Source organism: Leiobunum rupestre, chromosome 9, assembly GCF_980474605.1.
Source record: "Leiobunum rupestre chromosome 9, qqLeiRupe1.1.hap1, whole genome shotgun sequence".
Taxonomy (NCBI): domain Eukaryota; kingdom Metazoa; phylum Arthropoda; class Arachnida; order Opiliones; family Sclerosomatidae; genus Leiobunum; species Leiobunum rupestre.
The window spans coordinates 32,814,873-33,391,588 of record NC_143392.1 but is presented as its reverse complement, the minus strand read 5'-3'; the positions used below and the strand labels follow the sequence as shown (position 1 = coordinate 33,391,588).

General features: G+C 37.7%; 16 protein-coding genes across 31 annotated transcripts; 8 read left to right on the top strand and 8 right to left on the bottom strand.

The window, feature by feature from the left end:
* Positions 1-14,084: 14,084 nt before the first annotated feature.
* LOC149927193 (NACHT and WD repeat domain-containing protein 2) lies at positions 14,085-183,845 on the bottom strand. Of its 4 annotated transcripts, XM_090159550.1 has the most exons (15): positions 183,649-183,845; positions 167,357-167,477; positions 154,546-154,808; positions 146,019-146,310; positions 142,536-142,707; positions 138,900-139,099; positions 138,365-138,713; positions 136,951-137,367; positions 120,665-121,005; positions 92,180-92,386; positions 69,365-70,866; positions 25,656-25,854; positions 18,887-19,071; positions 18,057-18,181; positions 14,085-15,167 (listed from the first exon to the last, which is right to left on the bottom strand). In XM_090159550.1, exons 3-15 carry the CDS (start codon positions 154,596-154,598, stop codon positions 14,950-14,952), a joined length of 4,260 nt encoding a protein of 1,419 aa, XP_090015676.1. In that variant the 5' UTR covers positions 154,599-154,808; positions 167,357-167,477; positions 183,649-183,845; the 3' UTR covers positions 14,085-14,949. The 4 variants fall into 4 exon arrangements, with proteins under 4 accessions (XP_090015676.1, XP_090015675.1, XP_090015673.1 ...); XM_090159549.1 differs by lacking the exon at positions 167,357-167,477; XM_090159547.1 differs by lacking the exons at positions 167,357-167,477; positions 183,649-183,845 and adding an exon at positions 158,403-158,637.
* On the bottom strand, positions 180,297-181,004 carry LOC149927194 (uncharacterized). The gene is made up of 2 exons (XM_090159352.1): positions 180,795-181,004; positions 180,297-180,680 (listed from the first exon to the last, which is right to left on the bottom strand). The coding sequence occupies exons 1-2, from the start codon at positions 180,916-180,918 to the stop codon at positions 180,382-180,384; spliced, it is 423 nt and encodes a 140-aa protein (XP_090015478.1). The 5' UTR covers positions 180,919-181,004; the 3' UTR covers positions 180,297-180,381.
* An 8,052-nt stretch (positions 183,846-191,897) lies between the features above and the next one.
* On the top strand, positions 191,898-193,018 carry Blos4 (biogenesis of lysosome-related organelles complex 1 subunit 4). Its single transcript, XM_090159333.1, has 5 exons — positions 191,898-192,062; positions 192,187-192,258; positions 192,339-192,440; positions 192,524-192,649; positions 192,711-193,018. The coding sequence occupies exons 1-5, from the start codon at positions 191,910-191,912 to the stop codon at positions 192,840-192,842; spliced, it is 585 nt and encodes a 194-aa protein (XP_090015459.1). The 5' UTR covers positions 191,898-191,909; the 3' UTR covers positions 192,843-193,018.
* CIAPIN1 (cytokine induced apoptosis inhibitor 1) lies at positions 192,976-194,628 on the bottom strand. Its single transcript, XM_090159327.1, has 7 exons — positions 194,457-194,628; positions 194,210-194,383; positions 193,913-194,142; positions 193,693-193,846; positions 193,495-193,632; positions 193,311-193,432; positions 192,976-193,245 (listed from the first exon to the last, which is right to left on the bottom strand). The coding sequence occupies exons 1-7, from the start codon at positions 194,461-194,463 to the stop codon at positions 193,132-193,134; spliced, it is 939 nt and encodes a 312-aa protein (XP_090015453.1). The 5' UTR covers positions 194,464-194,628; the 3' UTR covers positions 192,976-193,131.
* A 54-nt stretch (positions 194,629-194,682) lies between these two features.
* Positions 194,683-201,408, top strand: AP-1gamma (adaptor protein complex 1, gamma subunit). 2 transcript variants are annotated; one of them, XM_090159326.1, is made up of 17 exons: positions 194,683-194,711; positions 195,481-195,694; positions 195,757-195,881; positions 195,954-196,192; positions 196,263-196,339; positions 197,509-197,604; positions 197,666-197,845; positions 197,914-198,083; positions 198,146-198,341; positions 198,408-198,623; positions 198,686-198,813; positions 198,876-198,980; positions 199,050-199,203; positions 199,265-199,660; positions 199,741-199,839; positions 199,915-200,041; positions 200,466-201,408. In XM_090159326.1, the coding sequence occupies exons 1-16, from the start codon at positions 194,683-194,685 to the stop codon at positions 200,014-200,016; spliced, it is 2,526 nt and encodes an 841-aa protein (XP_090015452.1). In that variant the 3' UTR covers positions 200,017-200,041; positions 200,466-201,408. The 2 variants fall into 2 exon arrangements, with proteins under 2 accessions (XP_090015452.1, XP_090015451.1); XM_090159325.1 differs by lacking the exon at positions 194,683-194,711 and adding an exon at positions 194,801-194,926.
* A 37-nt stretch (positions 201,409-201,445) lies between these two features.
* Positions 201,446-202,749, bottom strand: LOC149927189 (peptide deformylase, mitochondrial-like). Of its 5 annotated transcripts, XM_090159332.1 has the most exons (7): positions 202,682-202,749; positions 202,494-202,618; positions 202,358-202,428; positions 202,251-202,297; positions 202,127-202,194; positions 201,938-202,058; positions 201,446-201,883 (listed from the first exon to the last, which is right to left on the bottom strand). In XM_090159332.1, exons 4-7 carry the CDS (start codon positions 202,258-202,260, stop codon positions 201,678-201,680), a joined length of 405 nt encoding a protein of 134 aa, XP_090015458.1. In that variant the 5' UTR covers positions 202,261-202,297; positions 202,358-202,428; positions 202,494-202,618; positions 202,682-202,749; the 3' UTR covers positions 201,446-201,677. The 5 variants fall into 5 exon arrangements, with proteins under 5 accessions (XP_090015458.1, XP_090015454.1, XP_090015456.1 ...); XM_090159328.1 differs by having other exon boundaries at positions 202,127-202,297; XM_090159331.1 differs by having other exon boundaries at positions 201,725-201,883; positions 201,951-202,058; positions 202,127-202,297.
* Positions 202,750-202,783: 34 nt separating this feature from the next.
* On the top strand, positions 202,784-207,231 carry Cog7 (conserved oligomeric Golgi complex subunit 7). 2 transcript variants are annotated; one of them, XM_090159589.1, is made up of 19 exons: positions 202,784-202,839; positions 202,901-203,035; positions 203,105-203,335; positions 203,401-203,469; positions 203,527-203,562; positions 203,630-203,750; positions 203,819-203,901; positions 204,072-204,182; positions 204,243-204,407; positions 204,483-204,537; positions 204,616-204,815; positions 204,881-205,091; positions 205,169-205,283; positions 205,344-205,438; positions 205,502-205,632; positions 206,486-206,569; positions 206,626-206,740; positions 206,846-206,977; positions 207,046-207,231. In XM_090159589.1, the coding sequence occupies exons 1-19, from the start codon at positions 202,837-202,839 to the stop codon at positions 207,213-207,215; spliced, it is 2,262 nt and encodes a 753-aa protein (XP_090015715.1). In that variant the 5' UTR covers positions 202,784-202,836; the 3' UTR covers positions 207,216-207,231. The 2 variants fall into 2 exon arrangements, with proteins under 2 accessions (XP_090015715.1, XP_090015716.1); XM_090159590.1 differs by lacking the exons at positions 206,486-206,569; positions 206,626-206,740; positions 206,846-206,977; positions 207,046-207,231 and adding an exon at positions 206,202-206,397.
* Positions 207,232-207,501: 270 nt separating this feature from the next.
* On the bottom strand, positions 207,502-213,969 carry LOC149927187 (uncharacterized). 3 transcript variants are annotated; one of them, XM_090159587.1, is made up of 12 exons: positions 213,665-213,969; positions 213,136-213,269; positions 212,771-213,067; positions 211,459-212,710; positions 209,448-211,389; positions 209,251-209,387; positions 209,045-209,180; positions 208,890-208,979; positions 208,670-208,754; positions 208,555-208,607; positions 208,251-208,493; positions 207,502-208,189 (listed from the first exon to the last, which is right to left on the bottom strand). In XM_090159587.1, exons 2-12 carry the CDS (start codon positions 213,253-213,255, stop codon positions 207,667-207,669), a joined length of 4,878 nt encoding a protein of 1,625 aa, XP_090015713.1. In that variant the 5' UTR covers positions 213,256-213,269; positions 213,665-213,969; the 3' UTR covers positions 207,502-207,666. The 3 variants fall into 3 exon arrangements, with proteins under 3 accessions (XP_090015713.1, XP_090015714.1, XP_090015712.1); XM_090159588.1 differs by having other exon boundaries at positions 208,670-208,733; XM_090159586.1 differs by having other exon boundaries at positions 208,670-208,733; positions 208,803-208,979; positions 213,665-213,968.
* Positions 213,970-221,812: 7,843 nt separating this feature from the next.
* Positions 221,813-225,597, top strand: Ptp61F (Protein tyrosine phosphatase 61F). Of its 2 annotated transcripts, XM_090159386.1 has the most exons (10): positions 221,813-222,182; positions 222,330-222,426; positions 222,506-222,606; positions 222,675-222,773; positions 222,833-222,982; positions 223,062-223,271; positions 223,333-223,527; positions 223,592-223,908; positions 223,978-224,088; positions 225,431-225,597. In XM_090159386.1, exons 1-10 carry the CDS (start codon positions 222,126-222,128, stop codon positions 225,477-225,479), a joined length of 1,386 nt encoding a protein of 461 aa, XP_090015512.1. In that variant the 5' UTR covers positions 221,813-222,125; the 3' UTR covers positions 225,480-225,597. The 2 variants fall into 2 exon arrangements, with proteins under 2 accessions (XP_090015512.1, XP_090015511.1); XM_090159385.1 differs by lacking the exon at positions 225,431-225,597 and having other exon boundaries at positions 223,978-225,356.
* Positions 225,598-225,712: 115 nt separating this feature from the next.
* Positions 225,713-227,732, bottom strand: eIF2beta (eukaryotic translation initiation factor 2 subunit beta). 2 transcript variants are annotated; one of them, XM_090159388.1, is made up of 8 exons: positions 227,493-227,732; positions 227,272-227,428; positions 227,108-227,202; positions 226,868-227,045; positions 226,597-226,673; positions 226,318-226,523; positions 226,170-226,255; positions 225,713-226,009 (listed from the first exon to the last, which is right to left on the bottom strand). In XM_090159388.1, the coding sequence occupies exons 1-8, from the start codon at positions 227,508-227,510 to the stop codon at positions 225,834-225,836; spliced, it is 993 nt and encodes a 330-aa protein (XP_090015514.1). In that variant the 5' UTR covers positions 227,511-227,732; the 3' UTR covers positions 225,713-225,833. The 2 variants fall into 2 exon arrangements, with proteins under 2 accessions (XP_090015514.1, XP_090015513.1); XM_090159387.1 differs by having other exon boundaries at positions 226,853-227,045; positions 227,493-227,730.
* Positions 227,733-227,748: 16 nt separating this feature from the next.
* On the top strand, positions 227,749-231,879 carry LOC149927184 (deubiquitinase OTUD6B). Its single transcript, XM_090159389.1, has 9 exons — positions 227,749-227,933; positions 230,513-230,661; positions 230,724-230,960; positions 231,020-231,039; positions 231,106-231,151; positions 231,222-231,330; positions 231,392-231,453; positions 231,531-231,640; positions 231,696-231,879. Exons 1-9 carry the CDS (start codon positions 227,864-227,866, stop codon positions 231,784-231,786), a joined length of 894 nt encoding a protein of 297 aa, XP_090015515.1. The 5' UTR covers positions 227,749-227,863; the 3' UTR covers positions 231,787-231,879.
* A 33,073-nt stretch (positions 231,880-264,952) lies between these two features.
* LOC149927183 (uncharacterized) lies at positions 264,953-267,183 on the bottom strand. The gene is made up of 5 exons (XM_090157829.1): positions 267,165-267,183; positions 266,764-266,998; positions 265,621-265,870; positions 265,315-265,568; positions 264,953-265,259 (listed from the first exon to the last, which is right to left on the bottom strand). Exons 1-5 carry the CDS (start codon positions 267,181-267,183, stop codon positions 264,953-264,955), a joined length of 1,065 nt encoding a protein of 354 aa, XP_090013955.1.
* Positions 267,184-287,071: 19,888 nt separating this feature from the next.
* On the top strand, positions 287,072-289,290 carry LOC149927182 (uncharacterized). 2 transcript variants are annotated; one of them, XM_090158791.1, is made up of 8 exons: positions 287,072-287,798; positions 287,880-288,031; positions 288,094-288,213; positions 288,286-288,473; positions 288,563-288,727; positions 288,808-289,000; positions 289,061-289,138; positions 289,201-289,290. In XM_090158791.1, exons 4-8 carry the CDS (start codon positions 288,300-288,302, stop codon positions 289,221-289,223), a joined length of 633 nt encoding a protein of 210 aa, XP_090014917.1. In that variant the 5' UTR covers positions 287,072-287,798; positions 287,880-288,031; positions 288,094-288,213; positions 288,286-288,299; the 3' UTR covers positions 289,224-289,290. The 2 variants fall into 2 exon arrangements, with proteins under 2 accessions (XP_090014917.1, XP_090014916.1); XM_090158790.1 differs by having other exon boundaries at positions 287,880-288,213.
* On the top strand, positions 289,233-290,452 carry LOC149927181 (uncharacterized). The gene is made up of 5 exons (XM_090158792.1): positions 289,233-289,684; positions 289,739-289,858; positions 289,932-290,051; positions 290,126-290,245; positions 290,321-290,452. The coding sequence occupies exons 1-5, from the start codon at positions 289,576-289,578 to the stop codon at positions 290,434-290,436; spliced, it is 585 nt and encodes a 194-aa protein (XP_090014918.1). The 5' UTR covers positions 289,233-289,575; the 3' UTR covers positions 290,437-290,452.
* Positions 290,453-291,850: 1,398 nt separating this feature from the next.
* Positions 291,851-295,081, top strand: LOC149927180 (MTOR-associated protein MEAK7-like). Its single transcript, XM_090158320.1, has 8 exons — positions 291,851-292,031; positions 292,159-292,377; positions 292,438-292,573; positions 292,640-292,776; positions 292,835-293,120; positions 293,184-293,302; positions 294,670-294,846; positions 294,902-295,081. Exons 1-8 carry the CDS (start codon positions 291,876-291,878, stop codon positions 295,025-295,027), a joined length of 1,356 nt encoding a protein of 451 aa, XP_090014446.1. The 5' UTR covers positions 291,851-291,875; the 3' UTR covers positions 295,028-295,081.
* A 20,051-nt stretch (positions 295,082-315,132) lies between these two features.
* Positions 315,133-551,869, bottom strand: LOC149927179 (uncharacterized). 2 transcript variants are annotated; one of them, XM_090158820.1, is made up of 10 exons: positions 551,459-551,869; positions 549,856-550,421; positions 423,767-423,814; positions 355,220-355,390; positions 342,701-342,952; positions 340,257-340,280; positions 323,276-323,412; positions 320,314-320,551; positions 318,636-318,761; positions 315,133-316,981 (listed from the first exon to the last, which is right to left on the bottom strand). In XM_090158820.1, the coding sequence occupies exons 2-10, from the start codon at positions 549,884-549,886 to the stop codon at positions 316,128-316,130; spliced, it is 1,881 nt and encodes a 626-aa protein (XP_090014946.1). In that variant the 5' UTR covers positions 549,887-550,421; positions 551,459-551,869; the 3' UTR covers positions 315,133-316,127. The 2 variants fall into 2 exon arrangements, with proteins under 2 accessions (XP_090014946.1, XP_090014947.1); XM_090158821.1 differs by lacking the exons at positions 549,856-550,421; positions 551,459-551,869 and adding an exon at positions 546,445-546,462.
* Between the last annotated feature and the right edge of the window lie 24,847 nt (positions 551,870-576,716).

The following is a 576,716-nucleotide window of genomic DNA, read 5'->3' as shown; positions in this document are numbered from 1 at the left end:
TTATTTACATCTTCTATTTTTGGTTTATTTCTTATTAAACTTGATTTTAAAAGATTTGAGTATTTGTTTATTAGCGTTACATTATATTTTTTTAATTGTCTAAAAAAAAAACACCACCAGGGGAAATTTTACTTTTTTCAATTGTATGTATGTAAATGTTATTATTGTAAAAACTATTTGGCTGAAGAAGGACCGCGGTCTGAAAGCTCCCGAGTTTTAAATAAACAAGTATTCCAAATCCATGTAGTAGCAGATCTTTTAATATTTTAAATTATTTATATTTTAAACCATGGAACGAAAGTTTAATATTTATGAGTCAGAGCATTTATTTTAGTAGTCAAATGCCGTGACTAGTGCCCTATGTCCAACCCTGGTGGTGTGTTTGTTGCTCCTAGCTTCAATCATAGCTGCGTCAAATGTCTAAGAATTCTTCCCGTGATAGTAAGAATTCTCACTTCTCAAAATTTTGGTGGTCCTTCTCACAGGAAGTGACGTAATATCTTCTCACGAGTTCTTTTGAGAAGAGTTGGAATGCCTCCGAGTATTCTCATTTGGCACGGCCAACTTTGATCTCGCGCTATAGCGGCCAATCCATTCGTTGACGTTTCTATGTTAACCTATGAGCAAAAGATATCTGTATGATTTGAGCGCCCCTAGCGGAATAATATTTTTAGAATAGTTTTTGCATTGCAGCCAATATAAAAAACTGTACAGCCACGCTCGTTATAGCCTTGCTCGCGGAAAATACGCCGCCATGTTAGGGTATAAAAGCTGGTAAATAAGCCTGGCTATACCTCAAAATGTAACTGACACGCGCGAAAACGTAATTTTGAAATCGGTCAATATTAAATATAAATGGCAGCTAATATTATAGTCAGTTTAATGATGCGGAAGAAAATAAACAGTATGATATTTTTGGGGACGAAAATGAATTTCATAGAATACAGAATTTTAAATTATAAATAAAATGTTTTCTTCCTTCATATATTGTCGCGAAATCATTTTAAAATAATATTTATTGCCAAAGGCTTAGTTTACAACGTTCCTGGGATTCTCGTAAGTCGGGATCTTTAGAAGAACGTTTTTGCATATTTGACGCTTTTTAGAAAATAATTCCTTCTTAGAATTTTGACGCACCCTTGGAATGTCGAATTATTTATAATTTTAAGTTTATTTTTATTTAGGGCCACTTGCCTCGGGGGGAGGGGGGGGGGGCTAAAAATAGTACTTCCCGATTTGCTTTCAATATAGTTTTAAAATTTAATAGAAAGCGCTCAAAAACAGCAAACGTTTTACTAAAGCACTAATTTCATTGGCTTTTACGGCTGGCTGGTGTTTTGAAATGAAAATGTAATATTACCATCATACATATCTAGTCTTTGATGTTTTCATATAAAGTTTCTTTAAAGGCATTTGTTTTATCTTTATTAAAATTATTCATATAAATTCACCTGAGTGTTCCTATATTTTCCTAAAAATGACTATAATTTCCATTTAAATTTTTTCCATTTAAAAAATGACTATAATTTCCATTTAAAATTTTTTCCATTTAAAAAATGACTATAATTTCCATTTAAAAAATGACTATAATTTCCATTTAAATTTTTTTCCATTTAAAAAATGACTATAATTTCCATTTAAAAAATGACTATAATTTCCATTTAAAAAATGACTATAATTTCCATTTAAAAAATGACTATAATTTCCATTTAAAAAATGACTATAATTTCCATTTAATTTTTTTTTCCATTTAAAAAATGACTATAATTTCCATTTAAATTTTTTTTCCATTTAAAAAATGACTATAATTTCCATTTAAATTTTTTTTCCATTTAAAAAATGACTATAATTTCCATTTAAAAAATGACTATAATTTCCATTTAAAAAATGACTATAATTTCCATTTAAAAAATGACTATAATTTCCATTTAATTTTTTTTCCATTTAAAAAATGACTATAATTTCCATTTAAATTTTTTTTCCATTTAAAAAATGACTATAATTTCCATTTAAATTTTTTTTCCATTTAAAAAATGACTATAATTTCCATTTAAAAAATGACTATAATTTCCATTTAAAATTTTTTTTCCATTTAAAAAATGACTATAATTTCCATTTAAATTTTTTTTTTCATTTAAAAAATGACTATAATTTCCATTTAAGAAATGACTATAATTTCCATTTTAAAAAATGACTATGAATTTCCTATTTTTCCTATAAAAAATTGGAAGGTTTCCTGGGGTCACCCTGTCAACGTCATACGATATTCATGATTTAAATGAAGACATTAATAGGTGGTTTCTTTTCGCTTGTTCCAGGATTTCGGAGTAGGGTAAGAAGAGTAAGGCTATGACGTCATTTTACTCCGATTATGTCAGAGATAGTGACAATATATTGCCAGCTAGGAGCAACAAACACAAGGAGAACGCAGCCCTTTAAACACGCTAACGAAGGGTTGTGTACGAATTTCATTGGACGAGCGTACGAGCCTTTACGCTGAACGTTCTACGGGCGGGGGGGAAGACAATTTCCGAATTTTCCCCTTCCGACGGCAGCAGGCGCTAAAGCGTCTAGCCAATGAAAAACGTACGCAAGAAAATCCACGACTTTTGACGGATTGCGTTCTCCTTGTGTGGGGTGTTGTGTTTGTTGCTCCTAGTTGCCAGTATCTCTGATTCTGTGGTGGCGAATAGTTTGAGTCGGATTAAAAACGTGTTTCCAAAATGGCTGCCTGTGGCCTCTTTAGCAGATAAATTCTGGGCAGCCTTTTGAAAATTGAAATGCTTTCAAAAGTGTAAATAACGTTTACTTTTGGAAAATAATGATGAATTACTAATGCGGAAGATTTAAATAACTATTATAAACACTGAAGTTAGTTTTTTTCGAATTTCAAACCTAAACGCGTGTACCGTCGTATTTCTCGCCATCAAACTAACCAACTATTTTGCCAACGGAAAGAGTAGGAAGGGACGAGTTTCCTGTTCGCAAACTTCCCATTTCGCAATCACTCCACGACAGACTATCATTAACCGAATTCGTTCTGTGCCCACCTTGTTCTGTGCCATACTTATGTTTATTATCCACTAATGCTACTACCATTGAAACGTAACTGTCACTTGAATTATTATTAAAAACAAATGATATTTTTAATTTATTATACTTTTTTAATTACGTAATTAATACTAATTATCCTAATCATCGATAATTTCAAAATCGAAAAACTCCAACCAAAATCTATTAGAATTTGCGTTTAATGTAATCGTCTTCATTTTTGTTTTGGTTCAGTTACTAAAAATAACCGCTAGCAATGATTATCTAGCCGTATATAAGAGTTGTAGATAAGGCTATTTCGATAGATGGCGTAAACACCTAATGATAAAGTTTCCCGTCTGTCCGGGATGATTGCTTTGGTCCCGAGAGACGCATATTTGAATTAAATCTCTAGTTTATAATCTACCTCATCGAGACTGATCCACGGTAGCACGGGGCTGTTTCGGCGCATTGGGTGCGTTTGTAACTAGGGCTAGTGGACGTCGAAGAAAGCCTGATGGATGTACTTTCGGTAGCATTAACTTTCGTCCAGGCCAATACCAGATTGACAAATGTGGCTCATTTAACGAACGATTTGGCAGAAATTAAGGCGAAATAAACGAGTTTCAATCAATGAGGTAGAAAATGAATTAGAGATACAAACAAATCTAGGATTCACGGCACACTTTTTATTTGAGTAGGAGAATTAGGCTTAAGTTTCTACTTTATCCAATCGTGTTGGCGCCATCTGTTTCTATAAGCAGACACTTTTTCAAAATATATTATGGTTTAGTTTTCCAATAATACGATAGATGGCTCCAACACGATTTGATTAAGTTCATTTACTAGGCCTAAATCTCCAACTCAACAAATACTGTCCCGCGAAACGGTAGGTCCTGGAAGGCGGATTTGGATCTCTATTTATTCTACTTCATTGGTTTCAATAATATCTGACACATGCGCAGTTAGACGAAAAAGCGTGACCTATGACATCAGCTTAGTCTTTCCTAAGTAAAATCCTAATCGTTACTTTTAAAGCCGGTAGATGGCGGTGTGGTTATTGAAACTCGCCTTATTGGATCGCCTTTATGAGTTTCGAAAGGAAATTAATTAAGATTAAGCGATAAATATTTAATTTCAAAAATAGGAATGATTAAGCTTTTCTACTCACGTCGTCAGTGACGACGTTCTTCTGTTGCAGGCAAGAGTTATAATAGACGATTCAATAAATCATCCTTGTTGCAGCCTACTTCCAGGGGTTAGTAGGCCACATTTTGAAGTTCTCTGGCGCACTTTAAACTCATCGTAGGAAAATGGGACCAAAACAGGCATACTTCTCAACTCACCCCTACAACTCCTTCAAATTTTTGCATAACCTTTTGAAACACCCTGTATAAACAATACCCTGCGGGTCCTGGCTCTCGGAAATATTATTTCTTGGCTTTTCCTGGGAGGATTATTTATTTTAAGCGCCTATTAAAAATATCATTTGAATAAATTAGGTGCAAAAATAATTTTGGTTAATCTTTTAGATGAAAAAGCTTTAATCGAAATGAGCTTCTTTAATGCTAATTAAATAGTAGTAGCCTAGAAAATATAGTAGATTTAAAAATAACGATGTGCATTTTCCGCAAATTACGTTATTCTAGGTGGCGCTGCGGAGTCGCCCTTCTGAGGTAGCGCCTATGATATGGTGTTGGTCCATTTGATCGAAAAATATGTGATCGACAAGTCGATCATTATACGTTGCAATTGATCGAAATTCCATTTGATCGAATCCCATTTGTCATTTGTTTCATAAGATCGAACCTTCAAATGATCGAATACTATTTGATCGAATTCAAAAGTATTTATAGTACCAGTTGGTATGTTTTTATTTTATGAAGTGCAGAAGGAATAATGATGGAATAATTCATTGCTTAAGTGCAGAAGGAATAATGATGGAATAATTCATTGCTTAAGTGCAGAAGGAATAATGATGGAATAATTCATTGCTTAAGTGCAGAAGGAATAATGATGGAATAATTCATTGCTTAAGTGCAGAAGGAATAATGATGGAATAATTCATTGCTTAAGTGCAGAAGGAATAATGATGGAATAATTCATTGCTTTAACTGTATTAAGCCACAAAGATGAAGAGATTTTTACTTTATACACTATATGATGGAATTTTATATGACATCAACGATAACGACCCGTTGTTTTTGATATATATAAATAGGGTTAGGTTAGGTTAGGTTAGGTTGATGTACGCGCGCCGTAGGCGCGTATGCACCGTTGTATGTAATTATTATTCATAGAGTCTACTGTTTCTCCTTCTGACTAGATGTTGCCTTTACGATTTACTCCCAAAAACTAGTAGTTTTACCCTACAGTAGCTTTCGATCAAATTTCGTTCGATCAAATGCCATTCGACCAAATGCAATTCGATCAAATGGAAATTCGATCGAATGGGACTAGTAGCGGCGCAAAGGTTTTTTCACAGGTGGGCTCAGTATTTTGTGGCCCCCAAGAATTTTGTGGCCCTTAGCGAAAACCTTGGATTGACCATATTTCGCAAAAGTGGTGAAACCGAAAAAAAACGAAAATTTTCCAGGAAGTGAGAAGAGCAAGGTCGTTATATTGTTGCAGCTCTCGTCACCTTTACTGGACCCCCTACTGACCTTATATCCGATCTGGAGGGGACACGAGCATGCCTGGGGTATTTCCCTTAATTCCCCTTTTCTTTTCTTTCTATTGTCCATTCAACTTTCTTTCAATTTCTGCTCCCTTCCTCTATCTGTTTATGGTCTACTAACTTCTTGAGTAAACGAATTGATTATGAAAGATTTTTTTTCCAGAAAAACTTGTTTTGACAATAAAAAAAATTCTAGAGATAAAGAAAATACATAAATTCAAAAATATGGCCTCTTAATTATAAATATGTGGCCCTTTTAATATAAATAAGTGGCCCCTCTCAGAAATGCAGGGGGGCTAAAGCCCACTTCAGCCCACCCTTAGCGCCGCTACTGAATGGGACCCGTTCGATCATTTGGGATATAGCGTCAGCTTTTGTAAAATTAGAGAAAAACGCTCAGTGTTACCATGGAGGAAACTTTTCTACCGATTATTGAATTAATTATAATTAATTTTAAACCGGATCAATATTTACCATTTTTTGACATATCCTGCTCTATCAAAAAGAAATTTAATATGTTTTTTTTGGGGTTGAAATTCGTAGATTGCTTGTGGGGGTGGCTTGTGTTCGTTGCGACGGTAACGCGTATCAGTCGGCCATGACGTGAAATGAAATTTATAATTTAAATAAGCTGTTTCTTCAAATAAAAACGATACGCAAATAAATTTTTAAAAAGCTTTTGTAATTAAATTAAATATTTAATTATCACTTTTAAATTCAAACTAGCAGTACTAGAATTAAACCTGTCAAAATATATTCAAAAAAATATCGAATTTGAAAAAGGCGGTGTAAGTATAATTAAAATGTAAATTCATTGGAAGTAATTAGATATGGCGCTAATTGGGTACATAAAATAAAAGGATTAGCTAAAACAGATTGTAAATTGCTATGCTTGTTATATAAACAAGATTTGTATGATATCATTCATAATTTACTACCACAATTACAAAGAAAAGGTCGTTCCTAGAGTTTTATTTGATTTTTTTTTCATCTTTAGGTTTCTAGCATTTTAATGTTACGAAAATGTTTCGCTTGAAACGAATGGTAATTTTTATTTAGGTATATAAAATACGAGCGGATAGCGACCCGACAAAGTCCTGAATGACGTCAATACTTTTTGAATAACGTAGGACTGATGACGAAAAAGAAAAAGGTTGAAATGCAAAACGGTACTAACTTTTTAAAATGAAATAACGGTTTACAGACATGTAAACTAAGTTTTGGCGCCTGACGGCGCCGCGCACTCACTTCGCTGGAGTGCTGGGGGGTGTGCGGTGCCCCCCAGCCCCATACTAAAAAAACCTATGGGCATTCTATAACGCAACCTAGAGGACAGCACCAAGCCTTACGCATCAAGTATCGTCAACCCGATATTAATCCTGCACTCCAGCCTTCAATGTCGGTTCTCAAAGATCCTATTTTAAACTTTAACTCAACAAAATCTGTCGGGTTGACGATACTTGATGCGTAAGGCGTGGTGCTGTCCTCTAGGTTGCGTTATAGATGGCCCAGAGCTGTTTTTAGTATGGGGTTGGGGGGCGCCAAAACTTACGTTAGTTTACATGTCTGTAAACCGTTATTTCATTTTAAAAAGCTAGTACTGTTTTGCATTTCAACATTTTTCTTTTTCGTCATCAGTCCTACGTTATCCACAAAGTATTGACGTCATTATAAATATACAATTGTAATAAATATTTAAATATTTGGTACAGTTGGATACGCGACGTGGAATTTTGAAAGCAGTATTTAAGAAGTCGAAAGGATTATGTAAGCTAGTCTAAGAGTAGACGTTTAAATCCTGGTCGTCTAGTTGCTAAAGTTACTCGTAGGCCCAAAGAAAGTGTAAACAATATGTTTTGGTTTCTTTTCAAACAAAAATGAGTTTTTTTAACTTTTCATGTAGTTTATAGTTTTATCCCTCACGATCAAAGCTCAAGTGACTTCAATTTTAACTGTATGAACGCCAGTTCAGTGTCCTTAAAATGAAACTAATGATTAACTTTCAAACGCTGAAATTTGTTCTTGATCTAGGGTATCATAACATTTAAAACTAGATGTCGCCGATATTTAAGTACACACAATCCCCCGATATATTGAATATATTTGAAATATTAAATTTAAATTTGAACAAATTTTCAATTATCTTTTACATTAACTTAATAAACCCAAGAGGAATATTATCAAAAATTAATATTTCGAGTTACTGGGATTTAAAAAATAAGGTAGCGAAACGCGAACGGGTTAATTTAAATTAATTTTCTGAATGTTTTTTGGAGTTAGATGGCGCCTGTATCAATTGGTAAGAAATTCAAATATCACAATAGTGCGTTTTCTAAATTAAGTCGATTTCGACTGTTTAGTCAACATCACCAAATGATTGTTTTTTTTGCGATTACTGAATTGTAAACGTTAATCGCGTTTTCTCGAACGTGTATAATAATTTCGTCGTCACACCAACTGCACTTCCTTGATGTTGCCATAAGATACTTTTCCATTGTATAATTCGCATTTTATCATTACGTAAATCGTGAATTTTAAATGATGTTATTCCGTCGACTTCCTCTTCAAAATTACTTTTAACTACACTATCAGAAGAATAATCTACTTCGCTATTAGAAGAACACAAAACACAACTTACTATTTCCCAGAAACAAAAGTGTAGATAACGTAAAATGTGTTATACAATTTGGTGAAACAGGACACGCGATAAGGAAATTAGCGAAATTAAACAAAATTAGACTTAACAACAGTCCAAATAAAGAAATAACTACTAGGGGCAGATCACTTCTCTTTCAGGTGCATACTTAATCCGATTAAATCCGGATAATTGTATTAAATCGTGTTAATTGCAATCCAATTTAGTCACGATTTGATCTTTTAATCTTGATTTAATCATTATTATTGATTTAAGCACAAGTTAATCTGGTTAATCACGATCTAATCAGCTTAATCGTGATTTAATCAGCCTAATCGTGATTTAATCAGCCTAATCGTTATTTAATCAGCCTAATCGTTATTTAATCAGCCTTATCGTTATTTGTTCAGATTAATCGTGATTGAATTAGCTTAACCGCGATTTATTCAGTTTAATCGCGATTGAATCAGCTTAATCGAGATTTAATCAGTTTAATCGCGATTTAATCAGTTTAATCGTGATTTATTCAGCTTAATCATGATTTAATCGACTTAATCACTAACTCGATTTAATCCAGATTTAAACGTGACTTAATCCTGATTTATCATCTTAATCATGATTTCATCAGATTTAATTGATCAAGGGTGCAAACTTAATCTGCCCCTCGAATAACTATTAAAAATTTAAAACTTTAAAATCCTGAATCGTAAAGATTTAAAAATGTTTAAAACGAAAACGTAAAAGGACGTATTCCTGGAAATGGCAAAATTTTCTGTGAATGTAGATAAAATGATTATAGTTAAACATTTGGTTTAATTTCTTCTGGGATTATGATTATTTTTATATTAATTTATCAATTAATTACTTATGATTTTGTATGTTTAATTTAATTTAACTTAAAAATTCTGATTACCATCGATTTCTGATACTTCATGGACGTGATTCTGGATTTTCAATTTAGTTTGTAATACCAGCGCACGTACAATGGTGGCGATAGCGTCGCAACCGGAAATTCCATGCTGGCAGCTAGGAGCAACAAACACAGCACCCCACAAAAGGAGATCGCAACCCGTCAAAAGTCGTGTATTTTCTTGTGTACATTTTTCATTGGTTAGACGCTTTAGCGCCTGCTGCCGTCGGAAGGGGAAAATTCGGAAATTGTCTTCCCCCCGCCCGTAAAACGTTCAGCGCAAAGGCTCGTGACGCTCGTCCAATGAAATTAGTACACAACCCTTCGTGTTTAAAGGCTAGCTGCGTTCTCCTTGTGTTTGTTGCTCCTAGCTGGCAGTCTGACGAAATGTATATAGTTGTCTATCCTTGTGTCTGGATTTAGTATTGGCAAGATTTTATTTAGGTTAACAGATAATATGTGGGAGCTACTGTAGCCTCTGTATTCATTATTCCCGGAAGATCGGGCGAGTACCAGAATATCTCCACCAGTAAAGGGGCGTGGATTTTCTTCAGGGAATCATGCTTCCCACCATATTATCTGTTAATTGATTGGGTAGCCTGCTGTGGGGCGGCGGGCCTCCGTATGAGGGCACGGTGGTCCTGTTTCCCGGCTTTTTGAAGCTGTGCCGGGTTATGTGGACCGCAGCGTGTGCCCGTCGGTCCCCTTCAGGAGCTCTCTCCAAAAAGTATGACTCTTTACCTACGTAGGTAGGGTGTCGGCTGGAGTTGCTACAGCATTCACTCTTAATCCCACTGCTGCGTGCGAAGTGGGAAATGGTCCACCCATTGCTGCATCTTCTGCTGGTTTGAGTGGCTTGCGTCAAAGGTGCGACCATCAGTAGTAGGGTACAACAATCCATGCTGGATTTTTCACCTGCCCGGGCTTGTGGACGATAGCGTAGGGCACTATGATGATAGTATGTATGGTCTCTGTTACTAGGTACACCGGTCTATAAATTCTATATACATTATTGCTATCTGGTATTGGTTACTTTCCCAAATTTATCCTCTGATGATCTTGCATAGAACCCACCAAATGCAAGTTTTAACTGGCGAACCACCCTTGGAAAACCACTGCTCAACGGTATTGTAACGTCGTACCTCTGAAAATTGATGTAAATACGGCAAATTCAACATGAATCTATTTATTTTACTGAGAACGTATGCGCATGATCTATTACCGAAGCTCTTCTCTCAAAAGTAAACATCCATTTTCCCAATTGAATAGCGCCATCCATTATCGGTCGTAAGAATGAGTTTCACAAAAAGTTCGATTTAAAACTTAATAAAAAATTTATTTATTGGTTTAATTTTACTCTATCAGAAATATCAAAATAGTTGTTAAATTCTCAATTATTGCGCCAAGAAAAACATTTAAAAAAATTCCCGACAGATGGCATTAATGGTTTAATTTGAATTTCTATTTTAAGTTAGGGTTCCGTAAACGGGTCGACTCATACTTTCTCATTAACCTAAATAGTATCTTTGTCTTGAAAATATCGGATTGTATTAAAATGTTAGATATTTGTATTAAAATGTTAGATATTTGTATTAAAATGTTAGATATTTGTATTAAAATGTTAGATATTTGTATTAAAATGTTAGATATTTGTATTAAAATGTTAGATATTTGTATTAAAATGTTAGATATTTGTATTAAATTTCTATATCACATTATCAAAAGACTACAATAAAATTATCTTAAATATTTGAAGTGAAAATGTTAATGTTGCGTAAACGGTATTTTTAAAATGTAAAAATAACTTAACAATTTCTAGAATGACTACACTGTGAACTGTCCATCTTTTCTCTTACCATACCTTGGATACGTTCAGTGACGCTCATCAAAAATATCGATGAGTAATCGATGCCAATTGCCAACATTTTGTTACTGTACGATTTTTCACGTTTCCGATTGGACGTCACGATGGGCATCCGATGCTCATAAGGAGATAAGGATTTTTTGATGTCTTGACGTCAAACGCGTCGGTGTTTACAGTTTAGCTGGCGGAGGTGTTAAAATTATACAACTGTAGTTCTAATCTACACGTTTGGTCAAAGGCCTATCATTTAATTGGAATGCCTCAGCTACTGCAATGGCCGTTTTCGCTTTTTTAATAAGATAATGATCGTTGCAACAATAAAGAATATTGTCGTCAACAATTTCACCATTTACTATTTCATTAAATATTGAAAATAATATTTTTCGCTTCATCTGATTTATTTATAGCCGTCATCTTTAAAAATAGCGCTGACTAGAAATAACACCGGTAAAGTAAATTTCTACGTCACTATGCGCTCATCAAGCAAACATCAAGTAAATACATATTTTTCCCATATATTTGCGTTACTGTTATCAGGAATTATTTCAACTCAATGACACATACTTATGGAAAGATTATAGGCTTATGGTCTTCTTACTCCATATTTACACATGTATACTAGCAGTGTAGTAATATACCAACTACGGCCTGTTACTTTTAGAGGTTAACGGTGATAATAAGTGTAGGGAACTGTTAGCTCACTTGGTGACTGAGCGCCCCCAAATGAATACTTAAGAATCCCCAACCCGACCAACCCAAAAACAATTGATTGCTCAACTACCGAAAGATAGGATCTAAAATATTTATATATTAATCAAAAAAAGAAGCTAGCGAGCTACATCACAATTTAATTTCAGTTAATATTTAAAACCTTTTTACTATAGTTTTGGAAAAATTTGTTTTCGCGCGTTTTAATGCACGAAAAGTTGAAATATTGAAAACAAAACTATAAAAATTTCGGCAATTTAATTAAAAAAAATTACACGCTTTATATAACAATATTTAATTAAAATAAAATGAAATATGTCATAACATTATTTTAACTATATAAATTAATATTATAATATTATTATATTTTAGGGCTTCACCAGGATACACGAAAACGAGAAAAGTGATTGGACGATAAAACAATGGTCGTGTATCCTGCTATATTAAATAACTAATAATTTAAAGGCTATTTAAAATTACAACCGTTATAAATAGCTAGTTTTAAACGCGGTTTAATATTCTGGTTTCAATGAAAACGAAATTTTTAATTAAAAAAAAATAACAAAATAAAGCAAATTTACGAGTGGGAGTTAAAAATGACGATTTTTAGTATGACTACGGTTAGTAGGGAACGTCGACTTTCGACGAACGTCGACGTTCCGAAAAGGGGAGCGGTTACATGATCGTCGTTTCAAAAAATTCTACGGATTTTTCCTTCCAAAACAGGGTATTTTGGCGCGTTTTATTAGTATATTCAATTATAAAATAATACATTTTTAAATATAAATATATCGAGTATTTCATATAATAATAATAATATAAAATGACATCTTTCATACGTTGATTAATTTATTATATAAATTAATTATAAATAATGTTCATTATATTTTCAGTATAATTTAAAAAGTTTCATAAATTGTAAATTGCAATTTGTAGTTAGTAAATTGTTTCGAAATAATTGAAATTATTTATAAATTAATAGGAAATAAAATTAAGTATATAAAATAATATTTATATAATTATTATATAAATATAAAAATAAATATAAATAGAAAATAATATAAAAAACTCAAATTAAAACGAATTTATTTCGGAACAGTCGGATATGCGGTAGGAAAAATCCCTACTGGCCAAGGAAACGTCGTCGTAAAGAGGTTACATGCCGCGCCGAACGTCGACGTAAGGCGTTTAATCGACGGTTCGAGGAAGTTTTCGTTAAGTCGACGTATCTCTTCGAACGTCGACGTTCGTGCGGTTACATGAGAAAAATAAACGTCGACGTTTCCTTACGTCGACGCTCCGAGCTCCATGTAACCGTAGTCTATCAAGGCATTGGCACCCCGAACTTTGGCGGCTGGATACGGGCCAAGCTTGCCACCACCCTCCTACGCATTGTAACCCGGCCACCTGGGATAAAGGCTATAAAAGTCGCTAGGTGCCTTAGCTGATTATTATTATTATTAAGATGATAATTTTAACTCTATCTATTAATTAATAGATGTCATCGCATATTGTCGCTTTTCTTTGTCGTATCACAAGTAACGTAATACCAATTAGTATCACAATAAGCAAAGATTATTACCGAACTGATTTTCAGTGTTATTGCGCAGTCATCACGTGATATTAATAATCCAAGCAAATCCACGTATCTTTTTAAGATTTGTGTATAAAGTTACGTGTATTTTGCTTTCAGTCGAGATAATTGATAAGCGTATTCAGAGCTTCTACCTGTATAATAGATCGATTTACAATTTTTAACGGGCAAAGACGTCTTTAAAGGGGTAAAATTCATCCGAGGTAACGTGGTGATGGCGTTATTTGTTAGTAGATGGCGCTCTGACGTCATAATTTTGATTTTCAACGATTGGTGAAAGTTTTCAGATTTTAGTGGAGAACGGTTTTGTCGAGATTTAAAATACAAAATTATCTTCCCTCAGAAGTTCCCTGATTGAATAATTTAAAATAGTATTATAGTGCTATCTATGGCGGAGAGTGTTAACTACTGTTAAAACTAATTGTTAATTTAAATTACAAAAATTATATATTTTTAATAAGAATTTAAAGTACTATAATTTAGTAATTAATATTTTTTTTTTTTAATTTATTTTTCATAAAATGTATAGTGTCGCCATCTAACTCAAACATTATTAAATAGGAAGGTACCTCGGGTGGATTTCGCCCCTTTTTGCACATTTCTCTGTAGGCAATATGTGAATGCGTCTATTGTGTGTGAAATAGGAAAATGAATGAAACGTGACAATTTTCAATGTGTTAATAATTTAATGTTTTTGATAACTTAGGAAACGTCAACTGTTAATCGCGCAAAAAAATGAACACTTCTTCAAACTTTTAGTAATATACACGGAACGCGCCAATTATATTAGACACCATAAACCGTAGGGACTTTTAGAACAGGGACCTAACAGCGAAATGCGGTTATAACATTTTTTTTTACCTAAATAGACTAGGCGGTTAAACGGACACCCCTTAAGGGGGCAACTAATTGAATCACTCAGTAAACCACGCTACAGATCAAGAATTCTAAAACTCGATAAAGAGAGAAGCAGTTCGCCTATTTCGGCTGCCAAATGTTTTAGTAACTTTCTTTTGGTAGGACTTTAAACTTTGCTCTGTAGTCGTTAACCGCGTTACAAAATGTGCCGTTTTATTATTAGAATGATTCTGAAGTTTACGTGGTCTGGGTGGTACAGGGTGGTAGGCCAGATATTTCATATTTACACTCAAGTAGGGATTACGTAGCTTTGGATTTGAGGGGGTCTATTTTATTTTCTGTGAAAAATGGGGTTGGGTGGATTCAGTTTTACGCACACCAAGATTTCGGCCAACTTTACTTTTAGTCAAAGAAATATACCAAACTTTTTTTTAATTAAATTATCGTGAGACATTTAAAAATGAAGCTTAATTATGGACGATGATTTTTTTTACCGTACGAGATGACTATCATATTTAAACGAACGGGATTAATTTTCTTTTTTGTTTTAATTAGTGAAATTTGTTACGCGGAGCAAAGACCCAAATGTGTTCATACTTTTTTGTTTCAGTTGGAAAGTTCGATATCCGTTTTTGGAATCGGTTTCATCACCGCGAGCCTCTGAATTGTCCCTTTAACCTTGCTGGCTGACGTCGAAGACTTTGCCATCGTTTTCGGGGTCACCGTACGGATCGCGTTCCGGAAGACCTTCCGGTGGACTCGAGTTTTGACAAAGGAGATATGTAACGATGCCCGCTCTCTGTTTCAAACCCAACACGACCGCTCTTCCATCTAGCGTCAGTTGGGCGCAGGCGATGGCCAGATCCGGTGTCAGTACCGCCAAACACTCGCCTAAAACAATGGACCATTAGCTAAAACATGATGCTTTTTGCTAATATAGGCTTGGAAAATTATCATTTTGTTCAAATAGGAAACGAATATTGTTTACAACTACTGATGTTTTCCGTATGAAAGATACGTTATTAGTAACGTGTATTTACTATTTAATAAGCTCGCATTTAAAATGGGGGTTTAGGGGTTCAACAACCCCCCGAAATGGAGCAAAGGGGTACCTAACATTTCTTTGAAGTCTCAAGCGCAGTGGCGTATTAACCAGAAGGCTGTGTGGGTCGAACTTCACAAAAGGTAAATCGGCCCCAGTCGAGGCTAGAGCAAGGTCAGGGGCCCCTAATGAAGCTCAAGAATAGGGGCCCGGGAGCAGTGCCGGATTAAGGATTAGGATTTCTAGGCACTGGGCAGGGCCGGATTATCCAATAGGTCGACCAGGGGCACCAGGAGGTTCAGAAAAAAATAAAAGTACAAAACTTTTATCATTTACTTTTCACAATTTTTTTTCCGTAGTAATTTTAGTAAATGCGTTTACATTTTTCGAAGCAGTGTAAAGCAATCATTTATTAACGTCACTAAAATATCAGCAAAGTCTACACTAAAATTGTATTTTCCAATCATTTGTCAATTATAAATTGCAGGAGCGCCTAGCTCGCCACTGAAAAGGGGGCACCAAAATTAGCTTGGGTCTAGGGCCCCACAAGGTCTTAATCCGGCACTGGCACTGGCCTATGGGCCCCCACCACTGATGAAATCAATGGAGATTTTTCTTCGGGACACGCGAGTTTTGCTTTCCTTACATAGGCCCCCACCAAAATCTGTCCAGGGCACCACCTTTACTAACTCCGGTACTGCCCGGGTGTGAGAAAGAATGAATTAAGTTGCCTTAGAATATGGAAAGGCAAAAACTTTAAACCCAATTCCTTCGATTTATTCATAGGACTTTTTCTCACAGAAGGTTATAAAAAAGCTGACGAACTTACGCTACGACGATAGTACTTGAGGCTAATGCTCTACTAAAGTATTCTTAGGTACCTAAATGCATTCTTGCTGTTAGGCCTTGGCGTTAGATTTGTTTTGCGTCAGTGGGGGCACAGGGCTATAATTGCATTGCTTCTTTTATTAATTTTTAAAGTCAACTGAAAGTAATAATCAGTTACGGAACCAGCAACCGGCGGGGCAAGACTGGAAAGCTACTGCCTATTTGAGATGAAGGGGGCCAGCACCATTGAATTGGGAATAGTATCGCTAGAATGACTTAGGCGCGTTCGGGAGTCATGGTTTCGCGAAACAAATTCAGAAATTTCGAGTCGGAGCACTCAGCCGTCAACCAGCCTTGGAAATAAGCTATTTTTTTAACTGGTCCTTATGACCAGTGACCCCTTAGATTATTAATTATTAAACTGGTCCTTGTGACCAGTAACCCCCTAGCTTATGAATTATTAAACTGGTCTCATATAAAATGTTCTAATGTCATTTTATAAGCCTAAAAAACCTATACTGCATGTTTAGAAGTTAGATTATGCTGGTAACATTAATTTTACACGTATTCAAAATAGTTAACAGGGCAAAATAGGGCAGAGGGGGTTCGACAGTTTCGAGCGAGCGAGGGACTCTGCATAAAGCCTCGACGTGCGGCCGCGGCGGTACTACGGTTTATAGGGAAATCAAAATTAATAGAAACCTTGAATTAATAAACTGGTCATATCCTATTAATTTATATTATTTCGAATTATTAAACTGGTCACCTTCTATTTTTTTGTTATTATTTCGAATTAATAAACTGGATATGGTGACCAGTGACCCCAGAAATTTTGAATAAATAAACTGGTCTGGGCAATTAATAAACTGGTCTCTGACCACTTGACCACCGTTATTTCCAAGGCTGCCGTCAACTCTATCATTATACGGTGGCGCCATCTATCACTTTCAAAGTCTTAACTTATATCAGTTTCAAATTCCCGCTGACGCAAAAAAATTGTATAGGATATAGTTTCCGCCTCTAATAGCGGATGACGCCACTGACAAATGATAGAGTTCTCAATTTTGGAAAATTTGTTTCGTGGAAGGCAGATTGAAATCGTCATTCTAGCGGTACTATTTCCAATTTAATTGCCAGCACTTCAGTTGGATTAGTTCATTTTTGAGTACAGCCGACTACACGACGACGAAATACGCTGTTTGGACGAAACTACGTTTAAGGCTTACTATTTCGTCTTTGTAATTGCAACGAGAATACTATAACACAGACGAACCAGGGTTGGCAATTTTTGATTTAAAAAAAAATCAAATAAATCGATCTTTTTTATTTAAATCAGATTTTTATTGATTTTTTTTGATTTTTATGATTTTAATTAAAATTTCAAAGTTTTATATAATTTAGTACCATATTTTTACCTAAAACAAATATGTTTTAATTTTTAAAGACTTAGTCTATATATAATGAATTTATTAAATTTAAGCTAATAATCATATAGAAGTTTTTATTTTTTTAAACTTATTTTGGTACTTTACAAAATCTCCACCCACAGGTAGAATCCAACGCAACATTAGGGGGAAGTACAAGAAAGATTATATTTAAACCCAAATTATAGCAATGATCATAATGAGGTTTTTTCTTTTTCAAAAATACTATATAAAAATTGATTTAAATCGAGATTTTAATCGTGATTTAAATCAAGTTGATTTAAATCAGCCTGAGACGAACTATTATACTTTTGTCCATGGACTCATTTCGTCGACTTGTAAACTGGGGTCTACGACCTGCAAACCTACCGATACTCCCAACCCCAATTCAAAATCCGAGCTACGCCCCTGTTTATCGTCTAGTTAATTTCGATTTAATGTCAATGCTTAAATTTTACAATATAAAATCAACGGTGGTATTTTTACCTCTGGCAAGATCCCAAACTCGAATGCTTCTGTCTCTACCAGCCGAATCGTAGGTCAAACAACGACCACCTTCATCGTCCAATTTGATTTCGTCAACTGGCGCAGTATGACCTTGAAGGTTAAACCTGTAACAAATGCCAAACATTTTCCCCCGTTACGATACAAGCGAATAAGCATAGACCACAGATCCTTATAACAACAACAGCCACAATCGAGGGGTCGGACATTTCCAAATTTTGTGCAACGGGATTTTGAATATCAAGGTGATTTAAGAAATCTGAAACTAATTTTGAAATTGTCAAATAGCAGTGCCTCTAATGTCCGATCTTTACTAAATCTCGACATTTAAAATCTTGCAACAAACAATAAGTAAGATAAACAAGGACCTCGCGACCTTAAAAATAGCCATCTCGACCTTGAAAATGGCCATATCGACGTTAAACTGGCCATCTCGACCTTGAAAATGGTCATATGGACGTTAAACTGGCCATCTTGCTACGTTAAACTGGCCATCTGGACCTTGAAATGGCCATATCGACCTTAAAAAGGCCATATCGACCTTGAAATGACCATAGCAACCTTGAAATGACATCTCGACCTTGAAATGGGCATCTTGACCAGTAAATGGCCATATCGCCCTTGAAATGGTCACCTCGACCTTGAAAATTTTGACATATAAATGATAGCCAAAATGATAATTCCGGACTGATTTTCGTTCATGTTTCAGGAATTTTCAAGTTGATTTCAAGACAATTGTTTCATTTTTTGCGTAAAGTGTACGGGGTTTTGTCGAATGTCCGGCCACCTCGGCAACAATATTAAGTAATGACCTCCTAGCACCGGTGACGAGGTCCCAGACCAGGACCAGAGTATTTTCCAATCCGTTGATAACGCAGCCTCCGGGCGAGGAGATGGCGATGGAGCAACTGTTACTTTCGGGTTTCCATTTCTTGAAGAGAGTGCCGCTTTGCAAGTCGTACACGATAATAAAATTCGGAGATCCATCGTCGAGTTCCTGCAAGACAGAAATTTTGACATTATCCATTAAAGAACCGATAAATGTTTTTTCGCAAATTAAACTTTTTGCATCATTTTTACTTGTAAAAGCTTATTGTATGTGGTTGCTGTTAACTAAATGAGTTTTAGAATAATTCAAATATTTGTTTACACAACATTTAGCTCCTTGCTTAAATCTAATTAGGTGTTTTTTTTTCGCCTGTTCTTGGTTTTTTGAGCAGGTTAAAAAGTGTAGCCCTATGACGTCAATTTACTCCAATTCTATCTTGACGGAAAAAAACGAGTTTGGAGTAGTTAAAGGTTAAAGGTTATTTATTTGTTTTGTTTTTAAGATGGCAACCGGTGGTGAGGTCATCAATATAGGACTCATTTTTCTTATTTATTTAATAATAATAATAATCAGCTAGGCTAATACAAAAGACACCACCTTAGGCCTAAGTCATCAAGCAACTTTAAAGTCATTAAATAGCATTTAACAATTGGATTTTCGTTATTAAAAGCTTGCCATATGTGAAGATGTTCAAAATCCGTCATGTTTTCGTGAAACGAAATTTTAGCAGACGAATTTTCTATATAAGCTAGATCCTCTACACAACATTTGAGCTCTGGAACAGGCGAACAAAATTCGGGACAGGGTAAATCTTACCCCGAGAATAGGCGAATAAAACGTTTTAGGGTAAAAAGTTTACACTTTTTGTCCACCTATTATTATCAATAATTAAAAAATAGGACTATTATGAAAAACGGACTGGGCACAAAAGTAAATAACACTAACAGACGATGCGTAAGCAGAAATTTCAAAATTCGAGGTTTTGTTTCCTATAAAGGCCTGCAAGATGACAGCAAATACAAATCGAAGACGCCTTTATTTTGAGATCTATTTTTAAATACACGAAGATTTGCCAGATGGCGCCAACAGTCTGAAACCTGGACATTTTACTTCTAAAAATATACATATTTTTAATATCTTTCTATGCCGAATATTCCTGAGTTGATCTTTTGTTTGTAATTTTTACATACAACATCGTTTTGAATGAGCTTGTAATACATTTTTGATCAAACTGAAGTATATTAATAAAATATGGGAATCTGATTTACAGAGTAGATATTGAATTTTTAAAGCAAGTGGCGCTCGCACTAGATTTCGTTAGCGTAATAATGAAAACCTAAAAGGTGTGGCGAATTGGGAGCTTCTCGCGGTAATTGACTTTTCAGAATCACGTGATTATTAACTTATTAAACACGTGGTTTTGGTAAGCCAATAGATGGCAGAAAACTCACCTTAAGTCCGGGAAGGTGCTGCCACCTTGGAGCAACAAACACAGCACCCCACACAAGGAGAACGCAATCCGTCAAAATTCGTGGATTTTCTTGTGTACGTTTTTCATTGGCTAGACGCTTTAGCGCCTGCTGCCTTTGGAAGGGGAAAATTCGGAAATTGTCTTCCCCCCGCCCGTAAAACGTTCATCGTAAAGGCTCGTGACGCTCGTCCAATGAAATTCGTACACAACCCTTCGTTAGCGTGTTTAAAGGCTAGCTGCGTTCTCCTTGTGTTTGTTGCTCCTAGCTGCCACTTAGAAGCGCATTTTTGTAAACTTTTTTCCCTTTTTTTATATAGCCGCCACTTGCTTTAAAGAGTAAGTTGCATATAGATTTTCGGAATAGAAACTTAACAACTTTATATTTTTCGTGTTCATTTGATCATGGGCTTTCCGAAAATGTAACTCACTTGATGAAATACCGCCGTTGAGTTTATTTAATATTAAAATGAAATTTGCGTGTAGAGCCCCGCTGCAGCTTTTAATTTGAACGATAATTTTACCGCGCCTAGTTTGTGACGTCATTGACTACGGTTTTTTCGGAATTTTTCCCACTGCATCTGGTAGATTACATAGTCCCCACTATCCTACCAAGATGATTCTTGCTAGATAATATGGCGATGCCAATTTAGCGCGCGCTCTAAAGGATAAGCGTGAGCGCGTGTTTTTAAAACCATGTAAACACCCACGTATAAAATTCAGTAGTAGAATCCCATAATTCTATAGGAGATTTTTCGAATTAGACCACGGAATCAGTAGCATTTACATTTTATATCCAAGTCTAAACTCAATGTTGGGGATAGCGGCCCATGAGAAATAACGGGTAGTCAATGACGTCAATCACCCCGCTAAAATTCAAATTGTTTGGTCGTTCTACTAATTATTTCTAATTAACTATGAATCGGAAAGCAACTAAACTTTATATTTGGGCACTTTAAACGTACGCGCTTCGTTTAATAACAAAATGGATGCGGTAACGAATAATTTGCAACTCACTCTTTAATATACTGCCGTCGTGTAGGTTACTAGAAACCATACCACCCTGATCCCTCAACAACTGAAAATTGCCAAACGAATGTAGGATCGCGGTAGCATTATGTAGGTTTCCAAAAGTAGAACGTTATAACTTATAAGGGGGTTTCGTTACGCATATTCTGGCATTTTGGAGTAGGATAAGAAGAGTTGGTATCTAGCACATTGTCTGGTGAGGTTTGTTCCTCAACTGGCCCCACTAATTGTGGCCGTCCACGCTGCAACGTTTATTCCCATTCTACCGAAATCCCATTCGACCGAATCCCATTCGACCGAAAGAATTTTAAAATGTAGCCCAATTGGCGGGGTGATTTGGTATTTTATTTATAAGGTATGTACTATCGAAGATCCATGTTTAGGTTAGGTTAGGTTAGGTTAGGTTAGATTAGATATATACCCTCCTTTATTAGCTATCCGCTCCATTGCAAACGACTTCAGTAACTAAATTAAAAACATAGCAAAAGCCAATTTATATAGCAGCTTTCGGTCGAATGGGACACATAAAAGCGTTCGGTCGAATGGGACACATAAAAACCGCACGTTTCGGCGGAATTCGGTCGAATGGGACACCTCAAAAACCGCCTTCGGTCGAATGGGATTTCGGTCGAATGGGACTAAAGCAGCTGCAATACACGTGCCAGGACTCCCGGCAATTAATATTATAGGAATTATTGGAACACAGAAAATATATTAATTTAGAGGTAAAATTATCTGGAAATAATAGGATTACATAGGAACATCTTCCACCATAAAACCCCTTATAAAAAAGTCAAATACTTTAAAACTTAATTTTTTTCCTATCACATTTAATATTGCTTCAATATATACTTAAAACACGTTTAAAATGAAAATAGGAAAAATATATTAGTGATTTGGTTTTTAAAAAAGAACGATTCCATAAGAAGCCATAAGGTAATATACATATTTTACATAATTATTATCAAGTAAGAGCCCCTGATTTTTTAAGATTTTCTATAAGTTAAGATGTTTAGTACATCTAACATAGGCGTTTCAGCAGCTATTTAATGAAAATTTTGAATATTATAGGGATTTATATGTACAATTTTTTAAGAATAGGAACAATTTGAAAATATAGGAATCTATAGGATTTGTAGGTACTCTGGGAGCCCTGATATGCCCACGTACAGGGCCGTCTTAAGGCATGGGCTTAATGGGCTACAGCCCAGGGCCCCCAGTCAGTTTTGGGGCCCCGGAAAGGCCAGCCATACAACCTTTACTCTAGGGATTAGGGTTTAGTTAGTTATATATTATTTATGCTAATTTAATATTACGTATCTTTTAGTTACGTCTAAAGTAATTTGACTCATAGCGTATCATTAGGTACCAGCAATTTATAAAACCTAATAGCGAGTCTGTTAGTAAAAATCCTATTTTCAGTAGGCCTATGTTATACTTTTGAAATTAAAAGTTTTGGTTTGATTATTAAATAGTTGAATTTAGATAACGGACATACAAAGGCTGACCGTTGGGGATCGCAAAGGTCTTAAGAAATAATTTAGCCCAAGGCCCCAAAAGGTCTTAAGACGGGCCTGCCCACGTAAACTCTGACTGGATAGTTCAGTTAATAGTTGATTTTATAAAATAAAAAGTGGTCTTGCCCAACTTGTTAAAATGTTGCTCTTACGTCACAAGAGACAGCTTTATTAGTACATTCTTCGCACGAGCGATTTGCACGCGCTCTAGAAAAAGCTATATTCCTCGCGACTGTAGCGCGCGCTCGTAGGCTTGTCAAAGTAAGAGACTGTGACGTAAGAGCAACATTTCAACAAGAAGGCCACGTTAGTTTATAAAAAGAACTATTTAGGCTTTGTGCTGCACGAAGTGACCGCGATACGTTATGTCCAGGGACATAATTTCAAGATTTTTGAGGAGGAGACAGAACTTGAATTATTTATTTTTTATTTTTTATCAATATAGCAATTATTATCGTATAATTGCCATAATAATATTCAAGCCAAAACAATGAAATTTATTCGTGAACTTTTTTAGCTCGTAAAAATTAATTTGTGAACTGGTCTATATTAGTTTTGGAAGTCGGAAAATGACCGAGGCCTATTTTCCGGAAAATGTTCCGTATTTTTCCGAAAAAAAATAAAAAAAGTTTTTTATACATGGAATTAAAACTTTTTTTTATTTGTTCGTTAGCTATTAAAAACCAACAATCAAAATATGGTGCTATGGAGTAAACTTTGCCCTGAATTCCACAAATAATGAAACAATTATATTTAAGTGTTTATATAGCAGGAGTACACCTTGGGGGAACTAATAATAAGTTTTAAAAATACAAGGAAATTTGGTTGAAAAATCCCCCCAAAAAAATTAAAATTGGTTGAGGCGCGGGGGTAAGGTAAATTGATTGTAACTTCGTTAAAACTGGAAAACACAAGAAAATATTTTTACAGATGACGTAATGTGATCAAATAAAGCAATAAAAGCCAAAAAATATTTTTTTTTCTAAATATATCTATTTTGGGTATCCAAATTTCAAATTTCAATTTGTTTTCAAAATTTAAATTTTTTTGAAAATAATAATCTGTGGCATTAATTGATTAATTACCTTGAAAATAAGCCATTAGGCATATTTACATCACTTTTCAAACTGAAGTTATAGCGATTTTATAGCTAAGGCGCAACTGGCATATGGAAAACCGCCAAAACACATTCCGTCCTGTAACTCCCGTCAAAAAAACTTTTTCAGCACTTTTGCTTTACAGGGGTTGGTTTTATGCATAACTACACCGGTTCACCAAATTTCATCAAAATCGGTAAATTGAGTGGTATGGACCTGGTTGATTTGACCTGGAATGACTCTCTAATATTGTTTTCAAATTTAAATAAAGCGGCATTTTCGCCTACTTTTTTCGAATCTAAAAGTAAAACTAAACCTCTAGACTAGCTTTAAACTGATTAACAATGTAACAATATTAATGTTTTGTAGTATGTTTACTGATATTAGACATGTGATATCGATAAAAAGTTTAAAAAATTAAAAACCCTTAAAAAGTAATTTATGTTTCATATTTTTATTATAGACGCTTCAATAAATCATCTTCGAGGAAATCACCAAGAAGTAATATTTCAGAGAACCAGGACCAGAAATTTACTGTTTATATAGTGCTTGTTGAAATCATGGAGAATTTTTAACCTGTACGGTATGCAACAAGTGTTTCCGTTTAGCCAGTTAGCCTTTTTTGTCATATTGAGGCTTAGCAAAAACACGACATTCTCATTATAGGTGAAAAAATTGCCATTATTTCAAAAAGCAGCAACTTGCAGGTCCTGGCTCTCGGATATATTATTTCTTGGCGATTTCTTTGAAGATGTTTTATTTAAGCGCCTATTGGGAAATTTTTCCGCATTTTATTTTTCCGGAAAATTAACAAAACTAGTCTATATCAGGGTTGCCATAGTTTTTTCTCATTCAAATTCCCTGACTTTTCCAGGTTTTCCCTGACTATCTCCGGAGATTTTCCCTGACTTATTTTGTGGCTAAATTTTGTATTTGTTTACCCTAAATTTTAGTAAAGGCTTCCTAATTGCAACCGAAATTAAATTCCCTGACATTTCCCTGATTTTTAGACTAACTTTTAAAATTCCCTGACTTTTCCCTGATTTTTAGACTAACTTTTAAAAATCCCTGACTTTTCCCTGATTTTTAGACTAACTTTTAAAATTCCCTGACTTTTCCCTGATTTATTAGACTAACTTTTAAAATTCGCTGACTTTTCCCTGATTTTTAGACCCACATTGAAATTCCCTGACTTTTCCAGGAATTCCAGGTTTTCCAGGTACCGTGGCAACCCTGTATATATATAGGCTTCGTGATTAAATTTAAATTTTGGTTGGCATAAGCTTTAATTTAATTAATTAATTAATTTTGAATCTGTTCATTCAAAATTATCCCTGTGCAGCGGCTGAACGATTAAGTCTAGAAATATTTAAAATCAAAAGTCGTCCGCTACTCGCTCACACATTTAGTTGACAAGTATAAAAGCAGATGGCGCTATTTTTGTAAACTCAAAGGCTATGACGCAAAACCGCGCTTGCGAAGAATAAGGTCTTATTTCTCTAATTTCGCGTTCTTCTTTTGCAACCGCGGCGGTCGTAAAAATAGAAAAAACGAAAGCAAAATGGTTCGGTTTTTTAGTGGGAACCGCGCGATAAATATATCTATTTTGTTGAGCGAGAAGAGGGAGGGATGGATACTAACCCGGCAGACGCAGACAACGTAGTGTCCGTCGTGACTAATGGCGGACATTCGCGTCAGGAACTCGTGATGCGGAATCCGAAGATCGTAGAGCAATTTTCGGTTGGCCAGGTCCCATACCAGCAAAGGAAACGGCTTCTGTGTTTCGTCACCGCAGACGCAGATGCGCCCGTTCGCGCTGACCAACAGACTGTTCAAAAACCTGCGAAAGAGAGAGCGATAGAATTAGAGAAGACGCGAAAAATAAAATGACTCGGAAAAATAGTACTGGAAACAAATGACAGATGGCTCTATTAATAGAGTTAGGGCCCCGGAGTGTTTCTCTCGGCGCCATCTATCGCCCGAGAGGGAAAATAATAAATTCCCTGTCTAAGACGTTTCCCATAAACGTTTCCATATCGAGAACGTTTCGAAATAAGTAGTCCCAGTCTACTTTATCACGCTGGTGGATTGTTACGACTGCCGACTATCGTAAGTCTTCGGACGGACGACTTTGGCGGTAGCGCGCCACCCGCGGTTGAAGGGAGGACGTCAGGGCGGTTCCCTCCCCCCGAGTCGAAACTCGAGCAAAAAGCGCCATCTTTTTTGGCGGAGATAAGACTCGTGATAAAATATCCCGTTTCCCATCGGAGGCTAGGTCGTAATACCATCTGGTCCTTTGAGAGTCTCGAAACTCAACTCTTAACGTTTCCACCATAAATGGTCCTGAACCGGGCACAAGTCCCCCCCCCCCCACGTCTCCAATTTTGCAAAATGACCCCTGGCTTCCTTCGATAGAAACTAAAACGTTTATTAAAAATCATCCACAAATATCGTCGGAGATTGTACTTCGACTCTCGAAAAAATCATTTAGTTAACTTGACTTAATTCGAAAATTGTTTGCGGATAAATGAACATTTAGAGCGAATCCCTTAAGAGGTTCCAATTTCAATAATTTTATTTCAACTAGATGGCGCCAATTTAAAATAAATAACTACTGATTTATTTATTCAACAACTTCTAACACTATTTTAATCGATGATATATGTTAAAAACAAAAATTTTATTTAAGAAAATATTCGGCATAAAAAACATTTTAAAAATAATTTAAAATTTCTACGTTTCAGACTGTTGGCGCCATCTGCTAAGGCTTCGGGTATTTAAAAATCGACCTCTAATGGCGTTACCCCACCGCAAAAGGAACTTTGTTCTCCCTCGTCAAACGCCTCTCGGTCAATAACCACGAAGTGAAACAATAGGCCCGATTTTTATTTCCTTTTAGGCCTAACTATCACTCACCCCTCCCTCCCCTCTCAATCTCAACTACGTCCTCATTTGAGTAGAGGCAGCGAAATAACGGGTGTATAAATAGGCGAGTAGTAGTAGTAGCTGGTAGTCGTTCCCAAATGGACGGCGATCCGACGTCACGTCGCTGGGGCTGGGCCGGGTCGGGTTTGCGTCTTTCGCGTCCGCCAGACATTAGATGAGTCGCGCGACGTGGCAAGATTTGTCGTAACTCGCGGAGTCGCCGGTTGCTAAGTGCTCGCTGTCCCGACCTCGAACGAAAATCTTCGCGCCCCCAACACCCCCCTCGCTATAGTATGCTCGTATTATAAGTCTTCTCGGTCAAACCGGAGCAATTATTGTAGATGGGAAACTAACCGCGTTCGCATTGGCGTCTCTTCGATTTGCGTCCCGTCCCTAAACCGAGGCTTAGTCGTCATTTCGTAAACGCGGACTCTACCCTAGACCGGGCGCTACATACTCGCTATCAGTTAACCCAGGGTGTTAGGGGGCCTAGGTAAGGGACGAGGGGGTACGCGTAAAACTCGGAACGGGACCCCACCCCGTCCTTCCCCGAGTTTTGGGAAGTTAGCAGTTTACGAGCGAGTTTATGAGAGCGGTTCGCTCTGTGTGTGACTCCCCCCTTGAAACATTCAATGCAGATGGGAGTCATTTTCCAGCCGAAGTGGGGAGGGGCGGAGACCAGAGGGGAAGGCATTGAAAAAAATAATAAAACTAGAGAGAGGAAAAAAAAAGGGGAATTCCAAAAGACTGGAGGAAGTTTAATGGAAAAGGAGCGAAGTGAGAGAGAATGGAAAAAAATAAAAATAACGCGAGAAGTCTTAGCCTGTAGCCGAGCCTGTAGGGAAATTCGCGCCGGCATCGTTAAAACAACTTCCAGTCATTTAAAATCTCCTAAATCTAAGTAATAACCCAGTTCCGGCTGTACCCCCTCCCCTACCTATTTCTCACTGGAGTATTTCTTATAAAAAAAACTTCTTACTGATTGAATTCGAGGGATGAAACCAGTAAAACGCAAATTTATGTAAAGATTTTTTATCCCACCCTACATCATTCCAGAGAGTTTAGGGAATTAGATGAATCCGTGGAGTTCGTAAAAACCACAATCCCCTAAAATTCGGATTTCACTCTGCGGGGGGTTTTAATGTTCTCCCCCCCCAAATGCGACAAGGCTAACCCATTTTTGTCGCGCGAAATTTAAATTTTCCTAAACCTCGCTTTAAATTTAATTTAAATTATAAGGGCTGGTGAGGGGACATTCACTCAGAATCAATGTCTTACTATCCATCTAGGTCGTTAAAATGAAACTTGTATTTTTGCAGGCTCGAAGCGGATTACGTGTAAATGTAAAAATGACACTGCGTAATCATGTTTACCTACTGATAAACCTTATTTTCCTGATAAAATATAATAAATCAATATATGACGGCAGTGATATGCACCACTACTCTCATTGTGAGCGTTTTTGTTATTATGAGCGAAATTGAGCGGCGAAATGTTTTTTTTTTTTAAAGAGCGCGAAACGAAAATGAGAGGAGCGCTAATTTTAGCGCTCAAAAAAGAGCGGAAAGAGAGGAGCGCTTATTTCACCGCTTCCAAAAGAGCGGAAAGAGAAGAGCGCTTATTTTACCGCTCAAAAAAGAGCGCTTATTTTACCGCTCAAAAAAGAGCGGAAAGAGAAGTGCGCTTATTTTTACCGCTCAAAAAAGAGCGGCAAGAGAGGAGCGCTTATTTCACCGCTTCCAAAAGAGCGGAAAGAGAAGAGCGCTTATTTTACCGCTCAAAAAAGAGCGGAAAGAGAAGAGCGCTTATTTTACCGCTCAAAAAAGAGCGGAAAGAGAAGAGCGCTTATTTTACCGCTCAAAAAAGAGCGGAAAGAGAAGAGCGCTTATTTTACCGCTCAAAAAAGAGCGGAAAGAGAAGTGCGCTTATTTTACCGCTCAAAAAAGAGCGGAAAGAGAAGTGCGCTTATTTTTACCGCTCAAAAAAGAGCGGAAAGAGAAGAGCGCTTATTTTACCGCTCAAAAAAGAGCGGAAAGAGAAGAGCGCTTATTTTACCGCTCAAAAAAGAGCGGAAAGAGAAGAGCGCTTATTTTACCGCTCAAAAAAGAGCGGAAAGAGAAGTGCGCTTATTTTACCGCTCAAAAAAGAGCGGAAAGAGAAGTGCGCTTATTTTACCGCTCAAAAAAGAGCGCTTATTTTACCGCTCAAAAAAGAGCGGAAAGAGAAGTGCGCTTATTTTACCGCTCAAAAAAGAGCGCTTATTTTACCGCTCAAAAAAGAGCGGAAAGAGAAGTGCGCTTATTTTACCGCTCAAAAAAGAGCGCTTATTTTACCGCTCAAAAAAGAGCGGAAAGAGAAGAGCGCTTATTTTACCGCTCAAAAAAGAGCGGAAAGAGAAGAGCGCTTATTTTACCGCTCAAAAAAGAGCGGAAAGAGAAGTGCGCTTATTTTACCGCTCAAAAAAGAGCGGAAAGAGAAGTGCGCTTATTTTACCGCTCAAAAAAGAGCGGAAAGAGAAGTGCGCTTATTTTACCGCTCAAAAAAGAGCGGAAAGAGAAGTGCGCTTATTTTACCGCTCAAAAAAGAGCGCTTATTTTACCGCTCAAAAAAGAGCGGAAAGAGAAGTGCGCTTATTTTACCGCTCAAAAAAGAGCGCTTATTTTACCGCTCAAAAAAGAGCGGAAAGAGAAGTGCGCTTATTTTACCGCTCAAAAAAGAGCGCTTATTTTACCGCTCAAAAAAGAGCGGAAAGAGAAGAGCGCTTATTTTACCGCTCAAAAAAGAGCGGAAAGAGAAGAGCGCTTATTTTACCGCTCAAAAAAGAGCGGAAAGAGAAGTGCGCTTATTTTACCGCTCAAAAAAGAGCGGAAAGAGAAGTGCGCTTATTTTTACCGCTCAAAAAAGAGCGGAAAGAGAAGAGCGCTTATTTTACCGCTCAAAAAAGAGCGGAAAGAGAAGAGCGCTTATTTTACCGCTCAAAAAAGAGCGGAAAGAGAAGAGCGCTTATTTTACCGCTCAAAAAAGAGCGGAAAGAGAAGTGCGCTTATTTTACCGCTCAAAAAAGAGCGGAAAGAGAAGTGCGCTTATTTTACCGCTCAAAAAAGAGCGCTTATTTTACCGCTCAAAAAAGAGCGGAAAGAGAAGTGCGCTTATTTTACCGCTCAAAAAAGAGCGGAAAGAGAAGAGCGCTTATTTTACCGCTCAAAAAAGAGCGGAAAGAGAAGTGCGCTATTTTTACCGCTCAAAAAAGAGCGGAAAGAGAAGAGCGCTTATTTTACCGCTCAAAAAAGAGCGGAAAGAGAAGAGCGCTTATTTTACCGCTCAAAAAAGAGCGGAAAGAGAAGAGCGCTTATTTTACCGCTCAAAAAAGAGCGGAAAGAGAAGTGCGCTTATTTTACCGCTCAAAAAAGAGCGGAAAGAGAAGTGCGCTTATTTTACCGCTCAAAAAAGAGCGGAAAGAGAAGAGCGCTTATTTTACCGCTCAAAAAAGAGCGGAAAGAGAAGTGCGCTTATTTTACCGCTCAAAAAAGAGCGGAAAGAGAAGTGCGCTTATTTTACCGCTCAAAAAAGAGCGGAAAGAGAAGTGCGCTTATTTTACCGCTCAAAAAAGAGCGCTTATTTTACCGCTCAAAAAAGAGCGGAAAGAGAAGTGCGCTTATTTTTACCGCTCAAAAAAGAGCGGAAAGAGAAGAGCGCTTATTTTACCGCTCAAAAAAGAGCGGGAAGAGAAGAGCGCTTATTTTACCGCTCAAAAAAGAGCGGAAAGAGAAGAGCGCTTATTTTACCGCTCAAAAAAGAGCGGAAAGAGAAGTGCGCTTATTTTACCGCTCAAAAAAGACCGGAAAGAGAAGTGCGCTTATTTTACCGCTCAAAAAAGAGCGCTTATTTTACCGCTCAAAAAAGAGCGGAAAGAGAAGTGCGCTTATTTTACCGCTCAAAAAAGAGCGGAAAGAGAAGTGCGCTTATTTTTACCGCTCAAAAAAGAGCGGAAAGAGAAGAGCGCTTATTTTACCGCTCAAAAAAGAGCGGAAAGAGAAGAGCGCTTATTTTACCGCTCAAAAAAGAGCGGAAAGAGAAGAGCGCTTATTTTACCGCTCAAAAAAGAGCGGAAAGAGAAGTGCGCTTATTTTACCGCTCAAAAAAGAGCGGAAAGAGAAGTGCGCTTATTTTACCGCTCAAAAAAGAGCGCTTATTTTACCGCTCAAAAAAGAGCGGAAAGAGAAGTGCGCTTATTTTACCGCTCAAAAAAGAGCGGAAAGAGAAGAGCGCTTATTTTACCGCTCAAAAAAGAGCGCTTATTTTACCGCTCAAAAAAGAGCGGAAAGAGAAGTGCGCTTATTTTTACCGCTCAAAAAAGAGCGGCAAGAGAGGAGCGCTTATTTCACCGCTTCCAAAAGAGCGGAAAGAGAAGAGCGCTTATTTTACCGCTCAAAAAAGAGCGGAAAGAGAAGAGCGCTTATTTTACCGCTCAAAAAAGAGCGGAAAGAGAAGAGCGCTTATTTTACCGCTCAAAAAAGAGCGGAAAGAGAAGAGCGCTTATTTTACCGCTCAAAAAAGAGCGGAAAGAGAAGTGCGCTTATTTTACCGCTCAAAAAAGAGCGGAAAGAGAAGTGCGCTTATTTTTACCGCTCAAAAAAGAGCGGAAAGAGAAGAGCGGAAAGAGAAGAGCGCTTATTTTACCGCTCAAAAAAGAGCGGCAAGAGAAAAGCGCCGACTTTACCGCCCAAAAATGCGTGAGCGTGAGTGGATATTAGGCTAGCGAGTGCGAGCGGATTTGAGCTGAGCGGTTTTTTGACGAAAATGCCCAACACTGTATGACGGTCTTCGCCTGCGAATAACATTTAGCAGGATAGGTAGAGAAATACTTCTCTAGTAATCTAAATGTTATATACTTTTGGTTGTAGCCAACATAGAGTTAGAAGATTAAATCCCGTAACAAACTTAGCGGCTTTCGCAGTGTGCCGAATTTACTTAATTCTATATTCCCCGCGTACGGCAAATGTTTAATCACGTTATGTGGTAATTAATTTTAACCGTTTAAATGAGATTCATAATTTGGAACTTTGCATTAGGATTGGACTCTGTAAAACTTACACGTGTTAGTACAACGCATTAGGTTTTGACAAAATTAACGGCAAGTAACTATTCGCGGGAATGACATAACTTTTATTCATAATTAATTGAAAATTAATTACCATCATCAGAAATGTTATTTAACGGCAAAATCGTGTATACAATGAATTAAATTAAGTTTTAATTTCTTGATATCAATCTAAAGTGGAATAACTTTTTCCCCGTATTTGATACATTCAAATGAATATTCAGTTTATACTCCGTATAAACATTTGACGGTGAAAGCTTACAACACGTTAGAAATATTATTTTTTAACGAAATTTCTAGAGATCGGCGTTTGAATAAGAAATTATCCAATTATTAATTTTTATTTATAACCGCAAATTATCCAAAAAATATACGAAAAAACCCGATTATTTTTGCATGTTAAATCGTTGTTTATTCGTATAAAATGTTCATAAAAACCAGTAACCAAACTTTTTATGGTTAATCGAAATTTTGCCGGTTAATTTATTCGTTCCGCCGACCTCTAGCCTTAATTTTTTTCTAAGCAAAGCTGTTTAAAAAGAATAAAAATATAGAAAAACATTTGAAATTAAGCATTTAAAACTTATTTTTACAAAAGGTAAATCAGGATAAATCTCTTCATTGGGCAAATATATTAATTTTGAAGAGTTTTTTAAAGTTTACCCCTGAAATTATATTTAAAACAAACAATTTATGACTATATCGATGATAATGAAAATTGTAATACTAACGATTCGGCTTTTTAGATTTGGGTTGTTTCTTTAGACAATAAGCGTGATCCATTTTTAGCCCGAGGCCCGAACGAGGTCCAGATACCGAAGCAGACGAACCCGCTGAAACTTTTCAGACTAAACTTCCACCCCCACCTCTCTTACTAGGGAATCGCATGAGACAACGCATTTCGCGTACGTTTCTACCCCCTGGACAGAAATAAAGTTTTTCAAAAGCCTTCCAAACAAGAAAAAATTTAAGCAAGAATTTTTCAGTTTCAATAACATTACCGCTATCTAACGGTTTCAAACATTTAGCACTGAATAAGGCAGCGCGTTCTTAAAATAAAAGCGCTTGTCGAAACTGTTGAAGTTGAAAGTACTTGTGGTATTTGAAAATACCTTTACATAATTGAAACTGGCTAATTACTTAACAGTTAAAGAAAATGTCCATATCAAAATGGTTTAAGCACCATCTGATCGGATACCGTAATAGCATAAGTAACATAATACCTCTAATAAGTTGTAAATATGACATTATAATTTTTTTTTATTATATCCTTTCTTAACAGTGACGCCAATTTTTTTCTTTCTAAATAGCGCCCCTCGGTAGCGGCGCCATGAACTAATCTAACCCAACCTCCGTTAACGTGATATTCCGGGAATTTGGCGCGTGATTTTGAATTCCGCCATTTTTCGGCTTAATGCGTATTTAGCAGCACTATGGTTACGCAACAGACGAAGTTTTTTGGAGTACTTTATGATTGGCTGAATTTGAATTGTGGACCAACAGAAAAATTGAAATCACAAAGAGGGTTGAACTTCCGGGTTACAGAGTTGCTAGTCGTTTTACTGATTTATCTTTGGTGAAGAAAGTAAAAAAAAAAACACGAGTGTCATACTTAGAGATATTATGTTACTTATGGTAATAGCGTAAGTTATATAATTAAAGTATTTACGACACTTCCCATTGTTTAATGCTAATTTCTTTACACTCTTGCCTAAGTCCGCGTTGGACTCGTAACCCAACTGAGTATAGGATATATTATCTTCCTTGGCAGTAGCATATTTCGCTTTGGGAATATTTAGACTCTAGGGGGCTCTGTGCTGAAAATTAAACCTTAATTGCGTAATGATAATCTTTCATAACTGTCATACTTTTTGTATTTTGTTACTTATGGTAATAGGCTTCGTGCGTAATTTAAATTTGGGTCACAAGTATCACCGCCTACCAACCGCGTTTTAACGAAAAAGATTGAAATTCAAAAGTCGTCTGCTATTTCTTCACATATTTAGTTGACGGATATTAAGGCAGATGGCGCTATATTTCCTAAGCTATAGTATGGAAACATTTTTCCTAACGTCTAAAGCATTTGAAAGCGGTTTCCACGGACTTCGGATGATAAATCTGTGTAACCTAAAACAACTTACGTTAAATATAGCGTGCCAGTGGTTTTAAATCACCAAAGAATTATAGTTAGGTAATACACGTCCTGGAAGTTCGACAATTAAATATGCATTACCAATGTAGGGAATATTGAAAGTAGATCAATTTGTTTGAAGGGCTAACATATCTGGTTAATACGAATATTATGCGTTGAAGATAAATTATTATTAAATATTAACACAATGAAAATTTACAAATTGATCGCTAAGCCTTGTTTTTCGAAGCGTTTTAATGAAATTAGGTTATTTTAAGGTTAAGTTACGTAGTATATTGATGAAGTTGAGATTTATATTTAAAATAATATTTAGGACTTCTATCAGTAGCCCCGCCAGGGATTTTATGCACGTAGGCCCAGCCTGAATTAGAGGCCCCATCTATAATGTTTATTTAAAAAATTCCCGAGTTTCAAGGATTTTTTTATTTAAATGTTTTAAATTTTGACATGATTTCTATTTTCCCATTGAATTTTTTAAAGGCATTTTAATCAAGGAATGACACTCTTCGATTAGTTTTTTTTTCTCCAAATTCGTCGACTACTAACTTTGGGTTTTCTTTTAAACAATTCGACAAATCACGATTTATCGACAGTGTAGCCAGATTTGAAAGCCTAAATTCTCCCATAGTTGTCCGTAGACGTGTTTCAATTCTTTTCAGTGAACTGAAACTTCTTTCTGAGATTGTATTTGCCACAGGAATTCAAGAAACAATTTTGTAGTATTTAACTAGGTCGGGGAACCCATCTGCCATTTTAATTAAATAGTGGAAGCAGTCGATTACGCTGGTAAATTTCTGGCTATTTTAATTTGGCTTTTTAACGAATTCAGGTCGAATTGAAACCGATTATAAGTGTTACAATGGGTTACGATATCGTTTTCGTTAAGAAAGTTTTCCGAGTTAGGGTCAGACGCCATTATACCTTTGAATAAGCCAGAGTTTTCCAATAGTCGAATTTTCATTTCTGAAATAAATTTATCAACTAATTCGAAATAGGTGGACCTCAACTGGTCAATCAGGGTTTTTGCTTCCGTTTCCCTGCTACCCGTTGTACTCGTTACCACACTATGTTTTAATCTCTTGTTAGGGATTATTTTACGTTTCCGTAAAGCTATCGGTTCGCTGTTACGATCAGGTATTGCAATAAAAGCAGATTCTGCGATTTTAGTAGCTTCTACCCAAATTAAATCAAAACGTTCCGAGTTCCTACATTCTTCTAAGGTCTTAACGGTAGCTTGGCAAATGGCAATGGCTTCCGTTAAAATAACTTTCGAACTTTGCAAGTATTCCGACAGGGAATTCGTTACGCCTAATACTTCGTCTAGTGCGACAATTAATATTAAGTTGTTAAAGTTATGTAATTGGGATATATACCCACGACACTCAGCAGCTTCCTCTGGTTTTCCGTTTTCAATTAGATTCTCTAACGTTAAAACTACGGAATCGAGTCTATTTCTAAAATAACTAACACCTTTTTATTTACTCCACCACCGAGTGTCGCAGCTTTGTGGCATTTTAAGTATCTCATAGCCCAGATCTTTTTGGGAGTTTTCAAAATATTCGCTTCTAATAACCGAATTGCTTTGAAAATTGTATATGGCCTGAACCAAACCAAGTAGTTCCCTAACTGCCAATATTTTGGAGCAACAGTCAACTAAAACTAAATTTAAGCGGTGCGCGTAGCAATGCACGTACGGACAATGTCCGCCTACTGCCTCTTCTACTTTCACCCTCACTCCTTTTACGTGTCCGCTCATTACACTTGCCCCGTCATATGTCTGTCCAACGCAATTCTCCAGTTTTAAACCACCCTCTGTCAAAAGATTTATAATTGCCAAGCTGATATTCTCAGAATCGAACTTATGTAAATCAGTGAAACCTAGAAATCTTTCTACGACACCTATTTATATTCTAGTATATCGAATACAAACGCTTAGCTGCTCCACCCCTGCATTGTCTCGGGTTTCATCGGCAATTACAAAGCAAAACCCACCGGATTCGATGACCTCTTCGACAATCATTTTCCTTACTAAATTTGCACAAATGTCAATTATTTCATTTTGTACAGTACTGTGAATATATTTTGCATTATTGGGCATACTCTCGCATTTGGCTTTCAAATCAGGACATTTTCTTTTCAGAAGTTCTAAAATTTCAATAAAATTTCCTCTGTTTCCAATTTTATCGGCAGATGTATTCCCCTGAAGTGCTAAATCTTGTTGAGAACATAAAATTATGACTTCCACGTGTGCAGATAATACCTCTCTATTTCTAATTACGTCAAGTCTATGGTGGCCATTAACCTGACACGCTATTGATCCACGATATTTTAATTCAGTGTAGTCTAAATACATTCTATAGGCTAGTTGGTGGGAAGATTTATTCGAAGTGAAATGTTCTTCGAATTTTTTCGCCATATTTTTCCAAATCCGAAAATCCGTTCACAAATCCAGTATTTCTACTGCCTAGAAAATGACGGCAACAAAAGCAGTAAACTGCATTTTTTGCAACTGAATACTCAAGCATTCGATATTTGTCGTACCAAGAAGAAATGAAACCACGATTTTTACCACCCATTAAAGTTTTAGGAAAAGGATTGAGTTTAGGCTGAACTGGAAGCCAATCTTTATCTAAACTAATATCCAATTCGTGTAAGCGCACTTCTGTTAAATTAGTTAAATCTTACACATCGACAGATATAGTAGGGTTTCTAATAATTTCGGCTTCATTACTTAGTGCAATGTCTAAAGCAGAACTGACGTTTGGAAGAACCTCAGAAATATTACCACCTTCGAATTCTAAACCCTCTTTATTTCCCAAGCTTTCCCCGGGACTATCATTATGACTCTTGCCTGACGTTTTCAAAAAACGTTCCATTGCCCCAGATAAAAACTTTCGGGTGCTCATATTTTAAAACTTAATTTAAAACCTATTCTAAACGAAGCTTGTATAGCTTAGTAGTCTCGAAAAGACTAGAGGTCGGGGATGGTTAACTTTTATTCAATAGATAAAGCTCTCAAAATTATTCGTAAAACGTTTTGATCAAGTAATTTATATTTCTGTATTATCCGATTATTTTTTTGATAAATTTGAAAAAAAAAATCGGAAAAATGACGTTTTTTTCGATAAAAAGCTCAAATTTTACGAATAATACATGTTTTTTAATCATTTTCCGAAATATTAACCGTTAAATTTCTTTGTTTACATTTTTTTCCCGAAAAAATCAATTTAAACATGGATAATGATTAACCGTCCCCGACCTCTAGAAAAGACTGTTTGGATAAAGCAGAGCTATAGTATATGTAAATATAATAGCTAATTAGGTTTCAAAAAGGCAGTGGGAAAATCAGCTATAAATAGCAAATTAGCCTTGAAAAAGGCTGTTTGGAAAATTAAGCTACAATAGCTTATTAGCCTTGAAAAAGGCTGTTTGGAAAATTAAGCTACAATAGCTTATTAGCCTTGAAAAAGGCTGTTTGAAAAATTAAGCTACAATAGCTTATTAGCCTTGAAAAAGGCTGTTTGGAAAATTAAGCTACAATAGCTTATTAGCCTTGAAAAAGGCTGTTTGGAAAATTAAGCTACAAATAGCTTATTAGCCTTGAAAAAGGCTATTTGGAAAATTAAGCTACAATAGCTTATTAGCCTTGAAAAAGGCTGTTTGGAAAATTAAGCTACAATAGCTTATTAGCCTTGAAAAAGGCTGTTTGAAAAATTAAGCTACAATAGCTTATTAGCCTTGAAAAGGGCTGTTTGGAAAATTAAGCTACAAATAGCTTATTAGCCTTGAAAAAGGCTGTTTGGAAAATTAAGCTACAATAGCTTATTAGCCTAGCATGACGTATTTCCCCCTCCCGGCGTCACCATCTCTTATCAGTCAATTCAAAAGAAAAAGTTTTTTCAAGGGGAAAATCTATAATCACGGACAGCGTTGTAAACCGTACTCTAATTATAGTACATTTCGATAAAATTAACTTTCGATTTTCTTCGTTTCCAATCTGTTATATTACTCTCAGTATGCTAAAAAAGGAAATATCAAATCTTATTTTACAAACTAGTAACTAAAAATATTGAGGGTTATAATAGACACCGTTTCAAAAATTTAGAGGCCCCCAAAGTAGGCCTACACTTTTTCAACGTAGGCACGTGCCTACTTGTGCCTATTGCTGGCGGGGAGCCTGACTTACTATGTAGTTTGGTCTACACATCATCTGTTTAAAAACTTTAAATATTGTGTCTCATAATATTTAACCAGATAAGACTTCTACATTATCATTAAAACTACATGTTGTTAGTAATAATGAACGTGTATCTTATTTCAACATTATCACCAACATTACACGTTAAGTTAGGGTTCGGTTAAAATTAGATTAGATGATGTTATGTTAGTTTAATGTTAGACTAAGATTAGATGATGTTATGTTAGTTTAATGTTAGACTAAGATGAGGTTATGTTAGGTTAAAGTTGGATTAAGATGAGGTTATGTTAGGTTAAAGTTGGATTAAGATGAGGTTATGTTAGGTTAAAGTTGGATTAAGATGAGGTTATGTTATGTTAAAGTCAGATTAAGATAGGGTTATGTAAGGTTAAAGTCAGATTAAGATGAGGTTATGTTAGGTTAATGTTAGCTTAAAGTTAGATTAAGATGAGGTTATGTTAGGTTAAAGTCAGATTAAGATGGGGTTATGTAAGGTTAAAGTTAGATTAGATGATGTTATGTTAGTTTATTGTTAGACTAAGATGAGGTTATGTTAGGTTAAAGTTGGATTAAGATGAGGTTATGTTATGTTAAAGTCAGATTAAGATAGGGTTATGTAAGGTTAAAGTCAGATTAAGATGAGGTTATGTTAGGTTAATGTTAGCTTAAAGTTAGATTAAGATGAGGTTATGTTAGGTTAAAGTCAGATTAAGATGGGGTTATGTAAGGTTAAAGTCAGATTAAGATGAGGTTATGTTAGGTTAATGTTAGCTTAAAGTTAGATTAAGATGAGGTTATGTTAGGTTAAAGTCAGATTAAGATGGGGTTATGTAAGGTTAAAGTCAGATTAAGATGAGGTTATGTTAGGTTAATGTTAGCTTAAAGTTAGATTAAGATGAGGTTATGTTAGGTTAAAGTCAGATTAAGATGGGGTTATGTTAGGTTAAAGTTGGATTAAGATGAGGTTATGTTATGTTAAAGTCAGATTAAGATAGGGTTATGTAAGGTTAAAGTCAGATTAAGATGAGGTTATGTTAGGTTAATGTTAGCTTAAAGTTAGATTAAGATGAGGTTATGTTAGGTTAAAGTTGGATTAAGATGAGGTTATGTTATGTTAAAGTCAGATTAAGATAGGGTTATGTAAGGTTAAAGTCAGATTAAGATGAGGTTATGTTAGGTTAATGTTAGCTTAAAGTTAGATTAAGATGAGGTTATGTTAGGTTAAAGTCCGATTAAGATGGGGTTATGTTAGGTTAAAGTTGGATTAAGATGAGGTTATGTTATGTTAAAGTCAGATTAAGATAGGGTTATGTAAGGTTAAAGTCAGATTAAGATGAGGTTATGTTAGGTTAATGTTAGCTTAAAGTTAGATTAAGATGAGGTTATGTTAGGTTAAAGTCAGATTAAGATGGGGTTATGTAAGGTTAAAGTCAGATTAAGATGAGGTTATGTTAGGTTAATGTTAGCTTAAAGTTAGATTAAGATGAGGTTATGTTAGGTTAAAGTCAGATTAAGATGGGGTTATGTTAGGTTAAAGTTGGATTAAGATGAGGTTATGTTATGTTAAAGTCAGATTAAGATAGGGTTATGTAAGGTTAAAGTCAGATTAAGATGAGGTTATGTTAGGTTAATGTTAGCTTAAAGTTAGATTAAGATGAGGTTATGTTAGGTTAAAGTCAGATTAAGATGGGGTTATGTAAGGTTAAAGTTAGATTAGATGATGTTATGTTAGTTTATTGTTAGACTAAGATGAGGTTATGTTATGTTAAAGTTAGATTAAGATGAGGTTATGTTAGGTTAAAGTTGGATTAAGATGAGGTTATGTTATGTTAAAGTCAGATTAAGATAGGGTTATGTAAGGTTAAAGTCAGATTAAGATAGGGTTATGTAAGGTTAAAGTCAGATTAAGATAGGGTTATGTAAGGTTAAAGTCAGATTAAGATAGGGTTATGTAAGGTTAAAGTCAGATTAAGATGAGGTTATGTTAGGTTAATGTTAGCTTAAAGTTAGATTAGTGAGGTTATGTTAGGTTAAAGTAAGATTAAGATTGCGTTATGTTAGGTTAAAGTTAAAATACGATGAGGTTAAGTTAAAGTTAGATTAAAACAACCGAAACCAATTTTAGAATGTTTATATCGTAGTTATTTTAGGTAGTAGGGTAAAAATGGCGGTCCTAAAACGATTAACACCTCTTATTTTAACGAAGCTAACTTTTTCATTGAGGACAATTATGTAAAGGTTTTTACTCCCTTCTTTAATAACCCTCGCTGGTGATAGATGGCGTTAACGTCGAGTGACAGGCGAGTTAATTGAATCAGGCGAATGGCTGGCGGCGAGCGCGATTCGGCGGGTGGCGTATGAAAACGGGTCCGCTTTAATATTAAAGCGCTTGTTTGAAGGTATACATTGTTCATTAACATATTCCGGGAACCAAATTCCGATCGATTAGCGCTTTTCCGCGCCTGCAAAATACGGCATTTATTAGTTTACGAAATTCCACGCTCTCTTTGGTCTATAAAATCCCTAATTTACGCGTTTGGCGGCCGGTAGGGGCAGTCGAATCGTAAGTGAACGAGGAGGAGGTAGGATACGTAACGCGTCGCGATAGGCGGCGCTACCAAAGAGAGAGTAATCCTTTCGTTTCAAACGATAAGAAGAAATATTTACATTAACTGGTCGCCTTGGAAATGCGCAATTACATTCGCCGTCCGAGCAGCGCTCGTTTCAAATGGCGGACTGCAGGGATGGATGGATGGAAGCGCCTCACACTACAAACAGATTAGCAGTCTCAAGGGGACCCAGTCGAGACGCGAGATTGCGTTGGACGGCGCCCCCCCCCCCCTTTCGTTTTCTCTTCTACCATTATGTCTTTTCACCTTCCCGGACTCCTCCCATCCCCCTTCTCCGTGTTCCGATGCGTAATAATTCCACACGTGTCTGTTTACTTTGATGTACAATTTTCCATAACGCAATCTCTATTGATTCGCGCATGGTTGACGTAATTGGCGATGCTTTTTAGAATATATAGTATACACTATTAAAAAAAAGGTTTATTTTCAAACCTTTAATGGTTTTCTTGAATTTTAAAATTTTGTTCCTTGGTTCTATTTCAATTTGTTGTAATGATTTATAATAAAAAGTACTGCTACTTCATGGAATTTAAAAAATGATTTTATTAAAATAAAATGATCGGGAGCTTTCGGACCGTAGTCCTTCGTCAGCCGCTACAATATTCTGATTTAATGGTTTTTTCTTGTCTGTTATTTAACACCTGAACAGGTTTATAAAGGATGTTAATCTACACCTCAAATATCATTTTTCCTTTCAGTTTGTTTATTAACACTGTTTGGGGTGCTTTTGTCCTCGTTTTGGTTCATTGATTAAAACTACTCCCTTTTAGGGTACAAGACTAGTCCTTTTAGGGTACAAGACTACTCCTTTTAGGGTACAAGACTAGTCTTTTTAGGGTACTAGACTAGTCCTTTTAGGGTACAAGACTAGTCCTTTTAGGGTACACGACTAGTCCTTTTATGGTACACGACTAGTCCTTTTAGGGTACACAACTAGGCTTTTTAGGGTACACAACTAGTCCTTTCAGGGTACACAACTAGTCCTTTCAGGGTACTAATGGACTCCCTTAAGGGTTCTACAATACTCCCTTCAAAGTGTTAAAAAACTCCCTTTAGGGTACTAAACTCCTCCCTTTAGGGTACTAAACTCCTCCCTTTAGGGTACTAAACTCCTCCCTTTAGGGTACTAAACTCCTCCCTTTAGGGTACTAAACTCCTCCCTTTAGGGTACTAAACTCATCCCTTTAGGGTACTAAACTACGCCCTTTAGGGTACTAAACTTCTCCCTTTAGGGTACTAAACTACGTCCTTTAGGGTACTAAACTACGCCCTTTAGGGTACTAAACTACGCCCTTTAGGGTACTAAACTACGCCCTTTAGTATACTAAACTACGCCCTTTAGGGTACTAAACTACGCCCTGTAGGGTACTAAACTTCTCCCTTTAGGGTACTAAACTACGCCCTTTAGGATACTAAACTACGCCCTTTAGGATACTAAACTCCTCCCTTTAGGGTACTAAACTCCTCCCTTTAGGGTACTAAACTACGCCCTTTAGGGTACTAAATTCCTCCCTTTAGGGTACTAAACTCCTCCCTTTAGGGTACTAAACTACGCCCTTTAGGGTACTAAACTCCTCCCTTTAGGGTACTAAACTCCTCCCTTTAGGGTACTAAACTACGCCCTTTAGGATACTAAACTACGCCCTTTAGGGTACTAAACTACGCCCTTTAGGATACTAAACTACGCCCTTTAGGATACTAAACTACGCCCTTTAGGATACTAAACTACGCCCTTTAGGATACTAAACTACGCCCTTTAGGGTACTAAACTACGCCCTGTAGGGTACTAAACTTCTCCCTTTAGGGTACTAAACTACGCCCTTTAGGATACTAAACTACGCCCTTTAGGATACTAAACTACGCCCTTTAGGATACTAAACTACTCCCTTTAGAGTACTAAACTACTGCCTTATAGGGAGCTCCCCCGAACGGGTGTTAAATAACTCTATTTACGGTATAATATAACACCGTCTATACATCTTCTCAGTTTTTAAATTTGGAACAAGAAAAAAGCGTTAAGGCTCTATATATTAACCCTCAAAAGTGTAATTTTTTAATATGTTTTAGACCCTTAATAAACCATTAAATAACCATTTTTTAAGATTGTAGAACACCATGTTCGTTGTGGTGATATTTCGTCATATTCAGGGATGTCTCTTTACGGGGGGGGGGGGGGGAGATTTTTCAAAATGAAGTCCATTAGCCAAAATGAAGTTTCTGAAAACCTATTTTGTTTTGCATTCAAGAAAAATTCGAAAAAACATTTTGCAAAGTGATTCGGAAAAATTTGGCTACTCCTTTCCCCCCAATTCAACCCCTCTTGGTACGCCCCTGGTCTTATTATCATATAACGTAAACTGAAACTGAAACCTAACTAACCTTTTGTCTGGCGTTTTGAAAAATATTGATTTTAGTAATGACATCAAAGTTACAGGTAATTTAAGTGATGGTCATGTAAGACTAATTGGGAAGATATAATTCGACTTCGATAGAAAATTAGAATCCAAATTGATTCAATTACAATGTATTAAATTTAACTTTAAAGTTGAATCAAAAGTATTTTAGCAAATGCAAGAAAAACGAGAACCACCGTGGTATATGTAAATTACGCCGAAAAGGTAAAAAGACCAACAACGTTTGTGCCCTTGGGGAAACTAAAATATATTTATTTATTTAAAACCGATACGCGGTACTTCGGTGTATGTTATCAAAGTATTTGGTTCCAACAGAATTGGATTCCGACTGGGTGTCTCTCGATTCCAGGTTAGGTCCCAATTTGAATATTAAATCAAGTCATTTTCCTAAACCCAACTTTACCCTGTTCAGCTTTATCCCACCATGGCTTTCATAATCAAATTATATTTAAAAAGTAGTTATATAACGGAATTAATAAACAATAGTTGATTATTTTGACAGATTGGCTGATTTGAAGCCCAGATCGGTCCGGATCATATTACATTTTCATATTGATTAAAAGTATTGCCAGAAGTCTATAATATATGTTTTACGAGATAAGTATCCACTATACAGACTTTTAAAGCCTTTAATTCAGGTGGCCGGGTTACAATGCGTAGGAGGGTGGTGACAAGCCATTCATGCCACGCGAACCAACAGATCTCTACACTTACTCGGAACAACTCCTTCCGCGTTGAGTTTGCAAGTTCTCTCCCCACTGGTTTAAGGGGTTTCCCCCGAGCTCTTCGGTTTCCCCTTCCATAAAAACTTGTCGAGGTTAACGGTAATAGTTAGTGTAGGGAGCTGTTGGCTCGGTCGCGTGGCATGCAGGGTTTGCCACCACCCTCCTACGCATTGTAACCCGGCCACCTGAATTAAAGGCTTCAAAAGTCGCTTGATGACTTAGGCCTAAGGTGGTGCCATGGGTATTAGCCTAGCTGATTATTATTATTTATTATTATTTACCGTTAACCTCGACAAGTTTCCAAGGGAAGGGGAAACCGAAGAACTAGGGGGTAAAATTCCTCTATCCAGTGGGAAGAGAACTTGCAAACTCTACGAGGAAGTGGTTCCGAGTTTTCAACCAGTGCCACAAGCTGGAATCGAACCCGGCTCTTCTTGATGCGAGGCGATAGTGCTAGCCACTCCGCCACCCCACATTATTATACGAATAAAAACTTATTTGTTGCGTATTAAATCGAATAATAGTCGCGAATAATATCCATAAATAGACCGTTAATAATTTTTTTCCTGATTAATTGAAGTTGGAACGGTTAATTTATCAGTTTCCCTGAGCTCTACGTACTTATCTTTTCAGATAACTATAATATACTTCTGTTATTGCTTAATGGCGGAGGACAGAATAAAGAGTAAGATATTTTTTTGTGGAAATGAATTTGACACTTTAATAGGAGCCATTTAAAGAGAATTTCGACGTCCAGGGAAATGAAACTGCGAAAATTCAAAGAAAAATATAAAGAAAAAGAAAGTTATTTTTTTCCCCAGTTCCGTATCGATTTTTAGCCAAAAAAAGAGAACAAAAAATAATTTCGGGAATCGGAGCAAAATGAGAAACCCCAAAACGGGAAAGATATATTGTAAAGCGAGAAAGAACGGGGGTAACCATTTATTTCTCGATTTTTGTCGGCCAAAACCGCGGCCGATTTCTGGCGGTGAAACCGTAGACGTTCGGAAAACATAGATGGAGTTTTTTAAATGCTAATATCGGCTCGCGCGTCTGATTGTTAAGTTCCATCGCGTTTCTCCAACTACTCCCTGGCGAGACGAACTTTTGCCATTTTCGGAGTAACCTTTGCCCGGTTCTCCAGGGGTGACCCCGGAGGCGTCGCTGTTAGCTTAGGGGCACCCGACACCTACTCCCAAGGTCGTTCGACGCGGACTGTACCTTAAGCGTGACCTTCGAGTAGAGAGTCGGGTGAGATGGATTTCGTAACATCAGGGCCTACTCAGATTTATCAGGCACGGCGGAAACTTCTGGGATCAATACTTAGTTTGGGGGGAGGGCGCCGCGCTTCCCCTTTACGCCTAACTGTCATTCGGCGTGTTTGCCCCCAACTTTCATCCCATCTGTAAACTGAGCACGTAATGATGGGCCCGCGCCTTGGCCCTGGCGAGAAACAGAAGCCGGGCCCCGATCCGAGGGCCGCGCAATATCTCCGGTTAGTCTTCTCCTCAGACTCTTCTTCGGAACTTTGAATAAGGGAAGCTTCCGAGGCTTTGGTTCACCGCCTTTTTTCACTGTTCTTCGGTTTTTCTTCGGTTCCAATATTTCGTATAATAAGGAGATGGTTTTCCGTTATCTTTTCGCGGCCGCCAACGCTTAAAAACGACAGCTTGTAACTTATTGCAAACTCTTCAAAGTGGTCACGATTTTAATGCGGGATTTACTATGATATATTCCGAGTTTATCCTCGCCAACAAAGCCGTCCACTCTTCGCGAAGTTATTGGACCCGTAACGACATCTGTTGACGGGAAATTTAACAAAAATTAATTCGCTATAATTAAGCTTTCCTCTGAGAACACGAAATGTAAGGGACAGATTTTATAAAGGAAAAATTTCTTATTTAAATTACTTTATCATTGTAATGAAAAAATCAGACTATAAATATTTTCGATTTTAAATTGAACCTATCAATTTAAACTATTAGTTCATTTATTTTCGAGAAACGAACCCAATCAATGCTGCCTTTAATGCTGCTAATTTGATAGATTTCCCGTTCGATGCATTTGTATATTTTGGAAAATGATGTAGGGTGAAAGTCAGGGCTGAATTCCTTATCTTATTATCTTTACAGGTCTGAATCCTTTATTGTATTGTCCTTTACAGGTCTGAATCCTTTATGGTATTGTCCTTTACAGGTCTGAATCCTTTATGGTATCGTCCTTTACAGGTCTGAATCCTTTATGGTATCGTCCTTTACAGGTCCAAATCCTTTATTGTATTGTCCTTTCAGTGGCGGCTTAAGAAAGCTGGGTCCCCGTTGCGGCGGCAGTGTTTTGTGACACCCCCCAGGACCGTGCAGAGGTTTTCACGGGTCCGTCTTCTTCAAGTTTAATCGTTCTGATTTGTACCCCCCCCCCGGGATGGCACCCCCTGCTGCCCTGGTACCCGGGGCGGACCGCTCCCCCGCCCCCCTTAGGCCGCCACTGTGTCCTTTACAGGTCTGAATCCCTTATCTTATTACCTTTATAGATCTGAATCATTAAACGTATTACCTTTACGGGTCTGAATTCTTTACCGTTTTACCTTTATAGGTCTGAATCATTTACCGTATTACCTTTACAGGTCTGAATCCTTTACCGTATTACTTTTACAGGTCTGAATCCGTTATAGTATTACCTTTAAATTTCTGAAATCTTTACCGTATTACCTTTACAGGTCTCAAATCTTTACCGTATTACCTTTACAGGTCTGAATTCTTTACCGTATCACCTTTACAGGTATGAATCCTTTATCTTATTACCTTTACAGGTATGAATCCCTTATCTTATTACCTTTACAGGTATGAATCCCTTATCATATTACCTTTACAGGTATGAATCCCTTATCTTATTACCTTTACAGGTATGAATCCCTTATATTATTACCTTTACAGGTATGAATCCCTTATCTTATTACCTTTACAGGTATGAATCACTTATCTTATTACCTTTAAAGGTATGAATCCCTTATCTTATTACCTTACAGGTATGAATCCCTTATCTTATTACCTTTACAGGTATGAATCCCTTATCTTATTACCTTACAGGGATGAATCCCTTATCTTATTACCTTACAGGGATGAATCCCTTATCTTATTACCTTTACAGGTATGAATCCCTTATCTTATTACCTTTACAGGTATGAATCCCTTATCTTATTACCTTACAGGTATGAATCCCTTATCTTATTACCTTACAGGTATGAATCCCTTATCTTATTACCTTACAGGTATGAATTCCTTATCTTATTACCTTAAGGGTATGAATCCTTTATCTTATTACCTTACAGGTATGAATCCCTTATCTTATTACCTTACAGGTATGAATTCCTTATCTTATTACCTTAAGGGTATGAATCCTTTATCTTATTACCTTACAGGTATGAATCCCTTATCTTATTACCTTACAGGTTTGAATCCTCTATCGTATATTCTTTTCAGGTCTGAATATTATATCGTATATTATTTTCAGGTCTGAATCCTATATCGTATATTATTTTCCGGTCCTAATCACTTATCTTATTATCCTCTCAGGTCTGAATCCGTTATCGTATTATCTTTAGGGATTCGAATTCTTTGTCGTATTATTTTTAGGGCAGAAATTAAGAAACCCAATTTTAACAATAAAAACTGGTAATTGGGCTTACTTCACCTTGAACACCGGTGTACTGCGGTTCGAACACTTCTACAGGAGCTCGTAGGTCAAAAATAGGCTAGAATGTTTGAACGAAAATTATTGCTGTAAAATGAAATGTAATAATGGGAAAAAAATTACATTTTTATTGTTATAAAGTCTATAGTAAAACTATCTTTGTTTTTAAAGGAAAAAAGGGGAAGTATTAGACATATTTTTTTCGCAATTGTCCTACGTTTCCTTCTAAGCGCCGATAAAAGTATGATGGAAGAGTAAAGGGGTTGTTAGGGGGCTCTCGGAGGTCGTTATAAGCCATCGTTGGTCGCCCTTCCTGACGGGAAAAAATCCGTTGCGTCCCCCGACCAATTCAGATCTAAGACCGCACTTGAACCCGGGTTAGAAATCGGGGTAAAGTTTGCTCCACTTTCTTCTATCACGTTCTATCTAACGAGGTGGCTCGGATTAAGCCTTGGCTTAGATTTCTCGCGATGCCCCCGAAGGCCTGACCGGAAATAAAGAGCCATTTCATTGTTTCTTTCGCCCGCGTAGTTTCCATCGAATTACCGCCCCCACCCCTCACCTTAAACAAAAAGAGCCCCTCAGTTACAACAATACAGGCAGCCAAATTGGTCTTTCCGGAGAGGTATTTTTTACCCTTACTTTCTCCGCTGTTTTTCTACAACAAACGTGACAATTTACACTTAGAGGCTAGCGCCGCCGATCCACCGGTGCCGAGAAATTAAAGCCTGGTTTTCACTCAGTGGCGTAGACAAGGGGGGTTTCCGGGTCCAGACCCCCCCTTGGGCCTACCTTTGAGTCCACCCCCTTCTCCACCCGCTTCTCCACCCCCTCTTAACATACACATAGTTCGACCCCTCCCTTGACGAATTTCTGGCTACGCCACTGTATTTCACTAGGACAAAAACGCCACAACGCTGAGAGTCGACGCAAAAATATTGCATGCGGCTTAACGGGAATTTTTCTCGTCGACATTCACCGACGGGGCGTTTTTTGACTATAGTGTTAGTCGATAATTCAAAATAACGGTCAAAAACGCCGCCGATCAGTTTAGTAAAATATTTTCGGCGGCCTAATCGTCGGCCATTTTCGGTATGGAGATACAGGCCGGAATGGAGGCAAGGCTGACAGATGTTTTCGATTTCAAAACGAAAATTTTGCGGCGTAGCTATCGACTAAGACTATTGAAAACCAGCTTTTACTTTTCGGCGCGCCGTCAACGCCGCCGCCGATACATTTTGATCGCACCGACGAATTTTTTTCTTAAATTTAAAAAAATTAACGCCGCCGAGTGTTTTTGAAAAAATCAGCGCGTTTCACGAGTAATTTAGGCAAAATGGCGGCCATACTTCAAGGGCGCGCTGTGACGGGGGGGGGGGGGGGGAGAATAAGGGGATCATACCAGCTCTCCATTTCAGAGTTGGAAGCAAGCTACCATTTAAATATTTACAAAAACTCTTATTGGTTTCTTTATAAATGAAATCCAGGGGTACTATTCTGGAGCACATTCTACCTTTATAAAGTGCTAAGAAAATCGTGTTAGAGAATAGGGTATCAAGGTCAATCAAGGTCAATCTAGGTCAATAAATAAATTAAAATCGCTACCTGAGAGCAAAAGTCAAGTAAGTCGAGATACGTGACTATTGAAAGAAATTCAAAATAAGAATCTTTGAGTGTTTTTCAATTAAGGTGACTCACAAGGAGACTACCCGAGGTGGTTGTCACCGATTTTGTTGAAACTCGGGGGTTAAGTAGACCTTATGGTAGTATGAAAATTGCCAAAGGGAAAAGTTGCAATGGGCTTTAGTTTTTCCATGGCAACCGAAAATGTTTTTGACCTCTCCATTTAAAAAAAGCGTGGGATTTTCTCGGTTACCCAAAATTTTGTTAAAATGTAACCAAAATTGATCAATTTTAGCCAAAATCATTGATCAATTTTACCCAAAATAGGTCAAATTCATCTTTTTGGGTAAGTTTTGAAAATTTAATTTTTCAAATTTTTTAAGTAAGTACCCTGTGAAACCGAGAAAATATCATGCTTTTTTAAATGGAGATTTTTGTTTTGAGGGGTCAAAAACATTTTCGGTTGCCATGGGAAAACTAAAGCCCATTGCAACTTTTACCTTTGGCAATTTCCATACTACCATAAGGTCTACCTAACCCCCGAGTTTCAACAAAATCGGAGGTTAGGTAGACCTTATGGTAGTATGGAATTATCGGATTATCTATAAGTTGGAACATTTTGCTACCATGGTTTAAATACTAAATTAATAAAATGATTAAAACATAACTGTTTTTAATAAAAAATACCATGTCATGTTTTAATCATTTTATTAATTTATGACTTCATCTAAACTATAACTATGACGTCACAAAGTCGAAACGGATATGAGTAGAAATATTAGCTTAGGTTGTCTCCGGTAGTGCTTCCAAACGATTAAAAACGTAGGCTCCGGTCAAATAACAGTTTTATATGAACTTAAATGTAATATAGAATCGTCTTGAAAAATCGTTTATCGCTTTATAACATTCAAAAATAATATTTTTAACGCGCCATGTAGATAATCGAACAGCTGCTCGTCTAGGTAAAGTTTGCGTTGTCAACCCGCGTATTAAAAAGCTAAATGAGATTTTAGAAAGTAGGTTGTAATTCGGAACGATATTAATACTTTTCGCGAATTTTGTCATCAGTGAATTATAAATATGACTTGAAATATGTTTCAAGGTTTATTTAAAAGCTAGTTTCGTAACTTTTCATCCTTTGGCTCGTTCACAATGTGTCTTTAAACATAGATTAAATAAGGTTATTTAAAGTAGACGAAAAACCCGATTACTATCGTTAATTGATGGCGAACGCTAATTGTAATACGAAACAAATAACGAAATACGTGGGATTTTTGGCGTTAAATGGACTTGGAAAATATTTTAGAGAATCTACGTATAGAAAAGGTCAAGGTCGTTTGGTAGGCAATCGTATTTTTAACGTTAGAGAAACAGTTCACGAAGACAGCTCTGTAGTTCAAGGGCAATGCATACGAGAGATGTTGGTGACTATAAAGTCTACGATATAACCATTAATTAAGTAATTTAATTTTAATTGACATATAATTTCTATTAAACATCACTTCCTAGCTGTATATCTAGGCATACGCGTGAGCTTTGAGCCCGCCTATTTCGAAAATAAAATAAATAAAACGATAAAATATATTTTAATGACTTTTTTGAGTTTTTTTAAATTCATTTATTATGGAAAAATGTTAATCAAATATTTATTAAAATATTGAATTTTTACGAAAGAGTTTGAAATCATACCACTGGATAAATGACTACAAGAACTTTGTAATAATAGTTTTAGCAGACTATTGAATTCCCGAACGCGAAACGCGAAAACCTGAAATTTCTATAACTGACAGCTTTTAAAATTCATTGTGTCTTTGAAAATACCTCTACACGTAGTAGTGGTAGGGTCTTCCCTAAAAACGTCATTTCAAATTTGGTCAATTTCGCTTCTAAAATTCGTTTGGAAAGCAAGGTGTACACAGAAAATATGCAAAGCGGAGGTCGTCAGCCGTTTAAATTTCGTTGCCATGGTAACGAGTTTATGTTGGCCACGAATCTAAAACGTCCATGGTGGTCACGTGATTACTGGCTAAATAGGATCTTGTGGTATTTTGCCTCGTGATATGAACAACCACCGAATTGTGGTAACAATTCATAGCCGAAGCTAAATATAAAACTATCTAACAAATAAATTTATGTAAATGTAAACGAATATTTTTCACAAGATCAGTTTTATTTTCCTTACGTTTAGCATAAGTAACATAATTTATTAATAAGTATAAAACTTAATATTGTTTAATACAAATTTTCTGATCGAACTGATAGTAGCCTATTTCGCCTTTGGCATATTTACACTAGGGGTAGTGGCGAATTTCCGAAACTCTCGTAACACGTAGCCTTCTACAAGGCAGAACCCGCAACAAACACTTAGGAAATGCACGTGGAACGCTAGAGTGATATATCCAGGTAGGCACTACTATTGTTAATCCAAGGTTAAAGTTACGTTAAGATGAAGTCATGTTAGGTTACGTTATTATAAAACTAAGGTCATTCGTTTGTCTTTGGATTGTAAGATATTTTTGACCAATGGAAATTAGGAACCATTGGTACATTTAGCCTCACTTAGCTGCTTCATATATTAAGTTTTTGAAAATTATAAATAAAATAAGTAATTTTCATACCAACGAGCAAAACATAATTTATATTTCGCGATTTCAGGATAGAGTAATATTACTTCGTAGCTTTGATGATGGCTGCATTTTGTGCCGGTTTTTTCCTCTATGGGCAATAGCACGGGTGACGTAGTGTCACGTGAGACTGAAATCATTGGATAAAACGGTTTGTGACGTTTCGTTTTTTTTACCAAACTAATAAAAATAAGTTATTACCATGTTTTTGGAATATTTGGCTTATTTATAACTTTTATTTTATTTTTTTGGATTAAGATAACGCGCGGAGGTACACTGATAAAAACAACCGTAAATCGGTCAAATTCGAAATTCCGGAAATAAATGATATATCTTTACTCTAGAATTTGTACCCTTCCGAGGTGGCAACGTACTACTGTACAATTATTTAACGATGCGAATAAAGTAATCCATTAATTAAAGGGAAAAGTATTCCAAGTATGTTAAAATTTTCTTTTTGTTGTTTCTTCTAAACTAATTTGATTCCGAAGCGTAGATTGTATCTTCTTTTTGACAGTAACACCATTTATCTTTTTTTTCATTTCATTTTCTCTCGCTTCTACAAATTCTATACATTTTTCATTTACTTTGACTAATTATTCGTTCTAGTGTCAAACTAGTTTTAAATTCAGCATTAAATTTTCAAAACATTTCTGTTTTACATTTTCTCTAGTTACTACACGCGCCTTTACAATTTAATTTCGCATTTTCTAAATGGTCAGCCAGAAAGTAAATTTTCTGTCAATAGAGATTATTTTCAAAACATAGCAATTTTATAAATGCAATATTAATAGAACATTGAGAAATCGATATACGCTTTCAACGGCCCTCTGTTCACGTTATTCGAGTAGTAATTTTTAGATACCTGTCAAGTGAGTTAGAACAAGTTAATGTTTTATATTACCCTCATCCAGCAATCTGATTTTAGACTTTATCTATTACACTATCCCAAGTAACCGATATGAACTGATCTAACATAATTCAATTCACCGGATTCAGTTTGCTCAACATCTATCTGACTTATACGCCTATACGAGGAGACTATCCGAGGTGATAATCACCGATTTTGTTGAATCTAGGTGGGTACGTAGACCTTATGGTAACATGATATTTCACCAAGGGAAAAGTTGCAATGGGCATTAGTTTCACCATGGTAACCGAAAATGTTTTTGACAACACAGTATGTATATTTCCCCATTGAAAATAACATGGGAATCTGAGCGCTTCTAAGGGCCCCCCTGTGAAAATTTTCAAAACCAAAAAAGTAGATCAAAATTGACAAATGAAATTAATTTTATGATATTTTGGTCAATTTGATCAAAATATGTAAAAATTGATCAGAATCGGTAAAAAAATTAATAAAATAGAATTTAGTTGTTTGAATTTGATCAAAATTAATGATTTTAATTATAATTATTATTATTTTTTAGAAGTGCTCAGATTCCCATGTCATTTTCAATGGGAAAATATACATACTGTGTTGTCAAAAACATTTTCGGTTGCCATGGCGAAACTAATGCCCATTGCAACGTTTCCCTTGGTGAAATTTCTTGTTACCATAAGGTCTACGTACCCAGCTAGTTTCAACAAAATCGGTGATTATCACCTCGGGTAGTCTCCTCGTTAGTGTATATATATTCAAGTAAAAAGTAAATTAAAATAAACCGTAATTAAAAATTTTCCAGGAATTTAATCATGTGATGTATAAAAGAGAACTGTGGGGCATCTGAAATCCACTAACCTTTTGTCTGTCATTTAAAAAAACGTTCAGATTAGTTTTGGGTAGGGATGCACCGATATGGGTACAGACGATATATCGGCTATTCGTGGACGATAATATCCACCGATATATCGGCCGATATCAACAAAGTTATCTATCATAACAGTAGTGTATATCATAAAATCATTATAAAAAATGGTTCAGTGCATTGTCATACCATTTTATTATCATTTTTCATTAAAAAAAAGTTTGCAGCAAGAGCATATTCGAATATTTTTCTTTTCATTTTACGTGATACATATTTTCGAATATCGTTGTTTTTTTTTACACTCGTAACCACCTGTCTAAAAAAAGGTATGATCTTGCTTCTGAAGTCTGACGTACATGGCGCGGCGAATCAAATCAAATATTATCATTAGTTAATCGATAATTTTCTTATTTGTAAATGTTTTTTCTGAAAATATTTTTCTAGTATCGGTGTATCCCTAGTTTTGGGTTTAAATTATCTGGTTTGCATTTTGACCCATACCAACTGATATGATTAATTCCGAAGGTAAATACAGATTGTCTGCTATCCAAGCTAGCCTAATTATTTCGTCGGTTTATCTGACAAATGGTATACACTTTTCTATTTGAAACCAACTTTGTATCTCTAATGGTTCTCGAGGTAAATTTTAAATAACCTTGAAGATATGGTTCAATGTCATAGGAATTTCCGTTGTCAAGTGACCCCCTGCACGTTCTATGTGTCGTCAAAATTTCAAATTCCTAGCTAAAATACATTTAGAGATATTGGCTTTGTATCGTTTTTTAGTTAACACCCTGTATAGTAGAATCTGTTCCATTGCGCCGAATCCCATTCGACAGAACCCAATTCCATTCGACCGAAAAAGCCACACTTTTGCGGATTTAGGATTCGGTCTAATGGGATTGTCCCATTCGACCAAAAAACCCGCACTTCTCCTGGTTTAGGATTCGGTTTTATCCGTTTCAGCATCTGTCAGAACAGCATGCAGTGTTACCTAACCACACCTAACCTAACCTAACAGACTTAAAAATATATTAAAACGCTTCCATAAAAAATCAAAAGGAGTAGAAAGAAAAACTTTTTTTTTTGCGGTCGCTCAATTGTGAATATTGCGTCGGTCGATTAGATACAAAACCCGCCTTTGGGCTAATTTCATTAAAAACATTGGCGGAATTCGGTCTAATGGGATTCGGCGCAATGGAAAGATACCGTATAGTAAGCCCACGTTTTGCCGCGAATCAAAGTCTACAGAAAGAGTAATACTTCTCTCCTAAGTGATATACTTTTGGTAGTGCATTCCCACACGTTAAAAAACATGACGCGTCGATGCAATCGCAGCCTGCCTTTAAACGTCGATTTAATAAACCCTGAAAACAGAAGCTGTTCTCCCAATGGTCCAGCCGTCGCTCCGGACAAAGTTGGGTCGCCGATAAAGATTTAGGAGCTTAGTACGTCCGAAGGTTTTTATGGAATCGAGGAGACGCTCTAGAAAGGAGGTTGGAGGGAAAGCAAAGTTACGGAGCCATTCTCTATCCAATGGGTCATTTATTTTCCGCTTGTCCTGTTTAGTTCTAAAAGCGGCCGTTACACGCCATATTCAGTGTCCTTCTAACAATATTATGGGCTCCCGCGGACTGTGTCACTACGCGAACGTCTTCCCTCGGAAAAAACGAACCCCTCACCCTATAAATTTTCGCTATTGACCAAATCTTACGGGAGAGACCAGGCTATCAAATAGTGGCTAGGCGCTGGCTCGCTCCTGAAATTCGTGTGGGAAAAATAGTCAAAAGGCCCACTCGATAGCCAATAAATGGTGTAAAATAGGAAAGACCCGGCTGTTACTCGCGCCAGGGCGTACGCCCACCCTCTATGGACGCCCACCTGATTTATGGACACTAAAATGGTACTTGGGCCAAAATGGTGTACGGAATATACTTCTATAAAGGGGGCGCCACGAGCGGACGGCTAAAGAGTGTCAACTTGAAATATGGCCGATTTCCCAAAAAGCCCAACTGGCTCTCCACTAGATGGCGCCCTTTGGGTTTCTTATCGAGAAGTTAATCTTTGAAAAAAGCGGGTCCGGTGGTCGTGTAACGGTTTAACTAGAAACGGCGGGGTTTTGACTTCATATCCGTTACCGGTATGTCACGCGCTTTTCCGACGCCATTATAGTAGCCGTAGAAACTAACCTCGTGGTACCAGAAATAGACCGTTCTATAAAATCGGTGTGGTGTGCTTTCCCCCATTTCAGTTCGGAGGAGGTGAAGGTTTGACTGGTTTTTCGTGTGAGATAAAAATATTTATCTGGCAAACCCGTAAGAAATTGAGAGCAGTCGATTTTTAGGAGTAGAGTAGTTGCTAGCCTAGGCTTCACTCATTTCCGGCTTTCCGCGCCGTTTTTCTTATTTTAAATGATTTTTGTAATAAATGTATGATGGCAAATAAGCAAAATACTTGTCCCAAATCCACGGGTTTAAAAAGAAACTTAGATCATGAAAATATTCTTAACCCCAAACATACTTCAACAACTCCTAAAAGGTACGTCTCTAAAATATACATATTAAGACAAGACATAAGCCAAAGAATAACAAAAGTTGTTAGTCCTGCTGAACTGGCTCTATAATCTGTATGAAAAGTTTGGCCGGCTTGGGCCGATTTTATAGAACGTTCTATTGACCTATTCGCCGGACGCAACATTTTCGAAAAACACAAGACAAAAGCTTTTGACGAACGGGTGTTTTTATAACCGAGGCTTAGCTTAGAATATTTATATCCAAATATTTACTTACACATCCTTTGATTAAACAATCTTAACTGAAAATATTAATATTGGATACGTTTATTAATATAAATTGACATATTTTGTAGCAGTAGAAGTGTTTGTTTAAGAATCACGAGCAATTTACTTCGTCAGGTAAATCTCAGAAATCTTTCGTGCAACGTGCGAACGAAAGCGCACCGTTGTTTTGTTACAAAATGATCTAGCGTATAAATCACAACAAGTTGAGTAAGCATCAAAACTAGCCTAAAAGGTGTGGCAAATTAGGAATTTCTCGCGTTGATTGGCTTTTCGGAATCACGTGATTATAAACTTATTCAACACGTGGTTTCGGGAAGCCAATAGATCGCGGACAACTCACCTTCACTTTAAGTTACCGGAAGGTGCTGCCACCTAGAAGCGATTTTAGAATCATTTATGTAAACCCTTTTTTACTTATTTTGATAGAGCCGCCACTTGCTTTAATTTCAGGTCTATAGCGCCATCTCATGAACCAAATAAGAAAAATTTGAATGCCAGTTTTGGCCGCCGACGATAATTCTTGGTTCACATGTGTGAAACCCAGGGGCGTAGGAACCGGGAGGGGCAGGGGGGGCAATGCCCCTCCCTAGAATTTTGCTGGGAGGGGCAACTAATGTTATTGCCCCCTCCAACCTTTGGTCAGTTGAGATCTTCAAAAGACTCAAATTATCATTTTAAAAGCATATACAATTTATAGAACCTCAACTGTGTTTAAATTTCAGTCTTTTCCCGCCAATTTACATAGTAGTAACAAGTACACATGCATTCGGAGAAGCTACACTCCATTAAAAATTAAAAACCATTCTCCAGACCCCTTTTCGTTTATCTTTGCCCCCTCCAACTTCTAGAACGTTCCTACGCCCCTGGTGAAACCGCTTCACCCCGGTTCGCTAATAGCCAAAGCTTAAAGCCATTTCAAATCATGACCGGAATGTTGAAAATACTAAAATCAGGTTTACTATACATACAGTAATATAATTTGACATTATGCCCGGCCACATGAAATAATGGCATTAGAAGTCGCTAGAAGACTTGGTGGTGCTTTGGGTATTAGCCTAGCTGATTATTATTATTAAGTATTATTATATTAATTAATTATTTTAAATATTATTTTTATAAATACGATATATTTTATAATATTAGTATATAACATATTTATATAATGACATAATTATATGTAATGTAATTTTATTCATTAGTAAAATAATATTATGATAACATTATAGTTATAGGTTTAAGTATATTTAGAAGTAGTTAGAAATTTAGAAAGTTAAGTATTTGTTAAAGTGGCCATTATTAATACTTCCGAGTTCTGACATCAGATGGCGGCATCTGAGTCTTACAAAAATAAAATAAATTAAACCTTAGCTAAGTTCTCCTTTGAGTAAATCGGTTCTTGGGCTTTACTAAAAGTACCATATATCTGGATCAAAATTCACCTTATCCTAAGTAATAATAATAATCAGCTGGGCTAATACCCAAGGCACCACCTTAGGCCTAAGTCATCAAGCGACTTTTGAAGCCTTTAATTCAGGTGGCCGGGTTACAATGCGTAGGAGGGTGGTGGCAAGCCCTGCATGCCACCTAGGAGCAACAAACACAAGGAGAACGCAGCTAGCCATTAAACACGCTAACGAAGGGTTGTGTACGAATTTCATTGGACAAGCGTCACGAGCCTTTACGATGAACGTTTTACGGGCGGGGGGGAAGACAATTTCCGAATTTTCCCCTTCGGACGGCAGCAGGCGCTGAAGCGTCTAGCCAATGAAAAACGCACACAAGAAAATCCACGACTTTTGACGGATTGCGTTCTCCTTGTGTGGGGTGCTGTGTTTGTTGCTCCTAGTTGCCAGTATCTCTGATTCTGTGGTGGCGAATAATTTGAGTCGGATTAAAAACGTGTTTCCAAAATGGCTGCCTGTGGCCTTTTTAGCAGATAAATTCTGGGCAGCCTTTTAAGGCTTTTCGACGGACCAGCCAAGGCCCTTGTGTGGGGTGTTGTGTTTGTTGCTCCTAGGTTATACTCTCTTTAATAGTAAATAATTTGTATTCTAAATTGAAAACTCTGCTGTGTTTGTTGCTCCTAGATGCAACGCGATCGAGCCAACAGCTCCCTACACTAACTAACGTTTCGTCGCTAGAAACTAACATTTAAGGATTCAGCGTAAGCTGGCTCCATAAAATTCACGACAAATCCAATATAGACACTAATCCCGAAAAAGGTTCCGCTAGTTTGCTTATTTATATATGTATTATATTTTATTCTTTGATGAGGTTGGTCTATTGAAAATAAAGTAAGCGAATAAAATTGGAAAAATTCATTGAAATACACCGAAATTTGCATTCTGAATATATTAAGTTCCTTTTGAAAAGTCAACATAATAATTAAGCCCGTCAAATTAATATTAAAGTTGTCTTTTCTTTTAAGTCTACTATTTTTCCATTTTATTTATATATTTTTTCCCAAGTGGATTTAAAGACGTAAAATGAAATGAAATGCATTGGTAAAATTCTCTCTCGTAAAGAGCTTTCGAATAAACCTTTTCACGAAGGCTTAGCATTTCGCTACGGAATCCAACATTTCTAGCAACTCAAACAAAGCACTTTATACCCAGTTTTATAATACGATGAATAGGTTTTCATCCATTTAGAGATGAGAAATTTAATTTAATCTGATAAAAAAAGCCGGTAAACATAATTATACAACTGCGTTTATTTATTTAAAAGGTGAATTTTGAAAAACAAGAAAGTCGAGGTGAGGCAAAATTATGATTTATACTTTTCAAATTCTGTCAAAACCTATTATAAGCAATATTAAAATTTCAAAAACCTGTTATAAGTAATTTAAAAAAATTCAAACCCGAATATAAGCAATATTAAAATTTCAAAACCTATTATAAGTAATTTTAAAATTTCAAAACCTAACGTATATAATTTTTACATTTCAAAACCTATCGTATATAATTTTTAAATTTTCAAATTTTAAATTTCGAAACCTATCGTAAATAACGTTTAATTTTTGAAACATATCATATATATTTTTAAACTTTTAATTTTTAAAACATCATATATATTTTTAAATTTTTAATTTTTAAAACATCATGTATATTTTTAAACTTTTAATTTTCAAAACCTATCGTAAATAACGTTTAATTTTTTAAACATATCATATATTTTTAAACTTTTAATTTTCAAAACCTATTATAAACAATTTTAAAATTAAAAAAAAAACCAATAAATTTAAATGTAATTTAAAGTACTCAAAATCTACAAGGGGAAATTCAAAATGAACAGTTGTAACGGAGGCGAATGATTGTATGTTAAATTTTTTGTTTCATTTGCTTCAATTTGTACCCCACAAAAAACCTGGCTACGCATCTGAGTTGTAAATTTAAGCTTGCAAAAGTTGACGTTCGGTGCAACATTTTTTAGTTTAAAAATTGCAGTAAGAAAGCGCGTAAATGATAAAAAAGCAGGCGTTTAGGAAATGCGACAAGCTTCTCGAGGGTGCTCCAACTAAACTTTTCTTTATACGTGTTGATTTGCGATTCAGCGGGGCTCAAAACAAAAAATAAATAAAAAGTTGGGGTTAAAAAATAAGCGTGTGGGTAAGACTCGAAAAGCGGATAAATCTCCAAAATTTGTCACGTACCCATTTCTTTGGGCGGCCTGGTGGGCACGGTGGGCACGGCATTAGACGGGCTGGCAGTCGAGGCACGTCACCCGAGAAACACGGTCCGTAGCAATCCGCGACATATTCGCGAACGAGAAAATGAGGACGATAACAAGCCCTCGTATGGCGCCCCCTATCCTACGTTTTTAAAATTCAGAGTGCACCACACCTCCGGAATAAGGAACTTCAATTTGGATCTCACGGAGATAGGTTTCTTATTCGAGACACTGTATTTTTTACGGTATTCAAAACAATGTAAACGTTTTGTAGGACACCAAAGTTAGGAACTTTTTATCTTTCGTCTCCAAGCGTTTTTTATATTTTAGAGAATTCGATATATAAGAAAGTGACGTAGCAACCTTTAAGGGTCTCCGTGGTAACGGTAACTCAAAATTTGATTTTTTTTTATATTTCAATGAAATTTGATATTGATAGTCAGTGAAATTTCGAAAATAATTTCTTAGTGTTGTTAATTTTCCGGAAAAATAAAATGCGGAATCAGAAAAATAAAAAATTGAAACATTAATTACTTTTTAAGAGTTTTAAGATATAAAATGTCTAATAATTACTTTTTAAGAGTTTTTAACATTTTAAACATATAAAATGTCTAATATCAGTAAAAATACTACAAAACATTATAATAAGTTTAAACTAGTCTAGAGGTTTAGTTTTACTTTTAGATTCGAAAAAATTGGGCGAAAATGCCGCTTTATTTAAATTTGCAAACAATATATTAGACTAATCATGGAATGTAAACTTTTTTATTTTTTTCGGAAAAATACGGAAAATATTCCGGAAAAAAGGCCTCGGTCATTTTCCGGAAAATTTTCCGACTTGCAACACTTTCATTTCTATTCCGTTATTTTATACATCGCATAAACCAAAAAAAAGGTTAATGGCACTCACTCTAGTCTATTTTTAAACCTAGGCTAGAAAAAAGGAAACTGCAATCGATTTAAGAGACACTGTGTACAAACAGCAAAAACTGTTTGTTTAAGGGATTCGTAGCATCGCGTTTCTTTTACTCTTAACTTATCGATAACAAACATTAGTTGACGATTCTTTTAGAGATTTCGGATCTAGCAGACGCGAAAGCAGACTATAACTTCGTATTGGACACGTCGACCGTAACGATCCTAGCGGCGGTGGCTAACTAATACTTAAAAGGGTTTAAGGCTTAGAAACACACGTGGAATCGAAGGAAACCTTTTTTTTTATATATTTTTTTACGATATCTCTGGAGAGACGGATAAAGGAGATAATGAAAAAAAAAACCCCTGCGAAAGTGGCGCCCTCTCTACTAGAAAGAGGGCAATCGAAAGCACGGCCAAAAGTAATTTAAAATAAAAACGCGATCGGAACGAGCAAGAAGAGATGGATTCCTTCGGCCCCTTTTTTTTCTTTTCAAATAGACGGATTTAGAGAAAAATCTTGTTCGTGACGGAACCTGGTTAAGGAGGATTATTGCTGGAAACTTGAAATGACGCCGCCTGATACCGCCCCCCCCCCCCTCAGTCTTGCCGCTCTGAACACGAATTCTATCTTACAGCCTTCCATTTCCTATACTACTTCTGTATATAGCGATGGATCACTTACGAAAAAGGGCCCCCTTGCCATCTCCGCGTGCCCGGTTTAAAATTGCCCTTCCTTGATGGCGCATTAAGGCTTATTTATCATACGCCCGGATTTGTTTTATTATTTAGCCTTTAATCATTATTAAAAAGTTCAAACTTATCTTTCAAACAGGGCTTAACTGGGTAACAAAATAGGCAAAAATGTCTACCGCTGCAAAAAGTGGATGCTCATTTGTTATCGAAAACTACCAAGGATTGAATTTAGACATTTTCAGAGTTTAGTTGGTTTATCTTTATCTCCCCATTGGTTAAAGGGGTTTTCCCTTTCCATAAAAAGTTGTGGAGGTAAACGGTAATATTTACAAGGAGAGTACCCGAGGTGTTTATTGCCGATTTTGTTCAAAGTCGGGCGTAAGGTAGACCTATATGAGATATGAAATTTCCCAAAAGAAGACGTTGCACTACCCATTCGATTTGCCATGGCAACCGAAAATGTTTAGACCACTTAAAACAAAAAAAAACTCCTTTAAAAAGCATGGGATCGAACATTTTTTTAAAAATTTGAAAATCACGAAATGGGTAATTTGGACAACATTTAGGTAAATTTCATCAAGTTTGGGTAAATTGTATCAATTTTTGGGTGCCTTGTGTACGAGGGATTCGTAAAATCTTTGTACAACTGATTATTAATTTTAGAAAAACATTCGATGATTTCCAAATATTTCGTAGTACTTTCTCGTAATTACCTACGATTTACACACCAGGTTACTAAAGTGACTACCCAATCGCTGATTATGATTATTAATCTTAATAATAGAAATTATACATTTACATTTAAGTCCAGGAAATATTTTTTTCAAGCAGAAGACCATCAATACGACCTTTGTATTAAAGGGGAACGGTCAAGCTTTAACCAGTTAGATAGCCATATAGCCCATTAAAAACTAAAATTTATGGCGAAAACCGCATCAAAAAATATTGAGTGGTTAATTTTTAATAAAATAATGAAATTCCGGGAATTTGAAAAGTGCGCGTCCGCCGCGAAACCTGGCGAGAAGTCGGTGAGACGGAAAAACAACGTAAAAGCGCGCGCTGCTGAAGATGCGAAAGATTTGTTTTGCACGCGGATGTCCATGGTTCCAGATATACGAGACCTAAGCCTAAATTGCGCGATTTCAAAAGTTAGGATAGTTCGCAAATCGCTCATACGGGGTTAGGGGCGCTGGCGGAAGCCCCTAAGATGGCGGCGAAAGTTCAAACCCAAACACCCGGCGTTATTTTTCGTTTCAACTTTTTGGGCGAAAGGCTATTTTTTCAAGACAAAAAAAGCTACGTGTTAGTATATTGAACGTTTTGTTTAAATCTTTTGATACGGAAATAAGGCCATATTTGGAAAAGCTTGGCCGTTGACCCCGTTCCCCATTAAAGTAACTTAATTTATTCTATCCTTACTATCCTTAACCAAATTATTACGGTTAGTAATCAATTCGTGAAAAATATACGTTTTTCGATTGGAACGACACAAAGCAAAGATTTTCCTCTAATTGGCATAGACAAAACAGTGTGTCAGAATTTATAGCCCGGTTTACCTAGTAACAGAGACCATACCAACCAGCATGGGTAGTAGTACCCTACTACTCATGGTCGCACCTTTGACGCAAGCCACTCAACCCAGCAGAAGGTGCAGCAATGGGTGGACCAATCCCCACTTCGCACACAGCAGTGGGATTAAGAATGGATGCTCTAGCAACTCCAGCGGACACCCTAACAACACAGGTAAGGAGTCAAACCCTTTGGAGAGAGCTCCTAAAGGGGAACGACGAGCACACAGCAGTCCAAGTAACCCGGTGTTGTTCCAAAAGGCCGGGAAACAGGACCGCCGTGCCCTCATACGGAGACCCGCCGCCCCACAGCAGGCTACCCAATCCGCCGAGGCGGCCAGTTTGCACGGACCCTCTCCGTTAGCCTGAGCCGAAGCTCAGTATCCAGCCCAAGCCTGACCGAAGTCGGAGGTGGAGATAGGATCATTTGATCGAAGCTAACATCTCCCAGTGCGCCACCGCCCTTATGGGTTACAAGAGCCGGACCCCGACTCCCCGGTAAAGCCACCAGTTATTGCACACTCCGACCCATTTAGGGCCGGCATAGACAAAACAGACAGACCCGCCACATTGGTGGTAAAAACTAACCAGTTGGCCTTAAAAAAAGCTTTGTCACAAAAGAGTAAAACGCCAAAAACCGCCAACTGAGTTGATAAATAGAAGTATGCCGCTATAATGGAAGTTAAACTGCACCGCAAAAACAAAACACAAAAAGCGTCTCTGGAATAAACAAAGTGAAAAAGAAGTTTCTAGCAAAGAATGCGCAGAAAAAATATCATTCCAAAGTTGATCGTAAATCATAAACTTTCTTTTTTCCAGCTAGGTTTCATTTAGTATTTTTTAAGGGTTTGGGGTGAAGTAATAGGGTTGGAAATCGGACAAAACAGAGTCGCATTGCTCCGTAGTATAGAAGCGTTGCTCAAAGAAATTTGGTGGCGGTTACTTGTTCATTTTTTTAAGTCATCATACACGGTGACATCGAATCGAGAAATTCTCCATTTTTTCCATAGATTAATTACTTTCATTTAATTTGTTCCTTTTCCTATAATTAAATATTTTTCCTATAATCGAATATTTCCCTCTAAATAAATATTTCTCTCTAAATAAATATTTCCCATTAAATAAATATTTCCCTCTTATTAAATATTTTCCTATAATCATTTATATTTCATTTGATTAAATAGTGTCCTTAATTACTTTTTAATTAATTAAAAAATATTATTAAATTATTTTCCTTCATTAAAATAATTTTCCTTACTAAATTTCCTTCATTAAAATAATTTTCCTTCATTAAAATAATTTTCCTTCATTAAAATAATTTTCCTTCATTAAAATAATTTTCCTTCATTAAAATAATTTTCCTTCATTAAAATAATTTTGCTTCATTAAAATAATTTTGCTTCATTAAAATAATTTTGCTTCATTAAAATAATTTTCCTTCATTAAAATAATTTTCCTTAATAGTTTTCTTAATAAATAATTTTTCCTTAATTAATATTTTTTCCTTAATTAATATTTTTTCCTTAATAAATAATTTTTCCTTAATTAATATTTTTTCTTAATAAATAATTTTTACTTAATTATTTTTTCTTAATAAATAATTTTTCCTCAATTAATATTTTTTCTTAATAAATAATTTTTCCTTAATTAATATTTTTCTTAATAAATAATTTTTCCTTAATTTTAATTTCCCCTTAATTAATGTTTTTCCCTTAATTATTATTTTTCCCTTAATTAATGTTTTTCCGTTAATTTTTATTTTACCTTAATTATTAATTTACGGCCAGTGATATTTTTGTTTAATGAAGTCGCTACCGCTTGCTAAGACTACGATTTTAATAGTCTGTAAATCCTGAAATATCTATTTTTATGGCCTATTCGTTGATTTTTTTCGAAACACTTATAATTTCAGTCGCTAATCTTGAAACAACTAATGCTAAGCTAATGGCTTTAAAAAACGTTTAAAATCGCTGGACACCAAAAGGTGTATCCAGTAATTGCCAGTTCTGGTGGATGTCAGGACCATACTGCGCAGGTTCAATTATCATGACAAACCTGCAGATTATCTTCGAAGCACAGATCTCTCACGGTCCTATTACACTGAACTTCTCTCATTTATAATGTTAGTCATTTTTTACCAATTAAATAAATTTCCCCCAACCCCTAGCGCAATAAAGCTACTTGTGGAACCAACCAGATTAAAATAGTTTTTCTTGAAATTATATTGTGCTTCAAACGTCGCTTGATGATTTAGGTCTAAGGTGGTGCCTTGGGTATTAGCCTAACTGAATATTATTATTATCATTTTATTATTATTACTAATCAAATTATTAAATCATGATTAAATATGATTAAAATCAATATTGGAGCTTCGGTTGTATAAAGATGAAACTATGATTAAATGGGATTATAATTAAATCTGTAGCTTGAGCTGTATACAGATGAAACCATGATTAAATGGGATTTAATTTAAATCTGTAGCTTTGACTGCATAAAGATGAAACCATGATTAAATGGGATTATAATTAAATCTGTAATTTTGGCTGTATAAAGATTAAATCTGTAATTTTGGCTGTATAAAGATTAAATCTGTAATATTGGCTGTATAAAGATTAAATCTGTAATTTTGGCTGTATAAAGATTAAATCTGTAATTTTGGCTGTATAAAGATTAAATCTGTAATTTTGGATGTATAAAGATTAAATCTGTAATTTTGGCTGTATAAAGATTCAATCTGTAATTTTGGCTGTATAAAGATTAAATCTGTAATTTTGGCTGTATAAAGATTAAATCTGTAATTTTGGCTGTATAAAGATTAAATCTGTAATTTTGGCTGTATAAAGATGAAACCATGATTAAATGGGATCAAAATTAAATCTGTAGTTTTGACTATATGAAGATTAAATCGTGATTAAATGACATTATAATTAAATCTGTAGCTCTGGCTGTATAAAGATGAAACCCAAGTTTCGTAAAAAAGGGAACTATAAGGTTGCCTCGATCGCATGGTTTTTTTATAAAAATATTACGGCTTTTGCGTTGCTAGGTAAAATCGTGACGTCAGCCAGATGAGATCGTATTGAAAATCAACGGAGGCTCATCTGGGTGACGTCATCAATTTTTTCAAAACATCTTCTTGATCGAGACCCCTTGGATGAAACCATGATTAAATGGGATAAAAAATAAATCTGTAGTTTTGGCTTTGTAAAGATGAAACCATGATTAAATGGGATAAAAATTAAATCTGTAGATTTGGCTGTATAAAGATTAAATCTGTAGATTTGGCTGTATAAAGATTAAATCTGTAATTTTGGCTGTATAAAGATGAAACCATGATTAAATGGGATTATAATTAAATTTGTAGCTTTGGCTGTATTAAGATTAAATCTGTAGCTTCGGCTGTATAAAGATTAAATCTGTAATTTTGGCTGTATAAAGATGAAACCATGATTAAATGAGATTATAATTAAATCTGTAGGTTTGGCTGTATAAAGATTAAATTGTAATTTTGGCTGTATAAAGATTAAATATGTAGTTTTTACGGTACAAAGATTAAATCGTGATTAAATGGGATTTAATTTAAATCTGTAGCTTTGACTGCATAAAGATGAAACCATGATTAAATGGGATTATAATCAAATCTGTAATTTTGGCTGTATAAAGATTAAATCTGTAATTTAGGCTGTATAAAGATGAAACCATGATTAAATGGGATTATAATTAAATCTGTAGCTTTGGCTGTATAAAGATTAAATCTGTAATTTTGGCTGTATAAAGATTACATCTGTAGTTTCTACGGGTATAAAGATTAAATATGTAGTTTCTACGGGTATAAAGATTAAATATGTAGTTCCTATGGGTATAAAGATTAAATAGTGATTAAATGGGATTTAATTTAAATCTGTAGTTTTGGCTGCATTAAGATTAAATGGGATTTAATTTAAATCTGTAGTTTTGGCTGCATTAAGATTAAATGGGATTTAATTTAAATCTGTAGTTTTGACTGCATAAAGATTAAACCGTGATTAAATGGGATTTAATTTAAAACTATAGCTTTGACTGCATAAAGATGAAACCATGATTAAATGGGATTTAATTTAAATCTGTAGTTTTGACTGCATAAAGATTAAACCGTGATTAAATGGGATTTAATTTAAAACTATAGCTTTGACTGCATAAAGATGAAACCATGATTAAATGGGATTAAAATTAAATCTATAATTTGACTGTATATAATTATTAGAAATTATTAATTTTTTAAATTACAATTTGTTAGAATACTCAATCTGCCCCTCGCTTTATTTTACTTTGCATATCTCACTTTTTGAAATTTGCATTTCTAGTCTTATTAATTTACGTGCAACTAAAACTTCAAAAAGTTACTTCAATCGAAATCTTTATACATTCCAAATGAAGAATAACCAAATTAGGTTGTTACCTCGGCTACGATTATAATATTAACGAATAAATATACAAATTAAATTTGAATATTCGTTCCCAAAACAGCAAATACGTTTCGGGCGAGTAGAGAATTAATCGAAGAGACCCCCAATGAAGGGATTTCCTTAAGCTCGATTCTCTTTTCTAAGTTTCCATATATTTATCCGTTTTCCCTTCATATTTTTATTCTCGTAAACATTTCACTCGAAGCTACAGCGAGGCCTTGTCTTGGAAGAGAAGTTTGCCATCATCGTAACTAGTTAAACTTAATTAACTAGAAATTATGTCCAAGAATGTTTTTTACGCTTTCACTAGGCCTTTTCATTCTCTTTTCTTTTTGATAAAAATTTCCATACGGTTCTAAAAGAGCGCAATGGCTAAGGGCGGGTGGGGAGGAAATGATGAAGTCTATCCTAACACAAACGCTTTTGGAAACAAAAGATTTTCCTGAGCGCCAACCTCCCTCCCCCCCATCCAGGCAGCGTAGGGGGGGGGGGGGTAGTTTAACATAACCCTCGTCATACTGTTATTAATGAATCGGTCTGAGTACGAAGCTAGAAAAAAAGAGTTTCCCAAAAAGGAGGGATACATGTATGAAGGGTCGAGGGGGGGGGGGGTATTAACCGGGACTCTTTCTTTGCGCGTTTCTATGTACGCGGACGGGCCTACTTACGCGTCCTTTATAACGTCCTGGCGGTATCATTTATAAAGTTGATTACGTTTTAAGCTACGTTCCTACTGGGGGCGTACTGCCATCTTGGCGGGTTTAAATAAATAAATCCCCCTTTGATACGTACCTTAGCGGATAGTTCGACGCGAAGCGGGGCGTATAGGGTCGCTACCGTTTTAGCGGTGTCAGATAGGAAGAAGCTCGATCGTAATAATATCCCATTTAACTTGTCAGTTGGTTTCGAAGGCTGTTTGGCGGAAACCGCCTTGACTTAGTAGCGTGAGAAAAATCTGGCGATTCCGGGGCTAAGATGAAAACTAGCCGTCTTGTAATATGCAAATCGACAAGACGTTTTCCATCCATCCGCCCCCTCCCCCCTCGCTAGCTCCATCCCGAATTTCTGCTCCTCCGCCTCTCTTGTATTTTTATCCATCTTTCTCTCTCCCACAAAGTTCCGCTGTCCGATTAAATCCTTTCTCTTTTTGGAAAACCTCGAGCTGTGACGTTTGCCATGTTAAAAAGGAAGCCAACTTACAGGCTTACTGTATTAGCCCTAGCTAATAAAAGGGGAACTTTCTTCGGTTATTATCGAAAAAAGAATTTATTCTTTTTGGCCACATTTTCCATTTTTTTTCTCGGTGTGCTGAAAGTTACGTGTTCGTGGCTTTATTTAAATAGCGTAGAACAGTAGATAGTAGGTTGATATAACAATGTGAATTGTAAGAGAAATGTAGTAAGATAATATTAGGTGTTAGAACTTACCTATCTTCGCCAACTTTGAAGGTAGTCTCCAAATCTCCCGTTCTTAAGTTCATCATGTTGACGTACATTCGGTTTCGAGAAAGCGCCACCACGTAGTTCTCGTCGTGCAACCCGTAATAGGCCATTTTCTGGTTCATGACGCCCTTTAGCTTGGTGACCAGACAGCCCGCGTCCAAGTTGTAGACCTTGAGCTCGCGATTGCAGAGTACGAGAGCGCGTAAGTCGTCGATCATTTGAACGTCTTTCGGTTCGAAGACGCCCGTTAAAGTCCTGGTCGGTTTCTCCCGGTAGACGTCCCACACGGTCACCTGTCCACTCTTGGTGGCCAGCGATATGAGATAGTTGGGGTTTCCCTTCATGGTGTGCAACGCCGCGAAGGACGCCTCGTCGCTGGCCGAGACGGACAAGGACACGTCGCCGCCGCTACTTTCGGGGAAGCTAACGGGCAGCAGAGCCGGTTCCGTCGGCTTCGAGGACAGTTGGAAAAGTTTCAACAAGAGGGGCCAATCCTCCGCGCAGTTGGGTTTGTCCGCCACGGCCTTCAAGTGGGCGTACAGTTGACTAGTTAATTGCGAACCGTCGTAGCGCAGCGCGTACGAGGCCTTGGCGATTGCGCCCGTCAAGAGTTCTAGTTCTTTGATTTCCTCCTCTTCGTCGGCGTCCAGCTGCCTCCGACACATCTCGATGTCCTCGAGCAGACAGTAGGGATCTGCCGCGCTCACCTTTAACTTTAACCAGTTCAAGTCCAACGCGAAGCGGTCGCTCAGGGTGTCTCCTATTTGGAAATAGCAGAAAGGGAGCTCGTCGGCTTTCCGTCGGTTGGGCCACGAGCCGAAGCGCGTCGGCTGCTCCAATACCAGTCCTTTAGCCTCGCCCGTGTCCCCCTCGAAGTACGCCGCCAGTCCTCGAAGACACGCTTCCCAAGTGTCTTCGCCGACCCGTTTCTGACACAATGTCCGGTACGCGTCGCACCTCCAAGTGACCAGAGTCCGTTTTCCGACCGTCGTCGACCTCAGCAAGGGTTTCATGCGCCTTTTGGCCACTCCCCACACCATGTAGGGGCAACGCCGCAGTTTGCATTGAGGGTCGTGAGCCAGCGCTCGCTCCAGAACCGGCTCCTGGAGGGTTAGCAAGTCCAACATCTCGGCCTCGGTCAGCCCGTACCGCGACGCGGCTAGAAAGCCGACGATGTACGCGGCTACTTCGACCCCTAAATGACCTTCCAGGTAGGCCATCGTTTCGTGAACCATTTCCGGCGTGGTACTTGGAATGGTGGACAGGTCGGGTTCCTCGTCGCTCCACCAATCGAGGACCCGATGTCCGATCAGGTAGGCGTACCTGGGAGTCGGTGTCGCTATCTGAAGACATTTCAGAACTATTTCGCGATGAGCTTCCGTCAGACTTCTCTGGTTTCTTTGGACGATATTATCCACCAGATCTAAGTACTTTTGAGGACCCAACGACGGAATGGATACGAAACATTCTTCCGATTGCAGCAAATCCTGGAACGCGACAAAAAGATTAAATACAACGTTAAATATTCCTAAATGAACGTTTTGTAAAATTTACTCTACTAAAAACTCGACTACATGTTACTACAATTACTAATACTTGAATGCACACCAATTAGCAACTTAATGAGATTAACGGTAATAGTTAGGGTAGGGAGCTGTTGGCTCGCGTGGCATGAAGAGCTTTCCGCCACGCTCCTACGCATTGTAACCCGGCCACCTGAATTAATGGCTTTAAAAGTCGCTTGATGACTTAAGCCTTGGGTATTAGCCTAGCTGATTGTTGTTTTTTTGTTAGGTTATCAAATTAAGGGTCGTTCTCTTTCTACGTGTTAGACCTAAACCTCGAAAAATGTAACAAAAGACATTTTTGAAACTTAAATGGTAAATTGATTTTTGGGTTTCATGATTTATACATATAAAGTTAATTTAAAATATTTGGTTTGAATACGTTTTGTAAATTGAATTTATGTACAGAAACACTGATTATTGTTCTTAAATGGACTAACGTGCGTGGTTCTTTGACCTTCTTCAACAATAAAATGGATCAATATGTTGAAGTATTTTAACAAAAATAACGAAGTTTCAGGCCATTATAGTATTTATCTCAAGCCACTTGAGTTGCGTCTCAGATCACTTTGGTGGGACCGTGGGATAAAAGGTCAATTTGTCTGACTGTCTAAGCACTTTAGAACATTTCGTTTGGCTTTTAAGATATTTTTAAGGGACATCATTTTGTTTGCATTATGGCCAACTTAGCAGTGGCGGCTCCAGGATGTTTTGGTAAGGAAGGCCAAGTAAGTTCTCTTCTTCTCTTAGAAGAATTTTGGGTTCACAATTTTTTTTCTTTAACCAAAATATGTTGATCCACCATTAAAATGTAAATTTTACGCTCCCACTAAAAATCAATGAAATTTTAAAATTTAACATTCAAAGTTTTCTCTAATTCTACATTTTTGGGGTAGCTTTAGTAAGATATTGCCAGTCCTTTCAACTATACGGACTTTATGGACCCTTAAGGTTTCACCTTCACTTTAGCTATCTAAAAAAGGCAGTTTTATATCCATTTAACTGGCTATACAGGGTGTCAACTAAAAAAACGATACAAGGCCAATAACTCCAAATGTATGTTAGCTAGGAATTTCAAACTTTCAGCACACTTATAACGTGCAGGGGTCACTTGACAACGGAAATTTCCGTGACCTTGAACCAATGCGTTAAGGTCATTTAAAATTTATATCCAGAACCATTAGAGATACAAAGTTGGTTTCAATTAGAAAGGTGTTCCCCTTCACATCTTAGGTGTAAATAACTTTGATTCTTCCTTATTTGGCCAATATCAAGTCGAAAGAATTTAGATCGTGATGAAAATAATGTACCAGAGACCAGGTTGAAGGGCTAATCACTCGAACAATACTCATGCTGGAGTATCAAAATGTGCTAGACATACTCATCTGGTATGGCGTCTTTAGAATTTGTAAACTCAAGATTACCATTAACTCATGGTTCAAGGTCAATCAAAGTTTATCTCGATAGCCAATGGATTAAGAGAAATGGTTCCAATTTGAAAGGTTTTCATCGTGGTGTTTTCATCGGGTAAAAGACATTTAGCCTTAAAATTTCAATTTACACACTTTTTAAATTGGAACCATTTCTCTACATCCATTGGTTCTAGATATAAACTTTGAAGGACCTTGAACCATGAGTTGAATGTTATCCTAGTTTGCAATTAAATTATTTTCATCACGACCTTCCTGTTTTTGTTTAAATTCCCTAGACTGGTTATTGGTCAAATTAGGTGACGATAAACACTTTTCTAATTGAAACCAACTTTTTATCTCTAATGGTTCTCGAGATAAATTTTAAATGACCTTGAAGACATGGTTCAAGGTCATGGATATTTCCGTTGTCAAGTGACCCCCTGCACGTTCTATGTGTCATGAAAATTTGAAATTCCTAACTAAAGAAAATTATGAGTTATTGGCCCTGTATCGTTTTTTTAGTTAACACCCTGTATAACCGATATACGAGGAATCGGACATTCACCAAAAATGTGAACGGGATTTTGCAATTTCTCGATTTCTCGCCGTATTTCGAGATTTCATGTCGGATTTTTGGATTTTTGCCGGATTTAGAGATTTTGAAGAAATCCAGGCTGGATTTCGGATTTCTTGGAAGTTGGAAATTGTAATGGATTTCTTTGAATATCCGACCCCTCACCGATATAACGATCATAGAAAGAGTTAAAACAAGAATTTATTTATATTTAGGGAGAATATGAGACGACCCGCGGCCATTATGGTGGAATTTCCCCCTTGGCGCCACAGGGGTGTGCTTCAATCGCGTTGGAAGCTATGTAAGGTTTAGGGAACCAATGAGATAACAAGTTCATTTTGTTTTCTTAGGGGGAAGGGGCTTACTCTTCGCGAATCAATGGGATTGGTAGAAATAAATGCATTTTTTTTCGTTGTTCAGCTCAAAGGTTTATTAACTCTTTATACGGTTTATTTATATAGAAAACTGAAGAAGAGTACCATAGAGAACTTAATCTAAGTGGATGGAGAACAAATTCGTTATTTTGCTTAGAGATCCATTTAAACTGTAGATTACACGTTTAATTGAGCATAGAAAACTGAAGAAGAGTACCATAGAGAACTTAATCTAAGTGGATGGAGAACCAATTCGTTATTTTGCTTAGAGATCCATTTAACTGTAGATTACACGTTTAATTGAGCATAGAAAACTGAAGAAGACCACCATAGAGAACTTAATCTAAGTGGACGATGAATCAATTCGTTATTTTGCTTAGAGATCCATTTAAACTGTAGATTACACGTTTAATTGAGCAGAGAAAACTGAAGAAGAGTACCATAGAGAACTTAATCTAAGTGGATGGAGAACCAATTCGTTATTTTGCTTAGAGATCCATTTAACTGTAGATTACACGTTTAATTGAGCATAGAAAACTGAAGAAGAGTACCATAGAGAACTTAATCTAAGTGGATGGAGAACCAATTCGTTATTTTGCTTAGAGATCCATTTAACTGTAGATTACACGTTTAATTGAGCATAGAAAACTGAAGAAGACCACCATAGAGAACTTAATCTAAGTGGACGATGAATCAATTCGTTATTTTGCTTAGAGATACATTTAAACTGTAGATTACACGTTTAATTGAGCATAGAAAACTGAAGAAGAGTACCATAGAGAACTTAATCTGAGTGGATGGAGAACCAATTCGTTATTTTGCTTAGAGATCCATTTAAACTGTAGATTACACGTTTAATTGAGCATAGAAAACTGAAGAAGAGTACCATAGAGAACTTAATCTGAGTGGATGGAGAACAAATTCGTTATTTTGCTTAGAGATCCATTTAAACTGTAGATTACACGTTTAATTGAGCATAGAAAACTGAAGAAGAGTACCATAGAGAACTTAATCTGAGTGGATGGAGAACCAATTCGTTATTTTGCTTAGAGATCCATTTAAACTGTAGATTACACGTTTAATTGAGCATAGAAAACTGAAGAAGAGTACCATAGAGAACTTAATCTAAGTGGATGGAGAACTAATTCGTTATTTTGCTTAGAGATCCATTTAACTGTAGATTACACGTTTAATTGAGCATAGAAAACTGAAGAAGAGTACCATAGAGAACTTAATCTAAGTGGATGGAGAACCAATTCGTTATTTTGCTTAGAGATCCATTTAAACTGTAGATTACACGTTTAATTGAGCATAGAAAACTGAAGAAGAGTACCATAGAGAACTTAATCTAAGTGGATGGAGAACCAATTCGTTATTTTGCTTAGAGATCCATTTAACTGTAGATTACACGTTTAATTGAGCATAGAAAACTGAAGAAGACCACCATAGAGAACTTAATCTAAGTGGACGATGAATCAATTCGTTATTTTGCTTAGAGATACATTTAACTGTAGATTTCACGTTTAATTGAGCATAGAAAACTGAAGAAGACCACCATAGAGAACTTAATCTAAGTGGACAATGAACCAATTCGTTATTTTGCTTAGAGATCCATTTAACTGTAGATTACACGTTTAATTGAGCAGAGAAAACTGAAGAAGAGTACCATAGAGAACTTAATCTAAGTGGATGGAGAACAAATTCGTTATTTTGCTTAGAGATCCATTTAAACTGTAGATTACACGTTTAATTGAGCATAGAAAACTGAAGAAGAGTACCATAGAGAACTTAATCTAAGTGGATGGAGAACCAATTCGTTATTTTGCTTAGAGATCCATTTAACTGTAGATTACACGTTTAATTGAGCATAGAAAACTGAAGAAGAGTACCATAGAGAACTTAATCTAAGTGGATGGAGAACCAATTCGTTATTTTGCTTAGAGATCCATTTAACTGTAGATTACACGTTTAATTGAGCATAGAAAACTGAAGAAGAGTACCATAGAGAACTTAATCTAAGTGGATGGAGAACCAATTCGTTATTTTGCTTAGAGATCCATTTAACTGTAGATTACACGTTTAATTGAGCAGAGAAAACTGAAGAAGAGTACCATAGAGAACTTAATCTAACTGGATGGAGAACCAATTCGTTATTTTGCTTAGAGATCCATTTAACTGTAGATTACACGTTTAATTGAGCATAGAAAACTGAAGAAGACCACCATAGAGAACTTAATCTAAGTGGACGATGAATCAATTCGTTATTTTGCTTAGAGATACATTTAACTGTAGATTACACGTTTAATTGAGCATAGAAAACTGAAGAAGACCACCATAGAGAACTTAATCTAAGTGGACGATGAACCAATTCGTTATTTTGCTTAGAGATCCATTTAACTGTAGATTACACGTTTAATTGAGCAGAGAAAACTGAAGAAGAGTACCATAGAGAACTTAATCTAAGTGGATGGAGAACAAATTCGTTATTTTGCTTAGAGATCCATTTAAACTGTAGATTACACGTTTAATTGAGCATAGAAAACTGAAGAAGAGTACCATAGAGAACTTAATCTAAGTGGATGGAGAACCAATTCGTTATTTTGCTTAGAGATCCATTTAACTGTAGATTACACGTTTAATTGAGCAGAGAAAACTGAAGAAGAGTACCATAGAGAACTTAATCTAAGTGGATGGAGAACAAATTCGTTATTTTGCTTAGAGATCCATTTAAACTGTAGATTACACGTTTAATTGAGCATAGAAAACTGAAGAAGACCACCATAGAGAACTTAATCTGAGTGGATGGAGAACCAATTCGTTATTTTGCTTAAAGATCCATTTAAACTGTAGATTACACGTTTAATTGAGCATAGAAAACTGAAGAAGACCACCATAGAGAACTTAATCTTCAGAGGGTCATTCCATGACAAATCGTCCAAAGGTATCCACCCTACCTTTTTAGATTTGGATAAAAATTTGCCTTAAGGGTTATTTTGGTCGTAAAAGCCGATTTACAAATTATTTTTAATGTGCGATAAGCGGTTTTTGAGATATTCGCTATAGAACTTTAGCAAAAAAGGCCAAAAAGGCCTCAACACCAAAAACTTGGAAATTGATATCTCCGTCAATAAAAGTCTGATTTTAATGGGATAAAGCTTATTGTAAAGCATTTTTCTTATACAAACCAGCATAAAATTTTAAAAATTCTATATTGAATTTCTCAGTCTCAAAAAACAGTTTAAATTGTATGACCTTTGACCTTTACCTGTGTCCCCAATTTTAGTGAAATAGAAATATTGTTTTTCGAATTCCCCGTTTATGATTTAGTCGGAAAGATCAAAATCCCAAAGTAGTATTTTTAGTTCTTTAGAAATAAATTATTTTGTACAACCCCTCGTGCAGTTTTAGAGACATGGAACTTGGTAAAAATATCTTGTTAGTCCAGTCGATTTAAATTAAAAACGGGGTGTAACTAAAAAAAAATTGAATAGAATTTTTCTCTTTTGCAATGTGTTCCTAAAATCGGTCTGAACAGCCCCTGAAAAATTTCCATGAATCCCACCATGGGAAAGTGGTCAAAAGTGGTCACAGGTGGTCAAGGTAGATTTTATTTGGAAAATACGGTCGGGGAAAGTTTAAAAAAGTTATTCTGACTTCATGCTTTGAGATAAAAGGCTGAAATTTGGTGAATATACTTCACAGCTATAGGGGATAATTATAGGTCAAAGCTTTTTACCGCCGCCATCTTGGATTCAATATGGCGGACGCAAGTTCGGTGTAAATCTCGGAATATCTTATCAAAAAACCTTATAACGTATGCAAATACTCTTGATATTGTCTATTATCTATTTTTCCGGTTTATCACGGGCTTGCGCGGTAATAATATTTTCCCGCCATTCGCAAAATACAATATGGCAGCCGTTTCAACCTACAAGAGAGAGAATCACAATTGTTACTTGGACGATTTATGCCGAGTTTTGGCTTATTCTATAGGAAACTACATTCTCGGAGCGTTCCCGTCAAAATAAACACTATTTAAAAAAATAAACATGAAATTAACCTAAATAATTTATTTTAAAAATTTTAAAACTTAAATATTTTCGGTATCAGAGTTCAATATCCGGTTTCAATGAGTTTTCGCAAATAGCTAATTGGCAAGGTCCGCAGGCCGACGAACAATTAAGGCTTTGGCTTTTGCATCGACAACTCTTATCGGAGCACCTCTTGGTACATTTGCAGCGTACTAAATTTAGTAAGCAAATTATAGCTGGTGTTAAGTCCATCGTTATCAGACCACCCTCTAATATCCATCCCCGGTCACTATGGTTCAGATTTTTGACGTTTTATTTCCATACAAATACAAATAGTTAGGGGAATACTCTCGGGTTTCACAAGTGAACTCTTAGATGCAACTTTTGAAAAAAAAGGCTATGTAATGACCGTCAAAGTATCAGTTGATGTACCACCAAACATGGACTAATAGATTTGTATAGCCCCGTACCGTAAATAGATACAGAAACAGATAAACCCTGTTCCTTTAGAATAAGTCCAAACTAAATCGTCCCAGTAACAATTGTGATTCTCACTCTTGTAGGGTGAAACGGCCGCCATATTGTATTTTACGAATGGCGGGAAAATATTATTACCGTTCAAGCCCGTGATAAACCGGAAATATAGATAATATACAATATCAAGAGTATTTGCATATGTTATAAGGTTTTTTGATAAGATATTCCGAGATTTACACCGAACTTGCGTCCGCCATATTGAATCCAAGATGGCGGCGGTGAAAAGCTTTAACCTATAATTATCCCCTATAGCTGTGAAGTATATTCACCAAATTTCAGCCTTTTATCTCAAAGCATGAAGTCAGGATAACTTTTTTAATTTTCCCCGACCGTATTTTCCAAATAAAATCTACCTTGACCACCTGTGACCACTTTTGACCACTTTCCCAAGGTGGGATTCATGAAAATTTTTCAGGGGCTGTTCAGACCGATTTTAGGAACACATTGCAAAAGAGAAAAATTCTTTTGAAATTTTTTTTAGTTACACCCCTTTTTTAATTTAAATGGACTGGACTAACAAGATATGTATACCAAGTTCCATATCTCTAAAACTGCACGAGGGGTTGTACAAAATAATTTATTTCTAAAGAACTAAAAATACTACTTTGGGATTTTGATTTTTTCGACTAAATCATAAACGGGGAATTCGAAAAACAATATTTCTATTTCACTAAAATTGGGGACACAGGTAAAGGTCAAACTGTTTTTTGAGACTGAGAAATTCAATATAGAATTTTTAAAATTTTATGCTGGTTTGTATAAGAAAAATGCTTTACAATAAGCTTTATCCCATTACAATCGGACTTTTATTGACGGAGATATCAATTTCCAAGTTTTCGGTGTCCAGGCCTTTTTGGCCCTTTTTGGTAAAGTTCTATAGCGAATATCTCAAAAACCGCTTATCGCACATTAAAAAAAATTTGAAAATCGGATTTCTCGACCAGAATAACCCTTAAGGCAAATTGTTATCCAAATCTAAGAAGGTAGAGTGGAAAATTTCAAAAAATTTGGTCGATTTGTCGTGGAATGACCCCTGAGTGGATGGAGAACCAATTCGTTATTTTGCTTAGAGATCCATTTAAACTGTAAATTACACGTTTAATTGAGCATAGAAAACTGAAGAAGACCACCATAGAGAACTTAATCTAAGTGGACGATGAACCAATTCGTTATTTTGCTTAGAGATCCATTTAACTGTAGATTACACGTTTAATTGAGCAGAGAAAACTGAAGAAGACCACCATAGAGAACTTAATCTAAGTGGACGATGAATCAATTCGTTATTTTGCTTAGAGATCCATTTAAACTGTAGATTACACGTTTAATTGAGCATAGAAAACTGAAGAAGACCACCATAGAGAACTTAATTTGAATGGATGGAGAACAAATTCGTTATTTTGCTTAGAGATCCATTTAAACTGTAGATTACACGTTTAATTGAGCATAGAAAACTGAAGAAGAGTACCATAGAGAACTTAATCTAAGTGGATGGAGAACAAATTCGTTATTTTGCTTAGAGATCCATTTAAACTGTAGATTACACGTTTAATTGAGCATAGAAAACTGAAGAAGAGTACCATAGAGAACTTAATCTGAGTGGATGGAGAACCAATTCGTTATTTTGCTTAGAGATCCATTTAAACTGTAGATTACACGTTTAATTGAGCATAGAAAACTGAAGAAGAGTACCATAGAGAACTTAAACTGAGTGGATGGAGAACAAATTCGTTATTTTGCTTAGAGATCCATTTAAACTGTAGATTACACGTTTAATTGAGCATAGAAAACTGAAGAAGAGTACCATAGAGAACTTAATCTGAGTGGATGGAGAACCAATTCGTTATTTTGCTTAGAGATCCATTTAAACTGTAGATTACACGTTTAAATGAGCATAGAAAACTGAAGAAGAGTACCATAGAGAACTTAATCTGAGTGGATGGAGAACCAATTCGTTATTTTGCTTAGAGATCCATTTAAACTGTAGATTACACGTTTAATTGAGCATAGAAAACTGAAGAAGAGTACCATAGAGAACTTAATCTAAGTGGATGGAGAACAAATTCGTTATTTTGCTTAGAGATCCATTTAAACTCTAGATTACACGTTTAATTGAGCATAGAAAACTGAAGAAGACCACCATAGAGAATTTAATCTAAGTGGATGGAGAACCAATTCGTTATTTTGCTTAGAGATCCATTTAACTGTAGATTACACGTTTAATTGAGCAGAGAAAACTGAAGAAGAGTACCATAGAGAACTTAATCTAAGTGGATGGAGAACAAATTCGTTATTTTGCTTAGAGATCCATTTAAACTCTAGATTACACGTTTAATTGAGCATAGAAAACTGAAGAAGACCACCATAGAGAACTTAATTTGAATGGATGGAGAACAAATTCGTTATTTTGCTTAGAGATCCATTTAAACTGTAGATTACACGTTTAATTGAGCATAGAAAACTGAAGAAGAGTACCATAGAGAACTTAATCTAAGTGGATGGAGAACAAATTCGTTATTTTGCTTAGAGATCCATTTAAACTGTAGATTACACGTTTAATTGAGCATAGAAAACTGAAGAAGAGTACCATAGAGAACTTAATCTGAGTGGATGGAGAACCAATTCGTTATTTTGCTTAGAGATCCATTTAAACTGTAGATTACACGTTTAATTGAGCATAGAAAACTGAAGAAGAGTACCATAGAGAACTTAATCTGAGTGGATGGAGAACAAATTCGTTATTTTGCTTAGAGATCCATTTAAACTGTAGATTACACGTTTAATTGAGCATAGAAAACTGAAGAAGAGTACCATAGAGAACTTAATCTGAGTGGATGGAGAACCAATTCGTTATTTTGCTTAGAGATCCATTTAAACTGTAGATTACACGTTTAAATGAGCATAGAAAACTGAAGAAGAGTACCATAGAGAACTTAATCTGAGTGGATGGAGAACCAATTCGTTATTTTGCTTAGAGATCCATTTAAACTGTAGATTACACGTTTAATTGAGCATAGAAAACTGAAGAAGAGTACCATAGAGAACTTAATCTAAGTGGATGGAGAACAAATTCGTTATTTTGCTTAGAGATCCATTTAAACTCTAGATTACACGTTTAATTGAGCATAGAAAACTGAAGAAGACCACCATAGAGAATTTAATCTAAGTGGATGGAGAACCAATTCGTTATTTTGCTTAGAGATCCATTTAACTGTAGATTACACGTTTAATTGAGCAGAGAAAACTGAAGAAGAGTACCATAGAGAACTTAATCTAAGTGGATGGAGAACAAATTCGTTATTTTGCTTAGAGATCCATTTAAACTCTAGATTACACGTTTAATTGAGCATAGAAAACTGAAGAAGACCACCATAGAGAACTTAATTTGAATGGATGGAGAACAAATTCGTTATTTTGCTTAGAGATCCATTTAAACTGTAGATTACACGTTTAATTGAGCATAGAAAACTGAAGAAGAGTACCATAGAGAACTTAATCTAAGTGGATGGAGAACAAATTCGTTATTTTGCTTAGAGATCCATTTAAACTGTAGATTACACGTTTAATTGAGCATAGAAAACTGAAGAAGAGTACCATAGAGAACTTAATCTGAGTGGATGGAGAACCAATTCGTTATTTTGCTTAGAGATCCATTTAAACTGTAGATTACACGTTTAATTGAGCATAGAAAACTGAAGAAGAGTACCATAGAGAACTTAATCTGAGTGGATGGAGAACAAATTCGTTATTTTGCTTAGAGATCCATTTAAACTGTAGATTACACGTTTAATTGAGCATAGAAAACTGAAGAAGAGTACCATAGAGAACTTAATCTGAGTGGATGGAGAACCAATTCGTTATTTTGCTTAGAGATCCATTTAAACTGTAGATTACACGTTTAAATGAGCATAGAAAACTGAAGAAGAGTACCATAGAGAACTTAATCTGAGTGGATGGAGAACCAATTCGTTATTTTGCTTAGAGATCCATTTAAACTGTAGATTACACGTTTAATTGAGCATAGAAAACTGAAGAAGAGTACCATAGAGAACTTAATCTAAGTGGATGGAGAACAAATTCGTTATTTTGCTTAGAGATCCATTTAAACTCTAGATTACACGTTTAATTGAGCATAGAAAACTGAAGAAGACCACCATAGAGAATTTAATCTAAGTGGATGGAGAACCAATTCGTTATTTTGCTTAGAGATCCATTTAACTGTAGATTACACGTTTAATTGAGCAGAGAAAACTGAAGAAGAGTACCATAGAGAACTTAATCTAAGTGGATGGAGAACAAATTCGTTATTTTGCTTAGAGATCCATTTAAACTCTAGATTACACGTTTAATTGAGCATAGAAAACTGAAGAAGACCACCATAGAGAATTTAATCTAAGTGGATGGAGAACAAATTCGTTATTTTGCTTAGAGATCCATTTAACTGTAGATTACACGTTTAATTGAGCAGAGAAAACTGAAGAAGAGTACCATAGAGAACTTAATCTAAGTGGACGATGAACCAATTCGTTATTTTGCTTAGAGATCCATTTAACTGTAGATTACACGTTTAATTGAGCAGAGAAAACTGAAGAAGACCACCATAGAGAACTTAATCTAAGTGGACGATGAATCAATTCGTTATTTTGCTTAGAGATCCATTTAAACTGTAGATTACACGTTTAATTGAGCATAGAAAACTGAAGAAGACCACCATAGAGAACTTAATTTGAATGGATGGAGAACAAATTCGTTATTTTGCTTAGAGATCCATTTAAACTGTAGATTACACGTTTAATTGAGCATAGAAAACTGAAGAAGAGTACCATAGAGAACTTAATCTAAGTGGATGGAGAACAAATTCGTTATTTTGCTTAGAGATCCATTTAAACTGTAGATTACACGTTTAATTGAGCATAGAAAACTGAAGAAGAGTACCATAGAGAACTTAATCTGAGTGGATGGAGAACCAATTCGTTATTTTGCTTAGAGATCCATTTAAACTGTAGATTACACGTTTAATTGAGCATAGAAAACTGAAGAAGAGTACCATAGAGAACTTAATCTGAGTGGATGGAGAACAAATTCGTTATTTTGCTTAGAGATCCATTTAAACTGTAGATTACACGTTTAATTGAGCATAGAAAACTGAAGAAGAGTACCATAGAGAACTTAATCTGAGTGGATGGAGAACCAATTCGTTATTTTGCTTAGAGATCCATTTAAACTGTAGATTACACGTTTAAATGAGCATAGAAAACTGAAGAAGAGTACCATAGAGAACTTAATCTGAGTGGATGGAGAACCAATTCGTTATTTTGCTTAGAGATCCATTTAAACTGTAGATTACACGTTTAATTGAGCATAGAAAACTGAAGAAGAGTACCATAGAGAACTTAATCTAAGTGGATGGAGAACAAATTCGTTATTTTGCTTAGAGATCCATTTAAACTCTAGATTACACGTTTAATTGAGCATAGAAAACTGAAGAAGACCACCATAGAGAATTTAATCTAAGTGGATGGAGAACCAATTCGTTATTTTGCTTAGAGATCCATTTAACTGTAGATTACACGTTTAATTGAGCAGAGAAAACTGAAGAAGAGTACCATAGAGAACTTAATCTAAGTGGATGGAGAACAAATTCGTTATTTTGCTTAGAGATCCATTTAAACTCTAGATTACACGTTTAATTGAGCATAGAAAACTGAAGAAGACCACCATAGAGAATTTAATCTAAGTGGATGGAGAACAAATTCGTTATTTTGCTTAGAGATCCATTTAACTGTAGATTACACGTTTAATTGAGCAGAGAAAACTGAAGAAGAGTACCATAGAGAACTTAATCTAAGTGGACGATGAACCAATTCGTTATTTTGCTTAGAGATCCATTTAACTGTAGATTACACGTTTAATTGAGCAGAGAAAACTGAAGAAGAGTACCATAGAGAACTTAATCTAAGTGGACGATGAACCAATTCGTTATTTTGCTTAGAGATCCATTTAACTGTAGATTACACGTTTAATTGAGCAGAGAAAACTGAAGAAGAGTACCATAGAGAACTTAATCTAAGTGGATGGAGAACAAATTCGTTATTTGGCTTAGAGATCCATTTAACTGTAGATTACACGTTTAATTGAGCATAGAAAACTGAAGAAGACCACCATAGAGAACTTAATCTGAGTGGATGGAGAACAAATTCGTTGTTTTGCTTAGAGATCCATTTAAACTGTAGATTACACGTTTAATTGAGCATAGAAAACTGAAGAAGATCACCATAGAGAACTTAATCTAAGTGGATGGAGAGCCAATTCCTTATTTTGCTTAGAGATCCATTTAACTGTAGATTACACGTTTAATTGAGCAGAGAAAACTGAAGAAGACCACCATAGAGAACTTAATCTGAGTGGATGGAGAACCAATTCGTTATTTTGCTTAGAGATCCATTTAAACTGTAGATTACACGTTTAATTGAGCATAGAAAACTGAAGAAGACCACCATAGAGAACTTAATCTGAGTGGATGGAGAACAAATTCGTTGTTTTGCTTAGAGATCCATTTAAACTGTAGATTACACGTTTAATTGAGCAGAGAAAACTGAAGAAGAGTACCATAGAGAACTTAATCTAAGTGGATGGAGAACAAATTCGTTATTTTGCTTAGAGATCCATTTAAACTGTAGATTACACGTTTAATTGAGCATAGAAAACTGAAGAAGAGTACCATAGAGAACTTAATCTAAGTGGATGGAGAACCAATTCGTTATTTTGCTTAGAGATCCATTTAAACTCTAGATTACACGTTTAATTGAGCATAGAAAACTGAAGAAGACCACCATAGAGAACTTAATTTGAATGGATGGAGAACAAATTCGTTATTTTGCTTAGAGATCCATTTAAACTGTAGATTACACGTTTAATTGAGCATAGAAAACTGAAGAAGAGTACCATAGAGAACTTAATCTAAGTGGATGGAGAACAAATTCGTTATTTTGCTTAGAGATCCATTTAAACTGTAGATTACACGTTTAATTGAGCATAGAAAACTGAAGAAGAGTACCATAGAGAACTTAATCTGAGTGGATGGAGAACCAATTCGTTATTTTGCTTAGAGATCCATTTAAACTGTAGATTACACGTTTAATTGAGCATAGAAAACTGAAGAAGAGTACCATAGAGAACTTAATCTGAGTGGATGGAGAACAAATTCGTTATTTTGCTTAGAGATCCATTTAAACTGTAGATTACACGTTTAATTGAGCATAGAAAACTGAAGAAGAGTACCATAGAGAACTTAATCTGAGTGGATGGAGAACCAATTCGTTATTTTGCTTAGAGATCCATTTAAACTGTAGATTACACGTTTAAATGAGCATAGAAAACTGAAGAAGAGTACCATAGAGAACTTAATCTGAGTGGATGGAGAACCAATTCGTTATTTTGCTTAGAGATCCATTTAAACTGTAGATTACACGTTTAATTGAGCATAGAAAACTGAAGAAGAGTACCATAGAGAACTTAATCTAAGTGGATGGAGAACAAATTCGTTATTTTGCTTAGAGATCCATTTAAACTCTAGATTACACGTTTAATTGAGCATAGAAAACTGAAGAAGACCACCATAGAGAATTTAATCTAAGTGGATGGAGAACCAATTCGTTATTTTGCTTAGAGATCCATTTAACTGTAGATTACACGTTTAATTGAGCAGAGAAAACTGAAGAAGAGTACCATAGAGAACTTAATCTAAGTGGATGGAGAACAAATTCGTTATTTTGCTTAGAGATCCATTTAAACTCTAGATTACACGTTTAATTGAGCATAGAAAACTGAAGAAGACCACCATAGAGAATTTAATCTAAGTGGATGGAGAACAAATTCGTTATTTTGCTTAGAGATCCATTTAACTGTAGATTACACGTTTAATTGAGCAGAGAAAACTGAAGAAGAGTACCATAGAGAACTTAATCTAAGTGGACGATGAACCAATTCGTTATTTTGCTTAGAGATCCATTTAACTGTAGATTACACGTTTAATTGAGCAGAGAAAACTGAAGAAGACCACCATAGAGAACTTAATCTAAGTGGACGATGAATCAATTCGTTATTTTGCTTAGAGATCCATTTAAACTGTAGATTACACGTTTAATTGAGCATAGAAAACTGAAGAAGACCACCATAGAGAACTTAATTTGAATGGATGGAGAACAAATTCGTTATTTTGCTTAGAGATCCATTTAAACTGTAGATTACACGTTTAATTGAGCATAGAAAACTGAAGAAGAGTACCATAGAGAACTTAATCTAAGTGGATGGAGAACAAATTCGTTATTTTGCTTAGAGATCCATTTAAACTGTAGATTACACGTTTAATTGAGCATAGAAAACTGAAGAAGAGTACCATAGAGAACTTAATCTGAGTGGATGGAGAACCAATTCGTTATTTTGCTTAGAGATCCATTTAAACTGTAGATTACACGTTTAATTGAGCATAGAAAACTGAAGAAGAGTACCATAGAGAACTTAATCTGAGTGGATGGAGAACAAATTCGTTATTTTGCTTAGAGATCCATTTAAACTGTAGATTACACGTTTAATTGAGCATAGAAAACTGAAGAAGAGTACCATAGAGAACTTAATCTGAGTGGATGGAGAACCAATTCGTTATTTTGCTTAGAGATCCATTTAAACTGTAGATTACACGTTTAAATGAGCATAGAAAACTGAAGAAGAGTACCATAGAGAACTTAATCTGAGTGGATGGAGAACCAATTCGTTATTTTGCTTAGAGATCCATTTAAACTGTAGATTACACGTTTAATTGAGCATAGAAAACTGAAGAAGAGTACCATAGAGAACTTAATCTAAGTGGATGGAGAACAAATTCGTTATTTTGCTTAGAGATCCATTTAAACTCTAGATTACACGTTTAATTGAGCATAGAAAACTGAAGAAGACCACCATAGAGAATTTAATCTAAGTGGATGGAGAACCAATTCGTTATTTTGCTTAGAGATCCATTTAACTGTAGATTACACGTTTAATTGAGCAGAGAAAACTGAAGAAGAGTACCATAGAGAACTTAATCTAAGTGGATGGAGAACAAATTCGTTATTTTGCTTAGAGATCCATTTAAACTCTAGATTACACGTTTAATTGAGCATAGAAAACTGAAGAAGACCACCATAGAGAATTTAATCTAAGTGGATGGAGAACAAATTCGTTATTTTGCTTAGAGATCCATTTAACTGTAGATTACACGTTTAATTGAGCAGAGAAAACTGAAGAAGAGTACCATAGAGAACTTAATCTAAGTGGACGATGAACCAATTCGTTATTTTGCTTAGAGATCCATTTAACTGTAGATTACACGTTTAATTGAGCAGAGAAAACTGAAGAAGAGTACCATAGAGAACTTAATCTAAGTGGACGATGAACCAATTCGTTATTTTGCTTAGAGATCCATTTAACTGTAGATTACACGTTTAATTGAGCAGAGAAAACTGAAGAAGAGTACCATAGAGAACTTAATCTAAGTGGATGGAGAACAAATTCGTTATTTGGCTTAGAGATCCATTTAACTGTAGATTACACGTTTAATTGAGCATAGAAAACTGAAGAAGACCACCATAGAGAACTTAATCTGAGTGGATGGAGAACAAATTCGTTGTTTTGCTTAGAGATCCATTTAAACTGTAGATTACACGTTTAATTGAGCATAGAAAACTGAAGAAGATCACCATAGAGAACTTAATCTAAGTGGATGGAGAGCCAATTCCTTATTTTGCTTAGAGATCCATTTAACTGTAGATTACACGTTTAATTGAGCAGAGAAAACTGAAGAAGACCACCATAGAGAACTTAATCTGAGTGGATGGAGAACCAATTCGTTATTTTGCTTAGAGATCCATTTAAACTGTAGATTACACGTTTAATTGAGCATAGAAAACTGAAGAAGACCACCATAGAGAACTTAATCTGAGTGGATGGAGAACAAATTCGTTGTTTTGCTTAGAGATCCATTTAAACTGTAGATTACACGTTTAATTGAGCAGAGAAAACTGAAGAAGAGTACCATAGAGAACTTAATCTAAGTGGATGGAGAACAAATTCGTTATTTTGCTTAGAGATCCATTTAAACTGTAGATTACACGTTTAATTGAGCATAGAAAACTGAAGAAGAGTACCATAGAGAACTTAATCTAAGTGGATGGAGAACCAATTCGTTATTTTGCTTAGAGATCCATTTAAACTGTAGATTACACGTTTAATTGAGCATAGAAAACTGAAGAAGAGTACCATAGAGAACTTAATCTAAGTGGATGGAGAACAAATTCGTTATTTTGCTTAGAGATCCATTTAACTGTAGATTACACGTTTAATTGAGCATAGAAAACTGAAGAAGACCACCATAGAGAACTTAATCTAAGTGGATGGAGAGCCAATTCGTTATTTTGCTTAGAGATCCATTTAACTGTAGATTACACGTTTAATTGAGCAGAGAAAACTGAAGAAGAGTACCATAGAGAACTTAATCTAAGTGGATGGAGAACAAATTCGTTATTTTGCTTAGAGATCCATTTAACTGTAGATTACACGTTTAATTGAGCATAGAAAACTGAAGAAGACCACCATAGAGAACTTAATCTGAGTGGATGGAGAACAAATTCGTTGTTTTGCTTAGAGATCCATTTAAACTGTAGATTACACGTTTAATTGAGCAGAGAAAACTGAAGAAGAGTACCATAGAGAACTTAATCTAAGTGGATGGAGAACCAATTCGTTATTTTGCTTAGAGATCCATTTAAACTGTAGATTACACGTTTAATTGAGCAGAGAAAACTGAAGAAGAGTACCATAGAGAACTTAATCTAAGTGGATGGAGAACCAATTCGTTATTTTGCTTAGAGATCCATTTAAACTGTAGATTACACGTTTAATTGAGCATAGAAAACTGAAGAAGACCACCATAGAGAACTTAATCTAAGTGGATGGAGAGCCAATTCGTTATTTTGCTTAGAGATCCATTTAACTGTAGATTACACGTTTAATTGAGCAGAGAAAACTGAAGAAGACCACCATAGAGAACTTAATCTGAGTGGATGGAGAACCAATTCGTTATTTTGCTTAGAGATCCATTTAAACTGTAGATTACACGTTTAATTGAGCATAGAAAACTGAAGAAGACCACCATAGAGAACTTAATCTGAGTGGATGGAGAACAAATTCGTTGTTTTGCTTAGATATCCATTTAAACTGTAGATTACACGTTTAATTGAGCAGAGAAAACTGAAGAAGAGTACCATAGAGAACTTAATCTAAGTGGATGGAGAACAAATTCGTTATTTTGCTTAGAGATCCATTTAAACTGTAGATTACACGTTTAATTGAGCATAGAAAACTGAAGAAGAGTACCATAGAGAACTTAATCTAAGTGGATGGAGAACCAATTCGTTATTTTGCTTAGAGATCCATTTAAACTGTAGATTACACGTTTAATTGAGCATAGAAAACTGAAGAAGAGTACCATAGAGAACTTAACTTAAGTGGATGGAGAACCAATTCGTTATTTTGCTTAGAGATCCATATTTAAACTGATTTGTAAAAACACACGTTGATGAAATACCCAATAGAGCGTTCTATAAAATCGGTGTGGTGTGCTTTCCCCCTTTTGAGTTTGGCCGGTTTTTCGTGTGAGAGAAAAATATTTATCTGGCAAACCCGTAAGAAATTGAGAGCAGTCGATTTTTAGGAGTAGCATAGTTGCTAGCCTAGGCTTCACTAATTTACGGCTTTTCGCGCCGTTTTTATTATTTAAAATAATTTTTGTAAAAAATTTATGATGGCAAATAAGCAAAATACTTGTCCCAAATCCACGGGTTTAAAAAGAAACATAGATCATGAAAATACTTCAACACCTAGGGTGCCTCGTACAACTCCTAATAGGTACGTCTCTAAAATATTCCTATAAAGACAGGACATAAGCCGAATTCTCTTAAACCAAAGAATAACAAATGTTGTTAGTCCTTCTGAACTAGCTCTATAGTCTGTATGAAACGTTTGGCCGGTTTTGGGCCGATTTTATAGAACGCTCTATTAAGTAGAAATAACTATAAAAGTTACTATAAAAGACGGTATATATTCTAAAAGATCTTTTAGCTAAACATAAAGCCCTACAAAAATGATTTTCAACAGAAGTAAAATTCCCATAGATTCTGCTAAAGTGTTCAGAAATCTTAATAAAATTGACAAAAATACTTTAGCTACAGTTTGAGCTAAGACTGTGATAAATGCAGTTGTAAAAAGTAAAACAAATTCGAATTTCTTTTAAGGTCTTTACTGAAAAAGACCTTTGACCTTTCTATAATACGGTCGTCTAGAGATAGTTATAACACAGAAAAAGAACGACAACTCATTTGTTAAGTTACGCAGATTTCGAGTTACACGTGTTATAAACATGACGGGAATCTTGCAAAATGGTGGACAAAACTAAGAAACTATTGGTTCCATTTTCTTCAATGATAGCTGGAATGAACAATAATTCTATGGGGCAGAATAATATGACTTTATTGCGTAACTGGGTTTTTGAATAATAATATCATATCCTATTGACATCATAAACTATTGCCATACGGAAAAGCTGATACCGACCAACAGAACCAGAGATACGAGACATTTCATAAATTGCGTTACCAGCATCGTGAAAAGCTAATTATTTGAGATATCCATGGCAACAAGAATAATCCCTGAACGTTTCATGGACTAAAAGTGCTAGTAAAGTTTGGAGCAACGTTAAGAATTTGTGGATCGTTGGGTAATTTGAAATTTACCGCCGTAATTCTAATGACCACCTTGTATTTGAGTATTTCCCATGTCTCAGACCCGAGCATTTTTAAACTGTTTCATATAAGGCGAAAACTATTGGCTAGTTTTGAGGTAATTTTCAGGAAATAGCGAGGAACTTCAAAATACATTTTGGCTGGTAGTTTGGGGTAAAAAGTGTACTCTTTTCGTCACAAAGCGAGTGAATAGTTTTGGCCTATTAAGTAACGTTACCTATCTCGAATTCTGAATTTTCCTATCCATCTAATGGCTCATAGGATCGGCACAATCCCCGTCCTGGTTTCCCACTATCGACCCGAGATATAACCGTATCTTCCTACTTAATTTAATAAACCAATACAGGCTTAATTCCCCTTGTATAATCCAGCATCATTTCCATAACATAGTAACCGTTATCCCTTATACTCGCTAAATCGCTACTTCTTTTTTCGTCGCACTTTATAACGAAGGCGATGTGGACGAAGAAAACGCTAAGAAAATAAGTGGGAGCTCCTTCGCGCGGGAATAATTTAATCATTATATAGGCGGGAGAAATTTGGTTTTTCCCAATGCGTAACTAACTCAATTTGTCCAGATATTTTCATTAACCCGGAACCAGCGACGTCCTATTCGGAGTACAGCGCCATGACGGCCCTTTTTTAATCAAGAAAACCAGCCTCGAGAAAGTATCGGCGAGAAATCGAAGAGCCAATGTAAGGGAAAGAAGAAATCGACTAAAAGGGGAAAGAAAAACAGAGATGGTCGAAACTATCAGGGACTCCGGGAACTTCCTATGACAACACGAGAAAAGAGACCGAATAGATGGCATCGGAAATCAAATGAGTTGCTGGCCTAAGGATGAAGGGATGCCAGCAGCGGAAAAAAAAACAGGGATAAGAATGCAAAAAAAACCCCCCCATAGAACCCTAGAACTATTCTTATCTATTAGGTGAAGGTATACTTTCGTCGATATAAACTTCACCGTATCCCTACCTTTAACTCCGTACTTAGCTAAGACTACATTCGTACCTAAAAAGGAAATTGCTAACGCAAGCAAAACAAAAACGCCATTCCACTGGCGGAAGGGGAAAATAGACGTGTATTCGCTAATAGATGTAAGCCAAAAAGGCCCAACGAAAAACAACGAGTGGTGGTGGATCCCAAGATTTGGGATATAGCGATGCCATCAGAATCGATGATGTCTATTCGACGAATAGGCTCGCTGTGACGGGCAAAATATATATAAAACAAACGGACTTAAGTTGGATATAGAGAATGGGAAATCGGATTTAACCCTCACTGTCCATCCGTAACCCTACAGGCTTCGAAGTGAAACTTGGAAATGAAAATGATCTGATAAAGTCAAAGTGACAACGAAGGTCGTTTTGAGGGATATTTCTGCGAGGGATTTACGAACGAGAACAATAGTTAATCCAATCAGTGGCGCGGTATTTCTATAGAGGATGGTGGTAGGTACGTGTTGATATTTACCTTGAGTGCCTTCAGCTCCTCGGTGTCGTCCCGCACTGTTAGGATGAGTCGGACGTGAGGGGGTAGGTTTTTGGGTAGCCATCTGAGATCCCGGCTTGAGTAGGGTGCTATGCGGTCCAACCCGTCTATGAGTAGTACCAGAGGTCGACGAGAGCTCACCTTAGATAAGAGTAGTTGCAAAGGTTCTTCCTCGGAGTCGATAAGGTTCTGTACAATAGAAGCGAACTGTTAACGATTCAATCCCATTTATAGTTTGATACTATTCAAATTTAGCCTGATAAAATATTCAAAATTGACCTTGGACCAATAAACTACTGGATCCGAATTTAGATTTCGCTCTTGGTTATATCAGAGCAGCGGCGCTTGTAGCTCCACAGTGTGCGATATTGGTAATATTTCCACCCAAATAGTAATAAGCGAACGACGTTAGGCCTAATATTAATTTTACCTCGGCATTTAACGTTTAAATTAATTAATTAATAAAATTAAATAAAAATTTTGGTGGAAACGTTTCGCGAGAAATGGGGGTTTTGTATGTGATTCGGGTCTAGTAGTTTATTCGAAAGGTTAATCTATAATTATATTAAATAAGTGTGTCAGTTAGTCGATATAATTACTTATAGCTAAGTGTGAATTGACGTCATGTCATAAACAAAGAAGATAAACGCCTCCAGCGGTAAATGTAAACGACTCTAAAACAAATTATCAAGCCCTGGTCCTAGGCCTTGGCACGGCTCCTTGCACTATTGAGTTTTGAATATAGTACTTCTAGAGCCAAAATTGTTTTTGATGGCTGGGAGCACTTTCTTGAAATCACGTACGAACCGAAACAGTTATTATTAGTCGGTGGCGTCATCAACGGCAAACCAGCGTGCAGCGGTGAGAATAATTTAAGCCAGTGGTGCTATCTACCACTAGCGTGTACAGAGTATAAGCACATGACATTTAAAATATAGAAATTTTCTTTGAAAGATAGATGACACCACCGACTAATGATAGATGTGAGAGTCGATACCAGGATTAGACCTAAGGCACTAGTCACGGCATATGACTACTAAAATAAATGCTCTGACTTCTAAATTTAATCTAAATCTGGGGACTCACTAGTCACTTTGACTAGTGAAAAATTACCTAAATATTCATAAATAATGGCGATCATAGCGTATCATAAATTCATCATTCATCAATCGCAATTCATTTAAAAATTGTGATCGGCCAAAGTCACGAAACTCAAGTGATAATAAACTCCTATTTTAATTCTGACCCACATTGAAATTCCTTGACTTTTCCAGGAATTTCAGGTTTTCCAGGTACCGTGGCAACCCAGAATATTCCCAACTCAATGGCAAGCACGCGCCCACTATGAGTTAATGACCAGAAGTCAAGCTAAAAATGTATGATCCTTCGAGTCAAAAATTAAGACACGGAAAATAGGTAACTAACATTGTTCACTGAAACGTAATAATAAAAAAATTCAATAATCTTGATTAGGACTCAATTTAATTAAAATCGTTGTCTTTGTAACGGTTACGGTACTTCGTAATCCAAAGACGCGAAACGAAATATAGGCCTCGGCTACACAGTACCTTAATACTACTTCATTAGTCACTTTTAATTAATTAGTAGGAAAAACGACGCGTGGACTAAATATTAAGAGTGAAAGCTGGCAACGCGAAAAGGATTAAATCCATGACGTTATATTCTGTCTGCCGGGTTTGCATGTATATTTGTACGGCAAAACTCCGGCGTTGGCGGGAAAACATTTTGGGCGCGAAAAATGACGATCGATACCTTATAGTACTGCGACTGCGCAGACGACGCGACAGATTTGCGCGGCAAAAATCAGCCAATCAGGGGAACGATATATTTTTAGAACTCGGATGGGGAGACACAGGCAGCTTCAAGGCGGGTTTCGCGTTGCTTTTTGCGTCATGCAAACGTTCAAATTAAATATAAGATTCACAGGCAAAATCAATTATCAACTACAATAAGCGCTTCAATAAATCATCCTCCCAGGAAGTCTCAAAGAAGTAATATTTCCGAGAGCCAGGACCCGTGAGGTATTGTTTATATAGTGCTTGTGGGTATAATGGAAACTTTTCACCTGTAAACCGAACTTCGTGTTTTTGTCAAGCCTTAATATGTCAAAAAAAAGCTACCTGGTTAACAGGGAACGCCATGGGGAACGCTTGTTGCTGCCGTAAAGGTGAAAAATGTCCATTATTTTAACAAGCACTATATAAACAGTGACTTGCGGGTCCTGGCTCCCGGAAATATTACTTCTTGGCGATTTCCTGGTAAGATGATTTGTTGAAGCGTCTATTACCTCTTAAAAGTTGACATACCATAAGGTTATAATTACGTTTTACATAACTGTGTAAATTATTTATCTTTGAGTTTTACAAGAAGTAAATGAACCGAAGTTATCAAAATAGCACTCCTTATGAAAATGATGAGAAAATCGAGTCAAATAAAAGCTAATTTCCATCCCCGTCTTTTAGGCGCGATAAATTGCACTTGGGAATTGTGGGTAAAGCTATTTCTATGTATAAAAAATGGTTTCATAAAAGCAAAACCTTTTTTTTTCGGCCTAGGAGCGCGCAAAATTTCAAATTAGAGGTCAAAATGTAACTTCATAAGGAAAACGCCTCCAACATGGGGAGTATAGCAGTCTGATAACTTCATTTACTTTTGGTTTTAAAAAGAATATTTCTTTTTCTATTTTGGAAAAATGACGAATTTTTGTCAAATCAGCTCAGTGTCTCATTGGTTCCCTAAATCTGACGTTTCGCCACGTGATAAAAGCGTTTTTCATTCCCCCTACTCTCGTACCGGGGATAATAGACCTAGGTTACGGTCAGTACTCACGAGGAAACATCCCGAAGTGTAACCCACCGATTTTGTTTAAACTTGGGGGATTGATAGACCTTTATGTAACTTGAAAACTCTTAAAGGGAATTTATTCAATGGGCAACCGTTTTGCTATAGCAACGAAAAATGTTTTTGACAACAAAAAATTTAAATTTGAGAAAAATTTTAACAAATTTAAAAAATTTGAAATTCAAAAAAATAGAAAATAATAGATAAAAATTGACGAAAAAATCGGTCAGAATCCCATGTTATTTTCAATGGGAAAATGTTCAATTTGTTGTTGTCAAAAACATTTTTCGTTGCCATGGCAACAAGGTTTCCCATTGAATAAATTCCCTTTAGGATTTTTCAAGTTACACGAAGGTCTATCAATCCCCCGAGTGTGAACAAAATCGGTGGGTTACAGTTCGGGATGTCCCCTTTTCAGTAGAGCTCATCGACTAAAAACCGCAGTTTTCTAAAATTTGTAATCGCTGAGTCTGAACGTCATTGTGATGACGTAGATTTTGTTGAACCTTACGCTTTCAGTCATCGGTGTTGTTGAAAATGGCGGTAAACCATAAAAAAGCGAAAACTTTTATATTTAATTGACCGATTTAAAAATTACGTTTTTGCGCGTGATAGTACCTTTACATTGCTTTGAAGAAACTGGTGTTGAAATAGTTAGTAATGGTTCAAAGAGAATTATTGCCACAATGTTAATAAATAAAACTAAGCCTCGGTCCATAGTTTTTGATGAGCATCGGATGCTAATCTTGAAATCGGAAACGCAAAAAATCGTACAGTAACAAAATGTTGGCATCGATTTCTCATCGATATTTTTGATGAGCGTTACTAGGTTTGCTGAGATTCATTTGTATAAGAACCACACTTTTTTGGTGGACTTTAGACTGGTCATTAGGCCTAATACGTGCTCTTTACCTCGTCGTCATATTGGGTGTTTTTAAATTGCGTTTTTTTATCGCTAGAGGTGCTTATCCTTTTTTGGGATGACTTTCTATAAAGTAACATTGGCCTTCTGGTTTTGACGTTGCTGCTGCGTCACGGGTGACGTATCGATGACGTTTTACTACGAAAAGCCATGGACATAAGGGTGAATAGGCCTTATATACAGTAACATTGACCTTCTGGTTTTGACGTTGCTGCTGCGTCACGGGTGACGTATCGATGACGTTTTACTACGAAAAGCCATGGACATAAGGGTGAATAGGCCTTATATACAGTAACATTGACCTTCTGGTTTTGACGTTGCTGCTGCGTCACGGGTGACGTATCGATGACGTTTTAATACGAAAAGCCATGGACATAAGGGTAAATAGGCCTTTCTATAAAGTAACATTAGCCTTCTGGTTTTGATGCGTGCGAATCACGCGTGATAAAAAAAGATGAGCTCGTGGCGCCGAGAGAAACTTTTTAATTTTTATCATTTTAGCCCAATATTCCGCCTATCTATCGGAAACCAGATATTTCGGCTTAGCGGAAGTCTCGCGTATTTTAGACACTAGAGGGCTCTGTGCTGAGAAAACATCTTGTTTACGCAATAACTATGAAAATCAGTTTGGTTGTAAATCTCGTTAATTGTCATACTTATTGTTATATGTTACTTATGATATTACATATTAATATTAACGTATTTCGTGACGAAAGAACTACATAAAAACAAGTTCGGAAAGCCTAGCTTATTTTATGGAAAAGCCTGTTCTACGTGTAATTCAATAATTTTTTGATTAATTGACACGCAAATTATATGTTATTAATAATAGACTTACGCTGTTACGTATTCGAACGAAATTTCAACCCTTACAAAGTGATAACCATTGCAACGTTTAGTAATTTTTAATCTCAAATACTTATTTTCTACTATACTCAGTTGCGGGTTAAGTAAAGCAAAACATCTAGTAAATTTGGCGGAAAGATACAAAATTTTAAAATTTTGCCTATTTTCTGTTGAATTCCTAAAGGTTCCTACGATGGTTATATTAATCCATTTTAGATATGTTTATCGCGTAAATTTCAAAGTGATCAATAAATATTTAATGTTGATTATTATTTTTAAGCTTCATTATAGCATATTTTTAGTATTACACTCCTAAGCAATTATCACATTGTTTATGTACGCCAACTTGGTCATCTCAGCATTACCCGTTCTATACTTACCCTGGACTCGTGTTTTTAAATCTTATCTATGTTAATTAATTAATTATCACTTTGAAATATTACGCAATAAACGGTATTCTCCGAAATTATATAACACGCGCAGTTATACTTAGAAATTCAACCGTAAACAGGCCAAATTCGAAATTCCCGCCGCCGATTTACCGGAAATTTGTGTTAGTATCGTTCCTCCACAATCTGCAACCTAGGAGCAACAAACACAAGGAGAACGCAGCTAGCCTTATAACACGCTAACGAAGGGTTGTGTACGAATTTCATTGGACGAGAGTCACGAGCCTTTACGCTGAACGTTTTACGGGCGGGGGGGAAGACAATTTATGAATTTTACCCTTCCGACGGCAGGAGGCGCTAAAGCGTCTAGCCAATGAAAACTGTACGCAAGAAAATCCACGACTTTTGACGGGTTGCGTTCTCCTTGTGTGGGGTGCTGTGTTTGTTGCTCCTAGCTGCAACTGAGTACATTTAATATATACTTTTGATAATACACAATGTGAAATTTGAATTGAATTGAAGTAAGATTTTCCAATCACCTCTGGTTTTTAAAGTTAATTTTTAACAAAATCAAATTCTCAAACTTTTCTCGCGATTTTTCATTAAATTATAACGGCAATGAGAAAAAGATGAACACTGTTAGGAAAAAACATTCCAGACTAATGTAGACCCCTTTTGCTAGAATATTGTCTGTTCACTCTAAGAAGCACGCTCAAATTGATAAAAAAAACTACACAAAAAATGAAATACTGCTAACGAGAGAAGCGAAAATACGTCCAAACTAAAACAAATTTCACTCGGTTCAGCGTAGTTTTTCCCCTGGCTTCCTCATTCGCCATTCCCCTGAGTTATAATGGTAATTTTTCGCAGACAATCATAATTTAGTACGCCAAGGCTTAAGGTTTAGCCTAAAAATGAAAGGGGGAAATGGGTGAAGTAAGGAGATGAAAGCCTTGTTTGTATGAGAACTAAGCTCTTTTTCGCTATAGTCGCGGCCAATAGTACCAGCAAAAGGGCTGTGAAGGTGTGTGGAAGCGGATAAGGCAGACCGTACCCACTTTCTAAGCTTAATAGACTTTACTTTTTGATCTCTTCTACTATACGTATCTAAAATGAAGCCTGTGTTTTCAGCGTTAGGGGAGGGAACTTTTGGGCCTTAAACGAAGTAATAAAAACACAGTTGCTCATCTTAGTTAACTAACAATTTGTAAGAGAGGGGGAGGGGTTATGAGACGATGAGGGCGAAGGTAAGAGCGCTAGGGGGGGGGTCCCCTTCGAACAAATCTGGGTAATTTTTAGTAACGCTAAAAAGCGCGTCCGTAGGTAATTAGCGTGACTTTCGTTTCCCACCCCCCTCCTTCGCGTAAGTCTCTCTTAGCGCCCCCATTCGTCAGTTTCTTTAACTACTACCTAGCCCGCGAAAGAGTTTATCGTTCTCGGGTCTTAAAATCCAACGAAATCTGCCAAGGTACTGGTAAAAAATAAAGTTAAGGTTTGAACTAAGAATCCAAGTATTATTTGTGAAAAGTATAGGGAAAAAGAGTTTTATTTTTTATTTGTAAAAATGGGGATTTTCTGTCCCTTATTAGGAAAACTAGGGTTCGTTTAGATTAGCGTTATATCGAGACTGACTCGTACAAAATGCAATTAAACTCGGAAGTCTCATTCCATTGGGAAATTAAGACGTTTATCTATTCAGAATTCGTAGTCTGAACGCCGGACTTCCAGCTTTTAAATCTTGAATCTGATTAGAGGCGGCGTTAGTTGGAGATTAAAATTTTGGGCTACTTTAAGTTAAAGCCATCATCAGTACGTACATCGACTGTCTTATTGGCTTAATCCTTAGAACACGAAATTGACGATATTGTTAATTTATTTTGATATCGCGTAAATTAATAAGTTATTGCAATCGTCGTTGGGAGCTTTTAATGACAATAATTAGAGCGGATAATGCATTTATTTTTACTTACGGAGAATGACTCTGTGTAGGACCATTCCAATCCCGTTCACGCTCTAACCGCAAACGCCCCCCCCCCCTTAGGCTCAAGTAGTGTTGTAAGTCGGAAAATGACCGATGCAGTTTTTCCGGAACATTTTCCGTATTTTTCCGAAAAAAATAAAAAAAAGTTTTCATTCCATGATTAGTCTAATATATTGTTTGCAAATTGAAATAAAGCGGTATTTTCGCCTCATTTTTTCGGGTCTGAAAGTAAAACTAAACCTCTAGACTAGTTTAAACTGATTAACAATGTAACGCTATTAATGTTTTGTAGTATGTTTACTGATATTAGACATTTTATATTGATAAAAAGTTAAAAACGTTAAAAACCCTTAAAAGGTAATTTATGTTTCAAATTTTTAATTTTCCGATTTGCGGAAAATTTTCCGCAATTCGGAAACTTTTCTGGAAAATTTTCCGCATTTTATTTTTCCGGAAAATTAACAACACTAGGCTCAAGTCATCTAGCGACATTTAATGCCATTCATTCAGGTGTCAGAGTTATACTGCATAGGAGGGTCGTGGCAAGCCAACAAGGGAAAACCCTGTAACTATTGGGGATAACACTTGCAAACTCAGCGTGGAAAGAGATGTTTCTAGTTTTCACCCAGTGCCACAAGCTGTGATCGAACCAGGCTCCTCTTGCTGCGAGGCGAAAGTGATAACCACAATAATGTGTTAATTTATCCTTCGGTACAGCTACTATATTGAGACATGGACCAAGAATCTAAAGGGACTCACTGTTCCCGATATTTGGACACTGTAGGCGTGGCCTAAATCGGAAGGCTTACTGAGGTACGCAAGCCGCTTTGAAGCGCCTCAAGAATTCTGTCAACTATCACTACGAGGGGTTTATTGTGGCTAATGCGACAGTACGTGCGATAAAGTTAGGTTAGGCTTAGTGCGTGAAATTGTTTAAGTTTAGAAATGAAATGGATTTCAGTGAATTTGATTAAAAACCTCAGCCAATACAGCCATACGCGACTTACTGTTTTTTTACTCAACACAATGGTTGATTACCATTACTTAAACTTTTAAAGAACCAATTTCAAAAATAAAAGGTCTAAAAGTTACTAAGCCTCATCATTTAAGCGACATCAACGGCGCCATTTTGTCAAAATTAAACGTGAACCATTGATTTGGGAATAAATAGAGGTACAACCATTGAGTTGGGAATATTAATCTAGAGGTCCAATCAAAACATCGGATTTCAGTATTTCGCGAAACAAGTTTTTAAAAAATAGGAATACTGCCGTCTGCTCCCAAATGACGATAAAACTTTATCATTCTACCAGTGGCGCCGTCTATCTCTCAATGGTTCGTTAAAATAAGACGCGTTTTCCGGCAAAAAGATTATTTTTTCAAAAATAATGGATGGCGCCACGGGTCATATGATAACGTTTTCTCGTCATTTTAGAGGAGACGACACATTCGTAATTTTTTAAAAACTTGTTTCGCGGGGAGCAGATTTGATTGGATCTCTAGATTAATATTCCCAACTCAATGGGTACAACTAAATCTGGCTGACCAATTTCGTTCCATAAGGAGACTATATCAACTTTATCGTTCTACCGTGGCGGCATCTGTCTCTAGTGGTGGCAACTATATTGCAATTGAATTGTTTCGCGAATCTGACGCGAAATTGAAATGTATGATTTATCGTAACAAACAAACCTTTGAAGTTGTTTAAAAATAACTTTATTTTGTCAACACGATCCTTTTTAACTCAAGTTACGGTGAGTTACCTAATAATTATTTATTTATGTAACTTTACTAAATATAGATGGCGCTAACGCCTAATTATAAAGATGAATTTCGTACAGTCTTATCAGAACAGGTCCCGCGTAACCATGGCAACCGAAATCGTAATTGTAATTCTAGCAGTATTATTCCCAATTCAATGACGTGAACGCTCCAGCTTCTTTACGAAACAACGCCGGAAATCGACTTCAGCGACGCCAAGTGTGTCGATAATGAACTAACATTAACCGTGATTTTCCTATTCCCAATATTAATGCGTGCTTTTTAAAGCCTGAACAGTGAGTCTCAACATAATCACGCTTTCTAAATATAAATAAATAAATTCTGGAATATTTTTAATATAATAAGGGCACAACAATATTGTTTTTTTTTTTTTCAAAGTTTTTTCGTCTGACATTTTTTTGGCAAATATGTGGGGCGATTAATTTTAAAATTCTTCTAAGTGATTTTTTTAATATTTTTTGTTCATACGCGTCCATCACTTTCTGGAACCGTGTACGATCAATCATACACGCTACTGGGTTTTATAACCAACTTTGAATTCAACGGGTTTTTTATTTGGCGTCTTTTAGTCCTGAAATAAGGCTTAGGGGCCTGACTTCGCCCCTAAGCAAAAAGTTTGCCAGAAAAAAAAAACCATTAATAGATTTTTAAAGAGCGAGGCAAAATGAATTTACTATCCGTACCTATGAAAAAAAAATAGCAGAAATTTGATGATAAATTATGTTCGTAAACGTTAAAAACAACTGCGTAATTAACCAGGGTTCGACATTTTGGTGTTAAACTTGAGGAAGTGTTTCATTTTAATAACAGGGTTCGTACAAAAATGTCTGATCTAAAATCCCTGACTTTTCCAGGTTATCCCTGACCAATTTTTGCCAATATTCCTGACCTTTTTCGTTATATTTTAGGACATTTTTTTATAATTTTTTTGATCAAAAATTCTTTGTTAATGTGTGGTTTGGTTGACTAACTAAAATCCCTGACTTTTCCCTGACTTTCTACGAAATTATTTAAATCCCTGACTTGTCCCTGACATTTTTCCTCCATTTTACAGATCCCTGACTTATCCAGGTTTTCCAGGATACCCAGGTTCTGTACGAACCCTGTAATATTTTCCATTTCTAATAGAAATATTTTAAATTATGACCAATTCCTGTTCAGGTCCAGTGTACTAAATATTACGTCGTTCCTCATTTAGTTCAACCAGAAGTATATAATATTTTTTTTGAGATAAGTATCCACCTCCCTAATCTGCTAATGTTTTTCACTTAATAATAATAATGAGCTAGGCTAATACCCGAGGCACCACCCAAGGCCCAAGTCATCTGGCGTCTTTTAATTTCTTTAATTCATGTGGCCGGATTACAATGCGTAGGAGGGTTGTCGCAAGCCCTTCATGCCACGCGAGCCAACGGCTCCCTACAGTCACTGTTACCGTTGATATTTAAAAATACGTTTAGGAAACAACAATACATAAAATAACCGGTTTCTAAAGCTTTTCGTAGGTTACTAGTGGGCGTGGCATATTTCCGTTACCATGGTAACGAGTTTATGTCAGTCATGACAATAAGACGCCCATGACGGGATTATTTGTCGTTGAATAAGGTCATGGGCACCTGTTTTAAGGCTTAGCTACTAACATAACTCTGTAATAATGTTCCATTGGTGAATATTTTACTGAGCTAGTAACCGAGTTACTTCATCACAAGAAGAAAATCTACCCCTAGCGAGGCGCTGTCAAAGGCTACGTGTGACGCGTTAGTAAGCGGACGCAAAACTGTGACGAAGCCCGAAATGCAGTCTGTCTTGTGAATAACTCTCAGTAAAACGTTTGCCCGCGAAGAATAGGAATTGTCACACTTATGTAACAATATTATACACTTATGTTACTATGTATACCTACGAACTTCCGAGTCCGATCAAGTACCGATATCAAATCTATATAAATAAAATCTAATGTTTGTGTATATATATATATATATATATATATTGGTTTGTTACCTTCTATGCACGCCCAAGATAATTGTCCGATTCGCACGAAATTTGGCCTGTGGCATTGTGGCCCCTGCCGTCAGGTTTTAGGGGCGTCTTGAGATTGCTAACCTTCGTAGTTTTTGACCACGCGCTGTCAAGAGACGCTGGAATTAAGAGACACGGGAGTTTATCTCTCTGGCTCTAATTGCCTCACTTAGCTGCTGCATGGCACGACATTCGACCATGGATACAGTGTCCATGTTCGACCCTTTTCGCTGGCGTTCGTTCTCTTTTGACGCCCCCCCCCTCCCTCTCTATCTGTGTCACACAGGCACCTTAGCCCAGGCCGTATTCATTCCACGCATACTCATAATACCAACCGATATGCCATTTGATTTTAAACGCCTGCAATTTCCAATCAATCTTAGCTTCGCAATGACAATTAATAAAGCGCAAGGTGCAGTGGCGTAGCGAGGGGAGGGCGGAAAAATTGCCCCTTTTTACAAGGATGATTTTGGCGCGTTCATCCCTTCTACTTCGCCTCTCTTCCTATCCTCCTTGGAATTATGATTCCGCCCCGGGCGACAATGGCCCACGCTACGCCACTGGCAAGGTGTGGGAATTAATTTAGAAAACCCATGCTTTTCCCATGGTCAGCTTTATGTGGCGTGCTCAAGAGTTGGAGCTGAAAATAACCTGTACATACTTACTCCGTACGGAGAAACTACAAATATTGTGTACAAAAACACTTCATAATTACATCTTACACTAATCAAAGAAAACAAATATATGTTAATATTACAAGATATGATATTTTGCACTATTAAACTTTTGCAATTTAAAAAAATTACTATTTACTATTTAAAAATAATTGAATTTGCATATTTAAAGCAAAGTGCATGTTGTTTCCATTTTCTAAACCCCAATTTAGGCCGAGCTTCTCAGCTAGTTATTTAAAAATAACTACATATCCTGAAGCAGTAGTTATCTTTACCTTTTAAGTAGTTAGGTGTACGCGCGTTTTGGGGGGAAACTATCGTCCTTTGAAAACTATATAAAGCCTGCCATGTTTCATATTAATGACCTAGCTAGATATATAAACTTCTGGTGCACTGATAAAAATTAAATATCGGATGGATAGATTTAAATAATATGAATTTGCTCTGACCATTTTTGTACAATAAACCATTTTGAAATTCCCCAACATTTCTGACTTTTTGGAATCATTTTGAAATTCTCTAACTTTTCTGACTTTTTGGATCCATTCTGAAATTATCTGACTTTTCTGACTTTTTGGAACTATTTTGAAATTCTCGGACTTTTCTGACTTTTTGGAACTATTTTGAAATTCTCGGACTTTTCTGACTTTTTGGAACTATTTTGAAATTATCTGACTTTTTGGAACCATTTTGAAATTCTCTGACTTTTCTGACTTTTTGGAACCATTTTGAAATTCTCTGACTTTTCTGACTTTTTGGAACCATTTTGAAATTCTCTGACTTTTCTGACTTTTTGGAATCATTTTGAAATTCTCTGACGTTTCTGACTTTTTGGAACTATTTTGAAATTCTCTGAATTTTCTGACTTTTTGGAACTATTTTGAAATTCTCTGACTTTTTGGAACCATTTTGAAATTCTCTGACTTTTCTGACTTTTTGGAACCATTTTGAAATTCTCTGACTTTTTGGAACCATTTTGAAATTCTCTGACTTTTCTGACTTTTTGGAACCATGTTGAAATTCCCTGACTTATTGGAACTCTTTTTAAATCCCTGACTTTTCCCAGTTTTCCAGGTCACGTACGAATCCTGCTATAGTCAACGCAGTGTTTTATTTGATGACATTCTCGCTGCAACGTCAAATTCGAGACGACCACAACGTTACTCAATTCCATAAGCTTCGCCCAAAATGTAGCGTGGTCTTAAAAATAAAAATAAGGTACGTTAAGAGATTTTTTTCCCGAAAACGTGGTATTTGTCTAAAGGTAGAATTTGCTCAGCGGAGTTTTTGGAATTCTAGCTCTTCGTTACTTTCCAAAAAGCGTAGATCCCCAACGGAGCAACGTAAAAACCTGGCTCATCAAGAAAATGCTAGCGTTCCCTCCGTTGAGAGACCTTTTTTACCGGCCACAATTCCCATCGTTCTCTTACTTTACACAAGCGTCAGAAATAAGAACACGGGCCACCGAACTGGGGATGGTTTCATTCGAATTACAATATTTGATTGCCCCGGGTTTCAAAAGATTCCATTTTTCTTTTCAAAAATAAGAAAGACTTTATTGGTGTATATGGCAGCGGAGGCCTTCACACCATGTGCATCATACAGAATTAGACTACAAATTTAAAGTATATACAAACAGCGATAAGAAGATAAATACACAAACCAAAAACAAAACTATTGTACCCGGCAAAGATTCAATTTTTTTTCCCATTTATTTACAAGTAGATGTCGCTAAAAGCCGTACGAAATTCAACAGGGACTATGAAAAGTGACGAAAAACATACAGGGTGTTTCAATAGTTATTCAAAAATTTTAAGGAGTTGAGTTGAGAAGTATGCCTGTTTTTGGTCCCATTTTCCTACGATGAGTGAAAAGAGCACCAGAGAGCTTCAAAGTGTGGCCTACTAGTCCCTGGAAGTAGGCTGCAACAAGCGCAAAACCAAGCAGCGGGGAAACGCGAACAATAAGGTTTGGGTTCGTGTGATAGGTAAAAAAGGACTTTGTAAACAAATCGAGGTAACCAGCGTAAAAAGTAAACTTAAACAGTAATTAAAGTCCCTGCTGTATGAATGAATGAATGAATGAATATTTATTAGTTCAATGTAATGGACAAATACCATTTAAAACAGGGAGGAATCCATTTCTGGATCCGCGAGCAGTTTAAAACATGAAACGATATACATTTTTTAATCGGAAATAAAGATGCACTAACAATATTTAAAAAAATTTCCACTATTTACAAAACATTTTATAATAACAAGAATGTATTTATTTATACTCGGGGATAATGTCGAGATTATTTTTAGCGTTTCTCCAATTCCACCCGTTGGGCCCCCCGGTATGCTCCTCCGCTTTAATAAAATCAAATAATACTGCAATCTTATTGGTTCTTAAAAATTACCTTTTCCGACGCGATTAACGCTGCTGCGAGGACGCAAAAATTAGACCGCCTCCTTTTTCCCTCCCCCTCCCCCCTTAGCGTGTCCGTCGATAGTCTCGACATATTCATTCTCCCTGAGTATAAATAAATACATTCTTGATAATAACAATAAAAATAAAAATAAAAGGTGCTTGTTTTTGCGCTTGTTGCCGCCTACTTCCCGGGGCTAGTAGGCCACACTTTGAAGCTCTCTGGCGCTCGTTTAACTCATCGTAGGAAAATGGGACAAAAACAGGCATACTTCTCAACTCACCCCCTACAACTCCTTCAAATTTTTGCATAACCTTTCGAAACACCCTGTGTAGTAGCGTACAAAGGTCCTTAAGTTACGAAGGTAAAGAGAAACGTGCGAGTACATTTGCGGTAATTACGGGCTAATTATTTATTTTCCCTCTTAATTAAAACCGTGAAAACGGAAGAGACGGGTTAGTCGTGGTTTTAGTGCCGCCGGGGAAGAGTAACGCGCAGTGAGGTTTCCAAAATGAGATACTTTTTATCAGGAGAGTTGGTTGAAAGGCTATGGCGAAAGCGGACGGATGAAGACAAGGGGTCCCCGTAGAGCGGCGGCCCTTTCAAAAGTGTTGTTGGCTTTTGCCCGCGGAATAACAACTATCGTTACTCAGTTTCGTCTCATTATTCGCTCTTAGCGTACGGCGCAGGCTGTACCCATTCGCGCGGGCTAGTGGGCGGTACGGGTTTGCCAAATGGCGTGTAAGGTCTGCGGGGCCGTGGCTGGGTCGTGTTGTGACGCCTCGATCTTTGAGTTTGGCGATAACGGCTAAGGAGACCCGAGGGTATACTCTCCCTCCTCCCAACATCATCCCTTTGCTCTCGGGCTTCCTCTCATCGGTTCTCTCCGTTCGCTGTTTACTTTTTCGCCTGTTTCCCGAAGTGCATTGCTTCAATGAATAGACACGCTTTCTTTTTCCAAGTTGCGATTTTCGTCGCCTCCCTTTCGCGATCTACGAGCGCCCTCTATCGTGGCGATAGAAAACGAGTGTCTGGAACCGCCATTTGAATGACACTATCTTTAGAAAACGAAGATTTAGGTTCTTTCTTTCCATTCGAAGTAGTTTCTTTATTTGCGTGGGACGCTCATTTGCACGAGTTTTGTGGGTGCTTTGATCATTTGGGGGAATGATTTTAATTTGTAAGCGCTTAATGGGCGTCTACGCGCGTTGAGTTTCCTTTCGCCTTACCATCGCATCTTAGTTGATTATATCCGATATATTTATTTGTGTGTTTAGAGATCCAAAGGCAAAACCTAGTAAGAGCCGATTTGGAAAATTTCGAGTTTGTAGTAAATTCAAGTAGATATCGCTACCTTAGAGCAAAATTCAAGCAAGTGTAAAAACCCAAAATTTTAGAAAAACAAATAATAATGATAATAGGTGGTTTTTTTTTTCGCCTGTTCTGGGTTTTTTGAGCAGGTTCAAAAGTGTAGCCCTATGACGTCATTTTACTCCAATTCTATCTTGACGAAAAAACGAGTTGGAGTAAGAAGGGAGTAGTTAGAGCTTAAACGTTATATATTTGTTTTGTTTTTAAGATGGCGACCGGTGGTGAGGTCATCAATATAGGACTCATTTTTCTTATTTATTTAATAATAATAATAATCAGCTAGGCTAATACCCAAGACACCACCTTAGGTCTAAGTCATCAACCAACTTTTAAAGTCATTAAATAACATTTAACAATTGGATATTCGTTATTAAAAGCTTGCCACATGTGAAGATGTTCAAAACCCGTTATGTTTTCTTGAAACGAAATTTAAGTAGATGAATTTTCTATAGAAGCTAGACTATACTCCCTCTACACCTCCTTTCAGGGAGGAGTAAAAAGTGTAACGTTTGAGCTCTGGAACAGGCGAACAAAATTCGGGACAGGGTAAATCTTACCCCGAGAGCAGGCGAATAAAACTTTTTAGGGTAAAAAGTTTACACTTTTTGTCCTCGGACAGGCGAAAAAAAACCACCTATTAATAATAATAATAATCAGCTAGGCTAATACCCAAAGCACCACCTTAGGTCTAAGTCATCAAGCGACTTTATGTTTTAAGTCTGCAATTACAAGCATAATAGACTTAAAATTAAAGTGCACGAAAATATTTAGAAAAAATTAAGAATTGAGTCGGAATACCGTAGAAAAACTCGACGATTCTAAGGATTCTTATTTCGACTTGCTTGAGTCTATCTCTATGGCAACCATACGCGAATTGGTCACCTACTCGAAACATTGCCGACCCACCAAGGAGATTCGTGTATGACATATAAGTGGGGTGGAGGAGTGGTTAGCACGAGGGGTCAGACATTTGTACAAAATCCCGTACACTTCAGAAGAAATCTCCGACGAAATCGCAAAATCTCTGACCAAATTTCAAAATCTCTGACGAAATCGCGAAATCTTATGAAATCGCGAAATCTCTAATAAAATCGCGAAATCTCAGACGAAATCTGATGAAATCGCAAAATCTCTGATGAAATCGCAAAAACTTTGACGAAATCGCGAAATCTGATGAAATCGCGAAATCTCCATCGAAATCGCGAAATCTTTGACGAAATCGCGAAATCTGATGAAATCGCGAAATCTCCGACGAAATCGCGAAATCTCCGACGAAATCGCGAAATCTTTGACGAAATCGCGAAATCTTTGAGGAAATCGCGAAATCTCCGACGAAGTCGTGAAATATTTGACGAAATCGCGAAATCTTTGACGAAATCGCGAAATCTCCGACGAAATCGCGAAATCTTTGACGAAATCGCGAAATCTTTGACGAAGTCGTGAAATATTTGACGAATTCGCGAAATCTCCATCGAAATCGCGAAAACTTTGACGAAATCGCGAAATCTGATGAAATCGCGAAATCTCCGACGAAATCGCGAAATCTTTGACGAAATCGTGAAATATTTGACGAAATCGCGAAATCTTTGACGAAATCGCGAAATCTTTGACGAAATCGCGAAATCTTTGACGAAATCGTGAAATATTTGACGAAATCGCGAAATCTTTGACGAAATCGCGAAATCTTTGACGAAATCGCGAAATCTTTGAGGAAATCGCGAAATCTGACGAAATCGCGAAATCTCCGACGAAATCGCGAAATCACAGAGATTTCGAAATCCCGTACGCTTTTTTTAGAATATCCGACCCCTCGGGTTAGCACTTTCACCTCGCAATAAGAGGTTCCAGCTTATGGCACTGGATGAAAACCCTGAACAGCTCAAATTATTTCCCCACTGGTTAAAAGGGTTTTTTCTCGAGGTATTCGGTTTCCCCTTTCCATGAAAACTTATTGAGGTTAACGGTAATAGCATATGTAACATAATTACTCATAAGTATGCCACTGTACCTTTATTCCATTCAAAAATCTTCACTAACGGTTTGTTTCACCACGAACCAGTAAAAAGGTGGACTACGTTAGATTTTAACCTTTTTATTCATCCTAGTAATTTTGGGAGGCACACTATTGGCTAGTAACATATTTATTTAAGCCAATGGAAAACCTCGAAATTGAGAAGGAATTTTTTGCGTCGGAATTTTAGTCAGCCCGATGTGGCTTTATTGAAATTTATAAACTCGCTCGGTTTGTGCGGATGAAGTTAAATTATGAGTAATTTAGAAAAATAAAAGGTTGGGGAAAATGACCAATAAGTGATCGCTTTCCGAAAAGGGAACAAGTCGTCGAAGTGGGATATTCCACCCGCATTATTAAAACCCATATCAAGCCTAGAAGAGTTAGGCCTAGGCTCAAAAAAATCCGCAAAGACTCCAACGTTGTAGATGCGCCAGAAAAGCTCAACTTGAATTTCAACTATTTTTTCCAATAAACTTGCTTCTTTTATTTGGCAATGCAAATTTATTTTAGAACGTGAGTCTCCGAGAATTTCATTAATTTGCAAATTAATTACATTAACAGAACTTGACACTATATTGTAGTTCATTTTAGCTCCTAAGCCTTGGTTGTTCAAACCGGTTTATTTACTAAATTAATGGCCTTCGGTTTATCAAAAGTAGAGCTAATTGTGCGACGGCATAATCGGCATTTGCGATTCGATGACGTCAAATATTACGTGAAACAAACCGTTAGTGAAGAAATAGAGCTAGTGGCATACTTACGAGTAATTATGTAACATATGGTAATAGTAATTGTAAGCTCTTGGCATGAAGTGCTTATCACCACCCGCCTACGCATTGTAACCTAGCTAACTGAATTAATGGCTTTAAAAGTCACTAGATAACTTGGGTATTAGCCTAGCTGATTATTATTATTACCACTAAATACCACTTACGTTACCGGAAGAGGTAATGTTAATCAAAATACAGAAACTGAAATATCTATAATGTAATAAATGACGTCTAGTAGTTTTCGCCGTGGGACCGAATAGTTGCGTGGGATCAGATTGATATCTTATTTTCGGTTCGTGAAAGGTCTGGCCCTAAATGGGTTAGAGTGTGCAATAACTGGTGGCTTTACCGGGGAGTCGGGGTCCGGCTCTTGTAACCCATAAGGGCGGTGGCGCACTGGGAGATGTTAGCTTCGATCAAATGGTCCTATCTCCACCTCCGACTTCGGTCAGGTTTGGGCTGGAAACTGAGCTTCGGCTCAGGCTAACACAGAGGGTCCGTGCAAACTGGCCGCCTCGGCGGATTGGGTAGCCTGCTGTGGGGCGGCGGGCCTCCATATGAGGGAACGGCGGTCCTGTTTCCCGGCCTTCTGGAGTCACACCGGGACGTCCGGAGCCGGTTGTGCCGGGTTACTTGGGCTGCTGTGTGCCCGTCGTTCCCCTTTAGGAGCTCTCTCCAAAGGGTTTGACTCTTTACCTACGTAGGTAGTGTGTCGGCTGGAGTTGCTATAGCATTCACTCTTAATCCCACTGCTGTGTGCGAAGTAGGGATTGGTCCACCCATTGCTGCACTTTCTGCTGGGTTGAGTGGCTTGAGTCAAAGATGTGACCATCAGTAGTAGGGTACAACAACCCATGCTGGATTTTTCACCTGTCCGCGCTTGTAGACGCTGGCGTAGGGCACTATGATGATAGGCCTCCAGTGGTATGGTCTCTGTTACTAGGTACACCGGGCTATAAATTCTGACACACTGGTCCCAATGTCTGTCATCAGAAACGAGAATTTCGGGAATGGGCGATAATGGAAATTTCAAATGGAAAGTAAATGGTAGGAAGACAAATATTATATATGGTTATGACTTTCTTGGAGCGATAACTAAAGCTAGTTTCGTTCGAGTATTGATGTAGTGCGCTTTGCTGTATAGTTTTTTGTTGCTATTCCGAAATATAGTTTGAGTAATAAAATATTTCATGGAACCACCTTTCCCTCATTGCATTTTCTTTGAGATTACGCGAATTTTGATCATTTCAAAAGATGTTAGCAAAATTTCAAAGGCCTAGTTTAGAGTTTTACCGAAAGATTTCTAAACAGAGTTATCCCAAAAAGTTTTTAAAAATTTGTCCCCATCGCCTTTTGTACCATTTGCGGTCGCATTTGCGGGTCCCTTTAACACACCCTTTCCTATCCCCTAACGCTCCCATTGACGTATTTCCGCTTCCGTGTCCATAGAAATGCTGGATCTAGAAGAAGTACATTTCAACTTTTCCAGCTTTCTGTTCGTAACCATGGTGAGGGTTTTATTGGTTCCAGAAAACCATCTAGTTCCGCTAGGTGGCGTTAGTGCGTGAATGGCCATTAGTACAGGTGGCCGGGTAATGCGTAGGAGGGTGGTGGCAAGCCCTTCATGCTACGCGAGCCAACAACTCCTTGCACTATTACCTAGCTCTCACAAGGAGACATCCCGAAGTGTAACCCACCGATTTTGTTAAAACTTGGGGGATTGGGAGACCTTCACGCAACTTGAAAAATCCTAAAGGGAATTTATTCAATGGGCAACCGTTTTGCCATGGCAACGAAAATTTTTTTTGACAACACAACCGATTCCTAGGACCCCCCCCTGTGAAAAACTTTAACAAATTTCAAAATTTCGAAAATGCCAAAAATAGAAAAAATAGATAAAAATTGACAAAAAAACATCAAAATTGATCAATTGTTGATCAATTTGAGGTCAAAATCCCATGTTATTTTCAATGAAAAATTTAATATTTTGTGTTGTGATAAACATTTTTCGTTGGCATGGCAAAACGGTTGCCCATTGAATAAATTCCCTTTAGGATTTTTCATGATTCATGAAGGTCTACCAATCCCTCGAGTTTGAACATAATCGGTGGGTTACACTTCTGGATGTCTCCTTGTCAGTAAAATATTCACCAATGTGACAAACTTATAGAACCATAATATAAACTTACGCTTGTACTTCCTCCAATTCTGAGTTGGTATTAGAAAAATTCCGTGAACATTTTTAGCTCATAAAAATTCAAGAGGGGTCCCCTGCCCCACCCAAAGGACGTCCCTGCGTTTCTGTCTATATGAAAGACCGACAAACGTGTATTGACCGAAATAGTAACGAGTCTGTAACTCCCATCAAAGACAGCGAAAGGTCACACTAAGGTCGTTCGTTCCGCCTTTGAGCAGCGACTGACTGTTAACTAAAACCTTGGCGACATATAAGGACAGCGGCAAACAGGAAAAAAAAACAGCAAAGGAGAGAAATGAGAAGGAGGGGGAGTGTGAAAGTAACTCGGTGTGAACGTATAAATTAACTGGCTGATGCGAACTAAGCTCGTAAGAAGGACACGGAGGAAGCCCACTCTTCTCTCTCTCTTCTTGGCTGACAAACACAATTTTCACGAATGCAATTCCTGTTCGGTGATTAAAGGGAAGGGGCCAACTCGGGATGGCGTGGAGCCAAAGAGAAGCGAAAAAAGAAAAGAGCGGGACGAAGATGAGGATGGAGAACGGCGGAGGGAAAGAAGAAACTAAAGGATCATGAAGAGTCTTCAGCATACGTTATGTCCAGGCAAGAAAATAGGGAGCGGGGAGATGACAGGGGTACGGGTCCATCGATCCCCCGCGCCTCGTCCTCCAAATAGGCCTCACCCAGAAGAAGCTCTATTTTTCAACGTCCCCGAGGAATTTAGCGGAAAAGTGAATGGCTGAAAGAGGAGACGGAGGACGCGAAAGGGAAGGCTGCCGAGCGAAAAAGGGAGCGCGAAGGAGAGACTGGCGCCATCTACACTTAAAAGACCGCGCTGATGGAAAATCGTGTAAAATATCGCTTAAAAACCGGGAATCGTGATGCGAAACATTTCAATTGAAAAACGGCGAGGGACTTCCTTTTTATTAATGATTTTCACTAAGATTTACGACCACGGTTTATTCGACACGTTTTACCAAGAATTACTCCGGCAATCAACCGTCACAATGCCAATAGTCTCGAGTCGATATTTTAAAATAACGGTCGGGGACGCAAAACCTTAGAAATAGAAATGACACTAGAAGCACGATTAGATTGTGGCGATATGTACGAGTTAGACGCTTGGAGTAGAGAAGGTGACTGGAGGGGAAATTCCCATATCTGTAGCATTGAGTCTCTTCCCCCATCAATTCGGCCTAAGCCCTCCCAGCATGCACTGCGTTTTTGGTAGGGGCCTACGTTTTACCTTAGTCTAGCGACGAAAAAGAGAGTTATTTCCAAGGGTGTTGTGAATATTTGATCTTGATTTTATTGAACCAACTTTATATTAGATAATTGAACAAAATTTATCATTTTTTTTAAATAATTTTGGAAAATGTGATATATGTGTGATCATGTTGGTATCCAAAAAAATTTAAACAAAAACAATCCATTATAAAAAGAACTAAAACAATCGGAAATAAAAAATTCATTTTAAACAACTCCATCTTCAAAACTAAAGCATCGCGAATATTTACAATTTTATTTCAATAAAAACCCGAATGAGGGCGACACTAAGGCGCCCCTACCGCGGAGCAAAGGATTCTGGGTAACGTTGAGCTTACAGACTTCCAGTGGCGTCGCTAGGGTGTTTTAGGCGGCGCTTGAGCCACCTGTAAAATTTCTGAAGCGCCACCTAAAATTTCCGAAAAGCGCCTCCTAAATTTTTCCAATTCACTTGTCGAAAAGTTTCTTCGAACTTAAAAATGGGCATAAAAAATTTAATTTTACCTAGTCGGCCTCATTGTTTCAACTTTACAAACCTTTTTAGGAGCTCCCCCCCTCCCCCATATCTCTCACTAGGACGCCCTGACCAGTGCTTATGGCTTAAGCGCCCCCAGTTTTGAAATCCCGGTGACGCCACTGCAGACTTCCCACCCTCATTTCCCCTCCAGTCAACTTCTCTCCTCCAAGTAAAGACCTTTTCACACGAGCCAACTTTTTAAATCAAAATGCTGAGTCAGCAACTCAAGTTGACTCCTCTAGTTGGATCCAAAAGTTGGCTCGTGTGAAAAGGCCTTTAGAAGGCTGCCATGAGAGTGGAATCGCCAGCATTCTTTGTGGGAGCACGCCATCTATTTGAAAAAAAAATTAAAGTTTCAATTTGTTTAATAGATGGCGCACGTACAAAGGAGACTACCCGAGGTGTTTATCTCCGATTTGGTTCAAACTCGGGTGGTAAGTAGACCTTCCACGTAACTTGAAAATCTCTAAAAGGGTGGACAAGAATGGGCTTTCGTTTTGCCATGGCAACCAAAAATGTTTTTCACAACTTAAAAACAGATTACTCGTATTTACCCAATATATGTATATTTACTCATATTTACCAAAATTGACGTATATTGGTCCAAATGTACCAGATTTAGCCATGATCTGATTTATGTATCTAATTGATGAACCTTTTTTAATTTTTTGAAAAATATTGTTAGCTTCGATTTTCCCATGTTAATTTTCATAGAGAAAATCAGTTTTTAAGTTGCGAAAAACATTTTTGGTTGCCATGGCAAAACGAAAGCTCATTCTTGTCCACCCTTTTAGGGATTTTCAAGTTACATGAAGGTCTACTTACCACCCGAGTTTGAACCAAATCGGAGATAACCACCTCTGGTAGTCTCCTTGTGACCTTGTTAGTAGCGATTCCACTCTCATGGCAGCCTTCTAGCTTGCCCGTTTTCCTTGAGATTACCGGATAGCTCAGTGGTTCTACTCTCATTTCTATTTCTATGCGCCAAACCTCCACCAATTTCGGTGTTGCCAGAAAAGTCGGTAAAAAAACAGTGTAGCCAGATTCAGATTATTTTGTTTGAAATATACAGAAATTGCAGACTTTAATTTACTCGCAATCGATAATTTAAAATAATGGTCGCAAAAGCCGCCTACCAGCTTGGGATACATTTCGGAGACGCAAAAACCGAAACCAATTTCGGTGTTGCCAGAATGTTTAGTTTATGAAGTCGGTAAAAAAACCAGTGTTGCCAGTTTCATATTATATTGATTAAAATACACAGAAATTGCACAATCAAAGATCAGAAAACCAATTTGAGTCGATAATTTAGAATAACGACCGAAAAAACCGCCGGCCAGCTTAGGATACTTTTCGGCGACGCAAAACCTTCACCAAATACCATGCTGCCAGGCTGCGTACTTTATCAGCCACCCAAAATAAAATAGCATGAAATACATCTAAAATAACGAAATTCGCTTTTCCGCCAAATGAGAATGAATATTATGAGGAGTAGTATCGAGTAGTTCTATACACTCTTTTATATCTTTATTTGTGAGAGCTGCCATTTTATTACAGGTCTGATTTCAAAGAGTGCATGCAAGGCCGCTTCACGCGACGTCTCGAGCTGATGAGCACGTGCAGGCGCCCTTGCCTGTACTATTTTAAATTAGGCCTGTAATGAAATGGCCGACTTCGTAAAAGAGTGTATTTCTTGGCTATAAATGATAAAAAGATTTTGAGGAGGAGGACTGTTATCATCGTTGTCATAGCTGTTGATTTTTCAAATTAATTTTCTTAGTTCAAACTACTGCCATCTGTGGAGGGGGAAACGAAACATAAAGAGGACTTTCGCTGTACCGAACAAGGGAAACTTAGAAGACTCGGGGAAAGGCTAGCGAGAGTCGGATGAGACGTAAAAAGCAATTAATTGTCCACGCTCCGGAAGACGGGTAATTAAGCGTGCGTAACGAAGAGAGGGGGGGGGGGTACGGGGACAGCCCTCAAAAACCTACACTAGCACCCCCTGCCGGCGCGAGGCGGAAGACGTTGTATAAAAACGTACAATCAGGGCTCCGAGGCCCGTTCTCTCTGTAAGCAACGTTGAGAAAATAAGGTTTTGCCTATATAAGAGCAAAGTAAGCTGAAAAAGCTTACGGAAGAAATCCAAGAGCCGAGGCTTAGCGAAAATAGCAGACGAAATTTCGAAAGAGGAAAGCATCAAAAGCGGTATTTAGCGAGATGCGTATATATTTTTTTTTCCAAACCCCGTTCTTTCACTGGGGACAGACGAAAAGAATGCCAATTAATTTAGCTGATCCGTAGAATTAATACCAGCGCGATTAAAGCTAAGATGAGGGGGGCGCTTAGCTATAGTCGGTGCGATGTTACGAATTGATTGTACGATCAAAGTGTGGTTGGGCTTTCAAATCGCTTATCTCAGCGTTTTAATGAACTGTTACCTGACCGTATAGAGACCTGGTCTTGAGGGGGAAAAAGGGTTCTTCAATGAATTTCTAATTACTTGGGCACCCGCGAATATTTTGAAACCGCGGGAAAAACTCACGCTCTATTTTTATACGTCTCCTTTTGAATTTCTTGAGCCAATACAAAAAATGGTTTAAAGGCAGACTACATAGTTATTCGGTTTACTCTGCCTTTCACTGGTAGTTGGCTGCTTGCATAGCACGTAAGTCTTGCAGCGAGCCAGCTTCCAGTGAAAGACAGTGTGTCGGAATTTATAGCCCGGTGTACCTAGTAACAGAGACCATACCACCGGAGGCCTATCATCATAGTGCCCTACGGCAGCGTCCCCCTAGCCCGGACAGGTGACAAATCCAGCATGGGTAGCAGAACCCTACTACTGATGGTCACACCTTTGACGCAAGCCACTCAACCCAGCAGAAGGTGCAGCAATGGGTGGACCAATCCCCACTTCGCACACAGTAGTGGGATTTAGAATGGATGCTATAGCAACTCCAGCCGACACCCTACCTATGAAGGTAAGGAGCCAAACCCTTTGGAAAGAGCTCCTAAAGGGGAACGACGAGCACACAGCAGCCCAAGTAACCCGGCACAGCTGGCACCGGAGATACCGGTTTGCTCCAAAAGGCCGGGAAACAGGACCGCCGTGCCCGCATATGGAGGCTCGCCGCCCCACAGCAGGCTACCCAATCCGCCGAGGCGGCCAGTTTGCCTGGATCCTCTCCGTTAGCCTGAACCGAAGTTCAGTATCCAGCCCAAACCTGACCGAAGTCGGAGGTGGAGATAGGACCATTTGATCAGAGCTATAACATCTCCCAGTGCGCAACCGCCCTTATGGGTTACAAGAGCCGGACCCCGACTCCCCGGTAAAACCACCAGTTATTGCACACTCTAACCCATTTAGGGCCTCCAGTGAAAGACAGAGTAAATCAAATACCAAGTTATTGGGTTTACTCTGTCTTTCACTGGTAGTTGGCTGCTTACATAACACATGTTCTTCCAGCGAGCCAGCTTCCAGTGAAAGACAGAGTAAATCGAATAATTATAGGCCTTTAAGAAACCGATTATACCGAAGACAAGCGCGCGCAGTCAAGATTATAGAATTTATTAATTTTTACACGTATGCCGCATCTAGAAAATCATCTATGATCCAAATGATAATTTTACGGGAGTAACACCATTAAAGGTAGATTTTTAAATAGCTGAAGTCTCACCAGATGGCGCCAACAGTCTGAAATGTAGAAATTATAAACTCAAAGTATAATAAATAATGAAATAATACGATTACATACGACCTCTTCAGAATAGTAAGAAAATGTAGGAAATATGGGTTATATAATGAAATAATACAATTACATAGGGCCTTTTTAAAATAATAAGGAAATATAAAATAAAGAATGAAATTATACGATTATTTAGGAACCTTTTCAGAACTCTAATAAAATATAGGAAATATAGGATAAATAATAAAATTATATGATTATATAGGGTTTTTCAGAATAATAAGAAAATATAGGATAAAGAATGAAATTATACAATTACATAGGACCTTATAAGAACCATAAGAAAATATAGGAAATATAGGATAAATAATAAAATTATATGATTATATAGGGTTTTTTCAGAATAATAAGAAAATAAAGGATAATAATAATGAGTTAACGGCTGACGAAGGACCTCGGTCCGAAAGCTCCAAGAAAATAAATATTTTAAAACCATGAAGTATCAGTCCCTTTGATATTTTATTTTGTAAGTTTATATGATTATATTGGATTTTTTCGGAATAATAAGAAAATGAAGGATAAAGAATGAAATTATACAATTACATAGGACCTTATAAGAACCATAAGAAAATATAGGAAATATAGGATAAATAATAAACTTATATGATTATATAGGGTTTTTTCAGAATAATAAGAAAATATAGGATAAAGAATGAAATTATACAATTACATAGGACCTTATAAGAACCATAAGAAAATATAGGAAATATAGGAAAATTAATAGTATTATATGATTATATAGGGTTTTACAGAATAATAAGAAAATAAAGGATAAAGAATGAAATTATACAATTACATAGGACCTTATAAGAACCATAAGAAAATATAGGAAATATAGGATAAATAATAAAATTTTATGATTATATTGGATTTTTTCGGAATAATAAGAAAATAAAGGATAAAGAATGAAATTATACAATTACATAGGACCTTATAAGAACCATAAGAAAATATGGAATAAGCAATGAATATAGGACATTTCAGAATGATAAGAAAATATAGGAGCAGTGGGAACCATGGCAGAATACCCCCTCAAAAATTCGTCAGTTCTTACGCTGGATAAGCGTTTGAAGAAACCCATCGATGAAGACTGATCGATGGGAACCGTAAATGTTAAGAAATACGCGAAAAACTTGGTAAATTCGAGCACGTAAAGTGAGCGTCGACTTCAATATGGCATTCCAACGGCGGGTAGAGGGGGGGGGGGAGTTTTCAGAAGAAACTTGAATAAAAATTCTCGGTGGAAGGGAACTTAAAAGTGGAGGTATACGACGGCCATTTCGGATCGGTTGATTTATACGAAACTTCCTCTCTTCTTCTTCCGAGTTAAGTTGGTCGCGCAGGGATACACAATTGAAATACGAGAAAGCGCGGGCGCCACCTAGGAGGCGGGGGCGAAAGCTTAACCCACCGGAAAACGCCCGCCGATTTCAGCCCCGGGTTTTAGAAATGTCCGACGATCGAGCTTCAAACCGCGCCTGGAAAAACAAAGCTCCTGTTACGCTCGATCGTGAGATAACTTGATACGACCGCTCGATGTAATAGATATCGGATCAAGTTACGTCGGTAGTAGCTACGTTTAAAGCGGGCTCAAACCTCAGTTTGATCTTAACTCGTCGTTGGGAATCTTAGAAGGACGGAACTTCTTAAGTTCAGCCCGGGCCTACTTCAATATGAACTGGATCGTTCAGTTTTCTATAACTGGATGATAACGGAAGGAGAAGCGAGTTATACGGGGGTTATATTTCTCCAACTAAGCATTTTTGACTCTTTCGATAAAGGAATATTTGGATATGTTTTGCCAAATCCGGATTGCGAATGTCTTCGATGGGTTGTATTTACGTTGCTTTTGTACCTCCGTGAAGGGTGTTCTTTTGTTTTGAAAATGATTACTGAACTGGAAAAAATGATGATTTTCTAAATTTACAGTCGCGTTCAAAATCAATTGATCTTCAGAATGGAGCCGCGTCTTTTTGAGGACCCGAAGCCTTGGGTATTTATTTCCTTATTTCCCAGATAAAATACGGGATAAATCCCTTCTCCTTAAAGTTGGCTTACCCTTAATAAGACTATCGGTAATCTATATAATGGGAAGCGCCTGTGTTTTTATTGGATTTGCCCCCTAGAAAACATAGGACGAAATAACGATTTGAAGTTCGTCGGAACGCCGTCAGGGAGCGCTTCCTAACAACCCGGTCCCCCCCCCCCCCGAAAAGGGAAATAAAGAGTCTAGGGGGCTCTGGGGGGGGGGGGGGGGCGGGACTAGTGTCACTTTCTTAACATGTCAAAGTTAGTCGGTTAAAGGAGAAATAAGTTTTGCCTTCGCTACGAGAGTCAACTAAAACTAGCGGAAGTAGCGCCACCAAACGGGGAAAAAAGTAATGATTTCCTAGCTGCTATTAACTTGGCTAGTTTTGTTTGACTTTTGAGACGACTCGGCCGTTATCGAACCTACGCGGCGCTGGTAAAAGAACTTTGAAAAATGAAAATTTCAAAACCCGTAGTTTTAAACACCAAAGTCAAGTTGACCCACTTCTTCGGTAACTCCGCGTTTACCATTCTCGAACTGTTTCGACATCATTTATTTTTGGAAGAAGCTATTAGTGACATCTAGTTTCCGCGAGGGTTGTCGCGATAAGAACGCCATCTGTGTTTGAGGGAAAAAAAGAGAAAATGGAAAAAAAAATCGTGTTTGACTTACTTTAAAAGCTACGGATGGATGTTCCCCGTAGAGGGCGCAACACTGCTCGCAAACACTCCTGAGTAGCTGCTCTTGCGTCATGGAATCCGGCGTGGCACCCACCAATCGGAACACGACGGGAGTGTCCGCCACCCAATCGCAGCACCGCATCGCCACCGTGCATAGCAACGCTGTTTTCCCCCTGCCTTGAGGCGCGTGAATGACCAGCGGGTTGGGGTTATCGCCGGTGATGTAATTCTTCAAAGTTTCTAACAGCTCCTCCTGGTGGAAAAAGACGGCAGCACCAATTTTGCAAAATGTCGTCTGACGAAGTAGCTCGTCGTACAAGGACGCCTCGATTCCTGTCAACAAAATGTCACAAACAAACTTGATATTGCGAAATACTTATTGACATTATGGACTTATGGTCACACTTAAGAGCCCGTTATATTGTTTTGAGAGGCTTAGGGAAAATTTAGGCCGCTAATATTGAATTAATGGCTATATAGTCCATCCTAAGCCCGTTCCACACTTATCAATTGAGAAGAATAGGTGGTTAATGTTAATTTTCCATTTACAAGTATTTCATAAGTACAGTGGCTTTGCCAAGGGCTAGACGTATAACCTACCTTGAAATTTTAAAGGGACCACCAAATTCTAACAAATGGGGCCCAAAATATAAAAAAAACCAAAGCCATTCGGGGTTAACTTTTAAATTCCTTAAAATTTTACCAAAATTAATTACAGGGAGCATAGAAATTTTAAAGCCCCTCCCCCAAATATGGCCCAAATAATTTAAAATAAGCGAAACGTTTGGGATAAACTTTTATTAATTTAAATTCTACAGATAATAATAACAGGGAGCATAGAAATTGAGATTTATGGTATAAATCACCATGTTTTGCTAGTATTGCAAAATAAAAATTATATCAAGGGCCAGTCGCGTAGATAGGGGTGAAAAGTATCATTGTTTGTTTTTTTATTATTTGTTTTTCTTTATTTTTTTTTAAATTGTAACCCCGTCCCCGAATCAAACTCCGGGCTACTCTACTATTAATGTCCCAAATTGTAAAAATTACGGACCCCTTTCAATTTTGGCACTACTACAGCACAAGCCACTGTATGTATCACAAAAATCCACTTTCTTCAAATACATTCATTACAACAAGGCCATATCCCAATAACTCAGAAATATGTGTTTCTATAAAATACGGGAGGTCACGTGTAAATTATTTTACAACGTCACAGAGTGGGGCGGGCCCAACGCCATTAAAGTTGGCCAAAACTAAAAAAAAAAGGATTTCCATTTAAATCTAATTTTCTTTTTAAAAATATAATTAAAGATCTCGTGCATCGTATTCGGAAAAGAAAACACGGGACAAGTCTAAACATGTCGAAACTCGTAGATTAAATTAATTGCAAAGTTGTTGCTGTCGCGCATAGCACCAATTTTCATTTGTTACTAGCCGTGATTGCTATAACCATTGAATTGGGAATAATACTGCTAGAATTACAATTACGATTTCGGTTGCCATGGTTACGCGGGACCTGTTCTGAGAAGACTGTACGAAATTCATCTTTATAATTAGGCGGTAGCGCCATCTATATTTTGTAAAGTTATATGGCTAAAAATAAATAATTATTAGCTAACTCACCGTAGCTTGAGTTAAAAAGGATCGTGTTTACAGAATAAAATTATTTTTAAACAACTTCAAAGGTTTGTTTGTTACGATAAATCATACATTTTAATTTCGCGTCAGATTCGAGCAAAAATTCAATTGCCATATAGTGGCCACCACCAGAGACAGATGCCGCCACGGTAGAACGATAAAGTTGATAAAGTTTCCTTATCGAAAGAAATTGGTCCCGCGCCAGCCAGATTTAGTTGTACCTCTATTTATTCCCAACTCAATGGCTATAACCCATTGCGACTTTGGCTATATTTTCTGAAAATATATATAACTGCCTTCAATATGAAGAATTTACCAACAGACTACTCCACTTTTTTAGATTTTTTGTGAGTCATAGTGTTTTACAGTATTAATTTAAAATGAAAGTATTGATACGTTAAAATTTCAATTTAGATTATAGTTGATATTAGGGCAAACATGTTTGTGGTTCTCACTTTAAAATAATCTTAATTACTTGTATTCGTAGAATATAAAAGAAAAATTGCACATATTTGCCCCTTATTTAAAAAAAAACCCCCACTTAAATGCTTCCCACGTTTGAACGTTTCCCTATAAAATACTTTATGTAGGAAATTTGTTTAAAGGGAATATAACCAAAGGTATTTGGTGAGGAACACCAACGTTTGCAGCTCTGTCCGCTCTTGCCTTTGGCTTTAAAAATGTTTAGCGCCACTGTACAGGGAAATTTGAAAAATTAAAGATTGTTTTGCAGGTTATATTCCCTTTAAGGCTTAGTTATAAAGAGCATAAAAATATAAAAATAAAATATTTATTCTGTGTTGTTTTTTAATATGATAAAACCTGAAATAAATTAAAAAATCTTTTTCCAAAAATGCATTAATTTTTCCCCACTGTGCGAGCACGCGGTCGAGTCGATAAAGATTTTGGAATTTGAAGTCCACGTGCGAAACGCGCGTGCCAATAAAGTACTAATAATCTTACGCTCGTGACACAGAGAAAAACATTTAGTACTTTTAATTTGGTATTGTTTTATATGATGGAAACATGTATTGCGAATACACCCTGCTATGGGGTACGTTATTTTTATATAATTTACCAGTATTAAAGCAAGTGTCGGCTCAGCGTTAAGTAGCTCTTTTTTCAACAGATGTCGCTAGCGTCGACATCAAAACAAGATGCTTAAGCTACATTATGATTGGCTCGATTTTAAATTTGACAATGACTTAAATTTTAGTAATTTTTTACAATATATTTTATATGGGATATATAATTTAGGTTAAAGTCCACTAAGTAGAGTATAAGTTGTCTAATTATAATTATTATTATTATTATAATTATTATAATCAGTACAATGGTTCAGTGGCTAGTTATCGTTTCAATATTTCGAATTTTATCTTCCTCTGCCATGTATAGATGGCACCACGCTCTCCAGTAAAGTCGTTTTTTCGAAGAATCGGCTTTATTCATTGGCATCTCTAATAACAAGGGCCTTGTCATAATACAGGTGGCAATGATAGAGCCGACAGTTGCTTTAAGGGTGTAAAATCGAGTGTAGATCGATAAATAGATCAAAATGATTATTTATCCCGTCTTTTTGTCGTTCTATCGTTTTCAGAATGTCGCGCATTTATCCGCTAAACGAGTCGCTTTTTTTCCGGGGAGCTCACTGAGTGAGGCTTAATGTAAGCTTACTCCGCAGAAGGACACATTATGAGACGAGGATAAAAGCTATTTACGGGTGCCGGTCGTTTAGTATGGAAAATAGATATTCTTTGGCAATATGTTCTTAAGGAGATAAAGTTTTTAGCGCGTAGCTTCGCGGCGAGGGAGGATCGAGCGGTTGACAGTTTTTATAGGGAGTAACGGAAGAAAATGGGAAGAGCGCCAGTAAGCTGTTTACTTTATCGCCACGTTCAAACGGGTGGCGGAGTTTGGTGAAAAAAAAGATGAAGGCTTAAGCCTCGCCTCCATTGTATTGGAATCAATTCTAACAGTTAGACACCGTCATAAGCGTTTGCCATTTTATCCTATAAGCTTCGTGTGTAATAGGTCATAAGTATCGCCACCTACCGACCGAGTTTTAAATTGAATATGTGAAAGCTGTCTGCTCGTTCAAAATTATCTCTGCACAATAGCTGAAAGTTCAAACAAAAATCATTCAAAAGTCCTCTGCTATTTCTTCACATATTTAGTTATCGGATATTAAGGTAGATGGCGCTCGAAGACTATAGTGAAGGGATTTTCGGCAATGGTCACCGTTTTTCACTTATCGGGTTTTGTTTCGACGGGAAACGTCAAAGCGGTTCGTCAATGCAACTGTTTTAAATTAGATCAACCACAAATCGATTTTAAAGCGACCCGAAAGCTGAGACATTTACCCGAGAGGCAGGTCACTTCCTTGATTAACGACGCACCCCTACAAAGATTAAATCCAATTTAACCGTGATTATTTTGCTTAAATTTGATTTAATCACGATTATGTTGATTACATCACTTTAAATCATGTTTAGAATGTTTAAATCTGATTTAATCATGTTTAAATGATTAAATCGGATTTAAATGATTAAATTATGATTAAAAAGATTAGATCATGATTAGAATGCTTAAATCACGTTTAATCATGGTTCGAATGTTTACATCTGATTAAATATGATTGAAATGATAAAATCTGATTAAAGTGATTAAATCCTGAATAAAAAGATTAGATCATGATTAGAATAATTAAATCACGTTTAAATTGTGATTAGATTGATTAAATCGTGATTAGATTTTATAATCTCGATTAAATTTTTTAATCTCGATTAAATTTTTTAATCTTGATCACCCTGATTTAATCACGATTACCCTGAATAAATCATTTTACTATGATTAAGACGCACCCAAAATGGAATTGGCCTGCCCCTCGCATTTACCTTTTGTAAAATTTGGAAAAAAACTAAAACAGGGCGTTATTTTTGAATAAATATATAAGCCTACATTCAAATGCCACTCTATGATTTTATTAGCATATAATTGCCGCTGTGTTTATTTTCCTAGATATATACTTCTCTCGTAAGCCTTATTATTTACTTCTGATAATATTAATTTAATCTAAATGACGTTATGGCTAAAACAAGTATGTGGATGATTTTCAGAGGATTTTTGGTTGTTTATTTTTCCATTAAAACTGATAATTAATGTAATTGGGCACTTATTAGTTTTGGAAATGAGTGAGATTTAGGGGGGCGTGTTATGAAGTTGGCCCCCCAATTAAATTTGTGGGGGCCCAAAACAAGGCCATTTACCTTCTGTAAAATTGTTAAAAACTTAAATAGGACCCACTTTGAATAAATAGTGAATATACAGGGTGCTTCAAAATGTTATGCAAAACTTTTTAGGAGTTGTAGGGGGGAGTTGAGAAGTATGCCTGTTTTTCCCAATTATGAGTTAAAAGAGCGCCAGAGAGCTTCAAAGTGTGGCCTACTAGCCCCGGGAAGTAGGCTGCAACAAGCGCAAATTTTTCTATAAAATTTTGAACAAGATAGGGGATCCTAAAAAGGTAAGCGTTACATTATTAAATTTAGCTTTTGTACATTGAGTAAATGGCAGTGAACACTTTTGTCCCAAATTGAAAGCGCGTGGGAAACCTAGAGAAATTAATACTTCTCAGTAAATATATTATAAATAATTCCGCCATAAAATGTAGCATTTTAGCATACAACAACATAAATTTTCCATTTTAAAGCAGTCAGTATATATTTATTTAAAACCATCAAGAAGAATATGGTCCATTAATTACATTCGCCCCTTCCTTTATATATAGGGTTAATAAACAGTCGGGGCTAAAGATGACCTGTAGGGTCTTTCAAGCACTTGACTCGGTTCAACAGCAGCTGGTCCTTGACATCTAACACGGAACGAAGCTGTTTAAAAATTTTGGATATTTCCTCTAGAACCAGTTTAATGATATTCAACTTTTCGAAGCTATTCCCCTGCTTGACCCTTATTCTTCCATTAGGAATCGGGTTACCAAAAGGACGGTTCTCGTTTAAAGGTCAATTTGTCGCTGACGACTTAATTGTTAAGATCCTCGGGAAAACGCAAAAATTGAGATGGGGCCACGCAACTAGTATTCGGAGGCTCATTTTGATGATTGAGCCATTTGTTTAAGTGGAATGCTAATAAAAGTGACGTGTCACCGCTTGAAAGGATCACTCGCTGATTATAAATTAAAATTTAGGGACGAAATCGACTTTAATAATATCAGAAGTATATCACATTTTAACTTTGAGATAAGTTTCCTACTCCTTACATACCGCTAATGTTAGGCTGAATAGGTTTAACCCTAGAGATCCGGAAACGTCCTTAAGTGTAAGTTCCACGATACGAGCCTAGAGCCAGGTCGGAGTGGGTCTAATAAAGTTCAAGCCTATAAGGGACCGGATGGTAGTTAATCACCATTGGGGGCGTAGGAACGCAATACCTCCTCCCAAATATTTTTATCTAGTTTTAAATTTATCCCATCTAAAAATTACTAAATCTTAACCGTTTTAAACTTTCAAAATAAATGTTTACAGAGCGTAGCTAGTGCGGCTAGGCATAAATTCACCGCTGTGTTTATATCCTAAATATATATATTTATCTCGTAATTGTTATTATTTACTTCTGGTAACATTAATTTAGTTAATTATCTAAATTCAATTGTGGTTAAAGTAGTATGGAGATAATTTTAATAGCAAAAATTCACCGTTGTGTGTATGACACAAATATTTATTTATCTCATAACCCTTCTTATTTACTTCTGATAACAATAATTTAGTTAAATATCTCTATTCAATTGTGGTTAAAGTAGTATGTAGATAATCTTAAAAGAAAAAAATTGCCGCCGTGTTTATGTCCCAAATATATCCTTATTTCGTAACCTTTCTTATTTACTTCTGATAACATTAATCTTATTTACTTCTGATAACATTAATTTAGTTAAATATCTCTATTCAATTGTGGTTAAAGTAGTATGTAGATAATTTTAATAGCAAAAATTCACCGCTGCGTTTATGTCCCAAATATATACTTATTTCGTAACCTTTCTTATTTACTTCTGATAACATTAATTTAGTTAAATATCTCTATTCAATTGTGGTTAAAGTAGTATGTAGATAATTTTAATAGCAAAAATTCACCGCTGCGTTTATGTCCCAAATATATACTTATTTCGTAACCTTTCTTATTTACTTCTGATAACATTAATTTAGTTAAATATCTCTATTCAATTGTGGTTAAAGTAGTATGTAGATAATTTTAATAGCAAAAATTCACCGCTGCGTTTATGTCCCAAATATATACTTATTTCGTAACCTTTCTTATTTACTTCTGATAACAATAATTTAGTTAAATATCTCTATTCAATTGTGGTTAAAGTAGTATGTAGATAATCTTAAAAGAAAAAATTTGCCGCTGTGTTTATGTCCCAAATATACACTTCTCCCATTATTTACTTCTGATAAAATTAATTTAGTCTAAGCGCCATTGTGGCTAAAACAAGTATCTGGATGATTTTAATTAGATTATTTGTGTATTTTTTTCCCATTATATGTATGATGAATGAAGGTTTCCATAATTACAGTTCAGGCGCTTTGTCGGTTCTTTGTTAAATGAAGGCCTACTTTCGTGGATTTTTAAAAGATTTTTGCATTTTCCCGGATAATAGAAAAAGAAGGGGGGGGGGGGGCTAAAACCATCAGTTTTGTATAAAAGAAATCTGGTGAAAAAATTCTTATAGAAGAGACAATCAGGAATACGAGCTAAGGCTTCTAGCTACTCGTTAATCGATTTTTCTTAGTCGATTTTTTTCCCTTCTTCTCGTAAAGACTCAAAGAAAAATAATCGATCTCTCCATCTGGGTATAAAAGCGTAAAATGGACTCTCCTCCTCCCGAGAGAGAAATTCTTTTATTCAACCCTCCCTGCCTCCGAATCCATATCAAAATAACATTTTTACCCCGACCCCAAAAATATTCATATCTTTTTATGAATATCGTTAAACTGTACAGTTTCATTTCCATACCGCTTCTTCTCTTTTTTGACGATAAATATATTCTACTCTCTTTACGGGGCGCGGTTTTTTGGGGGTAAGATTTAGCCCCTCTTTACCCCCCTCTTGGTATACCGTAGAGAGGTAATAGGGATAACCCGAAACCCCACTCACTCCTCCCACTTCCAATAATGATAGGCTCGAAATGACCCCGAATGTTTTTAAACTCGGGTTTAAAAGAGCGCGCTTTTCCCGTAAGCTTTGGCGACATCTAGCGAGAAGAAATTGTTGGTTTTTTCGAATCAGGATTTTTCCTAGCGCCTTTGAAAATGGGAGTGGTCTTAAAATTGGCTAATGTGTGCGAGGTTACTTGTTTACACCCAAAAAGAGGCATTTTTTATTCAGCATTTTATATTTACATTTCTGCGCTCCCTTCCACTAACACTTTTGCTTAAACTCGGTGAATTAGTAGACCTTAACGTAACTTCAAAATTCCCAAAGGGAAAAGTTACGCCATGGCAACCGAAAAGGTTTTTGACAACACCAAATACAAATTTCTCTATGTGATTTAACATGGGAAAATCACATACAAATCACATACATATGAAAAAACAAAGAAATTTCAAAAAATTAAAATTTTAAAAAAAATGTAAATTTGGAAAAATTTTGTATTTTTGGGTAAGAGATACTATTTTTGGGTTAATTGGTACGTCGTTGGGTAAAAGCGAGCGAGGTAGGGTAAATTGAGGTAAGTTCAAATATTTGTGAATAATTGCTAATTAGACTAACAAAATAGAAATTTATTTAGATAAATTCGACTAAATTGGACCAATTTAAAAAAATTGGGTAAACCCGAAAAACACAAATTTTGGTATATTTATGTTAAATACGAGAAATATTCGGCAATATAAGTAATAACGTGTAAATTTTAATTAATTTGAGTTAATTCGTCTGTATTGGACCAAGTCAATTAAATTGGGTAAATACTGATAATTTAAGGTAATGTTAATATATTAGGGAAAATCCGAGTTAAATTCGGTAAGAGATAGTAAAGTTCGGTAAGTTACGACTAATTTAAATAAATTTGTCTAAATTGGACAAAGACGATTAAATTGGGTAAATACTATTAAATTAAAAAAATATTACTTCAGGTAAATGCGAGTTAAATACGATAAGATGAATAACTCAAAATATATAAATTGGTAACATTTTAGTATTTTTAAGTGAATTATTCGGTCGTTGGGTAAATGCGAGCGAGCTAGGGTAAATGCTCATAAATTGGGGTAAGTTGAAGTATTTGTGAATATATGAACAAATTATAAGTTAATTCAGATATATTTGACTAAATTCGATCAATTTCAATAAATTGGGTGAAACCGAAAAATTCAGTAAAATTTAGTAAATTTGAGTGAAATACGAGAAATATTCGAGAATATAAGTAATAAAGGGTAAATTTTAATTAATTTGGTTTAAATCGTCTAAATTGGACCAAGTCGATTAATTTGGGTAAATACTGATAATTTAAGGTAAATGTTAATATTTTACGGAAAATACGAGTGAAATTCGGTAAGATAAAGTTATGACTAATTTGAAATCACGATTAAGCTGATTAAATCACCATTAAGCTGAAATCACGATTACGCTGAAATCACGATTAAGCTGAAATCACGATTAAGCTGAAATCACGATTAAGCTGATTAAATCAAGATTAAAAAGGATAAATCACGATTAAGCTGAAATCACGATTAAGCTGAAATCACGATTAAGCTGAAATCACGATTACGCTGAAATCACGATTACGCTGAAATCACGATTAAGCTGATTAAATCAAGATTAAAAAGGATAAATCAAGATTAAAAAGGATAAATCAAGATTGAAAAGGATAAATCAAGATTAAATCAAGATTAAAAAGGATAAATCAAGATTAAAAAGGTTAAATCAAGATTAAAAAGGATAAATCAAGATTAAAAAGGTTAAATCAAGATTAAAAAGGATAAATCCAGATTAAAAAGGTTAAGTCAAGATTAAATCATGATTAAATCGGATTAAAAATTTAACCGCGATTAACACAACTATTCGGATTTAATCCAATTAAGTATGCACCCGAAAGAGGAGTGATCTGCCCCTCGACCTAAATAAACAGTAATTAACATTTTGAAAGAAATTACATTTCAAGGATATATAAAAAGATAATTGGGAGGTATCTGAAATCCACTCATCTTATCTCCGTCGGTTTACCATGAATTCAGAAAATTTTCGGATTTAAATTATCTGGTTTGCATATTGACCTATATCAAAAGTAAATATGGGGAGAAAGTCTGGCACTTGGGTACAACCGCACGACGTCTTATTTGAGGGGTACAATTTTTGGGCTTCGATAAATGACTTCCCCCTCGCCTCTTTACAGGGACTCAAAGGTATCGGTTGTACTCCGCCACGATGAAAAAGTTCTCAATAAAATACGTGAATATTAAACTTTTGCTTTCGATAATTTGGTTAATTTAGTTCCTAAATAAAGTAGATGTATGATAGAAACTAAAATGCGACATTTTAAAAATTATAACACGACTTTTGAAAAGAAATAAACCGTAACTAGAAAAACGCTCACTTAAATCGTGGAGAGCGTGGCGCCATCTAAGAGCAGAGATCGGGGCTAATTGGTATATCTACGATGTTAAGGCCTAACAATTTGCAAGTTTAACTGATATAGCTACGAGCTTTTTTGTTTATTTTACAATTGATATAGCAATTATTAATTAAAATCCACCGTTATCGAAGGAAATAATGGTCAGCATTTGACAGAGAGACTATTTGAAATCGCGAGGCGGTGACATGGTTGCCAGGGAATAAAATTCAAAATTTTCATCTTGAGCGCGGACCGGAATACCACAAATGCACTACTTAGCGCGTAATGTGCTATCCTTATTGGTTAGAAATATCACGTGATCACTAGCTCTTTAAAAAGGGTGTCAAGCATGGTGGAAGGTAAAATCTGAAGGTAGTGATAGACTTTCTGCCCCTATTTACTTTTGCCTATATCAACTGATCTGATAATATTTGAATGTAAATGCGGATAATCTATCTATCCGAATAATTTTTTTTGGTTCAGATAACGCTGCTATCATCTTACAATCGGTTGGAAACTTCCATTCTCGTCACGGGTCCCTTAAATTTTGGGCAAGCCACGGGCAATTAGCCTATTGGTTAATCCTTTACTGCTAAAATCTAACATTTTAATTTGAAACGCTTAAATATATTAAAATCTGATAATAAATATATTAACTAACAAAATCTAACATTAATAAGGCAATCTAGACCTTGAAATTGTTGTTGACGACCTTCAAAGGTTGATCTCGAAATTATATTAAAATCTTATACTAAAATTAATAATAAAATAATTATTATAAACAAGACCGTCTCCGACCTTTCAACGGTTGATCTCGAAAATATATTAAAACAATATTAAAATCTTTTAATAAAGAATAACTAACATCAACAAGGCCATCTCGACCTTGATAATAACGATCTCGACCTTAAAAATGGCGATCTCGACCTTCAAAGGCTGATCTCGAAATGATATTAAAATCTTGTAATAAAGAAAATAACTAGCATCAACAAGGCCATCTCGACCTTGATAATACCAATCTCGACCTGGAAAATGGCTTTCTCGACCGAGGGGTAAGACACTCTGCGAACTCGGTGTACACTGCCGTACCTTTGACAGTGCTAAATGGAACTCGCGAACTCTTGAAAATATGTACCCTTAACAGTGCTAAATGCACGAACTCGGTGTACACTGCCGTACCTTTGACAGTGCTAAATGGAACTCGCGAACTCTTGAAAATATGTACCCTTAACAGTGCTAAATGCACGAACTCGGTGTACACTGCCGTACCTTTGACAGTGCTAAATGGAACTCGCGAACTCTTGAAAATATGTACCCTTAACAGTGCTAAATGCACGAACTCGGTGTACACTGCCGTACCTTAGACAGTGCTAAATGGAACTCGCGAACTCTTGAAAATATGTACCCTTAACAGTGCTAAATGCACGAACTCGGTGTACACTGCCGTACCTTTGACAGTGCTAAATGGAACTCGCGAACTCTTGAAAATATGTACCCTTAACAGTGCTAAATGCACGAACTCGGTGTACACTGCCGTACCTTTGACAGTGCTAAATGGAACTCGCGAACTCTTGAAAATATGTACCCTTAACAGTGCTAAATGCACGAACTCGGTGTACACTGCCGTACCTTTGACAGTGCTAAATGGAACTCGCGAACTCTTGAAAATATGTACCCTTAACAGTGCTAAATGCACGAACTCGGTGTACACTGCCGTACCTTTGACAGTGCTAAATGGAACTCGCGAACTCTTGAAAATATGTACCCTTAACAGTGCTAAATGCACGAACTCGGTGTACACTGCCGTACCTTTGACAGTGCTAAATGGAACTCGCGAACTCTTGAAAATATGTACCCTTAACAGTGCTAAATGCACGAACTCGGTGTACACTGCCGTACCTTTGACAGTGCTAAATGGAACTCGCGAACTCTTGAAAATATGTACCCTTAACAGTGCTAAATGCACGAACTCGGTGTACACTGCCGTACCTTTGACAGTGCTAAATGGAACTCGCGAACTCTTGAAAATATGTACCCTTAACAGTGCTAAATGCACGAACTCGGTGTACACTGCCGTACCTTTGACAGTGCTAAATGGAACTCGCGAACTCTTGAAAATATGTACCCTTAACAGTGCTAAATGCACGAACTCGGTGTACACTGCCGTACCTTTGACAGTGCTAAATGGAACTCGCGAACTCTTGAAAATATGTACCCTTAACAGTGCTAAATGCACGAACTCGGTGTACACTGCCGTACCTTTGACAGTGCTAAATGGAACTCGCGAACTCTTGAAAATATGTACCCTTAACAGTGCTAAATGCACGAACTCGGTGTACACTGCCGTACCTTTGACAGTGCTAAATGGAACTCGCGAACTCTTGAAAATATGTACCCTTAACAGTGCTAAATGCACGAACTCGGTGTACACTGCCGTACCTTTGACAGTGCTAAATGGAACTCGCGAACTCTTGAAAATATGTACCCTTAACAGTGCTAAATGCACGAACTCGGTGTACACTGCCGTACCTTTGACAGTGCTAAATGGAACTCGCGAACTCTTGAAAATATGTACCCTTAACAGTGCTAAATGCACGAACTCGGTGTACACTGCCGTACCTTTGACAGTGCTAAATGGAACTCGCGAACTCTTGAAAATATGTACCCTTAACAGTGCTAAATGCACGAACTCGGTGTACACTGCCGTACCTTTGACAGTGCTAAATGGAACTCGCGAACTCTTGAAAATATGTACCCTTAACAGTGCTAAATGCACGAACTCGGTGTACAGATTATCTGAGACTGTCTTACCCCTCGTTCACGACCTTCAAAGGTTGATCTCGAAAATATATTAAAATCTTATAATAAAAATTAATTAACATAAAAATACCGATCTCGACCTTGAAAATGGCGATCTCGACCTCTCGACCTTGAAAATACCAATCTTTTAAATTCTGAATTTTGGGCACCCTCGATGTGATTGAATAACTGTCGCGTATCAAGTGGACGAAACAGTTCAATATCCAACCCACGACGTCCTTGTTTCCCTTTAAAGGCGGGAAAGAGAACTAGAGGGGGCGATAGAGCGAGGGTGGCGCCACGATAGGCCACGAGAGAAATAAGATAGCGTGGAAGAAAAGTAAAGTATAGACTGAGAGGAGGCAAAAAAGGGCCAAGATTAAGAGTTTGCGCGGGAGCGGAGGAAGGCGCAAAACTTCTTATTGGAAAGCGATTACCCGGAGATAAGCATCCGCCGAATTCGCTACACTTGGCCCGATATCTTGGCGGGAAATCGGAGCGGCGCGGACCATACGCCATCGCGCGGCTTATCCTATTAACGATTTCACTTCAATCTCTTTTTTCGCCATGGAGACTTCGTTCCGTTCAAAGCGACTCTTCCAAATAAAAGACGTCGATTCTTTGTGCGCGAAATTAATTGACATTTCGGAGCTCTCGACAATCGACTACCCTCCTTTCACTTTTATTTTAGCACGTCAAATTTGACGCTTCTATTTATAGCCTCCTGCGATTCGACCCCCCCCCCCCCGGCGTCAAGTAGACATTGTGAAAGGAGCTAATAAGACTGGAGGAGGAATTTTTCTGATTGGGTCCTTTGATAATTTATATCGGTTTTTCAAAAGCCCAATCATTCGATCCAAATACTTTAAAAAAAATTCTAATGATGAAGCCGATACTTTTGGTTATTTGTAGGAGATTTTGCTGAGTACGGAGAGGTTTATTAATAAAGGGTGGTTGTTAAAGGGAATGTCAAGTGCTTTAAATAGGGGGGGGGGGGGTAGTATTTTTGGGGGCGGTTATTTCAAATTCATGTTTCATTCAAATCTACCCTTTGGTCCTCACAGTTGATTACCGGAATTTTCTTTAAACAAATGATCTTCCACCCAGATCATTTTTAGGTTATCTAGGCCACGTATAGGAAGGGGGCCATTATTTTTTTGGGCCCTTAGAAGGATTTTGGTGTCCCTTTTTAGCCGTTTCTTCTAGTATAGAGGAAAGACGGTGGTGGTGATTGTGAAGGTGAATAATACAGTTAAAGCTGTCTATAGGTCTCCGGAATCGACCAATTATCTTAAACGGCACTCGATATAAATTGAATTCAGGCTTCATTCGATTGGTATTAGTTATTTCCATCTACCTATGCCAGTGCTAAGGCGCGGTTTTTAATCAAAGGGGTAAAATCAAGAGTGCTAGGATGAAAAGGCTACTATTGTGGCTGTGCCATCTTGTTATTTTTTAAAGCTAGAAAAATATGGTGATTCATACTTAAAATCTCAATATCTATGCTCCCTGTAATTATTATCTGTAGAATTTAAATTAATTTAAAGTTTATCTCAAACGTTTTCGCTTATTTTAATTTATATGGTATGATTTGGGGGAGCTTTAAAAATTCGAGGTAGGCCATAGTTAGGGATCATACATCTATTAGCCAGCCGAATTCCCCGATAAATCCAGGTTTTCCCATGGATATTTCCTTGATTTTTCCAGGTGCAAGATAAAATAAAACTAAGATTTACAGAGTAACTCATTTCATGATTGTCATTTAAGTTAAATTGGTTCAATATTATCGTATAAATGATAAAATAAAGTCAAATCTTTGATAAGAAAACTTATGGATGTAAATTTGTATTAATTAGCGCAAACTTTCGGAACCCTCATAAATTTCCCTGATTTCCCTGATTTTTACAAAAAAAATTGGAATTTTCGTGATATTTCCCTAATTTCCCTGATTTTTACAAAAAAATTGGAATTGGGCTTGACTTTTTATAATAAAAATTTTTCTTGTGCACTTTTAACTATCGTTGTTTTCATTTTATTACAAAAAAATTAGAATTTTCGTGATATTTCTATGATTTCTCTGTCGACAATCGAATTTCCTGATATTTCCAGGTTTTCCAGGTCTGTATGAACCGAGGGGCTAGTCACTTAGGTAATCAAGTGTACAGATCGTCGGTAATCACGGGAAATAGCTTAAGAAAGCCACTGGAAATCACAGATAAATTGTGAAAAATCACTGTCTAATGAGCAGTCGGTAAAATGAGTAGTCGGCCAAACGAGTAGTCGGCCAAACGAGCAGTCGGTCAAACGAGCAGTCGGTCAAACGAGCAGTCGGTCAAACGAGCAGTCGGCCAAACGAGCAGTCGGCCAAACGAGCAGTCGGTCAAATGAGCAGTCGGTCAAATGCACTGTCCATTTGGCCGACTGCCCATTAGACCGACTTCTCAGTCGGTCAAATGGACAGTCGGACAAATGTGCAGTCGGCCAAATGGACAATCGGCGTAACGTGTATTTTGTGGTCGGCCAAATGAGAAGTTGGCCAAACGAAACTCTCCGTGTTAAAAGTGTACGAGAATAAGGTGGTACAGGAATCCATACCTCGACTTGGAATGCTTATCCTGGCGTATCGCGTATGTTAAGATCACTTTTGCGCGTGCTCCCCTCCAAAGTAGTTGTTTGTTAAGTTAACATAGTGACGTTAAAAAATCCGTCAGCCACATCGAGACGAAAATCTGTTGCGATAAGCATTCCAAGTAGAGGTATGGATTCCTGCTAACAAATTATAATATTTTATTTGATTGATCGCGCCACGTACTCCAGAAGCTAGGTCATAGGCCTACCTTTTTTTTAGACCGGGGGTTACGAGTGTAAACAAATAAAAAACAACGATATTCAATTCGTGATTGAAAATATGTATCACGTAAAATGAAAAGAAACATATTCGGATATGCTCTTGCAAACTTCTTTTCATAAAAAATTGTACTTTTTTTTTAGGCTAATACCCAAGGCACCACCTTAGGCCAAAGTCATCAAGCGACTTTTAAAGCCTTTTAATTCAGGTGGCTCCCTACACTAACTATTACCGTTAACCTCAACAAGTTTTTATGGAAGGGGAAACCGAAGAACTCGGGGGAAAACTTTTCCCCTTAGAGTCAATCAACAGCGCTCCTAGCGGTAAAAACATCGAACGCTCTTTTGTATATTCCCTTTAACGCGTCACGTACCTCGATAAGTTTGTTTGGCTTCCTCGAGGAAGTCCTCTTCGACCATACCATCGATGAGCTTCTTCAGCTCTTGTCCGGCCCGGGCGCACAGGTCTCGCAAGTACTGCTGGTGGTCCTCGAATTCCTCCGGAAAGACGCGGTTTCCCCCGCGCCATTTCACTTTGAAGACGATCTTTTGGTTGTCGGGCAATTGCTCCTGCAAGCGGACTTTCATGAGAGACACGCGGTTGGCGTCCACTTGGTCCAAAACGGAAGTGGCGGCGGCGTCTCCGGAGAGCCCATCGGGCGGTTCTTCCTCCTCGACGGAAGGGGTCATACGCGCCACTCCCAGATGGGTGAAGGTTCTTTGGAACCACAAGCAGCGTTTCGACATTTTGGGGTCGTCCAACACGAATTTAGAGATCTCGTCTTCCAACACTATCAGAAATAAAAAAAGTAGAAATTTTAGGGATGCACCGAGATATCGGCCTGTTTTTCTAATATCGGTATCAGCCAATATCGGCTTCACTTAAGCCGATACTAGAAAAATATTTTCAGAAAAACATTTGAAAATAAGAAAATTCTCGAATAACTAACTACAGGAATCCATGCATCTATTAGGAATGCTTATCCTGCCGTATCGCGTATGGTAAGATCACTCTGACGGCCTTGGCCCCGCCTACGAGAAAAAAAATCCCCTCTGCGCGTGCTCCCCTCTCACGTAGTTGTTTGTTACGTTAACATAGTGACGTCAAAAAAAATCCAGCCACATCGAAACGAAAATCTGCCGCGATAAGCATTCCAAGTAGAGGTATGGATTCCAGAAGCTAGATCATACCTTATTTTAGAAAGGGGGTTACGAGTGTAAACAAATAAAAACAACGATATTCGATTTGTGATAGAAAATATGTACTTTTTTCCATGAAAAATTAGAATAAAATGGTATGACAGTGTACTGAACCGTCCTTTACAATGATTTTATCATATACACTACAGATATGATAGATAACTTTGTTAATATCAGCCACGAATAGTCGATATATCGGCTGTACCCATATAATAATACTAATAATAATAATTACAGCTTTGGCAGTATAAAGAAAAAACAGGTTGTAAATCCGGTCACTGTAACACAAATTCAATATTGGACTTTGATGGGGTTTTTAATAATAATAATCAGCTATAGGCTAATACCCAAGGCAGCACCTTAGGCCCAAGTCATCTTGCGACTTTTAATGCCTTTAAACAGGTGGCCGGGTTACAACGCGTAGGAGGGTGGCGGCAAGCCCTTCATGCCACGCGAGCCAACAGCTCCCTACACTCACTATTAACTTGCAAACTCAACGCGGAAGGAGTTGTTCCGAGTTTTCACCCAGTGGCGGTGCAGCACTAAACAAAATCCCCACGAAATTTAATTGGTTGTTGATAAACTTACCCGAAGAGAAATAAAGGGCTCTTTGCTCCTCACTGAAGACTTTTTTGAGAGTGGTGACTAGTAACCTGGATTCGATTGCCCACGATTCCCGCGCCTCTTGCCTCTCATCCTCGAAATTGGAGACGATATTGGGCAAGTGATTTCGAATGGGCCTCAGGACGTAGACGGGCTCCGAATCGCCGCTGGACGGCACCGCGTTGTCGTCTCGAGCGTACCACTTGAGCAACGACACCCGACCTTCGTTCTCTTCGTCGGCGGAGGCCAAGTTCAGCAGCGCCTGTTCCATGTCCGAGGCGTTGACTCGACGCGGAGGAAGGGTCAGTTGCTCCGATCCGTCGTTGAGAAGTAGCTGCGAACGTCAAAGAGAGAGATCAAGATTGGATTTTTTATCTTCAAACAGTGACCATCGCGCGGCGTCGTGTTCAAAGTCGGGATGCTAAATCGGGTTAACGAGGCGCGAGCGATTTGCGGGGCTATTTTGTCCGATGGAAAAGACGCGAAGAGAGAACGGAAGCGGAGAGGAGGGTTTGTTTACCAGAATGAGTAAGGCGCCTCGGTCTTTGAGCTCTTGGAGGGTATTGAGGCAGATGAATCGGTAGCCGTGCTCGTCCAGGTATGGCCCGATGTGACCCCAGTGAAGATCAACCAGGCGCAGCTCGTAGCCTCGATTCGCGCAATGAAGCCGCAGCTCCGGAAAGACCGCTTCAGTCAACGCTTCTCGGTCCACCTCCGTATCTGCCAACGACCAAAGACAAAAATCCCTTTTCACTTTCGTCAAAGATTATCTCCTTTTCCCAAAATTTAATAACATTTATAATTTCGTCGATCGAAATTCGACTACTTTCCTCCACTAAACAAACCTAATTAGACGAATTACTCGAACGAGAGAATACAGTTTCGAGTTAATTCGCCAGTATATAATCGTATAAATTCATACGATGATATTCTCTTTGGCCTATTATTGGCCTATAAACCCCTGTATAAGTGTTCAAGTAGCAGCGCACCGGTGTTCGAGGAGAAACAAACGTTATTCGATCCGAATATTTATCGTATTTTTTATCGCTCGTTAGGTCGCGATGTTTTAATAGCTTAACGATTTTGATTGACTTTATCGAGTTTTAGCTCCTTATTATAATGGATAAAAGACCATAAGTAAGCCTATTAACACGGCTGACAATAAATAGGTTATTCTACACCTCAGCTCGTTCTCCACCTTAGGCTATAACCCCGTCGCCCGCAACTCCGCAACGCCGGATTTTAGCCCGCTGCTTTTATCGATGTACGCTTATGAGGGAGCGAAACAAGCCTAATCTATCAAAAATGTGCAACCGTTAGCGAATAGCGTTAAGAGAGTGCGGGGAATCCTTCTAAAAATCAATGAATCTCCATAAATGTCCTCTTCACCTCCGTTTGCAACCATCGGATCCTGCCTCGCATAATCCTCGATATAATCATATTTTCATAGTTTTAAAATGAGTACCACATTTTTTTAAACGATTTTTACTCAAGGGAATTAGAGAAGCCTGTGTTAAATGAATTTTACCAAGAGTAAATTATATTGAGAGATATGACCACAGACAACCTACTACAAGAGGGACATGTATCGCTTATAGTAATTTCAATTTTTAATGTCTCGAATGTAATTCATCTTTTTTACAGCACGCCATCTCACGGCAAGTAGCGCAGTTTTGAAGGTACTAAGACGAGCACGCGCGGCAATAAAAATTTATTGTAGAAGTGCTCGACTTTTTTATGTTTATTTCGAAAAATTAATAATTTTCACGCCCTATTTTCTATTTGCTGTAAAAAAAAAGAGTTTGATGCAAGTCCTTCTTGGGGTAAGTGGTCTGTGGTCTCTCTATAATGCTATCTATCTCCAGCTGATTTTCCAAATTACATTTAGTGTGGAACAATTGTGCAGGGCGAAATACGTCCGATAGCGTGTTTCTAAAACAATAGTTGATTTTATAAAATGTCTTTACGCTTGCCCAACTTGTTGAAATGTTGCCCTGGAATAGTTCAGCCAACGCCTAAGAAGGAGTTCATAAACTCTTTAGTGGGAGAGAAAACGGATCCACAGCTGAAGCGGGGAGGCAACATTTCAACAAGATGGCCAAGGTTATTTTATAAAAAGAACTATTACCAACTAAAATATGGTTGGAAAATAAGTAAGTAAATGGTTATTTACTCAGTTATAAATAGTGTTGTAAGTCGGAAAATTTTCCGGAAAATGACCGAGGCCGTTTTTCCGGAAAAAAATAAAAAAGTTTTAATTCCATGATTAATCTAATATTGTTTGCAAATTTAAATTAAGCGGAATTTTCGCCTCATTTTGTCGAATCTAAAAGTAAAACTAAACCTCTAGACTAGCTTTAAACTGATTAACAATGTAACACTATTAATGTTTTGTAGTATGTTTACTGTTATTAGACATTTAATATCTATAAAAAGTTAAAAACATTAAAAACCCTTAAAAAAGTAATTTATGTTTAAATTTTTATTTTTCCGATTTGCGGAAATTTTTCCGCATTTTATTTTTCCGGAAAATTAATATCTCTATTTATAAACCATATTATAATTATACGATATGAGATACATTTTACATCGTTAGGATACTTCTATACACTCTAAAGATTTATTTACTCCCGTACCGTAATTAAATACATAGTCAGAAATAGACTATAAACTTCTGCTACACTTGTAATTTGTAACGCGCAAAGCTTGAAAATCTTAAATTACATTTCTTATAGTACTGTGTAAAAACGTTAAGGTTTAAGGATGATCTACCGTGTTAAATTAATTAATCAATAATGCGAAATTATGAAATTACAATTATTTCCTAATTTCATCTTAAAATAAAAATTAATAAAGTAAAACATACAATTTGCATTCTCAGATTATTAATTTTAAATTCTAGAATGAAAATTTCGGATTTCATTCGGTTAATCATTTAATTAATACAGTTATTCCATAATTTGATCGAAAACTTTTCATATTTGTAATATGTGTACAGGCGTATATAATGGGTAGGGGGGGGGGGTAGTTTGGGTCGGGGGATGAAGAAAGAGAGGGGCACTAGATGCGTTTTCTATTATTGCGATATTTGCCTAGGCAATAAGATAATTAGTCGGAGTGTAGTAAATATTGCGGTGGGGAAAGAGGAATGATTCCGACGTATTAGGAGCGAGAGAAGCGCAGGATGGGTCAACAGCCTGTTCTGTGCAAACTATAAGCTCAGGCGGTGAATTAATGTTTATAGCCCGCGATTTCGGAAGCGGGGGCTGAACCCGCGCGTATCCAATTTATTGATTCTTCTTCCTTTCTCTCTGTCTCTCTTGGGAGCACGACAGGAAACTTCGCGGAAATCAGGAGGACACGCCTTCCTCCAAAGCGGTTGCTCATTCTCTCGGGTTCTCCCTTTTTGATCCAACTGGTCGAACAACTCGCCGCCACTACGCCATCTTGGATCGTGGCGCCATCTAACGCCGGAGTTAAGAAACTTTGAAGAGGGTTAATTTTTCGATTTAAATCCAAATTCGTACATTTTAATTTTAACGATTCTTTTTCAATGTTTCTTATAGTATTTAAGTATTAAAGCGGTGTATTTTGAAAAAAAATTGTATTGAAATTTATAGATCCGTAATGTACGTTGTTTTGATTTTAGCCGAGAGATGGCGTTAGGTAGTAACGTTATTTATCGATTTTACCGGGAATATATTTATTCTGGGGACATTTGAGTTGGGATTACGAACTATATAGGTTGATTAAATATTAATCTTCGATCTCTGGAAGCTATAATTTGGAGATTATATTACGTTTGGACGAGATTAGATCTTATATAATGGTCGTTTTGACCCTGAACACACACTGCTACGTCGCTTTTGAAACACTACAGAGTCGAAAAGACCAAAATGAATCCAAATTTTGGAAACCAATTTTGAGAGTTGAAATTTCGCTTAATAAGGTAACAATAAGCCGCAAGCGTTGTAAAATCTTTTATAAACAAATTAATTTAATAATAAACAAATTAATTTAATAATAAACAAATTAATTTAAAAATTAATCAAACTTAAATAAATGTAAGGCGAATTTAAAATATTTAAAATTATATGAAATGGAGAGTAATACAAATTCTAATTAATTAATTATGGTAGAACAGAAAAAAATCAACCTTTGAAACCAGCGCAGATGTAGATGGAAATCTCCCGGACAGATGTCGCCACAGCGGCGTCTTTCACTTTTCCCATCAACAAATCGAGTACTGGCTCCGGAAACTGTTGCAAATTTGGAAGCCCTTGCGCTTCCGGCGACGCGGCTCCCCTGAATCGCGGAGTGCCACCATCCTACGATCATTGACAATCCAACGACAATTGTAATTATCATTTCCAACGGGATCCAGAAATGATTTTGAACAGAGCAGGAAATAGAAAGAACAAAAATTTCCAATTAATAACTTTTAATCCTATAATTGGCTTAAACAGGGTGGTTCAATTTGATCGCCCCAGGCATTTTGCTCAAAAACTATATTACCTAGAAATGTGGAACTTTTATGATGTACACTATCGAAGACGGTCGTTGTTGTTTGTAAATTTCAGCAAAATCGTGACATTTTTCACGGTTTTGGAATAATTTATTTAACGCTAAGTGGTAGACGAAAACTGTCAATGATCAAGTTGTAGAACATACTAGAAAACCTTAAATGTCATTGGTTTGATTGTAATAAATAGGTCAATTTGTCGATGAGATAATTAGGTCATGAACAAGTTGGTAGTAGGTGGCCTAAGCCTTTTCACAACTAATTTAAAAAGTAACCTATTTAAATTTTAATGTTTGTATGACTGCTAAAAGTTACGTTTTTTAAACTAATTTTTTTATTGGTTATTAATTTTGAGAGAAAAAAACAATTTCTAAAAGTGTTATACAATTTACAAATGTACCAGTCTTATACTAAATGAGGATCAATAATTCCAAAACCCGAAACGCTGTAATAATTATCTTCTTCGCTAGTGACTGGGGTCTTATAAACTTTCTCCTTCACAAATCCCCACATGAAAAAGTATGGCGGTATCAAATCTGAACCGTTCCTTCCAATCCAACGCCTAGGAAACTCGGTGTTAAGAAATTGTACCACACCACTTTGCTGCTGAGGCACTGTCATGCTGGAACCAAAGGTGTGGGATGTCGATCTAAGTTACATGTTCCAACGCTACTGCAATTTCATTCTGTAGGAAAGCCAAGTAGGACCAGTTTGCCAAAGTCCAATCTAAGTCGCGTTAGTCACCCCTCACCATCGTGAAGTGCTTGGTGGTGCGTGGAACGGTATGGATGAAAGATACGGTGGTCAAGAGCACTCCAGACATAATACGTCAACCAGTCCAAATCGGAGCATGCCATTTCTATATTTGCTCGAGGGTAGGCGACGAAGTCGGCGATGGCTGTGTCTTTCATATTAATGCGATGATGTCCTCGTCCACCATCATCTTTATAGTCAAGAATAGCACGGATAATAGTGTGGTGATCTGGTCGACTGCCATCATAGAACATTTGAATTAACTGACTTACTAGACGCGCGTTTTGATGACCATCATCGTAATATAACTCTACTGTCCTGGACCGTTGTTCACGGCTATAACGAGGAATACTGAAGTACGTTGAGATAATGATTTTAGTATCGGTGACGGCGCACTTTAAATACTTAAAAGGAAACCTAAATTTAAGTGCATATGCAAAAAAAAAAGCTCTGGGAAATCAGTTGGCATAAATTAGACATTTTTATAGACAACCTCCTTTTTAAAATTTTGTAACCCTTTCGAAAATTGTTTTTCTCTCAAAATTAATTACCAATAACAAATTATTCAAAAAAACGTTAATTTTTATCAGACATGCAAACTTTACAATTTAGATAGGTTTCTTTCAAAATTAGTTGTGAAAAGGCTCAGGCCACCTACTACCAACTTGTTATTTGTCATGACATTTACCTATTCCAACCAAACCAATTTCAATTAAGGTTTTCGAGTTAAAAAATAAATATTCCCAAACCGTGAAAAATGTCATGATTTTGATGAAATTTACAAATAACAACGACCGTCCCCAATAGTGTACATCCTGAAAATGTTTGGCTAAATCCATAGTAGGAGGTATGGACTCCTGGTAAAATATCTGATAAAGAGGATTATTAAAATGTTTAGCCTTTTCAGATTGAAGGTGCTGCTATAGTTATACCTAGGAGCAACAAACACAAGGAGTACGCAGCTAGCCTTTAAACACGCTAACGAAGGGTTGTGTACGAATTTCATTGGACGAGCGTCAGGAGCCTTTACACTGAACGTTTTACGGGCGGGGGGAAGACAATTTCCGAATTTTCCCCTTCCGACGGCAGCAGGTGCTAAAGCGTCTAGCCAATGAAAAATGTACACAAGAAATCCACGACTTTTGACGGGTTGTGTTCTCCTTGTGTGGGGTGTTGTGTTTGTTGCTCCTAGGTTATACTCTCTTTAATAGTAAATAATTTGTATTCTAAATTGAAAACTCTGCAACTTTTTTGTAACGTAACTAGCGCCATTAACCTCTTATAAATCTGGCCATAAATAAAGCAACCTAGCGACCAACGAGATAATTTAACTTTCAGACGCATGATGTTTATAAAGAAGAACGCGTCTCTGACTTTTAGCATTGTTCGCTAGATGGCTCTGTGGTAACTTAAAATGCGAATAAAACCGTGCTAAAAGCGAGAGGCAACAGTTACTCCTCTTTCGGGTGCATACTTAATCGTGTTAAACGCTATTAAATTTTTAATCCGTTTAATCACGATATAATCATTTAATCGCGATTTAATCGACTTGATCGTGATTAAATCGATTTCTTAACGATCTTAGTCGTGACAGAATCGGCGTAATCGTGACTTAATTATCTTAATCTCGATTTAAATCACAAGTTATTCCTTTAAATCTCGATTTAATCAACTTAATCGCGATTTAATAAACTTAGTCGTGATTAAATCAATTTTATCACGACCTAATTTTTGTAATATATTTATTTTTTAATCGTGATTTAATCGATTTTATCACGACCTAATTTTTGTAATATATTTATTTTTAATCGTGATTTAATCATCTTAATCGTGATTTAATTATCTTAATCGTGATTTAATCGGATTAATTGTGATTTAACTATCTTAATCGTGACTTGATCATCTTAATCGTGATTTAATTATTTTAATCGTGATTTAATATTGATTTGATCTACTTAATCGTGATTTAATTATCTTAATCGTCATTTAATCGGCTTAATTGTGATTTAATCGGCTTAATTGTGATTTAATTATCTTAATCGTCATTTAATCGGCTTAATTGTGATTTAATCGGCTTAATTGTGATTTAATTATCTTAATCGTGATTTAATCGGCTTAATCGTGATTTGATCATCTTAATCATGATTTAATTATCTTAATCGTGATTTAATAGTGATTTGATCTACTTAATCGTGATTTAATCGGCTTAATCGTGATTTAATTATCTTAATCGTCATTTAATCGGCTTAATCGTGATTTAATTATCTTAATCGTGATTTAATCGGCTTAATCATGCTTTAATCGATCAAGGGTGCAAATTTAATCATCGAAGTGATGATTATTTTTCAATGAATCGCTACTAACCCCGAGGTTGGCGCTGTTGGGGGTGACAGTAACTCCGGAAGGAGAGGAAGAGGCGTTGTAGTCCGAGGTTTCCGGTTTAGCCGCTCTGTGGATGCCTTGGTTGGCCGACGGCGGCTGCGGCGTCTCCTCGATGGTGGCGCCACCGGTGGCGTTGTTGAGAGCGCCTCCAGAGTTCCTTTTCCTGGCGGTAGCATCGGTCTTCTTTCGATCCGATGGCGGCGAGCCCTTCCCGTACGGAAGGCTGTCCGTCGACAGCACTGATTGACGCCTCTGCTCATCCGGAACGGTCAAACTGTACCGACGAAAGACACGGGTCGTCGCCCCCGTTAGTTACTTATTGCATCACTCACGACCAAGGAGTAAAAAACACCAAGAGGACACGTCAATGCGAGGAATGTCTTTAATTAAATAAAAAACCGATCCTTCGTTGCTTTTTTTCCATTAAAATGCACTTAATGAAGTTTTATTTTATTCTTATTAATTTGGCTATTGGTAACTTGCTCGTAGCTTCGTAGGCATACGTCATACAGGGTTGCCAAAAAAATTTCAGATTCAAATTCCCTGTTTCCCTGCCTATTTTAAGAGATTTTCCCCGACTCTTCCCTGTTTTCCCTGACTATTTTAATAGATTTTCCCTGACTATTTTAAGAGATTTTCCCTGACTATTTTAAGAGATTTTCCCCGACTCTTCCCGGTTTTCCCTGCCTATTTTAAGAGATCTTCCCCGACTCTTCCCTGTTTTCCCTGACTATTTTAAGAGATTTTCCCCGACTCTTCCCTGTTTTCCCTGACTATTTTAAGAGATCTTCCCTGACTATTTTAAGAGATCTTCCCTGACTATTTTAAAAGATTTTCCCTGACTATTTTAAGAGATTTTCCCCGACTCTTCCCGGTTTTCCCTGACTATTTTAAGAGATCTTCCCTGACTATTTTAAAAGATTTTCCCCGACTCTTCCCTGTTTTCCCTGACTATTTTAAGAGATCTTCCCTGCCTATTTTAAGAGATTTTCCCCGACTCTTCCCGGTTTTCCCTGCCTATTTTAAGAGATCTTCCCTGCCTATTTTAAGAGATTTTCCCCGACTCTTCCCTGTTTTCCCTGACTATTTTAAGAGATCTTCCCTGACTATTTTAAGAGATTTTCCCTGACTTTTTTAAGAGATTTTCCCCGACTCTTCCCTGTTTTCCCTGACTATTTTAAGAGATCTTCCCTGACTATTTTAAGAGATTTTCCCTGACTCTTCCCGGTTTTCCCTGACTATTTTAAGAGATCTTCCCTGACTATTTTAAGAGATCTTCCCTGACTATTTTAAGAGATTTTCCCTGACTATTTTAAGAGATTTTCCCCGACTCTTCCCGGTTTTCCCTGCCTATTTTAAGAGATCTTCCCCGACTCTTCCCTGTTTTCCCTGACTATTTTAAGAGATTTTCCCCGACTCTTCCCTGTTTTCCCTGACTATTTTAAGAGATCTTCCCTGACTATTTTAAGAGATCTTCCCTGACTATTTTAAAAGATTTTCCCTGACTATTTTAAGAGATTTTCCCCGACTCTTCCCGGTTTTCCCTGACTATTTTAAGAGATCTTCCCTGACTATTTTAAAAGATTTTCCCCGACTCTTCCCTGTTTTCCCTGACTATTTTAAGAGATCTTCCCTGCCTATTTTAAGAGATTTTCCCCGACTCTTCCCGGTTTTCCCTGCCTATTTTAAGAGATCTTCCCTGCCTATTTTAAGAGATTTTCCCCGACTCTTCCCTGTTTTCCCTGACTATTTTAAGAGATCTTCCCTGACTATTTTAAGAGATTTTCCCTGACTTTTTTAAGAGATTTTCCCCGACTCTTCCCTGTTTTCCCTGACTATTTTAAGAGATCTTCCCTGACTATTTTAAGAGATTTTCCCTGACTCTTCCCGGTTTTCCCTGACTATTTTAAGAGATCTTCCCTGACTATTTTAAGAGATCTTCCCTGACTATTTTAAGAGATCTTCCCTGACTATTTTAAGAGATCTTCCCTGACTATTTTAAGAGATTTTCCCTGACTCTTCCCTGTTTTCCCTGACTATTTTAAGAGATCTTCCCTGACTATTTTAAGATATTTTCCCCGACTCTTCCCGGTTTTCCCTGCCTATTTTAAGAGATCTTCCCTGCCTATTTTAAGAGATTTTCCCTGCCTATTTTAAGAGATTTTCCCCGACTCTTCCCTGTTTTCCCTGACTATTTTAAGAGATCTTCCCTGACTATTTTAAGAGATTTTCCCTGACTTTTTTAAGAGATTTTCCCCGACTCTTCCCTGTTTTCCCTGACTATTTTAAGAGATCTTCCCTGACTATTTTAAGAGATTTTCCCTGACTCTTCCCGGTTTTCCCTGACTATTTTAAGAGATCTTCCCTGACTATTTTAAGAGATCTTCCCTGACTATTTTAAGAGATTTTCCCTGACTATTTTAAGAGATTTTCCCCGACTCTTCCCGGTTTTCCCTGCCTATTTTAAGAGATCTTCCCCGACTCTTCCCTGTTTTCCCTGACTATTTTAAGAGATTTTCCCCGACTCTTCCCTGTTTTCCCTGACTATTTTAAGAGATCTTCCCTGACTATTTTAAGAGATCTTCCCTGACTATTTTAAAAGATTTTCCCTGACTATTTTAAGAGATTTTCCCCGACTCTTCCCGGTTTTCCCTGACTATTTTAAGAGATCTTCCCTGACTATTTTAAAAGATTTTCCCCGACTCTTCCCTGTTTTCCCTGACTATTTTAAGAGATCTTCCCTGCCTATTTTAAGAGATTTTCCCCGACTCTTCCCGGTTTTCCCTGCCTATTTTAAGAGATCTTCCCTGCCTATTTTAAGAGATTTTCCCCGACTCTTCCCTGTTTTCCCTGACTATTTTAAGAGATCTTCCCTGACTATTTTAAGAGATTTTCCCTGACTTTTTTAAGAGATTTTCCCCGACTCTTCCCTGTTTTCCCTGACTATTTTAAGAGATCTTCCCTGACTATTTTAAGAGATTTTCCCTGACTCTTCCCGGTTTTCCCTGACTATTTTAAGAGATCTTCCCTGACTATTTTAAGAGATCTTCCCTGACTATTTTAAGAGATCTTCCCTGACTATTTTAAGAGATCTTCCCTGACTATTTTAAGAGATTTTCCCTGACTCTTCCCTGTTTTCCCTGACTATTTTAAGAGATCTTCCCTGACTATTTTAAGATATTTTCCCCGACTCTTCCCGGTTTTCCCTGCCTATTTTAAGAGATCTTCCCTGCCTATTTTAAGAGATTTTCCCTGACTCTTCCCGGTTTTCCCTGACTATTTTAAGAGATCTTCCCTGACTATTTTAAGAGATCTTCCCTGACTATTTTAAGAGATTTTCCCTGACTATTTTAAGAGATTTTCCCCGACTCTTCCCGGTTTTCCCTGCCTATTTTAAGAGATCTTCCCCGACTCTTCCCTGTTTTCCCTGACTATTTTAAGAGATTTTCCCCGACTCTTCCCTGTTTTCCCTGACTATTTTAAGAGATCTTCCCTGACTATTTTAAGAGATCTTCCCTGACTATTTTAAAAGATTTTCCCTGACTATTTTAAGAGATTTTCCCCGACTCTTCCCGGTTTTCCCTGACTATTTTAAGAGATCTTCCCTGACTATTTTAAAAGATTTTCCCCGACTCTTCCCTGTTTTCCCTGACTATTTTAAGAGATCTTCCCTGCCTATTTTAAGAGATTTTCCCCGACTCTTCCCGGTTTTCCCTGCCTATTTTAAGAGATCTTCCCTGCCTATTTTAAGAGATTTTCCCCGACTCTTCCCTGTTTTCCCTGACTATTTTAAGAGATCTTCCCTGACTATTTTAAGAGATTTTCCCTGACTTTTTTAAGAGATTTTCCCCGACTCTTCCCTGTTTTCCCTGACTATTTTAAGAGATCTTCCCTGACTATTTTAAGAGATTTTCCCTGACTCTTCCCGGTTTTCCCTGACTATTTTAAGAGATCTTCCCTGACTATTTTAAGAGATCTTCCCTGACTATTTTAAGAGATCTTCCCTGACTATTTTAAGAGATCTTCCCTGACTATTTTAAGAGATTTTCCCTGACTCTTCCCGGTTTTCCCTGACTATTTTAAGAGATCTTCCCTGACTATTTTAAGAGATCTTCCCTGACTATTTTAAGAGATCTTCCCTGACTATTTTAAGAGATTTTCCCTGACTCTTCCCTGTTTTCCCTGACTATTTTAAGAGATCTTCCCTGACTATTTTAAGATATTTTCCCCGACTCTTCCCGGTTTTCCCTGCCTATTTTAAGAGATCTTCCCTGCCTATTTTAAGAGATTTTCCCCGCCTCTTCCCTGTTTTCCCTGACTATTTTAAGAGATCTTCCCTGACTATTTTAAGAGATTTTCCCTGACTATTTAAAGAGATTTTCCCTGACTCTTCCCGGTTTTCCCTGACTATTTTAAGAGATCTTCCCTGACTATTTTAAGAGATCTTCCCTGACTATTTTAAGAGATCTTCCCTGACTATTTTAAGATATTTTCCCCGACTCTTCCCGGTTTTCCCTGCCTATTTTAAGAGATCTTCCCTGCCTATTTTAAGAGATTTTCCCCGCCTCTTCCCTGTTTTCCCTGACTATTTTAAGAGATCTTCCCCGACTCTTCCCTGTTTTCCCTGACTATTTTAAGAGATCTTCCCCGACACTTCCCTGTTTTCCCTGACTATTTTAAGAGATTTTCCCTGACTAAATTCAATGACCATTTTCAGAGATTTTCCCTGACTATTCAATGACCATTTTAAGAGATTTTCCCTGACTAAATTCAATGACCATTTTAAGAGATTTTCCCTGACTTTTTTAGGGCCAAAATTTTTAGTTTATTTTATATTTTATTAGAAGTTAATAAATGTAAATGGACTTGTATTTCAGTAAAAGTTTTTGGAATGTTGAAAAAATTGGCCAAACTTTCAAGGAAATAAATGATAATCATAAAATTTGAAAATTACCTTCAAAAAGTGTCAAAAGAAAATTGAATTCCATGACTTTTCCCTGGCGTTTTACAAATTCTTAAAATCCCTGACTTTTTAGGCCCATTTTAAAATTCCCTGACGCCTGGCAACAATGTCATAACTAAGCCCCGCCTTGAAACGACCACCATAACATTAATTTCACGTCACAGATCACGAGGTAAAACGCCAAATAATCACGTGACCACCATGGACGTCTTAATGTCATGACTCACCTATACGCGTTACCATGCCAACGAACACAAGCCACACCTACGAGCAAGCTACGAATAGATAGCGGTTAAAATTCTATCTTTAATGAAAGCTTTGATAATTATTTATCAGGTTTGAAAACCAGTGTTTTCGGCCAAAATAGTTATTATTTAACTTATGAATTGTAAATTAAACTAAATTATATTATATTATACTAAGCTGAAATTTAAAGTATGTTTGCTTCCTTCGAGGAAATCGTCAAGAAGTAATATTTTCGAGAGCCTGGACCTGCAAGGACTGTTTATATAGTGCTTGTTGAAATAATGGAAACGTTTCACCTGTAAACAGAACGTCGTATTTTTGCTAAGCCTTATGTCAAAAAAGTTACCTGGTTAAAAGGGAACACTGGTTGCATACCGTATGGTCAGAAGTAAATGAACCGAAGTTATCAGACTGCTAAACTCCCCATGTTGGAGGCGTTTTCCTTATGAAGTTACATTTTTACCTAGAATTTGAAATTTTGCGCGCTCCTAGGCCGGAAAAAAATGTTGTTTTTATTAAACCATTTTTTACACATATAAATAGCTATACCCACAATTTCCAAGTGCAATTCATCACGTCAAAAGACGGGGATGGAAATTAGCTTTTATTTGACTCGATTTTCTCATCATTTTCATAAGGAAAACGCCTTCCGATTCTGAGCGCTATTTCAATAACTTCGGTTCATTTATTTTTATTATAGTTGAAAAGTTTCCATTATTTCAACAAATTTCTTGGCAATTTCCTTGAAGATGTTTTATTGATACGTCTATTTTCTCAAACTGACATTTAAGCAGTGGCGGATACAGAAAAAACTCAAGGGGGGGGGGCGGGCTTAAAGCGTCTTGAGTTGTGGGCGTAATAACAAATCATCAAGTCACCGCGCTTGGTGCTGGGCCACCCGCGTCAAGGGGGGAGGGGGGGGCATATGTATCCGCCACTGCATTAAGAGACACAGAATCGTTTAAATATTCAGGTAGCTTCCATCTTCTCAAAACACGTGATTATGTTGCTCCACCCTGTCGAGAGACTTAAATCGATCCCACTCAACGTTTGTAAGAATATACAATATATTCCATCTACTGTAAATTCTTATCATAGCAGACGAACTTTTGTGATTACACTATCGCCATCTTAAAGCAACTGTCGGCTCTATCATTGCCACCTGTATTATGATAAGGCCCTTGTTATTACAGATGGCAATGAATATTGCCGATTCTTCGAAAAAACGACTTTACTGGAGAGCGTGGTGCCATCTATAAATGGCAGAGGAAGCTAAAATTCAAAATATTGAAACGATAACTAGCCAGTGAACCATTGTGGAGTATTATAATTAGACAACTTATACTATACTTAGTGGACTTTAACCTAAATTATATATCCCACATAAAATTTAAGTTATTGTCAACATTAAACACGAGGCAATCAACGCGCGGGGTACCTTTAGGTCCCGCCTTTTGGGTCAAAATGTAGCTTAAGCATCTTGTTTTGATGTCGACGATAGCGACATCTGTTGAAAAAAATAGCTACTTAACGCTGAGCTGACACTTGCTTTAAGATTCATTTCTGAACTACTATTTAGAAGGCGACAGTTTCTATAGTTCCGAGAGCTTTCTTAAAGGCCTTATAAATCTCGAAAAATATTATCGACCTGATTACTTAGTTCACACATACGCTACAAACGAATTTGGTGCTGCACGGAACTTCCAGATAACAATGGCGAGGTAGACTCCTTCGGCAGCTAATTTTAGCTTCAAACAAATTCTTAGTTAGAATTAAAATGCTTTCGTAAAGAAAATGGACGCTTATTTGGGAAAATTAACGATAAATTATGGAATCTGGATTGATTTTTATTGATAATTTCTATTGGTTTCTTAAGGTAGTTATTTTGAAATACGAGATCAAAAACGGGTTAATAATAATCAGCACCACCTTAGGCCTAAGGCATCAAGCGACCCATTCACTCGTATTTAACACTATCATTCTACGAGATACACTACTAACTTGTTGTCAGTAGCTGACGTATAGTTTTTCGTCTATGTAGACGTGGTTTAATTAATAGTTCAGCAAAGAATCGAGGTATGGCGCCACATTCAGGATCGGCTCCTTATAAATAAAATCGACTACTTATTTAGTAAAATATTTTTTCAAGCTTTGTAAAAAGTGGACCCAAACGACTAAACTAAACTAACTAAATAAAAAATTCTTAATGATATCAGAAGTTCATCAAAGTACGATAATCAGCCATTTTCGGTTTGAATAGATGCAGGTTTAAAACTTCTGGATTAAGCTGATGCTTTTTGATTTATCGTCACTTCTCACATCACCCGCTAGGAGCAACAAACACTAGGAGAAAGCAGCTAGCATTTAAACACGCTAACGCAGTGTTGTGTACCAATTTCATTGGACGAACTTTTACGCTGTATGTTTTACGGAAAGGGGGAAGACAATTTCCGAATTTTCCCCTTCCGACGGCAGCAGGTGCTAATGTGTCTATCCAATGAAAAATGTACGCAAGAAAATGCACGACTTTTGACGGGTTGCGTTCTCCTTGTGTGGGGTGCTGTGATTGTTGCTAATAGGTGGAACCATGTAAAATGAATAGGCTAATTCAGCTTCCAACGGATACAAGTTAGTCCCACGCGAGATGTCATAAAAATCAAAATTATGTAAATAAGGCGGTGAAATAAATAGGCTTGTGACTGAAACCGACATATTTGGTTTCTGCCCATTAGTTTGTTGGTAAAATTTAAAGGTCCATGATACAATATTTAAATCATAATTATAGTAGCTCTGAATTTTTACATTTATCTTAATTTTAATTGGTTGCCTTTCATTTTCCAGCCCTGTAGTTTCTGCAATGCGCAATAGATGGCACCATGGTAAAACATAGATTTCTTAATTACTTTTGAAACTAATGACATTGGCCACAGATGGCGCCATGGTAAAACGTGGCTTTTTAAATTAACTTCAAATGCAACAGATGGCGCCAATAGTAAAAAGTGGCTTTTTAAATTAACTTCAAATGCAACAGATGGCGCCATGGTAAAACGTGGCTTTTTAAATTAACTTCAAATGCAACAGATGACGCAAATGGTAAAAAGTGGCCTTTTAAATTAACTTTAAATGCAACAGATGGCGCCATGGTAAAACGTGTACTTTTAACTTAACTTCAAACGCAACATAGCACGTACATACAGGTTCGTCTACTAAGAAATACACTTAGCTTGATGAACTGCTGATGATATCGATAACTAGAGAGGGAGTGGGAGTGAAGAGAGAGAGGTTGATGGTATCTCTTACCCTCCTTTGTTTTTCTCTTTCTTTTTCTGGGCAGAGGAGCAACTGCTTCCCATGACCTTGAGCGAGTCTTGGGAGACCTAGTCCCTCCCAGCAGTCTCCTGGTCCTCCTCCTGCAGCGGACGGGAGGCGATCCTAACGCGACTCCGACGATGTCCAGCACTTGGCCACCGGACATGGGCACGCGCCGCAGCTGCCCATTGTCGACACACTCATCTCGAATTTCTCAACACATCCTCGTTTTCCTTTTGGCCTCAGACAGAACCCTTACAAAAGAAACCAAACAAAGAAAGAACGGTAATTGTAACTTCCCAATTTAACACAACCTAGTCAAACACCAATTTGTTTCATTATCGCGAATAAAAGAAGAAAAACGTATCGATTGAACGCGTTAATTATCGTTTCTTTATTTTATAGGCTACGAGTCGGGACTGTTTACTTTTCAATTGATCGGTTACGCTTACAGACAATTTACAATAACGGCCCAAAAGAAATATATGCAAATGAACGTAGCGAATAAATATATTTTTTTATTGGTTTTTATTCCCAACAAATGGCATTCTCTACGCTTTTTCTCGTATAGATTTTTAAGGGGTAAATCGCTGTACCCATTGCATTAAGAAAGGCAAAATATCTAGTACATTTGGCGGAAAATACTATACCGACTTTTCAGTAAATCGTTGGTGGGAAATTCGAATTTCGCCAGGTTTATTTTAAGCATTAGAAGAATATTTGAACTATGGTTGAAATTTCTAACACCATACACTTTTCGTTTTTAAAATTACATTCTTATGCTGGCTGGATTAATGAAATTCACCAAGACAACCTTACCCCTCTAGCACATGAAGTCGTTTTAGGGTCGGGGTACGGTCGAAAAGTCGCTTTATAGTCGACGACCAAATGCCGACCTAAAAACGTCCGAACGTTTTTTGACACTAAAACCGTAAATCATTATTTGGGACTATTTATGGTCAGTATGCCTACCATTATCCAACTTAAAATAGACCTTACATTTAATTATTACCCCTGTGGCACAAAGGGTCGATTTAAAGTCGCGCTTTGACAATTAATCGTTCAAAACTGTGAAACTTTGGCGATTTAATAAAACAAATTGAAATATTTTTAAAATAACTTCCTTTCGGTATTATATTTTTTTCGAAAAAGATTATATATTCAATCTGAGATTGTTTCCTTATTAAAAATCTCTCAGCTCAAGTAGGTTACATTCGTATAGCTAAATATGTTAGGCTAAGATATTATTAATGAAGATTCAATCGTTACTTTTACTAAGCCCCAAAAAACTCTAGAACTCTGTACTCTAGATTCAAGAGCTTTCCGATTGACGGAAATAAACTCATTGTTTCACTCCCGTTCATGGGACTTGACCAACTACATACATGTATATAGCTATATTTACGGTTTTATTTGGTCATTTTCAGTCACTTAAAATCTCAAAAAGTAAGTCGATTCGACGTAATGATACAGTACATTCTAAGTCGGGATGACGTCGTTTCGGAGTCGGTTCTTAGGTCTATTAAAAGGCGGTAAAGAGTCGACGTTTTGTAGGCGGCCGACCCTTTTACCCCTAGGACATTTCGACCCTAAATCCAAAGGTCGGCCGACTTTAGTGTTTAGTACCTTTTGCCGACGTCGGCCCGACTCTAATTTGCTACAGGGGTAGATATCGAAGAATTTGAAAACAAATACCTCAAAGTCGTAATTAATAGATAGATTAAACCACCGATAAATTTCCCCTACATGTTTGATTATTATCTTTTTTCAAGATGTAAATCAAAAAATATATTTTTTGATGTAAATTAATAATATTAAAGTTTACGGTAATATTATGATTGAGTATTTAGGACGTAATTTAGGGGATGGGGTGAACCTGGGGACTAAAATACATAATTAATTGTTATTTATTCGTTGAGTACTTGAGCTTCGAAAAAAATTAATTTTATACCTCAAAATACTAAAATTAATTAAAATTAAAGTATAACCCAGTCATGCAAAATATTATCCTATTTTATAAAACGTATTTACCGTGCAACTTTTAATCCATTTTCCAAAAGTTTATAATCTCTTTTGTCGGAAATTCGATCGGCCGAATACGACCACGGTATCAGGCAAGAGAAGTCCGACTCTCAGGGGCGGCGACGGATCAAGTCGGAGAGAGAGAGGAGAGCACGTGCTTATCCCGGCTGGAGTAAAAAGAGCGCCTCTGATTCGTGATACTGACGTCAGAGGACTGTCGCTCTGACGTCATTCTCGTCAACTCGCGCGCTTTTTGCGCATTCTATTCTTCGAGGCGCTTCCTTGAATTTTTATAACGCGACTTGGCGCGTCTAAGCCTCGGCCACGACGCGCAACAGTGCTTTCCATTTGACGTCACGCGAACTCGTAAAAAAAACACGGGTTAAATGGACGGCTAAGCGAAATGGTTTATAGGCTATCCATTTCATTTTGTATTTATATTACTCGCTTATCACTGAAAATTAATCGATTTTTTATCTTTTTGGGGTATAGTACCCCTATTAATTTTGGCAATTAGCACAGATGGAGATGGAATAATTAAGGTCTTGGTTACTTTTGTTTAACGATATGTAAAACTTTGAAATTTTTGTGACAAAATAAAAGTATTTTCCCCCGGAATCCTACCACTTTATTTAATGGTTTGATATATAAAACATACCTACCTACCCTTGGACTAGCTCTTTACAAATTGCACTCTAGTCCAAAGCTATCGCTATCAAACAAATTATCAATGCAATATTAATTTAAAATAATTTTATATTTAAAAAACAGATATTTTTAGTTACTATCCCTGTTTAAATTACTTTAAATTATTTCAGATTAATTAACTAATAATTAAAAACAAAATATAATATCTGAAAATAATTCGAGGAAAAAAAGGGTAAAATATGATATCAAGATATTTTTAACCGATTCTAACTTTTCCCGGATTTTATTGAAATTAAGATAGTTTGAAGAAAGATACGGATTTTTAAGTATATCAGGTGTGTGGTAGAAGCTTGGTTAACAAAATTAAATATAAATGTTATATTAAACGCAGAAAGATATCTAAACATATATTTCAACCATTTAAAATTTGCATGCACTGAAATGGCAAAAAAAAATTAATTTGCTATATAATTTTAAACCAAATTTTTTATTGCTTTTAATATACCCCAAAATATTAGCTTAACCTTGAGTAACCAAATGAAACGGTTGTAGCCCTAATACAGGAGCTACGGTTAAAATTAACTCCTGTATATTTTTTTTTAAACGTGTCGTACAATAATTATAAAAGGCATTTTGTTTTACGTCAACCGTTTCAAAAATAATATTTGATTTGAAAACAATACCCGTTTTTGTGACGCAAATACGAGGGGAAATATTGAGCAATACATCGAAAAGTAAACATTAACGGTGTCGTATTAACGTACGTTATAGAGTTTTCATTTTAAAAACCCGAGGGGGGGGGAATAGTTGGCCTAGTTAATAGTTAATTTCTAATTCGTAACAATGTGTTGGAGAAAGCCATACGATATGATATACACGATACAAAGAGACCAGAAAAATATTTAAAAAATATCTTATAATTTAAAATAAATAATACGCTTGAAACTTGAATTTTCCGCTACTTCACGCGTGACCTTGTGCGAAAATTAATAAGCTACAGTAGAAACGCCGGGTTAACAACAAGCAAAACTACTATTGAATAGAATGATATAACATCAAAGGCGAGATTTAGTCGGGGATGGAAGGGGGATCGTATAACCCTCCACTAGGGGTCGGCGACGGGTGATAGCGGATCGGTGATAAGGCTATAAAAATAGTAAAGAAGAGGGCTTGCTTACCTGCAATGTTGATTCGAATCTGTTTTGCTAAAACTCTGTTTCAGGGTCGTTTAATTTCAATCCGTAGAGCGCCTTCACTGGTATCGCGGCAAAAAAAGGCCTTTCAACGGACCACTATCCAGCCACACCCCGCCATCTTGGTCTGGTATTAACGGGAGCCCCGGTATCCACTGCGCGCGGAATTTAAACTACCGAGTTAGTATAATTATACCATTTACTTTCCTCTTCTCATTCGCCGTGTCTAATGCCGCGCGCGGTTGCGAAATTATGGGAGATGGTAACCGCAAAACGCTGATTTAAATTTTTATAAAGGTTTACCGTAACTTTTTCATTGTTAAAAACGATTTAACTAATTTAAAATTTACGAATTTTTATTATATTTCGTCAGCTGTATGGTTAAAGTCACTATTTTGATGCAAATGATTGTACACTTTTTGAAGAAAGAGAATAATCGATACTGTTCTAGTATATTATATTCCGCCAAAATAGTATGAAATATACTATGATATGGTATTTTCTACTATTAAAACTTTGGGCCGTGTCGCGTATCGATCGCTAGCTACATTAGCGTCGTCATTTTAACTTGACAGTGTTGACAAAGCCAGTATTGTGGTAGTGGGCAATCTGAGCAAAATAAACCGGGTATAGTTCGTATATAACTGTTCTTTGGAAGTTGGCAGGTGATGCGGCGACGGTGGCGTTAGAGGGAAAGTTTGCCTCCCATTGATAGCGTTTTGTGAAGGTCGTGGATGTAAATAGGGGAATGGCACGAGCGTTTTCCCTCTAGTCAGAGCGCCGCCTAATGGATTTTACTCGAAACGCGTCCCAAAGAACAACGCGGGGATGAAGCGAGGAGTACGTAGGATACGCAAATGGGCAATTTCTCGCGACTATTTTAGAAGTAAACCCACTGAGTGGAAGAAAAGCGGCTCGAAATGAACCTATAATAGACCTCGACACTCGTATTGCCGCCAGCGCAATCTAATTTTAAGCTGAGGGGCAGGGGATGTTTTCGTAGCGGCTCAAAGGATGTATTTTTTCACCTGACCGATTAAATTGTGCACGATAATCTAGACATTCAACTCTTCAAGCCGCTATATGTTGATAACGTGTTATTTTTTCAGCAATCTCGCTATGCAGGACGCGAGTTCGATGGGGTTTATTAAATAAGTACTCGGAATAATTAACAGACCGACGATGGCTTTTGATAAGAAGCGGAAGAAAAATACCGGGTTTCCGACGATTGCCCTGCATTTAGAGTTTATTTACCGTATGTTTCGCGCGCTTTTAAGGACAAGCAAATGACTAGAAAAAGTCGGCCTTGGACTAATTAATACAGATTCACCAGTTACGTAAGCCATTCGCGCTAACGTACGTCTCCATGTAGTGAGAAATGGTTGGCGCGTGTTATATCTAGCTTAGAAATTAACAGCGTGATTAACACTAATGAACCAATTTGGGCCAAACTTCACGTAGCTCGTCCTCTTCCGTCACGTGACTCTCCGCTTCCCACGTGATTATGTAGCCCCTTCCTCAAAATTCAAACAATACTGGGACCCTTTAAGATATTTAAACTGACGTAGGCTGAAATTTTGGCGGGGAGTAGGGCTGTGCGAGTACTCGAACAACATCGATTACTCGGCATTTTTTAAGGTTGAGTACTCGAATAAGCTGCTCTAAGTTCAAAGAGGGGTTTTTGTAACTTTTTGGGGTGGAAATAATAAACGGTACCTTGGGGATGGATTACGGATTGGTTTTGTTTTGGAGTGTCACTTTGATGTCTCTTCACGAGTTCCGATATCGGCCGGCGTTAGGACTCAGAAGTCTTAACTTCCTAAGCAATATACGGACAGACGGTACATTAATAATTTAAAAAACATTTATATTGTATTGTTATTTTACTATTAATCACTATAATTCGGCTAGTAGCCTAGTATACTAAACTTTTATATCCCACTAGTCACTATAAGGTTACTAAAGTTGTGGAAACTGTGGTTCATTTAAATTAAAGGAATATTTTCAGCATTGAAAGTTGGTTTATACGCATTTTAAATTTAATTTACTAATTACTTAAATAAAACCAACTCCTAATCAAGTACTCGATAACCCAACTCGTTAAAAATATTACTCGAGGTTTTTTCTGAATTACTTGACTCGAATAAGAGAAAATTTCCCCTTAATTAAGTACTCGATTACTCGACTCGACTTCAATATTACTCGACTCGAATAAGAGAAAATTTCCCCTTAATTAAGTACTCGATTACTCGACTCGACTTCAATATTACTCGACTCGAATAATCAATGAAAAAAATTCGTACTCGATTGCATAGTGGTGAGACTTTATACGGGGATATTTCGGCTCCCCTAATATGTAAAAACCGAGGGGCAGCTCACTCCAATGATTATTAGGACACCCTCGTATGATTAAATCATGATTAGATTAGATTAAAATTAAATCTGTAGCTTTGGCTGTACAAAGATTAAAAATGATTAAATCATGCTTAAATTTTTAATTATGATTATAAGGACATCCTGTAACAAAGTGATCTGCCCCTCGGTAAAAACGCTTATTCCTATCCCTCTACCGGCAAAAAATGCGAAACTCAACCTGGGAATTGCGACGATATCACATATGGAACGATCCTGTTACTGTAACGCGAGGAATCCTTGGCTAGCGTCTCTTGTTGCCATTAATATGCACCACCCTACTTCCTTGCGTCTGTTTTTTTGAAATCGAGACAGTAAATCAGTAATATCAGGAAACTATATAGGTATACACTTGGAATGTCTAAGGAAGATTTTTACGGTCGTGATGAAGCTCGTAGAAACGGTCGTGTCTTAAAGCGGGAAAACTCACGATAAAAACTCTCGCCCCTCGCTACCCTAATTCGACGAAAACTCGTCATTAAGCCTAGTCATGGTTATTATATTATTAGCTTACCCGATTATCTATTATATAACCATACAAATACCCGAAATTAGGTATCACTACACTTATTTCGCGAAGAACATTATAATTACTTCAAAATATTAAGTACGATAACAAATTGAGGTTTTGAAATTCATCGTTTTATAAGCTTTTTTTGCGCGGGAAGATCGCCTATTTGTTACCATGACGACGCATTCTTTTCGCATCAAACCTCGAGCCAATGAATTTCAAATGTCGTGTTACGTTTTACACTTGACGTAGTTAAGGCCCGCCTTTTTCTCGACGCGCTTTCGTATCACCGTCCCAAAGGAACCTTACACATTCAAAGTGTATACCTCTAGCTTCCTGGTAATATCGTTAAGAGCTGTAAGATGGCGTAACCTTGGTCCAAAAACTACAGGGCCCGAATTATAAGTAAGAACCCTATAGAGATATTTTAGTGACCACGTGACTAACGTCATTAATGCTTTTTAGCATTGAGAAACCCCCACAACATGGCGACCGTTTCCACTGGTAAAGCTAGGGAGAGCAGACGACGTGATACATCTCTATTCTCGCTTCGCCAGCCAGCGATCCTACCGAGAGAGTAGAGAAACGTTTACACCCAAATACAAAGCAAATGGCAGCTAATACAGTGGCGTAGCGTGCATTTCTTCCACCCGGGGCCATCCCTAAATTTTCCGCCCCCCCAAAAGTAGGCAAAAATTCTGTGATACTCTGTTGATTGCAAAATGATTCAAGTCGTTAAAAAATTAAAATTTTATTCTGCGTGTTTTTTTCAACGCGAACTCTTTAATGCAATGGTCAATATTAATTTGTACCTCTTGTTCGATTGCCACGATACCCAGATTTGTTAATCTGAACGACATTGTAGATTTTAAATAGTAACTGCACCGCGCTTCTCAATAACAATAACTGACGTTTCGTTCGAGCCGGTTAGACTCGTCGACTGTTTTCTGTTGGCGTTGTTGCAGTGTTGCCACACCGCGCGCTGCCCGGCTAGACTGGTAGACTGTTCTGTTGACGGCATAGAAATCTCATAAACACAGCGCAACAATGGGTTGACCAATTCGCTACTTCGCACACAGCAGTGGGTTACATGAGCGGGGGCTCTAGCATCGGAAGCCAGCACCTTAACTACATAGGTGAGATGCCAAAGCCCTTAAGAAAAGGTGGACTAAAGGGGGACAACGGGCACACTGCGGTCCAGCGTAACCCGGCACGATCGGCACCGTAGATCCCAATGGGCTCCACAAAGCCGGGAAACAGGGCCACAGCGCCTCATAGGAGACCCGCCGCCCAACAGCAGGCAACCAAATCCGCCTAGGCGACAGGATGCCTGGCCCCTCTCCATTAGCCTGAGCCGAAGCTTAGTTTCCAGCCCTTACCTGACCGAAGTCGGAGGTCGGAGATCGGACCATTTGATCTCAGCTAACATCTCCCGGTGTGCCACCGCCCTTATGGGTTACAAGAGCCGGACCCCGACTCCTCGGTAAAGCCACAGTTATTGAACACTCAGACCCCTTAAGGGCCTGTGACAACACTGCAATAGTCGCCTGCCAGCGGCTGCCGCCAATGTCACTTTTCTGACCCAGAATATCGGCCGGCCACGTTGGTTTCAATTTGCCAGGCCGCCCCCTACATCTATGCCGCCCGGGGCCATGGCCCCCTTTGCCCCCCCCCCACGCTACGCCACTGAGCTAATATTCTAATCAGTTTACTTGAAGCCACCATCTTTAGAAGAATATTTTTAGATTTGACGCTTTTTAGCGAGTTCGCACGTGGAGAAAATTCTCATAAAGAACTCTTCTCAAGAGAAGAATTCCTTCTTAGAATTTTGGCGCGCCCAAGACGAGCTAAAGATATTAAGCCTAACGTCGTTCTCTTATATTGCGCGCGTATTCAATATTTGAATGCCTTGATACTAAAAATCGTAATTTTTAATTGTCACTCCTGAAATTAGTAAATATTAGAGTTGTTACTTTTCCGGAAAAATAAATTCCGGAAAAAGTTCCAGAAATTTTTTAATTTAAAAAATTGAAACATATATTACTTTTTAAGGGTTTTTAATGTTTTTAACTTTTATCGATATAAAATGTTTAATAACAGTAAACATACTACAAAACATTAATAATGTTACATTTTTTATCAGTTTAAACTAGTCTAGAGGTTTAGTTTTAATTTTATATTCGAAACAATGAGGCCAAAATGCAGTCTTATTTAAATTTGCAAACAATATATTAGACTAATCATAGAATGAAAACTTTTTTTATTTTTTTTTTCGGATTAAATGGTTTTAATATTAATTGTTGTTTTGTCTCAAATGTTGGAAAATCAATTATTCACGACCGAAAACTTTCGCTACGCCCCCTTCGGTTCGAAATTGAAACCTAGATAGCTAGCGGCTAAAGCAGACGCTATTAGCTTTTCCTCATGGTTATTCGTTAATTTTACTTTATTAATAATGATACTTGCATTTTAAATATAATTTTTGCATCGTTTGCTTACATTTTGATAAAGTTTTAAATTCTTATGACTTATTAATTTGCCGGTAGCAGACGCTAGATCATAGGCTCTACGCCACCTAGACTCGTTTCGGAGGCGAATAGCATAGAGTAAAGATAGCCATAATTTAAAATAAATATTTACTGAAAATATAAATGGGTCGGTAGCAGACGCTAGCCCAGCCAACATTTTGCTTTACCCGTCCGAATTAAAAAAAGGAATTTATTATCATTTGAGTTACGTGACTTTGTCCGATCACTTATTTGTTTTTAATAAAATGGGATTGATAAATTTATGATACGCCATATTCACCATTATTTATGAATATGCCTATTTCGGTAAATTTTGCACTAGTCAAATTGACTAGCGAGCCCCCCAGATTTCGATTAAAGTGTTGGTTGCACGAAAAATCTATAGTAATAAAAACGAAAGAATGCGGGCTTGTTTTGAAGCCCTGGACGTTTTCTTTCCAAAAATTTCATTGTCGAAACAAATTTCCAAGCCTAAGTGTACTAATTTTGAGTCCGAAACTGACCTTTTTTTTCTCTAGAGTTCGGGAAGGGCTAGGGCGAAAAGCCATACAGCCCACCTTTTTCGCTCCTCAAAATCCTGAAATTTTCCGCGAATTTTTCTCCTCCGTAGTACGAGCAATTTGGGGCAAATCAAAGCTGTAGTTTTATTCCTAAAATAGAAGGAACTGAAGTGGAGGGATTCTGTTTACTTGTAGAAGTTTTCAAACCAGAGGTTTTTAATCTTAGGCTTATTATCGAAAAAAAAATATTTTTTTTACGGGCGCGCTACGCGGCGCGCGCGACATGACGTTTTTATGCGCGAGGAACCTTCGGTTTCATATCATTTTTCTACTACGTAGGCTTGTGTATGCCTATTTCAATTACTACCGCGTAGGACTTTTTCCTGGGTGTTAAATCAACCCGCTTTTAATCCCAGATGTAAAGAAATGTATTACAGACAATTAGCCAATGATACGCTTCGCATTTTCTGACGTCTAAGAATTTTAGAAATTGTAATTTCGCCGAAAAACACGATTTCCACCATTTTGACTTCTTTTTATAGTAATTCAAAGACCGCTAAACCGATTTTGATTAAATTTTCTGTACTTGCTATAAAATGTTTGCTCTTTCTAATGAATCATTAATTAACCATAGCTAAGATTTCGTGCAACCAACACTTTAATTTTAATGGTCAGAGCATTTATTTTAGTAGTCAAATGCCGTGACTAGTGCCTTATGTTCAACACTGGTCATAGCACGGATGAAATCTAGCTGCGGACGCTGCGAAAGACGATATTTTACAAAATTTACAATAAGCATAAAAGCGTTCAACAAGATCCTACGTCACGCTTAGGAACGGCTTAAACGAAAATAATTTTTCAGATATTTCTTTGAGCTATCTTTCGTGAATCAGAAGCGAAGAAACAGGTGGTCGTGTCCTTAAAATGTACCCCACCTGTCGAGAGGCTTGTACGGGCCTTCATAATAACGTAGGCAACGGTATGAGCGTTTACGAGCTCCTCAGGGCATTTAAGTGTCATCAAAACGTCTCTGTATTAATTAATTCAAACATCGGCTGTCGCTCGCTGACATTTTGAACTTCATTTTCAATCAGAGGAGACAATAATATCGGAAAATGACAGTTCGCAGTCAAAAGGTTGAAACGCGACCATCAATGACAGATATGGCGACAATACAATTCAATATTATAACAATTTCTTACAGAGAAGAATTTATCTACGATATAAAAGTGAAAGATAATAATAAAACTCAGCTAAGCTAATACCCAAACTGTAAACAACCAGACAGACTTAGGTCCACTAAAGACTAGTGAAGGCAATTACCGGTGGCCGGATTTAATTGCGTAGGAGGGTGGTGGGCAGGTGGCAATCCTTTCATGCCACGTAAGCCAAGAGCTCCCTACACTTACAATAACCGTTAACCTCAGCAAGTTTTTATGCAAATAAGAAACCGCAGAGCTCGGAGGAAAACCCCTTTAACCAGCAGGGAGGGAACTTAAAAACTCAACGTGGAAGGATTGGCTGCGAATACTCATCCATTTCCACCAGATGGCATCGGTCCCGGCTCCTCTCGCTGTGAGGCGAGAGTGCTAACCACTTCGCCAATATGCACCTCAGCATTCAGCTTTTCTTGGGCCCCTTATTTTTTGGGTAAATTACTAAGACAATCACAGAACGAATTGTGCAGGAAAAATAATTAAGATCTGAAATTTTATGGTACAAGTTTGTGTGCGTGATGTTTGACGGTGAGAATAATGATGGTTCTATGCATACGCATTTTAAATTGTAATGTCATTTTTAACCGAGCTCCAGGTCATTTGGCGTCTATAAGTTCAGATTATAGAGGGTAATATTCCTATTTACTAATTTCATTGCCCTTTTTGGATATTTACTGAATTTAGTAAATATTTGACGTTTATTGGTCGAGCGAGGTGTTAGGCTTAAATAATATTCATAATTTATTTTCAAGGGCCACAAAAATCTGGTTAAAAATTCAGTAATTCCTCTTCAGTATTTTCGAGCTTTTTCAGAATTATTTACAAAGGGAAACCCGAGGAGCAGATCACTTCCATGATTATTAAGACACCCTAAATCATAATTAAATTAGCTAAAATCAAATCTATAGCTTGGGTTGTACAAAAAATAAAAATTATTAATACATTATTAAATGTCAAATAATGATTATTTGGACACCCTGCATCAGAGTGACCTGCATCTCCGGAAACCTCAAAATTCAAACGATAGCGTTCCGTTAATTTAGTTTGCTTAAAATTCATTGCAATTTTTAGCATAGGAAAAATCTAAGATGACCGTCAGCCGCGTAGAAATTGAATAATAATAATATAATTAGCCCAGGGCCGCCTGAAAGCTAAAGACGGCCCTGGTTCTAGGTGAAATTTCAATTATTTAACTATATCAAAGATAATTTTATTCTCGGAAATCGGGTCCTAGGATATAGTAGCGTACCTAAAGATTTTGGGCACAATCTCCTCACCCTTAATACACCTGAAATGATAAGGACCCCCTAACTTCAAGGGCCTGCTGTACCGTCGCTACACCATTGTCCTAAAAATCAATTGGATACCCGGGCACCAGTAGTTAACAAAAATAATAAAACATACGACGATCAAGAGAAGTTTAATTGAATCGAAGGAAATAATCAAGGGTTAAATTATGTCTAATGCAGAGCTGAATTGGTTGTGTTACCTGAACATAATCAGCTAGGCTAATACCCAAGGCCAAACCTTAGACCTAAGTCATCAAGCGACTTTTGAAGCCATTAATTCAGGTGTCCGGGTTACAATGCGTAGGAGGGTGGTGGCTAGCCCTTAATGCTAACTATTACCGTTAACCTCAACACTGAAGAGCTCTGGATCGCAACTGCCTAGTTACCGCAATGTCAGCAAAAGGAGCGGATTTCCCGCCAAAACCGCGGAATCGTGTACCTCATACCGGCTGAAAATTTACAGCGTGTTTTACTCTACTTACCAATGTATTTTGCCTAAATTACGCATCCCAGAATATTTTCTGATATATAAATCTATATTCCATTTTTACAGCCTTGGGAAATCGTTATATGATGGTTTTCTAATCGCACTTTTTATTTCTTCTGAAATGAATTTTGAAAAATCAGCCTACTATTGGGGATAAATAGGCTCAAAATAGTTATTTTCTAAATACAAGCACATTCCAGAAACTCAATTCGGTCATAAGGAAAAGCAATTCTTACGTTCAAATCGGCAGAGTGGAATTTACAGTTGCGACGCTAGCAGGGTGACCAGACTACATTTTTAATGGCTTCTAATAAATTCCATTATATTCACCTATTTGCTTATATTTTCCTATAATTTCGCGGTCTTTTGAAAATGAAAGAACTTTTTAGTACGTTTCATAAAACATGTAGTGCCAACTGTGCCACTTTTGAATCAAATCATAAAATTTACGGGCTTTGCAATTCGGCTAAGTGATCCAATAATGCAAGAAAGCAGTGTACAAAAAAATTATCCATATTCTAGGTGATTTGATTCAAAGTATACCGATATGTAATAATTACCTTATTATTTTTTCTATATTTTCCTATTTTGTTTCCTATATTTTCCTATAATTCGCCTCTAATATTCCTATTTTTCCTCTAAAGTTTTCAAAGCCTTTCCCTGGTCAACCTGCTTTAGCGTCACATGCTACCTCAAGTTTGTTAATACAAATTAAATTCAAATATCAACGATATCATTTCGTATAGAAATCAGAATGGCAAAGGTTCTGAAACATTTTGTATTACATTTAAATTAGTTAAATCTTAAAATTAAAACTATTCAGCCTAATGTTAAAAACGTGTAACATAACGACAGTGAATAAAGAAATCACTTCCCGATAATGGACTGAGCAATACGGGCCTAATAGTCTTTGTTGACCTTGCTAGTTTGTAATATAATCCGAGTAGGCCTTATACATAGTTTGCACCGAAGGGAGGGGCCTACGGCCTCCAAGGAAACTGGGAGGGCGATCAAAAATTCAAACCATTTCGCGCGTAGCTACTAAATAGGTAGCCATTTTGTTGGTAATCTCGTCAAAGCTACAAAACGTATTAGATTTATGCTTTAAAATTTTAAATGGGCCCTAAACAAAGCCAGATAAGATTCTAAGGCCGGGTTATTTAAATAAAGTATCAAATTACGACAGAAATATCTACGAAAAGAAGTTGACAAAGCTTATCAAAGTTAGGCCTTTGCGGTCATCCTTTTTACAATTACCTTCGCTATCGAATAAAATAAACAATTTTCGCTCTCCCTTGGTAATTGAACTACTCGAACAATTTTTAACCAGGCAGATAACCTCAGAGAAGCTAGCGCCGTTACGCCACCTAGACTCGTTTCGGTGGAGAATATTTAAAGAGCCAGTTGAAAGTAGATTTTCGGAATAGAAACTTAACTACTTTACATTTTTCTTGTTCATTTGATCATGGGCTTTCCGAAAATGTAACTCACTTAATGAAATACCGCCGTTAAGTTTATTTCATATTAAAATTAAATTTACGTGCATATCCCCGCTGCGGATTTTATTCTGAACGATAATTTTAGGGCGCCTAGTTTGTGATTTCATGGACTATGGTTCTGTTTGAATTTTTCCCACTGAATCTGGTAGATTACATAGTTCCCACTATCCTACCAAGATCATTATTGTAATATTCTTGCTAGATAATATGGCGATGCCAATTTAGCGCGCGCTCTAAAGGATAAGCGTGAGCGCGTGTTTTTAAAACCATGTAAACACCCACGTATAAAATTCAGTAGTAGAATCCCATAATTCTATAGGAGATCTTTCGGATTTGACCACAGAATCAGTAGCATCTACGTTTGGTATCCAAGCCTAAACTCTATGTTGGTGATAGCGGCCAATGAGAAATAGCGTGTAGTTAATGACGTCAATCACCACGCTAAAATTCAAATGGTTTTGGCGTTCTACTAATTATTTCTAATTAACTATGAAACGGAAAGCAACGAAACTTTATATTTGGGCACTTTAAACGTAAGCGCGTCGTTTAATAACAAAATGGGGAGGGTAACGAATAATTGGCTACTTACTAGCATTGCTCCCAATTCCGTTCACGCTCCTAGAAGCAACAAACACAGCACCCCACACAAGGAGAACGCAACCCGTCAAAAGTCGTGAATTTTCTTGCGTACAGTTTTCATTGATTAGACGCTTTAGCGCCTGCTGCATGGCGTCGGAAGGGGAAAATTCGGAAATTGTCTTTCCCCCCTGCCCGTAAAACGTTCAGCGTAAAGGCTCGTCCAATGAAATTTGTACACGACACTGCGTTAGCGTGTTAAAAGGATAGCTGCGTTCTCCTTCTGTTTGTTGCTCCTAGCAAGGACAGTAGATACAGGGACGAGAAAGAAGGGGGAAAAAATTCGATTTTAAACGTCTTCATATTCACGGGGAGTTAGATGTAAACAAACCGCGGCCATTGTTAAAACGTGGTTCACCATGGACAGTATTATTGTAGTTAGTTTTTACCATTTTGATGTTAAATTAAAAATAAAACTACGAGCGTAAATAAAAAATGCCCATTTGTTTTGAACACTTAAGCCTCGTCAAGAACCGCTAAAATTAGGTGACCGCCATTTTTTTTGTTTACAACTAACTCTCCTCGCGTTTAGGTCGTTTTAGGTGATATATTCCAACAGAGGCCGCCAATACACTTTCTCGTCCCTGTATCTACTGTCCTTGCTCCTAGTCACGCTCGATATATCTGCCTCGAGCGATCTCCCTTCTTTCTAATATTGGAATCGGCCAATATCGGCTTAAACGAAGCCAATATTAGTCGATACCAGTATTAGAAACATATTTTCAGGGAACACTTTTAATAATAAGAAAATTATCGATGAACTAATGATAATATTTGATTTGATTGGCCGCGCCACGTACGCCAGACTTCAGAAGCTAGATCGTCCCTTTTTTTAGACAGGGGTTTACGAGTGTAAACAAATACAAAACAACGATATTTGTTTTTGGATAGAAAATACGTTTCAAGTAAAATGAAAAGAAACGTATTCGGATATGCTCTTGCAAACGTTTTTCCATGAAAAATGAGAATAAAATGGTATGACAGTGCACTGAACCATCTTTTACAATGATTTTATCATATACACTACGGTTATGACAGATAACTTTGTTAATATCGGCCACAAATAGCCGATATATCGTCTGTGGGAAATTTCGACCAATGATGGTCGCGGATCCCCGAGTATAAATAAATATATTCTCTGACATGAGGTCGATAGAAAGTCTATCTCTTTTCAGCCGGATGTGAGCTAACTACGTGTTCTTGGAGCTAAGGTTTCAATTACTGAAAGGGTGTCGGTCATTTAACGTTTCTCTTTTATACGTTGAAACGACGCCAAGATCTCTAGCCACTATATCTTTCTTTACAAAATCGTGCTAAAAACTCTTTCATTCTTTAAAAGTATCATTTAACGAGTAAAAGACCTTCGACCACTACCAAAGGCGGGAATTTTTCGGCTTCCGCCGGAAATATAGTCCGCTAAATAAAGTGATTTGAGTTTAGTTGAAATTTATTGTCTGCCACTAATACGAAGTAAAGCCCCATTTTCATGCTCGCTGGTAGCGGATAAAAATCGTCAAAATTCGCTTCCGCCACTCGCAAGCGTGAAAATAAAGCTAAAATATCTGTTTGAAACAGATCGACGCGGAAAGTGAAAAAGTGTATAGCTGAAGCGGATTTAGTCGATTTTTACCTGCTACCAGCGAGCATGAAAATGGGGCTTTAGAACTTGAGAGGGCTTGTAAAAAAATAAAAAAATAGTATTTTCGTAAATATATTTTCCAACTTAAAAATTAAATTGAAAATTACACCGTGACGTAAGTAATTGTAATAATTAACGATTGTACAGAAAACGGCAAATTATCCTACGTAAATTAAAAAAAAAAATCTACCCAACATGGCTACATCCAAAGCTACGAAGTGTTAGTTCCCTATAGCAATTATATTAATAAAATAAAACTTTTGCTTCGGTTTGTCGAATCCAAAAGTATATCTAGACTAGTCTAGAATAAAAACCTTTAAATAATAATGTTTCAATTTTTTATTTTTCCGATTTGCGGTAAGTTTTCCGCATTTCATTTTTGCGGAAAATTAACCACTCTAGCTGAACTTAACCGAATAACCGTGTTAGCAAAATTACTCTGAAATCAGTGCTGTGATCATGTTTGTTAATTGTCATCAGGAGCGGATCCAGATAAACATTTTGGAAGAGACCATCACCTTGGTTTTTAATAATATTAATTTACTTTTATTTAGTAAATCAAACTGGTAAAATTATTTTTGTACAAAATCTAAGCGTCGTTGTTTTTTTTAAATGACAAACGCTTGTTAAAAACAGAAGCGTAGCTAGGGGGCGCCATAGGGGTGCCCAAAATATTACATATAAAATGGAGTGGTTTTAGTACCAAAAGTAAGAACCGTCAAAAAAATCAAATCCATATTTTATAATGGAGTAAAACTTTTTAATCAATGTATGATAAAAGACCTAAAAACCATGACTCAATTTAAAAAACTAGCGAGGGATTTTATAATATATAGGGCATCCATAAGACCCTAATCCCTTTACTTTTAGTGTTTACACAGTTTTCTTTATTTATTGTTTTTTTCATTGTTTACTACACTGTTCTCTTTTTTTTATTGTTTTTTGTTTTTTTTTCTTATTGTCACTTTAATTTTTTTTTTGTTTTCTAATTTAAACTATACTTATGTAACCTAGGAAACGCAAACAATTTTAACCGGCAAAAAGTCATATCTGACTTAGCCCTGTACAAAAAATGGTTTGATTCCTATTTTTTCTCAAGAATAAATAAATAATAATAATTATTATTATTATTATATTATATTAAACTAATTTTTCTTGAAATTTGCAAAGTACACTTTTCCAGAGGCAACGGGGGGGGGGGGGGGGATTTGGGTGTTTTACCCCGGGCCACTGGTAAATATTAACTTTTTGGTAGACATGGCCCCCGTTGCCCCGTCTCTGGAGCCGCGCCTGATTGACATACTTATATATCACTCGGCCATCTAGTTATGTCGTTTACATTATTATAATGAGCGAATACAACATAAGATATATAATATATACTACTAGAGGTATAGTTATTTTATAATGCGTTCGGTGGTGAGGTTAATAAATTAAATTAGTGAATATAGGTCCATATTTTAAAGCGAGATAATTTCGAAGTAGGCGAGGTTTGGGATTAAATAGACCGAAACTCCCGTAGAAGTTTTGAAAAAGGCCCCGACAGCCAACTAGCAAGCTCGGCTGGCTAGATTCAATCGACAGTGGCGCCACCAACTCGCCGACCAGAGAGATAATAGAAAATGCCGACAGTGTCGTTAGATATATAACCCAGAAGTATAATATACTGTCCCTATTATGCCGAATATTATTGGCATAATTCAACACTCGGAATCTCTTTACTTTAAAACATAAAAGTACTCTTTGATATTAGCGTTCAGGGGTCGTTCACATATTACGTAAGGCAGTAAAGGGGGATTTGGGGGGCTGATAAAAGATTTAATAAATGTTACCAGGAACTATATAGGTATACACTTGGAATGTCTAAGGAAGATTTTTACGGCCGTGATGAAGCTAGTAGAAATGGGCGGGTCTTAAAGCGGGAAAACTCTCGCGCCTCGCTCCCCTAATTCGACGAAAACTCTTCATTAAGCCTAGTCACGGTTATTATATTATTAGCTTACCCGATTATCTCTTTTATAACCCTAAAAATACCTGAAATTAGGTATCACTACACTTCTTTCGCGAAGAACATTATAATTACTTCAAAATATTAAGTACGATAACAAATTGAGGTTTTTAAATCCATCATTTTATAAGCCTATTTTGCGCGGGAAGATCGCCTATTTGTTACCATGACGACGCATTCTTTTCGCGTCAAACCTCGAGCCAATGAATTTTAAAAGTGTGACGTCATACACTTGACGTAGTTAAGCCCCGCCTTTTTCTCGACGCGCTTTCGTATCACCGTCCCAAAGGAACCTTGGACATTCCAAGTTTATACCTCTATAGTTTCCTGATGTTACAAGGGTCACTCAAATGTTACGTCACATAACATATTTTTATACCGCAACCAAAAATATTTATATTATTTTAACTTTTGTTAATTTTTATTATAATTTAAATAGAATAATTGAAGGAACTATAACCACAATGCAGTCTTTATGAAAGCACCCTAGCAATTTGAGCAAGAATTCACTAGACAGCGCCACAAATATCTAAAGCCATATAATGGAAGTGTTGGTGTTTCTTACCAAATACCTGAGGTTCTATTCCCTTTAATTTTCTGTAGGTAAATATTTAATTAAACTTAACAATTTGAAGATTAATGGTGGTATTATAATTGAGTTGAGTATTTGGTGAGTAATGTAGGGGATAGGGGTCATGTCCAATTGTCACTCCTCGTTGCGAGGGGGAGGGGGTCGTACAAGTAGATTTTTGCGTTGCGTAATTAGTGAACAACCAACCCCTCGTGGTCAGGGATTCGCGAGGGGTCGGTCATTTACCAAAATCCCGTACACTTTAACTAAAATCGCAAAATCTTTAAACTCTCTCTATGGTAAATTAACATTGAAATCCCAAAATCACTTCAAAAAGTAATGATAAAATCGCCAAAATCTCTTCGAAATCCCGAAATTCCGTACAAAATAATGGGAAGTGTCCGACCCCTCGGGGATTCGGCTTCGGGGAGTGATTTTAAAGTTAAAAAATATTTATTATTATTATTATTATTAGTATGAAATAAAATCATGGAGAGGCACGAATATTATTGCGTAAGTAAGGTGAATGTATTTAACAAATTAAAAAAAACACATTAAAAACATTATTATTATATTTCTATAAATTTTATTTTTTAAATAAACAGGTTAAGCGACTCAATTGGAAACATGTATGGGGAAACTTGACTTGTCACACCTACACTCACCCAAGTTTCTTCTACACGTTTTAAGGGCTTATCCTGTCAGGCAGAACACATCAGTGGCGTTGGGGAAGGGGTTACGTATCCATTCTCCCCTGGAAGTTGCTTTGACATTTTTCCCCTAACCTTGACTTCCCTGTGAATATTTACATATCCCCCCCCCCCCTTAACGGATTTCTGGCTACGCCACTGGTATCCATACATAAAAAACCAGACCTGAAACTGTTCAGAGCGAGGGGCTAACCACTTCGTTCAATTCTGTACACCGATATATACGATAATTATCGGATTTTTTTATAATTATCCGATCATTTGATAATAATCCGATTATTTGGATAATTATCGGATTATTTGGATAATTATCGGATTATTTGGATAAATATCGGATTTTTTTGATAATTATGAATATTTGGAATTTAAGTTGTAAAATTTAACGATGATTCCGATGAATTAACAACATTGCCTTTTCAAGTTTCAAAAAAATTTCAAATTTTAAAGTTTAAAATTTGATAAAATTCATTTTGGATAGTTGTAAACATCACATAAATGCGAGCATAAATGTCATAAATACTTAATACTGCTGGATATTGCTTTCAAAATTATTAAATTTAACTTTAAAAACTGTTTTCATATATTTTAATTTAATTCGATAATTATCATGATTTTTTCATCGGATAAATATCGATAATTATCATTGATAATTATCCATCGATAATTATCGACCAACCCTGCTTCTAATATTATAAGATTGAATCATGTTACTGATTTTTCATAACACATTTCGAAATAAAAAAATGTGCGGAGGAAAATAGATTATATGTGGCTTTTTAAAACAATTACGTAAGAAAAATATTTTCTTAAAGGTAATAGAACCGCAGATAATGGTGTGGAACACCAACACTTGGCCTCTCCATTATATGGTTTTAGATATTTTTGGCGCTAGTTAGTGAATTCTTGCTCAAATTGTGACGGGGTCTTCCATAAAGAATGCATTTATGTTATATTCCCTTTAAATAAGTAAATATAATTACATTTTGCATAGGTGATATATGTTCAGCTGTAATACGGTGTACAAATCCGCTTTGTGACCGTAAAATCGACGCCATTGGAATATATCATTTTTATACTTCTTTTGCAAAATTCATATTATGTACTTCTGCTTAAATGTAAAAAAATCCATATAATCGCCCAACGTAAGGCAAAGCGACATAAATTTTATACGTCGTAGCAAGTAATGTAATGTAATCGCGAATATGGGCATAATGGGTTAATGTTCACATAAGTAACATTATAACGATAAGTATGACTCTTCCTATTGTTAGTGCCAATTTTCTTACCAAACCCTTTTTTCAGGGTTGTTCAAAATGCAAAATACTTTCTCCATAACTCAAAATGCAAAATGTAAAATGTAAAATAGTTTTTACAGCTCAAAATTAAAATATAAAAAAACATTTAGCAAATGGTTTTTCAAAATGAAATATGTTTTTACAAATGTACAGTTAGTTAGTAATTTAATTAATTATTAGTAATTTAATTAATTATTGATAATTTATTTTAATTATTGATAATTTATTTTAATTATTGATAATTTATTTTAATTATTGATAATTTATTTTAATTATTGATAATTTATTTTAATTATTGATAATTTATTTTAATTATTGATAATTTATTTTAATTATTGATAATTTATTTTAATTATTGATAATTTATTTTAATTATTGATAATTTATTTTAATTATTGATAATTTACTTTAATTATTGATAATTTATTTTAATTATTGATAATTTATTTTAATTATTGATAATTTATTTTAATTATTGATAATTTATTTTAATTATTGATAATTTATTTTAATTATTGATAATTTATTTTAATTATTGATAATTTATTTTAATTATTGATAATTTATTTTAATTATTGATAATTTATTTTAATTATTGATAATTTACTTTAATTATTGATAATTTATTTTAATTATTGATAATTTATTTTAATTATTGATAATTTATTTTAATTATTGATAATTTATTTTAATTATTGATAATTTATTTTAATTATTGATAATTTATTTTAATTATTGATAATTTATTTTAATTATTGATAATTTATTTTAATTATTGATAATTTATTTTAATTATTGATAATTTATTTTAATTATTGATAATTTATTTTAATTATTGATAATTTATTTTAATTATTGATAATTTATTTTAATTATTGATAATTTATTTTAATTATTGATAATTTATTTTAATTATTGATAATTTATTTTAATTATTGATAATTTATTTTAATTATTGATAATTTATTTTAATTATTGATAATTTATTTTAATTATTGATAATTTATTTTAATTATTGATAATTTATTTTAATTATTGATAATTTATTTTAATTATTGATAATTTATTTTAATTATTGATAATTTATTTTTATTAATTATTAATTAATAATAATTACGTAGAGATTTTAATACCATCTTCACAGCCAGCGTGGGAATTAAAGCGGTCAGTGGCGGCGCTACACTCAGACTAAGTTGGCTATAGCCTATGTCAAATTTTGGGTAGCCTATGTAGCCTATAATAGGGGGCCCCTATTTGATGAAAAGGGGGCCCAAAAATGATTCTCAGGATACTTTAAATTATAAATATTATCTGTCCCCCTCAATCGCAGGCTTCAATTTAAGCTGTAAAATAAATAGCGCCTATATATTTTCTATACTTTTCTAGCCTAATTATAATTTATAACTTTTAGAATAAAAAGTTTTTTTGAATCTATGTTTGAATTAATTTCATCTGGGGTGTGATTCTACTCTTATCGTTGAAATTTTAACGAAAATAAAAGACAATATCAATTGGTGTAGAATCGCTCGCCCCTGACCTGTTTATGGGGGGCCCCAAAAACCTTCTATAGCCTACCCTGAATAAAGTCTTAGCGCCGCCGGTGAAAGCGGGGGCACTGTACGAATGTTCGTCTGCTTCTGAGTAAGTGAATAACTGAGTATCTCCATCTATGATTACTTGAGAGTAAATAGCAGACGAAATTTCTCTACAAGAGCTACGATGATGGTACTAGAGTAAAAACAGTTTGAAGAAGCATTTTGAAAATGTTTTTCCACTTATCAAACCCACAAAATGCAAAATAGTTTCCTAGAAATTCAAAATGCAAAATGTAAAATTACAAATACTTTTCTAACTCAAAATGCAACCCTGCCTTTTTTCGATACTGACAGTCTAGGTCAGCTTGGTCTTGAAAATGCAACCGAACCAGTGGCGCACCCAGGATTTTTTTCGGGGGGGAGGGGGCGATGAGTCCCAAAATATTTTTAGGTAGAGTTTGTAAGAAGTTTCATTCAAGCGTAATAACCAAAATATATTACCATTGTTGTAATGATTAGCAAAAAAAGGTTTATAATAGCTCTGAAAATCAGTCCGGTCATAATTTTTGCCAATTGACGTACTTATGTTTATTACGTTCCTTCTGACGTTAATAAAATATAAATATATATTTAAAATAATAAAAATTCCTTCCTCCCAAATGTCAAAGCTACGATCAAAGTGTCATTTAAAATGTAAAAAATATATATTCTGTACTATTATAAATATTCCATAGACTTTTGAGTAATATTTTCTTTAAAAATTCGTGTAAAGCTTTTAGATAATTCTTTTAATACAAACACGGTAAGTTGTAATAGCAAAAAAAAAAAAACACTGGTCTAAAAAGAATAGACGTTTACTTAGGTTGTCCCTTTAAAAATTATAGAGAGTTATGAAGAACCGAGTAGGAGGTCAGTTATGGATTGTGGGCATGGTGGTTGTTGCAGGGGGGAGGGTGGTTGGTACATCCGGCCCCTCCTAAATCGTTGTATATAATGTACTCTACGTTATACGGGTGCGAGGGGTTATAAGCATCAGTCCGTTTTAACCCTGGAACTCTTGGCAATGACGTCCGAGTGACGTCAGCGGGTATCGATCTCGATACGCCCAGCTATACCAAAAAGCCGGAGGTCGCGCCTCTTCAACTGACAGTAGGGACGAAGGCGACGAAGGGTTTACAAGCCCAGTTAGTACGGTACCGGGTAAGGTGAGTGTCCCTCGGTTGTACTAGCGCGGACTTTTCTTTTTGGTTGTGTAGTATGTACTCCGGGGCCACGACCATATTTCCCCCCCGAAAGAAATGAGAGAGGGGGGTACACCGAGAAAGATCGTAGGATCAAATAAATTTATTTGCCCGAGTTTTACAAAATAGAAATTGGAGCTTACACACCCTTTTTCTTGATGGATACCAAGAAAAAGGAAGCACATAGTTTCGGATGAATTTTAGGTTTTATATTAAATTTTTTCATTTATTTTGAATTTAGTATTAACATAAGTAACGTAATAACAATTAGTTGACAATTTACAATAATTATCACCGAACTAATTTGCAGAATTATTGCATAATCAAAATTTAATTCAGCATAAAGTCCCCTAGTGTTTAAATATGTCTAAAGCGAAACATAATACTGCCAAGGCGGATTAACTAATTGAATGAGTAGGCTTAATCCTATATGCCTGAAGCTGGACAAAAAGGAAGGGGTCCCACCCTATTCCTAGGTCGAGGGGCCCTAATAAAGCTAGTTAATACCCTTTCAGTTCAGTTGAAAGTCCAAGTAGGAGCTGAAATAGAGTGTTAGTGTGGAAAACTAAGGAAGTGTTATACTTATTGTTATTATGTAACTATGTTATTAGAAATATTAAATGGGGGGAGAAAGTCTTTGGACTGTGGTTGACAACTTGACATATTCTGGTGCCCTTTTCTTAAATAAATATTGTGCTTCTCCAGATGATTTTCTGGGAAGAATCAGAAGCCTTTTTCGATAATGACACATTATCGACTTATTGTACTGTGCTTTTAGTTTTAATTAAATATTAATATTTTAGCTATGACAGTTTATCACTGCGTTTAAAATTTATGTGATGTAATTTTTTTTAAACATTTTAAATTTTAGTTTTGCCCGATAAAAGATTCGCAAAGAAACGAACTATTTTTTAACGCGGTAGAGAACAAGTTTTGGTAAAAAACCCTGTAAGCAGGAGTGGGGGAAGAAGATAAATCTTTAACAATAATCTTTTACCATCTCAATAGGTGATAGTTGACTCAAGTTCGAGACTGTTCTCCTTATTTACTTTTGGTATTTAAATTTAATTTTCGTTATTATGTTATATTATTCAATCAACTTCTTAATTAGGCCTGTTAATTATTGACAATCATTATTTACAGCGGGTTTAGATTAAGGTAATACCAGCGGTGGAAGCTCAGTAATTATGTGACTATAGCTGGTAATTAACATTCGCCATTGTTTCATTAATAAGACGGAGACGGAGCAAATGAAATCTCGAGAATGACGTCTGTAGAACTCCCAATAAACACGTAGGCTCGTATTTCTCTATTGATGAAACGTATTCTTTAAATTAATTTGGACTGTAGTGAATATATGGTTAAAGAAGAGCTTTTGTGAAGAACATAAAGACGACATTAAACAGAGTACTGTAGTCAATGGCGGCTTTGCGCCAAATCAAATTCTGAGATACTATTGTCGAAGCAATAAAGACTGCCTTTAGCTTTGTCAAGTATAGCCCGTAACCCTCGTCTGTGTAGAAGAAACGCTAGACATTGGCTACTGAGAACAAACTAGTAGTTTTATCTCTCTTTTAGCAGATTGACTAGCAGCTTCGTCGAAAGTGGCGATAAAAACTCGTGTAAACACGTTTTTTTTTATCTAAGTAACGAATTTAACGTAACTTTACCTTACCTAAAATCAACCTAATCTATCCTGAATAAACCAAAGCGCGAGACGATTCTATGAAACTTCAAAGAAGAAACCAAATGACGTAATTAGCAGCCAATGAAATTGGGAACCAATGCTTTGTTTATTCTATTTAATTATCATTAAAAGAGCTGGTCTAGATATAAACAATTTTACTATAACATATTGACCAATTTTGCATATATCCAAAATTTCGTTACAACTGTTGACCGCAAAATTTGTCCAGCAGGAAAACGGCGTCACAGATTAGAAACGCTTTTTCGTCAGTGTTTTTCAGCATTATAATTTCCTGCTTGATCTTCCATTGCATATTCATTTCATTGTTAATTTCCTTTCGAAGTTCGCAAAGCTGCTCTAAATCAGCCATAATTTCTGCCAAATCTTCCTCGGGATCCTCCGATAAATGATCCACGTTTGTCAATCTGTTATTGACCTGCACATTGGCGAAGGCTTCCGAAAGTACTTCCATCAGGTTTTCCTCGACGTCAACTAGCACTAGTTAGAAACGCGTACAATGAGCCAAAACACGTCCCAATGCAATCATGGTTTAAAAAACCAAGCGGAAATCCATGGATTCCTGAACAAACCTAAGCCTCGGCCTATACATACTTCGAGCGATATTTTCTCCCATAACTCGGAATGGAACCATTTGATCAACGGTTTCGGCTTTTAGTCGAGGAGTTAGCAAGCTTTTCAGATGACTTTTAACGTCAGTGTTAGAATTGGCGGCCATTGTTAAGACGAAAATAATGATTGAATAATTTCAACGACTAGCTTCAGATTTGACTTTTGAAAATTTAACTTGTGGAGCGCGTGGTTTTAAATATTCGCGAGATTTAAACGCTAAGCTTGGGTTTCCATTAGCGCGCCTCATGATATATTTTTCTTTACGCGCGTTAAAACGATTGTATGTCCCAAAGTTGAGTGACGCGCTATAGGGAATTGCCAGTTAGTGACACCTAGGAGCCACAAACACAGCACCCCACACAAGGCAACCCGTCAAAAGTCGTGCATTTTCTTGTGTACGTTTTTCATTGGATAGATGGATTAGCGCCTGCTGCCGTCAGAAGGGGAAAATTCGGAAATTGTCTTCCCCCTTTCCGTAAAACGTGCAGCGTAAAGGCTCGTCCAATGAAATTTGTACACAACAAGGCGTTAGCGTTAGCGTGCTTAAAAGCTAGCTGCGTTCTCCTTGTGTTTGTTGCTCCTAGCTGACACCACGTCGTACCTTTAGCTATGACTTTTTTTTTCAATTTCAAAAAGAATGAGTGACGTATTATCTTACAGAGAATCGGGTACTTTAAGGGTAGTTAAATTCACAGTTTTAAAACGTTTTATAAATAAAATGTTTCGATATATTCCTTTATAATTCTCGGTTCCCTGGAAACTAGGGGAAATGTTAAATAATCAAACAGGTATGTCATTGGTTCCCTAAAACTGACGTCTTTTGACGCGTTTCAACTACACTCCCGGGGGAATATAGATCTTGCTATCCGCGAATTGTATCAACATAGTCCTTATCCCTACATGTATAAATAAACACATTCTTGGGAACGCGCAAATTTTATATTTTTAATTTGGATGATTTGTATATTTTTACCGACATTTTCTACGGTATTTTGTACAATATCCGACTCCTCAATTGTACCCCACCTAAGATCTACCCCCCCCCCCCATTCCAACGCCACTGAACATAATTACAAACTTATGACAGTAGTAAAACAATTTATAAATCATATTAGAACCTTGATCTCTTGGCGTAATAAGGGCGCGTCCTGGAGTGGGCGAGTTTGATCAGCTTTGTTCGATGCTGGAATTAATTTGGAGAAGAGGAAAAGACACGGGATTCTTTGCTTTAAGATTCTCTCATACTTGTCCGTGGACCCCCTTGAATTTCTTTTTTGTAGCCAGCGAACACGCAACCCGAGCGGGTCTTCGCTGATACGTTTACAGAAGGAGGGCGTAAGGTAACGTTTGAGCTTCGCGTCCACGCCTTGTATGATCCGGGCCTTGGCTTCTTAGAAGAGAGACGTTTCCCATCGAATTAATTAGCTTCAATTACATCGTATACTTATCGCGAGAGCCGGGAGATTAAAAGGATGTCGACTTTCCTTGGAATATACCCACGTCCGCTGGCTAAGGTAGAATTTCTTATGCAAAAACGCCTATTTGTATTCGAATAATTTATCAAAATTCAGATAGATAAAATTATCAAATATGTGTAGTGAGCCCCTGAGTTGAACTTTTGTGAAACTTCACTTGCCTCACTTTATTTAAGTGATTATTTATTTTCTATTTTCGTGGAAGAAAAGGCTAAAACTTGGGATTCATACATACTTTGGGCGGATCGCCAGCTGAAAATTCACGTTTTTTTTAAATACATGTACATTCCAGCTACTTTATTGAACTTTAGCCAAATGTATATTTCAATTATTTGACTTTAGGCTATGCATGTATTAAAGCACCTGTAGACTACGTTGTCACCTAAAACAATTATCGACCTGATTTTAAAGTTCACACAGACGCCGCAAGCAGTACTAGGCGCTGTGTGTAATTTCCAAGTGACGATGGCGAGGAATCTCCTTCGTCAGATAATTTTTGATTGAGCCAAGCCCTTTTGATAATTAAAACGCTTTCATAATGAAACCTGACGCTTACTTCGACGAATTAACGACAAATTATTGAATTGGAACGTAATAAATCGACTATTCGCTTATAGTTTCGAAATACTTGTTTTGAAATTTGAAATCAAAAACCCTGTTTTCACTGGCATTTATTGCCAACTTGTAGTAATGATATCAATAAGAGAGATTAACTAATAGCTGGTCCTCAATAGCTGAAGTACAGTTTTTCGTCTATGTAAACGAGGTTAAAAACCCATTTAGGTTTTACGGAGTTAATTTTTTGGTAGAAAATCCCCTATGATTATTAACTCTGAACCTTGTAAACGCGTGTAGAAATGACTAAAAAAATGTAATCCTACATACTGCTTAATGATGCTTAAACTTTAAAAACTTAAGTAATATTAAATTTAAATGCAAATTAACCATGGTAAAATTAGGTTAACATTGTTAAATACAAGGAAAAGTCGAGAAAAAAATGAATTCCAGAAGAAGTTTCCAGCATATTAGTCTATGTTTCCAGAAACGAGGCCGACAGTTTTGAAAAACTTGACATTCCGTCGTCGCCTTTCACAGTGACCCATTCGCGAACATCTCATCAACTTCGGAATTTCTTAAAAGCATTCTCTCCTAATTAAAATACCGAGCTAATATTTTAGCTCGTTCCCTCACGCATTTTTTTAAATCAAACATTTCGCGTATCTATATATCAACGAGTAATAGCTAAAATAAAGTTAAAAGGGGAAGCACATGGCTGATGGTTGCAGGTTTAATACGGAAATATTTACCTAGATCGTTATTAAGAAAATTCTATCCTACGGTATAAAAAAGGTTAAAATTACCTGGTTTGAACGATTTCTCAGTAATTATATAATAGTATCCGAGAAGGTTTGTTAGAGCGCGTGTACTACTGGAAAGCTTAGCTTCGAGGATGGATCCGACATCCAACTTCAGAGCGCGGTCTCTGGCTGTGATAGTGCAGAGAGGCAAAGATTTTCCGGCGCCCAGAAAGCATCCTCTTCCATCGCCCCCGCCCCCTCCTGACAGCGAGCGAACGGTTCGAAATGGGAGGGTTGGAAGGTGTAGGTATAAGAGGGAAAGGGAAAGGATTGAATACCTCATAGTGACGTCGGATGACGACATGTCTCGACGTCACTGAGCTACCCCGGGACACGAATAGGCGATTAAATTGAAAATAAGGGAGGGCGTGTAGGGGGGATTTAAATAGGAAATAAGTTATATCGCTTCGCGTCGTTCTCACGGTTTAATTTTAATTTCTTCAAAGGAGATAATTGTTGGAACTTTGTTGTTCATGTCCCGCGATTGTACAACCCTTACAATACCATATTTTACAAATAAAATGTCCGCAGTAAATATGATTACGTTCGTCATCCCATTTGAAGACCAATAAGCAGGTGACCATTATGACGGCGGTTATAAATATTGGAAAGAAAAGCAGTTCGAATAGATCTTTAATTTCGTGTATAGTGTTGGCCATTACCATTTTAGTTTGGGTCTGGAATTAAATTCAGAATTAAATGCAGAATTTACTCCTATAAACATGGTACTTTATTTATTTATTTTATTTATTAAATATTAATAACATTAAATAAATAAATATATAAATAAATAAATAAATAAAATAGTATTCTAGTGCAGAATTTATTCCTCTAAGAATGGTACTTACAACGATTCGTGTGCTTAACGAATCAATTACAACGTTTACTTCACGATTGGTTATATTAATAGGTCGTCTCACTTCGTTGTTGTTCTTTGAGTTAAATTTCCCAGACAACATTTTAGAATTTTGTTTCGTTTGAAGCTTTGCTTTTGTTGGTAGCTGTTTCTAAGAGCTTAGGCCTATCTCTGTCATATTCATCAGATTTCACGTATTTGATCTCGCGAATATTTAAAACTACGCGCTCCTCACTAGGTGGTTTTTTTCCGCCTGTTCTGGGTTTTTTGAGCAGGTTAAAAAGTGTAGCCATATGACGTCATTTTACTACAATTCTGTCTTGACGAAAAAAACGAGTTGGAGTAGAAAGAGAGTTTTTAAAGGTTAAAGGTTATTAATAAAAAGTTTCCCATCATATTTTCGTGAAACGAAATTTAAGCAGACGACAAAACTAGATTACTCCCTCTACACCTCCTTTCGAGGAGGAGTAAAAAGTGTAACCCTAATACTCCGGAACAAGCGAACAAAATTCGGGACAGGGTAAATCTTACCCCGAGAACAGGCGAATAAAACGTTTTAGGGTAAAAAGTTTACACTTTTTGTCCCCGGACAAGCGAAAAAAACCACCTATTGAAGATAGAGAGCGCGCGCTCGAGTCGATAAAGATTTTGAAATTTGAAGTCCACGTGCGAAACGCGTGTGCCAATAAAGTACTCAAAAGCTTAAGCTCGTGACGCGGAGAAAAATATTTTATACTTCTAACTTTTTTATTGATTTATTTTATAGAAACACCCATTTAAACTACTTAGTAGTAGTAGTTTCTTCCTCCATGATTTAAATTAGTTTTTTGGTTTGGTTAATGGGGAGTTGTCACTCGTGACCCTTCGCCAAGCTCGCCCATTTAAAAAAGGACAAAGAAAGAAGATAAGGTTGTCGTTCAAATTCTTCATTCATTATTTTCGTTTTAAAAATGGCCACCAATTGACGGCTTTTAAAATTCATTTTGCGCGTGAAAATACCTCTACATGACTCAGGCCCGTCTTAAGACCTTTTGGGGCCCTAGGATAAATTATTTCTCAAGACCTTTGCGATCCACAACGGTCTAAATTTAACTAAAACTTTTAATTTCGAAAGAATAACATAGGGCTACTGAAAATAAGATTTTTACTGACAGTGACCCGCTGTTACGTTTTGGAAATTGTTAGTACCGTATGTACGCGATGTGGCGATGAGTCAAATTACTTTAGACGTAACTAAAAGATGCGTAATAAATGAGCATAAATAATATTTAACCAACTAAATCATTATCCCTAGAGTAAAGGCTATATGGCTGGCGTTGCCGGGGGCCCCCAAACTGGCCGGGGGCCCTGGTCTGTAGCCCATTTAGCCCATGCCTTAAGATGGCCCTGCTATATTTTATGGTCAAAAAAGCACGCAAAGTAGGCTGTGTGCCCAAGACATGTCTCTGTAGTGTCGCGCGCTAAAACGTCGGTCAATTCGATTTCTGACGTTAAAAGTCAGCTAAAAAACTTGCCAACTTCTTGACTGAAAGCCGTAACCGTTGATCAAATGGTTCCGTTCCAAGTTATAGGATAAAATATAGCTAGAAGTAAAGCCCAGTTCACACTCTACAATTAATTGGGCCACTTAATTGAAACCAACTAATTGTAAGCAAGAAAATGGAATAGTGTGAACAGAAAAATTGTAACCATTGTTCCAACTTTTTCTGTCCACACTGTTCAATTTTCTTGCTTACAATTAGTTGGTTTCAATTAAATGGCCCAATTAATTGTATAGTGTGAACTGGGCTTTAGTTTAAGCCAATGGATCAAACAACCTTCATTGTTGTTGTATAATCTATGGTTATATTTGGACGTGTTTTTTTTTCTTTTTACGCTTTTCTAATTAGTGCTAGACTTCGAGGTAAACGATGGAAATACTCTCGGAAGCATTATCCAGTGTCCAGGCCCATACCAGATCATTTATCGAAGGATCCAACGGGAAATTTGGCGACAAAAAGTGTAAACCTTTTACCCTAAAACGTTTTATTCGCCGGTTCTCGGGGTAAGAATTTTGTTCGCTTGTTCCAGAGCTCTAAGTTACACTTTTTACTCCTCCTCGAAAAGAGGTGTAGAAGGCGTAATCTATCTTTGTCGTCTGCTTAAATTTCGTTTCACGAAAACATGACGGGTTTAGAACCTCTTCAAATGTGCCAAGCTTTTAATAACGAAAATCCAATTGGCAAATGCTATTTAATGGCTTTAAAAGTCGCTTGATGACTTAGGCCTAATGGATATTAGCCTAGCTGATTATTAATATTATTAAAATAATGAGAAAAGTGAGCTACATATTGATGACCTCACCACCGGCCACAATCTTAAAACAAAACTATGGCTGCTACGGCAAATAAATAACCTTTAACCTCTCCCTTCTTACTCCAACTCGTTTTTTTCGTCAAGACAGAATTGGAATAAAATGACGTCATAAGGCTACACTTTTTAACTTGTTCAAAAAACCCAGACCAGGCGAAAAAAAACACCTGGTGATGCGGTTTTCCTGCTGGACAAATTTGGCGGTCAATAGTGTTAACTATTAAATATTTAATGTGCAAAATTCATTTTAGACCCTTAAAATCCTTTAGATTCAAATGTTATTTTCAATGGAAAAATCCCAAATCATGTTGTTAAAAACGTTTTCGGTTGCCATGGCAAAACGAAAGCCCGTCGCAACTTTTCCCTTGCAGGTTTTTTAAGGTACATGGAGGTGTACACTATACCCGAGTTTGAACAAAATCGGTGATTATCACCTCGGGTCGTCTCCCTTGTAAGTAAAGTAATAAGTTTGATATTTTTCTATCATTCGTGGCGGAAGCTAGGGATGAGTGTGTCCCGTCGGTAAATAAACCTTCTCACAAGCGTTCGGGATTACGCAGGGAACCGTGGTTGTCCAGCAGAGGCGGATTAACCCTTTCGGCGCCTTTAGGCACATAAATTTTTTTCGCCCCTGGGCATTGTATAACGGGTTGGTCAGCTAAGTAGGGGCAAGTCAAATACTTCAACCGTGGGGCTTTATCGGAGTTTTGGCTCGCCTAGAAAAATGGCACCCTAGGCACATGCCTACTATGCCTAATGGTTAATACGCCCCTGTTGTCCAGTGAGACGGCTAGGCTTATTTGGGCCAAGAGAGACGCCTTTCGCGCTTTTAGAATCTCTCCGTCAAGTGATTCCCGACGTTCTTTCGCGATTCAGCGCAGCTTTCTCACCAAACACATTCGATCTTCTAAATTTAAATATGAGACCCGCTTAGTTGATGAAATTCCCAGTAACCCAAAGGCCCTTTACTCTCACGTTGCTCGTTCCCTCAACCCCAAACACCCACTCATAGTGGTTGAGGATTCACCGGGGGAAACACTGAGGGACCCTGCCTTAATTGTTGACACTTTAAATGTTTTTTTTTTAAATCTATTTTCACTGTGGAGCCTCATTTGGAGGCTGTGTATTTAGGAGATTTCTTTTCTCAATTTACTTCGCCTCCTAGCGTTTTAACTCCTCTTGACTTCGGTTTGACGTACTTCACTGTTAGACGCTACCTACAACGGCTATCTCCGGGTCCAGATAATGTTCACCCTCGGCTGTTAGGCGAGGGCACTTCGATTTTAGCCTCGCCTTTACTTTCGCTTTATACGCGCTCTATCTCACTGGGTAGACTTCCTGGGTTGTGGAAACAGGCGAACACCACTGCTATCCGTAAAACCCCTGACTCCTGTGCCTATGATAATTTTAGAGGTAAAAGTCTCACCTGTATCCCTTGTAAGCATTTGGAGACAAATGTTCGAGATACTTTGGTGTCTTTCCTCGAGAGTCGATCGTTCTTCTCTAAAGATCAACCTGGTTTCCTGTTATGGCGATCTTGTTTCACTAATATGTTGTCCACTCTTGAGGAGGTCACTCGATGTCTTGATGGTGGTGACTCTTTTGATTTAATTTATTTGGACCTGCGGAAAGCTTTCGACACGGTGCCACATTCTCTACTTATTCGTAAACTGGAGCTTTTAGCGGTCCCCTCTACGATTGTAAATTGGATTTCTGAATTCTTGACTGGTCGCGCGTTCTTCTTGGTGTGAGGTGACCAGCGGTGTCCCCCAGGGTTCGGTTTTGGGTTGAAGTCTCTTTGTCATCTTCATCAATGACATGCCCCAGGTTGTCAAGGAGTCTTTTCGGAAAATATTTGCAGACGGCATCAAAATAGGCCGCAAAATTTCGTCACTGGGTGACTCGACGTTCCTACAGAATGACATCCAAACTCTTCCGTTCTTCCAATAGCATGGGTTTCAATGCCTCTAAGTCAATGGTACTACATTGTGGGGATAAAAACCCCTGTTTTGGGTACCGTTTGGGTGGTAGGCTAATTGAGACTCGAACTGTAGTCCGTGATCTTGGGGTTATGCTCAGTGGCCGTATGTTTGGAGCTACTCATAGTCGTGCTGCCGCTGCTCGTGGTATGCGCGCTCTTTATTTACTACGCCGTTCCTTTTCGCATTTCAGTGTTAAGTCGTTTACAATATTGTACAATGTATATATTCGCCCTCATCTCGAATACTGCTCGAGTATTTGGTTGCCCCATCTAGTCAAAGATATTGAGCATATCGAGAGAGTTAATGGTACGCGTACTCTTTCTTACGAAGAGAGCCTTAAACGCTTAAATTTAATGTCCCTTAAGGACAGGCGTGCAAGAAATGACCTCATTGAGACGTTCAAAATTATTCATGGTCTCTACAATGTCCAATATAACGAGTTTTTTTAGGTCAAATGGTCTGGGCGCAAAGCCCCCACAATTGTCAAAAAGCGCTGTAATAGCGCGCAACGCCGTGTGTTTTTCACTCAACGGGTTGTAAATGATTGGAATCAGCTCCCGACAATTGTGAAGGTTAAATCCTCAGCCTCAGCGTTCAAGACCCGCCTTGATAAGTTTTGTGGCTGGTAAAAAACTAAATGAAAAAAAACTAAAATGTATATATACAGCTATATAATTTTCTATCTGCTGTATACCCATATTGTATATCACTTTCGTTCTTCTTCTTCTTCTGTATGAATACACCAAAGTCATCAGAGATGTCTTATAGGCGTTCAGAGAGTTTCCGCATGTGAGCCATAAAAAGTGGTTTCGATTTCGAGGAAATAACATCCTGAGGTAATTTGTTCCATTTTGAGATAGTGCGGTAGCGGAAGTGATGTTTGCGGATCGAAGTTTGTATGCGTGGTACGACGATCTTTTTGTCATGTCCTCTAGTTGAGGTAGGGGGGGGGGGGGGTTGTCAAAAAAGTCAGCTTGGAGAATGTTTGATCCAGATAGGATTGAGTAAATTTCACCAAGGTCAGTGTCAGTATGGCGTTCCTGAAGAAAGGGTATGGATAAAAAGTTTGTTTTCTTTTGTTTGTCTATTTCGGGTTTCAGGGCTCAATAAGTGTATTTAACTTTCTTTTCCTGACTAATAAAATTATTATTATTAAGTTTAAGAACCATTTATTTGTAAAACTAAAAAATAAACTACTGTCAAAGAAAAGTTACTCGTACCTTCGAAATAATATTATTATTAAATAATTTGGAGGCCCATATATTAAATTTTGGGGCCCCTTAAGACGACTTTTGGAGGCCCCTACCAAAATTTCAAGTAGGCCCAGGCCTACCACAGCCTGTTGCTGGCGCCGCTACAAACTATAAACATTTTATAGGTTAATACAATAGACGCTTCAATAAATCATCCTCCAAGGAAATCGCCAAGAAGTAATATTTCCGAGAACCAGGACCTGCAAATCAATGTTTATATAGTGCTTGTTAAACTAATTTAAATTTTTCACCTTCACGGCAGCAACAAGCGTTACCCATGGCGTTCCCTTTTAACCAAATAGCCTTTTTGACATAATAAGGCTTGACAAAAACACGAAGTTCGGTTTACAGGTGAACAGTTTTAATTATTTCAACAAGCACTATATAATAAATACCTTGCCGGTCCTGGCTCTCGGAAATATTACTCCCTGGCGATTTCCTTGGAAGATGATTTATTTAAGCGCCTATTTTCCGCCAAAATTTTTAAAATTTTTAAGCACTACGTGAATTTGTCATCTGAACCCGTAGATATAGGAAACGTATTTTTAAGGTCTAGATAAAATATTTCAAAGGGAGTGAATACGGAGGTGACAGCTAGCAGAAACGCGTAAATTTCTGGAGGCTATCCTTATAAGGCGCTATCTATCGGTAAGAAAGCTCGTGCTATCGTCGCGAGAGCCATTGTCTCCTGCTTAAAAATTATACTAAAAGTCACCAACAGATGGTGTCTAAAGACTACGGCCTGCGGAAAGGTCAAGCACTTAGTACTAAAATGTTAAGAGAGCTCGCGCTCTTGGTCACGTGCCTTCCTCGGTGTCTGCTAGGTGTCAATTCCGTATTTTATGTTACCTTCTCTACTCCAAGCTTAGACACCCCGAAATTTATCTAGACCTTTATATACATTTCTTATATCAATATCTCAACTTGGAGAAGAGAAGTTGACTGGAGGGAAAATGAGGGTGGGAAGTCTGTAAGCTCAACGTTACCCAGAATCCTTTGCTCCGCGGTAGGGGCGCCTTAGTGTCGCCCTCATTCGGGTTTTTATTGAAATAAAATTGTAAATATTCGCGATGCTTTAGTTTTGAAGATGGAGTTGTTTAGAATGAATTTTTTATTTCCGATTGTTTTAGTTCTTTTTATAATGGATTGTTTTTGTTTAATTTTTTTTGGATACCAACATGATCACACATATATCACATTTTCCAAAATTATTAAAAAAAAAAATGAAAAATTTTGTTCAATTATCTAATATAAAGTTGGTTCTATAAAATCAAGATCAAATATTCACAACACCCTTGGAAATAACTCTCTTTTTCGTCGCTAGACTAAGGTAAAACGTAGGCCCCTACCAAAAACGCAGTGCATGCTGGGAGGGCTTAGGCCGAATTGATGGGGGAAGATACTCAATGCTACAGATATGGGAATTTCCCCTCCAGTCACCTTCTCTATTCCAAGGTCTGAACCTATGGTCTCAACCATAGAGTTAGAAAAGAAATAGAGGGTAGATTACCGCGTAAAGGCACCCCTGTTTTTGACCGGGAAAATTCACCCCCCCCCCCCCCCCACGCATGTATGAAAGCGGAGATGGGCAGAATTTGCAACGCTATCTATCCTTCCTTTGTTTACATCAAATGACAGTTGATTTTCAAACAGGCATAATGTATTTCATTTCACCGCGCGGCGATGGCGCCACGTAATCTGCCCATCTCATGGCTTCCTACATTGGCGAAAAAGGGGTCGGCACTCGCGGTCAACTTCGCCAGATACAATAGTGCCTCTATTTGTTTTCTATCTCTATGGTCTGAACTTCGAAAATTAAAAATGGCGATCGTAAGATCGAGTAACTGTTCGGCGACGGATGCCTTAAGCGATTTAACAGATGTTGATAGTAATAATGATGAAACTCCTAGTCAAATATTAGTAGCATTAGCGAATGATTACGCTGCTTATTTAAAAGTTGATGTTTCTTCAGAGGTGGGTTTATTTATTATATTTTTTCCAATTTGTAACCAAGGCTTAACGTTTATAAGCATATTAGCAATTAAGCAAATAAAAGAACTGTAGTAAAACAGATGGTAATTTGCTAAGAATATTACAGAAACAAAGTTTGGAAGAGACTATTGATGATTTACTAACACGATTAGATGAATTTTCTGGGCTTGTAGATATGGTAATTATAGCTTCAAAATAGTAAATTTTATAACATTCTAAATAAATACCATTCTAGTTTAACACAAACACATTTTTAAGGTCCGTAGTGATGATTCTTTGTGCTTAAGTAATACTTTACCGGATATTGTTCATAAAAGCAAAGAATTGGAGCAAGTTTTTGAAAAAATTGATAAGTTGGAGGTGGTTTTAGTTCATCTTTATCTGTGCCTTGTACACAAATTTCAAAGAACTAAAGAACTAAAATTTTTATATACATGTTCAAGGCATTTGTTAATGTAGTCAAACAAAATGTTGATACAATGGAGACTAAAGTTAATGAAGCGGAAAATGCTCTTGGAGGACGAAGCGTGAAGAAATTATTTTCTTCCTTGCAAAACCCATTATTTTCAGTGAGAAAACTAACAAATTTTATAAATATGTTCAAAGATAAAATGTATTTCTTATTTTCAGAAAAAGTCGCCACAGTATAAGCGCCAGCTTAAATATGATCCCTTTGAATTGTACAAAACAGATGACTATATTAAGTCTCCTGATGAACCATCTCGGTCTATTTCACCTCCAGATGAGCTTCTTTCACCATGAAATTTTCGTTTTGAATGTTAAATGCAGAGGCCAAATGTACACTAAATGTCCAATGGTAACTTCAAATATTCCAGTTTAATTTATTGAGTTTTACACATATTGTATTTTTTGCTGGTCAACATTATTTTAATCCAGAATATTTTTAAAATAATTTTATTAATAAACTATTAATTGTACATGTTTGAAAAATGATATCCTGAACAAAACAAATGTCAATTATTTTGCAGTGCTTAAACTAAATTATTTTTAAGAATTTTGATGCTGATTGAAGTAGAAAATGATATTACATTTATACATCAGCTTTGAGTTGATTATCACTAAGGGTGACCTTTTCTCCAGGTTTAAACGCTGGCATACCCATATAAGGACAACTAGAACATCGGAAAGCATCCCCTAAATAGCACTTAAAAAAATATATAATTTTAACGTTTCTAATTATCCTAAAATTTAAAAAAAAAAATATCTTACATTTCCGCAGGCAGATTTAGAATTTTCCTGAATTTTAGCTGCTTCATTTTGTTCCAATTCTTCAGCTAAACCACAACTGCAATTTTTGCAGGCTTTCTTTTTTCCAGCATCTTTACAGTTTGCTAAATTGGTCAGTCAACGTAAGTTAAATAACCCTGGCAACCAAACTTTTTTACACAAGTACATTTTAAACTCTCTGGGTCAGGTTTTTTGAAATCATCATCGTCTAAGAGTTCATCTTGTTCAATCAACTCATCTTCATCTAGAGCATCCATTGCAGACAGGGACCAAATTTGGGCAACACTGTCAGTTGGCTTTTTCACTAGAAGATTTTTTGGTAAACATAGCCTTCCAAAATATTTTGCAATTCAAAAAACTTTACCAGTGTGGGTAAATGGTAATTTCATTGTAGATCCAATTTCATAATTTGGTTTGATAGCTGTAATCTCGATTAGGGCTACATTGGAGTTTTCAGACATATCAAATTCATTTTTAAGGTCAATTTTCTGGGTGTCTGTTAGAGGAATCGTTTTGTGCTGCAAAAATAAATTTTAGATTAAATTTTTCGAAATTTTGAAGATAATTTTTTTTTTCAGAATTACCGCACTAATGTTTGTGTAGCCTGATAATTTTAGGGTTGATACTAAATTACTTATTGATCTTAATTTAGTTGCGTGTGATTCTTGTAGGGAAACGGCTTCCCTAACAATAAGTTTGCCATCGGGTCTAAGAATACGTGCGACTTCAGTGAATAGCTCTAGGGTGTGAGATGTAAATAACGGTGATATAAGACCACATAAAATAACATCAAATGAAGATCCTGAATGATCAGCTGCAATGAATAAGCAAAATTTTGTTGTTTTTTTTTACGTACAATTTCAGTAATTTTTTAATATTACAGAGTAGTAATCTTTCAATGTTTTCAACAGCAACTTTTCCCCTATCTCCAACTTTATTTTTAATATCATTTACGGTAGCCACAAGAATATCCTCTGAAACTGAGGAACCCCATAGTAAAAGTACTTTTTGATCAGGGTTTACATAAACCTTGAGATCAGCAGAATTTGGCGGATCTATAACAATTATTTGTACTTCATTATTACTGATCAAATAATATAAAATACAAAATAAATCGTAATTAATTACCAGTCATTGTAAAAATGTTAACGTTGGAGTTTAGTCCAATAACTTGACCCAATATTAATTTTACGATTTTCAGGTTACGTTGGACCAATGATTTTTTAGGGAGGGCGAGAAGAGATGAGGGGGATTCCAAAGGCCCACTAAATACCCGTTTTCTGCTTTGTAACTTTGAAGCGGTGTAAACTTCCTAGTTGCTGAAAATTTTTACGTCACTTTAGTTGATGGCGGGATGGACTTCCAAGGGGCACTATTTTCCAGGTATAAATGTTCAAATTTTTTATTTGTTTGGTGTTCGGATTAAGCTAGTAATTACCAAGATAGTCGCGTGTTTCCAAAATAACACAAAAAAAACCGCATACGAATCACACCCCCTACATTTTTCTATGGGAAATCGGGGTATTTTCTCTTTGCTCCCCCTCGCTCTTTGGGGTTATTTCGTGGCTTTCCTGCATTGCTCCTTTTCTTGGAATAAAGTACGTTTTTATACAAATAAAGCACAAAATTTTCGTGATTTTAATTAAATCAAATATTTACCTCTAATTAATACTTCCTAAATTTAATTTAGTGAAGTTTTCAAAATATTTATTTAACTGGATTCTGGGCCTAGTTTGTTAGCATATTTTAGGCCTTGGCTTATGGGCTAGGTCGCCGGAGCGGCCGGATTTGGTTTACTAGCTAGCTCGTTCCTCCTCGTTACTTATGGAAGTTTTGAGGGGAAAAAACACAAGGTTATTTCAATCCAGATTTTTATTGATTCTAAATCACGAAATTGACATATTCTATACCTTAATCTAGTTCTGTGTACTTTTATCTATAAAACAGTGTAGCCTTATGTTTCAAAGAAGGTGAACTATCAGTACTACTTAACTCGAACTTACTGATAACTGTCCCGTTACTTAATCAGCATTTTTCATTAAAAGTGGTTTCTTCTCTAATATTTGTTTAATTGGAGACCTAAAAAAATATATTAACTTTAGACGAATTTTTGTGTAACAGGGATTTAAATTGATTCTTTTTCCCCCCTTAGACTCACTTCTGGCATGCCAACGCCTATGCGTTTGCGTGACCTGATCAGGCAAATCAGGGCTGCGCGAACAGCAGCTGATGAAAGAGCTGTTGTTCAAAAAGAATGTGCATATATTAGATCAACATTTCGTGAAGAAGATAATTCCTGGCGGTGCCGTAATGTTGCCAAACTCTTGTACATACACATGCTTGGTTATCCGGCTCATTTTGGCCAGGTAATTTCTTAAATTGATCTTCACTTAACTTTTGAGTATTTATTTTTTACATGAAATTCTAGCTGGAATGTCTTAAACTCATTGCCTCTCCGCGGTTCACGGATAAAAGAATAGGTTATTTAGGAGCAATGCTCCTGTTAGATGAACGGCAAGATGTACATTTGCTTATTACAAATTCTTTAAAAAAGTATGGTAGTTTTATACCTAGCATTCACGTTGTACGATTTGTTATCTAATGAATGGTATTATTTTGTCTTAGTGACTTAAATAGTCAAACCCAGTTCATTGTAGGACTAGCTCTATGTTCACTAGGTTCTATATGCTCTCCCGAAATGAGTAGAGATTTAGCGGGAGAAGTTGAAAGATTGGTGAAGTCTTCAAATGCCTATATTAGGAAGAAGGCTGCTTTAAGCGCATTTCGAATCATTAAGAAAGTTCCTGAGTTAATGGAAATTTTCATACCAGCAACAAGGTCTTTGTTAAGTGAAAAGAACCACGGTAGGTTTTTATTTCTTGTCAATTTCAATTGTATTGATAGACAATATTATATTAGTCGTTACATTTAAAGGCGTTCTTATAACGGGAGTAATTTTAATCACGGAAATGTGTGAGAGAAGCCCGGATACTTTGCAACACTTCAAAAAGGTAAGTTATAGGTTTAAGGTGGCATTTTTCTGTGCATGTTTGGCTTTTAATAGTGCGTATTTGATCTTGTAACTAACTTCTGTTTGTGTTTACGCGGTTTTTTACCTCATTAGTCGTAAAAGTTTGTTCACTTTTCAAAAATTCATTATGTGACTACTTACTTATTACTAACTTCTACACTTACTCTTACTACTACTACAAAAAAAAACAATTGAAATAAATGCACGTCAGATACAAAATTTTGTACAAAACTGCAAGTACCATGAGTTAACTCTCTGTAGTAACGTTTTTACTTATTATCTCTTCTATTCTATTGCGATTTATTGCTTTTTCCCTTGATGGTGGAAACAGTACTATGAGGTATTAGTCCCAACATTTCGTTCTCTCACTTTTGTGTTGTGTTGTTCGTGTTTGTCCAATGAGCTGTTTGATGTTTAAATCCATTTTCATTAGCACCTGAATAGTTATTTCTTGAAATCTATTTATTGCTTGCTTGCTGGCACGCCTTTGTCTCAACCTATTTAGCCCAGTTTTTTGTCTTCAGAAATAATTTTTTTATCTATTTCTATTTAATGTGGATTTTTTTCATTGGGGAGTCAGTTATTGATGGTTTTACAATGTGTTTAAGGAAAAGGGGCTGCTTGCACAGTTTGGTATTAATTTTCAAATATTCAATTCCAAGCTTTCAGTTTATAAATTTATATTTAGTGGTATTTTATAATGGTGATGATTATTCATAATTTTAGTCACATTAAAACAATATTACCAATAGATGTTTCTATTAAATGTTGGAGGTTTCAATAAAATAATAATTATAGAGTTATAAAGTTTCTGTCGCAGCCATATGGAATTTCTAAATTTGAATCACGCACTTAAAATGACTTATATCATCATTTGTATATTTTTAAAATTTCATTTTATGGAAACGCATATTGAAGGGAATATAATTTTGAAATTTCTTGTACATTTGGAACCAAGTTTACATCTTTGGGTTAATTTAATTATGTATTAAAGTTCGTTTTTGTAAAACCAAAGTTTTTCTTCTGGGATGGTTTTTACCTGGTACATTTTAGGCATGGAATTGCATAAAAATGTTTTTAGATGTGTATTTTTTTTATAATTGCTGTATATAAACTAATACAAATTTCGTCTTTTGTTGAATATTATAGTTGGTTCCCAACTTGGTTAGAATTCTAAAGAATTTGATCATGGCGGGGTATTCCCCAGAGCACGATGTTTGTGGAGTTAGTGATCCATTTCTTCAGGTAGAAATGTCTTAATTTAGAAAATTCTTAAGGAAGATATTTATAAATTTTCTGTTTATAGGTTAAAATTCTGAGGCTACTTCGGCTTCTTGGTAGAAATGATGCTGATGCTAGTGAGACGATGAATGATATCCTTGCTCAAGTAGCGACCAACACAGAAACGAGTAAAAATGTTGGTAATGCCATATTATACGAAACAGTTCTTTCAATTATGGATATTAAATCAGAAAGTGGCCTGAGAGTAAGTTGTTTGCGTAAGTTTACCTGAAAGATTAAAATTTTAATATTTTTATTGACTATTGCTTTTAGGTATTGGGTGTTAATATATTAGGCAGGTTTCTTCTCAACACTGATAAAAATATTAGATATGTGGCTTTAAACACATTATTAAAAACAGTACATGCGGATTATAACGCTGTGCAAAGACACAGAAGTACAATTGTGGATTGCTTAAAAGATCCTGATGTTTCTATTAGAAAGTAAGCTAAATTCGGTAAATTTTAAAGGGAATTTGTTTATGACCACTGTTTTTCAACTCAAGGCGGGCTATGGAACTTTGTTTCGCTCTGATGAACTCCAACAACATAAGAACTATGACGAAGGAGCTGCTTTCGTTTTTGGAGAAAACTGATCCAGAGTTCAAAGCCATGTGTTCATCCAACCTTTTTATTGCTGCGGAAATGTATTCACCCAGTAAAAGATGGCATATCGATACCATGATTAGAGTTTTAACTTTGGTAAATATCTCTGCAGCTGGAATTGTGATTGTACGCCTGAATTTTAATGTTTCTTTATTAATATAGTCTGGCAATTATGTCCGAGATGACGTTGTTGGTAATCTCATACAACTGATCTCTGATGCAAATACGATGCATGCATACACTGTACAGCAATTATGGAAACAATTAATGGGAGATTTGCAATTGCAACAACCATTGGTTCAAGTTGCTTCTTGGTGTTTAGGAGAATACGGAGATCTCTTAAACAGTTCTGAAGAGACTGATGCGGAACCTGCTAATGTAATTATATTTGAATTTTACCATTGTGTATTGAAATTTTCCAATTTTTTTCAACTGTACAGGTCACGGAAGATCAAATTGTTGATGTATATGAGAAGATTCTGACTGACCATCACATGACAATCGTGACGAGGGAATATGCCTTAACGTCGCTCATGAAATTGAGTGTGCGGTTTCCTAACAGTGCACCGTATGTTTCTAAAGGGCTTAGATTGTAGTAAATATGTGCCATTGAATTAATTTATTTTGTAGGAGAATCAAAAGAGTAATAGATGTCTTTGGTGGAAATATGAATGTAGAACTTCAGCAACGTTCTGTAGAATTCTCTTCCTTATTCTCGAAACACGATAACTTAAGGTATAAATTCTAGTTATGTCATAAACCAAGTGATTTTTTGAAGATAATGTTCCATTTCTCCGTTTATAGACCTAGCCTTTATGAAAGAATGCCGCCCATGGAGAGTAAACAACAAACGAGCACGCCCTTCCAAAATGGCCAAGCCACGGAAGACGAACTGACAAATGATGTTGACAGTAAAGAAATTCTAGACGGAAATGATTTGAAACCTAACCAAGAAACGGTAGTTTTTTCAAAAGAAATATCATAAATCAAATCAAATAATATCATTTGCTTTTGCACAGAATTCCTTGTTGGACCTGTTAGGTGGCCCGACTGAAATTCAGATAACTCCTTCTGAAATGAAGGCTCCTCCTGCAAGCAGTGCTGATCTTTTGGATCTTTTAGGAAGTTTGGATATGAATGCGCCTGAAAATCCAGTACCCATATCCCAACCAGTACCAGTAGTCCCATTGCCATCCTTAGGGAACCCACCTATCATCATGGATGGGTTGTTTAACAGTGGTCAAACGAAATCCGAATTGTCTTCTATCGTTGCTTTCAACAAGGACGGAGTAAAACTGGAATTTGCCTTTGAGAAACCATTAGACAATCCTTCAATGACAGTCATCACGATGAGTGCCAGCAATGAAACTATAAATCAAATAGACGAGTTTCTCTTTCAGGCGGCAGTACCAAAAGTAAATATTCTTTTTTTCTTTGCTTCATTATTATGATTTCCAACTTTTTATTAATTTGACCACTTTATTCGCCAAAATAGACTTTCCAACTCCAGTTGCTTCCACCAACTGGGACAATTTTACCGCCAAGTAATACCGGTGCCATCCAGCAACTGATTAAAGTCATCAATCCTAACAAAGTAAGTTCTTAAATTCTACATAGAGAAATCTTAATCAACATATCTTTTAATGCGCTTAATTTCTTTGTACCGAAGGCGCCTCTTCGAATGAGGATACGGGTGTCCTATTCCGTCAATGGTGTTCCTGTGTTGGAACAGTCTGAAGTAGGGAATTTCCCAGCTTCGTTATGGCAGTGAAAATTATTACGTGTATTAAGGCAAGGTGAGTACGTTAACATTTATTTTGATTTTTGTAATTTTTGTTTCATTGCTGAACGAATAATAGCTTAGAAGTTGCTGTTAATCTAGGAACAACAAACACACCACCCCACATAAGGAGAACGCAACGCGTCAAAAGTCAGGCATTTTCTTGTGTAAGTTTTCATTGCTGCCATCGTAAAGGGGAAAATTCGGAAATTGTCTTCTTCCTTTCCGTAAAATGTTCAGCGTAAAGGCTCATCCAATGAAATTTGTAAACAACACTGCGTTAGCGTGTTAAAAGGCTAACTGGGTTCTCCTTGTGTGGGGCTGATGTGTTTGTTGCTCCTAGCTGTTAATTGGCTGCCCTCATTTCAAATACTTTGTACAATACTGCCTTTGCTTCTTATCTTAAATCCATTACTTACAATTTATTGTTTTGATTTTAGAATTTGCAAATTTGGTATGTAGAGTATAAAAATATATGCAGGCCTCGGCAGGCATCTTGAAATGGAAAAATTACTAGGATGGAAAGAGTGACTCTTTACGGTTGGTTTCAATGTAATAGGGAAATGACACAAACATTGACTTTGATAAACAACCCATTTTGAAATGACAATTTTGGTCATTTCTTTTGGAAGAACTTATTTAAAGTAACCAAAAAAGCGTGCTTGTGCATTTCAAGACAGAGGGAACAGTGCCTGCCAGTTTTTTTTCGTGTATAGCAAGAACTGGGATTTATATAATTATGCTGTAAAATTATTATCTTAATTTTTATATTAGTTGGCTCTTTCTACCCTTTGAAAAAAATTCATTTTTACTCAAATTTCAACACTTATCCAGTTCACAAAAAACAGCCAAACTCAGTAGTGTATGAAGGACAATCTTTTGTTTGGGTTTTGATACTCTTTCTCAAAACTTCTCTTGAGTTTGCCTGAATTGGGTGGTAAATTTCAGTGAAATCTATAAGATTTTGAAAGGTAAATTTTAAACAGGTTGTTTTTCTTCAAATAATTTAATGAAAAAATGCTGTCATTCCATCCACATAATCAAGAAAATTAAAATAAAATTGCAAAATGTTTAGCCAGTAATTTATATTCGTCATACTACTTGTATAGTATTTTTTTTAATTTTCTTTAAATTCTTATTTGCCAATAAAAATTATTTAACTGGAAGTATTTATGAGTTTGAAAAATGTTTCAAATTCTAGTAAGTAATTATTTTTATTTATTGCTTATTGAAACATTTCTTTTCCCAAAAATTTTACAAATTCAATTGAACATTTTCTTGTGTGGAATGACATGGCAATACGTCGAAAGAAATTAGGAATTCCTATTTTTTTTTATATAAATTATATTTAAAAAACTTAATTTGGTTAAAAAAAAGAATAAAATAAACTTTGGTTGATTGTAAATACACTTTATCGTGAGCTTTTGAAAGTTAGTGGGAAGAATAAAAGATTGGAAATTGGCATTTTGTTTCCAAATTGCAATTTGGCGGTATAAAAGTTTTAATTTATAACAGTGACCAGAAAATGTACTAAGGGGGAAAAAAAGCTGTATCACGTTCCAAAAATAAATGAAATGTTAACATTTTCAAAATAATGGTGGTGAAACTTGATATTATTATTATATTTATTTTACTGAGTTTCATTAGAGGCACTATTGCTTGAATTTCGTGGGCCTTATACGTACAAAATATCTATTTTGTTTTACGTTGTCATAAAACCAATGTTCATAGATAAATGTTTTTGGATCCATAAAATCTACATATAATAGACCATTTAAATGATCTATTTCATGTTGTACTATCCTAGCAGACCAACCCCTGGTTTGCCAGGTTATATGTTTGCCCTTTTCATCATATCCTGATGAAAAAAAAGGTTATTTCAATGCGAAAAACATTTTCTTAAACATTTTACCAGATAATTTTACTTCTAAAAACCTCGAGACACTACCACTGTAGCTGCCAACACTAGCGCAGGATTCAGGAAATGCAACTTTAGAGTTATTTAGTACTGACATTTCTGGGTTTATGAAAACCTTTTAGTACAAAATATGCAGTTATTAACAAAGCATAGCAAAACTACACTAGTAAAATTGTAGTGTACCTTGAAAGGTATTACTTTCATTTCTCTCGCTTTGACTATGGCTGGGGGGTATTGAGACAGCATTTTCTCTGTGAATTGAAAAGTTATTATTCTCAATGGGCAACCAATCTGAGGTGCTGCTAACCCCACTGCATCTGCTTTCTTCATTACAGATTTCATTTTATTCACAATCTAAGCCACAAAATTTATATTTAGTTCCAGAACATAGTTTATCCTTATACGGAAACCTGCATCTCTTATTTCTTGACTGTTAATTTTATCAAGCTGAACTTTTTCACTTTTTGCTCTTAAAACTGGGTCCCCTTTATAAGGAATAAAAATTCAATGGTCTATGTTTAATTGTTACATATTTGAAAGTTTTCTTTACCTATCAAACTAATAAAATTATACGGTGGCTTTTTCATAGTTGGAATCCATAAATTTTTGTACCAGTTTATAAATTTTGAAATGAATGTTTTTGGCTGTCTGGATACCATTTCGATATTTTCGAAACTATATTAAAAAAAACTAATAATAAAAATATTGTGGATTTGGAAGGTAATATTTAATTCTTACCACGTTTAAAAGGTAATCGAGTTCAAGAGTTCAAAATACGTTCACATGATCCAAAATAACCAATAAATTTATTGCTTTCTATTTCGATTCGTCTGCTTCATATTCTTTAGAGCCTAGTGTTAAGAATTTCCCTGGAACTTAATGTCAAATTGGAAATGGTACGAATTGACTGATTTAGTTTTGTGTAATTTGGTTAAAACAAATTAATGATATTTTCAGGATTTATCTGCATTTTCTAATAACAACTTTGATGTATATGATTGGGTAAATTCCACATTTGAAGCTCAAGAAAATGAGAGTGATAAACAAGCGCTTGCTGCTTCTTTAACATTAAAACTGGAATTATTTATTCAGGTTCAACCACATTTTGCTAAATTTTCTTAGTAGTGATAGAGTGTAATTTTTAAAATGCCTTTATTATAGGAGGTAAACAATGCATTAGAAGAGACGGCTCAACATGTAATTTTAAATTTGCCAAGAGTTACTAGAGAAGTGGAAGCTATGAAACAAGAAGCATTGCTTTTACAGGAGCAAATGAAAACTATTAAGCAAGACGTAATAAAAGTTGAACGGGATTCTGCAAAATCAATGCATAATTTGCTTCAAATTGATAGCATTAAATCTAGAATGCAAGAAGCGACTAAAGCTCTAAAAGTAAGTACCATTTTTAATACATTTACTATTATCATAAGTATAAGGAATAACTTAATTTTATTCAGGAAGCTGATAATTGGTTTACATTATCTGATGATGTTGAAGAAGTTTTCAAAAAGGGAGATGTCAATGAGGTACCAATAATTTTGATGAATGAAATAAGGAACCATTTATATTTTTCCTTATTTCAGATTGCTTCTAAACTTATTGGAATGCAAAGTAGTTTGGTAATATTCTTTGGAATATTTGTAAATATTAAGAATGAAATGATATTCAATAATTATTCATCTTAAGGAAATTCTGGTTGATGTCCCTGATTACGAGGAAAGGTGTCAACGTTTAGAACTGTTGAAAAATAAATTAGAAGCTATACTTAGTCCAAACCTGGTAGCATCTTTCAATGCCCAGGCTATGGGTAAGTGTTATAACTAATATATAAAATTTAATAAATTTTTTTATTTGTGATATTTTGTATATCTCAAGATACAACATTAATGTACGCTAAAATATTCAGAGATATCAAAAGAATGCCGCAGATGATCAAATACTATCATAAATGCCAACGAGTAATTTCCATGATATTATTGTATTAATTATAGTATAAAAACTAGGGGGTCATGTGTACGTCCTAAATGTAGGATTGTATGAACAAATATTTTTTATATTTAATTTTTTTAACCAATTATGCGCTCCCCCGAACTAAAATCCTGGCTACAGCACTTTTTTTTTAAATTAGTTGCAGGTACTTCAAATGTGGTGCAAAATTGTTGAGGCTGACCCTGAAGAATCATTTTCAGATCATTTAAATAATCTTTATGATACGTTACTATCCACTTGGCATACTCAAGTAATTAGTTTCATTTCATTTTTCCTTCTATTGTTTTTAAAACCGATTATTTGTTTTTAGTTTGGCTTTACGAGTCAAATATTTCTGGACGTGAATCCGTCTCAGATTTTGGCAGATTTATTTGTGGATATCATATCTAGTCTTGATCCTAGTCTCGAATTTTGTCTGGATGCTGCATTAAAACAACAAACAAATCCATTGATTTTTCTTATTTCTTTAAGACAAGTAAGATTTTATTTCTATACATTTAAAAAAAAGATGTTCACTGTTTAATTATATAACTTATTTGGTTTCATATAGAAAACTGATAGATTCTGCAGAAGTTTAGAATTAGCCATTCAGTCAAATAATACAGGTTAGGAAGTGTAATAACAATAACGGATATAGGTCCCTAAATGCATTCTTGCTTGTTCTGAATTATTATTTTTTGCAGCCTTGGATTCAAGTTTTTTGACTTCTCTCGTAAAAACTATTTATTCCATGTACGGTGTACATTTGGAGAAGTACCAAAAATATCAAGAAAGAGAACTGATGAGTAGACTATCAAATATGGAATTGATATCTGGAGATGTCGCTGAGTCAGTTCAGCTACTCAATGATTCAGTTACCAAAGTATTTAGTCTGATATGTGAGGTAATTATTTGTATCTTTACTAATTACTTAAGAAAATAAAAAAATTATATAGCTTTTATTTCCAGGCTGAATCTCAATGCATGCAGCTTACAAATGGCTGTTGCTATCCTTCACTTTTCAGAGCTGTTGAGGTATTTTATAGAGAGTATGTATCCAGGTTTAGACTTGTTATTAGCAAAGTAAACAATGGTAGTAAACAAGGAAGTGAAAGTTTGACTGCTATGGACCACGATTGGACTGGATTTCAAAATGCCCTTCATTTACTTCAACTATTGGGTAATGTATTGTTATTTTTAATTCAACCTAATGTTGAAAGAACAATTAAGTTCATTTATGATTATACCTAATTATAGGTGGAGTTTTACTTCAAATTGAGAGCTTGGAGGAAATTTTATTATCAAATATTCAGACAATGATTCAGAATTTAGGTTATCCTCATTCAAAAGCTATCACTGAGGAAGAGACTCGGTTGGTGATAGGTATTTTAGTTTAATATTCTTTTAACTTATGTTATATTTTGCTTAACAGCTTGCCAATCAGCCCATTTCATAGTTACGACGATGTGTTGTTAACCTCTTCCACCAAAAGGGAACTTAAAGATTTAATTAGAAGATTTCAAAGTGGTATATAAGTGGCATTCTTAGTTTCTTACACATTTATTGTTTTAAATTGAAATTTGATTTTAGGTAAGGATAAACAATTTTTAAATGGCGCCAGAAATGTGATTGAGAATATGTGTGGTGAAGTTGGGAAATTAACTTATGACCTTGTTTTTGAGAACATTAAATCTCATCTTCAGATGGTTCCAACAATGAAAGTAAGTGTATAATAAAATAAGGTTCTTACAAAATTTTTCGATATGAGGAAGTGCTACAAACAGATTTGCAATTAGGTTCAGTCTGGGGGTCATTGACTCTCATAATAAATGTTGGGACCCTTGAAATAAATCATTCAAAGAGGGGTCAAGGGTCACCAGGACCCCAATTTAAATGAAAAAGTTTTAAAAAATTTCGCAACATATCATAAACTATTTGCTTTTCCTGTCATTTCTGTATATATATAAATATATATATATATATACATATTTATTTAATTTTCACTACCCCATTTCACTCTCTCACAAGTCAGTGACCCTCATGAAAAATATCACCATTTGCCAGTCTGGCTACACAACACTGGGTGACTAAATTATTTTGTATGCCACATGCGATAAAAATAAATTAGTGCGCATTGTTCCCGCATACAATAGGTAAGGGTAGTTTTGGTCTCTTATTGTTGTGTAGCGCCCCTTTTATTTAAAAACATTACAAGAAGCTCATAAAAGTGAGTAGAAATTAAATCCAAAAATCAACTGCTAACATGTGCTACTTATTTTAATGTAACTAGGGCCAATCACCCCTAGTGGCAGAAATGTGAAATATGGAAGGTTAAATCGTCTTTAAAGTTGCCGTATTTTTATCTCGGAACTTAGTAAAATTTCGTTTTGCCATGTGTTCTGATCAGATTTAAATTTACCGCGTTTTTTTGATTATTGGTTTGTTTAAGAGTGACGTCGTATAATTAGGCATGATGATTGGTCAATGTTTTTGATAAAATTAAAAATAGGGTCAGGACGGTGACACGAATCACGATATAAATAAAATGATTGATTAGATTCTGAAATTTAACAGGTTTGGATGGATGAGCAGTCGAATGCCACATTAACATCTGACTTACCCACATTCAGTATTTCTCCTCAGGAATATATTACTGAGGTACAATAAGTAACAGTTTAAATCTTTAAAAAGTATTTAATGGGCAAAAAATTTAGATTGGTCAATACCTTATGACATTGCCTCAACACATAGAACCCTTTGTTCTTCATGATAACCCAGCTTTATTGAAAGCAATGCAGTATGGAAATTTTCCATGCACGACTAAGTCAGGTCAGCATTCGTATTAAATCTATACGCATTTTCCTCATTCTTGTAGTTAAATTTTAAACTTAAGTCGTAACTCTTTTTGAAGTGAACTAATTGGGATGTGTTTAGATGAAGCGGATCAAGTTGCTGAGTTTTTGCTTGGATCAATTGCGCGTGGAACGTTGGAAGCTTACGTAGAGAAAATTCTACAAATCAAACATCTAACACAGTTTTCAACGAATCAACTTGTCACTGATTTAAGTAAGTTATCTTTATTTTTTTCGGGTTGTCTAAAAGAGTCAAGTTTTAAAAAGCGTGTGAATATATAGGCTACTTGTCTGATGTACTTGAAGACTTAGGTTTAGTCCCATCGCAAAACTTGCAGGATTTATTGGACTTGTTAAAAGCATCTCCGGATAAATTATTTTCGGTGTCGCGGAACAAACCTCGTAGTTTAGTTAATTCGATTCAAATGATGAGAAAGTTAAGGAAATATTAACCAAACTTTTAATGTTTTTATAAAACAAGGGTTTAATTCTAAATGTACAACATTCATGTTACGAGGGTCGTTTATTATTGTCTTTTTACAAAACTAACACTGAAAAGTTTCTATTACGGCTAATAAAAACAAAAAATCAAATTTCTGGCTAAGTAAAATTGGGGGAAGAAAACCAAGGAGGTTAAGGTGGGAATTGAAAATATTAACTTATGTACAATTAAATTTTTTTAAAGCGTAATATCACATTCCTTAGTGTTTTAAACTATAAACTGTGACCCTGTGCAAAATATAGGTGTAAAATTAATTATTGTACAGGGTAACAATTCGCGTTAAATATCTTATACAAATGGGGGTTTAAATTGGGAGATGATTATGGTCAACAAGTTTAAAAACCTATATACAAATATTTCAACAAGATTATATTTATCTTCGGGTACTAACTTAGCAGATTTTATCTGTCATTGTCAATAATTGTAAAGGCTGAATTATCTAACACTTCAAAACTTTCGGAACCCATTGAAACGTACAAAACTTTGGTTTCTGTCCCATCCACTACAGTGGTGTTGGAGCCGTGTAATAGCTGCAATGCCATATCCCCATCTAAGGCAAGGCCACCATCTTCCAAAACTAGAGTAGCGGTTGGGGGTTCGGCGATGCTAGAGTCAATAGCTACTTCCGCATCATTTTCTTCATCACACACCACAATACCACCATATTCATCCTGACTAACAACTAACGTTGCCGTAGGAATGCCATCGTCTTCCTCCTCAGTAACAATATTACTTTTGTCATCACTATCTTCCACACTATCTTTCTTATCTTCTAACCCATCCGTGTCTACTTCTTCATCTGACACCATTTCCAATTGCTTTCTTCTTTGCCACTGTCTTTTAGGACCTTTAATGACTTGTTTGAGCGAGACCCCCTCGTGATGCTTTTTCACATGTCGACTAACAACATTTTTATGCTTATTTCTTTAAAAAAAAGGGGGGGAATGAAAATATGTTAATTTGTAAGGTCAAGGCTAACACTTACTTATAATCGCATAACTTGCATGTAAATAACATGAGATCTTCATGGGACGGCATATGGGCGTTTAGTAAACTGTAATTTTTAAACTTAAGCGAACAAAATTCACATTTTACAGTTTTGATGTTCTTTGAAGGAGGGTGTTTGTTTTTCAAGTGTTCTTCCAATTTTTCTGCTGTCATTGCAACATGTTTGCATTTCTCGCAGTTAAACTTCGTCGGTAATACTTTCTCTTGCAAGGCAGAAAAACTAAAAAAACCATATAAATTAAAAACAAAGGAGAGGGTGAAATTAAATTGTTAGAACGTACTCTATTTCTACAGGTTCGGTTTTAATTTCTATGCCCCTCTTGGCAAGTTGGCACTACAAGAATCGCATTAATTTAATGAAATTAAAAACACTAAATCACTTAAATTTAATTTCACCTCGTGATCTCTATGCATAAGATAATTGTAATGGATTTTTGTACTGTAGCCGCAATCCTCGCAGCTATAACAATTTGCGTATTTACTAGAAGTTATTTTTGACAAATTAGAAAATAGGTAAAAAAAAACTGACACAAAGCTCTGATTCGCATGTTTTTCATAATGCCTTTTCAGGGCTTTAGAATCCCGAAATTGTTCATCGCATTTGTCACACTTATACCTTTCGCCAGTTTCATTAGCCTGGTGTTTTATTTGCATATGTTGGGTCAAGGCTTCTTTTGAAGAACAGATCTTACGACAAATTAGGCATCTGAAATACAGAAGTGTCTTTAGTAACTAAACCTTTTTGAATGAACAAGAGATAGGTATGCTTACATAGCATTATTAGGTACTTCAAGATTCAAATTTTTAAGCTCTTCTCGGCCCTCATCGTGATTAGAATAGTGGCGTAGAAGAGCTTGCCAGCTTGAGCCTGGCTTCTGACAAATAGGACAGATAATATTTCGAACCTCTGTAAAGGTTTTAATCAGGTTATGAAAGAGGTTCCTCAATTAATTATGTATTTGGAAAATAGTGAATACCACTGGCGCAGTGAAATTTCAAGTGTAAATTTAGCATATCTTCATTTGCTAAAGTTGTCTTTGGGCAGACAGGGCACTTGAATATTTTTTCTTCCATGATTGGAATCTTTTTCTTGGTCGTTTTTTTACTATCATTGCTAGTGATGAAAAAAATGGTTAAAATAATATTTTAAAATTGTTAGCCTACAAATATTTACCCCGAGGTCACGTCAGCATTTACAGGCAGTAAATCTTTGGCTGTTACAACTACAGTAGGTTTTACTACTACTTTGACTTCGCGCAACCTTGGTTCATACTTCATATCAAATATTTTATTACTTCCAAAGTAATAAGATTTTCGATTATTATAGACTATAGTTCTCAAATAGACACTTTGAGACATGGCTTGTCTGACCAGGTCTAAAGGTAGCGCGTGTATATTGATGTCACACTTCTTCAATCCAAATACCTTTGAATAATTGGTACAAGTTTTTTCCACATAAGGAGTTTCTAAAATGTCAATACTTGCGGGTATTGTTGGATCACTTAACTGAGAAAAATCTTGTATTTTCGGTATTTCAGTGGAGTCTGTATCATTTGGTTGAATAATTTCAAACTGTTCAAGACCTTCTCCAAAAACTATGGCTTTGCTAGCCCCATTTTGGTCAATATTTTTTTCTTCTGTAAAACTAGATGCTGTAAAGATAGCGGGACTCTCATTTTGCAACTCCAAAGGTGTAGGTTTTGAGTTACATCCAGTTTCCTCTACAATATGATCAGTATCTAGCTGGGTAGATTTAGGTTTCAGATCTACAGTCTTAACATCCAAAGATTTTAAAGTAATTTTCATTTGATTAATTTCCTTGTCTTTCTCAATTGGCTTTGGCTCGGTTATTGCAAGTTGGTTGGGCTCTATTGAAATAGAGATCCCTTCAACCTTGGAGCTTAAAGTTTCTATGGGTTCATTAGATGCCACGGGCTGGCTTTCGATGGTAGAATTTTCCGGAATCAATGGTTCAACGTAGCCTTGATAATCTGGTTTGTTTTCCAAAACAATTTGGTCCTCTTCTTCCTCAACCACTTCAGAGTCTCCGACTATGCACATTGCATCTTCAATATCTGGATGTTGCATTTCTATAGGGAAAGTTTCGTAGGTTTCGCAAACTTCTGAAACAAACACTTCTCCTATTTCTTCAGCGATTATATTGTCGCTAGTTTCAACAATCTGAATAGTTTCCTTTTGAGGTTCTTCAGCGAGCAATGGACTTTTTGATTTGGTCAGTGGAACCTCTTTATTAATATCATCTTCTATAGGAATTGGTTCTTCAGAGCTTTGCATTGGTATAGTGGTTGAAATTCCTTCAGATTCAGAGGATTCAACAACTATCTCATCGTGAGATGGTGTTAGAGCTTTCTGTGGCTCAACAGAGTGAGAAAAAGTTGGTGTTTCATTTGGTTTGTCATCCTGAAGAATGGATACATTCGCATCCATGTCAATATCCATTGAAACCTTTTCTATCAAGGAATCTTCGTCACTAAGTTGAAGGTCATCAGCCAAGATGTTGAACTTAATTTGTTCTACATTGTGGTCATCATTGGCCAAATCTATATTAAGGCAATTTTCAGTTTCAGAGTCTCTTTCTTTATCTAAAACTTCATTAGTTTCGCGATCAGAAAGCACATCTACAGGTTCTTCAGTAAAAACACTATTTTCTTTTGACTGGCTAGAATTTTCAGACATTGCTGTTGAGATGGTGGTACTAAATAGATCGCCTTTGAGAACATTGTTCAAAGCTGCTTGGTCAGTATTTGGTACAATTAAATCAGAGTTCAAAATTGAGCTAGTTTTATTGAGAGTTTTATCAAATAAACTGATAACACTGGGGTCCTGGGGTGTTTCTGAAGTATTCCATAGTCCTGATGGTATAGGATCTTCATTAAAGACAGGTAATGGAGTAATGCCTATTGGGGCTTGTTGTTTACCAGCCAAATCACTTAAAACATCCTTCAGAAGAGAGCTACTTGAGGTTGATGGGTAAACCGGTGGAGTTTTGTTTTTAACTTTTCTTTTAACTGGTGTGGGAGTTTCGGGGCTCTCAAGCTCCATGCGACTTGTACCTCTTTTGCTTGTTGAAATGGCGATAAAGCGGTGAACAAAGCCTAATTGAGGAAAAAAAATTGAGTAGTAAACAAATGTGAGAAAACGAAAAGAATAAATAAAAGTATTACTGGAGGGTCCTTTAGCCTTTAGGTTCTGCCTGAAGCTGTATCTGCCTGGCGGACCTTCTTTGGATGGTTCTGGAGTCGAAAAGGGACTAACGTATGGATCCCGTGATGGCGTATTTTGATTATTAGAAGGGCTTTGATAATAATGAGGAATATTATTGATGCTAGGTAAACTGGGCTGGATTTGATTTAAATTGTTAGCTTCAACCACAGGCTGCTCCTCAGTCAAGAAACTAACGGAACGTTTTCGGTTTTTGTGAGGTTCGTTAGGGGAGATTTGCTTTTTGGACATGGAGCTTTTCAGTGACCTAGATTCATTTTTGTTTTTCTTCCCAATAACTTTTTTAGGTACTCTTTCATCCTCCGGAAACATCTCCTCCAATATTTTATCTTCATCCTCTGTTAATTTTGGCCATTCATCATCAGTTTCTTCATCTTTGGGAGATGGTTTCCTTTTCTTTCCTTTTTGTTTTGGCCCACCACCTGGACTAGCAGTTGACTCAATGGTGAAGGGACTGTCTAAAGGAGCTTCATCACTAACATCATTAACAACTCTTGCTTTTGGCTTGGGTTTTTCTTTCACGCACTCAAGGTTAAAAAAACTATCAGACAAAAGTTCTGAGTCATAAAATTTTTCTGAATTTGATTCTGGATGGAACAAACCTCCAGATCTTCCAAAAACTAACGAATGAGGAGACACTTTCATTTCTGGTGGAATTGTATTTTGCACTGAGAACAACAAATAGTGCAATTTGTTTGTCCACGTGTATGGATATTCTTTGCAAAATTCTTCAAGCTTCTTGCAATAAAACGCGTTTATTTCTTCAACTGTGATGCTAAAAGAACTGAAAAACACATATAATGAAGCTTTATGTTTGTCCAAAACTTCTTGGTATTGATTTAGGTATTCTTCCGTGCTTGGTTTTGGTTGTCCATTCGTGTAACTTTCCTCCATGGTAACATGTACAGAGTAATCGATGCAACCGTCACTATTGGAGTGCACAATCGAAAAATTCACCAATTCACTTTGAAGCACTTTGAGTATAGAGCTAGGCGATTTTAAATTTACAAATCTGAATGACAATGGAAAGCCAATGGTGGAGAATTCTTTTAATATTCCTTTGACAACTGATTTTTCATTCAAATCCGTAAGTGGTACGTAACTTGTCAAATTAGAAAAAACATCCACCAGGCGAATAACATGGAAGACATTTTTTCTAGTAGAGTGGAAGTTCTCCAAGATGTCTATTTCAACCTGCATGGAGTAAAATGTTTTAAAATATGCCCAGATAATGAACATGGATATGTCATTTACCAATTTCCATGTATTTGCTTTTTCTTTCTCTTCCTCTTGTAGAAAATTCCATTGAATGTTATTAATTTCTTTGCATACAGGACACTTTTTGATAAATTTAATAACATCAGTGAACATCATCCGCCAGTAAAACTTTGCTGATAACATTGAAGCAGTTTTATTGATTCCATAATGTTCTTCATCTTTTGTGTGAGAAATACGAATGGCATTTAACTGATCAGCAACTGATATTGGAACGAATCTCAAGTCTTCAACACCTCTGCCTTTTCCCTTGTGATAGAGAATGCCATTTATGACCTAAAATATGTAAACATTAAGTACTACATCCATTTTATCCAGATGAATATTTAAATTCAGGTAATTACCTTATATTTTGATGACCTTTTTTCAATGATGGCCTTTTCAGAGTCAGTAGCACCTGTCCAATAGGTTCCATTTTCCAGATAATTGATAATTTCATCGTAATATCTTCGATACATGGTCATAGTAAAGAGAATATCTATATTCCCATAGAAAATCAATAATCATTCTACTAAATTTAACTTTATAATACTAGTAGATGGAATGATAAGGTCTTTATTTTAATAATCAAGCTCTCACATTGCCATGACAAGTTTAATATCAAGCAAAATTTATATGAAATATTCTCATTCAATCCACCAAACTCATAGATACTAAATAGAGGTTCCAATACATAAAACCATACTCGTAATCTAACAAAATATGCATTACAAACAAGACGATTTTTAAAAAAGTAAGAGTGGGAAACAGGCCTTGGTCACGCTTCCCACCGATTCACCAAAGGCTTACAAAATGGCGCGATCGCGCTAAGCCTAAATTCTAAAGACGCAATCATTTCATATACGAAGATTAATTTTGTAGAGAAATACGCACAACTTTAAGTTCTTCATCAGATATAAGGCCAGCTTCTAGTAGAAGTTGATAAATACTTTTTATACCCTAAAACAACGCAAAACTTATTTAAAAAACGCTGTTTTGTCTAGACTACCAGCTTAGAAAGCGTTCCAGTCGTTTTTTTCCTGCTTCGACCATTCTTCACTTTCTCGAGTCACTCAATTTTTGACATTGAGAATAAAGTCAACTTAACTTCAAATAAAAGATAGTGGGAGAGTTGTTACGATCACATTTGTGGGCACTATCAAGATAAGCTGTTACAATTGGGCTCTAGCCACTAGCAAGACGAGGGTGTAAAGAAATGACGTCACCTTACAAAGCTTCAACCGTGGTTTTGCTGATACAACTTCCGTTGGACGTTTCGATTTCCGCATTAGGCCGCACCTTATTTTTTTTACAGGTGTTTAATCAAAGAAGACATACCCAAGGAATTATAACTACAATTTTAAAAATCTTTAATGTATAATGGCATATGTAACATAATTACTCATAAGTATGCCACTGTACCTTTATTCCATTCAAAAATCTTCACTAACGGTATGTTTCACCACGAACCAGTAAAAAGGTGGACTACGTTAGATTTTAACCTTTTTATTTATCCTAGTAATTTTGGGAGTCACACTATTGGCTAGTAACATATTTATTTAAGCCAATAGAAAACCTCTAAATTGAGAAGGAACTTTTTGCATCGGAATAGTTGATTTTATAAAATAAAAAGTGGTCTTGCCCAACTTGTTAAAATGTTGCTCTTACGTCACAAGACCCAGCTTTATTAGTGTATTCCTCGCACGAGCGATTTGCACGCGCTCTAGAAAAAGCTATATTCCTCGCGACTGTAGCGCGCGCTCGTAGGCTTGTCAAAGTAAGAGACTGTGACGTAAGAGCAACATTTCAACAAGAAGGCCACTTTACTTTATAAAAAGAACTATTTTAGGACCTGTTTCAAAAAAGTGCTAGCCCATTGAATTTAACATGTGCGATTCTAGCAAAGAAGACTTTTGCAACAGGCCCTTAGTCAGCCCAATGTAGCTTTATTGAAATTCATAAACTCGCTCGGTTTGTGCGGATGAAGTTAAATTATGTTAGATTTAGAAAGATAAAAGGTTGGGGAAATGGAACCAGCGTTATTAAAACCCATATCAAGCCTAGAAGAGTTAGGCCTAGGCTTAAAAGAATCTGCAAAGACTCCAACCTTGAAGATGCGCCAGAAAAGCTCAACGTGAATTTCAACTATTTTTTCCAATAAACCTGCTTCTTTTATTTGACAATGCAAATTTGTTTTAGAACGTGAGTCTCCGAGAACTTCATTAATTTTCAAATTATTACATTAACAGAACTTGACACTATATTGTAGTTCATTTTAGCTCCTAAGCATTGGTTGTTCAAACCGGTTTGTTAATTTTGTTTACTAAAATCAAAGATAATTTAAACTCGTACCCTAGATTCGAATACTGAGAGCTTTCCCATTGACGGTTTTGTTACGAAGCGTTTACCCTTTTCCGGCACGTGACCTCAGAAAAATCGGGCTCCATCGGTTGCGGCACGGCCAACTTCGATCACGCGCTGCCGCGCTATATAGCGCGTGATCGAAGTTGGCCGTGGTTGCGGTAAGGCGCAAACCATGGAGCGACTTTTTTCTGAATTCCGGCGGGAAGTGGGTAAACGCTATCGGCAACGCGCGAGAGAGTGATTTCGAATCTAGGGTACGAGTTTAAATTATCTTTGCTAAAATAATGGCCGTTGGTTTATCAGACGTAGAGCTAATTATACGACGGCATAATCGGCATTTGAGATTCGATGACGTCAAATATGACATAAAATATTACGCAATATCTGTGAAACAAACCGTTAGTGAAGAAATATAGCTAGTGGCATACTTATGAGTAATTAAGTTACATATGATAATGGTTTTTAACTTCAGTCATATTAGTTTGTTAATTTTTAAATTTGTGGGTGGTACAATTATATATCGTTTTTCATTGACTGCACCGATCAACATTTCATATTCCATTTGCGTGCTCGAATTGGCTCCGATCAATTGTCAATTTTCTGCTCAGAGATCGCTCGAAACCTATCTGCAAATTTCGACTGATCGTTGGATCGAGATCGCTCTCAGAGCAAGTTTTTTTTGCGTGTTCCTTTTTAGCGCTCGAATAAACGCTTCAATAAATCATCATAAAAAAAATCGTCAAGAAGTAATATTTCCGTGAGCCAGGACCTGCAAGTTACTATTCATAAAGTGCTTGTTGAAGTAATGGAAAGTTATCACCTGTACGGTATGCAACAGATAGGTAGCCCTCCCGCCAGCCCGGGTTTTCAAAACGCCGGCAGCGCCGTCGATATTAAGAGAGCCTCTATACGTGGGACGTCTTGTTTCTATTCCCTCCAGGACAAATTTTGGCGGTGCTTCCTCCATGTTTTGTCCTTGACGGAATCTAAAGACGGATTCTCTATCGCTCATGACCCACCGAGGGCGCTGACATTTTTCGTCCCTCGCCGCATATCCTTCTAACATATAGGATCCTTGTTTTTATAAAGCAAAGATAATATAACTACGTACCTTAGATTCGAAATAACGGCGTTTCTCGATAGCGCGTTTTCTCGTGAGGCTTTTACGGAGTTCGCACCGGAAATCGGAAAAATCGGGCCCCATAGGCTGCCGCGGAGTATGCGCCATCTATTGATCAAATAACGAATTTTTGATTAAAGGGGCTCCATAGTTCGGTGGCAAAATGTGTGTAAAGTCAGTAAAGTGCGAAATTTACGGTTGACTCTGCCCGCCTTTGCCGAGTGAGGGGTTGGGGGGGGGGAAGGAAAAGCATGCTCAATTTTCTTTTTTTTGCCACCGAACTTTGGAGCCCTTTTAAATAAACATTTGACATTTCCAAGATGGGGAAATCATGTCAATATGAGTTTTGCAAAAACTACGGTATATCATTAACTAACATTTCTGTTTGTTTAAAGTTATATCTAACTTTATCGAATACATTAGATCCTATAACTTGAAATATTGATAAATAACTTAAAGCTCAACCGTAAGACCAGTTATATCAAAAATCTCCTTCAATCTCCTCTTTTTGTAACGACATCAGTTTAAATGTTCGTTGATAGAATTGTCGTCAAATATTACTCCTATAAATATTTAAAATGAAATAGTGCTTTAGAATTGTTTGATAAAAGCATAAACGTGTTTATGATACATTCATGATGAAATCGTAAAATTTCAATAGATAACCCAAGATTATATTACTCACCTTAAGTTTTATTTCGTTTAGAAACCTTTTTAAAGTTATAGGTATGATCCATTATTGTTTTAAAACAATATAACGCAAAAAAATCTGGTATCTTGAAAACCGCAAGTCAAAAACCACGGCACAATTTTTTTTTTCAAAAAATAATAAACTTTATTTTGGTGCACATGACAACTAGGCCTTCGCACCATACACACCCTGATACAAATACTCAAAAACAAAAGAAGAAGAAAAATATATATACAGAAAGATAAAAATTGGCAGTCCTTTCTACTGTTTTCTCTTCTGTGTTTTTAACAAAAACAAAAATGACTATTTATGTCTGCTTTGTATTCTACTTGCGCTTTAAAAAATACTGGCCGCGCGAAAAATAGCACAGATATCAGAAATGATTGCCATGTCTCCGTTTTGGACCGCGGTTTTCACCCCTTGTAGATTTGTATCATATCTGCCTGTGTTTAGGGCATGAAAAAGTCTTGGCCTAACTGGTTGACCACGAACACAGGAGAACAGAATATGCTCCACTGTCTGGACCTCCTGAGTGTTACAACTAGTACAAGCATTCGACTGTTTTAAGTTGATAAGGAATAGTCTTTCATTGGTAGGTAAGCGATCACAGTTCAGTCTGGCACAATTTTCATTAAAACTTCACGTTTTAACTAGATGTCGGTAGCGCTGCAGATTTTTCGGACTTCCGCCGGGAGCTCAGTAAGAGCCTGCGTTTACGCGCAAGGAGCTTGATTTCGAATCTAGGGTACGTAGTTATATTATCTTTGTATAAAGTAACCGGGCCTTCTTGTTTAAATGCTGCTCTTACGCCACAGCCCCTTACTTTTACCATAGACAGTATCCTTAGGATATCTACTGTCTATGCTTTTACAAGCATATGAGCGCGCGGTACAGTCGCAAAGAATATAAGGCTGCGTTCAACAACTCTCAACGAAGTATCTAAAAAATTATTTTCGTTGAGACCGTTGCTAATGTGACGTAGGATCTTGTTGAACGCTTTTTACTCTTGTAAATTTGGTTGCTGCAACGTAAAAACCTGCTTAAAAAAACGATGACTTCGTTGCTCAATGGGACGTCAAAACCGAAAGTCAAAAAGCCGTTCAGCTTTTCTAGAGTTACTGAATGCAGCCCTGGTTTTTCTAGAGTGCGTGCAAATCTTTGTGCTAAGAATATACTAATAAAGCTGGGTATTGTGACGTAAGGGCAACATTTTAACAAGTTGGGCAAGACCATTTTTTATTTTATAAAATCAACTATTTTAACCAGGTAACTTTTTTTTGACATATTAAGGCTTATTTCTATTTACAGGTGAAAACAACTATATAAACATTAACTTGCAAGTCCTGGCTCTCGGAAATATAATTAATTCTTGGCCACCAAACTGTTACATTCGATAAAAAAGGCAATTTAGACTCCTTAGTACAGCGGTTCCCAATTTTGTTTTGCTATGGAACCCTAAATTATTTTCCTAATTCTGGCGGAACCATAGAAATCTCATAGGTAACTAGAATGCTCCCGTGTAACTGGCAAATGGGCCAAACGCCGTGGCAGACGATAGCCAGATCTCAGCCAATCAGAGCTCAAAGAGTGGTTCTGCCAAGAATTTAATGTCACCAGAGAGAATAACGTCACCTATCTCCCGCTATAGTAGCGGATCCAAGGAGGATTAGGCGGAACCACTCTACGGCCTCTCATTGGCTGAAGGTTCAAGGCGAACTGGCGTCAAGCTCGGCCGTAGGCGGCAGCATTCTAGTTACCTATGAGATTTCTATGGGCGGAACCCCAACTAATTTTTTTTAATTATCTTTAAAGACTCTTGACACAAACAAAGATGGCCGGGCTGCGAATTCTCGGAACCCCTGTAACCCTTCCAGGGAACCCCCGGGTTCCGCGGAACACCTTTTGGGAACCGCTGCCTTAGTAAACCACGGTTTACTTTTCATACTGAAATATATATAAAAATACACTTTTTTCTTTCTAAACCAATGTTTATAGGCCTCGGTAAAGAGCGGTATCAAAGTTTACTTTTCTAAGCAGTAGCGGCCCTAGAAAGTTTTTCAGGTGGTGCGAGATCTCATTGTTGCCTCTCTGAACACTGGCGTGACGGCGTCTTTTGACAGCGCGAGCTCAGACATTTCGGTCTTGCGGTCACAGATTATTGGTCCCGGTATATCGTTGCATTTTCGGCGCCCCATCCCCTATGATGGCACAGGCCCGTACACAGTCGCCAAAACTCGGGGGCGCTCACATTCTTTTTGGGGGTGCCAATACCTTGAGTAATTTTTATCTCCCCACCTATGAAATTAGTAAATATACTAATCCGGTTGTAGCCCTAAAATATCCGTCGAAACATCTTTGATCAGCTGGTTCAATATTTCTACAATTGAAAAATTTTCTGGTGCAGTGAGACGCGCGAAAGCAATTTTCATGAACTTTAGTAAAATTGTTTCAAATATTTACTGATACTAGCTCTCTAGTAAAAGTAATTTTCCTTTTTGATTAATATACAAATATTTTAGATCATATCTTTCGGTAATTGAGCAATCGATTTTTTTTGGGTCAGTCAGATTGGGGATGCTCAAGTACTCATTTGGGGGCGCTGAGCATCCCCTGGCGCCCCCCCGTGTACGGGCCTGTATGGCACTCGGTGTGGTCGCACCGTTCACACCGCCCTAGGGCCGGGGCTGTTTCTAAGGCAGGGGAGCCACAGGGGCACGATCCTCCCAGAAACGTACAAATATTTCAATTTTTTTTCTTTTTTTCCAAGGGTGTGGCAGTCGAACCAAAATCCTGGCTACGCTAAGGTGCACCTGATGTAGCTTTTGACTGCTGCTGAATGAGCGAGTGGTTAATATATTTTGGTGTTGAATAGTTTCTATTCCTTACTTATGTTTTATTGGTTGGGAAAGGTTTCGTTTGAAAGATGACACAATAGCGTGGAATAATAGAACCCACGGGAGTAGTGCATAGATGTGCCAGTGCCATTCTGTTTCACCAATGGGCTGCCAGACGGTTGAAATCCCGCCACAAAAGAGGAATCCACACATCTTCGGCACACTTATGAAGACATGATTGTCAACTGCATTCTTATTTTACCTTAGCTGTATCCCCCACTTAAGGAGCATTTGAACCTTCTTTGAAACCAGAGACTTTTTATACGCTTCGCTACTGAAACCATGTTTAATGGCTCAACTTGCATACGATAGCACCTGCTGGTCAAAGTTTTTCCCGTGCTTCAGCGGTGCTACTAGTGACGCTTCTAACGGCTGGTCAGAAGCTTCTCCCGTGTTTCGAAAGTGTTAAACAGGTTTTTGTATGGAGACGCCTGTCTAGTAAGCGTAGCGTATATCAGGAATTCATACCTCGAACTTGGAATGGTTATCCGGCCGTATTCCCTATGGTAAGAACTCGGGGACCGTTTTCAGTGACATGTATGATAAAAAAAAAATCGCCCCCTCGCACGCGTCTCTCCTCTTTAGGAGTTTTTACCCCCACGCAACCTCCCGTTTTTACAACTGTAGTTTTTTGTTGTTCGACTCCCCGGCCATTTCGAAATTTAGGGTTTGAAACCCCACCATTGATAGCGACGGGTCAGCGGGTCAGCTCGCTCTCCCGATCTCTCCATGTGGAAGGATTAAGTCCGGCATTGTTAGCGCTATCAAAATTGTCAGCAGTTACAATGCCCCTGAGAACCGCGAAGTCCGAATTACGAGGGGACCGTCGCTATCAATACGGGGATAGCGAAGGGAAAAGCAAAAAGATGTTTGAACCCTTTTTCGACACAGGGAGATGAAATTATCTGAAACTAGTTGAAAATCGTATGAGAAAACACGTATGATCTGACGTCAAAATGATGGGAAAAAAACGGTCCCCTAGATAGAGACGGAAATCGGCCGAGATAACCATTCCAAGTTCGAGGTATGAATTCCTGTGTATATATAGTCTTTTGTTTAAAACCATAGAATCATGATTCGGTTCATTCTATTTCACAATCTTTGGATGAAACCATTGATATTTCGATAGCAATCTCTTCTGCACACGCACATTGTCATTTTTGACGGATCATGATTTTTGTGTCATTTTTTATTTTTACAGAATAGCCCACCAGAACAACGGGAACATAATGGTGGTATATATTCCCAACGCAATGGATGAAACCAAAAGTAGCATAAGACCCAAAAGTGTGTCAGCTGTCACACTGCCGTGATTTGCACAAAGGCATTAACAACCAAAACGTCATTTTAAGAAAAACTCAGTTTTTGTTACTTTTTTTTATCAATGAAAAACTTTCCCTCAGAATTTTCTGGAAAATATCCTATCTAGTAGTATTTTTTCTGCTCTTTTTAAATTTATAGTTCCTAATTGAAACTAGCGGTTCCTTTATCCCGCTTTTTAAGTTAAATTCCGATGTGCATGGTATTTTTTGAGTTTTAAATGTTCACAAAGGCAATAATGCTTTTGCGCAAATTATTTAAAGGTAATCTCATATTACTTAAATTATTCGCACAAAAGCATTTAATGCTGATTGGATAAACCCATAAAATGCTTTTGTGCTAAGTAAAGGATGGCGCTTAATGCCTATTTGCGAAGTAGTTCCGTGAAAGTACCGAAATAATGCTTTTGTGACAAGCGTATATCTTAAAACCTAAGAGGGCTAGAAACAAACTAATTTCAGATTCAGAATCAGCACCACCAACTTACCCAGATAAAACTAAAACATTAAAATGTCAAAAATGGTCGTTAATGCCTTTGTGCAAATCACGGCAGTGTACCCGGGTTACTTTTGATGAAACCGATATCATTACCCCTTCGCTACTCCTGAAGGCTCTATTATTCCGAGCTATTGTAAATCAACGATTCTTAATAAATTTTTAGAAAAAGGAATTTTTAAAATTTTACTAGCGTTATTAAACCGTGTTAAAGCAAATTTTAAAATTAAAAATTGGTCATTCTCGTTGTTAATTCGAAAATATTTTCGTAACACGGCAACCCAGTGCAGCATTCGAAAATTTAGAAGCGAGTTTCTAATCCATGTATTTTAGTAGCTTGTTCACCAATTATTATTTTTTAGACCTGATTTTTACGTCGATGTTAGATGTGTTGACCGAATTATTGAATATTTATGGAGTAGACTTGAATATTGTTAGCTATTTATTTTTAATTATCAATTGGCCTGTACTATGGAAACCGAATTTAACGAAATAGATGAAAACAATACTTGGAATTTGGTTTATCAAGTAAGCAGCAAAGCCAATATTTAGTTGGGCCTAGGCTTAAACTGGTTTTCCAACATTTTATACTTTTTGAGTTACACAATTTTATGCCATGATAATGGTGCCCCTTTCCCATAATCGGGCTTCTAAGTTAAATTTTTTAAATTACAGCAAATTCGGCAGGAGTCCTGTAGCTATGAATACACCTGCAAAGATGCCAGAAAGATAGAAAATAAAAACCTCAATAGATATAGGGATGTCAACCCTTGTGAGTTTCAAAATAACTTGAAATTCCAAGAATTTAAATTTTTCCTGTAACAAGGAGTAAACTTTTATTTTTGTGTTAGATGATCACACTAGAGTGCGTTTACAGCGTGGTGGCAAAGACTATATCAATGCCAGCCTAGTTGAAGTTCCTCAGGCTGATCGTGCCTACATTTTAACACAGGTTAATCTACTAAAGTTTATTTTAGTTTAATCATAAATAAAACAAAGGTTAAAACTGTCCTTTGAAAGGGTCCGCTTCCCAGCACAGTGGGTCATTTTTGGCTGATGGTATGGGAACAAAAATCAAAGGCTATTTTGATGCTCAATAGAGTGGTTGAAAAAAATACCGTTAGTTGTGCTCTGTATTATTTTGAGTTTTACTTATAGTTAAGACTCTTACTATGCAGGTTAAGTGTCATCAATATTGGCCCTTGGGTTCTAAAAATAATGGCTTAGATAAGATGGTTCTAAATGACGTTGGTCTTGAGGTTACATATGTAGATGAAAAGGAAGTTGACAACTATACGCTTAGAAACTTAAAACTTCTTGATTTAGAGGTATTTATAACTATTTAATGTTTTTTTTTATCTTGAAAGCTTTCTAAAAAAATTTTATGTAAATTGATAATTTTTTCAGAGTGGAGTTGAAAGAGATATCCTTCAATTTCATTACACAACATGGCCCGATTTTGGTGTACCAGAATCTCCATCTGCCTTTTTAAATTTTCTGATGGCCGTCCGTAAATCAGGAGCTCTTTCTAAAGATGTTGGTCCCGCTGTTGTCCATTGTAGCGCTGGAATTGGGAGATCCGGAACCTTTTGTCTCGTAGATTCTTGCCTTGTTCTTGTAAGAGAAAATTTCAACTGAAAATGTTTCGGGACAACTTATTTTATATATTTTTTTTTAGATTGAAGCTATGGGCAATGCCAATTCCATTAATGTACAAGAAATGTTGTTGGACATGAGAAAATACCGTATGGGTTTAATTCAAACTGCCGACCAGTTACGGTTTTCTTACCTGGCAATAATCGAAGGGGCCAAATCGTTACTTACTACTACTACTACTACTAATCAAAAGGAGTTTGTGGAAGTGCCTTCTCTGGTATTAGGGATATAAATTTTACGCGTAAGTTGAATGTTCTGATTTTCTTTTTCTCTTCAAATAGGAGGAAAAAATTGAAGACAATGGAGTTTGCGTGAACTCTATAAAATCAAGCAATGATAGCCATAAAACCAACCATTTAACAGAATCTAGCGAGGATAACGATAGGATAGAAGAGTCCACAGGTAGTCACACTGAAGATGACTCGGAGGGCACTCCGCCCCCCTTGCCACCTCGCATTGGGCGACCCATCGACTCACACAGTGGGTCAGAGTCACCTGAGACAATAAAAACACTAGGAGAGGCTTTCTCCGGAGATACTAATAGGTTTATTGATTCTGTAAGTCGGAATGGAACAACTAGTACATCTGATAAAGAAAGGTGAATAGTAATACTTTTAATTATATTCAACCACATATATTAAATTAGGGTTTTTGTAAATCTTATTAGGGAGTTGGAGCTGAGAAAGAGGCGTCGAAGAGAACGCACTGAGCAAACTGCCCAACTGGTTCAAAGAATTAAGCAGAAGCAGAGGGAATCTGAAACAAGTTTCAGTCGCAGGTTGTTGTTCAAAAAGCTGTCTTTAGGTGTTGTATTGCTTATGAGTACAGGTATTATAGTGTACAGGTACTACCTGAACGAATAAAACCACTGTTAACAATATTCTATAAGGAAGTATATCGTAGACTCTCCTTTCGTAATCTTATGCCATTTTAACAATGAGTGATTACGAAAAGAGTTAATTTTTGAATAAGGAAGGTTGTTAAGATTTAACTCTGTTAATGCAGTTGTGTATTGAGAGGGAGGGGTATCTTGCCTTTATTAAAATTGAAATAACTTTGCTAGGCTTAAAAAATTATTTAAGTTATTGAACTTTCCTTTATTACTTAGCCAAATATGCTTGTAATTAGTTAAATGTAACCGATATTTTTTGCGTTCCCATATTTTTCTTTCTAGTATATTTAGTAAGAGTGTGACTCTTTTGTATTAGGAGCAATGATAATCAAGTTTAGTAAGATATAAGCTCAATAAAGTTTTGTCATCACGTAGCTCTTAATTAGAGAGTTTTGATTTTAATATTAAACGTGAGCTCAATCCGGTCCATTAACTGATCTCTCACCCGAGATTATTTCAATTTTTGATAAAGGCTGTTTATCTCCACTTCAAATTTAGAAGAGTTATAGTTATTACCGAGTGCCTCCTTAGAAAAGAATAAACGTTTAAAAAAACAGCCAGATATGGTTGTTTTAATCGTTCTGCAATACACATTTTAAAATATTTTTGTATACATCCAAATGTTTCGCGGATCACTTTCTGTAAGGAATGGAATCTGTGATTTTTATCTCGCGCTTCTCCGTTTCACTTGAACACTGATAAAATTATTTCCCCCTAAATATTCCAAATATAGTACGTGTACGTACGTACTATGTAGTTAAAACTTTTTAACCATTTATATAATTTTAAAACAATTGTGTGAAGTAGTATTTTTCAAAGTATTTTATTTTTAGAAAGTGCTCGTAGAAGGCCATAACATCCACCAGTAATGCACTTTTTTAGATTTTAAGTGTTAGGTGTTTTTTTTTTTCATTTTATTATCGCAACATGTATTTAAAAGTTGTAGAAATTAATTTCTAAATCAAAAATTTGGTTACTAATTAGATTGAATGCTAGTTTTTTTTTGTAATATACTAAATAACAATACTTCGTGTGTGTATGAAGCTTTAGTTTTGTCACCACATGTGACATAGTGACCAATTTTTGATACTTAAAAACACTCAAAAAAATGTTCTGAAAAATTTAAATGTAACATTAAAGATATTTGTGTTAAATTTAAACATTTTATCTTGTAATAAGCTTATGTATTTACACCCGTTTTGGCTTAATGTTTTTTAATATCTTTCAGATCTCAACAGAAAACCAAAAATTTGCCTTTTAAACGGCAGAGACGTTGAGTTTCTTCCAAATGGCCTTTTCAGGAAGAAATTATTTGATCCAATACCGGCCAAGCTACATTTATAGCTGGTTGGTTAAATGTTTTTGTAATGACGTTGTATCCTTTGTGAAGTAAATAAAGGTTATATACGTATTTAAAATTTCTATTTCACCCTGGAAAGGCTATTTTCACTATGCTAATTAAGGGTGGGCCAAATTTGATGGGCAACTTTGTGAAAATAATTCTACAAACTACTTTCAAAAATTTTATTTTCATAGAATTAACCAAGGCTACGATTATTTGCAGCGATAATGTTTCGTAAAAAGGATCTGCCAGGTTTTTCCTTCTCAGTCGAGACATTATTGCAACTCTTTCAAGCGGTTTTAGCTCTGATTGCGGCTCTTTTGCTAGTGACAGCTTGAAATCCTGATTTGATACTCGCAACGGAACATCTAGAACCGCAAGTTTCACATTGCAAGAAAAATAACCTAGTATCTTTTTGAAGAATCGTTTCTGGCGATCTACAAGTGTGGCAAGTGACATATTCCTCTGCAAGTTAAAGAAATTGTTTTAGTAATTTTTTTTAGAACAAAATTATGGTGTTGGCCAAAGGCCTTAGACACCAAATAATTAATGAATTAGATTAGGACCAATCAGATATTTGATTCAAAATATAAAAATCTGTACGTTGGTCTAAAATAGAACGTACTAATATATCTTCTTAATACGTTTTCTATTTGTTTCTGTTGAAATCTTCCTTTGATTATAAGCTGGTTATTTGCATCAACTGAACCACTACAAATAAGATTATTTAATTAGCTTATCCACTACTTAATTTAAAACCAGCAATATTTAACCTTGTTCCCAATTCAGCCAATAAAAATGCTTGCAGATGTTTAGGTTGCCTATGTAACATTTTGCAAATTTCTAAGAAATTGGCAAAAGACGATTTCTTTGTTCCTACTCTCAGAACTTGAGGAGGTTTCATTACAAATCTCCTTTTTTCACCCGCAATCATATCAGGATTTTTTTCTCTCATGATATTGAAAACTCTAATCAAGAGCTATAAAAGCGTACATATTTTTGAAAATTTTGTAACAACATTTTCAAGAATAACTTATTTTTAACAGAACTACCTCATCGTAAGTGTAATCTCTGTCACTTCCGTGCCATGTTGTAGACGAAATAGAGCTACTTTTGTTCTCTTCTTCTCCTAATAATCAGTAAAAAATTGTTTCAGAGGTTCTTAAAATATTATAACGGATCAAAAGCTTAGCCGTTATTAATCTAAAAGGCCAAATTAAAGAACAACGTGAGCGCAAATTCATGCCAGATAAGCTTGTTAAGCGCCGCGAAGCATTGTTGTTAGTTTGTTAGATTTCCACCACCCACCAAACTGAGCATCACCCTCATCATCTTCATCTCCTTCTCTATTTTCCGGCTCAAGTTCTTCGAAAGTAATTTTTTTCTTCTTCTTCTTTTTCTTAGGAAGATTGAAATCTATTTCGTCATCCATTCCGAGGTTATCATCAATTTCTTTCTCATCTCCAACAACTTTTGAGCTTTCTTCACCCAGTTCTACTTCCTAAGAAAGTAAAACCCACATTTAATTCTACCTGAACTTTTCCTGCTAGGTTATTTTTATACTTGTAGAGTGTTGTCTATATCTTCCGCATTAAAAGGTTTCTTCTTTTTTTTCTTCTTTTTCAACCCAGAAAAGTCATCGAACTCCAAGGTAGCATCTAAACATTTTGCAAAAATAATGGAAGATTAGTTATGGCACAATTTTTAATATTATATTCAGGACAAACCATCTTCTTTCTCATCCTTTTCACCATCGTCCTTTGAATTTTCAACTCCGTTTTCTTGTTGAGTTTCATCAACCCCAACGCCTCCATCATCTAATGCACTCATATCAAATGGAGTCTTCTTCTTCTTTTTCTTCTTTTTGAGCGAAAGATCAAAAATCTAGGATAGAAAATTACAGTAAGTATGATTTTCATGGTACAAAGACAGCAATTTTTAGTCTTACCGATTCATCCTCAGCCATATTGAAAGGTTTTTGGAACTTTCCTTGAGAATTTATGTTTTAGTAAACTCTAGTAATGTTCGATTTCGATCTACTCAGAAATAAATATTCAAATTCATATATAAACTTGAAAGATATTCACAAACTCTTATTAATCCTAAAAGTGTTGCATCAGCCACGAAAGGACAACGTGAATGCTTTTCTCTGTTGACGATAGTCAAAGGTCACTACAAAATAAGCTAAATCGTACAGTAATGTTTAATATGTATTCCAGGATTGTACATACTATAAGGTGATATTGGGTTAAATTATAGGATTTCGGTAGGATTTTACTGCCACCTCTGGGGAAACTTGAATGATATCAGCCGTCAAAAATGGACGACGACGATGAAGGAGCGAGCTCTTTAAGTCAAAATCAGAAAAAGGAGAAAAAACAATTGCAAGGTAATTATCTTTGAATTATATTCATGTTGTCGTAAACATCGGCGTCTAGAAATCGTCTTTCTATTCAAATCTGTAATCATACTCTGTAAAGTATTTTATTTTGTCAAAGTTAAGCCTTGGTTTTGTCATTACCAAATACCAATACCAAATTACCCAAAACAGAACCATCGTTGGACTGGAGAGATAACTATATCGAAATGCAATGAAGTAAAATAGGCCAACTTTTTGGGAAAAACAAGCTTTATATGGGAAACAAATGAGGCGTTTTGGTTGATAGGCCTTCCAGTTGAAAAGACAACTCTTTTTTTACTTGTTATTACACCACAATTTACCAAAGCTGTTTCTTTCATTCCCCTATATTTAATAGTAACTACTGATGGTTAAATAATTATTGTAACTAGGCTTGTGGCGTGGTAATTTGGTTGAATTAAATAGCACTCAAATGTGAAAATTGTTCACTTGGTTATGAAATTAATTCTTGATTCACAGGAGACCCTATTAATGCAGTTGCTTTGATGGAAGACAACAGTGCATTATTGAGAGAAAGAATGCAAAGATTGTATAAAGCTCAGTTAATAATGTCAAATACTACCAACATGTGTTCCGATAAGATAAAGAAGTTTGTATCCGTTAATTCAGCCAAATTCGGGTGCCACGAAGCCTTTTTTCTGTTTCCTTTGTTATCTTCTTGCGGTGGTTGTTTAGGATCTTCTACATGTATTGAGCTAACCCCTAATTGGCAAGAATCTCCCATACTGTGGACCCTTACCTTATCTCAGTATCCAAGTAGCTTTGTGCATAAAGAAATAATTCAGTACTGTCAAAGCCAGCTTATAGAAATTCAAAATGAATTTCGTATTCAGTGCAATTCAACAGAGAGTTTTAATTCGGGAACCACCAGTAATATTAATTTTGTGATTGAAATTTTTGATAAATCTGGTTTTCTTAACCTTCTACAAAGCAATGGTGGATTTGCTGTTGGCGCCTATACCACGGCTGCTATGTTAGCAGATTTATTAAATGATTCCAGTTGTATCTTATTGTTCAAGAAAATGTTTCATGGGGAATCACTAGCTTGTAATAGAAATACTGAACAGATGTACTTTTCAAAAACATCACTCAATTTATTAATGCATGAGGAAATGAGTGTCTTTCAAAATCTATTTTTCAAGTCTGATCCATTTGCCCAATTTTTGCAAGATTTTTTTTTAATTGCATGCCCCATTGATCAATGTAAGCCCGGCTTTCCAGTTTTGCTTAATGAAGATAGTTGGAGTTTAAAAGATTTGTTGAAAGTTATCTTTATGCAACACGTGAACAATGCTGTGACGTACAAATTGTCCATAGACTGCCAAGCTCTTTTTCAAAAGTATTGCGAGAGAGAAGACACCCAAAACTATCAGGAGTGGTTGAAGCAGGGGCTAGATAGCCATTACCATTATAAACCAAAACTTTTGGCTCGTATAGCTTGTGTTCTACACATTATCGATGAAGCTTTAGAAAATTTAAACTTCAATGAAATATTCAACGGTGGATCGTGGCGTTGTGTTATCCAAAAACATATCTTAGAAAAAGCTATCATGTTGCTGGAATACACCTTCGAAGTGAAGAAGAGGTTAATGTTTGACATTTTACCAAATATTCCTAGAAGTGCCCAAAACTTCAACAGCATTTTGCCAAAATTTGGCAATGATGAAAAAAATGTTAATCAAAATGGAAAGAAGCACGTGGCACTTAAACTTCCATCATCATTATCAGTTTCACTTGTAAAAACAGTTTCAAAGTGTAACAAAACTGTTAACCCTTCTGCCAAATCCGCAATAAAAAACTTATCTGCTACAAATGAACATTATGTAAGTGCTGGTAGTAGATCTTATAAAAACAATACCATCCAGTCTGCATCTATGGATAAGGACATTACTGGTATCAGGCTTTTAGAAGAGACTCCACCAAAAGTGGCTGCAGCTCCTAAAGATCAAGAGAGTGTTGGTTATACAACTTATAAAGACCTGAACTTGTTCTTGGAGCAAGAACAGGTAGATTGGGAAGAGGAGTTTAAGAATAAGGATTTCTTTGAACTATTCAAGCCAAAGATCAAGAAACTGTTAACATTTAAAGAAGCACTAATGACACCGACAAGAGTCACTCAGCTGAGGATGTTTCCAGATCCACCCCGTAGTGTAAATATAGAGAAAAAGAGAAGCAAATGTACAGTTGGTTTCGCTAAATTTGCCTTGACTAAAATCTGCTGTTATGGATTTGGTGAATTAGAAAACCACATCCCCAAAAATAATAGGTCGTCCAGATTTAGAAAGAAAAAATTTGAAGATCTTTCTACGAAATCGAAAGACATTTTAGATTTATTGGATGTTTCTGAAGAAGAATATGACGCTTCTTTTAACAAAAGTAGCAATGAAGATTTGGTTTCAGATTAATTATTTAAAAATAGTTTTGTTCTACTTTTTCTTGTAGTTTTTTTATAATAAAATTACATTTATAAATAATTGCTTAAATATTTTTTTATAAATCAAGCTCTCTTTTAAAAAAAGACTATTTTAATATAAAATCAATGTTTTTAGCCAAAATTCAAAGCTTGAAACATGGAATTCCAAAAGGAGATAAGAAGAAAAAGAAGGAAGTTATGTTGGAAATTGCAAAATTAGAATCAGAACTTAAAGAAAAGCATGATAATGAACTGAAAGATGCAACGATTGAGAATGAAATACTAGTAGGTATATTTTGATATTCGTTTGTTTATAATATTTTCTAACAAATCAATAATATTTTTAGGTAACCAACTCTGAGATGATTGAAAACGGAAATATTGATGAGGAAACCAATGAAATTAAGACTGAAACTACGCGGGTTAGTAAAGCCCAGAGAAGAAAGGATAAAAAAGCTATGAAGGAAAAAAATAGAGAGGATCTTATCGCTCAACAAGAGGAAGAGAATATCCGCGGAGTACGGAATATAGAAGCTCAAAAGTTGCTTAAAATTATAACAGATAGAGGGCTGGCAATTTTGGAAGTATGTATTAAAAGTTGTGTATCATAGTGATTTATACACTTATTTAAATATATTTTCAGGTTCCTTCTGATGGAAATTGGTACATATTTTTAATAATCAAGAATTTACTTTTCATACTATGATTCTGTATTCTAATTCTTTACAGCATGTATAAAGCAATTGAACATCAATTAACGTTGAAAAATATTTCCGTAAGTATCTTTTAACAAGTTTTAATTAGTTTCTACAAGTTAACAGTATATATGTTTTAATTTATTTCAGTCTGATATCGATGTTCTTAGAAAAGCAACTTCCCAATACATGAGGGAAAATTCACACGATTTCAGGCCTTTCTTAACGAGTCCCAAAACTGGAGATGCTATGACTGATGGTTCATTATAATTTTTATTTGTTTTTATAAAGTGGAATAATAACTGTAATGCAATTTTCAGATGAATTTAATAAATTTTGTGATGATACAGCACGATCTACAGTATGGGGAGGCCAGCTTGAGGTAATATCAACCTAACTTTTCTTCGGTTTTTCTTTTTAAACCTATTTAATTAAAGCTTTTTGTTTTTTTTTCCAAAGCTGCGGGCATTATCTCATATCTATAAGAGGCCCATAGAAGTTGTTCAAGCCGAAGGACCCAGTATTATTATTGGGGAAGAATATTCAACTTTGGAACCTTTAGTCATTAGGTAATTTTTATTTAATATTTAATTATTTAGTTTCTTATAATCAATGTTTTTTTAGCTATCATCGACATGCCTTTCGATCAGGTGAACATTATAATTCTTTAGCGCCTTGTGAACATGATAATGAAGATTATCAGTCAGTAACTTAATAAATTTCATGTTCATTATTTAAATTCAAATTTTTATTATTTAAAGTTACCAAACCTAAAAGAAATGATAAATAAAGATTTTCATTTAGAAAATTTGGGTAGTTGTGTTTTGATCATGGAATTGGATGGAACTATATGGGATCTGGGCCATCTGGTTTATAGGAAATTATAGAGGCTTCATTAAAAAATCTTTAAGGAAATTGCCAAGAAGTATTATGCTATGTTTGTTGCTCCTAGCTGCAAGTTACTGTTTATATAGTGCTTGTTGAAATAATGGAAACTTTTTTCTTGTATGGTATGAAAAAAGTGTTTCCTTTTAACCAGGAACATATTAAGGCCTAACAAAAAATACACTCAATAAATCATCTTCAAGGAAATCGCCAAGAAGTAATAAGTCAGAGAACCAGGACCAGAAATATACTGTTTATATAGTGTTTGTTGAAATAATGGAAACTTTTCACCTGTATGGTGTGCAACAACTGTTTCCTTTTAACCAGGTAGCTTTATTTTGACATATTAAGGTTTAGCAAAAACATGGTGTTCTGTTTAAAGGTGAAAAGTTTCCATTATTCCAAAGTTGAACACATGAAAAAAAGTGTCCCTATTGTACCGAGATTGGGAAAACACGCCGAAATCTTGCTCAGAGCGATCTCGATACGTTGATTTATCGAAATTGGCAGATCGGTTTCGAGCGATCTGAAAGCGCTCATTAGCAATAAATGGAACACGCTAAAATTGATCGCAGGAGATCCGAGAACGCAAATGGAACGTGAAAAGTTGATCGGTACGATCTCGAGCGCTCAATAGCCGTCAACTGGAAAACGATATTGAATCACATTTACGTGAAAAGGGTCACCATTCAAAATTTGCCCCGGGCACCAACCAACTTTGGTATCCCGCAGCTCGCTTTATACCATAGAAATAGAAATGAGACTAGAAGAACCACTGCGCTTTCCGCCAAACCCATAGGAAACGGGCAAGATATAAGGCTGTCATTAGGGTGGAATCGGGCTATCCGCGCTATCTTACAAGCGAATTAAAATTTATCGCCATGGTTACGCTTGCTAAGCTCGACAAAGTTCAAAATGCGGCTCTCAGATTCATCCTTGGGGTCCCGCCCACAACGGCCCGGCAGACACTCCTGCTTACTACACCTCCTTTTTGTGGGAGGGATTGTCTCCTCTCGAGACTTTGGAACATTGCTTCCCGGTGGGACGTTTACCGGTTAACTTCCCCCTTCCTTCCATCCTCGCGGAGCTAAAAGGGGCCTGCCGAAGGGCAATCTCATCGGCATGGACTGAAGAGTGGTCGGCCACTAGGACACAATGGCCTCTTCGGGACGTGAAGCCTTTTCTTGACTCTCAAGCCATTATGCGGATAAAATTAAAGCGGTGGTATGACACGCTTCTCTATTAATCGAATTATAGATTTATAAAAAGGCGGACGCGGCCTGCCGGCCGAAGAGGAATGTTTACGGTCAGCCCTCCGCTGTCTTTCCATCGCGGAGTTTCTGAGATGCGCGACGCCTGTTTATTTTCGTTGTAGATTGTTCGCTGGAATCCAGCTACGTCACACACCGGGAAAACACCGTGTTTTCCCCGGTTTCTTCTTAGGCAGATATCTCTATTCCCGACCCCGCGTTATAAGCTAACCTTATTATACGCAGTATTTTTACCAACCTTGGAGTACCGCTAGAATGACAAAGGCGCGTTCGGGAGCCGTGGTTTCGCGAAACAAATTCTGAAATTTCGAGTCGGCACATTCAGCCGTCAACTCTATCATTATACGGGTGTGTCAGAATTTATAGCCCGGTGTACCTAGTAACAAAGACCATACCACCGGAGGCCTATCATCATAGTGCCCTACGCCAGCGTCCCCCTAGCCCGGACAGGTGACAAATCCAGCATGGGTAGCAGTACCCTACTACTGATGGTCGCACCTTTGACGCAAGCCACTCAACCCAGCAGAAGGTGCAGCAATGGGTGGACCAATCCCCACTTCGCACACAGCAGTGGGATTAAGAATGGATGCTATAGCAACTCCAGCCGACACCCCACCTATGAAGGCAGGGAGTCAAGCCCTTTGGAGAGAGCTCCTAAAGGGGAACGACGAGCACACAGCAGCCCAAGTAACCCGGCACAGCTGGCACCGGAGATCCCGGTGGACCCCAAAAGGCCGGGAAACAGAACCGCCGTGCCCGCATATGGAGGCTCGCCGTCCCACAGTAGGCTACCCAATCCGCCGAGGCGGCTAGTTTGCCTGGACCCTCTCCGTTAGCCTGAACCGAAACTCAGTATCCAGCCCAAACCTGACCGAAGTCGGAGGTGGAGATAGGACCATTTGATCAGAGCTAACATCTCCCAGTGCGCCACCGCCCTTATGGGTTACAATCAGTGCTTCCACTTCCAAAATATCATTTAACCCAGACATAAGCTGAAAAATACCCACTTTTACCCTTTCCAAATTTCAAAAATACCGTTAAAATTTCCACAAGAATCAAACAATAAAATAGCCAGTTTTACCCATTTTTAATTTAAAAATACCCTTAAAATTCCCATAAAAAACATCGATTTAAAAAAGGTAGTTTAATTATCATAGTTTTTTCTTTAATTTTTACAAAGAAAAAGACACTAATATCAAGAACGTATATATGTATAAGAACGTTGAACGATCAAATTGGCGCCTGGTGGAATGATGCAATCGATTACAGAATAACTCCGCCCAAAAAACCGCGTGCGGTGCGCGCTAAAGGTTTAAACCGTTTCTAGTTCAAGCGCGCGCTGAACGCGGATATTAGGGCGGAGTTATTCTGAAACCGATTACATCATGGCCCAAGCGATGCCTTTGGTTCAACGTTCTTATACATATATACGTTCTTGCTAATATTAATGGTAGGTATGCAATTCGCTTACTAAGGGACGAAAACAATATTTTTGTCTGCTCCAATCGGCAAACCTGACAACCATAGATATAAGAAATGTATATAAAGGTCTAGATAAATTTCGGGGTGTCTAAGCCTAACATAAAATACAGAATTGACACCTAGCAGACACTAGGAAGGCACGTGACCAAGAGCGCGAGCTTTCTTAGCATTTTAGTACTAAGTGCTTGACCTTTCCGCAGGCCGTAGTCTTTAGACACCATCTGTTGGTGACTTTTAGTATAATTTTTAAGCAGGAGACAATGGCTCTCGCGACGATAGCACGAGCTTTCTTACCGATAGATAGCGTCTTATAAGGATAGCATGCAGAAATTACTCGTTTCTGCTAGCTGTCACCTCCGTATTCACTCCCTTTGAAATATTTTATCTAGACCTTTATATACGTTTCCTCTATCTATGCTGACAACAGAGAAATAAACTAAAAAGGTCTCGACATAAGCAAAACCAGTTTTCCACTTACGGCCAACTTAGTTACACTTTGTCAAAAAGGGAAATTATATTTCATGGTAGATTATTTTCCAAATTTTTAAATACCCTTAAATTTCCCATGTTCAAAATACCCTCATTTTACCCATTACCCTCAATCTCGAAAAAAAATCCCTCTCGAGGTCATTTTTACGCGAAAAAGGGTAAAATACCCTCAAAGTGGAAGCACTGGTTACAATAGCCGGACCCCGACTCCCCGGTAAAGCCACCAGTTATTGCACACTCTAACCCATTTAGGGCCTATCATTATACGGGTGGCGCCATCTATAACTTTCCAAGTACACTAGTACTATTAATTCAATTGTATGGGATATAGTTCCCGCCACTAACAGTGGATGACGCCACCAACAAATGATAGAGTTCTCAATTTTTCAAAAATTGTTTCGCGGAAGGCAGATTCCCAATTCAATGGTCGTGCGCTGTGACACAGGCTTGGAAATAAGCGGGGGTCACTGGGTCAAAGACCAGGTTATTAATTGCTCGGACCAGTTTTTTTATTCAAAAAGTAGGGGTTCACTGATCCTTAGGACCAGTTTATTAACTCCATCTAATTATGAAAATTCAGCTTGGAGGAGTTTAATAATTCAGATTTTATGATAATTTCGATTCCTTCACAGTTGCCCAATAGGCGCTTAAATAAATCATCTTCCCAGGAAATCGCCAAGAAATAATATTTCCGAGAGCCAGGACCCGCAAGTTATTGTTTACATAGTGCTTGTGGAAATAATGGAAACTTTTAACCTGTAAATATATATAAATATGTCAAAAAAGCTACCTGGTTAAACTGGAACGCCACGGGGAACCATTGTTGCTAACGTAAAAGTGAAAAATTTCCATTATTTTAACAAGCACTATATAAACAGTGACTTGCAGGTCCTGGCTCTCGGAAATATTACTTCTTCGCGATTTCCTGCGATAATGATTTATCGAAGCGTCTATTGCCCCCGAGGGGTCGGACATTTACCAAAATCCCGTACACTCTGTCTAAAATCGCAAAATCTTTTAACTATCTCTACGGTAAATTATCATTGAAATCCCAAAATCACTTCAAAAAGTAATGATAAAATCGCCAAAATCTCTACGAAATCCCGAAATCCCGTATAAAATAATGGCAAGTGTCCGACCCCTCGATTGCCCCACTCTATCTCTTGTTCCATAAGCCTATCATAAGGTACCCATAAGCAAAGGTCTACCACAGGGGCCCGTGTTCACGGCATTGTCCTGGAGATAAGAAAATTAACGTACGACGATAGGGCAGTAGCGCCATCTTCGTTTTAAAAATTTCTACTTCTAAAATATTATCTTACTTGCTAGAGCAGCTACGCTCGGGTTGATAAATGACACATAAAACGCGTCTAAGTCTCAAATTTGAGAAATTAATACCTTCAGAAACAAGTTCTCTTATTTCTAAAAGCCAGTTTGGCAAAGATAAGTGTATGTTTTAAAGCGATAAAATTGCGAATAAGCCTTGGCTACGGTTCTAAGGGCTCGCGGCGGAGATATCTCCTGCGTGGTTCTTAGTTTAAAAACGTTCGCGCAAGGCTTGTGCGCATTCATAATGCATTTCGCGAAATTTATTTCAGAAATGCATAGTTGAGGACGTAGCCACTAGGAGGCGCAGATTTTGAGTACCTACCTCTTAATAACGGGTATGTGATCATCAAAATTTTGGCCTAGACCTTTGCTTATGGGGACCTTATGATGATTATTATCAGTAGCGGCGCTAAGGGTGGGCTGAAGTGGGCTTTAGCCCCCTGCATTTCTGAGAGGGGCCACATATTTATATTAAAAGGGCCACATATTTTAATTTATGAATTTTCATTATCTCTAGAAATTTGTTTTATTGCCAAGAAACCTTTTTTTCTGGAAAAAATCTTTCCAAATCAATTTGTTTACTCAAAAAGGTAGTAGACCATAAACATATGGATTCGGGAGGAAGGTAGCGGAAATTGAGATAAAGTTGAAAAGAAAGGGGCTTATGGAAATTTAGGGATTTATCCCAGGCATGCACGTGTCCCATCCAGGTCAGATACAAGGTCAGTAGGGGGTCCACAAAACGCGATGAGAGCCGCAACAATAAAACGACCTTGCTCTTCTCGCTTCCTGGAAAATTTTGGGTTTTTTCGATTTCACCACTTTTCCGAAATATGGTCAATCCAAGGTTCCCGCTAAGGGCCACAAAATTCTTAGGGGCCACAAAATAATTAGCCCACCTGTGAAAAAACCTTAGCGCCGCTACTGATTATTATTATTGAAAGGGGTGGGAAGCCGTGCACTTCAACCTTAGGTCCATTGTGCAACCCCCAACCTGTGACTTTAAGTAAAAAGTCCTATTTCCGACACAAAGTTAAGAATCTGTTTGGTCGGGATGTTGAAGAAGTCATGCGTCTCCAACCGGCTAGACAAGCCCTACAAATTGGGTCATCACTGACACCAATAAGATTTAGGTGTCTGTTAAGTTGGAAATGGCCTGTTAGTAGGCCAGTTACCAACCTTATATTCGTCTTAGAGAGCGAGAGTAGCTCTTTTGCTCTATGCCTGGATGGGTCAGGGATAAACTCCTTGGCCTGCCTTTGACCATCAGTCTAAAGCCAAAGCTTGAGTTGACGATCTGACATATACTTGGAGACCAGGCTGCGTAGCAGGCCACGGGGGATGGGTAGAGCAGGTTCAGGCCCACTATACCCAGGTCTTGCACCCTCCCGGGCCAAGGCGTCAGCTTTTTCGTTCCCGTAATGCCCTTTGTGACCAGGTATCTAATAAAGTTGAACTTTATTGGGCATCCCAAGATCAAAAAGAAGATCTAGGCAGCTAATAACCAGTTTAGAAGTGATACTATACTGGTTAAGAGCTTTAAGAGCGGCCTGACTATCCGTGTATATTTGGATAACCTTTTTTCCCAGACAATTATTAGCCTTCCACCAACCATTTTGGTTAAGCCTATAGGCAACCAAAGCAGCAGCTTCCTCTATGAAAAGATGAAGAGGAAGAATTTTCAGGAGAACTTCTAGAGAAGCACTTGGGGCTGTTCTCATAGCTCCAGTAATACCAATACAGGCTAACCTTTGCAGGGTCCGCAGTTCAGACTGCACGGTTTTTAAATTAACACTTGGCCACCAGACCACAGCTGCGTAAGACAGAATGGGTCTGATGATCATAGTATACAGCCAGTATACAACTCTGGGACTATGATTTACTGACTGTACTCCTAATCCTCCAAAATAACATTTTGACCTCGGTGCTTTCCACTAGGTTAGTTCCAAATAAGGAAATACCATTGAACGATCCCTGGATCCTTTTACAAGTAAATGGGACCAGGACCGTCTTACTAGGATTAACTGTGAGCCTGTGAGGTTGACCTCCTTGCACCAGCACTCGACTGATGCCTGAGCCCTCCTCATTACATCCTTTACTGTCGTGGATAATTTCCCAGTGACAATGATGACAATATCATCAGCGTAACCGAAACAGCGACATCCCCCCCTATTCAACCTCCGCGTTAGATCGTCCACCACTAGGCACCACAAAAGGGGAGAGAGAACCCCCCCCCCCTGAGGGCAGCCACGGCTGGTGGAGACCATAAGGGAGTCACCAAGCAGGGAGGACATCACTTTCCGGTCAGTTAACATGGATTTGGTATCAAAGTGTCATTGATACCAAACTTCTTAGCAGCCTTCGTAAGGACTGCGCTAGAGACCTTATCAAAGGCAGTAGTGTAAAAGTGAGAGTTTAGAGCCACGGGGTGCAAAATTCCCATAGGGTTATAACGGGGTGCCAATATTTTCCATAGGGTTAGCGCGGGGTGCCGGTATCTCCCTCGAAACCGCGTCGGCTCGATGTGGCCACATTTGCCGGCATCGAGAATACGAGAGAGACCGATGAAAACGTGAAGTGAGAATCGAAGCCGGTCAGAGTCTTGTTGACGGGGTGTAATATCGTTCGAGGAGGAAGCTGAGTTTCGTGACGAGGTAGGGGAGAGAGACCCGGAAGAGAGTGAGGTCTCGGATTTCAACCGCGCCAGAAAGGAGCGGCTTGTTTATACGCGCGTTTCCTCGGTACGGGGTGGGAGTTTACGCGGGGATTAACGAAATACCCAATAGGGTATGGCATGGGGTATAATTCATGAACAAAGTACGGGTCGGCATCGAGAATACGAGAGCGTCCGTCGAAAACGCGAAGGGACCATCGGAACCAGCCGGAGATTTATTGACGGGGCGTAATAAGGAAGCGGAATAGAGGTCTGCGATAAAACGAGGTCAAGCTTTTCATCCGCACCAGAAAGAAGCGGTTTATTTATACACGTGTTTAGTCGGTACGGGGCATGAATCTACGGTGAGGGTAGCGATATTACGACGATTATAATATCTTTCGGAGAAAAGGGAGAATATTTGCTACGAACGAAATAGACTTAAATTAACGTAAATGATAATGAATAAAACGATGTATCGCGCAATATAGGAACTAAGTTAAAAAAAAATATCCCGACGAGTACTATATAATGAGTTTTATTTTCCCACAAAACTTCATTCTCAATTTGTAATTGCTAGTCTATGACGTCTTGGAATACTGATAAAATGTATGTATAAAACATGATCTTAATACCGAGATTCTGTTTAACAAATATAAAATTTTCAGGAATAGCAGTAAGGTTTTTCCGGTTTCTACCACGAAAGGAGTGTTGGTAACCCCCGACTGTAATATCTACATCGGAACCCTAGAAGGAGGCGTTGGCATAGCGCTGACTGAAAGTCAATTCAAGCAATTGTGGAGAGCGAACGAGGAAATAACTTCATTCTTGGAAGACGATTCTATCCCACCCTCAACGTGGTTCTTCGAAGGATCGGAAACGAGACGGGTAGAACTGTGCATTTTTCAAGACCGTAGAGTCAGGGAAATCGTTCTTGGCACTGGGACCAATTACGGCAAGCACTACCTGACCAAGCGTGGATTCACTCTGACACGGTACCCCTGGAAGACGTTGATGGAAAAATACGGTGAAGTGATGATCTACCATAACGAAGTCAAACGCGTCTTCAACGATATTAAAGAAACTGTACTAAACAAAGTTACCGATTATATTAATAAGCAGTGCAGTGGTTGTGAAGTTGATCATCTTTCGCAAGATGAGCATGACTGTTTAATGATAGATTGGAATTCCCGTTTAGATGCGTACTTGATTGACGCCATGGCAAAAATAATAATATAATAATAACTACTTTGTTATTATAACGGGGGTCGCCTCTACCTCGCTAGAATGTTTTCAATGTGATAAAGAATCTTTGGAAAATTATATCTGATGCGCTCTTTAGAATTTACAAGGATTAAAAAAATAATATCTTATTAATTCCCAACCAAAATTAAATATAATTCCAAATTATAAGTACGTAAAAATTAAACTTTGGTATTTTCTCTTAATATTTATTTATTTTCACATTACAAATTCCTCACCGAGGGTTTGTTGAACAATTTGTTCTAAAGCCAATAATTTTTCCAAATCATCGTTAAAGTCAATTTTTTTGTTTTTTTTTATCTGCTTCTCTGATGGAGCGCTTCTTTTCTTCCGCTTCTGTGTGGAAAATGAAGCAGATGCGAGAAGAGTCGAAGGAACTTCGGGGGTAGAAGAAGTTGACGCTATTGATGGTAGAGACGATAGAGATGATGATGAGTTTCCGGTTATAGGAATTGTGAATGATGATGTGGTCGGGATCAATGATAGTGTGGCTGGGATTTCCGGCGTAGAAGGATTCGGCTCGTTGTTCATTCCGAAAAAGAGGAGCGAAGCGATGGAGTCTTCTTCCGCCGATATCGTTAAATCCAGTTTTTCGATCTTAAAATAATTGTAATAAATACACGTTTTATACGTAATAAACGAAAATAAACATACCCCGATTAGTTGGTTTAATCCTCCGAGAGCCCGTCTTATGTTGGCTATGTTCGGGTGGTAACATAAGTGCACGTCAATAACTGCACACGCTTCATCCGGGCGGAATTCCACCCAAAATCCCCGATGCTGCTTCCGGATAATGACTTCGAAAGTTCGAAAATTGAAGACTGGTAATTCGGGGCGGCCGGGAATGTGTCCCAGCGCAGCCTTATATCTTAAAACCTCGACGGTAACTTTTTTGTCTAAGACGGTATTGTTAGTTGCCATTCTGAAATGAAAATGATTTTGATTTTCGGGAGATGGGCTTATATATCCCAGCCAGAATTGAAATTTCTTCTGGAAGTCGTCTCCACCACAAGTAATAAATAGAGCTTATAGTTTACAACCTTTCGTAATAACAAGAATGTATTTACGCCATAAGACATAAATTACGCTTTATTTATGTCACAAAGAATAAATAACGTATATATACTATAAGGTATACATAAGAACGTTTTTATACTATAGGGTATACATAAGAACGTATTTATACCATAAGGTATACATAAGAACGTATTTATACTATAAGGTATACATAAGAACGTATTTATACAGTGGGGTATAAATATAGATTGTATTTACCTATATTTAGTATAAATATATTCTTGGTAATAAGACTAATTCTGATTTCCATCGGTAGACCTATTAGACGGTTGTAAGTAAAAATGTTTCTATTTAACCATTCCACTTCCCAATGTTTGATTCAAGTAAATGTATATGAGAGAGGTTAAAAGAAAAAAAATCAGATATGGTTAAGACCAAAATATTTTATTTATATTTTTCCATAAATTTATCTGATGCGCTTTAAATAATGCACAATTGAAATTTTGAAAATGGTATTTGCAGACCCTTGGACCCAAATCTGCAAAATTTTTAAATTTTGGGCATCCAATGTCCTCAACGTTAATGATCTTCTTAACGAAACGATTCGAGAGGAAAGATGTTTTCTCCAGACCTTTCGTGAAGAAGGTTGACGCTTTAGATGTGATGTAGGTGATGATTCCATCCAATTCGTTTATTTCGTATTCACCCTGGTCCCACTGCATCCCGCAAATATTCGTCGAGATCCACGAACAAAGTCTTTTGTCTTTCACGTTTAGCTCGTGATACGGAAAAGGCGGCTTAAAGGCGTACACCCCACTCTCTCCAGTTTCAACCACCAAGAATGCCAATTCTTTGAGAACATATTCGTTGTTGGCTCTCAGAAAGTTGACTTCGAGAATGCGAGAGTTATTCTCCGACCTAGAATTGACAATACAAATTAAAAATGATTCGCGAATAATTAATACGTGATAAAACTCACATTTTGGGTTACTCCTCGTATGACTGGTGAGCGCCGCTTCTAAATCGTGAAAGACAAGATTCCAAATTCGGGATGTAATTTTAAGGAAACTGAGTCCCTTTATATAGTACTCATCCGTGCGCTTTTTACTTGGTTTCATATACTTTACAAAAAGAGTAATTTCAATCCTTGGCGTATCAACATCTACGTTACTCTCCGTTCATTTCAATTGACGTTTCGCATCTGTAAGAATTCTATTTGCAGACTAAACACGCTGGAAAACAATCGGCTTCTTTCCACCTGGTTAACCTTAGACGTTGCTCTCCGTTCAAATCCCCGCAAATATACAATCGTCGTAATATCGCTACCCTCACCGTAGATTCATGCCCCGTACCGACTAAACACGTGTATAAACAAACCGCTTCTTTCTGGTGCGGATGAAAAGCTTGACCTCGTTTTATCGCAGACCTCTATTCCGCTTCCTTATTACGCCCCGTCAATAAATCTCCGGCTGGTTCCGATGGTCCCTTCGCGTTTTCGACGGACGATCTCGTATTCTCGATGCTGACCCGTACTTTGTTCATGAATTATACCCCATGCCATACCCTATTGGGTATTTCGTTAATCCCCGCGTAAACTCCCACCCCGTACCGAGGAAACGCGCGTATAAACAAGCCGCTCCTTTCTGGCGCGGTTGAAATCCGAGACCTCACTCTCTTCCGGGTCTCTCTCCCCTACCTCGTCACGAAACTCAGCTTCCTCCTCGAACGATATTACACCCCGTCAACAAGACTCTGACCGGCTTCGATTCTCACTTCACGTTTTCATCGGTCTCTCTCGTATTCTCGATGCCGGCAAATGTGGCCACATCGAGCCGACGCGGTTTCGAGGGAGATACCGGCACCCCGCGCTAACCCTATGGAAAATATTGGCACCCCGTTATAACCCTATGGGAATTTTGCACCCCGTGGCTCTAAACTCTCACTTTTACACTACTAAAGGCCCTGAAGAAAATGTTTTCGCGGGTTTGCCGAATTTTAATTTTAACTGATTTTAATTTCTTCCGAAGCTGGGTGGTTCTTTTTTGAGGAGATCGTTTTAACACCGAGTATATCGGACTGAAACAATATACGCGGCTTGTCGCGAAAAAACTACACGTTAAGTTCTGATGAACCAAAATTATTTTATTTAAACACTTTAGTTTTAAAGATACATTTGTCCTTTTGGGACCGACTATTGCCCGCTTTGGCATGAGACCCTTTTAGTTTGGGCTTTGAATTAAATTGTGACGTTCAACTGAATTCGGACGCTCCCTGACAGAGGTATATACAGAGCCAATTACTCAAAATGTGTTTTATGTAAGAATTTGAAATTTGCAGGTTACATAGAGGGTGCAAGGGGACAAATGGCAATGAAAATTTGAATGACCTTGAACCAGGTCTTCAAGGTCATTCAAATTTTATCTCGAGATCCGTTACGATTAGAAGAATAGTTTCAATTAGAAATGTGTTCTACGTTTAATTTTAAGTCAAAACAGCTTTGATGTGATCTAATTTGACCAATGGGAAGCCGTGAAATGTTAGAAAAAAACCATAAGGTCGTGTGTGGTATTCTAATCAAGACACGACATTTAAGGGCTTATAAATCGAAAACTACCAGATCTAATGGATCAAAATTGTCGTAACACTCTAAACTGAGTGGAAGAGTTCGAAATTTGTACCTTATGATGACCTTGAAACATTAGTTCAAGGTCGCTCAAAATTTATCTTGAGAACCGTTAGGATTAGAAGAAGGGTTCTAATTATAAATGTGTTCTACGTTTAATTTTAAGTCAAATTACCTTTTACCCGAGGTAAATAAATCAATAAAATTCCAAAATAAACGTTAGTTAATTTATTTAAGACGTACCAAGTATTTTTATTAACTTTTTTTAGGTTAAATATTTTATACACAAAAGAAACTAAATAAGAAATTGAAATAAAAAGGCAACTAATAAACGTAAGAATTATTTAAATAATTTAAATAAATAAATAATGAAAAAACTGAAGATTAACTTTCAAATAATAATGAACATAACAATGATAATGTAATGTTTCAAGCTCCCTTAAATTCCAGACTTATTTTATGAAGTGTTCAAAAATACCTCCATTGGTTACTACGCATGCTTGCGCTCGTGTATTAGTTGCTTATTTATTTCAATTACTTATTTCGTTTCTTTTGTGTTTAAAACATTTTAACGAAAAAAGTTAATAAAAATACTTGGTACGTCTTAAATCAATTATCTAACGTTTATTTGGGAGTTTTATTAGTTTATTTACCTCGGGTAAAAGGTAATTTGACTTAAAAAACCTTGGCGGGCATTTTTCTAAATGGAACCATTCTAATAATCATAATAGTTCTCGAGATAAATGTTGAATGACCCTGAACTAATGTTTCAAGGTCATCATAAGTTACACTCAGTTTAGGGTGTCACGACAATTTTGATCCATTAGATCTGGTAGTATTCGATTTATAAGCCTTGAAATGTCGTGTCTTGATTAGAATACCACACACGACCTTATGGTTTTTGTTTTAACCTTGATCGGCTTCCCATTGGTCAAATTAGAGCGGGTCAGAGCTGTTTAGACTTATAATTAAACGTAGAACACATTTTTAATTGAAACTATTCTTCTAATCCTAGCGGTTCTCGAGATAAAATTGGAATGACCTTGAAGACCTGGTTCAAGGTCATTAAAATTTTCATTGACATTTGTCCCCCTGCACCCTCTGTGTAACCTGCAAATTTCAAATTCTTACATTAAACACATTTTGAGTAATTGGCTCTGTATCGTTTTTTAGTTAACACCCTGTATACGGAACCATGACGGAACTGAGGCTTATTGTTCGACCCCAGTGACGTAGGCACCACCGGAAACAAGCCGGAAACGATAAATTTCTAGTTTTCGGAAACTATTGCCGCTCGGGCGCCAATATCTCTGTCAAGGAGAGTCCTTTTGGACTTACAATGGGAATTTTAAGATGGTTTTATCTGGCCGTTATTTTACGGCTTACAAAATTTACAACAAAATATTAATTACACAAGATTATTTACAATTTATACAAAATACGCTTTTACACTAAATACAAAATACACTTTTACACTAAATACAAAATACACTTAATTTCAATTAGTTTTAATACACTTAAAACTAATTAAATTACAGGAGCACGTTATTATTTTCTACACTCACCCTAGGTGATACTTGTAATATCACCCAAGGTTCATGACGTGCTACTTTTCGTTTATTTCCAAATTACAAAGGTGTTGAATTGCTCGTTTAATTTTGCTACCATTTGTAGTCTTTACAAGACACGATCTGGTTTTCTTATCGTGGCTCTTTTACTACTTCGACAATTACACCAAGCTTCCACATGTGACGTGGTAACTTATCTTCTACGATTAGGACTACGTCACCGATTGCGAATTCGCCTTTGTAATTGGTTTTCGGATAGTGATGTGCAGACCGTAGTTCCATTATGTACTCGTGTCGCCATCGCACCCACAATTTTTGAATTAAATTTTCTCGATATTGGTTTCTCTTAATTATTTCTACTCTCGACGAAGGTATTTTCACACGTCTAAATGTTAGAGGGGGTAGAGAAGTGACTCTATGACCAAGCAGGAATTCAGAGGGGGTCAAAGGTGTGGGCTCATTTTGATCATTATATGTGTACGTAATAGGCCTAGAATTAATTATACCTTCAGTTTCTAACAATACAGTTTCTAGCTCGGTATATGACAGGGAGGCATGGCCGAGCGTCTTTTTCAAAGAGGTGTTGGTGGACCTGACGAGGCGCTCCCACCAGCCCCCACACCAAGCTGCGCGTTCTACTATAAACTTCCATTGAATACCCCTAATTCCAAAAAATTCTTTAAACGACTCTGACTTTATGCTCTGCCAAATATGTTTCAGGTCGGTATTTGCCTTTTTGAACGTTTTGGCGTTATCGGTATAAATTATGGTAGGAACCCCTCTTCTCGCGATTATACGTCGGAATGCCATCAGGAATTCGTCGGCACTTAATGTAGGCACTAGCTCTAAATGAATCGCGCGGGTCACGGCGCAAGTAGCGAGACAAATGTAAGCCTTTTTAATGATATTTTGGTCTTTCACAAACAACGGACCAGCAAAGTCGATTCCTATAATCGAGAACGGTGGACATTCGTCTATCCTATCTTTAGGTAGGGGGGCGGTGGGCGCATCACCGGGTTGTACCCGAAGTTTTTTACAAAGGGTGCAATTTTTTACTACCGCCCGCGCTATTTGCCTGGCGCTAGAAACCCAATAACTTTCCCTAAGTTGGGTAATGGTATCGTTAATTCCTCCGTGAAAAACTTGGGAGTGACTTCGAACGATTAACATTTTAGCTAGTCTGTGATTTTTGGACAAAATAATGGGATGCTTTTCTGAGTAAGAAAGTGAAGCTTCTTCAAGACGCCCTCCTACACATATTAGGCCTGACTCATTCAAGACTGGCCGAAGGGGAGCTATTATTGAGCAAGATTCTATTGTTTTCCCCCTTTTAAGGCATTCTAATTCGGATTCGAAATCTTCCGATTGCGCGGATATTACCCATAATTTTTCGGAGGTTTCCATCTCTTCCGCGGTAATGGGACCCATTGTTTTTTCTAGACCTCTCGATCTAACCTTGGTTTTAGTAAATTTTACGAATCGATTTACATATGCAGTTACGCGAACGGCAGTGTTTACGTTGTAGTATCTATTTAAGTCAACTATGTTTTGAACCCCTAACTTTTCCTTTGTAGCCACGGCTAGCGTTAGTTTGCGCCTTTCTTCGGCGACGGACTGCGTGTCTACCTTTTGGGGCTCTTTGTTTGGCCAGGTGCTTTTTGGGCCCCTAAGAAATAAGGGGCCCTCCCACCAGGTTTTATTGTTTGCTAAATTTTCTGCCTTAATACCTCTACTGGGTAGATCGGCGGGGTTAAGTATACCCGGGCATTCGGGCAATGATACCAGTGTCCCTTGTCAGTAAGCCTTTGTATTTCCAGTTCCTCGAGTTATCTCTAACCCACGCTAACGCTACGGTTGAATCCGTCCAAAAGTAAATATTAGATAAATTTTCTTGGAACGTTCCCTTAACATAATTGGTCAATCTGGCGACTAGCAAGCAAGCCATTAGTTCTAGCCTAGGTAGTGACAGCTCGTCTTTTGATAATTTTATCGGGGTTACTCGCGTTTTCGCGGTTACTAGGGACACGCCTACTTTATTCGAATTAGTGGTGTACCTGACATAAACGACTGCGGCATAGGCTTTCTTACTAGCATCTACAAAACAATGTAATTCGTGACTGGCTAGTTCAGCGTTAGTATCGGAAAAATAGTACCTATTAATTTTCACGTTATGTAATAGTGGTAGCTCTTGGGCCCAATTTTCAAAGAGTTGACTTATTTCTACGGGGAGTTGGTCATAACAGTCTTTATTGCATTCCCATAGTAGCTGAAATAGCATTTTCGCTCGAATAGTGAAGGGTGATAGGAGACCGATTGGGTCAAAAATTTGGGATATGAAACTAAGTAAATGCCTTTTCGTTAATTTCAGGTTTTTACGAATTTCGATTAGGTCGCTCATATCAAAGGAGAAGTTGTCATCTAGGGGATTCCATTTTAGACCTAAAATTTTAGTATCTTCGGAATTTTTAGCTTGATCAAACAATTCCTCCCCATTGCCATCCAACTGATTTTTCCACAGTTCCCTTAACTCTTCCGAATTCGTTCCCCATTTCCGGAACCTCATACCCGCTCACTTGATTAGCTTCGCGACACCTATAGAAGTTGCTAGGGCTGTCGGGACATTTTTCTCTCCCCCCGTCAGATCATCCACGTACAGGTCGTTATTTAGCGTTTCTTTAACCCTTTCGTCGACATTTTCCGATTTCTGAACGTGGTATTTGATTGTACAAGCTAACAGAAATGGACTGGGTTTAACTCCGAAGGGAACTCGCGTCATCCTAAGAGTTACTAATTCGTTGGGTTTGATTGCCCCTTGCTCCTCCCTCGCCCACAGAAATCTGACAGAGTCCTTGTCGGGGTTATCTAATCCCACTTGTAGAAAGGCAGCCTCAATATCGGCAATATAGTGCAATTTTGTTTTTTTCTAAATCTTAGCAGTAGGAGCAGGATATCTGGGTTCAGATTGGGGCCCGGTGCTAAGCACGCGTTTAGGGAAGGTAAACCGTACCCGTGAGAGGACGCGTCAAACACTATTCGGAGTTTGGTTGTTTGAGCCTTTGACCTGGATACCCCCTGGTGGGGCATATAGTACGTTCCTGGAATTTTATTTTGGATTTCGTTATCTGGGACAATTTCTACGATACCCTTTTCTAGCTGGTCATTGATAATATTTTTATACTCTAAATAATAATCTTTTTTCTAAATTTTGCCATCTTTTTATAGCTTGACCGTAGTTATCTGCTAGGGACTCCTTATTTGTTTCCCAGGGGAATTTTACCACATACCTTTCCCCATTGTGATCTATGCTTTCGAAAAAATTAGCTACGGTTCGATCATTAACGTTTTCCTTAATTTCCCTATTATCTATGCCTATGCTTTCAAGGTCAAAAAATGATTTTAAAGTTTCATTTACTCTTTTCTGACCGAGGGAGACTAGCATGGTCGTTACTGGATTTTTGTTAGTTCCATTCGACGGACCGGATTTTTGGCCTTGTATACACCACCCTAGAACTGTTTCGGTGGCCACTAGGGAACGAGTGAATCTTTCGTTTTTTCCCGTAACCAATTTCCAATAATGGTCGGAGCCTATCAAAATATCCACTTCCGGATCTGTGGATGTTGATCTCTTGGGATCATCCGCTAATTGCAAATTTTGAGATTTCATAATTTTCTCTAAACCCTCGTCGTCAATTTTCGTAAAAGTGTAGCAAATATAAGGAACGGCTAAAGCTACGATTTCAGCTTTACGCGCTGGGTTTTCCCTATTTTCTAAGGTCACCTTTACCAAGTTTAACGATCTTTTCGAGGGCGTCTTGCTACCAAAGGTATAAACTTCTTGGCCTTGAAGTTTTCCTACTATAGGTAGATTTAAATTTCTCGCTAATTCCTGTTTTATAAAGCTGGTTTGGCTTCCGCCATCGAAAAAGCATTGGGCTTCTTCTGACTTTCTGCGGTTTTTTGGATCTCTAACTACGGCTAGCGCTGTTTGCATTAGGACTTCTCTTTTGAGGTTTTTTACTGGCGCCGTTGCGGAAATTAGGGCCTCTAATTTTTTATGACTAGGGTTATTCTCGCACAACGCAAAATTGTGCCTCCTTTTGCAATTTTTGCAATTTCTAAATTTTGATCGACAGCTTCTCGCGTCGTGACCCAGGCGAAAACACCTAGAACTGTCTTTAACTATGGTTTGTTTTTGTTCTAAAGTATAATCAGTGCAATAACTGCTTTTGTGGCTATCGTTTTTACAAAATATGCAATAAATGTTTTCTGAATTTGGCGGAAGAGGATGATCTAAAATTTTGATTCCCGTTATTTCCAATTTTACCCTTAGATTTGTTTACTTCCCGGTCATTATCGCTAGTTTTAACGTGCTCGGCTTTTCCCGGTGCAGCGCTAAGTAATTTTGCCATTTCTCGACTTTCGATTTGTTGCCTAATGAACCTAATTAATTCGTCGGCGTCCCACTCTATATTTCTATCGGGCCGTCTTTGTATGCAAAAATCGGTTCTAATATCACTCGGCAGGCATCTAAGCAGAGCCGGACAGAGAAACGAGGCCTTTTCAGCCGTATTCACCCCTAACGCTTTCAATCTTCTTAGACTTGTCTCGCAAATATCTAATAGATTTCTTAGGTCTCTCAAATTTTGAGAGCTAGCTACGGGCTGAATGTCTAAAAGTTTGTTTATATGGGAGTGGATTGCTAAATCTTGGCGGTCATACCGCTTTTTTAATAACGCGACTGCTTGATCGTAAAACCCAACCAAAGCCTTAAGAGCTTCCCCCTCTAAATATGACGTGAGATAAATAAACTTTTCTACCTTCTCGAGCTTCGTGTTTCGATCAATGGTGGCTTTAAACCTCCCCCAAAAGTTGTTCCATTTAGAGTAGTCTCCACTGAATTTGACGATGGTCAGCTGCGGTAGGCGAACTTCGTGACTGGAAGTGGCGGCTTGATACGGAGCGGTAGGCGGCTGTAGATAGATCGGACCGGGCGGCGGCTGGAGGTTTACCGGACCTACCGTCGGCTGCGCGGCAACTCCCGTAGAAGAAGGCGTCGTCTGAATATGGGGGCGTCTGGTTGCCCGGAGCTGCTCCTGTTGAAACTGCGTGGCCTGGCGGGGTCTGGTTAAAAACCTGACCGACGTTTGTAACGTTACCAGTGGAGACGTTGGAGATCGTTGATCCTGAATAACTGGCTATATTTGACGTTGACTGACCGTAGGCTCTCTGAATGATTCTTTTTACGGCGGATTTGACCTCTGAAAGCTCCTCTCGACAATCGACATTGAAGAGCGCCGTCCGTTTCTAGCGAGGGGCTGATCACTCCGCGTAATCGGTGTACAGAGCCGTACCTTTGACTGTACTAATGGGATTACGCGTAATCTTTGAAGTCCCGGCCTTTGGCAGTGCAAATCTAAGCGTAATCCAGTGTACAGATTTTCTAAGAGTGGTTAGCCCCTCGGTTTCTAGTTCAATTTCAATTTCGTCCTCGATGAGGGCTTCCACTCGGGCGTCGATTTTGATGAGGTCGTCTTCCTTTTCGAGCAGGATGGCGAGGGCATCTTCGTAGCTCTCCAGCGTAACTGTTGGGTCTTGCATCATCTTTTTGATCTGATTGATCTTTCTCGTAGCGGCTTTTCTGGCGCTGGCTCTGATACCTTTGGCGAGCTTCAATTCCTTCGAGTCGGTTGGTTTGCTGGTTACGTCGGTGGCGGCGCCGTTGTCGACTCCGGCTGGATCACTGGATTTCCCGCCTCCAGTGTTCTTCGGATCGGTAGGCATCCTGGAGAGTTTTTCGTGACTGGACGATAGCTATTTTTATCCCGGGTGCTTCGGCACCATGAAGAAAATGTTTTCGCGGGTTTGCCGAATTTTAATTTTAACTGATTTTAATTTCTTCCGAAGCTGGGTGGTTCTTTTTTGAGGAGAGTGTTTTAACACCGAGTATATCGGACTGAAACAATATACGCGGCTTGTCGCGAAAAACTACACGTTAAGTTCTGATGAACCAAAATTATTTTATTTAAACACTTTAGTTTTAAAGATACATTTGTCCTTTTGGGACCGACTATTGCCCGCTTTGGCAGGAGACCCTTTTAGTTTGGGCTTTGCATTAAATTGTGACGTTCAACTGAATTCGGACGCTCCCTGACAGAGGTATATATACGGAACCATGACGGAACTGAGGCTTATTGTTCGACCCCAGTGACGTAGGCACCACCGGAAACAAGCCGGAAACGAGAAATTTCTAGTTTTCGGAAACTATTGCCGCTCGGGCGCCAATATCTCTGTCAAGGAGAGTCCTTTTGGACTTACAATGGGAATTTTAAGATGGTTTTATCTGGCCGTTATTTTACGGCTTACAAAATTTACAACAAAATATTAATTACACAAGATTATTTACAATTTATACAAAATACGCTTTTACACTAAATACAAAATACACCTTTACACTAAATACAAAATACACCTTTACACTAAATACAAAATACACCTTTACACTAAATACAAAATACACTTCATTTCAATTAGTTTTAATACACTTCAAACTAATTAAATTACAGGAGCACGTTATTATTTTCTACAGGCCCCTTCGATATCACGAAAAACCGCTAACGCTATTTCCTTGAAATCAATTGCCTTTTCGAGGTAGTTGCTTATGCCATGAAGGGCGGTCTGAGTAGACCTGCCTTTCTGATAAGCAAACTGTGCGGAAGAGAGAGGATTTTTAGAGATAACCTCTTCTCTAATATAGCTGTCCACCAACGTTTCCAAAATTTTTAAGAGAAAAGAGGTTAGACTAATTGGCCTAAACGCCTTAGCCTCAAGGTAATTTGACTTACCAGGCTTGGGTATGAATATGGCCCGAGACAGTTTCCAAGTGCTTGGTGATGCCCTAAGGCAATACAAGCCCTATAGATCCTTAACAGCAAAGGGCAGAGAGAATCAATGCCCTCTTGCAACAAAATCGGAAGGTCCTGGTGACTTATAGGGCTTAAATGATTTTATAGCCCATACGAGTCTAGAGTGCGTGACAACCTTATTCGCCACTGCCCAATCTTCCCTTTTGGTACGTTTGATCCTTAAAGGGAGCGTATCAGTGTAACAGTTATTCGTGACTCTGGAGTCTGGAAAGTGCACATCTAACATATGAGTTAAAGTGTCCTTGCCAGAAGTAGAGAAACTACCATCTTTCAACTTAATAGTGTCCAGATGTTTAGTATTATCGTGTGCCATAATTTTCATTAACTTGGCTGGACTGGGAACATCTGATATGTTCTCACAGAAATTTCTGCACGAAGCTTTTTTATCATTCCGGATAGCCTTATGGTAGGCAGTGAGGGTCTGCTTATAGGCAGCCCAGTCTCCCGACCTCTTAGCTTTGCGAAGTCTACCAATCTCATGATTCCACCAAGGAACTAGCCTTGGCTGGTTGGTAGTCTTCGCCGGACAGTTGCGGTGATAGGAGTCGATAATGTTGCATTCGATCAACAGCCAAATCGAAATCCAAAACCGATGAAAGCCTTGGCTTATCATCCTTAAGGAAGAAACTTAGATCTTCCTTATAACCAGACCAATTTGTACGTCTGGGATTGCGAACCTCAGTACAAGTCACTACGGGTTTGACCAAGACATTGAAGCAAATGTGTCTATGATCCGACAGAGACGGTTCATTTGACACATGCCAGTCAGTAATTGCTTCTGCGACATTTTCTGTACACAGTGTAAGATCAATGACCTCACTTCTATTAATTGTAACAAAGGTTGATAAAATACGCGAAAAAGTAGATTAGTCCATAATTAAAAGGGATAATATAGCTAAATCCTAAACAAATTTGAAGAAATTAAAAAACTTACTACGAACTCGTACCCAATAGGTCTTCGAGAAAAAACGCGAAACTCGGATCAAATAGATCTTCGAGTAATAAACTAAATTAAAATTAAATAAAATAGCCAGAAATTCCAACGGTAGACCGGTTTCGTTCTATTTGGAACTCATCAGTACCGTCAGTAACGCGTTTTGAAATTTTTGATGTTTAGGCTTAGTTTCTCCTTTAGATTTGACAGTCGCCAGCCAGATTTCCCGCACGGTACTGATGAGTTCCAAATAGAACGAAACCGGTCTACCGTTGGAATTTCTGGCTATTTTATTTAACTTTAATTTAGTTTATTACTCGAAGATCTATTTGATCCGAGTTTCGCGTTTTTTGCTCGAAGACCTATTGGGTACGAGTTAGTAGTAAGTTTTTTAATTTCTTCAAATTTGTTTAGGATTTAGCTATATTATCCCTTTTAATTATGGACTAATCTACTTTTTCGCGTAACAAAGGTTGGTTCATTGTTCCTGTTGAGAATATTAAGCTTAGTGCTAACTAGATATTCCACAAGCTCATTTCCACGCTGATTGCAGTCCGAGCTGCCCCAGATGTTGTGGTGGGCATTAGCATCACAGCCAATGACCATCTTCCTTCCCGTCCCCTCGCAGTGGTTGACCAGACTGGCCACCTCCCGCGGGGTGGAGGAAGAGGATCGTCATATGGGAAGTATGCTGATGCCAGAGTCAGCTCCACCTCGCCGTTTAAAGAGGAGGTGGTAAGTTCGACCGTAGCGATATCCCTAGAGGTATGTAGTAAGAGCGGAAGGGCATGTATACCCTTGCGTATCAAGATATATTGAAATATATATTTTCTTCTTGGGTGTAGAATAGCACGCTGCATCCAACATTGGATCTATTTGTTCGGATAAACGTTTCTTTGGCAACTTATTAGTGGAATCAATTGGAGAGCAACTATTTAATATATTAAAAGTTAATTATTTAAATATAATATATGATATATGAATAAAAATGTAAGAAAATCTTGGCAATTCACTTGGGTGACTTTGGTTAAAAGTTATTGTGCCAACATTTTGTTTTTCAGATGTATAACATTTGGTACAGTTTTTTAAATTAATTTCCAAAACATGGGAACAAAATAGTTCTTTGTATTTATATTTCTTTGGAACATCTTTATAATATCCGCCAATAAGTACACTCCGTCTGAGGCGTGCGCACGATAGGGCCAGGGTGGGCCATGGCCCGACCTGAAAACTAAAAGGGTGCAAAAAATCTGGGGGAAAAAGGCGCAAGCCTAAACATTGTAGAGGCCTAAAAATTTCCTAAAAACCACCAGAATAAGTTTCTAAACTAGAACAATTCAAAATTGATAAAAATAATGTAGATAACAAGTAAAAAATTTAAAGGATAGTTACCAGAACATGCTAAAAATAATGGTTTTTGGTGTTATACGCTTAAACCAGTGGGGAGAGAACTTGCAACGCAGAAGGAGTAGTTCCGAGTTTTCACCCAGTGCCACAATCTGGGATCGAACCCGGCTCCTCTTGCTGCGAGGCCACCCCACCATATTCTAGATTCACTAGAGATTTCTATCTCCCAGTCGTTTCGGACACATTTTTATTTAATTTTAATAAAGTGTTTGTGTAAATGGCGACTGTCGTGGAATTAGTCGCTTGGAGCTACTAGCTAGGATACGTTAATTTTTGGAACCCGGTGAGTGGCTGTCGGTACTATTGATATAAGAAATGTATATAAAGGTCTAGATAAATTTCGGGGCGTCTAAGCCTAACATAAAATACGGAATTGACACTTGGGGCACGTCAAAAATCTAAGAATTCTTCCCTTGATAGTGAGAATTCTCACTTCTCAAAATTTTGACAGTCCTTCTCACAGGAAGTGACGTCATATCTACTCACGAGTTCTCTTGAGAAGAGTGAGAATGCCTCCGAGCATTCTCACTCGGTCAAATTACAAATAAAAATGGCAGCTAATATTCTAATAAGTTTGCTTGATGCTGAAGAAAATAAACATTATGATAATTTTGTGGACGATTATTAATTTCAGAGAATATAGAATGGTTAGTTAAATTTCCTATGAAACCTTTCCTTTTAAATTATAAATAAAATCTTTCCTTCCTTCATATATTGTCGTGAAATTCTGTAAAAATAATATTAATTGTCAAAGGCTTAGTTTATTACGTTCGTGGGATTATCGTAACTTTGTAAGCCGCCATCTTTAGAAGAATCATTTTAAGTTTGACGCATTTTAGCGAGTTCTCACGGGGAGAAAAATTCTCACGAAGAACTCTTCTCGAGAGAAGAATTCCTTCTCAGAATTTTGACGCGGCCCTAGCAGACACCGAGGAAGGCACGTGACCAAGAGCGCGAGCTCTCTTAGCATTTTAGTACTAACCTAGGAGCAACAAACACAACACCCCACACAAGGAGAACGCAACCCGTCAAAAGTCGTGGATTTTCTTGTGTACGTTTTTCATTGGCTAGACGCTTCAGCACCTGCTGCCGTCCGAAGGGGAAAATTTGGAAATTGTCTTCCCCCCCGCCCGTAAAACGTTCAGCGTAAAGGCTCGTGACGCTCGTCCAATGAAATTCGTACACAACCCTTCGTTAGCTTCTTTAAAGTCTAGCTGCGTTCAGGGCCGGCGTTAGGGGGGGGGGGGGGTTAAGCGGGCCAAAAGTACCCCGGGCCCGGGCCTCCGAAAGGGGCTGCCGGAACGGGTGCCTAACTAAAACTATCTGACTATTTCCAAAAAAAAACCAAATTTTGGAGTAAAAATTACCTGGGGCCCTAAAATCCTAGCGCCAGCCCTGGCTGCGTTTTCCTTGTGTTTGTTGCTCCTAGGTACTAACTAACTAACTTTCCGCAGGCCGTAGTCTTTAGACACCATCTGTTGGTGACTTTTAGTATAATTTTTAAGCAGGAGACAATGGCTCTCGCGACGATAGCACGAGCTTTCTTACCGATAGATGGCGCCTTATAAGGATAGCCTGCAGAAATTACGCGTTTCTGCTAGCTGTCACCTCCGTATTCACTCCCTTTGAGTCGCTTGATGACTTAGGCCTAAGGTGGTGCCTTGGGTATTAGCCAAAAAAAAAAAGAAAAAAAAAAGATATTTTATCTAACTAGACCTTTATATACGTTTCCTATATCTATGGTCGGTACTCCGCAACCTTGGGTACTCCGTACTCTATACCGTAATAAGTTAGTAACGTACAGTACGTACTTGAAGAATATATTGTTAAATACAGTTTTATTATCTTTATGATTGATATTATAAATATGTTAAAACGTATGTCTGGCAACGATTTTAAAAAGGAACGCTTAAAAAGGCTTCAGGGAGAAAAGCAAGTAATAAATCAAACACGAAAACTAGGTATCTGGATTATAAATGATAAAATAAAAGGTTTGACGGATTTTGTTTTAATATCGTGATTTCGTAAAGTGTAGCTGTATTTTAGAGATTTAATTTCGCGATTTAATGTGTATTTTAGATCATCTGATTTTGGACTTTTTGGTGAATCTATTCCTATTCATATTGCACAGCCCAAGGTCGTAGCTAGGCAGGGTGTAAGGGCGCCAAAGTATTTTTTTCCAAAATTTTCGCTTATATTAGGTGGTTTTTTTTCGCTTGTCCGGGGACAAAAAGTGTAAACTTTTTACCCTAAAACGTTTTATTCGCCTGTTCTCGGGGTAAGATTTACCCTGTCCCGAATTTTGTTCGCTTGTTCCGGAGTATTAGGGTTACACTTTTGACTCCTCCTCGAAAGGAGGTGTAGAGGGAGTAATCTAGTTTTGTCGTCTGCTTAAATTTCGTTTCACGAAAATATGATGGGAAACTTTTTATAAATAGCCTTTAACCTTTAAATACTCCCTTTCTACTCCAACTCGTTTTTTTCGTCAATACAGAATTGTAGTAAAATGACGTCATATGGCTACACTTTTTAACCTGCTCAAAAAACCCAGAACAGGCGAAAAAAAAACCACCTATTGGGGTGCCGAATTTCCACTCCCCCGGCGCAATTTTGGCTAAATTTTACTTTATGGGAATAGGTGTAGTATAACACGCGAGAAACACTAGTGGTGTGCAGATAATACTAAAAAATTGGCAAAAATAGTCGATATAAAATTGGGTAGGAATGATGACGGAACCTTTATAAATGTAAGACTGCACTACAATAATGTTTATTATTAAATTATTCCAGTGACATATTTGGGTTTTTTTTATTAAATTAAATTATGGAATGTTTTATTTATTTCATCGGTTTTTCTTTCTTTTCTTTATTGTGAAGGTGAGAGTTCAATACAACTAAATTTACCGAGACTACCAAAGATACTCCTGTAATATTGCCAGACTATAGTAGCGTTTCTTCGACAAAATGCGTTTCTAGTGTTAATGATTTTCAAGACCATGCTACTTCCCATTATGAAGTTTTAGATAACGATCATCAGCACCATGTAAAAGAAAATGATTCGCATATTCTTGCTTCAGTTTTTTTAAGTATTAAAGCGTTTGCTCAAATCACTGCACCAACTCAGCCCATTCGAGATTCTTTGAATAAAACTTGCTCTAAAAGGGTGAATTTAAAAAAATGTGAATCTAATATTGAAATTCCAAATTTTACTAGCTTTACCAACACGTTGGTAGCAAATGATCCTTCAAATCCACTACCAACGCAACAACTAGATCGTGAACATATTTTAAAAAAAGGCCCATACCAACCTAAACTAGGAGAATTTCCTTATAGAAAAATCGGCTCTCGTCTAAGAAAATTTTATCTTTCATGGTATGAGCGTTTTCCGTGGTTAGAGTATAGCCCCACGAAAGACATTGCTTTTTGTTTCGTCTGTCGCTGTTTCCCATCAACGTATTCCGATGAAAATCATGCTACTTTCGCTAAAACGGGTTTTTCCAATTTTAAAAAATGCTACAAAATCTTTTACTACGCACCAAACCAGTGTTCATCACATATCAAGTCCTGATTCACATCTGGATTATAAAAAGGGGAAACCTCTTGAAGTACAGTTGGATAACCAAAATGCGAAAGAGCTAAATACTAAAGAAGCGAAAAAGTTACAAAATCGACATTTGATGCGACGTTTTATTGACATAACTATTTTACTAGCTAAAAGTGGTAAACCATTTAGAGGACATTTGGAATCCAAACTGAGTCCTGATCGTGGTCTTTACTAAGTATGATCCACTACTGAAATTTCACTTACAAAACGGGCCGAAGAACGCTTCGTATACTAGCAACCGAATTCCAAACGATATTATATCATCTGTCCAAAATGTGATACTAGAAGGTATAAAAAAAATCTCTAATAGGGAAAAATATTTCAATTATGTGTGACGAAATTAGCGACTGCGGGCACCATGAGCAATTGGCTTTTGTTGTTCGGTATTTCAATGACCGTGATAATAGGCCAGTTGAAGTTTTTGTCTCTATGGAAAGACTTTTATCAACTAACGCACATTCTATTTTCAATGCTATTGACGAATTAGTCGGAAAATTAGGTATAAACTGGAAAAATATTTTGTCCGTTTGTTTTGATGGAGCCTCAACAATGGCAGGAGAAATAACTGGCGTTCAAGCACGATGCAAAGCAAAGAACGCAAAATAATATATGTACACTGCTATGCTCACTGCCTTAACTTAGTTCTGGTGGATGCGTGTATATCTCGAAAGGAAAACAGTGTCCTCTTTGATTTTTTTGGGACATTGCAAATGCTTTACAACTTTGTTGAAGCTAGTCCTGTTCGCCACGCTGTTTTTGAAAAGCTTAGAAAGGAAATGGGAATTAAATTAATAAGTCTAAAATCTTTATCAACGACAAGATGGGCTTATCGAGCGGAAGCGGTTGCAGTTGCGAGAGAACAATATGAAGTAATAAAGAAAGCCGTTATGGAAATTATCTCCTCAACTAAAGATCCCGAAACTAAAGCCAAGGGGAGAGAAATTATGACACAACTAAGAAGTTTTAATTTCGTTTGTTGCTTAGAAGTGGTTCACGCAGTTGTTCAGTTAATCGATAAAGTAAGCCGGATCCAAAAATTAATATTGAAAATGCGTGGAATGAAGTATTGAATCTCAAATTGGCTCTTGAAGAAATGCCAAGTAATCCCGAAGTTTTTCGTGAAAGCTTCAAAGAAGTAACTTTAAGGTGTAAAGCCAACGGAATAGATATACCGAAGCCAAGAACGAGAAAGGTGTCACGACGAGTAGATGGAAAGCACAAAACGCAATATCATGCGCCATCGAAAGAAGAAGATTTGAGATGCACCTTATTTTATTCTATGTTGGACAGTTTAATATTGGGTATTTCTGAAAGATTTGGCCAAGAAAGTTGTCAAATTATTAATGCTGCTTCTAATTTGTTTTTACGAAAATCAGTGGCAGTTGATTTAAAATGTTTGGCAAATTATTTTTTGTTTCAGCTGATCAGATTGATGCTGAAACTAAGCTAAAGGCTAGGATTGGCTCGGGGGCCGTTGGAGACATAAATAAAATGGGCTGTTACGAGTGGCTAGATTGGTTGCGTAAAACTGAAAAGGATATTATTTTTAATGAGTTTTACAGAGTAGCCACGTTATTTTCAGTCATACCTGTCACCAGCTGCTCCTGTGAAAGGGTTTTTTCGAAATTAACCTACGTTAAAACTAAACTTAGAGTAACGCAAACACAAGAGAGACCAAATAATCTAATGTTAATATACATCGAACAGAAGCTTGCTTTAGAAATAGATGTTTTTGTTATCCATATATCGAAGCAGACGAACCCGCTGAAACTTTTCAGACTAAACTTCCACCCCCAGTCCCCCACCTCTCCCACTAGGGAATCGCATGAGACAACGCATTTCGCGTACGTTTCTACCCCCTGATACAACCAAGGCTAGCTCTAACAGATAGAGGGCGCAACAGCTTAAAAGGGCGCAAAAATAAGCTGGCCCAGCCTGCTTCAAATGCCTGCGCATGCCTATGCACTCCGTGTAAGAGAAATACCTGAATCAGACTCAGATGAAAAACTAAAATTTTTGGGCCTTGTTTGAGGTACTTGATTTCCCAGGTGTACAGCTGAAAATCCTTTTTTTGCGTTTCCCATTCCTCGAACGAAGACAATATGTTGTATTCGACTTTCGTAATTATTCTTTTTGATCGAAATTTTCGGCTTTAATATTTTGCGACCAGAAATTTGTTCCATTGTACAAGTACACGGAGGTACACGAGTTAAACCTTTCTTTATCTCTCGAGCATTGGCATTTTCCTAACGCGGAGGATTACGTGCTAGTTGACCACGAGTTATAATGAAATTGGCTACTCGAATTTCACCCAGATTTTATGGCGCGAAACGAGATAAATTCAAACGCCGGTGGGACCCTTTAATGCATCAGAATTCTGATTTATTGATCCTTGGCGGAACTTGATCTCATATTAAAAAGCTGCCAATAGCAGTGCACAACGTTGGATTCTTGCCGCTGCCATAGGTGGAACTGGTTTATTTGTTGACAAAAGTGAAACCAATGGTTGGTGGTCAGTCAAGAGTATAAACTACTTTCTATAGATGTAATCACGAAATTTGGTGACCGAAAAAACAATGGCCAGCGCTTCTCTTTCCAGTTGGGGATAATGTTTTTGCGCTGCTGTTAGACTCGTTGATGCAAAAGCAATTGGACGCTCTATCAGTTTGCCGCTTGAATCTTCCACCAAGCCCATAAGTTGAAGCGTCGTAAAAATGAGTTAACATCTTAGACTGTTGCAGCGATGTTTTTGCTCGTTGAAAAGCAGTCATCTGTTCCAGACCCCATATCCATGGTATATCTTTATGTAGTAGTTGATGTAACGGTGCCAGGTTTGTAGAATGATTTGGTAAAAATATATTGTAGTAATTTATCATCCCCAGGAATGAACGTAGTGTCTCGATGTTTTCTGGTTCAGGAGCTTTCATAATTTCTTCCATTTTGCTGTTTAAAGGGTGTAGACCTTCAGCATCCAGGAACTCTATTTCTGAAACGAAGAATTGACATTTTTCTTTACGTATTCTCAGACCATTGCGATTTATGATGGATACGAACTGGTCTATATGTTGTAAATGTTCTTCCTCTGTCTTGGACCCAATTAGCGCATCATCTTGGAATGGCATGAGCTGTTTCATCTCTTTTAAAACTATCTCCATTTGGCGTTGAAATATAGCGGATGACGAGCATATCCCGTATGGTAAACGGTTATGGTCCTTTAGATGTGTTGATGACCGTGTATTCTCTGGATTCTGGGTACGCTTCTGGTAAAGTATTTGCATCCAGCAAGCCTCGAAAAGATATCTTGAGCTCTTGGAATGGGATATATTTCAGTGTTTATAGCTGGATTAGTTGTGGACTTGAAATTTCCACAGATTCTGATTTTCCCATTTGGCTTGATAACTGGGACAATGGGTGACGCATATCAGGACAATGGTACTCGTTGAATGATGTCTTCATTTTCCTTCCTTTGTATTTCTGCCTCTACTTTCTCCGTCATTTGATATGGTATTGTGCGGGCGTTCAGATATTTTGGCACTGCTTCCGGTTTTATATGTAGTTTAACTTGGATATTCTTTAGCTTCCCGAGACCAGGGGTCTTATTCTATCTCTATCGTTATCGATAAAACAGACTCGTTACTCGTTAGATTTTACGAAAATCGTTAACTTTGCCGAAAAAAATATTTTGCAATTCCATCTCTAAACGATAACGAAAATACGTAACACTTTATAGTTAAAGATAGCGAGTATCATTTTGGCTCGGTAAGGGTAGCGAATGTGCTCCCATTGGAGGAAACAGTTTTTAGGTTTTAAGCAAATTTTTTGAGGATACGGACATAAGAGGTAAATTTTTATTTTAAGAGGAATTAAACGAATACAAATTTGAAGATTTTTTTCTTGTTTGTAGTATTCTTTCAGACTTTTTTTAGACTGGAGTTATTAAGACGATTGGAGGAAAATGATAATAACTATGAAGAAAATAATAATAGAGATTTAAGAAGATAAAAGGTCATTAGAAATGTATCGCTAGCATGGGAATTAAGTGATTACAAATAAAAAAAAAACGTTTCCGGCTACCAAGAACTTTGGTTTTAGAGCTTTGCAGAACTTTGGAAGATCGCCTTTTTGGACTGCTAAGCACAGCTGTGCCAGTTGACAGCAAAGTATATTGAAAAAAGACTTCAAAGCGAAGTTTATTAATTAATTTTCACGTAACCGTAGGTATTAATAGCATTACGCTTTTACGCTGTGGGCTGTTATCAAGTGCCGGTTGGACAGGATCTTAATCTCCAATATAGTCGTCCACCGTAAGTAGATGCATAAAGAGTGTCAGCCGGGCAATCGGCGAGCACCCACAGCTATGAATCATTTAATAAGATTCCCTGTTACAGATGATGAGCAAAAAGCTGTCAAAACTGGGCAACAGATATTTAATTTCACAATTGAAGTCATAATTAACATCAATACTTTTGTCATAGGTTTATGGAAGCTTTAGGATTTCCAGGTGTGATAGAATGTGTCGATGGTACACATATTGCAATTATCGCACCAGCGACCTACCACAGATGAAGTTTTCAGAGAAGTTAGATATGTCAATCGTAAAGGTTGGTGGTTCTATTCCCTTGAATTCTTGTAAATGAGTCACTAAATTGACCATTTAAAAATTCCGGGTGACTCTCCATTTAATCTAAAAAGATTTCTTGCTGAAAAGTCGTAACTCGCCCCCCCCCCGCAATTTCGCCACAAATTTAATCACTTATTTCGTAAATAAACAAGTAAGTTTACATTCGCTAGCTGACGGGCTGAAAAGAAGAAATGAACGAAATAAACGCGTTATTAAATTACAAATTTGGCGGAACACTTCCTATGTAACAAGACATTTCATTGGCTTATATATCGGAAATACGTCATCACTCGTTAACGAGAGCTTAACGAGATGCGAGATAGACTACCGTTTTCCGACGTTTTTGTGAAAAACTCGTTAGGGACTCGTTAAAGGGGAACGGTCAAGCTTTTCCAAATATCGCCTTATTTGCATATCAAAAGATTTTGCTTTTGTCAAATTGGGTCGGTGCCCATTCAACCGAATCCCATTCAACCGACTGTCCAATTCGACCGACTGTCGCATTCGATCGCCGGTCCCATTCGACCGACATTTTGTTTGCTCACAAGTGAAAGCATGAAACCTAACCTAACCTTATTATTTTCTCTCAGTTCGGGTATTGTTTTTTACTTCGATTTGGATAGGTAAAAATATTCTATAAACTTTTTCGAATAAATGGGATTCGACCCAATGGGATTGCAAAATTAGAATTCGATCAATTGGGGAAAGTATATTTTTTGATTCGATCCATTGGGAATTCGACCCAATAGGATTCTATCCAACGGGAATATACCCCTTATTTTGTCTTGCAAAAATAGATTTTGGCCTAAAAAGTTGAAACGCAAAATAAAGCCAAGTATTTGGGTTTGAATTTTCGCCACCATCTTAAGGTATATCGCCAGCGCCAGCAGCACCTTAGTGGACGATTTGCGAACCATCCTAACTTTTGAAATCGCGCAATTTAAGCCAAACAAGTATTTCGCGTCTTCAGCAGCGCGCGCTTTTATGTTGTTTTTCTGCCTCACCGATTTCTCACCAGGTGTCGCGGCAGACGGGCGCTTTTCAATTTCCCGAAATTTCTTCATTTTGTTAAAAATTAAACACTCAATATTTTTTGATGCGATTTTCGCCATAAATTTTAGTTTTTAACGGGCTATCGGGCTATCTAACTGGATAAAGCTTGACCGTTCCCCTTTAAGAGGGACTCGTTACTTATTACGAGTTTCACTTTTATGAAAAAGGATATAATAGGACCCCTGGTTTGAAAACTTCTTCATGCTTCTTCAGTAATTCATCGAGTTTTGCACTGTACGGACTCAGGTGTGTTGATTTGATTCTCGTTGATGGTAGGTAACATCTTGAGTTCAGAGAATAACCATTTCCTTCCACATAAGTTTGGTCGTCGTCCTTCCACTAGAAGTACTGGTAGCAAGCACGTAGATATAGATTCTAAGGGGGGGGGCGGGTTAGAACAGAACCAGATGGAATCGCGAGCGCAGCGAGCGCGAAATTTTTCGTTAGCAGGCAATTACGCATATTTTAAGTACTGGCTAGACTCGGGACGAGTGACAATGACATTTCCGCACGTGTATCAAACCAAGTTTTTTAATACATCTGCGAGAAAATGATAATAAAACAAAGAACAAAATTGATATTTTTTTGCAAAATTTAATATTTTTATTGCTGCGTAGCGGATATTTCAATTCATTTTTACGTCTTACTGTTTATTTCTTAATGTTGCGCTCCTTTCTTAAGAAAGGAATCGAGTCCTAAGGGGGGGTTTTGAACCACCTAAACCCCCCCCCCCCCTTATATACGTCCTTGACTGGTAGTTCAGCTTGTCGTGATTGATATGCGACTTTGACTGTGGTGCTTCCAAGGATCTTTTACTGGATTTCCAGTGTATGAAAATCGCTTGACTTTGTGTAATTCTGGAATTCTCTGAGCGTCTTCCTCGCATATCATGGAATGCCCGGAACCGTTGTCAACTTCAAATTTGATATCTATGCCATTGATTTGGCATGTGACAATGTCCGGTGGTGGTGTTTGGGTATTAGTTTCTTCTAAGTTGGATACGATGGTGCATACTGGAAAGTCGTATTCTCTTGGGAATTTCTGAGCTGGTTGGATATGATGAGCTCTGTTTGAATTGTTTCTTTCTTTTTCGATTTTTCAATTGCGGATGATTGGCATGCCTTTGCAATATGACCTGTCTTCTCACAGTTGTAACATTTCTCGCTAATGAATCAACATTCGTAGCCCTGATGATTGGATGACGTGCACCTATTGCACTGATTTGAGCTTGGTGTAAATCTTGGTCATTGCTGTGCTGCAATGCTCTGGAAGTGGTGGGAATGTGAATTATTTGCTTTCCTAATTGGCTTCTTCTTTGGTCTGTGATCAGGATGTCCGTTTTGACTGGAAACGTGATTTGTTGATACTCTGGCAGCTGAATTTACATTTGACTCCGCATTCTTTATCTGATATGAGTTTTTGGTCGCCGTTTCCATGGCCTGAACAATTCGAGTAGCAGCTTGTAACGTGAGAGCATCATCCTCTGCAAGAAGTCTTCTTTGCATAGCTTCATAATTTATACCACAGACTAAGCGATCTCTAATCATTTCCTCAAGAGTTGTCCCAAAACAACAATGTTCGGATAACTTGCGTAATTCTGAGATGTACACAACAATGGATTCACCTTGCTTCCTACTGCGGTTGTTAAAATGAAGTCTTTCCACAATTTTAGATGGTCTTGGATTGAAATGTAGATCCAGAAGTATTTTAATTCATCATACGTCGTGGTGAGAATCGTGGCTGGTCGGACTAGGTTTCTCAATAGTGAATAAGTCGAGTGGTAAGACACTCAAGAACTCAGGTGTACATTTGCTATTGGAACTCTTATGAACTCCCCTGAACTCTAGAGAACTCTCAAGAACTCCCGCGAACTCTCAAGAACTCTCCTCGAACTACCGCGAACTCCCTCAAACTCTCGAGAACTCTCCCGAACTCACCAATGAACTCTCTGGAACTCACCCTTGAACTCTCAAGAACCCTCGAGAACTCTCGAGAACTCTCCCGAACTCTCGAGAACTCTCCCGAACTCACCAATGAACTCTCTGGGACTCACCCTTGAACTCTCAAGAACCCTCGAGAACTCTCGAGAACTCTCCCGAACTCACCAATAAACTCTCTGGAACTCACCAATAAACTCTCTGGAACTCACCAATAAACTCTCTGGAACTCACCCTTGAACTCTCAAGAACCCTCGAGAACTCTCGAGAACTCTCCCGAACTCTCGAGAACTCACCAATGTACTCTCTGGAACTCACCCTTGAACTCTCGAGAACCCTCGAGAACTCTCGAGAACTCTCCCGAACTCTCGAGAACTCACCAATGAGCTCTCTGGAACTCACCAGTGAACTCTCTGGAACTCACCGTTGAACTCTCGAGAACTCTGAGGAACTCTCGAGAACTCTCCCGAACTCTCGAGAACTCTTCCGAACTCTCAAGAACTCACCAATGAACTCTCAAGAACTCTCAAGAACTCTCGCGAACTTTCGCGAACTCTCGTGAACTCTCACGAACTCTCGAGAACTCTGCAGAGTTCGAACTCCCGGTGTACACAAAAATCCTACGTGTCTTACCCCTCGGAATAAGTATTGGCCTCCAATACCGTCTGTATGATTGCTCTCTTCTTAGCATCTTCAGTTATGTTGTTGACCGTGAAATACGCAACAATTCTTTCTGAGTACTGGTACCATGATTCAGTTCTGCTGTCAAAAGTGTCCAATTTTCCATATATTGCAGTCATGATAATTTGTTGAGGAACAATAGGAACATGTACTTGAAGATTACTTCCACCAGAATTCAACTGTGATGCTATATGTCCAAGTCTTAGAACTCTTGGATTAGCACATTGGACCCCTTAAGCCTCGGCGTATGATCGTCGTCTATTGTCTGCTGCACGTGGTTCTCGTAGTTTGATTGACCGTCCCCATCTCCATTTGTGTCTGCATGATTACATGACTGGACAGAACTGACTAACCTTGTTTAAGAGCGGGCATCTATATATATTCTTATCACCTTGTACTTTTTCCCTATCTTTAACCCATTTTACTATCCGCGCCCTCTATCCAAAATAGGAATATTACGACGTTATCTACAACAGTAAATATCTTAAAAACTGCGTATGATGAGGCTGTTAAGTGATTTTTTATAAGAAAACATTTAATTTTAAATGCACTGTATAAAACCTTAGGTTTGTGTCTAGCTTGCCCAAAACAATAAACCCTAGCATGGACCCTAGCTCTGACTATTTAACTTTAACTTTATTCATTCAGAGAACTCCTGTCTTAATTCAAATCTAACAAAATTTGCCAAAAATTAATTCCAAATTCCAAATGTTTTGATAGAATAAACACAAATATAACCACCAATTTCATATGCCACAATCACGATCTTTGATATAATCTGTTATACAATCCCGTTTATGAGACAATTTGGGGCTACGTTGCTCATAAGAGTCATAACCATACTATGTTTTACAAAGATAAGGAAGTTTATCAAAATGTATTTATTGTTTAACAATACCCATCTGTTTGCCAGATACGCAGCCATAAATTTCATTACAATCAAATTCCAAAGACATTTATGGAATCCATTCCAGTCGGGTCTACTATATGTCTTCTTTCCAAAGCAACACAATCACAACGATAATTTTCCTTTCAGCAATACCAGTATTGGGCATATATTTTGTAATTATATTAAACAATTTTTAAATCGTTCTGCGTCACTTAAATTGAACTTCATATAAATAGCCCGCTGCTATGATAACCCACGAAATAAAATTAAAGGGCAACGCAAGTGGTCATGCAGGGGGGAACTATGTTTTCTTCAACAAGCCGTAAGTAGGTTTTCCAATTATGATTTTATACAGCGCGAAAGCCTTATTCTCCTTGGTGTAGCCACGTGGCGCAATTTCGCTCTCATTCGCGAATTTTTCGATTTTCTTCGCCGAGTTAGCTCGCAATCAACGAACCCAGGAATTTAGGCCTAACTTAATTTATTTATTATGGAGAAAAGAACTGGGTTAGTTTCCGAGAGTTGAACTTTGATATTTTCGATATAACAATGTTTTGGAATAAAATTATTTGTGAATTGAATATTTTTAATTATGGAATTTGATACATTAGGCCTTGGACGCGGTAAATCTCTGCCGCTAGCCTCACATTGGATTACGAAAATTCAACCCCACACACACTCCTATATCCCGTCTCCCTTAACAATTTCCCTATCATTATACCCCGACAGTTGGTGTTGTATTTGTAGACCCCTGCTCCACGAACAAGAAGCAATGTTCATACTACAGGGGTGACAGTGTCAAGATGGTAAGATAGTCCATATCTATTATTTTTAGTGGTAATGTAGAAATTCAGTACGTAAAGTTGGCGGGAAAAGTTGAGGTGCAGAAGTAAGCGGGGAGCGATTGAAAACCATAATAAGAAGTGGCGAGCAAGAATTGGGAAGAACGCCGTCAGACAGTTGCTACGCATCAGTATCGCTAAAACTGTGGTAGGATGAGTCCGAGGAGATATCGTCGATCGGAGCGTGAGCAGAGATGATATCCTCAAAATGAATGATGACCCGTCTCATGAGAGAACGGAAATGCTTTATATTCGTCTTAGTGACGAAAACAGTCCCTTGTGGGCTGAGAATGTGCTTACGGTGCCCGTCAGTGAGAGGACAGACCGTTAGGTAGTGGTGTGCATCTGCGATCTCCGTACCGCAGTAACAGGAGGGTTCCGCGTAGTGTGAAAGGTTAAAAAGATAGGCTGGGAATTTGCCATGCCCGCTGAGAATTTGGGTGGTAAAGTAATCAGTGTCAGATACAAAAGAATCCACTCTGGAAATGAGAGCGTGGGTGAACCTGCCCATGTCAGAGAGGTCCCATTGCTGTTGCCATCGAAGCACAGAAAGATCCCGAAAGATCTTCTGATAGTAAGTTCTGGTCAATGGTAGGGTGATCGTACGCCCGTCGCCCAGCGCCGCACCTTTCGCTAGTGCAGCAGAGCGCTCATTACCGCGGATACCCGCATGAGCCTTGATCCATGAGAGCTTAACAACATCGATACCTATATTCAGAATTAGGTGCTTAATTGCGTGACCCAAAGATCTATCAGACTTTGGGTTACGAACAGAATGAACTGATGAAAGGGAATCAGTAAACAGGGTTACGGGAGCGAGAATCATCTCCTCTTTGACCCAAGTTAGTGCTTGAGAAATATCAAATAACTCAGCTTGGAAAATATCGGTTTCCTTGTTAAGGTGAAATTGCGCCGAGTAACACTCAGCACCGTGCCAGTAGACCACAAAGGCACAACCGACATTGGAATCAGATTTAGATCCATTGGTGTATATTTCATAAAATGTACCAGCAGGGTCAGTAGTAGTACAAGGTAGACCGGGCCGGCTAGCCGGGTGGTCAGTCCATATATCATGGGGCCGAGCAGATTGCGAGGAACAACCCGTACGTCGCAGTGAGTAGCTGGTGCGCCAATGTTGAAGAGGCGAAAGACGGAGGCCTCACGACTCGCAACTAAGTCGACCGGCTCTAAACGGGCCAGTACTAAGAGAGCATCCGTAGATATGGTTCGGTAAGTCTTAGTAATGCGTAACGCAAATATACGCTGGATTGTACGAAGTTTCTGGACTAGTTTTACATTGCCAGTTTCTTTCCACCAGACACCGGCGGCATAAACTATAATTCTTTCTATTCCACGTTTGTATATTTGTCGTAATGCGGCCCCAGTAATCCCCCAGATTTCGTGGGCATACTGGGCCGCAACTTTTGATTGAACTGCCTTGAGGTGAGGCAACCAGCTTAGCTGATTGTCGATTATAACCCCAAGGAGTTTGATTTGGTGGACATTGGGAAGTGGATCTCCGCCTAAGCGGTAGATGGGTAATCGGTCAGGAGCGCCCAGACCGTGAAAGGTCATACAGCCAGCCTTCTCGGGAGAGAAGGTGAGCTTATAAGTTGTGCTCCAATTGTAATTCTAGGGCAGTGTTACCATAAGATTCCAAATTTCGTCTGGAAAGGGCACGAACCATCAGAGTGGTGTCATCTGCGAACGCTAGCGAGTCGCAGGTATCTGGCAAACGCAATCGAAGTAAAGAGTCGATCACGACGTTCCAAAGAACTGGTCCCGCACAGGAACCTTGGGGAACGCCCCTTGTGACAGGACGGAGAAGTACAGAATCCGCTGTAGGTACTGCAACTTGTCTATCGGAGAGAAAACTCTCTAAGCAGCCATAGATATTGGCCGGGCATTTAGCGTGCTTAAGTATGTGGAGGATGCCATGTATCCAAACTCTGTCGAATGCGCCCTTGATATCCAGAGATATCAGAGAGGCATAATGTCCCGTGGTGATACCCTCCTTAACGGAGGTAACAATAGTGTTCAGAGCATTGGTCGTGGATTTGCCGTGGCAGAATCCGTATTGCGCCTCGTGGATGAGGTCGTTGGTAAAGAGCTGAAAGTAGAGACGTTGAGTAAGAATCTTATCCAGAATTTTCCCCAACACACATAAAAGACTTATGGGCCGGTAGGACGACGGGTTGGAGGGATCACGACCTGGCTTGAGCAGCAGGATAACGTGAGCGATTTTCCAATCATGAGGAAAGTAATGTAGAGCGAGACATGCGTTAAAAAGATTCAGTAAAAGAATTGGCATAGCTCGAAAGAGTATTAGTACAATTTCTATAGAGAGCCCGTCGAGGCCCGGAGCCTTATGAAGTGGCATGGAGGTAATTACTGACTCAAGTTCGGATAAAGTGATAGGGACGTCATCAGACGTATCCGGAGGCGTGCGTGAATCAAGTCTGATTAACGATTGATCATTAGTTTCGTCAGCAACATTGTCGTCGATAAAGAGTGCGTCGAGGATTTCGGCACATGTGTCATTAGTGGTCTCGAAGAGGGTACCATCAGCAGGCTCCCCGCCAGCAATAGGCACAAGTAGGCACGTGCCAACGTTGAAAAAGTGTAGGCCTACTTTGGGGGCCTCTAAATTTTTTAAACGGTGCCTATTATAACCCTCAATATTTTTAGTTACTAGTTTGTAAAATAAGATTTGATATTTCCATTTTTAGCCTACTGAGAGTAATATAACAGATTGGAAACGAAAAAAATCGAAAGTTAATTTTATCGAAATGTACTATAATTAGAGTACGGTTGGCAACGCTGTTCGTGAAAAAAACTTTTTCTTTTGAATTGACTGATAAGAGATGGTGACGCCGGGAGGGGGAAATACGTCATGCTAGGCCGCAAAGTGCAGGGACACCTGTCTTTTTGCCTCGGTGTCAGTGAGAAGCTACAATACACACAACAAAGACATTTAGTTTCTTGGAATTTGACGACGTCAGTGAAGAGGACCGGAGGGGGGATTGCCAAAACTGGATTTCTCTCTTTCTCGTCCCATCAGAGGTAAAGCCCAAGCCTATTGCTTTGATAGGAAGGGGTTATTCTTTCAAATATTGAGGAATTTGGGTTTCCCCTTTTTCCCTCTTTTGCGAAGTCACGTGATTTCAGTGACCATCGAACGGGGTCCGTCAGTGATTAGGGCCTCGCGTTTCGTCAATCGTCATTTCGTTTTTGTCTCCTGAGCAAGATAGTTCTCAATTTCGAGTCTCTCTTGGCCAGAATTTAACTAGATTTAATAGTTGATTTTTCAACAGCCTTTTTCAAGGCTAATAAGCTATTGTAGCTTAATTTTCCAAACAGCCTTTTTCAAGGCTAATAAGCTATTGTAGCTTAATTTTCCAAACAGCCTTTTTCAAGGCTAATAAGCTATTTGTAGCTGATTTTCCCACTGCCTTTTTGAAACCTAATTAGCTATTATATTTACATATACTATAGCTCTGCTTTATCCAAACAGTCTTTTCGAGACTACTAAGCTATTACAAGCTTCGTTTAGAATAGGTTTTAAATTAAGTTTTAAAATATGAGCACCCGAAAGTTTTTATCTGGGGCAATGGAACGTTTTTTGAAAACGTCAGGCAAGAGTCATAATGATAGTCCCGGGGAAAGCTTGGGAAATAAAAGAGGGTTTAGAATTCGAAGGTGGTAATATTTCTGATGTTCTTCCAAACGTCAGTTCTGCTTTAGACATTGCACTAAGTAATGAAGCCGAAATTATTAGAAACCCTACTATATCTGTCGATGTGTAAGATTTAACTAATTTAACAGAAGTGCGCTTACACGAATTGGATATTAGTTTAGATAAAGATTGGCTTCCAGTTCAGCCTAAACTCAATCCTTTTCCTAAAACTTTAATGGGTGGTAAAAATCGTGGTTTCATTTCAAAGCAATTCGGTTATTAGAAGCGAATATTTTGAAAACTCCCAAAAAGATCTTGGCTATGACATACTTAAAATGCCACAAAGCTGCGACACTCGGTGGTGGAGTAAAAAAAAAGGTGTTAGTTATTTTAGAAATAGACTCGATTCCGTAGTTTTAACGTTAGAGAATCTAATTGAAAACGGAAAACCAGAGGAAGCTGCTGAGTGTCGTGGGTATATATCCCAATTACATAACTTTAACAACTTAATATTAATTGTCGCACTAGACGAAGTATTAGGCGTAACGAATTCCCTGTCGGAATACTTGCAAAGTTCGAAAGTTATTTTAACGGAAGCCATTGCCATTTGCCAAGCTACCGTTAAGACCTTAGAAGAATGTAGGAACTCGGAACGTTTTGATTTAATTTGGGTAGAAGCTACTAAAATCGCAGAATCTGCTTTTATTGCAGTACCTGATCGTAACAGCGAACCGATAGCTTTACGGAAACGTAAAATAATCCCTAACAAGAGATTAAAACATAGTGTGGTAACGAGTACAACGGGTAGCAGGGAAACGGAAGCAAAAACCCTGATTGACCAGTTGAGGTCAACCTATTTCGAATTAGTTGATAAATTTATTTCAGAAATGAAAATTCGACTATTGGAAAACTCTGGCTTATTCAAAGATATAATGGCGTCTGACCCTAACTCGGAAAACTTTCTTAACGAAAACGATATCGTAACCCATTGTAACACTTATAATCGGTTTCAATTCGACCTGAATTCGTTAAAAAGCCAAATTAAAATAGCCAGAAATTTAATTATCCCCAAGAAATTTACCAGCGTAATCGACTGCTTCCACTATTTAATTAAAATGGCAGATGGGTTCCCCGACCTAATGAAATACTACAAAATTGTTTCTCGCATTCCTGTGGCAAATACAATCTCAGAAAGAAGTTTCAGTTCACTCAAAAGAATTGAAACACGTCTACGGACAACTATGGGAGAATTTAGGCTTTCAAATCTGGCTACACTGTCGATAAATCGTGATTTGTCGAATTGTTTAAAAGAAAACCCAAAGTTAGTAGTCGACGAATTTGGAAAAAAAAACTAATCGAAGAGTGTCATTCCTTGATTAAAATGCCTTTAAAAAATTCAATGGGAAAATAGAAATCATGTCAAAATTTAAAACATTTAAATAAAAAAATCCTTGAAACTCGGGAATTTTTTAAATAAACATTATAGATGGGGCCTCTAATTCAGGCTGGGCCTACGTGCATAAAATCCCTGGCGGGGCTACTGACCATCAGGTCTCATTACAGCCTGTAAGACACCTTTACACTTCAGTTTGTGCCCAGTTATAGATAAGAGGGACGAGGTCGTTGGACACAATAGTTAAGTCGATCCAACTGGAACGACCGTTTTGGAAGAAAGTAGAAATGGAGATAGGATCATTTTTAACGTAGAAATCCGTCTGATTCAAAAATTCTATAACGGTATCCCCACGGTGGTCAGACGTAGGGGAACCCCATAGAGGGTGCTTTGCGTTGAAATCACCACAAATGCATTGCTTAGAGGTACCGTAAGACCGTGAAAGCTCGGTTACCTTGTCTAATATAGGACAGATGTCCTCAGACGGTGGACAGTATATACTGAAAAGAATGAGACTCGTGGAGCCAGTCGCTAAGTGAGCAACAGATATATGTTTGTCCGTGTAGAGAACCACTACGTCATAGGTAGGGTTAAAAACGGCAATGCCACATTTAGCGTCGGGAGCATGACAGAGAAATTCAGTAGCGGATGGAACCGTGGAAGCTCCGATTGACCAGGTGATGTAGCGGTGGTCACTGAGGGAGGGCTCATCCAAGACCCCCCAATTAAAAATAAGAGGGGCAAGGTCATTGGACACCATGTTGAGGTCGATCCAACTGGAGCGACCACTGTGGAAAAAAGTAGAGATAGAGTTGCGGTCATTGCATATATAGAAGTCCATCTGATTGATGAACTCTATCACAGAGTCCCCACGATTATCAGTCGTCGGGGAACCCCAAAGAGAATGTTTAGCGTTAAAATATCCACAAATGCATTGCCTAGAAGTAGCATAAGACTTGGTAAGTTCAGTTAGTTTGTCCAAGATCGGACCAATGTCCTCAGACGGCGGACAGTAAACAATTTATACAATGAGAGCGGTAGTACCGGTTGCGATGTGAGCAACAGAAATATGTTCATCAGTGTAGAGGACCACTACATCAAAAGCAGGGTTAAAGACTGCTATTCCACATTTAGTTACTGGTGCATGACAGAGGCGACAGGCCAGGGGGAAGCCCAAGACCTTCGAGTCTCTGACCATTGGTTCCTGGAAAACCAGGATATCAATTTTCTTTTTGAGTAGGAACTCCCGAGCTGCGGCTGTTGCAGCTCGACAGCGCGCCAAGTTGAGCTGGGCGCAAGAAATCATGGGGAGTGCGGAAGAAAGACTAATGGAGCCACCTATACGGAGGGTTGTCCATAGTCAGTGCGTAATTTACGGAGTTCTACCTCACGTTTAAACAGTGGGCAGTTAGAATCGATGGACTGATGAGCGGTGCGGAATTTCGTACCATTCTTGGCATTGTGGTCCGTGCAAGCACGGCAACACTTTGTCTTGGACTTACAGTCCTTGTAGGAGTGTTCCTCCCCACAGTTAGTGCAAAATTGGGTTGCAGAACCCTTCAGGGGACAGTCTTTTTGCTGATGACCGACAAAGCAGCATTTAAAGCATTTAGGTACGTAAATGTACTCTTTAATTGGACAGTTGGTCCAACCGATGAAGAGTTTGCCCTTTTCTAAGAGGGCCTTGTAGACTGCAGGAGTGGCTTCCAGTACCCAATTGTTAGAACGTTTACCCTTTCCGTAGAGAGGGTATTTAGCAGTCAGATCCTGGGGATCAATGTTGAGTTCAGGGTTTTGTTCGATCAGAGAAGGATCAATCTCCGGAAGTGGTATGCTGCTTTCCACTCCGAGGAGCAGAAGTTTAGGTTTAGCCAAACTAGGTTTACGTAGTTTGACTACATGCTTGAGTGCGTCGGATATCTCCACGGAGTCCTTAAACTTAGTGGCGTCTTCTGCTGTGGAGCATTGGACGACTAATCCATTGCGGCCCTTGCGGACCGACTTGCGTGGATCAAGCTCTTTACGCATTGTGCTCTCAAGGCTGTCCACAGAGACAGCGGCATCCATGTGAGAGACAAGAATGACATGGTCATTCTGGGCTGTGCGTGGTATGGGCTTCGGCAGGCGGGGAGCACAGCCGGAAGCAAGTTGCTTAGGAGTGGTATGTAGAGTGGGTACTGCGCCACGTTTGGCGACAGTAGCAAAGTTGGTTTTGGTTGCTAAGAGTTGAGAGACGAAGTCAGACTTCTCTTCAACTCAGAAATTTGGCACTGTTGGTTGCCGATGATCTCCCGAAGGACGTTGAACTGATCGCGCAGTTCTTTTTGCGCATCCTTGGTAACGCGGCTGTTTGCGTTGGCAAACACCGCCTCAATGGTGTACGAAACACCACTGACAGCTGCTAAGTCAGTCGGGTTGAGTGGGAACTCTTCCGCGGCTGGGTTGCCCGAGGGCTGGTTTTGAGGAGTTGATTCATGCATGGTGAAAGTGTAAAGTTTCGTCCGCCTCGTCCCTCACCCACCATGGAGCCCAACAAGGGGACCTCAAGTTTGAGGCCACCAGAACACCCTTTGCCCGAGTTACAGGACGCCACCTACGGCAAAGAGGTGGGTTGCAAAAGCAACTGGCCGCAGCACGCAGCCCGACCCCAACGATGACAAGGGTCGACACCGCAAGACTAAAGGAATCCAACTACCATATAGAGTGTTCGGAGAAGTGATGAGTGCATTAGCGGAAATTCATTCGGGCCCCATCTCGAACGGCGTTGGCTGGGCGCCGGGACATCGGATGATGAAATTGAAGAGACTAGTAGACTCGAAAGTGGTTCGTGCTAATATTTTTTTTGTCGCCGGGTGGTAATTTATATTTTTCCAAAAAAAGCAATAAAAATTTTGGTGGAAAAATTTTCTTCGGGAACCTATCCATCACAATTCCGGGGTAAGGTTAAGGTGATGTGCGTTGTCGAAAATCGAAAAATTTTCAATGTTGAAAAATCTTCCCGAACACTCATACGGCAGTTCTCAACCGGTAGTCAACACGGCGGATACGGTTGAATTTAGTCTGACGCCCATAGCGGCCGGTCTGCCTTGGGTGGCCCTACCAGGAGACGAGCTCCGGACAGCGTAGCCCACTATATACGGGCGCACGCAAGCCCCCTCACCACGACAAGGTATCAACCGTGAGGGGGAGTAAATACATACAGAATATTTATCTTTTTTTTATTACATTTATTTTGTAGAAGTTTAGGATCCGATTTGTCGGTAAGCACGGAGACTTCACTTTCCTCGGCCATTTTCGCGACTAAAGAATGCATGGATTTTGCGTAAAAACCGCGAGAGGCGCATTTATACAAAATAAATTCGGCAAATATGGTTCTGCTTTTTTTACAGAGGGAAAGGCTATGGCGGATAGCGCATGCGCAGTCGTTCTTTTTATCTATAAGATTATGTACCCCCCTGCATGGTCACTTACGTTGCCCTTTAAGTTATAAACAAACATTTCAAATCGCCCACCGTTTCCAACACGAGGGTTTTACCACTATATTACCTGTACTAGGAAACATTCGCGCCCGATGAATATTTTTTACACGTCGGAATTAGACACCGAGGAGCCATAACAATAAAAGTTAAAATTATTAAATAAATCGTTTTATTTTCTCATCGCCTCGTCGGAACAATTTGATCACCCGCCATATTTTAAAACATCGACAGTAAAATTAACAAGTTGGCAAGCCAAAATATACCTCTCCTCGGAAGAATTGTCCCTAGTGGTATTAATTTCTCGAGATAACCCTTAAAGATATATCTCCGCAATTTAGAGTGATTTGTTAAAAATATTAACCCATTTCTATGCACAATTGAATTAAACCCTTTTACAGAACAAGTTTATCAGTTAAATATAATACGAAGCAAATTTTAATGAAAGAAATATCTACAGAGGCTTTTTGGAATTACTCGCTTACGAAATACTTGCCGCATCTTTAACGCTCATTTTATTTCAACACTCGCCCTTGATGAAGATACCGTAGATATCTGGTAGTGGACGACTCGTTCACTTCCAGATACCGTAGATATCTGGTAGTGGACGACTCGTTCACTTCCTGTTGACGTTGTGACACATACCACATGAAAAAGACCAATGCCGTCCAATTTCCAATATCATATAATGACTCGCACACCCAAGAAATCATTGACTGCGTTAGAAATCGTAGATATCCAAATATCCACACCAAATGTATTTACAAGAAGCAAAAACCTTACCATCAACAAAGCACAGAGAGCCACTTGACTAACCGCCAGCTCTTAAAGCAATTAACGTTAAATTATCTCCTTTGAATTAACAGAACTATATATAGGTCGTTAAGAAAGTGGACCACCCACAGGGTCTACCCTTTAACCCTCTAATCTCGGCTGACTGCGCTAAAACAAGATTTAACCTTTAAAAAATACCAGATTAGGCCTTCATAAATTCATTAATAAAAAAGACTTTATTACCTATTATGCTTACGATGCCTGTCTTAATTTCAGTGAATCTAAGCAGCTATCGGTGGTTCTGTGGTAGAGCGCTCGACTGCCAAGCCGAATGGTCTGGGTTCGAAACCTGGGTGGCGCATTTGTTTTTAATCAATAGAGAAACGCTAAATTAGAATTTCTTCGATGCAATAATTTCAATTTCAATTCTATTTCAATTAAACCAAAATTTCGTACTCTATTAAATACGCTTCCGATAAAGCTGAAGGTCTAATTTTCAATAAGGCGTAACAAGTGTCGGTGGTTCTGTGGTAGAACGTCCGCCTGTCAATCAGGAGGTCTCGGGTTCAAATCCCGCCCGATGCGATCGCAAATTGATACTAAGACGAATACCGTGTACAACTGGTGGAAACCCTGCCATTGGACGTTGAGAGGTAGCATTACACTCAGCACTCGGTCCGTCCCAAAGTCATTAAGAAGAAGTTAGAGAGAAAACGCCCATATAAACACAACAGACTCAACATGCACAACCATCAGAACACAAACACAACAAATTCAACACTCACAACCTACGCATAAACATTACAAAAACGTAATACACCAAACCGTCACGACGGTGAGCGAAAAAACACCATCCAAACCAAACCGCAAGTGCATCCGTTAACGCTCACCGTCACACGGTGGTTTTGCCAACCCTTTGAGAAACTGCGTACGCAGTGATTACACTTTGCACCGAAAATGCGAACGCGTTCGCAGGCCTGACAGACCCACAGACCCACAGACAGACCCACCCACAGACCCACCCACAGACACGGTCGTTGTATAACCCCTCCTAGGGGACTTTGTCCCCTCGGAGAGGTAAAAATAAAAGAGATATCGGCCAATAAATTGCGGGTTCTATAGTGACGTAATGTATAACGTAATTTATAATTATTAAGAACTCAAGCTAGATGGCACACGCTACCGGCGGTAATCTCTCTTTGAGTCCTGATTGGTTGATATTGGTCGATCGTCTGCCACGACGGTTTGACTATTTCTCAGTTACACGGCAGCATGATGAGATTTTTATGGTTTGACCATAGATACAAGAAATGTATATAAAGGTCTAGATAAATTTCGGTTCGTCTAAGTCTAACATAAAATACGGAATTGACACCTAGCAGACATCGAGGAAGGCATGTGACCAAGAGCGCGAGCTCTCTTAGCATTTTAGTACTAATAGCGATTTCCACTGGGGGATTTCGGGCGCTCCGGGAGCGCTCGTGATGAGATTTCGTCCTCCACTGGGAAATCGAGAGCAGCTCGAGACGAGATCCGTGTCTTCCACTGACAATCTCGCTCTTACAGCGAGCGCTCTGAGAGCGAAAATTTTGATCCGAGAAATTCGACGGATCGACAGATTTCGAGCGGTTTTCGTGATTTTTAAAATAAATATTCGGGCTGCTTATTTGTTTATAGAATCGTCTTTGGATAGTTCCGACGAAGAAATAGAGGCAATTCTTTTAAGGCAAACGCCGGAAATAGTATAAAGGCCTAAAATAATAAGATATATAGAGGATGTGGTATATTCCTACTCCGAAAATGAAGTAAGTTCTCCTTTACGCCTAGGCTTAACCATGGATGATTAATAAAGTTTATCGAATACAATATTATTGTCCGCCATGACTTTCCGCGTATTTCACTGGAAAAAGCTCGCCCCGAGAGTTGCTCTTAAAACGAGGTTGTATTTCACTGGGAAACTCGCTCGACCGCGATCCTTGGAAATCTCGACACGAGCTGTGACGTCGAAATCGATTTCGGGGCGCTCTCGGAGCTTCCCAGTGGAAATCGCTATAAGTGCTTGACCTTTCCGCAGGCCGTAGTCTTTAGACACCATCTGTTGGTGACTTTTAGTATAATTTTTAAGCAGGAGACAATAGCTCTCGCGAAAAAAAAATTGTTTTCCTTTGTTTTTGGTGTAATTCTACTATTTGTACCTTTTTACAGTGTACTTCGAGCTTTTTATTATTTTTCTTTTTGTTTTGTTTGTTTTTTAATTGCGCGCCTGGTGTGAAGGCCCCCGCTATATACACCAAAAACTTGTAAACCTTTATTCCGACCCCCCCCCTAGCTCTCGCGATGATAGCACGAGCTTTCTTACCGATAGATAGCGCCTTATAAGGATAGCCTGCCGAAATTACGCGTTTCTGCTAGCTGTCACCTCCGTATTCACTCCCTTTGAAATATTTTATCAAGAATGTATTTATTTATACTCAGGGAGAATGCATATGTCGAGACTATCGACGGACACGTTGAGGCCCTCACGCCATGGAGGAAGCACGTGACTGATACTGCGTTCAGTCAATAGGAGCGGACATCTCCATAGAAGAGGAGGGGTTCAAAAATCAAGTGGCTCTGCCGAACGGCGGAGACACGAACTGAGTCTAAGCGGACGAATTTTCTTGAAAATTGTTTTTTCTCCCTAATGCTTTTCCTACGGGAATTTGTTTTCCTAACTGTGTTGCAATTCGGAGACTTTTTAATAATTTTAGTGTTTGTACTCAACTTTGAATTTTTCATATGATTTTTAGTAAGTTTCCAGGTTTTATTTAAGACTACTTTCATAATGTTCCCTTAATTATTTCGCTTGTAATCTACTTTTAAAATCGACGAAAATTTTAAGGCGAGGAAATGAATTCCCCGCCTTTGGGACCTGTTACGCTAGTCCTCGGTATTGCCACGGCCAACTTTGGCCAACTTTGGCCGTGGTATTGCGCAATGATTTTTAAATTCCAAACATTAAAACCGAGGCCTAGCACAAATACAGGTCCCAAAGGCGGGGAATTCATTTCCTCGCCTTAAAATTTTCGTCGATTTTAAAAGTAGATTACAAGCGAAATAATTAAGGGAAAATTATGAAAGTAGTCTTAAATAAAACCTGGAAACTTACTAAAAATCATATGAAAAATTCAAAGTTGAGTACAAACACTAAAATTATTAAAAAGTCTCCGAATTGCAACACAGTTAGGAAAACAAATTCCCGTAGGAAAAGCATTAGGGAGAAAAAACAATTTTCACGAAAATTCTTCCGCTTAGACTCAGTTCGTGTCTCCGCCGTTCGGCAGAGCCACTTGATTTTTGAACCCTTCCTCTTCTATGGAGATGTCCGCTCCTATTGACAGAACGCAGTATCAGTCACGTGCTTCCTCCATGCTAACGCCGTCACGCTAAGGGGGGGGGGGGAGGAAAAAAGGAGGCGGTTTTATTTTTTGCGTCCTCGCAGCAGCGTTAATCGCGTCGAAAAACGTAATTTTTAAGAACCAATGAGATTGCAGTATTACTTGATTTTATTAAAGCGGAGGAGCATACCGGGGGGCCCAACGGGTGGAATTGGAGAAACGTTAAAAATAATCTCGACATATTCATTCTCCCTGAGTATAAATAAATACATTCTTGATTTTATCTAGACCTTTATATAGGTTTCCTATATCTATGGGTTTGACCATATGTAACATAATTACTCATAAGTATGCCTCTGTATAACATTTCCATTGAAAAAAATTCAATGAGACTTTGTTTGACACGGAACATACATTAGGCGGACCCAAAAATGCAAAAACTCTTATAATCCTTGCGCTATTGAAAAGGTTACCATGGAAATTAAATCATGTGATCGCGAGGCACGAGCTAATCTTGACAAAGGCAAAGCCAGAAACGCGCAAGGAATTCTCACTAACTTCCGTTTCCCATCAGTAAAGTTGATGACGCATATTTCGTCACGGAGCTATAAGTGACGTAATCTACGTCATATCCCGTGAACAAGGTTTCATTAAAGAAAATGCTTTTATGGCATACCAGGAATTCATACCTCTAATTTGGAATGGTTATCCGGCCGTATTCCCTATGGTAAGATCTCGGGGACCGTTTTCAGTGACGTGTATGAGAAAAAAAAATCGCCTCCTCGCACGCGTCTCCCCTCTTTATGAGTTTTTACCCCGCGCAACCTCCCGTTTTTACAGCTGTAGTTTTTTGTTGTTCGACTCCCGCGCCATTTCGAAATTTAGGGTTTGAAATCCCACCATTGATAGCGACGGGTCAGCTCGCTCTCCCGACCTCTCCATGTGGAAGGATTAAGTCCGGCATTGTTAGCGCTATCAAAATTGTCAGCAGCTACAATGCCCTTGAGAACCGCGAAGTCCGAATTACGAGGTGACCGTCGCTATCAATACGGGGATAGCGAAGGGAAAAGCAAAAAGGTGTTTGAACCCTTTTTCGACACTGGGGAATGAAATTATCTGAAACTAGGATTTAATACCATTGAAAATCGTATGAGAAAACACGTATGCTCTGACGTCAAAATGATGGGGAAAAAAACGGTCTCCTAGATAGAGACGGAAATCGGGCGAGATAACCATTCCAAGTTCGATGTATAAATTCCTGGGCATACTTATGAGTGATTATGTTACATATGGTTTGAAACATAATCAAAAAAAAGGAAAGTAGTTCGAAATACACTGCCCGGTTAAGAAAGACTCACCGGGCAGTGTATTTCGAACTACTTTCCTTTTTTTTGATTATGTTTTGTTTTGCTCTACAGTTTCTTTTTGTATTTTTCTTGTTTTTAACAAAGGCGCGTATGGTGTAAAGGCATTCAGCCGTGTACACCGACTTTATTTCCCCGTTATTCTGACCCCCCGGGCTATATTTCCCCTTTTAAAGTGAGCATGCACGGGAATTGATTAAAGTTGACACCCGTTTGAAAGGGTTCGACCTCATTTCTCCGACTCAACCTATCTCTCGAGGCTTCATTACTCCGACTTCCCATTACTTCGACTTCCCATTACTCCGACTTCCCATTACTCCGACTTCCCATTACTCCGACATCCCATTTCCCCGACTTCCCATTTCTCCGAAACGTCTTTAGTTACTACGGCGGAGGGAAAACTCCATCGACTGGGATGATTGGGATCGTTCGGTCACTCATCCGCTCTCCCTGGTGTCTTAAATAGCTTTCCCTTTATATAATTATATTTATATTAATTATAGGACATATAGTTTAGTATATTTTTTTAATGTAAGTTTGTTGAAAAATGTTTTGGTAAATCTAGTTTATCTATTCTTTATTGAATGTTTTCGCATAAGTCTATTCGCTAACCGAAACTTATGCTTTTGGTCGAATGTGGCATAATCACGATTTAATCAATATAATCGGTCGAATCGGGAATTTATCATTAAAATCAAAACTAAAGTACGATTTAATCATACTAATCACGATATAATTTTAATCAGGATTTAATCATTTTAAACAGATTTTATCATTTTAATCAGATTTAATCATTTAATCATGATTAAATCAGATTTAAACATTCTAATCATGATTAAACGTGATTTGATCAACTTAATCGTGATTAAATTGAATTTTGACTAAAATAATCACGATTAAATCGGATTTAATCTTTTGAGGGGTGCGTCGTTAATCAAGGAAGTGACCTGCCCCTCGCTGTGAATAGGTCAAACAAACTTAACACATCAGAAGGATTGTGTGTATTCTGACCGTCGTACGGTTTCTAATTTTAAGTGTCCGCAATCACAAGGAAAATATTGTATACTACGTCGGTAGTTTAAATTGGGATTTTGTTTACTTGGCAATGGAAATTCCGAATTTACATTCTCAAGGTTATAGCAATTAGAAGACGACCATAGCGAGTCAGCGACGAAGTGACTAAATATCGAACGAGTTAAACTTATTGAATGTGACTTATGGTAGTATGCTACTAACGCATTCATTTCCAAGGTCAAATTTCCTATCACGAAAAAAGACGAGGGACAATTCGCGCTTTTGAACTGTGCCGTCTTTAGCTCTAGGTCAGAAAACGCCAACTATATTCCCAGTTGTCCCTTAAAAAATCTATTCTTGGCCAAATTATAAGAAAAGCCAATACCCAAGTTTCCGCGCTAGCAATGGCCAGCGAAAGAAGCGCCGCGACGTTGCTTACCAATTTTTGGAGTATAGTGGAAGGGTTGAAACAAAACCATGTAGGAATTGTTCAAGACCTTTAGAATACTCTGATATCACTGTCAAGCTAAAGTGTCGAGACCACGTTTTTGTATATAAATTTGAATCGGCCTTCGAGAGAGACGCTTGGTGTGACCAGAGGAATAGTTTCATATGCGTACGTTAATTTCTATATACGAAATCAATATTTAGATAGTGGTTAAAACCAATATTGAAAGATTTTTTTGTTTTCAACCCTTACATTAAAAGTGGATGTAAGAAGTAAATGTAATCTTGTATTAAATTATTTTTCATATTATTGGAGAAACCTAGCTATAAATAAAACTTGTGGGGGGACATAAAAATTAGATTAAAAGAACACTAATACGCGTGTAAGAAAAAAGATAATTTGAATGGCATCGCAAAACATTTGATTGAAACAGATTTTAAACATACAATAGATTGGGATAACCCTGAACTAGTTTATTTGGAGCTTGATTATTTTAGGCGGAAATTCATAGAGGGGGTTTTTATCAATAGTACCGGGGAAGGGGGGCTAAACTTGGAGGAGGGGAACAGTGAGGCGAAACTATGGGGAATATTAACGAATGTTAAAAAATAATTTTTGGTATCAGTTGTAAAAAATACGTATTGTCGGGACGTTCTCTGTATATTTTGTAATTAGTGTGCCTGACGAAGACCGCGAGGACGGTTGAAAGCTTGCCACAGCTTTTTGATTTTAATAAAAAGTTTTTTACCCATGAGACCTTTTCGAAACTGTTTTCTTTATTAATAATTACCATGGACGTACTAGGTTTTCAAATTAATTAAACCTAGCTATAGATGAATATTGATTTGCATATGTCTCCACACATTTCCAAAATAAATGTCACGACTATGTTTATGAAATTTACTGAAAGGGATCCGCAACCAGCTGTATTGTAGAAATTTGTGAAAAGTTGGGTATTGTGGGAATACGAAGTAGGCGCCGAAGCTACGCAGAGGGAATGATTAGCATATTTAGGGTACCTTAAATTCAAATATGCAACGTAAGTTGCTTATCCCTTTTAGTGTTTTTTTTATGTTTTTGCCGTAAACATTCGATTTCTTATTTAAATTTAAAACTGATTGAAAGTTATATTTTTAGCTAGTTCTTGGCACATACTACATACGGACCGGTAGAGACGATATCATTTAATTTGAATTTTTAGATAATTTTTAAGCCAGTCAACGGGACCCCGATCGTTAATTAGGTCGGCCCTATTCGTGGTAGAAAGGAAAGTGGTGGGTTGATAGGAAATATCTAAACTTAACTACTTTTCTTAGTTTTAGATCGGCCCAGGCCAGAGGCGTATTTTTTATTAATTTTTTTAATTAATTCCAGGTGTTTTAATTTTTTTATATACATTTTTTGTACACTCATAAATAGTCATTAAAATACTAGTAAGTTATAAATGATATTTTACGTTTAATTTAACTAGTTTGTACACTCCAATTCGAATTCACCCAATTAAAAACACTTAAACGGTTAAAAGTTAAAACACGCTATTCTAATAGACGGTAAAATAAATTCCAACGGCTTCCCAGCCTCTGAAGGGTTTTTGAATTTGGGGGTACGAAAAAAGGGGAAACGTTTCGTGACAGCATGGCTGCCAGCCTCTCCGCTTCGCGACTTTAATTGTCACTGAAATCATTTCAACCGTTTTTCACGTCATTACGATTGATCTCAGTTAATAATTTGTATTTTAAATTAAAGAATTCAAGTTATAGGTAAATTTACAGTTAAACAACCATTTTGTCTAGCTTTTATTCCCGAAATATAACGGTCAGTTTACTTAGATGGCGCCACGTGCTCTACGAAGAATCACGATTTAGATATTTGTTACTCGGCGAAAGTTAAAAATTGGCCTCTGCGCATGCTCCAATACCAACCAATCCGGTGTTCCCTCCCTGGCTAGTGTCCAGTTTTTAAGTGGCAATGACGGTTTAAAATTCCCCCCCCCCATTTATTTTACCGTCTATGTAGCAGACGACGTGCACTGGTCATGGTCCAGTTTATTTATTCAGGGGGTCACTGGTCACATGTCCACTTTAAAAAAAATCCTTATTTCTAACCCTGCATCAAACGTTTTACCGCGACGGACGGACGTTATTGAAAATTAACTCTGAGCGGATTTCTACCTTCGATATATTGTTTTCTACCACCAAAGGTTTTCCGACACAACCTATTTTGTTACAGACAATTTTTGGTAACCAAAATTCGGTATTAGAGGGGCCCGTAGGAGTATTTTGGATTTAGGAGGTATAGTTTAAAAGGCGAGTTAAGTGCTAAAACATGATGTCATATAGGGCTATGGACGTTACACAGTGTCCTAATATTCATGATTTTTGGGTTTTTTAGCAAACGAAGATGGGTCCCTGAGTTCACGCTAATTGGAAGTCTGAGCCGCCCCCTTCCTTTTTGACATTGAACAATGGGCCATAAAGGTTTGGAGAAAGATGCCGATATGCGGCTCGTCAAAGGAGCTTAGGGGCACTTTCGTGGGACACATCGTCCCTCCTTTTAAGCAATTCTCAGAAGAAGTCGTTAAGTTGTAAAAGAAGGGGAGAACTACAATGCCTTCTTCATGTGGGACGGAGACTAGAGTTAAAAATAGAAAATATAAAAAAATACAAATAATTGAATATTCCTTCAGTGCTTTCAGCTATTTTATAAGGCTCCGAACACGCTTCGAAGATTTAGATTTTTTTTCTCTAGCTGAGTACTAAATATTCTAAGGATGCATTTATTTCATTGGACAAGATTTCTTTTCAGTATAAATAATGAGAAACACTTTAATATAGAATAATACACGTTTTGCTAAAATATTTTCATGTATAAATCAAACCTTTATTTAAAAATATCAGAAACAATACTACATTAGTTTAATTTGAGAGTTAGTAGTCTTAAGTGACATAATAATTTACGTTGTCAATGGTGAAACAGACTATTATTAAAAAAATGCATTAGGTAAATAGGTAGTGTCATACTTATGTTTATTATGTTACTTATGGTTGAAGTAAATATATTTAAAATTGGTGGGCAAGAGGGGGCCCTAAATTGTAGTGCCTACGTGGGAAAAAACCCTGTCAAACTTTAAAATCTTATCTCCACTTGATTAATGGGCCGAAACTTGTAGGGCAATGGGAGAGTCCGGCTTCCTAGAATTTAGCCAATTTGCGCGAAATAGGTAAACTTCACTGTTAGCTCTGAAATAAAAAACTCCCACCTCCCCCAACAATTTGAAAGGTTAGCCAGTGGCTAGAGGGACAGCGCGTCAGCCCTCCAGAATAAAACCGAACGTTGTCCACTTGTTCCGCAAATAAATTGTATTATACACGTCTTGAAAATCTTTTCCAACGAGATTTTGCTTTCCAGAATAGTCATGGAAATTATTACAGGTGAACAAAAAGGCAGTCGCGTGTTTAAGCAGGATGGGTATTTGTATTTAAGAAATAAAAAAAGCCCAATGGCTCCATTTACTTTCGGTGTTATTTCCAAACTAACACCGTATTAAAGTGCAAACAAACTGCAGTTTTGCGACCTGGTGCTGAGCGTTTGGAGATGTGTAATAACCATGGACACAATCACAACCCACCAGCAAGAAGAACCAAGAAAATGGAGTTCAAAGGTAAATTACGGACTTTAGCAGCCTCAAGTTTCGCCTCGTCTCAGAAGACAGTTTTCGACCGCCTTCGTATGGAGTAAGTAAATAATTTTCTTCCGAAAATCAGACAGTTTTGTAAAGGCGATTTGAAAATGACAACGGTATATTTGATATTTAGACATGACGTCACCGACGTGACTTATACCAACATGAAAAGCATGATGGGTAGAGCAGCACGGGAAAGATTTCCGGTGAATCCCAACAGCGTCCAGGGTGCTGCAGAAAATATGGGTCAAAGAGGCATAGCTGAACACTTTTCTAGAGATTCTTGTGAGAACCCATTGTTCAGAGTGATGCTACCCCTTTTTCACACTCTGGTTTTTGTGTCTCAGTACATGGCGGACAATGTGATGCCAGAAGCAACGTCAATGTTTGTAGACGGCGCATTTAAAGTTCCAAAACTCTTCAAACAGTTAGTTGTGATTCATTTGGCAGCCAACCGTACAAACTATGTAAGTTATATTTTACTTATTTTAGCAGAAGTACTGACAATAGGAACTTTAAATTGGTGCCGGTTTTCTCAGCCGTTTACGCGCTGATGACTGTAAAATCACAGCAGGCGTACAACGAACTCTTCCAGTACGTTTCACAAGAGTTTCCTGCACTATTTCCGACCGAAATAATGACTGATTATGAATTAGGCCTTCAAAACAGTCTCAGGCGTCATTTTCCCGCCGCCCAAATGAATGGGTGCTGGTTCCACTTTGCGCAGGTAAATAAAAGCACCTTATACATTTTACATTGATGTCGCAGTAATTTGTGTAGTAAATTTAAAACATCCATTTTTGTAAAATAAATTAGGCTATATATCGAAAAATCCAAACCGTGCATTTGATAAATATCTACAAAGTTAACGGACCAGCTAGAGACGCATTGAAAATGATTATGGCGCTTCCTCTCTTACCAGCAGCACGGATTCAGGAAGGATTGGATATCATTAGATTTAGAATGGCAGCAATGGCCTATGTGCGTAGATAAATTATTCGACTTTTCGTAATATAATAGTAATGAGTATAACGGCTACAATAACGTAATTATTTATTTAGCTACCCAACACTAAGTTTGCAGCATTAAATGGACTTGCTCAGTATGTCCAAGACTACTGGATTAGAGTTGTAACGCCGGCGGTTATATCTGTCTGGAACTTACTGAGGAGGACCAATAATGATAATGAATCGTGGAATTCAAGATTTAACAGATTAGTGAACTATCAAAATATTGGAATTTGGAAATACATTGGTATAAATTAAAACCAAATTGTCGGTTCTTAATATTAACCAGTAATTTTCTGTTCTTTAGATCATCTCCAATTAACGGAAGACTCTCAAAGACGAGACCACTCCGCCGCTCTTGAAGGGATGAAAATTCGATCGACACGTAATAAGCGTTACGTACAAAATGATAATAAGCAATATTTTGACTTAATTCTGCTTTTAAAGGGTGTCAATTATACAAACTGTAACAATTTTGGTAGCCGAATACGAGCTCTTACCGAAGAATTTCAGAGCGAACAAATCGACATCGTTCAATTCTTAGAGCGAGCAAAGCACTTTATAAGCCCTGAGAATGACGAAGATGACCAAGATTTCGGAGACCCGCAAATTCCAGGCAACCAACCACCTCCATCTCCACCACCGTTTCCACCACCATCTCCACGACAGTCTCCACCAGCTTCTCCACGGTCTCCACCAACGCTTCCACAAACGTCTCCACCAGTGGCGCCTCTGGTAGTAGCCCAACAACTACTACCACCATCACCACCACCACCATCAGCAGCAGCAGCAGCAGTTACAGCTACTATTGAGACGGTGCGCATGAGGGTAGTGCGCGATCCAAATTCACCCCTCGGAATGAGATTGGAGCTGGTCGAAGCTCCACGAAAAGACGCCGCCTACGCTCCAGCGGTTCTTGGAATGGTTAATGGTAAGCGTAAACTAGGGACGTAGATCTGTTTTTGCAAAGTTTTTTCCACCACAGCGCTGCCAGGACAGTCAACCACCGTAAAGCCCCGGCAGATCGTCGGCGTCCGCCATGGCCTCCAAGGACCCAACCAGCCACCGTCTTCGACCGCGACAAACGCCGCAACGATAGTGAATGGTAAGCGTAAACTAGGGACGTAGGTTTGTTTTTGCCAAGTTTTTTTTGACGTATTTTCAAAATTCCGCCACAGTGCTGCCAGGACCGTCAACCACCGTAAGGCCCCGGCAGATCATCGACGCCCACCATGGCCTCCAAGGACCCATCCAGCCACCGTCTTCGACCGCGACAAACGCCGCAACGATAGTGAATGGTAAGCGTAAACTAGGGACGTAGATTTGTTTTTGCCAAGTTTTTTTTTTATGTATTTTCAAAATTCCGCCACAGCGCTGCCAGGTCCGTCAACCACCGTAAGGCCCCGGCAGATCGTCGGCGTCTGCCATGGCCCCCAAGGACCCATCCGGACACCGTTTTCGATCGCAACAAACGCCGCAACGATAGTGAATGGTAAGCGTAAACTTGAATTTGTGTGCCAAAAAACTTTTCATTGACATATATTATAAATGAGCGTTCTTGAATCAGTTGAAGGCATGTTAAGAGATTACGATCTTTACGACGGCCTAATGCCAATTGAAGCTGATCGTTCTGAGGAAGAACCTGTTGCAGCACTAATTCAGAATGTTCTTCTTGAAGCATAAGTAAAAAAATAAATATTGTACGGAAATATTCAAAATGTATTAAACCTTTTGGTTTTAGAACGATCAAAACGAATCTGAAGAGTGCAATATATGCTATGACAATATTGCCAGCACTAGAGCAATACCATGTAGCCATAAAGCATGTTACAGGTGCTTTTCTATGCTTCAAACAAAAAACCAATGTCCGTTTTGCCGTAGGACAATAGATTATTTGATTGGCGTCTAGGTAATAAAATCCTGTTACTTTTTGTTTTGTAATCATGAAAACCAGTGTTTTAAGAAGCAATGCATCTTCCCAGCCACATAAGCAATTATTTTTGTGTTGAATTATAGATCTTCAACCTCATTTCTCCGACTCCACCTGAATCCATTGAATTGGGAAAAATACTGCTAGAATTACAATCACGATTTCGGTTGCCATGGTTACGCGGGACCTGTTCTGAGAAGACTACGAAATTTATCTTTATAATTAGGTGGTAGTGCCATCTATATTTTGTAAAGTTGTATGGTTGAAAATAAATAATTATTAGCTAACTCACTGTAACTTGTGTTAAAAAGGATCGTGTTGACAGAATAAAATTGTTTTAAACAACTTCAAAGGTTTGTTTGTTACGATAAATCATACATTTCAATTTCGCGTCAGATTCGCCCAAAAATTCAATTGCCATATAATGACCACCACCAGAGAAAGAAGCCGCCACGGTAGAACGATCGATAAAATTGATAAAGTTTCCTTATTGAAATAAATTGTTCCCGCGTCAGCCAGATTTAGTTGTACCTCTATTTATTCCCAACTCAATGCCTGAATCATAGTGTATTTTTCTCTACTAACCTTGTGCCTGAATCTCTCGAGGCTTCATTCCTATGCCTTCTCAGTGGTGCCATTTTAGGGGACAATTTTTTAGAAAAAAATCTTATAGAAAACATGCGTTTTTGTGCTATTACACCCAAAAATAAAAAAACTAATATATGTATTTCAAAACCAATTAGACTCATGCTTATTGCAATTTAAAAATTGTCTGCGATTTTTCAGAAACAAGTAATGACTTAAATGGATCTTAAGGACAATTGAAGAAATAAATCATTAAACTAGTTTAAAACCAATCAGACTCATGCTTATTGTAAATTTATCTGCGATTTTTCAGAAACAAGTAAAGACTTAAATGGATCTTAAGGACAATTGAAGAAATAAATCATTAAACAATTGATATTCAAACTTACCCGCCTATATTAAAAACATCCCGCTCAATAGTTTAGAATTTTCCCGACCAACAAATCGTACTACACAGAGACAAGGGAAGTCGGAGAAATGGGAAGTCGGAGAAATGGGAAGTCGGAGTAATGGGAAGTCGGAGTAATGGGAAGTCGGAGTAATCGGAAACGTATCAGCACCTTTGAAAGTACTTGTTGGCAACCTTGTAGTTGGTTCACATTCCAAAATGGGAGCAGGGAGTTCGAAGGACAATTTGCAGCTCTATTTAAATCGTTTATCAGAAAGTGAAATAAGTCAGTGTTATAAAATATTTCGTGCCATAGCCCAAGAAAATGAACAAAGTAAAGTTCCATTAAAATGTTTCTCATTCGACCAATTTCTAGTAAGTATTTATTTCGGTTAATTTCAGTATGTATAATCAAGGCTTAACTGTTATGTCTAATCTAATCTAAGCTATGGGCCTGTTATTGCTGCTGATATTGCAAAATACCCTTTTTACCACTTTCTAGGACTATGTTGGAAGGACGCTTACGTCTCTTCTTGCGAAACAAATATATAATGGGATGTCTTCGGTGTCCGATAAACAATTGTGGAAGGGTGTATATTTTGCTACTTTTGTACAGTATATGTGTTGTGTGGTGAAAGGAACGTATGAAGAACAAGGAAAAGCATTTGCTTATATTCTAACTGAAGGAAATAATACTACATCTATCAGTCGAATCAGACTTGTAAGCCAGGCTTTTATATTAATTTTTCATTAGCAACTATACATTGTTATTTGTAATTAGGTTCTTGAAGATATTGCGTCAGTTTTACCAAATGTTTTAAGTAAATCCCAAAATTTCCAAAGCTGGAAGTTTCCCAACCATGACAGTTTAGTGACACGTCTTTCCAAGTTGTTTTTCTTTGATTTGTTTAAGAAAGGTTTGAATTTGTGATAAATTTTGAGTGTTTGAGTTAGTCTATTAATTTAGATAAGATTTGTTTTAGATAAAATGGCTAAAGAGAAGTGGGAATCTCAAACCATATCGATAGATGCTTCAGAAATTGAACAAATGTTTATGGGAGAATCTCTAATTGGCACAGCTTTTACCATGATAATTAACAATGCTCTGCCTTTATCACAAGTAAGACACTAAATCCCCTTAATTTTTTTTTAACATAATTACATTACTATTTTTGTAGAACTTGTTAAGGTTTAAATTGCCTTTATGTACGGGTGCAAATTGGGCAAAAGTTACGTCACTACTGGATTTGCCATCATTATTACTTCTCAATCACTCCTTGCCTCCAAGCTTAAGAGAAACGTGGCATCTTTTATATTCTTCAAATGTTCATGGAGCTAGTTTTTCAGCTTTAATGGGTCACATTACAAAAAAAGGTCCAACGTTAGTTATAATAAAAGATAAAGATGATTATGTTTTTGGAGGTTTTGCGCCAGTTGACTGGGATTTTTTCCCAAAATTCGTAGGTAATTTTTGTATGATTAACATCTTTTTTCTCCAACTTTAATAATGGTGTTAAATTTTAATAGGAAATCAGAACAGTTTCATTTTTAAACTACAGCCAGATTTGAAAATTTATGAGAGCTCGGGCATGAACAACAATTTTATGTATCTATGTTTACATCAACGTACTCTTCCTAATGGTTTGGTTGGTATTTACAGAACATACTAAAATATTTTACTTAAGATTACAGCAGGGTTATTACAGTTAAGGAGGTTAGATTACCAAATTTTTTTTATGACGCCCATAAGTCAAGACTTGCTTTCCCCAAATTCCCTGTTCATTCCCAACCAAAAACTATAGCAAAGCCCCCTTTGTTTCGCCATTGAAACCTAGATAGGTAGTGGCTGAACCAGACGCTTTTAGTTTTTCCTCATCATTAGTTATTCGTAAATTTTATTAGAAAAAAAAACATTCTTATGCTCCAAGCCTCAAACCCTTGGACATAAACTATAACGGAGCCATCTAGTGGGGAAAATGTGAACTATGACCACGTGTTTGGTTTAGGGACTGGAGAAAAAATTATATTTTTATGGCACCTAGAATCGCTACGACAGTTGTCAAAGCAAAATATTTCCCCATAATTAAATTTAAAACAACATTCATTGCAACTTTCTTTGAAATTATATAGATTTCGGGCAAATTTCTTCAACGTGGCCTAAGCTAAAAACCGTTAAAGTTCGAAATACTGTAGCAGACCAATGTTTTGGTAACTCCTAGGTTACTTTGAAGCTTTGTAGGTGGCGCTAAAAACGTTATGTCCAAGTATTTGACACACCAGGCGACAGCTGTAGCCGAGCCGCGAGACATTAGTCGGGGGAATACAAATTTCTTCTCCAGGTACACTTGAATCCTCCTAGGTTGGACATAAGGATATTTTTTAAGTAGTCAGCCTGCCTAGTGAGCCTCCTAACTTAATTTATGTTAGTAGTCACTGACTAGTGGGGGTATATAAACAAGAAGGACAGCTAACTTTTTGCTTTACCCGTCAACCTGTCAGAATTTAAATAGGAGTTTTTTATCACTTGAGTTACATCAAAAGTGTCATAATTGTAATTGATGGTAATTATGTCACTTTTGGTTACATGATGTGATGTTTTTTAAATAAAATGGGAATGATGAATTTATTATACGCCATTATTTATAAATATTAAGGAGCATATATTTTAGTAGTCAAATGCAATAACTAGTGCCATATGTCTAACCCTGGGCTCAACCTGGGAGAAGCTAGCGTTGTTACACCACCTAGACTCGTTTCAGAGGCGAATAACATAGAGTAAAGATAGTAAAAATTAAATAAATATTTACTGAAAATATATTTTTTTTAAAAGTAAATTAATTTAACTAAATTATTTTTTATAATTAATCAACCCCTACCCTTGTTTACTTAATAATTACAATCTTCAGTAGGACAAATGTTTCTATTAGTGGTATAAGATGGTAATAACGCCTCTTAAAAGTTGAATAACCCTGGTTTTAATATTTTAGGCTTATTTAAAAAATTTATGTTCAAGGGTTTTGGTGGACAAATGAACAACTTTGGTCTATGGATAGACTCTGAATTTGATCATGGACACTCAATTTTATCATGTGCCACTTATCGCAGTGAACTTCTATCTGGGAAAGAGCAATACGAAGTTGACACAGTTGAGGTTTGGAGAGTAGGACCAGCTTATAAAGAGTTTGAAAAAGTAAGTTGTTCAAGTTTCTTTCCTGCAAACATGTGAAATTTCCATTTTCATTTAGGTACCGAAGAAAAGCGTTTTAGACAGTGACGTGACAGCTAAAGCAATGTTAACTATGATAAATAAAGGCGGAGCTAGTGATGGATTAAGGGAATTGGGTGTAGATGAAGAGACAGCTTGTTCATAGTAGTAATATATAATTTTAATAATTCAAATTAAAAACCAAGATTGTTTTATACTATTCTGTGTTGATTATTAAGGATTATCTTTCCAATTAATTCTACTCCTCCAATTTTTATTTGGGGATGGGGTGGACCATGAAGGAATAGTAGGGAGGGGAATTCGGAGGCGGCGTTAAATCCAACACCGTAGTGACAACTCGCCGCTGCCGGGAGGGGGCCATTGAAGAAAAGGGGGATGGTCGTTTTTTACAGTCGATCGGCAGATCCCGTCCTCTATTAATAAGAATATACATTTAAAACCGTTGGAAATCACGTGGTAAGTTTGAATCTTTCATGATAATGGATCACGCTTATAGGTCTGTTTACAGTTTGTTCGACGCCGAGTTTGCTTTACAGGGGTATGCAAAAACTCGGATGTTTTTAGCTTCTTTCAATCGAGAGATGGCGCCAATACTTCCTAAATTGTAGCGAAATCGTACTAGTGGCGCTACCTCAAGAACTTCTGAAATTAAAAACAAAATCCTAACATCGCCCTGCCCCTGTAACTTACTACCCAGATATACATCAGTAAACCCACCTATTGTAAAATAAAAGTTAAGAAAATAACTAAGGCCCAAGAGTAAAAGAAAGGTAAAGTTACCTTCCCATTTAAGATTTTTGTTATTAAAAAACCACTTGTTAATGCCCAAAAACAATTTACATATTTCTAGAAATAAATTATTTATACTTTGTTAACTTTTCATATTTTCTTGTATTTAATATTCTTTGCTGCAACTGAGTTTCATTAGTGGCTGAAGGGTCGCTGAAGATCAGAAGACCCCTCCTCGGGGTCAGGCTTGGAAATAAGTGGTGATCACTCGGTCAAAGACCAGTTTATTAATTGCTCGGACCGGTTTGTTTATTCAGAAAGTAGGGTAGGACCAGTTTATTAAATCCAACTAATTATGAAAATTCAGCTTGGAGTTCGAGTTTCCTACTAAATTCGATTCCTTCAAAGTTGCCCAAATTGCCCAACTCTCTCTCTCTCTCTCTCTCTCTCTCTCTCTCTCTCTTGTTCTTGTACATTCGCTAGAGAGAACTAGAAAGATTCCTACCATCCTTGGTAGTAGTGTAAGGTGGAAAGCATAGTTGGAAAGTGGGAAACTGGGAAGGGAAACTAAAGGATTGGGTCCGTGAGAGCCAGTATTTTTCTCGACGGACCTTGCGTGGGAGCCACTGGGAGTATGAATAACGATATTTAGCATTACCACCCTAGCTTTAACGTACGACATTTATTTTCCATAAAGCTCCAGAAAAGAGACTTATTAATGTACGATGCTAAAGTTAATAGCGCTGTATTTAAAATAAGAAACCTTAAGAAGAAGGTGGAATTAAGGTTAAAAGTATATCAAATGAGCTTTTTTAGGGGATTGCCCATAAAAATTGATTTATTTATTGCAAAATATTTTATTAGGAGTGTGCAAAATATTTGGTGAGACAAAATAATTCGATCGAATACCAAATTGAATAAGTTCGCGAATATTCGTTTTTCTTGATCAAATAGTCGAATATTCGAAAAAATAGGGACAAAGTATTTGGTATTTTCAAATATAGTTTGCAAACTGGTCGAATAACCGCGGGTCTTTTTCTAATTTGTTGAAAGTCAAGGCCATCAGAGGACAATGCAGTGAAATTTCCGAACTAGTCTTTAATTCTGGCACCTCTCTTTATGCCACAGCGACAAGGACCATCTAAAGAGTAACTTGAACCGTTTTGCACGTCCATTATCTACCCCTTAGCGAAAGGCAGAAGAAGCTGTTTATTCTAGCGCCTATTGGCTAGATTAGTCCAAGGGCTTATTGAACCCCCCCCCCGAAATGCTGATGACTGGGGGGGGGGGGCTAATCAAAATCCGTGAAACTTCCGTCAGCACCCCCCCTTGAAATTTCCCTCAAAACCCCCCCTGAAATCAAATCCTGGATACGCCCTTGGATTAGTCGCGTGTTCTCTGTTGTTATGTAATTTTCTATTATAGCAAAGTAAAACTAAATCGTAAACCAAGTCCAAAACAAAACTAACAAGTCGGCCCAGGCCGTAATATTAGTTCCACATCAGTGTATTAGAGTGGACAAACATATACACCCTTAGTAGACACAGGTAGGCAAACTAATACAAAAGCTAATGAGGCTACGTGATTTATTATCTTTTTATAAATAAATTGCCACCCTAAGTTAAAGAGTGGATGCCGCCCACCATCAGCTGACTAATAAAAAATCTGTTGGGCCCATGTGATTTCCTATTGTTTGAAATAAAATTCACCATCCTATGTTAAAGAGTGGCCACCGCCCACCCTCATGAAATCAACTTTTTTTTTCGGTAACTCTCCCTTTAAGGGGGTTGGTTGGACGGGGCGGAAATTAACGGCACTGCGTGCGCGTTAAAGAGTTCTATCGAATGAGACCAACTGTTTTTTTTTCGGTCACTCTCCCTTTAATAAGAAAGTGCCACACTTATTTATTACTTCTGACCATACACGGTTTCGATAAGAAAGTGCCACACTTATTTATTACTTCTGACCATACACGGTTTCGATAAGAAAGTGCCACACTTATTTATTTCTTAAGACCATACACGGTTTCGATAAGAAAGTGCCACACTTATTTATTACTTCTGACCATACACGGTTTCCATAAGAAAGTGCCACACTTATTACTTCTGACCATACACGGTTTCGATAAGAAAGTGACCCACTTATTTATTACTTCTGACCATACACGGTTTCGATAAGAAAGTGCCACACTTATTACTTCTGACCATACACGGTTTCGATAAGAAAGTGACCCACTTATTTATTACTTCTGACCATACACGGTTTCGATAAGAAAGTGCCACACTTATTACTTCTGACCATACAAGGTTTCGATAAGAAAGTGCCACACTTATTAACCCCAGTCTGACCCGCAGACCGCACCGTCAGCGGGGCCTCGCTATTCAGGGGCGAGGGAGAAAATTGTCGGGTGAAAAAGCCTATGTGATACGAAAAGAGAACGGAATATGGTTGTCCGCAAATCCCCAGTCCGACCCGCAGACCGCACCGTCAGCGGGGCTTCGCGATTCAGGGGCGAGGGAGAAAATTGACGGGCGAAAAAGCCTATGTGATACGAAAAGAGAACGGAATATGGTTGTCCGCAAATCCCCAGTCTGACCCGCAGACCGCACCGTCAGCGGGGCTTCGCGATTCAGGGGCGAGGGAGAAAATTGACGGGCGAAAAAGCCTATGTGATACGAAAAGAGAACGGAATATGGTTGTCCGCAAATCCCCAGTCCGACCCGCAAACCGCACCGTCAGCGGGGCTTCGCGATTCAGGGGCGAGGGAGAAAATTGACGGGCGAAAAAGCCTATGTGATACGAAAAGAGAACGGAATATGGTTGTCCGCAAATCCCCAGTCCGACCCGCAGACCGCACCGTCAGCGGGGCCTCGCTATTCAGGGGCGAGGGAGAAAATTGACGGGCGAAAAAGCCTATGTGATACGAAAAGAGAACGGAATATGGTTGTCCGCAAATCCCCAGTCCGACCCGCAGACCGCACCGTCAGCGGGGCCTCGCTATTCAGGGGCGAGGGAGAAAATTGTCGGGTGAAAAAGCCTATGTGATACGAAAAGAGAACGGAATATGGTTGTCCGCAAATCCCCAGTCCGACCCGCAGACCGCACCGTCAGCGGGGCTTCGCGATTCAGGGGCGAGGGAGAAAATTGACGGGCGAAAAAGCCTATGTGATACGAAAAGAGAACGGAATATGGTTGTCCGCAAATCCCCAGTCCGACCCGCAGACCGCACCGTCAGCGGGGCCTCGCTATTCAGGGGCGAGGGAGAAAATTGTCGGGTGAAAAAGCCTATGTGATACGAAAAGAGAACGGAATATGGTTGTCCGCAAATCCCCAGTCCGACCCGCAGACCGCACCGTCAGCGGGGCTTCGCGATTCAGGGGCGAGGGAGAAAATTGACGGGCGAAAAAGCCTATGTGATACGAAAAGAGAACGGAATATGGTTGTCCGCAAATCCCCAGTCCGACCCGCAGACCGCACCGTCAGCGAGGCTTCGCGATTCAGGGGCGAGGGAGAAAATTGACGGGCGAAAAAGCCTATGTGATACGAAAAGAGAACGGAATATGGTTGTCCGCAAATCCCCAGTCTGACCCGCAGACCGCACCGTCAGCGGGGCTTCGCGATTCAGGGGCGAGGGAGAAAATTGACGGGCGAAAAAGCCTATGTGATACGAAAAGAGAACGGAATATGGTTGTCCGCAAATCCCCAGTCTGACCCGCAGACCGCACCGTCAGCGGGGCTTCGCGATTCAGGGGCGAGGGAGAAAATTGACGGGCGAAAAAGCCTATGTGATACGAAAAGAGAACGGAATATGGTTGTCCGCAAATCCCCAGTCCGACCCGCAGACCGCACCGTCAGCGAGGCTTCGCGATTCAGGGGCGAGGGAGAAAATTGACGGGCGAAAAAGCCTATGTGATACGAAAAGAGAACGGAATATGGTTGTCCGCAAATCCCCAGTCTGACCCGCAGACCGCACCGTCAGCGGGGCTTCGCGATTCAGGGGCGAGGGAGAAAATTGACGGGCGAAAAAGCCTATGTGATACGAAAAGAGAACGGAATATGGTTGTCCGCAAATCCCCAGTCTGACCCGCAGACCGCACCGTCAGCGGGGCTTCGCGATTCAGGGGCGAGGGAGAAAATTGACGGGCGAAAAAGCCTATGTGATACGAAAAGAGAACGGAATATGGTTGTCCGCAAATCCCCAGTCCGACCCGCAGACCGCACCGTCAGCGAGGCTTCGCGATTCAGGGGCGAGGGAGAAAATTGACGGGCGAAAAAGCCTATGTGATACGAAAAGAGAACGGAATATGGTTGTCCGCAAATCCCCAGTCTGACCCGCAGACCGCACCGTCAGCGGGGCTTCGCGATTCAGGGGCGAGGGAGAAAATTGACGGGCGAAAAAGCCTATGTGATACGAAAAGAGAACGGAATATGGTTGTCCGCAAATCCCCAGTCTGACCCGCAGACCGCACCGTCAGCGGGGCTTCGCGATTCAGGGGCGAGGGAGAAAATTGACGGGCGAAAAAGCCTATGTGATACGAAATTAATATTAATAAATTATTTTTCGCAGCTCCATCTACCGTGTCGTCGCTTTTCCACAACAAACACACAAACACACAAACAACAACACTTAACGACAATCCGTCCATAGCAATAGTCCCACTTCGATATATATATCTCGATGTGGAACTAAAAACCGGGAGGAAGGTTGAAGTAAGTGACATTTTGGATTTTTCTGTTTGGAATTTTTGGGTTCACTAAATTATTGATTTAAAATTATTATAAATTAAATGCAATTTTTTAATTTGTAATAAAAGATCTGCTCCTTCGGGTTTTACATATATTTAAAAACTTTAATTAAGTGTTTGCATACCATGAAGTATATAGCATGTCCTTTGATTTTAATTGTAGTTACCAGTTACTAACGGTTAAAAGTCGCTAGCTGACTTGGGCCTGGGGGGGGGGGGGTGCCTAGGGTATTAGCCTAGCTAATGATAATAATAATAACTATTATTATTATTATTATTCTTATTTTGTCATAGTACCCATTTAAAATATGTATGATAAGTTGATAACTTAAATTATAATTAATAAATATTTTTTCTTTGAAAAAGTCTATTATAGTTTCAATTTATAGAATAAGATAAAGTCAAAATTATATATTTGGTTTAGTATTTTGCTATTTACAAGTAAAAAGAACAGTGATTTCAATTACCTTTCTATTCATTTTGACAAATATGCAAGCTATTTGGTTATTTGAAAACCAAATACGTCGAATTATTTGATGTTCGAAATACTATTTGGTATTTTATCAGTTAACTGGCTTAAATTTTTGACCTACAAATATTCGACCAAATTATTTGACTTTATAAATATTCGATTTGGTATCTGACGTGCTTTGAAAAATATGATTTGATATTCGATTCGATCCCCAAAAAATATTATTTGCACACCTTTAGACTTCATACAAGAATGCTCAGAACTTTGCGATAATGTTGCCTCATGCTTAGAAAATCGGTATGATACAACTTTGGCCAGCATATAAAGAATGTAACCCAAAAGAATTCGATAAACTTGAAATTCAACAAGTGGGAGATTTTTTCCATGAAATTCTTAGTGAAGAAGAACAAATTAGATTAAAAACGAATGGTAGCCACTCACGTTGTCAGTTTAGAAGGAAAGTAAAAGACAGTCCTAAAGATGTGTACTCTCTCACTTTACGATATCCCGCGTCATATCCAGCTCGATCAAAGATATTCGAAATAATATGCTTAGTTACAGTTTCAGTAAATGTAATATAATATAATAGGACTTTAATTAGTTCTAAAAATTGAAGATTTTAATCCAAGTTTAGTTTTATCGTTGTGGCTAACTGATATTCAAAAAAGATTTCAATCGAGAAAAAAAAAGTGCAATGTTGAGGTTTTGGAATTGGACGAATACAATTCCGAATTTCTTCAAACTGAATTTTGAATTTCAGTAAGCCAGGAGTCTCAGGACTCTCAGAATATTTTGTAATGTATTAAGTACCTGATTGTACTGTGATCTTTTTGTGATGTCAAATTAAAGTTAACTTTTTCTGACAATGAAGAAAAATTATTTACTAATACCATAAGGGTACAATATTATAGACTTATGCTAATACTTACGACGTTAGATTAAGACTGGGAGGGCCTGGGCCCTGGTGTTACTGTGTAACCATTTTTTTATCATATTGGGCTAGTAAAACTAAAAGAGCAAGGGGTCACTGGTCCCAAGGACCACTTAAATAATTTTAAATGTTAGGGTCCAAAGGTCACAAGGACCAGTTTAAAAAAAAACATTATTTCCAAGCCTGGTCGGGGTTATTTTATCCTGGCGCTATATTATGGTCCATGGAAACAACTAAGGCCTAAGCTAAAAAAACAGACTCTGAGGGTGTGGCTTCAGAGGTCCTCCAGCTCCTACTGAAGCCGATTTCCCCATCCTTTAGCTCCTCCTGCAAACTTTATTCCTTCAAGCACTAATTACTGTAGTGACTAAGTTTGTCCGAAGTTAATAAAACTCCATGTAGATAGTAGAATATGGCTCCAATATTTTATTGATATGTATTGTAAAACATTTAACGTATAGATTCTTAAACGCGCCTTCCCAAGCGACCGCCATTACGTTACAGTCTACGGGGAGGGTGATGAAAAAACCGGTTTAGGGGGGATGAAATTTCCGCAGTAGAGGGCTTGCGCTTGCTCGTTGGTTGTCTGTACGATAATGGCGCCGCCCAGTAAACGTTTCTAAAAAGAGTGTATAATTTCGTTGAAAATGTATGCTGGAAATTAAATGAAAATTAAATTAAATTGGCGTATTGGAACTTTCTGGTATGTTTTTCAAAATGCTTGGCGGTACTTTCATAAACCCCAGGTCCAAAATGGCACATTTTGTTTGAATGTTCCCTAATAAATTACCTTTAAACATGAATGTATATGTATTCATTTCAACCATGAATATCTAACTATATTATTACCCTTTCTACCATCTGGGGCTCAGATGGGCGGTGCTTTTTTTTGCGTTTTAAGTAATAACTTGAGCCAATCAGGAGATAAACGTTTGTCGTTGACTCGATCCACAAAATGTTTCCGGGATTGCGTTATTTAACGAGACTAATAAGGCCGGGACAAAATTGCGCTTTGCAAAACAACGTTCGGCCAGTGAGACAGCCATCGTGACTGCCTCACATATAACAAACAAAACACCCACCATGGACTGCCCGGAACCCACCCTCGCACAGCTGAGGACTAGAGTGACTTATTATTCCACTGCAAACTACCCTCCCCGAAAGTTTATAGAATGTCGAGTATGGTTCGCACCTGGGGATCCAGTGACCCCATTAAGGACAGTTCCACTCAGAACATCCCGGTATCTCATTGGTTCCCTAAAACTGACGTCAGCCGAAGCGAATGAAGAACACTTCAGTGCAGGCTTGGAAATAAGTGGTGGTCACTGGGTCAAAGACCAGTTTATTAATTGCTCGGACCAGTTTTTTTATTCAAAAGCTAGGGGTTCACTGGTCCAGTGTCCAGTTTATTAATTCAAAATTATCTACCGTATTATTAGCCAACTGGTCTACGTGACCACTTAAATAATTCAAGAGTTGGGAGTCGCTGGCCAAATAGACCAGTTTAGAAATATACCTTATTTCCAAGCCTGCTTCAGTGACGTTTTACCCCCGCTCGTGCCACTGGGAAATTATACTATTTTCTAGCCCTATTTTCCGAGCTGACAACTAAAGTTAGGTGGGGTGACGAAGTGGATAGCACTTTCGCTTCGTTATTCTTTAATTTTACCTTATAAGTAATGATACTTGCATTTTAATTTAATTTTTATTTAAGTTTATTTAAGAAATTTTTTTTTAATTTATCTGTAGCAGACGCAAAATCTTAGGCGCTACCTCGGAGAAGCTAGCGTCGTTACGCCACCTAGACTCGTTTCGGTTGTGAATAGTTTGAACAAAGACGATAGCTTATAATTATAGTCTTTGAATTCCAAGTGCTACTTTCGGAGAAGGATGTAAAATAGAGTGCTGAACCCATTGAGTTGGGAATATTAATCTAAAGATCCAATCAAATCTGCTCCCCGCGAAACAATTTTTTGAAAATTAAGAATGTGCCGTCTCCTCTAAAATGACGAGAAAACGTTATCATATGATCCGTGGCGCCATCCATTATTTTTGTTAAAAAAATTTGGCCGGAAAAAGCGTCTTATTTGAACGAACCATTGAAAGATAGACGGCGCTACGGGTAGAATGATAAAGTTTTCTCGTCATTTGGGAGCAGACGGCAGTATTCTTTTTTTTAAACTTGTTTCGCGAAATACTGAAATCCGACGTTTTGATTGGACCTCTAGATTAATATTCCCAACTCAATGGCTGAACCTAAATTTTTGGGGTGTACAACGAGTATTTCATTGTGACATTCCTCATGTTATGTCGAAGGGCTTTCAACCAGGAAGACCCTAGCTGGATCCCCATTCTTGCTAATAGCCTTGGGAATTCATTAAATCGTATCATGTTAAAGCATGAATGTATTAATTTCAACCATGAATATCGAACTGCATTTCGTATGGCCTCAGTCGCGAGGATTCGAGGGGCTTAGTTACTACACGGCCAACTTAGATTCACTGCAGTAGTGCATGCACGATTTTAAAAACCTTGGATTCACTGCTACTCGCATTAGAAGGCCCCCCAGCTTTATGTTCCTCCCATGTTAACGAGCGTATGAGGAAAAGCCGATTTACGCGGGAAAATTCCGCTTGGCGCGCTGAAAGCAGGGACAACCCTTCTAATGTTATCCTATGAGGAAAATATTTCGAAAGAGTCCCATTTTTAGGAACCTTATTCGTTATTTTTGTGATTTTTGTCAACGCTGAGATTTTAATATGATTTGAAGTAAGGTGTAAGCTTGATTTGAAGTAAGGTGTAAGCTTTATTTGAAGCCCATGTTTGTAATTTTCCGATCGTTGGTTCCTCTTTTAAAATCGAGCAATATTTTAAGGCGAGGTATTGACTACGTATCGAAAATCCCATTCGGCGCCCCCCCCCCCCCTTAGAATACTTGAAAAAACATAACAATTTTTGAAGTTATTGAAATATATTTATTTGGTGAAAGACAATTTATAACACAAATTCTAGTTGTAGAAAGTACTTCGTTTAAGCAAACGAAAATGAGAGCTCCACGTTACATTTTCACGCTCCATATAGGCACGATTCTTCTTTTAAACTACTCAATAAATATTTAAAAAACTATAAAATATTGATATAAATATATATTTACAAATATATTTATTTATAATGTAGATGTAAAAATAGTATTTTTTTAACAAAATATAGATGGAGGTCGGGCAGCTATTATGGCAACAGGGTTGCCATTCATCAGAAAATCGGAGCCTATAAAACAAAATTGTTTAAAATGTACGCGTTTTCTATTCGTTATACTCACGAGGAGACGACCCGAGGTGGTTCTCACCGATTTGGTTCAAAGTTGGGGGATTGTTAGACCTAGATGTATCATGAAACCCGTTAAAGGGAAAAGTTACGCTGGGCTTCCGTTTTGCCATGTCAACCAAAAATGTTTTTGACAACATAAAATAAGAAAAAGTCTATGTAAAATAACATGCGAAAATGACAAATTCTAAGGGTCCCCCCTGTGCAAAACTTCAATAAATCAAAAAATAATAATTTAAAAAAAAATAAAAAAATTAGTAAATTTAACATTTTTGGATTACTTTGGACAAATAGGCGGGAATAAAAACCATTTTGGGTGAACTCGAGTGCAGACTTGGAAATAGTGATATTTTTTACGGGGGCCCCCGACCCCCCTTAAGTTTATTTTTATTGAGAGCCACTGGCCCAAGCGGGGGAGGGGGGTAGGGGAAAAAATTGGTTACGTTACTTACATAACATTTATTAATTTTAAAACAAGCAAGTATATTATAATATCACACATAATCATTTGTAACGCTAGATCCTGCTCTCGTATAGGGTAGGAAAACAGTTTCAAAAACAGCTACAAATCAATATGTTCCAGAAATTTCCGTAAAATGTGTAATAAATATTTTTTAATTAAATTGAGAGCCCCGGTGGCCCGCAACCCCCGTTCGAATGATTTATTTTAAGAGCCCACTGATTTTTATTAAGAGCCATTGGCCCCAAGACTCCCGCTAATTCCAAGTCTGCTCGAGTGAATTTGAATAAATACGTCTAATTTTTTTACAAAATATTTGTATAACTTATGCCGTGATAACTGCCATATATTTTCGCCGATAAATTTTAAAATTTCTACATTACATTATCTGAACGATGTAAACGGATTTTTAGATTTCGATCGAAAAACGACGCCATTTTGTAAAATGGCGGATACAAATATAAATCATGGTGCAATAAGTTAGGTAATTTGTATCCGATTAACCTAACATTTTCTACGTTACATTATCTGCCCGAATGAATTCGCACTATAGATTTTTATAGAAATCCGACACCATTTTGGAAAATGGCGGATATCAATAAAACTCATCGTGCGATAAGTTCCGTAAATATTCGTCGGTTTATCAGAAATTTTCTACGTTTCATTATCTGCCCGAGTTAATTAGACCTATGGGTTTTCCAATAATAATCCGACGCCATTTTGAAAAATGGTGGATATAAATATAACTTATGATGCGATAACTGCCGAAATTGCCGATTTACGTGAGATTTTCTACATTGCTTTATCTGATCGAATAAATAAGCCCCTTACACTGTGATAGAAATATGACGCCATTTTACAAAATGGCAGATATAAATATCTCATAATGCGATAACTGCCGAAATTATTTGTACATTAATTTGAAATATGCCGTATGCAAAATAGCGCATAACAATATATATCTTGATTGTTATTAGAAAAATTATCGATTATCAAATCAGAATTTTTCTGTCTCATTAAATGATCGAATAAATAAGTCCTTTCTATTTTGAAAGAATTCCGAAGCCATTTTGCAAATTGGCGCATATCTGAGAAGTTCCGTAATTATTCCTCAACTATTCTGAAATTTTTTATTTCTGACCGAGTAAATTAGTGCTATTTCAAAATAACGCACATCAATGTATCCCTTGGTGCGATAAATTCTATATTGTTATTGTTAAAAATTATAGGAAACTTCATATAAAATGGGTAAATTTTAATACATTTCGGCAAAATCCAATAATATTGGGTAAGTTCTTATATCATTGGATTAATAGAAAATAATTATGATTAAATCTATCATTTAGGCATAATTTGGGTAAATTGAAATATTATTAAATTAGTTCAATTGGCATTGTAGAATTATTGGTAATTCGGGAAATTATTGTGAATTCAGAAAATGGTTGTAATTCAGGAAATTTTGGGTAATTTGGAAAATTATTGGTAATTTGGGAAATAATTGGTAATTTGGGAAATAATTTGTTATTCTGGAAATTATTGGTAATTCTGGAAACTATTGGTAATTCTTGACACTAATGGTAATTCTGGAAATTATTGGTAATTCTGGAAATTATTGGTAACTCGGGAAATTATTGGTAACTCGGGAAATTATTGATACCTCGGGAAATTATTGATACCTCGGGAAATTATTTATAACTCGGGAGAATACTGATAACTCAGGAAAATATTGATAACTCGGGAAATTATTGATAATCGATAATTTTTCTAATAACAATCAAGATATATATTGTTATGCGCTATTTTGCATACGGCATATTTCAAATTAATGTACAAATAATTTCGGCAGTTATCGCATTATGAGATATTTATATCTGTCATTTTGTAAAATGGCGTCATATTTCTATCACAGTGTAAGGGGCTTATTTATTCGATCAGATAAAGCAATGTAGAAAATCTCACGTAAATCGACAAATAATTTCGGCAGTTATCGCATCATAAGTTATATTTATATCTACCATTTTTCAAAATGGCGTCGGATTATTATTGGAAAACCCATAGGTCTAATTAACTCGGGCAGATAATGAAACGTAGAAAATTACTGATAAACCGACGAATATTTACGGAACTTATCGCACGATGAGTTTTATTGATATCCGCCATTTTCCAAAATGGTGTCGGATTTCTATAAAAATCTGTAGTACGAATTCATTCGGGCAGATAATGTAACGTAGAATATCTTAGGTTAATCGGATACAAATTACCTAACTTATTGCACCATGATTTATATTTGTATCCGTCATTTTATAAAATGGCGTCGTTTTTCGATCGAAATCTAAAAATCCGTTTACATCGTTCAGATAATGTAATGTAGAAATTTTAAGATTTATTGGCGAAAATATATGGCAGTTATCACGGCATAAGTTATACAAATATTTTGTAAAAAATTTAGACGTATTTAATCAAATTCGCTCGAGTTCACCCAAAATGTGTGTGTTTTTTTTTAAGCTCGTTATGAGCCATTGTGACAATACAGTCCGCTCGTCCATTTGATTAATCAGGTGCGAAATATGTGTTACGGCTACGCCAACGGGAGGATACTTGGGGATAGGGTTGGGACACCCGTGGCGGAAGTATAACAACCACCCGTTGGGGGATTAGTGGTCGTCCTCACACGGCCTTCCACAAACTCTGCCTCCCGGACGCCTGGGATTACAGGAGTGAGCCACTACTCCCGGCCAAAATGGTTTTTATTCCCGCCTATTTGTCCAAAGTAATCCAAAAATGTTAAATTTACTAATTTTTTTTATTTGTTTTTAAATTATTATTTTTTGATTTATTGAAGTTTTGCACAGGGGGGACCCTTAGAATTTGTCATTTTCGCATGTTATTTTACATAGACTTTTTCTTATTTTATGTTGTCAAAAACATTTTTGGTTGCCATGGCAAATCGGAAGCCCAGCGTAACTTTTCCCTTTAACGGGTTTCATGTTACATCTAGGTCTAACAATCCCCCAACTTTGAACCAAATCGGTGATAACTACCTCGGGTCGTCTCCTCGTCAGTACTAATTATGCTAATTATAACCGTAAAGAAATTATACTTACTGAACTCATTCGAACTCAATCCATCTACGGAGAAACGTTCACCGCTAGTGGCGTGACCGAGCAGCGCCCCTCTCTTTTTGTGCTCACTGAAAAACGAAAGTGACGCCCCTCTCTTTTCGTGCTCACTGAAAAACGAAAGTGGCGCTGCTCTCTTTTCGTGCTCACTGAAAAACGAAAGTGATGCCCCTCTCTTTTCGTCCTCACTGAAAAACGAAAGTGACGCCCCTCTCTTTTCGTGCTCACTGAAAAACGAAAGTGATGCCCCTCTCTTTTCGTGCTCACTGAAAAACGAAAGTGATGCCCCTCTCTTTTCGTCCTCACTGAAAAACGAAAGTGACGCCCCTCTCTTTTCGTGCTCACTGAAAAACGAAAGTGATGCCCCTCTCTTTTCGTCCTCACTGAAAAACGAAAGTGACGCCCCTCTCTTTTCGTGCTCACTGAAAAACGAAAGTGATGCCCCTCTCTTTTCGTCCTCACTGAAAAACGAAAGTGACGCCCCTCTCTTTTCGTGCTCACTGAAAAACGAAAGTGATGCCCCTCTCTTTTCGTGCTCACTGAAAAACGAAAGTGATGCCCCTCTCTTTTCGTCCTCACTGAAAAACGAAAGTGACGCCCCTCTCTTTTCGTGCTCACTGAAAAACGAAAGTGATGCCCCTCTCTTTTCGTGCTCACTGAAAAACGAAAGTGATGCCCCTCTCTTTTCGTCCTCACTGAAAAACGAAAGTGACGCCCCTCTCTTTTCGTGCTCACTGAAAAACGAAAGTGATGCCCCTCTCTTTTCGTCCTCACTGAAAAACGAAAGTGATGCCCCTCTCTTTTCGTCCTCACTGAAAAACGAAAGTGACGCCCCTCTCTTTTCGTGCTCACTGAAAAACGAAAGTGATGCCCCTCTCTTTTCGTGCTCACTGAAAAACGAAAGTGACGCCCCTCTCTTTTCGTGCTCACTGAAAAACGAAAGTGATGCCCCTCTCTTTTCGTGCTCACTGAAAAACGAAAGTGACGCCCCTCTCTTTTCGTGCTCACTGAAAAACGAAAGTGATGCCCCTCTCTTTTCGTCCTCACTGAAAAACGAAAGTGACGCCCCTCTCTTTTCGTGCTCACTGAAAAACGAAAGTGATGCCCCTCTCTTTTCGTCCTCACTGAAAAACGAAAGTGACGCCCCTCTCTTTTCGTGCTCACTGAAAAACGAAAGTGACGCCCCTCTCTTTTCGTGCTCACTGAAAAACGAAAGTGATGCCCCTCTCTTTTCGTGCTCACTGAAAAACGAAAGTGACGCCCCTCTCTTTTCGTGCTCACTGAAAAACGAAAGTGATGCCCCTCTCTTTTCGTGCTCACTGAAAAACGAAAGTGACGCCCCTCTCTTTTCGTGCTCACTGAAAAACGAAAGTGATGCCCCTCTCTTTTCGTCCTCACTGAAAAACGAAAGTGACGCCCCTCTCTTTTCGTGCTCACTGAAAAACGAAAGTGATGCCCCTCTCTTTTCGTGCTCACTGAAAAACGAAAGTGATGCCCCTCTCTTTTCGTCCTCACTGAAAAACGAAAGTGACGCCCCTCTCTTTTCGTGCTCACTGAAAAACGAAAGTGATGCCCCTCTCTTTTCGTGCTCACTGAAAAACGAAAGTGATGCCCCTCTCTTTTCGTCCTCACTGAAAAACGAAAGTGACGCCCCTCTCTTTTCGTGCTCACTGAAAAACGAAAGTGATGCCCCTCTCTTTTCGTCCTCACTGAAAAACGAAAGTGACGCCCCTCTCTTTTCGTGCTCACTGAAAAACGAAAGTGATGCCCCTCTCTTTTCGTGCTCACTGAAAAACGAAAGTGATGCCCCTCTCTTTTCGTCCTCACTGAAAAACGAAAGTGACGCCCCTCTCTTTTCGTGCTCACTGAAAAACGAAAGTGATGCCCCTCTCTTTTCGTCCTCACTGAAAAACGAAAGTGACGCCCCTCTCTTTTCGTGCTCACTGAAAAACGAAAGTGACGCCCCTCTCTTTTCGTGCTCACTGAAAAACGAAAGTGATGCCCCTCTCTTTTCGTGCTCACTGAAAAACGAAAGTGACGCCCCTCTCTTTTCGTGCTCACTGAAAAACGAAAGTGATGCCCCTCTCTTTTCGTCCTCACTGAAAAACGAAAGTGACGCCCCTCTCTTTTCGTGCTCACTGAAAAACGAAAGTGATGCCCCTCTCTTTTCGTGCTCACTGAAAAACGAAAGTGATGCCCCTCTCTTTTCGTGCTCACTGAAAAACGAAAGTGATGCCCCTCTCTTTTCGTGCTCACTGAAAAACGAAAGTGATGCCCCTCTCTTTTCGTGCTCACTGAAAAACGAAAATGATGTCCCTCTCTTTTCGTGCTCACTGAAAAACCAAAGTGATGCCCCTATAGGGCCATCTATCAGTGACCAAAATTAGTATTTGGAAAATATTTTCTGGATGCGCTACGTAATAGTTCCATCTATTGGTGTTCAAAATTAGTATTTGGAAAATATTTTCTGGATGCGCTACGTAATAGTGCCATCTATTGGTGTTCAAAATTAGTATTTGAAAAAAAAAAGAACGCGGTAGATTAGGCCTAAGAATGTTGATAACTCTAGAGTAACGTGGAGTTGAAGTCACGTGTCATTTTTTGGCTTTTGGTGGAACGTAGCTTTAACGTAGCGCATCCAGAAAATACGCGTTATCTGCTAGCTTTCACTTCCGTATCAGTCTCTAGTAGAATTGTGGAGATTTACTATTTCAAATTTCTATGGTTCAAACCAAATGTCGTAAAGCAGTTGTCAAGGAAATGGGAAATAAAAATCAAGTTCGAAAGTCAGAGAGTGAAAATATTCCTCCCGCTGTCTTGCGAAGACTCACTTCCCTTACGTCATAGTGTCATCTGTTACGTCGTTTTGGCCTAGGTGAGATTTTAAAAAGAAGGTTTCCGCTAGAAATTAAATATTAGGAGGGGTGGGCCAATTTGGTTTTATTGGTCTGCTTAGACTAACATGTTTGCTTATTTTTCTGACTAAAGGCCCCACAAATCTCGTTTACTATTTCAGTTGCCGAAGAAAGCTAGTAGTTTCACCCTTTTTGTTGGCAGAATGAGTACCAGGTTAAGTGTATGGCGGTAAATACAAGGGGTCTGACATTCCTACAAATCCCGTACACTCTAGAGAAAAATGATTTTATTAATCTTGAAATCAACTTAAAACTTATAAAACTATCTTCGGCATGAATGTATTCATTTCAACCACGATTATCGAACTATATCATTAACATTTTACCACGTTGACTCGATCCACAAAACGTTTCCGGCGAAGAAAATAACTCGTGATTCCTGTACTTTAACAAAATTACTTCATAATCTTAAATAAAGCAATTTAGTATTCATATTCTTACCTATTTTAGTCAAGTTTCAAAGAGTTGCCCTTCAATACAATTTTAGAGCGGCGGCTAAGCCCCTCCCATCCTAGCGACTGAGGCTAGACTACCTAATGCAGTTAGATATTAATAGTTGACATGAATACATTCATTCCTTCAGAAGCGAAGAGTGTGTCTATAATGGTCAATTTTGTGTTCTAATTCAATAATTTGTCATTATTTTGTCAAATTAAACGGCAGTTTTCATTATAAAAGCAATTTAATTTTAGTGAGGCCTTGGTCCCAACCAAAAATTTGCTGGTGAAGGAGATTCCTAGCCGTCCTTACCTGGAAGTTGGACACAGCGCCGAGTTCGTTTGCATCATCATGTGTACTACGTAATTAGCTTGATTTTTAGGTATCAAAGGTTTGTAGGACCTTTGGCAAGTAACGATGCGTGGATTTGGCTCAACTTGCTAGGTCGAATCGATTTATAATACGCTTATAAATAAAATGAAAACTATTCGCCAGTCCGGAAGCTTTCAAAGAACTGGGGGCCTATTCTGTAAATATTCGAAATCCAATTTTCGATCGAAAACTAGATTTCGAGATCTCGACGAATGGTATTCGGTAAAGATTCCGAATAAGCATAAATCAATGCAAATTGTCGAAGTCGATTTCGACATGGTATAGGGTATCGAGATCGAATTCGATTTTTTACAGAATCGCCCCCCTGATTCGGACTGAGCTAAGACGTCACTGAAACGGCCTGGACAGTTCAGAACTTGTTGTGTCTTAAAAGCACGTATTGATTAGTCTAAAAAACTATTGCAGACTAATTTAAAGGGAATATAACCTCAGGTATATTTGGTGTGGAACACCAACGTTTGCAGATCTGGCTGCTCTTGACGTTGGCTTTAGAAATGTTTGGCGCCACTGTACATGGTAAATTTAAAAATTGAAGGGGTCTTACATAAACATTGCTTTCTAGATTATATTCCCTTTAACAGAGCTCACACAGCTCAGCCTTGGGTTCTTGATGGTACCTGCTCTCAGGTACTGCTTGAAAAGTTCCGAAAGGTCCGAAAACTGGTTCACGCTAGCAAATAATTTGCGTTAGAAAGGTTCGATAATTGGTTTTCAGCGAATAGTTTGTGCTAGGACTCCTCAAACGGTTCCAGTCTGGCGAATAGTTTTCACCATAAGCCGATCATAAGGTCCCCATAAGCAAAGGTCTAGGTCAAATTTTTGACGATCACATACCCGTTATTAAGAGGTAGGTATTCAAAATCTGCACCTCCTAGTGGCTACGTCCTCAACTACGCATTTCTGAAATACATTTCGCGAAATTCATTATGAATGAGCACAAGCCGTGCGTGAACGTTTTTAAACTTAGAACCACGCGGGAGAAATCTACGCCGCGAGCCCTAGCACCGTGGCCAAGGCTTATTCACAATTTTATCGCTTTCAAACTTAAAATTAACACTCATCGTTGCAAAATGATTCATCGGAACCTAAAAAGGGCTTTTAGAAATAAGAGAACTTGTTTCTGGAGGTATTTATTTTCCAAATTTGAGATTTAGACGCATTTTGTGTGGCATTTATCAACCCGAGCGTGTCTGCTCTACCAACTAAGAGAATATTTTAGAGGTTGAAATTTTGAAAACGAAGATGGCGCTACTACCCTATCGTCGTACGTTCATTTTCTTATCTACAACGCCGTTAACATGGGCCCATATGGTAGACCTTTGCTTATGGGGACCTTATGTTTTCACCTATAGATTATTTGTTTTTGCCTTTTTATGTTAATTATTGACAGTCATTATTTATAAAGTGACTATAGCTAATTAACATTCGCAATTGTTGAATTAATAAGGCGGAGACAGAGGATGGCGTCTGTAGAACATGGCTCGTATTTCTCTAATTCAGTGGCGTCGCCAGGGTTTAAAGCTAGGGGCGGCTTAGACCATAAGCCCTAGTGAAAGTAGTGCATTTTTAAACATTGGAAAAATTTACCAGGACCTTTTCGGGAATTTTAGGAAATGTTTCGAGAGGCTCTAAATCGCCCTGGCCACGACACTTTTCTCTGTTTATTAAACCTTTTCCTTAAAGGCCTAGGTTTTCTTCTGCCTGTTTTCCTTTAAGTTTACTTCCCGCCGCGCAAATAATCCTGGTGGTAGGCCAACCGCATAACACCTTGGACTACCACCAGGATATTTGCGCGGCGGGAAGTAAAATTAAAGGAAAACAGGCAGAAGAAAACCTAGGCCTTTAAATTAATTTAAGAAATTCGTTATTAACTCTGCGCATGTGCTAAGGTATCACCAGGAGCGGGCCAAATTCGCTAACGACGTATGAGTCAACTTTAGAATCAGATATTCGATCAGCCGCGCGGTTCAATAGTTTTATACGCCTCGTGAAATATAGATTTCACTTTAAAATTACGTGTTTTTAATTTTATTTCAACAATTTTAACACTCGCTAATATCTTCCATCGCATATGTTACGCAACGCGAAATTGGCAATTTTTTTAATGGTTTTAAGAGCATCATTTTTGCAACAACTTTCTTTTCTACATGGAATAATACTATATATTTTTTGTTTTACCATTTTTTATTATAAACTGTAAATTAAAACAATGAAACTGAAAAATTATTTAATATTTTTTTTCATTTAAATATTTATTTTTATTTTTGTGTGGAGGGAAAGCTACTATTTGATTTCTCTCGAAAAAAAATTCCACCATGATAAATACATTATTATGTTAACCATAATAAAAATGATAAAAACAATTTATATATTACCATTCTATAAACCCCCGCGTCTTCACCCGCCAAATCTAATTATTTGTTTCTTTAAATAATGGACTTATATGTATATCTTTCGCGTAAACCGCGGAATTCTATCATAGACGCACCATTTTATAGTAATTTCATTCAACCTTGCAATAGTAACAAGTCTATATATTATTTTCCCCACCATTCGAAACTCATTTTTTTATTAAATTTTTGCCTTAATTACTTTGAGCAAATTCATATGTATATTTTTGTCTTATTTTTTATTTAATTTTTTAAATAAAATTTTTTTTACCCCCGAACGGTTAAAAAGAAGTGTACGTATTTGTATTTGATTGAAAGTCGTTTTTTTTGTTCAATCATCGTAACGTTATTTAGGTACAGTGAAGGTATTTTTTTTTTCGTTTGTAATAATTTTGTTCTTTAATAATTAGCGAAGTTTCTGATGAACGAGGCCTAAATTTTGGAAGATTCAAAAGTGAAAACAGAGATACAGGTTTGATTGTAAAATCTAAACGGTAGAAACGCAGATATTTTCTTGTCTTTTCTGGTTGAAATTTGTTTTATGATAAATTTTATTGTTTTAATTTGATGGTATAACGTTATTGTTTATGTTTTTTTTTGCTATTTTTTAATTTATTATTATTGATTGATGGTATAATCTTTTTTTTCCATATAAACTCGTGAAGTTCACCTGAAGGACGAACAGCGCTTTTTACGCGTGTTTATTTATGACTGATTTATATATATATATATTTATGTATATATATATATATAAAACAAAACTATTGGCGAACCTATAGAAATTCGTGAAGGTTTTTTCGTGTAGTTATTGTTGAAATTTATAAGTAGTTATATATATTGTTATTACGATGGAACACCGGGCCTAAACATTGATATGCCACGCGTAAAAACTTTGTCTAAAAAGTAAACGAAAAGACGTAGATGAAATCGGTCGGGGGGCCGAGTATAAAGACTAAAATGAAAATAAAATTGTAATAAATAAAAGAAATAATAAAAAAGAGAGAGAAATAGAGAACTGGATTCTTTCGGAGGTAAAACTCGCGCCGAGTCCCGCGCCATTTTCCACGAACGAAAATAAAATAAAACCGATGTTGTTGAGGGGGAACTCGAGCCGTACCCGAACCGGAACCGGAACTCAGAGAAGACTCGATTTTTGTTAAATTAGATGTTCAGCGCTTTCTTTACAGTGGTGTTTTTGTAACGCGTTCGTAATTTCTGAATATTTATAATATATATATGTATGTATATTATCGTGACGAGTGTGGTTTTTGCGATACGAACATTTCAGTTCCGTAAGATAGCTTTGGCTCTGAAACGCGACGCCCGTTCTCAGCGATGCACAATGACGTCAGGCGCCGATCGCGTCGATTCGAAACTGCGCGCGCGCGAACCCGGATTGGACTGCGCCGCCGAGCCGGTGGCGCCACCCTGCGACGAACCCGCGTTCGAAGGATTCATCTCGATGACGGCCTCGGCCCTAAACCTTTGAGGCAACGAAGGCACTACGTCTTCTTCTTCCTCCTCCTCCTCCTCCGGCAAAGAGTCCGGCGGGTGAGGAATCAAGGGGTTCCCGTGCGGACACAACGTTACCCCTTCCTCCTCCTTGAGGCGGCTCCTCAGGTGCTGCGGCGGAGGGGGCGGGGGAGGCGGGAGGGGCGGGGATTGGCTACCGCTATCTTGGCTATCCCTACGGTCGTAGAAGTAATGGTACGAGGGGGTCGTCGAGGACTTGGCGTCCGAAATGGTATTCACCATGGGCTGCATTCGGTTCATCGACGGAGGCCCGCCGTTCGGGTGTTTCCGGAAGACGGCCATGTCCATGTCCGGAACGTAGCACCCGCCGTCTTCGTCGTCGTCGTCCGACATAAAGTGTCCGTGGCGCGTCGAAGAGCCCGCGCTACCCGGAGGCGGAATCTTGCGACGGGCGCAGATCTCGGCCGCCTGCGCCGCCAAAGCGGCTTCCAGACCACGGTCCAGACTGGTCACGCTGCGGTCAAGGCCGATGTCCACCGAGGCTTCTTTCGAGCGCCGGTTCTTCATCTCTCGCTCGCGGTCGCGCCGCTCTTTGATCTTCGAGTAGCAGGAGATCGTGATGGAGGCGCACATCCCGAACACCAAGGCGAAGAAGACGATCAGAATGATAATCATGTGCTCCGACGTCAACACGACGCCCGCCTTCGAGGCTGCTCGCGCCACCAAAAAGAGAAAGCAACAACAACCCAACGCGTTAGTATATTAATGGATGACCATCCCGAACTCGCTTCGATAAACCCTATAACTCTTAGCGTAAACCCTTAGTAGCCATGATCGCGTGCCTAGTCAACTACAATCAAGCGAATCCAAGTCAACTAGGTTCGACATTAATTTTATAATCGCAATTTTTTCTTTAAATCTGATTTTTAGGGGTGTGCAAAATATTTGGCGAGACGAAATAATTCGATCGAATACCAAATCGAATAGCACTTGGAAACGTTCACGAATATTCGTTTTTCCTGATCAAATAGTCGAATATTCTAAAAGTATTTGGTATTTTCAAATAGTTTGCAAACTGGTCGAGTAACCGCGGGTCTATTTCTAATTGGTTGATTTTCAAGGCCATCATAAGGAGTGCGCCATGGAAATTCCGAAGTAGTCCTTATTTCTGACACCTCTTTAGGCCATAGTAGCAACTAGGAGCAACAAATGCAAGGAGAACGCGACTAGCCTTTAAACACGCTTTCATTGGACGAGCGTTTACGCTGAACGTTTTACGGGCGGGGGGGGGGGGGGATTTCCGGATTTTCCCCTTCCGACGGCAGCAGGCGCTAAAGCGTCTAACCAATGAAAACTGTACGAGAGAAAATGCACGACTTTTGACGGGTTGCGTTCTCCTTGTGTGGGGTGCTGTGTTTGTTGCTCCTAGGTGGAAAAAACCATATAAAGATAATCATTTAGGCTATTACCCTCAGGCCTAAGTCATCAAGCGACCATAAAACTTTTTAGGGAAAGGCAAAATCTGTTTAATTGTTTATTTTAGCGCCTATTGGCTAGATTATTGGCGTGCACGGTTTTCTGTTTTGGAATTTTCTAGAATAAAAAATTAAAACTAAAACCAAGTCTAAAACAAAACCGGGAGAAAGGTTTAAATAATTTTGTGGTTAAAAAAGTTAATTTTGTGTAACATTTTGGATTTATCAAGATTTATTAAATTAATTAATTACATTTTTACAAAAGATACTAAAATGTACTATATTATTATAGGTCTCGGTTAAGAAGCCCATATTTTTAGCCAAAGACCCAAATGAAATTATTTTATTATTTTGTTATTTGCAAGTAAAATTCAATATTTTTTTATTTTTTTATATAAATATATACAAATTATTGGGTTATTTGAAAACCAAATACGTTGAATTATTTGATATTCTAAATTCTGTTTGGTATTTGATCAGTTAGCTGGCTTGGATTTTTGACCTAAAAATATTCCCCCAAATTATTTGACGTTTTAAATATTCGATTTGGTATTTGACGTGCCTCGAAAAAAATATTTGATATTCGATTCGATCCTCAAAAAATGGTATTTGCACACCTCTACTGATTTTAATTTCTTAGAAAATCAATAATGATTGGCGTCGACGCAAAAATAACCGTTAGGCCTAACACAATTTTTTGCGTCTACGCCCGAAATCGCGCCGTTTCTCCCCTTTTAGAAACCAGCCATTATTTCTGGCATCGCTTTAAACTCAAGCTACCAACGTCCATATCAAAAGTGTAGTCCAGGTTCCGCGTATTAATACGTCTTAGCGCATTGCTGTATAGGTTTTATCGAAGCATCTTTAGGACTCGACGAAAAGTACCGACCTGAGGTACAGATAGCAGCGTCTTCGTCGTACCTGTACTTGCAGTTGAACTGGTCGTTGCATCGTAAACTCTTCTCGATACAGGTACCATCCTCGCAATTGAATTCCGTCGCCGTGTTACATTCCGCTACGAGAATACGCAAAAGACAAAGACATTACGGATCAGTCTCGAAATCGCTACCTGGGGAAAAAAGGCGACCTCGGATTGCATTTGAAACATTTTTCCAGTTCCAGATGGAAAATTATTATCCGAAAACGACCCCAACGACATTTCGAACCATTAGAGGAAATTAACTCTCGTCTTACAAATTTCAATAAACCTGAGATGTTCATTAAGCTAGTAGTAGGCAAATGGATCCCTGTGTAAAGATGTCCGCGAAGATTCGCTAGTGCCTTCGTGACTTCTACCAGAGAAACCACCGTCATTAAAAGTTTTTGAAGAGCCACCTTAATCTCGCGCTAATTAAAAATAAGCATAGCGTACAACGCCATCTTCCGGAAACCGACGCTTTCCGACAAAATTAAGAGAAAACACTGTCTCCGGAGCGAAAGATTTAATTAAGTTACGTTAAGACGTCTTGAACGTGTCAAACTCGACAAGCTCCAGCAGTCCAACTCTTTAGCGCTTTTTAAAGCCATCCGTAAGACTAGAAACGATAATACCAAAAGTAGCGTAAGACCCAAAAGTGTGTCAGCTGTACCTTCGCGCCTATTAAAATTTCTAGTGAAACTTAGTCACACTATAGACTACATAGCCTACTAGTTGGAATAGTACTAGCAACTTTATATTTAGTCTTTAGTCTGACGCGATTATCTCTCTTCGATTTACTCACCCGTTGACATACGTTCTAAAACGCCTCACTCGGCGGCGCTGTAGTACCTCGATTTTGATGACGCATTTACCGACCCCGAGGGGCAGGTCACTTAATTGATTAACGACGCACCCCTCAAAAGATTAAATCCGATTTAATCGTGATTATTTTGATTAAATTCAATTTAATCACGATTAAGTTGATTAAATCACGTTTAATCATGATTAGAATGTTTAAATCTGATTTAATAATGATTAATTGATTAAATCTGATTAAAATGATTAAATCTGTTTAAAATGATTAAATCCTGATTAAAAAAATTATATCGTGATTAGTATGATTAAATCGTACTTTAGTTTGGATTTTAATGATAAATTATGTATTCGACCGATTTTATTGATTAAATCGTGATTAAAATGATTTAAACTAATTAAATTGATTAAATCTAATTAAAAAGATTAGGTCATGATTAGAATGATTAAATCTCGTTTAAATGATTAAATCCTGATTAAAAAGATAAGATCATGATTAGAATGATTAAATCTCGTTTAAATCGTGATTTGATTTTCTAATCTTGATTAGATTTTTTAATCTTGATTACCCTGATTTAATCATTTTACCCACCCTAAATGGAAGTGACCTGCCCCTCGACCGACTCCCCTTCGTTTCCCTTTTTTACAAACTCTCATTAACTACTATACCGTTCTGACGCACTTTTTGGTCTTATGTTACTTTTGATAACGGCTAACGATGATTTAAATTAGAGCATCAGCCGTCATCCTTGACAAAGCTTTTCTCTAATTTTAATTAAAAGCGCGCTTCTCAAGTTCCGGAAACGAAAGGGGAAGGCGATGGACGCGAACTTACGAGATTCTCGAAGCGCCGTGTACACCAGCTCGAATCGACTTTTGAGGGGGTCGTCTTGTGGCATGACGAAATAATGTACGTGCAAAATGTTTCCTTTCGACTTTTGGGGCTCGGTACCCGTCCCGCAGAATTTGGCCAGTTGGTTCTCCAACATGAGCGCCCCTTCGTAAATGTCGATGTAGTTCACCTCGCAGTTATTCGGAACTCCCAGTCTGTACTCCGGGAAATGTAAATAAATCTGCGACGAAAAAACAAACCATCGAAAACATTTATTCCCTTTACGCCACCAGAAACAAACACGGATAACGTTCGCGTTTCCACCAAAATTAGAAAATAATATCAGCGAATGTGTCGCGATGTTTTGGGCCGTTCGCCGGACTTAATTAACTGACCATCTGCCGCGGGTCAGTGAGTACGGTACGAAACTAGGGGACACACGGCCTAGATTCTCCGGACATCGCCCTTACTCCGAGTGAAATTCTGAAATTCACATCGGGAAAGAAAGTAACGTAAACATACCGTCCTTTTCGTGGAATTTAACGGATTAAATGAAATAGAAATTTATCAAATTTTATGCTAAAATAATGCCTATCAAGAAAATGAATTTAACATTTATGATTTGAAACCACGAAAGAGTTATTAAATATTCAAATCTTTTTAAATGCTTGGGTTTAATTTTACTTTTCCAATCTTCTTTTAAGTACTTTATAAGCGAGATCAATATTATCTAACGCATGCGCGGTTAAGCGAAAAAGCAGACAAAGATGGTACTTTGAGGTCACACCTAAGCGTGACCTCGGTGAACTATGACTTCAGTTTAGGTTTCCCTTTTTTGTGATAAGTACCATCCTAAAAGTAATTTTTAAAACCGATAGATGGCAGTGCGGATATTGAAACTCTCTTAATGGTCCTACTGCCTGTCACGAAGATTAGCCCGTGACTGCCGCAAATATGGCGTTATCCCTAGATGTATTGTTAAACTATAAATTAGCAAATATCGTCTGCTAAATTGTGGTTCTGCAACGAATCTAGAAGGTGGATACTATTCGCTTGTTCTGAAACAATAGGTGTATGTCACTTTTTACCACCTCCAGGGGTGAGCAGACGTCCTATATTTCCTATAATTTCCTTTATTTTTCTATAAATTCCTTTATTTTCCTATAAATTCCATTATTTTCCTATAAATTCCTTCATTTTCCTATAAATCCCTTCATTTTCCTATAAATCCCTTCATTTTCCTATAAATTCCTTTATTTTCCTATAAATTCCATTATTTTCCTATAAATTCCTTCATTTTCCTATAAATCCCTTCATTCTCCTATAAATCCCTTCATTTTCCTATAAATTCCTTTATTTTCCTATAAATTCCATTATTTTCCTATAAATTCCATTATTTTCCTATAAATTCCATTATTTTCCTATAAATTCCATTATTTTCCTATAAATTCCTTCATTTTCCTATAAATTCCTTCATTTTCCTATAAATCTCTTCATTTTCCTATAAATCCCTTAATTTTCCTATAAATTCCTTTATTTTCCTATAAATTCCATTATTTTCCTATAAATTCCATTATTTTCCTATAAATTCCTTCATTTTCCTATAAATCCCTTCATTTTCCTATAAATCCCTTCATTTTCCTATAAATTCCTTTATTTTCCTATAAATCACGGTCTTTTGAAAATGAAAGAACTTTTTTGTACGGGTCATAGAACATTTAGTGAAAACTTTCGAACAAAATCTTGAAATGTACGAGCTTTGTAAATCCGCTAAGTGATCCAATAATGCAAGAAAGCAGTGTACAAAAAATTATCAATATTCTAGGTGATTCGAGTCAAAGTATTGCATTATTATTTTATCATATATTTTCCTATTTAGTGTCCTATAGTTTTCTAAAATTCACCTATTTAGTTTCCTATATTTTCCTATAATTCGCAATTTTTTTCCTATATTTTCCTAAAATTCGCAATTTTTTTCCTATATTTTCCTATAATTTGCCTATTTTTTCCTATATTTTCCTATAAATCGCCTCTAAAATTTATATTTTTCGTATACATTTTTCAAAACCTTTCCCTGGAATATTACTTAGGCAAAAATCTAATTTAACGTTTTTCGGACCTTTGTAGACCCTATTATATGGAATCGTAGGTCCTAATTTATCCTAAAAGTTTCGTAGGCCCTAGGAAATGTGCCTAGTCTGCCCTATGGATTTGATAAAAGGTTTTTACTCCGACTCGAACTATTCGCCACCTCAGAATCGGAGTAAAATGACGTCATAGGGCTACTCTTCTTACCCTACTCCGAAATCCCGGAACAAGCGAAACTTACAAACCTGGAGATGGCGCTGGTGTTATAACCAAAGTGCGTCTGCTATGATAAAATTTTACAGTTGGTTGAATATCTAATAAATTTTTATCAACCAAGTGTTGGACTTTCTTATTGAGATGAAAGAATTTGGTATATGGAAAATATAAACATAATAACCCAATTCGCCAGTTTCAATAATTTAAAGCTATTTTAAAATACCACAAGTACAGCCAACTTCAATAATTTTAACACGCGCTTTTATTTTAACGCAATTGGCCAAGATGGTAATTTTGCGCGATGATAATAGGTGTTTCTATAAAATACGGGTGGTCATGTGACAATGTTTTGTCTACGTCACTTAGCTGTAGCTCTTGAAGGTAGAGAGCACGCGCGGCAGTCGCGAGACCCTTCGCAATCTGAAACCCGCGTGCAAAACGCGCGTGAAAGTAAAGCACTTAAATAACTGGCGCCTGTGACGCGGATAAAACATTTTATACTTCTAATTTTTATTGTTTTGTTTTATAGAAACACCTATTTTTAGAACGCGCAGCCTCTTTCAGATCATTTTTTTAAAACCAATAGATAGCGGTAATGTTATTGAAACTAGCAAATTGACATTGTCCCCTTCAAGGTCTAAAAATAATAAAATGAACTCACTTTGTAGCCATCCTCCACTTGTATGACCCAGGTACAGTCGAGGGCTGTGTTCCATTTTATAGAATAATTCATAACACCCTTATCAATATCATTATTACTAATTACACCCGCAAAACCACCTCGATGGAATTTACATTCTGTGGAATGAGAAACAAGAAAATTACAAAAATTAACAAAGATGGTAAATTTATCCTTTTTTTTTTCCTAGGAAAAATAGCGTTTTTCATTTGAGCGTTCGACATCGAGGAGTCCGATATTGGCAAATTTTGCGAACGGGATTTTGAATCCCAAAGGTATTTCAGAAATCAGAAACTAATTTGGGATTTCAGAGTTCGATTTTTGTGTTGATTTCTGGTTATATAGGTTGAATTCGAGATTTTGGAACTAATTTTCGGAGCGATTTCTGGATTTTCAAGTAGGTTTTTAGATTTCTAAAATAATTTTTCTCTAGAGTGTACGGGATTTGTACGAATGTCGGACCCCTCGTTTGAAATCGCCCTGATCAACTTTTTGCGTGCTTAATAATAATAACAAAAATAATATTTATTTCGACAGGCAGGCGACCACAGAGGCAAAGCCTATAATTAGTGGTCACCGGACAACACAAACAGAAAATGTAAAAAATACAGACAAATAATTAAAACAAATAAATCGAACAAAAAATATTAAATAGGAATTAAAACAAGGAAAAATAAAAAATTTGGAATTGATTAGGAATTATGACAAAGCCAAACATCGAAGAAAAGTTTTGACGCGGAGGAGCGAAATATAGGAATAAAGTAGGCCGTTTATTCCCATTCGACCGAAATCCCATTCGACCGAAAGAATTTTAAAATGTAGCCCAATTGGCGGGGTGATTTGGTATTTTATTTATAAGGTATGTACTATCGAAGATCCATGTTTAGGTTAGGTTAGGTTAGGTTAGGTTAGGTTAGGTTAGGTTAAGTTAGGTTAGGTTAGAGTTGGTTAAGTTTACTATTTCAGTTTTGGTTCAGTTACTTTTCTTGACTAGGTGAAGATAAAAATATAATTCATGCTCATTCCATTTTATTTTCAAATAAATGCATAGTACAAAGATATTAAAATGGCATCGCTAAATTCATAGCTACTGCATCTAGTAGGGAGAGTGATACTTCATTTTGAGATTTCAAAGGATTCTCGCGGTCTTTGTAGTAGTTTTTGATTGCGGTTGCATACCTTAAGTTCATTTCAGCGTATTTCTTTGACATAGCAAAAGCCAATTTATATAGCAGCGTTCGGTCGAATGGGACACATAAAAACCGCACGTTTCGGCGGAATTCGGTCGAATGGGACACCTCAAAAACCGCCTTCGGTCGAATGGGATTTCGGTCGAATGGGACTAAAGCGAGTAGGCAGGTAATAAGTTCCAGGTTCTCTCAATTTATTGTTCTCGATCGCTCTGAGATTTCGAGCAAGATATTTTCATGTTCGGGAATAAAGAGCACTATTTTTCGAAACGCTGTAAGAATGTAAGACTAAGACTATAACTTTTAGCATAAGTAACATAATAACAATAAGTATGACACTTCCTATTGCTTTAAAGCTAATTTTCTAACCGAACGTTTTTTCAGCACTGATACTCTCTTCAAGCTGTGACTTGGACTCGCGAATTGTCGTTTTGGATGACTACTTTTTGATACAAATTGAAGCCTAATATCGGAGAGCACGTTCTGGAGTCGGGAGGGGCTTTGGCTTTGTTTTGAAGCCCGCGTGCGAATCACGCGTTATAAAAAACATGAGCTCGTCGCGCCAAGAAAAACATTTTTAATTTTTATCATTTTAGCCTAATATTCCGCCTATCTATCGGAAACCAGATATTTCGGCTTAGCGGAAGTCTCGCGTATTTCAGACACTAGAGGGCTCTGTGCTGAGAAAACATCTTGTTTACGCAATAATTATGAAAATCAGTTTGGTTGTAAATCTCGTTAATGGTCATACTTATTGTTATTATGTTACTTATGCTTTTAGTAACTTAATAAAAAAAACCCTACTGAATTGTATGTTTTGTTTATCTAAAATTTAAAAGCAGTTCATGAAATTATCTCTTAAATTAATTTTTTTTTGTACAAGATACAGAATAATAATATTATTATATTATCCGCAAACATGTTAGTTTGTTTATGTCTCAAATTCGAAAAAAAAACCAGTATTTTCCAAAATTTGCGTTATTTTTACTTTTGAAAGCGCTTGTTACATGCATTTTCCAATGAGTATTAAGAACTCTCGGATAATTGTCAGTCCACGTAAAATTAATATGATCATTGGTGAATCAGACCATTTGTAGAATCACTAGCGTTAGGAGAATAGGACGTGTGTCATACTTAAAACTATTATCTAATTTAAAGGGGAACGGCCAAGCTTTTCCAAATATGGCCTTATTTCCGTATCAAAAGATTAACAAGACGTTCAATATACTAACACGTATCTTTTTTTGTCTTGAAAAAATAGCTTTTGGCCCAAAAAGTTGAAACGAAAAATAACGCCGGGTGTTTGGGTTTGAATTTTCGCCGCCATCTTAGGGGCTGCCGCCAGCGCCCCTAACCCCCGTATGAGCGATTTGCGAACTATCATAACCATTGAATTTGGAATAATACTGCTAGAATTACAATTACAATTTCGGTTGCCATGGTTACGCGGGACCTGATTCGCGCAAAAATTCAATTGCAATATAGTTTCCACCACTAGAGACAGATGCCGCCACGGTTGAACGATATAGTTGAAAAAGTCTCCATATTGAACGAAATTGGTCCCGCGACAGCCAGTCTATGCTTAAAAACAGGGTGCCTTCGAATTTACTCTTATGTCCAGGACTTTTCGTAGTAAAACGTCATCGATACGTCACCCGTGACGCAGCAACAAAATCAAAACAAGAAGGCCAATAGGCCTATTCAGCGAAAATCATTAATTTAGCGGAAGTGTCAAGTTTCCTCATGAAAAATTTCATATCCTTGGGCCCTTGGCTCGTTACTTTGAATTTGGCGTTCAAATATTCCTTTAAAATTTACAACGTCAACCTGTAGTACGCTGCCAATACTTTCACGGATTTCCGAGAAAATCACTTGAAAACCGCCTCGAACTTTTGAAAGCGATTCTCAGATAACATTTGCTTTATACCAAAGTCGAAAGATAAGGTAGGAATCCATACCCTAGATTCGATTACTAGATTACTCACTCCTGAAAAATCAGCGTCCATCGGTTGCTGTCTATAATTGGATAACCATGGTAAACGCTATCGACTAAGCTCGAAGCAGTGATTTCGAATCTAGAGTACGAGGTTTATATATTATTTTTGGTTAAACACGGACAATATTATGATATCAGGGCTATTTTTAACAATAGGTACTTTTGTTTTTTTTTGGGTTTTGTACGACAAGATATTACTAAATTTTTAAAACGTGTGCAAACCGAAAATGTGTTTACGGCTTTTTTGGTTTTGTTATTGTTTTTTGATTTATTATTTGTCAAGGGTTACAGTAATGCGAAAAGTTTTAACCAGCAATTTATTATTTAGAAAGATATGATAAATATAAAATTGTTATTTGCCAGCAATTTTGGGTTAAGTGTAGAATAGCTGCCCCCCACCCGATTTTTTATATATTTTTTTGGATAGAGGGCAAGATGGGGATTACTTTAATTTTCATTTTATTTTGGCGAAAATGAATATTAACAAAGATATGCATTTTTAAACATTGGCCTTTTGCAGTGAATTTTCCCTAGGACGATTCTTTAAATTCCTAGATTTTAGTGCGTTGTGGATAACGTGGCGCTGATGACGAAAAAGAAAATGTGGAAATGCTAAACATACTAACTTTCTTTTTTATTTCAGGTATTTTCGCCGTATTTCAATGCATTTTAGGGGTTTTGGCGGGGATAATGGGTTAGGTTATTTATATTATTAGGTTGGATTAATATCGGGTTGACGATACTTGATACGTCAGGCTTGGTGCTGTCCTCTAGGTTGCGTTATAGATGGTCCATAGCTTTTTTTAGTATGGGGTTGGGGAGGCGCCGCGCGCCCCCAGCGCTCGAGCGAAGTGAGTGCGCGGCGCCGTCAGGCGCCAATACTTAGAATACATTCGACCTTGTATAAGTCAACATCATACAGACGACATATAATATGACATAGTATGGTTAAACAAAAGGCTAAAATGCGTTGAAATACCGGAAAAATCCCCAACCCTTAAAAGTTAGTACTGTTTTGTATTTCAGCCTTTTTCTTTTTCGTCATCCGTCCTACTTTATCCAAAAAGTATTAAAATCTAGTAATTTAAAGAATCGTCCTCGTCAACAGTCCTACCTCATCCAACACATACAGAAATCTCGAAATATGTCGTATTTTCCGTTGTAAAAATTGCTAGCAAGTAGCAATTTTACATTGATCATATCTTTTTAAATAATAACTTGCGGTTAAAACTTTTTGCATTACTGTAATCCTTGACAAATAGCAAACCAAAAAACAAAAAAAAAAACAAAAGTACCTATTGTTAAAAAATCCCTGATATCAGATTATTTCGAATATAAAATTATCGGCATTTACGTTCATATTTAATCAGATATCAGACTATTAGCATTTACGCACATATTTTATCATATATCCGATTATCGGCTTTTACGTTCAGATTTTATCAGATATCACTGGCAGCTAGGAGCAACAAACACAACACCCCACACAAGGAGAACGCAACCCGTCAAAAGTCGTGGATTTTCTTGTGTACATTTTTCATTGGCTAGACGCTTTAGGTGAAAATTCGGAAATTGTCTCCACCCCCGCCCGTAAAACGTTCAGCGTAAAGGCTCGTGACGCTCGTCCAATGAGATTCGTAGACAACCCTTCGTTAGCGTGTTTAAAGGCTAGCTGCGTTCTCCTTGTGTTTGTTGCTCATAGCTGGCAGACTATCGGCATTTACGTTGAGATTTGATCATATATCAGATTATCGGCTTTAACGTTCAGATTTTATCAGATATCACTGTCAGACTATCGGCATTTACGTTGAGATTTGATCATATATCAGATTATCGGCTTTAACGTTCAGATTTTATCAGATATCACTGTCAGACTATCGGCATTTACCTTCATACTTAATCCTATATAAGACTATCAGCACTTACGTTCATACAAAAGTTACATAATTGCCAAAAGTGTGTCAAACGGACCTATTTCTTAATGAAACTTAAGACCGAAATACAAGTTGAGAGGGGAGAAGGGAAAGTATGCCTTGGGGAGGGAAGGAAGTTAAAACCAACAAATAACGCCTCGTAGTGAGGAACGGAGGAACTAAGTAGCACTGGTCAAAGTTAGTGCATTTTTTTATTTTTCGTCTTTCTGTGGAGATGCTATCGCCATCTACCTACGATATAATACCATAGACTAAAAAATATCCAGAAAGCCAGCGACAATAAATAGTCTTTTATGTTGTCGATCTCGAGTCGAGCATTCATTAAATCTTTAGCATACTAAAGTACAGGGATTGTCACACTTTTGGTAATTATGTCACTTTTGGTTCAGATTTTATCCGATATCAGATTATGGGCATTTACGTTCAGATTTTATCAGATTAGTCGATATGCATCAATTTTGAAAACCAAATTGCGGAAATTTTAGATGCCTCAGTTACCATTTTACATAATGGACGCTTAATAATAATCAGATAGAGTAATACCAAGGCACCACCTTAGGCTTAAGTCATTAAGCAACTTTTAATGTCTTTAAATAAGGTGACCGGTTACAATGCGTAGGAAAGCTAATTCCAACTGCACAACAGCACCTTACACTAACTATTTAATCTCAACAAGTTTTTATGGAAGCGGAAACCAAAGAGCTCAGGGGGGGGGGACCCCTTTAACCAGTGGAGATAGAACTTGCAAACTCAACGCATCTGATATACTTCCGCTATCAAAATACCCGACGCATTGTTTTTGCAAGCCCGCGAGTAAGAAGAAGCCCAAAGAAAACTAAATTTATTTTTCGGGGATCAATTTCTTTGAGTTTCTTAAGTTGGAAAAAGATACGAGTCTCCATTCTTTTGTACCCTCTTGCCGGGTATCCTATTTACGTAGTACTTCGCCCTTTTTTTGGGGGGGGGGGGGGTCAGGCAAGGGCAAAGCCGTAAGGTTTAGCGTAGCGTATTCTAACGCGCAAAAGCTCCTATATACAGTTCCCGTAAAGAAGCGTTGCTCCTGTTAAAGGTTTCATCTATAAAAATAAAAGAAGCGAACTCGGATCGAATTTAGCACACCTGCTGAAGCCCGTTAACCCCTCCAGACGACTCCGTTTTTTCCTTTACCATTTCACCCATTATTTTAGGAAAGAAATCGACCAAATATCGTCTGGGGGGAATTTCGACCCCCACCTCCGATTGCTAAAAGATTGGGGTGGGTCTTTGGCACCCCTCGATCAGCTTCTCTATAATAAAAGTCGACCGACACTTTCCATCAGCCCATATAGTCTCTTTATAGCGATACCCCGTCACACCCTTAACCGTTTTATATAAAGTTAAGTGAGAATTTAGGCCTATTTTATGGCGGAGGATTTTTGAGGCTCTTTTTAGAAATCGATTTACGTATATATATATTGGAACCTCCCCAGAGTTTTGGAAAAAGTCCGTTTTAAAGACAATCGAAGTGGAAAACCTTTTTTATTTTCTGGACTTTATAAATATCTCGCTGAAGAAGAGAAATGTTCGGACTAGTGGAAATTAAGTGTCCTGTTAGTATGTGGAAATTAAAGGGCAACGCAAGTAACCATGCAGGGGGGTAAATTATCTTATAGATAAAAAGAACGACTGCGCATGCGCTATCTGCCATAGCCTTTCCCTCTGTAAAAAAAGCAGAACCATATTTGCGGAATTTATTTTATATAAATACGCCTCTCGCGGTTTTTACGCAAAATCCATGCATTCTTTAGTCGCGAAAATGGCCGAGGAAAGTGAAGTCTCCGTGCTTACCGACAAATCGGATCCTAAACTTCTACAAAATAAATGTAATAAAAAAAGATAAATATTCTGTCGGGGTATAATGATAGGGAAATTGTTAAGGGAGACGGTATATAGGAGTGTGTGTGGTGTTTAATTTTCTTAATCCAATGTGAGGCTAGCGGCAGAGATTAACCGCGTCCAAGGCATAATGTTTCAACTTCCATTATTAAAAATATTCAATTCACAAATAATTTTATTCCAAAACATTGTTAAATCGAAAATATCAAAGTCCAACTCTCGGAAACTAACCCAGTTCTTTTATCCATAATAAATAAATTAAGCTAGGCCTAAATTCCTGGGTTCGTTGATTGCGAGCTAACTCAGCGAAGAAAATCGAAAAATTCGAGAATGAGAGCGAAATTGCGCCACGTGTGCTACACCAAGGAGAATAAGGCTTTCGCGCTGTATAAAATCATCCTTGGAAAACCTACTTACGGCTTGTTGAAGAAAACATAGTCCCCCCCCCCTGCATGACCACTTGCGTTGCCCTTTAAGTGTCCTGTTAGTACGTGGAAATTAAGTGTCCTGTTAGTACGTGGAAATTAAGTGTCCTGTTAGTACGTGGAAATTAAGTGTCCTGTTAGTACGTGGAAATTAAGTGTCCTGTTAGTACGTGGAAATTAAGTGTCCTGTTAGTACGTGGAAATTAAGTGTCCTGTTAGTACGTGGAAATTAAGTGTCCTGTTAGTACGTGGAAGTTAAGTGTCCTGTTAGTACGTGGAAATTAAGTGTCCTGTTAGTACGTGGAAATTAAGTGTCCTGTTAGTACGTGGAAATTAAGTGTCCTGTTAGTACGTGGAAATTAAGTGTCCTGTTAGTACGTGGAAATTAAGTGTCCTGTTAGTATGTGGAAATTAAGTGTCCTGTTAATATGTGGAAATTAAGTGGCCTGCTAGTATGTGGAAATTAAGTGGCCTGCTAGTATGTGGAAATTAAGTGTATTAAGTGTTTATATATATATATATATATATATATATGTGTGGTTTTCGACGGTTACAGTCGGCAAAACAACTTTAATTAATTGAATTAATTTAATAATTAGGTTATACAAATTGGCATATTTCCGCGGGAAATACCGGGTACCCCAGCTAGATACTACACTGTGATCTTAGCCAAAAGACCGAGTTTCTTAGTTCTTTAGGCATACACACGAAAAAATCTGAAATTGATGCTATTTTTTTGAAAGCCTTCTTCTATAGATACTAGGCCGTATGATAAAAGGCAAAATATTATGTAGTCAACGTATAATTGGTAAATATTGCCATTAAACAGTTGCTTATATTGGGTATGGTGCCATCGAGGGTTCTATTTTCGTTATAATTGTGTCGTAGGTCCACCATTGCCGCTCTCTCCTTAGTTAAAACAATAGGTGTACTACCCCGGGATATACCGGGTACAACAGCTAGTATCATGAATGTATTTATAGTTGTAGATCTGGTTATATCATTTCCACACCACTCGTGTTAAATTTGCAAACTGGTCGGATACATCAGCTAGGTGAATACCCAAGGCACCACTTTATAGGTACAAGTCATTTTGTAATACCTGTAAACAGGTGGTCAGGTTACAATGCGTAGGAGGGTGGTGGCCAGCCAACAGCTCCCTACACTAACTATTACTATTCCCGCCCCACCGCGTTGTCACTATTGCATAGTGGAGATTAAAACATGAGTTCAGAGTGAGCGGTTATCTAATTGGTCATAGAATAGCTAAGAAACTATAGCGAAATTTCCTTAAAAATTGTAGCTCATCTTACATCAAAAATGTATTTATTAATACTTAGGAAAAATGGCTACGCTGAGATTATTTTGTGTTTTTCTCAATCCACTACAATACGCAAATTTTTGTCTTCCCTCCATTCCCATTCCATGACTACCCGTTTCCATCCATTGCCATTCCATGACTACCCGTTTCCATCCATTCCCATTCCATTACTACCCGTTTCCATCCATTCCCATTTCATTACTAAACGTTTCCATTCATTCCCATTCCATGACTACACGTTTCCATCCATTCCCATTCCATTACTACCCGTTTCCATCCATTCCCATTCCATGACTACACGTTTCCATCCATTCCCATTCCATTACTACCCGTTTCCATCCATTCCCATTCCATGACTACACGTTTCCATCCATTCCCATTCCATTACTACCCGTTTCCATCCATTCCCATTCCATGACTACACGTTTCCATCCATTCCCATTCCATTACTACCCGTTTCCATCCATTCCCATTTCATTACTAAACGTTTCCATCCATTCCCATTTCATTACTAAACGTTTCCATCCATTCCCATTCCATTACTACCCGTTTCCATCAATTCCCATTCCATTACTAAACGTTTCCATTCATTTCCATTCATTCCCATTACATGTTCCATGACTACATGTTTCCATCCATTCCCATTCCAACTGACATACATTTTCTCATTCTGGTCTAATTACCGAATTAAAGAATTTCGTACATTATTACAAGGCTAATTAATATCATATTATTAAATGAAAAGCATTTGGGGAGCCTTTCAACATGCGTGATCAAACCAAACTAGTCCATGTTAGGACCAGGGGCGTTACTAGAAAAATTGGCCACCAATGCCAAATGGACCTTGCTATATTTCAAGCTTAGCTTGCGGGCCCCGATGCAGCGCATTGAGTGCATTGGCCTAGTTACGCTACTGGTTAGGACATTAAATCAATAAAATAAGGGACCATTGTGAAACCTGAACGCAACAGAGTGTGCCTTACGCTCCGGAGTTTTAAAATCAAACAAAAAATGAAACTAAAAACATTCAATTACTACTGCCATACCTCCGACCCACCGAAAACCAGAGGGCAGACGCTAACACCTACGTTAGAGAATAGAGAAATGTGATTTCCTATGCCCTGCCGAGCCGACTGCCGACGCACCTCTAAACTATATAGGTTAAATAACTATAGACGCACTGGTTTCTCTGTTAGCCTGCGAGAGATAGTTCACGGAGGCACTAGCTTGACCAAAATCGGGAAGAAAACGAAAAATGGCATGCATCCATTCCCATTTCATTTGACATAGTTATTTCCTTCCCCGTCTTCCAACACGATTGTGACTTGACCGTACTGCCGCGGATCATAACAAAAGTTATTATCACTAAAAATTTTACATTATTAACATAAGAACGATTAATATAACAAATCCTATTCTCGTAACACTAAGCTATAGTCTCTGTGGTCAATGACCGCATAGATTATAAAGTTTTTAAAGACTGACACTGTCATATTTATACTTATACCATCCATGTGTATAAGAAACACCATGATTAGAATCATGTTATAAATGGTACTATAATTTTGAGAGCGTACTATATAGTACCAAAATGTACCATATTACCAACCTATCTTACTATAATGGTACTATTTTTATACTTACATTATTTCTACTACTAATATAACAAGAATTTCTTATTAACTATACATATAAAATCGTCGCCTGAAAGCAAAAACCACGTAACGCTATACTAATTAAAAGAATAGTTAAAGTTACGTGGTTTTTGCACTCAGGCTACAAAATATTAAGCCCACGTTCAAGTGTTGCCAGATCACTCGATACTCGATACCATAGAAATCAAAATTTCTAATCGGAACGCGCGGCAAAATTTCAAAAATCGTTCTAGTTAGTGATTCCGATTTCTGTGGTCGATACTGACTACATCCACTCCCCATAATAAAATGACACACGAGAACAGTAACAGTTATCCGCCTGCTTTGCAACAAACACTTTAAATTAGGAGTAATTAATACTATTTTATATTGGTACCATAATTTCTATAATTCTTTATCCTTTGTACTATAATTCGGTCAGAAAAATCTGGCAACGCTGTCTTTATGGAAGCTAGGAGCAACAAACACTAGGAGAACGCAGTTAGCCTTTAAACACGCTAACGCAGGGTTGTGTACAAATTTCATTGGACGAGCCTTTACGCTGAACGTTTCACGGAAAGGGGGAAGACAATTTCCGAATTTCCCCTTCCGACGGCAGCAGGCGCTAAAGCGTCTAACCAATGTAAACTGTACGCAAGAAAATGCACGACTTTTGACGGGTTGCGTTCTCCTAGTGTGGGGTGCTGTGTTTGTTGCTCCTAGATGGAAGACCTCTTCAATTTTTCAAATTTCCCTGTACAGTGGCGCCAAACATTTTTAAAGACAAAGGTCAGAGGTTATATTTCCTTTAAGGTTTGACATTTTAAAGTCTTGTCAAACTATAATCGCGATTACCTTTCTATATTTTCATTGTTAGGGCTCAACATTGTAAAAAGAAGAAGAGATTTACGTAAGTAAGAACTCGTAACCGACACGTCACCTCCGAAAAATCGTCCTATATCGGTTGCTATAGTTGGTTACCGTGGCAACTATAAGGAGCTAATTCTTTCGGAGCTCCGGTAGGAAGTGGGTACGTAGAGCGAGGCAGTAATTTCATAACGTCGATATTATATTTGGTTCTACTAATTTGTTTATTTTTGTAAGACTCAGAGCGAAATCGAAAGTATAAATCATGGCAACTAACCACAAATATCATATTTTCTCAACTTCTAATTAATTTTAAATATACTTTTGGAAAATACTGTAACGATAATGATAAATTTAAAATTATAACTTTTTCTATTAAAAAAAATAATACGAATTAAATGTAATTTAGATACTATACAGGGTCTTTTAAATTGATCGATCCAAGCGTTTTTCTCAAAAACGACGTGACGGAAAATTGTTAAATGTTTAGCGTATATACAATGCATATTAAAAGTTTGAACGTTGACTGACTTGACTCTGCCCCCGGCTTTGATAATATTTCCACTAGAGTTGTTCTACAAGTCATCGATAATATCATAGATCCTTTGTTACACTTAATTAATCTATCTTTTAAAAATGGGCAATATCCGAGTATTTTAAAAAATTATATTACTATCCCTTCACAAAAAAAGAGATATATATCGAATCCACCAATTTCATTATTATCTATTCTTGCGATTTTTTACCCGCCTTTTTGACTTTGTTAAAAAATATAACTTATTATCTGATAAACAATTTGGGTTCCGAGACAAATGTGGAGTGGATTTTGCCCTAGGTAGATTCTGGAAAATTTGCATTATCTGTGTTTATTGATCTTAAAAAGGCTTTTGATTTTATTAAAAACGAGCTGCTCTTGCATAAATTAAATGTAATGGGAATACACGGAGTTGCTCAGTATTGGATTAGAAGCTATTTAAGTAATAGGACCTCTTAAACTGAAGTGCTCGGAATTGTTTATTCATTATCCACAAAATTTCCGATTTATTTAACAAACGTTGGTAAAAAGAATATAATTTTAACTAATTTAATTATGTTTTTTTAAGCAACCAAGCATTTATTTGAATTAAAATGGTATTTATTTAAATAATTGTTTGTTTTGTTTAAATAATAGGCTTATCCACTTTCGATTATTTAAACATTTTACAATTATTATTCAAATATTGGTTATTTAAATAAATATTATTTAAATATCGCCGAACTTATTTTATCCATGGATAAAAGTTAATCGAACGCCGACCTCTAATCTTTCTTCGAAAAAGAATGTATCGTGCGGTATCCCTCAAGGATCGATTTTATCGCCCTTATTGTTGAATCTTTTTTTGAATGACATATCGTATTTGGATGAAGATAACAACCTAACACTGTACGCCGATGAAACCCTTCATCTGGATTCTAATCTAGGTCTTGATATACTTTTTCTTAATACAAATGAAAAAATGTCTCTTATCAATGATTGATTAAAATCTAATTTACTTGAAATCAACAAAGAAAAGACTAATTATATGATTATCAGATCGCGCAATAAGTTTTAGGTAATAACATGTATAATATCAAAAGTGACATAATTCCCAATCGGACCTATTTCTAATGAATGTTACGAGCGAAATACAAGTTGGGAGGGGAGAAGGGAAAGTATGCCTTGTAGTGAGGAACGGAGGAACTAAGTAGCACTGGTCAAAGTTACTATATTTTTTGATTTTTCGTCTTCCTGAGGAGATGCTATCGCCATCTACCTACGATATAATACCATAGACTAAAAAGATCCAGAAAGCTAGCGACAATAAATAGTCTTTTATGTTGCCGATCTCGAGTCGAGCATTCATTAAACCTTTAGCATACGAAAGTACAGGGATTGTCACACTTTTGGTAATTATGTCACTTTTGATAATATAAATATTGATAGTGTTAATCTAAAGAGAGTCTCGTATGTCAAATATCTTGGTTTGTGGATAGACCAGCATTTGACCTGGACTAAACATATTGATTATATAGCAAACAAAAACTCATTTAGTATTTATCTATTGAGATCTTTCAGCGTAATTTAATTACTTACTTTAATTTACTTATCTTATTGTATTTTTATTTATAAATTAGTTGTATTACAAAAAAAGCCATATATATAGTGGGCAATTCCTCTTACCTGGCCCATACAGCTCTTATTTTTATTAAACTTAATTTGTTAAGAATGGAAGATATTTATGTTTTTGTATGTTAACCTTTATATATAGGTCACTATAGTTAATCCAATCTCAAATTTGTTTAAATATAACGTTTCCTCATTATATGGTCTAAGGAACCAAAGATTCTCAATAATTAATCCTCTTGATTTATCTGAATTACCAAATAGCGTACATAGATTTTAAAAAATTGCGAGAGAGTTTGTTTTGTTAAAAGGCGTTAATTTGAGGTCCAATCTATAATCTAATTTTATTATGTAATATGAATGTATATATGTAAAAAATTCGATTTTTTTCAACGCTGAGGCTTAAAAGTCCTAAATGATTTAGCTTATTTTTTCGCCATTGTATAAAACTCAGAAAATTTAAATAAACCATTATTATTATTATTACTATTATTATTATTATTTTTATTATTATTATTTTTATTATTATTATTTTTATTATTATTATTGTTATTATTATTATTACTATTATTATTATTATTATTATTATTATTATTATTATTATTATAGTAATCAATTGAATTTGTTAATTTCAGAAAAATCAAAGCATTGTTTTGCATTTTAGAAAATTTATTTTTTCACCGGTCGCAGAGAAAAAGTGTCAATGAGAAAGTTGAAGAGCATATTAAAAAAAAGTAAGAATACAATTGGTTCGTTCAAAATACGATTATTTCCCTCGAGTTTTGAGGGTTCGAAAGAAGACAAGCTGGCCGTAGGAGGCAATAGCTTCTTTTGAAACCAAAATAAGCAAATAACAAAAATGTATGTTTGTTGGAATTAAAGCTACGGATTTTAAAGACCCTGTATATAAATATTAAAAATATAACATATTTATAAAAATAATATATTTATGATAATTAATTAATAACATTATAATTAAAGTGTTTCGTATTCCTTTCAAAAGATGGCGCTCTCGACTTAAAATGAAGATTGAGCCTGAAATGTGGTGGGGCATAAAGTTTAAGCCGCAGTCCCAGGTAAATTAGTTCATGGTAAAAACTATCATCTTAATTTGGAATCGTCTATTTTCATCCATCGTACAAAGTATACGGGGGTAATTTGGTCAAATACATAGTTTGCATCCCTACGTCATCAATGACGCAGTTCCAAGGATAGATATAAGAACCAAGAATAAATATTTAATTTGTGTAGATTTCTTAGTAAAACGGGAGGGTTAACAGTTTCAACCGTCTGTTTGCGGATTTTAATTATTTTCAAATGATTAAGGAATTATTTTCACGTTAAAAATGGTTATCTGCCTGGTTAAAAATTGTTCGAGTAGTTTAATTACCAAGGGAGAGCGAAAATTGTTTATTTTATTCGATAGTGAAGGTAATTGTAAAAAGGATGACCGCAAAGGCCTAACTTTGATAAGCTTTGTTAACTTCTTTTCGTAGATATTTCTGTAGTAATTTGATATTTTATTTAAATAACCCGGCCTTAGAATCTTATCTGGCTTTGTTTAGGGCCCATTTAAAATTTTAAAGCATAAATCTAATACGTTTTGTAGCTTTGACGAGATTACCAACAAAATGGCTACCTATTAAGTAACTACGCGCGAAATGGTTTGAATTTTTGATCGCCCTCCCAGTTTCCTTGGAGACCATAGGCCCCTCCCTTCGGTGCAAACTATGTATAATTGGGGATACGGTGCTAAAATATCGCGCACATCGCAATACGAACTTAATTAAGGGGGCAAGTTAGTGGTTTCCCAAACGGATACACTAACCATAGCCTCGACTGAACGTAGCAGCATCAGCCATCCATATATTATAGACAGAATAGCACTTAAGTTAGGGATCTCCATCGGGAAACCGAGTTAGGGCCAGTAATAGTCTCAATAAACGGCTATGAGAATTCACTGATACACGTAATTGGGGGATTTCAAATTAAACATAAACTGGATGGACTCGCGTACTCCGCTCAATTTCAATAGAGGATGCTTCAAAAACTTTTGATAAGATTATGGGAACATTTACCAATACAGAATGTCTGAAATATTTCAATTTCATCCTTGTCGATTAGAGCGATTGCTGATCAAAGCATTTTCTAGTTTTAAAACGATTAGGCTTAGTGGAAACGGAATCGGGTGGTATAGAGGTACAATTTACAATCCCCAAAGGTTTAGTGAAGTGGAGCCAAAATAATGTTGGAAAAATTATCGATGGTTAAAATTTCATGTTTTTCAGTTAAATCTACAAAGAAATACCATTTGGTGTTCGTTCGACTAATAACATTATTTTAAGTTTCCAACGATAATAAATATGAAATTATAAGGTAATCACGTATTTTTAAAATATCATAATGCTCTAAAAATATTAACTAGACTAGTGGTTACCGAAATTTTGTTAATATTGAAAGCCCAAACCGCCCCCGATTTAAAAGATTGAATTGTTCATTTCGACCACAGTTGAAAATTACAATGGTGCCAATTTTCCATTTAATCTTTAATAGACAAAATTGGTACAAAAGGACTCGCGAAGATCTGTATCAAATATTAGACTAAACTAAAAATCGACTGTCTCAGGGCAAAACCTATTAAACGCCATTTGTTCAAAATACGAGTGTTTTCCTGGTTTTCTCTATTTTCCAGTTTTATAGGGATTTTACCGCCGCGAGCGTTGCTGGTAAACGATAAAACGGAGGCCGTGTTGAACTCGACCAATCAGCGATCGTTATGCCGTCACCTGATAGACGCAAAAATTCGTAAGCCTACTTTTAAAGATTTGAAAATTCACTTATATCACGTGACAGCGTAACGCTCGCTGATTGGTCAAGCTCAATGTGCTTCAAAAAACTGGGAAAATAAAGTAGAGATATTTAAACATCTTATTCTTTGTTTTTTCGTTTACCGGCAGCGCTCGCGGCGGTAAAATCCGGAAAGTTTTGTCCGTGTGTACAGTCGTTTTCCCGTGCGCTAGAACAACGGGAAAAGGCCGTATAAAATCAGAAAAAAACTGCCCGTGTGAGCCAGCCTTTATAATAACGTAAGGAGGTGGAGGCTTGGATAAATAATAGTAGTTCCTACCTGGATATACCACTCTATCGTTCCGCGTGCATTTGCTAAGTGTTTGTTACGGGTTCTGCCTTGTAGAAGGCTACGTGTTACGGGAGTTTCGGAAATTCTCCGTTAACTTCGCCGAAGCGGCGCTGCTGTCGCAAAATCCATTTGCTGATCAGATGTTATCCATGTAGGAACTACTATTAATAATCCTAGGTGGAGTTTTGTGAAATCGGAATTTATACTTGAATTTACTACTAACTCGAAATTTGCAAAATTGGGGTTTACTAGATTTTGCCCTGAGACTGCCAATATGTAGAAACTCCCATTAAAATATAAGAAACTTTATACATAACATAGTTCGGAAACCACTGAACTAGTCCATATGTATATTTAAAAAAAAACATTAATAAATCAATTGTTTCTTATTATGTTGAAGGGAAAACCCAACAAAATCAAAAATATCGAAAGAACTAACCTTCGGATGGAGGCCGTGACGTATCTGAAACAAAAAAGCGAAAAATTAATTGAAATAAGAACCATTAAAACTGAAAAGTTTGCCTTAATTGGTTTAGTTTATTTCTGGAATAATATTTAAATATTTATCAAAATATTTCAATTTTAATTAAGACGAGAAATAGAGTGATAATTTAAAATTCTGTTCCGAAATTTCGAAAATACCGCAAAAATAATATTTATCTAATCGAAAAAGGGAAGAACATTCCTAAATTATAAACTAAGCCTTGGTTGGATTAAATGGGAAAAATTTCCAGGGTTGAAATGATATCCCCCTGGTGAGAACGGCGAAAATTGAAAAATATATTTTGAGCAAACTCGTTAATAGAGTCGGATCGTGTGAAAGAAGAGCAAGGGGGGGGGGGGGGGCTAAAATTTCCTCCTTTTTGGGTGAATGGGAAAAGTAGGAAAGCCAAAATCTACTTTTATATACCTTCCTCTTTCGGTTGGCGCTCCGCCTATCGTCATTAAAACAGCGTCGGCCAGCTTAATTAAGGGAGAATTTCTGCCAATTTGTATGGCAAACACATTTGATTCTCGGGAGAGGCTCACTCTTTGTCTTTCTCATCTCTTTCGAGCCGCCCGTGAGTCTACTTCCCCGAAACCCGAGGCTTAGCACGATGGAGAGTGTATACGCCCATTCCGCCGAGTATAATATTATATTTAGTTAGCACACAAAAGAAAAACGATTAATATGGCCAAATATTAAAAGCTTGATACCCTCCGAGTAAAGCGAGTAGAGAGGATCTGGGAATAAGGGACCGACCTTACAGGCTGAGCCGCTCTTTCAAGGGACGGTTTAGTCTAACCAGAAGTAAATAATACAAGGAGACATCCCGAAGTGTAACCCACCGATTTTGTTCAAACTCGGGGGATTGGTAGACCTTCATTCATCATGAAAAATCCTAAAGGGAATTTATTCAATGGGCAACGAAAAATGTTTTTGACAACAACAAATTGAAATTTTCCTATTGAAAATAACATGGGATTCTGACCGATTCCCAGCCCCCCCCCCCCCTTTGAAAAATTTTAACAAATTTCAAAAATTCGAAAATGCCAAAATTAGAAAAAGTAGATAAAAATTGACAAAAAAAAACATCAAAACTGATCAACTTTTGATCAATTTGAGGTCAAAATCCCATGTTATTTTCAATGGGAAAATTTAATATTTTGTGTTGTCAAAAACATTTTTCGTTGCCATGGCAAAACGGTTGCCCATTGAATAAATTCCATTTAGGATTTTTCATGATACACGAAGGTCTACCAATCCCCCGAGTTTGAACAAAATCGGTGGGTTACACTTCGGGATGTCTCCTTGTTAGCGATAATGATTAAGTTGAGACGATCTGCGGGCGTCATGATCGAAAGGGGAAAGGAAAATCTTTATCGGCGTGAACTTCAATCAGTCAGTTTTTGGGGGATTGGGATTTACGCTAAAAATCTTCATTCTCACTCACAAGGATACGCGGGGTTCGTACAAAATTTCCAAGTTTCCCCTGAACAAATTTTCAAATTTTCCCTGACCATTTTTGTAGAATAAATGAATGGTTTGAGGTAAAAAAATTGAAAAATATTTTCTTTCAAAAATTTATTTTCCTGATTTTTTTGGGGTAATTTTAAAATTCCCTTACTTTTTGGGAAAATTTTCAAATTCCTTGACTTTTTGGGACCATTTTAAAATTTGTTGACTTTTCCCTGACATTCTGGAATAATTTCCAAATTCCCTGACTTTTCCCTGACCTTTTGGAAACCCTTTAAAATTGCCTGACTTTTCCCTGACCTTTTAGAAACATTTTCCAATTCCCTGACTTTTCCAGGTTTTCCAGGTCGTGTACGAACCCCATTTTTTTCAAACTCGGGGGTACATTGAAAGCTCCTAAAGGGAAAAGTTTCAATGGCCATTCGTTTGGCCATGCCAACCAAAATTGTTTTTCGATACTCAAATTTAAACTTTCTCTACATAAAATAGCATGGCCAAATTACGGATTGTAAGCCCCTTTACCATTTTCAAAAAATTAAAAAAATTAAATTTTGGCCAAAAAATATGGTAAAATCGATAAAATTGGAAAAATCGATAAAATTATAAAAAATCGATAAAATTGGAAAAAATCGATAAAATGGGGTTAAATCAATTAAATAAAAATCGTGATTTTCCCACCCCATTTTATGCAGATAAAGTTTAAATTTGGGTTGTGAAAAACATTTTTGGTTGGCATGGCCAAACGAATGGCCATTGAAACTTTTACCTTTAGGAGCTTTCAAGGTACACGAAGGTCTACTCAACTCTTGAGTGTGAAAAAAATCAGGGAGTAACACCTCGGGATGTCTCCTTGTGAGTAGAAATATATTTTTCTGCTGAAAGTAATATTGGTAAGGCGAATTCAAACGAATTGAATGAGAACTTACCGAGTCTCAGGTACGAGTAGACCCCTCTGAAGCCAGTGTACTCGATACTGTCATCCGAAGTAAATTTGAGCCAGAGATGTCTGTCCGTAGACGTCACCTCGTTCGGAAATTTGTCGCCGCAAAATTTGTAGATTAACTCCGAGTATCCGTGTTGGCCGTTGCGGATCTCCAGTCGGTCGTACTCGCAAGTCGGAGAGTCCTCCAGGTGGAATTTGTCCAGGAAATCCACGCGCACCACGTGGTTCGCTGGGGCTATTCGACGAAAAACCGGGTTAATTCGCAATAGACGCTTAAATAAAACCTGTTCAATGATTTGCCTAGAAGTAGTAATACAGAGAGACAGGACAGACTAGTAAAGCGTGATATTTTAAGGCGCACGCTGTGTAATATTTCAATATAGAAGAGCTCGTTCAATTTCGCACGCGCCTCCCGAAAGAAAACAACGCGCGAGGGCTATCAACTTAGCTGTAAAATGAAACTAACATAAACACGTGAGTATTTTATTCAGCATTATTATAAGCTAGGAGCAACAAACACAAGGAGAACGCAGCTAGCCTTTAAACACGCTAACGAAGGGTTGTGTACGAATTTCATTGGACGAGCGTCACGAGCCTTTACGCTGAACGTTTTACGGGCGGGGGGAAGACAATTTCCGAATTTCCCCTTCCAACGGCAGCAGGCCAATGAAAACTGTACGCAAGAAAATCCACGAGTTTTGACGGGTTGCGTTCTCCTTGTGTGGGTTGCTGTGTTTGTTGCTCCTAGTTATAAGGACCATTTTCCCCCGAATCTTTTAGGGGTCACGTCGTATTAAGAGGTCTGTTTTCCGGAATCTTTTACCCTAAAAAGGGTCCTCATGATAAGAAGGGGCTCCTAAAAGTTTTAGGAGCCCCTTCTTATCATGAGGACCCTTCTTTCCGAAATATTATAGGGGCCCCTTATTGCCACGATTATCCTTTTGTCGGGTATATTATAGGAGTCCCTTATTATCACGAGGACCATTTTTTCCGGAATTTTAAAGGGGCCCCTTTTTACCACGAGAACTTTTTTGTCCGGAAACTTATACAGACCCCTTATTATCACGAGGACCCTTGTCCGGAATATTATAGGGGGCCCTTATTAGCACGAGGACCTTTTCCCCCCGGAATCTTATACAGACCCCTTATTATCACGAGGACCCTTGTCCGGAATATTATATGGGGCCCTTATTACCACGAGGACCTTTTTCCCCCGGAATATTATACAGACCCCTTATTATCACGAGGACCCTTGTCCGGAATATTATAGGGGGCCCTTATTACCACGAGGACCTTTTTGTCCGGAATCTTAAAGGGGCCGCTTATTACCACGAGGACCCTTGTCCGGAATATTATAGGGGGCCCTTATTAGCACGAGGACCTTTTTCCCCCGGAATCTTAAAGGGGCCGCTTATTACCACGAGGACCATTTTGTACGGAATCTTCTAGAGACCTCTTATTACCACGAGAACCTTTTATCCGGATTCTTAAAGGGGCCGCTTATTACCATTTCCCCCGGAATCTTATACAGACTCCTTATTATCACGAGGACCCTTGTCCGGAATATTATAGGGGGCCCTTATTACCACGAGGACCTTTTTCCCCGGAATCTTATACCGACCCCTTATTATCTCGAGGACCCTTGTCCGGAATATTATAGGGGGCCCTTATTACCACGAGGCACATTTTGTCCGGAATCTTAAAGGGGCCGCTTATTACCACGAGGATCATTTTGTCCGGAATCTTAAAGGGGCCTTTTATTACCACGAGAACCATTTTGTCCGGAATCTTATAGAGATCTCTTATTACCACGAGAACCCTTTTATCCGGATTCTTAAAGGGGCCGCTTATTACCATTTTCCCCCGGAATCTTATACAGACCCCTTATTATCACGAGGACCCTTGTCCGGAATATTATAGAGGGCCCCTTATTACCACGACAACCCTTTTATCCGGATTCTTAAAGGGGCCGCTTATTACCATTTTCCCCCGGAATCTTATACAGACCCCTTATTATCACGAGGACCCTTGTCCGGAATCTTATAGGGGCCCCTTATTACCACGAGAACCCTTTTATCCGGATTCTTAAAGGGGCCGCTTATTACCATTTCCCCCGGAATCTTATACCGACCCCTTATTATCACGAGGACCCTTGTCCGGAATATTATAGGGGGCCCTTATTACCACGAGGATTATTTTGTCCGGAATCTTAAAGGGGCCGCTTATTACCACGAGGATCATTTTGTCCGGAATCTTAAAGGGGCCTTTTATTACCACGAGAACCATTTTGTCCGGAATCTTATAGAGATCTCTTATTACCACGAGAACCCTTTTATCCGGATTCTTAAAGGGGCCGCTTATTACCATTTTCCCCCGGAATCTTATACAGACCCCTTATTATCACGAGGACCCTTGTCCGGAATATTATAGGGGGCCCTTATTACCACGAGGACCTTTTTGTTCGGAATCTTAAAAGGGCCGCTTATTACCACGAGGACCATTTTCCCCGGAATCTTATAGAGACCTGTGATCACCACGAGAACCCTTTTATCCGAATTCTTAAAGGGGCCGCTTATTACCCTTTTCCCCCGGAATCTTATACAGACACCTTATTATCACGAGGACCCTTGTCCAGAATATTAAAGGGGCCCCTTATTACCACGAGGACCCTTCTGTCAGGAATATTATAGGGGGTCCTTATTACCAAGCGGACCCTTTTGTCCGGAATCTTAAAGGGGCCCCTTGTTACCACGAGAACCCGTTTTTCCGGAATCTTAAAGGGGCCGCTTATTACCACGAGGACCATTTTGTCCGGAATCTTATAGAGACCTCTTATTACCACGAGAACCCTTTTATCCGGATTCTTAAAGGGGCCACTTATTACCATTTTCCCCCGGAATATTATACAGACCCCTTATTATCACGAGGACCCTTGTCCGGAATATTATAGGGGCCCCTTATTACCACGAGGACCCTTCTGTCAGGAATATTATAGGGGGCCCTTATTACCAAGAGGACCCTTTTGTCCGGAACCTTAAAAGGCCCCCTTGTTACCACGAGAACCCGTTTTTCCGGAATCTTAAAGGGGCCGCTTATTACCAAGAGGACCATTTTTCCCGGAATCTTATAGAGACCTCTTATTGCCACGATGATCCTTTGGTCGGGTATATTATAGGAGTCCCTTATTATCACGAGAACCATTTTTTCCCAGAATCTTATAGAGACCTCATATTATCACGAGAATTCTTTTGTCCGGAATCTTATAGGGGCCCCTTATTGCCACGATGATCCTTTGGTCGGGTATATTATAGGAGTCCCTTATTATCACGAGGACCATTTTTCCCGGAATCTTATAGAGACCTCTTATTACCTCGAGAACCCTTTTATCCGGAATCTTAAAGGGGCCGCTTATTACCAAGAGGACCATTTCCCCCCGGAATCTTATACAGACCCCTTATTATCACGAGGATCCTTTAGTACGGAATCTTATAGGGGCCCGTTATTACAACGAGGACCCTTCTGTCAGGAATATTATAGGGGGCCCTTATTACCAAGAGGACCCTTTTGTCCGGAATCTTATACAAACCCCTTATTATCACGAGGACCCTTTTGTCCGGAATCTTATAGGGGCCCCTTATTACCACGAGGACCCTTCTGTCAGGAATATTATAGGGGGCCCTTATTATCAAGAGGACCCTTTTGTCCGGAATCTTATACAGACCCCTTATTATCACGAGGACCCTTGTCCGGAATATTATAGGGGGCCCCTTATTACCACGAGGACCCTTCTGTCCGGATTCTTAAAGGGGCCGCTTATTACCATTTTCCCCCGGAATCTTATACAGACCCCTTATTATCACGAGGACCCTTGTCCGGAATATTATAGGGGGCCGCTTTTTACCACGAGGACCCTTGTCCGGAATATTATAGGGGGCCGCTTATTACATCGAGAACCCTTTTATCCGGATTCTTAAAGGGGCCGCTTATTACCATTTTCCCCCGGAATCTTATACAGACCCCTTATTATCACCAGGACCCTTTTGTCCGGAATCTTATAGGGGCCCCTTATTACCACGAGGACCCTTCTGTCCGGAATATTATAGGGGGCCCTTATTACCAAGAGGACCCTTTTGTCCGGAATCTTATAGGGGGCCGTTTATTACAACGAGAACCCTTTTATCCGGATTCTTAAAGGGGCCGCTTATTACCATTTCCCCCCGGAATCTTATACAGACCCCTTATTATCACGAGGACCCTTGTCCGGAATATTATAGGGGGCCGCTTATTACAACGAGAACCCTTTTATCCGGATTCTTAAAGGGGCCGATTATTACCATTTTCCCCCGGAATCTTATACAGACCCCTTATTATCACGAGGACCATTCTGTCAGGAATATTATAGGGGCCCTTATTACCAAGAGGACCCTTTTGTCCGGAATCTTATAGGGGCCCCTTATTACCACGAGGACCCTTCTGTCAGGAATATTATACAAACCCCTTATTATCAAGAGGACCCTTTTGTCCGGAATCTTAAAGGGGCCCCTTGTTTCCACGAGGACCATTTTTCCCGGAATCTTATACCGACCCCTTATTACCACGAGGACCCTTTTGTCCGGAATATTATAGGGGCCCTTATTACCACGAGAACCCTTTTGGCCGGAACCTTAAAGGGGCCGCTTATTACCACGAGGACCATTTCCCCCCGGAATCTTATACAGACCCCTTACTATCACGAGGACCCTTGTCCGGAATATTATAGGGGGCCACTTATTACAACGAGAACCCTTCTGTCCGGAATATTATAGGGGGCCCTTATTACCAAGAGGACCCTTGTGTCCGGAATCTAATAGGGGCCCCTTATTACCACGAGGACCCTTGGCCGGAATATTATAGGGGGCCGCTTATTACAACGAGAACCCTTTTATCCGGATTCTTAAAGGGGCCGCTTATTACCATTTTCCCCCGGAATCTTATACAGACCCCTTATTATCACGAGGACCCTTTTGTCCGGAATCTTATAGGGGGCCCTTATTATCACGAGGACCCTTTGTCCGGAATCTTATAGGGACCCCTTATTACCACGAGGACCCTTCTGTCCGGAATATTATAGGGGGCCCTTATTACCACGAGGACCCTTTTGTCCGGAATATTATAGGGGGCCCTTATTATCATGAGGACCCTTTTGTCCGGAATCTTATAGGGGCCCCTTATTACCACGAGGACCTTTCTGTCCGGAATCTTATAGGGGCCCCTTATTACCACGAGGACCCTTCTGTCCGGAATATTATAGGAAGCCGCTTATTACAACGAGAACCCTTTTATCCGGATTCTTAAAGGGGCCGCTTATTACCATTTTTCCCCGGAATCTTATACAGACCCCTTATTATCACGAGGACCCTTGTCTGGAATATTATAGGGGGCCGCTTATAACAACGAGGACCCTTCTGTCCGGAATGTTATAGGGGGCACTTATTACCAAGAGGACCCTTTTGTCCGGAATCTTATAGGGGGCCGCTTATTACCATTTTCCCCCGGAATCTTATACAGACCCCTTATTATCACGAGGACCCTTGTCCGGAATATTATAGGGGGCCACTTATTACAACGAGAACCCTTCTGTCCGGAATATTATAGGGGGCCCTTATTACCAAGAGGACCCTTTTGTCCGGATTCGAATAGGGGCCCTTTATTACCACGAGGACCCTTCTGTCCGGAATTTTATAGGGGGCCGCTTATTACAACGAGAACCCTTTTATCCGGATTATTAAAGGGGCCGCTTATTACCATTTTCCCCCGGAATCTTATACAGACCCCTTATTATCACGAGGACCCTTGTCCGGAATATTATAGGGGGCCCCTTATTACCACGAGGACCCTTCTGTCCGGAATAGTATAGGGGGCCCTTATTACCAAGAGGACCCTTTTGTTCGGATTCTTAAAGGGGCCGCTTATTACAATTTTTCCCCGAAATCTTATACAGACCCCTTATTATCACGAGGACCCCTTTGTCCGGAATCTTATAGGGGCCCCTTATTACCACGAGGACCCTTCTGTCCGGAATATTATAGGGCCCTTATTACCAAGAGGACCCTTTTATCCGGATTCTTAAAGGGGCCGCTTATTACCATTTTCCCCCGGAATCTTATACAGACCCCTTATTATCACGAGGACCCTTGTCCGGAATATTATAGGGGCCCCTTATTACCACGAGGACCCTTCTGTCCGGAATATTATAGGGGGCCCTTATTACCAAGAGGACCCTTTTGTCCGGATTCTTAAAGGGGCCGCTTATTACCATTTCCCCCCGAAATCTTAAACAGACCCCTTATTATCACGAGGACCCCTTTGTCCGGAATCTTATAGGGGCCCCTTATTACCACGAGGACCCTTCTGTCCGGAATATTATAGGGACCCCTTATTACCACGAGGACCCTTCTGTCCGGAATATTATAGGGGGCCCTTATTACCACGAGGACCCTTTTGTCCGGAATCTTATAGGGGCCCCTTATTACCACGAGGACCCTTCTGTCCGGAATATTATAGGGGGCCGCTTATTACAACGAGAACCCTTTTGTCCTGAATATTATAGGGGGCCGCTTATTACCATTTTCCCCCGGAATCTTATACAGACCCCTTATTATCACGAGGACCCTTGTCCGGAATATTATAGGGGCCACTTATTACAACGAGAACCCTTCTGTCCGGAATATTATAGGGGGCCCTTATTACCAAGAGGACCCTTTTGTCCGGAATCTAATAGGGGCCCCTTATTACCACGAGGACCCTTCTGTCCGGAATATTATAGGGGGCCCTTATTACCAAGAGGACCCTTTTGTCCGGAATCTTATAGGGGCCCCTTATTACCACGAGGACCCTTCTGTCCGAAATATTATAGGGGGCCCTTATTACCAAGAGGACCCTTTTGTCCGGAATCTTATAGGGGGCCGCTTATTACAACGAGAACCCTTTTATCCGGATTCTTAAAGGGGCCGCTTTTTACCATTTCCCCCCGGAATCTTATACAGACCCCTTATTATCACGAGGACCCTTGTCCGGAATATTATAGGGGGCCCCTTATTACCACGAGGACCCTTCTGTCCGGAATATTATAGGGGGCCCTTATTACCACGAGGACCCTTTTGTCCGGAATCTTATAGGGGCCCCTTATTACCACGAGGACCCTTCTGTCCGGAATATTATAGGGGGCCGCTTATTACAACGAGAACCCTTTTGTCCTGAATATTATAGGGGGCCGCTTATTACCATTTTCCCCCGGAATCTTATACAGACCCCTTATTATCACGAGGACCCTTGTCCGGAATATTATAGGGGCCACTTATTACAACGAGAACCCTTCTGTCCGGAATATTATAGGGGGCCCTTATTACCAAGAGGACCCTTTTGTCCAGAATCTAATAGGGGCCCCTTATTACCACGAGGACCCTTCTGTCCGGAATATTATAGGGGGCCCTTATTACCAAGAGGACCCTTTTGTCCGGAATCTTATAGGGGGCCGCTTATTACAACGAGAACCCTTTTATCCGGATTCTTAAAGGGGCCGCTTTTTACCATTTTCCCCCGGAATCTTATACAGACCCCTTATTATCACGAGGACCCTTGTCCGGAATATTATAGGGGGCCCCTTATTACCACGAGGACCCTTCTGTCCGGAATATTATAGGGGGCCCTTATTACCAAGAGGACCCTTTTGTCCGGATTCTTAAAGGGGCCACTTATTACCATTTTCCCCTCAAATCTTATACAGACCCCTTATTATCACGAGGACCCCTTTGTCCGGAATCTTATAGGGGCCCCTTATTACCACGAGGACCCTTCTGTACGGAATATTATAGGGACCCCTTATTACCACGAGGACCCTTCTGTCCGGAATCTTATAGGGGCCCCTTATTACCACGAGGACCCTTCTGTACGGAATATTATAGGGACCCCTTATTACCACGAGGACCCTTCTGTCCGGAATATTATAGGGGGCCCTTATTACCACGAGGACCCTTTTGTCCGGAATCTTATAGGGGCCCCTTATTACCACGAGGACCCTTCTGTCCGGAATATTATAGGGGGCCGCTTATTACAACGAGAACCCTTTTATCCGGATTCTTAAAGGGGCCGCTTATTACCATTTTCCCCCGGAATCTTATACAGACCCCTTATTATCACGAGGACCCTTGTCCGGAATATTATAGGGGGCCGCTTATTACAACGAGAACCCTTTTATCCGGATTCTTAAAGGGGCCGCTTATTACCATTTCCCCCGGAATCTTATACAGACCCCTTATTATCACGAGGACCCTTTTGTCCGGAATCTTATAGGGGCCCCTTATTACCACGAGGACCCTTCTGTCCGGAATATTATAGGGGGCCCTTATTACCAAGAGGACCCTTTTGTCCGGAATCTTATAGGGGCCCCTTATTACCACGAGGACCCTTCTGTCCGGAATATTATAGGGGGCCCTTATTACCAAGAGGACCCTTTTGTCCGGAATCTTATAGGGGGCCGCTTATTACAACGAGAACCCTTTTATCCGGATTCTTAAAGGGGCCGCTTATTGCCATTTCCCCCCGGAATCTTATACAGACCCCTTATTATCACGAGGACCCTTTTGTCCGGAATCTTATACAGACCCCTTATTACCACGAGGACCCTTCTGTCCGGAATATTATAGGGGCCCTTATTACCACGAGGACCCTTTTGTCCGGAATCTAATAGGGGCCCCTTATTACCACGAGGACCCTTCTGTCCGGAATATTATAGGGGGCCGCTTATTACAACGAGAACCCTTTTATCCGGATTCTTAAAGGGGCCGCTTATTACCATTTTCCCCCGGAATCTTATACAGACCCCTTATTATCACGAGGACCCTTGTCCGGAATATTATAGGGGGCCGCTTATTACAACGAGAACCCTTTTATCCGGATTCTTAAAGGGGCCGCTTATTACCATTTCCCCCGGAATCTTATACAGACCCCTTATTATCACGAGGACCCTTTTGTCCGGAATCTTATAGGGGCCCCTTATTACCACGAGGACCCTTCTGTCCGGAATATTATAGGGGGCCCTTATTACCAAGAGGACCCTTTTGTCCGGAATCTTATAGGGGCCCCTTATTACCACGAGGACCCTTCTGTCCGGAATATTATAGGGGGCCCTTATTACCAAGAGGACCCTTTTGTCCGGAATCTTATAGGGGGCCGCTTATTACAACGAGAACCCTTTTATCCGGATTCTTAAAGGGGCCGCTTATTGCCATTTCCCCCCGGAATCTTATACAGACCCCTTATTATCACGAGGACCCTTTTGTCCGGAATCTTATAGGTGCCCCTTATTACCACGAGGACCCTTCTGTCCGGAATATTATAGGGGGCCCTTATTACCAAGAGGACCCTTTTATCCGGATTCTTAAAGGGGCCGCTTATTACCATTTTCCCCCGGAATCTTATACAGACCCCTTATTATCACGAGGACCCTTGTCCGGAATATTATAGGGGGCCGCTTATTACAACGAGAACCTTTTTATCCGGATTCTTAAAGGGGTCGCTTATTACCATTTTCCCCCGGAATCTTATACAGACCCCTTATTATCACGAGGACCCTTTTGTCCGGAATTTTATAGGGGCCCCTTATTACCACGTGGACCCTTCTGTCCGGAATATTATAGGGGGCCCTTATTACCAAAAGGACCCTTTTATCCGGATTCTTAAAGGGGCCGCTTATTACCATTTCCCCCCGGAATCTTATACAGACCTCTTATTATCACGAGGACCCTTTTAACCGGAATCTTATAGGGGCCCCTTATTACCACGAGAACCCTTTTATCCGGATTCTTAAAGGGGCCGCTTATTACCATTTTTCCCCGGAATCTTATACAGACCCCTTATTATCACGAGGACCCTTGTCCGGAATATTATAGGGGGCCGCTTATTACAACGAGAACCCTTTTATCCGGATTCTTAAAGGGGCCACTTCTTACCACGAGGACCCTTTTTCCGGAATATTTTAGAGGCTCCTTATTATCTAGAGTAGACCAGCGGTTTAGTTTTACTTTTGGATTCGACAAAATGAGGCGAAAATGCCGCGAAATTTAAATTGGCGAACAGTATTAGGCTAATCATGGAATGGAAACCTTTTTTCCGGAAAAGTACGGAAAATTTCCCGACTTACGACTCTACTCAAGACCAACTGGAGAGTGCCCGGTTTTCTTGCAATATTTATTGTAGGGGCGTTAATTTCTTCCCAGCAAGCGCAATTTAATCAATAATTTAACAAAATATATCGGAATCATAATAAAGAAATTTGGAACAAAATCTAGTTATTTCCTCACAATTAAAGAACAACGTTACAAATTGTGGTAAAAATAAACTGTTCCTATTTTAAAGGATGATAAAATTGGCGAATAAGTAGATAAGTGTATAATGAAAAGGGATAATAAAGCTAAACCCTAAATAAATTTGAAGAAATTTAAAAACTAACTAATAGCTCGTACCGATAGGTCTTCGAGCAAACAAAAACGCGAAACTCGGACCAAATAGATCTTCGAGCGAATAATTAAATTAAATTAAATTAAATAAAATAGCCAGAAAATCCAACGGTAGACCGGTTTCGTCCTATTTCTGGTTATTTTATTTAATTTAATTTAATTTAATTTTTCACTCGAAGATCTATTTGGTCCGAGTTTCGCGTCTTTTTGTTCGCTCGAAGACCTATCGGTACGAGCTATTAGTAAGTTTTTAAATTTCTTCAAATTTGTTAAGGGTTTAGCTTTATTATCCCTTTTCATTATGGACTTATCTACTTAATCGCCAATTTTATCATCCTTTACAATGCAGTCCATAGCCGTGGTTCCTTTTAACTTAACTGTTCCTATTTTATTTTGATTCTGTCATCAATCCATAGAAGTACGAATTACGTAGATGGTTTACTAGTTTATACATATTTTAACGTTTTGTTTTTTTGAATTAAATTAGACGCTGTAATTCCTAACGTTAAAATATCAATAATACTAGATATCCAAAGAAGATTGAAAATGCGTTACTTTTCTGTCGTAGCACTGGACATATAACGGACTGTAATTTAAATATCAAACATCTTATCTACGAGAAATCTACTATACTATGTTATGTTACGTTTAATATATATTACCAAAAGTGTGACAATCCCTGTACTTTCGTATGCTAAAGGTTTAATGAATGCTCGACTCGAGATCGACAACATAAAAGACTATTTATTGTCACCTTTCTGGATATTTTTTAATCTATGGTATTATATCGTAGGTAGATGGCGATAGCATCTCCACAGAAAGACGAAAAATAAAAAATACACTAACTTTGACCAGTGCTACTTAGTTCCTCCGTTCCTCACTACGAGGCGTTGTTTGTTGGTTTTAACTTCCTTCCCTCCCCAAGACATACTTTCCCTTCTCCCCTCCCAACTTGTATTTCGCTCGTAACATTCATTCAGAAATAGGTCCGATTGACACACTTTTGGTAATTATGTCACTTTTGATATCACCAAGAAAAGCCTATTTTTAATATCTCTAGTATAATAATAATAATAATCAGCTAGGCTAATACCCAAGGCACCACCTTAGGCCTAAGTCGTCAAGCGACTTTTGAAGCCATTAATTCAGGTGGCCGGGTTACAATGCGTAGGAGGGTGGTGACAAGCCCTGCATGCCACGCGTTCGAGCCAACAGCTCCCTACACTAACTATTACCGTTAACCTCAACAAGTTCTTATGGAAGGGGAAACCGAAGATCTCGGGGGAAAACCACTTAAACCAGTGGGGAGAGAACTTGCAAACTAAACGCGGAAGGAGTTGTTCCGAGTTTTCATACAGTGCCACAAGCTGGGATCGAACCCGGCTCCTCTTGCTGCGAGGTGAAAGTGCTAACCACTCCGCCACCCCACTCTCCAATAACATCCCCCGGATATTGAATATCCTGCGTTTTGATATCTACTGGATCTAATTTACATCAAACCTGGATATATGGATATCCTAAAGACATCATGATAATCCAAGTTATTATCATTTGGATATTCAATGGACCTATTTGTGTTAGCTGGGTTAGTATGGGGAAAGGTATAGGATTAGCTGTCCCGGATGTAATCTATAGATCGATAAATGTAGAAGATACTTTCATTGGGGTAACGCCGATAGGGGCATTTTAAATACCTTATGTTTTACCAGATGGCGCTTACAGTCTGAAATTGCAGAAATTTTAATTTATCTGTCGTATTTACGTAAATAATCGCTTAAAACGCTGACTCAATAAATTAATATTTATTCCAGGTCCACCCAAAAAATTTCAATTAGCGCCATCTACTATAAATAAAAGCGTTAAAATTAAACCTCTCAGGGCTTCTCTTTAAATGATTGTTTCCCTGTAAGCAATTTGCGAACCACACTATTATTTGTCTATCGCTTTAGCTCAATCAATATTTATCTACTTTGATCGCGTGACTGAAATAAGAATGAAGAACTTACCAGTAATTGTTAATATACACTCTGTACTGTTGGGATACACTCCAGGGTAATTGGGCGAATAAAATTCCTTCTTGTCGTCATTGACGGCGCTGAAATTGTGGCAGGCACGAACTATGTCTCGCTCCAAGGCGTCACTTCCGGAATTATGAATTTTGCTCGCGGGGTATCCAACTGAATGACAAATAAATACGTAAAAATCAATTTTCTATATCCTCCAAACCTATAAGCAGGGTATTTTTATGAAGAGGTCAGCGTACTGGTCTATCTCTGTTGTATAACGCTTTGTAACCCGTTCGTCACGAGCATAGTCTGTTCGTGTTGTAGGGAAACGGAGTGCTTAAAGTAAAAAATATAACAGTCTCGTCGCGCCATCTGACCACCACTAGTGGAACTAATATAATTTTATCGCGAAATTTGTGTAGACTGAATAAAGGTTGTACACTACGACGCACCATCTATGGAACCCTACCATTTTACTATATTATGTAATTCATGTTTAAATATTAAGATATTATTACTTATAAAGGATACCAAATAATTATATTGATACCGTATAATAATTGTTTTTTTTTTAATATATTAATCGGATTATAGATGGCGTGAAACAGCGTGGTTAAAATTTTTCCCAGCCTGAAACTGACGAACGAGTTGCGCAAAAAGAACCGAGAGTACGCTGACCTCACCCATTAAAAGATCCTGCTTTGAATACAACACTCATGACTCTCCAAGAGAAAATAAATTATATATTTATTAGAAGCCTATTTTTAGTTCACAATTCGCAAAGACGACTTCGCGTATAGACAACCGAAAAGTCAAACGTAAAATATTTCAGTTGCGTGGAATTTTGAACGAGAGGCACCCCAAAAAAAAATTAAATAACCGCAAAAACCTATAAATACGGTACGCGACGAAACAAAAAAGGGGGGTAGAGGAACGGGTGAGGTGAAAGAAGCGATAATTTATGATCCCAAATGGAGGGGAGGGGGAGAGCAAAGATGGGGAATCAATAGGGAAGCTCTCTAAATTCAAATTTGCCATAAATCAAGTTCTGGTTTTTCCAATGAGGAGAGAGAGAATGGAGAAAATTTCCAATAAATTTACGTCAAAAGGGATTTCCAAAGGTTTATCTTTAGGAATTGAAGGCGGAAATAATAAAAGTATGTTTTTTATTATTTGACTCAGATTATTATAAAGTTCCGGATTCATTTATTACTGCTTTCAAATAATTTGAAATTTACGACTGATAGGGCTCGAACCAATACTAGAATGCCTATTCGAAAACAGATTCAAAATTACAATTGATCAGTTTCAATCAAACCTATTATCGAATGATTATTAAAAATTAAATTTCAAATTGGCAAGTGATCAGTCTCAAACCTATTCTCGAATGATTATTAAAAATTTAATTTCAAAATGGCAAGTGATCAGTTTCAAACCTATTCTCGAATAATTATTAAAAAGTTAATTTCAAAATTACATGTGATCAGTTTCAAACCTATTCGCGAATGATTATTAAAAAGTTAATTTCAAATTGGCAAGTGATCAGCTTCAAACCTATGCTCGCATGATTATTAAAAAGTTAATTTCAAATTTACCAGTGACCAGTGTCAAAACTATTCTCGAATGATCATTAAAAAGTTAATTTCAAAATTACAAGTGATCAGTTTCAAACCTATTCTCGCATGATTTTCCAAAAGTTAATTTGGCAAGGGTATGAACACGTGCCCCTTCATTTGGAACACTTCGTACGAGAAAAAAAATTCAATTTCATCCCTTTTCAACAGACGTTTTACACGGTAACAATCAGATTAGAAAAGAGGGTGGTAAATAAAGAAAAGTCTTCCGCAGCGTGGCGTTGTCAACGGTGGAGGCATCGCGCGAAAATGATCGTCGATAGCCCGAAAAACCGCTTAAACCAATACAAGCAAAAAGAGCGCGTGTGGTATCCCCCCCCCCCGTTTTCTTATTTATTTTCCGCGACGATAGATGGCTGGCCTATCGCCGTTCTTTTACCGATTCTCTTTCTTCGGAATTGGAATTCGCGGGCGAAGATGTCTCTCTTGGGATTCTGGGAGCGGAGACACGGCTTCGGAAACGATTTCGCACGACCTTCTCCCCCCCTCGCTCTTACCGATTGGCAATGGTGATTCTCAATTACCAACACCAATATCACTTTATTTGATAGAAATTCAACGAAGTCACGTCTCTTTTACCATTACTATAATATACAATAACACGATACTGTTATAGCGAAGGATATAAATTATACGTTTTACCAACTGGGTCCCAGACTATAGCCTGGGGTTCCGCTTTCGAGGCCACTGCGGTTTCTACGAGCGAGGTAAACAAATACTCTAAATAGGAGGGTTAATTTAGACTCAGGCTTAGATGAAATATAAAGTACAGTTTGCGTCGACTTAATGCGGGTTCGGGAGTACGGTGAGCTTCATAAAAGTTGGAAGAAAGGATAAATTGAAGAGAGCGGATCAAACGGGAATCGAAAGTGACTTGCCTTTCAACGTAAGAGAGACAACGCCAAACCTAGTTAACTCCCTGCCCAAATATACACGCTCTTACGAAACTTGGAACGAAGGCTGTCCACCAATTTATATAATGTAAGGTTAAATTTAATTTTAACTATATATGAACGTCAGAAACGTTCGACTGAATAAATCAAAATTAAAAAGAGATAATAAAATCGTTGACTGAATTAATTTTGGTCTTTAGTCATTGGAAGGAACACGTGACCAAGGTCAGAAGAAAAATATGTATAACTGGCAAAAAGGTATTCCGCAGTAGGAACGTTAAATATAATATGACATTTGAGTGAGCATTTGAGTGTTAAGATTTTCTGAGCGGCTTAGCAGACTTATAACCCTTGTTGACACCTAAAAGATAATTAAAATAACGCTGGTAGTCAACTACTCGCTTGTCCTCGGTAGCTGAAATAAAAAGTTTCGTCTATGTAAATGAGGTTTAAAGTCTATTTAGGTTTTATGGAGTTCATTTTTTGGTGGACAGTCTATCATCAACCTTGGCCCAGCATTAGAACGAAGGTCGAAAATTATCATATCCAAAGTCCCAGGCATATTTTCTCATGGTAGCTCATGCCAAAATAGACCGTTTTAACTCATATGTCAACCATAGATCGGCAACACTTTTGGTCTCCAGTCTCTGGTCCTCCAGTCTCCGGTCTTCCAGTCTCCACTGGAAGGTTGGGCCTCCAGTCTTCATCGCGACTAGAGTCCTCCTGCCTCCAGGTCTCCAATCACCATCCCGACTAGAGGCCTCCTGTCTCCAGGTCTCCAAACACCATCCCGACTAGAGGCCTCCTGTCTCCAGGTCTCCAATCACCATCCCGACTAGAGGCCTCCTGTCTCCAGGTCTCCAATCACCATCCCAACTAGAGGCCTCCTGTCTCCAGGTCTCCAATCACCATCCCAACTAGAGGCCTCCTTTCTCCAGGTCTCCAATCATTATTCCAACTAGAGACCTCCTGTCTACAGGTCTCCAACCATTATTCCAACTAGAGACCTCCTGCCTCCAGGTCTCCAACCATTATTCCAACTAGAGACCTTCTGTATCCAGGTCTCCAATCATTATTCCAACTAGAGACCTCCTGTCTCCAGGTCTCCAACCATTATTCCAACTAGAGACCTCCTGTCTCCAGGTCTCCAACCATTATTCCAACTAGAGACCTTCTGCCTCCAGGTCTCCAATCATTATTCCAACTAGAGACCTCCTGTCTCCAGGTCTCCAATCATTATTCCAACTAGAGACCTTCTGCCTCCAGGTCTCCAATCACCATCCCAATTAGAGTCATCCTGCCTCCAGGTCTCCAATCACCATCCCAACTAGAGGCTTTCACTCTCCAGGTCTCCAATCACCATCCCAACTAGAGGCCTTCACTCTCCATGTCTCCAATCACCATCCCAACTAGAGGCCTTCACTCTCCATGTCTCCAATCACCATCCCAACTAGAGGCCTTCACTCTCCATGTCTCCAATCACCATCCCAACTAGAGTCATCCTGCCTCCAGGTCTCCAATCACCATCCCAACTAGAGGCCTTCACTCTCCAGGTCTCCAATCACCATCCCAACTAGAGGCCTTCACTCTCCAGGTCTCCAATCACCATCCCAACTAGAGGCCTTCACTCTCCAGGTCTCCAATCACCATCCCAACTAGAGACCACCTCTCTCCAGGTCTCCAATCACCATCCCAACTAGAGTCATCCTGCCTCCGGGTCTCCAATCACCATCCCAACTAGAGGCCTTCACTCTCCAGGTCTCCAATCACCATCCCAACTAGAGGCCTTCACTCTCCAGGTCTCCAATCACCATCCCAACTAGAGGCCTTCACTCTCCATGTCTCCAATCACCATCCCAACTAGAGTCATCCTGCCTCCAGGTCTCCAATCACCATCCCAACTAGAGGCCTTCACTCTCCAGGTCTCCAATCACCATCCCAACTAGAGGCCTTCACTCTCCATGTCTCCAATCACCATCCCAACTAGAGTCATCCTGCCTCCAGGTCTCCAATCACCATCCCAACTAGAGGCCTTCACTCTCCAGGTCTCCACCGATGCATGGTCAGCAAAACCTTTGATCTCCAGTCTCCGGTCCTCCAGTCTCCATCGCAACTAAAGGCCTCCGGTCTCCAGGTTTTCAGATCTCCATAGAAATCTCAGGTCTCCGGTCTCGGAGTCCGAAGACTGGAGAGTGGAGACAGGAGCCGCCGATGTATGATGTCAACAAGACAGCTTTATTAGTATATTCTTGATTCTTCACACGAGCAATATGCACGCATGCTAGAAAAACCTATATTCCTCTGACGACTGTAGCGCGCGCTCGTAGACTTGTCAAAGTAAGAGACTGTGACGTCAGAGCCACATTCAAACAAGAAGGTCGCGTTACTTTATAAAAATAACTTTTTAATATCGGAAATATTTGGAGGTATTTTTTTTTCGTTTGATTCAAGGGTCATTTCTTAAGCAAAGTAAAAATAAAGATATATAAATTGAAATTTTGGAAACCACGAGGGAAAATATATTCTTGATAACAATAAAATCTGCAATTTTCTATATTGTTCCCAAAACATTGTCGAGGGAATATACCAAATACATCCAGAAAACAATGAAATAAATATATAAAACCTAAACCTATAATCTTTCGATCACTTCCCACCATCTTAAGACGCGATTCGCGATTTCTCTTTATTTCTCTTATTGTTACTTGGAAACATCCGCAAAGAGAGACGGGATGAGAACTTTAAAATCATACTTTTCCTGGTATGTTTTATCCATTTCATTTTAGGTTTATCGTAACAAAGTCTCGAGAGATTGTTGTAAGTTTAAAAATACAATTATTTCCGGACGTCTTTCGAGGATTTCCCTTCCCGGGAAGAGAAAGTTGGACTCGAGAAAAGAGCTTAGTGCAAAATGAAATACCGGCTGTATCGAATAAGGAGGCGCCACCTTGGGAACTAACGTCGAATCACTTTTTAGGCAAAAGTGGTGGCGCGGGTTTTATTACAACGCCCTCACTCCCTATTTCTTTAAAATCTCATCAGCTAAAGGCGCTACAAGAGAAGTTGATTTCCAACGCTAAGTCGAGTAGCAAGCGCGCAACTTGCCATTTTGATTGTCGAGGCGATTGAAGCTCTATCCACTTTTTATATCCAGCCCCTCGTTGTCTACCCCCTTACCGGAGTCTACATCATTTTAAAATTGGTTTTTGGAGAAAAGGGAAAAACAGATTGCCCAAGTAGTTGAGCATTATTCGCGCTTAGTTTCATTTTATATATCGCACACGACGGGGTATTACCAGAAGTAAATTATATATTTCTAAAATAGATGTGTCCACCTCTATACAAGTGTTTCCAACGGCTAATTGATCAGGTTATTCAGGTCGTAATTTTTAGATACTTGCCCAGGTAATCAGTTAAATCAGATCGGGTAATCTTTTACATTCTCTTCACCCAGCAATCTGATTTCAAACTGTATCTGATGCATTATCCTTAGTAACCGAATATACAGGGTCTTTTTTTTTGCTCGGAAAAGTGTTTTTTTTCAAAAACTATTTATAGTACCGATTTCAAATTTGGAAGGTCAATTCTCTATACCGGGGGACATCAGTTTGAGAAATTTGAGCGTTTTCGGTAATGTTTTTCACCAATTTTGAAAAATTATTTTTCGACCACTAGGTGCGAGATAAAAAATTTCTATTATAAAGTTGTAGGCCGTCATCGAAAACCCTTAAAAACAGTTTATTTATCAGTGAAAATTCGAGCTTGAAAAATTTACAAGTTGGTGAAGCCAAATTACGATTGTTTGAAACGATAATTGAAACCGAATTACCTAATCCAGTTGAAACTTTGGTTAAAAAAACGACCGGATTTAAAAAACACGAGGCTATAGGTCAATCCTAAACATGCATTGGGTATTTAAAGGAAAACTTTGGGAGCTTATTATCAGTGTTTGATAATATTTCGAACAATGCCTCGTTATTCAGTAGCTGAGCGTACCGAGATAGTTGCCATTTACTATGGAGAAGCAGCGCAAAACCTTAGAAGAGTGACTGAAATCTTCGCAGAAAGACATCCAAATGGAGCACCATCTGTAAATACAGTAAGACGAGCAATTCACGATTTCAATCAATTTGGTAACTTGCAACCTAGGTTTCGCGGATTGGGTCAACCGGATTTAGACTTCGAGAACAATGTACTCGCGTACTTTGTGGCATATCCTCGTCACAGTTGCGCTAACGCCGCTGCTGATTTGGGTTGTTCTGCAAATCGTGTGTGGAAAATTCTTCGTAAGAATCGCTATCACCCATACAGAGCTACGCTCCACCAAGGACTAATTGACGGAGACCATCAAAGACGTTATGAATTTAGCAACTGGTTACTAAATGCTGTCCAAGAAGATAGACAATTTTTGCGCCATGTTTTGTTCTCCGACGAAGCGTCATCTTCTAGAGATGGGCCCTTTAATCATCAAAACAGCCATCTTTGGTCTGACATCAACCCACATTGGGGTTTTGAATATCATCACCAGGTTCAATTTGAACGGGTCAATGTTTGGGTTGGACTTGTTGGAAACCGTTTGATTGGTCCCTTTTTCCTGCCGACGAACCTCAACGGCCAAAGGTATTTACATTTTCTACAGAACGAACTGAGTGACGCAATCGACGACCTTCCATTGGCTGAAAGACGTCAGTTGTGGTTTCAGCAAGATGGCGCCCCTCCGCATTTTTCCCGGCAAGTAACTGAGCACCTCAACAACGAGTTTCCTGAAAGGTGGATAGGGAGAAATGGTCCAGTGCATTGGCCAGCAAGGTCACCTGACCTAACACCGCTGGATTATTTTCTCTGGGGATTCGTTAAAGCAAAGGTATACGCCACGCCCATTGAAACTAGGGAGGAACTCATTAGACGAATAATCAGTGCTTGCCGAGACGTCACACCAGAAATGGTAGAGAAAGCGTTTGAGAACTTAATTGTCCGCGCACAAACCTGTGTTGCAGCCAATGGTGATATTATTGAAAATGTTTTGTAAAAATTTATGTGAATAAAATATCTGCATTTAAAAACCAAACGTGTACATTTTTTCAAGTGTGAAAACTCTACTACGTTTGTATTAGACTTGTTCCCTTTTCAATTATCGTTTCAAACAATCGTAATTTGGCTTCACCAACTTGTAAATTTTTCAAGCTCGAATTTTCACTGAAAAATAAGTTGTTTTTCGTCGAGTGAACAATTTTTAAGGGTTTTCGATGACGGCCTACAACTTTATAATAGAAATTTTTTATCTCGCACCTAGTGGTCGAAAAATAATTTTTCAAAATTGGTGAAAAACATTACCGAAAACGCTCAAATTTCTCAAACTGATGTCCCCCGGTATAGAGAATTGACCTTCCAAATTTGAAATCGGTACTATAAATAATTTTTGAAAAAAAACACTTTTCCGAGCAAAAAAAAAAGACCCTGTATAATCTTGTGGAAAGAAGATTAAAATAAACCGTAATTAAATTTTGAAGGGAATTTAAACCCAGCAATCTGATTTCCAAACTGTATCTGATGCATTATTCCTTTAAGTAACCGAATATATAATCTTGTGGAAAGCAAATTAAAAAAACAGTCATTTAAATTTGGAAGGGAATTTAAACCCAGCAATCTGATTTCCAAACTGTATCTGATGCATTATTCCTTTAAGTAACCGAATTAGAGGTCGGGGACGGTTAATCATTAAATTGATTTTTTTGGGAAAAAAAATATAAACAAAAAATTTTACCGGTTAATATTTCGGAAAATGATTAAAAAACATGTAATATTCGGAAAATTTGAGCTTTTTATCGAAAAAAACGTCGTTTTTCCGATTAATTTTACAAATTTATCAAAAAATTAATCGAATAATACAGAAATATAAATTACTTGATCAAAACATTTTACGAATAATTTTGAGAGCTTTATTTATTGAATAAAAGTTAACCATCCCCGACCTCTAAACCGAATATATAATCTTGTGGAAAGCAAATTAAAAAAACAGTCATTTAAATTTGGAAGGGAATTTAAACCCAGCAATCTGATTTCCAAACTGTATCTGATGCATTATCCCAAGTAGCCAAATATATAATCTTGTGGAAAGCAAATTAAAAAAAACAGTCATTTAAATTTGGAAGGGAATTTAAACCCAGCAATCTGATTTCCAAACTGTATCTGATGCATTATCCCAAGTAGCCAAATATATAATCTTGTGGAAAGCAAATTAAAAAAAACAGTCATTTAAATTTGAATGGGAATTTAAACCCAACAATTATCTGATTTACAAACTGTATCTGATGCATTATTCCTTTAAGTAACCGAATATATAATATTGTGGAAAGCAAATTAAAAAAACAGTCATTTAAATTTGGAAGGGAATTTAAACCCAGCAATCTGATTTCCAAACTGTATCTGATGCATTATCCCAAGTAGCCAAATATATAATCTTGTGGAAAGCAAATTAAAAAAAACAGTCATTTAAATTTGGAAGGGAATTTAAACCCAGCAATCTGATTTCCAAACTGTATCTGATACATTATCCCAAGTAGCCAAATATATAATCTTGTGGAAAGCAAATTAAAAAAAACAGTCATTTAAATTTGGAAGGGAATTTAAACCCAGCAATCTGATTTCCAAACTGTATCTGATGCATTATCCCAAGTAGCCAAATATATAATCTTGTGGATTCAAGCAAATTAAAATAAACAGTAGTTTATTTTTCAAGGGAATTTAGTCGGGATATATGGAAAAAAGCTAACTGCGATGCATTTGAAATTAGTGTTGTGCTTAAGCTAAAGGAGTATTGACCAATTTTTGTTTAAAAGATAATGTTTTTAGAAGGCTTATAAATTTAAATATCAAATATCCTTCAAATACTATATCCATATTTAAGTCTTTTTACACTCTATAATTTCGTTATTTTTTAATAAGGGAGTGTATAGTGAAATTATTCATAAATACAAAAAAATTCAAAATTGTTAAATCATTTTAATCATAACTCCGTTAATATATATTTAATATGTTTGAAATTAAATTAGTCAAATGATCTGATAATATCTAAACGTAAATGTGGATTATCTGATATCTGAAATATCTTAATTATTTCCTCTATTCTCTTAACGAAACTGTTATCTGACCATCAGCGAAGGTAATGTACTTTTGGTATAATCAGAACGTATTTAGGTTACAGAGAACGTACATATTTCAGATCTATCATGATCTACTATCTCAGCTCCTCTCTCAAACGGAAATAATAAATTATTTCAATTGTATAGCGTCATCTTGTACCGGTCAAGAGCACGTTTTCGGAAAAACTTGATTTCACTCTTAATTTAGTTCACGCAAACTTTATTAAAATTAACTATATAATTTATTTAATTAATCATAAAAATAATCAATTAATAGAATAGAATATAGCAATTAATATTTTGTTAGAAAAAATATTTTCGAACATATCTGCGACAGATGGCGCTATTTTCAATTTGAATTGATATTTTCGGTACGTTCTCAGTAACCTAAACTTCAAACAATTTTTTTTGTAAAGCTTATCGGTTGTAAAGCTAAAACAAAATAAGTTGTATTTCGTCTACATTCCTTATTTATATAAAAATACTTTTTATAAATTTATAACCCAAAAAAATACCTCACAATTTTTAATGCTATAAAAATGAAGACTTAAAAAAATTTAAATAGTGCTTTAGCGAGTAAATAGACGGAAAGCTTTTAACTGAAAGAAAAAATATAGGTTGATACCTATAATACAGAAACGAAAGAGCGTCCGTATAGTAATCTCGATAAACTCTGGGATATAGCTATCGAAAAAGTGGATGGAAAACCAACATTGTTCGAGCTGTACAAACTTTGTTTAGCGGCGAGGGGTTTGCCAATCGTACTAAATTATTAAACAGCTGGCTGAACTCCCTAAAACACCACTTCTCTCTTTTTCTGATCGAGAATTCCGGAGATGGATGAGCAAAGAATCAATTATTAGAGTTTCAGAGAATCCAAGAAAATCGAACATTTTAAGATAAAGTGAAGCACTTTTACTCTCTTTGAGAATCAAGTGCTCTATTATTTACACTATGTCCAGATAATATTTTAACTTATAACGGTAAGATAAAATTATTTCTTAATATTACAATAAAGCGTCGCGAAATTCGGTTCAATAGGTGAAAGAAATTAGGTCTATTTTTGGTCTACTAGCGCCTGTATAAGTGTTTTACCCGCAGAGCATCAGTGTTCAGGGACAAGCCATCATTCAAGTTTGTATAACGCAATTACCTAATACTACAGTCAAATAACGAATTGGGTGAAGATTACGCGAGCTATAACGGGAATGAAGTCTCAGGTGAAAGAACCGATGGCTCTAACCTAAATACACAAATTCTTAACGAGATGCCATTGGAGACGCGATGGTTGCCCGGGGTAACGGGGATCTAAAATGGATACGAACCGAAATCTTCCCAAGAAAAACAAATCTGTATGTAGAAGAAAGAGCCGTTGGACGAAAATCTAGGGCTTATCCGCTACCGTATACCTGTACTGAGACAGAAAAAGGATTTACTGGGTTTTGATCCCTGCCTCTTCCAGTTCCGTTTTCTTATCTATCGTATGTTGTTTCGGGCTCCAAAAAAATCCTTCCGTTAGGCGTTCCACTAGGACAATTCTATTTAGCTAAGGTTACGCTTAGAGATACTACTAGACGGCTAAAAACTCGGTCGTAACAAAGGCATCTTTTTCCAATTACTCTTGAGATATTTTATTTTAATGGAATTGGTCTATGTCTTACCGTTGGTTATCTACGTCGTAAATAATCGTAGTTTTACAAATGAACACCGCAAATTTAGTCTGATACAGACAAATTGTAAAATTAAATTTTAGATAGAGGTATATTTGAAATATTATTATTTTTTCAATAGCTAAATTATTTGGTGATTAATCTAACTGAGAATTAAATTGATGAGTAATGACTGAATTTAATTTCGACATCAAATGGAAGTATTTTATTGCTTAAGTAACGCGCCTTTAATTCATGTTGCAAGCACTTCACGCGACGCGAACAAACAGCTCCCTACGCTTAATATTACCGTTCACCTCAAAAAGTTTTTAAGATAAGGGAAACCGAAGAACTCAGGGGAAAAACCTTTTAACCAACAGTCAAGTTTATAATTTAATATCGCTCGGGATTAATGCTATCAACGTCTCAATGACATACATATATAGGTGGGGTGGCGGAGTGGTTATCACTTTCGCCTCGCAGCAAGAGTAGCCGGGTTCGATCCCAGCTTGTGGCACTGGGTGAAAAACTCGGAACAACTCCTTCCGCGTTGAGTTTGCTAGTTCTCTCCCCACTGGTTTAAGGGGTTTCCCCCCGAGTTCTTCAGTTTCCCCTTCCATAAAAACTTGTCGAGGTTAACGGTAATAGTTAGTGTAGGGAGCTGTTGGCTTGCAGGGCTTGCCACCACCCTCCTACGCATTGTAACCCGGCCACCTGAATTAAAGGCTTCAAAAGTCGCTTGATGACTTAGGCCTAAGGTGGTGCCTTGGGTATTAGCCTAGCTGATTATTATTATAGAATTTTATTACATATTAAAATATTATAATAAAAAAATTGTTTTTTTGTAACCTTTAAAAAGGTATTTGGATGTTAAATCTTTTACGATAAATGTAACTGTTATTTTCTCCAATTCAGAAAAAAGCTGTATGGCAATAGCGAAAACCTTTTTACGGTATTCTCATCGCAAAGTCAATTTCCCAGGACACAGCTAGGAAGGCCATCAGAATGCTCTATAAAATCGTAGTGCTTTAGTGGAAAACTTGCCGATAGTGTTCGCAAATTAAAAGAAAAGATGGGGAATGAATCCAATTGGACCCATTTTCTTAGGTCCGAAAAGCGGGCAATATCGTTAACCCCAGAACGTCATCCTCCACCTTCAAGAAAGCTTTCACCCTTTCCGATGACAGAGTCTATTCCGAAGATCTACGAGCGTAGAGTTTCGGCCACCAGCTAAAAGGATTGTACCCGCTACATATTTCGCGTCAAAACTACGTCAGGGATGAATTGGAAAGAAGAAACGGAAAAAAATCTAAAGCGAAGTATAGAGTAAAACTCGTCGGTTCGAGAAAATTCCTTAATTAGTCTTCGTCTTCTGGTCCGGAATTTATATAAACTCTTAACAAAAAGGAGGAAAAAACGGCGTTCTTGTTTCAACAAGGAAAAGGGGGTATTTTTTCGCTTCACTTACATCCTCCAACGACGAAGGCAAACGCGCCGTTTAGCCTGACCTCGAGAGACACAGTCCTTTCCACGTTATTAACGGATAGGCTGAGGTTAAAACTACGTCGCTAAGCCTTGGTTTTCAGTGACAAGGGTCGCCAGCGAAGAGAAAAAGTATTATTCCTCAACTCTCGAGCGCATTTTTCACGGGTATCCCGCCTGCTAAGAAGCGTTACTGCGGATTAAACGTTCTCAACGCTATAGCGACACCGCGTTGATTAATGGGCCCATTCATTTGCCGGGTTTTTGCGCCCCCTTCTGACGAAAGTTCTCCCTTTTTTATCTTATCCCATTCCGTCGGACTGGGCGATATCTTAGCATTTATAATCGAGGGAAAACTTGGAGAGGGCGTGATTAGATTATTCCCGCTAGCCGCTTCTCGTACGTCGTAATTATCATAAATCGCGGGTTGTAAAGCAAGCTCACCCTTACTTAAGGGCTAGTTACGAGTGTTCGCTCGTAGATGGCGCGAGAGAGACCGAAGTAACTACTTGGCCGTTAAAGAGACTCGAATATCACTCCTAGGCTTATCGAACCAACACGGTTACGAAAGTTAGTGGCTAAAGGGAGTAGCGGAAAGAGTAAACAAGCTCGGCGTTAGAAACGAAGTAATAGGTCTTCCTCCTTCGGGGTATTGGCTCTAGAAGTCGACCGAGTCAAGGCCTAGCCGAGGCCTAGTCGAGACGCGAAACGGGGTAACGAAACAAAGTTGACAAAGTAATAGGGCTTCTCCCTCTTTCACTCTGTCTTTACTGTTTGCCAGACATCTCCCCGGAAAATATCGCGTCAGCCTCTGGCGAAGCCGCTAAATTTCGATTAGACGAACGGTCGAGCAGCGGGCTTAGGAAATGGAAACAACGCTACTAACTAAAAGTACCGTAGCCGAGGCTTAAATATCTGCCATTGACACTCCGAGTTTTCGGCGAAGTAGACAGTATAAGCAAACCCCCACTCATTAAACGACATCTATTGGTTGCATTTTCGCGAAATGGGAAGTGCCGAACTTACTCTATACGCTTCAAAATTCGCCGCGAGATATTTAAGGTGGGAACAAAAGTATGGGTGAAAGCGGAGCTAGTATACTTTTCCAAATCCGAGAGCGATATTAAAAGCTTATATACGTATATCGTGGGAGGGGAAATTAGCTTTCAGGGCCTTTGATACCCGTAAAAGAGATTAAACACCAAGTCCTGGATGAAATTAAACATCTCAAATTGGCGAAGGTTGTAAGATGCTTATTCAAATGCACCAGCGGGAAAGTCACTTTCAAAGATAACCGGTAGTAAGCTATCACAACTATTATGCCATGTAAAGCAGCCATTTGCACTGGTAAGAATGGGTTAGATCAGAAATGGAAAGTAGTTTATGTGAAAAAGGTGTAACCTTCTGACTAAAGAAACAATTTCATGATAGCCTATCATAATGGTCCCCATAAGTTAAGGTAGACAGCATTGTCTATGAGCGTTTGCTCACGTGATTTTCAGGGCCCATACACGCAACATTAATTCTATTAATTTCTAACATTTTAGTCCCGTTGGTTTTAATAAACATTCAGAGTGCCCTATATGTGAGCAGTCCATTGCAACTTATAGTGAAATTCTTCACCAATTATTGCATGGCGGTCGCTATTCAGCAGACATCTTATTAGTTTTACCATATGTAACATAATTACTCATAAGTATGCCTCTGTATAATATTTCCATTGAAAAAAATTCAATGAGACCTTGTTTCACGCGGAACATACATTGAGCGGACCCAAAATGCAAAAATGTTTATAATACTTGCGCTATTGAAAAGGTAACCATGGAAATGAAATCATGTGATCGCGAGGCACGAGCTAAACTTGACATGGGCAAAGCCAGAAACGCGCGGCGAATTCTCACTAACTTCCGTTTCCCATTAGTAAAGTTGATGACGCGTATTTCGTCACGGAGTTGTAAGTGACGTAATTTACGTCATATCCCGTGAACAAGGTTTCATTATCGAAAATGCTTTTATGGCATACTTATGAGTGATTATGTTACATATGGTTTTACTGATATCGGCAGATTGCCGAGGATAGCCAGAGTTCCTACACAGTACTGATGAGCCCCAAAAGGGCGAAACCGGTCTACTGTTGGAATCTCTGGCTGAAATTTTGACTTTTGATATGCTTGGTTTTATGTTGATCTAAATTCTTTTAGAAATTTGGTTAAAAATGAAAGCTTACTACTTTATTTACCTTTAGTGGTTCACGTACAACCACGTTTTATAATTTAAATATATTAGAAATGCAAATCACTTTGTGAGGAAATTGAGGTGGTTAAATTTTCATTTTTGAAGTAGTCATTTTTCGTCAAAGAAACGCGTATACTCAGTTGCGGGTTAAGAAAAGCAAAGTATCTAGTATTTTTGGTGGATAGATACTAGCACGGATTTTCGGAAAATTGGTGGCGGGAATTTCGAATTTGCCCGGTTTACGGTTTAATTTCTAAATATACCTGCGCGCGTTATATAAATTTGGAAAATACCGTATATTGCGTTATATTTCAAAGTGATTATTAATTAATTAACATAGATAAGATTTTAAAACAGTTGAAATAATTCAATTTTAGTACTACAAGTAAAGCATTCTTTAAAAAAAGCTGTTTGGCGAGTCCATTGTAAATATAGAACGGGTATTGCCGAGATTACCACGTTGACGTACTTAAAGTGCAGTTTGATGATTGTCTAGGAGCATAATACTAAAAATACGCTAAGCTTAAAAATAATAATCAACATTAAATATTTATTGATCACTTTGAAATTTACGCAATATAACACGCGTAGGAACATTTTGGAATTCAGCAGAAAATAGGCAAAATTTGAAATTTCCGCCACCGATTTACCGGAAATTGGTTTTAGTATCTTTCCGATAAATGAACTAGATGTTTTGCCTTTCTTAAACTGCAACTGACAAGGAGACTACCCGGGGTGGTTATCACCGATTTTGTTGAAATTCGGGGGTTCGGTAGTATGAAAATTCCCAAAGGTAAAAGTTGCAATGGGCTTTAGTTTTCCCATGGCAACCCAAAATGTTTTTGACCTCTCCATTTAAAAAAGCATGGGATTTTCTCGGTTACCCAAATTTTGTGAAAATTTAACCAAAATTGATCAATTTTAGCCAAAATCATTGATCAATTTTACCCCAAATAGGTCAAATTCATCTTTTTGGGTATGTTTTGAAAATTTAATTTTTCAAATTTTTTAAGTAAGTACCCTGTGAAACCGAGAAAATCCCATGCTTTTTTAAATGGAGTTTTTTTTGGTTTTGAGAGATCAAAAACATTTTCGGTTGCCATGGGAAAACTAAAGCCCATTGCAACTTTTCCTTTTGGAAATTTTCATACTACCATAAGGTCTACCTAACCCCCGAGTTTCAACAAAATCGGGTAGTCTCCTTGTGAGTATAGTAAATTCGTTGCCTACGTTTTTAAATTCAATTTTTCAATTTTAATTTTGTTGTATTATTTTGACAATTCTGGTCACAAGTTTCTTTCAAATCTATACTCCGTTGTCTAGGCAACGGCAAGGTTTCAGCTTTCAAGAGCCAAGTCCCACAATAACAATATGGAGTCCCATTTGGGGCATTGTAACAAATTTGGAATGTTATTTACTTTTTGAACTTCTCTAAAGAAGTTTTAATCCCCAGAATTTAAGAAAAAGAAAGGCGATGGAAGGATTTCATTCATTTAAATGGTTTTAATATCAATTAATTGTTGTATTGTCTCTTTGGAAAACTATTATTAGGTCCAGATCAGGGAGCCATCTTTCGTGAATCAGAAGCAAGAAACAACAAGAAATAGGCTGTCAGGAGGCGTGCACGGGCCTTTAAAATAACGTAGGCAACGCTATGAGAGAAGAAACTAATTGGAAAGCTATAAGACAGTAGCGCCATTTTTGTTTTAAAAATTTGTCACTGACATTTAAGTACACACAATAACCCCCGATGTATTAACTATATTTTAAATATGAAATATAAATTTCAACATATTTTTCAATCATCTTGTATATTAACTTAATAAACCCAAGAAGAATTTTATCGAAAAATAAATATTTCGAGTTACCTGGTTTTGGAAATAAGGTTAGCGAAACGCGAACACTTTAATTTAAAGAACTTTTAAGATAAACCGAATTTTTCGAGTTACCTGATTTTGGAAATAAGGTTAGCGAAACGCAAATGTTTTTTGGAGTTAGATGGCGCCTGTATCAATTGGAACGAAATTCAAATATGATAATAGTTCGTACGCGGGCTATGAGGTCCAGAAACTCACTTAAAATTAAAATTACTTAATGCAACAGAAAAGGTCGTTCAGAAATGATCAGTACTAACTAAAATAAAATTTCCCACCAAGTTGGTCTTAATGTAAAAAAAGTATGTAGATTTAAAGTCGAATATCACCAAAATCACTAAAATGGGTTAAATGACCAACTTGTTGGCCTCTGATCTCCAAAATTCATAACGGGCTACCGATGGCATGATATTTTCTTTCGATTGAGATATCCCTGGCCCTTCTAAGCCTAATTCTTGGAGAGTTATTTGGAGTTGTAAATTTATGGTGATCATAAAAACTACGCCCCTGTAACAATCCTACGCCAAAAGATACGACACATGATTATACTGAATATTTATAGAAAAATGAAGCTCAAGATAAAGCCACAGTGAAACGATAAAGGATCTCAAGTGAAGTAAACACGTTAACAAATATTATTATCCATCTTCATCCAATATTCTTGGTTGTTAACTCCACTCCCGACGGCGTGACGCCCTAGAACTAACCAACAGTATGTAATTCCGCGGAAAATTACCGGCGGAAGCCTTTAAACTAGGCGCGGTAGAATAGAAATAAAGCTTGGGTGGGCGCGAAAATTGAAAGTAATAAAAACCTTCTAAATAACATCCCTGAGAAGTTAAGCCTCGGCAGTGGACTAATCAATAGCGGTTCAAAGGAAACGCGAGTACAGAACCCGCTCCAAAACTCGATTCCCAGAAGCACTTTCCTCCATTCGAAAGAGAACGAAGTCCGCAACCCGAGATAATTTTTTAGGAATTACTGGAGAAAGCAGAAACGGAGAAAAAAAGGAATCCAGGGGGCAGCAAAACCATCTTTGGAGGCGGAGTGGCGGGTGGAAGGGAATAACTCACCCTGATAACTTCGATGGGGGGGGGGGCAGCGAGAAAGGGGGTGTAGAATAGACGCCCGAGAAAAATCCCAACTTTTTGGTATTAAGAGCGAAGGGATGTTAACGTCGCGTGATGCGAGCCAACGTCCGACCAAACAAAGAAAACTTTGTGTAAAGGATTTCTCTATTGGTTTCCTTCTCTTGGCTGCAGGCATGCCCAATAAAACGCCCCAGGCCCCAAATCAAATAGACGTTCTGACAGAAACGCGCTCTTCTACCGATATTGTTTTGTTTCTATTAAAGCGTATAACCAAAAGATAACGGCGGGAAAAATAACCCGAGAGATAAACAATTCCTGACGCGTTTCCGAACGAGTCGAGACAGTCATTAGGTTTTCGCGGGGGCTTTTATTTAAGTCTTGGACAAAAACACGTTTTGTGACGGTGAAATAAGTCTGACTGGCTAAAGCTAGTATACAGGGTGTTTCAAATGGTTATGCAAAAATTTTGAAGGAGTTGTAGGGGGTGAGTTGAAAAGTATGCCTGTTTTTTCCCATTAAAAGAGAGCCCGAGAGCTTCAAAGTGTGGCCTACTAGCCCCTGGCAGTAGGCTGCTACAAACGCTAAACCAAACAGTCGAAGACATTGGCCATTTCCTAGTTGAGTGTCCAAAATTCGAAAGAATATATTTATTCGAACGATCTGCGTGGCGTATCTTTTGGGCTTAGGATCGGGGAGTGCGAAATGACCAGATCTGGTCGTGACGAAACGAATTCTGGGGCGTTGGGGACAATTGAGAGCTAAACGTTTTTCTAGTTAGTGCCAAATTTAAAATTGTATTCCCTCTTTCAAATTCATTCATATATGAGCTGTACATATTGTAATTAGCTTTATTATTTGTCATATTCACCTTTTTGTTTTATTTTTCCAAATTCTATTGTTTTTTTTGGCAATTTATTCAAGCGAAATTATTGTATATAATATGTTTTTGACGATGGCTCAGTGGCGTAACTAAGGACCCGCAGACCCCGCGACCACGGGGTACCCATGACATTTTCACAAAATAGGGGCCCTTTCGTTTTAAGTATTGATTTTTTAAATTTATTAAAATTTTTAAATAATTATGTTTTAACTATTGGTAGAAATGTAGAAATCTGGCACATATCAGAATACTTTCAGAGAACTTGTAAAAATGGGGTAAAAAAAATGTATTTTATAAAGGGCCCTTTTGATATCCTGCGGGGGAGCCCAAAATTTGTCGTTACGCCACTGCGATGGCTAATATAATTTAAAGTGCAACTCGTGAATCCATATTTAATTATTTATGGTTTCCTCCCTGTTATATTTGTTCTTTAACAAAGAGTAAATAAATATTCATTCATTCATTGCTCATCTTCAGCTCCGCAAAATGCAGTGCCCTCGTAATGAACCCCAATATCCCCTACACCTATCCCGACCTCTTCATCCAAGGATCAAAGATCGATTACAAGAGACAGCTACCTACCTTGGCGTCACCTTCTCTACGAGCCTAAATGACATGGACGCTCACGAAAAGTTACTTCTGAAAAAAGCAGGCAAATTGTCGGATTCCATTCGTACGACCAAAAGGGACATAATTACCAAAAGTGTGTCAATCGGAACTATTTATTAATGAACGTTACGAGCGAAATACAAGTTGGGAGGGGAGAAGTGAAAGTATGCCTTGGGGAGGGAAGGAAGTTAAAACCAACATATAACGCCTCGTAGTGAGGAACGGAGGAACTAAGTAGCACTGGTCAAACTTAGTGTATTTTTTTATTTTTCGTCATTCTGTGGAGACGCTATCACCATCTACCTACGATATAATACCATAGACTAAAAAAAGATCCAGAAAGTCGACAATAAGCCGTCTTTTATGTGGTCGATCTCGAGTCGATCCTTCATTAAACCTTTAGCATACGAAAGTACAGGGATTGTTACACTTTTGGTAATTATGTTACTTTTGGTACGACATATACTCAACTACTCGCACTAACTGGAAAGCTGTAGGTGTCCCGTCCCTGTAATATGGTAACGAGGTTCTAAAAATCGATCCTGCTATCGTTAAAAAATTTGACCAAACCCAGCATCGGGTGAGTCACGCGGCCGTTGGTGGAAATTTCCTCACGTCTAAGGCTTCCGTAAAGGTGAGCTTTCGTGGTCGTCATTTCAAGAGCGCGAGGCGAAAGGTAAACTAAATGACCTAGGTCGACTCCTTCACATGGACCACGATAGACTCGCGAAAAGAGTTTTCGACTACGGTCGCCTGACGGGCACTCAAACAAAATGATTCCGAAGGATGACTTATTCGCACCAACTGTATGGACAGGGGACGAATAGGGGTTAAGCGAAGTCGGAGAAAGAGTGGCGAGGAAGGGTGGCGAAGGGGGTATTAGAAAAAACGCGATTAGATTGGAAATCCGAAGTGGCGAAACACCAAAGTCTCGTATAGAGGCTCCAGCGATAGAAAACGTTTACTCAAATGGCGTCGGCGGTCGCTTATTTTTGCAAGCGCGCTGTGGAGCTCTTCCGACTGGAAAACGTCTTCATGAAATCTTTGGAAACGATCCAGCGTGCCTCTTAGGTGGGGAGCCCAACGAAGACCCGTGTAATATCGTTCGTGAGTGTCCAGCGCTCGAGGAGGAAAGAGTTGTCGAACATTATTCGTTACCCATGGTGACCCTATTTGCCTTCGACAATATGCGAGATCGTTTTCTAATTGTCAAAGAAATGACATCAACTAACTAAACAATAATATATAGAAACAATTGGAAATAATTTGTATATATAACATCATAAGTAACATAATTACTATAAGTATGACAATTAACGAGATTTACAACCAAACTGATTTTCATAGCTATTGCGTAATCAAGATGTTTTCTCAGCACAGAGCCCTCTAGTGTCTAAAATACGCGAGACTTCCGCTAAGCCGAAATATCTGGTTTCCGATAGATAGGCGGAATATTAGGCTAAAATGATAAAAATTAAAAAAGTTTTTCTTGGCGCCACGAGCTCATGTTTTTTGTAACGCGTGATTCGCACGCGGGCTTCAAAACAAAGCCAAAGCCCCTCGGGCCTCCAGAACGTGCTCTCTGATATTAGGCTTCAATTTGTATCAAAAAGTAGTCATCCAAAACGACAATTCGCGAGTCCAAGTCACAGCTTGAAGAGAGTATCAGTGCCGAAAAAGTTCGGTTAGAAAATTAGCTTTAAAGCAATAGGAAGTGTCATACTTATTGTTATTATGTTACTTATGCTAAAAGTTATAGTCTTAGTCTTACATTCTTACAGCGTTTCGAAAAATAGTGCTCTTTATTCCCGAACATGAAAATATCTTGCTCGAAATCTCAGAGCGATCGAGCACAATAAATTGATCAGAGAACCTGGAACTTAGTGTCTAAAATACGCGAAACTTCCGCTTAGCCAAAATATCTGGTTTTCGATAGTTAGGCGGAATATTAGGCTAAAATGATAAAATTTAAAAACGTTTTTCTCGGCGCCACGAGCTCATGTTTTTTATCACGAGTGATTCGCACGCGGGCTTCAAAACAAAGCCAAAGCCCCTCGCGACTTCAGAACGTGCTCTCCGATATTAGGCTTAAATTTTTATCAAAAAGTAGTCATCGAAAATGGTAAGTCGCGAGTCCAGGTCACAGCTTGAAGATAGTATCAGTGCCGAAAAAGTTCGGTTAAAAAATTAGCATTAAAGCAATAGGAAGTGTCATACTTATTGTTATTATGTTACTTATGATAATATACATAATTTTTTTTAACAATTTCAATATATGTTCCAACATAAATATATATATTTCTAACTTGTAATATAATTATAGCCTGTGAACTTTGCTCCTTCCTGCTCGAAAACGAATTTGGCAAATAAAAATTCATTCACTTCTACAGGGGCTAGTCGATCAAAAATAGACGAAACAGTACCTCCTCATGATAACCGAAAGAAATACCATATTTGGCAACAATATAATATTAAAATTAAGGCAGAATATAAAATCTTTGAAAATTAACGAACCGAAATCTCGGAGGAAACAGTAACAAAAGATCATGGATGAAAAACATACTCTTTTTCTTTCAGAAACGAGCTCCAGTACTTATGCCATTCAAAGAGTACATCTTCCCCAGTTTAATATAAGACTAAATCATATGTTTCAGAAAAAGAGAAATACGTACAGACGCGCTCTATAATAAAGGCTGGGGGGGGGGGGGTAGGAAGTGATGCTACCGAGGAAGTTTTATCTTCGCTTCTCATCCCTCTATTATGTAATATCGGGGACCCTCTTGGAGGGAACGAGCCTCTTCGGACGACGGCTCTTTGATATCGGAGGAGATGGGGTTACCAAGGAAACCGAAATCGCCCCGGAGATTCTCTCATCGTCTTAGCGGGATCCAAACGAAGAGGGTGGAACGGAAGTCCCGCTCTTCCTTCGATGCGCATACAAGATGATCATGTTACTCCCTTCCATACTGGACAACCGAGTTTGGACGCGAGCGGTTGCCGGGGATCCCGCGCGATGCCAAGAATTCCAAGAACAAAGGCTTATAGTAGACTTTGGTATATTGTTAGAACCATTTCCACTACGGCCCACGCGAAACGTAACGATTATATAGAAGGATAAGGTGTCGCCATCTGACGACTATCGAGAGATTCATTTCGTTCTAAGTTTCACTTCACAAGATGATGGTTTAAACCTGTCAGGTTAACATGGGATTCTAAGGAAGTTGTAGATTTAAAGAGACACAACATTTCTCGAGTCCCACGTCAATCTAACTAGGCATTGTTATGGCGGTTGTAAAAGCAAACTTATGGTAAAAGTAGCGTTACTTTTCAAAATTTAAATTTAAATTTTCTCTATACTGGTGTGGGGTTTATGATAATAAGTTAGAAAATTTTACGGTGTAGGCAAAACGGTGGGTGCGACAATTGGATGAAAAACTGATTGGACAATACGTTTTACCAAAAGTCTATAATATTTTTTCATAAGTTTGTCACTTTTGGGGAATATTTTACTGAGAGCTAGTAACGGAGTGACCTCTTCAAAATAATAAAATATCCCAATAGCGAGGCGCTGTCAAAGGCTACGTGTGACGCGTTAGCAAGCGGACGCAAAACGGCGATGATGTCCGTTATGCAGTCTGTCTTGCGCATAGCTCTCACAATTATCAGTAAAACTTTCGCATGTGGAGAATAGGAAGTATCACACTTATGTAACAATATTATACACTTTTAGTTTTACTGGTGAACACGACATTCGGGTGGAGGACGATTGCTTGGGTTGATTAGATATATTTAAGTTTTTCTGGTGTAGTACACCTTACAAACACTAATAGTTAATTTCTTCCGAAATTGTAGCTAAGACTTAACTTTATTGTTAGAATAATTTCTTTTTATTATTATTTTTATTGGTTTTGTAATTTCGAGGTGGTTGACGCCGACAACTTTTTCATTCAAGAATCCAGAACGCCACTATATTGACGGGTGGCTAGCTTTGGTTTTTTTACCAATTCGTGCATTGGTAATAGCAGGAAACACTTGGAATGTCTAAGGTTATTGGGACGGTGATACGAAAGCGTGTAGTGTAAGACGTAACGCGACATTTCTAATTCATTGGCTCGAGGTTTGACGCGAAAAGAATGCGTCGTCATGGTCACAAATAGGCGATCTTCCCGCGCTAAATAGGCTTATAAAATGATGGATTTAAAAACCTCAATTTGTTATCGTACTTAATATTTTGAAGTAATTATAATGTTCTTCGCGAAAGAAGTGTAGTGATACCTAATTTCAGGTATTTGTATGGTTATAAAAGAGATAACCAGGTAAGCTAATAATATAATAACCATGACTAGGCTTAATGGCGAGTTTTCGTCGAATGAGGGTAGCGATGCGCGAGAGATTTTCTCGTGAGTTTTCCCGCTTTAAGACACGCCCGTTTCTACGAGCTTTATCACGGTCGTAAAAATCTTCCTTAGACATTCCAAGTGTATACCTTTATAGTTTCCGCGGACATCTGTACCCGACTACCCGTACTGGAATAAGAGAATTCATACCGTAATCGAGACCAATAGTCCTAGAACCACAAAAAATGCCAAGCCCTTTTTGAGGCAGTGAAATTGTCGTTTTTGAAGCAGACATTTTTCGCCACAAAAACGCGTCAGTGTAGATTCGTTGACTACGTTATTATAAATATCCATACACGCGAAATTTCTTCAATTCACTTTTCTCATTTTAGTTTGACAATCCTGGCCACTAGGTTCTCTTCTATCTCGAGCAACGCCAAGTTTTCAACCATTGAGTTGGGAATATTAATCTAGAGGTCCAATAAAAATGTCGGATATCAGTATTTAGCGAAACAAGTTTTTAAAAAATAAGAATACTGCCGTCTGCTCCCAAATGACGAGAAAACTTTATCATTCTACTCGTGGCGCCGTCTATCTCTCAATGATTCGTTCAAATAAGACGTGTTTTCCGGCAAATTTTTATGGATGGCGCCACGGGTCATATGAATATGATAACGTTTTCTCGTCATTTTAGAGGAGACGGCACATTCGTAATTTTCAAAAACTTGTTTCGCGGGGAGCAGATTTGATTGGATCTCCCAACTCAATGGTTTCAACCTTCAAGAGTCAAGACCCACAAAACAATATGGCGTTGCCAAGTACAAACTGTAACGTTATCACAAATTTGGAACACTCTGACAAGAGAGGTTGGAGGTCGGTACAAAATACCGGGGCCCGTGCAGCCTCTGGGCCCGGGTTTGAACAAACGAGGTATTCTCGGCGGGTTTCTCGGCGAAAAAGTATAGCTATCTCCAGTAGTATCGGCTCTCTTGGGGCCAGGAATTTATGTTTTCCTGGAGGGCGGCCCTGATTTGGGATGTAGTTTACTGTTTTAACTTATTTAAAACACCTTCTAGGAAATTGCCAAGAAGTATTATTTCCGAGAGCCAGGACCCGCAAGTTACTGTTTACAAAGTGCTTTTTGAAATAATGGAAACTTTTCGCTTGTAGGGTAGGCAAAAACTGTTTCATTTAACCAGCCGTTTTTTTGGACGTATTAAGGCTTAGCAAAAAGAAGACGTTCTATTTGCAGGTGAAAAGTTACAATCATTTCCACAAGAATTATATAGACAAAGACTTGCGGGTCTTGGCTCTCGGAAATATTACTTCTTGACAATTTCCTTGAAGATGATTTAGTGAAGAGCCTATTCCCAGAGTTTATAAATTGAATTTTAATTAAAACAAAAATACATTTTGAAAAACCAACTTAAAACATACACACTCCAAAATTATTTCTTATGTTTTGGAATTGGCTTGAACTTCAGCATGACCATAATAATATTTATTTCTGTTCTTTAAAAGTTGCATCCGTAATGACTAAAATTTGCATAGCCTTAAAAAAAACAGCTCTGTCATGATTATATCAAAATATAAAATTTTATAGAAAAAAATTATTTAAAGCTTTAACAATGTTTTAGTTAGCTTGCCAATTATGTGTTCAACGTTTTACCAACAAAATAACACTAAAAATAATCGAGAGAAAGTAGAGATATGTGACTTTTTGAAAATATTTGAAGAATAGTTTAGTGTTTGTACATTACATGAAGTCAATAACTAATTTTATATTATTTGATTTTATGTTTTTCAATATATATCCAATATCAAAAGTTACATAATTACCAAAAGTGTGTCAATCGGACCTATTTCTTAATGAATGTTACGAGCGAAATACAAGTTGAGAGGGGAGAAGGGAAAGTATGCCTTGGGGAGGGAAGGAAGTTAAAACCAACAAATAATGCCTCGTAGTGAGGAACGGAGGAACTAAGTAGCACTGGTCAAACTTAGCGTATCTTTTTATTTTTCGTCATTCTGTGGAGATGATATCGCCATCTACCTACGATATAATACCATAGACTAAAAAAGATCCAGAAAGCTAGCGACAATATGTGGTCGATCTCGAGTCGAGCATTCATTAAACCTTTACCTTTAGCATACGAAAGTACAGGGATTGTCACACTTTTGGTAATTATGTCACTTTTGTCAATATTAGATTATTATTGTCATTATACGGGATACAAAACAGAAACAGGTCTGGTTGTTTAAGCCTTTTGCTCATGTAGCGCAATATTGTTAATTTTATTTTCCTTCAGTTGATTCAGATGGTAAATTTTCGAAACAGTCTTCAACAAAATTTATTTCCTAGACAGAAAATTTATTGCATTCTTTAATGAAAGCGAGTTAAAATTAATAATATAATAAAAAAACCACATACTTTATCCTCCAGACTGCAGACTTATTAAGTTTCGTTTCTAACAAAGATCCTTGTCATCGTTTCATATTTATGGCTTAACTGAATTAGTTAAATCTTTAACGTAAAACTTACATTACATTACCTCGTCAAATTAATTTTTAAGGAAAAACAGTAAATCAATTTATAATTGTTGCCTCCAGCTCGGTCTAGAGACGCCATTTTATTTTTAAAGCCCCAAAGCTGCCCGGTGACAGCGTTGCCAGATAGCCAAAATCAAATTATAGATCGAAGGACTAAACATTATAGATTTCCAGTCCAAATTATAGGACACATTGTATTTGGCGGTAATTTCAATTTTTATGAAATTTTAAATGAAAAAAAAACTGAAATATTAAAAATAATAAAAACACATTTATTCATTTTTATCATAAATTTAGTATTTTTCAGTCTGATATGATATTGAATTCCCGAACCTGACTAAGAAATTTCGAAATTATAGGATTTATAGGTCAGCCTAAAAGATTCAACGAATTGTGGTAGACAATCCCACCACGACGAAATAACCTTTTTCAACGATTAATATTTTCCCTAATTAATTTCCGAAATTCAAAAATATGAGGCATTAATGAGTAAAAAATAAACAAGCAAATTAATCGGACTTGATCTAGTAGAGCGTGTTAATGGCAGACAGGCATCATTTTTTTTGGAGAGAGGGGATGGTTAAAATTAGGCACAAACTAATTTTCCAGTAGACTTAACTAATTCAAATTGACTCGATATAAAATGGAGCCGCTGAAGTGGCCAAGATACCCTCTTTTTTCCCGCCTTTTCATAGTCATCTAATCCTAATTACCAAAAGGCGTTAGCCCGCCTGTTTGCCCATTATTAATTTCCACACTAATGACGAGCTTTTCAGGGGAGCCTTCTAAAACCCGGCGGCCGGCCTACGCCTAAGAATGAGGATGCGGAAGAGGCAAATACGGTAACCTAATCTAATAAGACGATTTAGCGGTTGACTAGCTATGGCCTTTATCTGTCACAATCGCGTATTACGAACACCAGGCGGCGCGTCTCCGAACAACATTAATGTTCCATAATACTTTTCGAGCCATTTCACGCCTTTAATGTTTTAAAGCGAATAATGTACGAACTTTAATTATTTGTTTCATTTATAGAGGGGGCCGTAAAATTATGGTTTGGGGAGTTATTACGCGTTTGCGAGGAAAACTATAATATCGATTTGGTCGATGTCAACCGTGTCGCGAGCCAGGGCCCAACGAGGGAATGCTACGAACGCGACGGAAGATTTGTGATGGAGAGAAATTTTCCATACTTAAAACTGAAGCGGGTTTATAACGCAATCCGTGATAAGTGAAATAGTAAATCATTTGAAGACAGCAATATTAATCCACCAGCGCCATCTGGGAAGAGTCCACCCAGGCGCCTTCCCTTTGACCCGGATTTACCTCGCGTCTTCGAATTTTCATCTAACCATAATGTACCTCCGACTTTCCTCCGAATCAAATTAGTAACATTCGAAACGCCTTAACAAGATTGAACATCATCTTTTGATTAGTTTCATTTACTACCGAAGATAATTTTAAAATGTAACGGTTATAATTAAACGCCAAATCTTAACTTGTTTATCATCTCGCGTAAACGAATTGAAAGTCGAAGCATTTTATAAACGATATGATACGGAATGACGTAGACCAAAAGTAAATATGTGGAGAAAGTCTTGGACTGACTGCGTATTCTAGCTTTTACTGTGGTTGACATAATTTTAAATGACACTCTCCAGAAGTGACTCAACGGCGTGGCTAAACAGGCGGTTTCCTGGCGCACCAAATTCAAAGGGTTCTTTATTTTTCAATTTCTTATTTTCATAAGTAACGTAATAAATATAAGTATTCCACTTCCTATTCTCACTAGGCTAAGTCCTTTAATGATAGTCTGTTTCGCCAATGACCTTATAAATCATTATGTGGCTAAGGACTAACAAAGCAATTTACTATAGATTTTACGATTATATTAGTTAGTTATTTTTACAATTTGAGACTTGAACGCATTTTCACTCGAATTTATAACCATCAAACTAATTTGGCAGTAATTTCACCAGCAAAGAGAGAAAAAAGGGCTGAGTTTCCAGCTACGCGACTTCCGACTACGCAATAACTCTACTACAGACTATCATTAACCGAAATCATTCAGTGTCCTACTTATGTTATTATGTTACTTATGGTATTTTAAATTTTTTTTAATGATTTCATTTCAAATCCTATTATACATTTAGCACTCATTATGAAAAAGCGAAGCTCACTAGAGACAAGAAAATAGCTCTACTCTCTTTCCACGAAGACCACGATCATTGCGAAACGAAACCGCTGCCCCTCTCTTACTGCGCTCATTGTAAACACTAGTACAGCGCTCTACACTTTCCACGATCATTGCGAAACCCAAACGGCACCCCTCTCTTACTGCGCTCATTGTAAACACTAGTACAGCGCTCTACACTTTCCACGATCATTGCGAAACCCAAACGGCACCCCTCTCTTACTGCGCTCATTGTAAACACTAGTACAGCGCTCTACACTTTCCACGATCATTGCGAAACCCAAACGGCACCCCTCTCTTACTGCGCTCATTGTAAACACTAGTACAGCGCTCTACACTTTCCACGATCATTGCGAAACCCAAACGGCACCCCTCTCTTACTGCGCTCATTGTAAACACTAGTACAGCGCTCTACACTTTCCACGATCATTGCGAAACCCAAACGGCACCCCTCTCTTACTGCGCTCATTGTAAACACTAGTACAGCGCTCTACACTTTCCACGATCATTGCGAAACCCAAACGGCACCCCTCTCTTACTGCGCTCATTGTAAACACTAGTACAGCGCTCTACACTTTCCACGATCATTGCGAAACCCAAACGGCACCCCTCTCTTACTGCGCTCATTGTAAACACTAGTACAGCGCTCTACACTTTCCACGATCATTGCGAAACCAAAACGGCACCCCTCTCTTACTGCGCTCATTGTAAACACTAGTACAGCGCTCTACACTTTCCACGATCATTGCGAAACCCAAACGGCACCCCTCTCTTACTGCGCTCATTGTAAACACTAGTACAGCGCTCTACACTTTCCACGATCATTGCGAAACCCAAACGGCACCCCTCTCTTACTGCGCTCATTGTAAACACCAGTACAGCGCTCTACACTTTCCACGATCATTGCGAAACCCAAACGGCACCCCTCTCTTACTGCGCTCATTGTAAACACCAGTACAGCGCTCTACACTTTCCACGATCATTGCGAAACCCAAACGGCACCCCTCTCTTACTGCGCTCATTGTAAACACTAGTACAGCGCTCTACACTTTCCACGATCATTGCGAAACCCAAACGGCACCCCTCTCTTACTGCGCTCATTGTAAACACTAGTACAGCGCTCTACACTTTCCACGATCATTGCGAAACCCAAACGGCACCCCTCTCTTACTGCGCTCATTGTAAACACTAGTACAGCGCTCTACACTTTCCACGATCATTGCGAAACCCAAACGGCACCCCTCTCTTACTGCGCTCATTGTAAACACTAGTACAGCGCTCTACACTTTCCACGATCATTGCGAAACCCAAACGGCACCCCTCTCTTACTGCGCTCATTGTAAACACTAGTACAGCGCTCTACACTTTCCACGATCATTGCGAAACCCAAACGGCACCCCTCTCTTACTGCGCTCATTGTAAACACTAGTACAGCGCTCTACACTTTCCACGATCATTGCGAAACCCAAACGGCACCCCTCTCTTACTGCGCTCATTGTAAACACTAGTACAGCGCTCTACACTTTCCACGATCATTGCGAAACCCAAACGGCACCCCTCTCTTACTGCGCTCATTGTAAACACTAGTACAGCGCTCTACACTTTCCACGATCATTGCGAAACCCAAACGGCACCCCTCTCTTACTGCGCTCATTGTAAACACTAGTACAGCGCTCTACACTTTCCACGATCATTGCGAAACCCAAACGGCACCCCTCTCTTACTGCGCTCATTGTAAACACTAGTACAGCGCTCTACACTTTCCACGATCATTGCGAAACCCAAACGGCACCCCTCTCTTACTGCGCTCATTGTAAACACTAGTACAGCGCTCTACACTTTCCACGATCATTGCGAAACCCAAACGGCACCCCTCTCTTACTGCGCTCATTGTAAACACTAGTACAGCGCTCTACACTTTCCACGATCATTGCGAAACCCAAACGGCACCCCTCTCTTACTGCGCTCATTGTAAACACTAGTACAGCGCTCTACACTTTCCACGATCATTGCGAAACCCAAACGGCACCCCTCTCTTACTGCGCTCATTGTAAACACTAGTACAGCGCTCTACACTTTCCACGATCATTGCGAAACCCAAACGGCACCCCTCTCTTACTGCGCTCATTGTAAACACTAGTACAGCGCTCTACACTTTCCACGATCATTGCGAAACCCAAACGGCACCCCTCTCTTACTGCGCTCATTGTAAACACTAGTACAGCGCTCTACACTTTCCACGACCATTGCGAAACCCAAACGGCACCCCTCTCTTACTGCGCTCATTGTAAACACTAGTACAGCGCTCTACACTTTCCACGATCATTGCGAAACCCAAACGGCACCCCTCTCTTACTGCGCTCATTGTAAACACTAGTACAGCGCTCTACACTTTCCACGATCATTGCGAAACCCAAACGGCACCCCTCTCTTACTGCGCTCATTGTAAACACTAGTACAGCGCTCTACACTTTCCACGATCATTGCGAAACCCAAACGGCACCCCTCTCTTACTGCGCTCATTGTAAACACTAGTACAGCGCTCTACACTTTCCACGATCATTGCGAAACCCAAACGGCACCCCTCTCTTACTGCGCTCATTGTAAACACTAGTACAGCGCTCTACACTTTCCACGATCATTGCGAAACCCAAACGGCACCCCTCTCTTACTGCGCTCATTGTAAACACTAGTACAGCGCTCTACACTTTCCACGATCATTGCGAAACCCAAACGGCACCCCTCTCTTACTGCGCTCATTGTAAACACTAGTACAGCGCTCTACACTTTCCACGATCATTGCGAAACCCAAACGGCACCCCTCTCTTACTGCGCTCATTGTAAACACTAGTACAGCGCTCTACACTTTCCACGATCATTGCGAAACCCAAACGGCACCCCTCTCTTACTGCGCTCATTGTAAACACTAGTACAGCGCTCTACACTTTCCACGATCATTGCGAAACCCAAACGGCACCCCTCTCTTACTGCGCTCATTGTAAACACTAGTACAGCGCTCTACACTTTCCACGATCATTGCGAAACCCAAACGGCACCCCTCTCTTACTGCGCTCATTGTAAACACTAGTACAGCGCTCTACACTTTCCACGATCATTGCGAAACCCAAACGGCACCCCTCTCTTACTGCGCTCATTGTAAACACTAGTACAGCGCTCTACACTTTCCACGATCATTGCGAAACCCAAACGGCACCCCTCTCTTACTGCGCTCATTGTAAACACTAGTACAGCGCTCTACACTTTCCACGATCATTGCGAAACCCAAACGGCACCCCTCTCTTACTGCGCTCATTGTAAACACTAGTACAGCGCTCTACACTTTCCACGATCATTGCGAAACCCAAACGGCACCCCTCTCTTACTGCGCTCATTGTAAACACTAGTACAGCGCTCTACACTTTCCACGATCATTGCGAAACCCAAACGGCACCCCTCTCTTACTGCGCTCATTGTAAACACTAGTACAGCGCTCTACACTTTCCACGATCATTGCGAAACCCAAACGGCACCCCTCTCTTACTGCGCTCATTGTAAACACTAGTACAGCGCTCTACACTTTCCACGATCATTGCGAAACCCAAACGGCACCCCTCTCTTACTGCGCTCATTGTAAACACTAGTACAGCGCTCTACACTTTCCACGATCATTGCGAAACCCAAACGGCACCCCTCTCTTACTGCGCTCATTGTAAACACTAGTACAGCGCTCTACACTTTCCACGATCATTGCGAAACCCAAACGGCACCCCTCTCTTACTGCGCTCATTGTAAACACTAGTACAGCGCTCTACACTTTCCACGATCATTGCGAAACCCAAACGGCACCCCTCTCTTACTGCGCTCATTGTAAACACTAGTACAGCGCTCTACACTTTCCACGATCATTGCGAAACCCAAACGGCACCCCTCTCTTACTGCGCTCATTGTAAACACTAGTACAGCGCTCTACACTTTCCACGATCATTGCGAAACCCAAACGGCACCCCTCTCTTACTGCGCTCATTGTAAACACTAGTACAGCGCTCTACACTTTCCACGATCATTGCGAAACCCAAACGGCACCCCTCTCTTACTGCGCTCATTGTAAACACTAGTACAGCGCTCTACACTTTCCACGATCATTGCGAAACCCAAACGGCACCCCTCTCTTACTGCGCTCATTGTAAACACTAGTACAGCGCTCTACACTTTCCACGATCATTGCGAAACCCAAACGGCACCCCTCTCTTACTGCGCTCATTGTAAACACTAGTACAGCGCTCTACACTTTCCACGATCATTGCGAAACCCAAACGGCACCCCTCTCTTACTGCGCTCATTGTAAACACTAGTACAGCGCTCTACACTTTCCACGATCATTGCGAAACCCAAACGGCACCCCTCTCTTACTGCGCTCATTGTAAACACTAGTACAGCGCTCTACACTTTCCACGATCATTGCGAAACCCAAACGGCACCCCTCTCTTACTGCGCTCATTGTAAACACTAGTACAGCGCTCTACACTTTCCACGATCATTGCGAAACCCAAACGGCACCCCTCTCTTACTGCGCTCATTGTAAACACTAGTACAGCGCTCTACACTTTCCACGATCATTGCGAAACCCAAACGGCACCCCTCTCTTACTGCGCTCATTGTAAACACTAGTACAGCGCTCTACACTTTCCACGATCATTGCGAAACCCAAACGGCACCCCTCTCTTACTGCGCTCATTGTAAACACTAGTACAGCGCTCTACACTTTCCACGATCATTGCGAAACCCAAACGGCACCCCTCTCTTACTGCGCTCATTGTAAACACTAGTACAGCGCTCTACACTTTCCACGATCATTGCGAAACCCAAACGGCACCCCTCTCTTACTGCGCTCATTGTAAACACTAGTACAGCGCTCTACACTTTCCACGATCATTGCGAAACCCAAACGGCACCCCTCTCTTACTGCGCTCATTGTAAACACTAGTACAGCGCTCTACACTTTCCACGATCATTGCGAAACCCAAACGGCACCCCTCTCTTACTGCGCTCATTGTAAACACTAGTACAGCGCTCTACACTTTCCACGATCATTGCGAAACCCAAACGGCACCCCTCTCTTACTGCGCTCATTGTAAACACTAGTACAGCGCTCTACACTTTCCACGATCATTGCGAAACCCAAACGGCACCCCTCTCTTACTGCGCTCATTGTAAACACTAGTACAGCGCTCTACACTTTCCACGATCATTGCGAAACCCAAACGGCACCCCTCTCTTACTGCGCTCATTGTAAACACTAGTACAGCGCTCTACACTTTCCACGATCATTGCGAAACCCAAACGGCACCCCTCTCTTACTGCGCTCATTGTAAACACTAGTACAGCGCTCTACACTTTCCACGATCATTGCGAAACCCAAACGGCACCCCTCTCTTACTGCGCTCATTGTAAACACTAGTACAGCGCTCTACACTTTCCACGATCATTGCGAAACCCAAACGGCACCCCTCTCTTACTGCGCTCATTGTAAACACTAGTACAGCGCTCTACACTTTCCACGATCATTGCGAAACCCAAACGGCACCCCTCTCTTACTGCGCTCATTGTAAACACTAGTACAGCGCTCTACACTTTCCACGATCATTGCGAAACCCAAACGGCACCCCTCTCTTACTGCGCTCATTGTAAACACTAGTACAGCGCTCTACACTTTCCACGATCATTGCGAAACCCAAACGGCACCCCTCTCTTACTGCGCTCATTGTAAACACTAGTACAGCGCTCTACACTTTCCACGATCATTGCGAAACCCAAACGGCACCCCTCTCTTACTGCGCTCATTGTAAACACTAGTACAGCGCTCTACACTTTCCACGATCATTGCGAAACCCAAACGGCACCCCTCTCTTACTGCGCTCATTGTAAACACTAGTACAGCGCTCTACACTTTCCACGATCATTGCGAAACCCAAACGGCACCCCTCTCTTACTGCGCTCATTGTAAACACTAGTACAGCGCTCTACACTTTCCACGATCATTGCGAAACCCAAACGGCACCCCTCTCTTACTGCGCTCATTGTAAACACTAGTACAGCGCTCTACACTTTCCACGATCATTGCGAAACCCAAACGGCACCCCTCTCTTACTGCGCTCATTGTAAACACTAGTACAGCGCTCTACACTTTCCACGATCATTGCGAAACCCAAACGGCACCCCTCTCTTACTGCGCTCATTGTAAACACTAGTACAGCGCTCTACACTTTCCACGATCATTGCGAAACCCAAACGGCACCCCTCTCTTACTGCGCTCATTGTAAACACTAGTACAGCGCTCTACACTTTCCACGATCATTGCGAAACCCAAACGGCACCCCTCTCTTACTGCGCTCATTGTAAACACTAGTACAGCGCTCTACACTTTCCACGATCATTGCGAAACCCAAACGGCACCCCTCTCTTACTGCGCTCATTGTAAACACTAGTACAGCGCTCTACACTTTCCACGATCATTGCGAAACCCAAACGGCACCCCTCTCTTACTGCGCTCATTGTAAACACTAGTACAGCGCTCTACACTTTCCACGATCATTGCGAAACCCAAACGGCACCCCTCTCTTACTGCGCTCATTGTAAACACTAGTACAGCGCTCTACACTTTCCACGATCATTGCGAAACCCAAACGGCACCCCTCTCTTACTGCGCTCATTGTAAACACTAGTACAGCGCTCTACACTTTCCACGATCATTGCGAAACCCAAACGGCACCCCTCTCTTACTGCGCTCATTGTAAACACTAGTACAGCGCTCTACACTTTCCACGATCATTGCGAAACCCAAACGGCACCCCTCTCTTACTGCGCTCATTGTAAACACTAGTACAGCGCTCTACACTTTCCACGATCATTGCGAAACCCAAACGGCACCCCTCTCTTACTGCGCTCATTGTAAACACTAGTACAGCGCTCTACACTTTCCACGATCATTGCGAAACCCAAACGGCACCCCTCTCTTACTGCGCTCATTGTAAACACTAGTACAGCGCTCTACACTTTCCACGATCATTGCGAAACCCAAACGGCACCCCTCTCTTACTGCGCTCATTGTAAACACTAGTACAGCGCTCTACACTTTCCACGATCATTGCGAAACCCAAACGGCACCCCTCTCTTACTGCGCTCATTGTAAACACTAGTACAGCGCTCTACACTTTCCACGATCATTGCGAAACCCAAACGGCACCCCTCTCTTACTGCGCTCATTGTAAACACTAGTACAGCGCTCTACACTTTCCACGATCATTGCGAAACCCAAACGGCACCCCTCTCTTACTGCGCTCATTGTAAACACTAGTACAGCGCTCTACACTTTCCACGATCATTGCGAAACCCAAACGGCACCCCTCTCTTACTGCGCTCATTGTAAACACTAGTACAGCGCTCTACACTTTCCACGATCATTGCGAAACCCAAACGGCACCCCTCTCTTACTGCGCTCATTGTAAACACTAGTACAGCGCTCTACACTTTCCACGATCATTGCGAAACCCAAACGGCACCCCTCTCTTACTGCGCTCATTGTAAACACTAGTACAGCGCTCTACACTTTCCACGATCATTGCGAAACCCAAACGGCACCCCTCTCTTACTGCGCTCATTGTAAACACTAGTACAGCGCTCTACACTTTCCACGATCATTGCGAAACCCAAACGGCACCCCTCTCTTACTGCGCTCATTGTAAACACTAGTACAGCGCTCTACACTTTCCACGATCATTGCGAAACCCAAACGGCACCCCTCTCTTACTGCGCTCATTGTAAACACTAGTACAGCGCTCTACACTTTCCACGACCATTGCGAAACCCAAACGGCACCCCTCTCTTACTGCGCTCATTGTAAACACTAGTACAGCGCTCTACACTTTCCACGATCATTGCGAAACCCAAACGGCACCCCTCTCTTACTGCGCTCATTGTAAACACTAGTACAGCGCTCTACACTTTCCACGATCATTGCGAAACCCAAACGGCACCCCTCTCTTACTGCGCTCATTGTAAACACTAGTACAGCGCTCTACACTTTCCACGATCATTGCGAAACCCAAACGGCACCCCTCTCTTACTGCGCTCATTGTAAACACTAGTACAGCGCTCTACACTTTCCACGATCATTGCGAAACCCAAACGGCACCCCTCTCTTACTGCGCTCATTGTAAACACTAGTACAGCGCTCTACACTTTCCACGATCATTGCGAAACCAAAACGGCACCCCTCTCTTACTGCGCTCATTGTAAACACTAGTACAGCGCTCTACACTTTCCACGATCATTGCGAAACCCAAACGGCACCCCTCTCTTACTGCGCTCATTGTAAACACTAGTACAGCGCTCTACACTTTCCACGATCATTGCGAAACCCAAACGGCACCCCTCTCTTACTGCGCTCATTGTAAACACTAGTACAGCGCTCTACACTTTCCACGATCATTGCGAAACCCAAACGGCACCCCTCTCTTACTGCGCTCATTGTAAACACTAGTACAGCGCTCTACACTTTCCACGATCATTGCGAAACCAAAACGGCACCCCTCTCTTACTGCGCTCATTGTAAACACTAGTACAGCGCTCTACACTTTCCACGATCATTGCGAAACCCAAACGGCACCCCTCTCTTACTGCGCTCATTGTAAACACTAGTACAGCGCTCTACACTTTCCACGATCATTGCGAAACCAAAACGGCACCCCTCTCTTACTGCGCTCATTGTAAACACTAGTACAGCGCTCTACACTTTCCACGATCATTGCGAAACCAAAACGGCACCCCTCTCTTACTGCGCTCATTGTAAACATTAGTACAGCGCTCTACACTTTCCACGATTATCGCGAAACCAAAACGGCACTCCTCTCTTACTGCGCTCATTGTAAACACTAGTACAGCGCTCTACACTTTCCACGATCATTGCGAAACCAAAACGGCACCCCTCTCTTACTGCGCTCATTGTAAACATTAGTACAGCGCTCTACACTTTCCACGATCATTGCGAAACCAAAACGGCACCCCTCTCTTACTGCGCTCATTGTAAACACTAGTACAGCGCTCTACACTTTCCACGATCATTGCGAAACCAAAACGGCACCCTTCTCTTACTGCGCTCATTGTAAACACTAGTACAGCGCTCTACACTTTCCACGATCATTGCGAAACCCAAACGGCACCCCTCTCTTACTGCGCTCATTGTAAACACTAGTACAGCGCTCTACACTTTCCACGATCATTGCGAAACCCAAACGGCACCCCTCTCTTACTGCGCTCATTGTAAACACTAGTACAGCGCTCTACACTTTCCACGATCATTGCGAAACCCAAACGGCACCCCTCTCTTACTGCGCTCATTGTAAACACTAGTACAGCGCTCTACACTTTCCACGATCATTGCGAAACCCAAACGGCACCCCTCTCTTACTGCGCTCATTGTAAACACTAGTACAGCGCTCTACACTTTCCACGACCATTGCGAAACCCAAACGGCACCCCTCTCTTACTGCGCTCATTGTAAACACTAGTACAGCGCTCTACACTTTCCACGATCATTGCGAAACCCAAACGGCACCCCTCTCTTACTGCGCTCATTGTAAACACTAGTACAGCGCTCTACACTTTCCACGATCATTGCGAAACCCAAACGGCACCCCTCTCTTACTGCGCTCATTGTAAACACTAGTACAGCGCTCTACACTTTCCACGATCATTGCGAAACCCAAACGGCACCCCTCTCTTACTGCGCTCATTGTAAACACTAGTACAGCGCTCTACACTTTCCACGATCATTGCGAAACCCAAACGGCACCCCTCTCTTACTGCGCTCATTGTAAACACTAGTACAGCGCTCTACACTTTCCACGATCATTGCGAAACCCAAACGGCACCCCTCTCTTACTGCGCTCATTGTAAACACTAGTACAGCGCTCTACACTTTCCACGACCATTGCGAAACCCAAACGGCACCCCTCTCTTACTGCGCTCATTGTAAACACTAGTACAGCGCTCTACACTTTCCACGATCATTGCGAAACCCAAACGGCACCCCTCTCTTACTGCGCTCATTGTAAACACTAGTACAGCGCTCTACACTTTCCACGATCATTGCGAAACCCAAACGGCACCCCTCTCTTACTGCGCTCATTGTAAACACTAGTACAGCGCTCTACACTTTCCACGATCATTGCGAAACCCAAACGGCACCCCTCTCTTACTGCGCTCATTGTAAACACTAGTACAGCGCTCTACACTTTCCACGATCATTGCGAAACCCAAACGGCACCCCTCTCTTACTGCGCTCATTGTAAACACTAGTACAGCGCTCTACACTTTCCACGATCATTGCGAAACCAAAACGGCACCCCTCTCTTACTGCGCTCATTGTAAACACTAGTACAGCGCTCTACACTTTCCACGATCATTGCGAAACCCAAACGGCACCCCTCTCTTACTGCGCTCATTGTAAACACTAGTACAGCGCTCTACACTTTCCACGATCATTGCGAAACCCAAACGGCACCCCTCTCTTACTGCGCTCATTGTAAACACTAGTACAGCGCTCTACACTTTCCACGATCATTGCGAAACCCAAACGGCACCCCTCTCTTACTGCGCTCATTGTAAACACTAGTACAGCGCTCTACACTTTCCACGATCATTGCGAAACCAAAACGGCACCCCTCTCTTACTGCGCTCATTGTAAACACTAGTACAGCGCTCTACACTTTCCACGATCATTGCGAAACCCAAACGGCACCCCTCTCTTACTGCGCTCATTGTAAACACTAGTACAGCGCTCTACACTTTCCACGATCATTGCGAAACCAAAACGGCACCCCTCTCTTACTGCGCTCATTGTAAACACTAGTACAGCGCTCTACACTTTCCACGATCATTGCGAAACCAAAACGGCACCCCTCTCTTACTGCGCTCATTGTAAACATTAGTACAGCGCTCTACACTTTCCACGATTATCGCGAAACCAAAACGGCACTCCTCTCTTACTGCGCTCATTGTAAACACTAGTACAGCGCTCTACACTTTCCACGATCATTGCGAAACCAAAACGGCACCCCTCTCTTACTGCGCTCATTGTAAACATTAGTACAGCGCTCTACACTTTCCACGATCATTGCGAAACCAAAACGGCACCCCTCTCTTACTGCGCTCATTGTAAACACTAGTACAGCGCTCTACACTTTCCACGACCATTGCGAAACCCAAACGGCACCCCTCTCTTACTGCGCTCATTGTAAACACTAGTACAGCGCTCTACACTTTCCACGATCATTGCGAAACCCAAACGGCACCCCTCTCTTACTGCGCTCATTGTAAACACTAGTACAGCGCTCTACACTTTCCACGACCATTGCGAAACCCAAACGGCACCCCTCTCTTACTGCGCTCATTGTAAACACTAGTACAGCGCTCTACACTTTCCACGATCATTGCGAAACCCAAACGGCACCCCTCTCTTACTGCGCTCATTGTAAACACTAGTACAGCGCTCTACACTTTCCACGATCATTGCGAAACCCAAACGGCACCCCTCTCTTACTGCGCTCATTGTAAACACTAGTACAGCGCTCTACACTTTCCACGATCATTGCGAAACCCAAACGGCACCCCTCTCTTACTGCGCTCATTGTAAACACTAGTACAGCGCTCTACACTTTCCACGATCATTGCGAAACCCAAACGGCACCCCTCTCTTACTGCGCTCATTGTAAACACTAGTACAGCGCTCTACACTTTCCACGACCATTGCGAAACCCAAACGGCACCCCTCTCTTACTGCGCTCATTGTAAACACTAGTACAGCGCTCTACACTTTCCACGATCATTGCGAAACCCAAACGGCACCCCTCTCTTACTGCGCTCATTGTAAACACTAGTACAGCGCTCTACACTTTCCACGATCATTGCGAAACCCAAACGGCACCCCTCTCTTACTGCGCTCATTGTAAACACTAGTACAGCGCTCTACACTTTCCACGATCATTGCGAAACCCAAACGGCACCCCTCTCTTACTGCGCTCATTGTAAACACTAGTACAGCGCTCTACACTTTCCACGATCATTGCGAAACCCAAACGGCACCCCTCTCTTACTGCGCTCATTGTAAACACTAGTACAGCGCTCTACACTTTCCACGATCATTGCGAAACCCAAACGGCACCCCTCTCTTACTGCGCTCATTGTAAACACTAGTACAGCGCTCTACACTTTCCACGATCATTGCGAAACCAAAACGGCACCCCTCTCTTACTGCGCTCATTGTAAACACTAGTACAGCGCTCTACACTTTCCACGATCATTGCGAAACCCAAACGGCACCCCTCTCTTACTGCGCTCATTGTAAACACTAGTACAGCGCTCTACACTTTCCACGATCATTGCGAAACCAAAACGGCACCCCTCTCTTACTGCGCTCATTGTAAACACTAGTACAGCGCTCTACACTTTCCACGATCATTGCGAAACCAAAACGGCACCCCTCTCTTACTGCGCTCATTGTAAACATTAGTACAGCGCTCTACACTTTCCACGATTATCGCGAAACCAAAACGGCACTCCTCTCTTACTGCGCTCATTGTAAACACTAGTACAGCGCTCTACACTTTCCACGATCATTGCGAAACCAAAACGGCACCCCTCTCTTACTGCGCTCATTGTAAACATTAGTACAGCGCTCTACACTTTCCACGATCATTGCGAAACCAAAACGGCACCCCTCTCTTACTGCGCTCATTGTAAACACTAGTACAGCGCTCTACACTTTCCACGATCATTGCGAAACCAAAACGGCACCCTTCTCTTACTGCGCTCATTGTAAACACTAGTACAGCGCTCTACACTTTCCACGATCATTGCGAAACCCAAACGGCACCCCTCTCTTACTGCGCTCATTGTAAACACTAGTACAGCGCTCTACACTTTCCACGATCATTGCGAAACCCAAACGGCACCCCTCTCTTACTGCGCTCATTGTAAACACTAGTACAGCGCTCTACACTTTCCACGATCATTGCGAAACCCAAACGGCACCCCTCTCTTACTGCGCTCATTGTAAACACTAGTACAGCGCTCTACACTTTCCACGATCATTGCGAAACCCAAACGGCACCCCTCTCTTACTGCGCTCATTGTAAACACTAGTACAGCGCTCTACACTTTCCACGACCATTGCGAAACCCAAACGGCACCCCTCTCTTACTGCGCTCATTGTAAACACTAGTACAGCGCTCTACACTTTCCACGATCATTGCGAAACCCAAACGGCACCCCTCTCTTACTGCGCTCATTGTAAACACTAGTACAGCGCTCTACACTTTCCACGATCATTGCGAAACCCAAACGGCACCCCTCTCTTACTGCGCTCATTGTAAACACTAGTACAGCGCTCTACACTTTCCACGATCATTGCGAAACCCAAACGGCACCCCTCTCTTACTGCGCTCATTGTAAACACTAGTACAGCGCTCTACACTTTCCACGATCATTGCGAAACCCAAACGGCACCCCTCTCTTACTGCGCTCATTGTAAACACTAGTACAGCGCTCTACACTTTCCACGATCATTGCGAAACCAAAACGGCACCCCTCTCTTACTGCGCTCATTGTAAACACTAGTACAGCGCTCTACACTTTCCACGATCATTGCGAAACCCAAACGGCACCCCTCTCTTACTGCGCTCATTGTAAACACTAGTACAGCGCTCTACACTTTCCACGATCATTGCGAAACCCAAACGGCACCCCTCTCTTACTGCGCTCATTGTAAACACTAGTACAGCGCTCTACACTTTCCACGATCATTGCGAAACCCAAACGGCACCCCTCTCTTACTGCGCTCATTGTAAACACTAGTACAGCGCTCTACACTTTCCACGATCATTGCGAAACCAAAACGGCACCCCTCTCTTACTGCGCTCATTGTAAACACTAGTACAGCGCTCTACACTTTCCACGATCATTGCGAAACCCAAACGGCACCCCTCTCTTACTGCGCTCATTGTAAACACTAGTACAGCGCTCTACACTTTCCACGATCATTGCGAAACCAAAACGGCACCCCTCTCTTACTGCGCTCATTGTAAACACTAGTACAGCGCTCTACACTTTCCACGATCATTGCGAAACCAAAACGGCACCCCTCTCTTACTGCGCTCATTGTAAACATTAGTACAGCGCTCTACACTTTCCACGATTATCGCGAAACCAAAACGGCACTCCTCTCTTACTGCGCTCATTGTAAACACTAGTACAGCGCTCTACACTTTCCACGATCATTGCGAAACCAAAACGGCACCCCTCTCTTACTGCGCTCATTGTAAACATTAGTACAGCGCTCTACACTTTCCACGATCATTGCGAAACCAAAACGGCACCCCTCTCTTACTGCGCTCATTGTAAACACTAGTACAGCGCTCTACACTTTCCACGATCATTGCGAAACCAAAACGGCACCCTTCTCTTACTGCGCTCATTGTAAACACTAGTACAGCGCTCTACACTTTCCACGATCATTGCGAAACCAAAACGGCACCCCTCTCTTACTGCGCTCATTGTAAACATTAGTACAGCGCTCTACACTTTCCACGATCATTGCGAAACCAAAACGGCACCCCTCTCTTACTGCGCTCATTGTAAACACTAGTACAGCGCTCTACACTTTCCACGATCATTGCGAAACCAAAACGGCACCCCTCTCTTACTGTGCTCATTGTAAACACTAGTACAGCGCTCTACACTTTCCACGATCATTGCGAAACCAAAACGGCACCCCTCTCTTACTGCGCTCATTGTAAACACTAGTACAGCGCTCTACACATTCCACGATCATTGCGAAACCAAAACGGCACCCCTCTCTTACTGCGCTCATTGTAAACACTAGTACAGCGCTCTACACTTTCCACGATCATTGCGAAACCAAAACGGCACCCCTCTTACTGCGCTCATTGTAAAAACTAGTACAGCGCTCTACACTTTCCACGATCATTGCGAAACCAAAACGGCACCCCTCTCTTACTGCGCTCATTGTAAATATTAGTACAGCGCTCTACACTTTCCACGATTATCGCGAAACCAAAACGGCACTCCTCTCTTACTGCGCTCATTGTAAACACTAGTACAGCGCTCTACACTTTCCACGATCATTGCGAAACCAAAACGGCACCCCTCTTACTGCGCTCATTGTAAACACTAGTACAGCGCTCTACACTTTCCACGATCATTGCGAAACCAAAACGGCACCCCTCTCTTACTGCGCTCATTGTAAACATTAGTACAGCGCTCTACACTTTCCACGATTATCGCGAAACCAAAACGGCACTCCTCTCTTACTGCGCTCATTGTAAACACTAGTACAGCGCTCTACACTTTCCACGATCATTGCGAAACCAAAACGGCACCCCTCTTACTGCGCTCATTGTAAACACTAGTACAGCGCTCTACACTTTCCACGATCATTGCGAAACCAAAACGGCACCCCTCTCTTACTGCGCTCATTGTAAACATTAGTACAGCGCTCTACACTTTCCACGATTATCGCGAAACCAAAACGGCACTCCTCTCTTACTGCGCTCATTGTAAACACTAGTACAGCGCTCTACACTTTCCACGATCATTGCGAAACCAAAACGGCACCCCTCTTACTGCGCTCATTGTAAACACTAGTACAGCGCTCTACACTTTCCACGATTATCGCGAAACCAAAACGGCACTCCTCTCTTACTGCGCTCATTGTAAACACTAGTACAGCGCTCTACACTTTCCACGATCATTGCGAAACCAAAACGGCACCCCTCTTACTGCGCTCATTGTAAACACTAGTACAGCGCTCTACACTTTCCACGATCATTGCGAAACCAAAACGGCACCCCTCTCTTACTGCGCTCATTGTAAATATTAGTACAGCGCTCTACACTTTCCACGATTATCGCGAAACCAAAACGGCACTCCTCTCTTACTGCGCTCATTGTAAACACTAGTACAGCGCTCTACACTTTCCACGATCATTGCGAAACCAAAACGGCACCCCTCTTACTGCGCTCATTGTAAACACTAGTACAGCGCTCTACACTTTCCACGATCATTGCGAAACCAAAACGGCACCCCTCTCTTACTGCGCTCATTGTAAACATTAGTACAGCGCTCTACACTTTCCACGATTATCGCGAAACCAAAACGGCACTCCTCTCTTACTGCGCTCATTGTAAACACTAGTACAGCGCTCTACACTTTCCACGATTATCGCGAAACCAAAACGGCACCCCTCTCTTACTGCGCTCATTGTAAACATTAGTACAGCGCTCTACACTTTCCACGATCATTGCGAAACCAAAACGGCACCCCTCTCTTACTGCGCTCATTGTAAACACTAGTACAGCGCTCTACACTTTCCACGATCATTGCGAAACCAAAACGGCACCCCTCTCTTACTGCGCTCATTGTAAACACTAGTACAGCGCTCTACACTTTCCACGATTATCGCGAAACCAAAACGGCACTCCTCTCTTACTGCGCTCATTGTAAACACTAGTACAGCGCTCTACACTTTCCACGATTATCGCGAAACCAAAACGGCACCCCTCTCTTACTGCGCTCATTGTAAACACTAGTACAGCGCTCTACACATTCCACGATCATTGCGAAACCAAAACGGCACCCCTCTCTTACTGCGCTCATTGTAAACACTAGTACAGCGCTCTACACTTTCCACGATCATTGCGAAACCAAAACGGCACCCCTCTCTTACTGCGCTCATTGTAAACACTAGTACAGCGCTCTACACTTTCCACGATTATCGCGAAACCAAAACGGCACTCCTCTCTTACTGCGCTCATTGTAAACACTAGTACAGCGCTCTACACTTTCCACGATTATCGCGAAACCAAAACGGCACCCCTCTCTTACTGCGCTCATTGTAAACACTAGTACAGCGCTCTACACATTCCACGATCATTGCGAAACCAAAACGGCACCCCTCTCTTACTGCGCTCATTGTAAACACTAGTACAGCGCTCTACACTTTCCACGATCATTGCGAAACCAAAACGGCACCCCTCTTACTGCGCTCATTGTAAACACTAGTACAGCGCTCTACACTTTCCACGATCATTGCGAAACCAAAACGGCACCCCTCTCTTACTGCGCTCATTGTAAACATTAGTACAGCGCTCTACACTTTCCACGATCATTGCGAAACCAAAACGGCACCCCTCTCTTACTGCGCTCATTGTAAACATTAGTACAGCGCTCTACACTTTCCACGATCATTGCGAAACCAAAACGGCACCCCTCTCTTACTGCGCTCATTGTAAACATTAGTACAGCGCTCTACACTTTCCACGATCATTGCGAAACCAAAACGGCACCCCTCTCTTACTGCGCTCATTGTAAACATTAGTACAGCGCTCTACACTTTCCACGATCATTGCGAAACCAAAACGGCACCCCTCTCTTACTGCGCTCATTGTAAACACTAGTACAGCGCTCTACACTTTCCACGATCATTGCGAAACCAAAACGGCACCCCTCTCTTACTGCGCTCATTGTAAACACTAGTACAGCGCTCTACACTTTCCACGATCATTGCGAAACCAAAACGGCACCCCTCTCTTACTGCGCTCATTGTAAACATTAGTACAGCGCTCTACACTTTCCACGATCATTGCGAAACCAAAACGGCACCCCTCTTACTGCGCTCATTGTAAACACTAGTACAGCGCTCTACACTTTCCACGATCATTGCGAAACCAAAACGGCACCCCTCTCTTACTGCGCTCATTGTAAACACTAGTACAGCGCTCTACACTTTCCACGATCATTGCGAAACCAAAACGGCACCCCTCTTACTGCGCTCATTGTAAACACTAGTACAGCGCTCTACACTTTCCACGATCATTGCGAAACCAAAACGGCACCCCTCTTACTGCGCTCATTGTAAACACTAGTACAGCGCTCTACACTTTCCACGATCATTGCGAAACCAAAACGGCACCCCTCTCTTACTGCGCTCATTGTAAACATTAGTACAGCGCTCTACACTTTCCACGATCATTGCGAAACCAAAACGGCACCCCTCTCTTACTGCGCTCATTGTAAACATTAGTACAGCGCTCTACACTTTCCACGATCATTGCGAAACCAAAACGGCACCCCTCTCTTACTGCGCTCATTGTAAACATTAGTACAGCGCTCTACACTTTCCACGATCATTGCGAAACCAAAACGGCACCCCTCTCTTACTGCGCTCATTGTAAACATTAGTACAGCGCTCTACACTTTCCACGATCATTGCGAAACCAAAACGGCACCCCTCTCTTACTGCGCTCATTGTAAACACTAGTACAGCGCTCTACACTTTCCACGATCATTGCGAAACCAAAACGGCACCCCTCTCTTACTGCGCTCATTGTAAACACTAGTACAGCGCTCTACACTTTCCACGATCATTGCGAAACCAAAACGGCACCCCTCTCTTACTGCGCTCATTGTAAACACTAGTACAGCGCTCTACACTTTCCACGATCATTGCGAAACCAAAACGGCACCCCTCTCTTACTGCGCTCATTGTAAACACTAGTACAGCGCTCTACACTTTCCACGATCATTGCGAAACCAAAACGGCACCCCTCTTACTGCGCTCATTGTAAACACTAGTACAGCGCTCTACACTTTCCACGATTATCGCGAAACCAAAACGGCACCCCTCTCTTACTGCGCTCATTGTAAACATTAGTACAGCGCTCTACACTTTCCACGATCATTGCGAAACCAAAACGGCACCCCTCTCTTACTGCGCTCATTGTAAACACTAGTACAGCGCTCCACACTTTCCACGATCATTGCGAAACCAAAACGGCACCCCTCTCTTACTGCGCTCATTGTAAACATTAGTACAGCGCTCTACACTTTCCACGATTATCGCGAAACCAAAACGGCACTCCTCTCTTACTGCGCTCATTGTAAACACTAGTACAGCGCTCTACACTTTCCACGATCATTGCGAAACCAAAACGGCACCCCTCTCTTACTGCTCTCATTGTAAACATTAGTACAGCGCTCTACACTTTCCACGATCATTGCGAAACCAAAACGGCACCCCTCTCTTACTGCGCTCATTGTAAACACTAGTACAGCGCTCTACACATTCCACGATCATTGCGAAACCAAAACGGCACCCCTCTCTTACTGCGCTCATTGTAAACACTAGTACAGCGCTCTACACTTTCCACGATCATTGCGAAACCAAAACGGCACCCCTCTCTTACTGCGCTCATTGTAAACACTAGTACAGCGCTCTACACTTTCCACGATCATTGCGAAACCAAAACGGCACCCCTCTCTTACTGCGCTCATTGTAAACACTAGTACAGCGCTCTACACTTTCCACGATTATCGCGAAACCAAAACGGCACTCCTCTCTTACTGCGCTCATTGTAAACACTAGTACAGCGCTCTACACTTTCCACGATCATTGCGAAACCAAAACGGCACCCCTCTCTTACTGCGCTCATTGTAAACACTAGTACAGCGCTCTACACATTCCACGATCATTGCGAAACCAAAACGGCACCCCTCTCTTACTGCGCTCATTGTAAACACTAGTACAGCGCTCTACACTTTCCACGATCATTGCGAAACCAAAACGGCACCCCTCTCTTACTGCGCTCATTGTAAACACTAGTACAGCGCTCTACACTTTCCACGATTATCGCGAAACCAAAACGGCACTCCTCTCTTACTGCGCTCATTGTAAACACTAGTACAGCGCTCTACACTTTCCACGATCATTGCGAAACCAAAACGGCACCCCTCTCTTACTGCGCTCATTGTAAACACTAGTACAGCGCTCTACACATTCCACGATCATTGCGAAACCAAAACGGCACCCCTCTCTTACTGCGCTCATTGTAAACACTAGTACAGCGCTCTACACTTTCCACGATCATTGCGAAACCAAAACGGCACCCCTCTCTTACTGCGCTCATTGTAAACACTAGTACAGCGCTCTACACATTCCACGATCATTGCGAAACCAAAACGGCACCCCTCTCTTACTGCGCTCATTGTAAACATTCCCCTGTAGCAAATTAGAGTCGGGCCGACGTCGGCAAAAGGTACACTCTGTTTGAAAAGTCTTCGACAGCTGAAATTTTTGCCCTCTTTTTAATTCTGCTAGAAAACTATAATAGATAGCTCGATGAAACCAATTGCAACTTTTATTTATTTTCCAATATCTTTCGTTATTTATCGGTTTCGTCCACCAAAAATTAATAGTTTGGCGGGAACCGTCGAAACTCATTTTTGACAACTGTTTAAATATTGGTTCTACGGCACTGACTCGCGCGTTTTTGAATTCACAATGGTCGGTTCATATTTAGAAAGTGGAAAAATTATCCCTCTACAACCAACGGTTGAGAAGTTATCGCGTTTCCAAATTGTCATCGAAGTTGCGTTATTTATAATCGCTTGATGAATTTTAGGTGTTTCCTAGTTTCGAGGAAAGTTTGGAAACGCTATAACTTCTCAACCGTTGGTTGTAGAGGGATAATTTTTCCACTTTCTAAATATGAATCGACCATTGTGAATTCAAAAACGCATGAGTCAGTGCCGTAGAACCAATATTTAAAAAAGTGTCAAAAATGAGTTTTGACGGTTCCCGCCAAACTATTAATTTTTGGCGGACGAAACCAATAAATAACGAAAGATATTGGAAAATAAATGAAAGTTGCAATTGGTTTCATCGAACTATCTATTATAGTTTTTAAGCAGAATTAAAAAGAGGGCAAAAATTTCAGCTGTCGAAGACTTTTCAAACAGAGTGTACTTAACACTAAAGTCGGCCAACGGTCGGCCGACCTTTGGATTTAGGGTCCAAATGTCCTAGGGGTAAAAGGGTCGGCCGACCGTCGGCCGCCTACAAAACGTCGACTCTTTACCGCCTTTTAATAGACCTAAGAACCGACTCCGAAACGACGTCATCCTGACTTAGAATGTACTGTATCATTACGTCGAAACGACTAAAGCTGGTTTCACACTCGACGGAAAATATGCCGGAAAGACGATAATAAACGTTGAGCTGAAAATTGATTCCCATTCGATATACTGCTAACGTTCAACTTTACGCTGCTAATTTTCCGTCGAGTGGGAAACCAGCTTTACTTTTTGATATTTTAAGTGACTGAAAATGACCAAATAAAACCGTATATATAGCTATATACATGTGTGTAGTTGGTCAAGTCCCATGAACGGGAGTGAAACAATGAGTTTATTTACGTCAATCGGAAAGCTCTTGAATCTAGAGTACAGAGTTCTAGAGTTTCTTAGGGCCTAGTAAAAGTAACGATTAAATCTTCGTTAATAATATCTTAGCCTAACATATTTAGCTATACGAATGTAACCTGCTTGAGCTGAGATATTTTTAATATGGAAACATTCTCAGATTGAATATATAATCTTTTTCGCAAAAATATAATACAGAAAGGAAGTTATTTTAAAAATATTTCAATTTGTTTTATTAAATCGCCAAAGTTTCACAGTTTTGAGCGATTAATTGACAAAGCGCGACCTTAAATCGACTCTTTGTGCCACAGGGGCAATCATTAAATGCAAGGTCTATTTTAAGTCGGATAATGGTCGGCATACCGACCATAAATAGTCCCAAAAAGGATTTACGGTTTAAGTGTCGAAAAACGTTCGGACGTTTTTAGTTCGGCATTTGGTCGTCGACTATAAAGCGACTTTCGACCGTACCCCGACCCTAAAACGACTTCATGTGCTAGAGGGGTTAGTATAGCGCTCTTATTTTTCCACGATCATTGCGACACGAAATGTTGTCCCTCTATTTTTGCGCTTTTTGAAAAAATTAGTGCAGCTCTATTTTGTTTTCACGTTTATTGAAGAAAAGTGGCGTTTCTCTATGTTAGCTTATTTATCAGCGCTTTTTGTGAGATTCTAATTTAATAGAATTTTCCTATCATTTGGTACAAAGGCGTATCTAAGGGTTTTTAGGCTCAAATCTCCAACCGAAACCTAAAATTGATATTGGATTTTAAAAGGGGACGCACAACTCTTAACATGGTCACTGCATAGTGTGTCGTCAGTGCATAGTGTGTAGTCAGTGCATACTGTGTGGTCAGTGCATAGTGTGTGGTCAGTGCATAGTATGTGGTCAGTGCATAGTGTGTGGTCAGTGCATAGTGTGTGCTCAGTGCATACTGTGTGGTCAGTGCATACTGTGTGGTCAGTGCATACTGTGTGGTCAGTGCATACTGTGTGCTCAGTGCATACTGTGTGGTCAGTGAATAGTGTGTGCTCAGTGCATACTGTGTGGTCAGTGCATACTGTGTGCTCAGTGCATAGTGTGTGCTCAGTGCATACTGTGTGGTCAGTGCATAGTGTGTGCTCAGTGCATAGTGTGTGCTCAGTGCATACTGTGTGGTCAGTGCATAGTGTGTGCTCAGTGCATACTGTGTGCTCAGTGCATACTGTGTGCTCAGTGCATACTGTGTGCTCAGTGCATACTGTGTGCTCAGTGCATAGTGTGGGCTCAGTGCATACTGTGTGGTGGTCAGTGCATACTGTGTGGTCAGTGCATAGTGTGTTCTTCACTATAGTGACAACGAAATTAAATGAAATAGAAACTAAAATGGCCTGGGGCACCAATGCACCTCGGGATGGCCCTGCTCAACAGGCTAATAGAATTGCACCAAACTCGCGTTGTTTTCTTTAAAACATTTTGGGCTTCACTGGAGCCTGGATGACCAAAATTGCCCACCTTGTTTTAAATTAGTGTTGTAAGTCGGAAAATTCCCGCTCGGAAAATTTTCCGGAAAATGACCGAGGCCTTTTTTCTGGAAAATTTTCCGTATTTTTCCGAAAAAAATAAAAAAAAGTTTTAATTCCATGATTAGTCTAATATATTGTTTGCAAATTGAAATAAAGCGGTATTTTCGCCTCATTTTTTCGAATCTGAAAGTAAAACTAAACCTCTAGACTAGTTTAAACTGATTAACAATGTAACGCTATTAATGTTTTGTAGTATGTTTACTGATATTACACATTTTATATCGATAAAAAGTTAAAAACATTAAAAACCCTTAAAAGGTAATTTGTTTAAAATTTTTATTTTTCCGATTTGCGAAAAATTTTCCGCAATTCGGAAAAATTTTCCGGAAAATTAACAACACTATTTTAAATTGTGGCCCACGAAAGTAATATATAATTCATTATATTGCGGCCCACGTTTAACTTTTAGAAATTTTGAATCCCGTTTTTCAAATTTAGCACCCATTTTTTAATGTGCATCGTAACCTTGAATTTTCCCTCGTGATAATTTAAAAACAATCCTTATTTATCACCCCGGTTGGGAAGCTTTTTTCGTTACCTCGTCATTCCTCATTTGTCTCACGTCGTCTGCTTCTCTGTATGCTACGATGTTGCCTCCGCGGCAGCCTTGGAAATAAGGTATTTTTTTACTGGTCCTTGTGACCAGTGACCCCTTAGATTATTAATTATTAAACTGGTCGTAGTGACCAGTGACCCCCTAGCTTATGAGTTATTAAACTGGTCGTAGTGACCAGTGACCCCCTAGCTTATAAATTATTAAACTGGTCCTTGTGACCATTTACCCTAGCTAATGAATTATTAAACTGGTCCTTATGACCAGTAGTTAACTTTATTTTATGAGTACCACAAGAATATAAAATATAGTACTGTCTTACCTAAGACTACTGCCATAGCCTAGAAGACCCTTATTCTCTCTCTACTCTAGGCCCCGTACTCGGGGGAAAGCGAGGATTGAGGGTTTGAGGCCAGAGGGGGCTTCGACAGTTCGACTCGCTCGAGGGATGCGAGCGAGGGACTCTGCATGAAGCGTCGACGTTCGGCCGCGACGGTAGTACGTGGAGTCACGGTACACAGAAATCCGGTGAATAAGGAAATCAAAATTGATACAAACCTTGAATTAATAAACTGGTCATCTCCTATTATTTGATATTATTTCTTATTATTAAACTGGTCACCTTCTATTCTTTTGTTATTATTTCGAATTAATAAACTGGACACGATGACCAGGGACCCCCCAATTTTGAATAAATAAACTGGTCTGAGCAATTAATAAACTGGCCTTTGACCACCTGACCACCTTTATTTCCAAAGCTGCTCCGCGGTATAGTACATTACTGTAACCGTACACGAAACAAATATCTTGGAACGTGGAATTTTCAGAAATTGTTTTTTTGATCCCGAAAAAGGAAGATTGGAGATGAAAATCATACTTTTTAAAAAAAAAATGGGCCGAACAGTTTTGTTTTGGTAAGAGACAGTGGCGGCGGAAGGAAAATATTTGTTTGTTTTCAGAGCCGGATTAAAACTATTGGGTGCCATGTGCAAAGTAGAATTTGAGGCCCCTAAAAAAATTTAAACCTTACTTTTTTGACTCTATTATCGCCAATGTGGTTATAAACATAAAATACCGATAGAAACATTTATATCTGGGGCCCCTTTGCCATGACACACTTGGCACCTGCCTTAATACTACCCTAGTTGTTTTTCTAAATTTGTATGGTATATTTGTTGCTGATTTTCCCCACCATAGACAAGAGTAGTGCTTAGCAAATAGCAAGTCTGATTCAGTATTTCATTCGAACACTTTCTTAATTTATATAATTATATTATGTATAAAATAATCATTATTTCTGAGGATTTTGAAAAATTATAGACCAAAATGCGATTTTTGGAAGGGCATTTGTGGGGGGGGGGGGTACAAATACCTTGATTGAAATCTAGGAGGGTACTACTGGCTAAGAAACAATTTTATATTTTAAACTTGGGCCTGTTTTGACAATGCCAAATCCCCCATTGATTGAACATTGATTGATTAGTTTGATTAAAAATAACTCATGAAAAAAAACCGGCTAAAGTTATAATAGTAGGCTGAACCAGGCTGATCCTTAACCCTCTTGCATGGGATGGCCAAACTTGCACTCAACCAACAAATTTTATAAGCCATGATTGGCCAAATTCGGTTGGTCGGTTACTAGATAAGCCTGGCTAGCCACAGTTTTCAACTGTAATCGACAAACCAAGTCAACTAGGTTTGAGTTATCAAAGTTACTGGGTTAGGTCTAGAGACTGTAAAATTGGGCTTAGCAATGTTTGTTGCATTATTTGTTTGAGAATTAACCAGACTGAAGGTTGCCAAACCATTTTTTTTAAATTTAGTATCTATGTTTATCATTAGTTATTTATTTTGTATTTTTGTTAATATTGTGTATTACTATTATAAGATAGTTTTATATAGGATGTGGGAGACTGTTGGACAAAGTGAACAAAAAATAAGAAATATAAAATGTTGATCTTAAGTCACAAAAAAGAGCTATATTAGTACAATCAAGAACGCATAAAAGCAATCAAGAACTATGTACGATAACATTGATCCATGCTGCCAGGATCTTATACTTCTCAGAATGGAAACGCCCTAAAAATCCGTCTATAGCGCCATCTGGTAAATGCAAAAGTGCGATATTTTTTCTCCGCTCTGGTTGAAGATTCGAAAAGGGTAAGATAATTTTTTAATTTATATTTGTTGACAGAGGTGTTATAATTCATAATTATATTAAAAACCATAAACAATAATAATCCGTTATAACTTAAAGAGTTCAATGTCCACGGCTATATGAAAATGTAGGCACTAGAGGGCACTGGTTAGTTCCCTCAGATTGCGAAGTATAACTGCATGGCACCAGCATTTAATATTTCCATAGCCCTTAGCTACTCTCTACAATCTTAGAACGCGCCCTAGAAAATCCAAAATTCCACTGGCGACTTGATCACGCGCTCCTAGACTTGTAAAAGTAAGATACAGTGACGTAAAAGAAACATTAAAACCAGGAGGCCAAGTTAATTTATAGAAAGACCAAAAATATCGGACGGTCGATCGTAAATAGTTCCGAACCAAAACTATAATTTCTGTGTGAAAATAGTTGATCGACTTTACCTTCACTTTATAATTTGTTATAATTAGTTTTATTTTAGTGTTAAGTTAGTATAATGTTACGTAGCTTGTAAATTAATTAGGGTTATTATCGGGTGCACCATATACAATAGGTTTCTTATTTGTAAATTTAAACGTCAACGAATAGCTTTACAATTAAATATTCCTTTCATATATATTGAATTACTTCATTGATCGCAATAGTGAAATCCTGGTGAAGCCTGGATGTTGTTGCTGTGGTTGTAGCGTGGGTTTGGTTAGATATGGTTAGACATCCGTACTACCATAAGTCTATAATACTGTTCCATAAGTTTGTCACTTTGGGGAATATTTTAGTGAGAGCTAGTAACGGAGTGACGGCACCACAAGAAGAAAATCTCCCCCTAGCGAGGCGCTGTCAAAGGCTACGTGTGACGCGTAAGCAAGCGCGTGAAAAACGGCGACGAAGCCCGTAATGCAGTCTGTCTTGTGAAGAAACTTTTGTTAAACTTTTGCATGTGAAGAATAGGAAGTGTCACCCTTATGTAACAATATTATACACTTACGGTACTACGTAGGTTAATGCTAACTAGTTTGCTACAACGCAAATTGATCCTTAGAGCGCTATGTATTAATACTTTCTCGCGAATTGATTATTTTTTTTCCATGTAATATCTCAAAGTTGTCCGAACAGCGAAATAAACAAGATGGGCTAGCGCGAAATATAGTTTCATGTTTCCATCTAAAAATGAACATCAACTTACGAAACTCAAGACCACCCGGGTGAGTTTTCTTTGTTACATATCGATTCGTGTTTCTTTTACCTTTAACGGTTCTAGTCTTATCAAAGGTCAAATTTCATGAACACCACGCTTACCACCACCAGCGCCAACGACAGTAGACGAAATAACAGTAGCTTTCCCCTCTAAAATTAGAGGACATTAAGCTAAAAACTACATAATGCTATATTTGAAAACAGTTACAAGTCTTAATGTGCTTTATGTCTTACGAAAATGTCCAAATTTGGATACAATTTGAATGAAATCACGTCCAGTTTGAATACAATTCTGTTTGGATCAAATCCAAAAAAAATTGAATTTCATACATTGTAATTGGATCAAATATACCACATTCAGGGGCGTATTAACCATTAGGCAAAGTAGGCACGTGCCTAGGGCGCCATTTTTCTAGGGGCGCCAAAACTCTGATATAGCCCCATGGTCCATGTGCTTGGCTTGCCCCTACTCAAAATAACGCCGAAAAGATTTGGGGAAACTAAAATATATTTATTTATTTTTTAAAAACCGATACGCCCCTCCTTAGCTGACCAATGCCAAGGGGCGCCAAATTGTTCTATGCCTAAAGGCGCCGAAAGGGTTAATCCGCCCCTGACCACATTTTAGTTCGTAATTTTTGATCGAAGTAAAATTTTGATCTGCCAAATTTTGGATATCATTTTGGAATTAAATTTTGATCTGCCAAATTTTGGATATCATTTTGGAATTAAATTTTATCCACCATTTTCTTCATGGCTAAATTCCTCAAAAGAAAATGAACTAATTTTTACCGCGGCGGAGTATACGTTTTGATAAAAACCCCGTCAATAGGAATGGGTGAATTAATCCAAATATTAGCGAATGTGTTCTTCTCAAATAGCTTACATTCGGCGAAAGCAAAACCTCACTACAACGGCCTGCTTATGAATGGAGCAGGCGATCGGCTCGAAAATAAGGTTATTTTCCCCGACGGTCTTCCTTTTTTCATTCGCCAACTTCACGTCCTGGAGTTGCCAGAATAGGTTGAGAGGTCGAATCGGCGGGGAAATCACGTAATTAGAGCCCGATGGAACTTGTTCCGGGGGCTACTCTACCTGAAACAAGCTTAATTGCCACTTCAGATCTTTGCCTAACGCTTTTACCGCGCGCTTATTACGGGACTGAATATTCAATTTACAAGAGAGACCGCGCTCCCAATCGTCGAGCTCCAAAAAGAACGAATCGACGTAGACTACAACCCCTTCCCTACCATTGAGTAAAATGCCAACTAACGTCGGTGTGCCACTTATAACGTCGCTTAATTGGCTAGAGCGCAACCTCCTTGGCTTTGCCAACCCCGCCAACTCGCGTTGGCTAAACGTTCAAATTGGGAGGCGAGTGATAGAAAAGAGACCACGTGACGTCAAAGGAGCTTGACTCTCTCCGGCACTTAAAAGACGAGGGTATACGCCCTCTAGTGTCACCATTCAACCCTCGAAAGTTATTATTATATTTCGGCTTAATTGAATTAACACTTCTCGTCTAAGGTAATTATATTTTATCCTAATCTCTCTCTAAGGTTCTACTTTCGTCGCGACGATGACCACCCTTTCAATATTTAAAGTCTCCAAATAATGAAATTCAAGGATACAGGCACCTCTTTCGGGGAATAGCGTATTTTTAGTCCCGTAACGGTATTAGGTCATTAAGCTTAATTAGACAAGACGCGACTTCATTAAACGTATCACCGCACACGTACGCGTTAAGACGCCTGCTTAACCTCTCCATAATAGCTTCGAAACGACCTATTTAAAGGGGAACGGCCAAGCTTTTCCAAATATGGCCTTATTTCCGTATCAAAAGATTAACAAGACGTTCAATATACTAACACGTACCTTTTTTTTGTCTTGAACAAATAGCTTTTGGCCCAAAAAGTTGAAACGAAAAATAACGCCGGGTGTTTGGGTTTGAATTTTCGCCGCCATCTTAGGGGCTGCCGCCAGCGCCCCTAACCCCGTATGAGCGATTTGCGAACTATCCTAACTTTTAAAATCGCGCAATTTAGGCTTAAGTCTCTTATAACTGGAACGCGCCGCGTGTGCGAAACAAATTTTTCGCGTCTTCAGCAGCGCGCGCTTTTACGTTGTTTTTCCGTCTCACTGACTTCTCACCAGGTGTCGCGGCGGACGCGCGCTTTTCGATTTCCAGAAATTTCTTTATTTTATTGAAAATTAACCACTCAATATTTTTTGATGCGGTTTTCGCCATAAATTTTAGTTTTTAATGGGCTATAGGGCTATCTAACTGGTTAAAGCTTGACCGTTCCCCTTTAATGATTTAAAACCAAATTTAAACCGTTTCGTCTTATATATCAAATGACCAAAATATTCTTCTACAAAATGGTCGATCATATTTGATTCCAATATATGAAAAATTTCAAATTGGACTTACAATCCAAAATGCGTTTTATTTGATTCAATTACAACGTATGCAATTCAACTTTATTTCTATTGGATTGAAATTATTTGATCCAAGCAGAAGATTTATTAATTCAAATTGTACTTTGATCGAAAATTACAATCCAAAATGCGTTTTATTTGATTCAATTACAACGTATGCAATTCAACTTTATTCCTATTGGATCGAAATTATTTGATCCAAACAGAAGATTTATTAATTCAAATTGAACTTTGATCGAAAATTACAATCCAAAATGCGTTTTATCTGATTCAATTACAACGTATGCAATTCAACTTTATTTCTACTGGATCGAAATTATTTGATCCAAGCAGAAGATTTATTAATTCAAATTGGACTTTGATCGAAAATTACAATCCAAAATGCGTTTTATTTGATTCAATTACAACGTATGCAATTCAACTTTATTTCTATTGGATTGAAATTATTTGATCCAAGCAGAAGATTTATTAATTCAAATTGTACTTTGATCGAAAATTACAATCCAAAATGCGTTTTATTTGATTCAATTACAACGTATGCAATTCAACTTTATTCCTATTGGATCGAAATTATTTGATCCAAACAGAAGATTTATTAATTCAAATTGGACTTTGATCGAAAATTACAATCCAAAATGCGTTTTATCTGATTCAATTACAACGTATGCAATTCAACTTTATTTCTACTGGATCGAAATTATTTGATCCAAGCAGAAGATTTATTAATTCAAATTGGACTTTGATCGAAAATTACAATCCAAAATGCGTTTTATTTGATTCAATTACAACGTATGCAATTCAACTTTATTTCTATTGGATTGAAATTATTTGATCCAAGCAGAAGATTTATTAATTCAAATTGTACTTTGATCGAAAATTACAATCCAAAATGCGTTTTATTTGATTCAATTACAACGTATGCAATTCAACTTTATTCCTATTGGATCGAAATTATTTGATCCAAACAGAAGATTTATTAATTCAAATTGGACTTTGATCGAAAATTACAATCCAAAATGCGTTTTATCTGATTCAATTACAACGTATGCAATTCAACTTTATTTCTACTGGATCGAAATTATTTGATCCAAGCAGAAGATTTATTAATTCAAATTGGACTTTGATCGAAAATTACAATCCAAAATGCGTTTTATTTGATTCAATTACAACGTATGCAATTCAACTTTATTTCTATTGGATTGAAATTATTTGATCCAAGCAGAAGATTTATTAATTCAAATTGTACTTTGATCGAAAATTACAATCCAAAATGCGTTTTATCTGATTCAATTACAACGTATGCAATTCAACTTTATTTCTACTGGATCGAAATTATTTGATCCAAACAGAAGATTTATTAATTGAAATTGGACTTTGATCGAAAATTACAATCCGAAATGCGTTATATTTGATTCAAATACCACTTATGAGATTCCATTTTATTTGGACCGAAATTATTTGATCCAAGCAGAAGTGGATCTAAACTGTTTGCGTCTAGAATCCCAATTACTTCGAAATTTGGATATCGAACCAATTCATTTTCGTAAAGGATAGACCTTCAAAAAGAAACAAATCACTAAGGATCGTAGCCATAATGACGTAATCATTTGTTGCTCCTTCCAAGAAGACGAAACATTCCTAGAAACAGCATTACGGTTGAAAGGGAGGACAGCGCTAACAATTAATTGGATTTTATCAATTAATAGACCGAGAGAAGCTGAGAAAACGAAAGACAAACATCATTAAATAATGAAGATTCTCATTAAATTGTCTTAATAAAGAGGGCGCTTCCCTCGAAAAGAAGAACATTCTAGTAACTTCCTTCCCAAGAGCCAATCCCTTCTCTCGCCGGCGCAGCCATCCATAAAGGAAAAGAAACTCCAAAAGCCAAATAGCTCAAAGAAGAGTCGAGAATGTCAATGGAGCGCTCTTCCCCTCCGTCAAAACGATAGCTCCAATATCCGTCGAATCTCACTCGTGAATATGCAAATCATGTTCGTTTTCGGCGCCGCTGAAAAAGGCGAGTTTTATCGCTTTAGCGCCTAATACGGAGCGATTCAAGAGAGATGTAGAAAACGAATTAATTTGAATATTGTTGTATAGAGGTGAAATTGGGCTTGGACTAACTCGACGTTGTCCGATATCATTAAGGGCTCTTTCTTTGATAAAGGGCAAATAAAAGTTTGAATTCTAGCTAAATAGTTTATACGGAGAGCGTTCGCTGTAATGGAATTAACTCGGATTTCCGGACCATATTCTATTCGGCTTAAATTCGTAACGATTTCAGTTCGAAATCGAATTTGATAGAAGGATACGTGGTGCATTGTAATGAAATTACAACGCGTGACCAAATGCTCCTAAGTTGGGAAAAGGTTGATAAAATATTGCGAATAAAATGTAACCTGTCAATTCGTTACATATCCTTTCAAACGTTAAATTTGAAGTATTGAATTATACTAATTACAGATGTTAAAATAAGATAGATAAAGTAGTATTATCTGAAGTAAATAATATATTTCTTACGAGATAAGTATTCCAGTGTCGTGAATTTTCCATCAAATCGGAACATACAACCAAACACAGTTGAAAATATACTGTTTCAAAATGTAAATAATACTCAGTCTATGGATATTTACTTATGTGTAAACCATATTTAATATTTTTTATTCTGTGACAGCGACGATAATAATTTCTTTATTAACAAATTTTTATCTAAGATTAAAAGTAGACACGAAATTAAAATTAACACTTACTTTCCGTTCAATAAAGAGAAAACACTTTTGCAGTTATACTCTACATTAAATTTTTTTGATAAATTAGGCAACCAAATTAGTAAATTTAACATCAAACCAAATTATAAATAATTATTGAGCTCTCCACACCCATTAATATTAATATAATTTTATTTAAACGTTTTATTATTAATAAATAATCAAACTCCTTTGGTCCTAAAAAAGATACAATCCCAGATCTAGAAAAATATTTTGTATATTGTCGCAACTTTTCGTTCGATTGATGTAAAAAGAATAATGATAAAAAAAAATTTAATTTGAGTTGAACTTAGGTTTAATATTTCGGTAAATATTATTTTTTTTTATGAAGATTAGCCTTTTGCCCTGCTGTGAATGAAGTTTCCTTTTGTTAAATAAAATCTAAAGATTACCAGTTGCGTGTCTGACCTGTTCGAGATATGTTGATTCAACTGACTAAGCTTTTAAACAGTCAGACTGGTTTAAACCACCGAAAAAATCCATGGTTAAAAACAACTTTTTTTTATTAAAAAAATATTGAGAAATGAATTAGAAATATTGAAAAAACTAAAACTTAACCTTCACCTTTTGTGGTAAGTAATGAGAGCTAGATATAAGCAATTAGGGGATCTTAAAATTCATTTTGCGCGTGAAAATACGCCGCCATGTTAGGGTATAAAAGCGGGTAAATAAGCCTGCTATACCTCACAATGTAAAGGTACTGTCACGTGCAAATCGGGCAATTAAGCATTTTCGAAGTAATGAGCAATTTGAGACAAATTTTATTAATTTATTTTAACCGGTTTAAACTACCATTTTTAACCATAATGGATTTTTAAATAAATGCCACACAAAACGCGTCTAAATCTCACATTTGAAAAATAAATACCTTTCTAATAGCCAGTTTTAGGTTCTGATCAATCATTTTCCAAAGATAATTGTTAATTTTTACTTTTAAAGCGATAAAATGATGAATAAGCCTTGGCTACGCAGCTAAAAAGGTTCGTGCACGGCGCGCATTCATAATTTAATTCGCGAAATTTATTTTAGAAATACCCAGTTGAGGACGTAGCCACTAGGAGGTGCAGATTTTGAATACCTACCTCTTAATAACGGGTATGTGATCGTAAACAATTTGACCTAGACCAGTGTTGGTTATTTTCGTCAAAGAGCCGCTCAGCTCCTTCACCGCTCGCACTCGCTAGCATAATATCCGCTCAAGCTCACACTTTTTTGAGCGGTAAAATAAGCGCTCCTCTCTTTTCGCTCTATTTTGAGCGCTGAAATTGGCGCTCCTCTCATTTTCGTTTCGCACTCTTTCAAAATAACATTTGTCGCTCAATTTCGCTCATAATAACAAAAGCGCTCACTGGCCTAGACCTTTGTTTATGGGGACCTTATGATAGGCTTATGTTTTTATCCATAAACAAAAAATTTTAAAAACTTATTTTTGCATATTAAATCATTTTATAACCGCGAATTCTATCCATATAATAATAATAACAATAATAATAATCAGCTAGGCTAATACCCAATAAATAAACAGTTAACAGAAATTTTTATGAATAATCGAGATTCTGGCGGTTAATTGATCTGCTCCGCCGAGCTCTAACGTGGACCCAATACTCACAAATCCCATATTAGGAATTGTGTGAAAAAACTTTGCTTTTCTCGCGTTAAAAGCCAATCGTTTTTTCCAATGGAAAATAAAAATAAAAATGGCGTCCATTTTCTTTTTTTAAGGTTTCGGGCTACATTCAAAACCTTTTTCCTCTAAAAAACTTTGATACCCGTGTCGATAGGGTTCGAGGGAAATGATAGGAGATCCCCCCCTCCCTCCACTACTCTCTCTTCGACGGAGAAACTCTCGGGCTTTTATGCATCACTTGAATGGTCGGGGACAATCGAAACGTGGCTCTCCCTGGTGGCCAAGTCGCGGAAGCTACGAAACGCTGTAAACGATAAGCGTAGAATGGAGCGACCTCACCCCGTCGCGGGAGCCATTCTCAACCCCATCTTCTCATATGGGAAAAAAAAACAGCTGAATTCTTGCGCCTTTTTGAACTCGAAAATTCTTCCCAAATAGCGAAAGATAAGGTCGCGTTCGCACTGCTTCAAGAGAACCGTATTGCGAACATTATTCGTTGTTAGGAAAATTCGAAGTCACGCGTTCGTTTGGAATTTACTTTATCAATATTACCATAAGCCTATCATAAGGCCCCATAAGCTAAGGTCTAGCCCAAATTTTTGACGATCACATACCCGTTATTAAGAGGTAGGTATTCAAAATCTGCACGGCCTAGTGGCTACATCCTCAACTAGGCATTTCCCCAAATGAATTTCGCGCGTTGCATGATGAATGCGCGCAAGCCGTGCGGGAACGTTTTTAAACTTAGAACCACGCGGGAGAAATCTACGCCGCCAGCCCTTAGCACCGTGGCCAAGGCTTATTCCCAATTTTATCACTTTCAAACTTACATTAACACTTATCGTTGCAAAATGATTCATCGGAACCTAAAACTGGCTATTAGAGATAAGATAACTTGTTTCTGAAGGTATTTATTTTCCAAATTTGAGATTTAGACGCATTTTGTGTGGCATTTATCAACCGGAGCGTGGCTGCTCTACCAAGTAAGAGAATATTTTAGATGTTGAAATTTTGAAAACGAAGATGGCGCTACTACCCTATCATCGTACGTTCATATTCTACTCTCCAGGACAACGCCGTTAACATGGGGCCCCTATGGTAGACTTTTGCTTATGGGGATCTTATGATAGGCTTATGATATTACGATAAGTTAAATTTAACCAAATTGAAGTTAATAAAAACCACCTATGGACTATAATGCAGTGAAATAACGCGAAAAAGTGGATAGGTCCATATTTAAACAAGTTGGCAAGCCAAAATATACCTCTCCTCGGAAGAGTTTTTAATTTTCAGTGAAGCGTAACTTTATCCGTGGTTCTGCGGTAGGACGCTCAGCTGTCGTGCAAGAGGGCTCGGGTTCGAATCCCGGCCGATTAAAGAATTATACTACACCCAATGACAAAAAGAGGGAGCTTTTGGAAAAACCTTTTCCCGTATTCTAAGAAACTGGGTACGCATTGATTACGCTTTGCCTCGAAAATGCGAACGCGTTCGCAGGTCTGACAGACATACCCACAGACTGACCCACAGACAGACAGACACGGTGGTTGTATAACCCCTCCTAGGGTACAAAGTCCCCTCGGAGGACGCATTGTAACCCGGCCACCTTAATTAATGGCTTAAAAAGTCGCTTGATGACTTAGGCCTAGGGTGGTACCTTGGGTATTAGCCTAGCTGATTATTATTATTATTTATTTAAGGAAAAAAAAGCTAAACCCTAACAAATTTAAAGTTACGATAAAACTTACGAAATGCTCTTCAAGACTAAAATCATATTACCCCTATTTTTTCTTCTCCTAACACAGAGTAGTATCGCGGAGGGAGTTGGAGAATATAAGAAACATGTATATATGTTTAATTTCTTAATTTTTAGTGTTTTATAATATGCCTGCATTAACTCTGTGTGTAAATGATTCTGAAATTTTATTTCTATATTAACTCCTGAGAATCCATATTTAAATGTTTTCCCCCCGGTTTCAAAAGGCGTTTGTAAAATCAAAAGGAAAATAAATATGTATGTATGTAAAGGCGCTATTAGGTCAAAAATAGATCAGATTTTTATTATTATTACAGTAAAATCATTGTAATTTCGATCTGTCGATACTGGCGTATTACTGAAAGTAAAATAGAATTTCTTTAGGAATTATCAAAATACCTAAAAATATGAGACCGAAAATTTCAAATTTCCGGATTGCAGAAATAAGAAATTCCGTCCGAAATATGTGACACAGAAACGCACGAGGCCGTCTAAATACATTTCCTGTGACAGAGAGGAAATAGAAAGGAACGCGGGGAAGCGGCTCACACGGGGTAGCGCACGCCCAAGACACGCGCTTCGAAGGAACACGTTTTGACATGCGGATCACCCAAGAAAGAGAATGGTTTCTTAAAAAAAAACATATTTTTAAGACAGTATGTATGTTTGAAATTTCACTAGCGGATTATTTTGGCAACGCTATACCGCGCAAAGGTATAATATTTCATATTTACATCACAAATTTCCCTCAACGGATAATTCCTTGTCAAAAGAGTTTCAATTTAACGGTTCATCTGTTAGGAATAGTCGAATTTCTTTAATAAAATGAACAGATACTTTTAACAACCGAATTTTTATGTAAAAATAAAGAGTATAATGATAAATATTAAACGCGATTAAAAACTATTAAAAGTTTACAACTTGTCTTTAAATTTAAAGGGATTTAATAAATCATAATAAAACGACGGTCTAAATTTTTGTACTGAAAATATATGACTTTGGATTAAAATTTCATACCTAATGCCATTAAATTTTGTTTAAATTAATTTGAATTTTTATAACCTGTATCTTAAAAGTCGAGTATTTTATAAGCTCAAATTTAAGCCGCATCAAAATCTTTCTAGAGTCTTTTTCTCAACGTTACTCCTAGAGCTTATAGATTTAAACCCGGATTAGAGAGTCTCGGTACGAATAAGACCTTAAAGAAAATACTATCAACCCCTTTATAAAATACAATCCTTCTAAGACTTGAATAACAAAAAATATTCTCACGCAGGATGGCAAAGAACGAACGGGATGAAGTTGACCTGGTGGAAATTTATGAATACAAAGATGAATTCCATCTTTTCATGTTACATCATCAATTGCCGAACTTCCTCCTCCCCTCTTAGACAATAAAACCCATACATTTTTCTTCAGAGTTCCAAACCACCAAATATTATAAAAAAAGATAATATTTCCTTCCCCCTTTCAAAATAGGATATATTCCGTCAAAAAAAAAGCATTTTTTTGCTCCATTCTCGAAATTTATTTCTCAAAGAAAAAGGAATAAAGGTTTTCCTAAGCCTTGAATGTAATTATTTTTCGGCATTGTATTTTTCGACATTTTTTTCCCCGGCCTTATTCTTTTCCAAAGCGTAACTTTGTATCTAAGCGAATGTGTTCTAGAAGAAATGACGGTTTCTTAAGAAGTTTCGGGAGGTGTACTTTGTAGGTGGTGGTTCTTGAATTCTTCACCGACGGAATTAAAGAGGTTTTCGAAACACGCATCCTGAAGTAATGATCTTTACGTTATCCATCTTCTCTTATCGATATCAAGAACGGTAATTCAATTTGCAATTTCTTAACGGTTATTTTATTCACGCAATAAATAACACACTCGAATTAAGCTAATGGAAAAGCAAGGATAATACCCTAGCTGCTATTAGGTAGGTGGCATGGTTATACCACCTAGGAGCAACAAACACAAGGAGAACGCAGCTAGCCTTTAAACACGCTAACGAAGGGTTGTGTACGAATTTCATTGGACGAGAGTCACGAGCCTTTACGCTGAACGTTTTACGGGCGGGGGGGGGGGAGACAATTTTCGCATTTTCCACTTCCGACGGCAGCAGGCGCTAAGGCGTCTAACTAATGAAACATGTACGCAAGAAAATCCACGACTTTTAACGGGTTGCGTTCTCCTTGTGTGGGGTGTTGTGTTTGTTGATCCTAGATACCACGAAGGAGGGTGTTGGCAAGCCCTTCATAACACGCTAGCCAACAGCTTGCTACACTCATATTATGGGGCTATGCCTAAAATTGGCGGCAAAATCCGTAGTGATAAAATGAACTAATTCGGTTTACAGTTAAGCGGAAAATAATAATGATCGAATAATTAGTAATTTGCAATTTTACGACTAAATGCTGACAAATCTAAATTAAATTAAATTCGAAAATTTCTTTGACTATTTCTAGATTGAAAGTCAAAAACGTGTATCACGAATGACTGGGTTTTTGCCTTAAGGAGTTAAATTTTTTTAAAGCAAGTGTCGGCTCGACGTGAAGTAGCTCTTTTTTCAACAGATGTCGCTAGCGTAAAAATCAAACCAAGATGCTGAAGCTGCATTTGGACCCAAAAGGCGGGACATAAAAGTATGCTTCGCGTTGATTGGCTCGTTTGTAAATTTGTCAATAACTTCAATTATAGTAATTGTTTACAATATATTTTATATGGGATATATAATTTAGGTTAAAGATCACTAAGTAGAGCAAAAGTGGTCTTAATATAATACTCTATAATGGCTCTCTAACCACGTTATTGTTTCGCTATTTTGAATTTTAGCTTCCGTTCCCATTAATAGATGGCTCCACGCTCTCCGCGAAAGTCATTTTTTTCGAAGATTCGGATAGATTCATGGCCATCTCTAATAACAGGGGCCTTTTAATAATACAGGTGGCAATGATAGAGCCGACAGTTGCTTTAAATCTACAATTAATTCTAATATATGTAGTGAAATGTTCGCGAAAATATCAGATTTAAAGAAAAAAGTTCTTTAAAACTATGCTGTTATATAATGTTATTTTCTTTAAACTTACTGTGAATCAAGTAGCGTGTGTTTAGCAGGCAACTTTTTGATTTTGTTCATACTGTCTTTAATGAAAGCTTGTAAATTACGTCACGTTCAACTAACAAGGAGACTACCCGAGGTGTAACAAACCGATTTTGTTCAAACTCGGGGGTTAAGTAGGCCTTAATGAATCATGAAAATTCCCAAAAGGAGAAGTTTCAACGGGCATTAGTTTTGCCATGGCAACCGAAATGTTTTTGACAACACAAAATGGAAAATTCCTTACCGAAAAAAAAAACATGGGATTTTGAAAAATTCCAAAAAATTAAAATTATTTAAAATGCAAAAACTAGGAAAGATTTATCAAAATTGATGAAAAAAATTAAATTGATAATTTATTTTCCATTTTGTGTTGTCAAAAACATTTTCGGTTGCCATGGCAAAAATAATGCCCGTTGAAACTTTTCCTTTTGGGAATTTTCATGATTCATTAAGGGCTAATTAACCCCCGAGTTTGAACAAAATCGGTGTGTTACACCTCGGGTAGTCACCTTGTCAATGACGAAAAACGCGGCATGGGAAACGGACGCCAGATTTTAAAAACTCGCAAGATTCTGACTATATTTATAGTTTAGCTCGTGGCTCGCGATCACAAGATTTTGTTTCCATGGCAACCTTTTCAAAGGTCAAAAAATATAAAAAAACTTCCATTTAAGATATTACGCTTCACTAATTATATATTCCGTGGGAAAACTTGAAATAATAAACTACCAAACCCGTATCTATAGATAGCGCTCTTGCCGCTTGTAGCGCATCTGTGTCCGATATTGGAAAGATTTCCACTCAATATAATAAGCGAACGACGTTAGACCTAATAATATCTTTAGCTAGTCATTTAACGAGTTTATGCACGTTCTTTGTATTTGACTGCAAATATTTCTTTGATTCTCTCGTTAGGATCGATGGCGGCCGGTGCAATATTAATAGTTTAGTTTTTGCTTATGATTCAGTAGTTTATTTGACCAAGGTCAAAGAAATATTTTCTATGGCACAGTTATACAAAGGTATACTTACTAATGATTATGTTACATTTGCTACCGTACTATTTGAAATATTTAAATGTATATTCTTCAAAACGACTCTTCAAAACGTAAGGAGGATTTGGTTTTCTGACGAAGTATTATTTAACTTATTCGCGGCCGAAAACTATCACAACGCCCCCTTTGGTTCGTCATTGAAATCTAGATAGGTAGTGGCTTAAGCAGACGCTATTAGTTTTTCCTCATCGTTATTAGTAAATTTAACTTTATAAATAATGATACTTGCATTTTAATATAATTTTTATAATAATATAATATCGTTCGCTTATATTTCGATAAGTTGATATAAGAAAAAACGTTTTTATGCCTTTTTCATTTGTTTTAGATAAGCTGAAGCCGTTACGCCACCTAGACTAGTTTCGGTCGCGAATAAAACTGGAATAATAACAATAGAATGCCAAAAAAATAAAAATGATAAATAAAATGCAATTACCTTTAGCCATGAGACAGATCCTTAGTACAAGTATTGCTAGAGTCAACGCTGCAAAAGAAAAAGGATAATTATTATTTTCTCAACTTTAAAAATAGCGAAAATACTACGCGCGACAATTCAAACATAGTGCTCGGCAGTCGATTAATTTTTATCCATGAATAAAATAAGCTCGGCTATATTTAAATAATATTTATTTAAATAACCAATAGTTGAATAAAAATTGTAAAATGTTTAAATAATCGAAAGTGAATAAGCTAAATAAAACAAAAAATTATTTAAATAAGTACCACTTTTATTCAAATAAATGCTTGGTTGCGTAAAAAACATAATGAAATAAGTTAAAATGATATTCTTTTTACCAACGTTTTTTAAATAAATCGGAAAATTTGTGGATAATGAATAAACAATTCCGAACACTATGCAAACAGAAACACGTTCGAAAAGTCATTAAATTTGTAATAAAAGAAACGTGAATACGCTTAATATCGGAAGTGGACGGGAAAAAATGGACAAAACATAATGTTGTTTTACGTAGGAAAGCGAGATAAACCATAGCAGGATAATATTACATTACGTTCACTTTCCATTCCCGTTCATTTTCCCCTTTCCGCCCCCCCTCCCCCTCCCGCCCGACTCGCATTTGCTCCGCTCACTTAGTGCCCAAAGAGTGGATGACGTAAAAGTGGAAACCCCGCCCACATCCTCTCTGCGACTTCCGGTCCCTCCTATTTGATCCCGGAAACTCGCTCTGGTGCCAAACCGGAAGTGGGATGGGTCTATTTCCGGCAAACTTTCATTCCTCTTTTAATGGAAGCGAGTATTATCGATGAAGAAAATGGCGAAGCGCTAGAGGCGAAACTCCCCCTGAGCTTAGCTCATTCTTAAGCCCGAAGGCTCGCAAATAGGTAAAGACTATACTTAACGGCTTGTATTTCCATTTCCAAATAGATAGGAATGTTTCTAGTTTTATTTTGGTCATTTCTTTTTCCAAAGAAACTCACAATGAGAAGGGAATCTAGGGAGAAAGGATGACTTCTAATGGCTTTCCCCGAATAAATAGACTTCATTCCATTTCATATCTAGGTCTTCTCTCTTTTATGAATAATCATCTTTAAATGAAGCCCTCTTGTTTTGCCTAAAAGCGAAATAGAGCCACCCCCCTTTTACGATACAAAGTTCTCATTATTAATCAACCGGAAATCTTACACATTATTTCATAATTTCGTAATTTAATTTAAAGTAAATTATACAAAGTACGTAATATTTGTCTACATAACTTGGTGAAAACAATGACGAGATGGGATACCAGTTTCCGGGGCCCTGTTTTGAAACAAGTGTAAAGGTAGTAATGCCTCTTATGGGGCCAGGCCCGGGTTTGAACAAGTGAGGTGGTTTTACCTCGAAAAAGTGCAATTATTAATGGTAGGCCCGAAATTGTGGTTTTAGTGGGGCCTAGTGGGGGCCCAGGCCCGCTCTGGGCCACCCTACTTACGCGACCCTATGATCAGAGTCTAATTTACGAGTGAAAAATTTCCGCGGCTCATCAATTATGAAACTAGACAGAACAATTAAGGCCAGTGAAACAATGGGCTTAAGTTTCAATTCTTCATGGTCACAGGACCTTATCTTGGTTATGTTATCCGTTTGAAAACTTCGCAGGTCCACAATTATTTACTGCCTCAAGTTTTCGAAGGTTTCATATTCGTAGTCTATATGGATACCTCTCGGGTTACAGATATTTTATATACTTCATATAAAACCTAACGTCCATTTTTTTAATTTATAAAGATTTGGGCAATATACAAGTAACGGTATTATATATATTTTTTTTTCTCCGAAGCCGAGAACTATATTAAAATCCTTGGCCCGTCGCGATCTTAAATTACCGTTACCAGGAATTTTTAATCGCGAAGAACATTAAGAGAGTACATATAGGAGTTTTTTATTTTTTCGGCCCGGGAAAGAGGTCCCCCTGGCGGAGGTTATATAAAATTGCGGGCTCGTGAGAGCGAACCATCACCAGAGGGAAAAGTTCATAACGTTAGCGGCTCGCAAAGTGTCGTAGGAAAAAAGGGGAAAAATAGTCGGAAAATTCATTATAAAGTTTCCTTGGCACGGTCTCAGAGAAGCCTTTGTTTAACAACGTAATCTAGAACGTCGCCGCGCGCCCCGAAGTAAACCAATGGCAATTTAGAAAACTCAGTTCCACCCCTACCTTTTTACTCTTTCAACATAGCCCCCCCCCCGTCAAAAGACACTCTTCAAATTCCACCGGCAGGCTTTTAAGAACTCGACGCCAAACGCTGCTAGGTAACGATTCAAAAAACGAAAAAGGCTTCTAGATGGCGCGAAAGAACTCTAAATAGCCGCCAAAAATCGACTGAAAAACATTGAAGTTCTTAATATAAGGGAACAAGTCGTCCCTTCGCTTAATATGAGAGACTCACCTGACACCGAGATCAAACGGGGCGTCGTAGAAGACGTAGTTTAAATTAACTATCAGCTAAGATTCGTAAGGGTTGTAGACGCGAATGACACCAGCTCCCTCTATCAGCGAAAGCAAACTTTTTAAAACCAAAGAGAAGGGGTATTTTTTTCTCCATCCCTTCGCGTTGGTTCACGCGCTGATGGTGATGGGGTTTTGGTAATGATAGTAAGAGTTAATTCCGAAGCGAGGTGGTGGCTGATCCCTCTTCTTCCGTTTGCCCATAGATCCCTTCTCTATAGCATCTCTTCTTGGAGCTGTTTTTATGTTGACTACTTATCTAGCGTCGTCATCATTAAAGCGCTAATGCTCAACGATGGAAGGGAGAGGCTACGGGACCGCGTTGAGCAACAACTTCGCCGCCATTGTTATATAGGTAGTTAGGTGCCCTTAATTCCGTTGGGGGTCAATCATTGGGCCTCTCTTAAACACGCCAAGAAGATCCGATTTCCGGATTAACCCGATTATCTACCGGTCGAAAGGCGATCTCGACTAAATTCCCTTTTCATTATTTTTATCCAATTATTTATGTTAATTATTATAAATTAAAAATTGGGCCTTACGTGGTTGATTCATGGACAGTAAATTGAGAGGACAGGTTTTCGATAGCCTTCCACAGTGCATTTTATTTCTCCCCGCGTATCAATCAGCTCGAGAGACTCCGAGGGAGTATTGCAACGTCGTTTATACCACGTGATCTTAAAATTTCAAAATCGCAATCTAATGCGGTTGATATTGTTACGTAATTTTTTGCGCTTTATATTTTAGTTATTTTTAATTTTGGTTTTTTAATTCAATAAAAACTATCAACTGATATTTAGTATATCATATTTAATCTATAAAAACGTGAAAAAATACCTTTTGGCGTAAAAATGTACTTCGTGTTTATCTTTTTTCTTTTTTCGAACAGTATCGTCCACTCTTAGCGATACTTGTTTTTTTTTCAAATGACCTTGGACGACTCCCTTAGTGTGATTGGTTTACGGGGGCTAAAAACCAGGCCTTTTACCGATCCTCTAAAATCTACTATCCATGGTTGATTACAAATGTATTGTTCTATTGTTCAAACGGGTGCCGCTGATCAATTCGGTCTCCTAAGTAACTGTTTGCGATATGTGTTTGTACTGAAAATTATCGGAATCGAAACTTGGTAAAATTCCCAGAATCGAAAATTTTTAAACTTAGCCCGTCTGCCAAAATCAATTTTTTTTAAACTTAACACATTAGCTAAAATCAATTTTCTTTTAAACATTTGCCAAAATCGAATATTCAAAAATTATCCGAATAAAATATTTCCTATATTTTAAGAATCGAAAATTTGGTATATTTTAAGAATCGAAAATTTTGTATATTTAATAAGAATTGAAAATTTTGTATATTTAATAAGAATTGAAAATTTTGTATATTTGATAAGAATTGAAAATTTTGTATATTTTAAGAATCGAGAATTTGGTATATTTTAAGAATCTAGAATTTGGTTTATTTTAAGAATCGAAAATTTGGTATATTTTAAGAATCGAGAATTTGGTATATTTTAAAAACCGAGAATTTGGTATATTTTAAGAATTGAAAATTTTGTAATTTTAAGAATCGAAAATTTTGTATATTTTAAGAATCTAAATTATTCAAAAATCATCCAAATATTTTTTTTAATATTTTAAGAATCAAAAATTAGTTTTCAGAATCAAAACTATTAAAAAATTACTCAGAAAATTTTGAAAATTGACCAATTTACGAAATTTTCAAAATCTAAAATTTTCAAAAATTATTCGAATAAAAAATTTGCTAATATTATTAAGTGGCGGTTCAGTACAGTTAGAACCAAACCCTATTATACCCACTCTGAACCGAGCTGATAATATCATCCTAATTTCGCTTTGATGGAACCATTAATGAAGGCAATAACTTACGGCAAAATTAACAAACAACAATTACAGTTGATTAATGCGTAGTTAATATAGAAAAACGTTTAATATAGAGAACCAATTATACGCGAAACATCCATAATTTCAGACGTAAGCGAGTTCAAACCAAAAAAATCCGATTAATAAATAGACAAAAAAATGTGAATTAACCTGACACTAAGGCGAACCTCAACGTCCAACCACACCTTAATAAACCGCAAACTAATCCGGTCACCGAGCAAATTTAATTCGCCTGCAAATAATAAATATTCCGAAGAGGAAAGATGTAAAAACGAAAAGCGAATTCAACCCCCTAAACATGAAAGAGCTTAGCGCTGGAAATATATTTGAAAATGGGTCTTTTTGGAGCGGGGGGCCAACGATAAACGAACCGGTAAATTATAGCCGAAAAAGCGGGCCACGCTCACCCTGCTCTAAAACAAAAATTTTTCTCTCCAATCTAAAAAAGAGGGCAAGCGAGAATCCGGAGCCGGTGTTGGGTTTTCCAATATAACGGAGAAGCCGGGCCCCAATCCTTATCTAACAAAAATTCCGGGGCTTCAGCCCTCGCGCGGGCCATATTCAACCCCTCGGATTGAGTTTTCCCGCATGGCTCGCCTTCTGGAATTTTCGAATTAAATTTTCCGACTTCACTAAACTCTTGTTTTCCCCGATAATATAGCGAGAGAGACCGAGAGCCGGCCCTATTTTATTCCCCACTAAACACCTTCGCTTTCGGGGTATGCTAAGTTCGCGCCATCTAGCGGATAATACGACCGTGTTTTGGAAGACCGAAATACGTTTATAGAAGAATTTATAACAGTCGTCGCACGCGTATACGACTTTAGGCGCGACGACGTTTTATATTTGGAAGTATGTCACAGTCGAAATTGCGCCTTCAAAAATTGCGCCGAGTCGACTACCTTCGCTCCAAAGTTTTTGGGGTAATTGAAGGCGATCTATATAACGTTGTTTATAGAAAACTGCGGTTTAAAGTTTCTAAAACTACGCGTAGCTACGAAACAAAATTTAGATAATGAAAGCGACTACAAACGCGAATCATTTTAAAATAACGATTTCCCAAACCATCCCGAAACTTTATCCATAAAACAAATGCAAAGTTTAATCTCGAAGGAGAAGAAATACTTAAATTGAAATATACTCAAATTTAAAAGAGTTGCGATTTTCTTGTATTGTTAAATTATTTCGTACTAGCTCGGGAAGAAACTTTTCAATTTAATCCTTCCGAAATTTAAAACGTAAAATGAAACGGAAAATTTCGACCAATTGATAATAAACTGACGTAAGTACGATAGTAATTTTACCAGAAATCGCGAAAGGAAGAAATTTAATTAGTTTACAAGCTCGGTTGATTTTCAATTGAAAGCCGATACCGCTATTATACCGCCATCTTCCGGATAACTCTTTAAGAGAACAGAAGCGGATGAGGGAGAGGGGGGAGGGGGTGAAAAATCTTTCTCCGAGCGCCATCTAGAGATATTCGGAACGGATTTGAATTTTTGGACCTTTAAGCCTGATATATAAAGGGAGCTCTGAGAATTTTCCGCGGGAAGTTGGGGAACTGCAATGGCGCGGATATGGCAGATAGACGCGTATAAACTGCAATATTTTATGACCATTTATTCCCGGCGGTAGTTCCCTAAAAGCTAAACTTTATAGAGGTTTGGAGGAGGGGTAGGGGGCGTTTTTCTTGGGACTATACTTCGGGGGTTTAGGGCTATCGCTCCCCGCTTAACATCAAAAGCTGCATTGCGCCACTAAATTTCAGGGGTACCGTTTCATTCTTTTTCAATAGAAACAAAAAAGTAAAGTATATTTTCGTATATTTTATTTTGCCGTTTACCACCGACAAATACAGGTTCGTTGAACCTGTGGTTTTTTTTATCTCCGGAGCCGAGCGAAATCTAATATAGCTTTGAGGATAAACTCAGAAATGAAAGTGTTAGACTGGGAAGAGAAAGTGGATTTTAGGTGGATTAGCCGTATAAGGGTGTTTTTCAAATCGGTATATTGGTATCGTTGACAGCCGTTGGATCGTACAGACAAATCTACACGCATTTCAAGAGCATGTATTGTAGAAATTACATTTCAAACGTGGTTTTGGAATTCGATAAAAAATGATTTTTTTTATACATTTTAGGGTTTTAATTTAAACTAAGATTTTTGACATCACTGGTTGAGTGTCCTATTTCAACAGAGAAAAATTTTCTCACGTTTCAATAGCATATATTATGGAATATTAAATTTCAATCGTAGAATGTGATCGTGGTTTTGAAATTCGATCAAAATTCGTTTTTTTTTTACATATTTCAGGGTTTTAATTAAAATTAAGATTACTTACATCACTGGCAGATAATACGTTTTACAGATCAAATAAATCTACTCAAGTTTAAAGAGAGTATATTGTAAAATAAAGTTTCAAGCCTAGAATCGTACAATCGTGTTTTGAGTGCGATAAAAATGATTATTTTTTATATATTTTTGGTTTTTAAAATTAAGAGCTGGAGTACAATGAAATAAATGTAGTACAGGGTTGCCACGGTACCTGGAAAACCTGGAAAAGTCAGGGAATTTGAATATGGGTATAAAAATCAGGGAAAAATCAGGGAATTTTAAAAATTAGTCACAAAATCGGAGAAATGTCAGGGAATTTAATTTCGGTTGCAAATAGAAAACGTTTACTAATATTTAGGTTAAAAAATACAAAGTCTTGGCACAAAATATGACAGGGAAAATCTCCGGAGATGATCAAGGAAAACCTGGAAAAGTCAGGGAATTTGATTGTGAAAAAACTGTGGCAACCCTGTAGTATCAAAATAAATACCTTTTTAATAATCAGTAACACACTGTAAAAATTGAAATTGTAAATTTAAATTGTGACATTTTAGTTTAAAATCGTTTAAAATTTTAATGGTTTAATTTTAAACAAACTTTATTTTGGTTTAATATTAAACTCTTAACTACATCAATATAAAACCATTAATGTGTAAATATGGTATTATAATGTTTAGAATTTAAACCATATGTAAATCAGTATTAAACGTATAATTTTAAAATTGAATATATACGATTTTGACAAAACATCTAGAACGCTCCGTGGAAGAAGTGTTTTGGGAAATCGTCATTTTAGCCTCCCAACCGACTCCTTAGGTCTCTTCCGGATCTATAAATCTGGTAACAAGCGTAATCTACCTAGTAATAAGAAAAACACACAATACGAGAAGTCCTGGAGGGAAAATCGAGCAGTTTAAGAGATGCTCATAATTCGGGCGTTGAATTTTCTAAGAACGCCATTTCTCTCTCTCTCTCTCTCTCTCTCTCTCTCTCTCTCTCTCTCTCTCTCTCTCTCTCTCTCTCTCTCTCTCTCTCTCTCTCTCTCTCTCTCTCTCTCTCTCTCTCTCTCTCTCTCTCTCTCTCTCTCTCTCTCTCTCTCTCTCTCTCTCTCTCTCTCTCTCTCTCTCTCTCTCTCTCTCTCTCTCTCTCTCTCTCTCTCTCTCTCTCTCTCTCTCTCTCTCTCTCTCTCTCTCTCTCTCTCTCTCTCTCTCTCTCTCTCTCTCTCTCTCTCTCTCTCTCTCTCTCTCTCTCTCTCTCTCTCTCTCTCTCTCTCTCTCTCTCTCTCTCTCTCTCTCTCTCTCTCTCTCTCTCTCTCTCTCTCTCTCTCTCTCTCTCTCTCTCTCTCTCTCTCTCTCTCTCTCTCTCTCTCTCTCTCTCTCTCTCTCTCTCTCTCTCTCTCTCTCTCTCTCTCTCTCTCTCTCTCTCTCTCTCTCTCTCTCTCTCTCTCTCTCTCTCTCTCTCTCTCTCTCTCTCTCTCTCTCTCTCTCTCTCTCTCTCTCTCTCTCTCTCTCTCTCTCTCTCTCTCTCTCTCTCTCTCTCTCTCTCTCTCTCTCTCTCTCTCTCTCTCTCTCTCTCTCTCTCTCTCTCTCTCTCTCTCTCTCTCTCTCTCTCTCTCTCTCTCTCTCTCTCTCTCTCTCTCTCTCTCTCTCTCTCTCTCTCTCTCTCTCTCTCTCTCTCTCTCTCTCTCTCTCTCTCTCTCTCTCTCTCTCTCTCTCTCTCTCTCTCTCTCTCTCTCTCTCTCTCTCTCTCTCTCTCTCTCTCTCTCTCTCTCTCTCTCTCTCTCTCTCTCTCTCTCTCTCTCTCTCTCTCTCTCTCTCTCTCTCTCTCTCTCTCTCTCTCTCTCTCTCTCTCTCTCTCTCTCTCTCTCTCTCTCTCTCTCTCTCTCTCTCTCTCTCTCTCTCTCTCTCTCTCTCTCTCTCTCTCTCTCTCTCTCTCTCTCTCTCTCTCTCTCTCTCTCTCTCTCTCTCTCTCTCTCTCTCTCTCTCTCTCTCTCTCTCTCTCTCTCTCTCTCTCTCTCTCTCTCTCTCTCTCTCTCTCTCTCTCTCTCTCTCTCTCTCTCTCTCTCTCTCTCTCTCTCTCTCTCTCTCTCTCTCTCTCTCTCTCTCTCTCTCTCTCTCTCTCTCTCTCTCTCTCTCTCTCTCTCTCTCTCTCTCTCTCTCTCTCTCTCTCTCTCTCTCTCTCTCTCTCTCTCTCTCTCTCTCTCTCTCTCTCTCTCTCTCTCTCTCTCTCTCTCTCTCTCTCTCTCTCTCTCTCTCTCTCTCTCTCTCTCTCTCTCTCTCTCTCTCTCTCTCTCTCTCTCTCTCTCTCTCTCTCTCTCTCTCTCTCTCTCTCTCTCTCTCTCTCTCTCTCTCTCTCTCTCTCTCTCTCTCTCTCTCTCTCTCTCTCTCTCTCTCTCTCTCTCTCTCTCTCTCTCTCTCTCTCTCTCTCTCTCTCTCTCTCTCTCTCTCTCTCTCTCTCTCTCTCTCTCTCTCTCTCTCTCTCTCTCTCTCTCTCTCTCTCTCTCTCTCTCTCTCTCTCTCTCTCTCTCTCTCTCTCTCTCTCTCTCTCTCTCTCTCTCTCTCTCTCTCTCTCTCTCTCTCTCTCTCTCTCTCTCTCTCTCTCTCTCTCTCTCTCTCTCTCTCTCTCTCTCTCTCTCTCTCTCTCTCTCTCTCTCTCTCTCTCTCTCTCTCTCTCTCTCTCTCTCTCTCTCTCTCTCTCTCTCTCTCTCTCTCTCTCTCTCTCTCTCTCTCTCTCTCTCTCTCTCTCTCTCTCTCTCTCTCTCTCTCTCTCTCTCTCTCTCTCTCTCTCTCTCTCTCTCTCTCTCTCTCTCTCTCTCTCTCTCTCTCTCTCTCTCTCTCTCTCTCTCTCTCTCTCTCTCTCTCTCTCTCTCTCTCTCTCTCTCTCTCTCTCTCTCTCTCTCTCTCTCTCTCTCTCTCTCTCTCTCTCTCTCTCTCTCTCTCTCTCTCTCTCTCTCTCTCTCTCTCTCTCTCTCTCTCTCTCTCTCTCTCTCTCTCTCTCTCTCTCTCTCTCTCTCTCTCTCTCTCTCTCTCTCTCTCTCTCTCTCTCTCTCTCTCTCTCTCTCTCTCTCTCTCTCTCTCTCTCTCTCTCTCTCTCTCTCTCTCTCTCTCTCTCTCTCTCTCTCTCTCTCTCTCTCTCTCTCTCTCTCTCTCTCTCTCTCTCTCTCTCTCTCTCTCTCTCTCTCTCTCTCTCTCTCTCTCTCTCTCTCTCTCTCTCTCTCTCTCTCTCTCTCTCTCTCTCTCTCTCTCTCTCTCTCTCTCTCTCTCTCTCTCTCTCTCTCTCTCTCTCTCTCTCTCTCTCTCTCTCTCTCTCTCTCTCTCTCTCTCTCTCTCTCTCTCTCTCTCTCTCTCTCTCTCTCTCTCTCTCTCTCTCTCTCTCTCTCTCTCTCTCTCTCTCTCTCTCTCTCTCTCTCTCTCTCTCTCTCTCTCTCTCTCTCTCTCTCTCTCTCTCTCTCTCTCTCTCTCTCTCTCTCTCTCTCTCTCTCTCTCTCTCTCTCTCTCTCTCTCTCTCTCTCTCTCTCTCTCTCTCTCTCTCTCTCTCTCTCTCTCTCTCTCTCTCTCTCTCTCTCTCTCTCTCTCTCTCTCTCTCTCTCTCTCTCTCTCTCTCTCTCTCTCTCTCTCTCTCTCTCTCTCTCTCTCTCTCTCTCTCTCTCTCTCTCTCTCTCTCTCTCTCTCTCTCTCTCTCTCTCTCTCTCTCTCTCTCTCTCTCTCTCTCTCTCTCTCTCTCTCTCTCTCTCTCTCTCTCTCTCTCTCTCTCTCTCTCTCTCTCTCTCTCTCTCTCTCTCTCTCTCTCTCTCTCTCTCTCTCTCTCTCTCTCTCTCTCTCTCTCTCTCTCTCTCTCTCTCTCTCTCTCTCTCTCTCTCTCTCTCTCTCTCTCTCTCTCTCTCTCTCTCTCTCTCTCTCTCTCTCTCTCTCTCTCTCTCTCTCTCTCTCTCTCTCTCTCTCTCTCTCTCTCTCTCTCTCTCTCTCTCTCTCTCTCTCTCTCTCTCTCTCTCTCTCTCTCTCTCTCTCTCTCTCTCTCTCTCTCTCTCTCTCTCTCTCTCTCTCTCTCTCTCTCTCTCTCTCTCTCTCTCTCTCTCTCTCTCTCTCTCTCTCTCTCTCTCTCTCTCTCTCTCTCTCTCTCTCTCTCTCTCTCTCTCTCTCTCTCTCTCTCTCTCTCTCTCTCTCTCTCTCTCTCTCTCTCTCTCTCTCTCTCTCGGGGAAAATTTCTATCCGCGAATCTCGGATATTCTTCGCACCGAATCCCCAAAAAATAATGGAAGAGGGAAAATGGAAGAGGGGTATCCATTTCGTAAGACGCGGATCTAAGGTGGAGTGGCCGAACAAGAAATGAAAGAAGGCACGCGGAAAAGAAATACATGGAAAAGGATAAATTTCATCGATTTCGGTGGAGCGACCAGTCCGGCCATAACAATGTCTTTGCTTTTATTTATCACTATGGGGTGCGAATGTGTCAAATCATATTAAGCGGAAAAAGTCCCGCGAGCAATACATGGAACCTTCCATTTTATGGCGAGCACACGTTCGCACTCACTCGGCCCATCTTGACCATCTTTCGTTTAAAGGGAAAATGTAAAATAAAATTAAGCTTAGTTCTGTCGATGGTTTTATAGAAATAAATGCTAACTGCCATTGGGAATGGTGTTTCTATCTAGCGTAGGTAATCATTTTTAAGTATTTTTATATAGTGACCCAATTTCTTTTGAATATCTTACAAAGAGACATCCCGAAGTGTAACCCACCGATTATGTTCAAACTCGGGGGATTGGTAGACCTTCATGAAAAATCCTAAAGGGAATTTATTCAATGGGTAACCGTTTTGCCATGCCAACGAAAAATGTTTATCACAACACAAAATATTAAATTTCCCTATTGAAAATAACATGGGATTTTGACCTCAATTTGATCAACAGTTGATTAATTTTAATGTTTTTTGTCAATTTTTATCTATTTTTGCTATTTTTGGCATTTTCGAAATTTTGAAATTTGTTCAAATTTTTCACAGGGAATCGGTAAAAATCCCATGTTATTTTCAATGGGAAAATTTAATATTTTGTGTTGTCAAAAACATTTTTCGTTGCCATGGCAAAACGGTTGCCCATTGAATAAATTCCCCTTAGGATTTTTTAAGTTACATGAAGGTCTCCCAATCCCCCGATTTTGAACTTCGGGATGTCTCCTTGTTAGTATCAGTGGTACGTAAAGAATCTGAATAGTATTCTTCATTTGAGAAAATAATTTTCTCTCTTTTGAAAAAAAAAATTCTTCTCAAGATGGCCAACTGATCAGGTTATTCAGGTCATAATTATCAGATATCTGAAGATAATTAATTAGTTGAATTGCTGTAATCTTTTATATTCCCCTGTCAAAGAAATAACCGGCTTGAACTGATCTGAGTTAATTGGTATCAGTTATCTGAACATTTATCTGACTTTTACGCTTACGTCGTTAGTGAAAATGAAATCGAAATAAATAGTTATACAAATTTCGAAATCGGGGGATAAGTGAAAACGGTATCTGAAATCTGCTCACAATCTGTACGTCGGCTTGCAATGAATTCAGATTAATTTCTGGTTTAAATAACCTTTTTTTGCATTTTGACCCATATCAACTGATCTAATAATATTTGAACGTAAATGTGTATAATCTGATATCTGATATATAGAAATAATTTCCTCAGATCAGATAATGCAACTGTTATTAGCTTGGAATCACAAGCTAAAAATAAGCCCTGTCAATGGCTAAGTCTTTGATAATAAGTATTTTTATATTTTTTTCGATAAAATATACTGATTAATAAATATTTTAAACTGAACTATATTTTTGAAAATTAACTAACCATTATAAATTTATCCGAAATTTAATTGTTGTCACTGAAAATTAAATTTTTTCAGCATCAATCAAAGCAACTAGACCCCTAGCCACCATTTTCTATATAATTTTGACCACTGAGAGGAGGCATTCTCACACTTCTCGAAAGAGCTGCTGAAAAAAACTACGTCACATCCGATTGAAAATACTGTTTAGACTACGAGAAGGGAGTTAATAATTCTCAGATTCAAGTTAATAATTCTCAGATTAAAGTTCATAATTCTCAGATTAAAGTTCATAATTCTTAGATTCAAGTTCATAATTCTCAGATTCAAGTTCATAATTCTCAGATTCAAGTTCATAATTCTTAGATTCAAGTTCATAATTCTCAGATTAAAGTTCATAATTCTCAGATTCAAGTTCATAATTCTCAGATTCAAGTTCATAATTCTCAGATTCAAGTTCATAATTTTCAGATTCAAGTTGATGATTTTCAGATTCAAGTTGATGATTCTCAGATTTAAGTTGATGATTCTCAGATTTAAGTTGAGAATTATCTCTTTGTGGACGTACTCCTGTTTTCTAAATGTGCGAAGTTTAATTGAATAAATTAAACGATTATATAGGGCATTTTAAAAGGTTATGCAAAAATTTGAAGGAGATGTAGAGGGTGAGTTCAATGTACGGCCTACTAGCCCCTGGAAAAAGGCTGCAACAAGCAGGGAAACGGGAACATAAAGGTTTAGGTTCTTGTGATAGGTAAAAAAGGACAAATCAAGGTAACCAGCGTAAGAAAGTAACCTTAAACAATATTTAAAGCCCCTGCTGCTTGGTTTGGCACTTGTTGCAGCCTACTTCCCGGGGCTAGTAGGCCACACTTTGCTTTCTGGCGCTCTTTTAACTCATCGTAGGAAAATGGGGAAAAAAAACAAGCAAACTACTCAACTCACCCCCTACAACTACTTAAAATTTTTTCATAACCTTTTGAAACACCTTGTATTGATACAGAGGAAAAAATGTTTATTAAATTGATGTGTTAATTTCGGCTTTACCAGAGTTGATAGAGAATTAAAGAAAATATGACCTACGATGCTCGTTTTCGTTCTAGGACACGGTTTGAAAAATGGTTTTCTTAATTATGTAGTAAAAAACATAAAGCGGTAAAACAGTTGCCAATGGATGAACGTAGGTACCAAGCGAGATATTTTTCACGTGGCCAATTGGCACCGTTACTTTTTATAAGTATCCGCGGGATAATTGACAAGCTCGCTTTGCTAACGTAGCGCGCCTTCAAAACTCGTACCATTCAGAGCGCATCAACGAAAAGGTATTTTCTTCGTAGTTTCTCGGAGAAGAACAGTAGAGAGTTCCCGACGTAAGTGCATTCCATTTGAAGAACTATTTTTAAAATTTTACGCGCGTACCACGCAGCGATTCCCGGTAAAGAAATATTTTTTCAAGTCAAATGGGCTATTTCTATCTTCTACAAACGGAGTGTCGCACTAGGAATTAAACCGTTGTTTAGCTTTTTATTTATGGTAAGAAATTTTAACACACTCACTCTCATTATGTCAAATGAAAGGTTAAGGTTATACAATGTTTTTCCTTGAAAGAAATACAAAAATAACTTTTATAAAAAGGGTCTTCAAGTTAGAGATGGGCACCCATTGACGAAACGTAAAGCACTCTCTAGTTGAATTTATTACTATAACATTTTATCGAAAATAATTTTGGGTCCAATTATAATTAACACGGTTCTAAGCCGTTTATACAAAATAATTTTGTACAGAAATTTCAGCAAACTTTTCTCTATAAATAATATTATTATTATTCATATTTTTATTACTCTTATTATTCTTATTATTCTTATTATATTATTATACAAGGCACCCCTAATTGTTCAAAATTTCTAAAAGTCCTTTAAACCCCATTAATCCAATTTTAAGAACTGCAAACAAATATACTGAAGTAGTCGATTTATTTAGCTGTAAATTATCTGAACTTAAAACTTTACCGGCTCTTAATACGTAGGAGCCGTGAAAACTTATCAATTAAAACTATATTATGCTTTTAACCTTTCGGTTAAACACTTTTTATGCAATGTGTGTCAACTAGCTGACGCTGTAAAAGTGTTGTTTTGATACACAATAAACAAGTTTCCATTTCCATTTCCATTATTCTTATTTTTATTACTCTTATTATTCTTATTTTTGTTAATATTATTATTTTTATTATTCTTATAATTTTTATTATTTTTATTATTCTTATAATTTTTATTATTTTTATAATTTTTATTATTTTTATTATTCTTATAATTTTTATTATTTTTATTATTCTTATAATTTTTATTATTTTTATTATTCTTATAATTTTTATTATTTTTATTATTCTTATCATTTTTATTATTTTTATTATTCTTATAATTTTTACTATTTTTATTATTCTTATAATTTTTATTATTTTTATTATTCTTATAATTTTTATTATTTTTATTATTCTTATAATTTTTATTATTTTTATTATTCTTATAATTTTTATTATTTTTATTATTCTTATAATTTTTATTATTTTTATTATTCTTATCATTTTTATTATTTTTATTATTCTTATAATTTTTACTATTTTTATTATTCTTATAATTTTTATTATTTTTATAATTTTTATTATTTTTATTATTCTTATAATTTTTACTATTTTTATTATTCTTATAATTTTTATTATTTTTATTATTCTTATAATTTTTATTATTTTTATTATTCTTATAATTTTTATTATTTTTATTATTCTTATAATTTTTATTATTTTTATTATTCTTATAATTTTTATTATTTTTATTATTCTTATAATTTTTACTATTTTTATTATTCTTATAATTTTTATTATTTTTATAATTTTTATTATTTTTATTATTCTTATAATTTTTACTATTTTTATTATTCTTATAATTTTTATTATTTTTATTATTCTTATAATTTTTATTATTTTTATTATTCTTATCATTTTTACTATTTTTATTATTCTTATAATTTTTATTATTTTTATTATTCTTATAATTTTTATTATTTTTATTATTCTTATCATTTTTATTATTTTTATTATTCTTATAATTTTTACTATTTTTATTATTCTTATAATTTTTATTATTTTTATAATTTTTATTATTTTTATTATTCTTATAATTTTTACTATTTTTATTATTCTTATAATTTTTATTATTTTTATTATTCTTATAATTTTTATTATTTTTATTATTCTTATAATTTTTATTATTTTTATTATTCTTATAATTTTTATTATTTTTATTATTCTTATAATTTTTATTATTTTTATTATTCTTATAATTTTTATTATTTTTATTATTCTTATAATTTTTATTATTTTTATTATTCTTATCATTTTTATTATTTTTATTATTCTTATAATTTTTACTATTTTTATTATTCTTATAATTTTTATTATTTTTATTATTCTTATAATTTTTATTATTTTTATTATTCTTATAATTTTTATTATTTTTATTATTCTTATAATTTTTATTATTTTTATTATTCTTATAATTTTTATTATTTTTATTATTCTTATCATTTTTATTATTTTTATTATTCTTATAATTTTTACTATTTTTATTATTCTTATAATTTTTATTATTTTTATTATTCTTATAATTTTTATTATTTTTATTATTCTTATAATTTTTATTATTTTTATTATTCTTATAATTTTTATTATTTTTATTATTCTTATAATTTTTATTATTTTTATTATTCTTATCATTTTTATTATTTTTATTATTCTTATAATTTTTACTATTTTTATTATTCTTATAATTTTTATTATTTTTATAATTTTTATAAAACAAAATAAGTTATTAACACCACATTAAAATGCAGATGAAAAAAAAGCAGAAATTAAAAATTAAAATCCAGCGAGAGTCGAAGAAAGTCCGTCGAAAAGGAAACAAGCGACTCAAATAATAAAAAAGATTAAAAGTGAGGAGAGGAGTGCAATCGCGGCGTTCTTTCGAATTCCTTTTTCTTGGCTGTTTCCTTCTCCAGTACACACGCGGACATTCTCACAAATGTCTCATCACAAACCCCCAAAGCCAATATACCCCAACCCACCGCCACAGTCAAGCGAATGGGACAAGTTTAACATGGGAAGGAGCGACACGCTTTGAGTCTTTTCCAATATGTGAAGAACAGAGGTCTATGTCCTTTTCCTTTTTTATCTCTCGTCTTTTCTTTCAACCAGAGTGAGACGCGAAAAGACAGAAAGAAATAAAAAAAAAACATAGGAAAGTTGGTTCGTGCCCTAAGTTCGTTGTTTTTGCCGCGAAGGTTCAAAATCTGGTGAGAAGTGATGTTATATAGCGTCTAGTACCCGCTCTACGGGTTGGCAGTTCCGTTGGAACCTAAGAGGAAGGTAAAATACGTCACCGTCTCTCCAAGAAATGGGGACAAGATACGATGGAGCCTAGAAACAAACAAGAGGACACTCCGAAATCAAATCAATGTAGAACCCGCGAAGAATGTGGTGAACGAAAGTTGCGTGTTCATATCGTCGCTTTTATTTTAAAGCCGGCGCCAGGACAAAAATATATACATCTATAGATAACCATTTTCCTCTCCTCGCCGCGGTGACGGGGTAAAGGGCTGTTTTCAGCTTCACCATTCGCGGTTTAGTCCTCCGCCGGGAGGAGGCGAGAGACGCGCTTGTGACAACCAGAAGAAAAAGAGCATTTTTCTGGCCTCTACCCATCATAGACCCAATGTGGTGTAAAAACAAAGCTAGCAATTTTCTATAAGGGACAACTTCGCGTTATTTTCTATAGCGTCTCTTCTTGGAACTTCGCTTCGGTTTATACCGCGGCTTTGGGAAGTGTCTATTCGGATATATTATACAGGGTGTTAACTAAAAAAATGGACCAGGGCGAATATCTCAAAATGTGTTTTAACTACGATTTTGAAATTTTAGTTTGTTATAGAGCGCTCAGGGGGTCACCCAACTATGAAAATTTCAATGACCCTGAAACCATGTCTTCAAGGTCATTCGAAAATTAACTTGGGAACCGTAAAAGTTACGAAGTTGGTTCCAATTAGAAAAGTGTTTCCCGTCTCATTTTATGGCTAACTAGCTTTGACTCGATCCGATTTGCGAAATAGGAAGTCGAGAAATGTTAGGCCAAAAACAAGAAGGTCGTTAAGTTGATAACGTGTGGAAGACGAGTTTTGGGAGCTGAAATTTTCAAACTAAAGACCCTCAGCCACGATAAGGTTGTCTAACAAATTCCAGTACTCTAACAAGAGTACTTTTAAAGTTATCAGTTGAACATCGTCTTTAACACGTTATCAACTTAACGGCCTTCTTGATTTTGGCCTAACATTGCTCAACTTCCTATTTCGCAAACCAGATCGAGTCAAAGCTAGTTAACCATAGATTGGGACGAGGAACAACTTTCTAATTGGAACCTACTTCGTAAAACTTACGGTTCTCAAGTTAATTTTCGAATGACCTTGAAGACATTGTTCAAGGTCATTGACATTTTCATAGTTGGTTGACCCCCTGAGCACTCTATAACAACCTAAAATTTCAAAATCGTAGCTAAAACACATTTTGAGATATTCGCCCTGGTCCATTATTTAGTTAACACACTGTATATAAAACCGCTAAAAATTGGTTGCTCAACTCCACTACAGGACGAAAACTGAACGCCTCGTCAATTTTAAAATTTTCGTTGGTTTGCCGTATGTAATACGATAGTTTAGATAAATGGATTTTTAATCGACTTTAAATCATGGAAATACGTAAGGCAAAAATATAACAATTAACGCAAATGGAAACATTTTAAATAACGCCTATTAATATTTACCCGCGTATTAAAAGACCCAAACACGGATAAATTCCGTTTTACGAATCATATTACCAGAGATCATAATGGCCCTAGTTACGTTGATTTTCGCTGACGGTCAAACGCGATGGTTTCGAGCCAAATCAGTGGTGTTTGGAACTTTGAGTGCGCGCGGTTGAAATCGGATCAAATATTTTTCCACCCCAACAGCAAATAGAAGGACGAATACAAAATTTAACAGACACAAAAACTCTCCGTCGGGGAATTAGATCAAATCTTATTCCCCCTCCCAGGGCATTCTCCGATGCAGCTGACGAGGCGTTTTCCACTTTTAATCCCATCTTTTCTCTTTCCCAAAATCATACAACCTTTTAAAACCGCCCGCAAACGTTATTAGCCGGCCCACTGAAGGGTTTGCTGCGCTCCAAATAAGGATTTTGAGGCCAACGGTATAAATTCCGTTTCGAAAAGGCTTAGGGAAGTCAATGTTACCTTCTACTAACCGGCGCGTTAAGCCTCGGTTCGAGTATATTTAGAAAATTAGAGCGAAACTAACTGGAAATTGCCGCGTATCCTTAAAACACGCAGACCTAACCATTTCGCTACTAATGGCGGAATCGTCAACTAGAAGAAGGGACCTATCAGGACGCGCAATAGGAAAACGCGTCGAATCGAAGGGGTGAGTCGGCTTTTGGTGGGAAAATTTAAAAGCCCCATCTAGCGGAGTCGCGGGGACTTATTCCCTCTTTCATTTTCGGACATTACGGCGCGTCCCTATCCGAAAGTTTAATAAGGACGGGGACTTAAAATGAATGATACGAAAGGGGTGTGCAGCCTATTAACGCGCGACGATAGGAAGAAAGGAGAAAAGGCCGCGTTAAGCCTCGTTTCGCCTTCTCAGCGCCATCTTTCGAGACATTGGAGAAATAGTAAAAATTGGGCGCTAATGGGTAGGGAGTTGTCCCGCCTTCCCATGATTAATTTTGAATCAACGGCAGGTTGGCGCGGTGGGACGGGAGGGGGGCGACCGGGGGCCACGTACGGAAGGGACTCTGTCGTAGGCTTGTATGCAAATAAGGCGCTAGCGGGAAAGTAAAAGCCTTTTTCGCTAATTTCACGCATTTTAAAAATTACCCCGATGTCCGTTTCGCGACCCTCGCATCCCATCTCTTCGTACTTAAGACACGCTCTGTAATTATAAGTTGTGTTAAGCCTCGCTCATAACCTCTCGCTACACTACTCTCAAATGGCCCGTTTTTAATTGTTACTGATTGCCAGGATTTTAGTTGACTATCGGCTATAAAATTAAAATTTTCTTTATCCCCTAAACTCAATTGAGCTCAATTTTAGCGTACTGACAACAATAATGCGTCGCGTATATTGTATTCTATTGGATAACGCGCTTTATCGGTTAGTAGAGTTTATCCGAAATTACCGTCTAATTTTAGAGCCTAGATCGATGCGGCTTATCGCGTAACTCAATATACAACCGTAATGAACAAGTTGATAGGCTAATATAGCATTCGAGGACGGCAATCAGCGTTTAAGCTGGATTTCAAAAAGGATGGTTTTCCCTACTGCAAAAACGCCACGACGATTGGGCGTTGACGCCAACTTGCCTCGTTAAGCCTATGGGCTTGTTTTCCCTACTGCAAAAACGCCACGATGATTGGGCGTTGACGACAACTTGCCTCGTTAAGCCTATGGGCTTGTTTTCCCTACTGCAAAAACGCCACGACGATTGGGCGTCGACGCAAAAAATTCCCGTTAGGCATAAGCGTTGATTTTCAAAGAAAGTTTTTAAAAGTTTACGGTCATCGTCGGCGGGATCTTGTCATTGTAATAATACAAGTTATTTGAATCGTTGTTTATTTTGCTTTAGTGTAAGCGAACCTTTAGGCCTAACGGGGATTTTAGCTTCGACGCTAGCCTTCGTAGCATTTTGGCCTCAATGCGAACCAGCCTTTAGGCCTAATAGTTTATTTTGCATCGACGCAAAATATCCCCGTTATGCCCAATTCATTTTTTCACGTCATCCTTCACCATCGTGACGTTTTGACCCTATTTAGAACCACCCCAAGTACTGGATACCGAAACGCTGAATTTTTTTCTACGGAGGCGTCCGTTGTCGATATATTGACAGTAGATAAATCATCTTTAGACGTATTTAAAGCGCATTTTCATGAGCTCAGCTATAAAGACGACTAAACGCGAAATAAGCGAGACTAACTCGTGAGAACAGGTTTACTAAATTCCAGCCCGAAATGGCTTAAATCGCAATTTTAAAAGTCCAAAATGAGGACATTTTAATATTACGCGGGAAAGGGAAGCGGGAACACGGTGATACTTTCGAATAAACTAAAATAAGATTAAATTCAAATCAATCAATTTAGGACGGGCGTGGGACGTCGCTCGCTTAACTAAGTCTGGACGAGCGTAGAAAGAAAAGACTGGCTAAGTTTGGCGACAGTTTAAGTGATTTTTCTTGTTTGTTTCCCATGCCAAACAAAACCGCCGAAAGATGGGGCGACGAGACGGGAATGAACTAGCGAAGGGGAAAGTGGCGAACTCCGGCGGAAAAGCCAATATTGAACTTTTGGCCGCCAAGTTTCCAAGATGGCAATTTCCAGCCGCAAAAATTTACAGAACAGAGATTTGAAGGAAGAGAGGCTAGTTGAAACTTGAGAGGTGAAAAAAATGGACTTTCTAATATCCGTTAGTCCAAGATGCGTGTGTCCGAGCTAACTTCGTATCAATAAAATGAGCGTTTACTTTAAACTCGGAAGGTTGTTATACCACGACAGAATGGGGAGATTAAATGTTTAAGTTTTGGGGAAACTTCTGGCGATTGTGTTTGAGGAGGGCGCCGTTCTATTATTAGATTTACAATACGCCAGTTGTCACCCTCGAGCAAAGTGGCCTCATTGGCACTCGTGAAAATATTTCCCAGTGGGAATAGGCACCGTTACATAAAGGAACAATAAATATTTATTAACGCAGAGTGCTGTAGGCTTTGTTTCGCCCCTACACGAACACGCCACTCTTTAAAACTCACAAGGAGACTACCCGAGGTGGCTATCACCGATTTTGTTGAAACTCGGGGGTTCGGTAGACCTTATGGTAGTATGAAAATTGTCAAAGGGAAAAGTTGCAATGGGCTTTAGTTTTCCCATGGCAACCCAAAATGTTTTTGACCTCTTCATTTAAAAAAGCATGTTATTTTTTCGGTTACCCAAATTTTGTTAAAATTTAACAAAAATTTATTAATTTTAGCCCAAACCATTGATCAATTTTAGCCAAAATCATTGATCAACTTTACCTAAAATAGGTCAAATTCATTTTTTGGGTATGTTTCGAAAATTTAATTTTTTCAAATTTTTTAAGTAAGTACCCTGTGAAATCGAGAAAATCCCATGCTTTTTTAAATGGAGATTTTGTTTTGAGAGATCAAAAACGTTTTCGGTTGCCATGGGAAAACTAAAGCCGATTGCAACTTTTCCCTTTGACAAATTTTCATACAACCATAAGGTCTACCTAACCCCTGAGTTTCAACAGAATCGGTGATAACTACCTCGGGTAGTCTCCTTGTCAGTATGGGTGCGTCTGAATTCTTATCCAACCTTTTTAGTAGATTTTAAAGACGGCTATTTTACCTGGCTGACATATTCGGACAGTACCAGAAAATATTAAAATGTATACATAATACTATTTGAAATAATCAATTAATTAAATGAATATTATTCAGAAATTTAATTATTAAACTGTTTGTGTCTTACATTTAAAAGTTGAGTACTTGCGGACGCCATGTTAAATTGCCAACACCTAGGAGCAACAAACACATGGAGAACGCAGCTCGCCTTTAAACACACTAACGCAGTGTTGTGTACAAATTTCATTGGACGAGCCTTTACGCTGAACGTTTTAGGGCGGGGGGGGGGGGAGACAATTTCCAAATTTTACCCTTTCAATGGCAGCATGATTTAATCATTGAATCATGATTTAATCATTGAATCATGATTTAATCAGTGAATCATGATTTAATCATTGAATCATGATCTAATCATTCCAATCAGATTTAATCGTTCTAGTCATTGTAATCACGGCTTAAACAATATAATTCAATCAACTAAAAGTACGTTTATTTATTTGGATTATAAATATTTATTAAATGCAGATCGATCGTCTTTCTTCTGTTATATTGAAATGATTGACCAGAAATATAACTTTTACATTTTATTTAAAACATCACCGCTTCGTAAACAATTCCTTTTCCATGCATATACGTGAACTTTAATACAAGCCTAATTAAATAATTAGTATTGTCGACCTTTTAAATAAGCAATATGGATAATGGTGACCGGCTGAATCACTTAATGCAACATACGGACTTTCCTTAAGATTTTTACAAGCATCGTCAGACAATGTTTCTCAATAGTTGAAGTGTTATTACAGAGATCAAATCTCCATGAAGGGCTCTCTGTCCAATCGGTTGTACCAGGAAACTATATAGGTATACACTTGGAATGTCTAAGGAAGATTTTTACGGCCGTGATGAAGCTCGTAGAAACGGGCGTGTCTTAAAGCGGGAAAACTCACGAGAAAAACTCTCGCGCCTCGCTACCCTCATTCGACGAAAACTCGTCATTAAGCCTATAGTCATGGTTATTATATTATTAGCTTACCCGATTATCTCTTTTATAACCATACAAATACCTGAAATTAGGTATCACTACGCTTCTTTCGCGAAGAACGTTATAATTACTTCAAAATATTAAGTACGATAACAAATTGAGGTTTTTAAATTCATCATTTTATAAGCCTTTTTTGCGCGGGAAGATCGCCTATTTGTTAAGATGACGACGCATTCTTTTCGCGTCAAACCTCGAGCCAATGAATTTGAAATGTCGTGTTACGTCTTACACTTAACGTACTTAAGCCCCGCCTTTTTCTCGACGCGCTTTCGTATCACTGTCCCAATGGAACCTTAAACATTCCAAGTGTATACCTCTATAGCTTCCTGGTTGTACTCTTTTCCGCTGAGGGCACCGGTAATCGAGCCTTTGGTACAGTGTCTGTGACTTGAGTATGTTCGACTTCATCTTGGACGTCTTCATCGTCGCTTCACTGTAGATTTTGCTCGAGATCTTGTCGGTTATTGAATCTTGCGCAAAGTAAATCGTTTGAGGTAACCGTCATTCCAACTTCAGCAGCTGCATTAATGGCTAACGTCTTACAGATCTTTATAATTCTGTGTATCTCTCCATTATTCGGAAGAACAAAAGGTGTCGATCCCCATACAAGTGACATTTTTGCCTTTTCGCGTGGAAACTCGTATTTATTTCTCAAACTGTGTTGGACGTCAATTACCAACGTCAGTTTTATAATTATATCTATAATAATTCTAATTTTAATAATTACCATCGCAATTTAATCATTCAAATCGCAATTTAATCACTCCAATCACAATTTAATCATTACAATCACAAATTAATCATGATTAAATCAGATTTTAACATTCTAATCATGGTTAAATATGATTAAATAAATATGATCGTGATTATATCGAATTAAATATGATTAAATAAATATAATCGTGAATATATCGAATTAAATATGATTAAATAAATATAATCGTGAATATATCGAATTAAATATGATTAAATAAATATAATCGTGATTATATCGATCGAATTAAATATGATTAAATAAATATAATCGTGATTATATCGAAATTAATCAAAATATTAATGATTATATCGGATTTAATGATTTGAAGGGTGCGTCGTTAATCAAGGAAGTGACCTGCCCTTCGGCGTAACCTTAACCTAACTTTAACTTTAGCCAGTAAGCCTAACCTAAATTAATCAAAACAGTACCCAAAAGCTAGGCCTAACCATCAATTCTCTATTTTCATGAACCCCACTATAGCAAGGTTACCTGTCATGGTTTATTCAAAAGGGTGGCGCATACATTTTGGGGCGAAAGCAAAGTACATAGACTCGTGACAAAAAACGCGAATAAGTAGAATAGTCCATAACGGAAAAGGATAAAAAAGTTAAACCCTAAACAAATTTGAAGAAAACTTACAAATAGCTCGTACCAACAGGTCTTTGAGCAAACAAAAAGACGCGAAACTCGGACCAAATAGATCTTCGAGTATAAAACTAAATATAACTAAATAAAATAGCCAGAATTTCCAACGGTAGACCGGTCTCGTCCTATTTGGGACTCGTCAGTAGCGAGCGAGAAATCTGGCTTTCGACTATTCCACAAAAAGAGAAACTAAGCTTAAACCTTAAAAATTTCAAAACGCGTTGCGTAGCAACGGAGAGCCAAAATGGGGGACTATTCTACTTATCCGCGTTTTTTGTCACTCTTTGCGATGTAGAACATAGACTCGTGTTTACTTTGGACCCACTTAAACCTAGGAGCAACAAACACAGCACCCCACACAAGGAGAACGCAACCCATCAAAAGTCGTGAATTTTCTTGTTTACAGTTTTCATTGGTTAGACGCTTTAGCGCCTGCAGCCGTCGGGATGGGAAAATTCGGAAATTGTCTTCCCCCCCCGCCCGTAAAACGCTCAGCGTAAGGCTCGTCCAATGAAATTCGTACACAACACGGCGTTAGCGTTTCAAAGGCTAGCTGCGTTCTTCTTGTGTTTGTTGCTCCTAGCTTAAACTAAGAAACTTTAGTCAGCGATTTCATCCGCTGGTCTCCGTTTAGCTCCAAAAGCGAAACTCCAAGCCAATCTTAGTAGAAGAGTAATTAGAGCTATAGAACTCATTAGTAGAGGGAAATTAGCCAATAACAGTAAAAGTTGGCGTGTACTACTGTAACAGAACCGTAATAAAATGATAGAGAATAGGTGTCGTTGTAAAAAAAAGATAGAAGATAAGAAGATAAAAAGTTGGCGAAAGGTTAGAAGTTAGGAGGTCAACAAAAACAGATGAGGACGGAAGAGAGGAAAGCGAAAGGGGGATAAACGATGTCCCGCCTTAACGAGAGCCGATGTCCAGCGCCGGCAGCGCCATCTAACGAGGAAGCAATCAGGCGATAATGAAGGAAAAGGTCCCCGCCACTGACCGATGGAGGAATGTCCGATTGTTTAGTTAACTGGGACAAAGAAACGAGCCACCGCTCGCGTATTGGTCCCCCCCTCCCTTGGGATCTTTTGCCCAGATTCGCCCCCCCCCCGCGCCTCTATTTGTTAATGGGATCAAATCCAAACAGGAACGGCAATTACGAACAGCGTCTTAGAGACGAGTTCCAATATTAACGCCTTAATAGATCTTCCCAAGCTCGTCCAAATTACGTTCGCGACAAAAGACACGTTGATTACCACTCCGAAACGTTTCTTTTTCGACGTACGTAAGGTACAAACGGTTGCGTATGGAGTGGCGATCGACGTCTATCTCTATACCCCCCTCATAGAGAAAGCGCAACTTTTGGTAGATTGAATTAAGATAAAAAAAAAACATAAAAACGTGTTGGGGTAATTGACCTTATTTTTGCCTATTCTGCAATCACCAGCAAACTAGGTTGTCTGACACTGCGGTGAACGCGTATCAGGGGCATCATTGAATTTTGAGGTTGGAGCTACGTAAGAGTCACGTGACGGAAGGGGAGGAGATACCTGAAATACGTCCCGTATTTTTCCAACCTTTAAAAAATTCCAAATTAAGTACTTAAAATACTGAAAAACATTTTTTATCGCAAATTTCTATGGAACATTCCTCGTGTAGGGAAACATTTACTAGTTTAAAATTGAATGACCTTGAACCATGTCTTCAAGGTCATTCAAAACTTATCTCGAGAACCGTTGGGTTTACGGATTTGGTTACAATTAGAAAGTTGTTGCTCGCCATATTATTAGTTCAAATAACTTTGATTTGACCAAATTTGACCAATCGAGATAGTTTTTGAATGACCTTGAAGACATGGTTCAAGGTAATTTAATTTTACACTAGTAAATGTCCCGCTGCTTGAGAAGTGTTCTTTAGAAATTTGCAATTAAAAAAAAAACAAATTTTTCAGTTATTTAGAATTTTTTGTTTTTTAGTGGACAACCTGAATACATAAAATAACGCGAAATTTATTTATGTATTCGACGTGAGCTGACTGACATACTTAATTTTATTTTAACACGGTCATAGTTTACCATATTTTCACGTGGTAAAAGCTTCAACCTTGAAAATTTAAATGGAAATTTAAAATTTGGATTCCGTTACGACACGGTACCTCGGTAAATCTGAATACGTTCAAAATTTTATTCAAATCGGTTAACTTTAATTGTCTATGACTATGACAAACGTTTCACAATTTTCTCGCTTATAAGGAAACTTCGCTCCCTTCGCTTCAATGCAAGCCAATAATGTCCTAGCCTCTGGTAGCGAAAGTTTGTCTGTCTTTTAATAACATACCGTAAATATAGATGGCTATCGTGTGTGTGCAAGAGTCGCAGCAGGGCTATTCAACGTTAACAGGTTGGATTACGGAAGCATTCGAACGGCGCCTATAAGTCAGAATTCGATTAACCAAATTACGCTCTTTTATCGTTATGGCCATCTAGATTAATAACATTCAGTAATGAAAGCCTTTAATTTAAATAAATATTTACTGAAAGTATGTATCTATTTTCTATGTTATAAAAGTAAATCATTTTTATTATATTATTTTCGTAATTAAGCATTAAGCCCTTACTTTTTCATGAGCTTATATTTATCTGTGATAGCGGGAGCTGCTAACAAATCAACATAAACTCCTCCACTGACTGATTGTGGGACACGCCTTTATAGCCACGGTCACACTAAAGCTTAAAAACCCAGTTTTGACCAATACAATTGAAAACTGACCGTGGCTTATTTCTGGTACAGCGTGGTTATCCAACCTCCTACAAGTGGAATAACTACGCAGTTTATTTATCTACGGTAAAAACCAGATTGACGTCACCCATTTAAGTATGTTTTTCGAATAGCCATAAAATTTGTTTTCTTTACAAATAGGTTTTAGCATGGATATTGGATAACATTCCGATGACCTCAATTCCTATAAGTACGACCATATGTAACATAACTATTCTAAGTATGCCTCTGTGCAAAATTTCCATAGAAAAAATTCAATCGTGTGTGTGGCTTGTGTCCGTTGACGTGGAAACGCGTATCGGTCGGCTATGACATTAAGACGCCCATGGCGGTCACGTGACTATTTCGTAGGATCGTGTGGCGTTTTGCCTCGTGATCTGTGATGTGAAATTAATTTCATGGCGGCCGTTTCAAGGCGGGGCTTATTTATGACGTATGCCTACACGAAACATTCTATAAGCAGACACAAAATGTCCAAAATTATTATAATACGGGAGGTCAAGTTTAAATGTTTTTACTACGTCAGTAGCTATAGTTATTGAAAATAGAGATCACGTGCTCGAGTCCATAAAAATTTTGAATTTCGTCCACGTGCGAAACATCTATCCTTTGGCTATTGAAAGGTTACCATGGAAACGAAATCACGTGATGGCGAGGCTAGAGCTAAACCGTAGATTGTCAGAGCTAGGAACAACAAACACAAGGAGAACGCAAATAGCCTTTAAACGCGCTAATGCGATGTTGTGTACAAATTTAATTGGACGAACCTTTACGCTGAACGTTTTACGGGTAGGGGGAATTTCCGAATTTCCCCCTCCCGACGGCACCAATGAAAACTGTACGCAAGGAAATGCTAAACTTTTTACGGGTTGCGTTTTCCTTGTGTGGGGTGCTGTGTTTGTTTCTCCTAGGTAAAAGCTGGAAAAGCACGAGGAATTCAAAATCCACTTTACTAACTTTCGTTTCGCGTAAACCTTATTTGCACTACCAAAGTAATAATTGAAATGTGATAAAGAACTACATTTTAGTTACAGCTGCAAAGAGTGGAAAATCTGGTAGCCCTATTAAAAAATATTATAAACCGTCGGCGGCGCAAAAAAAGATCGGCGTCGGGTTCTACAACGGGTGTCTTGCCCCTTTGACCTTGGAGAAAGGCGAAGGGGAGCTCTGTTCCCTCGAATAGACTCTTGGTACAGCGATGGAAAACTGGAAGACGCGTAAGAGAACTCGGCGAACTTAAGCTCCGATGACAGAGTGTTGGCAATTAAATCGAGCGAATGTCGTACGGAGGCCGTCCGGATTAGAAAGGGAGGCTCGGGTGCGTTGTATTGATCGACCAACACGGCGGAAAGATGAAACCGGGGGCCTTTCCTTAATTGAACCCAGCTCGCGATGACAGCGCCCTAAAAAGTCAGCCGGGTTTCCCAGAATCTTCAAAACTGCTCCTCTCTTTTGCTAGTCTACCTGCTGACGGTAAAACATCCAATGACGTAAGACGAATTCGAGAGAAACGGGGAATAGTTAATTAACCAAATGAAGAGAGGCAGAAAGTCAGCAAAAAGCGAGGCTAAATTTGAAACCCGTTGATGAGGGGCGGAGGGATGTTTGACTATCCCATTAGAATGTTGGGATAGCCGCGTAACCCGGTTGAGTGGCTCTCGCTTTTTCGAATCCGAAGAATCAAAGAAATGCCGTCATTTCATTATACGCTCGCTTTGAATAGATAACAGCTATTTCGAACCCCCGGGAAGTTAAATTACCCTTATTTAATGTAATGTAACTGTAGGGCATTCTAAATGGGCCGTGAAACGCTTTGATCACTTTTAATTTTCCAAATATGGAGTTATGAAATTTTCGATAAATATTAAAATGGAAATATTGGTATTTGTCAGCCATAAGGGGGAAGACTACAGTGGCCATTGTCTAATTTCGCGCTATTTCAAGCTGACCTCTTTTAATTTTGTATTTTAACTTATAAAATTAATATTTAAGTGTAGAACAGCCTCTTGTTTAGTGCTTAAAATAATTTTGACAATTATAAATATAAAAATAATTAAGTTATTACGTTTTAATTCGGACCCCCGGAGCTAAGCAAGTTGGGCAAGCGCCCAAACTACCCTTTAGATAGGACTTTATATCTCATTAACTCTTAATATTAGAATTATCAAAATTATTTTAAGCACTAGAGGAAGGTTCAGCCTAATAAGAAAAATATAATTCAATGATGTAATTGTTAAAACAGAAACGCTCAGCTTGAACGAAAAAGAGGCTTTTACTGTATTCTTCCCCCTTAAAGGCCATAAAGAAATTATACCCCAAAGATTCTTTAAACAATTTATCTCAATCGTAACTGATATGTGAATTATTATTTTAGCATATCGTATATTTCTCAAATTAATAAATTTTAACTTTTACTATAAGTGGAAGATAAACATTTTAAAGGCTGGTCAAGTAATTGAGATAAAACTTCAAGCAATTTTTTTACGAGTCGGGTTATCGAATACTTGATTAGGAGCTAGTTTTATTCGAGTCATTAGGAAATAAAATGTAAAATGCGGTAAAATGAGTATAAACTAACTGAAAAATATTCCTTTAATTTAAATGAACCACAGTTTTCACAACTTAAGTAACCTTATAGTGACTAGTGGGATATAAAAGATTAGTATACTAGCAGTGGCGGCTTAAGAAGGCTGGGTCCCCGGGGCGACGGCAGTGTTTTGTGACACCCCCCAGGACCGTGCAGAAGTTTTCACGGGCCCGTCTTCTTCAAGTTTAATCGCTCTGATTTGCACCCCCCCCCTCGAGCTTCTCCGATGGCACCCCCTGCTGCCCTGGTACCCGGGTCGGACCGCCCCCCCCCGCCCACCTTAGGCCGCCACTGTATACTAGGCTACTAGCCTAATTATTGTAATTAATAGTAAAATAACAATACAATATACATTTTTTAAAATTATTAATGTACCGTCTGTCCGTATATTGCTTAGGAAGTTAAGACTTTTGAGTCCTAACGCCGGCCGACATCCGAACTCGTGAAGAGACATCAAAGTGACACTCCAAACGAAATCCAAACCTTAATAATATTCTTTAGGGAAAAACCGCGCAGGCGCACTACGTATTAAAAACCGTGATTCATCCCCAAGGTACCGTATATTATTGCCACCCGAAAAAGTTACAAAAAACCCTCTTTGAACTTACGACGTTAGAGCAGCTTATTCAAGTAATCGAGTACCCGAATATGCAATTTTTTGGTAATCGATAATCGACGAGTATTTTCTAATTACTTATTCGAGTAATCGATGATGTTTGAGTACTCGCACAGCCATACATGGCAAACTGATAAGTAGAACACGCATTTTTATAGAGTTTGATCGCTATTTTCAATGGGATAATCGCCGTGTGAAAGAGCACCCAAAAATCTATGAAGTCTAGATATTTGGTTACATCAAATAATTTGGCTTGTAATGGACGCTTCAATAAAAGATACTCGGTTTCTACTCCCCTCTCCAAATTCATCTGGGAAGGAGCTATTTCCGGTCGGTCGGTTAAACGGTTAGAATGGCTAGCCAAAAAGTCATATTTAAGCCAATTGGAGACGCGTTTTTGCCCTCATGAGAATTTTGCGTCAGATAAGAAACGCGTCGGCTCACGTGTATAAGGAACGTACTAATGTTAATTTTCGATAATATATTTTAAGGTAAAATATATAATGTTACTAAAACTAGGTATAAGAAGATAATATTGTTATTATTATCATCCTCTTATGGTATAAATAATTAAAATTATATGTAATATTTTTATAATACCGGGCAATTTTAAAGCTTCTCATGGAGGCAGAGTTAATTCATTTCGCATAAAATTATCTTTTGGAAAAAGATGAAAACTCATTCATTTAGAACTAAACATATTACTTTTGCAGTACGGTATGCAACAAGTGTTTCCTTTTAACCAGGTAACGTTTTTGGCATGTTAAGGCTTAGCAAAAACCCGATGTTACGTTCGAGAAAGTTTCCAGCTTTCTAATATTTCAACAAGCACTATATAAATAATAACTTATGAGTCCTGGCTGTCGGAAATATTACTTCTTGGCAATTTCTGGGAAGATGTTTTATTTAAACGCCTATTGGCCTTTCTATAAAGTAACATTGGCCTTCTTGTTTAGATGTATTGGGCGCTTGACTCGTGACGTAGAAGTGACGTTTCACTATGATAGCCAATAGACGCTAGCATAAACTATATCTATGTCTTATTCAACTTGTTAAAAAGTTCCACGCGCGTCTTGATATTTTAGCGTAAAAGGGCTCGAGTGATTTCGCGCGTGCTCCCTGAATTTAAAAAAGATGCACGAGCCTTTTACGCTAAAATATTAAAGAGCGCGTGGAACATTTTAACAAGTTGAACAAGACACGAATTAAAATTCGACGAGTCGCTCTTTTTATAAATATCTAATCTTCAAAACTGAACTGAACTCCTACGTATCACGTGACGAAGGCGATACCTTAAAACAGGTTCGGCAAGCGTAATGGCTTTATAGAAAGGCTTATTATCATACCCCTATTTATTCTAATTTTTACACTAAAATTGTCTGCATTTAGCCCTAAAAAAACTCTTAAAAATACACTTATTTATTTTACCCACAAAAATACTTTTTAGAACCGTATTTAAATTAGACCTACCCCTAAAAATAGTTATCGGTACCCTATTTTTATTATATATTTTTTAAATAAATAGATAGGCTTAGAAAAACAAGCGCTAAGAATAGAAGAGTCGCGTCGGTCGTTAAAAGCTGACAGTTATCAAACGACTTCAACACATACGCACACGGAGCAATTCCTGACGAAACGAAAGAGCAGATAGCACATTTATTCAACGGCGGTACCCAAAAACATATTGGCCAAACTTAGGCATAGCTGTTTAACGGAACCAAATGCAGTTTCAAAACTGGAAAAAGTTGGATACATTTGTGCCATCTCAAAATCTCTTATGGTTGGTGACTATGCTTTCGGACAACTGGGAGGAGGGGACTTGCACATGCCCGGTATTTTTAAAAATGTACCTTTGTAAACATTTAGTTGGTATTGCCATAACTCTGCTTAAGTATGTTGTCCCACCGCAGGCAAAAATGGTTCATCTCGGTGAAAAACGCAAACGTGGACGACCACCAAAGGCTAAGAAAGCCTTTTGGTGCAATGAATTTGGATATATTTGTGTGAAATAAAAATGTCTGATTTTGGAATTAGTGTTTATTTTAGGGGCAGGTCTAGTTTAAATAGAGACCTAAAAAAGTTGTTTAGTGGATAAATGTAGTAAATATCTAAAGTATAATTTTTTGCTGGGTAAAAGTAGTTAAAATAGGGGTCGAATAATTGATCGCGAATCAAATAGAAATTAAAAGTATTCACGAATATTCGAATTTCCTGATCAGATAATCGAATATTTGAAAAGGGTGGGTATAATATTTGGTATTTTAAATAGTTTACAAAACTGGTGGAATAACCGAGTGAGTTGCCTTGTCTCTTGAATTTCAAGGCCATCAAAAGCGGATTGTGACACGGTGTAAAGGTTCTCAGTCAGCTATTCGGCTTGGAAGGTCTTAGAAAGTAAAACTAAAAATAAAATTGTAAAAACAAATGCTTCACATTATTTGGTATTTGAAATACTATTTGGTATTTGAAATACTATTTGGTATTTGAAATACTATTTGGTATTTGAAATACTATTTGGTATTTGAAATACTATTTGGTATTTGAAATACTATTTGGTATTTGAAATACTATTTGGTATTTGAAATACTATTTGGTATTTGAAATACTATTTGGTATTTGAAATACTATTTGGTATTTGAAATACTATTTGGTATTTGAAATACTATTTGGTATTTGAAATACTATTTGGTATTTGAAATACTATTTGGTATTTGAAATACTATTTGGTTTTTGAAATACTATTTGGTATTTGAAATACTATTTGGTATTTGATTAGTTAACAGACCCTGTTTTTCCATTGCAAAGTATTCTACCAAACTACTCGACGTTTTAAAAATTCGCTTATGCTTGAAAACAAATATTTGATATTCGATCCCGTCCGCAAAATGTGGTACTTTTACACCTCTAATGATGTAACAATTTTTCAGCTTTTGTATTAATTTATTAATTATTAAATTATACCCCCTTTAAGGAACTAAAATGTCTAATTACAATACACAAAAAAAACAATTCAATTTATTTTGTTCGACTTCCAAATTTAAATAAACAATTTAAAAACTAAAAAAATGTTGAATTTGGTTCAACTGACATAATGAAAAAGTTGGTAATTTGGAATAAAAGCGTAAAAACTAAATAATCCCGTCACAAAAATCGGCAGTAAAATCGTCTTATTTTTAAATTCAGGTACAAATTAGCTGTCTATTTCAAACTACTAAACCCCCGTCCGCCAAATATGGTATTTTTACACCTCTGAAGAAGTAAATAAAATCAGCTTTTGTATGAATTTGCTTAGGGTTAAAATCTATTTCATCTATACCAATATGTTATTAATAATTTATTTAAATTATACTCCCTTTAAGCTAGGAGCAACAAACACAACACCCCACACAAGGAGAACGCAACCCGTCAAAAGTCGTGGATTTTCTTGTGTACATTTTTAATTGGCTAGACGATTTAGCGCCTGCTGCCGTCGGAAGGGGAAAATTCGGAAATTGTCTTCCCCCCGCCCGTAAAACGTTCAGCGTAAAGGCTCGTGACGTTCGTCCAATGAAATTCGTACACAACCTTTCGTTAGCGTGTTTAAAGGCTAGCTGCGTTCTCCTTGTGTTTGTTGCTCCTAGCTTTAAGGAACTAAATTTAATGTCTAATTATAACACACACAAAAAACCATTTCAATTTATTTGGTTTGACTTCCAAATTTAAATAAGCAATTTAAAAACAAAAAGCTGTCGAAATTGGTTCAACTGACATAATGAAAAAGTTGGAAATTTGACAAGGCTTAATTCTTTAATAAAACTTTTCCATAATCTAGGAAATAGAGCGTAAAAACCAAATATAAAATTTATTAAAAAAATTCCGCCACAAAACTCCCAGGCATACATCGGCAGTAAAATCGCCTTTTTTTAAAACTCAGGTACAAATTAGCTGTCTATTTCAATCTACTAAACCCCCGAGGCCAGAAAACGACGAGGAACAAAAAAAAAAGTAGCTTCCCAGAAAAATTCCAATTTCCGGGGTCTCGGAATAAAAAAAAAATTTATCAGTGAATTAATTTAAAGCAAAAAAAACGTAAGCCACAATGCAAAAAATGTTGAATAATAAAACCACCCGGGTTGGTGCGTGGACTAGAAATATATATAAATCGATAAGTCCAGGGCTACCAGTTCGAAAAGACGATAGAACTTAGCCTGTCAACGGTGTCAATTCTAATCCACTGGCGGGAGAATGAAAACCAACAGGTACGAACGAAAATTTGAAAAAGGAAAAAAAAACAAGAATAACCAAGTAACCCCCCCCCCCCCCCCCGATATGAATTTTCTATGCCGCGAGAGCACAAACAGGACTGATTTTTTCGAACGCCAACCCCGGTTGCAAAGTAATTGAATTTTCTAGAAAGACAAACGTTAGAGATTGGGGTATGTAGAGTCGGCTACCAAATCAAGAATGAACTAAAAAAAAAGCTAGTATAGGCGACAGTTCAAGGGTTGAATCGAAGGGGTGCTAGGTTATGTTTAAACGTATTAGCGGGCGGATCGACGGAAGGCAAGAGGCTTCGCCCTGAGGCCACGGCGGCTGGTAAACACGGGATAAAGTGCCAAATTAATTCGAGACCATAGCCGGAAAGGCCAATGTACATAAATCACGGTTTCGGGACTGGCGCTACTAGGCGAGATATATTTGGTTAAGCAGCCTTGTTATACCCGAAATGACTACAAATTACCGCGAGTGGGGGTCGAGCGAAGGGGCAAAGGAAAATATACCCATAGACGCGTATGCTGACGCTCTCCACCGAAGCGCGGGTTGAGTCAAAGACCGAGAGACTCGCTAGGATAACCTTTGTCGTAAAAGGGGTGTTGATCTTCAAACAAAACGTGGAAATCGCCGACAAGCTCAGGCTTATACGTATAATGACCCCGAAATAAATCTAAATGATATTTTCATACGAATATAATTCAATTTATTTTCATAAAGACGCTTGTTCCACCCCGTTAGTTTAATTTAAAATTGCTAGGGTTAAATTAAAATAAACAACGTCAATTCGTTTAAGAGATATGGTATGGTCAATATTTAATCATTTATAAACTGGACAACGCTTAAGACACTATTACTACGCAAAATGTTGAGTTCTGGAAATAGGAAGATGAGTTCAATTTCTTGGACTGTACTACAATATAATTATAATAGTATCCCAACCCCATTCGCTATAATCATCGTGGTTGCGTATAAAATTTTCACCAACTATTGTAGAACTCACGAAGATGAGTTCAATTGGTTGGACTGTAATGCAATATAATTATAATAATCTATGGATTTAGATAAATGGTTCATCATGGTAAAAGACATTTAGACTTAAAATTTCATTTTACACACTTTTTAAATTGGAACCATTTCTCTATAAACCCTTTTTGTTTTCGAGATAAACTTTGAATGACCTTAAACAGTGAGTTGAATTTCATTCGAGTTTGCAAACATTTTTATACTCTAGCATGAGTACTTTTCGAGATAACAGCCCTTTATTATTTTCATCACGACCTTCCTGTTTTTGTCTAAATTCCCTAAACTTATTATTGGTCAAATTAGGTGGTATCAAGGCTATTTAGACCGGAAATGAGACGGGGAACACTTTTCTAATTGAAACCAATTTTGTATCTCTAATGATTCTCGAGATAAATTTTAATGGATGATAAAATTAGCGAATAAGTAGATTAGTCCATTATGAAAAGGGATAATAAAGCTAAACCCTAAAAAAATGTGAAGAAATTTAAAAACTTACAAATAGCTCGTACCGATAGGTCTTCGAGCAAACAAAAAGACGCGAAACTCGGACCAAATAGATCTTCGAGTGAAAAATTAAATTAAATTAAATAGCCAGAAATTGCAACGTTAGACCGGTTTCGTCCTATTTGGGACTCGTCAGTACCGTGCGGGAAATCTGGCTCGCGACCGAATAGAGAAACTAAGCCTAAATATTAAAAATTTCAAAACGAGTTGCATAGCAACGGAAAGCCGAATAGGGGGAGAGTGGTGGAGATTAGTATATACGCAATGTGTACATTGCGTATATACTAATCTCCACAACGCTCCCCCTATTCTAGCTATTTTATTTAATTTAATTTAATTTTTCACTAGAAGATCTATTTGGTCCGAGTTTCGCGTCTTTTTGTTTGCTCGACGACCTATCGTTAAAAGCTATTAGTAAGTTTTTAAATTTCTTCAAATTTGTTTAGGGTTTAGCTTTATTATCCCTTTTAATAATGGACTAACCTACTTATTCGCTAATTTTATCATCCTTTACAATGCAGTCCATAAGTGGTTCCTTTTAACTAACCATAAATTTTAATGACCTTGAAGACATTGTTCAAGGTCAAGGAAATTTCCGTGGTCAAGTGTCCCCTGCACGTTTTATGTGTCCCGAAAGTTTCCAATTCCTAGCTAAAACAAATGTTGGGTTTTTGATCACGTATCGTTTTTGAGTTAACACCCTGTATATTTAACCTTGACCACTAGATGTCTTTCAAACTGTACGTCGAACTAAAAAGACAACTCTCTCTGTCCCGGGCTTAGGTACTTTCCCCTCCCAAACCCCCTACTCTTCTCCAAGCTCTAGGTACTTGACTCACGACGACAAAGATGAGAGTCCATCTGCTACGCTATCGAAATATTAATATTTAAATAGCAATCCCACGGTAGCGAATAATATTTCCATGGATGTATTTGTTGGTATACAACACACTATTGTTTACAAATATGCGTAAGTCTTTGCAAACGCGAAATAGTCGAATGTAAGGGCATTCGGCGCATTATGTAAACCAGTAAATATGGGTAGTCCAAATCGGCCAGCATCCTTATACATCATCGTCCTAAACCACCGCAATCTCCGGCTAAATTTCTTCCAGAAACATCACCTCAGGATTTAGGACCAACGAGAGATTGCCTGGTAGAGTTGATGGATACACCAATCAGTGGCGCGAGACTATAAGGACGGAAAACGAACGAGGGAAGAAAGAGAGATAGGCCTCGGAGAGAGACGCAAAATGTACCCCCACTCTCCAAGAGGAGCGGAATTACCTCGAGCCTCCACCGCCGCCCGAAAGCGTCGCTGGGTATTGTAGCACCTCTTGTCCTGGCTTTTAAAAAGCGGCCCTTGACAGGCTACAGCCTAGTCTGGCGGCGGCGGGGGCCTATACGGCTTATAGACAAGGCCTATTAACCGGCCAGTTCTCCAGCCAGAAGCCCAGCGCGCGCTAATCGATGGCCCGCCCGACTACCTTCTTCGAGGCTAACGACAGCCTTCGGTGTCAAGTGCACGCTTTAAGTAGGAAGAGCGACGTTTTAGAATGGATTGAATCAAGATCGAGGGCGATTGCCGCGTAGACGAGCTTTTTCATACGGTATTAGGTTGATTCAAGATTGAAGCGATTTTGCCAAAGAGAGTCGGCTGCCAGGGCTTCGTCTTTGCCGCCGCAGTGTTTTATTTTTGTCAGTGATGGATAATGTCTCTCCAGCGGCATATGGAGCTGTCCGAAAAATTGGCCATGGACCGGTACTGGGAGGCGAGTGGGCCGCTTTAAGGGACTTTAAACGCTACAGTCACGAACCGAAAGAAACTTTTCTCGCAACACACGCCACTAGATGGTGCCACTGTTGCTGGCCATTACCGAACGCGATAGTTTTTGTTGAAGGGAAGTTAACCGCGAAGAGATGTTCGCTAGAATACCCTAGTACTCCAATCAATGACCGATCATATTTTCACGCTCGCTTAGTTTATTCCGTACGTTTATCGATAGAATGTCTGGTGAAAACAAAATGTTCAGTGCGTATCAGATCATTGATTATTGGGAGAAGAATTGAAATCGAATCTATTGATTTCACTGTATAAAGATTAAAATTGATTAAATCTTGATTAAAAGTTTAATCTTGATTATTAGCAGACAATGTAAAACAGTGCCCCTCGGTGTTAAAGTGTGAAAACTGGGAACAACTCCTTCCGCGTTGAGTTTGCATGTTCTTTCCTCGCTGGTTAAAGGGCTTTTAGAGTTTTTAGGTTATCCCTTTCCATATAAAGTGGTGCGTTTGGAACTGTTGGCTCGCGTGACATGAAGGACTTTCCACCACCATCCTACGCATTGTAACCCGGCCACCCGAATTAACGTCGTTAAACGTAGCTAGCTGATTTGTGCCCAAGGTGGTGGCTTAGACATTACTTTAACTTAAAGTTGTAACCCCTATAATAAAAACCCTCAAAAAGTAATATATGTTTAAATTTTGGATTTTTTCCGATTTGCGGAAAATTTTACACATTTAATTTTTCCGGAAAATTAAGAACTCTAGTTTGACTATCTGATTAAAGCCAAAGGTAACGTTTTAGAACCATTTTCTACCGTTATATATTTTTAAAAGTACCAAAAACCCAAAATAATTTAAAATCAACAATTACGTGACTAAGGACCGCGTCAAAATCGTTAACGTTCCGCGGAACAAAATTGAAACTTCCTCCGCTATCAAAAAACACTTCCGTATTCCAAACAATGCTATCCAAATCGAAGTTAAGGAAATAATTTCGAGACAATTTGCTCTCCTTTTTTCTGAGCTTTATTTGATCAAACAAAATCGGGGTTGTACTAAATCTAGGAAACACCTCGAGAAGGGAAAAACAGAATGAAATAAAATTGTACCAACTTTAGGTCCTTCGATATTTGGTCGTCGAAACAAAGAAATGGCGAGCGGAAGAAGAGGAAATGGCTCGAGGAAAAACGGACAAACAAACGGTATCTCGATATATATCCTCTATAGATTCGTTTGAATTCAAACAAGCGCTACTTTTCTATTGTAAATAGATTAGTAATTTCAGCCGCGTGATCCCCCGGGGCCACGAAGGGGGGGCCACGAAGGGGGGCCACGAAAACCAAGTAAGATTTCCAACGTGTTTTTTTTTGGGATGAGCTCTACGGAAAAGTATTTTTTTTCCGTCTAGTGAAAAAATGGGTTCGTCCCAGTTTCTTATTGGACCGCGCCAGGGTGAAACGTGTTTTGCCCTTTAGAGTGCGTTTCTGTTTTCCCCAAAAAATAATGGTTTGGAGTTTTACGGTACAGAATTGAAAGGCGAATGAGAATTGGTATTCCGAAACTCGCCCTGGAAAACAAAGCTAAAAAAATAAAGTATCTTGAATAAAGAAGGGCCAGCTCCCCAGAACGAAAAATAGGATGAAAAAAAATTGCGCTTCCGTGGTGGATAATGGAATTTGGAAAGTCTTATCTGTCCCTCCTTCGATGTTGCGAAAGAGAAATTTAGGAAAGGGGAAAAAAGAGGGTACATTTCTCTAGCTTTCTTTTTCCTTTATCGAGAAAGCTCAGAAAGGTGGTCCCTCGTTGAATATTCTATCGCGTTTTAAAACTACAGCAGCCTTCTCTTTCTCCGCTACTCTTCTTACACCCAATTTTAACCCACATTTCAACAACTTGCCCGCTTTGCATTAGGTCCTCTTTAATAGAAGAACACCGCTTTCAACCTGGACATCGTCCTAAATAAATATTCATTCATTCATTTTTCGCGTGTTGAAGGGGTCATGGAAAATAACTTCCAGAAACACGGTAGGTTTGTGTATTTTAAATTAAAAATACATATGAATATTTTAAATATATAAAAATACATATGAATATTTTAAATATATAAAAATACATATGAATATTTTAAATATATAAAAATATATATGAATATTTTAAATATATAAAAATATATATGATTATTTTAAATATATAAAAATATATATGATTATTTTAAATATATAAAAATATATATGATTATTTTAAATATATAAAAATATATATGATTATTTTAAATATATAAAAATATATATGATTATTTTAATTATATAAAATAAAATTGATAAATGATATATTTCAAACAAAATTGATAAATGATATATTTTAAACAAAATTGATAAATGATATATTTCAAACAAAATTGATAAATGATATATTTAAAACAAAATGAATAAATGATATATTTAAAACAAAATGAATAAATGATATATTTAAAACAAAATAGATAAATGATATATTTCTAACAAAATATATAAATGATATATTTCCAACCAAATAGATAAATTATATATTTCAAACCGTATATATAAAAATATATAAATAAATTAGGAAAAATGGTTGTATATACGTTAAAAATTTTAAGAATTAAAGTTTCGAACCTATTACGACTAAATTTAAATTATTAAAGAGATAAAATGATATCTAAGGATACAATTTATACAAATTTTTAATACAATTAGATCTACTCTCGTGTAAAAACGATTTACAGTAATCAGAAAAAAATGCTACTTCAGTGGCCATAGTTGTCCTAAGCCCGGCACTTAGGGCCCACGCACGCTTCGATTTAAAATAAATTTAAATAAAGAAAAAGTCAAACTGAGCTTTAAGAGTTGGGGAAATTCATAAAAATGTCGTTTTGGTCGGCGAAGGGAGCCCGAAAGAAATACTAGGCGAGCAAACTTATCAGAAAATGATAGATTTGCAAATAGTTTATTTCGTCTTTTACGAATCCTTGAAAGAGAAGCTTATAGAGCCCACTCGAAACCGAACCCTGCTTCCAAAACCTCTCGACAGGCGTCTCTGTTTGCCTGATTTAAAAGAGCGCACTTTTTAAAGACATATTTTCGATTTCTGAGAACGAGGTAAAAGGAGGAACAAATTAGGAGAAAGGAAGCGGACTTTGTCGATAGGTTTTTTTTAACCTATTTCTAAATTAAACTTTGAAAGAAGCGCCCAAATTGAGTAGAAAATAAAAAGACGCATTTTTAGTCAAAATGTTTTTATTTTAATACGAATGAAATAAAATTTTCTCTACATTGAAATCAATACGATAAAATTAAAATGTATTATTCTTAATAATTTCAAAGAGGTTACTGAATTCCCGAAGGAAGAAAATTGAGTATTATTCAAATACATCGCCCTAAGATGCAAATGTCGTCACTTCCCTTAAATTTATTTTTTATTTATTTTTAAATTAGGAATGTCGAAGATGGTTTGAATCAATAAAAACCTCATTGAGGGAAAAAAACCAGATTTTATTACGTGGTTATCCTCATTTGTGAAAGCAAATATTTTCATACTTTCTCTCCCCTTCTTTTATTATTTGGGATAATACGAAGACAGGAAACCACGATATTTTGATGATACGCTGTAGACGCGAAGAGAAAATGGAAATTAAAAAGAACGTCGTAGAAAGACTGGAATCGGACTCCTTCGATTTTTACATTAGGACGATAAGTCTACCAAGAGAAAAGAGAAACGAATTGACAGAAGAAAAAAATATGCCTAATTTCCTCCCCAAAAGCTTATTTTATGCATTCAGATCCGTCCATTTTTTCCCCTTTTTCCTTTTTGATGCAAAAGGCCTCAGCCAGTTTTTCCTACTGCCAAAACTTCTCTCGCTACTTTTCGGATGTCATTTGCATGATGACGAAAAACGGTCGAAAACCCCGATCTGCCAGAGAAAGATTGTTAGCGCGGACGCGAGCCGGATTTTCTGACGTGGCAAATTTGGTGAAATCGTATTTTATTCGCTCCCGCGTTTCTTACACGATCAGAAAACCTTAACTAAATTTGCGCCGGTTTTTGGAGATACAAAAGCTTAATTTCTGACTATGAAACAGAAACCGGGTTGTTGAAAATCTAATCTATAGTCGAGGTTATAATTCGAGTAGAATAAAGATGAATTTCCAAAGATTTACTATATTTATTGATCCGGTATTTTGATTGTACCAAAAATATCGCAGTCGATAAATATACGTTTAAAGGGAATATAACATATAAGACTCGTGTTACTATAAGTGTATAATAACTTCCTATTATTCACATGCAAAAGTTTCACTGAGAGCTATTCGTAAGACAGACTGGCTTCGTCGCAGTTTTGCGTCCGTTTGCTAGCGCGTCACAGGTAGCCTTTGTCAGCGCCTCGCTAGGGGGATATTTTCTTCTTGTGATGACGTCACTCCGTTACTAGCTCTCAGTAAAATATTCCCCAAAGTTACAAACTTATGGAACAATATTAGAGACTTATGGTGTTACTGAAGACCCCAACAATTTAACCACTAACAAGTAAGTAGCAACATAGGTTTTTTCCCTTTAATACATGAATTTGTAATTTCATTATATTTTTAATTACTATTTTTCCCTATTTTCAATTTATATTTGTATTTGAACTTTAGACTTGGTTTCCATTTTCCGTCACTAACGTTTGCCATTCTTCGTGCCAGCATTAATAGCTAAGAGGTGATATTGAAACATTGATCTCATGTTAATACAGTCATCCGTACATGCTCCTGCTAGAGTGCTTTCCTCCCTTTCGAGTACGAAGTGGCAAATTCTTGGTCAGCTTTTAGATTTGTAAAGATGAGCGCCAAACTCATTTATCAGTTTAAATAAACCATTGTTTACACTTAAATAGCGGTATCTAATTGATAATATTGCTGTATAATAAAATGACCCATTCACCTAAGCCACCTAAGCTGTATACAAAATTCGACCTTCAGGTTGGTTAACGAAATTGAAAATATAGTGTTTTCTAACAAAGAACTTGCAAAGGTTAACGATAATAGTAAGTGAAGGAAGCTGTCGACTCGCGAAGCATGTTAGATCGATAATTATAAGCAATAATCGTGTAAAACAGGAAAGCGTACAACAGCCAATTCTCAATAATCAATGGCGGCAATAGAATAAAACGAAGTCGAAAGCAACATAATTATAAGTTCCCACTAATTATCCTAGCGTGCGCTAGTTAATTCGGTATTTATGCTTAAGACCTTTTCGAAGTTCGGCGAGAGGAGTAGGTTGGTATGATGGCTGATTGGTAAATCCTGGCGTTTGAGAGGAGCGGGGGATGTCTATGGCAGATTTATTGTCCAGGCGGAGCGTATTCATTCGTCAAAAATGCTCGTGCGAGGAGCGCATTAAGACCCGGAGATCCGATTCTGAATAATGAGACGCGAAACAGCGAGAGAACGCGAAGCAGAGGCTTAAGCGGCTTTTGAGAAATGATTCCTCATTGATTGGGAACGCCAAAATTTTAAAAGCCGAATTTTGTTCCCGACAGGGGGTGGGCGGATGCCGTAAGCTCCCCCTTGTCACTTCCGAAGCGCCACCCGTAGTTGACAAAGGATGACAATTAGGCCTAACACGCCGTATTCCGTCCTCCCAAATCCAGCCTTTCCCGCTTCTGAGCTGGACGCACCAAAATTCTGGCCTTAATTAATAAGAGCGAGGAGACGAATTTGTCAACACATTATATATCCTTGATATCGCGTATCGCGCTGGTGCCAGAGCGGAAGGGACGACCCATCTGAACTTCCACACCGTGAAATTTCATTATTGCGCAATCTATTCTATTACGAAAATTATAATCAGCAGTTTTAATTAATCCGTCGTTTAAGTTTCCATAACCTTTTAGTTTTCAAAAAAATTACTTTTGTTTAATATCGTTTTGAGAAGCTCGCGGTATCCTTTATTTTGAATAATATTTATTTATTTATCAGAGGGATTATAAATATTAAAACTTGTTGAGGTTAACGGTAATAATGAGTGTAGGGAGCTGTTGGTTCGCCACCACCCTCCTACACTCTTAAAAAAAGGGTTTATTTTCAAACCTTTAAGGGTGTTTTCTTGTCCCATATTTAACACCTTAACAGGTTTATAAAGGATGCTATTCTACACCTTAAGAAGCAGTTTTCCTGCTAGAGTGTTTATTTACACTGTTTGGGGTGCTTATGTCCTCCGTTTTGGTTCCTTTGTTAACAGTTTGTGGTATAAAACTATTCCCTTCAGGGTTATTATCTACTCCCTCTAGGGTACAAGACGACTCCTTTTAGGGTACCAAACGACTCCCTTCAGGGTGTTACACTACCCCCTTCAGGGTTCTACAATACTCCCTTAAGGGTTCTATAATACTCCCTTTAAAGTTTTATCACTACTCCCTTTAAGGTTCTAAACTACTGCCTTAAGGGTGCTACAATACTCCTTTTAAAGTGTTAAAATACTCCGTTTAGGGTACTAAACTACTGCCTTAAGGGAGCTACACCCTTACCAGGTGTTAAATCACTCAATTTACGGGGTAATATAACACCCTTTATACACCTTTTCAGGTTTTTAATTTGGGACAGTAAAAATCCCTTTAGGGCGTTTAAATTAACATTAAGAGTGTTTTTTACAGACATTACACCCTTAATATACCATTAAAACACCCTTTTTTTAAAGAGTGTACGCATTATAAACCGGCCACCTGCTTAAAAGCATTATAAGGGCCTAAGGTGGTGCCATGGGTATAAGCCTAGCTGATTAATTTGAAATCATTTTTCTCCTTTCTTTGAATCCCTGACATGGTCTACCTGTATTTTCGTCCCTTTAAAACAATCAAATCAGTGCGGTATCTCATTATTTAACTAAAATATACTTCCGCATTCGCTCATGACGGGGGATCATTCGACTATGGTGCCAGTGAATCGCCTCAACATAATAGTTGTATTCATTTAATCACGACCAAAAACTATCGCTACGCCCTCTTTGGTTCGCCATCGAAACCTAGATAGGTAGCGGCTAAAGCAGACACTATTAGCTTTTCATCATCGTTATTCGTAAACTTGACTTTATTAATACCATAAGGCTTTCATAAGCTCCCCTTAAGCAAATGTCTACGTAAATTTTTTGACAATCAGATACCCGTTATTAAGAGGTAGGTATTCAAAATCTGCACCTCCTAGTGGCTACGTCCTCAACTACGCATTTCTGAAATAAATTTCGTGAAATACATGATGAATGAGCACAAGCCGTGCGCGAACGTTTTTAAACTTAGAACCACGCGGGATAAATCTCCGCCGCGAGCCCTTAGCACCGTAGCTTATTATCAATTTTATCGCTTTAAAACTTTAAATTAACACTTATCTTTGCAAAATGATTGATCAGAACCTAAAACTGGCTATTATAAATAAGAGTTGTGTTTCTGGAGGTATTTATTTTCCAAATTTGAGATTTAGACGCGTCTTGTGTGGCATTTATCAACCCGAGCGTGTCTGCTCTACCAACTAAGAGAATATTTTAGAGGTTGAAATTTTGAAAACGAAGATGGCGCTACTGCCCTATCGTCGTATGTTCATTTTCTTCTCGCATGGACAACGCCGTTAACATGGGCCCATATGGTAGACCTTTACTTATGGGGACCTTATGATAGGCTTATGTTAATAATTATACTTGCATTTTGAAATATATTTTGCATTGTTTGCTTATATTTTGATAAGTTTATTTAAGAAAAAATGTTCTTATGACTTTTTCATTTGTCTGTAGCAGACGCTAGATCTTAGGCGCTACGTCGCAGAAGCTGGCACCGTTACGCCACCTAGACTCGTTTCGGTCGTGAATACTTATTGACTTATCGACTAGAGTAAAACTGCAAATGGAACATTCCATGAACATATTCCCGCGCTTTAATGTTTTTCGTTTGCTAGAAATTACTATTTTCGCGTCGTTCTAAGCCTTGGTCTGCCATTTGCCAAAAAAATGTAAAATGATTTCGATCACGTCCCGTTGATCTGTCGAAATCCGAGAGTGTGAAATGGAACACGCGAAACCTGATCGGAGCAGATCCAAGTACGCAAATAGAACATAAAATGTTGATCTGAGTGATCTAGAGCAGTCGGGAGCAGTTAAATGGAAAACTCTATTAGAGAACCAATGAGATACCGGGTTGTCTCTTACGTGGCAACCGAAAACGCTCTATGTAAATTAACATGGGAAAATCGAATATTATATAAAATATTTAAAATTATCAAATGCAATTTTTTTATATAAATAAACATAAAATGATAAAATTTGGGTATATATAATTAAATTGGGTAAGTTTAAGTAGAATGGGTAAATTTGGGTAAATGCAAGTTAATTTGGAAAAATCCTCGAAATTTTAAGAAATTGACATAATGTATGCAAATTACCTACATTCCGGATAAAATAGGGCAAATTTACTTGAAATCTTTAAAATTGGACAAATTTATATTAAACGTCTAAATTTGGGTAGAATTACAGAAAATATAGTCTAAATATTGTAAATTTGATAAATTTTTGGGAAAGATATATGTATTCAATTAAGAGTACTTGATCCATTTTTATCCCAGTTACACGACTGTATCCATTTTAAATTAATATACCAATTCTACGCGTACGTATTTACTAAGGTTTACCGAAATTTCCACAATTTATCCAATTTTAACCAAATTCAAATAAATTTAGAAATTTTTCTCAAATCTCTATCAATTTTATGAATTTATTTAACTTTCCGAAAAATTTAATTCCACCCAAATTTAGACAATTAATATAAATTTACTCAATTTTAGAGATTTCAAATAAATTTGCAATATTTTATCAGGAATGTAGGCAATTTACATAAATTTGGTCAATTTCTTAAAATTTATCGAACTTTTACAAATTTACTTGCATTTACCCATTTTACATAAACTTACTTAATTCAATTATATGTATCCAAATTTAACCCCCTTTGTTTTTTTATAAGAAAATAGTGTTTGAAAATAAATCCATTCTTCTCCCTAAGTATAAATAAATAAGTTCTAGACCTAAAGATTTAATAAGAACAAATCAACGCCTAATATTTGAAATAACCTGCTAGATGACAGGTTTTTATCCGTAAAAGCGTCTGGTAAATTTTCGCGATAAAACCGTCTAAAAATTCCTCGAAATAAGTAAAGCTAAATTCCCTTAGGCGTGATAAGGCGTAAGCCTAGATAAATCCGAGAGATTTTCCCGGGAAAATATCAGGTACGTTTAAGCAAAAAAACCGTGAAATATATCTAAAGAGTCCGACGGATAGAAAAATTGACATTTTCGTGGAATCCATTTGTGGCGAATAAGAAAGGAAAAAATCCTAAGAGAAAGCGCCAGGATGGAGTCAAAATTCTTTCTGATAAAACAACCATTCACGGGATCGAAAATACATTTTTCCCAAAGAATATAAAGGAACAAGTTGAGCAAGCTGTAAATAGTTGGTTCCGGGCCAAGACGCCATGGCTGGAAATGAGCCGAAACGTAGCCACGTAAAGTTGACCGTCATCGGTATAAAGGTTGGTTATCACTAGGGCCAAAACACTGCGACGCAAAAATGTAACGTGGTATTTTTGTGTGGGCGCCAAAAAGTGTACTAAGCCTAACGGATATTCTTCGCGTCGGCGCACAAACATTGTACTAGGCCTAACGGATATTCTTCGCGTCGACGCAAAAACATTGTACTAGGCCTAACGGATATTCTTCGCGTCGACGCAAAAACATTGTACTAGGCCTAACGGATATTCTTCGCGTCGACGCAAAAACATTGTACTAGGCCTAACGGATATTCTTCGCGTCGACGCAAAAACATTGTACTAGGCCTAACGGATATTCTTCGCGTCGACGCAAAAACATTGTACTAGGCCTAACGGATATTCTTCGCGTCGACGCAAAAACATTGTACTAGGCCTAACGGATATTCTTCGCGTCGACGCAAAAACATTGTACTAGGCCTAACGGATATTCTTCGCGTCAACGCAAAAACATTGTACTAGGCCTAACGGATATTCTTCGCGTCGACGCAAAAACATTGTACTAGGCCTAACGGATATTCTTCGCGTCGACGCAAAAACATTGTACTAGGCCTAACGGATATTCTTCGCGTCGACGCAAAAACATTGTACTAGGCCTAACGGATATTCTTCGCGTCGACGCAAAAACATTGTACTAGGCCTAACGGATATTCTTCGCGTCGACGCAAAAACATTGTACTAGGCCTAACGGATATTCTTCGCGTCGACGCAAAAACATTGTACTAGGCCTAACGGATATTCTTCGCGTCGACGCAAAAACATTGTACTAGGCCTAACGGATATTCTTCGCGTCGACGCAAAAACATTGTACTAGGCCTAACGGATATTCTTCGCGTCGACGCAAAAACATTGTACTAGGCCTAACGGATATTCTTCGCGTCGACGCAAAAACATTGTACTAGGCCTAACGGATATTCTTCGCGTCGACGCAAAAACATTGTACTAGGCCTAACGGATATTCGAACTATTGAAAACCAGGCTAATAGCTTAGATGCCATTAGCTTTCTCAACTTTGGCTAGGTTTAAATTTCTTTGATCAAATGAGTGCGAAAAAACGGAGCGTCAATTTTGTTGATCAACTGAGCACCAAAGAGAGGACAACCGATTTCGTTGATTAGATGAGCGCGAAAAGTGACGTCAGCTGATTTCGTTAATCAAATGAGCGTGAAAAAAGGAGGAGTGCTAATTTCGCTGAGCAGTGTGTGAGCTGAGATCTTCAGCCAAAATTATCATTACGTGTTAAACAAATATAAGAAAATATGCTTCTAGGCCATCTTTAATTAACACGGCAATGAAAACACAATTTGCTAAACTGGATTATTACATTTGTAATATATGTATAATATGTTTCTATCATACGTTATTCAGATGATATCAGAAGTATATAAAATAACATAGAGATAAGTATATCCCAATCCCCTTCATGCTCTAACAGTATATTATTGGTTCCTAAAATTGACTGGTAACGTTTTTCCTCCCCCCTACTAATGTTAGTATAATTGATTGAAACATTTACCTTAACAGGCTCAAGCCAATTTTTCTAAATATCATTTTTCAGAAGAGGAATAGATTAGTGCACATAGTGATTATTATGAAGCTTTACATCGGGAATATTATGCTTTATCATAAGTAACATAATACCTCTAAGTATACTACATCCTTTCTTCACCAAAGATAAATCAGTAAGTCCACTAGCAGCTTTGTTACCCGAAAGTTAAAAGGAGTCAGAATTCAAATTCAGCCAATCATATAGTACTCCTTAAACATAGTGCGGTTAAATACGCATTAAGCCTGAAAATTACGGTATTTGAAATCGCGCACCAAATTCCCGGAATATCACGCTAATGGAAGATGGGTTAGATTAGTTCATGGAGCCGCTACCGAGGGGAGCTATTTCTAAAAATGTTTTGGCGTCACTGTGAAGAAAGGATGTAGTAGAAAAAATTCCTAATCTCATACTTAGAGGTATTATGTTACTTATGGCTTTATTAATCGTAAAATATCCCTACCAAGTGTCAATTTACATTGCAAGGCGGAGTAACGTTTGTCGGAAAAATTCCGCCGATTGAAGACTGCCTCTGTGATATTTCACTCCTGATAACATCGAGTTTTCTGTCAATCGAGTTTCTGCAAAGGCACATGGACCAAGAATCTAAGGGGGCTTACTGTTCCAGATATTGGGACACGGTAGGTAGGCGTGGCCTAAATTGGAAGGCTTACTGCAGTACATCAGCCGCTTTGAAGCGCCTCAAGAATTCTGTTCAACTCTCACTAAGAAAGGCATAGTCGGGGCAAAAGTCAGATAAAGTTAGGTTAGGCTTAGTTCATTAAATTTTTTAAGTATAGAAATGAAATGAATTCCGGTGAATTTGATTAAAAAACCTCAGCCATACGCGGCTTACTGGTTATTTTTACTTAACACAATTTTTAATTACCATTACTTAAACTTCCAAAGTACCAATTTAAAAAATAAAAGGTCTAAAACTTACTAAGCCTAATCATTTAACCGACAACAACGGCGCCATTTTGTCAAAAATGAACGTGAACGCTCCAGCTTCTCTACGAAACAAAGCCGGAAATAGGTCGGTTTACAGTTTGTTCGACGCCGAGTTTGCTTTACAGGGGTAAGCAAAAACTCGGATTTTTTTAGCTTCTTTCAATCGAGAGATGGCGCCAATAGTTCCTAAATTGTAGCGAAAACGTACTAGTGGCGCCACCTCAAGAACTTCTGAAATTAAAAACAAAATCCTAACATCGTCCTGCCCCTGTGACTTACTACCCAGTTATACATCAGTAAACCCACCTATCGACTTCAGCGACACCAAGTTTGTCCATATTGAACTAAATTTATCCGTGAGTCCCCTTTATTCTTGGTCCACGGACGGCGGAAGAGATCATAACGTAGATACGGAAAAATCCGGAGTTTTCGTCCTGGATAAAAATTGGAGGCCGGGGGAGGGGTCAAAACATATTTAGACGTAAGTCCGTAGCCCAAGTTGGGGTGTAGAGGGAGCCACGGACGTGAGCGCGGGTAGAAGGGGGGAGATATCTTTCCCTTTGAGTGAGCGAGAAAGAAGCAGGTATAGAGAAGCGAGCTGGACGCTGAAACGCAGCAGCGTGAAATCGACCTGTCACCAACACGCCAGAGAAAGACATTTTTTACACGGGGGCATAAAAGGTATTTCTTCTCCCCCCGCGTATTTCCGCTTCTTAAGGCCTCGCCTTTAAGGGCCTCCGCTAGAAAAGGGTAAAGCCTTAAGGCAAACTGATGCCTTTTTACATTTTTTTATCGTAATTAACTTGGAAAGTTAACAATCTAAAATCACCAGCGGGACTTTTATCCGCGAGAAATAATTAGTTCGGTTTAAATTAATGGGCTCTGGCGATTAGCTTTTTGCTTTTGGACAACATGTGTCGGAGTAAATTTTATTGAGTTAATAACCATATCTAGACACCGACTTTCGTTTTCGGAGAATCCTTTGATTTCTCTGGTTACAGCGCAAGAGCGAAGATAATTATAAAAATTATTTATAAATTTAAAATTTATTTATTGGAAAATTTATTTTAAATGTATCTATTTTATCCCCAAAAATTACTGTTAATTTTTTGGATAGTGTTTAAAAACTATAATATTGTTTAATTTTGTACGTCTCACAGGTAAATATTGTTAAATAACGGTAAACATTGGTAAATCATGTTAAATAACGGTAAATATTGGTAAATAAGGTTAAATAACGGTAAATATTGGTAAATAAGGTTAAATAACGGTAAATATTGGTAAATAATGTTAAATAACGGTAAACATTGGTAAATAATGTTAAATAATGGTAAATATTGGTTAATAATGGTAAATATTGGTTAATAATGTTAAATAATGGTAAATATTGGTTAATAATGTTAAATAATGGTAAATATTGGTTAATAATGGTAAATATTGGTTAATAATGTTAAATAACGGTAAAAATTGGTAAATAGGGTTAAATAACGGTAAATATAGATAAATAATGTTAAATAATGGTAAATATTGGTTAATAATGGTAAATATTGGTTAATAATGGTAAATATTGGTTAATAATGTTAAATAACGGTAAAAATTGGTAAATAGTGAAGCAAATTATTCGTAAGCAGTGGTATAACCTTCAAAAACCTTAATTTCTGTTAAAAAAAAATTACCATTATCTACCACATTATAATATATTATCTAACAAATTTGTAACATTTAAAACTTTTAACATATTTAGCATAACGTTATCTACCACGTAATATACCACCTATTAAATACCACTTTGGAATTCACAGTTTTGGCACTCGGGAATTTGGCCTACAAGCGCCTGTAAAAGTGTTCCAACCTCGATACACCGCTGTTCTGAGAGAAGTTAATTTACGGGGGCTTGGATTACGGAAATCAGACCCGTAGATGGTAGGTAGAATTATTCCACGACCGGAAACACAAATACTCAGACAGTATTTATGGTAAATTATAGTTGTTTACATTTTAGCAAATATTGTATTTGCTTCAGGGTAGAGCCGTGATTATTGGTAACTTGATATAAAATAGCGGAATTATGGCAAAAATGAGCTTTATCCCGAAAAATGTAGACTCACGTTGAAAGCCGTAATGCCGGTATCGTTTGTCAAGCCTCATTGTATCAACCTGATCCCGAGAACACTAACTACCGCGGGTTCGCGTATGATAAAGGGAGAACACAGATCAAGAAAGGAAAAGCGAACAAAGAAAAAACGAAATATATTTATTACGGAGATAATAACGGTGTATCAAGAACGAGGCTGAAAAGCCAGAAAAAGGGAAGTACACGATTCTACACTAAATCTTTCCGACGCTATGCGCCTATGAAGAAGGCCCAGCAGCGGGCAAGAAAGAGATGAGTCTCAACAAAAGAGTGGCGAGGAAGGAGGAGGCGAGATAGGTAACGGATTCCTCCGCTGCCTGCCACTATCAACTCGGGCCAGGCTAGGCGCACCAGCGGATAAACAAACTTGAAATATTAACACGCTGTTATCGCGTCTATATAGAGGAAACTCTGGTTGGGAAGCCTCTCCTAAGAAGTGCCTACAACCATTTCAAGCCTGTACCCACGACTACCTCCCATTTCGATTGTCTAATGGCATGGTGAGGGCTTAGAGGGATCCGTAAAGTCGTCGTTACGAAGGGTATTAAGGGTCAGAGACGAAAGGTCAATTGAGTTAGGTTTAATCAAATCTGGAACTACCTATTTGGGATATTATTACGGCTTTATTTACGCTCCAACCGCGAATCTCTAATATAGACACAATGATAGGATTAAATTAATTTAATTGAGTTGGGCGTTGTTCTATCCTATATCAAAGGCTTCAACACGTCTTTGCGTTCTTATTCGGGAATCGCTGAGATCCATTTATCTTTATTTTATTACTAAATTTCTATCTTGGAATTGTGTCATACAATTAAATACATAATCATTTTTAAGGCTTCGTTACGTTTTGATAAGTACGTATATTAAATCAATCTGATCTAAAGTCAACAGTTAATATACCTCTACGTATTTATAAAATTGAAAATTGGAAAAGAAAATAGTTACAAATTACAAGAACTTTCAAATGTAATTAAGGGGTTATATTTAAATTTTAGTTTAGATTAATTCACAAATCGAGTAAATTATTAATAAATTTGCCAGTAAAACTTAATATAAAAACGTTTAAAAATAATGAAAATTAAAATCAATAAAAATGAAAAACCCACTTTCAATCAATAAAAATACAAATTCAATTTTAAATTAATTGAAATAAAAATACATTTTAAATCAATAAAAATAAAAATTCAATTTTAAATTAATTGAAATAAAAAATACATTTTAAATCAATAAAAATTAAAATTCCATTTCAAATCAATTTAAAATAAAAAACCCATTTTAAATCAATTAAAATAAAAAACCTTTTTAAATCAATAAAAATAAACATTCCCTTTTAAATCAATTAAAATAAAAACCCCTTTTAAATCAATTAAAATAAAAAACCTTTTTAAATCAATAAAAATAAACATTCCCTTTTAAATCAATTAAAATAAAAACCCCTTTTAAATCAATTAAAATAAAAACCCCTTTTAAATCAATAAAATTAAAAATTCCATTTTAAATAAAATTAAAAAATTCCATTTTAAAAATAGATTATTTTATTTTACTTAAAGGGAATATAAACGGCAAAGCAATCTTTCAATTTTTCAAATCACTCTGTACAGTGGCGCCAAACATTTCTAAAGCCAAAGGCAAGAGCGGCCAAAGCTGCAAACGTTGGTGTTCCACACCAAATATCTGAGGTTATATTCCCTTTAAATAAACCAAAAAAATCGTAACCAAAAATCGATAACCCTGGTGAGGAGTCCGAGAAATAACTACAAGATTTTCCAGTTAACCCTCCATACACACGAGTCATCATTTGGACCCAATGCTGAGTTTGTTGCGTTTTCGTTAGCACGCTTCACGAAAGGTCCCTGAGAGTTCGCACGTGAACCGGCGAGGAAAATTACTCGTAATAAAACGATTCGCAAATTGCGTACAGGGGAAGTACACATTTAGAGGTAAGCCCTTAGAGGTTCGTTTTTAATGTTGTAGTTTACACCAGGTGGAGCCAATTTAAACTTTTGGCAGGGAGCTTGGGATAAATACTTACTCATTTTTTTACAAAAAAACTTATCACGCTATGTAAAAATTACACAACATAAAAAGCAACTAAAAAAATATATATTTTTCGTGGTTTTTGAATAATTTAAAATTTTGGGAGTTCAGGCTGCGAAGACCCAAAATATTGTATTAGGCCTAACGGGGAATTTATTACGTCGACGCTCGCAGGTCGTTGTTGTTAAGCCGTTATCCCGTGAAAAGATCTTGAAACCCATTATCTGTCTAAAAAATATTTAATACAGTACATGTAGACTTACCAAATCATTTCTTTTCTCCATTAAAGGAATTATGTATTAAAGGAATTATATTTATGATGCATCAAATTATTGCGCATTTCGGCCAACAGATTTATACAAAGCAGACTAATTCTTGATTTAGAATTGACTTACTATAATATATATATATATTTAGATATATATAAGATTTGCAACCTATGCTATACCTTAAGAAAAAGATCCAATGTTTAAATTTTGATTTAATAGGAATCCAGACAAGTTTGAATCCAATTCTGTTTGGATCTAATAATTTTAACCAAATAGGAATAAAATTGAATTTCATATTTTACAATTGTATAAAATTTTTAATTGTAATTTTTTTAATAAAATTCGAATTTCGATCTGCCTAAATTTCATATTTAATTTTGGGATCGAATTTGTATCTGCGTAATATTCATATTTAATTTTGGAATCAAAATGAATCCAGCATTTTCCATAACGTTGTCTCGTGAATATCTAAGGAAGAATATTATATCTTGAAGCGCATTAATACTAATGGCTAAAGAATAGGAGTAAAGGGTAATTAGAACCACAATTCTCTATAGAGGCACCTTTCCCCGTCGAGACTCGTTAACCCGGGCAGGCATTTTTTCACCAAAGAAGGAAGGATACACAAAAACGAAACTAGATTAAAAAGAGCCGAATCAATTTCTTCTCTAATAAAACGGGGTCAAATTGCAAAACGGTTTTTCATTCTTCCGTTTTTTGCGACCTTTCGCTATTCCGTACATTGTTACACCAGGAAGTATCAGAGTAAAATAAAGAACTGCGATCCGACTTCGAAAAAAATACAAAATGAAGAAAGATTCTATAAAAACACACACACACACAGAGAGAGAAAGGGAGGAGTACGTTAAAGATGGAGGAATGGTTCCTAATTGGTTTTTTGGAGTTGAGTTTCATCAGTGGAGGATCACGAAGAAAAAATAATTTCAATCAAGAACGTTATTTCCTTTTTATCCTCTCTCTCCCCAGAACTGTAATTAAAATCAACCTCAAAAACCTAAGTTTATATCATTTGTTTTTTTGGTGAAACCCGCTATTAATGTATAGTTTATATTTTTAATAACGGGACCACTAGACTTGTTTTAGATCATCAAAATTTTATGATAAACAATATTAAAAAATTTAATTTGAGATATCCATTTTAATAAGGTAATTTATTATTTTTCATATTAAGCGTAATCAGAAGTAAATTAAATAAGTTCATTTACTTCTGGCGTAATAGTTTGTTTTACAGTTCGAATACGACTCTTAAAGAAGTGTTTAATTCCGTATCAGGAATTTGCTATTTCACAGTCCGTCGCGGCTCATTCGACCATTTGGACCTACATTTTGCTAGATCTAATAAATTAGGGAACATCGTTACGCATTAGAGACATTCTCTAAAAAAACGAATTCAAATTTGTAACATTCATCAAAAGAAGAAACAGCGCGCATTCAATACCAAACTAGGCAAAAAAAGGAGTACATAGTTCGAAGGAGAGGAAAGGAGTCGGCGTCATTAAAAGACCATCGCGCGAAGTACGTTAGTGGCGCCACGCTCGGCAAAGCGTGCAACTACGGTGGCTTAAAAGAAAATATTTTTCTTATTGTCACAATCCCCTTCTCTTAAAGCTCTCTCTCTGATTCATTCTCGTCACTTTATCCTTGTCGCGGCTAAGAAAGCTATCTCCGCCTGGGGGAAACCGTTGCCAAGATAATTTGTACCGAAGCGAGATTTATCGAGTCTTTCGGACGACAGGCCAACTTCCACGCGCCAATTGAACGGGGGGCGGGCCTAAAATAGCGCTTCCTTTTCCGAACGGACCTACTATAGCGAGAATAAAAAAAGGAAGCGGTGAAGTTGGATTATAGCGCCCAAGAAGAAACCAAAATCAAGGAATAGTTCTGAAAATTGCCAATAGAGGGGGTGGCTGGCGTTAGCGATGGGAAGAAAAATCTCAAATGTAACGAGATTTTGATAGAATAGACCCACACAGGGATAGAGAGAGAGAATAGAATCCCCTGTTATTTATGTTCTCAAAGCTTAGAATTGAAGGAAAATGATCCTCGTAAAGGTGCGTATAAAACCAAAGTCAAAAGTCGCCATTGCCAATATCAAAATGTCGCTGACCCCAATAGCAAAATATACTTAGTTCCCAAAAATCCTTTAGCTCAAGTCGGATCTACTCAAAAAAAGTTTTCGTTAATAAATTGTTTATTATTAGAGTTAATAATTTTCCGTAAAAATGAAATGCGGAAATATTTATTTTTCGTGGTTTTTATTCTAGACTAGTTTAGTTTTACTTTTAAATTCGACAAAATAAGGCGAAAATGCCGTTAAGTTTAAATTTGGGAACAATATTAGGCTAATCATGGAATGAAAACCAATTTTTTTTATATTTTTGTTCCGAAAAATACGAAACATTTTTCGGAAAAAAGGCCTCGGTAATAATTCTAGTTATTATTATTAACATAAGTTAATGATACCTCTAAGTAGACAAATGGCTATGCTGCCTATGGCGGATATGCTTGTCCAAATTGACCTATGTCTCTCCGTACTGCGTATCAAAGTAGCCTTAACATACACTTGGAACTGCCGAAGCTGACGTTTCTTTAATCCCGTTTGGTGCAAGGCTAGCTTGAACTTCCCCAAAAGAGATAAATTTCGGTATTCCCATAGAAAATTCGTTCCCCCTGCAGAGAACAAAGAACGTTTTTTGCTATTGGTTTATTTATCTCAGCCCAATATAGTTTCATTCTCGACCGCACAGCGGCGCTGGGTCCGAGATATTTTTCAAAACTTTCATTTTCGCGGGAATCGGAGAGACAAGATTTGACATCACATTTTCTGGACAAAGATTCCACCTTGAAAGGGCTTATTTGTCTACTTAGAGGTATCATTAACTTATGTTATTAATGATAATATTTAGAAAATAAAATATTGATGGAGCTAGCGAAGGCTTGATTTAGATAAAAAAGCTGAACTTTGAGCTATACAACAAATGATATACTTGTCTTTTCTGCGCAGTTTTTGCTGTTATCCTGTATCATACTTTTAGAATTATTAACAATAATAAATAATAAAATTTCTAAACGTATGGCAACCCGGTTTTCGAGCCAATGATTAACTGGGTTGCCATACATTTTTGATGTAAAAAAATAATTTAGAACGATGTAATGCATGGAAACCCAGTTAAAATAGCTAGGAATAACTCTCATTCTGGTACCAAAACACAAAATGGGCAAGGTTTTCATAATTACTCTGAAAGAACACCGGTCTGATCGTTAGTACACATAAACGGAGCCGAAACGTGTATAAATAAGAGTATACTAGAACTAAAGAGAGCTTAGAAATTTCGACACTTCTTGCAGCCCTAGCCCCGGGGGACATATTTTCGATACATTTAATATGCATCTCCTTTTTAGCCATTTGGGTTATTGAAGCCTGATTTATTCCTAGATGAATGATAATAAGCCGCCTATGGATGAAGAGAGGACATTGAGAGGATGGAGAGACGATATTTGGGGATGCTGCGGAAGAACCGGAGGGGGTGGGACTGGGGGAAAGAAAAGTGTCAAAGGCATAACGCGGCTCCATCTTTGATCCATAGCCCCGAGCCCAAAAAAGGAATAAAGAAGGAGGGGGAGGGTGACTATTTTTCTAATGAATTTTTGATCACGAGCCCCCCCCCCCCACATTTTCCAAACTCACTCTCATTTTCTTATATTCATTAGCGGTTACGACCCCCCACTGGGAACGGTAATTGGTTTCATTATAGGGAAGCCATTACATCAATTTCAAAATATCTTTTTAATACTTAGCCGATTTCCCTGGCCATCTCCCCGGTTAAAATTTTAATTAAGATATAATTAAATTTTACCCCACTTCCTCTCTCTCTCTCTCTCATTAAAATGGGCCCTTAAATTTTTAGAATTTACGCCGGTATGTTTAGGGGTTCGATGAGGTGTACAAAGATGTTCCCAATCTAAAAGCGATTCCATACAGCCGCTCGTTTTAGTACAGAATATTTCGAAAAGGATGGTGTGGAAACTAATCGTCGATTAATTTTTAAATTGAACAAGCGAATATGTTAGTTTAATCTGTTAAATAAACACAAATTGGCGTGAAATTGAAGATTGATAACCGCCAAGCTATAATACCGTGTTATGGGAGTCGATTTTTCTGACGATAATTAGTGCGAAAGTTCGTTCGAAAATTTAATTAGTATTTGATATTTGGCGTATACGCTTTGTTAATCAAATTTTATATTATCAATATAAACGCGTTTTAATTTGAAGGTCTTAGTTGAAAGTATTTAAAATTTTATACCGATCTTAAAAATGTATTTATTTAAATTTAAGGGAGAATCCAGGGACATCATGGTCTAGTTTTCTTTCAGCACGAGAGGGCGTTGAGGTGTAATGTCAGCAAAGTATGTTTCAGTCACGTTGGAAGACATCAGATTATTTAAAAAGTACACCATTGATATACCATATTTCGTCGATGATATGGTATCAATGCATGGTTTGAAAAATCAACGGAAGTCTGCGAATAAAGTTAACAAAATAGATAAAGTGCATAATGAAATACATTTTATGTGACCAAACAAATAAACGCTTAAATAAAACCTGTTCAGCGATTTGCCTAGAAGTAGTAATTCAAAGAGCCAGGACGTACTTGTAAAAGCGTTATATTTTAAAGCGCGCTGCTGGTTAATATTTCAATAGTATAGGTGGTATCTTTTCATCTGTTCCAGGATTTCGCAGTAGGGTAAAAAGAGTAAGGCTATGACGTCATTTTACTCCGATTCTGTGCAGTAGCGAATAGCTGGAGTCGGAGTAAAAACGTTTTTCCAAAATGGCTGCCTGTGGCCTTTTTAGCAGATAAATTCTGGCTAGCAGACGACGAAATCCGATTTACTCCTTTACACGGGCTCCTTTTCAGAAGGAGTAAAAAGAGTAGCCCAAATATTCCGGAACAATCGAATAGTTTATGGGGCGGAGTAATTCTCATCCCCGGAACAGGCGAATAAAACGTCTTAGGGTAAAAAGAGTACACTTTTAGTCCGAGAACAGACGAAAAGAAACCACCTATGGAAGGGCTCGTTCAATTTCGCACGTGCCTCCTGTAAGAAAACAATGTGCGCCTAACATAAACCCATGACTATTTTGTTCAGTGACTCGCGCATGCGCGTAGGGGATTAAAAAATAAGAGAGCGACATTTATTGAAACGCGTATACTAGCAGTGATGTACAATTCTAAAGTCAAATATTCCTTTCTGAAAGGCATAATATTTAATAAAAGTACTAGTCTATTCCGGGAGCCATAACATGATATTAGTAGCCTCAATCTATCTATTTTCAGTATAAAATTTCCATTGTTAATGTTAACCAAAAAGTCAGTCCTTACCCCATCAAAAACCGATACACGAAACCAAACCGCAATTTAGTTGACAGAGCGCCTGTAGGGATTAAATCCATACTAAAAACGACCCCAAATACGCGACAGAGAGAGAGAGAGAGGACCTAGAAACCATCAGACGCAGTTTTCTGAACTTGTGACACTAGTCAAAAAGCTTTCCAAAAAAGAGGAGTGTGATCCCGGGCACCCCTGGAGGATAGACCCACTTTAGCGCGGGCTCGTCTTTTCATAATCTGAGGTGGTTTGAGGGCGAAAAGTCCGAAAGCCAAGAGTAAATGCGATATTCGCGGAGAGAGGATAAGAGGTAAGGGGGGATTCCCCGCGAATCTATCCAAAAAGATGGGAAGACGCCGTCCAAGAAGAAGATGGGAGGCTCGTCAGAAGCGTTTATAGGTTTCTCGTGTCGGCCATCAGAAAAAGGCGATCCATCCCATCGACTAAAGCGTCACGCGGAGTAGTCAAACTTTTTTCTTTCTCTTCCTCCCCCTCACTGCCCCACTGGCTCACTCAACCTTATAGTGGCGCCTCTTAAAACCAGAGGGAGGCTCGTATCATCGATGACATTCGCCTTGTTTGTTCAGCGTCATCGCTTCCCTTCTTGGCCATCTTTTCGCGTCCAGCCTAGCGTCCCTCAGCGAGCCCGAGAGTCGCCTTTCCTTCGTCATTCTTTCGACGCGGATAGCTTCGTTTAAAGACGCGGCCGGCTCTTTGTTAAGAGCGGAGATAATAGCTAATTAACGCCATCTAGCCATATCGGAAGGAAGTAGAACCCTCCATCCCACTAATATAATACGCTAAGCTGGCGAGCGGTCGAATTTAAGCCTAGAGGTATATCGGAGGCAACGTCTTAGCCTCTATTACGAGAGGGACCCGCGATTTAACCGGACGATAATATTGAAATAGACGCTGATTTCAGAATGAACTTAGCTTCGCTTTAGATCACCGGGGATTTCACGGAGACTTTAGCGCGTCGAAAGCCGGAGATATTTGATAGTATAAAGTTACACTCGCAACCGTATCTCCTTAATTCTCTAATTTCAAAATAATTGAACCAATTTTAGGAAAAGAGCTAATTCGGGATGGGTTATTCTGGTTCGATGATAGTTCCTCGCTAACCTTTTGCGATGTATTATAGTTCTCTACCAAGCGATCACGTTTAAAACCGATATACTCTATATTGGCTTCGATGTTCGTAATTTTATTACAACGCGAAATATAGAATGGCGAAATATCGGACGTTGAAGATCCCAAGTGTTCATACTGGACCATTAAGTCTCGGGGTCGTTCGAGGGTCACGAGACTTGTAAATATAAACTGTACGGGTCACGGCGAAGAAGTCCATAGTTCTAAGCTTATATTTTTTTATTTTTTTTTTGTTCTTTCGGAGTCGCTTCCTGGAAAGAGTTTTTTACGACAAAAAAGTCTCAAAGGCGGTATTAAGAAGATGATTCATGGGTGCCTTCAAAATGGTACAGCCCCTTCGAATGGCGTCTCGCAACCTTTTCTCGGAGGCCTACTTTAAATTCTTCAAAATTCCCTTCCACCACAGTTGGGCCCAAAAAATATTATATCGTATAAGAAGAAATATTTTGCGAAACTCGATCGATATGGTTCACTATTGATTTTGATGGATAAACTTGAACTTTATTATTTATGGGATTGCGGTTGGGATCAAAATTAAGCCGGAAAAACCGGGTCGTGTTGGAGGGTTTTTTTTCATTATTTATAGTGGAAAGGACTTACTTAGAAAATTGCTTAAATATCGGAAGAATACGTGAAAATGAAGATTTTTTTTAATAGTTAGTATCATCTAGGAGCAACAAACATAAGGAGAACGCAGCTAGCCTTTAAACACGCTAACGAAGGGTTGTGTACGAATTTTATTGGACGAGCGTCACGAGCCTTTACGCTGAACGTTTTACGGGCGGGGGGGAAGACAATTTCCGAATTTTCCCCTTCCGACGGCAGCAGGCGCTAAAGCGACTAGCCAATGAAAACTGTACACAAGAAAATCCACGACTTTTGACGGGTGGCGTTCTCTGTGTGGGGTGCTGCGTGTTTGTTGCTCCTAGGTATCATAAGCCTAGCTGATTAATTTGAAATTATTTTTCTCATTTCTTTGAATCCCTGTCATGGTCTACCTGTATTTTCGTCCCGTTAAAACAATCAAATCAGTGCGGTATATCATTATTTAACTAAAATCTACTTCCGCATTCGCTCATGACGGGGGATCATTCGACTATGGTGCCAGTGAATCGCCTCAACATAATAGTTGTATTCATTTAATCACGACCGAAAACTATCACTACGCCCTCTTTGGTTCGCCATCGAAACCTAGATAGGTAGCGGCTAAAGCAGACACTATTAGCTTTTCATCATCGTTATTCGTAAACTTGTCTTTATTAATACCATAAGGCTATCATAAGCTCCCCTTAAGCAAAGGACTAGGCCAAATTTTTTACGATCACCTACCCGTTATTAAGAGGTAGGTATTCAAAATCTGCATCTCCTAGTGGCTACGTCCTCAACTACGCATTTCTGAAATAAATTTCGCGAAATGCATTATGAATGAGCACAAGCCGTGCGCGGACTTTTTAAACTTAGAACCACGCGGGAGATATCTCCGCCGCGAGCCCTTAGCACCGTGGCCAAGGCTTATTATCAATTTTATCGCTTTAAAACTTTAAATTAAGACTTATCTATGTCAAATGATTCGTCGGAACCTAAGACTGGCTATTAGAAATAAGAGTTGTGTTTCTGGAGGTATTTATTTTTCAAATTTGAGATTTAGACGCGTTTTGTGGCATTTATCAACCCGAGCGTGTCTGCTCTACCAAGTAAGATAATATTTTAGATGAAGAAATTTTGAATAAGAAGATGTCGCTACTGCCCTATCGTCGTACGTTCATTTTCTTATCTCCAAGACAACGCCGTTAACATGGTAAACCTTTACTTATGGGGACCTTATGATAGGCCTATGTTAATAATTATATAGTCAAATTCAATTAAATAATTGGGAACTAGTGACCCATAGGTTTTTGATAAATAAACTAGTTCACACAAATTATTAAAACTGCTCTTTTAGCTGTATATAATTCTTATTTCTGGTAAGACATAAATATGAAATAAAACTACATCTTATCAATCGGAAAATTTTGAGCATTGATGCAATGTACGCATTTGGTGGGTAGTACGGAATCTGTACCTGCGACTGAAATAGATAATTTGGTCGTAATAGATATAATATAACCTTCTGGTACTATTACTTAAGTGTTCCAAGTTCTAGTAACGAATTGTGGAATAATAACAATCATCTAGGCTAAGACCCAGCAGTCATATTTAATGCCAACAGCTCCGTACACTTACTATTAACGTTAATCTTAACTAGTTTTTATGGAAAAGAGGAAACCGACGAAAACCCCTTTAACCAGTCGGGAGATAAACTCTACGCGGAAGGAGAGGTTACGAGTTTTCACCCGATACCATACCTGGGATCGAACCCGGCTGTTCTCGCTGCGAGGTGAAAGTGCCAACCCATCAACCCAGTGATCCTAAAAAGTTCAAACCAGTAGCAAATAGTGGCTAAAAATGGCTAATAGTGACTAATAAGGGAAAATTTCATTAAAAATATAAAACTATCATATTTAAGTGTTTATTAATTTTTATTTTGAATATTACTTAGTTTACACTGAACGATGTTAGTATTAATATTTTATAAATAACTAAACCGTCTAATCACAATCTCACTATCCCCGTAATAAAAATATTGGCCACTTTTGACCAACTAGCCACTAAATTCACTTTTGTCCAGGCCGGAATTTTCAACTATTTTCTGCCTCCACCACCCCACCTAAGTCATTCTAAGTTGAAACCGAAAAATAGAATTTGGAGAATAGACCATTCTATAAAATACTACTTATGTGGTTATTTACGTTTGTGTATAGAGAGGCTGAATGTTTGGCCCGATTTTTAATGAACCAGGGCGGCTCATTATTATCTTTTATCTGGCAAACATGAAATCCTGGTTGGCTGGTCAATAGAAAATAAAACTAAATAAATGTAATATGTCTAGCCCAAATAAGGGCGGAAAATAAGTCAAATTCTTAAATGCAAAAAATAATTAAAGTTGCCAGTCCTACAGCAATAGCTTTAAAGTCTTTGCCATGGGTTTGGACGGCTTAGCTCGGATTTTATTGAATGGTTTATTGTACCTGTCGTACTTATGTTACTTATGGAAATATGATCGGTTCCATTGCCAATTTAGAGTTTACTTATGGAAATATGATCAGTTCCATTACCAATTTAGAGTTTACTTATGGAAATATGATCAGTTCCATGATCAATTTAGAGTTTACTTATGGAAATATGATCAGTTCCATGATCAATTTAGAGTTTACTTATGGAAATATGATCAGTTCCATTACCAATTTAGAGTTTACTTATGGAAATATGATCAGTTCCATGATCAATTTAGAGTTTACTTATGGAAATATGATCAGTTCCATTACCAATTTAGAGTTTACTTATGGAAGTATGATCAGTTCCATGACGAATTTAGAGTTTACTTATGGAAATATGATCAGTTCCATTACCAATTTAGAGTTTACTTATGGAAATATGATCAGTTACATTACCAATTTAGAGTTTACTTATGGAAATATGATCAGTTCCATTACCAATTTAGAGTTTACTTATGGAAATATGATCAGTTCCATGACCAATTTAGAGTTTACTTATGGAAATATGATCAGTTCCATTACCAATTTAGAGTTTACTTATGGAAATATGATCAGTTCCATTACCAATTTAGAGTTTGCTTAAGGAAATATGATCAGTTCCATTACCAATTTAGAGTTTACTTATGGAAATATGATCAGTTCCATGACCAATTTAGAGTTTACTTATGGAAACACTCGGTTTCATTAGAAATTTAGAAAGCTGAGTGCTTCAATAATCAAGAACATAGAATAGTAAAAATTCCAACGAAATCTTATTACTTCGAGGCGTAATTGCGGTTTCTGACGGATTGGAGAGATCCGCGCCGATAAAACCGGGTCAATATTGAAAGAAGCGATCGGCTTAGGACGTAATCCGGGAGAATTTGGAAGGTTCCAATGAAAGAGAAAGGTATATTATCGTAGAAAGAGTGCTCGAACCCGCGATGATAATATAAAGATAGGTCCTGATAAAAAAAAGGCGAAGACTTGGAATTTTCTCGAAAAGGATTTATAGACGCTGCTCAAAAGAAGGAACTTTAGCGAGAACTTTTATGAAAACTTTCTCGTGGGAACCTCCCTAAATTATTTCAAAGAAGTGTCCTTTATCGGTTTACAAAGTTCTTTTCGTCTCGACGAAGCTCGCCTTAAAATATAAAAGCAAAAGTGTTTAGCGCGGTATTACCCCGATCCTTCCAAGACTTTTATGAATAAATAAAGTTGAAAATCGATTGAAAAGGGGGCAGTTCTCTTACATATAAGCCCTGGGTTCAACAGTTTCTTACCGAGTCCCGTAGAGGTGCAATTTAGGAAGCAAAATGCGTGTTCCATTAAGGGAATATCGCTTCTTTTATCATTTGGGGGGAACGATAGGTTTTTAAACGGAATAATAGCTTGGATGTTAAACCTTTATAAATATAGGCTTAACCGTGTTAAGGCTCGCAAAGTCGTCTAGATTAAAAGTGGCGGGGCTGAAATAGGGTTATAATGGGGAACTGTTCTCTTTCAGCGTATAGAAGACCGCGTTGCTTGGATTAAAAAAAAAGTGCCACTTAGCTTAACGACTTTAACGTGATTTGCTATCGATATTTGAATCAATAATAAACATATTTTAAATATTTTAAATTAAGATATATTTAGCGTCAGCAACAGTTCTTTCGTAATTGATACGCTCTAGTTTTTAACGTAATATACGAAACGTAAAGTGATTCTGGAATAAATGTAAATATTATCAGAAGTATATAAAAATCTAATATAGAGAAGTAGCCATCTATGATGACGTACATAAAATGTAAAAATTACACAACGTTGGAATATTTATTAATTTGTAAATTATATTTTCCTGAAAGTCCAACAAAATATATTTTACCAAGCGTAATTTTTTTCCCGTTCACGTTTCATTTTAAATAACTAGGACCCCCTGTGAAAAATTTTAACAAATTTCAAAATTTCGAAAATCCCAAAAATAGAAAAAATAAATACAAATTGACAAAAAAAAACATCAAAATTGAACATGTTTTGATCAATTTGAGGTCAAAATCCCATGTTATTTTCAATGGGAAAACTTAAACGCTTTTCGTTGCCATGGCAAAACGGTTGCCCATTGAATAAATTCCCTTTAGGATTTTTCATGATACATGACGGTCTACCAATCCCCCGAGTTTGAACAAAAACGGTGGGTTACACTTCGGGTCGTCTCCTTGTGAGTAGTTAACGGTAATAGTTTGTGTAGGGAGCTGTTGGCTTGCATGGCATGTAGGGCTTGCCACCACCCTCCTACGCATTGTAACCCGGCCACATGAATTAAAAGGCTTCAAAAGTCGTTTGATGACTTAGGCCTAAGGTGGTGCCTTGGGTATTAGCCTAGCTGATTATTATTATTATTATTATTTTATTGTCCTTGTAATTAGTTTTTTTTCGATTTGGGCATATTTTAGACACTTGGGGGCTCTGTGCTGAACGAAATCTGGATGGTTCAATAACTGTGAAAATTTTGTGATAATATAGGCTAATTAAAAGAAAACAAGACAACGATTAAAAAAAGTGCACAAGAAAAATATTTATTTAAAATATAAATAACAATTTAGTCCCGACTAGTTTCGGTCGCGTTATTGCACCGTCATCAGGGCATAACATTTTTTAAATCGTTATCTTGTTTTCTTTTAATTAGTGTATTAGCACAAGTTAGCTAAAAAAGTTTAATTATGATAATATGGGCTATTTGTCATACTTATATAGTTATTACTATAATATACATTTTTAAAAATAAGGATGTTACTAAGGGGTCGTAAAGGTGTAATTTTACAATCGCACCTTACTTACCCCTTTTTAACTCCAGAGAAAACATTTTGTGCAAAAACATCTTTCTGAATTTAACGTTTTCTCATAAAGGTGTTAATATGGTGTGTAACAGTAAAACAATTTGTTTAAATTATATTATGCCAAAATTAATTTGTGAAAATGACACTTTTAAAAAAGAAAACAATATTGTTATTTACACCTTTAATGGAGTAAAAGGTGCTACTTAAAAAGGATAAATATACCAAAAAGGTGTAAAAAAGGTGTTAAAGATTACTTTCAATGAAACCTTTTTTCTTGAATTTTTGGGTAAAAGTGTAAAATTTAAGTAATTGATAAACAAATTTGGACCCAAAAAATGTTCTCAAAAAGGTGTTGAAATACACCTTATTTTTTAGAGTATAAAATTAGCATTTTCAGCAGAGGAATACTTATCCCGAATGTATATCTTATTTACTTTTGATATTATTGAACGAATTATTAGATATTAGCAATAACGAGTACGCAACTGGAAAATATCCGTACATCAAAGAGGCAAAAAGTGGCCCGAAAGGCATTCATTTATTGAGTCTACATTCAAAGCGCGGACGAAACATTCTATTCTTCTCTGGCTCTTTCATATAGAGGCGATAGATGGATAGATACGCCTTCGAACTCGCTCGTCCACCCGAAAGGAGAGGGAACAGCGGCCTCCTAATAATACTTAAGGGAGGGAGGCGCCGAGGGAGGCGCTTGTCCACTATTCCACATCATCTATCGCCATTCTGCCGAACCTGTAAACTCGGCCAAAAGCGACGAGGTGGTGGGACGGAGAATAGCGGCCACTAAAGTAGGCCTATGTTTTGTAATAAATCGGGGGACATAGCGGTGGCCTACGCGAGGCCTAGGAGGAGAATGAGGAGGGGGTGGGACGCCGGGGGACTGGTGGCCGGGACGCTATCTAAAACGGGAATCGATCCGACGGCCAGACTTCGTTAGAAGTTATGACCTATTTTGAAGTCGGGATGAACGAGAATTCCTCGCTAAGCCGCGGACTATGGGATGCCGGAGAGTCGAAACTGAACCGGGGACTCGGAGGGGGGTGGGGCGATTTCAACCGAGGCTTAGTTAACTCTCGGTCTTCGTAGTGGGCCGCGCAAACCGTACCCTACCGTCCGGCCTCGTCCACGCGACGGGATCAGATCGGCTCTACGCGAGGCGATGGATGGAAGATGGAGAGCGTCCGCCTAGCTTTACGCGTCGGGATGAATTTGCGGCTGTATGTGGGGAACGGAGCTAAGCCTCGGTTGATGACGAGGCCTAGCGACCCAGATCATTCTCTCATCCAACGTAGAGATTCCCGACTCTGACCTATTTTTAGTTTCGTAACGTGTTACGGAACGGAACCTAGTGTGTTCCTCAATGCGCGCTCCGAAGAGGGAGAGACGGTTTCAGGATGAAATGTGGGCGGGGAAGAGCGTTTTAGGGGGTTCCGCGTAAGAGCCCCTTTATTTGGGCATAATTTAAAAGCGCGCGCGGGGGTAATTGTTTGAGAGGAAGAACAATAAAACACATAGGCGGAGTTTTCGAAAACAGTTAACGTCGATATATCATTCTATCTCCCTACTTTTACGGCTAAATCGCTCTTCCGACCCTCCTTCCAAACCAAAGGCGATTTTTCCAAAGCGCCCGAAGAATAATGCGAAACTGCATACTTTCCGAAGTTTGGGGGGAGCGAGCCAGTGGCCGCTAGATACGGTAAATAGAAAAATCAAACAAGTCGGAGAAGACCGCTATGTCGTTGTTTCACTCGGTGGAATTATTATTTTACCGTGAATTAAAAAGGAAATTGATTTTGTCATTTGGGATAGCTTGTCTTACATTATTGTACCATAAGTAACGAATAACCGTATGACATGTCTTGTTGTTGTTTTAATGTTAACTTACCGAACCTTTTCTATCGATACAACACTCTTACCAGCTCCAACTTGGACACGCGATCAATTGAGTTGTATATTATCGTCCTTGATAATAGTGTATTTTGACTTGAGAATATTTCAACACTAGGGAGCTCTGTGCCGAACTAAACATTGATCACGCGATAAATCTCAAAAATAGGTTCGGTGATGATTTTTGCTAAATGACATATTCACTGTTATAATGGTACTATTATCCTATATAGTATTTTAACTATTAAAATTAAATATAAAACGATTACCACTTATTTTTGAGATATTTGGAGAAACTGGTATATTAGAATACAATAATGCGCGTTAGAAAACCTTTATTATTTTTATATATTTCAGCGTTTTATAATACAAAGTAAAATGATTAAAAAATAACAAAATAGTTTTTTTTTTCAACCATTCTCTAAGATGAGGATTTCAAGAAAATTACTTTTACAACTACGTTAATTTAAAAATCCCTAAAACGAATTGAATTGTTGGAATAACAACTTTTTTGGTCTCCAGAGAAATGATCGAGGGTGGAATGGGGTTAAGTTGAATAAAGTTTCCTCCTTGGGTCGCGAGGCGTCGCTGCTATCGATTATTTTGTACGACAAGGGCGATTAACAAGCTTACGTCATTAACATTTCATCCATTAGCGTCATTACAATTTTTTCGGGCCAGGAAGAAAAATGCCAGAGATTAAAATTAAAGGGGGTGGGGATAGGGCCAAAAAAGTTAAGGCGATTTTAAAAATGAATAAAACATTATTGATGAGTGCGCTGAGAAACTGGACAATGGAAAATCACTAATGCATTATGTGGATTTAGGGGATAATGCCGTTAGTTGTTTAAAAAAAAACCCTGTAATTAGTAAGGAAGAGGGGGCAGAGCCCTATTGAATAAATTTGGGCTTTAATCTACTCATTAGGTCAAAGGTCACCGGTCGTCCAATAAGGATTTTAAATTATCGCGAACCGTACCCAGTCGATAGCTTCGCGTCAATCGATATCAGCGTGCTAGCTTACTTCTCCCTGGACACGGGTGCACCGCGGGTCGAACACTTCTACAGGGGTAAGTAGGTCAAAAATAGACCAAAATATATCAAGCGATATAACCAAATTAACGGTAATCAGAATGTTTTCCACTTCAAGAACTGTAAAGTCAATTAAATAACAAGGGTACGGATTCTACGGAAGTTGGAAAGTAACTGCAATCGTAATCCCTTTACGAGTCACAAACTAAATTTAAAGGAAACTTCGAACCAATTATCACTGTTGGATAACTTTGGCTGAAATCCGCTATTGGCGCCAAAGGCGGCGCTTAAATCGCTCGTAACAAAGCCAAAAGCGGGAGCCACTATAGTAAACTCCCCCGGCACGCTAAGACTCCCCGAATCCTACGAAATGCGAAAACAATTACGCTTTAGCCAATTTAATTCTTAAGCAAAGAGACAAATTAGACCTACACGCCAGAGACGGAGGTTTGTGTAAAACTAAGGCTCTTTCAAATACAATTAGGAGCCCGAACTCATTAGCTAATTCAACTCCGAGAAAAACTCAAACGTACGTAACACAAACGTGAAAAAAGGTGGGAGTGCGGGAAAGAAGAGTCAGAGATGGTTGCGAAAATGCGGAGATCAAATTCGTCCCTAGAGGGCGGTGCTAAATGGATTTCACCGTTCCCTATTTTGTAATACGCGTGACCTATTCGTTAGATACGATGTTACGGTACTTCCCAAAAGCGCCGCCGAGCGTCGCCAGGTAAGAACAATGTGGGAATTAACGGGAGAATCGCGCGAAGGCTGTACGAGTTCAGACTGAGCCCCATTCTTAAACATTACATCCACTGTCTAGTTGAGCTGTTGCGAAGATTGATTTTATAAGTAAAGTTACCCGATAGCGCGCCTTAAAGCGGAAACGATGGACGGTCGAGGATGCGGGAACTACTCGGTAAGGGTGGGAACTCGAGAAGAGAGTAATTTGGAAGTCGCCCGCGGGTTTCTGATAGTAATGGAACGTCAAAACCATCAGGGAGACGATCTATACGCTTACCTAACTGCCCAGTAGCCGACGCTGTTGCGGGTCGGTTGGCAACGAAGACGACCAGCGCGTGCCGTATAAGAACTATAGCCATCTCCCGCCAAGTGCCGCGAGTAAAAGGCCATTCCAGGCGCAATATTCAATGGGTTATAAAGCTATTGCCAACGACGCTATCTTCTAACAAGTCCCATTTGACATAACGGTACGTATCTAATTCAAAGTCAACTCCAACTTGGCAGCGGGCGAAAGGAGCGCAGTCGGGGCTATGACCCGTGCATTCCGATAAAGATACTATAAATTTAACACATCTCCTTATAATTCTCGGCGGTAAACTAAATATATTCTCTCTTTGCAAATGTAGATTCAAACTCGGTTATTATTAAGAAGACATTCCGCGTTACCCAATGGTTCCTTAAAGGTGTGAGAAAGGGGTGAAGTCTATTCTTTCGAAAACGTAGCCTGGAGACTAAAGGGGAATAACCTCTTTCATTCAATTTTCAGCCAACGAACAAAATACGAAAAATCTACAATCTAACGACTTTCTCCGGCACCGTTAAGTTGAACGGCCCAAAAATTTATAAATAAAACAACTAATTTGAAATATATTTTCCCCTTCGGAATTTTGGAATGCACTTACGTTCTATTTTCGCGAAAAATGTAACGTTAAAATGTAAAAATTGATATAGTAAGGTATTAAAAAATATATATTTTGAATAAATTTGGCTTATCTTTCGAAATTTAGCAGTTACGCTATAGCGTATACAATTTTGGGAAAAGGTTACTGGTAAGCCAAACTGGGTCAAACTATGTATACTTTCCACGAGATAAAATACGTAATAATGTTAGTAGCACGGCGAATACGGCGTTATATTTGGAGAGCCTATTCGCATAAGCTCCAAAATCGTTCTTTACTCCGACGAAACGCGAAAGAAATCATAATAAGATCCATTTTTCTCGAATGCGAACCAGCCCGTGTGAGCGTAGAAAAGGTATAGCCTTAAGCTAGACGCCCAATGACGCTACGGAACGTCTCGCGCCCTCCTTCCACAAGGCATTGTCTCCGTTACCGAAGAAAGCGTGGGTCGAATGTACGCCGGGTAGGTTACGGTGCGGCAGTGTACGGCTGGCCTTAGATGGGAAAACATTTTCAAAGTTAGCCGCGCAGACGGCCCAACGTATAAATCTAAATAAACTCCGAGGCTTGATAAAAAAAGAAAGCCAAGAATAAGAGCGAAGCGTCTGTGTTAAAAGTGTGTTTTCTCCCCTTCATCCCCCCACTCCACTAGACCACTTTTTCACAGAAACTCGTAAATACAGTTTTTTTACTGAAATTTTGGGCCCCCTTCAGACGGTTATTAATATTTAAAGGGTGGAAAATGGAAACCAGACCATGAACCCAAAATTAAAGAAATGGCCAAATTGTATTTAAACGGATACGCGTGACCTTCAAATGCCAAGTGTTTGCTTATCTATAGACGAGTCTGCGCAATATATTACCCAATTCGTATTACGTATACTTCAATGCGTTTGGAGGAAATTTCATAAAAGGATGTGGAATAAATTTATATCCAAAGTCTTTTTAAGAAATTTTTTATGTAGAATATTATTATTACATTCAAATAATAAATATGTTTAAACCATGAAGTATCAGTTGTTTTTCTAAATTAAGTTTATTAGTATAGTAAAAGCTTATTTAATTTTAAAATTTATAAAAAAAAACACATTTCGTTGTTAAAAATAGGGGTTACAATAGGGTCAAGTGCCGATCAAAAGGCCAAAAATTAACACGCACGTCTACAAAAAAATATTTACTTTTTTATAAACCATATTTCCAGATTTAATAGCTTTAGGAATAGTTACTATTTAATCCATAACGTCTTTTAAAAAACCAACGTGAGTAATATTACAACGTGAATAGAATTGTAGATAAAACAGGTATTCATTAGACATTAACTCATATAGGACTGATAATACCCTTAGATAGGTTACGAGTAGAATTTGAAAACCTGGAAAAAAAGGTAACAGTTTTGTAATAATCGTCACGTTACAATTAGAGCCTATCTCCGTCGATCCAGCGCCGAAGTCGCCGATATTTTCTCTGGTGCCGAACTGCCGACGCCGATAAATTTTGATTCCACCCCTGATTTTTTTTGACATTTTCTACGTAACTTAATTTTTTTTCAAAAACATTTAAGAATTTTTTTTTACAAATTTTCAAAAGGGGAAAGAAACGTTTGCCGCTTCACGCCGCCGCTGCCGCCGATAAAAATCAACGCCGCTGCCGACCCAAATCAAATCGGCGCTATGCTTTAATTACAATTATTACTTTATCAAGTAGCAACGCGAAACTCCAATACAAAAGGATTCATTTAATTTATATTTAAATAAAGATAATCCGCGTAATTACATCCAAATTAAGAGAAGGCGAGCTGAGTAACCCAGCCTGTCTGGCTTTAATTTAAGGCGTAATAGGGCAAGCCATCGCGAAGAGAAGGAAAAACAAGGATAAACGACACTCCAGTACACTCCAGAACAGAAAGAAGAATAAAAAAAAGTAACGCCGTTATTCCGATACTTTGCATAGTCGTCGCCTACCACCCAGGGGCGCCTCGATCGCCTAGTTATATCCCCGGGAGAGTTCAAATGGGAAACCACTTCGGGCTAATTACAGCCTCACACTTCCCCCAGTTCGCCCCCCGAGAGCTATAGCCACCTACCAGTCCGCCTGTCTATATCTCCGAAAGGGGGCGCTCGGCTGCGGCAAAATCGACCAATCGAATTCTATCTCTCCTCTTCCTTTATTTAAGGCTCATTTTTTTAGCATCACGCGATCGAGTCGCCATCTAGATAGATGACCGCGTGACTTCTTTAATAACCTACCAACCACTAATGACTAGATTATCGACTGGCGCGCCATCAACGTCGATTCGCCGAAGCTCCTACTCGGATAAAACTATCGGCGTTAGAAACGAAGGGCTCGGCTTTCTCGGCCAGAGAGAGAATTCAATGTAGGTAAAAGGATTAAGGGCCCGGAGTTTCTCATCGGGGCTTCGGACCCAATTTCTGTCTGGCATCGCCGAGAGCTCCGCTTTCCGCCTAATTCATTCCTAGAAAATCGTATTATGACCAACGCTTAGTTTATATTTAATTGCGCGTGTTTGGTGACGAGCCCAATCGCTTCGCGTCATTCCAAATCTCAACGGCTGGCGGCGATTTTTTTTCACAATAAAATTTTCAATTTTAGAGTTGGTATTGACATTGGAAACGCGTCGAAATTTCCTTGCCGTTCGCTTAACAGCAAAGTCAACAGAGAAGCGTTTCTCAAGGGCTCTTCACTTACAGGAACCAACAGACGAGAATCGTGCCGTGTTTAACTGAAGGCGGACAGTTTTGATGTCTCTTAGTATCCCCCCCCCCCCAAGGCACGCGGAAGTTTACTCAGTTTAAAAAAATGTTTTTTTATTTTAAAATAAAGACGACGGACAGTTGACGGTGATTATAAAAGTAAGTATTAGCTCCATTAAAACGATATATTCTGGTGAACAGGAATCATTCGCTTTAATAGGCTAGATTAATCAAAGATTGGAATAGAGATTCGAAAATTACGTTTAATTTGTTTTTTTTTGTAGATATGTTACCACTCCAATTTGTTATTTAAAACTAAACCATACCGTTAAATTAATCTCGTTGCGCTCTTTCGAACAAGTACAAACATCATTGATCTTCGCGGAAAAAAACACATATCGAATTTAGCGCCATCTATGGAAAAACATGCACGTTACTTCACAAATTAAAACCTTATATTGTATGTACTCGTTCGAAAGCTCATCGCGAGGGCAACTTCATTCTGTTAACAATAAAATTATAAGTATACTTTTAGAAAACATTACGAACATCATTAATCTTCGCGAAAACCAAAAATATTCTAATTAATGCCATCTGTGGAAAAACACGCACGCTATTCCACAAATTATAAGCTTGTATCGTATATACTCGTTCGAAAGCTCATCGCGAAGGCAACTTCATTCTGTTAACTTAATAATTATATACGTTAAAACGTTAATTAAGGCGCTTAACATTTAACCTCTATTTCTTGTAGAGGCTAAACGTTATCCACCATAACTCATAAAAATAAGGATTCAAATTCATAAAATCATAAATCACTCTCGGAGAAAGAAAGAAGGGAGAGAGCGCGAGTAAGGGAAGAAAACTCGAGGGAAATTTCAATTTTGGTCTGAATATTCAAAACTCTAAAAAGTTTCGCCGCATTAAATTTGCACTTGCTTTTTAGGCGATCTTCTCGAGGCGGAAAAAAGCGTTCTAGCGGGGAGAAGAAGAAGCCAAAATAACTTTTCCGGGAGAGAAAGACCTTAATACGAAAACGACAATGGCCGTCTATGGGCCGAAGCTCGGGCCGAAGATAGCTTCGACACCGGGAATCCACCTTTTCTTCCCTTCTTATTATTACGAGGACGGTGGAATGCCTATAAAGACGAGTCTATCTTAGGGCGGGTGCGTAGCCGAGACCAGAGTCAGAATTGAGACGGGGTCTCCGTGATACGGCTCGAGATCGCGGCTAAGATTAAGTTTGCAGTCACCTCGCCGATACCGAGAAGAGGGGGGCAAAGTTTTCGCTGGCAATGGCCCATTCCTCTTCGAAGCCGCCCAAAAACCGAGCTAGATTGAGGTGAAATAACCATAGGCCGCCGCGAGACGAATAATCTTATAAAACGGTGAATAAAGAACGCGTGATATTCGAGAAAAGGTTTCGCGGGGAGCCCGGCTGGGATTGAAAGGAAAAGAGTACGCTTGTTGGCCACCAGAAGACGCTCGCAACGTATTGTTAGCGGGCTTTTTTTTCCCCTTTTGGGCGAAGTACACTTTTTATCCGACCACACCTCCCGCCGGTTCGTTTCCCCGCGCAGCGTCCGTCTCGGAATGGGGAAAATTGCCAGTGAAAGTTAAATCTGCATGTAAATAGAAAAATCCCAGCAGTCGAGTTGAAGGAGAGCGAATTACGTATTCCAGTCGCGGAGAAAAGCCCGAGCAGATTTGAATGAACAGGTATACCCGTGATTCCGCCTCAGGGAGGATATAGCAACGCTATTTCGTATACGAAACTTGAATGGCCCACTCTCTACGCGCCTCCTATTTATTCATCTCTCGAGTCGAGAGCGATAAACAAGAACGCGAAACTTTCAAAGAATGACATCGTCACCCGGGACTTACTCGCTTTAGGAACTAAATGCTTAAATGGATGGATATTCCCGCTTTTCAGCTGCTAATTTACAAGTGATACTGTAAGTAACGTAATAACTTAAGTATGACACTGAAACGGTAGTCGGTTATATAAAGTGATTCTCATAATAGCTAAAATTACTTCCAGGTTATTAATATGAGTTGAAACACGATTATTTTTCTTAAATTTCAAAATATTTATCTTCAATTCTATACCTACTGTCCTACTCAATTCTATGTTGCGATCTCATCAAACTAAGGATTATTTTTCCTTTTTAAAGGGTTTCAATTTCCAAAAAGAATTGGTTAAATCGCAAAAAAAGCTGACAGTGTAAAACTGGTTGAGGTTAACGGTAATAGTTAGTGTAGGGAGGTGTTGCCTCGTGTGGCTTGCAGGGCTTGCCGCCACCCTCCTACGCATTGTAACCCGGCCACCTGAATTGAAGGCTTTAAAAGTCGCTCGATGGCTTAGGTGGTGCCTTGGGTATTAGCCTAGCTGATTATTTTTATTATTATTTATCCGGAATTGCTACCTTACAGTCCCATAGACTAATGAGTAACCCGTGAATGCTAATCAGTTCGTAATTATATGTATGTCCATTGGTCAAAAAGCTTTCATTAAAATATGAACGTTGCCTAAATAGAAAGTGTCACACTTATTTTATTACGTTACTTATGGTAGTACGCAACGATGTTTGTAACCATCAGTTAACTGACGTAAAAATTTTATATTTTTCGTTTATCTATTTTAGAAGTGTCATATTTATTATTACGCAAAGACGTTCGTTAATTGCCGTTAAAATTTCGAATTTTACGTTCAAGGATTAAGAAGTGTCATACTTATTATCCCGACGTTACTTATGGTAATACGCAAAGACCTTCGTTAATTGGCGTAAAAATTTTATATTTAACGTGCAAGGATTAAGAAGTGTCGTACTTAATATTACGACGTTACTTATGGTAATACACCGAGACGTTTCTAATAATTACTTAATTGACATTAAAATACATATTTTACGTTTATTGATTAAGAAGCGTCATAATTATTATTACGAGGTTACTTATGGTAATACGCAAAGACGTTTGTAACCATCAGTTAATTGTCGTAAAGATTTATACGCACTTAATAAAATAAACAAAACCCAATGCCGAAAAAAATTCAAGGCTAATTAAATATATTCGACTGTTAAAACTTTCACCATTGTTAAACCCCCCAGCGGGATAAATTGAAAATAAACAAAAATTAATTATAAAGCCAAGAAAAAGCCCTCCAACCACCGCAAAAACCCCTGGCATAAAGTCAAATCCTGCAACGAGAAAGTGCAGGAAAGGACAGATGTTTCGTTTAAAAACCCTTATTAGTAAGAAAAGGGGGGGATTACAATTCCCCGAAGAATTTTTCCATCTGGCAGAGCCCGAAGTACGGTATTTTTTCCAGCGGAAACAAAAAACCAACCGAACTTTATCTGGACGGAAAATATGGAAAAGAAAGCATTAGCATAAGTCAGGTTGAAAAAGAAAACGATTCCAGAGGGCTTGCGGAAGTATAAGGAGTAAGAGAAAAAAAACTTCTCTTTTATGTATTCCGAAAGAGCCAAAAAAAAAGAACTTTCGCGTGTACGGCCTTACCGGGGGCCCTAAAACGAGCTCCGCCATTTTAGGGCCTTAGCTCTACCCTTTTTTTTTCTTTTTAAAAGCTGGAGTTTTATTTATTCGTGGATCGAGTAGACCGAAAGTTCCAACAACGTCCATCGCGCTGCCAACTGATATTGGCGAATCTAGGCCACGCTACGTTGGGTGTCTTTAGACGTAGGCAGGGGTAAAACTGGCATCTATAAAGGTATGGATTGAAGGTAGGAGCATTATTGATATTCAGTACAGCCGCGTACGTGAGCGCTAGTTCCGCCGCCTGCCATCCGAGAAGATTCTCTCCGTAAAATATACATGAGAATAGTAAACTATCGCCATCTGTTGTCTGCTTTTATTTTTATGGGCCGTCAGCGTTTTTTTTTCTTTTTTCATTTTTCGGTTCTTCTAGGAGGCGCCCCGAAATCCTTTTTAGAATCCTGCCTATTGGGCGAGAAATGAAAAACAAAATAGCCCATTGCGCGGTATAAATATAATTTCCATACACGTTTGTCTTAAAAGTACATATTTCTAGAAAGTTAAATAAGTATTAAATAAGGAAATTAATTAAGTCTTGTTGATATCTAGGGTTTGATTATTAAGTTATAATTAGAGATTAAAGTCTCGGTGTGCTAAATAAATACGTCGGCGTACTGTCTACGAAAAGGCATTATTTAAATTTAATCCGATAGAGAACGGAAAACTTTGGTTTTCATATTAATGCATTAATGGATTTATCTGGTTTATTTGTTTGGTTCTTTTGGTGTAACTCTATCGGTATTGATTTTGTAGTTTAGAGGATAAAGTTCTTAAGATCTTACGAGTAGAGTTTCCACTTTAAGGTATTTTGCCCCTTTTAAGGGTTTTTAGGTCCCTAAGGGATATTTCTTAGAGGTGACGTAAGAATGGGACGAAAAAGGTATTTTCAGACTTTCTAGAATTCTTATATTTTGCCAAAACGAACCAGTAATTTAAAATGTTTTCTAGAGCTAGGATCAATAATTACGAAAATAAAGCCATGATAACAGGTGTATACATGAATTTATTCATATTCAACCATGAATATAGAACAGTAGGTTATACACCTGGTACCATCGTTATTAAAAAAAGGCTGAACGTTCTGCCGATTTACGTCACAACGACTATTTAAACGAGCCAATCAGAGGAAATGACGCGGAAAATCCCGCTCGCGCTTTGAAGCTACAGCGAGTTAATTTGGCGTCTTGCGTTTCGTTTTTACATTAATTATGGTTTAAAAAGTGCTTTTAAAATGTCCATTTCTACCAATATGATTAGTTCAAAAGTGAATCTTTTGAAAGCTCTTGTGATAATTTGAGGAATCTATCATGCATTTGACCTAGGCTTAGCATCATTTGAAGTTAGATTGAATAATTTTTATTTCTTTGCCTACCGCTAGGAATTCTGTTTGAATTTTTGAAATATCATTTTCAATTCAGTCAAAATACTTGATAAGTATCGCAGTCAAGACTGAGTTTCTCATTCCCTTCTGTTAACACACGTAAACCAAAATGGTCTAGATGTCTGAGCCTTTGTGGTTTTAAAATTCCTCCCTACTTATCAAGGGCTAACGTAGCAACAACCTTTTGGGTTAATTCTGCTCTAGCGTAATTTATTTTAGATAAACTAAAACTAATGTCACGCGCAACTTTCACGTTTTTATTACCCATAATTGCTCTAATCAAACGGTCTCAAAATATTTATGGACGCGAAATTTTAGGCAGATGACTCAGGTAGGGAGTTCAAAGAAACCGCTGGGCGATAAAAAAACTTTCATACAACAATAAGCAAAGTCTAATCCTAACAGTCTTGTACTGTATAAAAAAGGATGATCAAAGGCTTAAAACATTACCACGCCGTACCAGTTTACCAGTACCGGGAAAAAGAGCAAACCATAAAATCGAGGGGATAATTAACGCTACTTTTCAATTATTGCACTTTGATAAGTTTTAATTAAAATTAGCAATAGAAATGAATAGCTAAATGAAGAACTACAGATTATAAGTTTTGATTATAAACGTATCTCAATTTGCTTGTAAATAATCAAAAAGATTCTTCATAGTAAGTTATACTAACATACAATTTCTAGCGTAATCAATAGACCATTTAAAATGTTTGATATTTGGATGGCTACAAAAGGTGCATACTTTTCGCTTGCTCTGGGACAAAAGGAGTACATTTTTTACGCAAAATTTAACTATTCGCTTGCTCTGGGACAAAAGGAGTGCATTTTTTACGCAAAATTTAACTATTCGCTTGCTCTGGGACAAAAGGAGTACACTTTTTACGCTAAATTTAACTATTCGCTTGTTCTGGTTGAGTGAATTACTCTACAATGTGAACTATTCGTCATAATAATAATTATTATATAGGCCAAAGTCACCAAGCGACTTTTAATCCAATTAATTCAGGTGGCCGGATTACAATGCGTAACCTGAGGGTGGTGGCAAGCCCTTCATGCCAAGCGAACCAACAGCTCCCTACACTAACTATTACCGTTAACCTCTACAAGTTTTTGTAGAAAGTGGAGTCAGAGTATTGGGGCCCCACTTCTTACTCATCCTAAAAAGCAGGAGGTAAATACAGTAAACTTATAAAATCATCTGCTTCTCCAGAATTTATAAATTTATTAAATTAAATTTATAATTATTAAATGGCCAGAGGCAGCCCTTTCGAAAAAATATTTTTACCCCGACTCGAACAATTCTCCACCTCAGAATCGGAGTAAAATGACGTCATACCCTACTCCGAAATCCCTCAACAAGTGATCAGTCAGTTTAATTTTTACTCGTATTACGATATTATTCAACTGTGTGCCAAATGCAATCCGTCAAATTAGCAGAGACGAGTCGGGCCGACTATTTTTTTGGCCCGGCCCGAAATGAAATAAAATAAATTATGCCCGATCCGACCCGAAAAAAACCTAAATTAAATTTACCCGGCCTGACCCGACTGAAATAATATAACAAGTAAATGCTTACAATGTGGCCAACGCCGATGCCACCACTAAATTCTACAAAACTTTCCAGCAGATAGATCTATAAAGTCAATCAACATGAAAAAATATTCCATAATATAATAAAAAAATTTAAGCCGGATTTAAGCCAAGTTGTGATGTTTGAATTAGTACCAATTCAATATTAATAATTCAGCGCTATTGAAATCCACTTTTTTATATCCTACCATGAACTCTTCAACTGAAATATCTACAATGAATCCCACGGCACTCAATCAGCTAGCCGTCACTGTCGCTGTATCAATTTGGGCTCTACGGGTCGGGCCAAAACTTCTTGCCCGACCCAATTTAAAAAAAGCCCGGCCCGACCCAATCTGACTTTAAAATTGAGCCCGACCCGACCCAACCCGACCCGATTTAAAATTGAGCTCAGACCAACTCAACCCGAACCGATTTAAAATTGAGCTCAGACCAACTCAACCCAACCCGATTTAAAATTGAGCCCGTCCCAACCCAACTTAAAATTGAGCTCGGACCAACCCGGCCCAACCCGATTTAAAATTGAGCCCTACCCGACCCGGTTCCGATTTCTTCCCACGAAAAAAGGAGGGCCCAACCCGACCTGACTTAAAATTGAGCCCGACCCGACCCGATCCCGATTTATTTCCACGAAAAACAGCCCAACCCAACCGAACCACAAGAAATTAAATTTTTTGGGTCCGACCCGGCCCGAAACGGGATCAGGTTGGGTCGGGCCTAAAAAGCCCGACTAAATCGGGTACCCGGCTCGTCTCTGCAAATTAGGTTGAGTGTTTGTCGATGCTGCTGCTTGGAAATTGGGATTGGAAATTATATGGACCATAAATAATGTATTACATCCGGATACGAACTGGTAAGAGCGTCTCTACATTCCGAATACGAGGTATGGCCTCTGGCGTCAGACAAAGATTTGAAATGACTTGCCATAGTCTACGGCGTGTACTCTGAACCCGAAATTCTAGACGCAAATTAAACCGGCAATCGCAATTAATAAAATTTCCTGTATAGTAGAATATTTTCTAACATAAGAAAATAAAGAACCAGTTTTTTTAAATATCGACGAAACATAATAATAATAATAATAATAATAATAATAATAATAATAATCAGATAGGCTAATTCCCAAGGCACCACTTTAGGCCCAAGTCATCAAGTGACTTTTAAATCCATTAATTCAGTAGGCCGTGTTACAACGCGTATAGGAGGGTGGTAAGCCCTTCATGCCACGCGATCCAACAGCACCCTACACTCACTATTACCAGGAAACTATATAGGTATACACTTGGAATGTCTAAGGAAGATTTTTACGGCCGTGATGAAGCTCGTAGAAACGGGCGTGTCTTAAAGCGGGAAAACTCACGAGAAAATCTCTCGCGCCTCGCCACCCTCATTCGACGAAAACTCGTTATTAAGCCTAGTCATGGTTATTATATTATTAGCTTACCCGATTATCTCTTTTATAACCATACAAATACCTGAAATTAGGTATCACTACGCTTCTTTCGCGAAGAACGTTATAATTACTTCAAAATATTAAGTACGATAACAAATTGAGGTTTTTAAATCCATCGTTTTATAAGCTTTTTTTGCGCGGGAAGATCGCCTATTTGTTACCATGACGACGCATTCTTTTCGCGTCAAACCTCGAGCCAATGAATTAGAAATGTCGTGTTACGTCTTACACTTGACGTAGTTAAGCCCCACCTTTTTCTCGACGCGCTTTCGTATCACCGTGCCAAAGGAACCTTAGAAATTCCAAGTGTATACCTCTATAGTTTCCTGCTATTACCAATGCACGAATTGGTAAAAAACCAAAGCTAGCCAGCCGTCAATATAGTGGCGTTCTGGATTCTTGAATGAAAACGTTGTCGGCGTCAACCACCTCGAAATTACAAAACCAACCGAAATGGTAGAAATCATTTTAGCATTAAAGGGGTTTTGTGACTGCTCGGTCGTTTACCATACATACACAGAGAGAGAGACAGAGAGAGAGAGAGAGAGTGTGTGTGTGTGAGAGGCGACGAGGGGGTTCTTGGTTTTCGACGCTCCGACGAGTTACGAGCTTCGATAATTCCGAGTAACAGATGTGGCGACCGTGTTTTGAAGGATTCCCATTTAGCTCTCGGCCTAACCGAAAAGGAAGTCGACAAAACAAAGCCATAAATCAATTTCCACGCCTTCCGCCGCGACCATTCTCGACTCGGCTCCGAAGAGAAGACGCGAGAATGAGTGACTGTCTCCGTCGCGCGATGTGGCCTCGCCACTATGAGAAATACATAAGCAGGATCAGAGTACAGAGAACTAAGAGTAGACGGAAAAGAAAGTGAGGAGGTAAACACTAGCGTCGCGTTCCAAATGCGGTTGAACCCCCGGGACACGTGGCAGCTTATTTCGAACTATTTTTAAAACATTTCCCTCGTTTACTATGTAGGGATGACTGTTCTACGGAGCAGTCAAAGAGTCGTCAGAAGGGCCTCCTTTACGGTAACCCTACTATCTCTATAGCTATTTAATGGTGCACTTATAAAATCGCCGTGTTTACAAAGGATAGAAATATATGAAATTTAAGTCGTGTTTTTGTTTTTGGAAAAAAACGCCTTACAAAGTCCTTTTTGGAAAACCAGCTACCAATAAAACCAGTATTTATTTAAAAGTTTTGAAATAAAAGTTCCTCTACTTCGTGGTATATTTTATTTTATTTTAATAAAATATACCATGAACTTTTTATTTCAAAACTTTTAAATAAAAACAATAAACTATGGTAATATATAAGAAAACCAGTATTTTTGGGTAATCTCGTTTATTTTTATCTTATTTAGGTGTTTTCCGTAGATAAATTGTTATTCGTTTTGTGCTAAATATATATATTTGCTTTTAAATAAAATTTATTACTTTTCACCGAAAATTTTCAATATGATAATCATGGACCAACTATACTCATTTTATCAGAAAATAGTTTTGTTATCTGAAGTTCTGAACCAAAGAAATAATTAAAATAGTTCAGATATCAGATTTGCATATTATCAGATCAATTGATACCAGTGCAAATGTAAACCTTTTAGTTTCAAATCAAATAGTTTAAGTCCGAATTTAACCCGAACTCATTGTAAGATGAGCAGATTTCATATGTCTTACAGTTATCGATTTAACATATTTTCCGTTTTAATTCCTTTCAAAATCTTAATTACTGTTTATTTTAATTGGATTTCCTCAAGATTATATATACCAAACGTATAAATCAGATAACTGATCAGCTATCTGGTTCAGGTGATATGCAAATCAGTTCCGATCTGATACTAGAGATAATGTATCGGATACAGTTTGAAATCGGATTGCAGGGTGAGTGGAAGGAAAACCCGATCAATTAATTTAATTAATTAATTAAATACTACGCCTCGTCCAATAGCCGAAAGAGGATATTTTAAAACTTTGAAAATATTTTCAAAACAATATTGATTTGAGCCCTTTAGAATGTAGGAACTGATTTTCAGAGCTATTGCGCAATCAAGATTTTGTTCACCACAGAGCCATCTAGTGTATAAATATGCCCAAGACTAATACTGCTACGAAAGACGAGATAATATACAACTCACAAGGAGAGTACCAGAGGTGTTTATTTCCGATTTTGTTCAAAGTCGGGCGTGATGTAGACCAATATGATAAATGAAATTTTCCATAAGGAGACGTTGCACTAACCATTCGATTTGCCATGGCAAACGAAAATGTTTAGACCACTTAAAACAATAATAAGATTTTTTCCTTATTTTACCCAAAAATTTTCTAATTTACCCGAACTTGATGAAATTTACCTAAATGTGGTCCAAATTACCCATTTCGTGATTTAAATTTTTTTTTTAAATTTTCGTAGGCTTTTTTAAATGGAGATTTTTTTGTTTAAAGTGTTCAAAAACATTTTCAGTTGCTATGGCCAATCGAATGGGTTGTGCAACGTCTCCTTTTGGGATATTTCATACAAAATCGGCAATAAACCCCTCGGGTACTCTCCTTGTCAGTTCAGTCGCTGGTTCAAGTGTAAATGTCGAAAGAAAATTCAGTCAGGAAATTTGCATTAAAACACAAGAAAGTGTCTTACATAATGTTATTATGTTACTTATGCTAAAACAGACTCCAAAAATCCTTGAGAGGCTCCATATAAGATACCATTTTGGATTCTGATTATTGAAATTGCTTTTATTATTTCGTCGAACATACTTTTCAATTTCAGCCATTGGAACGTGCCACCTAGCGTGCGTCGCGCGCCGTTATTAAATAAAAGCGGGAAAGCCCCCTAGTGTTGTGCAGCACCATATTCTTCATTGCGACAAATTCCCGCCATTTTCTTAAATAATTGAGTTCTTCTAAAATAATTAGTTTTGATAACGCCAAATTATCCTCCCATTGCGCCGAATCCCATTCGACCGAATTCCCATTAGACCGAATTCCGCCAATGTTTTTGATGAAATTAGCCCAAAGGCGGGTTTTGTATTTTTCTAATCGACCGACGCAATATTCACAATTGAGTCCGCAAAAAAAAAATTATTTCTACTCCTTTTGATTTTTTATGGAAGCGTTTTAATATATTTTTAAGTCTGTTAGGTTAGGTTAGGTAACACTGCATGCTGTTCTGACAGATGCTGAAACGGATAAAACCGAATCCTAAACCCGCGGAGAAATGCGGCTTTTTCGGTCGAATGGGATTCGGCGCAATGGAACAGATTCAAATTATCCCTTTTGATTCGTTTTAATTAAAATTAGCTATAAAAAATTATAACTACATCAAAAAACTATAGAATTACTTTTTACCGAGGCAGAATACAAGTATCTAGAAAATATCCGTACACATTTGGTCGATGTATGCAAAATCTTAAAAATATGTTTGCCTCTAAATATCTCATCGAGCTAGTTAGCTCGCGTGGCATGAAGGGCTTGATACCACCCTCCTACGATTGTAACCCGGCCACCTGTTTAAGGCATTAAAAGTCGCCAAATGACTTGGGCCTAAGATGGTGCCTTGGGTATTAGCCTAGCTAATTATTATTATTATTAAGTACAAGACTTTATCATCTATCTATTAAAAATTTATTCCGTTCTAAAATTTGCAACCGAGTAAAGCGTATAAAAACTAAAAATACAATTATTATCAATTTCGTTCCTATTTAATCGATAATGAAAAAACGTCATATGATAACGATATTTTGTTTCTTTCAAATACTAAAAAAATACATACGTATATCATTAACGTAAGCTTAAAACAGAAATAAAAAAAATATGGAATATTTATATTGGGGTGAAAAAATAATTGTTGGACGGGTAAGAAGTAAAAACAAACTGAAGTTAAATCAATATAGAAAATCACTGAGAGATTTTTGAAAAAGAAAAGGCTCGATGGAGAAGAGAGAAGGAGAAGCCGAAACAAAGGGAGAGAATAGGGAAGGGGAAAAACTAATTTCATTTGGAAATTTCCAATTTCATTTACGAAGAGGGAGGGTGGGGATAAGAATGAAAGGGAGGTTGATTTAGCATAATCAAAAACCCCGCCCCCTTCATTTACTTTTTTCCAGCCTCCCTTCCTTTCGTCTCTGCTAAAATTCCTCGTTTTTTCAGGTCGAATTTACTGGTCGAAAACGGGGGAATAATTTCCAGACGGAAGAAAAGGGGTTCTGTTTTTTTTTTTTCGCAGCGAAAGATTCGAATGGCATGTCGAAACACGATACAGTAGGCTGCCGGCCGAAATCCCCCAGGATCAAAACGCGCGAGGTAAAAAGGCGGATGCACCGAGATGAAACGAAAACAAGAAGCCGCGTTAAATAAGGGCCCGAAGAGTAAGACCCGCCCCGATATTGAATCTTACGAAATTTTTAAATAATGAAAATAAGAGAAAATTCTTAGAAGGCATATTTATTCGAAAAAAGGGTACTTTAAATTTAGATAGAGGCTGTTCAGAAATAACTAACTGGGGTCTACTTAATGTTTAAAATTATATTTCTTTTTGTAATATTTATTCCATTTGGTATCTGTTTTGTTTCACGTTCTTTCTTTTTTTTTGTCACACATGCGTCTCACGCGACATGCTTTAAAATCTCGTGTTTTTTAAATTTATATTAATAGGCTTAAAAAAGTATATACTATTCTCCACCACACTCCCCCCTTTTCGGCTTTCCGTTGCTATATGCAACGCGTTTTGAAATTTCTAATGTTTAGGCTTAGTTTCTCTTTTCGATTTGATAGTCGCCAGCCAGATTTCCCGCACGGTGCTGATGAGTTCCAAATAGAACGAAACCGGTCTACCGTTGGAATTTCTGGCTATTTGATTTATTTTTAATTTAGTTTATTACTCGAAGATCTATTTGATCCGAGTTTCGCGTTTTTTTGTTTGCTCGAAAACCTATTGGTACGAGTTATTAGTAAGTTTTTTAATTTCTTCAAATTTGTTTAGGATTTAGCTATACTATCCCTTTTAATTATGGACTAATCTACTTTTTCGCGTATTTTATCATCTTTAAAAAAGTGGATTGATAAAGGGCCACGGCTCGAAACGTCTCCAAATAATAAATTTATACCTGTGATCTTCTCCAGTTTCATTGTTTTTTTAGTATACTATACCATGGTAATTAATAAGTTCAATATTAATGAAAATGAAATATTAGCTAGCGATACTTTATACGTCCCGCGATTAATTTAAAATTATTTTAACATCGTCATAGCCAGTTCAAGGTTTATTCGAAATGGAATATTTATATATAAAATTCTCAGACTTAGTTTCTTCCGAGAATTGTTATTTCGAATTCTAAGCTGGCGCCTCGACGTTTCGGTCTAAATTAGCCCGGCAGCTTAACGATTTCGGTCTGCGAAGCGGCTAATTCTAACTACGAGGGAAATTAAGGTCAGTCGCGAATTATCGGATGCGCGATAGAGGCGAAGTTCTAAGGCGGTAAAGACCAGATATGCCAGAAGTTTTACGTCAATTAAGATACTGGAACAATTAATATGCCGAAAAGGTTCTAAATACATATAATTATACCTTATACGTATCGGAAATTTAAATTTCAAATGAGCCGCTAGAAAATATTTTTTTTTTCAATCGATACATCCGACTGAGATTCAATTTATATTACGATAATTACGGACTTAAACGTCAAACTTTAACTCTTCTCGTACTCCGCGGGATTAAAATTGCGAGTGACATTCGATTCGGAAAATGTCGTGAAGGATTTAAAAGTACGTATATTTTGGAGTTGAGAAATGGTGGATGGATAATCAACGAAGGAAGAAAGAATAAACCATTCCGCAGTGTAATTCGTGGGCGCGCTGAGGCTTCGTCATGCGGGGCACGTATCGCGAATGAAGATTGGGAATGCGGAAAGAAAGAAGGAGATTATGTTACTATGGGAACACCGATAAAGCTTCGCCGCCGCCCAATGTCTTGTAACTTTTTCTACCCTTAGCGCCGGCGAGTTAGGACAAAAGCGGGTGGCGCCAGGGGTGGAATAGAAAGGGGTCGAAGTCGCCACCGCGCGGGAGAATCGGGAAAAGGTGGACAAAGTCACGGTTCAATTCTACCACCCCATCCGCCATCTCCCGAATATCGTAAGTCACGTTAGAGCCTTCGCCGACTTCGTTAAAGGACTGCCGCGTCCCATTCTACCTTAACACCACCACCGTGACCAGGGATTTCGGGGCTATACCACCCCAATGAAGGAATGGAGCGACCCGACGGAGGTAACCCGAATGAGATCAGCCTTAAAAAAACGTTTGCCAGACACGAGCCACTTAATATACTTTCACACGATCGGAAAGATTGGGACGATATTTCGGGTTTAAAGGCGACAAATTAATTTGATTTTAATTACATTTCCACTTCAATTCCACAAATTAAATACATCATTCAATTCATAATAAAATTGGTAAATTTTTCAGGAAGGTAATTAAGTTCAAATATAAATTTTAATTTATATCAAGTATAAATTTTAATTAAGTTCAAATATTAATTTTAATTAATATCAAGTATAAATTTTAATTAAGTTCAAATATTAATTTTAAACAAGAATGTATTTTCCCCTTGATTTTTACTCGAAAATAAAGGCTTCATATAAAATAATTTTCAAAAATAAAATAAAATGGGTTAAATATTTTAATTTCACTACTGGAGTAATGGAATTTAAAATTAATGAACTGAAATGGTATAATATTGGATCATAATTAAATTCGCATCTGGCTGGTTCAAAGAAGTTTTCCGAAAACAATACATGGGGGAAATTAGAATGAAATCCGAAACTGAGATAAAAAAAGAAGTGGAATTTATCGAAGGCCGGATGAATCCCATTTTCTTCAATCGAGTTTAAATTAGGAATAGCTCGTGCCACATTTGGAATAGGCGGGCGTCTCTTACTTGTTTAGCCTGCCGAGATGAAGATCGGGATGCGGGATGCGGAGGAGGGGGATGAATTACCAAATTGCGTGCGCCAGCCCCAGGTGGTCCGCGGCTGTCTTTGAAACGGGGTCGGACCAGGACGACGATGCGAACCATTTATCCGCTATTTTTATTCGAAATCCTACCGCCCACTCCTTTCCGATGGAATTTGCCCCGCTTAAGATGAGAATTGCCGAAATAACAGCTATGGTAACACGATAAAAGACTTCAAAAATAAAATCTAATCTAACTTACAATAGACGCCTAAATTAAACTTGTTCAACGAGCCAGGACATACTTGAAATAGCGTTACACTCTTAAAAAAATTGGATGGTTTTTGACTCAAATTGGGTTGTTTTTAACCCATTGTTGGGTCAGTATTTAACCAAACAAAATATTGGGTTGTTCTAGTTTTCACCCAAAAAGGGTTATTTTCCTAACGCTATTTTGGGTTAAAATTATAAGTTACCCAAATATGGGTTGAACATTAGCCCAAAATATGGTTAATATATGACTAAATTTTGGGTTATAATTTAACAATTAAATGGGTTGTTTTTTTTACCCATTGTTGGGTCAGTATTTAACCAAACAAAATATTGGGTGGTTTTCGTTTTCACCCAAAATGGGTTATTTGAATTACGATATTTTGGGTTAATATATGACTCAATTTTGGGTTATAAATTAACAATAAATTTGGTTTTATAAATTTGATCACACTGGAAAGAATATCGTAGGGCCTTGGCAATTTGCAATAAATTTAAACAAGCTAGGGAGCTCATTACGTTCTTTCGCTGAAATATCAACGTAACATAAAAAATAAATTTAAAATATTAGAAAAATTTAAATTATAAATAGTAAATTAAATTAAAAATATTCTATACCTTTAGAATCAAAAATTAAGAATCCTTTCAAGCACTCATGGAAACGATCCAAGAATGGCGCCAAATTTTTAATTTCCAGTCTTCCAAAGACTACAAGTTCGATGGACACATTTTCGATGCTCATATCGTCTTTGGCGCGTGGGAACTTTAAATTTGATAGTATGACCCAATTTTGGGTTGCTATTATATTATCTTAAAAACAACCTAATTTTGTTTAACCCAAATTTTGCGTTTCAAGGTTTTCAACTACATTTGGGTTATTTTTGACTCAAAAAGTAGTTAAAAATGAAATAACCAAAATCATTTAACCCACGTTTTTTAGAGTGTATATTTTAAAGCACGCGCTGCTTAAAATTTCAATACGGCTGCCCCATGGCAAAACCTTATAACTAACAAATTTTAGAAAAAATAGACGCCTAAATTAAACTTGTTCAACGAGCCAGGACATACTTGAAATAGCGTTACACTCTTAAAAAAATTGGATGGTTTTTGACTCAAATTGGGTTGTTTTTAACCCATTGTTGGGTCAGTATTTAACCAAACAAAATATTGGGTTGTTCTAGTTTTCACCCAAAAAGGGTTATTTTCCTAACGCTATTTTGGGTTAAAATTATAAGTTACCCAAATATGGGTTGAACATTAGCCCAAAATATGGTTAATATATGACTAAATTTTGGGTTATAATTTAACAATTAAATGGGTTGTTTTTTTTACCCATTGTTGGGTCAGTATTTAACCAAACAAAATATTGGGTGGTTTTCGTTTTCACCCAAAATGGGTTATTTGAATTACGATATTTTGGGTTAATATATGACTCAATTTTGGGTTATAAATTAACAATAAATTTGGTTTTATAAATTTGATCACACTGGAAAGAATATCGTAGGGCCTTGGCAATTTGCAATAAATTTAAACAAGCTAGGGAGCTCATTACGTTCTTTCGCTGAAATATCAACGTAACATAAAAAATAAATTTAAAATATTAGAAAAATTTAAATTATAAATAGTAAATTAAATTAAAAATATTCTATACCTTTAGAATCAAAAATTAAGAATCCTTTCAAGCACTCATGGAAACGATCCAAGAATGGCGCCAAATTTTTAATTTCCAGTCTTCCAAAGACTACAAGTTCGATGGACACATTTTCGATGCTCATATCGTCTTTGGCGCGTGGGAACTTTAAATTTGATAGTATGACCCAATTTTGGGTTGCTATTATATTATCTTAAAAACAACCTAATTTTGTTTAACCCAAATTTTGCGTTTCAAGGTTTTCAACTACATTTGGGTTATTTTTGACTCAAAAAGTAGTTAAAAATGAAATAACCAAAATCATTTAACCCACGTTTTTTAGAGTGTATATTTTAAAGCACGCGCTGCTTAAAATTTCAATACGGCTGCCCCATGGCAAAACCTTATAACTAACAAATTTTAGAAAAAATAGATTTTTACGCATCAGTATTACTAAGGCATGTACAAAAGCACTGTAAAAGTTTCAGGTAAAAGTCATAAATATTTAACTATTTATGACTTAAAAAATGGTTTTGGATTTTATAATTTTCGCATTAAAAACCACGTTAAAATCTTATAACTTAGGTTTTAAAAAAGTCAAATAACTCAAAATTACGTTCGTGTTGGTTAAAAGGTTTTGCCATGGGACAGCCGAATACCGAAGGGCTCGTTCAACTGAAACAAAAAGTATACGCGACATTTATTGAAGCGCCTATTGTAAAATTAAAAATCATTTTAAAAAGTCAACTCTTGTTAGCTTTGGTTTCCGCAGGGTTCGTACACGACCTGGAAAAGTCAGGGAATTTGAAAATGATTTCAAAAGGTCAGGGAATTTGAAAATGATTACAAAAGGTCAGGGAATTTGAAAATTATTTCAAAAGGTCAGGGAATTTGAAAATTATTTCAAAAGGTCAGGGAATTTGAAAATTATTTCAAAAGGTCAGGGAATTTGAAAATTATTTCAAAAGGTCAGGGAAAAGTCAGGGAATTTGAAAATGGTCCCAAAAAGTAAGGTAATTTTAAAATTACCCCAAAAAAAAAAGGCCAATAAATTTTTGAAAGAAAATATTTTTCAAGATTTTACCTCAAACCATTCATTTACTCTACAAAAATGATCATGGAAAATTTGTCAATTTGGTAAAGGAAAACCTGGAAATGTCAGGGAATTTAATTCCGGAAATTTTGTACGAACCCTGTTCCACTAGCGCTCTTAACGACGCATCAATTTTAGGACGTACACACGTTTTGACGCGCGTAAAGAGAAATGTTTTATGACGCCCGCTAGTGGAAACCAAGCTTTAGGAGTATTTCATACGTGTTATTTTCCATGGCCCCTGTAGAAGTATTACACACGCAATGCACCGATGACCAAGGTGAAGCAACTTCAGTTCTTATAGGAGTAATTGTGAAATATTTTTTAGCGTAGGGACTTTCTGGAGCAAAATGAAATTTAAAATAATTTTATTAACTACCCCATTCCCCCAAGTGACGCCCCTGAAAGCGAAATAAGGTAGATTCTTAAGGAAAAACGGTCCATATTTTGAAAATCGGGTCCCCTTCGAAACTATCAAGAATCCCAATACTGTAAAACGGACGTAATAAAGATTTTCTCTTTACTTTTTAAAAGTCTTTTCCGAACGGTATTAAAAGGCATAAAAGAGAGCGAAATATTATACAGGAACGATTTTCAAGCAAATATAACTCAAGGCGGAAACAGTGCGCGCGTAAAAAAAATCAAAGCAACAACTGGAGGTGGACTTTTCGTAAAAGAACGGTTACCGTACCGTACCTAACATTATGGAGTTTAAGCAAACACCCGTATACGTTTGAACGGAAACTTAGACACCCCACGCGTAGCGCATCAGGGTTAGCTCGAAGAAACGGTCTCGAACATAACGTTGAGAACTTAACCTCTCGTCGTATACGCGCTTTTAACGAGAAAACCGTAAAGATTTTATTGAGCTATTGCCGTTGCCACTTTATCACCGCGACATTAGTAAGTAGGCGACGTTTCGGTTGGACATTCTCGCAGACTTTACCAGAATCTTGGTTAAATACGGAACTATTCGGTTAATCTTCGGTTCAGGTATAGTATAGTATAGTTGTATTTTCCATCTTATAGGGAATAAAGGGGCCAACACTATCCCGGCCAATTTCTAGGTTGCGCCTAAGCTCAACAAGGCAAAAGTAAAAAGCTACAAAAAATAGCCCAGTTTCCTGGGCATCGAATCCGAGGCCTAGCAACGACGTATCGTATAAGGTTTAATCTAGTTAGTCGCACCCATTTCCCTCCCCTTCGTTAAACATCAAAGGTGAAGGGTGCCCGAGGACGCGGAAGCTGAATCGAAATTATATTTAGCTTCACTCCACTCGAATTAAAGTTTATTAGCTCCTAACCCACCTGGCTTTTGCTAATTCCTCTCTATACTCTTACGTGATGCATCGTATAATAGTTACGTAAAAGGTAGCCAAGGATTTAATGACTGTATATTAAAAGTGTACGTACTACATACAAAATATAAAACTGGGATTTTGTTGAATCTGAGATGCATTTATTGGGATGAACAAATCAAATCCAGGCGTGTTTTTTATTCTTTGATGGTGTACATTTTAAGAATAAAAAACGGGCGACCATTTTCCAAGATGGCGTCGAATTTCATCCAAATAGTATGTTTCAACAGCTGCGTGTGACCATCCCAAAAACCACGGATAATTCAGATAAAACAAACTGCTAAAATGTACGTCAGTTTTAAAAAAATATTTCAATTAGCCATTTTGCAAGATGGCGTCAGATTTCAGTCAATTCGTGTAAAATAACGGCTTAAATTATAAATTATATTAAATTTATAAATTAGCTTAAATTATAAATTATATTAAATTTATAAATTAGCTTAAATTATAAATTATATTAAATTTATAAATTAGCTTAAATTATAAATTATATTAAATTTATAAATTAGCTTAAATTATAAATTATATTAAATTTATAAATAAGCTTAAATTATAAATTATATTAAATTTATAAATTAGCTTAAATTATAAATTATATTAAATTTATAAATTAGCTTAAATTATAAATTATATTAAATTTATAAATTAGCTTAAATTATAAATTATATTAAATTTATAAATTAGCTTAAATTATAAATTATATTAAATTTATAAATTAGCTTAAATTATAAATTATATTAAATTTATAAATTAGCTTAAATTATAAATTATATTAAATTTATAAATTAGCTTAAATTATAAATTATATTAAATTTATAAATTAGCTTAAATTATAAATTATATTAAATTTATAAATTAGCTTAAATTATAAATTATATTAAATTTATAAATTAGCTTAAATTATAAATTATATTAAATTTATAAATTAGCTTAAATTATAAATTATATTAAATTTATAAATTAGCTTAAATTATATAATATATTAAATTTATAAATTACCTTAAATTATATAATATATTAAATTTATAAATTAGCTTAAATTATAAATTATATTAAATTTATAAATTAGCTTAAATTATAAATTATATTAAATTTATAAATTAGCTTAAATTATAAATTACATTAAATTTATAAATTAGCTTAAATTATAAATTATATTAAATTTATAAATTAGCTTAAATTATATAATATATTAAATTTATAAATTACCTTAAATTATATAATATATTAAATTTATAAATTAGCTTAAATTATAAATTATATTAAATTTATAAATTAGCTTAAATTATAAAATATATTAAATTTATAAATTAGCTTAAATTATAAAATATATTAAATTTATAAATTAGCTTAAATTTCAAATTATATTAAATTTATAAATTAGCTTAAATTATAAATTATATTAAATTTATAAATTAGCTTAAATTTCAAATTATATTAAACTTATAAATTAGCTTAAATTATAAATTATATTAAATTTATAAATTAGCTTAAATTATAAATTATATTAAATTTATAAATTAGCTTAAATTATAAATTATATTAAATTTATAAATTAGCTTAAATTTTAAATTATATTTAATTTATAAATTAGCTTAAATTATAAATTATATTACTAATTCACGATATTTCCTATTTCCACATTAGATCATATAAGACTGACTAAATTATGAACGCTGAACAATCAGAATCCGTTTTGAAAATATGGAAGAAAACAAAACAGTATTGGTGAAACTTTTCAACTTACATAAATGCGTTTACGAAATCGAATGATATTTAGTCACCGTAAGGGATTTAGTTTCTTCTCCAGACCGTACAGTTATTCCCATTCTGGCCTTAAACAGTTACGTTGTAACGTTTTAATATTAATATTATTATATTATTAATCCATTACCCAGTTATGTATTAGCATGAAATTCGCGACCCTTAACCCCTTACGTATTAATATTAATAATATTATAATTATATTATTAATGCATAACCCAGTTATGTATTAGGACGTATTTCGCCGGATTTGCCTAATGAATGAATGAATGAATATTTATTTACTCTTTGTTTTGAAGAAATCCTTTATAATAGGGAGGAAACCATAAATAAGGTTTCCCGAGTGACATACCTTAAATATATTTGCCATCGTCAAAAAAAAGGCTCCGTTAAGTTGGCGCCTCCTGGTGTTCTTTTTCAGAAAATAATTAACTTAATAAAAGGCACCCATTATGCACCACCAATATTTTATTACGCACCACTTCCGGGGGGTGCTAACTTAATCATAGCGCCCCCATATCGCCTATCATCTTAAAAATGGGTGCCAATCAAACGCACCCATTACGCACCATTACGCACCAAAGAGTTTTTATTTCGCGCCCCCTTTTAAGTTTTAATTTTCTAAAGGGGTGCTTAATAAAATATTGGTGGTGCATAATCGTGCATAATGGGTGCCTTTTATTAAGTTAATTATTTTCCGAAAAAAAACACAAGGGGGCGCCAGCTTAACGGAGCCCAAAAAATATATATTATGTACAATAATTTCGATAGAATATGTTTGCCAAAAAATTATAGCTCCCATGCAGTAAAACTTTCGCATTTAAAGGATAGGAAGTGTCACACTTATGTAACAATATTATACACTTATGATAGGACTAATAATAAAATTATTAACAATACATACAGCTCAAATAGGAATGCATTTGCATAAGGTTTAATTTTGACAATTTACCTAGAAAACGTTTGAATTCTTAATTGACCCCAACGCGTATGGGGTGCTAAAAAAAGTTCTTAATGAACGTTAGTTATAATTTGATTTAGATACGTCTAGCCTCCCTTGAAGTAAATCTTCCAAAAAGAGTAATTCGGCTAAGATAGGCGGATTAAAGTAGATCTTGTAAATTGAACGCGAAGGGAAAAGTAGACATTCGAGAAAAATAAGGTGTGGTATTTGAAATATTTGATAGGAGAACCTGACAGAAATAAGTCTTGAGAATGATACAAACAGAAAACACCTTTGCGCGTTCTGGGGTTGAGCAATAGAATATTTGGCAGAAATAGATTTAAGAGATAAATATGCAAGCTCCGGATTTCGAGCGGTAAAAGGACCTTTCAATATTCAAGGGACCAAAGTAGAAAAAGCTCGCGAAGAAAGTATATTTCTTACGGGGTCATATTGCATTTTCCAGATACCAACGTCTTCCTGGAAGCGTTTCTTTAGGAGGGACTAAGAAAAATGAAACGTTGGTTTTGCCAGAAAGGGATTTTATAAATGTGACGAATAGAAAATCTACCAAAATATAATGTTTTTGGATAAATCAAAAGGGTTTAACCCTTTTTACAAGATTTAAGTAGTTTGGATATATTAGGCAACTGAAAATTAGTTTATTTTAAAAATATTTATAGTTATATCAAGAGTGTTAATTGATCATTGAAATGATAGTTAATAAAGCTACGGTTAGACTTAAGTGGTAGAAAACGGTTTGAATTGGTTTAAAACGATTAGTTTGTTTCACACAACTCCAAACGTTTTGATTGGATTTGCCTAGGGATCTTATCAATTATCTCCAAACATAAATAAATACAACCTTAAATCGTTAAGAAATAACTTTTTAAATTATTAAATGAACGAATTTTTAGGGCTTTAAATATCTGAAGCGAAGTGAAGCGTAAATTTTGTAAAATATTCTTTTTCAAAAATGAATATAGTGAATTATATGACGTAGTGGGTGCTAGCTAGGAGCAACAAACACAGCACCCCACACAAGGAGAACGCAACCCGTCAAAGTCGTGGATTTTCTTGCGTACGTTTTTCATTGGCTAGACGCTTTAGCGCCTGCTGCCGTCGGAAGGGGAAAATTCGGAAATTGTCTTCCCCCCCTTTCCGTAAAACTTTCAGCGTAAAGGCTCGTCCAATGAAATTTGTACCCAACTTTGCGTTAGCGTGTTTAGAGGCTAGCCGCGTTCTCCTTGTGTTTGTTGTTCCTAGATGGAAGTACACTGTTAAAAAAAGGGTGTTTTAATGGTATATTAAGGGTGTAATATCTGTAAAAAACACTCTTTAATGTTAATTTAAACGCCCTAAAGGGATTTTTATTGTCCCAAATTAAAAACCTGAAAAGGTGTATAAAGGGTGTTATATTACCCCGTAAATTGAGTGATTTAACACCTGGTAAGGGTGTAGCTCCCTTAAGGCAGTAGTTTAGTACCCTAAAAGGAGTATTTTAACACTTTAAAGGGAGTATTGTAGCACCCTTAAGGCAGTAGTTTAGAACCTTAAAGGGAGTAGTTAAAAACTTTAAAGGGAGTATTATAGAACCCTTAAGGGAGTATTGTAGAACCCTGAAGGGGGTAGTGTAACACTCTGAAGGGAGTCGTTTGGTACCCTAAAAGGAGTGGTCTTGTACCCTAGAGGGAGTAGATAATAACCCTGAAGGGAATAGTTTTATACCACAAACTGTTAACAAAGGAACCAAAACGGAGGACATAAGCACCCCAAACAGTGTAAATAAACACCCTAGCAGGAAAACTGCTTTTTAAGGTGTAGAATAACATCCTTTATAAACCTGTTAAGGTGTTAAATATGGGACAAGAAAAAACCCTTAAAGGTTTGAAAATACACCTTTTTTTAAGAGTGTACGAAACCCGTCTTTCAATCATTCCGAAATATAAGGAGAAACATATTAAGCGAGCTCGTGTCAATACCCTCGTGGCAAGTATCGAATGTCACCGTAACCCTAGCTAGAAAATCATCTAGGGGTGAAAAATCCAATCTGAATATTCTAGGAATAGGGATAACAAAAAATTGGCGGGTCAGAACCTTTCCGAAGATGATACCCAAACAAACAACAACATACATCCAAATATATATATTACCTCGAAGAAAAGCCAAATGGTCAAAAACCAAATTGAAAGTGATGAAAAAAAACGTATCCCGAGTTTCTAGATTTCGCATACTTTCCACATATCTTATTTCCCAAAAAGTTACCCTGTCAACTGATTCAAATATCACGGTGGAAAATCCGCGCGTGGAAATGGAATCTGAGAACACGCGGAAAATGGTATACGGCGTATTGATCATGCAAATAGCGGAAGGCTGAGCTTCATCAAACGGGCGAGGACGGGTACAATCTTCGAAGCAATCTACTACGAACCGAAAGAGTTGGCTGAACCCCAGCCAAATGCAGCGCGAATGTAAGCGGAGGACAGACAGCCCGCTGCTCCTAAGACATCTCCGAATCTTATACGGCGAAAGGACTTAAGCTTCTATACAGTACGGCTCCTTCTGTTTCCCAAAGACATTTGGAGATGCGCGCTGTTTTTTTTTTACAACATTCGAAAAACGCCGATGGAAAACATCCGATCGAAACGGTAGCATTTATTTTTTCGCGATAGATCCTTTTCGAAATAGGAAAATAAGTATATCAAGCGGAGAAGAGTATTTTCTTCTAGGATCAGAACGTCACGTACGCTTTTAACGATAAGCCGGTATAGTGTAAACACCGTTTTAAATTACACCCTTTTAGAGAATACTCGGCTAAACGAATGTTTGTTTGGCCGCCTATCTAAATATTTCGCGATTTGTCAAAATAGTGTCGCGTTGGCTTAGCGTGTGTGTATGTACGAGCTAAGTTTAAGGGCTATAAATAGAGCCATTCGCATTATCGCCGCTTTGGAGCCGTAGCAGCCATTTTAATTAGGATGAAAAATATCAGGAATTAATGGGAATTTTTATAGTCTATTTGGTACAAAAACCAAAACTCGAGTGGTTAACCATTTACTAAAATTCTTTACTCCGAAAATGAGTACAGCCTTTAAAAATACTAAATTTGTAATCATTTTAAAATTGTACACCGATTACAAGAGTCATCAGACCCACGAACAAACGTCAAAGTATACATTTAAAGAATAAGATAAATTTAAAAATCTTACTTGTAACGTAAAAATCATACTGCCTCCCAATAAAAAGCAAAATAATGGAAGTAGAAAAGTCATCTGAAGTAGCTACTTAAAAGCATCTCTTAAAGACTACGGGAGTAAAATTCTATTATTTCGCATACTGCTGGCTATTTGCAAAGTAACACGCTAGACTCTTCTTGGTTAATTTTTAATCAAGAATACTTAACACGTAGTCTACTAAAGGAACTTAGTAAGGAACCTCTTCGCTATGAGATTAAAAAGTTCCCCCGCGCTACACAATGGAAGTGTTTTTAATTAAGCGACTTTTCTTTTACAACCATCTTGAGAGAAGAGCCATAAAATTTAGACTGCTCTTTCGGTATATATTAACGGGGAGCCAATGGTACAGGGAAGTCAGCGGGTGAAGGCTGCTTGGTAATAAGTTTGACCTTTCTAGCGGGTAACTGGCTACTGGTTCCTCCTACTTCAAAATGCAGCTAACCACGCAATGTTATCCCTGGCAGGGGCGGCTGAGGGTAATGAAGAGGCGAGGGAAATTCTTACCCTGCCCTTAAATAATTAAAAATACGGCGCGGAGGAGAATTAACTATTGACGAACCGAAGACGCCAAACTGGGAATCGACTCTCTTTACCTTAGAGCTCTGTTGGATTGCTTTACCGCCTCTTAGACACGCCCACAGTTCCGATCCATTCGATACAAAACGATCAAACAATTGGAAAATTTAAAATTCAACCTATGTTTTCAAAAGATTACAATTAGGTATTCTTTCAAAATAATAAATAAATTTTGGTCGAGCTCAATTAGTAAAATCTTAATCTTCTTTACCAGGGTAGTTGTGTATATTTTACCGTTACAACAATTGATATACCTTTCTTCGCTGTTTAGGTTTTGCTGTAATACCGAAAAATCCTTTTTGAAAAACAAAAATTAATCCTTTATGTGAAAAAAGATCTAGTATTTTTGGCATCAATAAAATAGGCGACTTAGTGCTTCTTCATCAATTGGCTAAGATCAAAGTGTAGTGTCTTTGAAATCCACAAAATGGGTGACTTAGTGAAAATCCATTTTAAAGACCTTTAATAATGCGCTTCTTCGTCGATTGGATAAGATCAAAGTGTAGTGTCTTTGAAATCCACAAAATGGGCGACTTAGTGAAAATCCATTTTAAAGACCTTTAATAATGCGCTTCTTCGTCGATTGGATAAGATCAAAGTGTAGTATTTAATCGTATCAACAGAATAAATAACTTCGTAAAAATACTTTAAAACAATAATAAGCATCTTCGTCGTTTTGATATGATCAAAGTGTAGTATTTTAAGTGCTCCGATTTGTTTATTCATTATGCACAAAATTTCCGATTTATTTAACAAACGTTGGTAAAAATAATATCATTTTAACTTATTTCATTATGTTTTTAAGCAACCAAGCATTTATTTGAATTAAAATGGAATTTATTAAAATAATTGTTTGTTTTGTTTAAATATGCTTATCCATTTTCGATTATTTAAACATTTTACAATTATTATTCAAACATTGGTTATTTATAGGGTTGTTAATTTTCCGGAAAAATAAAATGCGGAAAAATTCCGGAAAAATAAAAAATTAAAACATAAACTACTTTTCAAGGGTTTTTAATGTTTTAAACTTTTTATCGATTTAAAATGACTAATATCAGTAAACATACTACAAAACATTAATAGTGTTACATTTCAACCAGTTTAAACTAGTCTATAGGTTTAGTTTTACTTTTAGATTAGAAAAAATGGGGTGAAAATGCCGCTTTATTTAAATTTGCAAACAATATATTAGACAAATCATGGAATGAAAACGTTTTTAATATTTTTCGGAAAAATACGGAAAATTTTCCGGAAAAAAGGCCTTGGTAATTTTCCGGAAAATTTTCCGAGCGGGAAATTTTACGCGGAAAATTTTCCGACTTACAACACTAGTTATTTAAATAAATATTATATAAATATCGCGGCACTTATTGTATCTATGGATAAAAGTTAATCAAACGCCGACCTCTAAGTATTTTTGGCATCAACAGAGCAGATGACTTCGTAAAAATCTTTTCTTAAAGACATTTAACGAGGTGCTTCTTCGTCGTTTCGATATGATCAAAATGTAGGATTTAAAAGAAAATGATGACCATATTTTTAAATTTAATAAGATCAAAGAGTTGTAATTTCCGCATCAGGTGATAAACATCTCGGCACGTCTAAGTTTACCTTTGGATCGATCTATACGACCAACTTGTGTCGTAGATCCATCCGTACCCCAGTGTCTATATTGTGCTGGTGATTTTTATTAAGTGTCGTGCTCTGAGAAACTCTTCGAATACGCAACTACAGTTTCGGGTCAGTATCGATCGTTATTTGTGTTGGAATGGATAAAAAAGAAGTTGACAGTGGTTTAGCGCCGCGGAGCTTACGACAGGAATAAATTCCCTTCCTAGAATAAACCTTAATACGTTATTGGCCAAACACACGCAATTTATTTACCAAGGCAATTTCCGACCACTAACAATTGTAAGTTCATCCAACTTTATTCGGGTTCTTCATATGATTTACATTCTTAAAATTTCCAACACATCGGCTGTGTTGTGTCAAAACCTGGTAAACGTAACTTTTTTAATTTGGTATATTTCAATTTATTTATTTTTATTAGCGTTATATCTTAATGTATTGTAAGTAGTATAAAATGGAATATATCATCCAGAAATGTTTCTGCAGGTTGAAATTTTTCCAGTGGGTGTATAAATTTATGATTTATACATAAATTTATTACTAACTCGAAAATTTCTAAATTGGCCTTTACCAGTTTTTGCTTTGGACGGTCGTCATATTAAAGCATTGTTTACCTAAGTTAAACTACTTAAAAGGGTCTTAATTAAAAAAAAATACGAAGGATATAAATTTCTATTCAATTACCTCAAATAATTATTTTTCCACCTTCAAATATTTACCTTCGCTACAATGGAATTTTTTCTTTCAATTAGTATAGCCGTCGCCTTACAAAGAATATATTAGGCTTAAAGGGCTATTAAGGCGTGTAAAAATCTGGGTTAAAATCTAGTAGCTCCTCCTCTTCCGTACCCCGTGATAGCAGTTCTGGCCAATCATATGCCGGGATTTTTCCAGGTATTTCCGAAACCAGAGCGGGAAACTTAGAGGTCGGGGACGGTTAATCATTATCCATGTTTAAATTGATTTTTTTCGGGAAAAAAATGTAAACAAAGAAATTTACCGGTTAATATTGCGGCAAATGATTAAAAAACATGTATTATTCGTAAAATTTAGCTTTTTATCGAAAAAAACGTCGTTTTCCGATTAATTTCACAAATTTATCAAAAAATTAATCGGATAATACAGAAATATAAATTACTTGATCAAAACGTCTTACGGATAATTTTGAGAGCTTTATCTATTGAATAAAAGTTAACCATCCCCGACCTCTAGGGAAACTTCAAACGCAGGTGTGGCCTTTTCAGAAATATACTAATTAATGCTAATATTAAAAACATTTTTCCGTAGATAGGTTAAGCAACCATCTTGGAAACGCGCAGTGTGAACTTATAGGCTCAAGTTAAATTGTACACAAATAAGCTACATCTATACTCAGCTACAAATTCCCTCTACACGTTTTTGATGTTTAGCTTAGATCCAGTGATGGGCACCACTCCTCAAATTGTGAGCGCTTTTGTTATTATGAGCAAAATTGAGCGGCAAAATGTTTTTTTTAAAGATCGCGAAACGAGAATGAGAGGATAGCCAATTTCATCGCTCAAATAAGAGCGATAAGAGAGGAGCGCTTATTTTACCGCTCGAAAAAGAGCAAAAAGAGAGGAGCGCCGATTTTACCGCTCGAAAAAGAGCAAAAAGAGAGGAGCGCTTACTTTACCGCTCAATAAGAGTGATAAGAGAGGAGCGCCGATTTTTCCGCTCAAAGAGCGCGAAAAGAGAGGAGCGCCGATTTTACCGCTCGAAAAAGAGCAAAAAGAGAGGAGCGCCGATTTTACCGCTCGAAAAAGAGCAAAAAGAGAGGAGCGCCGATTTTACCGCTCGAAAAAGAGCAAAAAGAGAGGAGCGCCGATTTAACCGCTCATAAAAGAGCAAAAAGAGAGGAGCGCTTACTTTACCGCTCATAAAAGAGCAAAAAGAGAAGAGCGCTTACTTTACCGCTCATAAAAGAGCAAAAAGAGAGGAGCGCCGATTTTACAGCTCAAAAAGGCGTGAGCGTGAACGGGTATTAGGCTTGCGAGTGCGAGCGGCTCTTTGTCGAAAATGCCCAACACTGGTCTATACTTTCAGTGCTCAAACGGCATTATGCCAGTCAGTAGAAAAAGAATTCGAAATAGAAAAAGATATATTTATATAAAAAATGAAAAAAACCTCAATCCAATCGTCGTCTCGCGGGTCGAAAACCCTGAAAACATCTTAATAGTGACCGGAAAACAAACTCCTCCGCCTTATCCGTCTCAAATCTACCAAAAGAACCCTAGTCAACTGAAGTTGTCAGCGCGGTCGAAAGCGGCGCGGGCGGGTGAGGTCAGGGTGGCGGATATAGCGAGCGACGATCTGGAGAATCCTAATTAGTAAACGGTGGAACACGGGATCTTCAGCTAAACAGAGAATTCCTTTTAGTATGTTGTTTCTAGGCGAAGGAAAATCTCGGAGTGTTCGAGTCGCGGAAGAGGCCAAACGGTTCTTGGCCCATTACTGCTCTCTTGATGAGTTTACACAGGGTCCGTGTAAAAGTTTAGCCTGTCCGAAGAAGCTCGGCCCACTCTATTTTTTTCCCCGATCTCCTTCGACAACGTGGTCCTCACGAGCGCCGTGCAAACAACACGATCTTCCTCGGCGTATCGCCTCTTCGGCAATGCCGAGGCTTAGTTGATATCACTCTTAAAGCCGGAGATAAGGGTCCGTGTTCCCATCGCTATATATACTTAACCGACACATTCTCCGTAAAACTGCGTACGCTAGCCTATATCAAACGTACGAGAAAAAAACGTACCGTGTGGTTTATAAAAAAAACTGTAAAAAACCCTAAAAGTTTTACGGCGGTAGTTTCAACACCATTTCCTTTTCAGAAGGATTTTTTTTTCGTTGTTTTTTTTTTTTTTTTTAGTGTCTACAACAACCACCCCAAAAAGAAATTGTCTCGTGTGTATAGTGGAACCGGTAAAAACTGAGACTTTATTGGCTACGGATCGTTTGGGGATTTTAAGTTGACACGCTGTAGATTAAACTAAAAAGTTTTGGAAATTTCCAAATATATATAAAAGTTTACTCGATCGTTCTTTTTTATGAATTTTCTTCGTAGGTCAGTTTAAAGGGACGGGAAATCGTTTAAATTTAGCTAGTTTCCCGCGCTGGTTTCCGGAAATGAAGTTGGGAAAATGGCAAGTTATGTTTGGTACGATTCGCTATAGCGAGGGTTGGAAGGGGGAAGCTAGATAAAATTATGGGTTCATTTTTAAAACGATTCTGTGAACCTTTAATTAAAGGAAGTCACGGCTTTAGTGTAGTACCTCGGTGGCCCAATAGATGTCGCTGTAGGTAGGTGATTACGACCTAGTGTCTTAAATCCTATTGGTTGAGATTTCCAGGACAAAGTAAGGCGGCGTTCTATTCAAGTACTATAATAATAAACATCTTTCCAACTGAACGAAATTAAACTAAAGAACGAAAATTAGCACGCCTTCATAATTTTTGATCAACATAAATTGTAGAAGACTAACAATTGTATTATAAATTTTAAATAATTTGTCTTCATCCGTTAATCTGATAAATTATCTTGAGTGATAACATTAAAATGATTCGCGCTTATGCGACGATAGGGGCTTTACTTTACAGGGTCTTCTTAGAATAAACAGTTATAAAATGATCCGCATTTACGTTCAGATATTATCAGAACAGTTAGTACTGATCAAAATGCAAACTCGAAACTAATCGGATATCATTGTTTAGCGACCGATATAACTAGGTGAGTGGATTTCAGATGCCTCACAGTTATCTGTTTTTATATATCCCGACTAAACTCCCGTCAAAACTTAAATTACTGTTTATTTTAATTTGCTTTCCACAAGATTATATATTCGGTTACTTAAAGAAATAACGCATCAGATACATTTTTGAAATCAGATTTCTGGGTTTAAATTCCTTTAAAAAATGACTGTTTATTTTAAATATATTACTGTTTATTTTAATTAAATTACTGTTTATTTTAATTAAATTACTGATTATTTTAAGTAAATTACTGATTATTTTAAGTAAATTACTGATTATTTTAAATAAATTACTGATTATTTTAAGTAAATTACTGATTATTTTAAGTAAATTACAGTTTATTTTAATTAATAACTGTTTATTTTAATTAAATTACTTTTTATTTTGATTAATTACTGTTTATTTTAATTAAATTACTTTTTATTTTGATTAATTACTGTTTATTTTAATTAATTACTTTTTATTTTAATTAATTACTGTTTATTTTAATTAATTACTTTTTATTTTAATTAATTACTGTTTATTTTAATTAAATTACATTTCATTTTAATTTGCTTTCCACAAGATTATATATTCGGTTACTTTTGATAACGGATCAGATTCAGTTTTGAAATCAGATATCTGGGTTTAAATTCCGTTAAAAAATTACTGTTTATTTTAAATAAATTAGTGTTTATTTTAATTAATTACTGTTTATTTTAATTAAATTACTGATTATTTTAAATAAATTACGGATTATTTTAAGTAAATTACTGTTTATTTTAAGTAAATTACTGTTTATTTTAATTAAATTACTTTTATTTTATTTTATTTTATTTTAATTAATTACTGTTTATTTTAATTAATAAATGTTTATTTTAATTAATTAATGTTTATTTTAATTAAATTACTTTTTATTTTGATTAATTACTGTTTATTTTAATTAATTACTTTTTATTTTAATTAATTACTGTTTATTTTAATTTGCTTTCCACAAGATTATATATTCGGTTACTTAAAGAAATAACGCATCAGATACATTTTTGAAATCAGATTTCTGGGTTTAAATTCCTTTAAAAAATTACTGTTTATTTTAAATATATTACTGTTTATTTTAATTAAATTACTGTTTATTTTAATTAAATTACTGATTATTTTAAGTAAATTACTGTTTATTTTAAGTAAATTACTGTTTATTTTAATTAAATTACTTTTATTTTATTTTATTTTATTTTAATTAATTACTGTTTATTTTAATTAATTAATGTTTATTTTAATTAAATTACTTTTTATTTTAATTAATTAATGTTTATTTTAATTAAATTACTTTTTATTTTGATTAATTACTGTTTATTTTAATTAATTACTTTTTATTTTAATTAATTACTGTTTATTTTAATTAATTACTTTTTATTTTAATTAATTACTGTTTATTTTAATTAAATTACATTTCATTTTAATTTGCTTTCCACAAGATTATATATTCGGTTACTTTTGATAACGGATCAGATTCAGTTTTGAAATCAGATATCTGGGTTTAAATTCCGTTAAAAAATTACTGTTTATTTTAAATAAATTAGTGTTTATTTTAATTAATTACTGTTTATTTTAATTAAATTACTGATTATTTTAAATAAATTACGGATTATTTTAAGTAAATTACTGTTTATTTTAAGTAAATTACTGTTTATTTTAATTAAATTACTTTTATTTTATTTTATTTTAATTAATTACTGTTTATTTTAATTAATAAATGTTTATTTTAATTAATTAATGTTTATTTTAATTAAATTACTTTTTATTTTGATTAATTACTGTTTATTTTAATTAATTACTTTTTATTTTAATTAATTACTGTTTATTTTAATTAATTACTGTTTATTTTAATTGGCTTTCCACGAGATTACATATTCGGTTACTCAGGATATTGCATCAGATACAGTTTGAAATTAGATTTCTGATAACCTGATTGGTTGGCCGTTGGCTTGGAAACACTAAACCTTATTGTTATATCTAATAAAAATTGGTATTACCCTACAACGTAAATGGGCCACCCAACGATAAAAATCATAAATGTAAATAGAGCCAAACCACGGAACCTCACGTTAACCAACCAGACAAAAATTAAATTAAACAAAAAACAGAGTATAAATAACCGTAACTCCCATTAGAGATACGCTATCTTACGAAATAATCAAATCGATAGACGTAACGAAATATGCATAGTATACAAACCGCCGGAAAACAGGCGAAGTGAGTGAGCGGGGATTGTTATAGTCCGCACGAAATAGGAAAGAGCGCGCGGGATAATAGAAAAAAACGGAACACGAAAAGTAAAGGGATAAAAAATAAATTGGCAAAGAGCCTAATGAAGTTGGAAAAAGAAGCCCGCTCGTAGAAAGAGCGCTGTTTTAATAGCATTTACGTTTTTAGTTTTAAGAAAAGATTCACGCGGGACGAGAAAACGTTCCTCTTTCTGACTGGAATTGGGACGAAAAAAGGTCCGTATAATAAGGGCGAAAAATAGGAAGGGATGGACCCATTTTTTTACTGGAGGGGGTGAGGGCGAAGAACATTGCGCCGAAAACGGCGGCTCGACGGGCCAATTTTTTACATTCTTTTCTATTGGGAAGCTTGTCGATGTCTGAACTGCCACGATGAAGTTACGCTTCAGTTCGACGCCCCTGTATTCCCACCGCAGACTGTACCCTGGATCGTAACCCTTAATAAGAGTGTCGGTTTAGTCTCGCCGTGGCCACGAGCAAGGGGACAGAGTTGGACGCTGACAGCGAACTGCCAAACATACGCGGAAAAGATTTCCAAAACCCAACCCACTCGCTCTCTTCCGCTTATATCTCGCGCAAGTTTGACACCGACTATTCAAAAAGGAGAGAATTTCCAACGCGTACTTTGCATTATTAAAAACTATTTTTTGTCCTCAAATCTTCCTCTCATATCTTTCCTTATTCATTCGATAAAATATATTTTTATTTCATTTTTCTTCAGGTTCTAAAGATAAGGTTTTTGAAGATTCAAAATCTCAGAGAAAAATGTATAATAAAAGAAAGTAAAAAAATTTAATAACATTTTTTAAGTGTTTTATTAATTTTTTATAAGGGTACGATTCAGTTTCGCTTAAGGAGTAGTCATATTTGAAAAAAAGATTCACATTATTTCGTTAATTTTATTTCTTTAATTTTATATTTTGACCATATTTAAAATTGTAAAATTTAATTATTTTATATCATATCAGGAGTAAATGAACCGAATTGGAATTTATTTGAGAACTGGGAGGCATTTTCCTTATGGAAATCTAGTTCAAACGAAGCTGATGTACAGCCCCATCTACTCCCACGATAAATTGCACTAGAGAATTGTGGGTACTATATTCCCTATGTAAACGCGGTATACAATTCTGTGATTTAAGCGCGTGCTCTAAAAATGACGTGAAACATCGTAAGCGCGCGTTTTGAAGTTATGTAAAGACAGGCATCATTTCAACATAACGTGTTATTTTATCCATTGAAATGTAACTTAGCAGAGACGGTAGGTGGCGATAGTAAATTTTATAGGAAATTTTAAATAATGCTTTAAACTATGGTTCCATAAGGAAAACGTCTCCAACATGGCCAATATATAGCGGCCTGATAACTTCGGTTCATTTACTTCTGATCATATTAAATTTCGGTTTAATACACAAGGTGGAGAAAAAATTTATAAATAAATTTGAAATTAAATCAATAATTTTAATTTAAAATAGATTAATATTATTAATAATAGCGAATTTGGATATATTTTAATGCATTTATAAACGGTGAAAATTTAATTTCAGAAATTTATATTAATAATCACGGTAAAATAATAAGATATATTCGTTAAAAATTTTATTCATTTTTATATTTCACTTAACTAAATATTTGAACGGTAGACCAAAAAATAGGTCAAAACGCCTGTAGATGTGTTCCACACGTTTCACACAGCGGTAATACACGTCAGCCGACACGGAAATCCTCAGGGGCAATAGGAAAAACGCTTTTCCAATCGAAATAAATGGACTTAGCTCGCGGTACCATTATGAAGGCGTTGTAAACTCGAGGCGAAAATAGACTAGCAGACGTTGGCGCTTGTCTCCGACTGCAGCGAGACGACTGAGCGCTGGATCTTTCTTTCAGCCAAAGTCGAGAGACGCGGAGCAGTTCCTGGGAAAATAAAACTTCTTCGAAGAATAGGAGCGTCGAAAAGGAAAGGAAAAACAAAGCTAAAAAGTTGGTGTAAAGTTTTCCAAATGGGCCTAAAGGGGTTTTGCCAAATATATTACGTTTCTCCGCCACGAGGAGGAGCCGCGATAGCTTTTACACCCGTGAGTGACTAAAGACTAAACTAGTAAGTAAGAAAAAATAAAGAAGTAAAGCCAAAATGGAGGATATAACGCTACATTTATGGCCACTATAAGATGCCCTAAAAGGATCCTTGTTACGGGAATCTTAAGATACGCAATGCACCATACTTCACGGAACACCGATGCCTATCGATATGCTTTCAATATTTACGGGTACAGTCGGATATATGACGGATTAAAAATTATATCCACGATAGTTAAATCTTTTAGTAGCCCGCAATACCAAATGTATAGGTTAGGCAAAGAAATCATTTTCACCTTAGAAAAACAATTTATTGACTATCAAAGTTACGAAATATTTACGCATAATCCTAATTGACTAAATAGTACTTTCGAAAAGGTCAAAGTGTAATTTTCAACACTTAGAATAATAATTAAATAATATGCCTGAGAATATGTCGGGTAGGTGGAGAATGTCTCCCGGGAATCATGAAAAACCTAAGTTTTAGAGGTCGGGGACGGTTAATCATTATCCATGATTAAATGGAAAAAATGTAAACAAAGAAATTTACCGGTTAATATTGCGGCAAATGATTAAAAAACATGTATTATTCGTAAAATTTGAGCTTTTTATCGAAAAAAACGTCGTTTTCCGATTAATTTTACAAATTTATCAAAAAATTAATCGGATAATACAGAAATATAAATTACTTGATCAAAATGTTTTACGAATAATTTTGAGAGCTTTATCTATTGAATAAAGGTTAGCCATCCCCGACCTCTACTAAGTTTTGTCTGTTAACCTAAATACATTTGTGATAATATAAATAAATTAAAGTAATTAAACACTCAGTAATAAATTTTAAAGCAAGTGATGGTTCTAAATAAAACCCCTTGGATTTGTTTTCCGAATTACACCAAAAAAAAACCGGTATCACCTCCTATCATATTCCAAATAAATTAGGAATAAATATTAATTTATCCCTTACATATTACGTCATTGGTTCTGTTATACTGAGAATTATATACTGAGTTCGTGCTTCGACAGAGTTCTGTCATTAAGAAAGTTAAAAACTAAATTCAACACGCATTTAAAGGACCTTTAGGAACATTTGAATATAAGCAAAGTATATATTTGGAATAATTTTGGGCCTTTTGGCGCCCCTTCAGAAGACCTCTAGAGCGGTGCCCGGCTCAACATGACCCCTCTGCCAGCTATCGGTATGCCTCTGCTTGGAACCGATGTAAATTGGCCAATAGGAAGCCAAGAAAATTAAGACCCAAAATCCAGAAGGTCAAAAATAAAAATGTCCAGGAGATCAGAAAAACAACGTAAAAGGGCGCGCTGCTGAAGACGCGAAAAATTTGTTTTGCACGCGCGGCACGTTCCAGTTATAAGAGACCTAAGCCTAAATTGCGCGATTTTAAAAGTTAGGATAGTTCGCAAATCGCTCATACGGGGTTAGGGGCGCTGGCGGCAGCCCCTAAGATGGCGGCGAAAATTCAAACCCAAACACCCGGCGCTATTTTTCGTTTCAACTTTTTGGGCCAAAAGCTATTTTTTTTCAAGACAAAAAAGGGTACGTGTTAGTATATTGAACGTCTTGTTAATCTTTTGATACGGAAATAAGGCCATATTTGGAAAAGCTTGGCCGTTCCCCTTTAAGAAAAAACCTTTCGACTGATAAACAAACGCAACAAATTAAAAAGGGAGTACGGATAAAATATTTCCTCACTGAAAAGTAATTTTTAAAAATATCATAAACTCGAATATATTTATCCTTGATGATAAGCGATACAAAATGTAGGTCGATGGGGATAAAAATGCCATTTTTTAAAACACCCCATATAACATCGCTAAAATATCCTCGGGAATATATTTGCAATATCGAATAACAAAATAACGGCGAACGAGATCCTTAGATCGACGCAAACGGAAAAGAAATACATGCCGAGAGACGAAAGACGTTCAACTGCAGTATCGAATTCTTCGAGATACATTTAAAGTCGCGGGTGGGGAAGAGCAAAAAGCTGAAAAACCGACAATAGCGCGGCGAATGGTCATTTCTTTTACAACCCCGCTTTCCGCGCGCTGTAATGGTCTCCCTTAACTGCAAAGTCACCCAGAAGGGGGCGACACTATAGACGAGAGGACCGGGATGAGGAGGTGGAGGGAAGAGGAAAAAATAAAGAATAAGCCATTTCTTCTCGAGCATTGGATAGAAATTCCTTCCTACGGCAAGAAACAACATTTATAGATCTAAAAGTAAAAAGCAAAAGGAAGAACTACGTCCTCCGCACGCGCTTCGGTATTGTCTCTTCCCAGACTCTCGATTTCGTGAGGATGGAGGATAGGTTTTTACTCCAACGATGGCTTTTAGCTAGCGTTCAGAAACAAACAAGACGTCCGTCAAAGCGCTTAAATATAGGAAAGAGCGCCCCCTACAATTTTTCCTCTTTCTCTGGTAATAAATACAAGGATCCGCTGGAAGGAAAAATCGAAGATTAAGACTATATTTACCGAATCTCGTTCCTTGTTTGTCGTGTTATAAACGAGCTAAATTGGAGTTCTCGAAATTTACCATCTGCCTCGCGTTTAAATATTTGGAAATGCGTGATATCTTATACACTCGCTGCCAATACAAACATTCTAAGCCTTTAATTTTACGAAAGAACCGCTTCTAAATATTTTAGCACCGTCGCGAGTATCGCTAAATAGTGAATGGACAAAGTAAATGGGAAAATCGCGGGAATTGAAAATTACAATTATATTTTAATAACATTCAAATGCGCTACCAATCCTAAATACCAAAATCCTCACCTTTTCCAATATTCGGAAGGCAAAGCAAAAGCCAAGGCGAAAGCCGTGGAGGATATGGAAGGATTTAAGCTTCTGGAACAACGTACCATGGTCTAAAAGGTCTCAAAGTGGGTATAAAAAATACATCGCCAAAGGACGAAGCTCCGGAACAAAAAGAAAAGTGGGTTTCGTCTCGGGGGGAAAAGAAGCCAATGAAGTTGAAGCTCGCATTGGCCTCTCTGGGACAACTAAAGCTCGGACGCTAAAAGTCGAATGTCCGTTCCATTCAAAAGAGAACAACAAAACACGGAACTAAAGTTTCGAAGGAAGCTCCTGACCCGACACTAAAGGGAAATTCGGAAAGGAGGGTAAAGTCAGCGTTCTCCGTTCGCTCGTTCACCTAAGCGACTCTGGCGTTTCGCACCGAGTGATTAAAGTTGCAAATATCTGGAAGATCCGCCATTGCACGTTCGCTTTTTCCCCATTCAATTATGTAAAAGAGCTTTCTTAGACATAAATTTTACATCGTACTTCAAAAAACGGGGTCAAAGTTGAATATAACAAAAATTCCAAAAGACAGTACAAACCTTGAATTAGGTTTTATTTTATCTAAAGTTTAGAACGAAATCGAGTTGCTTACTTTTAAAAATATTTCTGGTTGAAATATGTAAAATTTCAACCATTTAAGTTTTTACGAAATCAATATTTTACCTTTAAGGGGGAAGAATACAGTAAAAGCCTCTTTTTCGTTCAAGCTGAACGTTTCTGTTTTAACAATTGCATAATTGAATTATATTTTTCTTATTAGGCTGAACCTTCCTTTAGTGCTTAAAATAATTTTGAGAATTATAATATTAATAGTTAACGAGATATAAGGTCCTAACTAAAGGGTAGTTTGGGCGCTTGCCCAACTTGTTTAGCTCTGGGGTCCGAATTAAAACGTAATAACTTAATTACTTTTAAATTTAAAATTTTAAAAATTATTTTAGTCACTAAACAAGAGGCTGTTTTACACATAAATATTAATTTTGCAAGTTAAAATACAAAATTAAAAGAGTTCAGCTTGAAATAGCGCGAAAGTAGACAATGGCCACTGTAGTCTTCCCCCTTAAGGTTTTACCACTACATCACGCATCATTGTTCAAGATTATAAATAAAACATTTATATTTTTACAAATCATGTTTTCTACCTTGAAGGTATTTTCCGATTAACAGTTAAATTACTTATAAAGACCGTTAGATTAAACAATTAAAAACCGTGAATCCTGCGACGTAACTTGGGAAAAGTGATACGTAAATACAAAGATGCTAGTTAAAAAATGTTACGGTAGGTTCCGCTTCCTCCCGTTGAATTATCCCTCGCGCTTCTAAAGGACCCATTCATCAAATACATAAAAAAAACACAAGCCCGAAGTTAAAGACTCCGCACCCAGGGTGCGCGCTAAAAGGGGGGGGGGGGGCGAGTAAGTACAAAACGAGCCTAAAATACTCCGGGGTCTCGGTGGCGAACATAAACCCGGGGCGAAGGGAGGGAGGGAGGAATCGATGGCGGAGAGGCACCATTAGAAGGTAGGCCATCGGCATCGCTTCCCGGCCAAAAGCGTCACTTCTCCAGCGGCATCCACGCATTTTTAACGCTTCTTGAATGGCTACTGCCGTTCGCCATCGTCTTCCCGCCGAGGCCGACTTCTTAACGTCAACCGAAACCATCTTGTCGAAGTGGGGATCTTCCCCGGATGGAGTTCACCGATCATTCGTTTCTCTCGCTACCATATTCTCAACTTGGTTAACTGGTAGACCAAAGATTTGGAGCTCCTGAAGGTTCGTGTTTGAACGTAGGTATTTGTAATTCGCTAGAAATGAATGTGGTTTCTACATCTAGGAATTCAAATCGTGCTCATACCGACTTAGAAGGAAATCGGGAATCCTTAATCATATCTCGTGAAATTTTCATTCGAACAGATATTTAATATTAGATTCGAGTTTATTCAGGGTGGCCACAAAATTTTGAGATTCAAATTCCCTGACTATTCCCTGTTTTCCCTGACCATTTTAAGAGATTTTCCCTGACTTTTTAAGGCAAAATTTTTATTTTATATTTGACTTTTATCAGAAGTTAATAAATTTTAATGAACTTATATTTCATTAAAAAGGTTATTGCAATGTTGAAAAAATTAGCCAAACTTTCAAGGAAATAAATGATAATCATACAATTTGTAAAAAAATAACCTTAAAAAAGTGCCAAGATAAAATTTAATTCCCTGACTCTTCCCTAACTTTTTAGAAATTCTAAAAACTCCCCGACATTTCCCTGACTTTTTAGGTCCATTCTTAAATTCCCTGACTTTTCCCTGACGTGTGGCAACTCTGTTATTTAATTTACCTTTAAAGATATGAAATATAGGAAAAATTTGATCTACGAAATTTTAATTAAAAATATTTGGATCTACAAACGCGGTCAGGTTGGTGTTCAGGGCGACGCTAACATTTAGGGTGTAGATTTAGAAAGGAAACTACTCTTACATCATTAAATAATAAAATCCAATTTCACGCGTTTCTTTATTGGAGTTGTTTACGGTTTATCGGAGAAATTATATCAGAAAGTCGTAAAAAGCGCTCGAGTTTGAACTGAAAGAGAGAAATTCTACGAAAACCTCCAACCCAAAACCATTATTGTTATTCGAGAAACCAAAAACTGAAAACCAAGAAAAGGCTTTCTTGGAAAAAAAGGGGCGCAGTCAATTTGGTAAATAACCATTTGGAAAATATGGTAAACGCGTTAGATGAGGGAGTACTAATGCGTTTAAAGCTAAACCCTTCCAACTTTCCTCCCGACGATTCTCCGCTTCGCTTTTTTGGGAGTTCCTAAGACGGCCAGAGTGGCGCTAGTGGCGTGCAGCGACTCAACAGTTATTGCGGACCAAGCGTTCTTCGTTTTCAACCCCTAGCTCTCTCTCTCTCTCTCTCTCTCTCTCGTGTTTCGTAGAAGGGAACATTTCCCTCCACGAATTTTTTTGGGGGCGGCCGTCTTTTTCCCATTTCGAAATCGCCTCTCGAATTTTCGAATTTCGGCCTTTTCTTTGACGGCAAGTGAGATGGAAAGAAGAGGATAGTTCTCCTCCCGTTCCTCCTTACATCTCTTCTTCGTCTCTTTGTCTACTCCAAAATGCTCTTCAACAACTTTCACCGTAAAAAGAAGAGCAGTTTCCAGAGTCAAAAACTACGAATTCAAGCCCGAAGAAAGAAAGAAGACCGAGAGCGGATCTCTCTTTAATTCTTTAGAAGGAAGGGTTACGGCTAAACGCGATTAATATAATCGTTACGTTTTCCTTCAATTTCCCTAGTTTGCGCCCTCTAGGGGTGGAAATCAGAAACGGAATTTTTGTCGTTCCAATCTTCCGTATGTCGGATCGATCATTTTTCAAAGCGGACTAGACTTTAACGGCGGGCCTAAATGAATAGTTGGGAACGTATAACAGCAAACGTTCGACGGCTGTACCTTACCAACGCGAGTTTAATATAGCTAACCTATATTTATTTTACCAGAAGTATATAAAATAAATCACTTGAAAGTAAGTATCTGTCCCCTTTCACAAACGCTTCTGCTGATTTTACCAATCTGTGCGAGGCCAAATACGCATAGTGATTTTTAAACTAATACTATATACAATAAAGAAGGTATATCAATAATGAAACAAGCGTGTACTTATTTGGAATAGGATAAGGAAATTCTACGTAGAGCTGTTGCTTCTCTCTCTTTTTTTTTAAATAATAATCAGCTAGGCTAATACCCAAGGCACCACCTTAGGCCCAAGTCATCTAGTGACTTATTATGCCACTGTATAGCCAGACTAAGCCACATATCTCGGCAGTTTGTGAGGTCAGTAGCCACGCGGTCTATCTCAACTCCCTCTTTCGGCAGCTTTTGACGACAATAGCCAACGCGGGCATCCTCACCTAAATCTCTGGGCAGCTTGTGACGTCAATAGCCAACGCGGGCATCCTCACCTAAATCTCTGGGCAGCTTGTGACGTCAATAGCCAACGCGGGCATCCTCACCTAAATCTCTGGGCAGCTTGTGACGTCAATAGCCAACGCGGGCATCCTCACCTAAATCTCTCGGCAGCTTGTGACGTCAATAGCCAACGCGGGCATCCTCACCTAAATCTCTGGGCAGCTTGTGACGTCAATAGCCAACGCGGGCATCCTCACCTAAATCTCTCGGCAGCTTGTGACGTCAATAGCCAACGCGGGCATCCTCACCTAAATCTCTGGGCAGCTTGTGACGTCAATAGCCAACGCGGGCATCCTCACCTAAATCTCTGGGCAGCTTGTGACGTCAATAGCCAACGCGGGCATCCTCATCTCCATCTTTCGGCAGTTTGTGACATCAGTAGCCACGCGGGCATACTCACCTCCATCTCTAGGCAGCTTGTGACGACAATAGCCAGCGGGTATCTTCATCTCCATCTCTCGACTGCTTGTGACGTCAGTAGCCACGCGGGCATCCTCACCTAAATCTCCGGGCAGCTTGTGACGTCAATAGCCAACGCGGGTATCTTCATCTCCATCTCTCGGCAGTTTGTGACGTCAGTTGCAACGTGGGCATTGTCATCTCCATCTCTCAGCAGTTTGTGACGTCAGTAGTCAAGGGGGCATCCTCATCTCCACCTCCATCCTTCCGCAGCTTGTGACGTCAGTAGCCAAGTGGGCATCCTCATCTCCACCTCCATCCTTCGGCAGCTTGTGACGACAATAGCCTGGCGGGCATCCTCAACTCCACTTCTCGGCTGCTTGTGACCTCAGTAGCGTGTTTAATCCTCATCATTGACCCGAGATTAACCCGTCCATATGTTGCATTCTATTTATGAACTTCGTAACATGTATAACACACTTCTGATTTCACAATAATTTTCGTTTCCCTTTAAAATAAGATGGCCACTCTTTTAAACCCAACGATCAAAACCCACTAATAACACAGTGGCCAACCCCTTCATTTTGGCGTCTGGGCAACCGCAAAACTACACACCTCGGAAATGTTACAATCCACCCGATAGTATTGTCAAAAACCGCTAATTAAGTACAGTCTGCGTCCAAACAATGGAGACAATGGTTCGCGACAATATCGGACACCGCAGACGCATTTTCTTTTCCGGTCGTGTTAGCGGCAGACCGGTGACAAGTATACCGATATACCGTTGGTCAAGCGGAACATCTACGTTGTTTCTTTTTCTTCGTGTCCGTTTGACGTCCGAGGGGTGGGACGCGGCGAGCAAAGACTGTACGGGATCTCGTCCCTGGCCATCATTAAGCGCCCTCTAAGGCCGAAGAAATCTCGCGAAGGAAAAGGAGGAACGATTGAGGACGGATTCTTAGGCCTTTGTCCTAATTAGGGCTATCTGCGGTTTTTCGGGTCACTCTATGCCGGTAATAAAGGAGGGAGAGAGACGTAACTGTACCGAGGATCACGCACGAACAACCGAGGCTTAGCGCGCTATTTCTATTTATATAAAAAGAACGGACGAGACGCGAAAAGCTCCATCCTTAGTCTCTGGCGCTGAACGTGATGCGCGGATGAGAAATCTTACTTTTTCCGGGCCATTCTTTCTATTTTCCTCTCGTCATATCCTCAACGCGAGAGGAACGGGAGGCCATAGAGTTAATGGGACGCCGTTACTGCCTTCTAGCTAGTATCAATTACTACACTATTACGCGCTATTAAGGCATGTACGGTCCGAAAATCGATCGACGAGTCAAGTTAGGTTAGAGTCGGGCCTACACTCCCATAAGCGACGCGATTACGTTAGTTAATATATAAGACACAAATTTCATCATTAGGTAAAGAGTTTAAATATAATTTATGGAAATTGCCAGGTCGGATTCTCCGAAACTTTAGAGCTCGTCTATGACGTTGTTTAATCGGTTTATGGTCTACAAGTATTAGCGTCGTCAAATGCCTACGCTTCGGGTCACGCTACCAATTTAACGAGCGATATTTAGGAGGTTAAGTGCCTGCGGTTAAGAACGTGAGCTTCTGTCCCTACGACAAGTCAAGTTCGAAATACCGTCGACGCGTTATTTAGTTAAACTACAACGGAGTTTCGCATAAGCTTGTTATGAAATTATATGCAGGTTCTATAGAAGCGCCTAGAAAGAAGAATTCTGTTCAACCATGGGCCAAATAATGATAAATCCAGGACATGACCCTATGCGAAAAACCCGTCCAACAGCGCTAACACCCGACCACTATTGCCCCCTATTGGAAAAATGCGCGATCGCGGACCTACGTCCTTTTGGGGGCAAATTTTTTCGGGGCAGTTTTCAAAAATAATACACGTGTGGTTATTAATATAAGTACTTTTTTTACGTACTAGGTTCATAATTAGTATAATATATATAATTATATAATATTAAACATATACTTTTTAAAGTATAGAAATGAAATGAATTCCAGTGAATTTGATTAAAAAACCTCAGCCATACGTGGCTTACTGGTTATTTTTACTTAACACAATGGTTAATTACCATTACTTAAACTTTTAAAGAACCAATTTCATAAAAAAGGGCTAAAACTTACAAAGCCTCCTCATTTCACCGACAACAGCGGCGCCATTTTGTCAAAAATGAACGTGAATGCTCCAGCTTCTCTATGAAACTACGCCGGAAATCGACTTCAGCGACGCCAAGTTTGTCCACCTTGAATCCATGACCCAGCATTACCTAGGGGTTCTCGGTTTTTCACTTAACTAACCAAATCAAGGCAGTTCAATTTTTTTATTCAAATTTCAATACTCCAAATATCCGGATAAATATTTGACCAACGATTGACTTAATAAACAGAAGCTCCGAACAGTGCGTCGCCGTTAAAAACAAAACCACGTAACTTGAGATACGAGGTTTTGTAAAAATTGACACATTTAGATTCTACACCCTAATTTACGTATTTAACATTAAAAACATTAATAGGTTGCAATTGGATTTATTTTTTTAAATCGAGAAAACATTTAAACGTATCTTTGATATTCACAAGGAATTTCGCGCAAAAGCACGTATCTCGCTTATTTTAAGCTGCTATCTCACTTCATGACGCGAAACCACGTATCTCTAAAAATTCCCCTTTAGCAAAATACTTTTAAATTAAAATCCTCATAAATTCAAAATTGAAACGAAATTATTTAACTATAAAACTAACTCACATGTAAAAACCTAACACGCGATTTCACAAGTCCCTGCAAAATTATAAAAATCCATTTTTTTTCAAAAAGGCCACCGAAAAGATACGTGGTTTTGTTTTAACGGCTACGAGTGAAGGATAATTTCTCCGCAATACTTAGTTTGAAATGATTCTGGAAATCAGCATTTCCCAAACACTTTAGGAGACGCAAAAAGCCTTCTCAAATTTTGGTGTCGCGGTCTAACCCGTAATTCGGAGGAGAGAAAGGCGACACCTACCGAAATAATGATTTAATTCTTTACCTTTCGCTGCTAATTGATCTAATTAGTGCATTTGTAATTACGCCCTTCATCTTACTAGCCAATTATAACCATCCATAAAGATACGGGAGAGGCCAGACGAATCATTTCCCAGGACAAGAAGGAACGACTCTACATCTTCATCCTTCTTTAATATCGGAAGATGGTGGTTGTCCTCCCGCATTTCGGATCACCCGGCTTATCCCGAATCTTCTATACAGACTTCACCCGGATTTTATCTCGGTACGAAACTACGGGGTCTGATCAAGCGCTAATCAGGGTGGGTAGATTGGCCCCCCTGAAAACCCAATTAACCCAGCGGGAGCCTAGCACGCCCACCGTGTCGAAAACACCGGCGAGAGGTCGGACCGACTTCGCATCGCCTCGGATGAAGATCGAAAAAAAGAATTCACTAGAACCCGACTGTAACGGCACTTAAGTCCCGAAGTGAGGGTGTGAGCCTGGTGCGATCTAAATGACCTCCAAAGGTCACGCGAGTACTGATCCTCCGTCGAAAGAAACCTAATTATCTCGAGACCTACCCGGATTTTTTACAAGCGTTTATCGTTAAGTCAATATTACCAAACCCCTAAAAATCAATTTCATAATTTGATAGCCTTTCCCGCGTAAAAATCGCTAAGCCCACTTCTAGGGGAATATCCAAGATTGCGTATATTATTAAAACATATTTATTATTAACGATGTAAAATGCAAAGATAAAAAACAACAAATTGGGGGGAAACTAAGCTTTATTAAGGTAAATAACTCGGTGAATATACAATTTAAAAGTGGCTTAATAAATTTATCAGCTTAAGTAATGCATTGTTTTTACTTAAGGCTTACTTTTTTGGTCTTTTATTTAACTCTTTGTATGTTATAGCGTTCTCAATCTCCACAATTTCCACTTTAGCAATTTTATATTCGCCAACTAATTTCAACTTGTATTATTAAAATGGTCTATTTAAGCTTGACTCTTTATTTATAAATAAAAGATATGAAATGGACCATTTTCTAATTTAATTAAAGTTTAATGATTGAGAGTTAAATACGAGAGATCTCAAAAATAAAATTAAGAGCAACATTTTCCCCCCGACATTGTTGGTAAGAGCAGGTTTTGACTCAAGTTTGTAAAAAATAAATTGAATTTTTGTTGCGCATAAAATATGATGATTAAAAAAAAACAATTCTTCAAAACTTGGCCAACAAAAACATTTCTCTTAGGGCTTCCAACGGCTAACTGATCTAAACTGAGCTGATCTGATCTGATCTGAGTGGAACTAATTCATATCACTAAATTCAGTGTCCCTCCTCTGATTTAAACGCTTAAGTATATATAATATTGTGCAAAAGAAATTAAAATAAAATAAACAGTAATTAAAATTTTGATAGTTTCGGGCTTAACTATCTGGTTTGCATTTCGACCCGTATCAACTGATCTGATAATATATAACCAAAATGATGTGATCAAGTTTTCTCCATTCACTCTTAGAAAACATTTTTAATCAAAGTTTGTAACCGGATTCAAATATTTCGCTATTTTATCCTAAGGGATACCAATAATTGTTTCCACATAATTAATTTTTGATTTGTTTAATGTTTGATAAAAAATATAATTACAACTTTTCGAAAGAATGTTTTACGTTTTCTAATTATTTCTTAAATTAAATTAGTTCCCGTGAATAAGTACACTTATATTAAAAAAAGCAAATTAAATTGAATGAAACGTGAAAATGACTATTCAGACTAGCCAAATATACAAAGCAATATTTAAATATTAGAATAAATCAGCCAAACGTTGTCCGTAATGGCTTCTTTCCTTGAAATTCGTTGCAGCGCGAAAAATGAGTCGCAAATTTCCATTAAATAAATATACAAGTGGTGTCGACGAAAAGTGTCTAAGTTACAAGAGAAATGGTGAATCTCATGTGGCGAAATAATATAAAATGAACGATTTCGTCGCCACGTAGCTTAAAATTTAAAACCGAAAGCCGCCGCTAGGAGTCTCTGCAAATATGTTACGTGCCTTTTTCAGCGCCATAAATTCTCCCCCCCCCCCCTGCCATCTTCTACTCTCCTGGGCATCCAAAAGTTTCCCTCCTTTCGCGGGAATGTTACAAGATTTAATATTAAAAGTATTAAAATATCTAAAATAAGATTTCAACGAGCTAGAATGAGGGGATTCCTAGGGTAAGAGGATGGAGGAAAAAAAACTGTACATCGTTAAATATAAATCAGAATAGCACCAAGGTGCGCGATTTTGCCGAGTAAGAAAAACTAAAAAAAAAGTTTTGTAAGAAACTGCCATAATAATAAAGTAACGAAATGAAGGAAGCAAAGAGCAGTCTTAAAACAACTACGTGTCAGAAATCTCAGCACCGTAAAATACAATTAGAAAATAGGGAAAGCTATAAAAATGCTACGCCGCTGAGAAAAACCGCAAAATATTGCGTCAAAGGGTGAAAACCAAATTAAATTGTGTCTCAAAATTTTGCAGTATTTTTACCCTTTTTATTTTTTTGGTAAAATTTATTCCGTAGAAATATATTTTTGATTTTTTTTGGGGGGTTTATCTTAAGAAAAATATTACTTACGTTATATTAAGTTTAAGAACCAAGACTTTGAACGCCCAGGGGAGGGTTTCATGTGCCATTAAAACTGCGGGAACAGAACGTGATAAAACCTCTTAAACGCGGAATGAAAATTAAAGAATGAGTTCGCCATTATTCTCGACAAATCGAGCAGTCTGAAATCGTTCATTTACGCTTATGAAGTAACGGCATTTTAGACCCGGGCCACTTTCCACCCTTTCCGACCATAAAATACAATAAAAGCACGTATTCGTAAGGGTCCAAAAATCATTTGGTTACGTTTTAAATACAAAACCTAGACAATGAAAATTCCAGTCACCCAAAACCAAAAATACTTTTAAACTTAGCAAAATACTGACGCGAAGGTTACATAAAGGACTTTTATAATCATCGTGCAGTTAAAGTTAGAGAGCGCGCGCATATTTTTGTTTTTGTTGAGCTCGAGCGAAAACGCACGAGATCCTCTACACGGAAATATTAGGAAGCGCGCGCTCCAAAAATAACACTTTTTTATACATGTATGCGTATGTATTATTTTATAGAAAGAGCTATTAATAAATATTAATTATTTCAGAATTTTTAAATATGAATTCCTTGATATTTGTAGTTGTATTTTAATGGTAGCATGACGTAGATAATACGTCACTAATTCTTTTTGAAATTGGAAAAAAAATCCATAGCTAAAGGTACGATGTGGTGTCGGCTAGGAGCAACGACCCTTTACGCTGCACGTTTTACGGAAAGGTGGAAGACAATTTCCTAATTTTCCCCTTTCGATGTCAGCCGGTGCTAAAGCGTCTAACCAATGAAAATTGTACACAGGAAAATAGACGACTTTTGACGGGTTGCGATCTCCTTGTGGGGGTGCTGTGTTAATTGCTCCTAGCTGCCACTACTTAAAATTGAACTTACACAATCGATAGTTTGATATTTCGATATCCGCCCCTTCTCCACACGCGCATTTTTATTGTTACAGAATAACCTTCCAGCATCACCTAGATAAAAACTGTCATTTTTAATTGGGCTATGATTTCTTAATTTTTATCGAAATTATCTTTTGAAAATCTAATTGACAAAGTAAATATTACACTTTAAAAATTGATTTATTTCTCATGTATGTTTACTTAGATTTAAAAAACGCTCAATAACTGGAAAGTACCAAGGAATGCAAGATTATATAGTAGAAAATGTTTACAGAAGTTAACACCTATAATCAATACTGTAGGCAAAAATCGCAATAGACTATTTGAACAAATGAGTTATTCGAGATGGACTAATTCCTTAAATATTTTAATACATTTGAATCTGGTAACTACAGTTTATAGGGTCAATAGGAAGCTACGACACACGGCGTGGCAATTAATTCAGCCAATCACGTCGAAGCGTTTTAATGACGTCACGAGAAGACGCGCTTCCAAGATATACAATAGAGTTGATTAAATTTTACATAAACATGTATTGGAGAATCTCGGACGGGTGAGATACGAAGGATATACGCTTCGATAGATATTAAACACTACAATAATCCGGGACCAATAGGCGTTCGTATTAAGCGGGAAAATCCCTCCCGTATCAATCAAAATTCAGAAGGCAGCGACATCTCACGGTGGCTAGGAATAACAACGCCAGTTATAATCTTATCAAGGTAGCAAACGCGAACTAGGCGTACGTTTTGACAAATTGATAATCGCGAACCAACAGGCGGCGCCTTTCAGCTTTTACGTTATTCATTCGAAGAAACGGTCAGCGGGTGGATTAAGTAAAGCCATACATTCGGGAGGGATCAACGAATCGGAAATCGGTTGGAGACAGTTTTCGAAACTCGCCAACTATATAGACGAGGAGTATTCCGTCAATACAGGGAGACAGTGGCTTCACAGCGTTAATCCCGAATTGGATAATTTGAAAGCGCCCCCTAGCTAAAAGCGAGGTAATCAGAGACCCCCACGTCTCCGTTCGCTATATCCAGGACACGAAAGGGTTGGTAACGGGATCCGATCGGGGTGACGAGGGTGAGACTCTACCAGACCGCTCAATAATGTTCTCCCAAACTTCCACGTTCTAGAGAATCTCGACAATGAGAAGGAATCGAATTTGGCGACAGAACGCTAACTTTAAATATTAAGCGGCGATCCCAGCCTTCGAAGAATTTCAAATGAGGCTTGGCCTCAAACTGAGCTTCCCGCTTGTAAGCGGAACTTCAAACCGAACTATTTGGCACCGATATATTCAAATTCTAACCTTTCTAGTTGATAATAGGAGATTCCAGATGAAAATCGGTGGTCACGTGTTTTGATTACTTTTGCGTCGAAATGTTAAAATTGGGCGAATCGTAATCAACTGACAAGGAGACTACCCGAGGTGGTTATCACCGATTTTGTTGAAACTCGGGGGTTAGGTAGACCTTATGGTAGTATGAAAATTGCCAAAGGGAAAAGTTGCAATGGGCTTTAGTTTTCCCATGGCAACCGAAAATGTTTTTGATCTCTCAAAACAAAAAAATCTCCATTTAAAAAAGCATGGGATTTTCTCGGTTTCACAGGGTTACTACTTACTTAAAAAATTTGAAAAAATAAAATTTTCAAAACATACCCAAAAAGATGAATTTGACCTATTTTGGGTAAAATTGATCGATGATTTGGGTTAAAATTTATCAATTTTGTTTAAATTTTAATAAAATTTGGGTATCCGAGAAAATCCCATGCTTTTTCAAATGGAGAAGTCAAAAACATTTTGGGTTGCCATGGGAAAACTAAAGCCCATTGCAACTTTTCCCTTTGGCAATTTTCATACTACCATAAGGTCTACCGAACCCCCGAGTTTCAACAAAATCGGTGATAACCACCTCGGGTAGTCTCCTTGTGAGTTGTAAGAATTCAATTTTATATTTCAAAATCGTCTATTAAAGTCAATGAGGTAGAAAATTAACAAAACAATAACATGGGTGAAACGTATTGCTTCAAAACATTTTGGTTTGGTTTTTTCAGAAGCGAGTTCGAGTTTATATTCCACCTCATTGAATGGACGAATTCGTGAAAACTATGGCTACGCCCTCTTTGGTCCGCCATTGAAACCTAGATAGGTAGCGGCTAAAGCAGCCGCTATTAGTTTTTCCTCATCGTTATCCATCAATTTGACTTTATGAATAATGCTACTTGCATTTTAAACATAAAGTTTGCACCGTTTGCTTATATTTTGATAATTTTGTTTAAGTAAAAACGTTCTTGTGACTTTTGAATTTGTCCGTAGCAGACGCTAGATCTTAGGCGCTATCTCGGAGAAGCTAGCGCCGTTACGCCACCTAGACTCGTTTCGGTCGCGAATAGTTTCTAAAAACAATAAACCATACGAATGGGTATAACATCAGGAGGGACGAGGGAACGAGGGGATGGTAACAAACTTGGTGGCTCCTACCTTGCACTAGGCAATCCTTCAACAGCACCATTTAGGAGTGAACCACACAGGACTTCACGTCCTTCAACATAAATGACGACGCGCAAGACCCGCACAAAATCACACAACGAAGACGAAAGAGTACGAGTGAATGAACCAAAGTCGTCTCTAAATTTGGAAGGAACAGTCCAGCCGCGAAACTCGTCAATAACGGCTCATTTCGAAGTGTTCGACATCTCGTCGATTGGCGCGTTGAAAGTTTCCGACGATGGTTTAAAAACTTGGCGCTGTGGCGCGCCGACTAAGCCTCGGCCGTCGTTGTTCGAGACGCGTTATGGGGTGCGCGCGGACGTCGTGGCTGCCGCTATGCCAAAGAACAGCGAGGCAATTTTTGGCAGCTCGCGCTTGATTCTGGCAGGAGAGATGGCTGCAGTCAAAAGTTAAAACTTTCTCTTCTTAGCTCGTGCCGAAGAACGCCTGGAACGTAGGCATATTACGCTGACGTAACTCGCTTCGGATCTCTCCTACTGAGCCGCTTCTGACATATTTTACTTCTACCAGCCCCTACCACCGCTGCCAACAGTTTTCTAGAAAGATAAAAGGCAAGAAATACAAGGGACGCCTTTTTTCGTACGCAAAATCTCGTCGAGTTACTGATCCGAACATTTAAGCGCAACAATTGTAAGCAAGAAATCGATTTATTTAATTTATAGTATCCTTGTAGTAGCTTGTTTAGGATCTCTGGGTGGATAAATATAAAAAGCTAATGAACGCAAAAACTACGTGTAATAATTTATTCATTCCAATGAGATATAACCAGAAGTATATCATATATATCTTACGAGATAAGTTGACATTTATGCCCTCAAATTAAATCTTCGCGAATAAATAAACCATACTTTACTGATGTAATATCAATTTAAAATCCGTATTTAATCACACTATATTTCTTTTCCGAAACGAATTTAGTAAAAATCAGCGGGAACCCGCGAAGGTGCGTGTTTCATGAGTGTAGCATCAGCACTATGGATGGATTTTTCTCTCGTAATTGATATTTTATATAACTAAAACGCAGACGTGAGGCTATAAATCTTTAAGCAAAGTACTCTCTGTAACATTAAACTAATTTCAGCGAAAAATTAGTTCTTTTTGCTATATAAAACATCTGGTGAAGTGAAAATTAATTTAGTTTTAACCCTTTTTATCTCTACTCCACTTGTTTATTTACAACTACTGGCGATACCGGTTCAAAGCTCCAATTTTTAATTATAAAATGCTAGAAACATATGTAATTTAAAATAATTTAAACAACAGAAATTAATTAAAAATGGCAAAACTAGATAATTAAATGCAAATTAAATGAACGCGCAACTAGAAACGATATAACGGTAAAATTTAAAATTAATTAAATTAAAAAGTCTAATAATATCAACACCTACGTGAAATTTCCCCCTTTAAAAACAAGTTCGTCTAACGGAACTAAAAATTGTAGTCCATAATCATGCCTCGGAAAAATCGATAATATAAGAATTTAAAAATGAAATAGCAACGCAATATAAAATATATAAATTAAAAAAAAAATCGAAGATGGTAATAAAAATAGTAAATAGAAAAAAAAAGTTACCCTTTTTATAATTGGTAAGCAGGCGTGGAATAATAGGCGGAATATCCCGTCGATAATTGTCGTGAATGGGCGATGCCGTGTTCGGCAGCCGCGCACGGCATTCGATTCCAGCAACAACCCTCTCTTTGGTCTGACGGCAACGGCGAACCTCACTCTTTTCGGGGCGATGGAGACAGAGCTGGCGGGGGAGGAAAACGAACGGAGAGAGATAGCTCGGCGGGGGGAGAGAACGCGGGGAGGAAGAAAAAGAGAGAAGCAGCCTCCGACGTCGATCCGAGTTGGGCCGGCGGCACACCCGCGCCAGATCCTCCCGACGAACTTTGGAGAGCGTATCTCTGAGCTGACTCGGCCTGGCGAAAGCCGAACACACACACGCGCGTTCCCGAAGAGTTGCGGGGATGCTGCGCGCCGACTCCGTCGACTGCCGGAAACCCCGGCTGGGGACGCTCGCTTCCAGCGGTGGCCGCGACGGGGCGCTCTCGGCGCTGATCCAGGGAGGATGGAGATAGAAGCGCGAGAGCGGCCGAGGATGGGGAGGAACGTCCGCTACGTCACGGCTCGATCCCCGCCATCGCAGCGTCGCATACTCGTCTCTCTCGCGTGGAATACGCGAGGAATTTTAGAGATAAATGGGGGATGGAAACGTTGGAGGGGGGGTTTTTAGAGAATATACCGCTGCAGCTATGAGAACTGCGACAAAAGGGTGAAACCAGCATACAGGAACCAGAGAGAGGGGGATTAGTTTTCGAAACGGGGGTCATCCCTAATGATTATTATTCTCAGCCCCTGTACTCTTTCGGGAACCCAGTCCTCGTCCTCCGTCTTAACTCCTAATATTGTAGAGAGTACATCGAAAAGGCTGGTAGTTTAAGCCGTCGAAGGTCGCGGGCATGAAGGAAGATGGAGAGAAAAAAGCTCGCTCCAAAATCCCCCTCTCTAAGAGGCTCAAAATTCGAAGCGGGCTCAAAATGAGAGAATTTTATAGGAGGAGATTATAAGTCCGCTTTTATCAGCTATTGAACTGACAGAAATCGAATAGTTGTAATTAGTAAAGCCTGTTAATTGAGTACTGTTGAATGACGAGATATTAATACTGTCAACTACAGCCGTACCTTTATCTATACGGTCTGTACGCTACGAAATTAATCGTGGCCAAAGCGGGTCAAAAGTATCTAGGTCAGGACGCTACTTTCGCGCGCCCCTTACAAACTAAGCGGGGCCGATTTATACCCTTTACAGATATACGAACTGACAACGATGCTTGCGGATAATTATAGATTATCACGTTCTGACATATTTAATAAGCTATCAATTAAAACGCGTTACTTATAGAAGCTTATTTGAAGTTAGCGATAGCTGCTTCTATAATAAATACATTACTTACTTTGCTAGTTGTAACAGCTAAAATCTTTCCAAGAAAATTTAAATTATGTACTTCAAAATGGTTAAAAATGCGTCTTCATTTTCATAATGTTAACTTAAACGTTCACGGAAGAAATCCAATAAGTATAATATTTTTAATCAACAATTTCTTAAATAATGTTAACAATATATATTATTTTATACAATATTGACTTAAACAAGTTGGCAAGCCAAAATATACCTCTCCTCGGAAGAATTGTCCCTAGTGGTATTAATTTCTCGAGATGACCCTTAAAGATATCTCCGCAATTTAGAGTTATTTACTAAAAACGTAATCCCGGTTCAATCCCGCCCGGTATAAAATTTTAATTTTAATTAAATAATTGAGACGAAACAACCGAGGTTAATTTATTCAGAATAATATAAATTAAGTAGTTACAACAGCGAATTAGACGTACTAAAACAATGCACAATTGAATTTAACCCTATTTAAAGAACAAGTTTATCATTTAAATATAATATGAAGCAAATTTTAATGAAAGAAATATCTGCAGATGGTATTTGTATTTTTCTCGCTTACGACATACTTGCCGCATCTTTAACGCTCATTTTATTTCAACACTTGCCCTTGATGAAGATACCGTAGAATAGCTATATTCGACATCTGGTAGTGGACTACTCGTAGACTTCCGGTTGACGTTGTGACACATGCCATAATTTATAAATATTTAATTAAATATAAGATTAATATAATTTATAAATATTTAATTAAATATAAGATTAATATAATTTATAAATATTTAATTAAATATAAGATTAATATAATTTATAAATATTTAATTAAATATAAGATTAATACAATTTATAAATATTTAATTAAATATAAGATTAATATAATTTATAAATATTTAATTAAATATAAGATTAATATAATTTATAAATATTTAATTAAATATAAGATTTATATAATTTATAAATATTTAATTAAATATAAGATTAATATAATTTATAAATATTTAATTAAATATAAGATTAATATAATTTATAAATATTTAATTAAATATAAGATTAATATTATTTATAAATATTTAATTAAATATAAGATTAATACAATTTATAAATATTTAATTAAATATAAGATTAATATAATTTATAAATATTTAATTAAATATAAGATTTATATAACTTATAAATATTTAATTAAATATAAGATTAATATAATTTATAAATATTTAATTAAATATAAGATTAATATAACTTATAAATATTTAATTAAATATAAGATTAATATAACTTATAAATATTTAATTAAATATAAGATTAATATAATTTATAAATATTTAAAATGATGTAGAATAAATTATAGTACCTAACGTTATAACTTCGTAAAGGACATTCGCCAAAATGGTTTTCGAAAAACACCGTAGGTTAACAAGCGTCGGTGGCTTACAGGGGCGGATTAACCCTTTCGGCGCCTTTAGGCACAGAAAAATTTGGCGCCCCTTGGCATTGGACAGCTAAGGAGGGGCGTATCGGTTTATAATAAATAAATAAATATATTTTAGTTTCCCCAAACCTTTTCGGCGTTATTTTTAGTAGGGGCAAGCCAAGTACATGGACCGTGGGGCTTTATCAGAGTTTTGGCGCCCCTAGAAAAATGGCGCCCTAGGCACGTGCCTACTTTGCCTAATGGTTAATACGCCCCTGGTGGCTTACTGGTTAGAGTAAATCTCTTGCACGCAGCAGACCCGGGTTCGAATACCGTGAACAATTGGTGGAAACCCTGCCATTGGACGTTGAGAGGTTGCATAACACTCAGCACTCGGTCCGTCCCAAAAATCAGTAAGAAAACTCCAGTACAAACACAGCACAACAAACACAAACACAACACACTCAACAAACACAAACGCAACAAACTCAACACCCACAGCCGTCATAACACAAACACAACAAACTCAACACCCACAACCATCATAACACAAACTCAACATTCACACCGTACACATACATATTACAATAACGAAATATCCGATCAAACTGAATTAAAACTGTCGCGACGGTGAGCGTTAACGAAAAAACACCATCCAAACCAAACCCACCCGCAAATTAATCCGTTAAAGCTCACCGTCGCATGGTGGTTTTGCCAACCCTTCGACAGTCCTAGCAACTGCGAACGCAGAGATTTCGAGAAACTGCGTACGCAATGATTAACCTTTGCACGGAAAATGCGAACGCGTTCGCAGGACAGACACACAGACACACAGACACACCGACAGACAGACACGGTGATTGTATAACCACTCCTATTGAACTTTGTCCCCTCGGAGAGGTAAAAAGTCCAAAAAAATGGTACTACAAAATATTTATTTTTTATCGGCCATTTTTTAAATATTGCTAAAAATATATATTATTTTTACAATATTGACTTAAAAGGAATCGAATAAAACAAGGTAAAACCAAGTATAATATTTTTAATTTACCATGTCTTAAAAATTGCTAATAAAATAAATTAATTTTTATATTATTGATAATAATTAATAAGAAATCCAATAAAACTTAGCAATACCAAGTATACAACTTTTAATATACCATTTCTAAAAAATATATAAAAATATGTTAGTTTTTACATTATTGACTTTAAAAAGTCCAATAAAACATAGTACTACATAATATAATATTTTTAATCTGAGATTTATTAAAAATTATTAATAATACATGTTAATGTTTTTAATATCGACTTGAATACCAAATGCAATATTTTAATATATCATTTCCAAAAAATGTATGATAATGTTTACAGTATCTACTTAAAGACAGCCAAAATACCAAATATCATAAGGTTATAGTTACGTTTAAAATAAGTGTTGTCAGTTCTCTATCTTACGAGTGTTAATGTTTTACTGACACCCACTTCTAGAATGACCAAGCATTTTTTGTAAGACTTTGGAGTAAGTCACAAAGCACTCGCTCTTAACACATGAATATTAAACTGGAATACCCTAGGTCACCTCCGGCGACGCGTGGGGCGGAGCCAATTAATAGTGACGTAGTGGAAGTAGAACTCTGCTGCTATTTATAAGCAGTACAAACGTTAGTTCATAAAATGGCGCGTTATGATTATGTTTCCTATTTGCATTATTTATCATTAATCTTTTTTTTCCTTAAGCCTACTCAAAGGCGAGTAGGCGTTTATTTAAAACAAAAATCAATTACATACATGCAATTTGAAGTATAACAAAATTTAAAAGACGGGCGTTTACAATAAAATTTTCAAAAGGGGCAGATGGCACTGAGGTTATACAACATTTGAGCTAAGATAGGTGTAGTTATGTTTTGGGTTACAATTCTCCATAGAATGTTATTTTCCCTTGGGGAAAAAACTGTGATACCATACAGGGTTTATATTGTAACTAATATTTTCAATGTTTTGTTGGTATTTTAGAATTTTATTCATTAAGTTTTCAGATTTTGGAGATAAAAAATTTTTAAAAACCTGTTTACTAATTTTTTCTAGAGGAATAATTTTTTCGTTTAAACCTAATAACAAATTTGTTTCATTTGGTTTGTTGACTATCAGGCCCGAATTTGCCAGTTCTTGTAATATAAAAACTTCACTACATTTTTTAACAAATTTTAAGTATTGATTAGTTAAAGTTCTTTCTGTGCATGCTCTTAACCCTTTGTTTAAAAAAGGATTTTTAAAATTTAAACTGTCTCTATTGAAAATGTCCTTTAAGAATCTAAAACCAGGGGTTTTCCACTTAGGGTGGTAAAATTCAATTTCAAGAAAAGGGTTATATAGAATAGGGAGTTTTAAAAAATTATCTAGATCTGTAGGCTTCTTTAACCGGATTGGAACTGTCTTACAGAAATCGAAGAGGTCTTGGTAATATTTAGGAAGAAATTCGAATTTTAGTTCAATTTTTGGAAAGGCAAAAACTTCCAGACCTAGGCTATATACGTTTGAATTTTTTAAGTAAAAACTGACGAAGGAGCCCTCTATTGGGTGACAAAGACTCTGATTTAATCTTTGAAATTTGATTAAGGTGAAGTTTTTCCATATAGTGGATAATTCTTGGAGGCCGAAACCCCCGAGTGTTGTTTTCTGTTTGACGTCATCTTGATTAATCCAGTGTTTCTCATTTGACGAAACGACATTTATGCATTTTTTAAAAAGAGTGGTTGATAAATTATGGTATAAAAATAACGCTGGAAGGACATAATATAGTTTACTTAGAAAAATATTGCATAATTAATCTATTTAATTAAATAGATTCATGTATTTATTTAATATTATTATTAGAATAGTTATTGTTATAATAAAATTATTACTATTATTTAATAATAATATGGAAAACACTGACTCAGGTTTTCTTCCAAAGTTTCACCGAGGCTTAGCTTTTCAGATATTGAGTAGTTTCAGTTCGTAGCTTTGGCTATGGCTGCCATTTTGTGCGGGATTTTTTCGCTATGGGAAAAGCATAGGTCACGTGATACTGAAATCACTGTATAGTTTGTACGTTTAAATTGTTAAAAAGCTCACAGGCACTCGATAGAATCGCTTTCAGAAGATCGGAGTTACATACCTTCATTTTATATTTTTATTCTAGAAATATTTATAGCTTTAAACCTTATTTTTATCAAAATAACGTGAACCATCCGTGAGAGGACATTTCGAGGCTATTCTGCTCTCGTAAACTATCTTGCGCTGAAATGAAATCATTTCTGAATTAGTTCTTATTGGCTTAAAAAGGTAAAAAACTACTACGTTCTCTCGGCTAATGATAGAGTTGCATATTCATGGGTAAAATAAGGCTAGATAATTTGTTTTTAAATCGCGTATTTTTCCCACTAGAGGCGCTTATCTTTTTGAGAATTGTAGCACACTCCACTATTCGAGACACTTACGGAACGTAATTATAGATTTCCGCCAGTACCATTAATATTTCCAGAAAAACTGGTGGTGTCCTAACGGAGCGGACGTTGTCCAAATAAGTCACGCGCATTTCGAATCTAATCTATAAAGAAATCCAAATACCGTTTCTTTTATAGGCGAAAGGGTGGCGAGACTACAAATATATCTTCAGCCGTAGGAAGGAGGCGATCACGAACTCGACACCGAGTAACGGAGAATTGAACAATTTCCAGCTGCGAGGACATCCAGCAATCCGACACATCACGCCACGAGAGCCGCTTCTTCAAGTCGAGCCGCGCGACGCTCATAAAGAAATTCCCCCCTTCCAAGACACCTATTTCACGGCTCCATCTTCTCCCGAGAAAGGGACGGCGCCATTTTCGCCTTCACACGCTAGGGATACTAAGGCAATTTTAGAAGGCGTGAAATAGGCTGGTACGGACAAGATTAGAGGTTGAAAATCAACTGATACTAAACGCGAGGCGTACGAACGGGGTACGGAACGCGCTAACCGAAGAACGAAGGGGAATTTTATAACCGCGAAAGTAAGAACCGAGAAACGGAAGTAGAAATATTAACATGTCCAACGCGAGGGCTTTACAATTTTTGGGCAGTTTTTTATATTTTTCTTCCGCCTTTGCTGTTTCACCCTCATTTCGTCCGAAGAGAGAGTCCTTTGGGCTCTGATAATACGAGTTCTCGGTGAAGACGTGTTTGGCCCGCCAGATGAACCGTCGCAACGAGGGCTCGCGAAAGTGCTGGCAAAAAGACATCAGAGCCAGGCCAAGGGTTCCTCAGTCACGTACCCGCCGATCCAAGCTCTATCAAAGTTGAAAGCAACTACGAATGGGTGGTGGTACTAAAGGGGTTGGGGCCCTGAACCGGGGTGGCGTTCTTATTAGAGAGCCATTAGGCCGGCGAAAAGGGTGGAAGGAGTACGGGCCACCAGTTATACGTCCTCAATATTAAGCGTGATTTTCCGAACTATAGAAGGAAGCGCTCGTCAAGCCATCCCTAAGGGGCCCGCTAATATGTTTCCTTCGGAGTTTTTCGCCTTCTTTTTCAACGGTTTTTTATTTTTACAGCTTTTTCCCGTGGTACACTATTTTTTTATTTTATTTTATGTTTTGCCGTACATTGACAAGGTTGTTTTATTGGCTTCGGAAAAGAGGACGAGCTATTTTTCGCGGAAGGATACTTATATAATGCGAAAATAGGCTTCTGCTAGATCACGAAAGTAATGGTCTCATCAATATATATCACCGAGAACTTATTTATTTCATACGTGTTTACCAAGAATTAGGCCCATAAATTCCATAAATTCCTTTGCACTTATTGTTAAATTAACTATAAACAGTCTTCATGAGCACGAACAACAAATCGAATTTAGAATTCCTTCAGCTAGAAATACTGTTGGAAAAATTCCAGAATTTGATTGGTCTTATCCAAGATAATCGAAACCTCGTACCTTAAGTCAATACCGTTTATCCTCTTCCGGGGTCGGTACATTGGTTCGAATTTCAATCGTCCGAACGATGGAACAAATGTTCGAATTTCATTCGTCCGAACCGCCGAAATAACAAATGTTTCAATTGTTCGAATTTGACAATTTGTTTGTTTCATTCGTCCGAATCGGTAGCATCACTTGTCCGAATTCTGTCGCTAAATTAGTATTTCTTATTGCTGTTTTTTTGGCCGATATAGTAATTAGGAATTGCGTTGACTGTTGTGGATATTTTAGGTTAGGTTAGGTTCACGTTAATGTTACTATTTTCTTATAATAACAATATTTAAAAAAAAAACAATTCCTAATGTTCGAAAAAACGGACAAACGATTATTCGAACAAATGAAATTCACCAGTAAAGTTAGCATAAATTGAACGACTAAATCACCAACAAAAGGTGTGATAAATATTTCGGGAAAATGAAATACGTTTTCGGACATACGATCCTGTTTTCCGGCATTCGGACAAATTATCATTCGGATATTTGTACCACTGTTCGGACGAATGAAATTCGAACAAATGCACCCAAATCCCTCTTCCAGCTGGAACTCCGAAAACATTAGCTCCATATTTACCATAGATAATAACATAAGTGTATACTATTGTTACATAAGTGTGACACATCCTATTCTTCATATGCCAAAGTTTTACTGAGAGCTATTCACAAGACAGACTGCATTATGGGCTTCGTCGGTGTTTTGCGTCCGCTTGCTAACGCATCACACGTAGCCTTTGACAGCGCCTCGCTAGGGGGAGATTTTCTTCTTGTGATGACGTCACTCCGTTCCTAGCTCTCAGTAAAATATTCCATAAAATGACAAACTTATGGAACAATATTATAAACTTATGGAAATAATAATCACCTAGTCTAGTACCCCAAGCCCAAGTCATCTAGCGACTTTTATTGCCTTTGTTTAATTAAGGTGGCCGGGTGAAATTGCATAGGAGGGTGGTTGCAAGCCACGTGAGCCAACAGCGCCCAACACTTACTATTATCGTTAACCTCTAGAAGTTTTTATGGAAAAGAGGAAACCCCTTTAACCAGTCGGGAGAGAGCTAGAAACCTCTGCGCTGAAGGAGGGGTTTCGAGTTTTCACCCAGTACCACATTTGGGATCGAACCCGGCTCTTCTGGCTGCGAGGTGAAAAAGCTAACCACTCTCCACCCCACCTATAGGTGATAAGCGCCCTACAGCAACCGATGGAGGCCGATTTTTCGGAGGTTGCTTGCCGGAAGTGGGTAATCGCTTTGTTAGAAAACCGTCAATTGGAAAGCTCTCCGAGTTCTATATTTTTGGACCGACGAATTTTTCAGTTTATTCTTTGGTCTTTTAAAACCACTCGTTCTATGAGAAAACAATAATGATACTAGGTGCTTTTATAGAGCTACGTGGGATATGCCCAAAATTTACCGTCGCCATCTGGCGCCACTCAACGAATTTCAAATCGGAGGACAATATGGCGTACGTAAAAGCAGTCGATTGAGCCATGTTTGGAGTTTCATTTATGAGTTTCTCAAACATTTTCAGTTTTTTTAACGTTTCCACTCACTCTAGAACCCCCCTCAGAGCGGCGGATAACTGAGGTTAGAGAGTATATTCAATTATTACGATTGGTACGTCGATATTACGTGGAGTACACCGAGTTTAAGCGAATTACGGAAAGATTACATTGAGTACATCGAGATTACGAGATCAGTGGTGGGTAGAATTTTAATTACTATTTTAAAAACATTTTCAGTATTTACTAAATACTGAAAATGTATTTAAAATAAAATACTAAATACTGAAAATGTATTTAAAATAAAATACTAAATACTGAAAATGTATTTAAAATAAAATACTAAATACTGAAAATGTATTTAAAATAAAATACTAAATACTGAAAATGTATTTATTTTAAATACATTTTCAGTATTTAGTATTTTATTTTAAATACATTTTCAGAATTTAGTATTTATTTTAAATACATTTTCAGTATTTAGTATTTTACTTTAAATACTTTTTTGAAAACATATTTATAATTTTATTTTAAATACTTTTTGAAAACATATTTATAATTTTATTTTAAATACTTTTTTGAAAACATATTTATAATTTTATTTTAAATACTTTTTTGAAAACATATTTATAATTTTATTTTAAATACTTTTTTGAAAAAATATTTAGAATTTTATATTAAATACTTTTTTGTTGAAAAACACCGAAATTTAAAACATAAAATACTTTTAACAAAAATCATATTAAAATCCAACATATGATGGTACGTTTTCAAATGTTTTTAAGTATGCAGCACGAGAATAAGCGCATAATTCCAATGAGTTGTTTATCGAATTTATCGGTGCGGAATCGAAGCTCGCTTTACAAACGTATGCTCTGTTTAATAATAATAATAATCAGCTAGGCTAATACCCTTGGCACCACCTTAGGCCCAAGTCATCAAGCGACTTTTAAAGGGGAACGGTCAAGCTTTAACCAGTTAGATAGCCCTATAGCCCATTAAAAACTAAAATTTATGGAGAAAACCGCCTCAAAAAATATTGAGTGGTTAATTTTTAATAAAGTAAAGAAATTTCGGGAAATCGAAAAGCGCGCGTCCGCCGCGACACCTGGTGAGAAGTCGATGAGACAGAAAAACCACGTAAAAGCGCGCGCTGCTGAAGATGCGAAAGATTTGTTTCGCACACGCGGCGCGTTCCAGTTAAAAGAGACCTAAGCCTAAATTGCGCGATTTTAAAAGTTAGGAAGGTTTGCAAAACGCTCATACGGAGTTAGGGGCGCTGGCGGCAGCCCCTAAGATGGCGGCGAAAATTTAAACCCAAACACCCGGCGTTATTTTTCGTTTCAACTTATTGGGCCAAAAGCTATTTTTCAAGACAAAAAAAGGTACGTGTTAGTATATTGAACGTCTTGTTAATCTTTTGATACGGAAATAAGACCATATTTGGAAAAGCCTGACCGTTCCCCTTTAAAGCCATTAATTCAGGTGGCCGGGTTACAATGCGAAAATGTGCGCTTAATCTCGGCAGAACGCAAAATGGTGCTATCATCTTTGTGTTTCTAGCCCTTGCTTTTAGAAGAAAACGTTCTTTGTCATTTCAGCAGTTAATCTAATATGTTAAAATGGATACATCTCCCCCTGTGTCAGATAATGATTATTTTCCAATAATTTTAAATTAGTCATTTTTAAAGTAGTTAGCTTTAATAAAATTACGATGAACGTTGAAGAAAAATGTATGCTTTGTACCAGTACAAATCTCTCGGTGGGAAAAATTGGGTTTCTGAAATAGAGTATTTTGTATTTTATTTTAAATACTTTTTCCAAAGAGTATTTAGTATTTTATTTTAAATACTTTTTCCAAAGAGTATTTAGTATTTTATTTTAAATACTTTTTCCAAAGAGTATTTAGTATTTTATTTTAAATACTTTTTCCAAAGAGTATTTAGTATTTTATTTTAAATACTTTTTCCAAAGAGTATTTAGTATTTTATTTTAAATACTTTTTCCAAAGAGTATTTAGTATTTTATTTTAAATACTTTTTCCAAAGAGTATTTAGTATTTTATTTTAAATACTTTTTCCAAAGAGTATTTAGTATTTTATTTTAAATTCCGAGAATGAAGTATTTCACCCAACACTGGTCGACAGTAGGCGAATTACGGAAATATTACATTGATTACGTAGAGATTACATTGATTACGTAGAGATTACATTGATTACGTAGATATTACATTGATTACGTAGAGATTACATTGATTACGTAGATATTACATTGATTACGTAGAGATTACATTGATTACGTAGAGATTACATTGATTTCGTAGATATTACATTGATTACGTAGAGATTACATTGATTACGTAGATATTACATTGATTACGTAGAGATTACATTGATTACGTAGAGATTATATTGATTACGTAGAGATTACATTGATTACGTAGAGATTACATTGATTACGTAGATATTACATTGATTACGTAGAGATTATATTGATTACGTAGAGATTACATTGATTACGTAGAGATTATATTGATTACGTAGAGATTACATTGATTACGTAGAGATTACATTGATTACGTAGAGATTACATTGATTACGTAGAGATTACATTGTATACGTAGAGATTACATTGATTACGTAGAGATTAGATTGATTACGTAGAGATTACATTGATTACGTAGAGATTACACTGATTACGTAGAGATTACATTGATTACGTAGATATTACAATGATTACGTAGAGATTACATTGATTACGTAGATATTACAATGATTACGGAAAGATTACTTTGAGTAGGTCGAGATTACTTTGAGTACGTCGAGATTAATTTGATTGCGTATAGATTACGATGAGTTTGTTGAGAGTACGTGAAGTACACAGAGATTACACGAATTACGTAAATATTACATTGATTATGTAGATATTACATTGATTACGTAGATATTACATTGATTACGTATATATTACATTGATTACGTAGAGATTGCATTGATTACGGAGAGATTACGTAAAGTACGTCAAGATTACATTGAATACGTCAATATTACGACGAGTACGTCAATATTACGATGAGTACGTCAAGATTACGATGAGTACGTCGAGATTACGTGAAGTACGTCAAGATTACGCGGATTGATCAGCTCCACGCGACCCTATAGTCCCACAGTTTTAACTCATTTTGATGCTGATAGGTAGCGCTTGAAGACCATTTAGAGATGAGCCGGGTCAGTTTGTCCTCCAAGACAATTCCATCGACTATGGATGGTGGCGTCGCGTAAAAGCTACCTTAATAAAATTATTTCAAAAAGGTGCCACCCTTAATTCGATCAGCGAAAATTCTAACGAGTAACGTTGAATAAACGTTTCTTTATAAGTTAATCCAGCTAAGACCAAACCAGGTGAAGGAGAACCTCGAGTCACTTAAGTTTAACCTCATTAGCATGAACGGGACACGCGTTGGCCAAAAACGCCACAATAAATAAACATCGAGAATCCCGTAACAAAGTAAAACACTTTAACGCTCCGAGATTTCCGCGAGCAGTGACACCGGCGGCAAAGAGCTTCACCGCGGGAGCGTCATCGTAACAGCCCTTATGCAAAGGCCCCCCGAATATTACAAATGATGGGGAAGCTATGGAAGAAGATTAGGAGAGACATTAAAATCAATGTTCATCGTACGGCAGAATGGTTTAAAGGGGAGGGGGGGGGGCAACGTAAAGAAGATAAAAAAGACGCGAAAAAAGAGAAGATATAGTACCTAAGGCGGAGGACCAGTCGGATCGAATCTTTCACACTTCTGTAATTCCGAAAGATGGCGACACAGCCACGGGCTCCCTTCGTCTTGGTACTCGTCAAAATGTGTCTCACCACCGTTTAATTCGCGCCGGTGGGTTTCCATAGCCCGTCCTCCACCCCCTGATTCCCATTTAGCCAAAGGCGAAGCATTAGCGCCCCCTCCTCCGCGAATCCTGGATGTCTCCTGAGACTCGGAGGATACGTCGCCATCCTTAGCCAGAATCGGGGGATTGGGAGGAACCCCCTGTTTCCCCAATAATAAAATGGTGTTGCTAGAAAAACCGTGATTGCCTACGCACCAAATCCGATCGGACTCGCAGTTTGAGGCGGGGGCGAAATTGGATATTTAGCGTGGATTCTCAACTCTCGATTTGGTTTGAAATTTTTTTGTGTTTTTAGTTAGCAAATTCTTAGATTTCTTTTGTTAGATTGTCTTAAAGGTTAAAGCAAGTGAGGGATCCATAGAAAACCCCTTAAATGTATGTAATTAAAATTTATTAGACTATGTGAAGCGTTTGAAAACGGCAGCCGAAACATGTTAAGCTTGTTTTCCACTGGCGCGCGCAACGACGCGTTTCTCAGCTTTGAAACGTTCAAGTGTTTTTACGCGCGTAAAGAAAATAACATTATGAGGCGCACTATAGTGGAAAACAAGCTTTACGCGATTTTAATTTGTTTATTAAAATTTGTTTACTGGTAATCGTTGTATAGTATTCATTTTAATTACTTTGTTTATACTAGTTTAGACTCTTAAGTTCACGCATTACAACAAAAATACCCCCATATAGTATGCCCCCTCTCACAAGGAGACATCCCGAAGTGTAACCCACCGATTTTGTTCAAACTCGGGGGATTGGTAGACCTTCATGTATCATGAAAAATCCTAAAGGGAATTTATTTAAAGGGCAACCGTTTTGCCATGGCAACGAAAAATGTTTTTGACAACACAAAATATTAAATTTTCCCATTGAAAATAACATGGGATTTTGACCTCAAATTGATCAAAAGTTAATCAATTTTGATGGTTTTTTTGTCAATTTTTATCTATTTTTTCTATTTTTGGCATTTTCGAAATTTTGAAATTTGTTCAAATCTTTCACAGGGGGGTCCTAGGAATCGGTCAGAATCCCATGTTATTTTCAATGGGAAAATTTAAATTTGTTGTTGTCAAAAACCTCTTTCGTTGCCATGGCCAAACGGTTGCCCATTGAATAAATTCCCTTTAGGATTTTTTAAGTTACATGAAGGTTTACTAATCCCCCGAGTTTGAACAAAATCGGTGCGTTACACTTCGGGATATCTCCTTGTCAGTGTAACCTGTGAATTTCTCTATAAAAAATACTTAATGTACTACAATATCTGTTGATAAACATATTGCAGGTAAATAACCGAAAAGATGCTTATTATAATTAACGATTAAAATTGGACGCTAAGCCTTGGCCATAATACAATAAACGTGTTAAACCTTGGATGAATCAAGTAAGGTTAAACTTGAGAGACCAGGACTTGAATAGGGACGGCGTACGCTCCGTTGCAAATATACGGCCGTTATTTAGTCCCCGTTTGTAAGCATTGGAAATCTCAAACAATCGGACTAAATACACGTGGTTGGCTGCCACTTACTTTAATTATCTTAATACCGCTAAATCTATCACCATATTTTATTGCGGAAAATGTTTTAGGCAGAGTAGGGATAAAGTTAAAATATTGATATTTTTTAACGTTATATACAGGATATCTACAAGTTTTTTTCTTATACGGTTAATAAACTTGTGGTTGTTGAACGGGCACGTAGAAGATATTCGTTAGCCGCCATTTTGATTGGTCAATTTTAAACGACCTTTTGAACGTATTGTCGTTCAACAACCTTTTACGTCACTACAATTTTTATTTCTATAAAGTACAACTGGTTTGATGGTTCTATCCTTGAGCAATGGGGCTCTAGGTGGCTCTAGCCTTTATAGTGATTTGGATAAAAGCTAACGAAAATTCCTGTTTACCTAATACTTCAGAACTGGTCCTAGAAGTTAGAACACTGTTTTATAACAACGTTTTCTTCGTACTTTATAATGGTACATTGTAATTCAGAAGTCAGATATTTCGTGACTATTTTATTTTGTAATTAAGAAATGTTGGAAATTATATTTCTATAAATATTTTTTTTTAAAAAAGCGTTTAAGTTTATAAAAATTAGAAAAAAATCAATTTACATCTCTCATTTAAAAAATGATATGTAATTCTATTATTTTTAAATAACAATTTTTATTAAAATATTTGTTGACCAAATGGTAACTGCTGATTTTATTTAAAATACCAACCGTTGATTATATTAATATTTATTAAAAATTATTTGACATAAGAACTGTTAAATAAAGTTCTGTAAAATATACTTAAAGCTTGGACAAATAAACTATTGGACTCGAATCATAAGTAGAAACCCCATTATTCCAGTTACATCGCCCTACAGCACTCCTACCGAGAGATTCGCGAAAGATTTCCACCCAAATACAAAACACTTGCGTAAAAACGTTCCAAGCCATTCACTTATTTTTCGCGTAATTTTAATGTTTCGATAGAAATTTTTACAATATTGTCCATCTTGGCGCTATAAGCGTCACTGCTCTAAAATAACTAAGCGCGCAATCTAGATTCGAGTCCACTACTTTACTTGTTCAAGCTTTAAGACGACTAATAATTTACAACATTGTTTCAATCAACCAGCCCGCTCGCTAAAATTGACTGTAATAGCTTTCTAATATCAATAAAACCTCAAAGAAATTGCAAAATAAAAAATGAAAAAGATCTTAATCTAGCTTCTGACAAAATTAGCTTCGATCGACCGAGAAAGCCAGGGTTTGGGGGTTGTGTTTTGATAAATACAAGAGCCGCTAAAACGTTAAAAGCCAGGGGAAAGGCTTCCAATTACCTCTCGAGGGAGATCGTCCGAAAATCTATCGACTAAAATAACAAAAAAGCTTCACGAATCCGGCGCCTCCCAGAGATGCCAAACAATCATTTCACCAGTCATTGACGTTCGAATTATCAGACCGAGTAACAACGAACTCTAGTATAAAGACACAGACACGGGACCTTTGACGTATTCGACTTCAATTTCTACAAAGGAGGAGATCCTATCCCTTGATTTCTCTTAATCTTCGCGAATTTTCTTCCTTTAAGTTCCCCTCTCCTCATCTTTGATAGTATTTTTTTCTCCCCGTCAACTATTATGCAAATTTTTAAAAAGGGAAATCTTTTGTTTGCCTCTTTTCACGATAACCAATTCAAGGGTTTTTACGTCGTCGGTATTATTGTCTGTTTGCGCTATTTTTAGCCGTTGATATACAGGGTGTCCACTAAAACGATCCAGAGCTAATAATTAAAAATATTTTTTTCTTAGGAATTTGATATTTTCAGATCGCAACGCACGCGCAAGGGGTAATTAGCTGATATAAACTCAATGACCTTGAACCATGTCCTGAAGGTCTTTCAAAATCTATCTCGATAACCGTTGGGCTTAGAGAATCGGTTCAGGGGCGTGCCAACGTTTTGACGAGAGTGGGGGCCAAAACAATATTATAAGCACTACTTTGTTAAATAGGCTGAAAAATGCCGAGAGATAAAAAACATAACACAAAGGTGTCTCATATTTAGTTAACTTGTCAGTTTGACTAAAATTGCGACATCGTAAGAGTCCGTCGGTGGCAAATAAGTATACTGAGTGAAATATTACTCTGCCCAGACAAAAAGTAGTGGGGCAGGTCACCCCCGCTGCCCCCTGGTTTGCACGCCCCTGACTCGGTTCCAATTAGAAAGGTGTGTGCCATCGCATTTTATGTCCAAGTGGCTCTGAACCGATGTACATTGACCCATAGGAAGCCAAGAAAATAAACACCAACAACAAGAAAGTCATAAATAAAAATGTCCAAGAGAACATGCTTGGGTGTTAATAATTTAAAAAGTATTTGTGTTACGGCATCGCTATTTACAAGACAAATTCACTCTGGTAAGATATTTTATACTATTAAAATTCGATTGACCTTGAACCATGTCTTCAAACCAGGGTTGGGAAAAACCCGGCAAAAACAGGTTTTTGCCGGGACATGCTAAATTAATTATTGATATATCTATTAAGTGACTAATTTGGTCATTGCAAATAGGAGAGGTGAAAAAAAGGCCAGAAGAAGAGTGAATGGAATAGAAGAATATACTGCTTTTATTATTTATTTTTTATTGAATTTTGCCACTAGAGGTGGAAAAAACCATGGAAGTACGATTTTCCACACGGTTTCTAACAGGAAAACAATAGGTGGAAAAATCTAGTTTTATCCACCCTTGGCAAAATTGTGCCAACTCTGCTTCAAGCTCATTCAAAATGTATCTCGAAAACCGTTATGTTTTCGTTCAAAATGAATTTCAACCGACCTAATCTCAGTTAATTTAAATAAAATTTTATGTTATAAATAGTCATTGAACATTTTTATTTAGGATCTTCTTGTTTTAGTGTTTATTTTCTTGACTTCCTATTGGTCAATTTACATCGGTTCACAGCCACTCGGGCATAACACGCGATGGCGCACACTTTTCTAATTGGAAAAGGCTCTCGAGATAAATTTTGAATGACCTTCAAGACATGGTTCAAGGTCATTGAGTTTTCTATCAGCTAATGACCTCTTGTGCGTGCTATGCGATCTGAAAATATCAAATTCCTAGAAAAAATAGCTTTTTAATTATTAGCTCTGAATCGTTTTTTAGTTAACACCCTGAATAATTATTTGTTATATTTTAAACTATAATAACTAAAATTAAATCCGGTGTTGAGGTAGAAATTAAATGATCCTTCTTTGGAATATTTTAAAGATACTTTGAGTCTGAACTTTGATAAACAATTACTACCCTAGAAAATTAATACATTTAGTATTTTGAGAAGTTGGTAAAATCAGGAATCCATACCTCTAATTGGAATGCTTATCGCGGCAGATTTTCGTCTCCATGTGGCTAACGGTTTTTTTTAACTTCATTATGCTAACATAACAAACAACAGCGTGAGAGGGGAGCGCGCGCAGAGGGGATTTTTTTTTCTCGTAGGCGGGGCCAAAGCCGTCAGAGTGACCTTACCATACGCGATACGGCAGGATAAGCATTCCAATTAGAGGAATGGATTCTTAGTAAAATTTAAAGGTTAACTCTAACTATACGGGTCAAAAACAATTTGACTTCAAATACGCATCTCGTGATAAACGAGACGTTTAATATGTGGTAACTTGATGGTTATACCTGCCGTAGTCAGTGGCGTAACTAAGGACCCGCAGACCCCGCGACCGCGGGGGGCCCCATGACATTTTCACAAAATAGGGGGCCCTTTCGTTTTAATTATTAATTTTTAAATTTATTTAAATTTTTAAATAATTAAATGAATTATGCTTTAGCTATTGGTAAAAATGTAGATATCTGGCACATATATCCAATATTTTCAGATAACTTGTAAAAATGGGGTAAATAAAAAAAATGTTTTTTATAAAGGGCCCTTTTGATATCCTGCGGGGGAGCCCAAAATTTGTCGTTACGCCACTGGCCGTAGTTTCCTCTAAATGTCAACCCACTGACCTAGCTCGGCCTCAGAGGTAATTTTAGTCGAAGACGTTTCAAACGCTACAATCTAACCCTAGAATATTGGTAAAACAACAACGAGGTGAGTCACGCTGCATCGTCGACGAAGGCGCCATCTCGATTCGGAGATAGGAAACTAAAGGGAAGACCGAGAGGAGAAGATTTACAAGGATGAGGATGAGGAGGATTGAGGAGCGTCGTCGAAGAGTCATCCATACATATAGTACACGTAAGCACCGCGAGAGGGCGAAACTAGCTGCCTTTTTAAATGGAAATTCGGCGACTGCTTTTGGCCCTTGTTAAGTTCAGTTTATCGGTAAGAGTAGCTAAAAAATCTCGACTACAAGAAATCTAAAAATACGTGCCAGGTTTGGGAGAAAGGGAATTAGGTTTCGTCGCGACGCCAGCCAGATCTCGGCCGGGAGGGGGCGCTACGGGGGATCTCAAATAGGGAAAAAAACCATTCGGACAGTCCCGTCTTTCTCTCTCTCTCTTCGAGCACACGTTCTTGGGGACTAGTATAAGGGACTGGGGAATTTTAGGCCTAACCGTTATAGGATTTTCGTCCAGGCTTTGCCGGAAAGTATTTCGCAGAAAAAACCTAGAAAGGGATTGCGTCCATAAGCTGAAGTAAACCAACCTTATAGTACCCTTCTATGAAATATTTCAAAGACACATTTTTATAAATAAAATTATTTGATAGTGAAATAAATTCGGTTTGGAGAGTGTTATTATAAATGTAGTAGATTTGAAGTAATTTTCATTTCTTAAAATTGGCTAAATTCTTGATGAAAATGTCTTGAGCCAATGTACCAATTAAGACCCTACTCGGAAATAAGACAAGTCCGGTTTGAATCCAATTATGTTAGGATCAAATAAATTAAATAAAGTTGAATTTCGAAATTTAGATCAAATTCTTATTCAGATTTGCCCAATTTTGAATATAAATTGGATTAAAAAGTGACTTAAATAAGAAACAATTACGTTAAAACTATTTACATATATATCGATTTACAAATTTTAAATAATATTTCCACGTATATAGTGTTGAAAATCTTAAAGTTCGCCAATTTAGGGATTTCTAACTTTATCTAATATTTAGAAAATAAGAATATGGACAGAAATGAGAGCTCAAAATAATAATAATAATAAAAATAATAATTATTATTATTATGAAAAATAATAATAATCAGCTAGGCTAATACCCGAGGCACCACCCAAGTAGTTAAGCGACTATTAATGAAATTAATTCAAATGGCAATAAGTGAAAATAAACTTTACTAAACTTATAATAAAAACCAATCAGATAATCGCCATGGTAACGAAAAAATAGCGCTTTCGGACCCAAGAAAATGATTTTGTAGTGAGCGCGTGAATATTTTATTCATTCATTAAAAGTTGCCTTCGCCGAGAAAGATTTTTGATTTCAGCCGCGTGCCGATGTTTATGAATGAAACCGCTAATTTACGTTAAGGTATTAAAATGCAAAGTTAAATGAAGGGGTCGTCCATACATCAATCGTTTCGTAACTTCGAAATGGTGGCCTAAATCGGAAAAATGTCATAGAACATTTTCGTCTTAAAATTATCTGTAGAACCCGTAGACGCTCGGTCCTACCACCATTTAAGATACACCCTGTAGAGCCAAAGCTGCAAACGCAGGAAATTTAGCAGTTGATTTATACACGTTTTTTTTTAAATCAGCGCCGTTGCGCCACCTAGGCTAGTTTCGAGAACTGTCTGGAACTCTCGAGAGTTCTGCAGAGTTCGAACTCCCGGTGTACACAAAAATCATAAGTGTCTTACCCCTCGTTAGTTATACCATGGATTAAATAACCTTACAGGGATAGTTCTCTCTAATACATTTTACTATACTACGAGTTGAAGATGTTTGTTTCAAACGAGGCTGCCAGATATTTTGGCCATCGCCTCAATTTTACCCCCTTTACCGATACAAATCCGGAACAAGATTTTTTGATACGTCGCCATCTCGCGGCGGCTTTTGGCGAATTTAATATTTTTCCAACGGTTTGTTTTATTACATTTGAAATTGAAATATTAAATCGTGGTCAGTACCTCAGTGGCTCTGGAGCTTCCTGGTTAAATGTGAGAAATAATAAGTACTGTAAGCGACCTTTTCCATATGGTTTTTAAGCCATTTATGTGTATCACCTAATTTTTCGTTAAATTGTTTATAGGCTTTCAAACTGTAAACAAGTTTTCAATAGGTAGGCCTTGGCCTACAAAAATAATAATTTCATCAATCGCGATTGCACCCCCTTTGCAATTTTTCCCCCGTGTATCGGTAAAATCGAGACTTCCGGTCGTTGACAATTCTGGCCACCAGGGTACGTCTGGAGCAAATATTGTACCCCAGAGAACTATCCCTGTTAGGTTATTTAATCCATGGTTATACATACCGGGTGGACCAAATTCAAGTTCGCTCTCTTTATGCCAGTACTGCAAACGGAAGAGGAAGAAATGAGAAAAACTGGAAAACATTAGTGATTTTAGGCAATCGAGTCGATTATCGAGTACCAATTTTTTTCATCGAGTATTCGAGTCGAGTAATATTGAAGTCGAGTCGAGTAATATTGAAGTCGAGTCGAGTAATCGAGTACTTGATTAAGGGGAAATTTATCTTATTCGAGTCGAGTAACTAAAAAAATACCACGAGTAATATTTTTAACGAGTTGGGTTATCGAGTACTTGATTAGGAGTTGGTTTTATTCAAGTAATTATGAAATTAAATTTAAAAGGAATATAAAGTAACATTCAATGCTGAAAAATATTACTTTCATTTAAATGATTCACAATTTCCACAACTTTGTAGGTACCGTTTATTACACCCAAAAATTGTAACGAGGATAGAAAAACAAATACTCGAGAGCAGCTTATTCGAGTAATCGGGGACCCGAATATGGAAATTATTGGTACTCGGTTCTCGACGAGTATTCTCCAATTACTTATTCGAGGTCGAGGTCGAGTACTCGATCTCAAAAAAGGCCGAATACTCGATGATGACCGAATTCTCGCACAGCCCTAGGAAAACACAGACAGGGCCGTCGAGAGTGGACCCGGACACCGGTAATATAATAATTCCAGAGGCCCCAAGGGTCCCGTTATTACTGGAGATAAGTTTAAGTTTACGGAGATAAACTTGAGACAGTGGCGTAACTAGGAACTCCGGGGCCCCCCGCGAAGAACAACTCGGGGCCCTTTTAAATAGCACCGATTTTAATCATAAACGTTTGGGGGCCCCTAGTTCTCGGGCCCCACCCCCCACGCCGCGGGGTCTGCAGGGGCGCTATTTACGCCACTGACTTGAGAGAAGGACCCCAACGCGTCGGGCTCCAGTATGCAGGGGCGTAGGAACTGGGGGGGGTCAGGGGGGTAACTAATGTTATTGCCCCCTCCAACCTTTGGTCAGTTGAAATCTTCAAAAGGCTCAAATTCTCATTTTAAAAGCTTATAAAGCTTATAGAACTCTGTTTAAATTTCCGTAATTTTCCCGCCATATTACATAGTAGTAAAAAGTACACGTGCATTCGGAGAAGCTACACTCCATTAAAAATTCAAAACCATTCTCCAGACCCCTTTTCGTTTCTCTTTGCCCCCTCCAACTTCTAGAACGTTCCTACCATGGATTAAACACTAAAGGATGTAACCTTGCCACCTAGCGGCGCGAGCCCGCAAACCGGAAATTGTTTTCTATCCAGGGGCAAACACACATTCGTGCAATGATAGTCCGTTTATATACTTACCAAAGATCTTTATTTTAGGATTTGAAGCTTTGCAGATTCAACCTTTTCACTATTTACTGTCTGTAATTTTACACGAAATTTAAGATTGATAAAAGAAGCGTGTTTTGATCCATGTGGTTATAATCTTCAACTAAAAGAGCAGACGAAAATCACGAAGTTCCAAAATTATTTTAAAACAATAAGAGATGGCGCTACAAAATCATATCCGGTGCCCCTAGGGGAGTTAAGCGCGGGGGGAGGAAACACGTTACGACCGAGCCAACGCGAACTCGGCATTGAAATCTTAGCTCGTGGAACATCCTTTAGTGTTTAATCCATGTTCCTACGCCCCTGTCTGAACAAGGATTTTACTTGATAAACTATAGATCTACCCTCTATCGTGTAATAAAGGTATTTGGTGTTTTTTAAATTAAAAAAAGGTGAATTACACTTGGTGGAGATGGACTGTGACGGCGTTATCTGGGTTCTGATGGATGTAAGGGGCATCTTGGAAGAAAGAAGCGGCGAGCGGCGAAAGATGCTGGCGACAATTGACCTCTTCATCCCCCCGGCGACCTCCGGAGGTCATCCCGCGCAGTCCGGGGGGAAATTCGTTTCCATCTCCGTCCTCCGGTCGGGAGGTTCCTACTCAACTTCAAAACCCCGGGAAGTCGTCTTCTCCGCGCATCTTCAAGGTTCACGGAGTCTCGAGATGCTGAGCTGCCCGCGGAGGAATGAGCCAGAAATAAGGGAGGCAATCCCGCCCGGGATACGGCGCGACCCCAACCCCACCCGATACTTCCGCGGAACCAGGGGAATAGGCTTCAGTCTGCGCCTCCGTATTACCGATTCCGAGGAACGGAAGCTCGGGATGACTCGGGACGAGGACGAGAATGTATTCGGATGGTTACGTGAAACTTTAGAACAAACCGGAGAAGGATGAAATATGAGACTACAAAACTGGCGTATTTTTACCTCTCGACGTAGTGTCAGGTGACGGTTGATTAAAATCGAAGGGAGAAGAGGGCGCGGGTTCCTGGGACCGGGTTCGGGAGAGGATGAGAGACAATGGAAACCGGTTAAGATGACATTTTGAGCTTGAACGCGTCGCTTCTTTTGACAAGACGAAAATTTAATTTGGAAAATTTTCGTCGGCGCGGCCGGTGTCATCATCAGAAATAACCCGAGTTAGTTTCTTTATCCTCTCATTTTGGTTATTAGCCGCTTTTATTTGGCTCGGAAGACCGCGTGTAGAAGAGATGCTACGAACAGCATCTTGACTTTTCAATTAACTCGCGCGTCCACGACGGACTGTCTCGTACAATTTCAATCCTATTACGAATTTTGGGCCGAGGCTTAAGGGCTTTCATTTCTTACAATAGAAAAATGTTTCAACCGATTCTGTTTGTACACGATATTCAGAAGTTATTTTGTTTGCTGATATGTCTTTCTGGAAAAGGTAGCGATGTAGCAGACCATAGATAAAATAACTTCGTAAATAGATAGGAATCTTCATGTTCTAGAAGTGACGCCAGAATTTTGGCCGACATCTGGTGGCGGCACCCGAATAATATTATTTGGTGAAGTTCGCACTACATGAAGTTCGAACTAGAACCTTGGTGTATTTGAGTATTTGAAGGCATGTACCTTGCAAAATACGTTTATTCACAAAACTCCAACCTCAAATTCCTAATTACGTTCTACGCTCTTGAGAACACAGCCAACTAGATGTCAGGGCAATCTCTTGAGAGTAAGTTGCCCCATTGAAGTTTCCTATCTATATACGAAGTTATCCTATCTATATACGAAGTTATTTTATCTATGAGCTAGACTATAGACTGAGCACTTTCACCATAAGTAAATAATATTGTTACGAAGGTATGACACTTCCTATTCTTCACACGTAAAAGTTTTACTAAGAGCTATTCAGAAGACAGACTGCATTACGGGCTTCGTCGCGGTTTTGCGTCCACTTAATCCCTCGTCACACGTAGCCTTTGACAGAGCCTCGCTAGGGGGATATTTTCTTCTTGTGATGAAGTCACTCCGTTACTAGCTCTCAGTAAAATATTCCCCAAAGTGACAAACGTATGGATCAATATTATAGACTTATGGTGTTACTGAAGACCCCAACAATTTAACCACTAACAAGTAAGTAGCAACATAGGTTTTTTTCCCTTTAATACATGAATTTGTAATTTCATTATATTTTTAATTACTATTTTTCCCTATTTTCAATTTATATTTGTATTTGAACTATAGACTTGGTTTCCATTTTCCGTCACTAACGTTTGCCATTCTTCGTGCCAGCATTAATAGCTAAGAGGTGATATTGAAACATTGATCTCATGTTAATACAGTCATCCGTACATGCTCCTGCTAGAGTGCTTTCCTCCCTTTCGAGTACGAAGTGGCAAATTCTTGGTCAGCTTTTAGATTTGTAAAGATGAGCGCCATACTCATTTATCAGTTTAAATAAACCATTGTTTACACTTAAATAGCGGTATCTAATTGATAATATTGCTGTATAATAAAATGACCCATTCACCTAAGCCACCTAAGCTGTATACAAAATTCGACCTTCAGGTTGGTTAACGAAATTGAAAATATAGTGTTTTCTAACAAAGAACTTGCAAAGGTTAACGATAATAGTAAGTGTATGTAACTCTGCTTCACGTGGCATTAAGGGCTTGCCACCACCCTCCTACGCCGTATAACCCATCCACCTGAATTAATGAATTAATTTTTCATTTAAAATCGCTAGATGACTTGGGCCTAAGGTGGTGCCAAGCAGTGGCATAGCCAGAAATAATTCAATGGAGGGGCTCAA

Excerpts from the sequence above, each read along its gene's own strand:
- LOC149927193 (XM_090159550.1), bottom strand. The coding sequence starts at position 154,598 with ATGGGAAGCAGTTGCTCCTCTGCCCAGAAAAAGAAAGAGAAAAACAAA. Across the intron at positions 146,311-154,545 it reads AAAGAGAAAAACAAAGGAGG|TTTGACCGTTCCGGATGAGC; the intron begins GTAAGAGATACC and ends TCGTCGGTACAG. Across the intron at positions 15,168-18,056 it reads AGTTTGGGATCTTGCCAGAG|GCGAGTGTTTGGCGGTACTG; the intron begins GTAAAAATACCA and ends CCATTGTTTTAG.
- LOC149927194 (XM_090159352.1), bottom strand. The coding sequence starts at position 180,918 with ATGGCCGCCAATTCTAACACTGACGTTAAAAGTCATCTGAAAAGCTTG. Across the intron at positions 180,681-180,794 it reads GGGAGAAAATATCGCTCGAA|TGCTAGTTGACGTCGAGGAA; the intron begins GTATGTATAGGC and ends GTTTCTAACTAG.
- Blos4 (XM_090159333.1), top strand. The coding sequence starts at position 191,910 with ATGGCGATCGTAAGATCGAGTAACTGTTCGGCGACGGATGCCTTAAGC. Across the intron at positions 192,063-192,186 it reads AAGTTGATGTTTCTTCAGAG|AAACAAAGTTTGGAAGAGAC; the intron begins GTGGGTTTATTT and ends AGAATATTACAG. Across the intron at positions 192,441-192,523 it reads AAAAAATTGATAAGTTGGAG|GCATTTGTTAATGTAGTCAA; the intron begins GTGGTTTTAGTT and ends TACATGTTCAAG.
- CIAPIN1 (XM_090159327.1), bottom strand. Across the intron at positions 194,143-194,209 it reads CATTGAAAGATTACTACTCT|CTGATCATTCAGGATCTTCA; the intron begins GTAATATTAAAA and ends TATTCATTGCAG. Across the intron at positions 193,433-193,494 it reads TGACCCAGAGAGTTTAAAAT|CAAACTGTAAAGATGCTGGA; the intron begins GTACTTGTGTAA and ends TGACCAATTTAG.
- AP-1gamma (XM_090159326.1), top strand. The coding sequence starts at position 194,683 with ATGGACTTCCAAGGGGCACTATTTTCCAG. Across the intron at positions 197,846-197,913 it reads AATCAGAAAGTGGCCTGAGA|GTATTGGGTGTTAATATATT; the intron begins GTAAGTTGTTTG and ends TATTGCTTTTAG. Across the intron at positions 198,084-198,145 it reads CCTGATGTTTCTATTAGAAA|GCGGGCTATGGAACTTTGTT; the intron begins GTAAGCTAAATT and ends TTTCAACTCAAG.
- LOC149927189 (XM_090159328.1), bottom strand. The coding sequence starts at position 202,602 with ATGGTATCCAGACAGCCAAAAACATTCATTTCAAAATTTATAAACTGG. Across the intron at positions 202,298-202,357 it reads ACAGTCAAGAAATAAGAGAT|ATTGTGAATAAAATGAAATC; the intron begins GCAGGTTTCCGT and ends TTTGTGGCTTAG. Across the intron at positions 202,059-202,126 it reads TGAAAGTAATACCTTTCAAG|GTTTTCATAAACCCAGAAAT; the intron begins GTACACTACAAT and ends TTGTACTAAAAG.
- Cog7 (XM_090159589.1), top strand. Across the intron at positions 203,563-203,629 it reads TTGGAATGCAAAGTAGTTTG|GAAATTCTGGTTGATGTCCC; the intron begins GTAATATTCTTT and ends ATTCATCTTAAG. Across the intron at positions 206,570-206,625 it reads CTCAGGAATATATTACTGAG|ATTGGTCAATACCTTATGAC; the intron begins GTACAATAAGTA and ends CAAAAAATTTAG.
- LOC149927187 (XM_090159586.1), bottom strand. The coding sequence starts at position 213,255 with ATGACCATGTATCGAAGATATTACGATGAAATTATCAATTATCTGGAA. Across the intron at positions 211,390-211,458 it reads AAAGGCTAAAGGACCCTCCA|GCTTTGTTCACCGCTTTATC; the intron begins GTAATACTTTTA and ends TTCCTCAATTAG. Across the intron at positions 208,734-208,802 it reads CATGCGAATCAGAGCTTTGT|CTGCGAGGATTGCGGCTACA; the intron begins GTCAGTTTTTTT and ends AAATTGTTATAG.
- Ptp61F (XM_090159385.1), top strand. The coding sequence starts at position 222,126 with ATGGAAACCGAATTTAACGAAATAGATGAAAACAATACTTGGAATTTG. Across the intron at positions 222,183-222,329 it reads CTTGGAATTTGGTTTATCAA|CAAATTCGGCAGGAGTCCTG; the intron begins GTAAGCAGCAAA and ends TTTAAATTACAG. Across the intron at positions 222,983-223,061 it reads TAAAACTTCTTGATTTAGAG|AGTGGAGTTGAAAGAGATAT; the intron begins GTATTTATAACT and ends TAATTTTTTCAG.
- eIF2beta (XM_090159387.1), bottom strand. Across the intron at positions 227,203-227,271 it reads AAAGGATGAGAAAGAAGATG|ATGCTACCTTGGAGTTCGAT; the intron begins GTTTGTCCTGAA and ends CAAAATGTTTAG. Across the intron at positions 226,524-226,596 it reads GAGATTACACTTACGATGAG|CTCTTGATTAGAGTTTTCAA; the intron begins GTAGTTCTGTTA and ends ACGCTTTTATAG.
- LOC149927184 (XM_090159389.1), top strand. The coding sequence starts at position 227,864 with ATGGACGACGACGATGAAGGAGCGAGCTCTTTAAGTCAAAATCAGAAA. Across the intron at positions 230,662-230,723 it reads CGATTGAGAATGAAATACTA|GTAACCAACTCTGAGATGAT; the intron begins GTAGGTATATTT and ends TAATATTTTTAG. Across the intron at positions 231,152-231,221 it reads TAACGTTGAAAAATATTTCC|TCTGATATCGATGTTCTTAG; the intron begins GTAAGTATCTTT and ends AATTTATTTCAG.
- LOC149927183 (XM_090157829.1), bottom strand. Across the intron at positions 265,871-266,763 it reads GCCAATACTTATTCCGAGGG|ACCATCTAAAATTGTGGAAA; the intron begins GTAAGACACGTA and ends TTTCAATCCAAG. Across the intron at positions 265,569-265,620 it reads TTGTTCAGGCCATGGAAACG|CTGCCAGAGTATCAACAAAT; the intron begins GCGACCAAAAAC and ends ATGTAAATTCAG.
- LOC149927182 (XM_090158791.1), top strand. The coding sequence starts at position 288,300 with ATGACTGTAAAATCACAGCAGGCGTACAACGAACTCTTCCAGTACGTT. Across the intron at positions 288,474-288,562 it reads GCTGGTTCCACTTTGCGCAG|GCTATATATCGAAAAATCCA; the intron begins GTAAATAAAAGC and ends AAAATAAATTAG. Across the intron at positions 289,139-289,200 it reads GATGAAAATTCGATCGACAC|GGTGTCAATTATACAAACTG; the intron begins GTAATAAGCGTT and ends CTGCTTTTAAAG.
- LOC149927181 (XM_090158792.1), top strand. The coding sequence starts at position 289,576 with ATGAGGGTAGTGCGCGATCCAAATTCACCCCTCGGAATGAGATTGGAG. Across the intron at positions 289,685-289,738 it reads GGTTCTTGGAATGGTTAATG|CGCTGCCAGGACAGTCAACC; the intron begins GTAAGCGTAAAC and ends TTTCCACCACAG. Across the intron at positions 290,246-290,320 it reads CGCCGCAACGATAGTGAATG|TTGAAGGCATGTTAAGAGAT; the intron begins GTAAGCGTAAAC and ends TTCTTGAATCAG.
- LOC149927180 (XM_090158320.1), top strand. The coding sequence starts at position 291,876 with ATGGGAGCAGGGAGTTCGAAGGACAATTTGCAGCTCTATTTAAATCGT. Across the intron at positions 292,032-292,158 it reads TCTCATTCGACCAATTTCTA|GACTATGTTGGAAGGACGCT; the intron begins GTAAGTATTTAT and ends ACCACTTTCTAG. Across the intron at positions 293,303-294,669 it reads GTACTCTTCCTAATGGTTTG|GGTTTTGGTGGACAAATGAA; the intron begins GTTGGTATTTAC and ends TTTATGTTCAAG.
- LOC149927179 (XM_090158820.1), bottom strand. The coding sequence starts at position 549,886 with ATGGTGCTGTTGAAGGATTGCCTAGTGCAAG. Across the intron at positions 355,391-423,766 it reads GATCTGTCTCATGGCTAAAG|TTGGATACCCCGCGAGCAAA; the intron begins GTAATTGCATTT and ends TTTGTCATTCAG. Across the intron at positions 323,413-340,256 it reads GTCACGGCCTCCATCCGAAG|AATGTAAATTCCATCGAGGT; the intron begins GTTAGTTCTTTC and ends CTCATTCCACAG.